This window comes from Micropterus salmoides, unplaced genomic scaffold (assembly GCF_014851395.1).
Source record: "Micropterus salmoides isolate LMB-PRFRI ecotype aquatic unplaced genomic scaffold, ASM1485139v1 Ms_hic_scaffold_21, whole genome shotgun sequence".
NCBI lineage: Eukaryota > Metazoa > Chordata > Actinopteri > Centrarchiformes > Centrarchidae > Micropterus > Micropterus salmoides.
Genome location: NW_024041262.1, coordinates 6,664,013 through 7,240,728, shown reverse-complemented (window position 1 = coordinate 7,240,728; position 576,716 = coordinate 6,664,013). Strand labels below are relative to the sequence as shown.

At 40.5% G+C, this 576,716-nt stretch overlaps 15 protein-coding genes and 3 long non-coding RNA genes across 30 annotated transcripts in view; 10 read left to right on the top strand and 8 right to left on the bottom strand.

Moving 5' to 3' along the window:
- Positions 1–20,112: 20,112 nt before the first annotated feature.
- Positions 20,113–86,474, top strand: pemt (phosphatidylethanolamine N-methyltransferase). Its single transcript, XM_038735947.1, is given in 8 exon segments — positions 20,113–20,368; positions 22,057–22,164; positions 48,811–48,926; positions 64,205–64,227; positions 64,230–64,349; positions 69,177–69,288; positions 81,408–81,482; positions 84,692–86,474. Coding segments are annotated over 8 exon segments (861 nt in total). The 5' UTR covers positions 20,113–20,116; the 3' UTR covers positions 84,747–86,474.
- LOC119916075 lies at positions 78,441–78,807 on the bottom strand. Its single transcript, XR_005447067.1, has 2 exons — positions 78,684–78,807; positions 78,441–78,581 (listed from the first exon to the last, which is right to left on the bottom strand). It is a non-coding gene; the product is annotated as an uncharacterized LOC119916075 (long non-coding RNA).
- Positions 86,475–94,316: 7,842 nt separating the features above from the next.
- Positions 94,317–96,024, top strand: rasd1 (RAS, dexamethasone-induced 1). 2 transcript variants are annotated; one of them, XM_038736416.1, is made up of 2 exons: positions 94,317–94,691; positions 94,935–96,024. In XM_038736416.1, exons 1-2 carry the CDS (start codon positions 94,421–94,423, stop codon positions 95,462–95,464), a joined length of 801 nt encoding a protein of 266 aa, XP_038592344.1. In that variant the 5' UTR covers positions 94,317–94,420; the 3' UTR covers positions 95,465–96,024. The 2 variants fall into 2 exon arrangements, with proteins under 2 accessions (XP_038592344.1, XP_038592345.1); XM_038736417.1 differs by having other exon boundaries at positions 95,009–95,411.
- A 41,562-nt stretch (positions 96,025–137,586) lies between these two features.
- On the bottom strand, positions 137,587–146,611 carry LOC119916146 (5'(3')-deoxyribonucleotidase, mitochondrial-like). Its single transcript, XM_038736048.1, has 5 exons — positions 145,796–146,611; positions 143,583–143,683; positions 141,784–141,844; positions 141,547–141,661; positions 137,587–139,661 (listed from the first exon to the last, which is right to left on the bottom strand). The coding sequence occupies exons 1-5, from the start codon at positions 146,069–146,071 to the stop codon at positions 139,522–139,524; spliced, it is 693 nt and encodes a 230-aa protein (XP_038591976.1). The 5' UTR covers positions 146,072–146,611; the 3' UTR covers positions 137,587–139,521.
- Positions 146,612–148,040: 1,429 nt separating this feature from the next.
- Positions 148,041–156,788, top strand: cops3 (COP9 signalosome subunit 3). Its single transcript, XM_038736087.1, has 12 exons — positions 148,041–148,205; positions 149,195–149,324; positions 150,258–150,370; positions 151,709–151,758; positions 152,814–152,906; positions 153,194–153,373; positions 153,541–153,681; positions 154,223–154,396; positions 155,348–155,434; positions 155,553–155,666; positions 155,806–155,886; positions 156,415–156,788. Exons 1-12 carry the CDS (start codon positions 148,151–148,153, stop codon positions 156,466–156,468), a joined length of 1,272 nt encoding a protein of 423 aa, XP_038592015.1. The 5' UTR covers positions 148,041–148,150; the 3' UTR covers positions 156,469–156,788.
- Positions 156,789–157,585: 797 nt separating this feature from the next.
- On the top strand, positions 157,586–179,006 carry usp22 (ubiquitin specific peptidase 22). Its single transcript, XM_038735988.1, has 13 exons — positions 157,586–158,079; positions 164,572–164,704; positions 169,116–169,229; positions 169,512–169,613; positions 171,299–171,465; positions 171,555–171,702; positions 172,082–172,184; positions 175,222–175,380; positions 175,718–175,844; positions 175,938–176,029; positions 176,387–176,449; positions 176,790–176,939; positions 177,074–179,006. Exons 1-13 carry the CDS (start codon positions 157,960–157,962, stop codon positions 177,114–177,116), a joined length of 1,521 nt encoding a protein of 506 aa, XP_038591916.1. The 5' UTR covers positions 157,586–157,959; the 3' UTR covers positions 177,117–179,006.
- Positions 179,007–179,811: 805 nt separating this feature from the next.
- LOC119916580 (tumor necrosis factor receptor superfamily member 13B-like) lies at positions 179,812–186,726 on the bottom strand. Its single transcript, XM_038736631.1, has 5 exons — positions 185,893–186,726; positions 184,134–184,268; positions 183,860–183,976; positions 181,338–181,580; positions 179,812–181,162 (listed from the first exon to the last, which is right to left on the bottom strand). Exons 2-5 carry the CDS (start codon positions 184,246–184,248, stop codon positions 180,900–180,902), a joined length of 738 nt encoding a protein of 245 aa, XP_038592559.1. The 5' UTR covers positions 184,249–184,268; positions 185,893–186,726; the 3' UTR covers positions 179,812–180,899.
- An 8,081-nt stretch (positions 186,727–194,807) lies between these two features.
- LOC119915478 (somatostatin receptor type 2-like) lies at positions 194,808–206,123 on the bottom strand. 4 transcript variants are annotated; one of them, XM_038735016.1, is made up of 4 exons: positions 205,376–206,123; positions 201,057–201,745; positions 199,614–199,939; positions 194,808–198,283 (listed from the first exon to the last, which is right to left on the bottom strand). In XM_038735016.1, the coding sequence occupies exons 2-4, from the start codon at positions 201,442–201,444 to the stop codon at positions 197,852–197,854; spliced, it is 1,146 nt and encodes a 381-aa protein (XP_038590944.1). In that variant the 5' UTR covers positions 201,445–201,745; positions 205,376–206,123; the 3' UTR covers positions 194,808–197,851. The 4 variants fall into 4 exon arrangements, with proteins under 4 accessions (XP_038590944.1, XP_038590943.1, XP_038590945.1 ...); XM_038735015.1 differs by lacking the exon at positions 205,376–206,123 and adding an exon at positions 204,735–205,142; XM_038735017.1 differs by lacking the exon at positions 205,376–206,123 and adding an exon at positions 204,735–205,142 and having other exon boundaries at positions 201,057–201,478.
- A 19,958-nt stretch (positions 206,124–226,081) lies between these two features.
- LOC119916503 (somatostatin receptor type 5) lies at positions 226,082–229,603 on the bottom strand. The gene has a single exon (XM_038736545.1). It carries the CDS (start codon positions 228,906–228,908, stop codon positions 227,874–227,876), a length of 1,035 nt encoding a protein of 344 aa, XP_038592473.1. The 5' UTR covers positions 228,909–229,603; the 3' UTR covers positions 226,082–227,873.
- Positions 229,604–234,596: 4,993 nt separating this feature from the next.
- On the top strand, positions 234,597–380,812 carry LOC119915606 (zinc transporter ZIP11-like). Of its 4 annotated transcripts, none has more exons than XM_038735217.1 (10): positions 234,597–234,646; positions 236,016–236,133; positions 237,651–237,689; positions 267,976–268,134; positions 319,813–319,933; positions 355,530–355,697; positions 374,029–374,098; positions 378,736–378,834; positions 378,970–379,128; positions 379,270–380,812. In XM_038735217.1, the coding sequence occupies exons 2-10, from the start codon at positions 236,026–236,028 to the stop codon at positions 379,346–379,348; spliced, it is 1,002 nt and encodes a 333-aa protein (XP_038591145.1). In that variant the 5' UTR covers positions 234,597–234,646; positions 236,016–236,025; the 3' UTR covers positions 379,349–380,812. The 4 variants fall into 4 exon arrangements, with proteins under 4 accessions (XP_038591145.1, XP_038591142.1, XP_038591143.1 ...); XM_038735214.1 differs by having other exon boundaries at positions 234,598–234,646; positions 319,813–319,954; XM_038735215.1 differs by having other exon boundaries at positions 234,620–234,692; positions 319,813–319,954.
- Positions 258,954–263,027, bottom strand: LOC119915608. Its single transcript, XR_005446973.1, has 3 exons — positions 262,976–263,027; positions 260,457–260,591; positions 258,954–259,095 (listed from the first exon to the last, which is right to left on the bottom strand). It is a non-coding gene; the product is annotated as an uncharacterized LOC119915608 (long non-coding RNA).
- Positions 380,813–381,901: 1,089 nt separating the features above from the next.
- LOC119915607 (ankyrin repeat and SOCS box protein 12-like) lies at positions 381,902–383,984 on the bottom strand. Of its 2 annotated transcripts, none has more exons than XM_038735218.1 (3): positions 383,901–383,984; positions 382,463–383,233; positions 381,902–382,222 (listed from the first exon to the last, which is right to left on the bottom strand). In XM_038735218.1, exons 2-3 carry the CDS (start codon positions 383,223–383,225, stop codon positions 382,071–382,073), a joined length of 915 nt encoding a protein of 304 aa, XP_038591146.1. In that variant the 5' UTR covers positions 383,226–383,233; positions 383,901–383,984; the 3' UTR covers positions 381,902–382,070. The 2 variants fall into 2 exon arrangements, with proteins under 2 accessions (XP_038591146.1, XP_038591147.1); XM_038735219.1 differs by having other exon boundaries at positions 382,463–383,230; positions 383,901–383,971.
- A 4,032-nt stretch (positions 383,985–388,016) lies between these two features.
- On the top strand, positions 388,017–430,335 carry pkd1b (polycystic kidney disease 1b). Its single transcript, XM_038736388.1, has 41 exons — positions 388,017–388,199; positions 389,955–390,135; positions 390,250–390,458; positions 390,943–391,061; positions 391,412–391,559; positions 391,640–391,905; positions 391,990–392,751; positions 393,830–393,961; positions 394,169–394,314; positions 394,476–394,612; positions 395,132–398,802; positions 399,738–399,875; positions 400,291–400,573; positions 400,750–400,852; positions 400,992–401,120; positions 401,646–401,796; positions 401,980–402,117; positions 402,417–402,561; positions 402,656–403,372; positions 408,014–408,167; positions 408,262–408,517; positions 408,676–408,871; positions 409,009–409,176; positions 409,576–409,716; positions 409,983–410,193; positions 410,597–410,720; positions 411,014–411,157; positions 411,243–411,681; positions 413,139–413,253; positions 413,339–413,553; positions 414,482–414,684; positions 414,774–414,971; positions 415,057–415,211; positions 424,691–424,891; positions 425,305–425,479; positions 425,594–425,776; positions 425,867–425,876; positions 426,147–426,302; positions 426,393–426,579; positions 428,111–428,222; positions 428,315–430,335. Exons 1-41 carry the CDS (start codon positions 388,127–388,129, stop codon positions 429,230–429,232), a joined length of 12,309 nt encoding a protein of 4,102 aa, XP_038592316.1. The 5' UTR covers positions 388,017–388,126; the 3' UTR covers positions 429,233–430,335.
- Positions 389,831–403,065, bottom strand: LOC119916392. 3 transcript variants are annotated; one of them, XR_005447098.1, is made up of 5 exons: positions 395,221–395,285; positions 394,420–394,592; positions 390,908–391,109; positions 390,228–390,438; positions 389,831–390,038 (listed from the first exon to the last, which is right to left on the bottom strand). It is a non-coding gene; the product is annotated as an uncharacterized LOC119916392 (long non-coding RNA). The 3 variants fall into 3 exon arrangements; XR_005447097.1 differs by lacking the exons at positions 394,420–394,592; positions 395,221–395,285 and adding exons at positions 400,955–401,035; positions 402,994–403,065 and having other exon boundaries at positions 389,831–390,438; XR_005447096.1 differs by having other exon boundaries at positions 389,831–390,438.
- Positions 430,336–431,929: 1,594 nt separating the features above from the next.
- LOC119916043 (pepsin A-like) lies at positions 431,930–434,891 on the top strand. Its single transcript, XM_038735894.1, has 9 exons — positions 431,930–432,001; positions 432,290–432,440; positions 432,535–432,652; positions 433,147–433,265; positions 433,549–433,745; positions 433,892–434,008; positions 434,120–434,261; positions 434,378–434,476; positions 434,568–434,891. The coding sequence occupies exons 1-9, from the start codon at positions 431,946–431,948 to the stop codon at positions 434,703–434,705; spliced, it is 1,137 nt and encodes a 378-aa protein (XP_038591822.1). The 5' UTR covers positions 431,930–431,945; the 3' UTR covers positions 434,706–434,891.
- A 1,315-nt stretch (positions 434,892–436,206) lies between these two features.
- Positions 436,207–439,273, top strand: LOC119916112 (PI-PLC X domain-containing protein 1-like). 2 transcript variants are annotated; one of them, XM_038736000.1, is made up of 7 exons: positions 436,207–436,358; positions 436,480–436,602; positions 437,100–437,224; positions 437,313–437,444; positions 438,248–438,394; positions 438,540–438,738; positions 438,814–439,273. In XM_038736000.1, the coding sequence occupies exons 2-7, from the start codon at positions 436,494–436,496 to the stop codon at positions 439,053–439,055; spliced, it is 954 nt and encodes a 317-aa protein (XP_038591928.1). In that variant the 5' UTR covers positions 436,207–436,358; positions 436,480–436,493; the 3' UTR covers positions 439,056–439,273. The 2 variants fall into 2 exon arrangements, with proteins under 2 accessions (XP_038591928.1, XP_038591929.1); XM_038736001.1 differs by lacking the exon at positions 436,207–436,358 and having other exon boundaries at positions 436,479–436,602; positions 437,104–437,224.
- spata20 (spermatogenesis associated 20) lies at positions 439,242–494,366 on the top strand. Of its 2 annotated transcripts, XM_038735998.1 has the most exons (16): positions 439,242–439,581; positions 441,431–441,559; positions 441,640–441,704; positions 441,935–442,089; positions 442,201–442,344; positions 442,666–442,867; positions 442,964–443,094; positions 444,246–444,350; positions 444,951–445,025; positions 448,011–448,223; positions 448,514–448,706; positions 451,430–451,598; positions 460,522–460,730; positions 469,453–469,652; positions 471,364–471,444; positions 493,398–494,366. In XM_038735998.1, exons 1-16 carry the CDS (start codon positions 439,358–439,360, stop codon positions 493,590–493,592), a joined length of 2,490 nt encoding a protein of 829 aa, XP_038591926.1. In that variant the 5' UTR covers positions 439,242–439,357; the 3' UTR covers positions 493,593–494,366. The 2 variants fall into 2 exon arrangements, with proteins under 2 accessions (XP_038591926.1, XP_038591927.1); XM_038735999.1 differs by lacking the exons at positions 471,364–471,444; positions 493,398–494,366 and having other exon boundaries at positions 469,458–469,600.
- Positions 494,367–528,101: 33,735 nt separating this feature from the next.
- cacna1g (calcium channel, voltage-dependent, T type, alpha 1G subunit) overlaps positions 528,102–576,716 on the top strand; it is a 279,605-nt gene continuing 230,990 nt past the window's right edge. Inside the window, exons 1-2 of the mRNA XM_038736528.1 lie at positions 528,102–528,877; positions 529,499–529,816. Of these exons, the coding sequence (XP_038592456.1) occupies positions 529,506–529,816 (311 nt within the window). The 5' untranslated portion in view covers positions 528,102–528,877; positions 529,499–529,505. The remainder of the gene's footprint in view (positions 528,878–529,498; positions 529,817–576,716) is intronic.

Sequence of the window (576,716 nt, the reverse complement as noted above, 5' to 3'; positions counted from 1 at the left end):
GCAGGGATCTAATTTCGAGCCAACTGCAGATTTTCTTCCAGCAGATGTTACAAGCTGTAGCTAGGTAATGCTAACTATGTTTGTTGGTTGAAAACTCAGCTGCCTTTTTTTAAAAGTTTACATCTGACTTGTTTAAAACAACAACAATGTACAAGGGTTTTAAACATGAATGTCTACCGGCATGATGCAATGTTGAAGGTCTGAAGCTATAGCTACATGTGCTGGGCACCAGTTGATAATCCATCAAGGAAATAAGGAGAAACAGTGTTTGTGTGTTCTTCATATGCTGGAAAATCTGCTGCTCATTTGCATTTTTACCCATTTCTCTGGGAATTTAACTGTTTATTTGGAATAACAAACAGGGGAAATTTGATTTATTGGATTATTATTACACAAATCTCGGAAAGATTGGTATCAGAAATACCATTTACAAACTCTCAGTTTATATATGAACTGTTTATTTTACCTACTTAGCAGGGCTCTATCACATAAACAGCTGTTCATTTGCCTTTACTCACTTTTTGCCCTTCATTTGCTATTACTGGAAAGGTTCTGTGAGTTTAACCCTGTTACTGTACACAGCAGTGAACAGTGTCATTTTGTGGCAGGAAACACAACTTGTGTGTGCGTGGGACACAAACTCTGTATAATTTGCAAATCATTGCTCCTTTTAATACATCTTTTTTTGTTTGTTTGTTTTTTTTACCAAAATCAAAGCCAAACATTCATGTGAAAAAGTTGATGTGAAGTGAAGTGTTAATAGTATAGTGTGGACCGTTCACCTGGATAGAGTATGTATGTTGTCGTTGTTGTGGAGTTTCCATTCAAATTCACAATTTTAAAAAACCTGGTGTTGCTCAATGAGTGTAACATTCAAGTGTTTATAGGGCATTTCTCTTGCATAGTAATTTATATTTCTAAACGTTATAACTGCTGAAAAAGAGTGTCAGGAAGACAACGGGCCATCAAGGGCTATCACACAGTGTTTACTGTTTTTTTTCTCTCCTACAGATTGATTCACTTGCTGTTTCTCTTTGTCCTCAGACTTCACAGCAGGACAGATGCTGAGCTGCTGGCTCTGTAGATTGGTAAGAGCCAGTAATTGGTGGCTCTGGTCTAAAGCAGAACTTCAGGATAGACAGACACGCACAAACACTCAAACACCAACATGCTGTATGATCAACACACATCCCACACCTCATACCAGCCCGGTTGTAATTCGTAGAACCTACTAATTGTTGTCACGTTGTCTTTGAGCTGTGAGAATATTTCCGACCATGACGCCGCTGTGGGAAAATGAGATCACAGTTGCAAAGGAAATGAGAGATGAGCTCACAGGGTACAATTATTGCAAATGTTTGCCTCAGCAATGAAAATAATGAAAATTAAGATGCTAAATAAATTCAATAGTTGAGACAGCACACGTAATATTGCATGCATGAGTACCACTGTATATATTATGCCAGAGATTTTATTTAGTTAACAGCTCAAGAAGTGACCTGTTTCTCTCTAAGCTTGACAGTGTAAATAAGATGAATTCATGTCATTAACCAGTAAGATGAACTACAAAGTGGAAATCCCTTATTAAACTATTAAACACTCACAACATACAACAGTCTTGCATCTTTAATATCTCTAATTGGAATTAGTAATTTCGAAATGTAACCAGTAATTTAATAACATCAAGTCAAATTTAAATTTAAATTCTCCTCACTTTGTTTGTAAATAAATGAAAACCACACTTCTGCTGTGTCTGACTAAGTAGGTAATTTCTGGAAACTCTAAGCTTTGTGTGCTGGCTTTGTCCATGGCTGCAGTTCACCGACAATTGAGGGCCAGTCTTTCTGGGTGATGTTCTGTCAATGTTTGTGGCTTATGTAATTATGAATTACCTTGTTGTTGGAATGTGATATACAAATATAGCCCTACTGACCAGTGCACATCATAGGTTTAGCCTTGATCCAAGAGACTTTTCCACTTTTTCAACGAGCACACAGCATCGGTCATATAGGCCACCATTAGTAGTGATGTGCGATACCACTTAATTCCTATCCGATACACCAAGTAATACCCAGTCTGCTATTGCTGATACCAATACTGATACTTTTTGCATATTTTATTTCTAGTTTAATGTGACCTCCTCCCTCCCGTTTCTGTATTTATGAGAGAAATAAGGAGTAGGCTGTAGCCTTACCAATTAAAAATAATAGCTGCATAATGATAAGACAGGCAGAAGGAAAAGTAGTTCCTATCAACCGAGTAACCTATAATTAGATCATCCTGGTGACAGTAAGATAAAACACTCACTCACTCCAAATTACTGAGTTTAGATATCGATCCTTTTATATGAGTTTCGATCCTAGAGCAGGAAACGTTGGTATCAGAAATATCAATACTTAAGGATCGATCTGCACATCACTAACCGTTAGCAATTTAAGCCTTTTGCATTCAGCATTTGGGAGGGGCCCGTTTGTATTATTCTCCCAAAAATATAAGCAAGCAACTTCAGTAATTAGCTTCCACTCAGAAAATAGAAGCTTGTTAGCTTAACATGCATTACTTTTCGTTTGTTTTATTTCAACACCTGTTGAGTCCTGCACACCTAAAGGGTAATTTCAATATTTTTAAACATGGGCCCTATTTTCACACATTTTTTTGTTGAAATGAAGTAGGTATAAATGAGTAGGTATAAAAAGTTTGGAATCCATGCGGTTGATGGCTTCATTCGGCAACTTAAGTAAGCTTTGGAGAAAGGAGTTTGTTGTGTTGGAGTAACGTTAGGAACGTTAGGTTAGGAAGTCTTGCTAGCATAGAGTCTTGCTCCCTCTATGTACACAACAAATTCCTCTCCCTCGTTTCCACTGGTAATATCAAGCAGTGTGTTTTTATTCCCGCCTGAGGGTCACGAAAGGACAGGATAACAAATGTGGCATGATGAGGCTTTATCTGACCTTGGCTATACACTCAGCATCCTGAACTGCAAAAGGCTGTAAAAAGAGAAACACATAGAAAAACATTCTTGAACTAGTTAGGTAAGATTTTACCATGGTGAGTTCAAAATGTCATATAGGTTATAATAAATTGCCAATACACCTCAGCATTATATTGTTTTTTGTATGTTTGAATCACTAAACAGCGTAACTAACGTCTCAGACTAATGTAAGGAGTTCTGAAATCATAGATGTGACTAAACAGTTAACAGCTAATGTCCCCCAGCTGGTTAACTGTCTGTGTAACAGTTGGAGAACACTGATGTAGGGGTTGCTAACTGAAAGAAAAAAAAACCTTAAATTCCTTTTTGTTTTTGGTAATCACAAGTTTGACCAAATAAACATTCAAGCTGAAATCAATGCCAAGAATATAGTATATTTACATTTAAAAAAATATTTTTTATGGTTTCTTTGGCTAAAATTAATCTTAATTAACACATTTGAATTTGACTTTGAGTTTGACTTTAGATTTTCTGTGCATGATTTATATTCCAACAGATTTTTGTTTGGTAAAAAAATAAGCATCTGACTGCACTGGGGGCCCTGTTGAGTGTACTTTTAAAACTTTGCAATTAATGAGTGCTACATAAATATGCATCAGACACGGACCGTTCACCTGGCAGATGTGGGCGTTCTGTGATTCACTTTGAGTTATGCAACAAGAACTCATCAAGGTCTGATGAACAGCAACGTTTTTGTTCATCTTGTGATTTCAGACATCTTTCAAGCAATCAAAACATGATGGTTGATGCGTCATGTCCGGTTATGTAAAAGCATTTTTCCTCCCCTTGTTTTCTTTTCTCGTCTCTCTTAACCCTTGGTACTATTAAGGTTAACAATAAAAGAAATAGCAGCTGTGTGTTTTACACATACGAGAAATTTGCTGTGGTGATAAGGTGCTACACGTAGACAAACATACAGTCAACATAAATAAATATAGAAATATATAAATATGGAATGGAAGAACAACATTGCAGATATATAATGTGCATTATTCTGGGTCTGTGCCGTGCAGAAGTAACGCAACAGAAGAGAATATTGTGTACATATAAATATATAAAATGACAACATATAAATATACAACAACAAAGATCAACAATCAACAAAAAATATGTGCGACGTGCCAGGTCTGTGCCTGACACGAGATGAAACAGTATTTACATGTGCAGAGATTTTTGTATCATTTGCATGGGGGGAGTGTCAGTGGGGGACCCGGGCCTTGTTAATGAGGCGAGCTGCAGATGGGTAGAAACTGTTTTTGTGGCGAGAGGTTTTCGCCCTGATGGACCGCAGCCTCCTGCCAGAGGGGAGAGTCTGAAACAGTTTGTGTCCGGGGTGGGAGGATTCAGCTACAATCTTACCTGCTCGCCTCAGAGTCCTCGAGGCGTACAGGTCCTGAAGAGAAGAAAGAGTGCAGTCAATCACCTTCAGCACCAGGTAACCACATGGTCGATCTCCCACCTTTAGGCGGACTCATCCCCATCTGAGATGAGGGTGGTGTCATCTGCAAACTTCAGGAGCTTGACAGACTGGTGACTGGAGGTGCAGCTGTTGTACAGGGAGAAGAGAAGGGTCACTGACTTCTGATAGTTTTGCACATTTTTGGCTTTGACAGATGTTGAATGAAGTTAAAATCTGATGAAAAACTCACTTACAATATGTTTATGCTTTCCTGTAATGACAACTGCCCTTCTCGCATGGAACTACAATTACCTGGAGACAAGATGTGATTTAAGTATTTACCACCCAACATCTGTGTTTCATTCAGGTCTTGATCTCCTCCCAAGTGGACCCTGGTGCGGTTCGCTTGTGATGTGAAAGCAAACAAACCAACCACAGGATTTTATGATAGCATATTTCATTTTAGAATTTTTTCAAAAGCTAGACTATCAGTAAATCTGCTGATCGTGAAATGTTTTCAAGAAGGTGATCTTATGGTTGACTTGTATAAGCTATGTATGTATTTATGCAAATCATTTGGTAACCATGTATGCACGTCCGCATGTATGCATATCCCATATTAATAGGTCAAAAGCGGTTAAAAAATGCTCTGCTTGTCCTACGAGTACTTAGTTCATTAAGTTCATTAAAAAGTCCGGACAGCTCCACAATAACAAGCCCCGAATAATTGCTGTACAAGAGTCTTTGTCCTGTCTCTACATCATTATTCATTACATGTGGTAATAATGCTTACAATGTTATTTCTTTACGAGCTCTTTGTGACACCAAAGAGCATAAATATAAACATCAGAAGCATTAAAGTGGAATTTGATTTCGCCACGTGGGTCCTGATGATGCATGATGGCAATCGCCAAAACTGTCCAGTCCTATGTTCCTTATTATGTCCCTCTGCCACATTTACTATCCTTTGAGATTTTGCTTGTTCCTTTTACTCCTTATTGAATGGGTCTTCATGATGAGAAGCTGAACCAGCCTCCTGAATTTGTAATTTTAATTGTAACAAAAGCTCCTACGAGTTTCTAAAGGAGCCAATGTCATTTTCCTTCAAGAAAATACAGCAGCAACTGTAAAATACAATGGGTAAATGACATGACACAGACATGGCTAATTTGCTTGTGAGCAAAAAAAAATTCTACAAATACTGTATTGACCTGAACTTTTTTTGTAATTGTTGTCCAACTTGTTTTGTAGTACATATAATATAAACTGTTGTGTTGAGTGAGCCCATTACTTTAAAAGTATATTCTCTTAGATTCTCATGAAATCAAATCCAATTTTCAATCCTATTTATAGTCTGATTTTTTTCTGCAAAAGCCAGTCAATATATTTACATGTAGTTTCATTGGTTGTAGGGATTAACAGGAAACAATGCTGTATGTAAGTATGTATCTATGTTTGTCTCATTGATATCTGCCTCCCTGTTCACTCTCCCACAGCCATGTCAGAGCTGTATTGCATAACTGCTAATGCAAACCAAATATTTCCCTTTGCTGCTGATTCTCATTGAAAGCATTCAGCTAGTGAAACTCTGGCTGGCATTTCTCGTGAAGCAGTCACAGAAATTGCAAATGTAGTTGTCACAGGTTAGCGTGATCGTTCGTCACATATTCATCACCAAAACAAGATGTAGTTATTTTCTGCATTTTTTTGGACTGCAGACACATTTTAACACGTCAGACATGAGAGTAATGGGAGAAGAGGAAGTGCCACAGTGAGCCAACTTCTCAGCAAGGTAACAAACTTCTTTTACTCCGTTCACGCCAGGTGCAGCATGAAATCAGATTGCAGTTGCTATTATTATTAACTGACTCCTTCATTGAAACGTTGTTTGGCTACACTGTAAACAGTTTCAAGTAGCTGCTCAAGGCATGCTTGCTGCAGTGCTCTTGCTGTCACCATGGTAACCATAGGTTTAGCCAAATAACCATAGACTGTATAATAACACAGTACTGAAATCTTCCATCCATCCATGCATCGTCAACCGCTTATCCTGCGTACAGGACATCGGGCGAAAGGCGAGGTACACCTTGGACAGGTCGCCAGTCCATCGCAGGACGTATTGAAATCTTAAGTTGTTATAATTTTAAAGGAATACTCCACTGAAAATTTTGAACATTATTCACCCCTTTTAGACTTCAAAGGCGGCTCAGAAAGGTTTGTAGGAGGCCAGTTTGGATTTACATCAGTTATAATTGATTCCAACAGTGACCCTGTTGGACTGAGAAAAACGAAAGAGTTCCCAAATATCCATATATATCGAATAGACACATGCACACGATACATGCAAAGGCTTATTCCCACACTGTGCAAGAGTCAACAGGGACGTTCTGCCAAGCACTGAACACACAGACACATTTTCACTTAACCACTACTGACGTGGGTAGGTACCACACGATTTGGGCTTTCAGCAGTCACATATTCATAAAGTAATTTCACATAGAGTATCAGCACTGCCAGCATTTTAAACAGTGTACGTAATGTTTTTGCGTAATCTGTGTTTGTTTTTAAGTGGGTTTCCCTGTCTCTCCTGGCTAGTCAGATCCAGGGCAAGAGTAGAAGCGGTGTGTTTGTGTGTGTGACCATGGGTGTAATTTTATGCCCAGTTTATTCTCAGGCCCATGGGAGCCAGTGAGTGTATTTTGTAATGTGTACTAGAAAAAGAGGGGAGGGAGATAGCAGGAGGATAAGAGATGCTTTAGTGAAGTCACTGGCTGGGAAAAAGTCAGTGTTTGAGTGTGTGAGTGAGTGCAAAATTCACCATGCTAGTCAACAACACAGAGGGACTGAATACATGTATGAGTGAAAAGGTTGGCAAGCGAGTCACTGACTGAGTGAGTGAATTATTTCAAAAGACACCAAGTGAATTTATCAGTGTGAGCAACTGAATCAGTGAGTGAGTGAGCCTAAAGTTTTGTCTGTGCTCGAGCAAGACACTGTAGCCTAGCCCTAAAAAACTCGACACAAGAGGTGCAACGAAGTCACTTTTGGCGCGTGCACCCTGAGTTACTAACGGAGAAAAAAAGGCAGCGAGTGAGCGAACGAAATAAAGGCGCGATGTAACAACAGAGAAGGGAAATGCATATTTCATGTGTTTATTGTGGCATGTCAAAAACAGAGAGCGAGAGAGGGATAGAGGAAGTTTAAACACGAGGCTGTGCAGCCACCAAATACCGACCGGCCAACTGATCAAACGCTGCCGCTCTGTGCTCAGTGTGACTCATTCGTTTTCTCAGACTGGCAGCCAAAATTAAAGGCCTCTTTGTGACCAGCCTCCGTCACTGCTACAGAGGCCTCTCGTTGACAGACTCATAAAATTACTATGATCAAATTAGAAAACGGCGTTAATCTCCTTCCCTGGGCGGACTGAAGAGAGTCTCCCACAGAGAGATGACGCATGTTTCCTGGTGACAGCGCAGGAAAATATTAGGAAGTAGAAGCCTCTTCTCATTCAGTCTTAATGAGGAAAATTTATTAGATGGTGTGTAACTGTAACAAGGTGTCACCGTTAATATATTCAATGGGGAACTGTCTATGTTAAATGTCAAGACTTATTAGTAATTTTTTATCAAGGACTGCAATGATAGTAACTGCAGTTTAAAATCTATTTTTAAGTAATTTATGGCTGAATCATGCTTTTCATTTAATATGTAGTTACATTGACTTTTACATCTGTTTATGTTTGATGGAAATGGCTATTTCATCGCCAGCCTTCGAATGACGCACGCAAGACATTTTTGTGGCAGTTAATGATCCCACGTGAGCCTGGATGTGTGCAAAAGTGTTGTCTTTGTCATTTTCCATCAATCTGCTGTGGTAGCCATCGGCTGGATCGATCCACAGCGACAGGGCGACTCTTTGTTTACATACAGAGCTCAATGGCAGATCGCCTCATTTACACTGTATTTGCAGGGAAGGAAGGGAGAGGTGAGAGGGAGTGAGGCTGGAGGAAATGAGAGAGTTTATGGAGGGAAAGATGGAAAGAGATTAGGATGTGATGAATAAGCTCAGGAGGAAATAGATGAGGACGGTGTCAGAGCGTCTCTTCTCTAAGGCGTTCATGGTTCTGGACTCGATTGTATACACGTTTAGTGACAGAAGTAGTTGTGAATGAAAGAGAGGTTGAAAGAAAAATTCAAACCGTGGTCAATTACTGCGTAAAGTGGGCATGATTATTGGGTGATACTGTACTAATCAATACAGCTGTCTACATGGGCTGTGTGACAATCTGTACTTACCCTGAAACCACAAGGCGTCTTTTAATATTTGCAATAACTACATTTATTGACCACTTGGCACATATAGTATTATCATCTTGGTTTATATGTTGAATGTCAGTAGACACAGAGCAACTTCTGAAGGGAATTTCTGGTTCTTTAGCTGTTCAGTGCTCCACTATGTTCACACGCTAGTTGCCAACTTTATCTGTCTGCTATGTGGTGCTGGGCATGGAGTTCACAGTTGGTTTATCTGGGCCTTCTGGGTGAAAACAGTTGCCTGATGCTCCTGAAAATGAGTTTGATTATGTTTTCCCTTGTGAATAAAGGTAAATGAGAATATAAGTGTTCATGGTCGAATCTGCCCCAAACTAGTGTTTGATAAGAGTCCGGCCTCAAGACATCTATATGTCAATATACAGATAGCGCCACCTACTGGCAACAGAAAATTGCATGTTTTATTCTTCGATGTATTCCTCATAGTGGATTGAGCAGATCCACCTCAAGTTTGGGCAGAAAATCCTTGGCAAAGCATTATTCCTTATTCCATAATCCTTTATAATGAAGATTGTGAGATTTCACTGAATTTCGATATTTTGACATGAAAAAAGAAACTGATGTAATATGTTCTCTAGTGCCACAGGAAGTGACTTTTAAGTCTTTCAGTCAGCATCTAAAACACATGAAAATTCAAAGCTTTGTCGACCAGCCTCCAGTAATGACGGCGCAGCTGCGGCACCCCCGCCATGCATCAATTTAATCTATTTTTGCTTAAAATCTATCTTGAAATAACGTTTTGCCACTATAACTATGATGCATATGTATTATGAGGATTTAGGTTTACATAAAACAGGGCAAAAATATTAGATGGATGCACGCTGACCTTAGTGCTAATTAAACTCTCTCCCATTTAGTTGGTGAAAATCATTAATTCAATGACCTTTATTTATCTGTTGTTTTTTTTGTATAAAAAAGTAGCTGCATAGGCTGACGTACACATGTGAAAGGTTGGACCATTCTGTACTGTTTTGATTACTGACCTTTTAATGATGTTGATAAAGATTATATAATTATTTTTTGCAGTGGTTGTTATCTTCATCAATTTAATGGTTCATTAAGTATGCAAATTAGTGTTTTGTTGTCATTATTGTCCTGTTGGTGCAGTTGCCATGCACCTGTCACTGTGATTTCCATGTGTATTTATTCTCCTCCCGTTTTTTGGGAAGCAGTTTGGATAAAAAAAATTGTTAAACACTCTTCAAAATAAATGACTAAACTTAGCCTTTATTACATCAATGCAGCAGCGGGTACTAACTTAAATCTAATAAAGCTTTCTCTGTTTGGAACAGGAAAGAGTACGAGTGGGCAGCACACGCGTCTGACCCCTGTTACAAAAACAACAACATCCGTTTCAACACATCATAAGCTTGATCTGCTTAACCTAATGACGCCTGGATTACGAGAAACTCCTGAATACGTATACACTATCTGTACCTCTTGTTGGCAAATTACGTCAATAAATGTTCCTGTCTAGTTTCAGTCACTCCTATGTGGGGATGTTCTTTGAGTAAGATAATTGGTGTAAATTCGCTCTTTGCGAGTCTGACAACACATGGTTGTAACAAATCAGTGGATGAGTTGTACAGTACCACGTAGCGATGAGTTATAGGGTTGCCTATTATCTTTGGTGCTAATTCAGTTGAGCTGACCAGTAATAGCGGGGCTGCCCAGGACATAAACAGAGGATGATCTCTATCTTTTCCTTTGATAAATTTGCTATGCTTATCGTATTTCTGTGCTGTGTTATCTGGTTGCTCTCTGTTGAAATCTGACACTGTATAATGAACTGCCTTGCCGGGACCAGCTCAACAAGCCAAAGCTCATAATGGCACTGTGAAAAGAGACTAGAAATAAGACTGAGGTCTAATCGGATCAGTTTTCATAACTGATTCAGATGGATGGATGGATTATTGGATGGGTTTGTGAATGGATAGATGAATGGATGGTTGGTAGGTGGGTAAATGGAGGATAAATGGAGAGAGATGGATGGATAAGTAGCTGGAAAATAGATTTATCATGCTAAATATGGCTCAGGACCGTCTTAATTTTACTGCACAGTTGCATTCTGTGAAAAGTGGAAACATAAAGTAGTCATGTATTTTTTTGGAGGCTAAGCTGCTCTGGCGGAGAAATAATCTCATGGTCCATGTCAAACCTCAGCATAGGAACCACAATTTAATTTTGTATATTAGACTGAAGCCTGATGAAAACCAAAATAAGTGCTGTAAGAGAGGTGAACTATAATATTACAACTATTATGACTTTCCAAAAAAAGTTGATTTCAATCCACAGATGCTGTATAATGATGAAGGACAGGTTATGCCAAAAGACTGTCACTCCGAACTTGTCACATATGGACGCTTGGTCATGAACTCTTGGCTTTGCATTTCAACGACCAGTATACCCCTTCTGCGTCATTTTTGTACAGGTAGGGGTCCACCGTAAAGTTAGCAACTTATGCAGCTTGCAGAATCAATCAACATTGAATGTTGACTTTTTGTTTCACACAGGGAAAAGGTTCGGTTTCTGGCCCACCCACCAATCCACCCCAACCACCTCCTTACTGGAACTTTTGTGTTATCTTTGTTCTACCCCACCTTTTCCCTTCCCATTGCGTTACAAACTGATGCCAACAGGTCTTGACCATACATCCATATGTGATGACTTAAGAGTCATCATTGTTATCAAAGAGAATGGGTTCCTTTGGCTGGCATTGATTTGGTTGATTTTTAAGTTAGTGTAGTAGTAGTGTTGATAAATTTTGGAGGGGCTGATGAAGGAAGTGGAACAAGCTGTAAACACATATTGACATATTATGACAGTTGTAACCTGTTCCACATCCAGCAGATTTGTTCTTTCTGCTCCAATATTCACTATCCTTTTAACACTGTTTTGGTCTCCTCCAACTCCTGAAAGAAATTTCTGGCTTTTTATCTGCTAAATGCTCCACTACACCAGCTAGTTGCTAGTAGCATACAGTTGGATTTTAAAAGCTGTTTTACAGCTGCCTGAAACCCAGTTTGATTAGATTGGTGAGAGGAAATGAAAAGAGCAGATTAGCAGGCCATAAAACCCAAACAAGCTCAAAGATCCTAAAGTGATCTATGTAGCTGTGGTTCAGGCAGTTCATCCAATTAAGATGAGGTAAAAATGAAAATAGAAAAAGAGAGATAAAAAGTACAGTATGTATTAAATCAATTTGGTGCTTTGAAGGCAAAATAATTGTATTGTCACTGAATATTGGTTTAGAAACATCTGCTCGATTTAACGTGACTTCCTTTATATAGCATGCCCACATCTGGTCTTCGATCTGAATACAGCTACAGAGACAGATCCTTTTGTTGGTTGAACAGATACAGCAGAGGTGGAAAGAGTACTAAAATATTGTACTTAAGTAAACTACTGTTACACTGATGAATTTATACTTAAGTACAAGTAAAGTTACTGGTATAAAAATATACTTAAGTAAAAGTAAAAAGTAGCTCATTTAAAATTTACTTAGTTACTTTTTTAACCTAATATAACTTATTTATACTGAATTAATATCTTATTATAGGCCTACTTATTATACTTATTTATTTATATCGCAATCTTTTGTGATTTGATGACCCATGTGCTAGTGCAGCTGTGAAATCTCCACAGCAAGAGTCAGTCCAGTCTTTAGGGCACACGCAAACATGCAATTTTAAAGAACAACTACACAAAAAACCTACTCAATTATTGTAATGCAAGCATTTGTAATGCGTTACTTTCCACCTCTGAGATGCAGATAACTATGTAAACCCGTCTAACAGACAGACACTGTTAGTGACTGGTGAACATAGCAGAGCATTTAGCAGCTAAAGAACCAGACATTTCCTTTAAGAATGGGTGGAGTCCAAAAAGAGCTAAGGGACTTACACTTGTTTGGTGACCAGAAACATGACTTCAAACGAATGCTTATATTTCCCTGTAGAGCTGGATGTGTAAGTTCAACATATCAACTTTAAAGGATGATGGTAAATAATAAAAAATAGTTTGTGTTTTCATTTGCTTTCAAGCTGATGTTAAATTAAGTGAAGATTGTTAATTTGTCTATAGAACATAGAAAAGATATAAATTCAGGTATGTGTAAGTATGATGCAAATTAGCGACAACAGGCATAAACGAGAAACCAGGGCTTGCAAAAGGTTCCTAGGTACGTATCGAATATGCACCAACAGGCATTGGGGGAATCCAATCCGCTATCTTGGCTTGCAGTCTAAAAGGAAGAGGTATGATGCGAATTCGCGACAATCGGCATCAAGGGGTTAAAATGCATCCCTCACTCATTTTCCTGTCCTCATCAACCGCATATAAGTCTAATTAACTAAAACGATCAGCTGTTAAAAGCAGTTTAACATCAACTCAACCAATATTTTATCTTATTTGTAGCACATTATCATGTCTGTGAAGATTCCAGTATCTTCAACCAAGTCCAGTTACCCTTGACTTAACCTTCGTTGGATAGCACATCATCATATTTATGACATCAAACATTTTAAGTTAACACACTGCAATAGGAACTTGTGGGTGAGCTGTGAACAGAAGATCAAGCTGAAAGTGACATTGACATGTTATCCCCTTGATATGACGAATGTGTTAGCATTAACAGTTGCCTGTTTACACATGTCAGAACATTATCATTCATTTGGAGTCGTGTTTCTGGAGACAAGGTTAATGAGACAAGTGAGAACGGTAAAGTTGCGGGCTTTAAAGCCAAAACAGTGAGCTGAAAGACTGCTATGTAGAGCTGAGGAAAATTCATGTAAGTGGAAGTTTTTCATTATGCGCTGCACCTATTTGAATTAGACATCGCCATTTGACCCATTATTACTATAAAAATATGGCTTAATGCAGCTTTAGATGCACTGATTTATAAGCATCTAGCTCACACAGTTCAAAGCTAACAGTATGATTTAATGTATCAGTTACTTACCAGTACACATGCAACATTTCATCAAAACAATACTCTGTATGATTAATATTTTGGGTAGATATTAAAAGTGCAACCCAAAACCAGCTTTAAACCAAGTAAAGTAAATATGACATTCAATATGTCAATGTGACAAGATGTTTTTTTAAATGGAAGTTTTAGACACTGCATCACACACCGTGAAAAAAATCTAATCATAACATTGGCTGTGAAGAGCTCAGCGTGTGTGTGACTGTGTGCCTGCTTGTACACTGTTTGAGTGTTGTGACCAATTATTATTCACTTTTCTGTCTCTCACACGTGTGTTCATGAGAGCTCATGTGTGTGTTTGAATAACGCCGGGCTTATTTGTTATGTGTCTCTGATGATTCAGTCCTTTCACTGGGGACAAAGGGACGGTGGGAAAGCAAATGTGGAGCCTTCCGCTGGTTGTTATTTCCCTCTGCCTGGGTCTCGTCTTGTGTGAAAGCGCCTGACTGTAAACAGGAGTCGAAGCTGGAGGAAATGATTTCAGCGAGCGGCTGTTTTGATAGAAAGTGTTTACCTGTGCTGAACACTGTGTGTGTGTGTGTGTGTGTGTGTGTGTGTTCATGTGTGTAATGTGGGTTTGTGCTTTAATGTGTTTTTTTACAAGGACGACGAGTTTAGTCATCTGGGAATCTTACATACAATGTGTGCACTTTTTATTAATACATTTTAACGTTTTGTTGATTCTGCAACAATCCAAGGCCTATTAACAACATAAACTTAAGACGTATGGAAGCTTCTGTTACATCCATTTCTGAAACCTGGAGTTTTCTATTCACTTCTACCTTAAGCCAGAAAATCCAACAGGGTGAGGGCTTGGTGATGACATGACATGACATGAACTCTTGACACACACTGGAAGATTTCAGTACAGAATGATTTGGTGACAGCTATGGTCACCATGGTTACAACAATTGTGATAGGAAGTCGCATTGATATTTAAACTGTCACATTAAAACTGCTTTTGTTTAGATAGTGGTTTAATACAGCAACACTGCTTGAGCAGCTACAATAGATGAACACATGGGATAGAAAAACATGGGACCAGGTTGAAAAATACAGAAGTTTCCCTTTAAAGGTCCAGAGTGTAATATTTAGGAGGATCTATTAAAAGAAATGCAATATAATATACATAACTATGTTTTCAATGGTGTATGAAGAGCTTACATAATGAACTGTTTTGTTTTTATTACCTTAGAATGAGCCATTTCTATCTACATACACCGTTTCATCGACATGTTTCAACAGTAGCCAAACGGACAAACGGCTCCACGCATTCCATCACTACGTTGAATTTGTACGAGGAAAAGAAGGGGAAAAACAAGTAACGTCAGTAGTAGTAGTTGTCAACTGGTTTATTGGAAGTAAGAAAAGAAGAGAAATTTGGCCCACACGTATTATTTAGCACAAGAGCAGAAAGAGCGGGAGCTTCTCCTGCTCCCGCTCTTGCAAACATGTAATTTGTAACACGGTTATAACGGTTAGTTTGCTGTCCATGTAAACCAAACTAGATGTCTGCATGTAGTTTATATGGTCTGATAATGCTAATCCAACACAGCTTTGTAGTAGCGTCCATGTTAATTCCACATTCCGACTTAAAAGCACATAAACACACACTGAAGTCAGAAGAATGACTTCACAACTCTGGAAATGGGACCATCCAAGGAGCACATGAATACACCATGAGCTGCTGATGGCAATTTGCAACCATCACCACTAGATGCCACTAAAACTTACACACTGGACCTTTAAGTATGCATAACTTTAAGCCTTAATATGATTTAAAGTGGTGAGAAAATTCACCCGCGTACAGTTGACATGAATTAGCTATGGAGACTGAAAACATTTTTTTTTGTACCAGGCAGTAAACATGTTCGCCACTTCTGCACAAGGTGCAAGCAGTAAAAAAAATACAGGGAAAAGAGTTGTTTACCTTGAGTTGGAGGTGTGCCGCCTGTCGCCTGCTGCTCTTTATCTAACGACCCACTGTTGCTGCTCCTTCTTGCTCCCTTTACTTCTTGCACTATTTAGAATTGATCCAATGTTAAAACAAATGTCATAACTGTTTGTTGTCTTGTTTAGTAGACACTTTTTTGATAAGTGATTGCCCTCAGCGCTAACCTTTGTGACAAACACAATGCATTTCCTTTGAATGTCTCACAGACTTAGTCAATGAAGTCCACATTAGTGTGTGTTGCAACATGCATATCAGAGGGAAAAGAACAAAAAGGCTACAGTATTGATTTAAGTGTGAGATAGGGAGAGAGCAGGATGATAGAATTCTTATTATTGTGTGTGTTGAATTTAACCACCACTCTACAAGCTGACAGCCCTCTGGTCTTAACAACAGCTTCTTGATTTTTTTTTGTGCAGAGAAAGGTGTATATGAGAGATCAACAGTCTTCTTCTATTGTTGTGTCTTTTATTTATCTCTGTTTCAATAATAAACACAACACACATTGTCTTCCTCCATCGTAAGATCAGTGAAATTGTCCACGGTTCAGTCGTTCAGTTAATTTTACAGAAATAGATCAGACTGGTATGGTAAACACTAATTTTTAACAAATAAACAATTTGATCATCTCTGTCCCATCTTTGCTGAGCAAGACTTTTGTGGGAAAGGAATTGAAGGCCTGTCACACATAGACGCCTGTCCCAAATATAGGCATTGTGAGTTCAGGGACTGAAGCTAATTAAAGTCCAGGCCATTAATTGAAGTTTTATGGTATTCAGTTTCTTGCCGATAGTTGAATTAATAGATTGATACTACCTTCATATCTGTAAGCTAAATATGTAGCTGGAGGCAGTAGCCAGTTGACTCAGCTTAGCATAAAGACTGGGAACAGGGGGAAACAGCAAGCCTGGCCGTGTCCAAAGTTCGCCTACCAGCACCTTTACAGCTCAATTATCTTGTTTGTTTATTCTGTACAAAAATTGAGGTGTAATAACGGCATGATGAGGTTTCATTGGGGTCTATGTGCTGGACTATTTCTTGGCCAGGACCAGTTCCCAGGTGACAACATAGTCGACCAACTCCTGAGGGAAACATCTGGCTCTTTAGCTGCTAAATGCTCCACTATGTTCACCAGCTAGTTGCTAACTACGCCCGTTTGGTGCTGAGCAGGTAGTGTACAGTAGGTTTTTAGAAATCTTTTGTGGGCTGTAAAACTAAAACAATTAGCTGAAAGCCATCCGTAGAGCGGCAGGGATCTGCAGAGCTGAGGTCAATTTATACTTCTGCGTTGAGGCGTAGGCAACATGCCGTTGTGAGCATTTATATTCGTGCGTTGGTGTCTGCACTGCTCTTCAATTAAACTGCCAAAATGCTATTTGGCGGTGAGGTTTCTATGTTCCAGTGTGTTGAGTTTTTTTATTCCTCTTTCTTGGCGTAGGCTTTTGGGGAGGTGTGTGTCAGGCACGGCGTAGGGCACATGGCTACAGCATAGGCTTTAGCCACCTGTTTCACATACAAGAAGTCATGTGATCCATTTTAATACATAAAATCCTGATGATGGCCATTTTAAAGGTATTTATTATTATATGTTCAATGCAGTTTTGTCCCCAGGCTCACTTGTGTGACTGCTATCATACAACTATTTCCTCCCACTTCCATCACATTTTCACAATATCTGTGCTTTCAGTATGTAATCTTCATGACTGATGATATTCATTCCAAAGTTTTATACCAATGTCCTTTCAAGTACATGTACATAAGTATAGATGCGAGAATGAAAAGAGTCAAAAGAGACTTAGAGAACAGCCCATGAAAAGAGCTTGAACACAATAATAGGTAAACATACAGTGTGTTTGGGCTCCAGCGTGAACAACACAGTCCTTTATGTTCTCTCCACAAAACAATATAGACTTTGAGTGACTTGCTTTTGTGGGGAGCAAAAAGGGATTATGCAAAGTATAAAACTTATTGTACAAAAATGTTTGTAATTGACTATATACTCCTCATTTGGTTTGCATCAGGGGTGGCAGGAGCTTAAGGAGCAGGAGAAAGTGAGGATGAATAAAAAGTACAGCTGAAGGAACAAGGAAGAAGGGAAAATGTAGGAGAGACTATCAATTATGGCCGTAATCTTCACCTGCTGGCTGGATGTCATGCCCGTTTTATTTTACATGATAAAGTTCTTGGCTCCAACAGCGTACAGGCTGATGAATGGACTTTAGACTCAGTCAGGGAGCTGCAAGGCTGTATGTGCACCCTCTATTTCTCCCTCCACATGGGGCGTCGTCTACTTAATTGATAGACTCCAAACAAACGGGGGGGGGTTGGACACGAAGAGAGAGAAGAGAGGTGAGGAAAGGACAGAAGTGGAAAAGAGGAGTGAAATAGGACTGAAGAGGACGTAAATAGCGAACACAGGAGGAACAAATGGAGGAAAGAAGAGAGGAAAGGAGAAGAGAGCAAATACAAGAATGAGAAATGGGGCAGGAAAATAAAATGTAGCAATATGACATGAGAAAAACAGGGGAGAGCAAAATAGGTAGAAGAACACAAAGAAAAGAAGGTGAGGGAGGAGGAGAGAAGGGGAAAAAAGAGGAAGGGAAGAGAAGAAAGAAACAGAAGGACAAGCGGAGGAGAGGAAAGAAGAAGGGGAAAGGAAGGCTGGGGAAAGAGGAGAGATGAGAAGAGGGAAGAGAAGAGAAAAAGAGAAAGGGAGGTAGAAGGGGGGGCTCTGAGAATGATACCTAGGAAGGGGAGATATTTTTATTTGATTTAATTCCATTTTTTTATGTCAACCAAGCAGTAGTTACTGACATTACAGATGTAAACAGAGCCATTAAAGCACAAGAAAAGAACAATAACAGTTCATGTCTGTTAGTCACTGTGTTAAAAAGACCTGTCAATCAACTTGGGAATGACAATAGGTCCTGTGATTTTTGGTGGTAATAGTACCTATTCATTTACAAGTATAGACACTAAATCACAGATTGAGCGTTTAGTGTTGAGTTTATGCCAATAAATTTGATGATTGAATTTGATGATGATTAAAAATAAGGCGTTTTTCTCATTTGCTTTAACACATTTGTCCATTAAGTTTTCAAAACAGTTCACACAAAGGCCTAAACTAAAGGTTGCTGGCTCTAACACTCACAAAACATTAAAAAGGAAATATTTCCATCAAACAGCGCAACTGGTGGTCAAATGAATATATTCTTTAAATCAATCATTACACAATGGGCAACAAAATACAAAATACAGCTATCAGTATGAACCAGGTTAACCTTATTTTGTGTTATATGCCTGTGCCATTTGTTGATTCTTTACAAGCGTGTCACAGCTAGAATTGTATTAGTGACTCCAAAGATGATTTTAAAGATAACCCTGCTCCACTCTGCACCTGCACTTTCAGCACTTTCTTTAGATGCCTTGTTGAAATACTGTAAAAAAGAGACATTTGCTAAGAAGGTTGTGCCTGCAGGTCTTTCCGTCGTTGACATGTAAGACCTACAGAAAGACCCTAGATCAGACTAATTCGGACATTCATTATGGTACAGCATTCGTTCTGCATTCTTTCTTCACCAAAGAACCAACAAAGAATTTCACACGAAATCAGAAATACTTTTATTGTACTGCATCAGATTTGTCCATGTTATTCTTTTTCCATACTTTCAAGCTCAGAAATGCTGAATACTGTAAATAAACATTATTTTATGTTTAACCAAAAGAAACGTATGGGTGGAAATATCTAAAAGAACAAAATAAAGAGTTAAAATAGTCCATTAGGGCCCTCAGCCTTGACCTCTTACTATCCTTAAGTACCTTTGGCCTCTTTGATCCATGCTTGCAAATAGCAACACAGACGTGCCATCTTTCATAGACAGATGAGGACTGATGCCGATTGAAGAGTTGTGCAAAGGAGTTTCACACAGCTGCATTACAGATTCATAATTTCTATCAACTGCGAATGTATATTTTCCTTTTTTCAGCACAATCCAATTGTTTTTGGGGTCCTTGTGTGAGATCTGTGTTAATGGTTTTGAAAAAGGGTGTGAGTGTGTGTAACAATTAAAATAGTATTAACACATTTGCACAAGAAGACTTCTGCTGTGCTAAGAAGGTGATGATCACGATCAAGTAGATGCTAGTTTCATTAAGTGTGTCTTAGGGCTTTCTCTCCACCCCACATCCCCACTCCAAAAAGCAGCATTGTCAACCAACAGATGTCACTGTAGAGCAACAGACTTTTCATTCACTACAAAGTAGAAAACTATTGCAGGAAGAAAATACTTCCTACAGGCGATCACATATAGCATCAGGTCCAAAAATGAAAGATTTGAGGTAATTTTTTGAGCGAAAACAGGGACTGCCTGTGTGAGTAACCAATCCGTTGCTTCCATTCACTTCTAGTGAGTTATGAACTACATTTCCCAGAATGCACGGGGCAGGGTTATGGGTTATGTGGGCATGTGTAATTCTCCACAGCAACAGCACTCTCCTTTCACCGAAAAATAAGACCCTTGCACTCAATATTGTGCAATATTTGTTATCTTTCACACACATGAGTGGGTGCTGGTGGTCTGCCAGGGTTTACTCAGTGTGTATGAGCGACAGCAACACTGCCGCTGTGCGGAACAATAAACCTGCTGGAAACAGACATCCTGTGCCGCTGGACTGCTGCGGAGGACTCAACAACGTCGACTTTTCGAAGGTAAAACTGAAACTGTTAGATGCGAAGCTGTTCTGCATGTCTAACTTTCTCTTGAATCGGGATGACAGCTCAGACAAGCGGCGAAGATCCCGGTTTGACCGACTTTACCCGCCTGCTTCATTGCTGAGCTTCTGACAGCCGGAAAATAGCCTTTTTTTCAAAATAAAAGCATGTTTTTCTGCAAACCCACAGTACACAAGTGTTGACTCCAATCAGTACATTGCTTCTTCAACAAAACGCAATAGACCCTAACCCGCAATAGAAAAGTAACACTTATGTTTTCGTAACAAAGTAATTTACGAAAGTTATTTTTACAACATAACTTATATTTCTTTCCTTTTATTTTGATAAAACCAGTAGTTTTGTAACCTGCATACAGATATGTTAAAATCTATTTTTCTTTTTTAAAATTTATTTTTAATTTATTTAAACAACTTACCGTCTGGTGATGACAGGGTTTGTTGGCAATAACAACAACAACAAAAAACAACTACTTTGACCACCACCTTTCTTGGCCTACAGTTAAGTTTTCATTTGAAATGTCCCTGTTTCATTCAAGTACTGGCAAGCTACTTAGGTCAGAGCGCTTGTTAAACTCAACAGGGTAACCATGACCTGTTGCCTGTGTCAGCCTGCATCACTGAGATAAGAATCCCTCTATGGTGGCCTGTAATTGACACATACAGAGGAAAAAGCCAACTTGCTGTCGCAGAGATCCAGCAGAAATGTCTACTAATACTGTCATCTGTGGTTGAGTATTGTCTTGACAGTCCAGTGAAAATGGTGTTTTTCTTTCAAGACAGGAGGAAAATGAATATGAGCGAGTGGTCCATCCTTTTGTGCAATGGAGCAGCATACTGTTAAAACATTCAGTGGATGAAGAAGTACTCAGATCCTTTACTTAAGTAAAAGTACTAATACCACACTGTGAAAATACTCCAAGACAAGTTAACATTTGCAACTGCATTCAAAACTTTACTTAAATAGACGTATGAGGTATTATCAACAAAATGTATTTGATTCATTCTGCAGAAAAATGGTCCCCATAATATGTGATGTTTCTGGATTAATATTACTGTAGATGTTCACTTGGACATTTGTCAGATTTTGTGCAGCTCTGTCTGGAGCCACAAAAGCCTTTATGCAATATTTTCCCCCACATATGCAGTAGTCTTCCCCAACACCTGTAAACCACCAAATAAATGTGAGACACTCAGTTTGAGAAGATCTCTGTTCATAATGGATGCTGATGGAAATCCGCCGTCAGTGTGTAGTGCATGTCTTTTTAAGTTGAAAAAATAACAAACAAAGCCTTTTAAGGATCAAGATGGTGAGGTATCTGCTGAAGCTCTGTACTGTGACAAAACAACTAGCAAACTACGTCATCACGCTGCGTCCTTTTTACTCTCTAATGGCTTAATTGCACCGACAGTTGAATTATAGCCACTGGCTGTCTCTCTCACTGGGCTCAACTCCTTAACAGTAGTAATAGAAAACACACACTTATTCACATTGCGCTTTTGCTAATTTTCTGAAAATCTGGTAAATACATGTGCTAAATTAGGGTGGAAACCAGGCTAGTGTTTCTTGGGCCACACTTTTATAACCACCCGTCTTTAAATGAAATCATTTGTTTTATGTGTTTCTTCTCTTCACACCCCTGTTTTCCACATGGCTGTTTCTTTCAGATGGACTTGACGCTGATGGAAGAAGTCTTAAGGCTCATCAACTTTCATGACTCCAGCTTTTGTATCGCTGTGATCGCCATTATCTTCAACCCTTTTTTCTGGAATGTGGTAAGACCTGCTTTAGATCATACTGTATATATTGTAGCTGCTAAATAATCTTCTATACAACACATATATCGTGTTGTAGTCAAATATTTGGACAATTCCCCCAAAAATATTCCTGATTGGATATAGGCACAATTGTTCCGTATAGGCAACTTAGTGTGTACTCAGCCTTTTATTGCATTTCACCGTGGTGAGAGAGCAGTCTGACCACACAGTATTTTCAAACCAACGTATTTATTTATTTTTTGGGTAAACAAAGCGACTTACAATTGCTATATATGTCAGAGGTCGCACACCTTTGGAGCAACTAGGGGCTGAGTGTCTTGCTCAGGGACACAATGGTGGATGGGTCACAGTGGGGGATTGAACCCAGGTCTCTCACACCAAAGGTATAGTCTTATCCATTGCGCCATCGCCACCCCAAACAATAGCGCAATGGCTGCTGTTATCATAACACAGCAGTTATCATAGTGCTGATCAGTGAATCATTGTTTGTGTTGATCGACTCAAGAAATGTTGTGAATCCCCAGCAGTGGTGCTTTTGGCTTGACCAGGTTCACACAACTGAATCATCGGTGGGAAGCCGGTGAGGGATCTTGCTGCTCTACTGACTCCGGAAGGTCGGCGGTTCAATCCTGGCTCCCCCTGGTTGCATGTCGAAGTGTCCTTGGGCAAGATACTGAACCCCGAATTGCCCCTGGCGGCTATTCCGCCAGTGTATGAGTGAGTGTGACTGGTGAATGCAGATGTAGTGTAAAAGCGCTTTGAGTGGTCGAAAAGACTAGAAAGGCGCTATACAAGTACGGAGCATTTACATTTAGCATTTTGAAAATGATGTATCTGTCCACAGATAGGCTGTCAATGACTGTTGATACGTCTATGTCAAAATAAGGCAAGACAGCGTCCCTGAGCTTGATAAAACTGCCTTTCTGTCTATCACAGAGGGTTGTCCTTCACAGACAAGATGGCTACATTTCATGATTCAATGTCAGATATCTTTAGGATCATCATTAGGGAATCAAGACTAATTATAGTTAATGTCTAATAATAGACATAATAATACTGCATAGTCAAATAGACTGTACAGTACAAAATACTGCATCTCAGAATCAGGCCGTAAATAACGCTGGTGTTTTGGGTGTGTCGATTGCAGTGCACTGTAAAAGTCAATTCTTGAGGATCCTTTTCACAAAGACATAGAAAGGAGATGTTCTCTTTCAGTTTTCCTCGGAGACACTCAAGATCTCAAGTGCAAAAGCGCAATGCAAACTTGAGTCATACATTTAAAATGACATCTTCCTCAGTGATGGGCTTTACTGAGTGAATCATGCCAACACTTTGCTTTCTATAATACTACAATTAAGGCAAAGTAGTCATATTAGAAAAAATCCTGTCTACCTGTATTCCTCAACCACGTTCTTTATGCGGCACTTTGCTTCCATGAAAGTACACCATTAATTAAAATGCAGTTGCTGAAATGTGCGAATTCAAAATGTTTTCCACAACAACAAAATGAAAAAGAAAATTCACAGGAGTTTAAACATATATACTGCAATTTAAACATGCTCTTCTGTGCTATCAGTCTCATTTTGCTTAGTTATAATGCAAACTACATGTAATAATGATCTCTTGTTGTCCAGATTTCCAATGGTCATGTGGGATCATTGGCTATAATTGCCGTAATTTACTCGCTCCTTCTGAAATTCGTTCCACCGCTTCAGCAGGTGCGTGTGTTTCATTTCCAGAATGTCATGTAACTGACCTTTTTAATGGTGACTCATTTGACCACTGGCTCAGTCTATTATCACACCCCACCAGGACACATGTTCATCATAAAGTAGCTCTCCATTTACAAAAGAGAAGCCAATTATTTGCATTAAAGTAAATGCTGCTGAGGTGATCTTGGCCCTGCGCATGATCCCAAGTCACCCCTTTTGTGCATTTTGCTGGGAGATAAGCTGTAATTGGGGTTATTCATGCAAACAGCATGATGACTGATGAAACTTAGGTACCCTTTCATCTTGTCTGTTTGAACTACAATGCCGTAATCCTAAAAGGAGGGAGTGTTGGGAAAGGTCTTGGACTAACATCTCCTAAAGGGTGAAGGCAGAAACAGACACATATGTGATGGATGTCTTTATGCTAAAAACAAACTGCCAGCAGTGTCTGATTCTGTCACATGTGATTGCTCAGACAACAGCTGATGGGATTTTAAGATTAGGGTACTAACTTGTACCTGTGTCTCTGTACACCTGGTCCAAGGAACTTGTTCATTTATGGTGATGGCATTTTGATAAAAGGCAGTTGTAAAGTGTTTTTAACCATCATTTGTTGCCTTGTGTCATGGAACTCTATGTGCTGCATGTGCTGTGCTGGTACCTTGGTCCTGATAATACTGAAGGTTTAGCATGTTTCTGCTGAGAGTGAAAAAAAGCCTGAAATGTTTCAACTTGAGTCAAAGGGTCACATTGCATGAAACTGATTTTCCATAGATTCCTCTGGCTCCCTGGAGTCATTTTAGCTCTGCTTTGGTCTTCAAATGTTCCATTATTTTCACCACCTAACTGCTAACTTTGTCTGCTGTTTAGTGCTGAGCAGGTAGCTTTTAGTTAGTTTATCAGATTTTTACCAAAAGCAGCAACCTACGGAGTCTGGGGATGATGCTGACGAAAGCAGTAAGACTGAACAAAAACAGTGAAGTTGCAGAGGTTGAAAAAAAAAACCCCAAAAGTATTTGCTAAAACCTGCAAACGCTCTACGGAGGGGAACTGCAGAGTCACTCCAAACGTCCCCTGTCACGTAGTCATTTGACGCATAGTTCATATGAAAACATAAACTAGTGCAATTTTAAACTTTCATTTACTGATTTATTTATTTTCACTTGGGGGCAGCAGAAACAAGCTGCAAACACAACACAAACATATCATCAACTTTTAAGTTGATATGTAAACTTTTTAGCAAAAAGTTCCTTATTTCAAATTCCAGCACACACAAAGCAACGTAGCAATTATTTGGAGTCATGTTTCACTCTCCTTTTAGCTTTGTTTTGGTCTCCACCAACTTGTGAGGGGAGTTTCTGGCTCTTTAGCTGCTAAACGCTCCACTATGTTCACCAGCTATTTGCTAACCTTTTCCGTCTTGGCAGGTCGTGTGCAGTGGATTTATCTGAGATGTAAAACAGAACCTAACCTTGAACATTTGTGCTTCTGCATTGTGTCTCATGAAGACAGAGCTTTTGTTTAAGAGTTTATATCAACACATTCAAACCTCTTCAAGGCTGCCGTCTATGCCTCTTTGAATGAGGAGGGGTCTTGTATTCCTACCTCGTCGATTGGTGTTTGCTGTCACGTTTTCCACCGACACCCCTCCCCCCTTCCCCGATCCTGGACTTGTGAGTAAGAAGCTTGTTTTTTTTTTCTTTAACAGTGGCAGTGTGAGGTGCACGTTGCTCTGTTAGTTATGTAATAACAGATAGTTTATATGACCACATAAGCTGCGAAAACGTCTCAACTGAAAGGACCCAGCAGTCTGGCTCAGTAATTAAATTCTAGTCCAACATGTACGCAGCTCTCTTAAGAGGCTGCATTTCTATTAGGTCACATTAGCATTTCATTGTGTTCAAGGATGGTTTTAGTATAATCATCAGCTGGTGTTCATTCACAGGGAGCTCAAGGGTCAGGGGCAGAATGAAGTGGCGAGAATTCAGTAACAGTTGTGCAGTCTTTACGATCAGATTGCAATCTTGTGAATGTAAAGGTTCATGGATTATACTGTAATTCAAACTATTCATTTATTTATTTTTTAAAGTATTTTGGGCCTTTATTTATGACAGGACAGTTGAGGCAGATGGGAAATGTAGGAGAGAGTATGACAATGTATGACATGCAGCAAAGGTCCGCGGGTCGGACTTGAACCCCTGCCGCTGCGACAAGGACTCAAAAACAATTTATTTTTGTCATCATCATGTTTTATTTTTTAACATTTTTAACATATTTTTTACTTTTTGAAAAGTAACTTGATTTAGATTAACTTTATATTTACTTAACATACTAATCTGTTTTTAGCAACTTTCTTGCAGCCTCGTTTGCAGGAAACCCTGCAATATCCCGACCCCAAGGCTGGGAATGGATTAGGCCTGCCCTTTTCTGTATGAGGAAGCGTGACAAAATTCTGTAGAAAATGTTAGAGAGATGCAAGAAAGAAAGTCTTCTAATATAAAAAGCTCCAGGTACCCATTATGAGCCTCAACCTTGAGGTAACATTCTGCAGAAGCTGCTGTTGTAAGCTCTTTTCCCATGTGCAAGGACGGCACAATTACAGTATTATTGTATGTCATTGCGATGCAATTTCTTGTTATCCTGGTTAAATCAGTACAAAGATATTTCGGTGGAAAAGTTCGAGGATATTATTTTGTTTCCTCAGAAAATAGCAATCATTTGGATTAATATTTAAATGAATTTGTGAAATAATGACACTTTTTTTACATTGCTGTTTTGCTTTCCCAGTATTTGCTACTCATGGAGGCTAGTTTCCTGGTTCACGGAAGGTCTCTCTGCTTAAAATCCCACTTAAAGGTTAAGTGTGTAATCAGGGATGTAAATGAGAAGTTTAGCTAGCTGAAGCGAGCTTCAATGCTGTAAGTTACATTACAGTTTTATTGGCAGTTAATCAGTTGATTGTCTCACGGACGTAAGCGGCACATTTCTGTCAACAGCAAAGGCAAAACCCACACTGAAGAATAATGTTAATGAATTACAATCCAACTATATATTTCACAACAATGACAAGGGAAACACTTCAACAACAGTTTGATCGCTAAAGTTGCAGTCAACTTAATTACCTGTCCAGCAGAAAACAGACAGCTTCAGCTCCGATTTAATAATATATGTCCTGCATCAGCTCCTTCCATATGGGAAAATCCACAAAAAAATATCCTTTATTTCTCCCGTCATCTGTCTGTATCTGTCCCGACATGTTATCACTTCTTTGATAACAAAGATCCACACACTGTCGGCTCGTGCTAAATAATAGGTGTAGCCCTCCATTTGTCCAAATGTCACTTCTGTTCTTACTTTTAATAAACCAGATGACCACTCAGAGACTGTATATTATTATTATTATTATTATTTCCTCTTTTTCTTCTTCGTATGCATTTAAACTAGTGACGAGCGTCTACCTACGTCTACACTGCAGGAATTATACAGGACGAAGAAGAACAACCTAGTGATGATACTCACTCTGTAGCGCTGTTTGTCCATTTCGGCTACTGTAGAAACATGAAGACGCAACAGGGCGACGTCCATGGAAGGGGGGACCCGTGGTTATGTAGATAAAATGGCTCATTCTAAGGTCATAGAAACATAGCAGTTCATTATATAAGGTCTTTATACACCATTGAAAACATAGTTATGGAAATTATATTGCATTTCTGTCAATAAATCCTCAGAAATATTACCTAATAATACCTTTAAGTGCTTTAAATGCCCACAGGCTAGATGTGCTGTGAAATAACAGAGAAAGGGACTCCTCACCTGCTCTTTAATAATGGAAGTATACTTGGCTTTTGCACTGAACACAGTGTTCCCGCTGCAACTGAGACACAGCAAGGCCTGTTCCTTGAATGTGGTGTGTGTGTGCGTGTGCAGATCTGGACGTACCATCCCCCCACTACCACTGCACACTGACATCAGTACTGTCCCTGAATGAGACACTGATCACACACACACACGAACACCTTTACTTGTGTCACTTTTGGGGACGTTACATAGACTTACATTAATTTCCTGGAGATTTACTCTAACCCTAAGCACTACTTCCCTAACCACTGGCCCAAAAATCTGCTTTTCCAAGAAACTTCCAGGCTAAAACTCTGGGCTCAGTGTGAGACAATGAGGTCAGTATGTCACGGTGAGGTTGTGACACATTGACCTTATTTTGGAACTGAGGCAGTCCTGCTGCTGGAACAGTCAGCCTGTGGTTGTACCAATTTTGCTTGGTTTGCTCGCTCTGCTGGGAGTTTTAGAGTCTCTGCAGGCTTAACTGAACTCAGCATCACCTGCGTAGTGTGGGCTATGAGTGTGTCCTTGTGTGTACGTGGCTTACATGGTGGCTCCTCTGCAGAGTTAAGTCTCGGAAAGCTGCTGGAAATTGCAGATGCACTTTGTCCCAGGGACAGCGTGTCCGTCAACCCGAGACATCGAGCATTAGCATTAGACTCAGATCCAGCTCGCAGACTGCTGCGCCTGATTACACCTGTGCACTGATTGCAGGGGTGTCATCGGGAGTTAATGATGTAATTTCCTCCCATTAAACGTCGGTGATAACTGTGGTGATGAGACAAGCTCATTTTTTTTTCTCGCTGACATTGGGTATTATCAGCTTCGAAGTCTTGTTGATTATAGTTACTGATAAAAAGTTTGAATGTTTATATTGGAATCTTATGTCCAGGGTGCCAAATTTGTAGAATCAAATAGAGTTTCAACAAGGCAAAGCCAATTAGACATGTCATTAGGAGCTGAACTTCTTTCTTTCTTTGAGGCCAGACACCACAGTCAAATAGGCTTTTTCACAGCTTTACTCATATAATAATAATAATAATCCTTATTTGTAGAGCACTTTTCAAAAACAAATATATATACAAATATATGTATGTAAATAACAAATAGAAGCTTTTTTATAAAATGTTTTATTTTTTAAATTCAAATGAAGCATTCCCTCATTAAATATGTGCTGATTTTGCCTATAGCACAAATCCAAAGTGTTTTGTATTAATTTAACGGTATTCACAATATACCACTCATGTATAAGTGTATAAGATGGATTGTTTTCCCCCCACATTTTTACAGATATTTTTTTAAATACTCGCTTGCTATCAGACCTAAGAAAAAGTGTGTAAAATTATGATGACATGACTGCCATGAAGGGCAAGGAAGGTGACTTGGCATACAGGAAACATGCCATTTTGAGAAACCAGCTGTTAAAGATTAGTTAACACAATAACGATACAGTTAAAAAATAGATATTACATGTATGAATTGAGAGTGAAGACATCAAACATACAGTCTGTTTGAAATTGTAAGCGACAGAACGTGGCTACATGTAAAATGCTAACAAGGATGAAATTAAATAGCTTTACTACAAAGAGCACTGTGCATGATTAATCTTTAATTTATGTTATGTTCTAGCATGTTTTTATGGGAATTGTACATGAAAATATAGATTTTTTTCTCTACTGAAAAACAAGTAGTAGTGAAGTAGTGCTTGCAGTCTTGATCTCAGGCTCACACATGCCCAACCTGAGGCACCTAACCCGTGTCACTTGCTGCACCACATGCTGCTCTTTCTTACTGTGCTTTCAGACAAAAAGCAAAGCGAGCGTTCGGGGCGGTGAGTTTACATACAAAGTCAATGCAAAGAAGACGCGTAGAGCTGCGATTTCCTGTCAGGCGGTGCGAAGCGCCGGTGAGATGAAAATTTCCAACTCAAGCGAATGTTCGCGGGTTCTAATCACCTTCTTACGTTGTGTGTGAACATTTGTAGCGAATGTAGTCAAGCGAGGAAAGCGTTGCGAGGATTAAATTCGCGTTTGGTTTGAAAGCACCATTAAGCTTATTGCTCTGGGCACATGGTAGTAATCGACCTTGACTTAGATGCGCATCAATGTTTTTATCAACTCCTCTCTTATCTCAAATGGATTTTGCCAACTGAACAGTGAGAAAACGTTCGCTAGAGAGACTGTAGTAAACTTTTAAAGCAACCACACACTGTAAAAGTGGGTTAGGATTTTGAAAGTGAGACCCCACGCCCCCCTACATCTCCAGTGGAAATTACGCTCTTGACAATGCCAATTTCCACAGCAAATGTTTTGAACATGATTCACCTTGATTCACCTCACAGCTTGTTATCTAAAGCTGTACAGCTCCAGGAGTAGAGAGGCTGCTTGTTGATAACTAATGTCAGTTGGGAACTCGTTTATTGGCCGCTGTTGTTAACGAGACTCAGACTTGCGGGTTCACTACCACTCAAGCCATAAGAGTGAGACGAAAATTAACTTCAGTTTGTACCTGATATAGGGCAGGGTGATGTGGCCAAAAATGTTATCACAATCAGTTGATATCGAAAATTATCACGATAAATGTCAAATCATTATTTCTTTCAAGTTAAAGGCTGATTTTGCTCTTGAGTGAAAGTAGAAAAAACAGTTAAATGAAAGTGGATCATTTCACCAATCTGAGGTAGAACATTCAAAATAATTATAATATGCACAATTTTTTTCAAATTAAGTAAAATCTTTTTTCAGTGCTACTTTCATTAACAAAACAAATATCTTAATAGAAAAAATGAAGTGCATCGAACATTTATTGAACATTTGTTATATTGTTATCGAGGAACATTATATTGCAACAATTATCATTTTATCGTCCAGCTCTAATCTGAATATAATTTTGTCATTAGTGAAAGAAACAGTCCTGCTTTCTAGATTTCCCACCACTGGTTGTGTACAGCCACATGGGCTAGAGTGGGACATAACAGTCACATGCAGCACTGACTCTCCTTCAGCCCGAACATATTACCCAGGTTGAAAATAGGTTCACTTCTGCAAATGTTTCGTTCTCTCTCTTTAAGATCTTCCATGTGCACCTCCTCTTCTCCAGCTCTTCATTTCCATTATTTTTTTCACTCCACCTCTACACCTCTTCTCTCAATTTGGCCCGTGCTGTTTCCTCCTTTCAGTCTTTCGTGGTGATCTCGCTAACAATGCTTTTGTCACAGGAAGGTTTAGTGAGTCACACAGTAGTGATTTTCTTGTTTTTCCCTTGTACGAAACCCCCTCAGGTGTGTTTAGACTGAATTCAAAGCTATTGTGTGCATTTGGCCGCTGAAGTGTTTCTGCTGTCGGTAATTACTTAGAAATGTACCAACTGTACAGGCATTATCTGTGGCTAGCTAGCAAAGTAAACATTGATTTCCTTTTATTCCTTCCTTTAGTGCTACATAAACTTTGTTCTATTTTATTGCCTATTTTATTGTTTTATTTTATTGTAATTTAAATATTGGAATATTTGTTTAGATATTTTCTGTGTGTGTAGCGTAGAGGGGGCTACAACCGCATATGATGAATGAGCTGTAAATGTTTGTACTATTTTTTTTTCTATTCTAAATCATTTAGCTGACTATTTTGTTTTCTTTTTTTCTCCACATATAGCCTGCAGCAGCCTTCATACAACCTTTTTGAAATTGGAGGTAGATCTTAATTAGGTTTAACTACTGTCTTCATCTTTTTAAACTGTTGTGTAGATGTAAATTGTTGAATCTACTGAGGGAAAAGCACAGGTGTAACATTAATGATCGCTACAGACTATTTAGTTTTGCCAGTTTCAGAGCCCTTGTATTGTGTATGCTCGTTCAATGGCATGGTTTACTGGAACCCCTAAACAGGGCACACCGGTGTTTCTGCTGCTATGCCGAGTCAGATTGTCCATCCATCCATCCATCCATCCATCCATCGTCAACCCTTATCCTGCATACAGGGTCACGGGGAGTCAGATTGTCTTCTGTGAAAAATGTTTAGAAGTTCACACATTTATTTAAGTAATAGTATTGTCCATTTGACCTCTGAAGCCCTCCGTTCCCTCGAAGGTCAGCACTATCAAGACAGTTTTCTGTCAATCAACTGCACAAATTCACGAGATTCATCAGAGTTGAAGCTGATGTGAAGGACCACCTTGTGCAAATCCACTGATTGAGCCAATTACATTGAAACAAATAGATTTTTAAAAATTAAAAATATTATTTTAAATGCCAGTGACTGGGCCCTTAAGTGTGTCTGCTGTCCTTTCTGACAATTGGCAAAAATATATCTGGGCCTTTATATGTATACACGTGTCTTCCATGTCTAGTTACATCACCCTGTAATGTGTAACATTGCTTCTGCGGTTTCTGGATGGGGAGGCATATTCATTAATTGTTCTTGCTGACCTTACAGGTGCTGGTCATATAATTTGAATATCATCAAAAAGTTGATTTATTTCAGTAATTCCGTTCAAAAAGTGAAACTTGTATAATGTATACATTCATTCCACACAGACTGATATATTTCAAGTGTTCATTCCTTTTAATTTTGATGATTATAACTGACAACTAATGAAAACCCCAAAATCAGTATCTAAGAAAATTAGAATATTATGAAAAGGTTCAATATTGAAGATACCTGGTGCCACACTCTAATCAGCTAATTAACTCAAAACACCTGCAAGGCCTTTAAATGGTCTCTCAGTCTAGTTCTGTAGGCTCCACAATCATGGGGAAGACTGCTGACTTGACAGCTGTCCAAAAGACGACCATTGACACTTTGCACAAGGAGGGCAAGACACAAAAGGTCATTGCTAAAGAGGCTGGCTGTTCACAGAGCTCTGTGTCCAAGCACATTAATAGAGAGGCGAAGGGAAGGAAAAGATGCGGTAGAAAAATCCTGGAGAGGATTGTGAAACAAAACCCATTCAAAAATGTGGGGGAGATCAGTGCTGGAGTCAGTGCTTCAAGAACCACCACGCACAGACGTATGCAAGACATGGGTTTCAGCTGTCGCATTCCTTGTGTCAAGCCACTCTTGAACAAGACACAACGTCAAAAGCATCTCGCCTGGGCTAAAGACAAAAAGGACTGGACTGCTGCTGAGTGGTCCAAAGTTATGTTCTCTGATGAAAGTAAATTTTGCATTTCCTTTGGAAATCAAGGTCCCAGAGTCTGGAGGAAGAGAGGAGATGCACAGAATCCACGTTGCTTGAAGTCCAGTGTAAAGTTTCCACAGTCAGTGATGGTTTGGGGTGCCATGTCATCTGCTGGTGTTGGTCCACTGTGTTTTCTGAGGTCCAAGGTCAACGCAGCCGTCTACCAGGAAGTTTTAGAGCACTTCATGCTTCCTGCTGCTGACCAACTTTATGGAGATGCAGATTTCATTTTCCAACAGGACTTGCACCTGCACACAGGGCCAAAGCTACCAGTACCTGGTTTAAGCACCGTGGTATCCCTGTTCTTAATTGCAGCAAACTTGCCTGACCTTAACCCTATAGAAAATCTATGGGGTATTGTGAAGAGGAAGATGCGATACGCCAGACCCAGCAATGCAGAAGAGCTGAAGGCCACTATCAGAGCAACCTGGGCTCTCATAACACCTGAGCAGTGCCACAGACTGATCGACTCCATGCCACGCCGCATTGCTGCAGTAATTCAGGCAAAAGGAGCCCCAACTAAGTATTGAGTGCTGTACATGCTCACACTTTTCATGTTCATACTTTTCAGTTGGCCAAAATTTCTAAAAATCCTTTTTTTGTATTGGTCTTAAGTAATATTCTAATTTTCAGAGATACTGAATTTTGGATTTTCATTAGTTGTCAGTTTTAATCATCACAATTAAATGAAATAAACATTTGAAATATATCAGTCTGTGTGTAATGAATGAATATAATATCCTAGTTTCTTGTTGAATGAAATTACTGTTTATTATTATTAACTTAAACATACCCTTTGGAGATTTTTTTATTTTTGTTTGTTTTTTTATGTCCCCATTTTGTTCATTACCCTTGCACGTGCATGAGGACACACAGGCACGCAGGTTGACTCTGTACACATTTTAGCCAGTGGTAACGGATGTACAGGTAAGATAGTAGCAATGCGCCAGGGAAGCAACAGACTGCCAGCTAGCAAACATGAATGTAAACAACGCAATTTAAAAATTGGCTTTGCAAATGTTTTAAGAGGAAGGAAATGCACTCACCACATATATTTTGGCATCAAGGACATACATATGTGTCTTTTGTGAGAATGTAAACAAGGCTTTGTTTACAAAAAACTTGACAGGGTACCATTAACCTTTGTTAATCAATCAATATTGCAAATCTACTGGTAGTTATCAGCTAGAAGCTGTAAACCTTTCTTTTTTTTCTTCTGAAAAATCATCAACAAAGCAGGAATAAATAACATAATTTTAGGCCATAATTATGTAGTCATGGGAAAGTGACGTAGTCACATTAAGCCCTTACCTTTTGCATGCTTACTGCACTCTACTGAAGCCTTTGACCTGAGAGTAAACTAAAAAGCACTCAGACGGAAAGGAAAAGTTAATGCCAAAGATATTGGAAAAAAAATAAATTCCATTTCATTTGCACCAGTCATCATTTAGACCATTGTGAATCAGTTGCCAGGGTGACAGGCATGTACAGTAGTCCTGTACTCTGTGACTGGAGAGGAAACAGTGGCGGTAAAGAAGATAAAAAGCTGTAGGTCATGCACGCGTTTTGATTAGATGATATTGCCACTGTTGTTTAGGATGATGCCTTCTTCAGATGTAATTTTCTCCTTTCTCTGGATAGCAGCAAGTGGCCCCAGTCATACCCTCTAAAAATATCAAACTATGCCAAAGTCAGATCTGCTACATAAATGAGATTAGGTTGTGTTATGGGCTGCATTAGATAGATGTCACACTGACACGCTGGGAGGAAAGTGGTCAGCCTGTTCTTTCTTGTTTTATCTCAATGCCCGGCTGACATCTCAGATGCTCAGTGGGCATGATGTCAGGCTTTAGATACAAGGATGTGGGAACTAACTGTGTAACTATACCAGGGTGTTTGCTCTGCAAGCCATATTGCTGACCATCATGCTCCCATCCAGCACTAGCTTCTATAAATTGTTGGAAATGTATTGTATGGTCGAAACCAATGAAAAGTTATTTAGACACACCAGGGGTGCTTGTACGACAGGGATAAACTTCTGCAGTTGCCAGAGGGTACTTGGAAAGACTGCTCAACTAATTTACAGGAACAGAAATTACAATTTGATTGAAAAATATGTCCATCAAGTCAGCTGTAAAGTCTGAAAACTGGGTGAAAACTAGCTAGCAAGCGCACAGTATTATTAGTCTAATAAGTTAGCCAAAGGTTATTGATAAATGGTTGAAATAGAAAGCTTAAAGTGATGAACAGTTCAAATAATAAGGTACATGTATTGGATAAATAGTACTTAGTTAGCTTAAATCTACAGTAACTCTTTTTGGCTGCTTGCAGGCAGAGGACACAAGTTGTGAATACAACATTTCCATGTAATCACCTTCATCACCAAGTTGATATGGCAAACTTGATAGCAAACAGTTGCCTGTTTACACATCCAGCAGTTATGGAGCAACATAAGCATTCATTTGGAGTCGTATTTCGGGACACCTGATGAGTGTAAGTTCAATATTCACTCTCCTTAAAGCTCCCTAAAGCCAAGGGCAGCTGCAGATTCAGGTGATAATTCTCAATAAGACCTCTCTACAAGTGACCCCTTTCACACCGTCACATTGTTTTCACACTGTAATTTGATATGTTGATATTATAAAAATATAAAATATAGCCACTTTAAAGTACTGGATATGGTGAAAAGGTTAAAAGTAATGGAAAAATGGCTGAATCATATAGTCTTTCAAAGTGGTAGTAGTACAAGTGCAAACTTGACTAACTGACTTTGAAAGTTTAATTGTATGAAAAAACTAAATCATAAAATATATATTGAATACATATGAATATATTTAAAACATGAAAGGTGGTGTACATGAAGGGGTACCTGAGTTCATCTGATAGGGATGTGACAAAAACGGTTTGGTACAAATGCTTTAGAGAGCGTCAGGAGTTGCACACCCAGAGATCTGTGTTTAATCTTTAATAGATTTTTCTGACTTTGCTTTTAAGGGGTCTTATCTGATTTGTCCTTGTGCAGAACAATAACATCTGAATGAGTCATCAGTGTTGGAAGGACTTGTTAAGATAAGTAACTTATCTTGATAGGGATAAGTGTTTCATTTCATCAGGACTACCTCGAGAAGTTAGAGAGGAAAAAAGTGGCCAAAGGGGAAGCGCAACGTGATGTCAGTGTGACCTCCATGATATGTCAGATTATTTACAACCTCTAAATGGTGGGAAAAGGAGAGTAAATGCAGACTGAAAATGAGGCTAATGATCCTTATGCAGCTTAATAAACTGAGGAGAAGGGGGGGTAAATCAATTTGAAAAATAGAGATACTGAGGGGAAAAAGCAGCAGAAATGAAAATTACATCAAGACTCAAGAAAGAGATGGAAAAAGAACATCCCAATGAATAGCTGAACAGATAAGAAAAACTATTTGGATAAGTACAGAGTAATGGTTCCAAGAAAAACACAAGAAAAAGACCTGTGAGAGTGAAAGGCGGTGTGATGAGTTGCTCATAGGATGTGTCAGGTTAGGAAAGCCATTATATCCTGATAAGTGATGTGGATATCAACGTCACATAACTTATTTTTTGCGCTTATAGAACTTTATTCCAAAACAAAAGTGACACCTACTCTCTAAGATTTTAGGTGTAGTGCAGAAACAGTAAATTACTATTCATGGTATCTTGCATGCACATGAGTGAAGATTTATGTATACTGTATTTTAATTGTAATGAAACACGTCAGTTCACATGTTGTCATGACAGCTTCTGGCAGAATGAAAATTCAACAATAAACATTCAGTACGATTATTTTTATGGTCTGACGCAGAAGTGTTGCGCGCACGGGAGCTTAGATCACAAACTTAATGGCAGTTATATTTAGGATGATTATTAGGGTCAGCTGAGGACTGTACATTAAAGTGTCAGAGTTTGGATGCTGCTGCTGCTGCTGCTGCTGCTGTGTCTGTGTGTGGGGGGGGCATGTACTTATCCTTTTCAAGAGCCAGTTGTAGCTTTACACCTCAAGTGACAACTTTTTTGTGAAGTGAGGCTTTTGGCCAATGCTGAGCCCTTCAAAAAGAGAAAAGTTTAGGATTCAGAAGTAACTGTAAATACTTGAAGATCCTTAGGTGTACCATGAAGTAAGACAATTTTGTATTAATTTTGATGTCATATTCGAATTTGCAGCAGTAATTTTACACCAATCTTGTATAATTGATCGCTCGCTAAGCTCCCTTACTTAATGTTAAGCTTTTCAATTATGTGCAGCACACAGGCAGAGTGCAATGACTGGGATTTTATCGCTCGAAATTAATGGTATTTTTTGTAATTTGACTGTTTATTTTAATTTAATTTTAATCCCAGGATCCCATAATTACCAGGATCACAATTATGTGGTAACCTAAAGATTAATCAGGCAAATATTTATTTTCCAGATTGTCAGCAATCATTTTAATGTAAAAAGAAACTTTAAAAATGAATTCAGAAATGATGATATACACTTGAAAGAAACTAATATAGCATTTTTAGTTCTACTTAAATTTTATTTATAGCTCTATGAATCATTGTGATAAGAAATAATAATGTGCATCATTATACACGTGAATACAACATTAAAAAGAGTAATATATCACATATATTCATATTTGAAACTCTCTACATCCCAGACAATAATATTTTCCTTTGAAGAAAACTCTCCACTGGACTAGATTAGCCACTGTTAGTGTGTCATGATGGGGAGAGCCCTGTGTTTTAAACGGGATAAAAGTTGTGAATGGGGCAAGCCATGATTGTCACAGCCTCTAACATGCCCACTTATAATTATGCTAATATATTCCTTCTGATCCCACCACTATAGGCCTGGCCACAAAAATACAAAAAGTGAGTTTGGCACACCCAGACACACTGAGCAGGGTGCACTTGACTGGGATCCATGCCAATAACTATTGCTCCTGTGTTATTTGTATTTAAATTATTTTTTCCTTTGCCTAATCAGCAATCAGATCATCCTGATTACTGTTTTGTTTCCTAAGTTTTTTTTTCAGTAACTGTGGAAACAATATCTGCCCTCTCACTGTGCCCTCACAAGCAGAGGTCAGCCTCATTTGAACAAGTTGATGCCACCCGGTGCATTATTAACCTGCCCATGTGTGGCGATGAAGCCGATAGAGCAAACCACATATTAAACGTCATCTGATCTTCTCGCTGTATATGGAGTTAGTCTCAGTCATCAGGTCTGTGCTGCCCAGTGACCTACTTCTTTGGGAACAAAGTACTCATCAGCTCATGCTGTCCATGTCGGCTGCTGCTGCAGCTGGTAGTCTCAGGCAGCTGAAGCTGTGTTAGGTCAGGAGAAATCAGAAGTCATGATAACAAGAGCCAAAGAAAACAAAGGATGGGCAGTTGGTTTTAAAGATGCCTGGTTCCAAGACGTTTATGGTTAGATTGAAATGTAAAAATCTGAATTTATAGTATTATATCTGCTTTTCCAGAGACTTGTTTCAACACAGTAAGCTGTTGAAGTTCCTTAACGACAGTTAAAACATTTCCCCATTGAAGGTTTTATTACAACTTGCTGTTTACCAGATATGAAAACTGTAAAATTGTACTGACCAAATTATCTGCGGAAATACTGGCACATGAACAACATTTCTAACAGCAGGTTCATCCATATGTCAACAAGCTGATATTTATCAGATTAGCTACTTTATTTGTAGGATAAACCCAGTGCTAGCCCACCTTTAATATAGCTAATAATCCCTCATTACACAAGAAACTGTAAACAGCAGGTTAAAGCTGAAACAGAGATCAGTATGTATTAACAGTGACAGTAATTAAATTAGAATTTAACTATTTGCCTCTGTTTTCTCCTCCAAATTGGCCTGCAACTAACAATTATTTTTATCGTCGATTAATCTGTGGATTATTTTCTTGATTGTTGTTGTTAGTTGTTCTATAAAATGTCAGAAAATGGAGGGAGGACTAAAGAAACCTCAAAATATTTACATTTAAGAAGCTGGAATGAGAACTCTTAACTTTTCTTAAAATATTACCCAATATTAATCAATAATCAAAATAGTTGAGAGATTAATAGTTGAGAACTAATTGACAAATCCACCTCTAATAAGTTTGGCTATAAGCTATGTGATCGTCTGGCACCGTCGCTTGTCGTGTGTGTTGTCCCATTGCCCGTACTTACAATTTCTGAAAAACTAATGGCCAGTGCTACAGTAGTAAAATAAAACCACAAAACAGTGTGTATTGTATTTTACTCGAACAAACTACTGTGATTCTGAAGTTCTTGCGAAAAAGGTTCACAATGGAAAAGGGTTTGCAGTACTGAGAAACTTTCTTCATGAGTTTGAGGACCAAACCAGAGATTAAATACCACTGAATATAGAATGTTGCCCTGTTGATGTTGCTCGTGTCTGCTGGATGTTTACGTAAGCAGTTGTTTGCTAACTCAGTGGTCATTTGAGGCTTGTTGCAGTTTATTTTTGTGTTTCTGCCTTGTGGCCAAAAATCCCTTAATGCAGCTTGACCTCAAGTGATACTGAAAATAACAGAATCAGTTGCTGATCTGAGTCATTAATCAAATTCGTTATTGTACATATGTATTTGGTTCAGTCAGGTAAGAGATATAGAGATAGATATTCATGACCAGTGACTCAATTACACTGATTATCTGGGTGATCTGACCTCAGGCGTACCCACGCGGTGTAAGTTAAAGTTTGTGTGTGTGTGTGACGCTGGTGGGCATTGAAAGCCATGTTCAGACTGCTGTTGTTTTCTTCAAATTGGGGGTCACTAACAAATCTGCGGCTCGTTAAACACATTCATATTTCTGAACTCGGATGTGCTGTTTGATTTGCTGTGAGGTCAAGCCGAAGACTCAGGTGGTCGCAGCTATTAGTGATTTTCCTTTCCAGTTGCCCTGAAATTCAGCCCCAAGGGTTCATTAGCTCTTAAAGGAAAGGTTCTAAGAGTCAGACAACACTTGTTAGGCAAACTGCTTCACATTCTTTAAATGACAAGAGCACAAACAAAAGAAACACTAAAACAAAGTCAGGTCCCTGGCTGATTGTTGGCTTACAACCTGTACATTTAGAGATTGAACTGTATATTTCAGATACTGACTCAGTTATTTACCTCAACTGTTGAAAAAAATCAGACCTTTATTTGTTTTCATTCATGGACTGAATTACACTAATTGGCAGGGTGACCTGACCTCAGTACCCACATGGTGTATGCTAAACTCCTTTTTGTGTGTGAGTCACACTGTGGGCATTGGAAAACTAATTGAGATTGCTGCTGTTTTCTTTAGTTTAGATATGACTAAGAAATCAGTTGCTCGTTAAACACATTAATTTTTCTGAACTCTTCTATTTCTTCTTCTTCTTATTCTGGTGATTATTTCTAATATTTCCTGTTTTATAAGTCCATTTTCCAAATCCAAAGATGCCTGTCCTTCCATCCACTGTGCCACAGATTGGTAAATGGTCTGCATTGTCCTAAATGTTTCATATAGGCAAATGATCGGTGTCAAGATCAACATGACTGAAATGTTTCTGTACCCTAAGGGCAGCGCTTATAGTCACATAACTGTCCATGACAAAAAAGCCACAGAGTACATTTTACACTGATTTCCTTTTATGTGTTTTTATTTGGTCAGTTCATCCTGATGTGCCCATTAAAAGTGATACTGGGACAGCCTTTGGGTCCATAATCTTGACATCTGGATGTATAACCTGTGATTTTGCTGCCTGTAAGCATTTCAGCTGAATCTTCGTTGTTGACATAATTAGGGCTGCGTGGAGGTGGAATGGTTTCATACCAGGTCATAATGTCATTAGGCTTTATGAAAGGGATGTCTTAGGGGCAGAATGAAACTGTGGGTACTGGAGATAAAATGTATTTTCCCAGGCCATTAAAATTAAATCAACCTTCAGATTCACAGGTCAGTTAACTTAAGCATGTTAACATGCTCGCAATGACAATAATAACATGTATATTGTTACATGAAGCTCAAGGAAATGTCATTTGTTGTGCAGATATTTGGTAATCAACCAAAGCAAATTGATATTTGGATTTAGTGATGGTGCTAATTGAAAAGTCTGGGCATTACCTAAGTTCATACTGAGGGGAACATGAGTGTCTGTATGACACTTAATAGCAGAAAAGTTGTGATGTTTCCCTCAAAACCCCAAATGTCAACCTCACTGCTGCACTACAAGAAAAGTCATTAGGATACTTCGCCTGGGAACATAAATGTTTGTACAAAAATTTCCTAGCAATCTGTCCAATAGTTGTAAAGACATTTCACAAAAAGACAAAATGTCAGCCTCATTGTAAAACTTCACCTGCTGGCGACACTAGAGGAAAAGTCAGAAGACCATCAACTCAGTCAGTAGGCTTCATCCTATGATATTTGTTCCCTCGAGCCACACAGCCAGTGTGGCTAAAAATGTACTTTTCTTGTCCCCAGATTTTGATCCATGTTTCAGGCCCACCATTAGGAATTATGGACAGGGGGACAACATTTTTCAAACTGGGCATTGACAACCACTCAGCACCACCTCGACCAACCCACCCTTAGTTGTAATACAAACACGGGCAATTTCAAAGAAGCTCTTGGCCATTAGCCTTATTGTGACACAGATGGAGTCCCTAACAACCATTTCCAAATGCAGTGTTGTAGACTCATCCAGGCCATGCTCACATTCAATTACTCAAAATGATTATAAAGCACAAAAGGTAAATACAGCTTTCAAATTAGACTCTGACAGTTATGTTCTTGCTTTTATCTTAAAGCAAGACAAGGAGAGAAAAAAATGCCCTTTAATCAATGGCTGATGAGAGAAAAGTAAAATCAAACATTGAAGAAATTACTGCAAAGCAAATGCAATTCATACTACAAATCATAAAATTGAATTGTGAGTGAACAAATAAACATACTTCATCAATCAAATTCAAATCTTGAGGGCTACATTAATCAAAGTATTGGTCAAATTGTGAGCAGAACTGGAATACTGTATAGAATGTATGGCTGTGTCAGCTGAAATGATGATAATAATATAAACAGAGGCCACATGAATAGCTTATTATATTGTAACCATATTTGCAACTCTATCCTATGACTTTTGATGTGCTGCTAACTAGTGATTACTGTAGGTAAATTTTCTTGAGGCTGTTACAGAGGAGCTTGTGGGTGTTACTAATCTTTATTCATATAAAGGGGACGATTCCAAATATAATAGAATATAGCCTAATGCAGTAAAGCTCTCGGGCATTCTGTGTTGCTTTTAGATATATGTGTTCTCCTGTTGTTTAACTTTTGCAAGGTTGTTTATTTGTCATTATACAACACAAGGTTGCTGTATAAACAAAAGTTTGTAGTCCCTTCATGCTGCACACACAGAACTTAACAGATTCATATATTAATATTTGAATTCACATTAAATGTGTATTCAAATATTTTCTCATCTCTGCGGAGTCAGCATACCTGTATGATTTAGTCTTTCCTCCTCTTTTGTTTTTTCCATTTGTTTGGGGAAGTAAGGTTTTTAAATATGACTGTGGCACCTCAATGATAAATTAATTATTTTTTATTCAGTTACAGTCTCTTGGACTTTAATAGCTCCTGTGTTTGACTCACAGCACAAGATCGTATCAGCTAGGTGAAGTTCACTCGGCCGACTCGTTATTATCAGTTAACGTTATAGCCTAACGCTACATTTGTTTTTCACGGCGTGAGAAAATTGATGTGTAGCGTGAGAGCGTGTGAAAACTGTCAATTGCGTGATTCTCACATTCAATGCCTCAATGCCTGAGAGTTATGGCAGCTCTGGTTTTATATTTAAAAGTTAAGCTAGCTAAAGCTTTGTTAGTCTGCCTAATTGTTAGCTCCCCCTCGCCTGTCAGACATACATGGTGCTTCTTAACATTTTTTAGCCAGAAATTTGGTCATTGCCTCCCTAAGTTTGTTTTGGCTTCTCTTTTTAGGGCCCCTGACAGGCTGCAGTGTTCGCTGAAACCGACTCGCTTTACATTTGCGGCTGCTGCGTATCTGAATGGCCAAATGTTTCGACCGTACCATTTTCACAATAACAGCAGGGGGGTGGGTTATCGGATGACAAGTTTGAAATATGTTTTAATGATAATAATACATTATGTATCATGGAAATACATCAAAGTTTTGTTATTCATATAAGACCGGAAGTTTGTACTTGATACCATTTAAGGGTTAACCATAGACTCTTGAATGGGCCCCCCTTGGGCCGGGGTCATCTGTACACTTTGACCCCCTTGACGGCGGGCCTGCATTTTTACCTAATTTTTGTGTGTTTTGTTGAAAGAGGATCTTCTCCCAGTATTTTCAGCTCTGCTGTTTACAAAATGTCCATAAATCCCCAGATTATTTAAATATTCAATTAGTGTTTTCTCAGTTTAGGAAGATTTAATCAAGGTATTGCTGGTGTGCATGTGATCCGTCTATGTTCTTGTTCTTTCTCCTTGTTACTCCAGGACAGCACACATCCCGCATAAATACATCTGGCTGTGCGTGTGTGTGAATTTGTGCCTGTGTGCAGGTTGTTCTCTGTTAAACACAGCTGTGCATTGATACATTGGTTCAACCTCAAGCTGTTGATCAGGCTGGTAGAATCGGACTTTTTATCCCGGAGGGCTGTTTCGGTTCTGTGTGTTCTTGTCATGTGGATGAGTGTGTGATTAAGTGAGGATGAGTTTGAGGGTGCTTTCAGCTATATTTTCCTATTTTTGCTGCTTAGATGTTCTCCCATCAAGGAACATCAGACGTCAGAAGTCCCTCGCTCTCAGATGTCTACCTAATGTCCTGAGGTCAAGCCCATTCAAGTGCCTGGATCTTAGATTTGGGACCCAGGAGGAGCTTGTTACCTAAGCCTTGATTGAATTTGTCTTGGAGAGCTGCTAGTTCTGTCAAGCTGGCGCCACCCACTGTACTCTCCTCATCCCTGCCCTATGTTATTTCCACGGCTTGATTGATAATATGAAAATTGCATAAGTAGTCTGTCTGCAGAACACCTTAGTATTTTTAGTTCACTACCTCACCCAGTGGAGAATTGTAAATCATGTTGGACCATTGTGGGGGAGCTTGCAGACCCATTGAAATGGCCTAAAAATGGTGATGGTGGAGGATGCTTGGCATGTTTCCCACAGGGTCATAAGTTTTGGGGGGTTTCAAATTAACTATATGTGTAAAGTGTGGATTTTTCAGTTTACAGCAGCCTGTGCAGTGTCACACATTTTAGGCAAATTGCAAAATAGCCGCCTTTAATCAGGTACAGCTGCATGCACAGAATAAATAAATCTGTTTAGTATGCTTGTATGCATGCAGTGTATGTTTTTGTCTTTATTTGTATGCCACACATTGCATTTTCATCTCTGCTCCTCACACAAGCAGTGAATGCACCACATTGACTTTTTGAGAACCCTTTCATCAAAATAATCACTACTGTGAATTTTGATTGATCGGTTATCCTGTAATCACTCCTCCTGTTCCCCTGTAATCCTCATTAAAGTTTCCTTTATGCTGTTCACATGGATCTTGAGGAAAAAGACTGATGTGTGATTACGCAGTATTCAGTTTCAAAGTTTCACATGGGCCCACACCTGAGCCACCTCTTGGTTGGAATCTAAGGAAGGTCATTGCCTTCTGTCATAATATGTGTCTTGGCTTACAGTAATACAATTTCCTCTTTGTAAGAGCAAAGAGCACACACTCTATCTCTTTCTAACCAGTTTCTCTATTTTACTATCAGACTTTTTTTTTAATCACTATTTTTGATTTTCAGTAAAGCCTAAGCAGTTTTGTTGAGGGTACTTGAATGGTTACATTATGTGCTGCTCCTTCTTTTTGACATTACTGTCTGGAAGAGTCTCTTTTTTTTAGAACTTTGTGTTCTTTTTAAGTTTAACTTATTTACTGAGGCTACATTGAAATTCTGATTTAATAATATTAACTATGTAGAGGGAAATAAAATGCTAAACAAAGGCGTGCTCATATAAAGAGCAAACCTCCTCATTGTAAAACACCTTGTAGCAGCTCAGAAGTAGTTTAATGACCACCTGTCTGTAACTTCCTGGGCAAAGTCAGCCAGTCAGTCATTTCCATTATGCCTGCTGGCACATAGGGCAGCAACAACCTCTGTGGAAATTTGCACTAAAACTAGTTCTCTGTAGGAAATACCACATACCTGGTAACAGGAGATGAAATGTAGGGGAAGCTTGTACACAACTGTCAGTCTGTAATCCAATCTGGAAGACGTTAGGTTAAGGCAGAGGACATATTTACCATTATAATATTCTACTCATACGCTTATTTCTACTAGTTCCTCCTCTAGGTTGTGGATAGAACCTCTGCAGTGGACAGATTTAGATTTAGCCAGAGCCAGGATGCCATTATGTGCTCCTACTAGTTTCCTCCTCCTGACAGCAACACGCTCCCTTGTTCTGTTTTTCATCTACTGTATTTTACTGAAGTTATTGTCATAAATATTGTTTAGTAATCTTGTTCACATAAAGAGTAGCGTGGGTTGTGTGGGTGATGCTGGTGTATCGGGGATCCATCCATGGTTAAAAATGTTGATGTGCAATGTTTTTACTGAATGCTCCTAAATTTCTTTGTGTGCTCTTAAATTTTTTTAATTGAGGAGCAGAGGTACTCCTTGGGAAAAGGTTTAGCGTAGAGCCCTGCTTGTATAAACTTTGGCTAATCTTTAGAGTGCAAATATATAAGAAATTGTAGTGCCCACCGTTGCACAAGCTCCAGGTGCAGTTTTATATTAGTCTGTTAGTCTGCAACACAGCCACCTCTTCAGTTCTACGGCAGCTGTTAAGGCTTATGTTCAGTCAGTGTTGCCCTGATTGAACACCTGTGCCACCATACTATTTGAATGAAAAAGAGATGTGTGCAGTTATAATATGTCTCATTAATGCATTACGTCGTCTTGTCATCTCTGCATTAACAAACGTGTTAGCTGCCAGCCTAAGTCTTACCATTGTTCTCTCTCTTGTTATTGTTAAGGTTCGGGCTCGCTTTGTCCTACAGAGCAGACTGTAATGTAATCAACTTTTGGATGTAACCATAGTCTGAGTCACTGAAGTGCTTAAATGGTTGGGCTTTAATTACGCAGCAGTGTTCCTTTCATGGCCTGGAGATAGAGAGGAAGGAGGGATGAAAGGGACATTAAGGAAGAGGGTGCTGGCAGCTGCAAAGAAAAGACAGAGGACGTGGGGTGCAGAGGAACATGGAGACTAAAGACTGAAGATGTTCTTTGGTCAATTATTCTAAAGATCCAAAGGAAGCCACTAAGTCCCCTTGGGGTTATCGCTGAAGTACATTTTCATCAACAATCTTTGATTACACTTGGCCATGAACTCCCTATCAGTGCCACAGGTTGCTCAGCGACTAAACACTCTACTGTGAACATACCTTGAAAAAGACTATCCGTGCTCAGCATTTCCTGTAGATCTTAAAAACCAATAAGAATGCCATTTGAAAAGTTCTTCAGTTTCTAAAGCCCCACCTTTCAACACCAACAATACATTTCTCATTTTCTCATCATATAAAGTTGGTTTGCTCTGACCTTCATTCATTTCCTTCTCTTTTTCTATCTTTCCTCTCCGGAACATAGAAAAAGTGTTGCCATGGAAACATTTGCCGTGTTTTATAGTCATCTATGCACTACTTTTGAGATTGTCAGTCAGTCTATTAACAACTCTTTTACACTTTTCATGATGAATAAATGGCAGTTAAATATTTCCAATTTTAAGTGTGAAGCGCATCTCAGAGAATGCAACTGTGACCACTTTGTTAAGGTCTTTTGCTGTCAGCCCCTGTGGAATATGCATAGTACAGCTCGGAGAAAGCTATACAGCAAACATCTTTCACGAGGTCCAGCAAGACGATACAGGTGCCTGGCATTCCTGTCTTAGGAATGTAAACAGATAAGAACAGTATGAACAGACAATTTCCCCTGAGCAGATATGAACCCACTGGATCGTTTCACCCGATTTACCACAGATGTCACAGCAGACAGTGGAAGGATCTCTAACATCCATCAAGGATAAACGTAATATCTAATTGTGATATTTTGACTGATATTGCAATTGCGATATGATTTGGGATAGTAGGAATTATGGTAGGATTTTTACAAACATCTGTACCAGTGGCCTAAGTACCAACGGTGCAACTGGCACAATGCATTGACTTACTGTGTCAGCTACTTTGCGTATGCGTTTGGCACTTCGGCTGCTGTCCGTGATGCTGATCAAAGGCTCTCAGTTTGCAATTGCGTGGAATTGTTGTGTGTTTGTACGCCTGTGTCTACACAAATGAACTGCTGCTGCTGCTGACAAAATTTTATTTAAAATAGTATTTTGCCACATGTATGATCAAAATAAATTCAATTAGAAATCACAAGAAAAAAACGCTCCTTATAAGTTCAGATCTTCAGACTCTAGATGATTGCACCTTGCGTGTTTTGAAACTGAAGAGCTGGAGTTACGAACCGTCTCAATAGTGTATGCAAAATGCCAGTATCAATCTGAATACTAAATGGTTCAGCACATGTCAATGACTACATGATTCCACTTATGACTTCTAAGTCACTTTGCTTTCCAAATATTCAAATCCAATCACTTGCGCTTTCAGATTAGATTTCACAAGAAAGGAAAGAAATACAAGTACATTTCTCAAAATAAACATGTTAAACATCAAGCAAAAAATCATGCAGACGCCTTGCAATCAAGCAATCTCGACAAGGCCATTATACAAGGGTCATGGGTGAAAACATGTTGCATCCACTAGGATAGACTCAGTCAGTTTGTAAACCCCCAAATGGATTCTGAGCGGTCTAGTTTGGGGTCAGAAAGTAAGATATTTCCACTAGGAAGTCTCTCATTATGTTTCTCCATCCTTCTAATTATCTCTTTTGCTAATCAGTGCTCACACTGACAACAGAGCGATGCTTAAAATGACAAAGACGTTAATACACCAACCACTACATTAAACATTCAAAGAACTTTTCTATAAAAGCTGAAGCGAGGGATGGTGGAGGTGATTAAAGTCTTTGGTGGCAAGAAAAAGCTATTACTGTTGAGATTTCATTAGATGTTGGAATACATTGTTTGACATTTTCAAATAGCAGGGAAGAAACAGAAATGAATCCCTGAATCACATACTCCTCTGCCATTATGAAGGGGAAAGAAATGAGCATCTGAAAAATCAAAACCATCTCTGGGCCAAAGTTTCTAATTAATAGGCACTTTTAGTCATGTATCAAAATAACCATTTTTTGGAGGGAAGTGAAAGTAAGCAGTAACATAAGCAATAAGAAACAAAGCCCACTGTCTCTTTACTGATTTTGGATGCCTTTTTAAGGAAGAATAGAGACAACTACAAAATACTTTAAAGCTGCTATGATTAAAAAAATACATATTAACAGTGGATCAAATGACTATGTGTATGTGAAAGGTGTCTTTCATAGTAATTAACTCAAAGATAATTATCACCGCAGTTTGCCGTTTACCTCGGCTTTATGTAGCATTTTAGTGCCCTTCAGCTCATTGTTTTGGTTTTACATCTCTCAACATTACTATTTCGGTTGACTCTCACCATTCTCATTAGCGTAATTTCCAGTAGCAACAGGCAGCTATATTTGAAGTAACAAAATCACCGTTACAAACTGTGCCACAATTAGGGCTCATTTTAGGCTGTTATCCAATGAGCAGTGTTTTTCAATCCATCCATAACCTGACATACTTTTTGTCAATGCAGTTTGTTTCCAGCCATTGTTTTCCGGACAAGGCATGTTAAATATAACTAACCTCCCACAATTTGGGAAACACCATCATCTCATGTCCTCTGCTGTCTGTCATTTGTCAGGTGGCGAGATGGGAGCATCGTACAAGGAGACTGTCCCGGCTTTTTGGTAGCCCCTACCTGGCCTGTTACTGCCTGGGCTTCATCATCATTCTGCTCAACGTGTACCGCAGCCACAGGTGACGCCCTCAATGTTCTCCTCATTCTGCTCAACTCGACTCATTTCTACCCTCTTCATTTCCATTTGCTCAATTATTATGCAATGATAGAGTGAACAACGGCCCAGCAAGTAATGTAACTAATGTTAGGTAGGTTGTGGATAAGCAAATTGCTGCTGCAAAGCTAACATGAGAGGACCAGATGGTCCCAGAGTCAGCACAGCAGCTCCAAACAGCAACATTCACAACATTACAGCTATCATCACAACAGCAGCCTGTCTTGGTGAACTGTAAAGTAAGCTGTAACCGTGGGCAAGTCATTTAACATTACCTGAATGACACACACATCACGGCTGACACTGCTGGATAGTGTTGTGTGGCTTGTCCATTATTTTCAATGCAAATTTCTTCCCTGCAACACCGGCACGTGTGGAAGAACGGACTGCGGTGAAGTTAGCTTCAAGTTGGATGTAAGTAGATGTAGATGTCAAATTCCAACTTCAAACTAACATCACTACAGTGCATAGCGTCGTTCTCTCATACACATAAATATTACGGTGAAGTGTGGAATTTGTGACACAACGATTTAAACGATAGAGAGTAGTTGTAAACAATAGACGTCAATCGTCAAACAATAGATATCCACATATCACACAGCCCTAGACGCATGAGTCGTTTTGGGCTAGCATCAACGCATCATTATGTGACTAACTTTAACACTTTTGTTTGCCTAAAGGTGCGCTTTGTGAAGCAGTATTAAGGTTCACATTTTTTGTGTTAAATTTGTCTGCTGATTTTTGCAGTCATTACCGACTGTACACACATCTGCTGTAGCTAGCCAGCACCGCACATCAACCGTGTGTATTACCAAGAACTCCACTTTTCTTAAAGCTACAAGATAAGTGTTGCAGTTTACTCTGTATAGAGCGAATTTGCGTCTTTCTGTTGAAAAAATAGCTTTATGTTCAGTCTAAACACATCTGTAGTCTTGCAGCCAAGATGTAAGTGTTAGTAACACATTACAGTTATGTGATTACTTTTTTCAGTAACAAGCAGTGTAAAGTATTACAATTAGAGATTCTGCCACTTACTAATCCCAGCAACATTTTAGGGGTTGGCTTGTTTACTGGAAGTCTGGTGGAGGGTTGATATCAATTTCATCACTATCTGTAGTGGACAGAACCTTCCACCCCATTTCTTTTGACGTTCTCCATAAACTTATACCTCTTTTTCTTTCGTCCCCCTCCGTGTCCTCTTTTCTTCCCTTTCACTGCTGCTCTTGCCTTTCTTCCTCCCATTCTAATCTGTGCCCACGGCTCTGTATGCGCCAGTGTGACCCCACGTCTGCCATCCCAGTGGAAGTACACACTCCCACAGCTCCCACTGTGGATCAAAATGGTGACAAACCACCCCTAACAAAACCACACAAATATACAGTATGCCAATGCGAGAAGATTTTTTTCCCTCTCAAAGCATGTCTGTGATGTCTGTTGCCAGGCAACAATACTTTTAGCACAAGCTGCATTAAAATGATAAACTGTCTTGCCAGTTTTCTCTTGTGCTTCTGAAGAGAATGTTTCTCAACACACAGTCTTGAGAAACTAAAAATAGTAGTAGTACGTAACAATGTCTTTACTCAGATATGTAAGCAATGGAAGATTTGAATGAGGTTAATAATAGCCAGAATGCTCAACTCTTCAACCTGGACTTCCTCATATGAAAGTAACTCTTTGAAATAACCTTTAAAGAATTTGGAATGCTTTTAGTCTGTAATGACTATTCTTGCTCCACTCTGAAATCAATCTGCTTTCCTTCAATATACAAATTAAATTTAAGAGAATACTTAAATCACACTTCAGATCTCGATTAATGAAATTGTTCAAAATCTGTACACTGTATAGTTTGTTGAGGTCAAAATGATGTGACAAGGATCAGAGAAAACCAAAATCACCAACTGATTGAGGGTATTGTCCTGCACCATGGTTTCATCCCGGCAACAGCAATCAGGGTACTGCTGTCTAGCACTGGAGGTCTGTGCGACACTTCAAGAATATGTCTCCCCGGACCATCACTGACCCACTGCCAAACCAGTCATGCTGGATGATGTTACAGGCAGCATAAAGTTCACCACGGCCTCTCAGACTCTTTCACATCTGTCACATGTGCTCAGTGTGAACTTGCTCTCATCTGTGAAAAGAACTGGGCACCAATGGCAGACCTGCTAATTCTGGTGTTCTCTGACAAATGCCGGTCATGCTTTACTGTGCTGGCTGGCAGGACTTTGGGCCCTCATGCCACCCTCATGGACAGTTTGGTCAGAAACATGCACACCAGTAGGGTTGATGCCCTAGTACGGCCCTGTCCAGCTCTCCTTGTGTATTGGCCCCTCTAATGGTATCTCCTCAATGCTCTTGAGACTGTGCTGGGAGAGCACACTTTATTGTGACTGCGCGAATGAATCACTGAGGAGTTGGACTACCTGTGCAACCTGAATGGGCTGCAGGTAGGGCCTCTTGCCACCAGTCGGGACAAGGACACTCAAGAAGGTCCAACTGCAGACCTCCACTGTCAGGCCACTTCCGCACACACACTTCTCATTCATAATTTACCTTTGAAGAGTAATATACATATATATATACTTATACAATCAGCTGAATTTAATAGGAAAAACAGACAACTGTGGAAACTGGACTACAATCTGAGCTTCATGGGAGTCTATTATAACGGACGTTGTCGGCGGGATTAATAAATAAATAATAGAAGCCTGGACAGAGACTGCATTGCTCACTACGTGATCAACACTTTCTCTCACACAGAGCAGCCCACTACTTGCCCCAGATGTGTGTGATGCTGCAACAAAGTTTAAGTTTTAAAATCCTGAAATAAACCAACAAAGACTACTGCTCAAGGAGAGACCGCAAATCCGCCCTTTATGGTATCATATTAATTATTATTAATCATGTCTTAATGACATTCATGCGGTGCGCAGCATAGTTTGTTTGGAAAATGTGTTTATTTTAGTGTGTTTATCTTATTAATATAATGTACATTTGTGATTAAAATTAATGGTTGTTGGTAAATGAATTACTGACGCCAAAAGATGCATGATTAAGAGCTTAGACCGTAACTAGAACCCTGCTGGACCATGTGGACTATCAAACTGTACAATCCGTAAAAATGAACACACATGCAATACAACATACCTGCACTGATAATTTTGTAAATATCCACTTTTTAAAATGAATGGAGACAATAGCCTACTGTAATAATACTTTTACTTTATTCACTGTACACACACAGATTACACAGTTAGAAAAGGAGTTGGCAGCAGTGACTGATTTGCATTATCAAAAACATTTTTAAAAAGTCTGAATGCATGGGTCTTGGCATGTTCCATCAAAATATCTACCACTATCAATATTTGTACATCTAAATCACGCAAATTAGGATATGCCAACAGTGGCTGTGGTGAGGAGGAGTTTCTTTATGTGGATAACTGTTTAAATAACCGTGTGTGTTAAATATCTCACTGCTCCAAAACAGCTGATTCAAACTAGCAACTCATTATGAATCCTGAATCAGCTGTGTTTACGCAGGGAGAGATTAAATCATGCAGGACAGGGGGTAACTTTCTCCAGGAAAGGGTTGGGAAACACTGTCGTAGTACATAAACTTCAATTGAATTGAAGATCAATTCGTACAGCCAGCAAAGTCTTTGCACACTGTTTAACGTTAAGTGTGAAAAGCTACACCGAACGATCTAAACGATATACATTTTTATTTTATCTTCTTTTGGACAAATAACTAACCTGAGCGTCATCAACATGTAATGACAAATGCCAACCTATGCCCTTGCAAAATGCTTTACAAAAACAAACACACAGTAGCTTCATACAGTATGAATAGCTTATGTTATCCAAAGGGGAAAAAAAGCTAACGTTGGCGTAGCCTAATGTTACCTATGTTGAACGACAAAAAACCTAACTTACACATGTGTAACGTTCTGTAATTTGTGTGATTTAGATTTACAACATTGACAGCGGTAGCTATTGACGGCGAATATACACCAAGAGCAATGCATTCAGACTTTACTCAATGTTTTGTATAATGCAAACCAGTCACCTACCGCTGTCGCAATGTGTAGAGTAGCAAAACAACTGAGAATGCATCATGTTATGTCCTGTGGGGACGTAAAAATAACTGACTGGCCTGACAGTGGCGGTGGCCTGAAAGCGGGTTATCTTGCTCTTGCCTCTCCAGTGTCACTTTCATTTGCACCAGAAAAAAGTGACATTGATTCACAATCACTTATGCTTCCTAACTGGAGAGGCTGATATCCCTGAAGTATTAACTTGATGTTATACCTTGATTATGAAGTGTTCCCTCAATTATTTTGAGCGCCGTATTTCCATCCAATCTAGGAGCAAATGCTGCAACTGGTTTCCAGTTTAATATTTTCTCCCTGCGGGATTGGATTGAAGTACTCTGTAAGATTACGATTTAGCATAAAACAGATATTTTTTCCCTGTTGTTATGAAGTTGTTTGAGGTGCAATTTGAAACAATAATGATATATCAGAGTGTGTGTGTGTGTGTGTGCGCGTGTGCGTTTATGTGTGTGTGGTTCATATACTGTGTACTGCCTGGACTGCATTGATGACAAAATCCCTTCTGACTCCAAAGTCTACCAACATTTTGATAACGGTTTCCAAATGCTGTTCTTCCAGTGAAGACGGTGTGCTTCTGATCTTCTGCCTTACAGGCTTCATTTTCTCAAATGACACGATTTTCTCAAATGACACAGGCAATACTACATCTGAAGGTTTCGCTTCAACACAAATGCCTGTAGACTCCAGGTCACACAAGTGTGACATCAAAATATAAACTCTCTCAGGTCCAAATAGCTTACAGTCCTTCTCAAAGTAGCACAAGCTATACTGAGTCAACAATCGGATCAGTTGTGTGCATAGACATTACCGAAATTGTAGTACACATCAAGAACTTTGTATTTTTGTCTGGCAGACCCAAGAGGCTGAGACACTTCAAAAGCATATTTTAACATAATCTGAACATAATGCAGATCAGACACATATTGGATTTATAGCATGCTCTCGCCGGCATGAAAAGGATTAAGAATTTGATGCTTTACACTTCCATGTATAGCTTTTAAGATTTCTAAAATGGGAACAAAATGTAAGTGTCTTGTCTCGCCTTCATCATGATGGCCTAAAGTTATTTTTACTGGTTTTACCAAGTAGATTCTTTCCTGTAATACTGAAGTCTTTGTGGTGTGTGTTTTAGTTGCCACTACTTGCATGTAGTATGCAGTCAATATTAAGGATTAAACTTTGCCTATTTTATTTCTGAAAGCTGTGCAACTCTGATAGAATATAATCAGCATGGTGGAGCAACCTTACCGTAACCTCTTGACTGCCCCACAACACAAAATAACTATATTTCCTGGATGTTCATGTGGTTGCTCAAAGACTAACAATTACTTCACCACATGCTGACGTTTACAGCTTTCAAAATTCGCTCTCTGGCCTCTTCATTGTTTGGAAAGAAAAGCTTGTCAGGCATTAAACATTTCAACAACAATTTCATCAAATGATGCAAATTAAACTACAGACGTCATCTGGACTTTAATTTTACAACATAAGTTGTCAAAAAGCCATCCAGGCCATTCAAGTGAAATACACTTTATTTGAAATCTACATTTTGCCAAATATTGCTGGAAAACATTGAAGATATGAATGTTGGCGGTCAGCTCTTTATCAGCACAATTGAGTCAAAAACAATGCCTTCTCTCTGAGGGCTGTGTGGTGGCTTTTTTATTGGTCTGAACATCTGCCACTTGCACAGAAATAATATTCTTTGTATGTAAACATTCCATGTTTTGGCATGTTTGATACAAATTTCATGCCATCATACAAATTGGTTTGCATACCCTATGCTAGTTTAGTATTTTGTTAGATAGCTTTTAAATGCAAATATAGTATGTGGTGTGTTAAGTGGAGGTATTGGACCAGGATTTAGACCCAGAGGATCCAACAAATCAGTTGAGTTCTGAGCATTCTTGTGTGTTATCAGAGCTGGCTTACCTGAAGTAAATGACTCGGGAAAACAGAAATAGTTAAACAAAAGAGAAAAATGCAACGACAACAAAAAAATACAAATAAAAAGTAGTTGTGACTAGAATAAAGATGGTTTTCCACAGGATAGCATGTTCATGATGTGATGGATGTGTGCTAGGTTGCATAAACCAAGCAGTAAGGGCTTTTTTCTGCAGCTCTTTATCCAACAGGTCTCTGGGTGTTACATAGTTTACCCTCGTCCGTGAGCTATTTCGGACACCCTGGTTCCACAAGTAAAAGTTCCATTTGTTTTTCCTATAGACAGTGTTATATAAGCCACAGTTGGCACTCTTCTTCATCTCTGATTGGGCACGACATTTTCCTGGTTAAATCATCAGAACAAAAGATAGCTGTGTTTAAAAATGTCTGCTTCCTTAATGAAAAGTCGAAGGTACAAGCCTTTGTTGATAAAAATGTCAAGGTAGTTGAAAATTGTGGGCAGTGATGACCTGAAGTTTAGAGACGTGGGCTTGAATGTCGCCAGTTCCCTCCCCTGGCCAGCAGGATACAGTAAATGTGGGGGCGGGGAAAGTGAAATTGCACTTTTACCACTCATTACCATTGCTGAGGTACCCTTGAGCAAGGCCCTAAGCCCCAAACTGCTCACACAACGTGGTGGAGGTAAAGTTGAGTGAGGTTTTATGAACACAAACTGGTGTAAACTTACAAATGATGTGAGTCAGGCAGTCCAAAAGCAAAATAAAAGTAATCCATGCACCAACCAGTGAGAAGTCAAAACATCCGGGGGAAACAAAGGAAGTAATCCAGAAACACAAGACACTTGACAACAAGTGAAAAACAGACAACCACTGAAACACACAGTTGGGGTGGAGACAACGGTGCACAGATGAAACACATTAGGGAAGGCGCAACAATTAACCCAGAAACACAAGGACAGTAAGTAAAACAAGATAATGTCACTTGGAGCAGACAAAACTACATAGTAAAACAGGAAACACTGAAAACATAAAACACCACCAACACAGAGACAAATCCTGGATTGTTACATTAACCAGGAGAGTCCAGTGTTTCTGTATTAATAATATAGAGATTGTCGAAGTTTAAGAGGCAAATACACAATGGGGAAAGGTTGTCCCCTGCTGTGAAGTCGCAGTGGAAACTCATGTCATTTTGGCTCTGCTTGACACAGCACAACTAAAACGGTCCTCTGGAAAAACATTTTTACTGTTTCCAAACCCTACTAATAGACTGACCAGCTCACTGATTACCGTACAGCTTCGTTGCCATGCTGCTAATTTGCCTGCTTAATTGACAAGTATACGATGACTGATTCACTGGCGTGCTGATTAGCTGACTGACAGCTAAGTCTTTTTATAGCTCCACCACAGATTTATAGGCTGTTTGACAGACATGCAGAGGATACAGGGTGTGTATTTCCATCCGCCAAGTGATGCTCCCCACTGATTGTGCTCAATAATAAACCTTTAGAGAAAGCTCCAGGGCTTTAACATGTCAGTTTTTTCATTAACTCACTGTGTTTAATTGGCACTCTTGGAAGCCTAATTACATGGGAGGATTAGGATTCACACATTTAGAAGTAATAAAAGTCAAATGTTACACCTTGAACTCCCTCAGGAAATATTAAAAGCTAAAAAAAGAATATATTAAAGCCCATATTTAGAAATATATTGGATGCTTGGAAACGGGATCATAAATATTATTATAGTGATATATATATATATATATATATATATATATAGTGATTTTTAAGGATTGATTGTGTGGAAAGTGGTGTTTCTTCTAAAGTAAAATCATTTATAAACTGTTCAACAGAAACTAAACTACATGCTTGTTTTCGGTAGGCATTAAGTGGTCACACACACCGTTTTCTTGACTTTTTCTTGTTGTTCTAACTAAATAAGATGCCCAGGAAGATTAGCAACTGCTATGGCACAAGCTAATGGTAACATGTGTTGAAGCACCTGTCCGCATTCAAGTCTGCAGCTGTCTGTATGAGTATTAAAGTATGAACAAAGCCTAAAGAGTCTCAGTCATGCAAGCAGCTCAGTGACGCTGTACTTACGCATATTGGTGCCTTGAGCTAATGTAAGCAATACATTTGAATAGGAAATGTATAACTGGATGGAAAGATATGCTGGAAAACTAAACATTGCTGAAATCCTGCATGAATTAAAGATCAGTACTAGAAAGGCCATTTTGTTTTTGTCAGACAAACTTTTAGCTTCTAGCATGTTTTAAAGTTTGACACATTTTCTTTTTATAATTGAAATTGAAATAGGTGTAAGGATAAAGTTTGTTAGTCAAATAGTTCTATTTAGCTTTTTTCAGAGGTTAACTGCAGTAGAGTAGGAAGAGTAGAAAATTAGATGGAGAATGGAACGGCCGTTTCCTTGACACATTCAGTTTTTATAGTTGATTCAGATGAAGAGAATCTGAAACTTGATGCCTGAAATTGTAGAAAGAAGCCCAGAGTTTAATGTGGAAGGCCGGTATGTGAAATCACCAGCCTTGCTCCTCGTGCATCTTACACAATACTGTTAAACAGTATAGAACTAAAATGACATTCATCAATGAACAATTTGCTAGAAAGAAAGTATTACTAGAAGCTACACAGTGCACTACTTCAAGTCAATATTTTGCACATTCCTGCACAAACTGTATAGCTCTTTCTTTCTAAAAACAGATTGTAGATACACTTTTTACTATTTTTATTGTCAGTTTTTCTATTTTCTATTTTCACTTGATTTTGTTTGCGCCGATACACCAAAGCAAATTCCTTGTAAAGCTCACCTAAGAATGCTGTGGTCTAAGTCAAACGGTGGTATGTCCTGAGTTGTTTAACACATCTAGATGTGAATACCAGGAAATAAAAGCTGAAATTCTAAACTCTTGTCTCATACACATCTTTTGATCTTAAACCCAAATGTCTTCGGTGAACAACAAAACAAAGGAATTTGCCTTACTGTTCCAATATTTTTGGAGGGGACTGTATGTGAAAACCTACTTGGCAAAAAACCCGATTCGGATTCTGACATCAGCAGGGACTTGTCACCAGTCATAACAATACATCCAGTGGTCAGTCCCTCACACCTACTGGCCCCCTGCTCACATCTCTGTCCCCTAGACCCACTTTCCCGCCTCTTTTCCAATCCAAATCCCAGCAGTGTGCCTCGCTAGGCCATCTTACTTAACAGACAGCCCAGCGGTCGCTCTTTGTGTCTGACGTGGCAGAACAAAGGGCTGTCTCACATTATACTTCCTGCTTCCTTTGACAAAGAGAGGACGCCATAAGACTCACAGCACAGACCCCGTAACCCAGTTTTTTCTTATTAACCCCAAACCTAGTTTTGATTTGGGAGTCATTTTTCTACGGAAGTAAACAGAATCTATGCGGCAACTCACACACAAAACTTTATCTGCCCCAGCACCTGTTTGTGTGTGTGTGTGTGTGTGTGTGTGTGTGTGTGTGTGAGTGCGTGTTTTCTTTTATAATTTGCAGCATTTAACACAGTTTTCAGAAACAGTTTCTTTCAACAAAGCTCTCCCTAACTCCTCCAGTATACTTGATCAGTCAGAATGGGGTATTATTTTTATAGGAGCTGCAATGTGGATTCATGCTGGTAAAACATCTGTATTTTTACATATATTATGTTGCATTTTTGTATATGGTAGTATTAACTAAATATTTACGATTGGAGTGCTTAGAATATAATTTAACACAGTGACTGTTTCCTATCTATCATTAGTCACTGGTAAAACCCAAACATTTTTCCAAATTAAGTTGTTATGTTGTGTCTTTGTCTATGTCTTTTTACCCTCCGGAGAATTAACTGTGCAATGTTTGTCAATTAGAAGCAAGAACACTGATTTATCATCTGAAGGGACATTCAGAAACCCCTTCACTTTATCCTGGCTCTCATTGTGGACGGATCATGCCACGAGCACCAGTTTCCTTTCTTTCACAATACAACCAGTCTTTTTCTTCTTCCACCCTCCAACATTCCCCATGTGTTTTTCAGATGATAATGGGTGTATACAATTTGGAATACATTGAAACGAAGGGAAATGTCTTTCGGCTGCTGAAGGTTCATGCGATGTGGAAATGCTGAATCTTAGGGAAAGAGCAGCGTGATTGTAACAAGACCTAAATATGCTGGTGATCTATCGTTACACGTTGTAGAGGCATGCAGGAAAAACTATGTTACACGCAGTGTTGGGCCCACTTTTTCGTTCTTTTCACTGCCAGCTGCTTATCTGCACAGGTAAGTGAACTTTGTGCGGCTGTCACGATCCTGTCCTGAGCTTGTCTGTGTTACATTATTTTAGCCATGCCTTCTGTGTTTTGATTTTGTTTCCTCTGTGTCTGGGTTTTGGGTTTCAGTCCTGTCTGTGTGTCTTGTTGGGGAGTCTGGGTTTTTGTTCCATGTCTTTGTTCCTAGTCCTGTGCCTTAGTTCATGTCTTAGTATTTGCTTCTAGTTCTTTCTCTGCATCATTTTGGTTTAGTCTGATCGGTACTCTGTGTTCTAGTTCTGGGTTCTCGTTTAGGTTTTGTCTGTTATGATGCCTGTGTTATAGTTGGTCAGTGTTTGTCTGTTTACATGGGTTTCTGTTATTGTCTGAGTTAGATTCTTGTCTGGTATTTTGTAAGATGTGTTCTGTCTGTGTTGGTTATTAATTTTGCCCCATGTCTGCCTGTCAAGTTTCTGTTCGACGTCTGTTCCCCCAGTTATCACTCTGCCTGCCTGCCTCTCTGTTACCTCCAGTAATCTGCCTGCCATCCAGTCTCTCTGTTTTCCCTGCTGTCTCTCTCTCTCTCTGCCTGCCTCGTTAGCCTCATGTCCCTCACCTGTGTTGTTCCCGTCCTGCTCGTTAGTCCCTGTGTGTATATATACCTAGTGTTTCTGTTTAGTCCTTGTCCGGTCATTGTCCCATGTCGCATCCCACAGTGTCATGCGTTTGGGCTCACTTCTGCCTTGCGTACCCACCGATCCTGACAGCTGCTTGTCAGCTTGCCAGTACAGCTAACCTGTATCTGCTCATCGGTGTGTCCGTTCACCACATCGTCCACTGGGATGAAAGCTTCCTCTTTTGAAGTGAGAAATTGTACAGTAATGTCTAATGTAATTTTCTTATTTTAAATGGATTCTTAAAGAATTGGGGAAAAAAACAGTATTGCTCAGGAACCAGAACCGAACATTTTTTAATGATAATTTAAAGGCTTTTAGACTTCGGCGCTTGTAAATTGGGGTTTTATACGAGTAAAATACTGGGGGAAAAAACAATGGTAAACAATGTGCCGATGTCTACACCTTTTAGCCAACTATCTTGTGTAAAGCTTTGGAAATGGAATAAAAACAATCGTAATACATATTGTTGCTCTTACTTAAACCCCGGATACGTCTTTTGACTAGCTTCAGAAATAGTGCCGAAACACTTTAAAAGTCCCTTAATCGGTGAGTCGATTAACAGAAACTTAATTGCCAAAGTTGAAATTGCAAAAATACAAAACAATATCTAGTTTCAAGTCCTCAAATGTGAGGATTTGCTGCGTTTCTTTGTTTTTCTATCATTGTAAACTGAATGTAACTTTGGGCTCTTGCACATGGTGACGTGCATTTTTCACTGTTTTTCACCCTTTTAATAAATTTGACTGAAATATCGAAAATAATCCATAATGAAAACGGTTGTTAGTTGGGATGCTATTTCAAAGTATTTTATCATTTCAAATATGTATATTATATATGTAAGTACCATAGACTGTATAAAACATGTACGTAGTCTCCATGACGTCACCCATTAGTATCTGAAAGAGCAGTGGCGAAGCTCAGTGTGGGAGGATCCAGCTCTTCTCATCTTGACAGTACCTGACTGGCTGGGTGAATGAAGCCGGGTTGCTGAACCACCTAGCGGCTGGGCACCTGTCAATCAAATATGCACCATAAGCATTAATATAATTTCAATGGGTGATTATATAAAAATTCACAGTTGTCATGAAAGGGGAAAATAGCAATAGACACCCAAACCGTAATTTGTACCAGGCAGTAAAGATGATTATTACTGCTTTTAAGTTGTTGTAAAAAGTTGGAAAGCTTGTTTTGCTTGGTAGGGACTTGGCAGCTGACTGATAATGATAATAATGCATTGTGGGTAAGTTAAAAAAGTTACAAACAGTGCATATTCTGGTGTTCATACCAGTTAAGGATACAATCATCAGTGGGGCAGCGGTTTGCCCACCTTTCAGTGTGTTATAATAACATTTTTAATGGCATGAGCTTTTGCAATATGTTTCCACTTCTTTCATACTATATAGCAGTGTTGGAACACGGCCGAGACAGTTATTTGGAGTTTTAAGTAGTGCTATTTTGAACTGTCAAAACAACTAATGCTCCAGACTTTAAATCAATTGTTACATCTCAGTAAAAATTCCTTCTTTGGTTCAGCACTCTGCAGGGACCAAACTGAACACCTTTTAAAGCAGCCACTCAGCCTTTCAAAAATCTTTCTCCAAAAACTGTAGGATAACACAGTAACAGCAAATGAAAATGCTTTTACCTTATGGCCACACTTAGCATGACCCTCACATCATCTGCAGTTGAGCGTGACGTCAGGGAAAGTTAAAAGCACTCCAGCTAACAGGCAGTCTCTGTGCTTGTATACTCACACCCACATACACACCGTTGATGCATTAGAAGAGATTGTATGAGACTTTGTCAGAGAAGAGACAGCTGGTTTTCAACAGAAAAACGCGTCATCATGTTTGCAGTTACTTGGTAGGTAGGTTTATTGTCACAATCTAACAAGTTATAGATATATCAATATCAATGCTGACCGCAACATACTATATATTATTTAAAATGAGCAAAATCATGCACATATTTCCACTCAGCACCTCCGCTCACTCGCTCCTTCTCTCTCTCTCACAAACACATTGAAATGGAGCCGTGTGTTTATAGAAAATCTAAAGCATTGAAGTTAACTCTGAAAAGTTAGTCTATCTATTTTCTTAACACAGCGCTGTCAATGTCGGAGACGGATATGTTAACGTTAGAATTTATCTTTGGTGTCGAGGTTCACTTCCTGTTGCATATTCACAGTTACAGGTGTCATATTTCTAACATAATGAATGCAGTGTGCACTGGCCCACTGAGTGAAATTCTCTTGGTGACCTTAAAGAACAAAATTAATTTTAAGGGTTTAAGGCATTTAAAAGGTTTCTAGAGGCTTCTGGCTGCAGATTATAAAAAAGGCATCTCCTTCACTTCCAACTCTTTGTTATCAGAAATGTAAGTAGGTCTGAAGTAAAACTATAGATGAACATTAGCAGGGAAAGAATCTCCGATCAGGTGTAACAGTGAAAAGCCATAAAGTTTTAACTGAGCTCTGTCTCTACATGACAGAAACAACTTTATGTCCATTGACTGCCTGGAGGGTAGCTAGTGTTTGGAAGGGGGAGGAGAGCTGTGTGCTGCAGCTCACTGTTTTTCCACTTGTGTTTTTGAGTTTTTTGAGTGAGTGAATCAGAATCGGGTTTGAGTTTTAATCATTTTATCATGTTCATATCCTAACTTCTAAATCTTTCATTTGCTTTTATTATATAGTTATTATTATAAAATTATATTACTTTGTTTTTAAAAGGTGCTATATAAATAAAGTTATTATTATTATTACTACACAGCTCTCAGTTACATTTTCTACTGTAGTTTGGCTAACTCACAAAATAAATGTTGATACAGCATATAAAATCTAAAATTGACTTTATGGGGTACACTTTTATGGGGCACAGGGAGTTTAGTGATGGGACATTAAAGGGGTCATTGTAGGGTTGGACGATACGGCCAAAAATGTTATCACGATAAAAGGTTTCATATCTTTTGATATCAATAATTATCACGATAAGTATCAAATCGTTATTTCTTTCGACTTTAAAGGCAGTTTGAAGAAACCTGATGGTTAATTGTGGTTTAATTTTTTCTTTATGGGCAACACTTGAGGCCAAACAGTGCATCACTTCACAGATCTGAGGCAGAACGTTCAAAACAATTATGATAAAATCTTTGTCAACAAATATGCACGAGTAAAATTAAGTAAAAGCTTTTTTCAGTCCTTTTTCCACAACAAAATAAACATCTCAAAAAGAAAATGAAGTCCCAATTTGTGTATAATTCTAGAGAATATATCAAACATTTATTGAATATTTATTGAACATTTGTTATATTGTTATTGAAGAAAAATATATCGCAATAATTATTGTTATTGTTTTATTGTCCAGGCCTAGGTCATTGCAATGGTGTGCTGTTGCTGAGCTAACATAAGATTTTTCATATCAGTGGAAGAAATATGCCATGACACTTTTCTGTGATGTATGTCAGCGTTACTTAATATCAGCAGCGAAGTAGTCTGATGAAAGTATACGTCAACAGAACTGTCTTCTTTTTGAATTTTCCAGCTTTGTCACCTTTTACCTCTTTTCCTACCACTTGATTCCACAGTAAAAGTCTTCTGTATGCTTAGATAGTGTTGTAGTACTCAAGACTGGTCTTGGTCTTGAAACCGGTCTTAAGACCACTTTTTGATGGTCTTGGTCTTGTCTCGGACTCGACCGCATTTGTATTCGGTCTTGTCTCGGTCTCGGACATTGGGGACTCAGGATTTTATTTCATGACCACAACTTTGGCAATATCAATAAATTGCTTTTGCATTGTCTGATTTATTTGTTAACATCCTAACTTTGATTGGATGTAAAATGTATTGCTTTAAATACAACCAATAACCCAAATTAAAAATGTGTTGTTACCGTTAACGACTGTCACCCCTCCCTGCGATGGTAGGTGTGGAAAGGAGTGTTGAATAAAGATGCTTACGTTGATTTCAGCTCTTACTGTTTGTATGTGGGTGTTTTAATGGGAATGTGGATCTTTCAGATCAATTAGAGAAGTACCGATGATCTCATTCCACATTTTATTGTGTGCCATGTAATGTGGGGAACTGGTCTCGCCATCCCTCGGTCTTGGTCTTGACTTGGTCTCGATAAACTCTGGTCTTGGTCTTGACTTGGTCTCGGTTTGGGAGGTCTTGACTACAACACTATGCTTAGAAGCACTACTAATCACAACTAGTGCATATACAGTAGTACACTGGTTAAGTAAAGGTGGTTGTAATTTGGTTGTTTGTTTTTTTCTGCAGTATGACCGTGGCGATGAAAGCCCAGGCAGGTGGGAGGTGATGGATAGGACAGATGTCTTCTACGCTGGCGTAGCTCTCATGGTGCTGGGCACTGTGCTGGTAGTCAGCAGCTTCCTGTCTCTGGGATTCATTGGAACCTTCCTAGGTGGGTGTCAAACACAGTGTTAAATATAAAAGGGGCAGTCCACTAAATGTAATGTCATGGTAAATTTTCCAGTCATAGGAATTAGTACTCCAACGTTATACTCTGTTAAAACAGATACAGTATAATGACATCACTAGAGTAGAGTTGTTCTTTTAACCAAAAACTTTAATCACAAACTGGGGGGCGGGATGTTTGGAAGACTTGGGAATTTACCAGGCAGGGAGCATCTAACAAAAGAGAATCATTGCGAGTTACATTGTGGGAAGTGTAGGATCCAGTGTTTTAGCTATTGTCTGAATTACATCCCTTAAGTTTTTTTTTTTTTACACACTACGTACAGCATGTACTATATACTGTGTACCATGTACTATTTAATAGGGGTGGGAATCGCAGCGTACGATACGATACACGATAACGATAATATCACGACACAGCAATTCTGTGATAATCAATATATCTCTTAAAGTGATACATCACAATATCACTATTAATACAAAAATGCCCATGAAGAAGTTTACTATTTATATACTGCAAATCCAAACTGTTAGAAAACAATTTTGAATTTTTTACTGCAAAAACAAATTTCTGTGTACCACCTAAGTCTAATCTGTTCATCACATTATAATAATAACTGTTCAGTGACACAGCATTGTGCTGCCCTTTCTCTTCCTACTGATAGCTATATTTTAGGCCACTGGGAATATTGGGTTTGAGTTTTGTCCCTTTGGGGTTGCTGAGCTGGTCTGTGTGGAGTGCAGAAGCAGTAGAGTAGCAGATCAAGACAGTGAAGTTATCAGCTCTTTTTTATTTCACACAGAGCTCAGGAAACATGTACTTTAAGTATTTGCACATTATGTCACTCAGGATGTTCAGCATGTGAAGCAAAATGTGTAGTTTATGTTATGATTGTATTTTCGCAATCGTGATGCTAATGTCCGTTAGCACATTAATGGAGATTCCCCTTATATGTTAGCATTGAGCTAACCGTCAAAGCGCGATTTTTATTAATATTATGCATCGATATGATGGGCTGGAATATCCATACAGTATCATGGAAAAATGTATAATGATGTATTGCTTTATTGATTTATTGTCACACCCTTACTATTTAACATGTATTTATTTGTATTACTATTTAGTAAGGTGACATACATATAGCAAGTAACATACTAAATCAAGTTCCTTGTATGTACAATAGAAAATCATCAGTCTGACAAGGTCTTTGAAAAAAAAATTAAGTTTAGGGATCACATGGGACTTGAGGAAACATGAAAAGACATGCACACACGTGCTCTATCCTACCGAGGACATACAAGTGCACGTGGAGAATGACACGTGTACAACTGTGCTCATTTCTATGCACGCAAACAAATACTTTCATCTCCTCACATATGGCACACGCACATGTCTTCGCATCTGTCTCTGAGACAGACATGTTTGTTTTCCTTGTGCTGTTGAGTACATCCAGGCATCGATTCAAATGAACGCGAGTACGACATCATCATTATGAGCATTTTGGCAAGCTCTGGTTTCTAGGTCAGTCATTTCACTGAGTCATCTCCAAGATCCAGACTTTGCATCTCAGCTTCTACACCGTCTTTGTCCGTTATTGTGCTGAAATGCCCCAAGTCCATCACTCTCTCGCCAATAATCAGCATGAGCTGCAGGTGGTAAGAGGAGTTGGCAGGAGTGTGTGTGTGTTTATGTGAACAGGAGTCTACTTTGTATGCATATCGAGCAAACAATCACAAGAGACTGTTTCATTCTCCGACGATTTCGAGTAGTTGCGTTAAAGTCTAGGAAACATTGAAAGTTTTTCTTCAAGGACAACAGTGTGACTAATGAGAAGCACCAGAGACCAGGCCCAGCCTATATCAGCCCATAGACAAATTTCCGAGGCACATGGGACCATAGATGGGAAGCTGTAACAGATGACAGAGGTGAAAACCGAGGAGAGAGAAGTTGAGGACAAGTTGCTGCCTGAATTATAAGTGATACAACAAACATGTTCAGTAAACCCAGAGGGACATCAATTTTCAACACAGAGTAGATAATTACATGAATCCAGTGATTTATCAGTTCCATTTTTATTCAGTCTCTACACTTTAAAATCAAGCCCCCAGGAATTGCACCTGGCTTTGAAGCCAGTTTGGCCAAACCATGTAATTACAACCGCTAGATCGTTTCATGTGATGCACACTGGCCCAAAAAAGACTTTTTACCATAAATGTACATTGTGAAAGAGAAGTCTGCAAATCGGTAAAAAAAATGATTGATGTACATTAACAATACTTAAAAAGCCCTTACTTAAATCAACATGTCCTAAAAGTTGTCAAATTCACTATTTGCCGAATAGCCGTTATTTTCCTTGTCCCAGTGTACTAGTTTTTCTACCATATTACAAGGTTTTCATCAGCCGATGGAGTTTTCTCTGTTGTCATAGAGATGGATTTTTCAAAACATGAGCTAAGTAGTATTTAATCCTCGCCACCATCTACCTGCATGTGTTTCCTTTCCAGTTCCTCCCACAAACATATACACACACATACCAGAAGACATAACCTGTGTGTGTGTGTGTGTGTGTGTGTGTATGTGTGTGTGTGTGTGTGTGTGTTTTGTGTATTAAGCCCCTTTGGTCACTGTGACCTGGCGATTCAAACTGATGGCACAGGGGCCGAAAAAAGATCCAAACACAATCAAATTACAGACAGAGTGTTAATGTCTTGGCCAGCTGGCCCAAGATCCAAACTCCGATTTCAACCCACTGATCACAGACCTCTAGTCTACCGCAGTGCTATCACTGCTCTTCAGAAAATCCAGGTTGCCCATTTTCACAACCACAATGAAACAACAGTTATGCAAGAACACAGAAAAATGTTATGCTTGTCTTTCAAACTTGAATATATTGCGGGTAGTCAATCTGGGGTCAAAAATGAGGTTAGCACATTGTTTGAAGGCCAATTTTCTTTTCAAAACACATTTGTTTATATAATCTCTTTTTTTTTATTATGCCCTACGTACGTAATAGAAATTGTTGTATAACTTGAGCATTAACAGTCTCTCTTTGACAGGGCAGGCAGCACCACAAGTGTAATTCAACAGGTCAGTTCTGCAGAGGCGTAAGCGTGAATTTTTGGCACCGACTGACAACGTTGGTGCTGTAATTTGATTGTTGCAACTGTGTGGATTGGTAAAACAAATAGTTTGCAATACCAATTAAATTCCAACAACTACACAATGAAAGTTAACCAGCTGTGGAGCCATCGTTGTTAGCCATTGCTTAGTACTATGTGCGGTTTGAGCACTACCTCTTACTCTGTCACTGGGTACAGATGACTGAGTTCACAGGATTACCCGATCCTGTGAGACAGTCTAGTCATTTGCCATCAACACAAGTGGACCCAGGAAGATGAGACGCTAGCTTGAACCCCCTCCTTTAAATCATGTGGGACGAATATAGTGCGCAGACGCTTGACTGTGGCATTAGATAAATGAAAGTAATGTCTAGTAGGAAACAGTGCTAATGTTAACAAGCTATCTGGCTTCAACTATGCAAGTGGATGCCAGTTTAACCTAGATGGAACAGCTTAAATAGCAAAAGGTTGATTGTTCATACGCTTTACAGCAGTGGCTCCCAAAGTGTGGTGCGTGCACCCCTGGGGTGCATGACCTGCCTCTAGGGTGTGCGCGACAGGAAAAATCTAATGGTGGTGTAGTTCTGTAGTAACTACAACAGTTATTTTTTGTGGAACTTTTCATGAAATAAAAACTTGAATTGAAAACTTTCCTTTGTAAATTTAACTTAAAATTAAAAATGTTATTATTAATAGTTAGCTCACTGGGAATGGCTACTCACACACCTCCCTCCCTCTTTCTCTGTCAGGCTAAGCCACCTGCGCTGTACTTACAAATCCTCATATGGATCCTCTTTTAGTGCATCTTTTCTGTTTATGAGGCTATAACAGGGTGTGATTTGTGAGAAAACAGTGGAGGGATGTTTTGAGACGTCATGAAATACCACCCCACCTCCCCCCGCACGGTTTGGCACGCAGGTGAACTGTGGATTGACTGCAAAGTTTAACCATCACAGTTTTACTGCCACTGTTACTTTTTAAAGTAGTAAATATTTAATGTTACATCACCATCAGTGAAATACAGAGAAGACAGACGCCTGCTGTGTTTAAGAGCAGTGAGTGGGTAAGGGGAGAGCAACTGATTTAAAAGCCGTGTGCGTGTGTGCGTGTGTGTGTGTGTGTGTGTGTGTGTGTGTGTGTGTGTATATATGCACAAACCTAGAGAGGGAGGGAGTTTGGGGGTGCAGCAACCCGGTCAAGATGTAGAAGGAGGTGCGTTGCCTAAAAAGTTTGGGGACTGCTGCTTTACGGTATTAGAATGGATGAGCTGGATACCAGACTTCAAGATGGTGCCTTACCATTGGAATGAAAATGCACACTCACAAACATAAATAAAGCAAATGTGGACAATTACTATTAAATTTACTTAAACAAAAAGGGAAAATAATAAAAATTTCAGTTAAATATTTTCCGGCTCAGTACTTACCACTCGTGTTGACACAAAAATAAACTTTCACTCCAGAGTTTTCACATGAGGTCATATTCATGCGGTCATCTTGTTGAGATGAAGTAACAGCCAGGTGTCGGTCGAGCAGGTAGACAGTGTAGCATTAACAAGGCTGTGTGGTGCCAAAGTCATGTTCCCTGGCAGTGCATCCTCAGTCCGACTTCAGTGAAATGCAGTGTTTGTGTCAAATAGAGACCAAATTCTTTCATCTCACACTGTGTGTGTGTGTCCGTATTGGTTTCCCAGGTGATTACTTTGGCATCTTGATGGATGAGAAGGTGACAGGGTTTCCCTTCAACATCACGGAGAACCCGATGTACTGGGGCAGCACTGCCAACTACCTCGGCCTAGCGCTCATGTAAGTATGTGCGTGTGCATGTGACTGGAAAGGAGGAGAGGTCCCTTTCTTGAATTCATTTGTGGTCAACAACAGTGTAATTGGAGTGTAATGTCTCTGCAGAGGTTTGCCATTAACCATGACATGACGAATCTTTAACACGTAAATACAATTGCGTCAAAATGGCATTCTAATAAAGCGAGGGCATGCAGAAGCGTAGATAATAAGATGCAACCTGAAAAGGAAAATGTTGCAAATCACTTCCTCTTGAAAAGGGTAGGAAGGTAAAAACTTTTACGTGTGCCTCGTCTCTATGACAACTGTGACACACATCTCTCAGAGCCTGCCGTGTGTAGTTGTCAGGCCAGCGCTGCAGGGTTGACGAGCCAGCCGCTGATAAAAGCTCCCAATTCTTCCTCACTCAGAGTTACGTGGACACCATCCCTAATTTTACCCCATTATTGTTTCTTCTACCGCTGCCTCAACCTGTACTGCCGTCTTCATCCCTTTGTCCCTGTCTGTTGTTGGCCTCAGGTTCTACAGAAACATAAATAAAAGCTCTGAAAATAGACTTGAGGTTAAACCCGTCACAAGTGAACTGACGCACACGTGCTAATGTGTTTGTGTATGTGTGTCTCAACTGCATAAAGATGTCCAGACCACTTCTCAAAACAAGTTACAAAGTGCTTTAACAAGTGTAAAGACAATAAAACACAAAAACAATACATGATAAAACCAAGAAAACATTGAAGAGACTAAAATACACGTTTAAGATAAATATAAAATATATAAAATACAATAAAATAAGAAGGGTCAATATAATCGGGAAAGGCTCTCCTATAAAAGTATGTTTTAAGAAGGGACTTAAAATGCGTAGATAAGCAACTGTTGCTGTTTACCATAGCAATTTAAAAGGTGATAATATATCAGTGTTGTGTTCACCGCCTGTTTCCACTGCCCCCAAGGGGCAAACAATCTGCTATTGCGGGTTTAAAAGTTCAGTACCTTCTTGACTCTGGAAACAGATATTGTAAAAGTCAATGCTTCAAATAACTTGAATATTTACAGTTACACAACAACTGAGAATATTCCATCTGCTGAAAAGAACCAAGGGGTTTGGTCAGAAGCTCTGAGTTGACTATGAGTTAAGATTATTTATTCAAGGGCATTTAAAACTTTCAGCCCTTGAAAGTTTTAAAATGTGCATTGTATCCATTAGATGCATTCTTTTTCTTCTCCTTTTATTGTTGAATTGTTACCGTAACGGCACATTACTGCCACCTATTACACTAATGCTCGTACAATGTGCTTTTTAAATGCTGGTGAAAAAAAGTTAAACAGGTGCTTGCTCACCAAAACATTGCTGTACAGCGCCACTAGTGGTCATAAACACCATAGGGTGCCTTTAATTTCTACATTTCTCTACCTACTTTAAATATCTTGTTAACTGTTATGTAAAAGCCATAAAACCCCCAAGCATATTCTTCTGTGACTGACAGTTCTGACAGTTCTGATCCTGAAGGACATCTGTCACATCCTCAAAAACACACAAAGAACACACTCCATGCAGATACAACTGAAGAACATCAGAAGGGAAAGAACTTGGGGAAAACACACTGACACACATACTAACTTCCACTCCCACAAGCTCCTCGCTGTGCGAAGCAATCTTTGCCGCACATTAGGCCACTTACTGGCCTCTCTTTGTGACCTAGACAGGAGATTAGCTGACACACATTAGAAGTTGCACTTAAACTACTACATGAACACGAGCTGAACTCATGCTGCTACACAAATAAGATGGGAGCTAAAATTGCTGCATGATGTTGTGCCTTTTTGTGGTTACATATCATGTATTTACGCACATATGTTTTAGGAAAGTAGGTTATGAGAATGGAAAAAGTGGCAAATGTTTATAAAAAAAACATCCATCAGCTGCAGTTCTCCAGTTGAGTTGAAGGATTTAGACATGTTGCACAACTGGCTAAATCCTAATATGTAATATCAGATGAAGCATGAAAAGGGGGAGCACCTGCTCCCTCATCACATCTGTAAGTCTCTGTAAAGTAGTGATGTGCGATACCACTTAATTCCTATACGATCCAATACCAAGTAATACCCAGGCTGGTATCGCGATACCGATACTTTTTACATATTTTATTTCTAGTTTAATGTGACCTCCCCCCTCCCGTTTCTGTATTTATGAGAGAAATAAGGAGTAGGCTGTAGCCTTACCGATTCAAAATAATAGCTGCATAATGACAAGACATCAAACTACTGTTATATTCTTTAATTATAATGAAAATATCCTGCTCAGAACTGCCACTTCATAACATCATCATATTATTTTGACTTCATCTCAGATGTGTTGCCAAAGTATTTCACTGTCTTTGCACACATCATACAGAGCAACATTATTACCGTCACAGCTAAAATACAGCCAGACGTAACTGCTTTTACAGTCAGCCAGAGTCAGTATTCAATCGCGGAAATGTAAAGGCTGCAGCGGCTAACTTCAAAGAAGCTCCGTCACAGAGCCGTAGCGCAAGCATGACTTTGACAGGCGGAAAGAAAAGTAGTTCCTATCAACCGAGTATAATTAGACCATCCTGGTGACAAGATACTTATGATAAAACACACACTCACTCCAAATTATTGAGTTTAGATATCGTTCCTTATATATGAGTATCGATCCTAGAGCAGGAAACGTTGGTATCAGAATTTCGATACTTTAGGATTGATCCGCACATCACTACTGTAAAGCACAGTTTGAGACCCACTGATGTGTCATCATCAGATACATTTTGTTGTCCAATACTTTGGTTTATCTCCAAATGCGTGGGAAAATACATTTCCGTTAGCCCCAGTTGTACTTTGTGCCGCTGCTTAGTAAATTTTAGCATGCTAACAGGCTAAAAATAAGATGCTGACATTTTACCTAAATATTTTCAGGTTAGCATTGTGATTGTGAGTTTGTGATGTTAGCAGGCTGATGTTAGCATTCAGCTCAATGCACAGCTGTGCCTAAGTTCAGCCCTTAAGACTCTTAAGACTTGCATACACAGGAGGTGTATAAACTGAAGATGTGCTTCTGTTTTAACCAACGCAGCTGTCTACACAAACTGCTAACGATAGATGTTACAATCACACTTTATGTGAGTAACCACAACCCGAGGCAGATTTTATACATTTATTTAATTGGGGTCTGCATCCTGCTGTACTTCCTGAATGCATCTTGTGTAGAGACTGATAGAGCACTGACCATGATAATTCTTGATAACTTTATGATACACTTAAATGTGACTTCCAGCAGTCTACCATGTTACATAAAATTTCGCGCTGCATCAGCTTTTGTCTTTGTTGTTACATCCAATACATGCATGCATGATTTCCTTTGGATTACTTCCTCCGGGGCCGGACCGCCTGGTATTGCGCCTGGTATTACATTACGTATTTTCTTGATCATAAGTAATATAATCATAAAAAATGTACGTGTAGCCCACAGTTGTCCTGATTTACGACAGCAGTGAATTACACAAATTTTAAAAAACACCATATCTTAGATAATATTGCTTTAAGGTTTATCACTTCAAGCAGCAGTGTAGCAAATGCAAAGAAGCTATTGCTATTGAATGCTGCTCTTCATCATGGACCATTATCATGTGTTGTGCATGTGGGATGGGGCAGTATCTTTGAGCGAGAGAGATCATCAACTCTATGACTTTCAAAAGGTCACTCTCTGCTCCAGGTAAAATCCCTTGGCTATACCCTACCCTGTTGCTACTCAGCTGCAGCTGATAACCACAGTGTGTATACCGTATGTGGAGATTGCAACAGCAGAGTTAAGTTATGAATAAATACATCTCAAGACACAGCTTAATTGACAAAGCATATATTCATGGCTATATGTGCTATGATCACAGCTCCTGTGGTAGAGGGATGATTTAGCATTGTATAACACCAGGAGAGCTCTGCTTTTGCTTGTGTTACATTTGAAATCATTTTTTAAAATTACTTCCTTTCTAAAAAGCCCTACAGAGCCCCACTTCACGTATCTATTATATTGGATTTTTTGTTATTATAGTATATGAGCATGTGAATATACCTTTGATGTTCTTTGCTTTTTGTGTATATTGCATTTCCCTTATAATTAAATGTGCTAAAAAGTTTTTTATATTTTCAATTGTCATTCATAATTTTGAAGTGTTTTTCTACCCTTGAATATTTTTCAAGGGAATAAATCAAAACACTGAATTCTCAGATTCCCCTCTGCATTTTCTCCACCTCCTCCAAATGTCCTGTTCTATCTCACTGCATGGCTTCAGCCTGCGTTTGTTCTCAAGTGTAAGGTAGGATAATTGCAGCAGCTTTTCAAATGGAGACACGTGTGGATTTCTTTGTCATTAAGACTCACTCAGTGGGTCGTGCTGTCCTCGGAGCTGTCCTCAATTCTTCTTTGACGAATATTTAAACCTATATGTCTGAGTTCTTATAATAAATTGGAAATAGCTGCCTTCGCCCAGCTATATTAGAAACACATCTACTCCCCTATGGGCCTCATTTGTTCAAAGGTTATTCCAATTATTCAAAATTCAAGCCCCTGATGAAATTTTATACTAAACATGACACATGATCTTTTATATCAGAGGTCACTAATAGGCGGACCGCGGTCCGGATCCGGACCCAGCCGCCGTCCTCTCCGGACCGCCGACCTACAGCCCATTTATTATTGAGACTTACTACCTCGTGACGGAGCGTTTCTATTTTAACCCGCGCAGCTTTTCTAGCATTTACTGTACTGGTTTAGAGGACCAGGAAACTCACAGACCAATTGCATGTGCTCCAATCGTCTCATGTGACGCTGCTCAGCCAATCAAATCTGTGCATACCGATGCTTGCGAGTCGAGTCCGCGAGATTCACCAGAGACGTTTTGGAAACACACCCGAATTGAGGAGACGAAAGATAAAAGAGATTTCACATGACTTTTAATCAAGAATGTACAGATTTTTACATGTACATTCTTCCCACAGGCAGTTCAAAACCAGAATATCTCATAGATCTCCAATATGCTAGCTGGAGCTCACGTTTCTCACTGAACAACAGAAAGTAGGAAAGTGGTAGCTCTGTAAGAGGAAATGAAAGAGAAGAGGAGGCATTACAGCTGTTCATTTGTTATGATGTGTTGAGTGTTTTATAAAATTGGTTAAGACTACACTTCATCACTTCAAGCTACACTTTTTATTAATTTTTTCTAAAAATTAGGCACTTTAGTTTACTTAAATTTAGAATTTATTATTTGAATAGTTATTATTTATTATCCTTCCAGTTTGATGTGAAAACTGACTGAAATATTATTTGATTTGACAGTCCGTTGTTGACTAAAAACATGCGTTGAGCTTTGTATTTATTTTCAAGGTAAACAATCACAACACATGAGGACGGACTGGCTTTTATGTGAAGTGATTATTAATTGTGTCAGTGCTTCAAAGACTTATGTAAAGGAACAAAAGTCTCCTGTTTTCAGTAAACACTACAGATTACATGAACAATTAGAGGATTGGCTATAGCCTGCAAGAAAAACATGTGAATAGAGGTATGCAGTAATAGTGCCTGGCCAGAGGTGGGTATATGCAGGGCAGGCCCTGACAGTGTAGGAGCCCAAGGCAAGATTTTATATTGGCATTATTTTTGAGCATCACTTAATTTCCTGCCTTCTCAGCATCAGTTAATGGTGATAATGTCTTTATTTATTTAAAGGGAAAACACAAAATTCAGGTGACAGCTGAAAATTAAAAAAATTAATAGAGTATAATGCAATAAACCTCTTAGGCAATCTGTAGCTATTGCCTTGTAGACAAACTTTACTCATTTAATAAAATCCCTGTTGAGTCAACACAAATGATTTAGTCTTCCCTCCTTTTAAGTGTCTTTTGTTTGGGGAAATAACCTCTTTAAATGTGCATGTGGCACATTTTCACCTCAATGAGAAATTAATTCATTTTAATGCAGTTAGAAACTCCTGGACTTTAATAGCTCATGTGTTTCAGCAGGTTTTCTTCTCATGTTTAAAACTTCTGCACATTCAGAATATCTCACACGTATCTGTGTTCTCTGACATGTCCAGACGAAGTTGGTAATATTACGAGACTAACGTCATAACGTCATAACTTCATTAGAATTCATAATATTTTTACTACCTGCCCTAATACTTTGCTGCTCATTAGCCTGGGTTATTGCTTGGCTATCAGGCCATCTTACAAACACATCTTACAAACTGGATAAGACAAGCAGGTGGAAATTGAAGCTAAGTGAAACACTTGTGATCAGGCAGAAATCAATACACATATTAACTTCACCACCTCGACAAATTGCATCTCAGAGTCCCAAACAGAGCAAGCTTGCACCTCAGTTTTTATGTTTCAATATTGCAAAACTACCATACTACTTTCACAATCTGGCTGCAACTCGCTGCAGTTTGCAATAGCGTTGCAACACAAATTAGGCTAACCCTACCTGCTAGCCAGCTAGTTAGCGACCGGAAGCGCTACTAGCACCCCCTGATATTTTGTGCACTAGGCATCAACCTATGTCGCTTATGCCATGTGCCGGCCCTGGGTACACATATATATATGGCAGATACCATACACTCTCAGCTCTCTTATGCACCTTGTTTCCAGACTCAGTAGGCAGCTGTTTTTAGCAAAAAAGCCCTGAAATTGTGAGCGAGGGATCCAGAGTTCTACGGAAGAGCAGGGCAGACAGGCAGCAGGGAAGCAGGCAAAAAGAATCCAGGGAGGAATGAATTAACGTGAGGCACAGGAAATACAAGGTCAGGCAGGGGCAGAAAGCAACATGAAAAAGGTAGCACAACTAGAAATAGAGCCGCAGGTTGATATACAGCGGAGTCTCATTACTGGATGGAACACAGGTGTGTAGCTACATGCAGCTGGAGGACTACATACAGACAGATGGGGTGCTTATCAAGTCTCTTAATTGCATCCACGTTTCCCTCACTTGCCTCTTTTCCTTAAACCATGTGAGGAAAGAAGAAACGAATGGAAATATGTTGAAATGAGACATCCTTTCCTCCACGTGAAGCAACATCCATTTCTGATGACGGCGGCAGCTGATCACAGCTGGATCAGCCGTCAGTCAGCTCTAACAGCTGTCGAGACTTTTAATGGAGTTTGTGTCTGCACATATGTGCACTGTGCTAATACTAATGAAGTCTCACAGTTAAGACTCCAGAGCAGCATGATTTCTCTCTCAAGCTGTTACCTGACAAACACCTGCACATGAATAACAACCTGCATTCTGCATTTACACTGTGTACTGTGTCCTGCTCAGAGGAATAGGAGTTGTTACTACTGGCAGAATGAGTTTATATTATTTATTCATTATTTTCATCTGTATTTGTTGATATTCAGATTGTGAATTGAATAACCCAGAATATGATCATGGTGTCTTTTGAACATTGGAAATGATTTATTAGGCTAAATGCCTTTGGTGTGAATAGATACGACTGTTCATGTTTGCCTTTTGTGTCTTCATTTTACAGCTTCTGACATTTATCTGTAGACATTAATATAAAAAATAGGCAACATGAGAAACCTCCTCCCTTCTGAGGTGCATTTTATTTGCACATTAAAATCCAAAAAGAAACGTCTCTTCATTTGCTTAAAAGGACTATTTTGCATCACTAGTTAGCTTTACTAACCTCAGCTCCTCCAGTCACCTCCGTCCTTTCTTTTCCAAAACCACTTTTTCAGGCTGAAAACTGAAAAATAATTGAATCAGTATTTACAGGACAGAGCTGCAGGCTACGTCAGTTTAGTCGAAGTTTGTACCCGATGTTCTCAACATTGGACAAGTAGGCAGTAATAAAATACAGCTTCCAGTTTCTATAAATTGAGCTAATGTTAAGTTACATAGCAGCTATGTAGCTGCTAGAAGCTGCTAGAAGCTGCTCAGCTGCGCGGTCTGAAGGGGAGATGTTAGCTAACTTAGCGCTAACCGGCTTCACTTTTCCAGCAGGTGGGAAACAACAGACTTTTCTTGGTCTTGAGAAAAATACATTTACTGCCAGAATATTTTCCTCCGCTCGCTTTCTGCCGCTCTGACAATCAAACACTCGCTGCGCGCCTCCTGATTCAGAGTTACGCTGCTCTTAAAACACCATCTGTCACGTATGTTCTGCATAGAACGAGGAGACGAAGCGAGCCGAGCATTGACTGATGCCGTGCTGCACAGTGAAAACATTTGTAGCGCATAGTTTAATGATCGTGGGCAGCGGTGCGCCGCTGCTGAATGCATATAGAGGAAACCCTGATATTCCTGCCGACCATGGGTGTGCATTGAAGCAGTTTTCCATACAGATTTAGATAACAGCAACCACACTTACAGACGGATGAATATCCACTGACAGTTGTTCTATCTATCTATGGATCACACGATTGTAAGTTTGATCATCACATCATATAACAAATCATGTTAAGGATCCCTTATCCAAAGCATTTAGAGGAAAACCAAAGGGCTAACATACAACACACCATTTACCGTAAAGAAAGGCACTACTTCTTTTTTCTTCAGGGGAGAGCTGTGTTACTCTGATAAATGGGGATTATTATCCAATTTGGCACAAGCAAGTCAGCCAATGGTCTGACCAATTTCGGTACTGTCGTTTGTAATATGGGTCAGTGGTAAATAGAGATTACCGCACTAGGTCGACTGACTCATCATTGTGTCAGATTTGTGTGTCACATACAGTGGGCCTCACTGGAGCCAGTGTTGTGTGTCAGATTTTCAAGTTGGCGAAAGCCATGAATCGAATGTAATCACAGTTGTTACTGAACTGACACAGAAATCTGAGGTCACGAGAGGACTGCTCTAAGACTCGACAGTTTTGTTCCCATTTTCCTGCCATCAACATACAGTACACTATGGACTGAAAGGAGTGAGAAAAGTCCAATGTTACAGAGAACGATGTGGAGGAGGGAGCATCCTTAAACTGATGAATGAGACTCAGCAGTGGCTACTGTCCAGCACAGTAACCTGTGGAAATGGACACAATAGTGCAGGCAATGTTAGGTTAAAACCGAACATTGCCTGCACTATTGTGCACTATTGTGCAAGACTGAGGACCGGGGTGCGGATACAGAACACTCAAAGCCCGTCAAAGTAAAGAGTTTATTCACAAAGGACTAGTACAAAATGATAGTGGGTGAGATGTGAGCAGGGGCAGGCAGTCCTGGGCAGGGGCAATCCGCTCTCCTAGAGATCCTCCAAGCAGGGCAAATGACAGCGGACTCGGCAACTAGAAAAAGGAGATAAACAAAAACATTAATCTGGGTTCAGGCAGAGACACACTGGAAACAGACTAAATGCTCAGGAAACAAGCTGGCCTGAAGTACTCAACCAAGTTACGGCTAGGAATAATCTGGCGACGAGTCTCAGGGAGCCCCACATCTTAAGACCAGGTGTAGATGAGGATTGGCAACAGGTGTGTAGCCTTGCCGGGCGACCAGCTCCCTGCCAAGGGAAAGACACACCACACGCCCACAGAACACCACAGGAAAAGAAAACAAAGGAAGCAACCTCCAACTGTCACAGGACCAACTGTGACAGGCAAAATATGAAATCCCTGTTTCAGGGATTGCAAACAAATAGGAAATGTCAGATTTGGTGTCCAAATCAGAAATTAAAGACTTCTCTCTATCAAAAATTCTATCAAAAAGTACTGACCTGGTATTTTAAATCTCCAAAAAGCTCCCAGTGTGCCTGTGTTCATGCCCCCCATGCAGTCCCATTTTCAGTGGCTCCTGTGGTCTTCAAAAAGGTCAAAGGCAGGTCAAAATAATTGAAAAGTAAAAAAGGAAAGTAATTTTTGAAAACCACAAGTAGTGCCAAACACTTCACCTGACCTGGTTTATGGTTCCCCAGGGAGAAAAGCAAAATAGTGCATTCCAACTTTGGGCATACACTGTGAGTGCAATTTTAAGTTAGGCCAAAGATGATCACAATTATAGACTAACTAACAAAGAAATCAGCCTGGAATTGCCTCCTAATCCATTAAAGGGTCAGTTCACCCAAATTACAAAAATATATTTTTCTTGCTATCCTCAGTGGTACCTTTCCATGCAGATAATTTTGGGTTTTGCACAGTTAACTGTGGGAAATTGGAGTCTTAAATAGCAATGTTTAGGTTAGCATCCCCCATGAATTAATCTGTGAAGAAATTACGTAGAAACTGGATTTTCAAAATTAACATATATGTGTTTCTCAGTTTGCATCAAAGTGGTGGTCTGACAGACCAACTTACCAACATTGCTGCCCACGGTACCACGCTGCTAGCTAGCTAAAGAGCTCTTTTTCCAGGGCATTGGCAAATGTCTCATTTAAAATGTCCTTTAAATGTTATTACTACAATTGAACCATAGGAAGACATTGATTTTTATATTTTAGCCTTAAAAACCTCTGGAATACCAAACTGGACTCTGTATTCTGTTGCTTCCATTATTGATGATGATGGCAGTGGTACACTTGAATATGTGTCATGGTGAGAAATGTATAAGGTGACACAACGTGCAGTCCAGAACACACATAGTTTTTATACTGAACATGCGAAATGTGTCTTCAGTGATTTCAGATAATAACTTTTTATTGCTCCACATGAGAGGGCTTTTAGTCCATCACTTTTTTACTTAATTATGTCCACTTTATTAACTCCATCGTGCAAGGCTATATGCACTTCTGAAATGAAATGAAAGTATGCCCACCTGTTTTTTTTCTCTTCATAAAATAAATCTGTGTCACTATGTCACTCGATCACGTATATGTAGGTCAGTGTGCTGTGTGTGTTCATTTTCCCCCACAAGGACGAACTACAGGGTAAACCATTTGTTAAACTCAGTTTTAAAATTGGTCTTTTTAAAGGGTCTTATATTTGACTTTACTACTTTATTTATCACTGACTATATCCTCAATCAATCACTTCTTTAAAAAATCCAGTTTAACTCCTCTTTGTTCTTCGCTGGCAGTCAGGGAGCTGATTTTTTGCTTCAGTCCAGCAGTTGTATTTCTTTTGTATATAGTATATTTCCCTAATACCCCTCATCTGTTTGAGACAGATGGCCTGAATCGGTTACTTCACTGAGAAGTGATTCAGTTATCCAATACATATCATGTTATACACACAATATATAACCTAACCCATCCATCCTGCTCTTTTCAGATTCAGATTCAGCCTTGGTATCTTCTTGATGTTTAAAGAATTCTGCCATTAAAAACCTGAACATTACAAATAGCCTTGGCATACCCCTTGTTTTCACAAAGTAGATACTTTTAAGTCCTATTTTAATTTACAATTTAAGTCACATGATGACATACTCATAAATATTATCTGAACTGAAAAGCCACTTGCGTCTAATGTTTGCTGAAAAAATGTAATCCATGGTGATATGTTCTAGTAATATACAAATTAACAGTTGTTCGGTTTAGCTTTGTTTCCTTCCCCTTTAACAAACTCCCCCAGTAACCATTAACTCTCAATACATAGTGGGTGTATTCCTAACTCCCTGTATATCATATTATTAAAATGTCAACTTATAAGTTGACATTTTAACTTTTTTAACTAATGCATACCTGAATATTTTCAGCTGTAACCTCTCTTGCTATCTTCTCAGAACCCCCAATGCTTCACATACACACAACATAACAGATATCACAAGCCTATCAAAGTTGGTAAATCAACATAGCTCAAGAGGCATGTTCAGCTCCTTACAGCCAAATGAACTAAATCAACAATTGTAATTATATACAGCACCCCAGGTATTTAAAACCATGAACAATTTCGAATTCACCATGACAGAGGAATTGATAGTTCCACACATCAGTTTTATGGTGGCCAAATATTTTAACTTTTTCAGCACCAGAAGTTTTGCTACTATTTATACTCAACTTCCATTTTTACAAAAACAACACGTTTATTAATCGCTTTTTGAAGTCCTTTTGCTGTAGCCATAATGATAGGGTCATCTGCATACATACATACATACATACTAAACCATGAGTTTAGTATAATAAATAATAATAATAGTAATGTAACTCTAACTCTAATGTAACTCTCTCCCTCTCTCTTCAGTGGTGCCAGTCCTGTTGGTCTCGTCCTGACTGCCATAGTAGCTGTGGCTTATAAGGTGGCAATAAGATTTGAGGGGTAAGTATTATGCACCCCGACACAGTGAAATCTATCACTCATCAGCAGTTTGAAACAGCAGGGGACCAAAATTCCCTGTTGAATTCCTATATAAACTCTTGTAACGCTATGCGTCTATCTCCCCACAAACTAGTGCTCCTCATGGGTACTCTAGATTCCTTGTAAGCAAGACTCAACTCAGGACCCAAGGCCAGGTCCAAATTATATTCAGTCTGATTGGGTCTTGGGTCCCTTGAATTGCTACAGATCTTGGGTGTGTCAATATGTCTTAGGCCTTGTACTTGTCATTTCACATGTCTCAAATCCCGAAAAAATCCAGATGTGATTTGATAAATTTTTGTAATGCCAAGCCACATTTATGTGTGTCCGTTGGCCATATCACAAATCTGATTGCATCCATCTTGGTTTTCCGGGTTACACACAAATCTCTGTAAGCCCAGAACCAGCCCAGAGAGTGGTGGGAACGCACCTGACACTGTTTGGTAACTGCCAAAAATAGATGAACTTGAGCACTTTATCAGTTAGTTACGACTATGAGCTGTTAGCGATAACAGCTACCTAGTTATCAAACACACATCCACAAATACACAATACGGTCTAAGAATGAGACAGGCATCATCTTCACAGGCCTTCATTCATGCCGCTTGCTCACCTATGCAGATCATTTAGTGGTTGCACTGATCCGGGATCAGATAAATGCTACAACAGCTAGCTATCTGATCATCCCAAGATGTATGAAGTGACTAAGTGTAACTTATTTAAATTCTGGAGTAAATATTTGTTCTGAGGATATGCCACTTAAACCCAAGCCATTAGGAAAATGACGTACCATTCTACTCCCAACCCTTTTTCCTCCTCTCGTGTTTTATTTTCATCTCCATTTATTAAGCACAATATTTATTCATTTTGCCAAAAGCTGAGATGGACAAAAAAGGTAGAGGTGAACAGATTTTTTTTTCACCCGTTAAAAGCCTTGTTGGTCAGCCTCATGGTCAGTTATGAGCGACCTACTTTTGGTCATCTGTTTGTCTGTGTGCAGAAATACACACACCCGCATGCACACAGAAATACACAAACATGCTGCGACTGCATAAGCCAGTCACAAATGAGACAGAGCTCAGTATGAAAGCAGCTGCTGTGTGCACTTGTTCATTAAAGCTAGAGTGTGTGTGTGTGTGTGTGGTGGGGGGGGGGGGTACACGCATGTCATCTTCAGAGCAGGTGTATAGGTGTTTGTTTGTATGTACCTGTGTTAACTGTGCAGCTGTCCTTTGCATTATATGTACAGAACCGGTAAGCAGCATAAAAGCATATGATTCAAATGTGCAACAATGGAACACATATGCAAATGGTTATACATAAACACATCATACTTTGTGCTAACTCACTATATTGAGGACGCTGTAATAAGAACACAAACAAAAGATTCACCAGGATAGGAGTAGCAAGACACATGATGGAGAATGGTAGAGATACGTCACAACTTACTGACCTACATTCATCACATACAAAACTCTCAAGCAGACACACGCAGTAGTGTTTACCAATCCAAATTCAAATCAGCAAATTACATCTGACAAGCTCTTTTTGTACATTTCCTACCTCATTGAGAACGTTGTTTTTTGTTTTATTCACATCTTCTCACTCATATTTCTTCTGCTAAGTGACCCAGTGTTGGAAGGAAAAGGTTCAGCTAGCTTTGTCTTTCAGAATGGCTTCATTTGCCCATAGAGTCTCGACTCGGAAGCATACTTTTCTGAAAATGTCACTCATTAACACACGCTGTGAATGACAGCGCAGGTGTACACGTTGCTTTGTCAATTTCCAACAGCGCCAATTCACAATTGTGTCATTTAGCCCGAAACTGTGAATTGAGGGAAAGGCAGGTGCCATATTTGACCTCACACTGTGACTGGGAAAAGATCCATATGCTATATTTAACTTTTGCCTCTGGCAAAGATTCTGAATGATCTCATTTAGTTAAACTGTGTGAAGACAGCAAGGTGTCCAGTTGGATATTACCTCGCACAGTGATTGGAATGAGAAAAGGCACCAATGGGATAGATGCAGGAACCACACTGCAAGTTCAGACAATGCCTCTTATCTTTTTTAGCTCATAATCACCTGGGATAGAAAGTGAGGTACAGGGGTGAAAGCTGACTTTTAATCCCTTGCCATCTATTATGAAATCCCTAGAGGAAACTTAAAAGGCTCATTTTGGTGCCTTAGGCTTGACTTTCTCTTGTGCCCTTATGACGCTTGATCTATTCATAGCCAAATAATTTAATTATACATTATCTGGTCTGGGTGGATGTGTTGTCATCAACAAAGCATAGTCAGTTAATGAGTGTGTTCACGTACTACAGTCCCTGAGTCGTATGCTGGCTTTAATAATATTTAGAATGTAATGTGATAAGAAATGGGCAAGTGGGCAAATTACTGAGTAAGCACCGATCAGAGGCATCATTTTACTGATGACATCATGTAGACTTCTCACAAAGTATTTTACAGTATTTTTAAACTACAAAATACAAAACACTAGGTATTTTGATACAAAATATGAAACCATTTCTGTCAAATACAAATGACAAAATCCTTTTTTATATTTAGTAGAAATATGTAGTTTAAATGCATGTAACATAAATAGTGCCTATCCCTGGCTATAGCCTTATTAAGTAATTTTGGTACATTAAATAATTTACACACAATTTCTTCCTTCTCTTTGGCCCCTCCAACTGGTGGCCCCCACATAACCACGCTTGCGATCATACACTCAGGATACTACAGGTAGCAAAGGCTAACATGCATCCTTCAATTGCCTGCACACTTTTCAAATGTGTCTAGTGATTCAGAGGTCAGGTGTCAGCAAGTGCCAAGGAAATGTGGGCCCCCTGACAACAACTCCCCCTCTCATCTATTAAGGCTGTTATTTTCCAAATTCCCTCAATTGCACACAAGTAACAGAGCTGCTGTTCTCTATTATAGCTGTCAGTGTAATATGGGGGTGCAATACATTGTTTTGCGTACAACAGAGAGGTGGAACGTGTGCAGACACAAGGCATCTTCCTATCATTCACACACACACACACACACACACACTCAAGCTCTCTCACGGTTCAAAACACACACGCGGTCCTGGCACAGAGTGGTACGGCGTTCCAGTTTCTGATTTATTGTCCCATTTTATGTTTGTTCTGCTGTATTTACAGACCATTCACTGAACAGATCTATCAGGAGAGGAGTCAGCGGCGCAAGCATGAATAATCACCTCCCTCGTAGGTGCTCCCTGCTCCCGGTTTGGCTGAAGATTCTCGTCCTGTCACGAGGACAGGCAGACTGTACGAGGGGCAGACTCCCCAACAGACCTTGACCATTACTCCACCTCCGGTGTGGACTGAAGCTGCAGTCACAGTGTAGCTGACAGTGTTGCTTTTTTGATTTTGTTTTCCGCTCTTCAAATGAATGTGGAAGCTAAATTTTCTGATGTAACCACATGGTTATGATGTACTTAATTGGTCAAGGATGCTTATTCACTTTCTTGTTGAGAATCAGGTGAGAATATTGACAACACTCTCATGTTTGTGAGTTAAGAATGGAGATAGATTCAGAAGGTGATTAACTTAGCGTAGCTTTGCCATGACTGTCATCAAGAAACAGTTCCAGTCTTTATGCTGAGCTAGGCTGACCTCCATTCAGCTCCGTGATGAACACACAGACATGGGAGTGGTATCAATCTCGAAAGTAAACAGATACCATTCCCAAGATGTCATGTAATTCCTTTAAAGCTGTGATAGGATAGATTTCTACTGCATGTACAGTAAAAACACACCCACCCACCACCACCACAAACCTAAATCATAAAGAAGAAATAAAAAAAAAAAAACATCCACCTTAATTTAGACACTATATGCAATGCTTAAATGTCAAATTCATCAGGTCAGGTAATGTCACTGGACAGACATTTCGGCTTAGGTTGGAGTAAATGATGCAGAGCAAAATACCAGCTTAAAAGAGCAAACTTTGCAGAGAAAGTTTGACACATCAATGCTGATGGCTGAACCTGTTAACCACCTCCACCTCAGCGGATGACATGAAGAAATAGAAATTCAAGAAAATTTTAGTAAAAAAAAATATTGCTCTTGCTCAGAGGTAGAACTCCAATAGATAGATCCCATAGCTTTGTTCCATTGAGATGCATCGTTGACCCATGTCAAAAACTCTAACTAAACATCATTTTAATGACTTCTGTGATGTTGATGTCATTCCATCTTATCCCTATTTCCTTTCCAGATGCATTGCTTTGACAACACAAACAGCATTTTGGCCAACAGACACAGGTACCCTTGACATAAAATGGTGCAACTGGCTCCATATCACGAGATTCGTAAGATATTAGCAAAGACTGAAAGCACAGGTCGCCCGATGTCAGCTGGGATTGGCTCGAGCCCCCCGCGACTCTGTGCATTGGGTAAGCAGTTGACGTTTTTTCGACGATGTTTTTCACCAGTTCATTACAAGTTCTCAATTAACCTCAAATGCTTATGCAATTCTTAAACAAACCCACATTTGATGAAGGCACTGTGCTACATTTGATGACTGTTTTTAACGCGACAACACTTGGAACAGCTGGTGTGAGTGAAATGTCCCTGGTGTCCTTCAAAGCAGAACAAAAGATTTAAAGGAGTTGAGGAGGGTCACGAAGACCTCAGTGTAGCGATTTTGTTCAGAGGAAAACTGTAGATCCGGTTTTTATTCTACAAAAAAACAACACAAATGTTAGATAGCCTTCAACACTGCCATTGTTGTTGAAACCACAGATTTCATGTAACACACTGTTATTCAATGGTATGCACGGGTTTTTCTATGTGAACTCTTTCAAATGTACCTATGCAAACTATTCCAAACTGAAGAACACACACGACCTGGTGATGTAATCTGTGTGCTGATAGCATTTTATTTATGTAATAAAAGAGTAAGTCATGGTTCGCAGAACTGGCCTCTCTTTGTGTCTCAAGAAATCACGCCTGCTAATGGATGCACTTAAGGCAGCACTTCAGTACATCTGCCTCCTACAGGCAGATGTCACATAATTAAGCTTTCTTTGCATGAGTCAGGAAAATTAGGAAAAGTGCCACTTTTTTTTATGATCGCAGCAAGGAGTACTAATGCAGCTCCTGTGATAAATTATTAATTTGATTGGTTTGAGTAACTAACGCTTTATAATGCAGTACACAAAATTGGGTGTAGTTTCTCAGGTACAAATCAGAAACAACCTGACAATTAATGAATTGCCAAGACACATTTCTTGAAACCTTCATCTGTTTTCTCAAAACTTTACACACAAAACCCAATCTTTAAACTACATTCACAAAACTTCTGGCAAAATCAAACAATCACCTCAAAAACGTGTGGTCTGTGCTCAAAATCAAACAATGCTTTCAAAACATAAACCCAGCCAGTCAATAGGGAAAACACTAGAGAGCATTCTTTAGACACTACATCTAAAAATTTAAAACACAGTGCCCAGGGCATGTAATTACAGATTTTTTTTTTTGCATATAGGAAACAAATTTTCCAATTTAAAAAAGTATAGTAATCAAAACCAAATCAAATAGTAATTAGTACAGTAAATATATAGTATACTGTAAGGACAAGTAAATGCAAGTAATACAGTATTGAATCTGTATATTCAGCACTTAAAATACAGTACTGTAAGCCCAAAGAAAGAAAACTCTAAATTAAAAGCCTATGTTGTGCAAAAATGTTGTGCAGCCACAAAATCAAAGTCAATGAGAGATTCATTCTGCATCAGCATCCTGTCTTTTTGCTGGATCCGGCCAGAAGACTTCATCCACATCACATGCAACCTTGTCCCTTGCCAAGCAAAAGAGGAAAACCCTCCAGTGTGCTGGATGTAGCCTTACTGCAACAACACTCCGCACCTATCTCACCACAGGCCAATTCCATTGCCTGTAAGAGATTTTCCATAGTACAATAAATGAATTTCAGTCATAGATCTTCCACCACTAGGCAGAGAAAATTTCCTTGATTGGATTGAGATAAGGGATTTACGGTTGAAGGTAAACATTCATGAATCACCGGTTGCTGGTTGATGTTGAACCACTTGCTTAATGGGACACCACAGTGAAAGCTACCAGTGTCCCATAGACAGGATGCACTGCCGGCTGGTGATCTTGCTGCTCACACTCAAACACAAAATAACACAGACCACCCAGAAAAGTAAGAAAATGTTCATATGGCACCAAGGTTGAATGACAGTAGAGAACCCGTCACTTACTTATAGCTTGGTCAAAGTGTGCCATTGCCACTACGCTGGCCTGGAAACAAATGTGCAGAATTATGTGTCGTGTGTAAAAGATGACAGCTGTGTTGTAGTTGTGTTGCTGCATGTATTTACCATTTTTCAACACAAGTGCATCACAGTGCAAAATGTGTTGAGTGAGAATGTATTTAGAGTTTTGCAAAAAAAGTGGGTGAGATTTGCTAAAAGTGTCTTAACTACCTGAACTCGTTTAAGGTCAGACTTATACTCTAAAAGAGTCAACAATAATTACATAATGAGTGCTTAATAGTTTTGTGCCGCTCAGCAGCTGTTTCAGGTTTGGTCAGTATGTCGATTCAGATCTTTACAGTAATCATTAGCCTACGTAATGACTCATTAATATAGTATCTCCCAGTCAGTCCTTCAGTAAATCATCATTATCTACTATGTAGTCCTCCTTTTCGAGTTATTCACTAACTACTTATGATTGATTAGTTAATTATCACGTTGTTCCTGATTCATCCCTCACTCAGTCCTTATTAGCAACTAAGTACTTAACCAAAGAAAAAGTCTGCCATTTGATTTTTAATTCAATTCAATTTGCCCCGACATTCATTTTAGGTTCTCAGTATGCGGTCAAGTTGTAAGCTCTGCTAGCTTGTCTTTCTAAACTTAGTTCATGGTCGGTACTGTTTATTTTCACATGAACACATTTTCCAGTTACAAAAAAACTTGTCAGTGCTACAGTAGACCTTACCCAGCAATTTCTGTTTTTTTCAGCACAAATCAGCACAAACAATATAAAGCCAAACAGAATACCAACAAAGGAATGAAATGATGAAAATGCATACTTTGGTGAGAAATATCAACTATACCATACTGTAAATTACAGTTTTCAGAGTTTTCCCTACTCATCCTGCATCTATTTCATTAAGAGTGTCACTCTTGGCATATAGTATAGTATATATGTATGAAAATAATAACATCACAACATCCCACTTGCTTGGCAATATTATAGGCATTTTACAGAGTTCTCTACATTTTAAAGACATTGAATGTTTTCTTATGCCTGAATGTGAATGTGACACGTTGAAAGTCTACTATTTGTCTGTTGTTTCTGCACTGATCATGTCAAAGCGAAGCCTGTGAGGGAGCAAGAGGAACAGCAATTCCAGCAAGTGGTCTCTAACGCTCCTCTCTTCCAGCAGTTACTTGCGTCAGAAACGGGAGCATCACAGACAGCCTGAAACACACTTTGACTACCTGATTGATTTCAGAGACAATGGGATGAATAGTGGTGTGAAACTGCTACGTCTTCAGCATTGGGTGAGAATACTTGACGAGCCTCAAGTCGCTACCCTATCCACTCGAAAACGTACATGGATATTCAAGTGTATACACTTCAATGCAGCATGCAGTGATCTATGAGAGAGAAACACAAAAGAGGAGAGCCTGAAGGCTTAGCAGTTGCGGTTCCCCATGTTTTTATATGGTTGTGTATGGGTTTTTTTGTGTTTAGACAACACTGAAACATAAACAAAGATAAGAACATCACCCGGAAAAGGGTCTTGGGGGAGTTAGACTGGACAGAGTTAAAGCTACGCATATTAATTTTTATGGGCTGACTCTATGGTAGTAGTGGAGCTTGCCTAGCTCCTTGTTGCAAGAGGAATCATTTTACTGTTTATCCATTAATTATACTGGCGTTAAGTATGGATGTAGTTCCACAAGGGGATTAACTTAGCTTGGCGTAAAGACTGAAATCAGGGGGAATCAGCTAGTTGTCCAAAGTTTAACTCCACCTACCGGCACCACTAAAGCTTACTAATTAACATATTGTATCTCATTTGTTAATCCTCAAACAAACAGAAAATTAAAAAACGTAGTGGTTTTTAGGTAAACGGACATGCTGTAACAAGAGATGCCACATCGGGTGCCACGCCACATTCTGTCCCTGAGGCGTCTAACATCTACGCACAAACTGACAGATACTAGCTAACAACAGGATTCAGAGAAAATCAAACACCGGTGTTAAGTTAAGCTGCTTTACTGAGTCCTTTGTTCTCTTCTTTCCATTCTTTTTGTAAATGCAAAGTTACAATGCTTTACTTACAGAATGTTAAAAATACAGCAAAAATGAATTGGATTGCTTACAAATAGCATCCACATCCATGCTACGACAAAAGGCTACATTTAGCTTAGCTTAGCATTTTGGTAACACTTTCTATGAAGGTCATTGCTATAATGACTTACGCATATATTTATAACATGATATATTGCTTCCATAAGACATTATAACAGTTGTTATAATCACTTACAAACATGCATTAGGTGCTATAGCAAAGTTCATAAGTCATTATGACCTTTTGATTTAATGTTTTATAACTAATATACCACTGTGCACCAAGAAATCTCTGACCATGTTCCATAGTAGCCCACATTATAACCATCGATTCGGCCTCGTTATATATACACTTTAGTCACAGCTTAGAATTAGTGATATAAAATGGGATAATAATGTTTAATATTATGTATCCTGTCTTTGTTTGTTTTAAGTAAAGTGTTAAAATGTCTATCCCTGTATAATATTTTACAAGTGGACATAATACCACATGAACTAATTATAAGAACTTATAACACATATTTGTTTGCTTTAAGTGAAGTGACACAGATTTTGATCAGGAAAAAAAACTTTTATTTATGTTTCTTCACTTTATGAACAATCTGTATGAATTTTGAACATTTTGCAGTTTAGCACAGTGGTATAAACTGGTATTACTATTAGTTATAAATCATTAAATCAAAAGGTCATAATGACTTATGAACTTTGCAAATGCATGTTTATAAGTGATTATAACAATATTTATAATGTCTTATGGAAGAATTTTATCATGTTATAAACATATCCATAAGTCATTATAGCGATGGTAGGTCAGAGTCGCCATGAAGCAGCTGCCTTGAGCTATTCCTCTACTCAAACTGAAAAGTCTGCCTCATGAAAATCAATGACGTTCCCTGCAACAGAATTACACTCAGTAATGCTGGGCTCTTTGATTCATCAAGTTCCATCTGTCCTTTAAACTGCCTGAGTAAAAGAATTAAGTTGTCTTCTCCGAATCGCTCATTGGCTTTTCTGTGGAATTCCTGCGGGTTAGGTGCTCTCACATCCCTGACAAACAATATCTGTAGTGTTCCGAAAACACCAGCTGCAAATACAGAAGTAATAAAGTCAGAAATCCTGCATTATACAGAATACTGGCTGAAATTGTGAACAGTTATCTGGCTGGCATGAGTCTTTTGCTTTAAGACAAAAAAAAATACCTGCCACCCCCTACAGATTGGAAATGTAAGTAAAAATTACAGTAACACAATTACAGACAAAATTTATACGTTTGCATTCTGGTTTGATCTGCATACCAACGTGTATTTCCATAAAAGTGGATTCTACATGTGAACTGGAGACACATTAGACCGGTACTTTGTCGTAATGTGTCCCGATGTGACTATGACCACCTGTAGAAGTGGACAACTGTGACCTTGAACCGATTGAATAAAGGTTTGAAGGTGCATTTTGCATGTGGATGTTGCATGTTTGCAGTCCAGTCATGCAGCAGGCAGGACATATTTTTTTCAATACTTCACACCACTTCCATGCCCGATCTGTATCTCTCTGTCTTTTATGAGCTGCCTGGCAGAAGTCGTATTTGCTCCCATTTGCCGGCACCATTTGTTTTTCCACTCCCCTCTGCCTTTCCTGTTCCACCGTCGTACCACAGTGTCATTATTATCTACCAGATATGGGGGGAAAGATACACTTGCAGGCCTTCTTTAATCAATATTTTATTTTTTATTTTTTTGCTGCTCAGGTGGATGGAAGGAAGATGAGCTAAATCTGAATCGTGTTTGGATGATTTTCCAGTTGATACATCGGCGATTTTTCTGATTTGTTGTTGTTATTTGATGTTGATTAATATGCACCTCAGCCATTTTGGTTTATCATATTTTTATGAAGTGTGCATGCCTTTTCTCTGTCTATTTATGGAGGGGTTCTCTAAATCACTGGTGAAACTGCCTATTCTCTCTCACACCCACACAAGAATACATTATTCCTTTTGCTCTGTAGCTGCCCCCAGGACATCCACACAACTCATCGACTGGGTCACGACTCATAAAAACAACATATTCGCAAAAGTAGCCAGGTCATGGGACACAGAGGGGAGTGTAGCTTTTTTTCTTTCAGATGTTTTTTTATCTTAGCAAAGACGCCTCAAGAAGAAAAAAAAATTACATCTTTGAACGGGCCGAGCAGTCGTCCACTGACTCTGTGACGCACACTATTGGGTTTGTTAATCTGATACATAACTGACACGGACAATACGCTTACTGATTATCTTAGAGTTTAAAAGGCTCAGGGGGCAGTCATACATAACTGGGGAGTTTTTTTGGGGGGGTGGGTGGGAACAGGAGTAAAAAACATTTCTCCAGTTAAAGTGTTTAGTTGCTTGAGGCTCAGTTTGGAATCTTTGCAGGAATAATTTTTGTGTTTGTGTTGAAGGTTCTGCAGGGAGAGATCATAAAAGGCATTTATCTGTATTTGTAATTCCAGTTTGATTCTGACAGAAGAAAGGTTAATGCTTATGCATTCTCTGTCGTTCACAACATGAAACTGTTTATTACTGTTAATTTAAGTTATTCTTTTGCAAGTCTGCTATAAAAGCCTGGATTTCTGTCAGTGTTCTCTCAGAGGATCACTTTGGAAATTCAGGTTTTATCAGGGCCCCCAGTTCTTAGCCAAGCACTAATCAAAGGCATGGCAATTTTTAAGAAAAGCTAGAGCAGTGAAAAATAATGGGAATTTGATCTATGTAGCTTAGCAAGAAATTGGCTTGTTTCAGCTTCCTGTTTTAACTGACTTTGCTGTCATCCATACCAGATAAGAAGAAATAATATCAGAATTTTAGTGTCAGGCCACGGTTGCACTGATGCAACTTTTCCTCCTTTGATATTGGTTTTTAATATTTCAACTGGCATCTGCTGATATTGAGTACTGATCCAATAACTGTGCTTTCTTCTCCCAAATATACCGCACTGCCTGGAACATATTGGAATAATTTTCATGAGACTGCACTTAAAACTTAGTCGAGGACCACCATGACCCAGATGAATAAAACTGATAGATGACAATTATTAATATTGACAAATAAACTGTCCTGTCTGTGGATCAGGTTGTGCCATGTTTAAAAGGGATGCGCTTCCAGTTTTTGATTATATCTTACCGCTCCTATCAAGTTGAATGGAATATAATGTCATTGTATCCATAAACCTTGATTTAGGTTACATTGCCACTTTTATTAAGCTGCATCAGAGTTCTCACCTGGTGCCACCAAGTTAGTAAGTCATTCTTCACACCTGCTGAATGAGCCACATTAAAGCAGAAAAATATCACTTTACCCCAGTAACTGATTCCTGCCCTTTTGTCTCTACAAACCATTCAGTTTTATGAAGCGCTACTGGGGGGAGGTAAGCTTTGTTCCCAACCTCCATAAACATCTTTTGTGATAACTGGTATTGTTCATGACAGACAAATGGCTGTAGCAAAGTGTTTTTGCATTGTCAGCTGTGATAAAAACCTCTGGAGGTCCGTCCACTATGCAAACAGATGGAGACTGCTTATATACTGACAAACACACACACAACTACTCTGTTATTAGTTGTTTTGTTGTTGTTGTTGTTGTTTTACCTCAGGTAAGTAATGCCATTCATCTGGAAAAATACAGTTGTGCCATGAGCGCCCCCTTTTGGCCACTTTGATAACTGCAGCATCTCAATCCTCGGCCGTTCTACCAACAGCTGCTCCTTCTGCCCGGTGACATGAACAAGTAGCTGCAGCGGTCACTGAGGATAGGAATGAATAATTTCATTAGCGTACCACTTCGAACTCACCCAAACAACTGTAGCCCCATCTTGAAATGCAAAGATGTGTTCAGTAGTAGGCTGTACTATTTGCTTGCTTTGCTTTTGCTTTTGCAAGCATGAGAACTGAAAACTTGTTGTTCACTATAAAGTAAAAGTAACCGCACTTTTAAGGCCACATAATGATTTGGGATGAGAGAGGATAATGAGTAAAACTGTTTGGCAACATATTTGCTCGGTCTAGAAGAAACTCACATCCGCTGTCAAGGTTTGACATTTTGGTGAAATGTCCAAGGTTCAGCCAGATTTCAGCAGAGTGTACCAAATGCTTACTAAATGCCGGAAGAAGCATTAAATATTAACTTGGTAAGAATGTTCAGTGGAAGTTATTGTTCTGCTGTTATGCACAGCGTCTGTTGCAATTTGCCATCGCCTATAATGTTACAGAATGTACAGTTTCTTTCTGTATAATTTCTCGCTGTTTCCCAGCGCTCCCGTCTGACAGGCTGACGCACCACTGAGAGTCCTGTCCGCTCTCCCTGTGCACACCGAAGAGCCGAGTTCCTACTAACTGAGCTGTGACGTCGATGGGAGGAGGGGTACTCAGTGCGCTTAAATACACGGCTCCAGTCCGGTTTAAAGACAGAAACGCACAGCAGAGCAAACAACAGCATCTCCACTGACTGAAAGGCTGCTCATCCGCCTTTTACGCACACGCAGTCCCACGAACCCGGGTCTAACCATGATTAAAAAAATGTCGCCCTCCGAGAGCGATTTTGACATCCCAGCAAAGAACTGCTACAGGATGGTGATTTTGGGATCCACCAAAGTTGGGAAAACGGCCATCGTGTCCCGGTTCCTGAACGGGAGGTTCGACGAGCAGTACACGCCGACCATCGAGGACTTTCACAGGAAACTGTACAGCATCAAGGGAGACGTTTACCAGCTAGACATACTGGATACATCAGGGAACCACCCTTTCCCCGCCATGAGGAGACTATCCATTCTGACAGGTACCTATCTACATATGTGTCTTTCTGTTGTTACAAGAAGTTATAGAGAATTAGAACGCTGGTGCAAAGGTGCTTTTTGAATGCTGCAAACATGAGATCACTGTGCACCTTAAAAGCGCATGGATGCAGAGTGCATTGCGTGTTATACTGTAGGGTTAGGAAACGCACATGTTTCATCTCTATTTAGTTTGCATACATCGAAAGCAAGCCGAAGTTAACAAAAGCATCCTTCTCTCCCTCCAGGTGACGTGTTTATCCTCGTCTTCAGCCTTGACAACCGAGACTCCTTCCAGGAGGTGCAGCGGCTCAAGCGGCAGATCTTCGAGACCAAGTCGTGCCTGAAAAACAAAATCAAAGAGAACATCGACGTGCCTCTGGTCATCTGCGGGAACAAGGGCGACCGAGGGTTTCACCGGGAGGTGCAGCAGGAGGAGATCGAGCAACTGGTGGCCGGGGACGAGAAGTGCGCGTACTTCGAGATCTCCGCCAAGCGCAACGAGAACGTGGATCAGATGTTTCAGACCCTGTTTACCTTGGCCAAACTACCTCACGAAATGAGCCCCGACCTTCATAGGAAAGTCTCCGTGCAGTACTGCGACATGCTTCACAGGAAGTCACTGAAAAGCAAGAAGATGAAGGACATTGGGGAAGCGTATGGCATGGTCACTCCGTGCGCCCGGAGACCCAGCGTGCACAGCGACCTCATGTACATTAAGGAGAAGGCCATAGGAGGCAGCCAGGGCAAAGACAAAGAGAGGTGTGTGATCAGTTAATCAGACTGCGAGACACAAACACAGCACAGATCTTTGAAAGAAGACGGAACCTGGTGCGTCAGCTTGAGAGGCGACCTGTACTGCCGGCTGCGCTCAAACTGACACGGGAGTGGACACGCCGCGCGCTCTGGCATAGGCTATAGCGCCGTTTCCACGGACACTGAATGGACACGCGAGTCAGCTAAAACTGCCAAAAAATAAACATTGCCCATGCGACATGTGAGAATGTTAGCTTGTTCTGTCAATCCGAGCCCAATGTGTGACGTGGCTTCATACCTTGTGAGACTCGCGCATTGATGCGTAAAATGTGTTTTTTTGACGTCATGCCTTTTACAGATGTCAGAGGGGAGAGAAAAGACTCTTGGCTCAGGAGGTGCAATGTTGGAAGGGGGGAAATGTTGTTTACATCGTATCATAAATTTTATAGTACACTTGAATGTTTTATTGTAATCTGATTTTTTTTTTTTAATTGTGAATGCATATTTATTGTCAATGTCAATTTTTGCAAAGAAGTCAAACAAAATCTTTAAAATACAATAAAAACATAAACTAAAATGTATTTTGCTAGGCTTCTCATTTCTTCTGTCTGAAGTTCTTTCTATACTCGTACTGTCTGTACTACTCAACCCACAAATACCTGCTGTTCACTGGACTCCTATCTCCATGCAGAGATGTCACACATAGAGACTGGTGCCAAGATTGAAATGTTGCATTGTGCAACCTCTGCAGAAATAAGCATCTGTACAGTTTCAGTCACAATGATCAGTATTCTCAGAAACAAAAATCCGGAAAGACATGTCTCATTGCTGTAAAACTGATGCAGATATCCAAATTTTGCAGCTATCTCACAGAATATAACATGATCAAAAATTCACAAACCTCCTTAATACAGTCTAGATATGCACTGTATGTGACACCTGGATCCAAACAGGAAAAAGGTTAATCAAATAAAGATAATATAGCACAGAGAAAACTGGCTTCTATCTTTAGTAAAATATCCCAAATCAAGCATTAATTAATTCACATGAATGAAGTGGAACTTTTCTAATCAAACAAAATGACTGAAGAAGTGCCCTTGAGAGGGACTTTAGTACAATTCTTGAGCATTGTGAATTTTTATACGTGCAAACATTTTGTATTTTCAGTAAAAGAAAAAAAAAAAGGTGATGAGCTGTTACATCACCCAGTGGGATGTTTGTAGCATGAATTGGCTGATTAAGCTCCTTTAACAACAAAATTGGCATTTCAGTCTTCGAGTTGTCCGCTCAGTAATTATAATAACAGGATGTAGGACAATAAAAAACAAACGCTGGAGATTTATAACACCCTGCAGCTACCAACAACGAACACTGTTTTTTTCTCACCGTGGTTTGAATTCTACGTTATTTGCACCTTTTCCCCTGAGATGAAGCAGAAACACACTGTTCAGTACTCTCTCTGTCTCTTTGTGACGTGAAGGCTCCTCGCTATCAGAAATAATCCTGCATACTGTGTCCTGTCAATTCACACACATGCACACAGAGTGATCCTGCCTGCGTGCGAGTGAAAGAGTGTCAAGGACACACAGCAGTGTACTGTAACACTGTACATCAGTAACACTATGTGCTCTACACCTTGTAGCATTCATTATGAAAAAAATATAAATATGCATCAGTGTCTGTTAGCTGAAGGGAAACATTTCTTTTCCTCCTTGTGACACTTGGGACGACAGCAGCACTCTTAGCCTGACGCCTGACACTCAAAGAAAATTCAAACATTTATTTAATACGATCACAATGTACAAGAGTTGCACACAGTAAATCATTGTGAACCAGTCAGCGCATATAGTTTTCATTATCACCATCACCCTCCCATGTCACAAAAAGCGTCAACATTTGTACCAGCGTCAGAGGGGGAGAGTATGGCCTGTGCCGCAGTGCAAATAAGGACAGAGTGTATAGCACAGAACAATGACAGGAGGAGTTGGGGTCACAGTGCAAGAGTTCTTCAGATATGGTTATCTGAATCAAAATATCTCTGCCGCAGATGAGGGATGGTCAAACAAACTCTCTGCATAAATTACAGGAAATGCAAAGGAAAGGCCGTGTTGCCAGAAAACACAGGACTTTACCCAGGAGACTTGGGTTCGTGTCCCATGTGAAACCAGAAGTACTTGACTTAAGTTACTTCACTTATGTAAAGTAATGTACTCATATTAACCCAAACCATGATCTTTTCCAAAACTTAAGCAAGCAGTTTTGTTGCCTAAACCCAACCAAACCACGTTTAACGTCACGCCTGTTGCTGTTTCGTGAAACAGTTATTATGTCGTTTTGGCGAGCAGACATATCAGGCCGGTCTTATTCCCAGGGTGTGAAATACCTGAGCTTTGTCACGTCCTTCAGCGTCTGGTACTAATGAACAGTGCAGCCTTGAGCGTCATAGTTCAAAGCACTAAGGAAACTCTTCAGTGTCACTGTTCAACGCTAAAAGTAGGCCCAATATAAATAACAGAAAAGTCCAAGAGAGAGGTGGTTGTTTCCTGTGTGAATCAAAAAAGTCAGCATTGCATAAACGATACTAAAGGGGTACCCAGGGCACTTAAAAAGCAACGCCAACGGGTCTTGACCAAGCATCCATTACGTGACGCCCTTGGATGAGATCCGGTTGGACATATATGTCGCCACTGACAACCAACCTATTCTGACGTTTAGGTACGAGGGTGTGTTGGCCATAGAGAGCCTAAGCCCCTCCCTTTCCCGTGGAAATGGCAAGAGACAACTTTTTTTGATCCCGTTTGAATTGTGTTCTGAATTACACATATGATGTTTGTCAATTTAAAATATACATTTGAAAGTCAAGAAAGTTGAAGTTTGATGTAAAGCTATTGAGGTATAAGACTGTGAAGATGCATTACAAAAATAATTACACAAATTACAAATGCAAAAGTCGCGTATGTGACATCGTAACTTTTTCTCTCAATGACTGAAGCTAACATCAAAGACCTTACATGAGAGGATGATGTGATACAATGGCCGAGAGTCGTTGGATTAAACACATCAGGTGAGATATATTTCTGTGTGGAACATAGCTAAGTCATGTCATTAGCAGCAACCAAGCAATAAATGTTAGCTAGCATTATATGTTGGTGACGTGTATTGTGCAAGACTAGAGATGTAGTTCATTGAACTGTTTTCACACAAAACGACATGTAACTTTACAGTTTTACAAAATTATCTTTTAAATTGACAAACATCATATGTGTAATTCAGGGCACAGTTCAAACACGATCACGAAGACACGAAGTAGTCTCTAGCCACTGACTACCGTACATATTTTTTCCAAAATAAGGTCCCATGGGCCGGAAACGGAAGTGAGTGACTTAGGCTCTCTATTTCAGCTGCCTCTACTGGCCCCTGTGGTCAAGTGTGCTTGTGCATTTGACTCTCTCCTGATTTCACACTCTATATTATTTCCAAGCAAGCTCTGAAGATGAAGTGCATTCCCACTATAAGTAATAAAATTAAGTTTACTAAAAAAAAATTGTCCCACAATGGAATACTCAAAGGAATGTAGGAGCTAATCACAGCTGACCAAACGTCAACATGAATAACATCTGAAAGTGAAAAAGCTTGAGGTAGATTTTGAATAACCTTTGCTCTCTCTTTGTGATGGCTGTCTTGCATATAGAGGAACTCTGACTACCGATTTTACATCAAAGTACTGTTTGTTTAAAGCTTTCTTGTGACAACAATTTCTTTTGGAGCTAAAATTTCAGACAACGAAAAAAAAAGCCTGGACAGGGCAGAGAGGTTCAGCTTTAGAGATGTAGACATCAAAGGTTGTCAGTTGCCACTGCACATCATAATCATTTGAAGCTAACAAGATCAACAAGTAAAGATCTCCCAAGATTGGGTATTGAATAACACAAAGTGATGCAAGAAATGTTGCAGCAGGAAAAAGGGAAGCATGGCTATAAAAGGTCAATCTTGCAAACAGGAGTCATGGGCTTATTCCTGAAGTGTTTGCTTTCGTTGATCTGTAAACTGTACACAAGATTAAATTAGCATCCTTTCGAACACAAACACACACAGACACACAGACACACATACACACATACTGCTGGGAAAAAATGGCCTGTGCTAAATGTGTGCGTACACCAGGAAATGAAAAGATACTTTGATTTTCACCGCTCAAACTTAGGTGACCTGCGCTTCTTAGAAATGTTACGTCACTGTGTTATGTGTTACAAATGTTATCATGAAATATTCCGTTCTCTTTGCTATTTATTCAACTGACACCGATCAGCCTGACCCACATTAAAGACACATGGGGCGAGAGAATGGAGAAGTATTTGTGAATATGACTAATGACGCAGTGAAGGTCCATAAGATCCTGCTTATCCAGGGCGATGTCGTAACTGACCTTAAGTGTGTCACTGCCAGGCCGGGGACATCAGGAAGTTACCCAGAAAGCTGAGGCGGCCTTACGTACGCACTGGTGCTGTCACAGTTATTCTGGGAGAGACAGAAGCAGAGACGAGATGCCACTCGGGCAGTCTGAGGAGAGTAATATCTGAGTGCTGTCGGCAATCTGCAGTGCCCTGTGCATCCCAGGAGTCATTTAGTGATTACGCTTCTTCAGGTGTACTCACTTTCCAGCAACCGACCTAGTGGACTTCCTGCTTTTTCTAGGTCAACAGATCCTGTTTTTATCCAGACAGGCCCATCTGTTTTCAATGGTGTTTCAGTATTTGTCCCATATTTTGGACTTAGTCTGGTCTTGAAGTGTTACTTCATGCCCTATGCTATAAAATCAGTTTTTAATACTCTGTATTGTAAGTTTTGTTGATCAGGTCTGATGTGTATGAATAACACACCGATGTCGTGCCATTTTATGTGTTATCACAACGCATTTTTGAAAATTGTCATGCATTGTCATTTGATAGCACACTGTGCAGACAGCTGCATCATTTGTAGTTCCCGGATGGAGTCCCTCGTAAAGTCACCTGTCATTCTCTGCTCGTGATCAGCATGTGCTGACTAGCTTTTTTTTCCGACTGTAAACTATTTTTTTTATCTCAGCCAACCATAAAAACCTTCTTACTTTGGCTTTTTCAAAATATTTTTGCATAAAACAGGTGGATGGAATTATTTTTTTCAAATTTTCACCTTATGGCAAAAAAACACACATTTCAGATTGTGTACACTGCATTAATCCTGCGGAAGATTTATGTATGTAGTTTTGTTTTAACATAAGAAAGAAAGCAGACTTTGTGAAAATAGGTACAGTTTACGTCTTAACTGGTCTGATTTCACCTTTGATTTTTTTCCCCTGCACTGCTATTTGATAATATTGTAGGGACATCACTGTCCAGCATTTGCCTCTGAGATGGCTTCCTCCTTGGCAACCTCCTCAAATTAAATCTTCTAATGACAGGCTGGGCAGCTGGAAAACTATACAACCCCAATTTGTCATTGAGCCATAATTAAATAAAAACTAATCCAGATTGTTGGGTAACCTTTGAGCCCTCAGTGTTATGAGCCATCTTACATAATAATTATGGATGTACCACTCAGTTGGCATGGCCATTTTTGTAAGAGCACTTGTGAGCATTTGTCTCTCATCCTTCTGATATTTGCAGATTTTGTAGAGGTGGGAGGAGAGACCTCTATTTTTCAGTCTGACAGGTCTGACCTGTGGATATTTGTTACACAACACACAGTGGATGCATAGTTGTTACACCAAACACAAAATGATTTACTGTTATGGGGATGATGGGTAGCCTGGTCTCTGGTACCATCATCCTTAATCCATAATGTATTTATGTTTCAGCAGAGCACCACAGCAGGCCCCCGCTCGGCTCAGACATGCTGAGACCAACCTCATAAGACAAGCCTCGATTACATAGTGACATAACAACATACCGTACCATTATGTAGGGAGGCAAAAAGTAAGGATGTAGAGGTCAGGATGGTGGATGACATTCAACATATTATGCAGGAAACCAAAGATTGCATACTGTAAGTTAACGGTCTTTCACAACATTTCCCTAACCTTAACCATACTTTGTATTTACAATAGTTATGGCAACATAATCATGGACACACCCAGAGACACATTTATTTTCACCCTGTCCATTTAACTATCAAAAAAAGACATGATGCCAACAAAAAATTAAATAAAACTTGCTATATTCTTGTGGAGTAATCAAGACATTTTAGTAGAGCTGTAGCAGAGTATTTAGGGCAATCAATAGAAAATGAATCTTTCTAAGAAAAAATACCAAAAATGTATCCAACTAAACAAACAATTTCAATATGTCAACTTGAGCTTTGGGAGCGTTAAGGGGCAACATTCACAGTTTTCTGACATTTTATAGACTTAACTGAATAATAAAGAAATTCAAGTAATTGGTGGATTAATTGAAAGTGAAAATAATCGTTAGTTGCAGCAGTACATTGTAGAGGCAAAAGAATACTGTAGTTTCCAACAGGATGAAAAAAAAGCCTATACTGACTTCCTAAAAAATGTATGCATGGTTTGAATATCAGGATATGAATTAAGGCTAGGCAAGTAATGAAATACAGGATATGCTTTAGACTGAACATCATTGTGTACAGCACCACAGTAAAAAGGTAGTATGTTTTCATTCTGTGCAGTTAGTCATATTGTAAAAGTGTCCCCCCCCCCAAAACAGATGTAAGTTTTAAACAGACAAGCTTACCAGCAGCTCATAATCCTGGGATTATACATTTACAGATTTAGCAATACTTGTTGTTTTTTTATTTATTCAGAGTTGAATCCCCAACAGTTTTGTGACTTTGCATCAAACTTCTGAAGCTCAATACGTCAGAGATGCTCTCCAGACCCAGATTAAACCTTGCACCTCCAAAGAAGTGATTTAGTCAGTAGTTAGTATTAACTCACTGGTTAAATTATAAACAGGAAGAGTGTCCCGCAGGACTCATTATGTACATTATAGGTCCAGTTACATCCTAACTAAGGATAACCTACACTTTGATGCCCAAGAGATATCCGTGTGTGTTGTTTCGTGTATACCACACATGGTCACTGATTGATTGGTTGCCTTCCAGCAGCAGCCACCCACATCATCCTCCGGAAGCAGCAGCACATGATCAAGCTGACTCTGGTAAGACACAGTTAAAAGATAACATCTTTTTGCACTTATATTTTTGCCCATATGAATTACACAATTCATGTTCATAATGGGTCAAGTATAAAAGTTTTATTTCTGAGACAGTAAAAATAGAAATAAGTACAACATACACTACACAATGTTTGGTAGACATGTAAAGCTGGAAGCTGGAGCATGAAAACTGGAAAAGCAGAAGTACAAATTGAGCCTAAACTCTGAATGATGCTGTTTTTCCCTGTCTCCCACACTCAGAGACATCATAAGGATGCACAGTGGTACAAAGACACACACACACACACACACACACACACACCAACACATATTAACACACACCCCAACGCACACATGAAAATTGCTCACAAATCTAATTTTGGTGCATCTGCAGCCATGCTGTCTGTCCATCCTCTATGTCTGTGTGCCCAGATGAGCACAGCCTCTGTGTCCAGAGAAAACGTCTGTCGTCTGAATGTAACATTTTGCAGCTACTGATACGTAACAGCAATTTGGCTGCTTTGATTTGAGCAGATTGAGAATCAAATGCTATTCAGCATGAGTTAAAGATACTGATCTGGTGTCTGATCATTCAATAACCTCACATGGTCTCATGAAGAGTCTTCTCGCAGCACTTATCAGGTCTAATGAAATAAACTGATGGAATCGTAGTCCTGTTGGCGCTGGACAAACTTAATAGTAACTGAATCAAGTCTAAGAGGACTGGACTGAAACATTTAAAGCACATTAAACTCACAGATTTCCTGGAGGTGTGCAGATTAAATTCCAAGAAAGCATTTTGTCTGCTGCTTTAAACATACTAATTCATTCTCTAAAATGACTAAATTCATACTCTTGAACAATTCATGTGTGTACACAGCAGACGATAATGTTGAACAAAATTGTTAACATTTACAGTAACTCCTTAGGTCAAGAAAAACCTTTTATGCTAAATTTGTTACATACGACAAGATGTGATTGAAAGCTCTGGGAAAAGCTGGCAAGTGAACCTTAAGGTAATTATTTTGTCAAATTACTAATTCCAAGGTCAAGAACTCTCACATGCAATTTTAACATATGTTTTAAGATCTCCTCCAGACATGTAATAACACATAAAAAAAATGTTATTTTATGGTTTCTCAACAAATGGTTCCATTTTCAATTGAAAAATCCAAAATCTTTAACAGCAATTTTTTTATTTCAAAAGTGCTGCTGGGCACAATACATCTCCTACTTTGCTGAAAAGTCCATTCTCAGTGCACTGCAGGCTTCATGTTTCCACATCACACCCATGAAAATTGCATATTGGACCCAACTGGCTTCCAACTAGCTATGATCAAGCTCAGACGCACGTGTTAAAACTTTAACTTTCCCTCCTTCGTCAGGTGAATCTGTAAACTGCCTTCTAGTGTCACACTCTGCACAGAGAAGCTCCAACGTCCAACTGAAGTAACAATAAGCAAAAGTGAAGTGGATTTATTTTCTGGCGGCCTGTAGCCTATGCCTCTTCGTGTGTGAAGACATCGGGGCAGACTTTCCGCAAAATCCATTGGGTTACGTAGGCTGTGATATTCACACGCGCTCCTGAGCCTCTTGCCTACTGATTCTGAACTCTGAACTTCTCACAGCAACAACCTAACAAAATGCAGTCTGCCAACACTACAAAATGACCGGCTCCCAGCACAACACAGACTCCAACATAAACTCCACATGAGGATAAAATAATAATATAACTTGTAACATTATGGTTTGCCACATTACTGCACCAGCTAACAATCCATATTACTACCAGTATAATGTCAAAGTGTTGATTTTAGCTAGCAAGAAAGGATGTAATGGTACAAAGCAAATGTGGAATGATTTGTTTATAGCCGATAGTGATGCAAGGCAGGGACAGCCAGCTACATTAGCTTGGTTACGTTCAATTAAGGTTTATTGGATTATTTCAGCTTCTAGCTGATTAAATATTACTGTTACTTTGCAGTGGGAGTTCTCAGCATATAATGAGGTCTCGTTATGTCTTTGTTTTGGCTTACGCTGAGTGCTTGCTCATAAGTTCAAGCACATGCAGGAGCACAAGCATGTAGTGGTTGCAATCTGGAACCTCACCACTAGGGGCCACTGCAAACTACACATGGCCCCTTTAAGTATATCTACACATAGCTGTCCCAAATCTCAAGAACTTTGACTGTTAAGCTAGCACTGCCTTAGGCTAACAGATAGTTAGCTAGCAGTTTGAACTGCTCTACAAAATCTACTGTGGTAATCTAACAATGTTAATATAATAAGCACCACAGTATGAAAACACAGCTGCTAGTCTGCTGCTAACACTCCCTAGCTGATCGGAGTAGCTAATCTGTAGCTTTAGTTGCTACTGTAACTTAATGTTAATTCATGCACATAAATTAAATAAAGAGCTATGAGGGCAAAAAATAATTTATTTATGAGCGTGAATTAAAAAACATTACTCCTGACATCCAGGCTCTGTAACATGCTTATGATTTAATCTGCTTCTTTTTTCTTTTATTAGACAAATGCGTTTTTTTCCAGAACTCGATCATCTACTTATCCCTGCAGAAGTCCTCCACGCTACGGTGCTCCTGCAGGATTTTCATGGCAATTTGTTCTCAGATCAACAACAAGCAGCACAGCAGCAGGGATGAGACAAATGGGGCTTGCATGACGATGAGCTATTTATGAGAAGCAGATGATTTGTGTGTCTTGCGTGTGACGATGATCTGCTCCTCCGAAGGCTTTAGATCGGAGCAGACAAAACACAGGAGTGAAGACTCAATTACTGATGACATAAGGCGCTTTTATCAAAGGTCCCTCTGATGTGAGTTTGGGAGTGTGTTTGTGTGGAGGCTAATTCACTGACGCACAACATCACTCAAAAAGAAACAATAGCAGGCATCTTACAGCAATGTAAACCCGGATGGTCTGGTGGTGGATTTGATGTAGCGCAGGGGGGAAGGCGAGCCATGACTCAAGGTTTTGAATGACTTAATTGCCTTGTTGTGGTGCATGTGCCAACTGTCCCTCATGTTGCTGTGCTTAGTCACTGCAGCTCTGTTAATGCTGGCTGTAGATCTTCGCATATTCCACAAAGTCATCTCTAAGAGTGCTGCTTTGACAAAATGCTTATGGTGATGGAATAAAAACAGCCTGTCTGAATGGATCATGAATAAATGTAGTCCTTCCTTAAAGGGAATGAGTATATTTTCATGGACAGGAACATTTTAAGTGATGCTACTCTGGTAATTATTCCCAGTGTATTTTTTGGAAAACAATTAAAAATGAACTCTTCAACTGCATGTTTTTCAATGTGGGCTGCTTTTTATTTTATTCAGGCAAAGAAGTGAAGTACACATGCCATTTCTCACCGCTCTTTCATCTTGTTTTCACATACTGTATTTAGTGTTTAGTCTTTCCTTACTCTAGTCTACTCTGCTGCCTCAGAGTGGACTGGCTAAAAGGTAGCACAAGAGGAATAGATGATAATTTCAGAAAAGGTCCACACAGGTATGGTTTAATTTTTGCAACAATTTCATGGAAGCATTTTTTTTAAATGTCCTTGCTCTTGCATGCAAGTATTAATATTGTTGTGCTGGCTTGTGATTAAGCCACACAGTCTCCCATTACCCATCAGCTTCCCATAGAAACGGAAAAAGATGCCAGCTGATTTTTTTCTTAATTACATGATTAAGTACAATTGTATGCTATAACTAGATGTTATTTCACCCTACTCCTGGACGTAGAGCCATATTGATGGACACAGAACACGTAATCATGGTTTATTTTACACCTGGGTTTGAAAGAGGTCAATGCAATGGACTTCAGGATTAACAGCAGGTTAATCAACAATCTCCCTAAACACGGTGTATTCCTTTAAAGCAGTTGCACGTAATACAGAATACTGCATTTTGCAGCTCCCTGTCAACGTGGTGAAAACATTCACCTTTGGGGTGGATTAGCGTTGACCTAAAAGAGGAACTTGTTATGTTGTGTGTTGTGCTGCACGCCTATGAGGTCCCTCGCATCTCATTGGTGCCTGCTAACTGGGTCAAAATCGCCAATGACAAAACCAAGGATCTGCTGTGCGTTAGCCTGCTATCTCATGGACTGCTAATATGACACAGTTAGCAACTTGGTGCAGTCAGCAGTTGATAAGCTGAACCATGTGCTAGCAGAATATGGTACCCAACTGCTAAGTTTCAAAATTTCAAAACCCTCACACACACAAGCTCAATATTTGTCTGGCTTTTTGATAGCATTTCATGTACTTCTCTTTCTTTCATCTTCTCTCTTTCTCCTTCCCCTTCCTTTCTTCCTTCTTTTACTCTAAATACTTTAAGCACATTTTGTTGATACGGTTATTGTTTTAAATTAAAAATGAGCTTCTCTGTTAGCCGAAGTCCATGTGCTTTCCAGTTATTCTGTAATGTTCCAGTGTACTTTTCAATAACTAAATGATTGTTTGTGATAAATCAGTAACTCTAAGTTTGGCATTACTCCCTCAGTAAATAACTGCAGGTGAATGGTTTTACAGGCAGGGACAGGATATCCTACAACCCACGTGTCAATGTTTTCATCTGCAAAGAACGGCAGATATTGACCATCAATTGTTGTAGCATTACACATTCTTGATTAAATGAAGGTATTTGTACTGTACTACTAGTGTGACTCAAATCAATCAACAGAGACCTTCAGCAACAGAGAAAAGTTGGGGAAAAAGCTGAAAAGTTTACTGTAGGTGAAGTTGATATCTATGCAGCTTCATCTGGGTGTTTTTCTTCCTAATTCCTCCCACATCTGTCATACCTTTGTCTTCCTTCGAACTCTCAGCTTTCATTCTGCAGTGAGCAACACTTCTTGTCTGTCACTGAGTATAAAAGCCACTCTCCTTGAATTAGAGGACATCATATGTGATATAAACTTCACTTTACTTGCTGCTCCTGTGGCTGCTAGAGGCAACCACATAACAAACACCATAGAACTAGAAAGAGACTTTTAAATGCTTGTCAAAGCCAGAACAAAGTTTGCCATTGTACTCTGGTAAGGCTCAACAGATGTCATTTCAAGTAAGATAATAGATGACTGTCAGTTCCCTATTTCACCCAGACATCAGTACAAAGCTTGCTCTTCTTTGGGCTGTCATCAGTCTTTGAATCCGACCTGGAAAAACATGGCGGATGTTTTGGAAATGGCAGATTTCTCCTAAGGCAATTTAAACCATGCAGATCAAGCTACATTTGGCATCTGTTCATTCACTTCATTTGCCATTGCTTCAGTGTATAAGTGGATCATATTTACAGTAACATCTTGTTTATATAATTACACAAAATCTTTCAAAATATAGGAATTATCTACCTCCAAAGTAAGTATGCAAACACTGTATCTGTAAGTTCAGAGGCCTACCTCCGTCATTCATTCCTCTATGGTTCCTACCATAATATTTGTTTGTCCCTTTCACCTCTTCACCCTTTGTAGGTATTCCCCTTTTGGGAGAAGTGTGTGTCATTTTTCTAAAAAGATTTATTATCATATTCCTTCCTATTGTTTCGACAACCCCCTCCGATGTAACAATTTATGTCTTAACCTGTCAATGGAAATATTTCCATTTCAATATTTATAGTACTGGCACTGATGAAGTTGTTTTTAACAGCTAAATGATAGGTTAAAGTTATGGTAAGCTAAGCTAACTCTTGTTTTGCCCTTTTATTTGTGTGGGAGCCGGACATTTTATTCATATGGATGTTCTGCCTTACTATTTACTTTATTGTACATGAGTTTATGTTGATGCATATTACTAGCTAACACAACGCAGAAGCCACTGCAGTTTGTTTTGCACTTGGGGGCCCCTTTGCGTCATAATTCAACACACTGGGGTGGTTGAGCCCTGTAGCGTCATTTTTGAACACTAAAGGTAGGATATTTAACAGTAAAATTAGAGTAAGGAGGGGGTTGAGGTGGTTGGGGTGAACGGGTGGGTCAGAATGTGTTGTTGAAGAACATCAGACATACTTCCAAAATTTTATTTTTGACATTTCCATTCATCCATCCATCCATCCATCCATCGTCAACCGCTTATCCTGCGTATAGGGTCACGGGGGGCTGGAGCCAATCCCAGCTGACATCCCGAAAAGCGGGGTACACCCTGGATAGGTCACCATTCCATCGCAGGGCATTTTTGACATTTCATATTATTTAATGGGGAGGTATGCTGTACAGTGTACAAGACTTACACCTATTAGATGTGTCAAGTCAATTTTATTTATAGGCTATAGCCTAATATCACAAATTTGCCTCGGGGGTATTTACAATCTGAAGATGAGCCTCAAATCTCAAAAAATCTAAAAACTCTGCCCAAAAAACATTTTAAAAAATGGAAGAAACCTCAGGAAGAGCAACAGATGAGGGATGTCTTCTTAAACTGCTATTATTACATTAATATTTTCACTGCTAATTTGGGTTGTGATGAGATCTCGTGCCATGAGATATAAAACATGACATTATTTCTTGTTGAGGTGTGAAGCATAGCAGATAGAAGATGACGTGTGATAATGGCTCACGCTAACTTGTGCAAATCATTCAATCACAGCACCTGTCCCTGTGTCCCTGCATGCATCACAGACACAATAGTCTAGCCAAAATCGTTCCCTCCCTGCCGTCTCGTTTGCAAAACAAACAAATATCAGTAGTAAGGGCCTAATCACTCTGCGTGGAGCAGGAGATTCTGCGTCACCAGAGAGGAGGAGCTCTCCTTTGTGATGACCTTTCTGAATGAGAAGGGCTGCAGAGAAACATAAGCTCACTGAATTCTGTGAAGTAAAATGGGAGGGAATAACATTGCAGTTCTGAGGAAATCAATGTTTCAAGTCAGCATGCTGTTTTATTACTTTCCCACTGGCAAAAACAAGTTTAAAGTAGTTTGAGTTCAAATACAAGCCAGAAACTCTCCCTATAAACAGTATTCTCTATATTTCACTCAGGTGCTAATAAAAATTTCCTCTTTAGAACTACACTGTGGTTGTGGCTGTGGTGTTGATGATGCAGGCGTGTTACGATCAAACAGTGTTCAAGTTTGACTAGTGCAGCACCAGCTGTGATAGACAACTACTGAACAAATTACCACTTTATTTGAACAGGATGCCCTGACTAGGATATGGCGCCAAAATAAAATCCACATCCTTATGACTGTAGAGCTGGATTCCGTACAGTAACTTTATACTGATATCATAAACTTACTGCTGACCTGCAGAAAGTGTGTAACTATTAGGGTAATATTAGAAGACAAACAGACAGAGGTGTGTAAAGATACATATTCAGCACTGTGACACAGAAATGTATTAGTCCCAATAAAAACTATGCAAGGTGAGGTTTATCAAGAGTGTGTGGAATAAAATTGGGGCACCCACACGGTGCAAGTAGTATTTGTGCAAGTGCAAGTGCTCTCTTGTGTGACATATTTCCAGCAGCCATTGTTAAGCAAGCGTCTGGAGGTTAATCAGAACACATGCTTGATTAGTAAGGTCACCCCATGGCAAATACACGACTTAATCGCCTCCAAATGAATTGGGCTCCTCACCCCCAACCTCTCTTGGCCTCAAAAAGAAAGGCCATTTTATGGAAAGGACACATAATAGAACACAACATCAGTCATTCTCTGAACACATTCTTCACTCTGCTCCCATCAGGACGTAGAGACAGATCCCTGGCCTGGAAACAGGCTCGCTTTAGCAGGAGTCTTATCCCCTCTGCCATAGCACTACTCAACTCCTTGCTAAGTAGGAATGTATGTTTGATTGGTGTCAATTTGTGTACATTCTCCCATGTCTTTGTAGTGTTTGGACATGAATGATAATGTTCATGATGAATACAGCCAAACGTCCACTTCTTCATGTCTGCTGGCTACTGGTCACAGGAGCACTACCGCCAAACACCTGGTCTAGTGTGTTGCAGTTAAGCCAAACTCGAGGCTTCAAAACGGTAGTGCACAAACCAACGGGTGACGTCACGCTGACGTCCACTTCTTATACAGTCTATGGGTGCAGTAGACAGTGGTGTAATGTGGAATACACTTAACTATGGATACTGCTTTATACTGTATACAGCTACCATTATGAGCAAGAGACAATAAAGCACAATTGATCGAGACATGTCTGATCAATTTTGCTTTACTATCTCCTGCATCAATTGTTTAAACAGCCTCCAGCATCACAGCATGTGTGTGTGTGTGTGTGTGTGTGTGCGTGTGTGTGTGCGTGTGCGTAAGTCACAGCAGCCTGGCGGTACACACGTTTGGTAAAACCCAATCATTAAACTGTGTTGTGCTGTGATGGCCTTTGTGTAGTCACCCTGGGAAAAATATTATTGGGCTCCTATTGGTCTGTAGATTATCGAGAATAGCCTAAATATTTTTTAGTAGTTCGTCCTCAGAGACTGCTGTAATAAGCTGTTGTAAAACAGCTGTATAACGTGTGTGTTTGAGGAGCTGTTTGGGTTTGTGATGCTGCATGCACGAGGCCAGTCGAGCATTTGGGTGTGTCTGTATTTGGCCTTAGATAGCATAAGCTGTCTAAACATATGGTGGATGATTTTATGAAGCGCATCGTAGTCTATGACGACAGCATCCATTGTTGTGTGCAGACGTGGAAAGAGTACTAAAATATTGTACTTAAGTAAAAGTACTGTTACACTGATGAATTTTTACTTAAGTACAAGTAAAGTTACTAGTATTAAAGTCTACTCAACTAAAATAGAAATTGGCACATTTAAAATGCACTCACGAGTAAAAGTTACTTAGTTACTTTTTAACCCAAAATAACATTAATATTTATTTAATATATTATTTATAGGCCTACTTATTGTACTTATTTAATTAAATCGCAGTCTTTTGCGATTTCATGAGGGCACAAAGCCAGATTTTAGTTCGTTTGACAGATACTTTACCAAAGCAATGGTGCAAAACAATGACCTTTTTATGTTATTATGAGAAATTTTGTGAAGGTTTTTGCTTCATTATGAAACTGTGGCAGAACAGATTAGACTATGGCGAGACACACTGAACTGGGAAAATGGGAAACACTGGACTGTATATGTTCAAACAGGTGTTAATTTTAATGGGACTTCATAGGCATGGCATAATTATTTTTTTATTAACATAGGCCTAAGCATAATTAACTAGTTACCAGCAGGTTGCTAGTGCCAAGCAACATTAACCGTTTCATGAACCGATGTCTTTTTGGCTAATTTTGAGCAAAGCCTCTTACCAAACTATGAAAACTTCTTTAACCAACTACCTGTGGTACAAGCAGTGTGAGAACTACGGGGGAGCTTGGCTCCTCTTAATTAGACAAGTCATGCTATTTTTGCCTTTTGTTTTTAAATCTTCCATATCATCATGTATCGTGCATAAAAATCACAGCGCGACGGGCTGCTCTGCGACTTCCTCTCCCTGGTCCTGTCCAGTCCCTCTCACTGCAGACGGTCGGTGATCGTTCCCTCTGGCTGGATGGTCAGACACTCCTGTTTTACGCATGACCCATGTGCTACTGCAGCTGTGGACTCTCCGCAGCAAGAGTCACAGTCAGTCCTGTCTTTAAGCCACGCGCAAACATGCTTTTTTTTACTCATTAACGGATGTGATTTATAATGTAGGGAAGTATAATACTTCAAACAAAACATACTTAAGTAAAGGTAAAATTATAGATTAGAAAAACGAGTACAAAAAAACCCCTACTCAGTTACAGTCACGTGAGTACTTGTAATTCGTTACTTTGCACCTCTGGTTGTGTGTTCAAGTTAGTTCCCAGTCATCACCTTAAGCTACAAAAGAATTTCCATAGAACTTTTCAGTAATAAATGTATGTAAATCAAGTTGGGCTGGAACCAATCCATTTAAGAGGTTTGTACTAAACAAAGAACTCCTCCCTTAGTAATTGTGTAAGTAAGTGGAAAACATGTTATTTCAGCTTTAAGACTGATTACTTGCAGCCCTGCATCTAAAGAGGGTTTTTATTGCATGTTTCGCTGAACTGCTGTTTGATAAGCCCTGTGCTGAACCTTTCTGGTCTGGTCTTATGATTCCATTTCTCCTTTTTATATAAAGCTTGAAGACACCGTGAGGAGATGGTCACAAATTCTGTGAAAATGTTATATACGTTCATCATTCCAAGGCTCTATGATTTTGTATTTAAGCCAAACATTGAGATTTTCATCAACATGACTTTGGCAGTTCTTTGGCAATAGTACGTAGTGCAAAGCTTTCATGAATCAGCATCAGAGCCACTGAGTTCCTGGCTGGTGTTCTCCTGAATGCAGGCACCAGGTGATGGTGTGATGTCAACACATTTGGAGTGACAACACAGGCAGACTCTGTAGTGAGGGAACACCAGATTTTTTGTTTGCATGACAAAGCTGGCAATTACCAGGTTACATAAGTGTATGTTGATTTACTCATTGATCAAGGACGACCTGCATGTGATCCACCACAGTATGTTGTTCTCAAAACAGACTGATGTCAGCAGACAGACAAGAATCAATCTTACAGACAAACAATTCTTCCTTACTACACTGGGTATACTTTACACAGCATGCATATTTATCATGCACAAAGAAAAGACACCTTTTTGCCATTGTATACTCCTTTACACGCTGTGTGAAGCTGTCACCTGATGTAATTTCTTTGGTACCGGCCTCGCTCTCTTATAACAAGTGCCTGCTTATCTGGATGAGTCATAAACTGCATTATTTGTGTGGATTACAATCTAAACTGATGTCGTCTGCGTACTGAAAAGTAACAAAGGTAGTGTAGTAGTGAATTGTATTTGACTTCATTTTAAAGGCCTACTGGTGCTGAGTTTTAGAAGCTCATACTGACGTCGACAGGAACAGTTACCAATGATTTTGATAGATAAATTGTATTTTGTTCAACATTAGATTATTTAAAGTAAACAGTTATTTCATAAATATTCCAAACACTTGGTTATTAGGTGAGAACAAGATATTTATATTTATAAAAAATAATAAAGCTAATAAAAACAGCAATTACAGCACATTTCAAACAATAAACTTCACTGGAAATTAAACCAGTAGCCACGTTAAACAACCTGGTCTCACATTGTCAGACACTTGGTCAAGGCCCCTTGGCATAATTTTTTAATGCAATGGATACCCTTAAGCGTTGCTCATCAATGCTACAAATGGGTGTCGTACAAATTACTGGAAAAGTCATTGTTAGGAGGTCAGGGTGGCCGGATGGGTCAAACAGTGGACTGTCACCCAGGAGGCCAATGTTTGTTTCCCCTGTAAAACCGATGACAACGTTGATTCTTATTAACTTAAGCTAAGTAAAATACATAACACCCAAAAGTTGCGTAACTTAGGTAAATAATTTAAGTTATATAATTTAACTTACCTAATTTAACTTACGTAAATTAGCATGAGTAATTAAGAAAATTATATGAACCCAAGCCATGCTCTTTTCCTAAACCTAACCAAGTAGTTTTGGTGCCTAAACTTAACCAAACTGCAACTGTCACACAATGTTAACTGCCTGTTTTATTTAAAGACTGACATGACTTGACCGCAGAGCCCTGCATGGGGATAAAACAACACTATATGGTTACCTAGTGTGTTAAAAAGCAAAGAGTCCATATGTGACGAGTTGGGAGTGAGAACGTGTTGCTTTAAACAACGAGACAAGCAGGACAAAAGATATACATTTTATTTGAGATGTCAAGAATAAAAGTCAAATATGTTCAAATGCAACCTATAAGCTCTGTGCTGTACTTTTCTGGCCTGGACTGGTCTTATGGTCACATTTGTTCTTTGTATGTAAAGCTCAAAGAGACCACAAGGAGATGGTCACAAATTCTGTGGAAATGTATATTCATTCATTCATCATTCAAAGTCTCACTATAATTTTGAATCAACATCAAAGCCACTGAGTTCCTGGCTGGTCCTGAATGCAGGCACCAGGTGATGGTGTGATGTCAACACATTTGGAGTGACAACACAGTTAAAGGGCAGACTCTGTAGTGAGGAAACACCAGATTTTCTGTTTCCATGAAAAAACTAACAATTACTAGGTTACAAGGCCGACCTGCATGTGATCCACCACGATATGTTGTTATCAAAACAGACTGATGTCAGCAGACAGACAAGAATCAATTTTACAGACAAACAATTCTTCCTTACTACACTGGGTATACTTTACACAGCATGCATATTTATCATGCACAAAGAAAAGACACCCTTTTGTCATTGTATACCCCTTTACACACTACGTGAAGCAGTAATACCTGATGTAATTTCTTTGGTACCGGCCTTACTCTCTTATAATAAGTGCCTGCTTATCTGGATGAGTCATAAACTGCATTATTTGTGTGGATTACTGAGATGGAACAAAGGTACAGTATTATGGTAGTGTATTGTATTTGACCGGCCCTGTTGACAGTGCTATTGCCAATTCAGAGCCATCACACTTGGAATGACATGTTTCACACCATGTTCACAGTTTTAACCCATGGGAATCAGCAGCATAAGCCAAGAAGTTTCACACTGTGTGGTGGCTCTGTCAAGTTCAGCACTAACTGGTTCAAATAAACAAGCGACTCACTGTTGCTGCTGTTAAAACTGAATTTCAACCGCTTTTCACTGCTACAGAGGGAGGCCAGATGCAGAACACTGTGGATTTCATTTTCAATATTAGCTTTAATGTGAAACATCTGCAGTTGTTACAGAAGTATCATGTGTTTCTAGAACATTACATGATTTTCTTGGAAGTGTAGTGCTAATAAATGATTCCAGACAGAACATCATGTGTCTGTAAAATAATGAAGATTTTCAGCACATTATAAGGTGTGTGAACATTTCACTACTTGTAACTTCTTGTTCCTAGTAAGGGACTGTATATAAATTATTAGAGGGGGAGTTAATCAGAAATGGAGTAGGTTTATATATTTTTTGATATTCTATTCAGTCTTTTTTATGAGTGTTACTATAAAAAAACTCAAAAAAATAAAAAGAAACATTGAATAGTTCAATCAAAATAGTTCCGTCCACAAAATTTTTTGTGTTTGCCATGTGCAGACAATCACGTCTCTGGATTGGGGCTTTGCTTTACACTTCACACTTAACTTGTAGCTAGCAGAACCACAATGTCAGTTATGAGAAACTGTAAACATGGATCTTAAGTGAGTAGGAACTGATCTTTGTAAGGAGCAAGCAAACTGTTACCGGCCAACTGCTGCCCTCACTTTATTCTGCATGGTCAATTGCCCTCCGCTTCAAAATATGATGCTGTAGGTACCCCGCTCGCATCATGTCTGGATTTACAGGGCTCCATGGTCAAGTTAGCAACAATAAATATGCTAAGTTTGGTGAAGTTAGCAATAATAATTATACAATGTCTGGTTAGGCTTGAACCGGACCTGAACTTACATTACTTAAATACGTTACGTAAAGGTCTAGTGTGTAATATTTAGGAGGGCCTATAAACAGAAATGCAATATAATATACATAACTATGTTTTCAGTGTTGTAGAAAGACCTTACACAGTAAACTATTATGTTTTTATTACGTTAGAATGAGCCATTTCTCTCTACACACACCACGGGTCCCCTTACCATGTTTCTACAGTAACCCAAATGGACAAACTGCTACATAGAGTGCGTTTTCAACAAGTTGAAAACCTATGAATAAAAGAAGAAGAAGAACAAGAAGAAGAAGTAGTAGTAGTTGTAGTACTAGTAGTAGTAGTAGTCTGGTTTGTTAGAAGTAAAAAAAGAAGAGAAACTTGGACAAATGGTGGACCACGAATATTATTTAGCAGTAGAGCTGACAGGGCAAGTCGGCCACTGTAGCATCTGCTGTGCGCTTGGAGCAATGACTGATGGTGCATTCAAGTGGTGTCGGAATAATCAGAAAGATACAGAACAGTATACAAATATATAAGAAGGCACAAATAATAAAAAAGATTGCCAGTTGTGATCTGAAGATCATCCAGATGCAAACATTCTCTCTCTTTTTGTCACCTGATTTTAACGGCCGGCGAGTCCAGAAATGATAGCAAGAGGTAGCTACAGTGTCATGTTTTAAAGCAAATGACCAATGACCAGGCAGCAGTATTTGGCAAAATGGGAGTGAGACCACTTTGGTCAACAGCAAATATTGATACACCCGGGGGAAAATTCCAGTTTCAGGTCCCATCCCCACTCTAATCGTTTTCCTACAATCTTAACTGTTTCATGTGTTCATGTACATGATTCTATATGAAAGCATTAGTGAGTAGTCATGATAACTATAATTTGACAAAAATAAATGTTTCGATAAATGTTGAAATGAAGAGCTGTTGATGGTGAACTGTGTGTGTGTGTATGAATGGCTTTACATTGTTAATTAAAGGTCACTGTCTTTATCTGTGTAACCCAGCTCATCCAGGCACAGAATGCTCCCTCCCAACATCCTCTCTCTCCGCTGTGACCTTCCCACAGTGTTCACCTTCCCACAGCTGCACCACTCACACAAACACACACACACACACACACACACACACTTGCAAGCATTTTTTTTTTATTGTGCTTTAAAGCATATGGCAATAATCAATTTTATTGCCACTCACATCTCATTAAACACACACACAGCATTCATTTTCATGGCCACTATGTAAACTCATGAACAATGATGAGACATAACGAGTCTCCTTTTAGCCTCCCAGCTTATAAACTTTTCATAGCTGTAGACATAGTCAACAGTGTCTGCTGTGTCATTTCTTCCTGGTTTTATTGAAAAAGGCAATCTGGGTGCAGACAGCGAACAAACCAATCATTTATAGCTTTGGATGTTCTTTCATATTCTGCAGCATGAATGGCTGGCATTTTTCTCTGGGCACTTTGCAGCAGGTGAGTGGGCGCAGAGGCTTCAACAAAAGCAAACATGACAGGTGTTATTGTACAGCATGTAGTCGCTTGTGAGAGCAAGGTTGGCGTGGAAAGGATTAGTTTGCGGATCATAATCATGCCCACAAGGAAACTGATTGGATAAATCCTAGGCCTTTGTGTGTGTAGGAGCAAAAGGACAGAACAGTTGAACAGAAAAGCAGCCACTGTTCAAATACAACATAGTCTGAACACAGAGCAACTAAGACACTCTACTGGAAACATTGGTCTGGATCAAGGACTTTTGGCAATGTATTTCAACAGAGAGATGCCATCTGAAGTCTATGAGCTGATCTGCAACGGCAAGATAACGTGTCAAAAAAGAGAGAAACTAAATTTCACTTTATTTTCCAAGATTCTCTCATGTCAGTAGCTTGTTTCGTTTGTGATAAAACCATAACAATAATAAAAAATTAGTAAATATAAATTTCTAACTTAATTGAGCAATGCCTGTAACCAGAGTCGGACTGTCCTATACACTCACTACGTGTGTTAATATCTATCACTATTGTTATCCATAATTTACAGGGGATATGCTTAAGTCCGTCTGTAGAGTAAATGCTGGATCATCAGCCAGTACAAGCACAGTCAATCCATATCCAGCCTCAGCCAGTACTAGCACAGACCTAGTACAGACATCTTTAGCAGGTCACAGAGACCCAGGTGAAATACTGGCATCCTCAGCCAGTACAAGCACAGCCAGCATCAGATACAGGCAGCTCAGACCCTACTGGAACAGTTCCTACTCCACCAAATGACACAGCAGATTTGCCCCCCAGTCATAACAGACTTTATGAGGACTGAGTTAGTGTGCAGAGGTCCATTCAAAGCAGCACTGGATTTGTCTTAACCTAAAGACAAGTCTAGAAGAGGCTTCAGGCTTTAGCGACAGACTGTTTTAAAAGAGGGTGTATTGTAGTGTCAGGTGTGTTGACATGGCTCACAAGTCTGGTAGGAGGGCCCCATTGCAGAATTTTGCTTTGGACTACAAGGATGTCTGCCAGTTACAGAGTATTAATTAGCAATATATATATATATATAGATTTATACATATATATTATTTTTTTGATAGCATTAGCCAACATTATGGTCGCGATTGATAGCTTATTTTAACATTACTTAACACATGGTGGCAATTAGTTAACATTAATCATCATAGAGAGCCGGCTAGAAAACATTCAAAGAAATTACAGGAGAATGACATTTCCCTTTATTATACCCTAGCCTTTATTGAAATGTTTATCTGACATGCTAAAATACAGTGTAGCAGTAGCACAAGTGCATAAGGGTTAAGTATCCTAAGTTTGCTAACAGTAGCAAACATTAACCACCATTGATGCTGGTAATACCAAGTAAGGCTGCAGCAAAACCCCTGAGTATATTGAATTGAACAGTGGCGTGCTTTATTTCTCAAAAAATTTACTTTTCTTTTCCAAGGGAAGTACTTGCATTTCTTGTTACATTAGACAGGTTTTTGTCATTTGGCATATGTCAACTCTCTTATTACAGCTTTTATTATGGACATTTATGGATACAATTAACCAGATTTATGCTGAACTGAACCACCTCCGGGATTGCTGGAGTCAGATGACTGTGGACTGTAAATGACCACAATTCATTTGTTTCTGCAGACAAACCATCATCTGAGCCAAGACTGAGTCTGCAGCCTGACAGAGCTCATTTGAGGTTGCATGCTGTGAGACACAAATACATGCAGAGTTTCATGAAATGTCAGCAATTTGGCAGGAAGAGGCTGCAGCAGAGTTATAGAAGGACATGAAAGTAGTGACAGGCAAATTTGTACCAGGCTGATCTTCAGTGCCGATAAAAAGATTCCATCCCCTTTGGACCTTTTGATGTTTTCTTCTTTTCCAACACGGACCCACACAGTTTTTAGATACTGATAAACATAGGAGACTATTTAATGTCAGAGAGACAAAACATTTCTAGAAATGCCTATTTCATCATAATTAAATACCAATAAAAAACCTTAAATAATTCACCCATAAGTAGTCTTTGTGGCTACGCTTCTGTATCTGCAGTGCAGATCAGGACACTGGGAACACAGCCTGCTCTAGGCAGATTTACTCTTGTCAAATAATTTTTTTTCATTTATTAGTTTAGAATGTTTCATTGTGTTCTTAAAGTTTGACCAGAAATCAAGACTTTACACACCATTTGGTTGGGGCCTCACAGACTCCAGTGCAGTGGGCTCACATATTTGATGAAGGTGATAAAGTTGCCCTAGACATCTTGCACTGAACTAAAATTTCAACATCAAGGTGGTGCTAGAGGGTACTAAATTTGTGTCAAGCCATTGTACTATAAAAATAATAATCTCACTGAATGAGGACCAAAATGGGCAAGATTCTAATGCGCTCCACAAGAATTCATTTTGTACACAGACAAAATGATCAGCTCTTTAAAATATATTCTACTTTTTAATGACAAAAAGAGAGAAAAAAAGAATAAAACCAGAAATTAAAACCTTAAAGGTTATGACCCATACAGATATGTTTACAGGAGAAGTTCCACATTTCTAGTGAAAACATTATTCAAACTGTGACATTTTCATAGAAATCACTACCTCCTCTGCAGATTCCCATATCTTTGCTTTATTCTATCCAGTTTCATTCCATCTAGGCTGTCAAATTAATAAACTGCAGATTACTTGCAGCAACACATGCCAATGCTCCCGAGCAGACAGCAGTGATACAGCAGTGAGCATCATGGATTTGGTCTCTAACAGTCAGTATAATTTAGCTTCCAGGCGTAATTCTTCAGAGATGAGTCTCTTTTAGTAAACAACAGACAAGTGGGTTGGTCATCCAGAGCAGTACAGGAGGGAAAATGACAAAATACACTCTTTGGCAATTGTAACTCACACCAAGTCAGTAATGAATGTAACAGCTGTATGCTAAACTGGATTCAATAATCATATTGTTTATTGTCATAACACTAGCCTAAAGTTAAGGTGTTTTCTCCAACGGAGCTGCTGCATTTCTTACTTTTTCCAAGGAACTTCCTCTGCAGTTAACATTTATGTCAGAGACCTGCAGGGGCACTGCTGCTATGTTAAACAGTGTTATCGTAACATTATGTTTGAATTAGTAACGTTTAGAGAATGCTGAGCTTAATAATGCTCATAATCTGAGCGCATAAAGTGGCACAAAAAAAGGCTACATACAATATTTTAGAAATGATCTAAATATCACTCGCTTCTCAATAAACATGGTTTGATTGTAGCTTATTAACCACATTTTTTATTTTATGTAAGACACACAATTTTTTAACGAAGAGATCCTTTCACTTGTCTACTGTTGGCCAGAGGAGCTGGATCGGCCCGCTGAAAATGAAAAGGAAGGGCACAAAAGAACAAATATTTCCTGAAACAGCAGAGTGAGAGGCAGGAGTGACTGCAGGGAAATAGAGGATGACAAACTCACAGAGGGAAGACATCAGAAAAAAATAGACAAAGACAGGAGGAAAATGGAGAAGACTGAATGTGAGGGATGAAATGAGAAACATGAAATATATATAGAGAGAGGGACAGAATCTGATGGAGATATTTGGCTCCATTCCGGCCACAAATCCAGCTGGACCTCATAGTGTGTTTGGTCTCTGTTCATATCAATTCCAGTTGTTGTCCCTTACCTACAGTACTAATACAGTATGTGTCCTTATTTTGGGGGCTCGATGCCACCACATGTAAAACCTGTGAGATCTGTCACTTCCCTACTTTCAGACTTTATGCTAAGCTAACCTGCTAGCCCTAGCCTCATAATTAGTGTACAGACAAGAGAGTGGTATCGACATTCTCATCTAACTCAGGGCCAAAATGTGTAATAATCGTATCCCTAAATATCAAGCTATTCTTTGAAAGCTAAATTATTTTCTAAAATCGCAGCAGCAGTAGAAATAACTAGGCTATATCTGATGAAATGTCACAATGTCTATATTTTACCAGTTTCAGGCAATTACACCAAACAACAAAATGGGCCCAGAAAAGCAAGTCAAACACACTTCTGAAAAGTGAAAGTCTATTTTATTTGAAGCACACATCATCTATCACTGAAACACTTATCAAATTATATAAGATTCATTTTCCTCCCACAGGGTATGGGAAAGTCAGTCAGCTGTTTAAAATAACTTCACAGCACTTGAGAAAATTGCTGTTCTGTTCTGTTAGCACAGCGGTAAGGTGAGCGATTGAGATGTCAGACTGAACGACACAGTTCTCGACTACAGTTTTCTCGACTCAGCCACCCACTTGACTGGAGTGCCTGTTAACTTAAGCTTGAGAAGAGGGGCTTAACATCAGCCCAGACTGCAACATGAGGTGACACGTCACACTGACATCATGGCGATTCTCATACTTCATCCACGAGCTGGAGAGACGAACGTTGGTTTATAATGCGTCTGCTGGTTAAGCATTCAACAGTGAAGGACCTGTTCATGAGGCTGTGGGGCCGTTGCCGTTCAATGACCGCAAAGTGTTCGATAAATACTGATTAGGTCAAATGGAAAATCACATGAATCTTATTTTTTCCCTTTGGATTGAATTAAATTTCAATCAAAAGACATTTGATTTGGATGACGATCTTTCACAAGACGTTGGTCACAGTTTATCAAAGGCAAACACAGACGCCTTTCTTGTAAGTCTAATAACATTAATCATAGTTTTTCATTTATGTCTGCTTGCTGCAATAACAGTCCTTTTGTTATTATGTTGTCATCAGTTTAACCCAGTTAGCACAACATGGTCATTTGTTAAATGCCCCGGTTTGATTATTCATTTTATATAACGTCTGTAATTATTGTTCAATGGTGCTTTTTGGAAAGGAATTTGGAAGTGCTGTATAAAAAGCACTTTTTAAGGTTGGTGGTATTATTACCATTTACTGAACCTCTTTCATTGTTTTCTCCTTTCTGTTTCTTCCTCCTTATAGCAAATCTAGCAGCTAAGATTAAAGCAGTATCAAATGTCACCTTATAAAGTTGTTGGCGCACAAAGGTTAGCAAACTGTTACATACATTCAAGATACAGGTCCAGTATTGACTCGCATGATGTGGTGTCCAGTAACTCCTGAGGAACAACACTATTTAGCTATTTAGCTGCTGAATGCCCCACCAGCTAGTTGCTGTCTTTGTATGGCTACCATTTGGTGCTGGGCAAGTAGCGCACAGTACTAAAAACAGCTGCCTGCTACTGCTTAGAATAAGGTTCATGAGAGCAGAGAGACTGAAACAAATCAAGTTCTGTAGAGTTGAGAGGAATGGCAGAGTCAGGTAATAATCTTTTCACATAATACATATTTATTTGACCTATTGTTAATATAAAAATCTTATTAGTGCAGCTTTAGTGGATCAGTAAACCCAACTTACAAATTAATAAATAGACATTTTAAAAGTATCCAGAGAAACAGGTACAATGTTTCAGGAAAGAGCTATTACTGTTGGTTTTTCATATGTCATTTTTTTAATACTGTGAGCTCACACACACACACACACACACACACACATGCACTGCATTTGGGTGGGGATTCAAATCTCAAACACATGTCAAAATGTCACATGAGCAAGTTTAACTGAAGCTATCTGAGTGGCTATATAATACTAGAGGTAAGTGAAAAAATATGTATATGTGTAATTTGGGTAAATTCTTCAACAGTTGCTGTAACCCTAGAAAAAGAGCTCGAATGGCCAATATGTAAGCCTAGGGCATGCACCTACTGGTACATGAAGCAGATGGTCTCTTCCGTAGTTACAGAAGATATGGCGAAAGAATAAAGAAATGCAGACAAAGAATCAGACCAGATTATTTTTTTGCATGCATCAATAACGAGCTGGGACTGTTACTGAATGTCACACGGGAGAGTGGTGACGGAAAACAGACTGGGAGTCGTCACAAAGGAAACGGCGACATGCACAGTACAAGTGTAGGCAGATAAGTGTTATTTGCACGGTACAGAATATTTTATTTAAGACCAACTCAAAAACTCAGTAGCATCTTGTTTCTGCTTTGCATGAATTATGAGACCCAATCAGAGGAGCGTGAGCGGTGTCCTCCGTTTTTGCCCATCTTCACTAAAACGCCCTCTGGAGTTTTGAAACGCAAAACGGGGTCACCAGCTTTTCCAAATTTCTCTGTTTTAGGTCTTGTTTTCGCCATTTTAGTCTGGACGGGAGGTGCAAACGTAGCAGAAGGTTTTAATTCGAAAACGCAATAGTGTAGATGGGGCCTAAGTCACCTGCTAGCTAAAAGGCTGAAGGAATAACGAGGGAGAGAGGCTGTAAGTACTGCCATTAGTAACTAACTTCGCTGTGTCACACTCAGAGATGCAAAGAACATGGTCTTCTGTAAACGTTGTGAGACCAAAGCAAAAAGCTTTCAACCGCAAATAATTTTGTATTGAATCATCTGCAAAGAAACGTGAAACAGCCTGTAGAAAGAAACTCCGGCAGCTAACGTTACTGCCAGTGAAGCATCCACTCAGCAGGAGAGAGTGGCGTTAATCAACATTTTGTGTTTTGTAAAAGCACTGAATATTTCTCTTAAGTTTGTTGAAATGGCTCAAACGATCTCTTCCTGTCTCCTGAGATGCCTTCAAGCTGCCCCAGTAACGGCCAGTTTTGAAGGCAGCATCGATGGTGACTTGATGTTGAGTTGCTGATTATTACCCATAAAGCAGCACGGATGTGGCCGCCGGAGCTTTCGAAAACTGGTCAAGAAGGCGGAAAAACAAGCCGAATTTGCCTAGAAGGCTGTTCAAAACTAATGTAAACAGAGATGCCTTCACTTGAAAGTCATGCCTTCTTAGGCAGCTGTCTATTACAGTATCGAGGTAGCAAGGCTACTGCCTTCCATTTCGAACACAGCCAACGTCCAAGAGCAGTAAGTGGTAGTACATGCAATGGAGCATACATGCAACATGCGACAATGACCAGACAGGGAATGAACAGAAACACCTAACATTTATACACAGGGACTAACGAGCAGGGCGGGAGCAACACAGGTGACTGGATCGGGGTTAACGAGGCAGAGAGACAGCAGGGAAAACAGAGAGACTGGATGGCAGGCAGATTACTGGAGGTAACAGAGAGGCAGGCAGGCAGAGTGATAACTGGGGGAACAGACGGGGAACAGAAACTTGACAGGCAGACATGGGGCAAAATTAATAACCAACACAGACAGAACACATGTAACAAAATACCAGACAAGAATCTAACTCAGACAATAACAGAAACCCATGTAAACAGACAAACACTGACCAACTATAACACAGGCATCATAACAGACAAAACCTAAACGAGAACCCAGAACTAGAACACAGAGTACCGATCAGACTAAACCAAAATTATGCATAGAAAGAACTAGAAGCAAATACTAAGACATGAACTAAGGCACAGGACTAGGAACAAAGACATGAAACAAAAACCCAGACTCCCCAACAAGACACAGACAGGACTGAAACCCAAAACCCAGACACAGAGGAAACAAAATCAAAACACAGAAGGCATGGCTAAAATAATGTAACACAGACAAGCTCAGGACAGGAACGGGACACTATATGCATACAATCTAAGATCAGTTTATTTGATGATCAAGTATGAAGGCACACAGACTATACTATTCATGTTTTCCTATCATTGTATGTATATTTGGTCTCACACCTATGTACAAGGAAATTGATAGTCTGCCTTGTAAGCCCTTTAGGGATAGGCATTATTGAAGCAAGATATCAGAATCCAGTGGGTCAACATCTGAGAGATGTAAGCATATGTCTTACCCCACAAGCCTCATGGATCACATAATGCCCTCTCTCATCTTTGTTTCTGGACAACTCTGTACACTCAGTAGGACTTAGGATGGCGAGGCAGGCATATGACAGAATTAACATACGCAGTCTCATTCAGAAACAGTCAGTATAGCCAATATATAGCTAGTAGAGAGACATAAAGGAATATGATGAATATGATGAAAGTATCATGATTCACAGTATGATGATAACCTGCGTTAGTGAGCTTCCTTCTCTATGTTTCTTATATCCTCTAAAGACAGCAGTCGGGTGGGAGGGTTGGCAACACTTTCCTTCTGGAAGTGCCATGTCCTCATACCTACATGACTAAACATATATGTATATATATATATACATATACACCAGGCAGAGAGGTCCTAATAAAATATGATTATGTTTGCAGCCTCTGCTACTTTTGACCATTTTCTTAATCTCTATCTTGTGAGTCCACTAACTTAATGTTAATTCAGTGCTAAATCGCTAGATCACCCCTTTATTGTACAATATACAGAAAATACAAACATGAGACATCGCACTGTAGTACAGTAATAAAACATGTAAAGTATAGCCACAAAGTATCTGTTACCACCTTGATCATAACTGTGTGGTCAACATGTAAAACACTAAATGTGTTGACAAAATTATTCTTTCCAGTACTGAAAATGCTGCTACTGAAAGAAGGTGCTTGAAGGTGCTTTTGGTGGGGTAGGTGTAGAGAAGGGTTGAAACAAGTCAAAAATGTACGTCATATTTGAAACAAATCTTTGCTTTAGAGTGGAAATAATACACAGTAATTTTCTTTTTTTAGGCACTGACGTATTTCCGTATGATTGAGGCTAACACACACACAGGGAATAAATAAAATAATTGTCAACACCTCGTGGGAAATGATTTCACTGTGAAGTTACTGTCTGAAACTGGGTTTTAGCTCTAAAACAAACATAACACAGATTAGTGAATGAGGGTGGATCAGAAAAAAATATATTACATTAGGGTATGTCTCAGTATTTGCTCATAACCTACCAAATTTAGTATCTAATCTATACATAGTGTATGTTCGCACCAGGTTTCTAACTGCCTGATGACGACACACGGCGTCAGTCTGTGTCTAAAAACAACAAAACACCAGGGGAATGGAGGGAATGCCATGTAAGGATTAACACACTGACTATGAGGAGTGGCGCACACACACACACGCATGCATTTGTGAGTGACAACTTGGCATCAATGCGCAGCATCACACTGCTAGCCTTCCTCTGTGTAGCAGCCTCAATCTGTTGAGCAAGGACGTCAATGTGTGAAGTTTCCTGGCACAGAAAATGTGGTCAGAATCCAGGATGCTCTCTCCCTTTCTCTCTATAACGCACACGAACTCGCAATAAACAACAACAACTACACACATGAACTACAGACAGATACACAGGAGAGTGGGTGGGTTAAAATGGGTCAGCGATAATGTCAATCTTAACTGGAAAAAAAACTAAAGCTAAAGCTCCAAATAGTAAAACTAAAGTAAAAGTAAAATAAAAAAGTGTAATATAATGATTCCAAAGCAGATATTGGCCCACTACAGCACCGGACAATAATGAGACACAACTATCAGAACCTGAATCAACACAAACTGTCGGAGTCAACAATTAGAACAAGCTGCTATTTTGGTCGGACGCCCCCCCCCCACTCCTGAGGTTTAAAATCCACTGGGCATCCCTGTGAAATCCACCCCTCTAGCACCATCGTTCATATTTTTACACCAAACGTGATTCATCTTCCTTGAAAGAGTAAAACAAGATATGTAATTTTCTCTCTTTTTTTATTTGTTCTTTTCCTCTATTTTTAGCACTTTTTTCTCACTTCAAAGTTGGATGATTCAGGATTTGTGGTGGCAGCTCGTCCTCCCTCCCGTGCTTTCATGCACACACTAGAGAGGGGCTTTGTGAGTCAATCTGTGCCGTGTACTGGTATTGAGCCTTCTTCGCATATCCTTTCTCTTCCCAGGCCATGCGCACATATGCACACAAAGATTAAAATGCTGGGCCGTTTGCGTCATCCTCTGTTTCCACGGCATTATCTATCTTCTTATTCAGTATTCAGTGGAACACTTTACTGCCTTGAACCTAGCTCTTGGAAAATAACCACACAGTGAAAACAAACAAATTCCACTGATATTAAAAATTCCCAACAGCCTGTTGAGACACGGTGTGCAAATTATGAGAGGAATACCACCACTCAACAGCTCAATAATCAAGCCATATATCCTGTGTAATATCACAGATATGAGAATCTAAAAGTGGTTTAAAACAAATAAAAACTATATCTTTTATCCATGGCAAGTTAATAATGTCATATGCTCACTTCCATTTTTTTGTCTGTGAAGATTCTCAGTCATCCAGGAGTAGAAAAACACCGCTCAACAGGGGAGGAGGCCTGTCACATCAATTACCCTCCACTTGCAATGGCGTCCTTTCAACTCTTCCCAGGGGATTGAACAAAAACCAACAACAAACAACGGTCATTTCAGACTTAGCCTCAGGTGACTAACAACTAACAGCCGGGAGCACTATCAAACCAAGCGGTATCCATCACCTTGATAACAACCCCACAGGGGATAGCAATAGCTGGGACTCCCGGCCAGTCAGTCAGAACTGAAGAAGCCTCTTGGATGAGAGGCGAAAAAAAATCTTCAAGTATCTTCAACCAAGTCCAGCTGCCCTTGACCACAAGAACCGTTTTACTGTTTCTTTCTATTTCACAAATGGAAAAACTGCAGATATCGCACATTGCCGTACCTGTTGTGTAGCTTTTAACTCTTGTTAAATGTTATCAACATACTTTAAAGCTGCACTAATAAATAGTTTGTTATTACAAATGGATCTAATGAGTATGTGTAATATGAAAGGGGCCGCCCTATGTGACAGACTCAGTTTCCCTTAGCTAGCCTGTAAGGGTTTAAGTGACTTTCAACCCCTTATTTTGGTTTTCAGACTTGAAAATCTCCTGTTATCATTATCATCTTTTCCATCAGCAGCAGACAGCTGCTTTCAGCAAAAAAAAAAGGCTCAGATGAACCCACCTAAACAATGAAATTAGGCTTTAGTGGCATCTAGTGGTGAGGGTTGCAAATTGCAACCAGTTGCTCACGGTGCATTCACGTGCTCCTCGGATGGTCCCATTTCCTGAATTGTGAAGTCTTTCGTCCAACTTCAGTACTCTGAAATGGGAATGTTGAATCAACATGGAGACTACTACAAAGATGTGTTAGATTAGAATTATCAGAGCATATAAACAGCAGGCAGACATCAATCTACATGGACAGCAAACTAACTGTTATAATGACGTCCGTGTAAGAGGACCTGCGGTGTATGTAGATAGAAATGGCTTATTCTATCACACCAATATTTTGCGACTTGTGTGCTATTTTTAAAAGCTCATATCTTTCCTCTTGCTTTGAAAGATACACATATAAAGGAACACTGCGGGAGTGGGGGTGTGTGATTTGTGACAGGAAGTTGAGGGTGTCATGGGAATTATTGTCTTTATTTTAGGCCATACACAGAGACAGTACTGTGTGTGAATGTGTTTGGTGATTATGTGTCAGTTTTAATAAGGTTAACATGTTAGCACACAGACAACCTTCAGACACCAAAACCTAATTAATTTGTGTGTGTGTGTGTGTGTGTGTGTGTGTGTGTGTGTGTGACGTGAGCAGCTCTATAAAGAGATGTTACCTCTATAGCCGTCAGCGTGTCAACAGCCGTATCTGTTCCTCTGTGAAGATAGATGGCAAAGTGTTGTGGTGGTCTGGTCCACCGCTGTGGAAATGTACCTGCTTTTACTTTCCATTTCTCACACACACACACACACAAACACACACATATAGTACATGAAGGCGGGCATAAATAAACAAGCACAAGCCGTGCTGTTCTTCCCATACTGACCAAAAACATAGGAAGTGAATCATGGCTAACTGGACGCAACCCCAGCTGATGTGCAGGCAGAATGTATTTTTTTTATTTTGTCAGTGTGTATAAAGAATAGTTCAAACTGAACTGTGATTAACTTCCTCTGTTACCATAGTTTTCAACTCAATCTGTCGCTCACATACTCTATTTCCCCTACACTCATTAATTTTTCTCCTTTCTGCAGAAATCATTAAACCTTACATGGAAGCAAATTTCATTTCCAGGGACCTTTTAGCAGAACATGACTAAATCGCAATTAGCGATTATGAAGTAAGGCAGCGGGAGAAGAAAAGAAAAACCCTGCAAAGTGGCAAATTAATTTCTGTACTTAACAGCTTGTTCCACTCAGAGGTCAATGCCAATTTCATTGTCTTCCTCTGAAAAGAAAATTAAGTCCCATGCTTTGTAAGCCTGAGTTTCGTTAATGGTTTCTTAACAGCAGTTCTGTATATACTGCATACTCTGACTCCCTTATGAGAGGGGCACGGAGGAGAAATGTATTGTTGTTTAGCCCCATTTAATGAAAATTCCACCCTCTGATACTCATGATGAACTTCTCATTTGAGCCTGACCCCACTTTCCTTTAACCTGCCTCTACTTCACTTAGTGCTAAAAGGGCTCAAAATTGGCAATATTGGCTGGGTTGGTCAGCCGCTCTGGAAAACAAATATAAGTAAAGACTAGGTTTTTAGACCCGTAAGGCTGAAAAATTCTTCTACAAAAATACATGGAAATCTCTGTGTAGATGCTTGCACAGGTGCCGACATTCATCGTTATCACACTTGTTTCAGTGATCCAACATAGCTCTGAATAATAATAATAACTTAATAAGTGTTTAATTTGAGTACTGTAGTACAACATGTAGCTGCTTGGAATATGATTTTGGTGCCAATTTCCCAAATACTTATAATTACTATTACTAATAATTCTCATGCACAGCTTCTTGAGTTGCCGTGTTTATTTGCTCCGGTTACATGAAAGTAGCATACCTGTCACCCAAATCATGGAGTACCTCGACATTGAGCTGTCTTCCTGTTGTTATTTTAAACATCCATCCCTCAGATCTTACCCTCTCTCCATACGACAATCACCATGCAGGGCTGGCTCAACCTCAATACATGCTTATCACAGATACCTTGGCAATTTTAGGTTGGTTTTTAGTTTTTATTGCATTCAATTAAATAAAAAAAGCACAAGAGCAGCTGAGAAAAAACAAAGACAAAAATGTTGTGATGATTTGCTGACAAAGCTGGGCTCAGTAAATTAACATCAGTGGGGGGAAAGTATATTCAGTCAGTAGAATTGACTGAGAGACAGACTTCAGGGCAACAACACCAGATACCAAAAAAACTTATCAGTGTTACTGTGCTGTAATCGAGTGCATGAAGATGAAGATGAAGTTGTCAATCAATGACAACACATTGTTTTCTTATTATCTTATCTATTATTCCATCCCCTGGCTCCTCCAGTCTGCATGTCAAAGTGTCCTTGGGCAAGATACTTTACCCCAAATTTCTCCCGATGGCTGTTCCACTGGTAAGTGAATGTTAATTTCTGTTTCTGATGAGCAGTTGGCACTATAGCCTCTGCCATCAGTGCGTCCGTTAGGAAGGTGCTACACAAATACAGACCGTTGCTGTGATGTACAGATGATCCTGTCTGGAACAGATTTTGCAACACACACTGCAAGCGTGTCTTTCCTTCTCCGTTGTAAAGCAATTAAACAAACGGAAGGAGAGCAATCCAAACAAACAGAGGGGATAACAGAGTGTGAGAAACAGGGTGAGGTGGTCGAGGCCCTCTGACGGAAGGAATAAAAACTACTCAGCAAACAGGAAAAACTCCACCTGACCCGCTCTCTCTGTTTTACGCGCCTCATCACACTTTCTGCAATTCCATTTTTTTCCAGTCATGCATTTGTACTGTTCTACTGCACAGAATGTACTTTCTATAGAAATACATCATCACATGTTCTATTGAACACAACCATGGAATATGTAAGTCCCTAGATATTAACCTTCAACAGCTTCAGCACATGGTTAACCGTAACTTAATCTAGACATTCCATTGATTCTAACACTGACCATAAGCACTGACTCCAAGCCCCCCTCTCTCCCGGCGAAGACGTATTGTACAAACAATACATAATGTTCTGTGCAGAGAATTTCCTTAGTATGTCCAAAATGAGTGCACGCCCCTTACGCCTGCATATTTATTTTAAAGAGAAATTCTTTCTTAGTCCTTGTTTTGCTGCTCTGTTGGGATTTCCAACTGTGACGCATTTGTCCAAGAAGCACATACCTTTGCACAACGCAGTGCAGTCAACACAAGGCTGGGCTCTTCATTCCAAGGCTATATACAGATCTTTGATTACTTTGGCAGCTTTTGATGAGCCATCATATTTGGGGTTTTTTTGATCGTGTTCTTGAATACATGTAACTCTGTAGGTTTCTGGGATTTAGCTTGACACTGAGAATGTTGGATATCTGGAGACTCCGCCCTAAAAAAATACATTTCACATAAAAGTCAGTCTTGGCAAAAACAACAGCAGGCATGGCTATAGTGCCAGACAGTATTTCTGTAACTGATAGAACTAAGGGGCGTGACAGAGGGGATTTCTTTTTTCCACTTGATGCAGAAAAACCAAACACCAGCCTTTCCAATAGCACGACACACTTTTTTGGCTGCAGGTGAAATGACACATACAGAAGACACATACAGCACAAGAAACCATTGTTTTATACTGAATGCTGCTGTTATGAGTGGAAGTGAGTCACTGTGTTGGTGTCCAGGTGATGACGGACAACTTTTTACTGTACATGCACACCCTGTATAGTATTTCATTTTGGTATTGTGCTCTATGAGTCCACTACTGGTATCACAGAATAACCATTATCATTACATGAGCATACCTGTTATTTTAGTTCCATTCAAATCTACTGCACCTCCTGGAAAATGTCCAATACAATAAAATAAAGGAAAATCTAATCCTGGCCAATATCCCTGGATGTCCTCCCCTTTTTAGTGACATTTTATTGCTTTTGAAGAGCTACTGTATTTTTATAGACCAGGGTAGATATGAGGGACGGGTATATTTACGGTGCGAGTACAGCAGAGGAAGCACACGCTCGTTTTGTAATCATACACATTTGTCATCCATTAACATTTCAGATTACAAATGCTCTTAGCCACACTGTGCTAAAAACCAATCCTGTCCAAACATGGCTTTACATGCTGTTAGTGTCCTATGCCATTATACTGTACCTTGTTGAAATTAAATAGGCCAGCAACACTCCCTAAAGACTTTCAGTTTGATTCCACCCCCTGACCACCTCCACTACCCTGAGTCTGTGCCTACACTTACAGTACACGTCATCTGGACTAGGTTTCCTACCTCAACTTCAATATTTGCAGAGGACGAATGTTGTTAATCGGACTGAATTCACAGCCAAACAAAATGCAGACTGATGCAAAGATCTGGCATTTGAACACAATTCCATTTAATTAATGATGTGTTCACATGACCCATATGTATATTAAAACAGCTCTTGGTTGCGGTAAGCATTCCTCCTGTTTATACTGGCTCTTAAGAGATCCCTTCTCAATATGCTCAGACTGCTGAAGCTTCACTTTAGCATATCAGATAAAGTCGGGAATGTATTTTTATTACAATGTAAACACATTAGGAACGGATCTCTTAAAGAAGAGTTTGAAAAGGAGGGATGATTACAGAGAGAAAAAAGTCTTTCAATGTTGACATGGGCACCTGACTGTTGTTTTAAGACATGCTTGAAAAATTGTGAACCTGTCGTTGAACCAAAACCATAACACAAATCAAACTCTTATGAATTGATGTGGGATTTAAATGGGCTGGAAATATGCACAGGGCTGTGACAACTTGGTGGAATGAAAACAGGTTCAGATTTACTTCATTTAATCAAGCAGTTTCAGTGCCATGGTTGGTTTGAAAGTCAAACCACAATCTAATATATTATTGGAATTCAGATGAGCTTGTAATTGGTCAAATACTATCTTCTCAAGACGTTCAGGAAGATTTGAGATAGGCCTATAATTGGCACAGTCACTAATTTAAGGAGCAGATTTAAGAGCAGAAGGGAAAGTACCTAATTGCAGAGATTATTCTTGTTGTTTCATGAGAGATGCACTGGAAGCTGGATTTAAACTGTTTGGTAAGAATGGGGTCTGGTGCACATGTGCATGACTTCATTTTGTTGATGGTGATACCAATTTGTTGTCATACTATAGAATGTCATAGTAGGTGGAGGCTCACCACCAGTAGATCACAAAGACTTGATGAATCTGTATTTCTAATACTGGTTCTAATGGTGTCAATTTGTTCTTTGAAAATTCTTGACATTTGGGAACTGAGACTTGAGATGGTTCGAGAGTGTTGATTTGTGGAGAAGAGGACTTTGGGGTTGTGTTAGCTTTCAGTAATGATCTTTATGAAGTTAGTTTGTTTATCTTTTCTGACAACATTATTGTAAATTCTCATTTGAAACTTTAAAATGTCAAATTGAACATTTAATTTTTTCTTTTCCTCCCCAGTCTCTCCGCCCTGCGACGGTTTCCTTTTAGGTGACGAATAGCAGCAGTTCCCCAAGGTAATTGGTGGGCTACTTGTTTACTAGAGAAGAAGACCTCAATTTATTATTATAATCATGCACAAGATCATCAACTGAGCAAGCATCAGATGGAAGGGAAAGTATTCATAATATCTGAAAACCTAGTCCTAGCATTGCCATCTAGAATTCACTTTAAAACAACAGTCTCAATATGTTGTTTTGATGCATAGTAGCTTTAAAAAATACAGAGAAATGGCAAAAACTCAAATATGTCAAAACAAAGCTCTCTTGCTGTTTATGATTGAGACTATTGTCAAGCTTAGACTTTCGTCTTTTCAGCAGTATTTACCATTTTACAATATGGGTTCCAACATAGCAAAAGGCATTTCCGATGGTATGGCAATTGGCTAGGCTAAAAACAATGCTTACTGTCTGCTGCAGGCCACATTTTGGCCTTTTGTCAATGCTCAAAAACTGACAGCCATAGAAAAGTTAGGTGTCATCTTAAACCGGAGTATCTGCAGATTAATTCTTTACCTGATATTTTATGATCCACTAAAATGTTAAGCACAATACAAGATTTAAAAAAATGCCTAATTTTGTTATCTCCGCAGCCATCTTGGCTGTAAGGGAACCGGGAGGGACAACCAAGTGAGATTCTTCATTGTTTAGGAGGTGGGAGGGAAAGGGGTTTTTTTTGTGTGTGTTAAAACAAAATATTGTAAATAAATAGCAATGTGCACTCCCTGTTCCCCGCCCACATGCTTTCAGCTGACATGCTGTCACATGTTTTAAACTGTGATAGTATGGTAGCTTCTTTACTCCTTTATAGTTTGCTGACACACATGGTCACACTAATGTGCTTTTCATGTCAATTGTGGTTTTTGATGGTAACAGTCATTTTTGAAACGGGACCTGTAAAGCCTATTGGGTTTTCAATTGAGGGATTTTGAATTTAATGACACACTTTGCTGTATTGTCAGATACCTGATGCTTACATTGCTATGTAAGTAGCACACTGTCAGTTTATTTTGTTTGGTTTGCCATGTAGTGGCATTGTGCAAGCAGCTTATAGGCTTAGCTTAAAAAAAACTTATGGTTGTGAGGTTCCCCTTGTTATTAGAAAATCTGATGTAAAAATTATAGTATGCAAATACACTTTGCAGAGGTTCTCGCACACATTAAATCTCACAGGCCCCCTAAATGTATATTTCTGGCTACGCTTATGGTCGCACAGTGATGATGTTGTTTCAGGCTCTCCACCAGATGTGAGCTAATTGCAGGCCTGTGATGCCTTCATGTAGGATACACCATGTCCTAGATTGGCAATGAATGTTGGTATTGAACATGAATCTTGAGGTGCAGAATCATCCAATATGGACACGTTTCATAGTGATACTGGGCTGAAAATGACAGAATTTCTAATTGTACACTCATGTTATGTTGACCATAATATACACTGGATAAACAGCTACATTTGGTAAATGCCTGAGAAACATTCAGTAAAAATTGGCACAATGGCGCCGTAGTTAACATTGTCATCTTATAGCAAGAGGTTCCTGATTTGAGTGGAGACTGCATGTTTACATTCACCGTCAGACAGACTGGAGACACTTTCAGGCTGTGAGCAGCAAGTCTTATTATTCTGTTCATTTGCTCAATGTCTGAACCAGACAGATACTTTTGGAAACTGAGAAAACTTGGCCATAGACAAAAATTCTGATCAACTGCCAAACAGATTTTTAACTTCACTTCTACTTTGATCTGATTATGTTTCGTAAACATTTGTTTTGGCAAGTGCAAAATGTGGAAAAATTACAGCCATTGAAGGTTCCCAGTTACAGTAATCCATCATCCACCATTTGTTTCTGGATGTATTTAACGCTCCATACAGTACAGCCTTTGCTTCACAGTATGTTAACTTTTTAATACAATACTAATACTAAAATCAACACAAAAGTAAGAATAAAAAATACAAGATGTGCCTTGTATGTATGTATGTATGAATAACTTGCTGGCAAGGTTTTTTTCCATTCAACAACACAGCTCAGGGGAGCAGCACAGCAGACCTCAGGTACACTTTGAGGTGAAGATCTGGGTGTAAAAGACAGCAAGATTCATTGCAGAGTGAGGCAGATAATGTTATCTAACTATTCCGTCAACACATCCTGTCCTGATGACCAACTACTATGGAGGAGGACTGCACACGGTTGGCTATGCAGCAACACCACCTGCCGTGACACGTAGAGTCAGAGGGTTATGCTATTGTTCATATAAAGGGATCACACTTTCACACAGTTAAAAGATTACAGCAGTTTAAACTGTAAGAATTCTTTATTTCAACAACAACGTGGCCGTCAGGTGGGTGATCCCATGCAAGCTCTTCAGAAGGGTTCCCCCCAGGAGCTTCCAGGTCTTGTGAGAAACAGCTGACTTGGTTGACCAGTTAGTTGCGGTGAGAAAGTATGGGAGGGAAGCAAAGGTGTGATTTTGAAAGTTGAGAGTTTATATGCCAAAGAAAGAAAAGAGAGCTACAGGGATGCACATAAAATACTGTACCTAAATATTGACTGTAGGGCTGGGCAATAAAACAATACAGATAATTATTGCAATATCATTTTCCTCAATAACAATAAAACAAATATTCAATAAATGTTTGATGTAATTAATTTGAATCATGAAGCAAATTTTCTATTAAGATTTTACTTAATTTTACTCATCCATATTTGTTGAAAAAAACATTTTATCACAACTGCTTTGAATGGTCTACCCCAGATTTGTTAAGAGATCAGCTCTTTGGCAAGTGTTTGTCATGCTCTGACCATAAAGAATAGTTTAAAACCAAAATTAACCATCTGCTTTCTTCAACTTTCACTGTGTAAAAATCAACCTTCAATCTTGAAAGAAATAATGATTTGACATTTTATCATTATTGATATCGAATTATATGAAATATTTATATATATTTATATATATATATATATTTTTGGCCATATTGCCCAGCCCTAACTGGGTGCTAGACTTTTTTTGGTGTGTGTATCTTGACAGCAACCTTGGCCGGGCTTCTTTCTGCGTGGGGTTCATAATTTCTTCTCTGGGTTTCCCGGGACCGCCGGTTTCCTCCCACATCCCAATGTGAAGTGAAAACAATTATGAATGTGAATATGTTGTCTCTCTGGGTGTAAGTCCCACCACGGAGTGACAACTTGTCTTGGGAATTTCCCTGCCTTTTACCCAAGGTATGCTGGGTAAGCTCCAGTTCCCTCCCTGACACTGAATCGAAATAAGTATTCCTTTGCGTCGTATTTTTCATTTCTTCCCCTACTCTTTTAAAAGCATTCTTTAGTGTAATCTTTGACCTTTGACTGCTACAGGTCCAGCTTTTCATGCTCTGCTACAAGAGCTGTAGTGAGTTTCATAAGGAATGAAAATGTAGTCAGTCATAATTAAATGGACTGAGGGCCGACTGCAGTCTAGACTAATATTCATATTCAGCTGTTTCTTCGTGTGTTCTAAACTGATATGATCAGCGGAGAGAGGAAATTACAACAAAAAACACAAAGCTTTCATCATGTTTAGTTAAGCAGTCCCATACTGCCACAATGTCAAACCAGGACAAAGTTTCCACACTTTTCAAAAGTTATTCATGTGACTTTTGGCAGCGTGGGTCTAAATGAGCAAAGTATAAAAAAACTTGACAAACAAAAGAAAATTAAATGCACCTTTAATTACACCAAAAAGAGCACCATTGATAATGCCTCTATCCTACTTCTGCTTTTCTCTTTGTGTGCGTTTTAAGCGAGGTGGACGTTTGATTTTATAAACAAGACACAGCACAACAGCCCTCAGCACATCTTCGAGAACACATGTTCAGCATCCATCGTATCAACAGCAGAAAATTCATAACTAGCCTGCCAGAAATTGCCTAAATCGATTCAAATGCAGTACTTACAGTGTGTCTTAATTAACTGTGAAGCAGAACAATGCAAATCCTGACAGGAAGAAAGCTCTTCTCTTAAATATGCGCCTGCTAAATACACCTCATACAGAAGACAGTGATGAAGAGTTTTGCAGTTCTTGGCTGAAAAGGACAAATGCAGTTTTGTGGCTCGTGACTCAACGGCATAAAAAGTGGATATACAATCTTTTCAGTCAAAATGTATTTTCAAATCACAAATGACATGCTAAAATAATATACAAATACATTGTGTTGTGTTGTGGAGGTACTATGCCAGTCAGGATTTCTTTAACCCAAAACCCTGCTTATGTAAACAAGCTAAAAACAGAAAAAAAAAGTTAAAAAGTCATGAATAGATACAAGTGAACTGACACGTTTTTCACAGCACATTTTACCAGCAATTACAGAGATCAGCATAGATCATTCATAACCATTACTTAAAACCGGTGCTAAGGCTGTGAATTGATTTTTGACATTTCGAGTAATTCTGTAATATTACTTTCTAATTTCAGGGTATTTACAATAAGCAAATTATGAGAAAATTATAAAATATGGTAAGTTGAAAATTGTTTCACTACCATGTAAAAAACAAGAAGTATCTAACAATATAAATCATATCTCTGTGTTTGTTTTTTAATTCATTCTTACATGTAGAAATCAGTCTTGTGTTCATTTTCTTGTATTCAAATAAACATCTTGCCATCTTTTCCTCCTTTAATATTTTAAACGTATTCAGCACACATTGACTGTGACTGTTAATCTAATGTATTCAACATTACTGATGGGTTTGGCACATGCATATGTGTGTGTAATTATATACGTTTCTCATCTGTGTATTACTTAAGATGCATACATCACTGTGAAACAGGAAATAAGTTTAAAAAATTAAATAAAATGAAGCACCAATATTAAACTATCGGCTCTTTAAAACCTTAAGAGGTATCTCCGTACATGTATACTTGCATTTACATTTACATGCCAGTGGTACTCTGTGACCCAAGATATAACAGTTACAGTGTTTTTAAGTCCAGGTCTTGTTCCTATGTTTCTGTATTCCATATACTGGCCAGTGCCTACAGCTCAAGGAGATTTTTTTTGTACATTTCAATGTGTAGTGGAGTGCCTCACTGTTGTGAGTGAATATCGGCTCACTGACTCATTAATAGAAGACAATGCTGTCACCTACTGATAAGCCTTTGGTGAAGAATACCACAGATAACCCGCTCCAGTGGCTCAAAAATAAAATTAGTTTCTATTTGAAGAGAAATGTCCGAAATAAGAACCCCAAAAAACATACAGTATGCAGACACAGAGCAGCTACCAAGTTCAGTCTGCCCTTTGAGACTTAAAAAATAATTTTGTCCTCACCTTCAACCTTTTTGTTGTCACAGTTGTTTCAGTGAAATTGGTGGATATGTGGTTGTCAACTCCACTTCACACTCAGTCTCATTGTGCCCCCTTGTGGTCAAACAAGTGAATGTCTTCTTCCAACAGAGTGCAACAATCTTTGCAAGTGTCTGCTTTGTGTAAAACATCCAAACTCTAAATTATCTTTATTTGGCTGATCACTTCCCTCTTAGAATTTTACCTTCCCTCTTTTCAGTAGTGATTTCTGGCATTGCCACGGCACCACAGCGATCCCTCTGTGTGGTGGTGATGTCGGACTCGTAGGCGAAGGAGTCCCTCACTGCCGTTTGCTATCCAGAATGGCCTTCCAGTCGTCCGACCAAGAAAGGAGTCGCCTCTGGGAGGGGCTGATGGGGAGATGTTTGTTGTGGCAGGCAGTGAACAGGATGTGCTCCCACGTTGGTTTGGGCTCCACACCTGATCAGAAGACACATTAAGGCACAAACATTACATAAGCGACAACCACACATATTTCACTGCGGAGGAGTACAAACCGTACAAACCACGGCTTTAGGCAACCCAAAAGACTCTTATAAAGCGCAAATGAGGCACTGACTCACATGCCACCACACTAACAGGATTATGCACTCCTTATCATTTCATGTTTTTTTCCATTCCGGCTTCCTTTTAATCTTTAAAACACACTTTCATGCATGGTGAATGCTGATCATTTCTTTACATCTTGATTGTTATGTCACTACTTTTTTGTCAGTCAGTGATCCTTGTCAGTATGCCATTTCAGTTATTAAAACTCAGTCAAGGAAAAGAGCTCAACTGCGATTTTTCAGATCAGAGAACTTGCAATATTGTATTTCTGTTCGCTAAACCTCTCCCGGAACTACGACTGTCCATTCACAGTTTATAATAATAATAATAAGTTTACTGACCGTAATCAGGCGCGCAGGTCTGTCGAGCTGTGGATTTCTGTGCACAGGTGCCTGTAGTGAGACCACTACTCAGACTAGAAAGTGTTTCAAGGGCCGTGTCATTTTTTTTAGCCTTTACAAAACCAAAAATTTGAGAAAAAGTGTAAGGAATGGTATAAAAAGTGTGTCTGTCTAACTTAAGGTGCAATTGTTAACATTTCCTGTTAACTAGTTTACTACCTACAGCAGTAACCGAGCGTTACTTCCAAGACTAATAAACATCATTAACTACCTGTGTGTAACAGGTTACATTTACAAACAGCCCTGTTCATGATTGAGCACTAGGGGTGCAAGATATTGACAAAATGTGATGTTGCGATTTTGATGAGGAATATTGAGATAATGATTTTTATTTCGATATTCTTAAATACATGTAAAATGTATGTTACAATACATGTTTTTGGGCCTTGTTTCTGATAGGTTTCCCCTTTTATCTCTGCTGTTTCGTTGTTTCCCTGAGCCACACTATCTTCTTACTTTTCTGTCGCTCCTCTGACTCGCTTTTCTTTTTTTCTCTCTCCGTTCACTCACACGTTGTCAAAGTATGCAAACACCCGTCACATGACATGCTCCGTAGCGTATGCTTGTGTAGTGGACCTATTTGCTCACACTTTCATATGATAGGGCAACTGGCCAATGAAACATAAGTTTTTATTTCAAGTGGGCTCTAAATTGGACTCAGCTAAGCCACACACCCAACGGATGCATCTGTCTGCAAATTAAATGGAATATTGCATACGTTCTGTTTCAGTATGATATTGCGCAATGTGAGTCAATATATTGTGCATCACTAGATAGCACATCTACGGTGTGGTATTTCCCCACTGTGTGGAAGCTGGTCCTGGATGCTATTAGAGTTTAGGCTAACATTAGCATTAGCTCTTTATTGGATTTGGGCAAATTTATACTGCACCAGAGGCATTGATTAGTTCTCATCTTAAAAGCCCTTTTCTTTTGATTAAAAATAAAACATAATGTTTGAATATATGAGCCTGATAGAGTTATGATAAAACAAAGAACAATTTTTATTTTATTTATTTTATTGGCCGGGACATCTCTGCAGCACAATATTATCTCCTTTAAAATGGTATTTTGACATCCATTTTGCCTTTTAACACATATGGCTTCTGCAATTTGAAAATTGCAATTGGCCATATTGCAAATTCAATAAGAATGCGAGTAACTGTTCAGCACTATAATGGAGCTAACTTTAGCTTAATTAGCTGGTCTGTTATTGCTCTGGGAGCTGCACTGTCATTATTATCAATATAAAATAACAATAAATATCAATGTAGTTCAGAAGGTCTGTTACTTATTGACTAAATTAAAATGTCAATTAGCAGGCATTTAAATGCTCACGTGTTTCCAATCCTCACCTAGAATGTCAGGCTTGTCATCGATGAGTATGTCTCCGGTGATTACTGTCTTGTCTCTGGTCAGGATGACCTGCTCCAGAAAGTCATGACCCAAATGATTCTCTACCCATGCATACTAGACACACACACACACACACACACACACACACAGCAGATGAGATCTAATTAAAAAAAGGAAACACAGTAGTCATTTCAAAAGGGAACTGAATTGATGTTGTTGATTGACACAGGGCTTACCTTCTCATATGGGCAGTGTTTGTAATGCTTTATAGGGCTGGTACAAATAAAGACATCTGTGCTGCAGAAAGAAAGGGAAAACAACAGGACCAGAGTGGAAAAATTAAAAACATACAAACATTTTTATATCCTAGCTGTTTATTATGAGATCAGACCATATGGCAGATTTCCCTGATAAGAAAAGGTTATTCAGGCGCTGGCGGTTAAGGCAAGCCATTCATTTCCACCATGAGAGGAAATGTAAACATACAGTTTCATAACTATATGACAGCTATTTTTAGACGTTATTCCACTGTTGTGGGTTTCTGAGAATGCTACTGGAAATGGCAATGGCACAGCCTCCCATATATTGACTCTAGATTTCACTTGAATGAATGAATGTAGTGACATGAATTGTCTCACTACAGATGCGGGTTAGAGGATGCTGTCACCAAAGCATCTACAGTGCAGGGCACCAAAAGCTGGTTCTACAGGGAATCCCAGCCCAAATTAGTATTTGCCAGGCATTAGCTTTGAAAAACTTACAGAGCTCATCAGATCCAACATTTACCATCTTTAAATCTGACCCGTACCGATGCGGGAGTCAGGGTTTTTTAATACCCGAACTGTCAAGGAATTTAGGGGTACTATGACACAGGTTTCTCCCAGGTCAATTTCTGAGCTAAAGTAAGCCAAAGGAGACAGCTAGTGACTCTCCAAAACAGTAGGTCAGACTCCTTTGTCCTTTCTGCCTGCTTAGTCGACTGACTGACGCAGCTGTCTTGATAAGGATGCACTGTTTTCCATTGGTTAGGTAACCCAAGGTCGAGATTATCTTTATTTTGTTTCCTTACAGACAGACTGACTGGCTCGAAGCAGAAAGTGTTGCATGTGGCTTGAATGACACACAACGAGACATAAGATTAACTTAGGTAAGCGCAGTGTCTTGATTTGAACAAATATAAGATAGAGGCTTCACACATGTATAAAGGAGTGAACAATAACCTTATTTGGACACTTAGCGAATCTCTGGGAAGGATAAAAATCCTTAAACATGAAGTATTATTCAGATTTAGTGTTGGCATTACATGTGATCAGATGTTGGATGCCCTGCATCTCCTCGGCCAGGCTCAATAAACAAATGCTGTGTAAGTCTTCATCAGCCTCCGAAATTTCTTCATCACACCTGAAACTGGCTCACTTTATTTCCATGACACGCACCCACCCAACCTGTTGTGAGACCCAATCCGCACTGCCCTGTTGAATAGCAGCAACACAGTAACCCTTCATTAAAGACATACAGCTCCAGGATTTCAACAATTTCTATGTGCTTCAAGCCCACAACCAACTCAACTGTAAGCGCGCTCACTGCCCCACCCATCCGAACCCACGACATTTTCCAGTAAGCTTACACAAACCCGCCCTGACTCGTGCATCACTATCAGCCGAGGTTTCTCAGTGTTATAATTGTTGGGATGAACAGAACTCTACGCCTCTCCATCAATGTCTCTTATAACTCCTATAGCGACTGTGGTTGCAGGCTTTTATTTTTCTATAATGATGGCAATGTGACACATTTCCCATCCATCACAGTCTGCATGTCTGTTTGCCGTCACCACATCACACACCGGAACTGCACGTCACACTGGACACCCACAGGTACCGATCATAGAGGCTACCACACATTTGCAATATTCATTAAACTACCATAAATGTTGCTCAGAAACCTGTCTATGTTGCATGTGATTATTATATCAGCAGCAACCAAATTAGTTTATGCATCAGATGAGTGGACTGCATGAGTGGACTTCAAAACTTACTTATCTAGCTTGGCCATCTCCTTGACCGCCTCCACTCCTCCTGGCAGCGGATCCAGTTCTACGAAAAAGTCCTTGGACTCCCAGATACTGATGGCTTTTTCCTGGAATAAAATAAACAAAAAACACAAGCAGCTTACTATCAGTGTACATTGATAAGGAGTACATCTAAATCTGTAAAAATCTACACACCCTTGTGAAATAGTTTTTGAAATGTCAACATCACAACAACAACAACCTGAATGCCAGACTTGTTCCGTCTTTAATGTGATCTTCCAACAAATGGAAAACAAAGAGGAAAATAACAAAGAGTTAATCATTAGGACCATTTTAAATAAAATAAATAAAATAAAAACTACAACACCCCATTCATAATAATCATTTTGGACGAGCCTCCAAAATGATGTAAGGACGGGAGAAAACTTCTGAAGGAGGCTAAGAAGACCGACTCTGAAGCGTGGTGGTGGTAGCACCATGTTTTGGGGCTGCTTCTCTTCAGCTGGGTCAGGGCTCTTGTCAAGATAGACAGGACATTGACAACTAGTTCCAAATGTCAAGATATTTTGCCACAAAACCTGCTGGCCTCTGTCAGAAAGCTGACGCTGAAGAGGAATTGCACATTCCAACATGACAGTGACCCAAAGCACACATCCAAGGCATGGCTTCAGAAAAGGAAAATCACAGTATTGGAATGGCCCAGGCAAGATCCCCGAACTCAGTCCCATCGGAAACATGTGGAATGACCTACAAAGAGAGCTGTACACAGGCGAGCACCTCACAAACTGAAGGAACTTTAACTTTTTTGCAAAGAAGAGTGGGATAAAATTCCAAAGTCTAGATGTACAAGTTTAACAGAGTCTTCATTTTTCAATAAGAGGCTGATTTTCCAAATTCAGTCCGTGTTGGCGGGCCCTTGAGCATAAGCCAATCCTTATCCGTAAGACTTTCTGCTGTAATAAATACAGAGCACATGGCCAGCAATACCATTATTTGGATAGGTGTGCAGACTTGTGCAAGCAGTTTTTTCCCCCTCATAATTAACTATTTGTTTTTTTTCCTCTGAATTTCTGCTTGTTGGATGATCACATTAAAGATGGAACAAGTCTGACATTTACGTCTTAATATTTCAGAAACCTACAATTACATAAGAGTGTGTGGGACTTTTCATAGCCACCGTATATGTGTATTCACGGCACGTGAGTGTACACGTGCTCTGAAGGAGGAATGTCCAAAAGTCAACTTTTTCAAGGTCAGCTAGACACTCTGGAGGACAAGAACAGCTGAATTGTGACTGAGAATGTACAGCTTTCTTGAATATTTCAATAACAAAATAAAGCAGGAGGAACTACGAAAAACATCTTTGCGGTCCATTTCTTCTTTTGTGCTCATGTTTCTTTACCTTTGACCTAATTTACAATTCCCTGACATATTTTATTTGCGTTATATAACATCAATTTGACAAGCCAATGTGATTAGGGAATTTTTGCATTGTCAGATGGATTGGCTGTACTATAACAGTGTGCGGGATCATAATTTAGGATACATCTATGCCTCACCAACTTGTGCAGGATTAGCAGACATGTAAACACCAGTAAGATACTAGTGCAAAATCCAATTTATTAAAATAAAAGCTTTAAATAGTCTGTTGTTAATTAATTAGTTTAGTTTCTGCTTTGTCACTAGTGCAAAATCCAGAAAATACGTTTTTTCCACAGAAAAAAACCCTTCAAATTCATGTGACATTCATACACTTGACTATGAACACTATCTCAGTGGGTCTTAAAACACTGTAAATAAAAACACCTCTAATATGCTCTTATCACCTCTGAATTTTGCTGATTAAGATACTGGCTACTCCTCAGGCCTTTCTGTCCAGTCAGATGAAATTCATAAACAAAATATATATTGTGGTTGAACTGGTCATCACTCAAATGCATGCATGGGACACTGGGTGGGAGTATAGGCCCTGCTTATTTCAAAGAACTGCTCATCTATATAGCCCATTAAATAATGTTTCTGTCTGAGGAACCAGCAATATTTCATGTTGGTTAATATCAAACCTCAACTGCAAACGCTACAGTGAGACCTGTAGTTATTTTTAAACAGTCTGTAATATATTGTTCATTAAATTCTGATCAATGAAATTATTTGTGTGGGGACCCGGGAAAATGGTTCTGTGTAAGACTGCAAATTGTGATTTTCAATAGCTCACTTACACACAGGTCACTCCTCAGCTGCCCGTACTGCGTTGACACCCAAAACCCTCTTCGGTCATCCAGGGTGATGTAGGGCTCGTCCGGATACCTGGCCCGGTACTTCTTGAGGAACCCCCCCTCGAAGTCCGCCAGCACCCCGTCCATGTCAACCAGAACCCTTAGTCTCTTACCCGGGGCAGAGGAGGACGACATGTTTACGCAAATCCTCTTAAACGGATCACGTAGCAATGTTTTCCCTCTTCCGAGTAGGCGTGTTGTCCTGGACAGTAAAAACATAGTTGACTATTGACAGATGGCTGCAGCAGTACCGACAGCTGTCACCAACAGTTACCGTTAACCCTCTCCAACCGACGAGTGCAAACAGTGGAAAAGTCCGCATGGGAGTCGAAAAGTTTTCCAAATTATGTGGTAGTTAAACCGTGTTGTTATTAGCACCTAGCATTGGTCGTGTTGTTATTTGTCCTTTCGTGAAATTTTGTTTCACTGCTGGCTTTACTTTATCATTCTGAGCGTCTTTCTGCTAGCCAGCTGCGGTTGAGCTAACGGTCGCTAACGTTAGCCGACAGGCTACTCGAACAGCAGCAGTCAGGTCAAATGTAACATGCCTTTGGCTACAGTGTTACTGGGAGCTGTTTGCATCGTTTGTCAGTGTGTTTTAACTTCCCGGCAGCTACCCCACAGCCTTTCTCAAACCCACAGCATCTGAACAGTGGCTGCTGGAGCAACCTGAACTGAAACGAGTAGTCGCCTAACATAACTGGTACCGCAGCACCAAGGGAAGAAAAGCTCAGCAGCTAGAACAAACTGTACGACAAGCCTGCTTGCAGCAAAGATATGTTAGAAGAACGAGATGGCTCACTCCTCTGTTGACAATGCGTGACAGCCATGCACAGTCACAATATGCAGTGAACCGTTTTCCGGAATCCATTAGTTGAACATACAATTTCATAACATAATTAAAATCAAGTGTATAAGGGTAATGAACCAATGTTTAATAGACTTCCATTCCACACTGTAACAAACAAAAATAGCAACAGCTTCAAGTCACCAGCACATGTGCCTTTAAGGCGTATTATCTACTTAATTTAAATTAGGTATCAGGGCATCTCATTAATATATTTGATTTTCTCAATTGTTAACTGTAAAATCAGGGAACTCCAAAATGATGGATGGATGGACAATCAGAATCAGAATCAGTTTTATTGCCAGGTACTGGTACACATATGAGGAATTTGACCCAGGATTGTACATTGCTCATGATGTGCTTACTTATACAATAATAAAATAATAATATAATAAAATAAAATCAGACAAACTACAGAGTAGACAACACTAATATACACACTATGAACAAAACAATATAGACATATTGACAAATAGTGCAGTAATTAGAGTGCAAAGGATGCAAGAGTAAACTATTGTCATTATGTACATGTTGAAGGTGGATATGATATACAGGTACACATACATGTACACATGTACAGTGTGATGGAGCATAGTGCAAAAGGATGCTGGAAAAAATAAATAAGACCTATGACCTGAGGTAGGTGTGTTGGTATACAGTATATACAATATGACATAGTATGAACATAGTAAGAACAGCACTGAAATAGAGAATGGTGAATAAATAAATAATAAGTGGAAACCAGTAAACAGGTGCTGATTAGAGACAGAGTTACTGGGTTATTGCACAGGAATTGTTCCTGACACTGTGAGTCAGAAATCAGCTGTTCATCAGAGTGATGGCTTGTGGGAAGAACAACCTTACATTTAACCAGTTCTCAGTTCTTAACAAAACATAAGTGTTATGTTATATATTTCATCGGAAAACACAAAAACAGTCACAACCAAAATATTTACAAAAATAGCTGAATTTTTTACAAGAAACTTTGGTGTCTTGTCTATATTCAGTCTATAATAAATGGATGCTATAAACTCAGACAGGAGCTCTTCCATGTTATAGCATCTTTGTCGAAAACCCAGTAGATTGCGCGTCAGTTCCTGTATTTCTGTTTTTTCCTTAAAGGGAGAACTGACACTGCAGTCTAAAATAGACAACTGTAGTCCCCTAACATATAAGACAAGCACAATAAGTTACAATTTCCTAATAAAAATAACATAGTGGAAATAATGACAATCAAAGTTACAAATACTTTAAGCAAATCGTGCGTCTGGCCCTTTAAGAATTCAACGGTCGGTCCGTAAACTCGTTCCAGGCTGCTCTGTTCTTATGATCTCGCGACAGTTTCTCCTCAGTGGCGGCTGTGTGGCCCCCTGTCTCAGTCCGGACGGAGTTGTTTCTGACGTTTGAATGAAATACAGTGCTAATTACCTCCACTTTGGACCCAGGAAATAATGGCTTCAGCCTTGGAGCAGTTTGTGAACAATGTGCGGCAGCTCTCCGCTCAAGGTAGGGATGCTAAACTCATTCGAATGGGAGGTATTAGCTAGGTAGCTAGCATATGCTATCCAATGCCTTGCCGATAGCTAGGAAGCCAAACTGGTCAGAGCCCTCTTTCTGCTTTATCATGTAAACACACCGCAAAAATGACTTTTTCTGACTGCGAGAGTTCTGTAAAGTATCACCATAAGGTGCGTTAGTACACGGGGACGCCAAGGATAATCGCGAACTAGGTAGCCCATCAAACAAAATGTCAGAATTATACTTTTTGTTTTTGATCTAGAAAATAATTTCTGGGGATTGCCTACCGGTAGTCCCGCCCCGGCCCCACATGATTGGCTGACAAACTGAATTAGCGATTGTTATTGGTTCAAAGTCATCTGTCAATCACACTTGCATTACCTCTGTTGCAAGGCCTTGACAGGACACTTGACCGGCCGATTTATATTTAAATACTCAGCCTCAACGTGATAATTATAAACAGTTTTGTAAGTCTGTTTGTTTTTTACATTTGTCTACATTTGTGAAGAATAGCCTTTTGGCAATCATAGACAAGAAAATTTTAAAATAAAAATAATTTTCTTTAATAATAATTTGACCCCTTTAAAGAAGAACATGAAGAACATGCCTCTGCATACTTGTAAAAAAGTACTGCACTCTAATTTGGTTGTGGATTAAACTTTACAATGACCGTAAAGCGGGCATGTTATAATAACATTTTTAGTTTTGGCAACCAGTGCAGTCACATCTTTTGTCCGTGTGTCTTGCAAGGCATTTGGAAGCTGAAATTTAATGACATTAAATCCTGTTTAACAACCTAATTTTATGAAACGGGGGGCATGCCTCAAGGCAGTGATTTCTAAAATTTGAATCTAGTATTGCAATGTAAACTGCCTTAAATATGAGAGATGTGTTTTTTTCCAATTATCAAAAGGGCATGTGAGACTGGCCAAAGTGGTTTACTTTCTTCTCTGTTCTCCTGCCTCCTACCCCTCCAGGCCAGATGACTCAGCTGTGTGAGCTGATCAACAAGAGTGGGGAGCTGCTGGCCAAAAATCTGTCCCACCTGGACACGGTGCTGGGGGCCTTGGACATCCAGGAGCACTCCCTAGGCGTGCTGGCTGTGCTGTAAGTAGCCCCCCTTTCCTTATTCTTTACAGTTTTGCCACCATCAGTGTAGTTAGCACCAGTTAAGAACTCTTCCTCAGTCTCTAGTGATGTCCGCTGCTGTCTTGTTTGCCTTTGTGTTCAGTTCTGTCCAGTCGTGTGTTTCTCTGCTCTCCTGCCTTCATTTTGCTACTTGCTTCTGCTTCATGTTTTTGTTTCTGAACTGGGCCAAGAGATTCTGTTATTGTTTTGTTTGTTGAACGTGATGTTTACATTTTGTGGTGAATACGGTAAAGGTGGTGGGACTTTTGAGAAAAGTAGTTTAAAAGTAGAAAATGGTGCACATGACTTTGGCGCCAGAGTTTTTATGTGAGTTTGATATAAATAAATCACATAAATGATCCAGTATTTGCATGTTATTTAAAGGGTGCCAATTCCTTCTTAGTATTATGATGTTTTTATATTATTATAGTCGGCCTGTTGCATGTAGCATAGCAAATCTGATGTAGTCACAAAGCAGCTAAAGGCTACCTGTTGCATGTACAACTAATAATGTAAGCATTAAATCATTTGTATTGTAGCAAAGCAAGTGATTATGTCTTATCATTAAGTAAATCAAGAAATGCCAGTGCTGAATTTTAAACAGCTGTAAAAATTATGTTTAAGTCATAGAGTTTGATTGTGCATGGTCTAAAATCCAATTTTTATGAGTTGACTTCAGCATCACGAACCTGAAAAAATCAAGTTATGGAAATCATTTTACCTGTGCAGTATTTTTTTCATATGGAAAGACTTTACATCCCTTTGCATATGGAAATGACCTAACAACTAAACCATCCAATTTTGCTTTTTCATCCCACATAACAAAGTGTTAGTGTCATTACTAGTTAATCTTTAAGGCCTCTGTCAAGCTCTCCTTGTTTCACTTTGCTAACCTCTTACTCTTAATTCCAGATTTGTGAAGTTCTCCATGCCAAACATCCCTGACTTTGAGACGCTCTTCTCCCAAGTCCAGCTCTTCATCAGTACCTGCAATGGGGAGCACATTAGATATGCAACAGACACTTGTAAGTCCAGACAACCAGACCTCTCACCAGATGTTGCTGGTCGTTTTTTATGTTGTACAGGTTTTCAGTTGAACAAGAACAGATTTCTACTCTAGCCAGAATTCTTTTGCATATTTTGTTGAGAGCATGTACTCTGCTAACATATGCACGATTGTCAGCTACACTGTGCCACACTACAACTAAATTATGCACACTTCTCGTGCACGCTCATTACCCAGTTTTGGACATATCTCAGATACTGTTTTTTCCAGTGTCCGCTGGCAAGCTCTAAAGATTTTTTTGAAACAACCAAAAATAAGAACATGTAGCACAGTTAGGATGGTATGGCATCTGTAATGTAGATTGTAATGGTCAAGTAAATGATGTATCGTAGTGTTATTGTAAATTGCCTTTAATTTCGGAGAAAGTCCTAATGTTAGATAACTTGAACCTTTTTGAGCTTTAGGAAAAACACTGTATGTACAGGGATGGGGCGATTCATCTACGCAATGGATGTCCTCGATTCCGAAAATACGGCGATTTGCGTAACGTGCGCCGGCACAGACGATGCCATCATCGATGGCTGACAGACACCACGACGTTGAGCCGGCATCGTGATTATACCACCCTGTGAAAGCAGGCTTTAATCCCCACGAATATTATTATTATTATTATTATTATTATTATTTTTAAAGGGCTATACCTGCTTTGCACCTGCCTCGGAATTCTCTTCTCCTCAGACTCAGACACAGTCACACACATACAGCTACACCTGCAGTGTCTCACTGCACACACACCGGTTTGCCCCGCCTCTCCCTGTTTTATAAAGTTGCCTAAAAGACACAGAACTCGTCTTTTTTCCCTAATTTTCCTATGAAACAACCAAAACCAACATCTGCACTCTAGTGTCTACTGTTGCTTTACCTGGTCTGTGATGTATAACGTAATAGGGTACCAAGTTTTTACTGAGTGAAGTCTGTGCGAGTGAACAAACATATGCACATAAGACGACCGCTCCCCTTTTTGAATTTGAGTTCTAATATTTTTCTGATCTAGCATCTGACAAATAGTCTATTATTGATGTTGTTAATAATATCATATCACAGCAGTGATTAGGAAATTGGACACATTTTAAATTATGCCACTCATTATTCTGATGTGCTTTATGTGTCACTGTAACGGCTGATAATTGAATAAAATATTGAAATATTATAAAGTAATCTTTAGGTGCAGTTCTAATGAAGTGTTGATGTGTCCTGTACACACATGTGAGCAGTGCTGTACACTTGACTAACCACCAAAAGAGTCAAACATCACTTTTCATTTAACACCTTTCTTCCATTCTGTTTCCTCGCACAGTTGCTGGTCTCTGCCACCAGTTGACAAACGCCCTAGTGGAGCGGAAACAGGTAAGACTTCGGACTCCAACTTTGGTGGGAGGGAAATCCCCAACTAGTTATCATTATTGAGCTGTAATTCTGTATATGTGTATAAATCCAAATCAGCTGCCATTGTAGATTTTTGTTGGTCGAGTAGAGGGATTAGTGTAGAAAACGTAAAAACATAATGATGTTTTTATTCATGACTCGCACAAAAATGATGTGGTTGCTAATGAAGGCTGCAGACTTCAAATATCAGTGGAGAACACAGAATGCAAATGGGATTTTGCCCTTCAGTCAGCCTGTCTTTGGTTTGTGAGACACACACCTCCAGGTTCTGTTAAAGACTACCTGCACAGTTGAATCAGTGATCATTTAAATAGTGTGTAATCATTGACAGAGCGCTGTTTTAGAGATGTGAACAGTCCACCAACTCCACAAGCTATACGGCTTTGGGCTCTTTCATTCCATCAACAGCTGATCTCTCCCATGTTCATTTATAAGTCCTATTTCACTTTACATCATGTATGTGCTGAAGTTCCCATGTTGACATGCAGAAATATGCTCACACACACACACACACACACACACCTTCATATCCTGACCAGCACTTGACATAGCGCAGCCCCCGTGCCACTCCTCGGCACTTCAGCAGTAGAATCATATGACTGTTGTCTAATAGGGGCAACCAAAAATAAATAAACATTGACTTCTTCTCACCTGAATAAGAGTGTTAGTGTGGGTCTTCTGTGTGTTTTGTGATGTTTTTGAGATTTCTGTGATGTTCTCTTTACTGTGAGTGTTTTAAAGGACACTGTGAGCTTGCTAGTGGGGCAAGCTATTGTATGTACCTTGCTGCAAAAGCAGATTCCCCTTAGCGATAGCGAATCTTATTTTCAACTCTGTCTGACAAGACAAGGCCCAAGTGAGTCATCCTATTGCTGAGTTTCAGCATCCAAGAGTAGCATGTTTTCCTTTCCACTTCTTGATCTAAATATTTCAGTGCATTTTAAAGTGTAGCACAGGTTTTCAGTTTGTTTTTGATGTCCCAGGATAACTCAGAATATTTCTTCCTTCTCTGACAGCCATTGAGGGGCGTTGTTGTCCTAAAACAGGCAATAGACAAAATGCAGATGAACACAAACCAACTTACCTCAGTTCATGGAGACCTGTGTCAGGTGAGTCTCTGGCCCTGCACCATCACCAGCATGGTTGTAACCCTGAATGGAATTACCTTGCACAAATAATTTTGCTAGCATTGTTTTGTAATCAACATCCATGTTATCCCTGTTATCTTTACTGTTATCTCCTCCTTCTCCTAAACGCATACTTGTTGAATATGCCATTCAAAGAGTTGTGTTAAATAATTCAAAGGCAGGCTCAGTCCCAGCACAGTTCCTTTTCAGTATGACAGTCCAGTGTTAACCCTCTTAGTCATCCTCACTACATATCTGTCTCCTTGCAGCTGTGCTTGTTAGCAAAGTGCTTCAAGCCCGCCCTGCCCTTCTTGGAGTTGGACATGATGGACATCTGTAAGGAGAACGGAGCTTATGACGCAAAGCACTTTTTATGTTACTACTACTATGGGGGCATGATCTACACGGGCCTCAAAAACTTCGAAAGAGCACTGTATTTTTATGAACAGGTACCCCTGTGCGCTTTATGCTGCACCAAGTGAACTGACATGCATACATGTAATGGAATAACCTTTCTAATTTAACCATTAAATCTTCAGAAATTGTCACACATGCTCATTTATGCCCTGAATGCACAGTTTTCTCTGGTGTATAATGTGTTTCTCATTTTCTCTAGGCAATAACCACTCCAGCCATGGCAGTGAGCCACATCATGTTGGAAGCCTATAAGAAATACATCCTGGTGTCACTCATTCTCCACGGCAAAGTGCAGCCGTTGCCCAAATACACGTCACAAATAGTAGGGAGGTTCATCAAGGTAAGGGCAAATAGCATGGAAGGAATGAACATTATTAGGGCTTTTGCTCTTTTGGGACAGCAGTTAGATTTTCATATGCAGACATTTAAGTTATAGGAATTGCAGCTGCTGCAAGTAAGCACATTGTAACTCAACAGATGAAGCTAGTCACGAAATGTTTCTCACTTAAATAACACTCTGTCTACTTGTGGTTTACAGAATCTGGAGTATACACTTAGTTTGTAGTTTTAGGGTACACCTAGCTTAAACTAATCAACAGTCCTGCAGTAAATTCTGCCTTCACGAGTGTTATAATCAGTTTTTGTTGAAACTGACTGATTGATTAAACTGTGTGGCCCTTTTGGAGGATGTATTTTGTGGTGCTATTGAATTGAGTTATACCGGCAGGCATTTCTATAATTTTGTCCATTTATATCAATGAGGAGACCCTCTCTGTGTAATGCAGTGTAATCTGCTCATGCAGTTGATGATTTGTTGCGCCATTAAGTGCTTGGTATTCTCTCTGCCCGCACTCTTCTCTTTCTCTTATTGCTGCCGTTAGCCCCTGAGCAACGCGTACCACGAGCTGGCTCAGGTCTACGCCACCAACAACCCGGCCGAGCTGCGCGGTGTGGTCAACAAACACAGCGAGACCTTCACACGAGACAACAACACAGGCCTGGTCAAACAGTGCCTCTCCTCCCTCTACAAGAAGAACATCCAGAGGTTAACAAAGGTGGGTGTGCCTGCGAGCTCGTTTGTTATCACAAGAAAGTATGAGTGAAATTCCTCCAGTCATGGTTTAAACTTTACTGTATGACTGGTGCTATGACTTGGTTTAAAGATTACATTTAAGTTCATTTTAGGCGGGAATGCATACAGCCTGTGGAAAGAACAATCAAGCAAAAGAGTGTCTTAGCGTATTTAAATCACACAGTGGTTAAATTGGTTTTGCACTTATTCTGTTTAGTTTATTTGGCCAGGTGAGAACAATACCCTCTTCTTCTTTTTTTTTAACTCTAACCTGAGACATCAGGAAATGTGTCTCAGTCCTCCACCTGTGCTGCACGTCATTAGTGTCTGTAACCAGAATGACAGGAAACGTCGGGGAGTGACTCGGATGTAGACATCTGATAGCCAGCTGTTACTCGTACCCGGAAAGCTGAGCAAAGTAGAAAGGAATCAAGAATTTGCTGTCTTCAGCTAGAGCTGGATGACATATCACTTTTTATCACTTTTCTGTCATGTCATGACAGAAGACAAGATATACTTTGGCTTCTATCTTAATATCAAGATGTAGCTTTGATTTGGGCTTACAGGCGTTGCTACAGTTAGTTGGTGCAGTATTCTCAGCCATTTTGACTATTCAGAGTGAAATGAATAGCAACGCCTCCACCTGTTTGGTCATCATTCACATTACTAAAGTACATAAATAAAAAAAATCTGTCTGTAAATGTCTGAATGAACCCAATATTCATCCCTGAAATATTTGGCTGAAGGTAGAACTATACAATAAAAAGGTGCGTGTGAGCTCTGGCACCTTGGTGGCAAGTTCTTGGCTGCTTTTAATTGAGCAGCATGAAAGATATAACAATAGTTCAACCAAAGAAAAGTAACATACGTGAGGTTACACTCACAGGTTCAGTAGATATTTTAGTCTAATCTCATTTAATATGTTGTATTGCAGACCTTCCTGACACTGTCTTTGCAAGACATGGCGAGTCGAGTGCAGCTGTCGGGCCCCCAGGAGGCAGAGAAATACGTTTTACACATGGTGAGTTGGTCCAGAAAGACTCAAAACTTGAACAGCCGGTCCCAACGTTTCATCCGCACGCTTAACTTGAAATCGCTGCACATGAAGTATGCAAATTAGATGTGACGCTTCTGTGCAGATTGAAGATGGTGAGATCTACGCTAGCATTAACCAAAAGGATGGCATGGTCTGCTTCCACGACAACCCCGAAAAATACAACAACCCTGCAATGCTCCACAAAATTGACCAAGAGGTGAGGATGCCCAACTCTTATTTTCAGTGCCGTCTTGCATTGCATGAAGTCTTATCATAATGTTGTGTATGAATCCCGATAGTATGTTTGGCGTTAACTACCATTTTAAAGTGAAGCTGTATCATTTTTCTCCTTTCAGATGTTGAAATGTATAGAGCTGGATGAAAAACTAAAGTCTATGGATCAAGAAATCACAGTAAATCCCCAATTTGTGCAGAAGGTGAGGCAAAGTTTAATAGCATCAAATATATATGTATGAATAGCTTTTTTTTTAACCTATGCATGGATGTGTTTTGGTTTGTGGAATCATACATTTCCTTGGGATGGTCTTGGGATGTTATTATTCATTATTCAGTTATTATTATTTTATCCATGGTGCAAATATTCTTTCTATGATAGAATGAAATGATCTAAGGAATGTGAACGCGGTTGAGCACAACAGTAGTATGGCTAGCTATCGGTGGAATGACAAAAAAACAAATAAAATTGTACAAAACATGACCTTTTTGGTATTTAGGCGTTAAAAAATCATCACCACTGCACATACATAACAATCAAAAACTAGAAAAGTAACATCTGGAACATGGACTAGTGGAAAAGGACCAGTTCTGGGTTTCGTAATTCTGTCGTTAACCTGCGTCCTGGAAAAGGCCCTTGGTTAGTTTCAAGAGATAAAACCGTCTGCAATACTCCCAACAGGAACTGTTTTTTCCAACTGCATTCTCAACATGTTACACTTTATTTGCAGAGTATGGGATCGCAGGAGGACGATGTTGGTAGCAAAACATCAAGTTATTCCTGAGAGGCCTTGGACGGGGAAAGAACGCTGCAGCCACCCAACACGTTCTTCCCAGGATGAGTTGGATTTTTTTTAAAGAGGAAAACAAACATTCTATTGCATAAGGACATTGGTCAAGGAAAATCTAATTGTGTGGAATGATGATAAATTTGGTTATTCTTTCTTCACAGTGTCTTAAGGATAACAAGAGATCCTTACAGAAAAAGGAAAAAAAGATTACAATTTTGTCAGTGTTTTATTTATCAATGTTCAGGTTGGTGCGCCACTGCTACATTAACAGAAACCACAAAAATAAAAACTGGACTTATTTGTTCCAAACACATGTGTGAATAATCTCACTGTTTGTTTTGGTTCTGCTGCATGATGGCCATTACAAGAGGGCATTACATATGAGGTAAAACATCTATGGCTGACGAGGATTAAATCTGATATATTCAACATTTGTAAAAACTGCAAAGATCGTGTCCCTCTCACTCCTTTTGGTTAGAATGTAGATATCATCAATAGAAAATCTGTACAAATCTTTATCTGGACACGCCCTTGACCAAACTCAGTACAGTGGAGGAGTCGTTCACAATCCGGTGCACTGTTTTGTTTTTTTTGGTTTGTTTGTTTGTTTGTTTTTTCCCTTTTTCTTTTTTTGTTTTTTTAGGTCGGATTCACTAGAGGTCGCTAGAGCACTGTATAGAAAACCGTTTTGACAGCTTGTTATTACAAGAGGTGAAGTCAACAGATGAAACCAAACTGTCATGTCATTTGGGAGCTTAAGCTTTGCGATTGTGGATCTGTTAATAATAAATTGTTTAAGAATATAGATCTGGGTTTCATGCCTTTGTGAAAATATCCTAATCCACTTGGTTCTGCGTGCACTGTAAGGTGGATATGAATTTCCATCCACTCTCGATTGACACATTGTAACGTTCTTGCTTTGTACAATGAAGCTGATTTAGGCTTTAGCCAATCAATGTCCACATACAGGCGGATGTGGCTTGCAGGAAAATGGCACCAATCACGACGCAGCACACGCTTCGTAGAGGCGGGATTTAACCGGGAAAAAGAAAGTTGGCACACGCCAATCATGCGTAGCACTCGCACCTCATTGGTCCACGGTATGAATGAGGTGGGTCTTGACGACACTCAACGGTGCAAGCTACTGTTGAAATTCCAGTGCTAACCAACTTTAGCCAGCTTGCTAACATGTAATTTAGCGAATTTGAAGAACCACATATACAGCGCTTTTGTGGATTTAAATGCATAGGCTTATATAATGTTTAATGTCTAATAGAGGAATATTGGAGTGTCGTCTTGATGTTTTGTACTGCGCGTGCCTCCGTTACTGTACCCAGAACATGTCCAGTTAGCCAGAGCGCAGTAATCGGTGGATAACGAACCTGGCAAGCTAACCAACCTGCCCGTTTGGACTGGGTACTGCGTTGAGGGATTTGAACAGGTTTCATCGCCTAGAGGACAGCAAAGCCGGATGCTGTGACTACCATGAGTCCCGCAGGCTGTCCCCATGTCAACAGCTTCAAAGTGGACAACTGGAAGCAGAACCTACGGGTTATTTATCAGTGCTTCGTGTGGAGCGGGTCAGCCGAGACCAGAAAACGCAAGGTAACAAGTGCCAGAGGGAAACGGGTGCTTTGAAGGGACCCTAACTGTGCGTGTTTCATGTGTGAGCCTGCGTCGCGTGCGTGGACAGTTCCCCGCCCTTCCAAAACAACACAAACATCCGACGCAGTGAATGCCAAAGTACTGTATGCGCTCAGTCAAATACTACCCACGCTAAGAGTCTTGTTTTCGGGCTCGGAACTAGCCTAAATGCAAACACCTGAAAGACTCGCCACAGCTGCATAACAGCTAAAACTGAGGCAAGCTACCAGCGAGTCACCCAGTTAATCCCGCACATTATCTTAAATTACCACGAACGTTAGCTTACTTGAAAGCTAGAGACCGCATAATAGATCAGAAAGCTGATGTGCATCTGTTTGCATTGGCACTGCGCCTGCAGTGGCTCCACTTCCTTCCTCCAGCAGACCGTAGGCCAGCATTACACCGTGCCATTTCCTCGCATAGGGGACATTCACTGATTTAAAACCAACCAACCAACCTAACTGTAATCTTTTCCCCACAACGCACTCTATAGCAATTATCCTGCAAACCCCAAGCCACAATGACAGAGATGCACCGTTGCCTCCTTTGTACTGCATGACAGGATCAACTGGTAAAGCAATAGGATGTGTGTGTGTCATCAGTCACATTGGCTTTCATATGGGCACAGTGTTTAAAAACGTATTTTTTTTATTGAGTCCTGTTTATTGTAGAGATGCACATACCTTGTGGGTACATATATAAGCAGCATGAACATGTTGTGCTTGCATCTTCAATGTGTTGGTGGGTGTGTGCTAGCCTGTCTACATGCATCCTGCACTTAAATGTGCTCTGGGACAACCCTGGGTCCCCTGTCATCTACTTGAGATCAGTGTAAGCCAGGAGGAGGCGTGCTTATTGGTGTCTCTGCCCCCTGAAGACAGGAGGGCTCACATGGCAATTCATTGTCATTGATTGTGGCTCAGTTACATATATATTTCAGACAGTTCTTCCGTCATTCACTTTCCACTATATGCTGACCGTTACCTCTAGTGTCAGCCTCAGATGGTCACAATCAACATTTAGTCTGCATCAGACAGTCCACTGACCTTCTGACGCAGATTGAATTTCAAGCATTTGTTCACTTTGAGAATTCAAAGGCCCTACTCTTTGGTTGGCTACGGGGGCGATCCTAGAAGTGTCTAATCACATCTGAATGACAACACATAACAGCAAAAAATGTGTTTTCCCCAAGATACTGAGGATGACTGCAGCCTTACAGGATGGTGCGTTCTCATTTCCCTATGTTAAAACATTCAGTTATGCCACAGGTAAATTCATTATTGCATGTTTCATTTACAAATAATCACATGTGTACATGTATGCCCCATGCCACCAAAACGTGAGACCAAAGACCTGCGAAATCTTGTGAGCTCGTGTTGTTCAAACTCTGAGCTTGGTACCAGTATCAGCAGTACTTTTCCTGTCCTGTTAAGACCGTCTATTGTTAGCCTGCACCACCACCACTGCTGCTGCTGCCTGCGCTCAGTTCAGCAACATAAAATAAAAACCTTGTGAAAGAGGTCCAGTGGCTTTTAAACTCAAAGCTGGTGGCAAAAAGACAGATGGTCAATCAAATATACTGAACAAAATTATAAACGCCAAATTGTTGTTTTTGCCCCCATTCATCATGAGCTCACCTCAAAGATCTAAGACTTTCTCTATGTACACAAAAGGCCTGTTTCTCTCACATATTGTTCACAAATCTATGTTAGTGAGCACTTCCCCTTTGTCGAGATAATTCATCCACCTCACAGGTGTGGCATATCAAGATGCTGATCAGACAGCATGAGGATTGCACAGGTGTGCCTTAGGCTGGCCACAATAAAAGGCCATTCCAAAAATGTTAGCTGATTATCAAAGGTTTGAAGTCATTTGGAAACTGCGTCACCTTTACGTCAGGCTGCAACTAACAATTATTTTCATATGCAGTCAATCTGTTGATTATTTTCTCGATCAATCGATTAGTAATTTGGTGCATAAAATGGTGAACATATTCAGTTTACTGTCATGGAGGAGTAAATGCTCCGTATTTGTATAGCGCCTTTTTAGTCTTTTTGACCACAAAGCGCTTTTACACTACATCTGCATTCACACACTGAGCCTAAGTGCTCAAACAGAAACTAACATTCACATACAACAACTGAGTTTAGAATATTAAATATTGAGAGGGTGATGTTGTTGTTGCTCCTCTGTCTTTTAAAGTGACCTCTTTTTCATTTCCCTACACTTTGTGTTATTTTTGTCTGGAAACACACTATTTGATAGCATGCCTTTGTTTTGGAGGGAATAACCCTTATTAAATTCACTTATCTGGATGCAGGACTTTCCCTTCAATGGACGGGACAGATGTTGCATTTTGTGCACAGTGTGATAACATCCTCCCTTACTGTACTCTTCTAACCAGGCTTTTTTCCAGCCTATTACCGTCTCCTGCTCTTCTCACATAACATCCTTGTACCTGACATCACAGCGCTCTGAGAAACATGACATGGACAGAGCTCTGGGTGTTAGGAAGACCACAAGGCCTCACTGAGTGACCAGTCTCTTAGTACATGGCCAGTATGCTAAAGCAGGACTAATGTGTGTGTGTGTCCATAACTACTCCATATGTGTGCCCTACTCTTAGACTCTTGCTGGCATGACAGTAGAGGATGTAAAAATGTGTTGACTGGCAGACGCAGATTCTTACATGAATACAGTGTTCACACGGGACCAGAAAAACACACATGCATACTGTACCACTGGCAGTAGGAAGAATGAGTGAGGAGAGATTGTTGCATTTTGATGCCTTTTCATAATTCATGTGCTGTCTAAGCACTTATGCACGGAGGGGTGTGTGTGTGTGTCTGGACTAAGTATCAGTGATTTGTGTTTCTTCCTCCATTTTGTAAACTTATCAAGCCAAGCATATGCTAAAATAATCAGAAAGTAAGGTTGTTGTTTCTTTTTTTTTTCTATCAGTAAACATGTGAAGACCATAAGCCTGGATCTAATGTTGACCAGAATCATGAATTGAGTCTAGTTAGCAGAATTGCCGCACATATGGAATGGGACTCGGTTCAAGACATGGTAGAGTAACATTACACCCTAGTTTGGAGTCCACTTTCAGACAGACCAGTACCCCAATCCATTTTCATCCTCTTTTTCTGTTAACTATTACACTCTGCGTCCTTACATTCTTTGGAGATGAACGTAACCGAACACATTTTATGACTTTTGACAGAGGAATGAAATTAGCATCTAATTCACACCGACGTTGTTTAATCCAGTTGAACCAAACCCTGGAGCGTTTACCACCTTGGTGTGGTTTGTCGGTGTGAATGCTGGAACTCGAACTTTGTGCAGACCCAGCTGTGGCTCAAGAGGTAGAGCGGGTTGCCTAATCGGAAGATTCAATCCCCGCCTCCTCCAGGCGAGGTGTCCTTTGGCAAGATACAGAACCTCGAATTTCCCCTGATGGCTGTTCCATCGGTGTGTGAATGGGTAAATACGATGGGAGTGTAAAAATGCGCTTTGAGTGGTTGCAAAGACTAGAAAGGCGCTGTGCAAATACAGAGCATTTACATTTACAATCATTCTCTGGTCTGCCTCCAACCGCTGTCAAGTGAATTGGAGTGGTTAATTTCTGGTGTGAACTCCAATCAATCCAATAACGGGAAGTGTACCATTGTCATGTGTCAAAAAAAGGGTTTTCTCATGCTGTTTTGCTACCAAAATGGCGACTAGCCAGGGACAAACCAAACCTCACAAGAAGGTGAGATGCCTCCTGAATATTTGGGCTGAAGAGAATGTTTCTCAGTTACCAGAGAAGGTGTGTAAAGACACCGAGGTATATGTAAATATAAATATATATATATATATATATATATATAAATAATGGTCTGTATAGCGGTTTTCTAGCCTTCCGACCGCTCAAAGCGCTTTTACACTACCTAACTTTTACTCGTTCACACAGTGATGGCAGAAGCTAAGGTGCCAACTGCACATCAGGACAGAAATACTGGGAGAGCTGGAGATCGAACCACGGAATTTCTGATAAGTGGATGACCCCTATACCCCCTGTGCCACCCCAATAAAAATGATCTTCTAGCGATTAAATGAAGGAGAATGGATTCCAATGCCCAGTTGAGCATGGTTGTGTAAAAGTTAAATAACTGCGTCAACAGTACGTCAAAGTACTGTAGTAGTATTTAATAGTTCAAGTATTTGGAGGACAGTTTCTGGACCGTTTGAGTTTTTGCCTTTGTGAATTCAATCTGGACCAGTTGGAAAATTGAAACGTTTTAATCTCGCATTTGGTTCGATTCAGGAAAGTTCATCTCATCTCTGCGATTTTCTGCTTTTGTCTTTGTCTCTCTTTGCTCTCATAACTTCTTCTCCCTCCTGTCTTTCCTTATTTCCCCAAACTCTCTTCTTCCATGTACTGCTCATCTCTTCTCACATCCTCACATCCATTATCTTAAGCAGGCTCATTGGCATGCCCAGCTTCTCATCTGCATGCTTTTGAACCATTGCTATCTACCCTCCATCCACAGTCACACCCCCTCCCCCATCTTTCCAACGTGAAAGAATATATAGGAACGTATTCATCATTAACAATCACATACACCAATTTGGATTTTCACATGTGTTGCGCTGATTTTACAGTATCACCATGAGCCACTTTAGTCATTATAGTCCCCCCTCCCCCCAAAAAATCACAGAATACGAGACAAAACACGTAAGAGGCCTGAGGTTTTTTGGCCTATGTTCATACTCTCAGTCTCACATGATGTACAGCCACACACGCACACTTCTCTCTCTCTCTCACACCTATATTGCTTTCCTGTCACCTATTGTGATTCTGCATCACCGGTAGAAGGAAAAATTATTCTTAGCTGCCACAGAAAAAGGAGGCCAATAATGATGTATGCCATGTCAGGCTTGGCCCTAACACACAATTACATGGTTTAAGCCAAAAACTAAATGGGAGCCCATCACCACTTCCTACGCCTGCAAGGCCCGTTGCCACACCCATGGTCTGGGAATCTTCCTGCTGCTCTGAACCTGTTTTTGGGTGCTGTCTGTGTTTTTGTCTAAGAACTTTAAAGCTTTCACAGTGTTAGCCAAAATTAGCATCCTAATTAGTATCAGAGCAAACTAGAATTACGCATGCATCTTAGTAACCAAGCTAGCTAGCTTCACCCTCTCGTTCAGATATGGTCAGGTCTGGTTCCAAAAAACCAAAATAGCGACGGCCAAGATGCCAAACTCGAGGCTTCAAAATGGTAGGCTATAAACCAATGGGTGATGGCACTGTGACTACGTCCACTTCTTCAGGTTTGTTTACAATTCCAAAAGAATGTGGTTGGGCCTAATTTAAACTTCCTCCTGACCTTTATAGGTCACGCCCACTTTTGAGTGACGCAATCAAATCTGAGGGATCTGATCCAAATCCCCCTTGTCACTAAACTCCACCGACACATTTTTGTTTCAGTTGGAAACAGGGTTGGGCGATCGTCTCTATTTTCACATCATCTGATCATGGGGAGAGAGAGAGAGAGAGCAGAGGTGCTGAGTGAATCTACGCACTGCTCGCAGCTCCACCATGAATTATGATTAAACTCATACTAAATCGTATGTGGTGTTCAGCGTTGATATTGTGGCACGTCGAGTCACCATAAATAAATGAATGAATGGGAAACATTGCAGTGTGGTTCAGATTCTAGAGACTGTTTTTATGTTATCTTAGTTCTGATTGTGATAGTTAAAATCGCCTTAATATTGGCACATGAAAAACCAATCGCTGACCTTCAATTGTCGATAACCGATCCAATCGCCAATACGAACAACCCTTGTTGAAAATATGTCACATTACGGAAGATAAGGACGCTCCAATGTCTGTTTCACTTAAAGTAAGGATAATGATAGGTGCATCTTTAAAGCTGTGTTTTCCATTTTTGTGGTTTCTGAATTAGAATTTTTAAGACGTAAAAAGCCTAGTCCCAATTAGACTCCTGTCCTTTTGGCCTGGTGTGGCAACAAATAAACGCAGATCTCAATTAGAAACCTGGCTCGTTTTTTATTTAAGTTCTCTGGACGTATAAAGTCTCTTAAAGCCCAACTGGTCACCTGCTTGAGCTAGTTCAAAGCTGCTTAGATTGTGCATACAAAAATAATCAATATGGACACATGCTACACAGATTTGTATGGTAAACAAGAGAAAAAAGAAGTGGTCTCCCTACCTCTGAAGTGGTCGTAAAGTCAGAAATACAAGCCCAGGCTATTAATTGAAGTTTTATGGTATTTCCTAACATGAGCTTGATAAAACCAGAGCTACTGATTACACTGATACAGTAGCAAATATGTGTCTGGTGGAGCAAAAAATTTAATGATCTTTTCCTTTGTTTCTCTGTGTTAATGCATCTTCCTCTCTCTGTTTCCTTTCCTCTCCCCCCTCCCCCTCTCTTCCAGGCCAAGTCATGTATCTGCCACATGTGTGGCGCCCACCTCAACAGACTCCACTCCTGCCTCTACTGCGTCTTCTTCGCCTGCTTTGCCAAAAAACACATCCACGAGCATGCCAAGAGCAAAAGGCATAACCTAGGTATTGCACCCACACACACACACACTCACACATACTATAGACTGTATATAAAAACACTCATACATAGGCATTCACTGTGTCCACAGATGCAGGTGGAGCAGGTGTGTTTTGAGGGGTCTGTTATGCACATGGTATCACACCAGGCATGCAGACCTGCAATTACCCCCCTTTGCTTAAATGAGTTGGTCCCAGCCTCCTAAACAGACACTCTCACAGTACATCATGTACACAAACACACACCCATACACAACGCTGTCACTAATGCATCTCTCAAAACAAAGGCTGATAAAATCGCTAATTAAATGGCTGAGTGGCTAATGAAAATATAGCCTGGCGTGATTGGATGCAGCGCTGCCGTTTCGTAAACACCAGAGCGCGTGCGCATGTGTCTGCGAGTCTATATTTAAGGGTCGGCTATAAGTTAGTAATATGTTGGTCTTTTCAGCCGGCCTGACTGTTGACTGATTTGTGGTTTTGTGATGCATTTAATCAAGCAAAATAATCGAGAGCAACAGAGAGAGCTGTTATGCAAGCCAGTGCAACATAACTGCAACACAGTCTAAAAGGCTCAGCCTCGAGGGGGATTTGAATGTCACCTGTGTATTTGGCCCCATGTTGCTCATTAGAGGGAATATATGCATTAGTGAACTTACTAATTAATAGGGACTGAGGTCTGTCTTGGTGGCTGATTTTAAAATGAAGCACGTTTACACATGCAAAGAATCTGTTTTATTGGGTACACATCAGCTTCCTTCAAAATTCTTCAAAATTTTCAGTGTGTGTATGTGTGTGTGTGTGTGTGTGTGTGTGTGTGTGTGTGTGTAATCCTGTCAAAACAAGGCAGAGGCAAATCTAGTGTGTGTGTGCTACCCCATAAACACACACGAGATTTGCCTCTGCCTTGTTTTGACAGGATTATTATTCCAGGTCAGAGAAGGTAACGTAAAACGTTGGCACGTTAGTGATTTCATTGATAATCTGCGTTAGATTGTGTTGATTTCCTTTTAAAATGAGAAGCTGAGCTTGAAGGTTGCTTTGCTGGCGAGCGGTCGCGGTGAGAAACGGGGAAAGTTGTATTCCACTTGACCAAATTAAGCGTTTGCATCAAACAGACACAATCTGGACTGCTCTAAATTAGAACAAAGACGTGGGTGTTCGCTGAACACCATGAACAGTTGGCTGTTTTTCCCCGTCCCATGCTACTCCCACAGGGACACACGGCCTGTAATAATCAAAACATTACATGCAAATCACTAAAGTATTGCTGAGAAAAGTCCATTCAAACGTATTTTTTTACTTCGTTTTTCCGTGATAACAGAATAATTATCTCGACATCTCAAGATAACGAAACACTAGATTAATACAGCGGTGAGCAGGTTAGTTTCTTTAGGATAATTTCAGGTCTGCTTCCATTGTCTCTTCTTGGCTCAGTTGGTAGAGCGCAGGACTTGCAGTCAAAGTGTTTCATGTTCTATCCCCACTTTGGATTAATTTTTTTTCTTCTTTTATATTGTCTTCTGGAGTGTGTGCGTCCCGGTGATTGGTCCACATCCATTAACCTATGGACTTTTCATTTCCCATCCCAAGGCAGAGGAAATTCCTGCGCTTTGCATTCAGGGGAATCCAATCACCCATTTCCTGACGGCTATTTCATAGGTTCACCTCTGAAACAGCTGTCAGGTAATGTTTGATTGGCTTCCCCTGAATCTCCTTGTAAGAACTTTGTTGAAGAATATAATTTTTTTTTTTTAATCATCCAGTATGGGAATAGAACACACAACCTTGGTTGCGGGTCCTGTTCTCTACCAACTGAAGTAACCACAGACACAGTAAGCAGACCTGAAATTTTTCTTAAGAAATGCACCTGCCGACCCATCTTAAACTAGTGTTTTGTTATTTTGAGATCTCGAGGAAGTTATCGCTTTAAAACGAAGGGAAAAAATGGATGACCGCTTAGGGCTTCCATATATAGACAGTATTAAAGTGTACAGTGTATAATGACATAAAGTTTAGTATTTCACAACAACAAGCATGTACATATTGCACAATAGTCACCACATTAGATACAGTGGTGTTGCAGAGGTGAAGCAGAGTCGAAGGCAGGGGCGAGGTTGTAGCCAAAGATTTCATTGATTTGAATAGATGATGCATACGATATTGGCTTTCAGGCTGCAACTAATGATTATTTTCTTTATCGATTCATCTGTCAAACATTTTCTCGATTAATCGAGTAGTTTGACTGATGTCAGAAAATGGTGATAAATGGTTGAGTGTTTCCCAAAGCCCAAGATGACGTCTCCAAATGTCTCATTTTGGCCACAACCCAGAGATATTCAGTTTACTGTCAAATAGGGACCTAAGAAACCAGAAAAGACCCCTCAAAATGCTGATAACTGATAGTATAAAATAGTTGGCAATTAATTTAATAGTTGACAGTAAATCGACTAATCATGGAAGTTCTAATTAGCTTACTGCAGATATCGCTATCAATGTACATGTCAGCCTTTACGTAACAAAATATTGCACTACAAAAATTCTAAATATTAGTTTAATGAATATTTAGAAATAGTGTCTCCAGTGGGCGCCAGATAGCTCACTGCTAGAGCGAACACTCAATGTACAAAGACTGAGTCCTTGCTGCAGCGGCCCAGGTTTGAGTCAGATCCAAGGCCCTTCACCCCATACCATCCTCTCTCTCTCTCTGCTACACATTTCCTGTCTCTCTCAACTGTCCTGTCATAAACAAAGGTGTCTCCATCACACAGTATACATACTGACAGGTTATTTTTTCATCTGGAAAATTTCCAGGTCAGTTCTTCATTAACAACACTTAAAGGTTATGTGTTTTAAATAAATAAAAAAAGAAGAAGAAGAAGAAAATCTGCTAATACATCATGTATTAGCTATCTATCCCGAATGTTTAAACTCTCTAATATTTGTATCAGTATCCAAGTAAAAGTATCCAGTTAAAATAAAGTGGTGGCTGAGTCTGATGGAGTAAGCTTTTTGTACAAACCTTTTTTTATTAGATTAGATATTATTATAGACTTTGGAGGAAACACAAGATCCCGTAAACAGCATATGATCTTTAGCATAAGGCGTCATCCTGCTAGACTAAATGCTGCGATACCCAGTAGCTTTCTGTTTCACTCCACATAATAGAATCAGGCTGTTGTGAAGTATGTTGCACTGCAGTGTTTGGAGGAGCGCAGTGCCGCAGCAAAGACACTCGGGGTGTCCATCACAAAAGCTGGTTTGGCAGATGTTGAGAATTGCCGATTGGTCTTGTTAAGAAGCCTCCTTTTTTGCTCTGCGTTATCGCTCAGCTCAGGAAACCCCCCCTCTGGTGTGTGTGTGTGTGTGTTTGTATTTGTGTAATTGTGAGTTTAATTAGGTTAGCTGATGACATAATGCTGCAAAAAAAATCAAGTGAAGATCTAATACAGAGAAAGAGAAGATTTTTTATTTTTTTTTTAAAAGGGACAGATCTCAGCAGACTGGTAAGGAGGTAATTAAGACGTCTTTAAAAAACCCTGTGGAATTAGCCTCCATTAACAGCCGGCCCCTCCTCCTTCCTGCTTCTCCTCCTTTCTCTTTTGCCGTTCCATCTCTTTCATCTAACTGTTTCATGCATTTTCCCTCAGAGCTATTTGGTCAGTGCATGTTTGCAGCCTTGTATTGGGCTCATCTCCGTCTCTATCCTTTTCTCTTTTTGGCCTCCTCTTGTTCCCATGGTTACCTGATGGCCCTTTCGATATTCAGAATTGTCCAGGGATTACATCTAATCGCACGTGTACCCTAAGCCTCGTCTCTCTCGCTGTCTTTTTCTCCTTTTGCTCTCTCTCCTGTCAAATTCAGTGAAATTTCATATTTCCTCCCTTCCTTACCTCTTCCTCCTCCTGCGTCCTTTTTCTTCCTCCCGTCGTACCTGCAGAGGATGACAGCTGGCAGAAGCCGACGGGCAGGTTGTTATAGCAACAGCAAACAGGTAGCTACAGTGTACAGAGCAGGTGTGGACGGACACTTTGAGTCTTTGTTTGAAGCGGGTGTGTGTGACTGCGAGAGATTGCGTGATCTCTCCCGTCCCTTCTCCTCACCTTTTGACTCCTCACTGCTCTCTCCGTCTCCCCGAGGTGTCTCTGATTGTTCCTGGATGGTGTTAACAGATAACTGATATGTCAGCAGATAAGCCCCGGTTACCTGGCATCGCGACGCCATGGCAACGTGGCCTGAATAGAAGAAGACTCGAGCGATGAAGCAGTCAGCAGTTGAAAAGCCCGTGCCGACGCACAGCCCTTTTTTACCCTCTGGCAAACGGATAAACTCATCCGTCCCTGCATTTGAACAGAACGGCTTTCTCATGCTTTCTTCTTTTCCCTTCTCTTCCCCTTGTCCTCCACCGCCTCTCTAGCGATTGACCTGCTGTATGGAGGAATTTACTGTTTTATGTGCCAAGACTACATTTATGACAAAGACATGGAACAGATTGCCAAAGAAGAACAGAGGAAAGCCTGGAAAATGCAAGGTATGATGGCGCTAAACACACACAGCTGTGACACACACACACACACACACACACACACCATGCCAAAAGTTGTATGATGTCTCCCCATGAGTGTTACACCAAGTGTTACTCAAAACATGGAATTTCAACATTCTGTCACAATAATCTGAGGCATTATTACCTAGATATTGGCAAGAACATGTCTTCCCCAAAGTTAGAAAAGGGGAGAAGAGGGAAGCATGCAATCCTCTTTTGTGTGTGTGTGTGTGTGTGTGTGGTGTGTGTGTGTGTTGTGTGTTCCAGGTATAGGGGAGAAGTACTCAACGTGGGAGCCCACCAAGAGGGAGCTAGAGCTCCTCCGCCACAACCCCAAGAGGAGGAGAATCACTTCCAACTGTACTATTGGTCAGTATCTCTTTTCGTCTCTCAGCTCACACACAGCAGTGTTAGAGACGATGCCCGTGTAGCTGCAAAGAGCTCGATGTCAATCTGGGCCAAACGCTTCGTTCCAGAGAGAGGGACAGAATGCAGATCTGAGGGAGGATCACGTGAAAATGTAGAAAGATGAAGCAGCTCCGTCATCTCTCTCTCCGCTGCCTGTTTGGTGACATAAGAGTGATCTAGTTGAGCTGTTATATTGTTGAAATGTATTGTTTGCTTATCCACAGATGATTTTGGTGTACATGCATTATTATACTCTACATTTGTGTGGGTGTCGTCGGGGTGAAGTAGGGTCAGATCTCAAAATACTGTTATATTATTGTACAACTAGATTACAACAGTTACAACAGTTGTTAAAAGGAACATACCTTTTTGAGCTCACACTGCAGCACAGGCAGTACATTTAACACGACAAACTAATAAAACCAACATATAAATAAAACAAACAAGGTACACTAAATATTAATGATAAGCTCAGGATTTTAATAACCTAAACATAATAAAATAATAAAATAAATACAAAGAAAACCATAAGGGAAAAACTTAATGTGCCCTGAAGTGTTTGACATTCAAGAGTCAAATTGTAACCTGTTCAGATTTAAAACAAGTTTAAATCTCCTCCCAGAGGGCATTTACTTCAAGCTTCCAGAAAAATGTATCCTCTCTAATCAGCCAGCTTTTTAATTTTGTGAAAGGACAGCCTTGTAGGTAGGGGATAAGTGGTGTTGCAGACCTCCCCCGTTTTAGAGATGCTCTCTCCACTTTGGTATTAATGACTTCCTTTACTCCTTTTTCAAACCATCTGTCCCTCCCTATCCAAAATATGATAATGGACCCACAGAGGTTAAGCAGCTGGGACTCCCTGCCAGTTAGAATTGGAGAAGCCCCTTGGACGAGAGGCGAAATATCTTTAAGTATCTTCAACCAAGCCAGTTGCCCTTGATTCAATCTTTGTTTCAAGCTCCAAACATTTAAGGATTTGCTGGTTTTCTGATTGGTGTTGGACTGTTGCTCAGGCCAAGCAAATAATTTGATGAAGTCACGTTGGGCTCTGGGAAGACAAAAAAAAAAGATTAATTGGTCAAGAAAGAAAACATGAGTTGCAGCCCTACTTGAGACTGCAGTAAATCCTGTATGAAGACCTGCATCTGTCTGTGAATATAAAGTCATTTACTGTCTTCAGAGAAAAAGCAGCAGAATATATTTGAAGCAGCATAGGAATACCAGAATGAGGGAGTGGGAGTGAGGAGAGCTGGCATACGTTTAACACCTTGTAGCAGCCTGCAGGGATGAGCTCTAGCATCATTAACATCCCTGGCACTGTCTTAGGTGAAGGAAATTACAGGCCTGGCTGCTCATCTGTGAGAACACTACCTCCATCCTGCCTTCCTCTCCCTCCTCCTCTGTCGTCTTTCCTTTTCCTTCTGTCCTTCCACCTTCTCACCCGCTTTTCTTCTCCTCCCTCTCCCGTTGTCTGTGTCTGTGTGATTTGGGTCGCAAGGGTTTCCCTGCATTGCCTCAAGGGCTTCACGGGCATGAGTGTGTGTGTGTCTACCCCTAACAGCATTGCAGCTTAGATGCCCCAGATGCCCCACCGCAGCAGCCAAGAAAATGATCTGGCTTTCTCAATGTCCTCCCTTTTCCCTCAGGCCTGCGAGGTCTGATAAACCTGGGCAACACATGCTTCATGAACTGCATTGTCCAGGCGCTGACACACACCCCGCTGTTACGCGACTTCTTCCTGTCCGACCGGCACAAATGTGAGATGCAGAGCAACTCCTGTTTGGTGTGTGAGATGTCGCAACTCTTCCAGGAGGTAACTCTCTCCCTTTTTTTTGTGTGTTCAAATGAGCAGAAGAAGCGTTTTTTTTCTCTCTCACACATACACACTCCTCCTTTCTCCAGTTCTACTCAGGCCATCGGTCGCCACACATCCCCTTCCGTCTTCTTCACCTGGTGTGGACTCACGCCCGTCACCTTGCCGGCTACGAGCAGCAGGACGCCCACGAGTTCCTCATCGCAGCGCTGGACGTCCTGCACCGACACTGCAAAGGTCGGGGCGCACATTCACACAGAGATGCAGGAAACAAGATAAATATGTAGAGACAAATGACGAGAGACAGGTGTGAGGGAGGCGGAAAACACAGGAATACTGACAGAGAGGAAGCTCTTAGCTGAGTGGGGGGTGAGCTGGTTGGAACGATTGGATGAGTGGAGTTTAGAGGATGAAAAGAGAAGAGAGAGATGCACTGGCTGACAGAGAGATGGAGAGACACAGCACTGATCTCTCCTGGATCCTTGTGTGTGTCCCTGCAGAGAGTGTGGCTGTGAAGTTACACAGCATTGCTTTTAGTGACTGTGTGTGTGTGTGTGTGTGTGTGTGTGTGTGTGTGTGTGTGTGTGTGTGTGTGTGTGCATTTCTATCCACACAGACGACAACGGGAAGAAAGCCAACAACCCCAACCACTGCAACTGCATCATCGACCAAATCTTCACAGGGGGCCTGCAGTCTGACGTCACCTGTCAAGTCTGCCAGTAAGTGGGGCTTGTGCTTGAGGTCTCTTCCAAAAGAAAAAACGCAACACGAAAAACCTTTTCGGCATCACCAGAGACTGTAAAAAGAGATGAAAGCAAACAGAGCAAAGCCACGACCTTGTACGCCACGGCATTGTCATACAGCACTGTTCCACTATGTTACAGTGCGCCTGGCTTTTACTGTCTTGAACGAACAGCCGCTGAACAATGACACACTTCACTTGTTTCTCACCAGCCCGGATCAGAACCCTCTAATTCCGTGCCCCGAGGCGACCCCTCCCGCCTCCCCTCTCCTCCATCATTCACAGAGTGCACCGTCAATCACACGCACACACACACACACACACACACTGAACTGGCACACTGCAGCAACAAGAAGACCCTTTCATGGCGTACATGTGCAGTGTGTAAAGTTGATCTCTAGTTCCACCTGGTGGTCAAAGAAAGCATCAGACGCCGGTGCTCGTGAGATGCATTTAAGACATTTAGGAATTTACCAGCAACATATGATTCACTTTTTAAATTATAACTTTTATTTTCAGTCAGTTGAAGTGGCAGAAGAAGTACAGAGATACTTTTTCAAGCAAAGGTATCACTAACACACTGTAAGTCCCTCATCAAAAATAGAACCCACCAAAAGTAAAATTAGTTATTATGCAGAATGACCAGTTTTGATAGTGTTATCCATGTGTTATTAGATACAAATGATCTATGCGTTCACCTGTAAGCAGCATTTAGATGTTGGAGCTGGACTCATTTGAACTTCTTTGTTTGATGATCATAGTTCTACAAAAAGTTCCCCATCTTACAAAGTAAGATGATTAGTTACTGATTCGTGATTACATTTTTTTTGTCAAAATAATCAAATCTACACAGTTTCGGTAGATTAACCAGTTTCCTATGAAATCAACTTGAATCAATAACTTTTGAAAAAAAGTTTGGCAGAATAACTGTCTACTCTCTAACTCTAAAATTGAAAATACACAGTAAAAAGTGCGTAACTTTCCTCTGGCATGTGGTTTAGTAGACATTTAAATAAACATAAACCTTCTGGTGAACCAGGTATGTACAGATTTTGGAGCAGTGATGTCCATCCCTTGTTTTCTTCGTCCTGGAGCACTCCTGTGTTTGAGAGGGCCACCATGACCTGCGACAGCTGACGATCTCAAAGACAACTGATTCCCTTGCAACGATATTCACATACCATATTATTTGGATAGGATTTGTCGTAAATGTAAGTTATGTTAACAGTGTGGTGGTGCAAGTTAATATGGAAAAAAGGACACTTAAGAATGAATGACAGCTAACCATTACTGTAACTGAACACGCTGTTTCCGAATGCTAAAGCACTGGATATAACAACCATCATAATTTATTATCATTCATGTTACATTCCTTGTAAGCAGTTGTAGCTGCTAAAAGAAGACTCTCACTTATCAGATGTTTTTAACAAACTGATAAGCGGGTTCTAATTTAAATCCAGTTCCCACAGTCAATGAAGACATGGGGAAGTTCTGTAGACTGTGAATCTAAACACCTGTTTGTCCTCTACATGAAAAAGTAATAACCTGTACTTTGTATGTATTACTTTTTTTTAAAAACTTTATTTTAGAGTTTTTCAAAACCAGGATTACATGGTGCTTCAAAGTTACAGAAACAACAATGAAAAGCATTTGAATACATATTCAGAGCAAAGACGAGCAGAAATGGTAAACGCATAAGAACAAGTCAAGGCCAGGAAGCAACAAAAAAACGCTTCTGAGAATAAATCATTCTTTAGATGAGATTTAAAACACTCGACAAAGTAAGCTGGTCTAACCCCCAGAGGGAGACAAAAGCTTTGTTAGCGCGAGTCTTGAGCTTTGAGGAGGGCAGAACCAGAACCCCTTGTACTTAAAGGCCTAGCAGACCTGTATGGGATCAGCAACTCACTGCGTGTTGTAGCCAAATTGTGCTTTCCCTTAGAATTAATTCGAAGGATTTTGAATTCTATCCTATACTTTACAGGAAGCCTGTGTAGTGAAAGCAGCAGCGAGGTAATATGGCAACGCTGCAGAGTTTTAGTTAGCAATCCTGCAGCAGAACTTTGGACTAATTGTAATTGTGCTACAGCTTCTTGAGTTTAACATGAAGTCAGTGGATTGCAGTAGTGGAAACAGGAGCAATCAAAACGGCGGATGGTTTGTTGAAGTGGTTTGAAAGACACGAATGGGAATATCTTCTCAATGGTTCTTAATTGAACAGTTTTACTCTGTTCAGGTATCTTTTGGGATCTGGGTGGTGGCTCAGTGGATAACAGTGTCACAAGCCAGAGGTTCGTGGGTTTGAATCCATCTGCAGGGGGAGGCCTTTCCGTGTGGACTTTGCGTGCTCTCCATGCAGCTGTGTGGGTTTCATCTGGATGCTCTGGTTTCCTCCTACTGTTGGAGACATGTAGGATCAGTGATTTGCAGACTTCAAACCGCCTGGAGATACGAATGTGGGCGGGGGGGTGTTGTCTAATGTGCGCTGGAACAGGCTCCAACCCTCTGCAGCCCCGCACTAGAGAGGCGGTTTAAAGAAATGCTTGATGGTAGGGAAGGGCGTCCTTTAGAAAAGATGGTCTCCACCCAAATGTTCTCAGTTCAAGAACGCCGTCAGCCGATATCATTTCTTTTATATCCTTAAGTGCCAGCACTAAGCTGCAACGTGCGCCTCCCAATGATGTTCAGCAGCAGAATTATCTTCATCGCACAGATGAACGAGTTTAGCTGCCAACATTAGGAGTGCAAGAGTCTAAGCCACGGTGCCAAGATGTAGCTGATGCCAGAACTCTTACTATCTCCCTCTTTTGTCTCCCTCTCACTTATATGTCTATCTGAATAAAGGAAAACTACAAAGTGCAGTGTCTTGCTGTACCGCCTATGACGTGGGTAACCGACTGGAAGATGTACAAATCAACACACAGCAACTCCTTGAATCTACATTAGATATCTGCAGCGTTTTCATCTCCCCATGCAGACTCACCATCTCATGCGTCTCTCTGTGTTCCTCCTAGTGGTGTTTCGACAACCATAGACCCGTTCTGGGACATCAGCCTGGACCTGCCAGGCTCCTCCACCCCATTCTGGCCCCTCAGCCCCGGGGGAGACGGATCAGCACTTAATGGAGAGAGTCACACCACTGGAGCCACGACGCTCACGGACTGTCTACGCAGGTGACTGACTATATGACAATATTTATTATATCATTTTTGATAAACTCCCTCCTTCTCTGCAGTACCAAAATGGAAGTAAGCAGTGCAGCATTTTGTATCCGAAACTGAAATAAACGCATGCATGCACTGACGAATTCAGAGACATAAATGGTGTAAAACCACTTCCCAGACGCATCACACCAAAACCCTTCAGAGAAAAGCAACACACACACACACAAACACACATGAAAACTAATTCCTGTTCTTCCCAAATTCACAGGAGACTTCAAGGATAAAGGCACCCACACACACATAGACACAAACTCATTGGACCCAAATTTCATCCTCTCCCGTCTAGGTTCACCAGGCCAGAGCACCTCGGCAGCAGCGCTAAGATCAAGTGCAGCGGTTGCCATAGTTACCAGGAGTCCACCAAGCAGCTGACCATGAAGAAGCTGCCCATCGTGGCCTGCTTTCACCTCAAAGTAAGAGCGCGGGTTTGATGGTTGGACTGCTAATTTAGCGGCTTTTGCTCTTGAGAGCGCTGTTCTAACACTCATTCCTTTGTTGGCCTTCAGAGGTTTGAGCATTCAGCCAAACTGCGGCGGAAGATCACAACCTACGTCTCCTTCCCGTTGGAGCTGGACATGACCCCCTTCATGGCCTCAAGGTGACAATCCAAATGAAGACAGCTAATACCAGATATTATGCACGTTTGTCCTTGATGAATATCCGAGATCTTGATTGATAATTTAATCAATGTGTATCCAAATATTTGGATGCTTCGTATCTGTTCAGAGTGCATAATCTGATCACATCCACATAATGCATTTGTATTTGTTTAACTCAATACTGGAGACATATATGTGCACACTGGTATACTAATACAAATACAGAAATGCAGAGAATGCTAAGAAGCACAAAACACGTCGCAGTAAATTGTTTCCTTGTTTTGTTTTGCATTGTAAGACAAACACACCAGTTTATGTTGTTGCAGCTAACATTCTGCTGTGTGTGTGTGTTTCAGCAAAGAAAGCCGGATGAACGGGCAGTACCAGCAGACCGTGGACCCCTTCAACAATGACAACAAGTACGGCAAACATCTGTAATAAGCCAGTATCTGAACCAGCACAGGTTCCAAATATTCCTAAAGTAACCACTTTATTGTCACTCTGTCACCTGAATTTTTTTTTTTTTTTTCATTCACTTCACTGGGGAGAGTGCACCACAGAAACACCATGTTGTTCATCTCTACTTTGTGTCTTGTAAAGATCTTTAAGCTTTATTTACCAAGGTGTATCAGTTGTTGGTCGTTGGTTTAAGCCTCATTAAGCATTAAGCCTCTTTGTCTCTCTCTCTCTCTCTCTCTCTCTCTCTCTCTCTCTCTCTCTCTCTGTCTGTCTGTCTGTCTGTCTGTCTGTCTGAATCAGGTATAGCTTATTTGCAGTGGTGAACCACCAGGGGACACTAGAGAGCGGCCATTACACCACCTTCATCCGCCAGCAGAAGGACCAGTGGTTCAAATGCGACGATGCCATTATCACCAAGGCCAGCATCAAGGACGTCCTGGATAGCGAGGGGTGAGCAAGTCATAGCGTTGAGCATAGTGCCTCATGCTGAAGCTGTATGTGGATGTTTTGTGCTTATAATAGCTGTTTGAAAGAGACTGCGCCCTTATCAGTGATGACCTCATGGTACTTTTTTATCTCCCCAGGTACCTTTTGTTTTACCACAAACAGTTCCTGGAGTACGAATAGTTCCCTCCGTTAGCATCCGCAGCCTGCAGGAGGAGACGAGGGATGGTGTAAGGATTAGTTGCATGGGGAAAAAGGTAACAGAGTGAGGAGAGAGGCATGGAAACACAAACACGAGCCTACCTGAATCACTCTTAAGTTGCAACTCTCACTCGAACATGGAACCATCCTTACTACATACCAGTCTAGTTCCACCATACGGCATTCAACAAAGAACTGTCTGCTCTGCAGGATAGTGCAAAAGTGCAAGAAACTAACAAAATGCAAGAAATTTGAATGGGCCCTGAAGGAAAATAACGCACTTGCATACGTTTTTCACTTGAATTCAGGGGATGAAGAAGAAAGCACCTGTGATAATCTGTCAAAAGAACTACAGAATCAGTCTGTACTTGCTCTCATAAAATAGAGGAATAGTGTCGTATCCCTACTTTTTTTCTCTGTGTCTGACAGATTTATTTTTGGGGGGGGGTGTCTTGATCACAAATGCTGTTCTTCACCAACGTCCTGTTTCGTGCTCTCACATATGCGTTTAGCGACACCTGAAGAGTCGCGGCCTTCCAAGGGGGTCCGCGGCTCTTGCTATAGCGCAGAAAATGTTTTGTTTTTCATTCCCTTTACCTAAACTGGCAACTTTTTTGGACACAAGCACACTTGTTTAACTCACCCACACTGCTCCAAACGACCAAAAATATCAAGGCGGGAAGTTGTCTTATTATGCATTCTAGTTCCGAATGCGAAGAATGGGGGGAGAAAAAAAAATCACCTGACAAATGAAGTATTATGAACATTGTATAGAGCGACAGTTAATTCCATTCATTACTCGTGAGTCTGTAGCTGTCAGTCACGTACGTTTAAGAAACATCTTCTTTCAAGGATGAGGACACAAAGGATCTGTGATTTTCTGCCTCTCATGCTGCTTCCAACAGAGGGGGAAATAAAGGGCACGGTGAATATTATATTTTTATACATACTGCAATTAAAACGTTTGTTTACGGTTTTGCATTCTCCTTAAACTCGCACATTTCTGCCTGTGTTACATTGTGCCGTCAATCATAGTTTGTTGTACACAAAAAAAGAAATGGCTAAATAGTGCTGATCATGTTCACGAAACTGCTGCTACGGTGGCTTCATTTTTTATTTTTATTTTTTAAATTTTTTATGTTGAATGTTTTTGTTTTTCAAGCTTAGTTCGGCTACATTTTGTCACAGTTTTTGCCAGTACAGAGGCATATTCTCCATGTTCAAGATACGTTGTCATGATGACGTTTCAGGTAAATGGCAAAAGAAGAAATGGAGCAGAGTGTTATTCTCAAAACAGTGTGTATAATGGGTCAGAAGCTCGATCCTGCAGTGTTAACCGTCGGCTGCATGTTGCTCTAATTCTGTGTGTTTGTATGTGTGTGTGTGATTGTGGGTGTGCATGTGTATGCGCCCGAGGAAGGGGGAGGGGTGTAAAAAGCTCAGCGTTGGTGTGTTTGTATAAAATGTGTTAGTGCGTGAAAAGAGACAAAAAAAAAGTGCGTGTGTGTCCCTGTTTGTATGCACGTGTGTCGTGCGCGTGCATATATAGCGTATGTTCGTGTACTGAATCAGTACTTGCATTCAGCATGCCGTCTGAGCTGGGTATCACAGTTTGATAGGATTCTTTCCACATGTTGATGATGTATGTAAAAGTATATATGTACAGTTTGTATGTAAGAGACAAATGGTGAAACCTCAAAGTCAAACATTTTGTTCTTCTATATTGCTGGATCCGGGACGGGGGGAGGGGGGGGATCAGAAGAGACTTGTCTGGACCTAGTCAGTCATTCCTCGCACACACAAACGTAACTGCTGCAAGAACTGGACACAGTGATTGAAAGACACTCAAATAAAGAAATATCTATATCTGTACACACTTTGCTTCTGCCTGTCTTTTTTACGTAAAATGAGATTTATTTTTGTTGAACACAGTTTTGAACAGCTGTCTGTATGTTTATAGTTTTCAATATGAAGTTTTTATTTTTCCTTATTCGTGGCAAAGAATACGAGGAGATTCTGGATCATCATATGAACCATCAGCCTAAGAATATATACATGTACAACACTGTCCACAGAAGTCATTTTTTCATGATTGACATTTTATTTAATTTTATAAAGACAAAGGAATAAAATAAAACATTAAACAGGGGGGGGGGGCAAAAAAGGGACTAAGACATTAACTAGTAAAAAAGACAAAATACACAAAAGATAATAGTTGAAAAGAAACCGTGTGTGTGTGGAAGGGTTGTCTGTTAATGTAGTGAAGAAATCTTTCCCATGTCAAATAATACCATTCTATCATGCCCAGCAGAGACGAGGACACCCGTACGCCCTCACTAGCAGATATGTCTGTGACCGATGGTGCGTGAGCTGACGACCTGCAGTACACACAATTTACATAGATATATTGTACATATCTGTGGCAGTACATATACTGGTGGTATTATATATATGGCATTAGTTGGTCACATGCAGACAGGGAACACAGTTACTCAGTCTTCGTATTTGCACAGTTTTTTGGTTAGCTCACCAAGTAGGGAGAAGACAGCGCCCTTGATGAAAGCGAGACTAAGGAGCTGGTTATTGTGAGTCATTATTTTCCTCCTGTTTTGATTAATGATCAGTCCGTTGACGCGTTAGAAGAGTTTAAATACTTAGCAACCTGTTTTGATTGCACTTTTTTTTTTTTTTTTACAGCCAACACTATAAATGTTTTAAAAAGAAGTGCAGAGCTCGTATCTAATCAGGAAGTTGGATTAAAACGATGTAAGCCAGAACATTTTAGAGAAAGTCTTGTACAAAAGGCAAAAACCTTGCTAAATTCCAGCACCATTCACAATGGAACACAAAGAATTTTCTATGATGGTGTTTTAACCCACCAGAAAAGCCAAAGGCAAATTTCCACATTTGTGGACAAATAAAGATGATTAATTATATATTTTCTGCAGATAGTAACTGCCCAGAATGAGCTCATGCCTCTGCCCCTGCATTTACATTTTGATTGCAGACTTCTAGCCTCAATGAGGAATCAGTAGGACCTGAACATTTGACTTTGTCGACTCTCAGTTGTGGTATCAAACCAAAAAGCACGACTGATTATTTACAGGAGAACTGACACAGCAAGATGACAGTTAGCAATCATATGCTGTTGTCGTTGAGCTTGTGTGGGTGACCATGACCTGTTGTGCTCCTGAAGCTAGTCGGTCTTTTTCATGACCCTTTTAGCTTGCATGCAGTCAGTGAGAGAGAGCTGTGGGAGCTTGTTCTCCTCCACCTTGACTTCGTTCTTCCACAATTAAAGGATTGTGGATTTAAACAAAAAGCAAAACTTTACTAGTGATAGTAGTAACTTTTTATCATGCAAATACTCCGAATTTGTATTCTCGATTTCTTCAATTCATATGACAAGTTTATTTGATGAAATTCATTGGCATCTAAACAGATGGAAGATTGGTTGTAATTTGGTTGTTTTTGATTTGCATTTTTTTTTTTTTTTTTTTTTGTTTTTTGGATTATGAACACTACTAGACCAGACATGCATGTTAGTAGTCGATGTTTGACAGTTTAACAGAAGTCATGAAGCAATGTCAGGGCACCAACATTGAGCAAGCACCCCTTTTAACACGTTTTTTTTTTTTTTTTCAGTTTCACAGTCCAAAACCTTTGTCATGACATCTACAGTCTGACGGAAAATCCACTACTCTGACCATCTTCTCCTATGAGCTGGGGACAATTTCAGTTGTCCTGTAAGGAAGCAAATAAGCCTCATCCCACTGCAGCCTCCTCATGCACCTCCATTCCATCGGTGTATAGGTCCACCTGAGTCCAAAGGGGGTCTTCCTTTTGCATCTGGGCTCTTTGGAGGAAAGGAGGCGAGTATAATGAAAAGGGCGCTCTGTGTAGCCTGTCATTGCCCTGCCCTAGTGCTTTCAGATCAGGGAAACAGTGGACACACACACAGGTCTCAGTAGGGCTGCATTCATCTGATGGCTCGCGGTCAGTGAGACGGCTTGAATTTGTAACAAAATCTGTAGAAAGACACATTGGAGCAGAAATATATGAAAAAGATGCTAGGGTGTTTTTCAACTGCAATTTTTGAGAGACAGGAGTTTTCAAATTCACTGCTGAACATAATTTTGCTACTTGACTAAACTATTTATTGCACTAATGTGGGCCTTTGATTTGTATCCGTACCACACTTACCTGAGGCATAGTACCCCGACTGGCCAACCTCCTGGCCTGGCTGGACAACAGACTCTTGTTTGTGGTCAGCCTCCTTGGTTCTTAAGTTGGAGGTTTTGGCCCTGGACCTCTTCAGCAAGACAGCCATGGCTAGAGCCAAGCTAGAAAACAGCAGCACCATTGATAGGGCCAGCAGGGAGTAGAGCAGAATACTGGACTCCTCCAGGGCTGTCGGTACTACCGTCCCTGGCACGTGTGAGGGAACTGGGGGGATAGAAGGGAAGAATATATCTGTTATGGCTTCTTAAGATGAAATAGCAAATACTGTTGTTTTTGATTGACTGCTTCTAGATACCAAGGGATATTCCACTGGACTTATGCCACGGTGAAAACCTCGTCAAGGTCTGGTTACTACAAACATATACTCTAGTGTACAACCTCAACATATTTAGACATTCAGACATTCAAACAAAGATTTTGAGATGCTAAACGGCTAAGATTTAAAGAGTGCCACACAACAAAGGTCCGCATCCAAATGAAAACTGGTAATATTGTGGCTCATGGTTGATGGTGCTTTTACCCCGACATGTAGGCCTCCTGGGGGCATCAACTACTCGCTTTCTCCAAAAAATCTTGTTTAACACCATTGAAAAGCTTACTGCACCCCCAGCTCCTCTTGTGCCTGTGTACACACACGAGGACTGTAACAACTTTTTGATGTTTTTCTTGAACAAAGTTAGGGCCAGTGTTAATCCTCCACTCATTCGTGGTTGTTTTATTGAGCCCTCACCGGTGTCGTCTTGGTCGTCCTTCACTCCTGTCAGCTTACAGGATGTGAAGACCATAACAAGTAATATGAAACCGTCTTCAAGCCCTGCTGACATTGTCCCAACGAATCTATTTTTGAAAATATTTGATATCGTCGGGCCCCTGTGTGGAAAAAATAATAAATCTGTCAGTTAAATCTGGCTCAGTTCCCAACTACTTCAAACACGCTGTGGTGAATCCGATCCTTAAAAAGCCCAATCTTGACCCTTCAGAACCTAAAAACTACAGGCCCATATCTAAACTTCCATTTGTCTCCAAAATTTTGGAAAAAGTAGTGTCATGCCAGCTGACCTCCTTTATGGAGCAGCACAACTTGTTTGATACTTTTCAATCTGGCTTTCGAAAATCACACTCTACTGAAACAGCTCTTATCAAAGTCTCTAGCGATGTGATGATGACAGCAGACTCTAGCCGCTACACTGTACTTGTGCTTCTGGATTTGACTTCGGCTTTTGACACTGTGGATCACGATATATTGATCAGTCGGCTTCATAATGAGATGGGACTATCAGGATCTGTCCTTCAGTGGTTCTCTTCCTATATTCATGACAGAACCTTTAATGTTGCTGTAAGTAATGTACAGTCTGAGGTGACCAATTTGTCCTGCGGAGTGTCACAAGGTTCAGTTTTGGGCCCTATTTTGTTTTTAATGTACATTTTGCCACTTGGTCAAATTATCGGCTGTTTCAAGGATGTATCATACCATTTCTACGCTGACGATGTTCATTTGTATTGTTCTTTTAATGATGCTGAGTTTCATCGTTTGCCTCTGTTTCTAGAGTGTGTGTCCTCCATCAAACCATAAGATCCCGCTGATCAAACAGCACCTTGGCTCTCTGGGCCCTTCTGTCATATCCAGCCTCAGAAACCTGGGGGTTGTGTTTGACCAGGCCATGGCCCTGGAGACACACTCAAAACAGCTCGTTCGAAATTGCTTTTTTCACCTTAGGAACATCTCTAAAATCCGCAAAATGTTGTCAAAGAAGGATCTGGAAATGATAATTCACGCTTTCATATCGACAAGACTCGACTACTGCAACGCTGTTTTACTTGTCTGAATAAGTCTGCTTTGAAGAAATTGCAAATTGTTCAAAATTCTGCTGCTAGACTTTCAACAGGTGCGCCTCGAAGTTCTCATATTACACCAGTCTTTCCCATTCCCTGTAAAATTCAGGATTGATTTTAAGATTTTAGTGCTGACTTTCAGAGCCTTAAATGGTCAGGCCCCACATTACATCCTGGACCTTTTGAAGCCGTGTTCCCCTGACTGCTCTCTTCGGTCCTCTGGCCAGAACCTACTTGCAGTCCCTAAGACCCGTTATAAGACCCGACGGGACATGTCATTTCAGTCTGTTGCTCCCAGACTGTGGACTCTTCCCCTGTCCATGCGTCTGGCAGACACTGTTGTCTCTTTTAAAAAGGATCTGAAAACATATCTATTTAAGAAGGCTTTTGGTTGATGGGTTTTCACTAGTGTCATTTTAATTTTATATATTTATATACATTTTATACTGTTTGTTTTTATTTACTCTTTTGTACAGCACTTTGTGATTTTATCTGAGAAAAGCGCTTTATAAATAAACTTTACTTACTTACTTACTTACCATAGTACATCCACCAATCCTCTTTGGTATCCACCTACACAAACCAAACATCCTTCATCCCGCTGTAAAGTAGCATCTGTTTTTAGGTAGTTTTTAGGGGTCAATACTCACTCGAGCAGTGCTGGGAGCATTCTGCTGGATGTCTGCCACAAAGCTCGGCGCACCTCATACATTTCTTCAGCAGCCCATCATAGAAGTGGCCAGGCAGTGCCTTACAATTTGCATACTCTGAAGCAGGATGACGCACAGTGAGACAGCAATCAGAAGAAGTGATGGACATATGATGAAATGAATTCACTAATCCTGTCCTTTTAGTTTTGTAATTGGTGATCCTGTTGTTACCAATACCAAGTGTGTGTGTGTGTGTGTGTGTGTGTGTACTTACCACAGTAACTGGTGCATCTGGAGCTGATATGTGCTTGCTGGCATATCTTACTACAGTTCATACATTCTTTCACCAAGGAGTCCCAGTACTGACCCGGTAAACACTCTCTACCCATCGGCCCTGATAACCCTCACACTGACAAACACACACACACACACAGACAAACAAATGTCAGAGATACATAAGAAGATACATGTGGAGGGAATAATGGTAGCATGTGATAAATATAATAAAATTACATTTTATACAGCACATGTATATATGTGTAGGCTGGTAAAGACCACAATCATATTGAATTATAAATGTAATAATCATTTAATAAATTATTTAAAATGAGTGAATCACAACGGTGCAATGGGGCTATAAGTATTTTGGGAGCCTGTTTTCCTTTGGGCCCTCTGCTGTGTACTCTGTGGTTTAACTCGTGATTTGTCAGTCTGTTGTATGTTCAGCTGATATTGCTTGATCCAATTCCAACATCGCTAACCCTAGACCACCCTTCTATTTCTATTTGAAGTTTTAAGAATAGCTTTGCTGAAGCAACACACCAACGATTCCAGCTCGTGACAGGCATTATTGTGCACTCGACACAGAAACAGGAACGTGTTCCCATTTCCACCTGCACAGATTTTGATCCTAAACTAAACTAAACTGATTTCTTTTACCAAAGTGATTTCTTATGTAACTGTTGCTCAGAGGTAGCTTTGTTATGTTCTCCATGTTCAAAACATTACTTTTTTTTTTTGCAAACCCTTTATACAAAAGATTATCTATTGGTGAGAGTCGTCTGACTGTATTGAATCAAGCTTTTGTGTTTTATGATTCCAAACTTGTGAACAGTAGTATACTATATATTGATGTTGATCTCAAGATATATTGGTTTAACTATGTAAGATGAAGGGAGGAAGTTTAAGCTTTACTAGTGCATGATAAAAAAGACTGCACTTGCGCCAGTTAAACACTGTATAATCATGTGTATACTGGATGAGTTGGGGAGAGGCTTTTATGCTATGAAAGCTCTTTTAAAACTTTTATAGAGCAATCTTTGCAAAGCAGGCCCAAAGTCCAGTAAATCTAGCCTTGCTGTTGCCGTGACATGTAAACTTCCATCCTTTCAGAAGCCATGTCTTGGTTCTCAAACAGTCCTCCTCGCTCCGCTGAGCACCGAGTCAGCCGACTGTGAAAGACACAGATCTCTTCCACCCTCCTCAGTTTTTGTGTCACACACTGTTAATCAGCACTCAGTGTCTTACTCATGCCCCCTTACTGATTTCATGTAAAGGCAGTACAATTAATAAATATCGTAAACACATACTATATATATTGCTACTCTCCTAAACAAAAGTGCATATTTCCAAACATACAGAAAAAACTTAATTAACCAGACTTCTTTTTCATGTATTCAGTTTTTTTGCCCCCTTATTGAGTTTTGTTGGTGCTCTTTTTACTATTACTATGACATTTTTTTCCGTTTCCGTTTTATAAGCTTCTCATATTTGTTCACACTTGCCTTGTCCTTTATGGTGTGTATGTGTGTGTGTGTGTGTGTGTGGGTGGGTGTAAATGTAACTGAAGAACTGCGTAGAGACGTTTCTGGTATTTAAAGAGCCGCAGAGCCGGCAACAACTTCTCACAAAGTCTTAAGTTCTACTTGTTAGAAACTGTGACAATGCCGGCTGAAGTTGTCAGCACAAATACTGAAAACACAGCATTCAGTTTTCAGTCTCCTTGAAAAACACTGTTTAGAGGGATGACTCACCTGGCGAGATGAAGAAGCGCTGGGAGAATCCTTGGTTTGAAGATGAGCATGAGACAGGCCTGTATTTCAGCATGGAAGCTGATTTGGGTATGAACTCACTGTCTGATTTGGGACTTCCCCCTTTGCATAGAAGGGGGACTCCCCCCACCCTAAAGAGCACAGCAATGTTAGACCAATGCACAGTACCTATAAAAAAGTGATCACTCCCCCTAGGATATATTTGTGATCACTGCAGATGTGCAGCAAAAATACTTTACTGTCAATGTAAAGACACATTTCTACAAAAAGCAAATCACAGTGGTGGAAGACGTTTTCAGATATTTTTCTTACTTAACTAATTTCAGCTAGTAATTAGCTGATTTGTATTTTGTCTGAATCTGTAAATGAACAAGTAACTTCAGTTATCTAATAAATGTAGTGGAGTAAAGAGTAGCATAAAATGGAAATACCCAAGTGAAGTACAAGTACCTCAAAACTGTACTTAAGCCAGTGTTTGCCCTCTTCAAGTCATAAGAGTAGAAGCACCTTTTTGGCAGCAGTTGCAGCCTTCATTCAGTCTTTGTTGATACGTTTGGTTAATCTTTTCTCATTCTTCTTTAAACGTTTTAAAGCTCTGTTGAGTTCCAGGGGCCACAAATGGACACGTCTTGACTGTGGCTCCTCCAGAGCATTAACATTGTTGAGCTGTGTGATTCTTGACCTTGGAAACACCGATTTGACTAAAAAATTCTCATCTCAAGGTCCACTTATGTGTTTTTTCTGAAGCTTTCAGACACAAAGTGTCAAATTAACATTTTTCCGAAGAAGCCAATTATGTGTCCATAGCTTTGTGTTTGGGGTTGTTGCCTACCTGGAATGTAAATTTTTTCCCTATATAAATATAATAATGCATAACATTTATAAAAGAAGTTTTCAAAGTGGAGGCTCAGTGAATGGAAGTGAAACAATATTACATTAGTTATTATATTAGTTATCAAAAGGTGATCACATGAGATAGCCTACGTGTGTGACCTGGTTAATGATGGAGTTTATTAATAGTGTTGGTGAACTGTTTTTCCCACGTTACCAGAGTCAAAAACTAATAAATGCCTTAGGACTGACTTTTTTTAATGTATTTTGCGTAGTCTAAAGTTATGTCAAACAGCAATATTAGGCTATTTTACCTCACTTGTTGAGTGTTTATGAGATCAAATAACATAATCATCATCCCACAGGCATCGAGGAATTGAGCGAAACTAAACAAGTAAACTGGGGGGAGGGGGGGGGTCTTACAGACTACAGCAGGTTCTCCTCATTGTGTTCTTTATATTTAGATTATTTTAATTCAGTTTATTCAAATTAATTTTTCAAAAATAAGCCTAATCTTTATAATAAAACTATCTCAGCATATTTGTGAAACTCTTGGGCACTTTCACAGCATGTATTTTCCTCTCCACTAAGCATAAGACCTGATATCATCTCAGTACTTATATGAACCAGAATCTTTCTGGCCAAGTTTAGTTTAGTTTTAGACTAGAGAGTAAATACACTAAACAATTTTTACACCTGAAGACATAAAAAAATGTGAGACAACCAGAAATCTATGTGGTCCAACAACTAAAGAATCCTCACACACCTGTTTGCTCAACTAATTTCTACTGTTATGAATAATGTATTTATACAAGTTAATCAAAGTGAGTACAGTGACGAGAGGATATCAGAAAAGAGTAGAACCCAACGTTCAATATGCGAGATGATAGATCACAGCCGATCAGGAGATCAAGTTTAAAAAGCTCTTGAATAAGGTTTCAAACAATGCCCTGACTTTGTCACTGAGATTTTCAGGGAGCTTTACTGTGCAGGTGTCAGAAGATACCGGAAGTTCTGGGGTCTCAAGTTATTAAAAGGTGTTAGTTTTGTTTTACAACATATGAGTTTGGTTCTGCTTTGTCTCATTTAAAATAAATAGTTGGAGACTAACAGGATGGGAATCTGCTGCCAACTGAGAACAGCAGGTGCAGTTGTGCTGGTGTGTATTTAGGAGGCAACATATGGTCGAAGAGTTATGGCCGTGAAAGATGGACTCAATAGTTATGGCTATTTAATAGTTGTAGACACATCTTTTATGGTTTATGTAGTCACAGTTATGCTGCAAGTTTGGTGCATATAAGTTACACACACACACAAAGGATCAAAGTGGGGAGACTACTTAATATACTGTGTGTGTACAGTATATTAAGTAGTCTCCCCACTTTGATCCTTTGATAATGATGTGATCCCTCACTGGCTTCCCACCAACAAACAAGTTAGAGATACTGGTGTTGAGAATTGACTCTCCCAGTCCAACATCAGGATTTCTGATCGGCCAAGGAACTTACAAAGGCCTTCTCCCATAGATTGAAAGCTATGTATTTAAACCTAAAACAATGCTAGTTAAAAATACCTAGCCTCTGAAATGAAATGATACAAAGGATTTATTTTCTGGATTCAAATTGCAAGACTATGCCAGAGCAAGTATGCAGTAAGTAAATGAGACTTCCACTTCGGGAACATCTGTATGAAAATCATCTGAAAAGCAACCTTGTGTGAAACACAAAAATCCAGAAAAAACCCAAGAAGTTCAGTTTGAGGAAGCGCAGATAAAATTATGACTTGGCTTATGTTGAGTCCCAGTTTAACAAGAAGTTTCGTAACCTGTGCTGAAATATTGTAGATTTCTTTAGATAAAGACTGTAATGATAAAATTTAACTACAGAAAGCTCATAGCAAAAACAAATATATATATATAAGCATAAATATGCTAATGGTTGTTGCATTTTTTTGCACTTTTTGTTAGAGAATAGATATTCAAGACAAGGAAATGAAGGTTAGATATACACGCACATACAGCCAATTTGTGTGGTATTATCATTTTATGTTTACTTGGGGGGTTTTGTATGCTGTTCATTATGCAGTATCTTTTCATCCTTTAAATGCATCCAAGAATATATTTGATATGATTATAACAGCATGTCAGGTAAAATTAATGGGTGGGCAACCTGGCAGCAGTAAAAGTTTCGAAAGAATGTAAAGCATACTATAGAAATCTAAATATGTGACACCTCTTTCTTCATCCGAAAATGACGAAATGAAAGAAATATGAGAAAATGCAGGAAAAACTAATTTTTCATGGAAATCTACTGCAGAAATGGGACGAGTGCCGTGCATAGCAACTGACAGGCATGTGGAAAAGTTGGTGCCAAAAAACAAAACTGCAGACACTCATATGTAAATGTCATGTCACAACATGCTTACCTCGTCAAAAACTCCACATAAAGGGTCTAAATGATTAGAAAAAATTACAAAGAGGAAGATGTCTATTCTGATAACTAACATCAGAATGTGTTTAAGTATGCAGAATAAGCTTCATACAATCTATAGAAACTGTTTTGTGAATGATTAAAAATTGAAATAAAAAAGCATCAGAAAAGCAAAGATTCAGGGGAAGGAAGGACAAAAACAACACGAAAAAATCAAAGGCAGTCACTGCCTGCTTGCTTAGAGGGCAACGAAGCTGTTTGTGTTGCCTGGATCACATCTCTAACAAAACAACCACCTTCAGAAACCTGATTACCCAGAATAGAACCACTGCAGATGGGTAGTCAAATTAACAAAAGGAAGCCAGTTCACATGAGTACAAAAAAATAGCAACAACATACAATTGCCAAACCTGCTGGGTGAGAAAGACACATTTAGCAAAGGTCCTGCTGTACTGAAGTATCTGCATGTACAACATCACCAAGGAGCAATTTTCTTTTTTAATGGTACATGGTTTTGTTATTATTCCTCATAAATGGTACGTGTATGAGGAATAATAATATATTTTTGTAGGTTTTGGAAAGATTTTGTTAATTGAAGAAGGCACAGAGTTCTGAACCCACATAGGAGCATCTAACGCTAAATACAAACTTAGGCTGAGGTTAGATTTTTTTGTAAGCTGAACATAATAAGACTGGAGTACAGCTGTCATCAGTAAATACTCACCATAAGTGCCTTCACTCAAACAACACCAGAATTGGACCAGTAGATGGAGACAGCCTGCAATAATTGAAACCTGCTGAGTGCAGGATTAACTATCATTTCCAACCTAATCACTGTGTCCGGCCGAGATTGACAAAAGCTAACATGCACCATTTTCACGTCTGTCACTCCCAATCCAACACTTAATCGTGCAGGGAGGCAGAAAGAAGTTACTTTTTTCATACTTTGGTGAAAAGATGGAGTTTGAAAGAAGGTGTTGGGTTTGTGAGGTAAAGGATTTGAAAGGATGAAATGGGGCTCACTACAGAAGAGAGTATTAGCAGGAATATGTATGATCAAAGGATGAGAACCCACCAGCTGTGTAGTGTTCCCTGGAAAATTCTACTAGCCCACTGAACAACATTTCTGCCCACATGGGGTAACTTTGTTAGATCAAACAGACCTTGTTACACTTCCACATTTGCTTTCTTGAAACTCAGCATTACAATACTGACAGAATATCTGTTTTCACTTCACCAGTGTTGGCTCATTATAGAAGAGTGGAAAACCCAAACAGACAGCATGCTTTGTTTCATCTGTACAGGTACAGGTTGTGAAATGGAAACACATCTTATGTACTGGGTCTGGTTTACCCTGATTTACCTTGTCAGTTAAAAAAAAAAGTACTTAAAGCACCTACAATACTTTTTTTTCATTAACAGATCATATAATGACTCATATGTGAAAGTGGTCGCTCATAGTCATCAACCGACGGAGAACTATAACTCGATCCTGAGTGTTTTAGAATCTTTTATGTCCTTGTCCAACTCTCATGGTGTTGTTTTCATCATGGGACAGTGAAAAGGCTTTAAAAACTGTGCCTAAAAACACACCAACAAAGTTACCATTTTGCAGCTAAAGTGCAGTTAAATACTTCACTCCAGTGTTGGTGGAGACCAAAAACAGATCTAAAAGGAAAGTGAATACTGGACTTCATTCATCGGGTAGGCACAAATCAAAAATCTTGCTTCTTTCTTTATATCTAAATGAAAGCTAAATGCCGTATCAAACTGAAAGGAGATTATACATCAGTGTTGTTTCTGCTATTACAGGTTTAATGAGGAGGATGACCATCCTTATATAAAAAATAGACGCCAACAGGAGAAAAATGTGAGAGCTTTAACAGACGGAATTCTCAGTGAGGTTCAGGTGTTGCATGATGAATATCCATTGTAGTCGTGATAACTGAGCCTTCCCTGGTGGAGTTTGGCTAAAGAAGCACATACAATTGTGTGTATTAAGCCCTTACAGAACAAATTGAAAAAATGTGATCAAGTCAAGCTGAAAACAAGAATTCTTGGCTTGGAGAGGTTTCACTGGAAACTATAATTTATCCTCACAAACTTTAGAACGTCCATGCTCTTCACGATCAGAAAAGAATCTTTAGTGCTTTCACCCTGTCTCATCCAAATACCATCATGCTATGCTATACACTTTTCATACACGGAAGTTTTTCATACACTGATACTAGTTTTGTCCTACTTGCCTTAACTTTGTTCTACTTTGAGTCCATATTATGCAACAGAACTTTTCAAAAGATTTTCCGGGGTACTTTGAGTAATTTTTCCATCTGGCTGTTGAAAAGGTCATACAGAGGCTTAATCATACTATACCAAAGCTTTGGCACAGCAGTGACCCACTATAATAAATATATTGTTGACCTCACTGAGGGTGCAGGGGCTGCATTTGCTGACATTTTTTACATTGACATTAAAGCTTTACTCTCCCAGAACTGATATTTAGCTGGCTAGAGGTGGATGTGAAAATTCGTTTCCATCCTCTCACATGTCGCCACCATAATAAAACACCCCCAGGCACGAAATTCATTACAGGATACTTGTTTTCATAGTGAAACTGAATCCTCAGCAGTGCTGGTTGGCATAGCGTTCATAGTCGTGAGTCATATGGAGGCAACTCAGGCGGGAGAGACAATGAGAAGTGATATGAGGGAACGTTGTTGCAAGGAGGCTCATTTGTGTGTGGAAGGTATTCAAGTCAGCCATACCTACTTCTACGTGTCAGGATGTCTAAATAAATCCACATTAAACCAAAGAAAACATGCTTCTGATATGATTTTGTCGACAAAATGTCAGCTACAACTGGATAGAAAATGACATGCCTTGTTGCATTTGTTTGAAGATGATTTCCATCAAGGAATCTAAGTTAAAGGAAAATATTCTGGTAATTTTCGGGTATCACTCTCATAAGCAAGGCTATTCTTATTATTACTGTAATAATAATTTTGTGCTTGCCACCTGCACATAAAACGGGTTTGTGGTAACACAATTTTGGCAAAACAACATTTACAGGGAGAAGCTGCCCAAAGTCTTCCAAATAAAAACAAATTTTATATAAATCTTGTCAAATGTCTGTGAGTGCGACATTAAAATAAACAGAATGTAGGCTCACTGATTAGCTTTTAAAGCTGTGCATGGGGTAACAAGCCAGCAAACCATGTTCGTTTTTTACATGTTGGCTGTGGGTTGATTTAGCATGTGTTTAAAGTGTTAAGTTATTATGACCATAGCCAGCATTCCCACAGTCATGACAGTATTGACTGAGTGAAAAAATACCAAAATGTGTCTTTATGCAGTTTGTGTTAGAATCTACAGCCACACTAGCGGCTCTGTGAGGGTTAGGTATTGATTTGAGCAACATGCTAACATGCTGCATTAATATATATAGCATTAATATTAATGCTAATATACTTGGGTTTAGCAGGTTATGTTTACCATGGTCACCATCTTAGTTTCACCTATTAGCATGCAAACATTTGCTTATCAGCACAAATCACAAAGTACAGCTGAGGCTTATGATGGCATATAAACAAAGGGGATAACCAAAGTTATTCATCAATTCGTCTCAAGCCATCAAGCCATCTCTCTGCATTGCCATTTCTAGAACCATGCTGCTTGCATAGCTGGAAGAAAGGGTTAAATTTGGTTAAATCTTTTTTTATACTATGTAATATAAATATTTGTACCATCACTAATGTTGCTATAATTCTAAAGGAGTTCTCTACTACAGTAAATTAAATTAAATACAGTTAGTGAAATGCTGCTAAAACATTGCAGTTTTGTCCAACCTTGAACCATGTTAGTCATGTACCATGACTAAATAACTCTTCTGTGTTTGGGAGTTCCTTCACAGTCCCTTGTGAAATGCTGGCATTCACTGAATCCCACATTGGGTTCCATCTGTATACAACATGGTGTAATTTGTATGATGTGTTCAGAGATCGAGTTCCTCCAAGTATTGTATCCTTGGAGGAAATACGTAGTAAAGGGCCCTTCAAGATGCAATTCCAGGAACTTTCTAAGTACTGGAAATACTAAGAGACACTCACACTCAGGCTACATCTGACAAACAAATACACAGGTTTGACAACGGGAGCAGAAACTGGCCTGCATTTTAATTGCAGAGACGAGGACATTGGCGTGTCCATTACAATCAATGATCACATTATATTCTATGCAACAATAAAGAGTCACAAATAAACATCTGTTTCTGACATATCACACACATATAAGCAGGGGGAAACAGTAAGTAATAAGTAAGTGATATACAGCAGGTCTCTGTTATGTTTTGGTTACCAACATGTCTGTACAGTGCAAAAGCTTTAGCTGTTTGGCTCTTGTGAGAAACAGGTTACAATGTTGTTTTTGCTGTACATTGACGTCATCACATGGTTTTATATTAAGCTCCAAGGCACATAGATACATGTAACTGCACAAAAAAGTACATATCCATGGTTGCACACTGTCAGAGACAAGCACGTTAAGTTACAACCAGCTCGGCTAAAGTTTGGTTTGGTCAGGATTATAATGTGCAATCTGTAGTGTTAAAAATCCACATCTAATTTTCATTCTTTGACCAAAAGAATGACTTGTATTGGCTGCCGATCATAACTTAAAAAGTTACAAAGCTACAGAGTTGAACCCAAACATCTCTGTACCTAGAGTGTATCTAGCAAAAAAAGGTGGCAGCTGTATAACACTGGTTTTGGCTAGTGAGGGGACAAAGAAGGTCGGATTTGCAACCCTCCCCATGCAAGAACAAGCAGAGGATACCATAAATACATAGAGTTAATATTGAACAGTGCATCCTCAGGAGTGCACGTTCTAGCCCTTCGCAAATCAAAGTATGTTTCAGGAAAAAGAAAGCGCGAGAAGGCAGAGGTTTCCCCATTGCTCCGCTTCCGCCTCTCATCTGTACACTATACAGTGGCAGGAACCAGCCAGATATCTGGACAAATGCCCTTTACAAATTTGTCACTGGACCGTACCCAGCGAACAAAGAGCCAAGTCTTATGTCAACCCAAATAAGCACAACTTTTTCAGAATATGACCTAATTTCAGAGCGATATTAAGGTCTTGATTTCACAAAATTACCAAGAAAGCAGCTGCTACAGGCAACGTCTCATTGCCTCAGCTGTCCTCTTAGCGCTACATTTACACTGGTTTTGGCACGACCCATCTTATCGAACGTTTCTTAAACATCAGAATGATGTCCATCATTAAGTCCATTAAGTATGTCTAAATAGCCAGCAGCAATGACAGGCATAGTGTGTTTCCTTCAGTATGGTTCAGTTCATTTCAGCGCAGTTCAGTTTGAGTGGGTGCAAAATGTGTGCCAGCTCATATTATTCTTCACCAGCTGTGCACGCGAAAAGAAAGAGCGAGAGAGGAACAGATAGAAGGACTGAGAGAGCAACAATAATTAACTGTGGATGAAGAGAGAATAGTTCTTGCACTTCAGACTTGAAAGGCGCTAAATACCTTAACTGTAATGGGTGAGATTGTGAAATGAGTTTCTCGCTGTCACACAAACACACACATTTGGCGTGAGTATTCACAAAGACAGAAAATATACAGATATTCAGGAAGATAGTGCATGTTTAGGGATGATTCACAGGTTTTTCTACAGGTTCTACATTTGATAATCAAATTACAATCCAAACATACTTCTGGTTGTGGGTGTCACTCACGTAAAGCCTTTGGTTTGGGCTGTGTTAGATTATTATACACAGAAAAACATGCGTACATACACAGTCTCCGCTGGGTCAGTATGACTCCCTAATGCAGAATTGGTCACCCTTATCACCTTCCAATTACTCAGACTTGGGTGCAAGGAGCCTACGTCTGTGTGACACATTGTGAGCAACAAGGGTACGAGAGTGTGTGTTTTGTCTTTATATGCATCATCTGGGACTGTACCTGCACACATGCCTGTGAACTTGAGTGTGTGATACTTTTTTGACCTGTGAGAAAAGATAAGAATGACCCTGCTACAATTACTACTACTAGCAGTGACAGCACAGAGAGAAGGCCATGCCAAATTATTGGCTGTGTGGTCCACTACCAACTGTGATACAGGTATCTCTGTGTGCGCGTGGCCACACATAATTATTTTCCGTAGTAACCTCCCAGGACAAGCCCTGCCTTGCTCCTCAACTCTTTTGATTGCACTGATTGATGGTTTCTGACTTGACTGATATGCTGGGATGAAGTGAATGTGACACTGCAGCATATGGCGGGTGACCTTATTACTCCAGAGGCTTTGCAGTTGTTTGGCAAATATCCCGCCAACTAGATGTGACTCCATCATGGAGGTCCGTTAGAGGAATTATGTGCACAAACAGTCCGAAAGCTAAAACGGAAATAGATGTCACATTGTGGATGTGGGCTCATTCACTCAGCATTAATGGAGTGATAAGGTTTCCAAACTCAGGTTATTGTGACAAGGTCTTTTGTTGTAGCTCCTTTGGCTCTCGCTCTACTAGGAAGTTGTAGCTTAGTGGAATTAGCCCCGTTAAGTAAGCAGAGTGGTATTGTTTTAGCTAGCAACAGAACCAGCAACGTAATTTATAAAAGCTGATAATGATGTCAAACGGTCAGCGTTTACATTAGAGGCTGATGACCTTATATCTTAATTGGAGCTGGATCAGTATGAACATTATGTAAAAATGAACAGACCAATTCACAGCACTAATAGTCTAAAGCCATGCTGTGGCTGTACTTGAGCTCATTGCTAACATCAGTATGCTAACGCTCACAAGGACAATGCTAACATGCAGACATTTAGCAGTTACAATATTTACTCTGTACACCATCTTAGTTTAGCGTGTTAGCATGCTGATTTCTTAATTAGCACTAAGCTGCAAAGTACAGCTGAGCTTGATGGGAATTAGACATTTGGTCATAAAAAAAATATATATATATGACCTAATGATGGTGCTAGGTGGACAGTTACTATGTTACAGTCAGTCCTATGGGGACCATAAATGGGCATGGTAAAAAAGAAAATGATGTTCTACTGATTGATTGATTGATTGTTCCATTACTCAGCCTGGCATCCTGACCTTCATGTCTCTTATAAGAAGCCTCTAAATATATAGAGTACTGGTATAAACTGGAGTTAACTATAGCTGCCCGCTTATTCCTTTTACTATTCATTGGGTGTATGAAATGCTACTGAGAACTCAAGGTCACATTAATCAAATGCTTTTTGTGTTATTTGCCATACAGTGAAATGAGCGTATGCCTCAGTGAGAACCTCTCAAGCGTGGCCTTCATGTTTTGTGTTCTCAGTAGATACACTAATACAGACACAAGCTTTAGTTCATTCTATCTCCATATTCCTCTCTTCCTCCCTCTCTGAATGTGACACATTTTCCTGCCTTCTGTGAAATTTTTGCAAGCACACGCTGGCTGAACCAAATGTGAAACTGAGGGTGGCGACCACATTTCAAAATGAACTCAGGAGGAAATCTTATACTATCAAAACACAGCACTTTACAAGAACAAATGGGCTCTTTACAATGGCACCGCTGGCACGGAGAGCAACTATCGTAAAGACCAATGTACAGTGAAATATTGAGTACGAATGATGGGTTTCCCAAAAGTAATTTCAGAGCTGTCCTTGATGCATCTTAACCATGCAGAATTTTACAGCAGGGATTGCCTTTGAAATTCATTTTAGGACACTTGCATCATCAATATGCAGAATTTTTCCCCAGAGGTTGACAGAAAACTATTTTGTATGTACAAACTGAAGCTTTTTTAATGGTAGCAAGGTCAGAGCAGCTGCTGAGATGTTTTCCTACCCTTCCACTTGATCAATAAACCCATCCAGGATGTTAAATTCAGGAGTTTACGAATCAATGCAGCTTCTCCAGTTGAGATGACAGCTAGAGAGGGAAAAGAGCATCCTTCATTTGTTGGAGGGCTATGCCATTTTGTTTCCCGGACTGGTCTTAGATGAATAAGACATGACCATGAAACTGTTCAGGGTTGTGGTTTCTGATTTTTGTCTTTCAAAGTCTAGAATACCTTTTTGAATAACACTTCTGTTTTCCACTGACATGTTTTGCCGACCTTTTCACCAGTATTTCCACATTCAGAGAATTCAGTGCCGAGCCTTCATAGCTCTCAAAAAACTCAAGCAGGGCATGGATGGTACTCAAACCCTCAAATATTTCTGCCATGGGTGAACAGTCCACTCTCTGATCTTGGTTCAATTTTGCTTCACTTCTGACAAATCAACAGAAATCTCAAGATGGCAAACATGAACAGCACTCTTATTTGTGTTTGATTTCAACATCACTAGTCTCTACAGTTTTGAAAATCAATAGTCAAGATACATTTTTGCTCCACCTCAGGGCGAACTCAAGTTGCTTCATTAACCCACATATTTTGAGTTTTGAGCCGGAGTCAGTGTACTTTTCCTGACCTGAATTTATTTTTTACTTAGACTTTACTCATATGTCATTCTCCATGAGCAATAGCAGTACATCATCCTCCTGCCCCGCATCTTTGAACAGGGGTCACTAGCAGTGCAGTGGTGGCCCATTAGTCTGGAAGCCCCAAGCACCACTGATCTCTCTCTAGCCTCCCTGGATGCGACTGCCGCTCCTTTACCCTCAGATGCTGGTCTGAAGCTCGCCATTGAGCAGTGCAGCATTGTGAGTCTCCAAGTTGGCACTGATGATTGCGGCATCGTTAGCCATCCTGCTCCTGTCTGCCCTGCTGTCACTGCGATCAATCTCGTCCAGGCCCGCTACCTTTTTCAGGCACAGAACGTTCTGAAAGCTCTTCTTGAAGTTGTCTGACAGGAAAGCGTACAGGATGGGGTTGGCGCAGCTGTTGGCGTAGCCGAGCACCACTACAAAGTCGAAGGTGCTCTTCACAGCAGAGGTGGGCTTGATGGAGCCGGTGACGGAGGTGACGTTGAAAATGTAGAAAGGCAGCCAACAGAGGACGAACACCGCCACCACGATGGACACCATCCGTGTCACCTTACGCTCGGAGCGCTTGCGCTTGGTGGAACACACTCGTATGCCAGACGACTTAACCTGGGAAAGGAACGGATTGTCAGTGGCTTCAAATCTCCCAAATGTAAAAGCACAACGTTCAAACTGTGAGACATACAGTAGAAACAACTTTAAGTAACAGTTCGACATTCTGGGATACACGCTTTTGTGGATGACCTAGAAGCTCCTATGCTGGCTCTTTCCAAATTGAAAAAAAATCCCTTGCCAAACTAAAGTGCAAGATTATGTGCTGGACTACTTCGTGGCAAGGCTCAGTGACAGACAAACAAGATATAATGTGTTAATTAGTGAGGTTTACTGCAGAGATGCTGATCTTGATGCTAATCTGAGCTAACTAGCCAATGGCTCTAGCTTCAAATTTAAGGACAGGTAGAGGAGTGGTACCCTCATTGAACTCTTGGCAAGAAAGCAAATAAGTGAGTTTCCCAAAATGCAGAAGTATCCAGGAAACAGATTCTAAAAATGATCTTTCTTCTTAACATTTCAGAGCTTGAATGTGAGAGCCTGAGCCATCCACCGACAAATAGCTATCAGAGACCCCAAACATTTCAGTCACTCAGGCATACATAACATTCACAAAGGGAATAATGTTGGAAATGCAAAGTCACTAGATGGTAGTTTAATGGCTAATAAGGAGGCTAAAGCATTGGCAGCGGTTGTAATGTAGGAAAAACATGACATAGTTCCATTAAAGTCAATATAATCCATGTCACATGAGGGTACGGATGACCTGCCATTTGTGGCCATAAGCTTAACTGCTTCAATACTACTGATTAAAACAGTAGTATTATTCATATTGCTTCTGGAAACCACACTCAGTCACATTAAATCATGTTTTTTGTTCCATTAAACCCACCTGATACAGACTTTATCCAACTTATAAGCCTCCAAATATAGATGATTTTTCTGATCATCCTTTATATTTTCAACATTATTCCCATAACAAATGTAAGGAATACCTGTGAAATAATTTTTTCCCTAGATAGCCCTGATTGCTTTCCATTGCTGCCTAGCTTGTGTTCAAACATGTAATGCTTAAATAATAACCCTTAAAAACCCTGGTTCATCTATGGCATGATGTTGTTTTTCATATGTAACATGTATAAGCTCATGCAAAAATAACGTAAAACATAAAAACATGCACTGTCTTTGGCTGTTTTCCACTTATTCACTATTGTAAAAAAATGAATGAATGAATCTACAAATAAACGTGACTCAAGTCACAATCTCAAATTGGTTGTTATTCTAGTCCTGCAGCCAGTAATAAACATATCTCAATATTGAACAAGAGGACAATGTAGATGCAAAAGAAGAAAATTATATTAAAATTGAATGTCAGCCAGGCTTTTACCTTGACTATAATGAGCAGGTAGCACAGACATATGACCGTTAGCGGCAGGAAGAACCCAATGAAGAAGGTGTAGAATATGAAGGCTGTGTAATAGACATCCTGGGGCTCCGGCCACACAATCCCACATACTGGCACCTTGTCCAGGCCACTGAAGATCATAGTAGGTAGGATGACTAACAGCGACACAACCCACACTGTCAGGTTAATTAGCTTGGCTACACGGGGCTTCCGCCATTTTGTTGACTTAATTGGGTGGACCACAGCCAAGTATCGATCGATGCTCATCACCATCAGACAGAATATGCTGGTGAACTGATTGAGAGAGTCTGGGACGGAGTAGGGGAGAGAGAGAGTGGAGAAGAGAGTGGAGAAAGAAAGGTGAGGTAAGAATATGTATCAAATTTATCAGTAATTGATAAGACAGTTAAGAAGGCTAGATGTTCCCCTTGCTTGCAGTGTTTTGCTGAGCTAAGCTAATAGCATCCAAGCTGTAGATTAAAATCTAACAGACAGATATACGAGTGTTATTGAACTTCTGATCTAGCCTTTGGCAACAAAGCTAATAAGACCATTTCACAAAATGTCAAACTATTTCTTTAAGACACACGTGTCCAAGATTTTTAATAAACACACTTTTAATTTGCAATTGAAGTCTTAAGATTTATAATGTAAGATTTTATCTACTCTTAGCAGACAATGATTTTAGGATAATTTCCCTCTAGAGCAGGAGTCGGAAAATAAGTCTGGCATTGTGCCAAAATTTTTTAACCAGATACAAGCCGGGCCCAAATGAAGTCAAATTATTTCAAATCCTTGTATGCATGTGAGCACACTTAGCTCAGTCAGTACTGTGCGGGATTCCCATTAGGAAGTTTGTAAGATCAATTACAACTAACTGAGGTGTTTTTTTCTCCCTTGTTAAACAAATTGATTATAAGGACACTTTTGGCATAAAGCATGTGCTACAGTGTGTGCGCATCCAGGCGTTTGATCCGGATTCAAAAACCTATGGACGCTTATTTTCATTTCCCTGAGGAGATTCAGGGGAATCCTATCACACGTTTACTGACGGCTTTTTCAGAGGTGTGTCAAGCAAGCCAGAGTCTCTTGTGAATGTCCTTCAGTACTCTTCAAAGTAAAAGCTCTCAATAAACTCGACATAAAGCATTGCCGCAAAAAACGTTCTCAATCACTTAAGAGGAAGAGATTGTGTGAGTATCATGAGCTATCATGACTGAGATCTATTTCAGCACCAGCCGCTATAAATTTATTTTTTTTTCTGCTATGAAAGCAATCTAGCCGCGGCCCAGATATTATTGCTGGCGTGCCGGGTCTGGCCCACGGGCCACCTATTGCCGACCGATGCTCTAGAGGAACCCAAAAGTGTTTTTTTTTTTGTTTGTTTTCTGTAGTGCACCATTAGCACTTCTGCTCTACACCTACCTACAGTCATGATCACCCTGCAAAGCACTTCTCCAAAGGGCCAGTGCACCAGTGTCAGCTGCAGGGCGATGAACGGCAGGCTCATCATACACAGAACGTCTGCCACCGCCAGGTTCAGGATGTAGATGTTGGTCACCGTCTTCATTTTGGCGTAGCGCAGGATGACGTATATGACCAAGGTGTTGCCGCACAGTCCCACGGCACATACCACGAAGTAGATGAAGGTGATGACCACAGAGCTGGTCTTGTCCTGATGACGCTCCTTGGTCTCTGATGTGTTCAGATCCAGGTCAGACTCATTCCCCTGGAAGTAGCTATCGTAGAGGAGGGGCTCAGGCATGGAGATGTTGGGGGGAGTTGGGAGAAAGGGCCACTGATCCAAGGCCATGATGGTGAGAGGGGTATCAAAGGGCTCCAAATGTCTAAAGATAGCGAGGGGTAAGGGTTAAAGTGAAGGTAGATGTAAATGAGTTTAAGGTTAGGATTTTACATGCTTAAAAGCATTGATTTTACAGCACAAGGCTAGAAATAAGGGGAAAGGGAGGTGGTAACTTCTAAGACAAGCAAGTGGTATTGGGAATTTGACTTTAAGGTGTCAGGGTTTGGGGCTCTGGGAATTGTGATGACTCTGGATTTTCATTAAGGAGGAACCACAAAAATCACATCTCAGCTATAAAAAACACATAGATCTATGGAGAGAGAGAGAGACAAAAGATTGAAAGAACAGTAAGTATGGCTGAGAAACAGAGAATATTTCCTTTGACAAATAATAATAGTCCCATGGCAACAGTTGCAAGGTTACTTTACATAACTGCTTTCACACATCATCAGATCATGTAAAGGAAATATCATTAATGCTTTAGATGATAGCCCGCCAACGTACAACGTAATTACTCCGGAGTTACTGTGTAATCTTTTGTACTCATGCTGTACCAGTACTGTACGTACCAATACATATATGTAGGTACTGGGGAACAAGATGTAAAGTTATGGAATAACGTGTTAAAAATTAAGAATCTTACAAAAATACCATATTTCCATATACCATACTTATTCTATTATTACAGGGTGTGTATGACCCACTGAGCAATAATCTAGATGTTTGGGAGGAACTTTATTCTGGATTATTTACCTACTGGGTACCTGTTCTATTACTATTACAGGGTACAGTATGACCAATAAAATTAGCACAAATCTGTATGTTTCAGGGAAGACGAAGTGATGACTTCTGCATCACTTCATTAATCTGATGCGATTTTATTTCTAAATGACCTTATTACATACAAGTTGGCTGGTGATGTGAACGACAGCTGAGACAGTCTTTGGAGGCCGACGGTATCCATGACAATACACCGTCCGACAGATGTCCCTCGTAGTTATTATAATAACTACAAAACATAAAGGAGCAATGCTGTTTACAGTGTACAAAAGATTACACCGTAACTCTGGAGTAATTACGCTGCACGTTGCGGGCAGGAATCTAAAGCATTAACGATATTTCCTTTACATGATCAGTTCTTCCTATCTTTGATTATCCTCCACACTGCTGATTCCCCTCACAGCAAGCATTTGGCAGACATGGAGGAGATGGCCAAATCCAGACACAGGTTTCCAAGAATAACTTTTGGTCATTGTGTCCTTTATTTGAGAAATACAGCGGGCAAAGAGTCACCGGGACACCTTGCATTACTCAAACCAAAGGGACACAATTTGTATGTCATGATATTGAATTGCACTATTTTACACTCTTCTTTTTTCCCCACAAAAATGTGCAGGCATGGGTAACTGCAAAACTCATCACGACTTCTGCTTCAGAGCCATATTTGTATCTGTATTTGTATTCAGATACAACATTTCAACTCTCATTTGGTCTTGTGCTCTTTTCTCACTTTCTAACCCAGTCCAGAACATAAATCCCTCCCCAAATGCAACACTGAGCCCAGTGGTTCAGGTCACTTGTGTGCATATGTGTGAGTGCGTGCGGTACCTCCCACATTTATGCATACATGCAAAAAGGTACGCCTGAGTGAGAACCACGAGGGCGCTGTGCTGCCGAAGACAAATGTTTATTCAATTGATCTTGGGGACAAACAGTTATGACACTGTGGCAGCATCACTTACTCTCTGCAGTGACAGCAGCATGCTCAATGGGGAGGGGGGACATAGGTCCAGTTCTTGCTTTCATAATTTACCTGAATTACATTTGATTGGAAAAGTGGGCCCACTGTGGACAGTCCACTTTGTGCTAATGAAGGGTATTGTATTGTGATAAAAGGTAGGGTTCAACTACTTGTCATCACTGAAGATGGGGGAACAACATGTTCTATCTATGTGTGCGCAAAGGTTAGATCACTCAGGATCATTGTCATTTTTATTCATCTATAATCTGTTAAATTCATTTCGTACAATCTGTTAAATTCGTAAAATCATCTGTTGAATTCATTCTTTATTTTAGAAAATGATAAAAACTAACCCCATCAGTTTTAAAGACTGAATCATTATTGGAACTGGTTTGTTAACCAATCTCTGCACTGTACTTTTTGCTCATTTTCCACACTGGAAAAACGTATTGGTCTAAGATTCAGTACAGAATTTTAGGGGACAAAATGATCTACACGCTGTTTAAGACGTTTTCTCACCCTTGTGAGAGCAATTACATGTTAGACATACTGCTTTCTCATAATTTTAAGGGTTTTTAAGTCACATTTTAAAGTTACAATCCTTTAGATTATATGGCGACACATGTGGTTGTTAACAGTGATAACAGTGTTAATGCTGGGAAAAACATTTACCATAAATATTATAAAAATGTCTGATGTGAATGAAAATCTTAATTCTCACTTTAAGTGCAAAATTCTAAATCCACCAAAACAATTTCTTATCAGTCTTTACAAACAGATAGTAGGGGGGCTTGATTATAGACATAAGTGCTTGTGTGTGTGTGTGTGTGTGTGTGTGTGTGTGTGTGTGTGTGTGTGTTGACCTATTAGAAAGTGAAATAGGCTACAACTTGAGACCCACAGGAAAAAAAAAAACATACATTGCTGGCTGGGTGTCAGGAGATGGATTTCAGCTCAGCACTGACCGTGTGAATAGATGTGAGGGAAGCAGCTTGGCTTGATGCAGCCTCACGCTAACCTGCAGGCTGGGTGTGATAAATGTCCACCTCAACAGGAGACTTTTTACACTGACAGTAAAATGGCAAACCGGCCAGTAGTGAGCAGGTTGGTTTGTCTTTCTTATCAAGGGACAGCGAAGTCGCATAATTAGGGCACGCGTTTTATTTATTTATTTATTTATTTGCTGTGCCGAAAGGGAGGAGCAATCAGCTATCCTCTTCTTATCCCAAAAGTCAGTCACAGATATCAGATTGCGAGTAAAGTAGGTGCTGTGGGTCCGACTTTGAAACTATTTCATTTGGGTGCCAAAAACTAAATAACCGCTGCGCCACGACTTGGCTCGCGTGTGTAGCCTACTTCATAATAGGTTTGACAAAAATGTTTCTTTTAACCTACAAAACAGAGCTGTCTATGTAAGGACTGAACGACAGCGCGCGCAAAAGCAAGTCCACACAGAAATGCCTTTGGATGAAGACAAATTGATTGAGCGTCATTAAAAATCAGCACTAAATTCCCTTTCTCCCACACTGCATTTTTGTTTCTTCAAAACATCACTTACTTTTAAAGAGAGAAAACTTCGTCCTCATATCAAGTCCATAAAGGTAAATCCTTCAGGAGAGAATATGGAGTCCAGCCGCTCCGGCCCGGCGTTGACCTGCTGGAAAGCTGCATCTCGCCAGCTTCTCCATCCACCTGCTCCCCTACTGTTACGCACGGCGCTGGCGTTCAACCGCACACTCCCCACCTTCACCAGAGCTGGTGGCTATTCTACGTCTGTCAGGTCATTTCACCTCTGAGAAATATTCCACGTTTGTTAACCGAAACTTTGGCAGACCGCGTCTAAAAAAACAACGTAGTGCGCTCACAGTGCGCTGCGTCCAACCAGACAAGCTTGGCACCGAATCCCCTGGGACAAGAGCGGCAGGACGCACGACTGCACCGCAGAGAGAGACCAAAGGAAGGGAGGGAGGGTGGGAGTGGGGGAAGAACTAAGCGCGTCACCCTGCATGCGTCGGTGTCCGACGAACTGCTGATTTTGAGTCATGCATATGAGTTGTCTCCTTTTCTGGTGCTTTGTGTCATTTAAAGAGTATACCGTTATACAGCATTTATTTTGATGCAGATCCTGTTGTCACATTATCCACGAGATTACCACCAATGTATCAAGATCAACCCAATCACAAATGAAATAGCACATACCTGAAATTTAACAGCTGGTCTGTATCAAGTCATTGGATGCATCAAAAACATTTCTTTTTGTTGATTCTTGCAGAGCACATGCAGAAAAAGGAATCATCAGCCCCAAGCTGTAGCACAGAATGATTCTTTGATTAGAATGATTAGATTGTCTCTTTCCAAGTCCATCAGCTACCAGTGCAATTACTTCAAGTGCCATCCAGGCCTGCCACATGCAGATCTGCACATTCTTGTCAGCCGACAGTGATGACACTCGGATCTGAAGGAATGAAGCAAATTCAACAGTCCCTCTTCTGTCTTTAGAAAGGAGGAGTTTTCAAGCAAGTGCAGATGGCAGATCTTCCACGACCTCTCTCAGTGGACAGCTCCATGAGAAAATGTCCTGCCACTTCTCTCAACATAGCAACACAAAAGTGCTGCTATTATTACAACCAGCTGCTGTCCTATCAAAGATTAATGGTTTTTTATTTATGTCCAAAACGATAGGATTGATTGAAGCTGCTCAGAGGGGGAAGGGTTTGTGAAGGTGTTCATGTCTTCAGTTATTCTGTGCAGAAATCCCCATCCATGTAAATCAGTGTGTAATCAGGAGGGTAACTGTTTCAAGTGTGTGTTTGCTGTGCAGTGGTTTGAGGTCATCAAGCTCTGGTGAGTTCACTATCATGTGTGTGTCACTGAGGGTCACATCCAACCTGCAAGCTTTTAAAGCAAGGCCAGAGTGGTTAAATATGTAATGTTAGCATTGTAGCTTTGTAACAATATTAAAGAAAACCTATTATACTGCATTTCCAGTCCTATAATGTAGTTCTGTGACTCCTGTATGGCAGCTTTGCATGATTCAAAGTTAAAAATAAAAAAAATTCTGTCTTATACCGGCTCTTCATGTAGGCCTTCATTTCAGCCTCTGTGTGAAACAAGCTGTAGATGCTCCTGTCTCTTTAAGCCCCCCCCCCCCTTTAAAGCCCACTGTCTTCTGATTGACCTGAAGCATGTTACCAGGCTGTTGCTGTCACTGAGAGGTAAACAGACTAAGCGTTGCTGTGCCGTTGCTGTGCGGAGCAAATGACCATATGGAATACCGGCTCGTCTAGCTCTGTGTGTAGAACAGAGCCAATGGCAGAAAAAGCAGTTCAAAACAGAGCGTTCAGAACAGGAGGAAATCTGAGGTTTCTTTTAAATACTTAACTAATCTCATTATTTAAAGCTTTGGCCATGTTTAACATGAACATCCAACGTTGTAATATTGTAGATAAGTTATAAAATACGTAAAAGTATAATAGGTCTCCTTTAAAGGACTACTTTGACATTTTGGGATACAGTATACTCTCTTGTCGAGAGTTAGATGACAAGATTGATAGCCTAGCATAGCAACTGGAAACATAGCTGGGCTCTTTGCAAAGGAAACAAAATCCACCAAATGTTTGCCTTGCGTCTTTCATGTGAATTGGACAGCCGGGCTGTTTATTTGCCCCAAACAACCAATGTACAGACTGTGCAGACTTGTTGTTTGCATGTGTTGTGTTCAGCTGAGCCTCTGAACATTTACAAAGCAGATTTATAAAGCCTTGGCGCACGACTGCAATTTTTTCACTCAAGCTGAAACATTTTCAACCCAGCATCTCAAAGAGTCTTCACATCAATTTGAACCACCCTGACAAATTTGCATCTTAATTACTTCTTTCCATTGACATTCGCCTTGTGTTCTGTAGGTGGAATTTTCCTACCTTTAAGCAAGCTAGCTGTTTGTTTATGCTAAACTAATCACCTTCCGGGGTAAACATTTTCTTTATGAGTTTATGGTTGCAAACGCTAGTTTCAAGTTCAATACAGCAGGATGTTCATTTAGTAAATGATGGTCCCACTTAGAGGAAAATCAACTATAAAGCAGGTTATGCTTTAGGGCGTGGCTACCTTGTGATTGACAAGTCGCTTCCCTGTCAGTCAGCATAGAGGCGTAGCAATGCATATCCCTCTCCAGCTTTCCAGCTCCAGCTTGTCGTCCTAATATGGTCACTTCTGGCTTCAAAAAAACAAGATGGCAACGGCCAAAATGCCAAGCTCGAGGCTTGAAAACTTGAAAACTACATCCACTTCTTTTATACAGATATGGTTTTGAGAAACAGCAGCACTGAGCAATGCAGGCATTTGCATAATTGATCTCACTTTAAAATTGAACTGCTCAATATCACTGCCCAGAGAGAATCCTGCTGAAAAAGCAAAAGAACAAAGCGGATGAAAATATTCAAAGCTGGAAATGGGAACCCCGCTATTTATTGGCTCGTGATTTCATCTGGATACATTGATTTAACATACAGTACATTAGGCTATAGGTGATACACAGTGTAATGAATCTCAGACTTTCTCTTTACTTTCCACTCAACACAAACACACACATAGCCTTGAATGTCACCAGTCAACAACTCTCCACTTGTCCTTAAACTCTGACACATGTCTAAGTCAATATGAACCCTAGTTTGAAGGGTTAAGGTCCATTTAAGATAAGATTTAAGGATCTAAAATTGAGATCAGTCAGTTTACCACGTTCTTTCTTTTCCCACTCCTTATACCATCGTAGACTTTAGAATCTAGCTGCCTACTCACAACATACATTGACTAGAAGCTTTATTTCTCATTTAGGTGCTTAGGTGCATGAGTGTGTACTTTGGTCTGTAAAGTCTGTCAAATCATTTTAAACAGATCCAGGACCAACACTGACGGAGGACTGTAGCTGCTGATGTGCTGATGACGTATTGTTTTCACTGTGCACACAATGTGTTACTGGAAAGAGTGAAGCAAGTAGAGAAAAGTGTCAAGCCAAATACGCCTCTTATTCGTTCTGCAGCCCAACGCCTCCTGCCTTTTATCCTGTCATGAGCTATTCTTTTGCCTTCTTCTCAGCTGGCTTCACATACATTTCATGGCCCCTGGCATACTAAGTACACAAACACCTCTCCAAACTGTGACTGATTCGATGCTGCTTCAAAACGCAGAACCTTGACGCTGTGCTGGTCATGAAACTCTTCCATGGAGAAAGTAAGTATTTACTGTTACATGATTTATCTGCTGCTCACCTTGACTCCTGGTGACAACGCAGTGCTGCAGCACATAGTATCACACACATCATGTGATGTCCCTGGTGCCAAGAGCAAGTGCAAAGGTGCTGCGTATCACCTAGATCAAACTGCCAGGACAAAAAACCCCACATAATGACCAGTTCTGAAGGTCATAGAGCTTTGAACATTTTTCTACTTGAGTTCCTTGGGGCGACTGTGGCTCAGGTTGCCCGGGTTCAATCCCCGCATGTCGAAGTGTCCTTGGGCAAGATACTGAACCCCGAATTGCCCCTGGTGGCTGTTCCGCCAGTGTATAAATGTGTGCACATACATTTACGGCTCGCTCTGACAGCCACAAAACCACAAAAGAAGACAATAGCACTTGACAAGAGAAGTTTTCTGCTGCTTGGCTTGGAGAAAACAATAGGCTTTTTTTCACTCACATGATTTACTTTTAGTGCACTAGGTCAAAACAGACACATGTATGTTCCAGTTATACCTGACAACCCCACTAGCCTCTCCACATTAAGAGAGTTACGGCATATAAGAAGTTGGATGTCTGACAATTCTTGTTCAACTAAAAAGACAAAACCAAAATGTTATTATTGACCTCAATCATCTGCACCTACAATTCCAGTCCTTACTTCTCACCTTTCAAACATGTTGAGTGTTCAGTCAGAAACCTAGGTGTGTTGTTTGATTACATACTCTATTTTGATATTCATATCAGCGCTGTCATCCAATCTTGCCTCTACCATCTCAGGGATATTGCTAAGATCTGTTCAATTTTGTGTTTGAAAGATATAGAATCGAATTATACTTGCTCTCATTTCCTCACAATTGGGCTACCGTAATGGTCTTTTAACTGGCATGGATCAGAAACAATTCATATACTCTAAAAGGGAATTGTATGCTGTACAAATACAATTCCCTTCCAGGGTCACTCGAATTGCCAAAAATTTGCCTAAAATGACAGGAAATTAATGAAAACTAGACTAAATTTTCTAGTTGTCCTTATTGCTTTATGGTGTTTGGCTTCTTAATTGTTTTACATAAGTGATATATGAAGTGTATTATTATATTATTAATTCTGAAAAATGCCGCTCATGCAGCTCACATAGTTTGCAAGTGATTGTATGCACAAAGAAGAGCCTGTAGACACAATTTGTATGTAAACCTGTACTATGTGCTTCTTGATGTTTATTAGCGTCACCCCTGTATTTATTTTGTGTGTTTGTGTGCCCTTATGACCCTCCTGCTCTGTGTCTCTCACCTGATGCAGAAGTGCAAGTGTTGGAGTAGAGAGGGCAATTTAAAGGTGAACGTCATGACCGTGTCACGCTGTCTGCACTATTAAACATTCGCAGTCTGGAGCACAGATTCAAGTCCTACTTTAATGGAAAATGTGAAGGTTGAAAACAGTGTTGCAGCAAAGCTGAGAGACACTAGACATTCAGACACAACAAATACTGACAGAAAGATACTTGAATGTCAGTTTGTGTGTGTGTGTGTGTAGTTGGACATATTAGAGACTTTGTGTTGTTGTTCAGACAATATGTCTCCTCTCCTCTGAGTCTGAAAATGTGGGTTTTCAGCCTGTGGTGGGTGATGGACAGTGATTTTGTTTTTAGTGGGTGGGGGGTTCATTCCACCCAGAAGCGAGAGATGCCTTGATCTGGATCAGCAACCGCATGTACCTGAGAGTGACAGGGCAGCCAAACACCTAGAGGCAGAGGAGCAACGGTCACACCAGAGTGTAGGGTTTGACCATGGCTTGGAGGCAGGAGCAGTTACGTGTTATAATAATAATAAAAAAGGACACATCTGCAGTAAAAACCAAAAAAGTAAAGCAAATGTACAAAAAAGGGTCACAGCAAAATTCATCTGCAAGTCATCGTGGAATAGGTGGACTATTGTCAGTGTGTTGGGTGAGTTGGTAGTTTTCCCCCATTAAAGAGTGTTTTGCCGGGTTGTTTATCCTCATCCAAATTGAGGGTCTAAGGATAGAGGGTATCATATGCTGTACAGTTTGTAAATCACCTGCAGGCAAATTTATGATTTATGATACTGGGCTATATAAATAAATATATGAATAAAATTGACAAGCCGGGAACATGCTAGTGCTAATAAGTTAGAATAACTCTCTCAGCCCCCCTGGCGTTTTGTTCATAGGATCCTTTCATCCAAAAAGAGTTGGTAAAGAGCTAGCAAACTGTCAGTAAGCAAGCTTGCGTGCCAATTGGACAAGAAGTACATACGTTGTATGCACTGTTTGCAAACCCTTCCTCTTTTATGGAGCACTTTGTACTCACAGAGAGAAGGATGAAACAAAAATTGATGGAGTTCTACACAGCTCATATGTTACGATATATTCCTCCATTTTGGTCTCATAGGTTAAGATGGCCTGCTAATGGCCAACGGCGCATCAAGAGGATCGCCCTCTTGGTAGTAAAGTAATATTATAATATTAATAACAATAATAATAAATAAATGAACATTGTTGCGTCAGCACTCCATAAACAAGTTTTGAACTTATATAAGAAATCTCATCTCACCCAGACAACATGTGATGATATCATGACCACTGAAAGATGTTTCAAGCGCAAACACCTCCGAGGCTCTGCAGAAACATTTCTCAGAATGTGAATCATCCCAAGATGACAAGTGTATAACATGCTTCTGTGTTATTGCTGCAGTCGGACTGTGAGCTGAATGTGTCAGCAGGCACATGTTTTGAGGGCCTGCATGGTCACACGCTTGGTGCATATTTACCAAGATGAATAAGAAGCATAATGCCAATGCTCTGATGGAGCACCTTTATGATCCAAAGCTGGAATCCATTGAAGGCTGTCAGGAAGCACGACCATGATCTGGTTTACTGACGATGATTAGAAGACTGACAAAAGGGTTGCTGAAGCTTTTAAAGCCTTTTCAGCTTGTAAAACATCAAATTCTGCCTTAGGGTGTTATTGTAATCGCCGTATACTTTAATTTTTAATTTCAGTTCATTCTCAGCAGAGCAGTACAGTGGCCAGACAAACAATTTTCTCATTCTGACGGTAGGAATTTTTCATTAATATGAACTGAAGTGTTATTATGCAGCGGTATTCTACTTCTTTTAGCTTGTGACCTCTTTAACGTTCAAACTCAAATAAACAGTCTTCACAAAAACATATATTTCTGCCTTAATGGACTCATTTTGTAGTTTTGATATGACTGAGAAACAGCACACAGCTCCCAAGCATGTACCATTTGATTTAAAATGGCATTACATTGATTGGCTAATTAAAATTGGATTATTTTGTGTTTGATTAAATAATTAAAGAAGATTAGGCAGTACAAATATTAATCAATTCACATGGAAAACTTTTTGAAAAATCTTTTATGCAGAAGACGATAAGAATATTGATTTGAAAGTGATAAATTGGTTGCAATGCTATATAGTGGCCTACAGAAATGTATTTTTCATTAGTATGTCGTATGCAGCCCTTACCAAAGATAAATAAAATATGTCCTAACATTCCACACAGAGATGCCATCTCTCTCACATGGAGGTTCTTTGCTCCGACCATTGTGATTTCAACTCTCAAATGGGTCTCAAACCTCTCCACTGACTGCTGTAATTTTCCTGTTCTTCACGTTCGATTATGCACAGCCACAATGCAATCAAAAGACTGAGCAACATTAAGAATTCTGGCTGCCCCTATTATAGTTAATTTGGTACTTACGTAATGTAATTATGTGTAATTCAGACTTTCAGTAATGTGCATTTGCCTACAATACAAGGTCTGCTCTCCTTCAAAACCAAATACTGAGACAAAGAGAAAAGAAGGACAAAGATGCACATCGTATCCATTCTTGCATTGATAAGATATTCAAATGTCACTCTGATGTTGGCAAAATATGGGCTATGTGGGCCCAAACACAATACTTCATCAAATTACATTATTTAGAAGCATTCTGCTCCACAAAAATATTTCTCATAAAATTAGAAATAAAATTTGCCCGACAGTCGAGAGCTTTCAGTCTCATCTTCCAGTCTTTGTCAGCTGACGGAATTTGTTTTGTCATGGAGAGCTCAGTCATCATTGTCATAGGCAAATAATAGATTGACAATTGTCACTGTCACTAGTTCACAGCTCTAAATACATGTTGTGATCTATCACCTTTTCAAAATCACTCCACTCACTCACTTTCTCAGCCAGTTCACGTCATGAATCCGATTATTTAAAATTTCCAATGATTTGTAACTTCACTTGAAATGTTGCCTTTTAATTTGTTAATATTTTGAAGGACATGTGACATGTTGAGGACCTCGCCTTGACTTAGTGGTCATGACTCAGATCTTAGGCCTGTGCTATGAAGCAAGGTAACTGGCTATACTGGCAAGTAACTTTATGACTTCCTGATTTACCCATACAATGAAATGTGGATAAGGTTTACCCAAGGTGTGGTGTCACGACAATTTACTCTGTATCTCTAAACTGCTCCACTTCCACTGCTTTATCTATCTAACTCAAAGTTACCCTATTTACATGAATAGGCGTAGGCTACAAACCACATCTGTACTGTGTGTGTTAATGATGAGAACTATAAATACACACCACTTGATAGAATATTTTTAGATTTCATCCTGACTTGTTGCCATGTGCTCTTTCCACTGGGGTTACAGCATTACATTCATGCAGCCTCTATGATTAAGGAAGTAGATCATAATTCATTAACAGGTCAATTTCTGAGATGTAGCCCATGTGTATAATTTTTTTATCCTAAATTTTGTCGCAAAATTAGACTGACTATTTTACGTGTCCAAAAAGTTCAAAGGGAAGGGGGTGGTTAATTTACAGGAACAAAACGAGAAATAAGCCCAATTCACTCTCATTCATTCGTCTAAAATCACGAGTAAGTATAATATGATTTTCCACTGCAGGCATTATGCGTCTGTAGTGTGATATTGACGATGTGGTTTCCTTGACAAAATTTCACTTCAAATCTATACATGCGCCAACAAGAGGCCGTAGCTGACAGTCTAGATCTGCGCCCTGCTGAAAGCTCGAGACACCGCCTTTATATCAGGGGACAAAGTGTCACTCAGATCAGCTAAGGCTGTGCTTTCCATCACCATCAGGAAGCAAAGAGGGTGTACGCCAGAAAGATTCATGATTACCTTAACGACACCTGGGACACCAAATGCATGTGGCAGGGCATCCCGACCAAAACCGACTAAGACCTCACCACATTCCACCTTCTTGACAAACATCCGATTTGAAGCCCTGAACAACATACCGGCGATAAAGTCACCACTTCCCCCCAAGGAACTGGCACTCTGTCTGGACTTAGCTGGCTCTATCCAGAATCAGCCCAAGGAAAGCTTCAGGCCTAGACAAGATTCCTGGCCGCGTGCTTGACTTCAGCTCAGCATTCAACAAAATCAATCCCCAGAAACTGGCAGGTAAACTTTCCCTACGGAGCTTCCCTCCCTCTGCAACTGGAATGTGGATTTTCTAACAGAGAGAACACAGGAAGTCTGCGTCAGCAGTGGAACATCGAGCACCATCACACTCAGCACGGGAGCCCCTCAGGGCTGCATACTCAGCCCCCTGCTGTTCACACTGCTCACCCACGACTGCTGTGTCAGATGAGAATCCAAAAACATCATCAAGTTTACTGATGACAACCAGTAGGGGGCCTCATCAGTGATAATGATTTTTTTATTTTATTTAACCTTTATTTAACCAGATGATCTCATTGAGATTTAAAACCTCTTTTTCAAGAGAGACCTGTCCAAAATAGCAGCATATTGACAAATACGAACCCCAAGCACACGCACAACGACAAAGGACATTTAACAAGACTCTTAAGATCCATAAACAAACAAGATTAGACTACTTAAAAGTACAATTTTTACACACCATAAGTTTAAAGTATTTAGTTATTTTAAAATGAACTGGTAGAACAACTGGTGTGCTGGTGCGGAGACAATAACCTCTCAACGTTGAGAAGATGAAAGACTTGGTATTGGACTTCAGGAGGCAACTGGCAGACCACTCCCTGCTGCTCACCAGTGGCTGATGACCTCACCTGGTCTCTCAACACTTACTTACTCCTGCCCGTCCTCACCAACAGAAGCACTGTGGAGAGCGTTCTGATCGGCTGTATTACCGTATGGCTAGGAAACTGCAGAATTAAAGACCTTGCAGTGTGAAGTGAGGACCACAGAGCTTCTTCCATTGTGAAGTACCCCTTTTATCTGTCACACAGCCTGTTTACCCTTCTGCCAACAGGCAGGAAGTTCCACAGAACTCACGCCCCTTTTAATGCAAACACGCACAAACTCCAATTAAGTTGACACCAAATCAACTAGCCAACATCTTATTCATATATTGGTTTTGACTTGGGAGATGTTTTGATTTGGAACTGAGTTATTGAGACTTGTTGGTCTTGGAACTTGTTCAACCTGACGTGTCTCTTGACTTTAAACCTTGCTCACAAGTTGTTTGTTTGACTTTACTTGATTGTACTTTTGTTTTGCTTGAGACTTGTTGGTTTGGAACTTTGGTTTGACATTTCTGCTGACCAGGCAACCATCTCTTTGTGGCTGCAGCCAACCTTTTTCAGAAGGATCCACATGCTAATACATGTAATGTCTCAGGATGGGTCCAGAAACATGACATGTCTTTTGTTCAGCCCCTAGGTTCCAGAGAGCTTTTAGGTGAGGGAGAACAGAAAATATCAGCAGGAACTGAGTGACATCATTGGCACTATCGTGGACCCTGTGAAACATTAATGACACCTTGTTGTATTCAAGTCTCAAAGAAGTTTGACAGCTCTGTGGAATTAGGGTCAAACCCAGTACCTATATAAAGAGGACAAAATGAAAGTCAGTGAGAGAATGACAGCAACAGAGTGACAAAAAGAGATGAAAGAGACACAAGAAGAGGGTGGAAACAATTGTAAAAGTCTGACAATACAAAGCAGATGGATTGTAAGACAGGGCTTCGGCATTCACCTGCAGTCTCATTAGAAAAACATAAAACATTTTATCAAGTCTATGAGGGAAGTGAGAAAAAGCTAGACTGATGTGATAACATCAGCAGAAAATGGTCCAGTTGATACCCAGATGATGACCAGAATAAAAATATCATCCAACTGTAAGTCAGTCATGCATCTCCTTGTATTAAATAATAGTGAATAACATTGTCAGTTCACCAGAGATCATATTTTATAGCTTAAAAATCATCAGCTACAAGTACAGCGCTGCAAAACTATGCTTAGAGGCCACAATACACAGCTAGTGATTCACTTCCCTTTATCAAAGCTCAGAGCTGAGTCAGGGACTCACGTCCTATCAATACAAGTAACTAAAAAGACATACAAGACGTACTGGCTGGTTCTGAAAGCCCAGCTAAAAGCTTGGGCAGAAAGTGAATTTCAAAATGAAAATACATTTTGGCCACATATTGGTAAGAAATTTTGGTAACAACAAAAGGCAAATGGGACCCAGTATTGGAAATAAAGTACAAACAGAACAAATTGAAAACCCATACTGGAAAGAAACAACAATGGTTCAATGCGCACTAGACTTCTGTTTGAGTCCACCAGGCATTACTGACTTCAAAACCTGACAAATCATTGACAAAGTATTGATTCAGTAGAGAGGACCTGGCTGACGCAGACAGAACAGGGAGGTCAGACAGTGTTCATTTTGTAAAATCCTACCTTCCGACTGCAGGCTCAAAGAAATACAAGCAAATTACGTTGACAAAAGAACTTCCCCCATCTACAAGAGCAACTTAAGCTACTGTGGTGTTATAGGTTCTGTCAGGACAAGTAACGCTTCAAATAACCAGGGTGTCCTTTGTCACATTGCTATGACTACGCGGGTGTAACGCTAAGATTGGCCCAGGTGGACCGAGATGAGAGGGACAGGTGGGAGATTTTGGTCAACGTTAAATCCAAACATGGCAGTGTCTTGTAATAGCTATAATTTTTTAACAGATTAATCAATATTTGAGATCTTGCCCATGCCCTCACAAAGCACCCAGCAAATATTTTGATCTTGAATAGATGTTGATACAGTGGCCTAATCCAACCATGCCAATTTCAAAGCTACGATTTTTGGCAACATGTAGCTTATGGCGCCCTCTCTCGCTGTATGTTTCTCTCTCAAATTGTCAAAATTCAGTCCGTTTTTGGGTGTTGAAAATTGACACCTCCCTTTCTGGAAAGAGACAATCAAAGAAGTAAGAAGCAAAAGTATTATTTTAGTATTCTGGTGCATTTTAGTAATCTCTAAAAGTAGGCAGATACTGTGAGTTTATATTGATCTTGTGCCATGTGTTAACAAACACTACACATTTTCATTGGCTTTTCTGCACGGCCACAACCTTCGACTTTTACACTCTACAGACAAATTGACATGTCACAACAAAAGGGAATAATATGGAGCCACAAAAGGCTGGAAGATACTTCTGTTCTACAGCGAAGTTCAGTTTTATATCACAGTTTCAAGACTACAAGATTACTACAGTTCATAAAAAATCTTCTGACTGTTGCCATGTGGGAAATTGGAGCACATAAGTGCCTAAACTGCAGCACAGCTATTCATCGTTGATCGTTGATCGTATAGGTGATTAATCAGGCGTCGTGGGTGGCCTTCCCTTAAACTTCATCAAAAGCTAGGTAATTGTATCGTCTTTACTTGTATTACTCAGTATGTAGGAAAATTAGGCAATCGCAGTTGGTGTAGGCTATGCAAGAGTGTAGCTTCCGTTTAAACATTTGAGGGGACACAGGGATAAATACAGGCAAAGAAATAAACACGTTGGGCCTTAAGAAACTGAACAGAAATTAGATAAGATAACTGTGACATTTAGACAATGCTAAGAGGTCCTATTTTATCTTTTCCAGACATGCTTAGAACATGGTACAATCCCCTCAGCATGGCACAGGTCCATTATTAAACCTGTCACAAAGTCATTTAAGAATGTCCCCAGAATACCCCTCAATTATAGGGGCATTAACCTTCTTTGTACACCACATAAATTGTATAATATACTGAACAATAGGCTCACACAGTATTTAGAAATAGGTCAGTATCTTGTTGATGAGCAGAATGGATTCAGAGAAAAACAAGCTTGCATTGATCAAATATATATCAACTATCATTAGAGCAAATCCAGCTTTGCATGTTTTATTGACTTTCAAAAAGCATTCGATTGGACTAATAGAGAACTGCTCGCTTTCAAACCTACTGAAGCAGGTGGATGGAAAATTCTATAAAACAATCCAAACGTTGTACAGCGGTAGCCTACAGTTTCCTGTGTCTCGATTAATGATTTATTTACTGACTGGTTAGTTAAGGTGTTCACTTTTTCCAAACCTTTTTGCATTATTTGTGAATGACCTAGCTCTACAAATTAATTTAGGGAAATCCCAAAATGATATTAAGTTGGTAATTTTATTATATGTGGATGATATAATCTTACTGACTGAGTCTGAGTCTGAATAATAGAGTTAGTTAGATGTGGTCAATTTGTGGTGTTTTTAGTAGATAGTAGTAATAGATCAGAGCAATAAAATGCATTTGGCTTAGTTTGGTCTAATCAAAATGGCAGAGAGCAGAATAAATGAGATAGTGTTTCTGTGGAGTAAAGCTCACAGGTCTCCATGAGCAAATGAGATTTATTTTATTTTTGAGGATATGTTGTATATCTACAGGAATAATTTAAGCTGTGATGTTTCATCTCTTAAATATAAACTCTAACTGAAATTTGAAGAAAAATGGTTTGAAATTATTTTGTTCAGCCAAAGTTAAGGACATGTATGCATATTAAACAGAACTTTAGTCCATCACAGGTGGAAAACCGAAAACTAATTGAAAACATCAGCAACTGGTCAGAGGAAAGATGCCACACTGCAGTCCAGACTCTCTGCAAGTCTAAAGACTACCAGGAAATAGTAATGCATGCACATATGACTCAATGCAACATGTTCTGTATTTATTGTCAGAATCTTACAACTTTTTTTCTGGTAATATTACAAAATAGGTTGAAACAGTGACAGACTACAATTCCACCTTTTGGCTATGGACTACTTCTGCTCATTCATCTCAGTGTTCCCAGATTAGATCCATTAGGGAGAGGGCTGTAGTGCTGTCTAAGTACATTACTTGGCGGGGTTACATGTTGCATTAGAAAAATACCTGTCCAGGACTGGAACATCAACTATGTGGCAGCCAAGATACTAGCATATCAGAGTTTAGAGTAAAGTAAAATTGAAAACATAAAAATGACAATATTAAGGCATGAACCTAACCACTGTGTTGCCTGTATGTTTTCTATAGCGAGCATCCAAACCATATTCTGTTAGATAGATTTACGAATAAACTAACAAGGCTGCTCGTTATTAGTCCTCTACTGGGATGCTGGTGAGAATGTTGACTTTTTGCCTGGAAGCGTTAGCCTCTTTCTTGTTAGCATCATTATGTATGTAGACAGCATATTTTACAGAATTCTCGTTGTCGTCACTGGAAACACTAAAAAGTCAGCAGGGGACAGCATTTTTCAACCAACTGGGGAAGTTATGCTAGCTGTAGGCGGTGAAGCTAATGACAGTTTTCTTTTCAGTCGACAAAATCTACGGTCGTTAGCTTCGCTGTAAAATCAAAGACCAGTTGTCTCAAATGTTATTGCAAATTTTGAGTTGTAAAGTCACCGTGATTGTAAACTGCATACGTGCTGTGCTAGAATAGAAATCTGGATAGGTGCAGTAGGCTAAGGCTAACTAAGGCAGATGGCGCTTAGCAAGCAGTTAATTTCGACACCCAGCGTTTGGTAGCTTAATTTTATGGGGAAATAATGAGCGGTATCTAGTAAATAATATAATGATCTACAGAAAGACATCACAGTGAGGCCTCAACTTATTGAGAAGTGATCTCTGGGTAGTGTTACGCAAAAAAAGGAAGGAATAACAACAGAGGGAAAAAATGTAGGATCTCACAGATTACCACTATATTTACCATCCTGTATTATCCATATTTGTTGTACCTTCTGACAGCTGGGAAAAGAAAACTTTTTCAGGGTTCAGCAGCAGGTCATGTAGCGAAATAGATATGTTTTCTGCAGCTATTTCAAACTGAAGAGCCCATGGAGTCTTATGGGACAAAACTCTGTACCTTATCACTGTGAGAGTCGGCCCATCATTGGATCCCCATAGCACCTAAAAACAGCTCATTGATAAACCTTATTTGGTCGTATGTACTGCCCTTTGTATGACCCTTGGATAATTTCCAGTGGCAATCTAGATTATGTTGTTTCCTTCCTGAGAAGCACATTAATTGAGATGGATGGTTTAAGATACAGAATGAAGTGGAAAGATATGTTTTTAGATTATGTAAATAGAAAACAAAAACATCCACAGAGAGGAGGAGGAGGGAAAGTTTTGTTGTTCTGAAGTGCAATTGAGCAAGACGCTGTATAGTACATGCTCTGACAAAGAGACACAACAAAAGGCATAATATTAAAAAGAAAATCTACTCAATCTGAATTACCTTGTTGAAACATTGATCTAGTCTTTGTGATAAATATTTATGTGCAGCAGCAGTAGCAGTGTCTGGGTGTACTTTTGGATTGACTAACTACAGTTATTTCTGCTGCTGAAAGGAGTGTAACCTAGTCAGAAAATAACCTTTAAAAGAGAACGCTCAGCTGCAGATTCATTAAGCCTTTGTAACACGAACCCAATTATATTTGTTTTATCAGATGTGGCTAAAAGAAGGTATTATGAACATGTAAAAAGCACACAAGAGTCCAAACCAATCTACTTGTTTTCACATTCGGGGGTGAAAACACCTCTGAAAAGAATCGGATGCAGCTTTCATGTGGATACACAAATCCATTTTCTGGTCAATGAAATTTGTCCGCTGAAAGGCAGAAAGTGCTAGATGCAAATCACTGTGGGATGCAGGTCCCTGCTGCTGCCTTTTCCAAACATGACCATACCCAAAAACTGTCAATACAGTACCTCCATGCTCAATCATTATGGCTTACTTGACTGTGGCTATGCTTATATAATCTCAGAAGAGTGGAAGCAATCCAATTTAAATTCAAGATTCAAGTAATTATTTTCTCAGGATGAGGGGACATTCAGCTTATACATTGAATATATTGTTATTATTCATTTACTTTCAAGTTTAGGCACAATCATGGCTTTGAAAAGGACATGTTTAATCAAATATCCCCTTCATTGTTAACTTTAAATACAAATTTTGTATTTATCTTTCTATATGATCTACAACACTCTATATTCTCCTTGATGCTCATATCATGTCCATATTAAACACAAGGTTCACTAGCAAGGACCACACAATCAACAGGTATGATTAAATAATTTATTGATGATCGAAACAGAAGATTTGAAAGCGTTGTGGGGAAGTTACGATAGGGAAATCAGCCATAGCACCCGGGCCTGACGGACCCCCTTATAACCCTATGCAGAGGAAGAAGAGGCAGGACAGAGAAAGGGGTGTAGTAGCAATGAAGCCATAAATGACTACTGTGGAAAAATTATTAAATGTGCATACATGAACCACAAAATCGCACAGAATATGTTTGCCCTGAAGCTTTCGGCACACTCTGCACATGTCGGCGTAAGATAGGCTAAGAGACAGGCGACAGGCTGCACACCTCCAGCTACTGTGTGCTGCTGGGGATTAGGGTGGGGTCTGCCCGGGGGTGCCAGGGGCCAAACCCTGCATGGACACCACCCCTGGTGTTGTTGGACTGAGGGCAGACTGAGGGGGAGAGTGACTCCCTATCGCATCTTGAGGTGCAAAGTGTTATTACAAGACAGGACAGGGCCGAGGATAGCTGGTTAGCATGCTAACTTCAGCACATACAATAGACTTCTTTGGCATAACGTCATTACTTTGATTTCTTCACATTCTGTTGATAACATTTTTGATAACAATTTTTTTATTTTTCCTAAATTTGTACATCTCCTTTAAACATTAAACACTGTCAAAACAATACGTATTAAAGGAAACCTTACATCGTCAAAAACACAACACATGTATCAAAAAACAAGCAACTGTCACATGTAATAAAATTAAAGGCAAGAGTTTTTTCTTCCTGAATGTGGTGCATGCTCTTCACACTGTCTGAACCTCAGAGGCAGATAACATCATCACGCACTCAGTTGCCTTCTGTTAGTACTGCAGATAATACGATTAATAGTAAATAATCTACATTAGTGAATCATAAACAAATTAGCGTATCATAAGACAGGGCTTTGGTATCTCTCCAGCTAATTACCAGGTTCACAAAACTTGTTTGACACATGGAGCAGGTGTGGCCCTGCAAGCATTGGGCAGATGTCAACGTAATTAAAATATTTACAATACAGTTTCACGGCAGAAAAAACATGAATGTGTGAATAAAACGTGTGCATTTTGGGGCCTTCCGAGAGCACAGCAAAGTGCTATTAATCCCTGGTTGGTGCTGTTTGCTGTCTGTCCACTGGAATACTGCGACCCAGGCTCAGCAGAGTCTTGTTTTTGTCATTACACAAGTGCATTACATTTTGGCAAACTTGTCAGTACAGGAATGGAGGAGCAGGAGGAGATCGAAAAACAGACATGAGAGAGAAATGAAGGAATGCCCGACAATAAGTGGACTATGTAAATTGCCTAATTGACCTTTATTGATCTTTTCCTCTAATCATGTCATGGACAGATACACACATTCAAACACACAAACGCGCAAACACACTGACTCTCAGGGGTCCCATCAATATTCTTTACTGAGAAACCTCTCAGGCAGTTTGCATCTGGTCTTAATTACACACAGAGGGTGAAGGTTGGATCAGTCAGAGTAAAGAGGACCAATGAAAATAACTGCTGTCTGCCAGTTCTTTAATTAGGACCAACACACACATACAGTGCACACACAAACACACACACACCTAAGACCCTTTGATCAGATTGACCTTTCAGACTGTGGCACGACCATACATTGTAAATCTGGTGTCATTCAGCACATACGATTGTATTGTGGTTAATTGATGTTTCGTTGAATCGTTTTAACAATGCAGCGCTGTGGTTTTTGGCTGGTATTCCCTGCTCTTGTCACCACAGCTGGTTGTTTTTAGAACATGTTAAAGCTCATTTGGTTTCGTGTTATACCGTATGTGTTGAAAAACAAACAAACAAACAACTCAGTGTTTCATTTTTAGGCCTAACAGCATCTCTGAAGCTCACATTCTCTACATATTCTCTCTACATTTTAAACTGTGATAATTTGTTGAAACATTAGTTATAGTTAACACAACCTGACTGAACCATCTCTAGCACTCAGTTGATGTAGGCCCCAAGTACACTGCACTTCTCAGAACCAGACCCTTTTAGGTGGCTTCCTTCCAGGAAGTTAGGAGCAGAAGCTTTTGGCATGTGGCCTGTTTTACTTTCATAGTAATCAGTTTATAGTTGAAGACAGCTTATTGGACAGGATGATGTAAATGAATAGCCTCCAGTCTGATGCCTTTGGAATCATTTTTCCAAAACATGCTCAATCAATCAACCAAATCAATTGATGTGTCTGTTAATGACCGTCAGTACAATAAATTTAAGGCTATTCCATTGGTTTAAATGAATATATCAGTGTGATTTTTTTGGGGGGGACATTTGTTAGGTGTTTTCAACAAAAACACTAATCAGGTAAATCCAGGATGAAACTGTTGACACTGGTAATAATGATTAAGCAAAACGACATTTAAGCACAATAACAGTTGTGGACTTTGATCACTCAGTCTGCGTCCAGATTGAAGTGACAATGCTCAGTTTTCTGAGTGTTATTTTATGATTTTTTTTTAAGCTTTTAATATTCATGTCATTTGTAAAATGTTGAAGTCCATTCATCGTCAACCGCTTATCCTGCGTACAGGGTTGCGGGGGGGGGGGGGGGGGGGGGGGGCTGGAGCCAATCCCAGCTGACATAGGGCAAAAGGTGGTGTACACCCTGGACAGGTCGCCAGCCCATCGCAGCGCCACACATAGACAAACAACCGCTCACACCGAAGGACAATTTAGGGTCACCAATTAACCTAGTCCACATGTCTTTGGATGGTGGGAGGAAGCCAGAGCACCTGGAGAGAACCCACGCGGACGACATTCAAACTCCACACAGAAAGGCCGGGGTAACTGGGGTTTTAACCCACGATCTTCTTGCTTGACAGTGCAAACCACTGCACCACCGCACTGCCTGAATGTTGAAATATGAAGTATAAAAATGTTTATTTCACTTTAATGGAGTCAAAGCTGTGCAAATTGTTGAAACTGCACTTTGCTGTAAATGAACATTTTCATTTGGTGGAGTCTCATAAATAATCATTTTTAACAAAGAATTAACACACAAAATCAGCATCTAGTGGCCATCAAAATAACTGCACCTCAAGGCTTTTTGGGGATGTGGGTTGTACCCCTCCCCCACCTGAACATTCACAGATGGATAACATGACCAAGGACTCAGTGACACCTTTTTACTCAGGCTTTACCTTTATATAGTCCCTGTTTTGAGGTGGTACCTGCAGGTTGTCAAAAATACAAAACCCACACAAACCAGGTAAGTGTGATTTATTTCAGGGCCATTTTGCACTTTAATCTGTTTAACAAAAACAGATAGCTCACGGGACAGATTCAAACCCAGATTGACAGGCATGGTAAATTTTATATAAATATTTTTTTAAAAGGAGACCATGACCATGAGTATAATAACACTAATAATAACTCTAACTAAATGTAAATGCATATGTAGTTCATTTATTAATCAATACTAGCACACATTCAGATGCTAGATAGATGTTGGAAGCCCATGAAAGTGTATTAAAACTTGAGATGACACCATAAGTCGTCCACCGCTTCAAACTAATAAGACCCTGTGGTATCACGTCAAAACTGTCTTAGTATGATATATATTTTAGCAGTGCAGTAAATTCAATTTGTGAGTGTTTTGTGCTTTTGGGCCGTCACTGAACTTGGCCTCCTCTTGCTGTCTGTCAGATTGTTCTTTGCCATTGGCACTTGAGTGTCTTTAAAACGTTCGGAGATGTGGCAGGGGTTTATTAGCTCTTTTAAAAACATGCCGGCAGACACAAGTGGGTCTCAGCTAGCAGGCCTGACATTTACAGAGTCTTTCCGGTTCACAGGATACCCTCCTGGGAAAGTATTGAAGCAAACAGTCAAGAAGACACTCATGCATGACATCTTACAGAAGAAGACCATGGTGTTTTGGAAATCTCTGAATTCACCAGAGAATTTCACTATTGTCCCAACCTACTATTTTTAAATAGAGCTCTCATATACTTTTTTCATATGGTGACTGGCTATGGCAGTGATAGAAGAGATACCGAGATTCTTTGCTAAAGTAAAAATACCAATACAGCAATGTAAAATACTCCGCTACCAGTACGTCAAGTTAATTTTATTTATGTAGTTCAGTATCACAGTTTCCAATTGGGGCTTCACAATCTGTCCAGCAGACGATCCCCGCTGTCCTTGGACCCTCAATTTGGATGAGGAAAAACTCCCCACAAAAAAAATCTATAATGGAAAAAATTTGAAGAAACCTCAAGAAGAGCAACAGAGGATCCCTTTCCCAGGACGGACAGATATACAATAGGTTTTGCGTGTACACAATAGACCAACATAGTAAAATTACAGTATGGAAAATCAGCACATCAATAATAACAATAGCAAAAGTAAAGTGCTGCTTTCAGATTTTTGCTGAATAATTATCTTCAAAAAAAGTAGTTTTGTTGAAAAATACGCCCCCTTCCCAGAATCACAAGATAAATCTGGGGGTGTTTGATGCACAAATCTGTATTCATTGTTTGGACTTTTCTCTACTATTCCCTTCTATGTGAGATATTGGATAATTTGACCTCTTTGGACCTCACAGCGTTATTGTAATGAAAGCGTCTTACAAGTTTAGAGGGCAAATCACTCATCGGTGGTTATACTAATAACTGTTGGACATCTGAAAAGTGACAAGGGAACATAAGTAGACAAAGTTTTTTGTAAGGCATTGCAAGGTGAAAAGGCTGGAAACTTCTGGTCAAGTAACACTACTCCGCTTTAAAAATACTTAGTTTGAAGTAAAAGTCTTTTGCTGAGGCTAATGTACAGAAGTATTAAGAACAAATAATACATATAATTATGATGCAGAATTGTTTTGTTATAGTTATTGTATTATTAGATTATTAATTCCTTCATTAACATGTGAGGAGTGTGTTAAGGTTGTTGCCAGTCGAAGTGTAGCTGAAATATCTTACACACTGTCGGTCAGTTTAATCTATAGCAATGCATCATTATTATTGTGTATGTAAAATCTTAAAGTAACAAGCTGTCTAAATATTGTACTTTTTCTCTGACTGCTTGTTAAAAGTAGTAGAAGTACAAAGTAGCATAAAATAGAAATACTCTAAAGTACTAGTAGCTCAAAATTGTGCTCACTTGTTACTTTCCACTGCTGCCGTGACTTTGAGAGTGACAGAGTTGTCAGATATTGGTCTCATAGTGGTCATTTCCACCTCTGTTTATGAAGCTTATACACAATATGATTAATGAAAAACATTGCCTAGCACCAATGCAAGAAAACAAGACTATGTGACATGGGCTTGGTTTATTCCTTTGCACTCAAATATGCTAACAGAAATAAGAATACAAGCAACTATATTTATGTACATTCAATATAACAATGGATCTGAGACATGCTCACGTATAGAGTTTATACATATGTGTGTGTGTGTGTGTGTGTGTGTGTGTGTGGTGTGCGTGTGAAGTCCCAGGCCCGTGTCTTGATTTACAGCCTCAATAAAACTCACGACAAAACTGGCTTGTGTTTTTTTGTGTTGAGATATGGTGTAATTGGATTAAACTGACACATTTAAACATCAGATTTATGTTACTCACATGAACCATTTACATATTTATACATATTTACATCACTGATAACTGACAGCACATGTCTGTTCTGTTCTCCGCTTTAGACAAGGGTGTTTGCATATATGATGCTTGATCTTTCTTGGGTATGTTTATCCCTTATTTATATGGGTTTTTGCCCACTGTTATTTAAATCCAATCTCGCAGAATGCATGTCATTTACAGAGAGGAATGGGGTCTCAAAGTCAAAGCAACATCACAAAGAAGAATCTAACTGCTATTCCATGAAAATCATATCTTAGATTCCAGTGATTTTCAGGTTTTTATGCGGAAATTGATGAAAGCCTTTCCATCAGACTGGATAACGTCAAAATGCATTTTGATCAAGTTAAACTCAAGACTGCTTTTTAAATGACTAAACTGGTGACATTTTAGAGTAACAAGGTTTTCACAGCCAAAATAAAAAAATCCATTTTAGAGCAATTTTGGAAGAGATTAAGGTACTCAGACAAGACAAGTGCTGGTATGTTTTTCACTCACTTCATAGGAATAGTAAATAGAGTAAATCCATGCGTTCACCTTGTACCTTTACTTCACTGTTCCTTTCCTAAAAAGTATCTCAGGTAAGTCAGGATAAAGCAGAATGCCACAGTAAGCCTGTGGCCCACATGGTTGACAACATGCATATGTACAGGTGCCTGCACATGGCCACCTAGGCACTGACACACACATCAGATGTCCTCTTACACTTATGAAAGCCACTAGGACATAATCCAGCTGTGGGAGTGGAGGAGCTGTCTGTGTGTGTCTTTGTGCTGCTGCTTGGCCACAGGCATGTGACCCATGTTATTCTGTTTACACTCCACCTGTCCACACTTCATCCCTCTTGTACCTCATTTCATTAGTTCTGGTGAAATGCCGTATAAAAAGAGATGCGGTAGAGCAGGTCTCCTCAGTGGTCTGAATTATTAGAAGACAAATTATACTATAATATTATAAGTCTGAGTCAGACAGCGCAGGAGGTGGGCCTGCACTCTATCAAGATTGGGGATTTGTCACATAAAGAGAATGTTTAGGAAAGTCAAATTGAATGATGCTGTTTGGTGAGCATTTTTCTTCCATTTTGCCTATTCTTATTCTGTGAAACTCTTCCTGAAAGATTGGAAAGTACAAAGGCAACTTTCCCGCGGAGGAAATGGGGTAAACATTTCAGCTAGGCAGAAAGCTTCCCAGTCAGTACTCAGACAGTGGGTGATCAACGCAAGCGTGCATTTCAGACACTGATGACCAACATACGATCAGCTAGGACAAGAATATCTTAGAAAATTATGTACAACATCATGATTGGAGGCAAATAATAAGACATTCCGGGTTAAGTGGAGACAATACAAAACTAAATCTCAATTTGTCACATAGCTACGAACTATCAATGAGTAAATACATTTAAAGAAGTTGAAAAGTAGCATGAAGGCATCATGTCAGTAACGTCTTGAGTCTGTTTTTCATCTTCTCTTTATGCCAGAATGGTTACATCCCGCCCACCTGTGTCATTTAAGTCATACCGTTCAGTGTTGCACTGCATGCTGGGAGATGATTTGGCGGCAGAGCATAGGAGGGTACGGAAGTGCCTCCTGAAGGTGTCGGAGAGGCAGCCATAGAGGATGGGGTTAGCGCAGCTCCACGAGTATGACAGCAGGACCACAAACTCGAAGCCTCTGGCGAAGGTCAGGACCATGCCAGTTTGATACAGGGAGCAGAAGTTGAAGGTGTAAAATGGCAGCCAGCACATCCCAAACACTACCACTACTGCGACCACCATTTTGGTCACCTGCCGCTCCAGCCGGTGGCTCTCGTGGGCCGGGATCGTCGCTCGGAGCCGCTGGGACCTCAGGGTGAGCAGCAGCGCCATGTAGGAAGCCGTCATGACCATGAAGGGCAAAGCAAACCCCATGACGAAGGTGTAAGACAAGACGCCGAGCCACCAGGCATCCGAAACAAGATCTGGTATACACAGTCCGCGATCAGCTGAGAAGTGAAGCGCCATGGGAAGGATGGTGAGGAGCGAGAACAGCCAGAGGAATGCTGAAACAATCTTGGCACAGCGGGGAGTTCTCCATCGGGCGAACCGAAGCGGGTTGGCCAGTGCCATGTAGCGGTCGATACTCATCACCGTCAGACAGAAGACGCTGGTGAACTGGTTGATGCCGTCCAGCACCATGACCACTTTGCACGCCATGTCGCCAAACATCCAGTGATTCTGGAAGTTCTGGCTTGCTATGAAGGGAAGACCAACCATGAAAAGTCCGTCAGCCAGTGCCAGGTTGAAAATGTACACAGTTGTGGATGATGACATTTTGTCCAATTTCAAAATGGCAACAATGACGAGGGAGTTTCCAGCTAGTCCCAGGATGCAAACCACCAAGTAGAGAATGGCCATGGTGATGCCAAAGCCATCAATACTGTCCTCAAAGTAAAAGTGCTCATCCACAAAGGTCTTATTGATGTCTACATCTGACGAAAATGAGGAGTCCATTCTGCCGCAGCACATCAAATAATTGATCAAAAAAACGAGAATAAAAATACAAAGTTACTACCCCTAGGACTGCTGCAGCTCAGAGGGAGAAAATCTTTGCTTCTGTTTAAATTCTTCTGCAAGCAGTTAAAAAGTCACCTCTTGGCTCCCCGTGGTGGAAGTAAAACGTACTCAGAGGGAGAGGAGTAAACAACTCAGCCAAAAAACGTGAAAATCAAACACCGTTTTCAGGTTCAAGAACAGCCAGGCTTCAGCAACTCTTCAGCTCCCCCCATCCAATCGTTATCTTTTGGGAGAAAAAAAAACCCCCAACAACCTGTCAGAGTTTATTCCTTTGTGGTGGAGAGAGCACGTTTCTCTCTGATACCAACGTGCACTTCTTCTCACACACACACACACACTCTCACACACACACACACACACACACACACACACACACACACACTGACGTAAAACACACTCGGTGACGCACAGCAGTGTGGAAATGAACAGGAACGGCCGCTCGGACACTTGCCTGACCACTCTTTGTCCCTGGGATCCCTTTTATATCTCTTCCCCCCACAGTGTGCGAGGAGTATGTCTGCTACTGTGTGTGGGTGGGACACCCCCCCAACCCCCCACCCCCTTGGTCATCAGTCTCCGGAGATTGTGATAAACTCCAGCTTGGCTCACACCCCTCCTCAGCGCTCCACCAGTTCTCTGCTGTAATGCTGTTTCCAAGGTAAACCCTGGCCCCATCTGTTACAATACTGTTGTTTTCATAACTTTTCTCTCCATTCTTTCTCCTCTCCCCTCTGCCTCTGTTTACTCCCCCCCCACACTTCACCATCCGTTTTGTCTCACCACACTCCACCCCTGTGCTCCTTCACAGTTCAGTGGGGGGTCATACAACTAAACCTAAACACACACACACACACACACACACACACACACACACACACACACACACAGATAATAACACAATCTTGTCGCTCGGGCCACCCACATCTACAGCTCAGACAGAGTAAATCTGCCGCCAGGAAAGAGAAGTCGCTGTCTGTTTTCTCAGAGGCTTTTGTTTTGTGACATTTGACATGGGATGCTGTTTTTGCTTCTTCGACTCCTTCCATCCTCCTCCGACCCTTATCTTGTTTTTCTATCTATCACAAAAGGAGGGGGGTGAAAGAGGAAAAGCGAAAGGTGAAAAGGAGATGAGAGAGCTCAGAAAAGTTGTAAAAAAGGGGAAAGAGAGAGAGATGTGTTGATTGGAAGAGTAGAGGGGTGTTGGGGGGCGTTTAGCAAAGATTAAAGACCCTGGATGAGCAATGGCCTCCGTTCTGTTGCCACTCTGACACGCATAGCTGGAATACCCCGGGAGGATCCCCCCACAAAACCTCCAGCATGTTCCGCCACCCACCATCAACACTTCATTCAAGGCTCAATCAACACTAATCAATTCCTCCCATCTTTATCCTGTGATTTAGTCTAATTTCAGAGACACTTAGCACCTTATCTGAGAGCTCATTCATCAGATGCCACAGATTTCTTCAGAGATTTCTCAACATACCTTCACTCTGGATTTTCACTGGTTCCAATTACCTAGAAAAACATTTCTTTGTGGTCTAAACACCTGATTAGGTTGTGGCTTAACTTCCCCCTGGAGACCAACACTTCTCCTACCTCTCTCCAACTTCCCCCTCCCAAGAAAACATCACTGGAAACACTTTGTTTCATGGTGCTAAATTTGGAGACGTTTGACAGCTTCTTATTTCACGGGCAGTATTTCACTGCAGTGTTCAGACAGAAATGCTGGCATCCGTATCCACGTGCTGCACAACTGTCTCCAGCAAAAGGACCAGCCATGTGGAATCAGACAGCTGACATTTTTCACATTGCCATACTCAAGGCTAAGAGCTACCTTACGATATATCAGAAAATAAGCTTTTAAAAAAGTACTCAGGTCTTATTTCTCTCCAAAAACGTTCCTTTCTCTCTTCTCCATCTCACATGATCATTGTGGGGTCACAAGAAAATATTTTTAGTTCCACTGTCAGGCAGCTGTGGCTTTGAACTTTACCGTGCTGCTTTCTAGAGTTCCCTTGTTATAATGCTTAAGAAATGGAAGCTCATTCTTGTCTTGTAGAGATCAGATGCTATGAGAGATGACCGTAGCCTACAAGAATCTACAGCCATGCTAGATGGCTCTCTAAGGCTGTGTTTAGGTAAAATAGTGCTGTGAGCTAAATGTTAACATCACCATGCTCACACTGACAATGCTAAATGCTCTGTTTAGCAGGTATGATGTTTACTACGTTCACCATCTTAGTTTTGCATGTTAGCATGCTAACAATTGCTAATTAGTACTTAGCACAAAGTAGAGGTGAGGGGAACGTCATTTGTTTTGCAAGTGATTGGTCAGTATAGGACACACTAAAATTTTAATCTGATGACGGCGCTACACAATTAGTCATTTCACGGCAAATCACCCACTAATTAGCAAGATACATCATTCAAAACCAAATATAAGGGATCAACAAAGTCATTAAGATAAATAATGTATAGCTAATTTTACAGCATTACATCCAATAGTTGCCAAGACATTTCACTAAAAGACTAAAATATCAACCTCAAGATGGCAAAGTAAGAAAGGTCTGTGGAATTCATGCTTGAGGGACCATAAATGTTTATACAAAATGATGTGCTAGTTCATCTTGTAGCTGTCAGGGTTTTTTTTTTTACTGAATAGGTGAACAATTTGATTTGCTGGTGGCTGTAGAGGAAAAGTCAGAGGATCACCAAAGTCATTAGGAATTATCCTCAAGGGACCTTGAATATTTGTAGAAAATGTCCTTTTCTGAGTTGTCAAGATGTTTCACTCTGAATTCCTAATGTCAAACTCATAATGGCTCGAGAGGAAACATCAGGGGGTCTGCAACATCTTTGTGGTTCATCCCATGGGGATCATGAATGTCTGTACCAAATTTCATGGCAAAATATTTCCATCCTGCCAGTGTGAATATAAAAGTCCCCAATGAAACCAGAGGCCATCTGTATGGAATGATATAATTTTTCCAGCAAACTGTGAATCAGAGAGTATTGTAGTTTTGATTGAATTGTTTCATAAGAGGGCATTTCAGTAAAAGATGTTACATATGGAATGGCATGCTGTAGTGAGGGAAAACCACAGAAGAAATCTGGAAGCGCCACATGTTTAATTATGTTGTTTATTTCAGTCTTTTTGTTTCCCAGCAACACTGGTTATAAATCCAGTCACTCACCAGTAACACAAATCTAGCTTCCTGCAATTGCAACACTGAAATGTAAAATATTTAAGGGAATGCTGGTGGAAAAATAATCCCAACTGCACTGCAACATCTGTGTTTCGTTAAGAAAACGGATAAAGCTGTCGTAACATAATCTAAATGCATCAGTGAGTGGATTTATTGTATCCAGGGTGGCATGTTAAGTGTTGTGTCCCCCAATGGTTTGTGAAACACTCTTAACAACCTTTAAACACTGTAAAAAAAAAAAAAAATAGTTTGGAGGTACTGTACCACTGTTAGCGTATTTTTCTTTTGTGGTGTATTCCTGTTATTATTATGCAAAACTGCACACATGCAGCGTGACGTCACGTTGGGATACTTCCAATGCAGGTGTTTTGAAGTCATATTTGCATAAAACAGCAGGGATCCAAAACATCAGAGGTAAACATCAGTATTTATTGCCAGTCCCTCAGAATCAAAGGGTGAGAGCTTCTTTATTGAGTCGCCATTTGGACAGATATTCAATAACCCTGCAACGACAGAAATCCATTGAAAAAAATGCTGAAAGACCAGTTCATCCTCTGAGAGATTAATTAATTTACAATAAATTCTTATTATAAATTCTTTATTTTGTTTATTGTTGCTGTGGTTTTAAGGAAAAAGTTTGCATTGTGCCCTCCATACTTTATGAGAAACTGCAAATACTGTGCTTGAAGTTTCTGCTGTCCAATATCTCCATTCACTTCAACAATAAAGTAGATTTACTGGAGCAAAAACAGTATTGGTCAACTTTCCTTGGAACAAAATAAATAATAAGAAACTTTATTGCTATAGGGATCTACAATGGCAAAAACTCAGAGTAGAAACTGTTGGAAACAGGAGTTGAATCAGTTGCCGATGATTGGTCTGTAGGTCAAAGCTAGACATGCCTAGGAAGTACAGTTCGGAGGCAGAGAAGGGGAGCAATTGGTGAAAGCCCCACTGGAAGACCAACTAGCAACATCTTCAGAACCAGTTCCCTGTCATAACACAGCAAAAAGTTCACACGTGCACCCAAAAAGCAGTATTTTACTAAAGTAAAACTAGCGCTGGCACAGTTCAATTTACATGCGGAACAGGTTTTACTACACAATAGAATGAATTATTTTAATTTAAATACATGGATATATACTTTATGTTGCCTTTTAGTCTACGTTAGATGTGTGCCTCCATGGGAGCTGCCATTGTTGTGTGATGTCATTCAGCTGCTACACGTAAAGTCGGGGTACAAATTTTTTCTCCGAGTTCACAAGTAGGAAAACCGACTTCAAGTGGCGTTCCAGGATAGTTTTTCTAGTTGGAGGTCGGAAATTTCCGAGTTCTGAGTTGAGCATAAGAGCACAGGCATGCAGGAAGACAGATAGGCAGGCAGGTAGGCCTGCAACAATCACAGATGCTGGATTTATTTTTTCATTTTTGTGTCAGAGCATTTGATTTATTGATTGCTGTCGGGTGTAAAGAGACTTTCAACAGATATAACAAAACATGCTTCTGAAATAAATTGCCTTCCCTAGTTTGAGTGAAAGCACTTACAGGTAATTATTATTGACGAGGTGCACTTAAGAGCAGAAGTATTTAAAGCAGAATTATTGCCTCTGTGATGGTTATACAATTCTATATTATATAAGTAATTATTACTGACTCATTAAGTGAGCAAGCAGAATTTTAACATTGTCTTTTGTAACTCTACAAAAATGCACCATGTAAAGTTATAAGATATAGCTGTCAGATAAATTTAGCCAAAAAGTTCAATATTTCCTTCTGAGATAGTGGAATCAAATGGAAATACGCAAGTACAGTAAGTATCTTGAATTTTTACTTAAGCTATACAGTACTTGTAAATAAACCTAGTTACATTCCACCACTGCCAAAACCACAAAAAAATGTGCACTCAGTCTCCTCACAGACCCAGGGGAAAGCATGAAATCATGAAGCAGCTTCTAGCATTTTGCTTTTTTTGTCTGCCATCTTTTCTATTGTTAGATTCTCACAGATCTCAAAAAACTCCAATATCTTCTGTTTTTTTTTTACCCAACAACTTATATGCCTGAATGATACATGTATAAACTAAAATTCATCCTCATCACTGCTCCATTGAAAATAGTTTATTTCTGTTTACCATTTTTATTGCTTTTATATTACTGTATGTTGTCTGCTAAGTCGCAGAAGGTAGTTACAAACTCAATTTCACTTTACAACCTACTGACAAATAAATCAACCATGTACCTTGTATCCCTGATGAGGCAGTAAAATGTTCCTGCACTTTAATATTGTCCCTGTAACCTCAAAAGTCCTGAATTTTCTCAACTTTCCAAACTCCTCTGTGGCATTTTTTATAATACTGCCACTTCTGCGGCTGTCAAAGGGATTGACCAATAGGATGCTACGAGGGGCGGGGCTTTCACTGTCACAGACACGTGTACCGGGAAGTAGGAAGTAAATACACAGAAGTGGAGGTGCCACTGGAAAGAAGTGAGTAAACCTGACACTGACGCCAAAAACGACCGATAACATAAACGTAGGGTAAAATTACACTTTGCCGAATTAATGCCTGTTGTGTCGTAATGCCACAATTAGAGTTTGAGTTTAACATAAAGCTGTTATTTCATAAAATCAGGGGAGCAAACATTTAAAGTTAGCCGGCTGGCTCTCATTTACAGTTAGGTTACTGTCTTTATTCTGTACAGTATGCCTGTGTTTGGGTTTAAAGTTACACGAAGACCAGTTATACTACACACTGCAGTGTTAATGAAGCCGCATTAAAGCAGTTTATGCCGCGTACTTTGACAGCAATAAAAAGAAACATAAAAACATATGCTACATCTGAGCTGTTGAGGTAAAACATATCAGTCAAAGTTAAAGGCAGCAGGTGAGTTATAAATCCACACCCTAGTCATACATGCATACAGAAAATGCACATAACGTCACATTTAAAAAATTATTCTGCATCTATGAAACGAATATCAATATTTGTAAGTAATAATTTACCATATGCAGTTGTCAGTCATCAGTTCATTATAAAAGCAGCTATGGTGTGGTAAATATTCCCATTGCATGTTTTCATTATTGATGTGCTCATGAAAATGTCATTTGATGGTTACATGAAAGCAGTTCCTGCAGCTTGGTAAATATTTCTACACATGTATGTGTTAGTGCATACGGATGGGGAAAGTTGCCAGTTAAAGCTACTTTAAAGTGAGACCTTGTAACGTTCCACAGATATAACGCATAGTGCTTTGTACAAATGAAAAGCTGAATTTGCAGCCTTTTGTGTGATCACCAAATAAACACAATGTAGGTTGTTTATTTACACAAATGTAAACCTGCAAATTATTAGAAGTTAAAAGTGTTTTGCAGTATGAATAATAAAAGTACTAATCATAGTATTCACCTACTACACATTGCTTGCGTTAGAGACATAAAAAATCTACATACTGTAGGCTGTATTATCTGCAAATTGAGAAGATGCAACAGTTCAGGATATTGAGATCCTGAGCAAACAGGATTTGACTCTCATTTGTGTGCTGAAAAGAACACAGCATGGGCGCGTGTCTGACCAGTTATGTGAGAGCTTAAAGGCACACACGTTGACTGAGGATTAGGCAGCTTAAGTACATTTACCCTGTTTTTGGATCATGTCAAATCATTACAAATACTGGCTCCTAGATGGGGACAATATTTACTTTAGTCTCGTAGGAGTATTTAAAAGCAGGGCAGTTACTGGAAGATTTTAATCCACGTAGTTTGTTTTCCTTGAGTTCTCAAACTCTTTCCGGGAACATAATAACTAGATATCATCTTCCAGTATAATGTGAATTTGCCATGTGGGTTGTTTGTCCAGGTCTGGCACCATGCTAGAAGGCTACAGCGCGATGACGCAGGCCCTGCTGGGGACTCTGTTCACCTGGGGCCTGACTGCTGCCGGAGCAGCCCTGGTGTTTGTCTTCTCCAGCCGACAGGTATTGTACCAACTCAGAACCCACAGACAAACGGAGCTTGAGTTTTACATTGTTGTTGTAAAGGAATAGTTGGGATTTTGGCAAATATGCTTAGCCACTGTCTGGGCAAGAGTTAGATGAGAAGATACCACTCCTGCATCTGCACGGGAAAAATGTTGCTGGAACCAGCAGCTATTTTGCTTAGCTAAGCAATAAGACTGAAAACGGGGGGAAACAGCGAGCCCGGCTCTGTCCAAAGTTGTGACTTTCTACAAACAAATATTTGCAGTTACTTACAGATTTAGATGAATCATGTCTAACGTGTTAATTAGTGATGCTGATTGGTGGATTTTGTTACTTTGGACCATTAACTGTATAAAGAAGTGGACGTAGTTATCGTGACGTCACCCATTGGTTTCTGGACTGCCGTTATAAAACCTCGAGTTTGGCCATCGCCATATGGATTTGTTTGCAACCAGGAACTGGACGTGACGATATTCGGTCAAGATGGTGGCGCGAGATAGCTCGGTTAGCTAGGTGCAGCCGTAATTCACTTTAACTGTGATTATAACCAGGATGCTAATTTTGGCTAGATAAAAACGGGCTTAAAACAAAACATACTAACTGGACAAAATTAACAGCGCTGGTTAAATTTACATGACTTGTCAGTCGCAAGGTAGACCCACCCTAAAGCATAAGCTACTTTAATGTCTATTTTCCTCTAAATTGAACCATAATTTACTAAATGAACATCATGCTGTATAATGATTGAGACCATAAACTAAAAGTGTTTACTGAGGTAATAATTCAGCTGAGAAGTAGGGTCATTTAACCATAAAACCAGACTTCTTTTTGCAACCAGAGAAGCCGCCCCCAGCTGGTCGTTCAATAGAAAGCAGGTCTAAGTTACTTCCGGGCGGCCTCAGTTTTCTGACCCAGAGGTTCCCGCTTACTTTGGACAGAGCTGTTGTTAAACAGTTTTTTAAAATGCGGCTGTACTTCATGTAACACAGTATCGACACAGCCCATGTCGCAAAAGCAGCACCTAAGCAGAGCTGCAGCACCTTCAGTGCTCTGTCTGCTTCTACACAGGATGCGTTCAAGCACAGAGCCCAACACACAGCTGTAGTTACAAGCATGAAACAAAATTGATCAGATGTATTAGTGGTGAAATTATAAGTTTGTAAATGAAAACAGCACATAAATTAGCCATGTTATTTATGTTAAGACAACACGTTTTTTAAAAATGATCTGAGCTGTTCAGCTGCTGTTGCCAAGAGCTGAAGGTTACCATTATAACAGCTATAGAGTGTGTTACAGAACATCACATGAAACCCCTCTATTGACAGAATGGTTTTACTTGTCGATTGTGCTTTTTTGTTATCTTTGTACCTCTGACTCTTGGGGCATGATGCATTTTTGTCAGTTAAGTCAACAGTAAGAGGTTAACTGATAACTTAGATGTTACACTTTCAGGGTTTGAGGATATTGATTTGACAGACTTGCATACAATCTTTCTTCTTCTCTGCCCTTTTCAGAAGCGCATCTTGGATGGAAGTTTAGGCTTCGCAGCTGGGGTGAGTTAGATTTCTTTTGAAGTGAACCACACACACACACACACAGTACAGGTAGGAGAGGTCATTTCACTGTGGCAGGCTGAGTTTCTCCCAGAGTCAGACACTTCCTGACACTTCCAGATGCCACATTAATTCATAGAAGTTTGAGATAAGTGTTCCCCTGAAGGAATTCTTGGCCTTATCATGTCTAAAGAGGTATTATGCTGTAACAGAAAATCATCCCCTATCTGACTCTTACAATTACATTTTTTTGATTTCCTGAGGGGCACATAGTTCATAGCTGATATCTATCATGTGTGAGGAAATCAGTAGCAAATCTAAACTGGCACAGAAGTTTGAAGTGTCAGAGTTATGCCTATTAAAACAGTTAACTTTTTAAAGCTTGTTAAACCTGTGAAAGTTATCTTGTACTATATATTTTCTGGGACTTAAGAGAGCTGCATAGTAGTTTTAAGAGGGACATTATATAGGATGAACATCTGCACACATTGTGTTAGGAATACAGAGATTTGAACATTCGTTTGACTTCTTTTAACTTGCATTAATATGTTTCTTTTGCGCTTGGTAGCAGCACAACTAGCTGTAAACAAAACATTAACAGTTTACCATGGCCTACTGACCGGTATAGCAGACACAAAGCAACATTAGCATTAGCAAAAACTCTGTCTTTCTCCCATACCTGCAGAATGTGTTCACCAGCTGGTTGCTAACTTTGTCTGTCTGCTGTTTGGTGGTACAGTGGCTTCTTTAAAGCTTTTTTGGTGAAAATATCTACCTGCTGCGTCAATGTAGACTGTATAAACATGGATGTAGTCTCCAAGACATCAGTCATAGGTTTCTAATTGTGAAGCTCAGTGTGAGTGGCTCCGTCTGTTGCCATCTTGGCAGTTCCTGACTTGCCTGACCCCAGCTAATCCAGAAATGGCCAAAGACGTGGAGCGTGAGTGGAGCTAGCGACACCTGTGACAGCACCTAACTGTCACTTAAAGTGGCCAGCTTTTAATCATGCATAACTTTGAGCCTTCATATTATTTAAACGGGAGAGCTATATAAAAATTCAACCTCGCACAGTTGTCATGAAGGGGGGAAATTAGCTTTAGCCGTTTTTTGTACCAGGCTGTAAACATGTTTATTTATGTTGTAAAGTTGGGCATTTTAACATGGGTGTCGATGGTGATTGACTTGCTTTTGGAGCCAGCCTCAAGTGGCCTTTTGAGGAACCGCAGTTTGTGGGTACTTGGCCATGGCATGGAGTAAACCAAAACAGCAAAGTTTTGGGCTGTAAAACCATAACAGTTAGCTAAAAGATGCTATAAGGCTCTGCAGAGCTGAGGTAAACTGGTAAAAATAATTTTGTGTGGGTCTGTGACTACGAACGACATCTTTCACATTAAAGGTAGTCATTTGATCCATTGTTTCTTTAGAAATATTGATTAGCGCAGCTTTAAATATTTTTAAACCCTGTGTCTGATTCTGCCCACAAACCCCCCCCCCATGCACAACAGAGAGAGAGTCATGTATATGTACGGTCACAAAGTGTTCACATACAATTATTGCTCTAAGCGTAGATAAGCAGAGAGCACAATACCAACATTTAAAACACTGACAAAGTTGTTATTGTAGCCGAGGCTTGTTCATATTAAAGCTATGGTCCAATGAACTTCTTAATTAAGCTTTCCAGCTAAAAGGTGTAAGGTACTGTGCCGGTGTAAGCCCTGTAAAAACCAAAAGAATGTGTGGGACAAGTAAGACAGCGCTCTGAGAGTAAACAGCAGGTGCTGTATTGATGGTAATCTTGGCAACGGCTTCTGTGCGCTACACAGCTGTAGGTTATTTACAGTGGGTACGGAAAGTATTCAGACCCCTTTAAATTTTTCACTCTTTGTTTCATTGCAGCCATTTTCCAAAAATCTAAAAAGTTCATTTTATTTCTCAGTAATGTACACTTAGCACCCCATCTTGACAGAAAAAAACAGAAATGTAGAAATTTTAGCAAATTTATTAAAAAAGAAAAACTGAAATATCACATGGTCATAAGTATTCAGACCCTTTGCTCAGTATTTAGTAGAAGCACCCTTTTGATCTAATACAGCCATGAGTCATTTTGGGAAAGATGCAACAAGTTTTTCACATCTGGATTTGGGTATCCTCTGCCATTCCTCCTTGCAGATCCTCTCCAGTTCTGTCAGGTTGGATGGTAAACGTTGGTGGACAGCCATTTTCAGGTCTCTCCAGAGATGCTCAATTGGGTTTAAGTCAGGGCTCTGGCTGGGCCATTCAAGAACAGCCACGGAGTTGTTGTGAAGCCACTCCTTCGTTATTTTAGCGGTGTGCTTAGGGTCATTGTCTTGTTGGAAGGTAAACCTTCGGCCCAGTCTGAGGTCCAGAGCATTCTGGAAAAGGTTTTCGTCCAGGATATCCCTGTACTTGGCCGCATTCATCTTTCCCTCGATTGCAACCAGTCGTCCTGTCCCTGCAGCTGAAAAACACCCCCACAGCATGATGCTGCCACCACCATGCTTCACTGTTGAGACTGTATTGGACAGGTGATGAGCAGTGCCTGGTTTTCTCCACACATACCGCTTAGAATTAAGGCCAAAAAGTTCTATCTTGGTCTCATCAGACCAGAGGATCTTATTTATCACCATCTTGGAGTCCTTCAGGTGTTTTTTAGCAAACTCCATGCGGGCTTTCATGTGTCTTGCACTGAGGAGAGGCTTCCGTCGGGCCACTCTGCCATAAAGCCCCGACTGGTGGATTGCTGCAGTGATGGTTGACTTACTACAACTTTCTCCCATCTCCCGACTGCATCTCTGGAGCTCAGCCACAGTGACCTTTGGGTTCTTCTTTACCTCTCTCACCAAGGCTCTTCTCCCCCGATAGCTCAGTTTGGCCGGACGGCCAGCTCTAGGAAGGGTTCTGGTCGTCCCAAACGTCTTCCATTTGAGGATTATGGAGGCCACTGTGCTCTTAGGAACCTTAAGTGCAGCAGAAATTTTTTTGTAACCTTGGCCAGATCTGTGCCTTGCCACAATTCTGTCTCTGAGCTCTTCAGGCAGTTCCTTTGACCTCATGATTCTCATTTGCTCTGACATGCACTGTGAGCTGTAAGGTCTTATATAGACAGGTGTGTGGCTTTCCTAAACAAGTCCAATCAGTATAATCAAACACAGCTGGACTCAAATGAAGGTGTAGAACCATCTCAAGGATGATCAGAAGAAATAGACAGCAGCTGAGTTAAATATGAGTGTCACGGCAAAGGGTCTGAATACTTATGACCATGTGATATTTCAGTTTTTCTTTTTTAATAAATTTGCAAAAATTTCTACATTTCTGTTTTTTTCTGTCAAGATGGGGTGCTGAGTGTACATTACTGAGAAATAAAATGAACTTTTTTGATTTTTGGAAAATGGCTGCAATGAAACAAAGAGTGAAAAATTTAAAGGGGTCTGAATACTTTCCGTACCCACTGTAACTTAAGTTAAAATTATTGGCTGCATAACTTTAGCTGATAGGCCTTCATCTAGTTTTGCAGGAATGCTCTGCCATATGAATTCCCTCCTGATGATGTCCTATTTAGTTAAACAGTAATAGATTCTGGAAACTCACAAACAGCGAGGATCAGTCTCTCTTCCAATGCTTTGTGCTGCGCAAACAAAAAGTTCCAAGACAATTCAACTTTGGCGGCGGGCGTGTGCATGAGGTGAGCACGACCGCAACAGCTTCACAGGAACGCACCCGCTTGTCGCTACACCTTGCGCCCCACCACTTCACCTTGCTACTGAACATAGACTGTTTGTGCTGCTCCCTGATACAAAAAAAATGTTTCTGCTGATAGCTCAGAACCCCCCACCCCCAAGAAAACTGGACTCTGATGGTAACTTGTTTTAACAACCTAGATAAAAGGTAATGCCCTGGCAGTGGCAAATATGTTTTTGGTTTTATATTTGATTTGATTACATTAATGTTTAAGTTGAGATTTAGAAGAAATATTTTATTGCTACTGTGGAAAGGGACTAAAGGGACGGCTGGTAAAAAGCACCTTATTTGTTTAAAGTGTTTGAAAACCACATGTTATTACACTTTTGTGTATATAGCAGTACATTTAAATATATATATATGTCCATCCATCCATCCATCCATCTTCATCCGTTTATCCGGGGTCGGGTCGCAGGGGCAGCAGCTCCAGCAGGGGACCCCAAACTTCTCTTTCCTGAGCCACATTAACCAGCTCTGACTGGGGGATCCCGAGGCGTTCCCAGGCCAGTGTGGAGATATAATCTCTCCACCTAGTTCTGGGTCTTCCCTGAGGCCTCCTCCCAGCTGGACGTGCCTGGAACACCTCCCTAGGGAGGCGTCCAGGAGGCATCCTTACCAGATGCCCAAACCACCTCAACTGGCTCCTTTCAACGCAAATCAGCAGCGGCTCTACTCTGAGCTCCTCGCGGATGGCCGAGCTTCTCGAAGGGAGACACCAGCCACCCGCCTGAGGAAACCCATTTCGGCCGCTTGTACCCGCGATCTCGTTCTTTCGGTCATGACCTGTGTGTTTATAATTTTATTTTCTTTTATTCCACATGATTTTAGTCTTTTGAATGTGTTCCACTAAGAAAAATAGATATCTTCATTAATTAGATATTATACTTCTTGGAATTGTTGAAATTTATTTCCAGGGGACTTCAAGCTCTTCCAATAAATGTAATTTCCAGTGTGAAAATTATGTTAATGTTTAATCCCGTTGAAACTAATTACAGGGCCAGATAAGTGAGTAGATAAGACTAATGCCACATGATGAGAGATTGTCAACACTTCCTTGAGAAAGAGAATAGATCTAATCTCAATCAGCCCGTATCTCAATTATCTGTATTTGTGGTCTTAAGAGCTTTTCAATTACATCCCAGGCTATGCTGGTGCTGTTATGCATTCAAATGAACTAAGATATAGACAGAGAAGAGCTGTAGGGTGAATCCCTCAAACATTTGCTTAACTACTTTACCAGTTTCATGAGTAGCATATCTTTCTGAAATATACTTTTGATTGAAGCAGATTGAACTTAACCACTCCGCGTAGATACTTTGAATTATTGATAGAAATTGTAGTTAATCCAATTTTACTGCCTGTTGTTGGCAGAGTATGCTTTTACAGTTATTTATTTTAATAAGAAACTACATTTTTTTATACTGTTTCTTGCATATTATAAGCTTTTGGCCTTTTGTTAGTAGCTGGCGTAACAGGATTTACATTTCGTTGAATCATTGCTCTACTTTGGCTCCAGTTTGCTATGTATAAGTGTGCGTGTGTGTGTCTACCTGTTTATGCATATACAATAGTAAGAAACTGTAGTACAAATGCTTGGTTGCTTGGATGGGGGTAGAACATTTATTTCAGAAGCATTTTCTGTGACATTTGTTGAAATTCTCTTTATATCCTGACAGCAATCAATAAATCAAATGCGCTGACACAAAAATAAAAAAAACAAAAACAAATCCAGTATCAGTGACTGTCGCAGAACTGTAATAAGCACGGCCAATCATTTAATTCCAAATTAAGGAAGGCCTACCTACCTGCCTACTGGCTTACCTACGCGCACTCTGCCCGTGCACTCATGTGTTTTCAGGGAGTGGATTTGGAGAGAGGGCTGAAAGGAGTAGTTGGGAATTTTTCAGTTGGATATTTTCAAAATCTAGCTGTCTCTTGTTAGTTTTACCAACGTTGTCTACCCCAACTTTTAGTGCTGCCACTGAAAGTAGCCAACTTATCCACTTTCGTGCTTGTGGAATGCAGAGTGTAAACAGCAGTCCTCTGCACTCACTGATGCTGTGCATCTGGCTGTTGCAATTGGCAAGATTGCTGCTCCATTTGGCTTCTGTATTGGACAAATTCTGCTATTAAGCCACATCACTTTGTTGAAAAAAATAACCTGACGAGGTCGAGTGGAGATGGAAATGCCATTTTCAAAGAATGTCCTGAGCAGCCTTGGGATGGTCTTTTGCAGACAGTGAAAGAAGGTCAAACAGATAGTAGGAGCAGCTTTAAAGAATGGAGACACTGGGGGAGAGGATGTAACATAGCATTCCTGGATATTGATCAGAAGAAGCAGAACTAAATTTTAACATTTTTAAAAATACTTTCCCTGCTCCTTTCCTCTCTTATTTGCTTTTTTTCCACATGCAATACTACAATTTGCAATCTGACAAGCTCTTACCTTGCTCTCAAATCTCCTGGCTAGGAGTCTCACTTGAGGAGGGATTTAGACAACTTCAGAGTGACTGTGAGCAAGAAATGGGCAACATAATTCATTTAATGAGGCGGTATGGTAGATGCTGCTGTCCTTCGTAAGCTGTTCTAGAGTTTTGAAGTTGGAGGAGCAACTAGTTCCATGAGTATTTTTTTCCAACTGTAAATTCACATTTCAAAGGTTTCTTTTATGGACATTATATATGTATAAATTCTTTCTGAGAGTCAGTATGAGCCTCAGCTGCCTTTTGCATCGGAGTAGAAGACAGTTTAGCACAAGTCAGAGCTATAGGCAAAATAAATTCAGCTTTGGTGAACAGCATGCCATATTTGACAAATTCATCTGTTTGCATATGTACCATATTTGTAAGCCCTTTGATTGGATGTTTCTTACCTTCTTATTTATTTATTTTTTTTTGAAGTTAATTATAATGCATAGAGGAAATAAATGTTTACCATTGCTGTCAGACATGAAACCCCCCCATAGTAAATATTAGCAGTAATCTAATGAGTTTGCCAAAATGTGTGACAACATGGTATAAACAATTTATGGAAGTGCTCAGAAGACAGATCTTACTACATTTCTAACCATTTGAAATTCAGAAGTGGTGAAAATGGATCAAGATGCCCGAACTTGTCAGTTCAGTTTGAACATGGCAAATGGGAGCAAGAGAGAGAGGCATCAGTCAAATGTTGCTGCAGGTAAAAATCTTGAGGTGATTCACAACGACACTGCCTGCTCAGAGAGACTGTAATGTACAGAATAATTGTTAGTAAGATGAACAATAGGTTAAAAAGTGAGAGGAAAACCGAACAGCTAATGGTCTCTACTGTGGCGCATATGCAGATTTGATAAAGCCTACACAGTGGAATAGTTAGAACAGCTCATCTCAGAGACAGGGCTGGTGTGATACACGTGCTACACTCTATATTAAATTATTATTTGCACGTTTTTTATATTTTTTGTTTTTATATCCAGGAGGGGACTTTAACCTTAATACACACTTACCCGTGGGGACTCGTGTTACCGTGGGGACAAAAATTTAAGTCCCCACGGGTAGAGACTGCGGTTTGAAGGTTAAAATGTGGTTTTGGGGTTCAGGTTACAATTAGGTTAAGGTTAGGGGTAGGGTATGGGTTGAGGTTAGACATGTCGTTATGATGGTTAAGGTTACAGTAAGGGGCTTGGAAAAGCATTATGTCAATGAAATTTCCCCACGGGGATAAAGGAACGTGCGTGTGTGTGTGTGTGTGTGTGCGTGTGTGTGTGTGTGTGTGTGTGTGTGTGTGTGTGTGTGAGGTTCGGTGGGTGTTTCATGACCCGCATGTGTCATGCTTTTTGCATCTCATGTGATTCAGATGCCATCCTGTTCCCAGGCTTTACATCTGCTCTCCCTCTAACTCACATGTCCTGAATCCAACATGCACATCCACACAAACACGCATGCACAGACATGTCATAGAGTCACAGTAGAAAATCATGTCATGCTATCCTAGAACACACTGTGATAGCACAGAATAACAACAATTTATGATCATTTCTTTGTTTCGATATCTCTCTCCATGCATCTCCTCTTCTAGTCCCACCTCTCTTGGCATGTTTTAGGTAACGAAGCGGTTTATTCTTGGACAGAAGCGTTAGAGAAAGCAGTTACAGCGAATGACGTTAATGGGCAACAGTCCTCTGCTTCTGTGAGTTATTATTCAGGAACATTTTTAAATAAATTCCTCACAGACAGCTCCAGCTGCCTTTTACGAATTACAAACTATTTTCACTGGCTAATAAGTTTTCACTGCTGTGTAATAACGTCACGCTACCTGCTGCATTGGAACAAGCTGTCGCCAGTGAACGTAATCCGGGTGATATTATGTTTCCGTCAAAAAGCATTAGCCAATGTAAATGAGTTGTGCTACAGTCAGTGTTTCTTGTCCTGGTGATTGAAAGACTGTATTTTGTATAGTTTGAGATCAGTGAGGACTTTTCTTCCTGAACAGACCAGAATCACCCCTCGAGAGATTTAATTTCTATCAACCAATTTAAAAACAGGTGCCAAAGTTCTTGGTTCCTGTTTATCAACTCTCTCAGAGGAGGATGTAGTTCTTAACTGGCCCAAAGTTAAGAAAAATGCATTTGCTCCAATTGGACGTATTACTACCCTAAGATAGGATGTCTGTGTCCTCCAGGATTTAGCACACAGTGTCACTCCACCCATAAAACCTCTGTACAAAAAATAGTTTCTGTAAATGGTTAAAACAGCAGGATGTCACAAATGTCTGTTTTTTTTGCCCATTAACATCTCTCATACCACACATATTCAGTCCTTTCCCTCCCATGTGATAAAAAATAATGGTTTCCCTGTCAGTGTCATGGAGGGATAAATAAAATCATTGGTCCGAGCATAAATGATGACTCTATATGAATTTATACCATTGTCTCAACTCTTGATGTTGTAGCTGTATGGCCTGGAACCACATGATGCACAGATGTGCCTAGACCAGCAGCAGTCACAAAAACCCACAATAATTCAGACCTCAGAAAATGATGCTGCAGTAGGTTAAACTAGTGGAAGCCAGAAAAGTAGATGGCATTTGATTTGTCTGAAAATAAAAAATTCCTATCACAAGGTGCAATTTTTTTTTTTATTTAGATTTCAGCCATATTTTTTGCCCTTCATTGGTGGATGAATTTTGATCAGTTGTCATGAAGATGGTTTAGTTGTCACCGTATCTAAGTATGAGAAAATGTGGCGGAAAGCTCCAGAAAACCACATCAAACATTTATTGAACCTTTTTTTAAACATGTGTTATATTGTTATCCCCTAGCTGTTTGCGATTGCAAAACAACATCTTAAGTCTTTAATCAAGCAATAAAATAGCACGTGATGGAGAGCTGTCCCAGCCTGAAACAAAACTTTCTCAGTTGAGACTGACTCAGTAAGCTGTTGGTACCAGTAGAAATACGGTTAATATATGTATATAAGAATGGATGAGGAAGCGGCCCAACTACTCCAACGAAAGTAACTCAGTCCAAAAAAACGTCCCCCCGCTTCCTCCCGTGAGCACGTCATTCTCTGCCTCCATCTGGTTGATTGCTCACCCATATAGATGACGCTAAGATTTTTAAGAAATGTAATTCTTGTGCTGAAACAAAACAAATGGCACAAAGGCTCGCGAGCCAGTGCGAAGGGGACGGGTTTGCCAATAAACAGCATGTTATGTAAGTATACCATGTGGGTTTTTTTTAAGGGTGTTACATTTCACAGAATTCAGCCCACACCGTCTCCAAAAGGCTGTTCAGTAATTTTCGGCATTCCAGGCACAGAGGTTGAAAACAAGCCTGAAGAAGCTGCAGCAGAGGTCTAGGCGTAGGTCCATATGGACAGGAGTTCTGTTGCCCGTGCTGCTGCCAGATGCACATTGTGTGTGAGGGGTATAAGCATCCTGAGGGGTAGTCAGTACCTATCATGAATACTTCCTATGAGTATCTATGTGGACTAAGAGTGCTGTGTGGTCCGTCTGTTATAAAGACATGGATGCACAGAGAAAATACATTCAGTCAGGTTCCTAAAGAAGAACTGAAATGAATTCAGTCTTACAAAGACTTAGTTATCAAGGTTCTGCTCATCCTCTCTGGGTGCGTATATAGAATTTCAAATGACAGCCCCGCCCCCCCCCCCCCAAGCCGTACTTCCACTCTCCATCACAAGTGTGTCTCTCACTGCATCGAATACATTTTCCAGTCAATGTCTGATCGTGGTGTTGAGTGGCTGTGGGCAACACACAAGTGGAGAGGCTGTGATTGAATGAAGCATGAGGGTGAAGACAGAATGCAGGAGTCAGAAATGGGGCACATGTTTAAATTTGATCTGGTTGCAGAGGGAGAATCGGTCATTTTCATATTCTGTAGGTGTGTGAAAGGTTGGGTGGTGTGGAGCACAAATTGTGGGGCTAGAGATGCTTATTATCCTCTTAGCCAGTCACAAGACTTGTAAATTACTTTTTACTCTTTATTTGTCTTTCTTGTATTTCTTGGGCAAACTAGATTCCAGGGGCGGCTGATGGGGGGCAGCCAATAGAGGGCGTTAGGGCGCCATACTCATCTTCACTATCATCATCTCTTGTATTCCTTTTTAAAATATAATTTATTAAATTATTTTCAAGACCATTTGTCCTGCCTCTGAGTATCATAGTCCAACCAGTTGCAGCATCAGGCCGCGGTCCGCGGAGTACCGACCATTTCAGGTGATTTCAGTCTGTTGGAATATCACCCAGATGCTCTAATAGACTTTCATTTTAAGGGATTTTTTTTTGACCTGCAGGCAGTGCAATGCAATGTCTATGGGTTCTGGGAGGCTTGCATTTACATATTTGTGTCATATGTAACCTGGTGCACTGGCTTCCTTTCATTTTGAGTTGGGAAGTCGTTCTTCTGACTTCCATTCTTCATTAACTTTAAAGTCGTAATGTGGAATCAACATGGTTATAAAGAAGCTGTGTCCTAAACCTTTAGTTAGGTTTAGGCACCAAAACTGCTGGGTTAGGCTTTTCTTAAATACACTGGTGAGACACCGTGGTATATGTTTGCTGGAATTGTGGTGTAGTAGCCCCCCCTCGGAGGAAAGTGCACCAGCTGCCACTGGTAGATTCTCTACAAGATTAAGAACTAGCTCAGAATGGAATTGTTTATCTGCCCAGTATTAGTGAACAATTCATGATTGATATTTGGTTTAATCTGGTAAAGTAAAATGATTTGATTTCAGCAAATAAAATATTCTTAGCATTCCTAAGTGAAAAAGAAAGATATTTGTAGTTCTTTGCATGGATGAGTGCAAAGCAAACTAACTTAATCATTCCTTGTAGGATTCCACTGTTCCACAAAGAAAATCAACAAAATGAATGTAAACATTCTCCCTGTTATCACGCTCAGATATTGCTTTCCTCGCCACTTCAAGTCAATTGGGAGACATCTCTTCATCCTTGGATGATAGAGAGTTGCAGACTGCTTGCCTCTTACTGCACATGTAAAAAATTGGCTGAATGTCACTAATCAAATTAGCATTGAGAGATATGTCATGCTTAACTTTACCCTAACTTTGGCTAGAGCACAGCGGTGTGAGAGTGGCAACATATATTCTAGAGATTGCTACCTTGCCTGTTTGTACTCCTTTTCCCATGACGTTGGCTCAATAATCTGTATTCATCTTTGCCATCTGTGGAATCTCTGTGGCTTCGAGCCAACAACCGGCAGCCTAAAGGTTGGAAAAGCGGGTGAAGGTCTTTGAACTAATGATTGTCTGAGAAAATTTTGACAGGAAAAATAATGAGAGACCATCTCACTCAGCTAAAACTCCTCTGGACATGCCCTTTTAGAGAGGCATTCATTCCCTAGGTGCACCAGTGGAGATGTTTGGTTGCCAGCAGGATGGTACTTGACAACTTTTAGGTGTGAATGTGTAGAACTGTAGGAAGGATACACAGGGCAACTAAACAACTATTAGATGGATTGCATAAAATTTGGTGCAGACATTCATGTTCCCCTCAGGATGAACTGTAACGAAGGTTATGATATGGTAACCCTAGTTCTATAAGCACAGGTGGAGCCCTCTACTGGACTCTATGGGTACTACCTACTCCAATCACACGCACGCACTTGCCCACTGACATTTTATCATGCACGTAGCCGACCAATAGGACGTCGCTACCAATACGTGTGTGACGTATAAATAGCAGTGTCCCTACTGCCTCAGCACCCGACCGCCTCTTCAGCAGACAGCGTCAGAGCGGCAAGGCTCAACGGTAGAGGGCTCCACCTGTGCTTATAGAACTAGGGTTACCATATTGTAACCTTTGTTCTATCTCACACAGGCTCCGCCCTCTACTGGACTCTATGGGTACAGTGGGTGGAGCCCGAAGACTGTCTGCCCTAGCAGACAAGTCAAAGTCCACCACACCAACCCGGTCGGCCACAGGCCGGCCAAAGCCCCGACCACCACTTCACCTAGTGACAGAGTGGTGGGACACCCCTGAGAAGGTCGCTGGACCAGTAGGGGCTTGGCCTGACCATTAACACTTGGACTGCCATGACTTCTCACTGGAACATCAGGCACTGCCAGTGTATGTTCCCCCTCTACACCCAGTGGTCACTAGATCCTCACTTTTCAGATCCTAGGTCGCACTTACAAGCTGGATCCCGAGAAGGAGCCCGACATATCCAAGAGATAGAAACGCACAAACGGGCACAGTAAGGGCCAAGATGCCATTGTGCAGATCTCTTTGACACACACCCCTCTGAGAAAGGGTCGTAGACACTTCCACACTTCTGAGTGGAATGTGTACGCACCGCTAAGGGTGGGTCTGTTCCCGCCCGTGTACAGGCTTGGGAGATTCACTCACAAAGCCAGCTGGCCAGGCTCTTCTTGGACAGGGTTTTATTGACTGCACTATCACTGAAACAGACGAACAGCTGACCAGTGCATCGAATGGGGGCTGTGTGCTCTACATAGGACGTTAGCCTAGCACACATGGACACAACAGATGCACTCTCACCTCCCTGCACCCTAAGTGGGGTAGGGGGGTAGAAAGCATCCAGATTTATTGTCCTGGACCTGAACATGCTCCTTATGTTTTTAAGAACAAAGGAGGTGTGTTGTCTCAATCAGGCTGCACTGTGGACACCAAGAACCAGCATGCAGCTGGGATGAACCGACAGGCACACAGCTCACTCACCTTCTTAGCAGAGGTGAGAGCAAGGCGCAGGGCTGTTCAAGAGATAGCATTTTCAATGAGGACAGCACCAGGGGCTCATAAGGTGCGGATATTAGAGCCACCAACACAAGCAGCAAGTCCTACGGAGGCGCTGAGAGACACGACACCGGTCGCTGTCTTCTCACACCCTGCAGAAAGCGCATCACGAGGGAGGGGGTAAAGACTGTTCTGTCACCAAACCCCCTGTGACAGGAGATGGCTGTAGCGCAACAGCCCCTTCTCCATCAGACCTTGCGGGAAAGAGAAAACAGATCCCACCGAACAGGTAGGCAGATCCGTCTCCCTCTCAATGTATCAACGCTGAAAGCTCAACATGGTGGAGACTGCCCCCCGCTTGGGTGGTCTGTGCGACCTCAGCGGCTAGACCAGCCTGAGTCTGCCTCTCCACAATTTTAGGAGAAAAAAAAAATGTAGAGAGGCTGGTCCAACACCAGCATTGCGCATATGAAGCCTCACCCATGAGACAGAGCCCCCCAGCACCTTGCCTCTTCAGGTCCAGATGCAGGCTGGCAAACCAACATTGTAGCCGTCGCATGTGCAGCAAGCTCAGAGGGACCACCTGATGGACTACTGCCCTGAGTCCCAACAGCAGCATCACTGACACCGCTTTCGCAGCTGTCCCCTGCTGCAGCCTGTGGACCACCAAGCGACGCACACAGATACGCTCTTGGAGTGTTGTAGTTGAGCACAATCCCCAGATACTCCGTTCACTGCGATGGCTGGGGGGAGCTCTCTTCCCAATTGATCGCAACCCCAGGCTGTTGAGGGACAAAATCAACTCGGCTGTGTGGTGATCACTCAAGGCTTCAATCTCTCCATGACCATGAGGTCGTGAGTAGAAAGGAACCCTCGTGCCCTTCTCGCGCAACGATTGCAGTGCGATGCATCTGCTGAGCGTGTGGGGGGCTAGTGAGTAGTTGAGGGGGAGCCTAATGTATTTGTAGGCTACCCCCTGAGAGGAGAAGCACAGAAATTCCCTGTTACTGTGTCACCTCGACATGAAATAGGCGTCTATATAGGTCGATGGCGGTGAACCAGTTGCCGGGCTGCACTGGCTCCAGCATTTTCCTGATCATCAGCATGTGGAAACGCCCTCTTGTTCATTATGCTGGTTCAGGAGGCCGAGATCCAGAATGGCTCAGAAGCATCTCGTCTTTCTGGGGACCAAAAAGTACATGGTGCAAGACCTCTGTGCATATCATGCATATCAAGAGATCTCGGCGGCCAAGAAGTCCACTTCCTCTTGAGGATAGACTGGCTTCCATTATGTCTAGGAAAACTGGTGGTATGCAGCAGAACTGAAGAGAGTAGCCTCGTTTTAGAATGCTGTCCACCCAGCTTGTCAGCATGCAGCAGCGTCGCCATTCTGCGTGAAAATGTGTACACGTGAACAATGCATCTGGAAGGGGGGAGGTGGGCGAAGTCTAACAGGCTATAGTGTCCCTAAACGCACCAGGGACGGTTGCTCCCTGGTGTCTTTGAACGCCCCACAGCTGCCATGGCAGCAGCCCTTCTTCGGCTGCAAGGCAATGTAGGCGACCCGTTGCGCAGGCCGGACAGCCGGCTAGCGAGGAGGAAGCCCAGGTCCTACTACTGTCTTGCTCGGATGCCACCAGGAGAGCATTTTCAGTGTGTACACAGCAGCACATGAAACACAAATAAATGCATGCTGGACACATAACGGAGGGAGGAGGTCTGGTGGTGTGCATCAGCCTCTGTCCCTGTCACCCTTCTTTTTATTTAAAAAAATCAAAAAGGCCGTGGTGTCCTTAAACGTACCATAGACCGTTTTTGAAAGGTTGAACTGGCTGGAGTTGGAAAAGGCCGACCGAGCCTTGACTGTTGACACGTCACCCTCACTCCGTGGCTTCGTGAACACAAGGCCGCACGGTGAACCCTTAGCCTCACCCCAGGAATTAACGTTAGCTCTTTGATGAGAGAAGTTAACTTAGCTCTTTGAGGAATGTAATTAACATGTTTTACTCAAAACTGTTTCCACATTCTCAAAAGCCTTACAATAGTTTTACACAAGCAGCACATGTAAAACAATGGCGTCTTGAACATCAGACGGGGGATTGTGGCAGCGTCAGCAGGCCTCTCTCCCTCCATAACGGTCACTTGGCCAGTCGCTCCCTTACCCAGGCGCAGGTCGGCTGGCGGGGGGGCCTGGACTTGTCCGGGCAGGACATGGGTCACCTCGCCCGGGTGCAAAGATAATTTTCTAGAACAATATAGCGCCATCATCAAGTCAATTTCATTTAGCCCAACACTTTGGTTTTTGCCCAAATAACTGCAAATAAGACATTCCCATCAGCCTCACCTGTGTATATTTTGTGCATAGGGCTTATTAGCAAATGTTAGCATGCTAACATGATAAAATAAGATGGTGAACATTATACCTGTTCATCATCATCAGCATCTTAGCATCGTCATTGTGAGCATGCTATCATGCAGTTGTTAGCATTTAGGTCAAAGCATCACTATCCCTTAGTACAGCCTCACAGTGACACTAGCATCTTTTGAACAGCTTAGATTTATTTTAATGTCTTTCCCCCTGCTGTAAACAAGCTAGATTGGTAATGGATTCAGCTTCCACATAATTTAAATAAAAGCATGAGTTATGTAAAACAAACAAAAAAAACACTTCCATATGTGTTGCATCTGTAAAGGTTATATTTCCTTTTTTATATTTTGTGTCACAAGATAACATCATGAAACAATTCCCATGTCTCTCTCCCACCTGAATAACATTAGCACTCTCATTTCCTTCAGTTTTATCTGGTGAGCTAACTGTGTTTACGCAACTAGCACTTCTTTAATTAGACATTATTCCTCAAGGTTCTCAGGAATCGTTTGTGATGTATTGCTAGTACACTGTGACTTTCTAATTCACAATTAAATGAAAAGCTACACATTCAGCTGTGCTGTGTGATGGTTACCAGCTGTATACTTGGAATGCAAATGTATTTGACCTTCAAGTAATTTTGTTTGACCTTTCCAGGAAAAACATGTTGTGTGCTCTTTGGGCAGTCTAAGTATGGAAACACTAAACATGCATTAGCATATGTTTTCTCACTGGTAACAAGTAACTGCATATGATTAACTACTATCCTATCCTGTACTTAAGTATTAGTTTTGGAACTGCAGGTCTGAGCTGTGTGCGGCTGCAGCATTTCGAAGATATTGGCAGAGCCTGGTTGTGGGCGCTATTTGTTAAGCACAATTAATGTTACCTTTACCTAAGCATAATGTAATGTGACTTTCACTTTAGCCATTTTCCGACAGTCAAATTCTGCTGGATAGAACTAGCATTTGTGGTTGACGTAGCTGCTGTCGTACTATAAATTTATCCTGCATCAATATGCCATTCATACCCGACGCAGCCTTTTCTCCAGTTTCTTCCGAAATATTACAGGTTCCTGTAGTGATATTGGGATGTGAAAGATATTATTGTGGGCTTTGATGAATCAGTTTCACAGTGCTGTAGAATCACAATGCTTCCTGTTTTCCCTTGACTCTCAGTAGAAACATAAACAAAAATAAAACAAAACCCACTGATTATTGCCTCTCCCTCGGGTTTCTAGTGTCAGAGAACAATTTGTTAATGCTTCTCAGCTTGTGTAATGCCTATCTTCAACATTTTGGCTCTGTTTCGGTTTTGAGCAGAATTTGATTTCAAGTATTGCAAGTCTCCAGATCTCAGCTGACACTGGCGGCCACAATTCTGCTATGTTGCTGTGCTTGGTAGAAGCCACAACTTCTGTGTTATAATAATGAATAATGGCTACTCATTGCAAAGGATATTATGTTTCGGCTTTTCTGTGTTGCTTGACTGAAATGTAACCACAGATCAGCATAGGGTGGACTGTTGCAGCACAAAAGGGAATATATAGTATTGTATTGTAACTGATTTTAAGTCAGATAAATCAGATTAACAGCTTACAGTATGTTAAATGGCCAAAGCAATGCATATTCAACAGTGGAAATTTATTAAACAATGCAACTACAGATAATGCGAAGTCATCATCACTTCTGGAATTTTTTGTTTTGCTGCTAAACTTGAAGAAACTTGGGAAACGCAAACTTGTACTCCTCACATACAGACTAGTGGTCGACCAATACGGGTTTTTCAATGGCCAGTGCCGATATTTAGAGAGACAATGGCTAATATATTATGCCGATATCAAAACATAGAAAAGTCATGAATAATTCCATTATTCCATGCAGAGTGCAATCTAATATACATGGTTATCTCAGGCAGTAATGTGCTGTTTTAGATGGAATTTTCATTAATTCATGAAATAGAAGAATACTTTGGGTTATGCTGTAGATTTCAGCACGTGACTGGTGTTTAAGGGAGAGTAGGGTACAGTTTGCCACAAGTGACGTCATTCAACTGCATTAGTGTCTACAGTATAAGATTATAGACTTGATGCTAGGCAGTAATGGTTTTACATTAGATTAGCTGTCATTTCGGGTGGGAGAAATATGTTAACATTTAGAAAAGACGATGGCGACTGGGGAAATGTGTGGCTTAAAACTAACTTCTTCACCACCTTCCCAAAATTCACAAGGGGGTGTGCTAACATAGTTCCACAGCCGCCACACTGACATCGCCATTTTTTGTATATTGGCCTTATGAGTGCAGGTACTGGCTGATGCAGAGCATCTCAAAATGCCAGATATCGGCTCGATTAATCGGCCTATCACTAATATATACCATATGTATCTTGGTGTGGTCCTTTAGTAAATGAGGCCAAATGCAATTTTACTGTTAGGCACATAAAAAGGGCTGCAAATCCTAAAAATATACACAGTGGAAACCGCTTATAGAGATCACACCACAGACTATATATAAAGAAATCACACTGACTGGATCAAAAAGCTTGGGACAGAATGATTCCTATACAAATTTAGAAATGCACTGAAACCAGGGCCAGGCTGTGGCTTGTACTACTTATGTTACTGTATTTGTAAAGAGCACAATACTGTTTTAGGTTATAGCCTAATTATATTTTGAACTACTGTCTACTACTATTTTATATACATGTCCTGTACTGTTTTGCTGTATAGTGTATTTGACTTATACACAATACAACAATTATTATTTTAGTTGTGGAAAATTCTTTTCCATTTTTAACTGAGACTAGATTCTTTGCCGTCGTCAAGCCATGGTAGGGCTACAATTTATCTATTAATTATATTGTAATTAGTAATGCATCAGTTCTGAAAAATATTTCCTGTCTAATTACTCAGTTTTTCTAGCAGCAAAACCCTAAATATGAATACAACATTTGTACTTGATGACTTACAATACCATTTAGATCAACAAAATGCTGTTGGAAAATAATTTGTGGAAGCAGAAATAGAAGCCTCAGTTTCAGGAAAAAGGCAGATCTGCAGGATCCCATTCTCTATCAACAGTTCATGCCTGTCAGTGCCCTCTTGTCTTTCCATCTTCAATCAAAAAGCTTTAGACTAATCTATTTCTGTATCCCTGTACATTGTCCCTCTTGCAATCATAACAGTGTAGAAGCATAGCCGGAAGAGTTACAAGGCTGAATATCCTCCAAGGTAAAGGTGAAGAGAGGATGTAAGCCTTCATCTTAAGAAATGGTCCTTTGATCAATGAAGAAAGTGGATGTTTATCTCCAGGGACATGTACAGAGCTGTCAAAGCTTTGCATATCAATAAAGAAAGCGTTGCATATGCTCATATGTGTCAAACTGTTACCATTCAAATATTTGATCTCCATGTGTCAGTGATGTCAAGGTAGTCCACTTTCAATTAGATACCGACCGATATGGGAGTTTAGAGGGGAAAAGTTCACAAATACGGCGCCGATATAGTGATTTTTTTGAGTCGGAATGAAAATAGACCTTTCTATGTGGACTGTGCACTGACATGCCAAAGCAAAGGTACTCAGAAGGCTGCTTTCTTAAACATCTGTATTTAAAAATATTTAAGTTCAATCATCTTTACCTTTACTTTTTTCCTGCTTATTTTTCCAGCATCTTTAGCAATATAATTCTGCTATTAATGTATAACATTAACAAGTATGATAAGCTTGTTGTCACGGAAAGTAAAAGATGGGCATTTACATACCGGCATTTTGTCTCACCAACTAGGTTACAATGTAATGTGAAATCAACACTCAACAGATTCAACCCACCACCACATCATTGTCTGTGAGTTGCAGAATGAATGGGAACATTATATTAGTTCATTATTAACAGTAACAAACTAGTTAGCAGCTTGACTTGACCCGCACCACTGTCTGCTCAGCTGCTCAGCTGTAGACGGTGCCTACTCAGTAAACAATGGAGTCGTCTCGTGCTATGCTAGACAAACTACGTGAGGACACCATTTTCAAATAACCCCAAGCATCGTTTTTGCCATTAAACGTTCTATAAAAAATGTTTTCATATCGGTGCATATCAGAAAAGAGATATGCCAATACCGAAATATCTGTGATAGGCTGTCCGCTCAGGAGGTAGAGCGGGTCGTTCACCAGTCAGAAGGGTGCAGGTTAAATTCCTGGCTCCTCAATTTTGTATTTCAAAGTGTCCTTGGGTGAGATACTGAACCCCAAATGTGTGTGTGTGTGTGAGTGTGTGAGAATGTTAGTTTCCTGGTGGTCACTGCCAGTATGAATGTGTGTGTGAATGGATCAATGTGACATGTAGTGCAAAGCGCTTTGAGTGGTCTGAAGATTAGAAAGGCACTATACTGTGCAGTCCATTTACCATTGGGCCCATACCAGGGCCAAATCGGTCAGGCTCTGCTTTTAATCTGATTTAGTTGTTTGCTTACAGATGGCCTTTCAGGACTTATCAATCCAGTACCGATTGTCTGTGGAAAAGCACTCAACATTAATTGCTTCTAATGTGACACTGGGATTGACTTGATATGCATGGTTGTGTTTTTAGCCATGCTGGTGACTTGGCCCTTGTGAGGGCAATGTCAGTCTTTCGGTTCTTCCACCACTTAGGTCCAGACTAAAATATCTCAACAGCTATTGGGTTGATTGGCATTACGTTTTATTATGACATTCATGGACCTCAGAGGACGACTCGTAATAACGGAAAACGGAGGGATCACCAATCCCTGTGTTTTCCTGTAGTGCCACCATGAGGTTAACGTGTTGTTCTGGCTTCAGTGTATCGACAACTGTTGGATGGATTGCATTATGAGACTATCGCTTTGCAAATTTGGAATAATATCTTATTACCTTTATATTGACTGATACTGCAATTGCGATATGATTTGCGACATTAAAGGGAACAATGATTTTTACATCAATATTTTAATTTTGGTTGTAAAACAGATTAATATATTCTTAATTCTGAAAAATTGCACCTCCTGTGATTTGAAAACAGTAGACCAAATTGTGATTTTGATACAATTTCAATTAATTATGAGCATGCTTACATGCTGACCTTAGGCACGGCTTTTAGCGAAATGCTAAGTACATCTGACAGAGCTGCTAGCATGGCTGGACTCACATTCCTGTTACCTTCTCCGACGTCTTTTATTTTCACTAACTTGGATTTCAAGTAGGAAGATAGGTTTATTGTCACAATATAATAAGTTATAGAGTGAAATTGAGTTTTGTAACTCCCTTCTGCTACATAGCAAACAATATACATTAATACAGAATCAATTATGAAAAATGATAAACAGAAATTAACTATCATTACTGGAGCAGTTTCAGTGTGGAGTTGTTGTGTTTGTAGTGTTTCGTGTTCAGAATGCTTTATTAGAGGCTATTTGAGGGAATCAAAATGAGGGAATCAAAATTAATTGATGCATCTTCTTTTTAGTGGGATAAGCAGTGGGGTTTTGCACTAACAAGGGAGTACAGGCCATTAAAGAAGAGGGATGAAATTGGCAGCATACACATGTGGAGAGGATAATCCCCTCAGAACCCCCTAAAGGCTCAATTTAGTCTAATCTGTATCTGGAAAGCTTGTGGTGTATGGAAAGAGAAATGGTATAGATAGTGAGATGGAGACATGCGGGATATAGTCTGCCTTGGTCCCGTAATGAACATACATATTTGCCTCACCTGCCAAGTACTTCACAGAGCCAATTATTTTCTAATCAGTTTGTAAAGTATAACTTTTGTGTAGGGCAGTAATCAAGTTGTGTTATGCCTGTCTTTATCTTGGCAATCAATCAAACTATCTCTATCCAGCTTATTTCTCTATTTGCCACAGGCTGTGATTAGATGATAGAGCCACTAACCACCACTGGTAAAAATAAAACTGCAGTTATTTTAGAAGGAATGGCTCTTAAGGAAGACTATTTTTATTTTTTTTTTATCACTTATTTTGGCTTTACATAGCAAGGCGACAGAACTCATCAGCAACATCCTCAAGCTGATTTTCAATTTCTGCGCTTCCTGTAAAAGAATCATTTAATTTACTTAATGTCAGACTTCGATAACAATTCAAAACATAAAGACAAAAACATGCTAAACACAGAGGCCAGTGTTGCTGTATATCCAAAGTAAATAACTTGCAGCTTTTGTTGGGATCAGTTATGCTGTTCTTCATATAATCTACAGTGCAACCACCAAGTATTTGGTCAATTTTATTTTGGCTTTATGGTAAGGAACAATTTCAAGTGAAATAAATAAATGACTACACAGTTTTATGTCACTAACTTAAATGGAGATCATAGATTCTGGCAGTACACCATAAACCTAAATGTAGGACTGGAATTATTGGCTGATTAATCTATTAGTCAAGTATAGATAATAGAAGAAATATTTGTCAGCTATTTATCTAATTGATTAATCTTGAAGTCATATTTCAAGGAAAACATGCACATGAATAGATGACGATTTCATCTATTTCAGTGCAACTTTTTAAGCGAGTGTATCAAATATTTAAATGTAGCATTGTATGCTTTTTTTGCTCAATGTCTAAACCTTTTCAGCCAACCCCACAGAAAGAAGGCCTCTCTCACAGTATTATGAAGCCATTTTTTAAATTCCAACTAGATTCAGCATTATAAAGTATGCTTTGTGCATACTTATATAGCTTTCCATTTGGGCTGGGTATTGTTTGATTGGATTAGATACCTGAGTTTTGATATTGGAAACAAAATGCTATTTATTATTTTAATTTTAGAAATGTAATGTCTAAACACAAGTAGCTGTATAATAATTTTGCCTGGACATAATACACAAATATGTCATCCAAGAATAAGTAAACAATGTCAGCTTTTGGTACTTCAGTTTGAGTGTCAAGTGGTACAGATGCATTTCAGTTGCCGCCAAAAAAGCGTTAAGCTGATGATACACGGAGCAACTTTTATAGCAATGGTGCTGGGCAATGTTGTCAATGGTAATGAGCAAAGATTACTACCATAATCCCCCCCCCCACCCCCTGCTGCTATCCGTTCAAAACATAGTCAGACTTGCCACCAGCAAGATTGCTCAGCAACATTGCTCAAAAAGTTGCCCCCATGTATCATCAGCTTTAAGGTTCAACACCAGCCCTTCTTGCCACTGTAAAAATTTAATATTAGTGTCAGTGGCGCATAATAGTTTACAACAACATTTACAATTCACATGTCTACAACTGGTAGGACATACCTATTTACCCATTTTAACAGTAATATATGTTGACCAACAGGAATGTAGTCTGTAGTAGCACTGCTGTTATAAACTGTATTTCAACCTGGGATCCATATGCATCACATGTATAGACCACTGGATGTAAAACTATATAGTTATGAAAGCATTAAATGACTCACTGTTGATTTCTGATATTGACGTTGATTGCTCACGTGAACCTCCAAACTCCGCAGGGTAAACACTGATTGCGGGATTGATTATGCTGTGACATCCATCTACATGATTGCCCTCAAGCTTTGTAAGACCAGAGCACCCTATGGTGTACAGAAGAGAGTGCTTAATGATGACCGCATTTTTAGTTTGATTAAGCGACAACTTTAAATCTGTTTTCCTGTTTATCTTAGACAAGGATAATTACAATGGAAAAATAGACAATATGACAATATAGACAGTATGTTGGGAAAATGTCCTGCTGATACTTCTGTCATAATTCGGAATACTTTATAACTCTAAATGTGACTTACTGTATACAAACTTTTCTGAATCTAAAAACAATAGAAATCACAACGTTTTCAAATCCATTTTGGTTGAAATATTAGTTATTGTTAAAATAATTAGAAAACAGTTTTCAGGTGAAAACAGATGTACTTCGTAAGATTTCTTTTGAAAATTACTAAAAATTAAAGTGCAGGTGATGCAGCGAGACACAGAGTAGATTCACCATATTTACACAGATAAAATTATGTCACTGCTCACAAATTGTTTTGTGAGCAGTGACATCCCACATTGCCCAAGTGAGCAATTTTTGTCTAAGACAACTCTGTCAGCATATCCAAATAAAGTAAAAATAGTAATAATGATAACTATACTCATTTCCGATTGCACAGGTTTTGCACAGTCCTCCCTTAAAAACTTGTAATGATTAAATACTTGCATATGACTTCCAGCTCTTTTCACATGTTCACATTATAATATTTCTTGGGCAGAATATATCTCTATCTCTACTTATGGCAAAAGACTTATTATTGGGACCTGAGTGAGCAAATGAAGCAGTAATTGGGCGCTGGCATCAGTGTTTCAATAGCCTTTGGTCTGTGTTCAGTTCAAACTTAATGAGTGAGACTAGTGATTGTGGAATAGACCTGGCTGCTGGAAATGTAAATCAGAAAGGGGAACCATAAAGAAAGAAGAAACAATGAAACGATAAAAAAGAAAAGAAAAACGAATATGGGGAATAAAATCACAGAATAAAGTAGAGATTGCATCTTGCACTAGTCTCAAGTGAATTAAGTAAGATGTACTTATTCACCTTGAAAGTCCCAGATAGTCTGAGATCAGCATATACTGTATACCCATCCCTACAAAATTGTCTTTTGAATAGCAGCCAGTAAGAGCTATTTTAGAAATTGTGGAGAAAATTGGGCTCAGCAAAATTTGATTCCATGTCTGTCTTTACCCTCTGGGACCACAGATCAGCCACGTTGATATGAGTGTTCTGTGTGGGGTTAAGTAATGTCATATTATTATAGCATTTCTGGGTATTGAAGATCAAATATTTCGAACTGTTCTCCCTCACTGCCACGTGGAGCTGCCAGCATGAGAAATTGGCTATTGCTGCTTTGACCATACATATATACATACATATATATACATATACATATATAATATATATATATATATATATATATATATTATAGCCACCCACATTTGTGTGATCAAACACTTTTGTATTTCAACCATATTGTTATTCATTTTGTGCTAGGGGCACAATGTTTTGTCTGTAGTTTCTCTCAAGGACTGAACAGAAGTTTGAACCGTTCAATCTTTTATTATGAGGCTGCCGAAACCAATCCAGAATTTATATCCCAAATATACTGAACTTGGTGACAACACCAGTGTCAATATTGTAGTATACAATATTTAAAAACCCTAATGCCTGTAAAAAGGCAAAAACATTATTTTGTGAACATGAATCAGTTACATGAAAGTAATCACTTTAATTCTTGTAATTCATGTGGTCTTGTGAAATTACATTTCAGTGGCTGCTTCCAGTCAACATGAAGTTACAGCCAGCTGCTACTTAGCATAAAGATATAAAGGTGACTAAATCAGCCTACCAGCACCTCTAAGGCTCACTATTTAACACATTTGTTTAATCCGTACAAAAACAAAGTGTAAAAAGTACAATTTGTGGTTTTACAAGTATTAGTGTGCGGTTAACTGCTCTCGGTCAAAAAGTAGTCCTTATTTAACTGGCTTCTGGCCATATATTGACCATACAGACATCAGAGTGGTATTGATCGAATGAACATTCTGCAAGAAAGCAAATAAGTGTATTTCCTAAAATGTTTAACGGTTACCTAAAATTTCAAAGTCATTGCTCCATTTTGTAGCTATTTATATTTTTGTCATGTGCATTGTAACATATGTTGTCCATGACACTATTTACAAAGAGAGGTTAGGTGTAAAGTCTGGTAAATTAGATTTATATTTGACCTCTTAAAATTTTGCTTCCATATACAAATTCATGATATCAATCACCCAGTCACAGAATCATCAACTCCTGGAATTTAATTGGTTTACCAGTCCTGTAAGAGACCTAAAGCATTAATGCCCTCACTCATTACACATGCCACCTCTGTCTCCCCAGAGATGGACTTGTTAACTGTCACGATAAATGATCAAACTTTGTCTTTACCTCCTGCCATTTTCTCACAAGTAGAGGGGAGTATCATTAGTTTTTTTAATGATACAGAAAATTGCCATATACATAAATATGTTTATAAAAAGAAAGCTAGACTTCATTAAGAACCCAAATGCAGGTTGAGGTGGGAACCACGTATAAGAAGCAGAGCAGATTGCTGATGATTGGCAGCTGGTGTCCCAACTCCAACACACCTGACTCCATTCCTGTAATCAGAACACACACGAAAGGGAAGAGGGAGAGACAAAGTCAGAAACAGAGGCCATAACACAGGATTAGAATAGAATATTTTAAATATAGCTAAATGTTGTTTCTAGAGTAGAACAGTAATCTTTACAACAGAAAAGTTACTATATAAACTCTAACATCTCGCTAGAATCAAATCTAAAATATGAATAAAATAATTCTTATTCCTGCCATCAAAATACCGAGTGAAGTTTAGAAACAATGAAGAACAAAGACATCGGTCACGATCAGTCACTCCTGTCTTCCACCGTCTGATGCGGATTTGATTTTATGCCTACAGGTACCACTAGTAGCAAGAGGAAGGGCTGGTTAGCCTCCATCAGTAGCCAAGTTTACAAGAATATCACAGATTTTAAGATACGTGGCAAAGTAAGCTAAGCAGTTATGCTACAGACAGCTGTTTTAGCTAGTTTGTAGTTTGACAGAGCAGATTAAAATATCGCTTTCTAAAAGTTTACATGTCTACTTGTTGAACAGGTGTATTGATAAAGTATTGGCTTTTTACTCTCAAAGGTTTTATTGCACTTACTTTACAGCAATGAGCATAGTTGTCTCGAGTAACGCGCTACGACCTCTCTGATCTGCTGACTTTGCTGTGTGTGTGTGTGGAAGAGCTCAGACCAGACACAAACAGGGGAGAGGCTGCAGTTTGATAATAAATTACACCAAAATAATGTATTTAAATCGTTTTCACCACTTGCCCTATATGGCATTTTTCTTGCCCCGGGCAATCAGACAATCCTTGCCCTGTTTACATCTGCCTGTTGTGTGCACCTTTGAGGCTTGGCAGCTGTAACAATCGTGTGTCAATCTGCTAATCTCATGTGCTCTGAATTGCTGCTAATTGAACATGTTGACGGCTGCCCACCTTGACTCAATTGGCACAGAAGTACGTTGTGTTCTCCAGAATCGCATCTTTGATTGGTAGAAGAGGGAAAGTGAACGTGAAGAGAGCTGGTTTGGAAGATAAAAATAATGCCTCTGTGTTCTTTTCTGTGATTATAGGTTATGCTGCTGGTGCTTCTAGGTATGGGGCAAAGTTGAGGAAATGAGTTAACACAGAAGCATGCATAGCAACTACAATGGATTACTTTATGGGACTCATCAGCATGGTCACTAGTTGCTGTGTTGACCAACCATATTGCTTAGATGAAATGCCCTGCTATAATTGGAAAGTAAGTGTAGTGGTTTTTACAATTATTAATCAGGCTGCTTTTTGTATTATAAATAGCATTATTAGGCCTCTAAAACCAGTACTCCCATTAAGTCAGTGCCTCAGTGTCCAGCACTTTGCTTTTAAGAGAATTAATTTAATTCATTACAGTAATCAGTATCACTGATAAATTCCTTATTCTCTGGGAGTTTTGCCAATTTGAAAAATCAGTTGATTTACTGATTAGTTGGTTTTAAAACCTGGATATTCATTTAGTACATGGTACAAGACATTTACCATTTACATTTTATTCTTGTGCAAACATGAACATGTTTTAAGGACTACAGCCCATGTTGGAGTCACGCATCAGCTTATTTAATGCTCAGGGCCACACAATGTGTTGCTAAGATTCGGGAGGTGTGCCCTTGGGCTCCTGCGAACCATTGCAACATATTGTTACCCATAACACACTACATAGAAATAGGAATATGGTCTAAAAGTACAAGAATATATGAAATTCCAGTACGACCACGCAAAACCATCTGCACAACAGAGACTGATAGTGTGATTGGAAATATTTTTTTCAAAATGTGAATCTTTTTTGATTGGACTGGATTTTACTTTTTTTTGAAAGGTTTGATTCCCTTGTCTCAGATTAGTTATTTAGGTAGAACTCATGGTTGAGCTGTTTTACTGGATTGCATTATATTTTTCAGGTGTACCTAATAAAGCGGTCACCGAGTGTCACAATATTACATTGCGACGTGTTGGCGTATTCACTTGCAGCAGCATCACACATAGCTAAAAATGAATGTAAAGTTGCTGCTGGCTCCACTGAGAGGGATGCGGTTTAAAAAGAATAGGCAACTTCTGCAGTTTGGAAGAGGTTTGAAACATAAACCTGTAGAGAAAAAGTGCAGAGGCGCTACATCACACAACAAATCTATTACCTACATTGACCGTGAGATGAGATACGTCAAAATCTGACTGAGCTCATGTGAACATGATGGATCTAACGTCCCATGGTACATTTACTTTGCAGTATAGTTCATTAAAACAGGACATTGCAATGTGAAGGGGGGGCTGAGTTTTTACAAGTTGGGAAAAGTAGAGAGAAAAGGTGCACTCACTCACAGTAAAGTTGCCTCTGAGCAGAGCAGTCAGGGTGAGGTTAGTATGATAATCTCCAGCTGGACACGTTTTATCCAATGTGGCCGAGTTCAACCGAGTTGAAGTTAGTTTAAAGTTATTGGTATTGATCAGTTCAGCTCAGCAGGTCTGTTTGCCTGAACAACTGTGATCAGAGAGTTATTTCAAAGAAAAGCACACATAAGCTCTGCTTCTGTATGCCCCTCCAAAACATCCTTTGAGAGCACCATGTGCGTATTACACCAGCAGCATACAAGGGCTGGCTGTTTAAATCTGAACACGCCGCTTGAAACACAGACCCCCATTTTGCACAGCTTTGACACAAATGATATGATATTTATGTTGTGAAGTACTTCGTTACACTACATAAATATTCTCATATATATACTTAGCACAAAAATATGTCACAATATTGTAATAAGATTTTAAGGAACTATTGCCCACCCTTGGATTCTTGCTATGTTCAGTTTCAGATGTAGTTTTATTCTGGCTTCTCTTTGATCTCTTTGCCCTACTTCTGTTGCCAGTGAAGAGATGAATCTGCCAAAACAATACACAGAAATAAAGTTTGTATTCCAAACACTGTGTCTTTTGAATTTAGCTTCCTGCTCCTCAGGATGAAGCTGTAAAGCAGATACGTTGAGAATATGTGACATTCACATCATGTAAACTATAAAAGTAAGCATAGATTGACTTTGACTGCTAACATGAAAGTGGCGAGTCCTCACAGGGGCAAATGAGATATTGTGTTTGGGAGCAGCAGGTTATACTTTAGATTGAAAACAAGATGGGATCATTTTGGAAGATAATGGGCGGATATTTTTTTTCTCTGCAATCATGCTAAGGATTTGATTGCGGCAAGGTTTTGACAATTCAACATACGTAAGACTTGAGTATAACACTGACATTTACTATAATTCACATGTTTTCAGCTGCCAGAGTTCCATCTTGAGCAAAACCAAATGAGTTGCAATCAGCTTTGGCATTGTTATACTCTGACAAAGCTGACTGGGCTTGCTACTTTTGAGTGCCGGAGCTACAGCCTAACAATATGCCTCCATTACTTTTGATTGGCAGTGCAGAGCACTGACTCGTGTTTCACATTTCCACTGCTGATACTGAGCCTGAAGGTAGCAAGAGGAGCTGCCAGGAACCCAAACAGAATAAAAATTGGCATGTGGCAACTTTGAGTGATAAACAATAGAAGCTGCAGATACGTGGGGCTTGAAAAGACACACAAGTGTGCTCAGATGTACAGAACCCTGCCTGACAGCTGATACAAACAGACTAGTCTTTGGAGTAAAAGATACTTTCAAAGCGAATTACCTGTGAGGATACTGAATACATTGAACACTTGCACACAAAGACAAAGCATGGATACACACACACACTTGGGAAACTTAGAGATATTTAAATGTCAAGTTGTTAGAGCAGTACACAGTGATGTTCATTGGCAGTATTTTAAGACTAAACATATTATTTTTATATCAAAAAAGCGTTCACTATAGTCTTCACTGAGATTGAGTAGATTCAGCCCAACGCTATTTCATATTCTATATATTTCATATACTATACCTACAATTTTCTTTGCGATTTGCTCGGAAACGTCTTCCAAGTCAGATTCATCAAACTTTCTGGACTGCACAAACTTGCCTTATTTGCCTTAGTTGGCGTTCAGGTGATTGGATCAGAAGCATAGGTGTCTGAGAAGGTACATCTGAAGGACAAAGGACACTCGTTTGAGGACCACCAGGTGCACATTTTAGACAGAGAAGATGGATGGTTCGAAAAAGGTGTCAGGGAAGCCATCTACACCCGGGTTGAGAAGCCGTCATTGAACAGAGGAGGGGGTCTACGCCACTACTTATCCCCCACTTACAATGCTGTCCTTGCATCACTTCCCAGGAAACTAAACAAGCATTTCCTCTTGGCTTCAGGTGAAGATGCCAACGATGGTCGTTCAGACTTGGCCTCGGGTGGCTGTAACGACCATGATGATAAAATGTTTTGCTAAACCCAAGCAGTCCATGACTTCAGATGGGGGTGATCATGGTGTTACACTGTGACGGCTCTTGGGGTGTGAGAATTTTTGTAATAGCTACTGAACTGTATAAGGAGCCGTAACAAAATATGCCACTAAAAAATGAACAAAATTACAATTAACCTTTTTCCTGCACATAATGATTATAAGTGATGAAATATTAGATTGTTATATTTCTGATATTTCTGCCTTTAAAGGCGCATGAGACGATGCTGGTATGAAAGTGTTTTGTGAATTGTTATTTTGCTATGATACAGCAGGTCTGTATGTGAAATTTCATTTTGCTCACCAGTTGTAGCCTTTAACCTTGTCATCCTATTCTTTGTTATGTGGGCTGTGCAGCAATTCAAGTGTAACTATCTTAATCTTTTTTTCCCTCCTTCTCCCTTTTCTTGCCTCTCTCAGGTAATGTTGGCTGCTTCCTATTGGTCATTGCTGGCCCCGGCGATCGAAATGGCAGAGGATTCTGGGAAATACGGCTCATTTGCTTTCTTGCCCGTGGCTGTGGGATTCACACTTGGAGCGGCCTTTGTTTACTTCGCTGACCTGGCCATGCCCCTACTGGTAAGAACAGTCTGATTCAGTCTTCAGTGAAGATTGTAAGAATAGTATTTGTAGTGGTATGTGAACACTGAATGTAGCAGGTGCTCATCGGTGTATTTGATAAGGAGTTCCCTGCTGCAGTTGCTTGTAACTTTTGTACATGATTACTATTAAATGTCTTGATTCTAAATATCCTTAGGTGTTTGTATATTCTTAAGCTTTGTGAGGCAATCAAAGCCAAGTAACTGGGTTTAAACAAAACAAAGTAACATTTTAGGGTCCTATTCCATTAGTAAACTAAAAATGTATTTGAAAAATGTTCATATCTTTCTAAATAATGTTGTTGATTATAAGCAAAGTCATTTTTAGGACCATGCTAAGTTTTTAGTTTGAAGAAAAGACATAAAAGAACTGCAGCAGTCTGAACTCATAATTGGATAGATTCATCACATTTTTTTCATTCTTTCTCTCAAATTAGAATGTTCCTTTCAAAGTCAGTACTTTTTCTCCTGTTTTTGCTGTAATTACATGGTCCATTTTTTGGAAACGTTTGAAGGGAAATATTAAGGAATCAGGGCTCCAGAAACTAAAGTATTACTCAAAATGTATACTTAAGCTGTCTATGTGATTTATGGTTTCTTGTGTGTGACTGTCACATTGACTTCGACACAGCAAAAAAGGCTTAATCAGTCTCTGACAGAGATAACGGCTTCAAGCAAGAGCTTGACTTGAGTTCTGAAGTGATAGCTTTATATAGCCTCTTGATGTTTAGATGCCACCAGGGCTGTGGTACTCAAGCCTGGTCTTGGACTTCTATCTGCAAAGGTTTTGTATTTATTTATTTAATCTTGGAGCTTGTCTCAGACTGTGGGGTGTTTTGACTATGACTTGTCTCGCACTCGCCTGATAAGTCTCTGGAGTCCAGCTGGCTCTGTCTCTGTGCTCCATTACCTCTTGTGTGTGTGGCGAGTAATGTTAGCATTAGCAGCTAACATTACCAAAGCACGCTGGCCCCAAACTCCTGCCGGTTTAAGGTGATACCTTAAGCCCTTTTTATTTACAAGGACATGCGCTCAAAGCTTTGTTCACACTGACCTGGAAACAGAGATAAAAAATGTCAACAGTCAGCAGAATTTGTGGGGCTGCCCCCGATGGTAATTCTGAATGTGTCATAACAACCAGCAAGGAGACTGAATGTTTTGTTCTTTTATTTCAACAGAGTATTACATCAGACATGTCTTGTAGTTGAAACCGTGAGAATAAATAACTCCACCTTCACAAGAACAATTTCTCGCAGACCTATCAACACGATGGATGATGTATAACGTTACTTACAAATGAACTCGCTTCAGAACCTGAAGCTGCTGTGTCTTTGTCGCCCCCGGAGTCAGAGTCCTGGTCGGAGCCGCTGTAAATCCCCCCGGTACTGTATTCCTGGTCGTTAAACTTGCCTCCAATGTCCTCTAGAAATGTGTTCGGTTCTGGTCCGTGTTCACTAGGACTAGGACTCAGGACTTCGTTCCGATGCCATCGACTCAGCTGTGGTTGTGGTGCTCATTTTGGCGCCGTTGCCAGGCAGCATTCCCCCGCTGGGTCCCCCTCTCCAGGCCTGACAACCTCTTCCTCCTGGCGGTCCAAAGATCGTGTTCTAGTGGTATAAACGAACACCTACACTCCCCCGGTACTGCAAGCTCCCAGTCCGGGGTCAGCAAATTGGACCGCTAACTGAGCTAACAAGCTAATGGCAGAGCCAGTTCTAACACTGTGAGGAAAGTAACTGGTGGAGAAACACTAATATATACAATTGTTAAATAAATTTATTTATTTATTAGGCTAGTTGATTGTTTGGACTAAGTCTCGGAGCTGCTTGGACTTCTGATCAGTTCACTTTGAAAAGTGAAGCGAGATCATTATTATTTTAACACGACTATCTGCACAGCACTGCTTGGCATGCAATGCGCTTTGATCAATGACCCATTGGCAGGTAAATGAGAAAGTTAACTCAGGGTTCTGATATAGGTCAATATTTAAAGAGATGTACAACCCTTGAATTGCAAAAAGCTGAACCACACAGCTGAAGATTTCATAATTCTCCTTTTGACCCTTTGTGAAATAGTTGTACACGTCAACGATGTCTGATGATTAAATCATGTCTGATGATTAAATCAGACCATCTCTGAGCCTTCTTCTGAGCCCAGTTTAACAGTGAAGGGTAGAGACGGGACTGAGAGAGACAGAAATGTGATGCAGCCACTACAGCCAGAGCAGCAGAGAACAGCTGTTGCCTTAAGCTCCTGCAGTCACACCAGGACAGCAGCAATGACACGAATTACATATGAAGGAGCGGCTGACCCATCATCATCATGCACGCTCATACAAAATGACACACACTCTTATAAACACTAGCACACACAGACGTGCAGTCTACTGTGGACAGTGGTGATTGAAGGAAGAGGAAGGTACATCTATACATAAGCCACTTCCCTAATTTCCTAACTGGCAAGCACTCCAACAACACTGACACCGTAAAGACATGATTGTCACTAAAGAGATTCTGATGAATATATCTCTTCTGTCAGACTAAAAAAAAAGACATCCTCTGCCATTCTTAAGCAATGATTGGACACTCACTTGCAGCCGCATTGCAAGTCTGCTCAGCCTTACACGTAGCCGTTAAGATCTAACCCAGCCATTTGCCGTTCTGCTCAACACAGCAGGGGCTAATTTGGCGGCTGACCTTACTGGCCTAAAACCACATGTGCAGCAGTTCAGTAAGTGCACTCAAGTGGCAGTCTGCAGGAGAGGGGGATGCACCGTATCAGCAGTGATGGGCAAACCAGGCCTGTTGTGTCAAATGGGTTTCATTTTTCATTGAAGCCTCCACTAGGGACACATGCTGGTCGTCATAATTTACAGCAGGCAAGCAGTTTGTGCTGTGCTGGGGTTCATTAAGTCTTTGAAATTAAACTGGTGATAAAATCAATAAATACATATAAATGAATACTTATCATTGTTGATGCTTCATTCTTCATCTTATTTTAGTGTTCTCCATCAGCAGTATTTTTTATAAAGTCAACAAATAGACACAGAACACGTCTTTTGGATTCCACCTGCAAGTCCATTTTCAGCTGCAAGTGCGCCGCATGTGGAGAATACTTTATTAATGACATAGCCTATTGAAACGAACAAAAGTGTGCTACCAAATGACATCTGCACTGTGTTCACTGTTGCTTTACCTGGTCTGTGCTTGTAAAATGTACTGTGTCTAATGTAATAGATAGCATCTCCATGTGTGTTTCTCTGTAAAATGCTAAAATGGGTCGCCAAATATACTGTTCACACACCTCGGCTGTTCATACACCTGGGCGGCGCTGCCCCTGTAAAGTCTATGTGTGGGGAAACTCCAGTGTACCGAGTTAGGTTCACATGAACTTTCTGTAATGGCACAAACATTGTGGTGACATAGTGGCGGAATAATACATTTGACACCCCCAAATCACTAAGCGAGTCTGACTTTTCCACTCCATTTGTGGGCAAGTTTCATTCACAAAAATGTTACCCGAGAGTGAAAAGCAGAAAGCTCTGACCTCGTAAATTAGCAGAAAAGGAACACAACATATTTAGCAGTGTCAGTTAAACAATTAGCAAATAATGAGTACAGCTGCCAAATGGCGTGGCATGAGAGCTTAGTGAAATAAAGAGGGAATGGTTTGACATGACATGTTACAGATACTAAAGCAAAGCAGTCCAGATGGGAGAAAGTTAAAATGAGACAGTCATGGGGATGGATGGGAGAAAATCACACAAATATCACAAAGACATGTTAACCTGTAAAGTGCACTAGAGGATAATCCTGCACCTGCATAAAGACCTAACAACCGGAATACATAGGGCACGGATGCGAGGGGTCATGTAGGCATGGCACAGCAGGGTTTTTTTTTTTACCTGCTACAAAGACTTTGTAGAGAGTGCCAGCTTCACTGTGTGATTTATTGAGTTTTGCCAAGTGATAATGCGGTTGGTTATGCAGGGCTATGTTAACTGGTACTGAATGAATTTACTGGATCGATCGATTTGATAAATTCATTTTATTGTGAAACTTAAAAACAAACACAAGGAGTTATGTTGGCTCTGTAAAATGAGGTATTTATTTTAGTAGGTGTGTGAAAAAAAAAAAAAAAAAAAAAGAAGAGGTGTTTAAGAATAGAGATGCCTGCGTGCGTGTGCGTGGCTTCCATGGTCCATGTAGCAGCCTCAGTTGATTCTAATGGACTCGCTCTGCTAATGTATTTCGGCCGTGAGAGGACTTTCCAATAACTACTGAACTGCACGTTCTGGAGCCAAAATATGCCAGTAAAAACAAAAAAAACCATACTGAATCTCTCAGAAAATTGGCAAGAAATGGTTAACAGAATATACATTTTGGTTTTAGTTTATTTCAGGTTTTTATTTTAGTTGAGTTCTGCAACATATTTAAACATTTTATGATATAAATATATTTATTATATTTATATAAAAGCACTGAGATTCTGATGTCCCTATGAAGAGAGTTATACTAAGTGTACATGCCTCCAAGGACAGGCTTGGACCACTTGTGAATTCCTTTGTACCCAAGAGAAACGTGGTTGTCTTAAATAACTCGTTTTTAATTTGTTGTTATTGCATTAAGCCCAAGATCTATATCAAACCTAACAAGTAAGAACATTTTCCATAGCATAGAGTCCTCAAATACAATGTAGTTTTTAGGAGGTGTAGTGTAAACTGCCCTGCCTATTGATGCATGTCTGGTATCAAGCTGTAACAGTTTCAAATAAAGTTGTACTTGCTGAAGCTATAGTGGGCCTGCTTTGCCAGCATATAGCCCTTGCTTCACTCCAAAGTATCTTGGTGTACTTCACCTTACTTTGCTGCGAAAGGATGCTTTTTAGCACTTAAGCAAGAATAGAATCTCGACTGCCAGCTGTGTTACTTAAGATGTAGAGGGTCTCTGCAGGTGTGTGTGAAGTGTGAAAAAGGTGCGGGAACATACTTTCTTTTATTTTTTTTACCCTTTCAGTGGCTGTTCTATTTGGTCTCCAGCTTGCTGATTAACATTAGGTATCCCCCTTGACGCCTGTTGCTACATCACACCGTTCATGTTCTTTTATCTTTATTGCCCCTCATCTTTCCCACATTCATCTCTGCTTCATTCTTTTATCTTCTATCTTCTTCCCAGCTGCCCGCAGCTCTCCTTTCTTTTCATTTCTCTTCATATTCCACCTCTCCTCTGTCTTTCTTCTTCTGCCCTTTCTTTCCTTGGTGCCATGGTGACAGTGGTGGAAACGTCAGGCTGTGATAATAGCTTGTGTGAAATCAACAGGGAACATAAGGGGGTCTCTATACCCCCACCCACCCACACACACAGCGGGGGGCCATCAGTGTTTGGACAGCTGCTGGTGCCATTTTTACTGGCTCCTCAACAAACACTGGAACTGAATGAGAAGAACGATTGAGGAAGGGCAAGATGGACACAGAGGGAGAGCTGGGGTTGACAGGAAGAGAAGGATGGGAGTGATAAGGTAACCGACACATTGGAGGACGAGGGAGGGAGAGAGAACATGAAGGAAACCAGGTAACCAAGACACTGTAATGGTTCCACTTAGACATTTTATCCCCACTGCTATTCCCTCTTTTTCCCACACATTTCTCTTTCTACCCCTCACACTAAGGGAATCTAAAGGACATTAAATTAGCATTTTGCAATGTCTAAAATACGGTAAATGGAGTGTTAGTTTTGTAACCATGTAATACAGATTAAGTTCATATCTTTAAACTCTAGATGCTTTTTTTTATTGAAAGCCACACATCTTTACACCTGGCAAAGTAACTGTTGAGTGAAGTTGGTACAATGTACCAAACAATTTGTTGTCAGCATATCTTTCTAATGGATTCTGGACGTTTTGCCCCTGAACATCGAACATCCTAGTGATTTTCCTCTGCAATTAGTTTGACATGACAATCATAGAGGCCAGCCCAGTGCTCTAGGTAAAGTGGACGGTTTGCAGAGAAATATTGGCCCGTGGAATGCAATTTGGCGGGGCATGTTTTGATTAGTCATTATAATCTCACAGTGGCGTTCAAAAAACGGCTTACCAAATGGAGAGTAAAAGTTCAGCCTGGCTTCTCCAAGTAGAATAACATATATAAATAATATTCTTGTCTGAATACTGTAATGAAAAGCAAGTGGACAACACCACAAGTGTGTTCGTGTTTTTTCATTGAAATTGCAGCACCCTGCCTGTTTCGTGTGCAGTTCCTACCTTGATATTTCTACCCTGTCACATTTGTGCCACATCTGTTGCAAATGGCAAGAACGTACCTCAAGAAAAAACGAATACAACTCTTTACACGCCATGAACCGTTTACTCTTGTGCGTTTGGTCTGAAAACAGCAAAAAGGATAAAAGGTGTATGTTTTGCAGGGGGCAAAGCCCCGTTACACAACTTTGTGATCTTGTTGACAAAAGTTGTCCTCACACGTTTGCACCAATCTTTGCACCACTGTAACAGTAAGACCCTAGTTATCAGCACATGGAAATTGTCTGTTTTTTGCTGTAGTGTTTGAATCAGTCCAGATATAAAAGGGAGAAGATATTAAAAGCTACTATGTAATCAACTTTCATTAAACCCTGGTGATCCCATTATCTGGCTTTCATTTGTCCCTTGGTTGAAGGAACAAGGTGGGGTCTGGTGATGAGGGGCAAAGCTGTTGCAGGTTTAAGTGGTTTTAGGAAAGACAGTACTGTACCTCGGAAAGAATAGAGTGTAATAGTGATATAGTGGTGGTAGAAAGCCAGAACAGTAATGAAAGAGGGGCAGAGAATTAAAGAAACAGGATGACTCTGTTCCATTTTCACGTATTCTTTTCACTCTTTCTCTTATTAAATACATTGCTACTTTCTCACTTAATTATCTTCTGTCTCACACTTTACTAGCCATCACCATAACAACAAATAGTCATGGAGGCAAAGGAAGTACTGGCAGTCTGCGATGGGAGCAACAACAACACATGGCATCTTTACTGTTTACCGTGTCTGGGGAATGGCTGTCTTTCTGGAGTGACTGACTGGGATGTTTAGTCATGGTTACCGAGGGTGAAAGTCTCGACCATTGGTACTCTGCATCTGGGTCACTCCAACAGTAAAATAACACCAAGCTAGTTTTAAGCAGATCCTTTAAACTCTGTAACCTTTACTCCATCGGTTTGCTTTGACTCCACAGGTGAAGACAATGAAATGTATACCAACAAGGCACTGAATAAACACAAAAGAACAGGTGGATTTGAGTTCAGTCTTTAAAGTGAACTGTGATGCAGGGTCAGGACTAGGGCTGTGTATTGAGTCTCAGAGACCACAGAGTATTGAAATATATGAAGCACCGGAAAAGATTTCAAATTTTTGGTCAAATTTCTAATCTTGTTTACATGCAGTTTGATTACATAGTTCCTGATTTAAATCCACATTCCATCAGCTTTAGGCTACAAAATTAGGCAAAGTTCTAGTGTGTCTTCTTGTGTTTAAACAGCATTTAACAATTGATAAGTTGAGCTCCTTTTGTTAAATTGGAGCAAATGGGTTTATATCTGTCAAAGTAAGGTATCAAAAATGGACACTTTTCATATTAGTACAAAACTGGTATGAGGTATCATCAAAATAAAATAAAAATTGCCCTAGATGGGACAAAGTCAGAACCAGTTGCAGGGTATGAACGCATATTTGTATTTTTTATATGTAAAATAACTGATTAAAAACTGTTATTCAACATTTGCTCATACGTGGAAAGCAAAGTCTAAAACAGTGCTTCGAATGCAGACTCACTGTGCTAACTACCGCACCACTTAACAATCTGCTATGTAAATCGCTGACGGTGAGGCGCACTGACGATCCATACTGGCAGGAGTTCGATCGTTTTAGACTGCTGGCTCTATCCCGCTTCACTGAACAGATACAGTACAGTGCAAATGTATCAGCTTGGAGAAATGTAATGTCTGTCAGTACCAGTGCTGTGCAATTAGTTGAAATTTAATCACAATTTAGAATTTTGGCTTCCAACGATTATAAACACATGTTAACTCCCTCTCAGGCTGTTGCATGTTTACTTTTGGTTGAGCCGAGATGACGGGGTTTCAACTGCTACAACTTACCAGTCTCTTTTATTAGCTTAAGCCTATGGCATTTATCACTGCAGAAATTAGCCTAGCGGCTAGCAGACTTTTCCTCTACTTGTAGCTTAACAATTTACATATTATTTATGCTTATACTAAACCCGGTGTGTTAACTTAAGTGTTATTTGCCAGTACCACAATCTTTCCCTAATCCATAAATGTCATGCCATGTCATTATAAAAACAAATATTTAAAAAATGCTGGCATTGAATGTTAAAAAAAATGTGTTTTCCAAAGTGGTATTATCCCATATCAACATTCTTATTTGCCGATAGGTTTGATACCCCTCATTCATTTAAGAATTAACCATGAAAGAAATTTAAAAAATGGGAGTCATTTCCCCATCTACACTGGGGCAATCAAGTCTAGCTCCATCCTTGCCTCCTGCCTGGCCTCTCCAACATCAGGATACTTGCCTCGCTTCTGATGAAGCTGTCAGCAGGACTCCCGAGTTGTGACCAGGGTCCTTGCTGAGTTGGGTGGATTTGTAGTCCAACGCTGTGTGGCCACTAACAGGCTCAGAGGGCTGCTCTGGTGAATATGTCATAGTGCAATTCAGAGCCTTGTTTGTCCACCAGGTTCATAACAAGTGAGAGTGTGTGTAGTTGCACCTGTCGTCATGACGCTGTGTTGTGTAGTGTGCGACGGACCATTATTTTCTTATCTTGCAGCATGTTTCTGATTCCACCGCAGATGATCTGTAAAATTTGTCTTTCGTATGATGCGGTCTGATTTTGTAATTGGTTAGCATTTTCGCAGTTGGTTAGTAAAGGCCCGCTGGAGCCATACACACAAGGTGTAGCTCTCTTGTTATTGCACAAATATTACAGCCATCTGGGAAGCCGTCTTTAATGAACATACACAAACTCTTTGTCTGTTTGTGTCGTTCTCTCTCGCACACAAATTGGAAAAGACTGCTGAACAGACATGGCCTCGTTACCTTTTCTTGTGTCTTCCCTCCCACGTCCACTGTCAGACAGGTTCCCTCTGTCTCCGAGAGTAGCGGTCTTATTCTTGGTCTGACAGTACACCGCGCCTTATTACACCTCCAACTAAAAGAGCTTAGCTGACTTTATTATATTATTTTGCATAATGAGATAATGATGGAAATCAGCCTTCTGTTTGTTCACTTTGCACTATTGTGTCACTGCATAATGAAGGCAATGTGGTTGTTGGGAGATTTAGAAGTCCAGTCCAGTTTTTTTAACCCCTCTAGCTGTGATTGACACACACCTTCAACTGGTAACGATCTACTGAGTTTTGATTGATAGTCTGATTGTCTGGGACAAACAATGGAGGCAATTTAATTCAGCAGTCTTTTTTCCCAGTTCTGTTCAGCTGTGGTTTTCTTTTAATATTGGTGGAGCATGCCTGTCTTCTTTCTTTTGAGGGAATGTTTTATTGCCTTGTGTATTAGAATACCTCACAGAATAAGATGGTACTGCACCAACCAATATTTTTATATAAGAACAAAACTGCCGTGAATTTGTTTTGTAAATATATGAAATATAGTACAATAAATCACTGCAAATTTTGTTTTAGGGAACTTCAGGGATATTAAAAGGCTTTTTTACAGAAAAGTCATGACATATCAAAAGATGTACAATATTTAAACTCTAGGTACGCAGAATAATGAGGAAGGATGCTTTGTCAAATGGGATTTTTAAAGACGTACTCCAGCTATTTAGTATCGCAATTCCATAAAGTTTCAGGGCTCTGGGAACCTACACTTTCCATTATGCATATTGATAGCATTTTTCACTTTGGCCTGGTAAATGTATTTTAGGGTGCTTTCATGCCTAACTTACCTGTTTGGTTTGGTTTGCTTTGGTTTAAAGAAACCCTGGGATTTTTGCCCATTTAGTGCAGTTTGTTTGGGCTGGCATGAAAGCTGTCAGTCACACTGTGGAGGGGGACCAAACAACCAGACTGAGTCCACCAGCCCGCCCCCAAGCAGACACTGGTGTGAATTGTTTGTGGTGTGAAAGCAAGCATCGCACCCTTGAACAGTAGGATCTCCGAACCACTTACATATTTGGGTTAAAGTAGCTGCAGCCAAGGCAGTTGGCTCATGTTTTTGTGGTTAAGTTTGCACAAGTAATCACTCACTCTTACTGTCTATTTCACTTCCTTTGTATATTGTACTCTACTGTATCTTTTGAGAAGACAGACATTCTGTGACATTGTAACTGTGCCATTGCCTAAATTGGAATATGCACTTTATTTGCGTGGATGGGAGTACTGCTTTGCAATTTAGACTGAGAATATTGTTGGAAAAAAACCTTGGGGTAGCATCTATAAAAACCTCTGAAGAGATTGTCAAATTGCTGACACTGGGGGTCTTGCACCGTTCTAGACACGAAGAGACCCTGCTCATAGCTGACCAACTATTAAACCAAACTGTGCTTTGATAATGCGGTAAATGCAATTTGATGAGCTTTGTTCTTCACAGAGCCTTGTAGAGCGTATGCATATGCCCCAGTGTGGATGAAACTTGTATTCCCTGCAGCATTAGCACCATCCTTTACACACTGAACCGTTCTCAGCACCTGTCTCCATGTCTGTGTAGAAATTACACGGCAGCAGAGACAGAAAAATCAGGACACAGCAGCATTGCCCCTATATTTTCCTGATTTTGATGTCTCAGCCCATGTTTGGCTTCTGTCTTTTTAACAAGTTGATTTAGCTTTATACAGAATCAAAGGGGCTTGATTCAATAATTAATTATATTGGTTTGTTGTTTGTTGGCCTTTTTTATTTTAGTTTTAGTTTTACATATGATATATATATATATGATAAATATGGGACAATATAGCACTGTGGGACTTTGAGACTATCCTACCAAAACAAACAACACCATAAGTCAATTCAGCAAATGCCCCAAAAACAACATTTGTTGACATACACGTGACAAAGTCCTCTAGCAGCCGTAGGAATAATGAATCTTGTCCATCTGGAGCACAAAAAGGTCATAACTCTGTTGAAGAACCACAAAGTCTGTAGAGGGTGGAGGTTGGGGTGGCTTGAAAGGTCAACAAAACATTGGAGTTTGGGACTGTGGTCCAACATGTGTCCTATCGACAGTCAACGATTTGATTTCTGTAACTCATGACAGCGATCCTTCCTTTTAAGCAATGCACTCCTATAACATTGGCTGACTCATGTTGGAAACAGTTTCAAAATCGATGCAGCCGAACTAGAGACACAGTCTAGACTGAACACACGGTCAAAACCCTCGCTCCTCCCCAATTCCTTTCCTCATCCAAATATGGTCACTTCCAGCTCCAAAAAACCGAAGATGGTGATTCAAGTTACATCACAAAAGTGTTTTTTCACATCAACTTGCTTGACGTGCAGGTCCACACAACGTGTTGTTGAGATATGGGAGGTGTGTATCGGCTTGCCTGCAATGTACTACGAAGCTTCCTCAGACATTTACCTGTATAAAGTGTAAACCGGGTCGAGTTATTTTAAAGAAGAGAAAAAAATTTTTTTAAAGTTTTTGCAACAGTGATTTGTCACAGTTTTCAAAGGCACTGACAAATGATGTCCTGCTAACTCAAATGTCTAGTGCACAGCTGCACACAGACGTACACCTTCTGGTGCCAACCAGGAAGAATGGCACCAGAAGAGAACCTCTGAATGCTCTTGTCACAAGCCTGTTTCACCGGTACAACAATACACCAGTATCGAAACACCTTGAAAACCCTTATTTTATTTATTCATTTTAATTCTTTTGAAGGCCCTATATTTATTTTTTTATTTTTTGAATGGCCATGGCGGCTTTTATCTTTTTTTCCTGTGTGAATACTGATCTATTCCTTCATCCATCCTCTTGCTCTTTGACTCTTCCACCTGCCTTTTTGAAGTGAGGCCCGGATAATTGCATCTCTGAACCCTCATTACTCTCTCCTGCCCCTCGATACATCATCCGTCTCGTAGCTTCCTGCATTGCGCATAGTGGAGCACAGTGACCGTTTAATGAGTATACGTCGTCTCTGTCGGCTCCGTCTAGTTTGTTAGTTATCTCCTCTGTGTTATGGGGATTTATGTTGGCCTGTGAATAAGTGATGCCTTCCTTATCTGAGGTGTCTGGCCAGGCTGCAGAGCTTCTGTGTGTGTGTGTGTGTATGTTTAATGAATGATGCTGGTGAAACACTGATTACAGTAAAAGGGAGATGTACGGGAGATGTTCCTCAGAGGCATTTTATAACATCAGAAAACACTGAAGGAGGTTTGGGGGCGTATAGTTTTAAACACTTGTCCATCGGGAAAGGACAAATCAGAAGAAATCAATACGTTTTTTAGTGATTGCAAAGTAACCCAAGGAGCCTTGCCTCGACGTGGCTTTTCTGATATGCTGTTTAGGACTGGTGGCCTCAAAAAAAGTGTATGACTAAGACAGGCAAGGACGTTAACTTGTTCCAATTTAATATATGCTTTGGACCTTTTTAACAAATGTAAAATATTGCCTTAAATTTCAGAATGAAGAATAAATCTTTAGAAACTACAAAGTTGCACTGAGCTCCCCTCCAGGTGGCAGTTTTTGTTGCTGGCGGCTATGCGGCTAGGCAGAGCAGGTAGTCCACTAATTGCAGGAACTGCAGTTTGAAACTCTGTTCCTGCTGTCTACATCTCAAAGTGTCCTTGGGCTAGACACTGAACCCCGGCTGGTCTTGATCATTAGACCAGTGCCTTGCATGGTAACTTGCTACCATTGGCAGGTGTCTGTGTGTTAATGGGTGAATTAGAGGCACGTTGGAAAGCCCTAAAAATTACATTTGGAGGTTATCTGCAAGCATTATAGTCTAAGTATGCCAGCTACAGACCATTCTGAAGATTCAGATGTACTTTGAATACACAAAACAAAGATAATACCCAGATATGACCCAAGTGCAGACAAAAGACACCTGTCTTAGATGCGGAAGTAGACATTAAAAAAATAAGAACAGTGGGGAATAAATGAAGAAAATTCTAGGCAGAAAAATAGACAAACTACACAGCTCACACGCAGAAACAAAAGTAACACAGAATAAATAAAGGGAATCAGAAAGGTTTTTGTTTGTCAAATGTCAGGTAGTTTCTAGTCAGTGCTATAGGCAGGGCTATTGTTATTCTTGGTGGGGCAATAGACCAATCTTTCTCCACCCTCGTTGCACCTATGTTTTTCATACATACCCTCTCAATATAAAATTTGAAGTGCTGGGCAACGATTAATCGCATGATTGTCTTGCGATTAATCTCATTATTATGCCCAAAATTGAATAATGAGTTTTAAAGTATGTATGTACACAGTAGCAGCAGCTGTGGCTCAGGAGGTAGAGCGGGTTGCCTGTTAATCGGAAGGTTGGTCCTTTGGCAAGATACTGAACCCCGAATTGCCTCTGGTGGCTGTTCCACCAGTGTGTGAATGTTAGTTTCTGTTTGAGCACTTAGTGAATGAATGTGTGTGAATGGTGAATGCAGGCGCTATACAAATACGGAGCATTTACTTTTACACAAAAGTGTAATAACGTGGTTTGCAAACTCTTTAAACAAATAAGGGGCTTTTTCTACCAGCAGTATTCCTTTTACACAGTAGCAATAAAATATTTCATGAAAATCTCATCTTAAACATTAATGTAATCAAATAAAATAGTAAACCAAAGCTATTTGCCACTGACAAGGCTTTACCTTTTATCTAGCTTGTTAAAACAAGTTACAAGCACAAGGCGTAGCGACAAGCGGATGCGTTCCCGTGAAGCTGTTGCGGTCGTGCTCGCCTGCTGCCGAAGTTGAATTGTCTTGAACTGACTCATCCCCGCAAAACTAGATGAAGGCCTATCAGGTAAAGTTATGTAGCCTTTAATTTTAATTTAAGTTAAATAGGCTACAGCTGTGTAGCGTACAGAAGCCGTCGGCATGGTTACTCTCAATAGAGCGCATGCCGTTTACTCACAGAGTGCTGTCTTACTTCTCCCACACGCTGCATCCAGCGTTGTCTGGCGAAGCCTCCCTCAACTGCTTGTTTGGGTGGGTGATTTGCAGGCTGATCAACATCCCGCCCCTCCTGTGACCCATGTTCAAAAATAATAATAATAATAAAAACTGCTTAAAGATGTGATAAAACAATGATCGGCGTTAACTAATGCATTAACACTATAATAAAGCGTTAACTTGTCCAGCCCTAAAAATTTGAAAATAAGATAGCTACATCTTTGATATAGGAGAAACAGCCAATATACAGTAGTTCTGCATGCTCGTTCTTAAATATAAATAGAAGTACAATAAACTGAATTTTAATAGTTGAATATAACCTAAACCATACTGCTCTAGGACAAAATTTAATTATTTAATTATTTAATATACAAAACATATAATCTGTTTAAAGATACTTAAACTAAGATTTCAATTTTATAACAATTCTAAGTCGCTTTAGATAAAAGTGTCAGCTAAATCAATAAAACGTAAAAAAAAAAAAAAAAAAAAAAAGTAAATTATTAACCTAATTGAAGGCTATAAAATTGGTTATTGGGTTTGGATTTGGCTGCTCACTGCAACACTAGGGACTGACAAGAGACTGGGATTAAAATAGCACTTAGGGTATTGTACAGTCACGCATTGACTACCTGCCTGGTCATGTTGAGCTAATCTATTTATTATGTGTGTGTGCGTGTCTCTCAACTGGGTGCGTGCATGTCCCGCCGTTATTCCCTGGTGCTGTGTCTCCATCGATCAGGTAGGTCACCACCTCTTCCCCTTCCTCTGCAAAGTTTCTATTCTAGTCTCATTCTCTCCCCACATCCACCTCTCCTTATCTCTTTTCACTGTCTGCAAATCAAGGCGCCGTGTGTAGCATTTTAACACGAGTATTCACTGCAATTATTATAGTAACTTAAAATAGTAGTCATTTCACAAACAGCAGTAATAATTACCAAACAAGAAGTATACACAATCAAGCTAAAATCAATAAAAAAACAATATAAAACATAAAAACAGAGAAAACAACAGTGCACAATAAAACATGTATAGAAACTAGTCAGACAATGGATTTGCTTTAAAAATAGCTCTCCTATAAATGTATGTTTTGTGGAGTGATTTAAAACAAGGTACTGAGTCAGCTAACCTAAATTTCTCAGGTAGGGAGGAGTACATCTATAATGTAGGTAGGAGCAAGGCCATGTAGGGCTTTAAAAGTAATTATTAAAAGTTTAAAATCAATTCTACTAAAAGGTAGTGAGTGCCATGTTGCCAGGATGGGTATGACATGGTCAAAAGTCTGGCAGCCGAGTTCTGAACAAGCTGGAGATGGAAGACGAACTTCTGGCTGAGCTCTGAATACAGGGAATTACGGTAATCCAGACGTGATGACATAAGATACATTTTTCTGTCTTCGTGTTTTATCTGCAAGACTGTTGGTGAGAAAACTCAAGCCTGACACTTAAGATGTGAGGTTACAGGGAGATTGTTTTATGACACAACAGACAGATTGCATTTTTTTATAACGTTCCATTTCCTCTTTCTAATTCTGTATTTTCAACATACCGTGACCATGTGTCACCTACAAAGAGCCTTTTTATCAGGCAATTTTTGTTCACTGAAACACAAAACAATATCAGAGAGGTAGAGAAGTTCCCTAGCAGCCCTTCTGTTTAGTTATGCAGCTTTTTTTATGGCTGTACAATTAATTGTATTCAAATCAGGATTTTTGGTGTTTATGCTGTATGTGCATTAGCATGGGAGACTGGTTGTATCAGACGAAGCATTTCTAATTGTTCCCTTATTTATTCTTACAAATTTATACAGTGCAACTACTCGAAAATGTGCCCTAGTGTCCAATTTGATGAGCCCTTCAAGGCCACAAAAAGTACCAGTCTTACACCCAACAGGCTCTCATGGGCGCAGAGGAGATTATAGAGGCAATATTTAATGGTAGAACTGTTTCTACAAAAATTGCGTGAGAGAAATTGTAACCTCAATCATGAATAATAAAATGTATTCTTACTTTGTCCAGTATCGTGCTGCCCTAGTTAAAGGTGGGAATTTGAAATTGGGAAAGGTGTAAGTCTGAGCTGTTACTCGGCTGTCACTATTGAACAAATTATTTTCAAAAGAGTACTCTACCGATAACTTGCACAACATAACCTAATCAAACTCACAATGGACAGCTCTTGTCAGTTTCTTTACATATTCGAAAAGGAGTGAGAAGAAGAAAAAAAATACATATTTAATCCCCCCCTGTGTCCACAAATCAAATACTTATAAATAATCTACCCGCTTTCCTAATTAACATTTACACATCTACCCAAAAGCAATTTAAATCAATTATTTAGAGAAAAAGAGAAAAAGAGTAAAATATGAGGAAAGAAATGAAAAAAAATGAAATAACAACAGCAACCACAACAACGACTAAAATTTAAATGCTAGCCCCAGAAAACAGCATAGAAAAGCTTCATCAGTGGTGACAAACGTCCCGCGAGGTGCCGAGAACTCGGCACAACACTGGCAAAGCTGGGGTTCGGTCTCTTAAGCAAATGTTTTATCTTCTGCCACTACACACATAGTGACACACGCTACGCCCACACACCGCCCATCGAAGCATCGAATCATCGACTATTCGGGGTCAGCCCTAGTGAAAACCATATCCTTATACCTAATTTTAAACTGATTTATGTTTGGACATTGCTTTAGGTCCACATTGAGACTCTTCCATAGCTTTAGATTGAAATGCAAAACCCTTTCGTGGTTGTCCGTTTCCTGTTTGTTTTGACATTGAGTTTCCCCCTTAAATTATAACCTCCATCTTTCTCCATTAATAATGAGGTTAAAATGTGATTCTTCATCTTAACCTGCATCTACAATACCCACAAGGCAACTCAACTTGATTCCCTGGACTGTACAGATTCGTGGCAGTTATGCAAGTAGCGGTTAATGTAACCTCGAGTTGCTAGCCGAAGGCAGAGTTGAGGAGCGGACTGCAGAGGCCTGGTAAGCTTTCTAACTCCACACCCCTAAACTTTTCTTTTCATTTTCAAACTTGTAGTCTTCAGCCCCAACGAATGCTGACTCATGTGACATCACTTGATGCAACTTATCAGATTTTGCATCTGGAACCATAGAAGGCCATATACAACTTTTTTCATGTATGCAGTAGCACTGCCCAAAAACATACAATCCAATTCATAAAGACGGTTTTTATTTTATTGTACTTTGTTGGAAATTGAACACTGGGATAGCAGCAACTTTTTCTTTTGCGTTGACAAGCAACAATGCTGATGCAAGAGATCTTGTTGTTTTGGAAACAAAACACCACATTTCCTGGAGGCCTCCAGAATCGTGTGTGTGTGTGTGTGTGTGTGTGTGTGTGCGCGTGTGTGTGTTCCCATCTCTGTCTGCATTTCTGTGTACGCAGGTGTCTGTACATGACCATTTGTGATTGTGGTACAGATGTAGACACAAGAAAACGAAGCTCCTTTCATTCAGTTTGCATGTAATTAGCGTCTGATTATGCAATCAGCGGCTGCGACTGGCTGATTACTGAGCCTTAAAGACACAGTTCAGTCACAGCTGTCAGCCTGCTCAGAAGCGCTTCGATTATTTATTGATTTTTGCAAGGCAGCATTTAGACTGTCACATCATGGATGCAAAGATCACCTCGCCAGCCAGACTGTGTCAATTTCATGTTAGCAAACTATTAGGCTACTGTATCTTAGTTAGATTTAATTTGTGCTCCAAGAAGTCTTTATGATATGAAATCCATCCATCCATCCATCGTCAACCGCTTATCCTGCGTACAGGGTCGCGGGGGGCTGGAGCCAATCCCAGCTGACATCGGGTGAAAGGCGGGCTACACCCTGGACAGGTCGCCAGTCCTGATATGAAATCAATGGTTGGAATTTGAAAAGCTGGCGGGTAAAATCTTTCATCATTCATGATATTCGTCATATTTTAACTGTAGTAACATGAAGCTAGATTCACAACTTTTCCTGGTTGCTTAGGAGGTACAAATAGAAACAGAATTTTTAAAAACAGTTGATTTGATGCTTTTCTGTGTCATATATGATCGTTTAACTGAATATCTATGGGGTTTGGACTGCTGCTAAGATTAAACAAGCAATTGGAAAATCTCATTGATTTATTTTGTATTTTGATGCCTTTAACCCTAGTCTAATGTCATCAGAGTTATGAATAGAGTCTGACTCAAGTCCATGTCATGTCTGACTTAAGTCCACTCTTCAAATTATTGTTTGTCATGACATCTAGTTCAGCTAATTTTATTGCTTTATGGCTCACTCTTTGTCTGCTGCCGGTAAAAAGTCTGAAAAATACTTTCAATATACCTGCTGCGCTAGTTGCACCTTCATTTTGGAGACAGAGAAATGTTCTTGCAAAACTAAGCCTCACAAACTGTGTGAACCTTAATTATCTTCCTCTATTATTTACATGGTCCTTCCTTGAATGCATAATAACATAATGACAGAAGACCGGTGAATTTGCACTTCCAGGTGCATGGGCATGTTTGACAAACAAAGAAAGAAAGAAAGAGAGAATGCGTCTGAAACGAGGTGCTGAATGCTTAGTGAAATGTGGCCCGTCGCTATTGGGAGGTGGGGGTGTCAGCAGTGGATCATGCTTGTCAATGCATTAGTAATGGCCCTTCGCCTTGCATCAAGACCACCTATCAGCGCGCTCACGTCATTAGAACACCGGCTGTTTTTCGCTTGCTGGGCCTGTGTGCCTCAGAGAAAGACAGAGAGGGACAAAAGAGACACAGAGAAAAAGAGATGGTGATCTATGAGAGTGGAATGTGTTTATATATATTGGGTTGCGTCACTCCTCAGTTTCATTGGATATCTTGAAGAACGCCAGCACAAGTTGTCATAAATTGCTTTCTAAGATCAGTATTCATTTCCTGTAGCATCTCTGTCATCTTATGATTGACATATATTGTATTAATTGGTTATAACGTAGCTGTCAAAATAATAGATTGCTGGACCACATACTCAGAATTATGTGGAAATAATTAAGACACAACGCTCCCTTTTAAATGCAAACTATTGAAGCCGCATTGAGTGATGATGCGCCGTGTCATTGCTTGTGAAAAGAAACGCGACAGGAGGCTGCCACCTGTGGTGTTGTTTTATCATGTGAAACTTTATCTCCTTCTAATGTTCGATAAACGAGGAAAGGATTTCTCAGCTTGACCATTAAAGCATGATTTTCTCTGGTGTCAAACAGTGGCTGTTCAGTGCGTGTTTCTGTTTTGGAAAAAGGATAACTTGGATGTACGCGTGTGGGTGTGCAGGAGCAAGACGGTGTAATTATACCGGACTAATTGGCTTACAAGCAACAGATGAAAAATCTTACCAGTAATGAGGTGCTTCACCCCAACTTGAATGAACTGTTAATAACCATCTACATCTATTTGAAAGAAAAATGGGGCTCAAGCTATAAGCCCGTGGCTCCATATTTGTCATTTTAACAGCTTCAGGGATTCAGGCTCTCATGTCAAAATAGACACCAACTCAAATTTTAGGTTATGTCCGTGCGCTTGTGGTCACAATACAATAGTACGATTGTATTCCTGCTTGCGTCTTCTGTAAATGTGTCCAGGCTGAGTTTTTTTCTTATTTTAGAAATAAGCAGACTTTTTATACCATATTATATGTAATACTGAATTAGATACAGCACAGGTTACCAACTCACCAAACTGTATTAAAAATCCTCTGTAAGTGTTTATAAATTGACTTAAATTTATTTCTTAATGCCACTATTACAGCTGTGGCAGTGTGGTTAAAGAAACGACTACAGCATTCATCACTATTACCGGTGCATTAGTAGCCTGCTGTTGCGCAGGCCAAGAGGGAACAGGTAATAAAAGGGGATTGTCTCCGCCAACAATGGACTTATAAAGTGTCCATACTAATGTGGAATAGTTTGATGAAAGTTTTCCCTCCGCAGCGGTGCATTGTAATGTTTTTGGAACAATTGCCATTTACACTGAAATGCATATAGAAAGGTTACATTTCTTTATTATTCTCCATAGTTTAATGGTTGTATATTACAGCTGCCTGAAATGTGTTGAGAGACAGACACAGTTTTTGCTAAACAGGGCCCGATCCTGTGATCTCTCTCCAGGTTAAAGCTTTGGCAATTAGCTTTATTTAGTTTTTCCGAACACCTGATCAGATATTACAGGTTTGGTCATTCACATTTGCATTAGCAACTATTATTTGACAGAGGCATTAAGGGCACCCTACAAGCCCTATCAACCTTTGAGACTCTTAGGCCACGTTCCAACACGTTCTCACTCCCGACTCGTCACATATTGATGCTTGGTCAAGGCCCTTTGTCGACACTTTTTAACGACTTGGGTAGCCCTTTTGCGTCAATTATTGACGTTTAGGGATCCGCGGTCAAGTTAGCAACAATAAATATGCAACGTCCGGTTAGACTTTTAAAATAAAACGTTAGCGTTTCGAAACATCGCCATTATCAAACGTGCGTTATTAAAGTCGTGAAATGTTGCAGTTTGGTTAGGTTTAAGGACAGAAAATGCTTGGTTGGGTTTAAGCAACAAAACTACACAAACCCCGGTCTCCTGGCTCAAAGTCAGGGTTCTGGCCCTCAATCCACCCCAACCACCTCCTTACTTGGTCTTTTCTGTTAAATATCATATACCTGCCTTTACCGTCAAAAACTGACGCTGCAGGGCCTCCACCAATACGTCGAACTATGACGGAAAAGGGATTCCCAGTGCGTCACAAACTGACGACTATGGCTCTTGACCATGCATCCAAATGTGACGAGGCCAAAGTGACCCAAAGCCGACAGTGTCTTTTTAAATGTGACCTGAGTCTGAACACTCAGGTCAGAATTGATGCAACTTTGACGTCACTCTAGAGCAGCTGTTCTGCTGTAGATGGAGCCGCAGTGAACAATAAAGCTCCACAAAAAGCAGTAATTAAACATGTGGCTTTCTTCCTTCTCTACCTCGCTATCATCTGCTCACAGATTCCCTTCTTGCACCTGAAATTCACCGGACCACACGCTCTCTTCTGAGTTATGTGCATGCTGTTTATCCAAGCGGACACAGTGGGGGGGAGAGAGAGAGAGGAAGGGAAGTGAGTTGTGGGGCAGTTGTGTTGTACAGCGCCAGAAACGGTAGAGTTCACACTGGAGTCTGATATGGGCCACATTTAAACAATAATGTGAACAAAAGAAATTTGATGGAGGGAAAAGAACATTAAGGCCTGCAGTCTAAACGTAGCCTTAGTCAAATCCCTTATACTCGGTATGTTTCTGTCAGACCTGTGGTGTGTTTTTGGGGAATACTGAAACACGACATAAGTGGTCATAAAGCTAATTTCATGGAACTGAAGGGAAACACTAGCAGCATATTCTGCGCATCAAAGCTATGTGTCTATGTAAGCCCAACATGTGTTATGGATTTTCTTCCTTCGTTGACATGTAGGCCTACAGATGCTCTAGAAATGTCAGATGTGTGCTTCAGGTGTGAAAAGACTCAAATTGGTCCCAAACCGTGCTTACCCACTGCTGGTACAAGCTCAACTTGACTCGCCTCGCTTTTGATGCCACTTCCATGGTGACGCCGCACGAAACTGCTGTGACGTGAACTTCAACATGACACAAACCCGTGACCCACACACACACACCACGCCACGCGCCACACACTTTAATAATAATAAAGTGATAAAGAACAGAGAGTATTGTTACTTTCTCGCAGTCTCTGGCTAAACCTTTTAAAATGGCGGGTTTGTTCAGGACACTCCATCTGCCGCGCGCAATGATGATGCAGTGAATAGCGACGATTCTTTCTGACAAGTCAATAGTATGCAGTGTTTACACGTCACCTTTTGGTATCACCTCAGCTCGCGTGGGACCTCGACGGAGGTGATACAAAAACAACCTACCAGGTAGCAGATTTGCCCAATGGAAAACCCCAAAAAATTGAGCTGGTAACATCTGGTGGAAAAGGGACTTGCTGGCAAACCCCAGTACAGTGGCCATATGCATCTAGCTTTTCCAAAACCCACATTTCCAGACTGGGATTTTTAAATGCATCCACTGAGGAAAATGTTGACCGAATAACTTTTTTTGATCTTCAAAAACAGCTCAGTGTGCAGTAGATCTTAGTGGTTTAACTTGTTAGGCGACATGTGGTTGTGACTCCACAGGGCGTTGTTTGAAGCCAGAGAAAAGAGTTGGGAGCACCAATAGATACATTGAAAAGCTGAGACTCATTTCATCAGTGTACTACATGCAAATGTGTCAGCAATCGAGAACGTTTTTCAACCTTGCAACGATGAGAAACCTTCACTGATTATACTGGATGTGGATGATTTGCTCCCAATGGGTGATGTGAATGTGTGTGTGTTGCTGTACATGTGTGTGTGTATTGAAGCAGCAGTGTTTTCCCAGCGGTTAGATCCTGACAGGCTTTGCAGGTAGCAAAGGTCCAGCGGAGTCCCATGATTCATGCAGCCAACAGCGGTTCTCCACCTCATTTATTCACCACATGGACACAGAGCTCATTGTCCATGCTGAATATCACACGACAAGAGCCACGCTAGCCACTATGTGTGTGTGTGTGTGTGTGTGTGTGTGTTTGTGCGGGTGGGTGGGTGGCTGTGTTTTTCCTACTGCGCTGGCTGCTGTCTGGCTTACCTATGAATAATCATTCCCCTTTGAAATGTCACCTTCCAAACTCAGTGGCCCCAAGCGGATCACAGCGGAGGGGATGTGCTGACTCTGTGCGTGCATGTGTGTACGCAAGTGAGTGTGTGAGAGAGAGCAAGAGCTCTGCTGGTAGAAGTTGTAATAAAGGGAGCGAAACCTCTGAGCTGAAAACACTTGAGACTCGGAGAGATACAAAAATCAGACAGGCTTCTAAAGCTTGTGTGTGGGGAGGGGGTGCTAGCGTCTCCATAACTCTGGTTACAATCTCTGTATTCTCAGTCACGTCTCTGAGGGGGCCATGTCACCATGGAAACATCATTTAAAATCCATAGTCCTTCTTTGGTGCTGGACTGTTGGCACAAAGAGGTATTTTTTTTCCTTCTTCCAACCAATAAAAAAAGTATACTGTACAGTTTCTACTGGAGTGTCATGAAATAACTACCTATATTCAGAACATAAATAAACACTAATATAATTAGTAGGGGTGGGGATCTCTAGGCACCTTTCGAATTATGATTGAGAGGGCCGCCATTCGATTATAAAACGATTATGGATACATCTTTATGCATCTTTTTTTTTTTTAAATAAAGAATTTCTGGATAATTACCAAGCATTTAATTTGCACGTTAAAATAATGCCTTAAAAGGATTAGGCTAGTTCCACAAGCTTTCACCATCACTTTCTGCACCGGATATAGGGGGAACACTGGTCTCCGTTACGTGCACGCCACAGACTGTCCGAGCGCTGCACTTCCGAGTTCCGCCTTTTGCGTTCTGTCAACACTACGTTATCAGTTAACATTTTGAAAATTGTTTTATTGAATTTTGTGAATCGATTCAGAAACGTCCATGTCTGCATCTCAATGCATCTAAGTATCTATTTTCCCAACCACCTCTAATAATTAGACATGTAGTGTACCTGGGCGTGATATTGCAAGATTCAGGCTCCATTAGCTTAAAATGACAATTTCGGCAGTTCACAGTTTGTTCTGAAATAAAAGTAATAGTAGCGACAGTTTCAGTGGACGTTTTTCTAAAAAGTTTCTTGCTTGGACAAGTTTGATCAAACTTCTGTAGCTCCTGAAGCTGACTGAGCACTCTGCTAACCAGATAGAGTAGGACACAGTGTTCTTCTCTCTCAGTATTTTCTTTCCAATCAGTTTAATCCCTTTCTCACTCTGCCCTTATGAGACAGTTCTTTGTCTCTCAGCTTTAACTGCAGACAGCAAGCCCTTATGAATGAGTATGACTTTATATTTTTAGATGTTTAGTTTAGCTTAAGAACATGGACAAAAATTACACTCCTGTATGAAAAGCTCCCAGTTTCGACATCTCATTATGGGCTGCAGCTATTTTGATTGTTCGTTGATCTGCTAATTATTTTCAATTATTATTATCAATCATTAAGTCCATAAAATCTCCCAAAAGTGTGCAGTGATATAAAACAGAGAAAAGCAGCAAATCTACACAATTGAGAATCCAATAACAAGTACATTTTGGGCATTGTTGCTAATTAATTACTTTAATTGATTAGTTGAACAGCAACTGAATAAATAATTTATCAGACAGAACAAGACAGTTCCCTGCCTACACCGCACTTTCTAACTAAGGAATTAATCATATTAACACCTGTTAATTCCCTGCATGACAAGAAAACTTTTAGGAGCACTATAAAACATCCGAGAGATGGTAGAGAACAAATTAATTACACTAACAATATCTCAATTTCTCTTTTCACTTTTCTCCTACATATAATTTAGAATGTGAAGTCCATATATTATAATTTGGTATATAATTGTTAATTCCCCTGCAGTGCATAATTTTCAAAGAACTATGTTTGAGTATATTTCTTTCAACCCACTGATGACACCCTTCTAAGGACCCTTAATATTCTATTATTATTATACCACCTGTTACTGGGCCACCAATTTAATAATATACATTTCCTTGCAGGCAGCTTTGTTCAAGATTCTAGTTTTAATTTAGGTCTGATGTTTCTTTATGAATCTGGGGGAGGAAAATGGACATTTTTAGTAAGGTGTAATGTAATCCCTCTTGACACAAGACTAAAACGTGACATTGTATAACTTCCTGTGTTGTGCAAGTTCACACTTCACAAGAGCTCGCTCAAAGTTCACTTCACACAGATTAAAGTGAAGTAGTTCACGTCCATTTCTACAGTGTTCTTTTTGAAATGTCTGGGAGTTTGACTTAGGTGGGTGAACTTTGCGGCTGTTGGCTCGCGGTCTTACCCTTTTCTTACTGATTTCTTCTAATTGTCATTCTAGAATTTTTGTCTGGCATCGACGTCCAGACTTGTTTTTCCAGACCCAGTAGTTGTGTCTGAATCACCAGTTGCTCTCGCCATGTTGATGTGAATAAATAAATAAAAAAACACTGAAAACTTTAGTGCTCATTGGAGAGAACTGGAACTCAGTTTAGGTTAGTTGTAATATGTAGTCTATAAATGTGTTTCAGCTAGTAAATTATATATAATAATTATATAATTATAATAGATTCAAATATATAACTTTTATTCTAACCATCTGTCTATCCTCTGTCCGTCGTCCAAGCGATATGGTCAGCATCTTATTTAACTATTTAAATATCGTAGCTATTTATAATTTGTACAAAAAAATCTAAAATAACAGTTATATGTATTTATGTTAATGACAAGCACATATTTTTTTTGCTGTTCTGGGTACCCTTGAAGTTGTACAGTGACAGCTCTCTTGCCTCTGGTTAACACTGAGCACAGTTAAGTGCTTCATTAGCTTCCACGTATCTGCAGTCTTGACAGTTATTTTTCTGTCACGAATATTGCACCCAACACCGTCGCTGTCAGTTCAGCACACAATTTATGCAAAACTGTTTACTTCCAGACAGCCACGGGAGATTAAGGCACAGTGACGCTTGGACGGGATTGTTTTCCTCGCCCGTAGCAAGCAGCTACGTCGCTGAAGATGTACTATTCAAGTTTCAAAATTTAGCACCCAGTGCATGTTATTGCATGGTAAAGTAGTTGGCGGTATCGATAACACCTCGGTAAGCCAGTTTGCATGCTTTTGAGACTACTCCATATGCCACTGCAGGCACAGAGGTTCCCTGTGGTAGACAGTGTTTCTCTCAGGCCTCACACACACACACACACGCCCACAAAGATGCTCTGAGAGGAAGCTCTTGGCACTGCTTTGATGGTAAGGTTTTAACAGATCAAAGCTGTCCTCAAGGCCTCCTCGCTCAAGGAATATTTGCCCCATGTCCTTCTCTGGAACTTGTTATCTTTGATCAGACAAAATGGCCAGCAGGTCGCTGAGTGGCTCAGTCAAGACACCAGGGAGACTTACTGAGGGCTTAATGCACGGGCGATAGACGCCACTTGTGAGCGGGGATTTACAAGGTAGCATGATCGTCCTGATAAGCTCTCAGACACTCGCACATGTCGTGTGCTTTGAAGGTAGGAATGCACACATGGCCTCACACACAGGAGCTTGATTATATTCATTCTCCCGGGTTGTGTGTGAATTGTGATTAGGGACGCACGTAACTTTATTACTCCATATAATATAATAACAATTTATTAGGGCTGTCCCAGACTAAGGATTTACATAGTCGAATCAGAATCATCAAGTCCTGCCAATAGTCGACAGATAGTCGAATCACGTGTGTTTTTGCGTGCCCACAACAGCATGCACGCAAAACTCTGCACAAGACCGTCGCGGTTCCTTGCAGGTCTATTTCAAGTAGCGGCTGTTTAAAAACGATAAAATATTCTTTGTGTGGTTCATCAACGGTGATAAATTATCCGAAAGTCCCGCGAGGTGTGGACAACTCGGCACAACACTGGTGAAGCTTGGGCTCCGTCTCTTCAGCAAGTGTTCCTCCTGCCACTACACGCATAGCTACGCCTACACGTGCGCAATGACGACCCAGAGTTAGGGTTACAATTTTGGATTTATTCACGCACTTTAAAAACATTTATTGAGCATTTACAGCATTAAACGTTGGAATGTATATTGTAATAGGCTGTATATTAACTTATTGTCATAAAGCTGGTAGTTCTACTGGTAGCTGGTAGACGTTGAGCACCCCCATATCGCCAAAATGGCGTGACCCTTGTTTCGCTGCGAAGCTTCGACTGTGAGATTGACAGTCGAATCAGGCTCCGCCCAACGAAGCATCAAATCTCCGACTATTTGGTGTCAGCCCTACAATTTATCCAAAATAAATATGAGAAACTTGTCTCATTAATATTTCAATATTTTATTCAGCCTCCATCCTGAGAAAGAGTCTAATTCCCTAGTCACTGCTGTGTTATGGTATTATTAATACTAACAATAGACCCTATTTCAGATGCTGGATCAGAAAAATACTGGACCTAAAAATTCTAAAGGATTGACACAGATACAGTACATTTAAACACAGTATGTTAACCCTTTCCCTGAAGTGGAATATTTGTATTTTTACTTAAGCATTTGGCTAGATTTATTTCATCACTAGTAAGTAAAATGCAGTAAGACAATCACAAATGTATTTGTGGATCAGTGTGGGGCAAGGAAAACACCTGGAATGAGTAACAACAACGTTAAGCCATTTTCTTATAGGTGGCTGCAGTAAACAGAAAATATAAAGTGGCTGAACGTTAGATGGTGTAATGTTACATTACCATAACAGGAGTGGTGCAAAAATTTATTTTAACAAGGGGAAAAACAAATTAGAAACTCAATTTTAAGTGACTACTACTAACAGAAACTCTCTCCTCATGTTGATAATACTAATATACCGTGCTGGTGTGGGGACAAAATGTGAACAGGATATGCGGTGCGGTCTTGCTGCAGTCTTCACAAAGCACTCAGGGGTAATTTCGTTTCAAGTGCTCCTGCACAAGAGTTGTACCGCTGTGATAAGCAGTGAGATAAGCATCACAGAAAATCCACCTTTCGATGTTTTGAAATCCAAATTGAATGGCTATAGCTTTATAATGCCTCACACGACCACCTGTGTAATCGTACAACATCTTGAGTTGTCTGATGACGTGAGCTGTCACGCCGCAAACTATAGAATCTTTCCCATCTTATTGAATTAGTGATACCTTTTTGGGGGCTGTTTACAGTGCTATGACAAAAAGGCAGGCCTATAAAGCATTTGATCTGCTGCTCGACTCATAACTCCCTGGACTAAAGCCGATATGAATCTTTAAAAATCATGAGAAAAAACAATTTAAGCAATAGGCCACTAAGGAAAGCAGTATGGTAAAACTGTGGGGAAAATAAAATGAAAAGGATGAACAGACAAACAGAATTTGACTGGCTTGCGAAATATCCTCCTTCTTATCCTTCTACTTTGTCTTTCTTCCTTTAACAAAGTGGACCACTTCATCCTTGACAGTAATTTCCCTAAAGACATGAAAAGAGTTTTGTATCTATTTATTGGTTTATGTATTGATCTACTATACCTTCAGGTTTTTGGAAATTGCTCCCAAGGATGAACCAGACCTGTGGAGTTCCAGTGTCTTTTTTCTTTTGATTTTCCCATAATGTCAGGCAGTGAGGCACGGAGTTTGAAGACATCCTCAGGTACACAGGTCCAATTGACTCGAATGATGTCAATTAGCCTATCACAAGCTTCTAAAGCTATGACATAATTATCTGGAATTTCCCAAGCTGTTTAAAGGCAATGTCAGCTAAGTGTAAGTAAAGTTCTGCCCCACTGGAAGTGTGATACAGTGAATAATCTGCCTCTTAACAATTGTTGGAAAAACGACAAAGCAGATGTAACTAACAGACTTGCCAAAGGTATAATTCGTTTACATGAAGTCTGTGGAGTGGTTAAAAATTAATTTTAATGACTTAAATGACCTAAGTTTGTGTAAACTTCTGACTTCAGCTGTATGCTGTGGCCTGTTTATCATGCAGATAGATAAAATGAGGTTCAAAGGCAGAGAGAAAAGAAAACAGAGATTTGGGACAGACTATGAGCAACGATAGCTGTCAGCATTTGTAGAAGTCACTCAATAAAGAACGTAAAAAGGGCAAACATCATCACGTGCTGATGATTATGTCTGAAAAGCCTCTTGTGACCTGGAAACATCAGCTGTCGGTTCAGAAGTTACTGCTTCAGTTGTGCCTACTTATTTTCTAGTGCAATAAAAGCTTGTTGTCTTTATTGTTGCTGCCTTGTATAATTTATTTCACATTATCAGACACTTAAGGCAGAACAGGCCTTTCAAGATCTAACAAATCAGCAACGAGAATAATTAATGCAACGACGTAAAAAGCGAGAAAACAAGAGTAATAACTGGATAAACCTGTTATTCATTCTATTTTGTAGAGATATTTGCATATATATCACACACACACACACACATTGGTCTTCTCTAAAGGCTATAATATGTGACTGTAGATGTATGTTACTATTTGTTACGTTTATAATCAGGATATTTAGTTAACTCGGTGCTCAATTCAGTTAGCTCTCACATTAATGAAGTCTAATACTTTTGTTAAACGTGTTCAGTTGTAATTGACGGGGAAAATATGATCTGTTGATGAAGACAGGGGAGAAAATGAAGAGAGGGGACTCTGACAGAATGGGATCAACTTAGAAAAGAATTATCTGGCAGAGTTGAGCTCTGTCAGCTCTTCCCCAGGCAAAATAAACATCCATTTTACTTCATTTTACAGGGAGTGACAATTACACTAAAACAGTCATGATAATTAATGGAATGCCAAGTATATTAATATGATATATAATAATAATATCAACGATCTCCTACCTAGCTGTGTTTTCCAGGCACTATTTAGGCAGTCTTTCTTTCAATATGAACCACCATGACCCCAAAATACCGTTTTGCACATATGACTGCATTTTTGTACGCGTTTATTTATACCAGCACTGGTGAAGTTTTCCTCCTGAATGCAGCAAAAACAAAATGACCTGTGTTTATTCCTAATGGAGATTCTTCTCAGGCTCTTACTTTGTATGCAAATGCTTCTCTCTATTATCATTGTGCTGGCTGGATCCCTGTGAAAGCAATGACTGCCATTAGTGGACAGGATTTGTATGCGTAACAACTTAAATGTATCTACGTGTGATGTGTTAGTATGAATAAGAAAGAGCAGAAATTGGGATTTTGGATGAGTAAAACTGCATTATTGTAGAATATGGAGCTGTTATACTGTGTTACTCAAACCTCATGACAATGAGACGTCTCTTTCCCAAGTGAGTATGAAGTATTGTAAGTGTGGTCAAGGATGTTTTTCTAGGTGCACCTTTAAATCAAATGGCATAAAACCTGCAGACATGCGTCAGGGCTGTCTAATAGGCAGGTGTAACAATAGAAGTAAATAAAAAGAAGAGAAAGAATTTTTTTTTCTGCCTAAATCCATTGCTGCATGTCATAGTTAGAGAAGTGTCAGGCTGAAACGCATAAGAAGGCTTTCACATGTGGAGTCTGACAAACCTCTCTCTGATTGGCGATAGTTCCACTCCTCCAATCCTTTGAGTCTCTATAGTCTTTACATGATATAAGAATCTGTAAAAAAAGAAAGACAATTATTTTCCCATTGCTGAAAGATGTTATTTCAGCAGCAGTGAATGGCAGCTTGTATTTTGCCAGCACGCAGCTATTTTCTGTTATCACTTGTATTGAATCCCCCTACCTTTCACATTTTTAATATCTGTGAGCTGATGCTCGTCTTAGCGTAAAATCTGCCCAGACATGGAGATTCTGAACAGTCTATTTATTTCTTAGAATAGTGTTACTGTTGCCGAGAGGATGTGTAATAGAGACGTGGCCTGTGTTTTGGAGTCATGCATAAACATGCCATTCTCTTTTATTGTCATCTAGTCATTTGGGTGTCAGAGAGTATTTGTTTTGTCATTATCCACCACTGATATGTTTCTGTTTGTTCAAATATCAGTGGCAAGTTGCTTTCCATTACAAGAAGAGGGCAACATCTGTTGTGTGACAGTTTGGGTTGGTGGTTCTTTTCAACATGTACATATCAACACTTGTGTCCAGAAGACCCCGCTAATTCTCGCAAGAAGAACACTATTGATGTGGTACAGCATGTGGAAAGCAAACAGAACAGCCCTTTCATCTAACAACATGACACTGCTGTCACATGGAGATGTTGTCTAATTTATAATAAATACATTTGGGTTTATCAAATTATATTTGTTTACAAATTTGGTGGACTCTCGGGGTGACAGTACCAGTAAGGCATTTTTTAACCCATAACCTGGAGATTCCCATAACTTTTAAAAACTTTCCTCCCAATAACAAATGACAGAATCAGTTGTTTCAGCAAATGCCCCATAATATCATGTCTACTAAGGGACAAAGACCTCTGGCGGCTGTAGTAATTATGACAGGATAAAGGGGGCGTAAAGATGAAGTCAGGTGATGATATTATAGAAAACAAAACATTAGACTTCAACATGACTTCCCATTTCCAACAAAAAACAATAACCAATAATAAAATCATGGCCACAAAGTACCCTATCCTCTACAGTGGAATCATTTTAACCAAGACCACGATGTTTCCCTGGATCTAACCAAGTTGTTTTTGGGCCCAAACTTAACCAAAGCTTGTTACATCAAAACAGTCTTTTTTTTTTTTTTTTGACAGAGGTCATACTGCCTATAGGCGAAACTCTTCTATGTGTCATTCTAAAGGGTAATTTAGAGCAGCAAATGAAGTGTTAAGACAAGACAGGGATTTAATTATTAACTGAAAACGGTGTACAGACAAGAAAATCTCTAAACCTACATTTTATTATTTTGTTTTGAGATTCAAGGATTCGAGGCTTATCTGTCAGTGGCATTTTTCTGTGCTTTACACAAATACATTACAATAATACAGTATAAATACAATATAGAAAATAACTAGCTATTCAATCAGCACAGCCATTGATAAGCATTTTATAAAACTATAATCTCCCTGTGTCCTCCTCCTAGCTCCTCTGTAGCTCAGTTGTTATTTTTCTCTGGGGCCTTTTTCATCCCTCACAGACTTGCACCACTGTGTGTTTTTATCTATGTGTTTCCACATGGAATTTTTTAATTGGAAAGACATCTCATCTAGCTTGTGCATGTCTGCATACAAAAAAACAAACAAGACTTCATTAAACAGATTAGTGTTCCATGCATTTCTATATGGTGACAATCCCAGTATTTAACCTCCAGTGCATGTACACTGAGAATAGACTTTTTATTGAACCAGGACTCATCTTGTTTCCAGTATGTAAACTTTGGAAATACACAATATTTGCATAGAATTTAACTAGGTAATTTAAACATTTTGTGGGCAAGAAATATTAGACACAAATTAATAATCATAAACATCCTAAAATCCTGTCTTAATAGTTAGGGGTTAGGACCAGATGGTGAAGAGGGATTTAAAAAGAAGATTTTAGGTAGCTTCTTGAAGATTAGGAAATTATCAGAGATGGGGATAGTAGCCAAAAACTGTACTCAAGTAAAAGTACTTTGCAAAAAAAGTTGGTGGTAAACGTGGTCATAAAAATAACTTCTTAAGTTAGAGTACAAAAGATTTACTGAAAAAATGACTTGAGTAGCGAGTAACTTAAGAAATAAAAACAATTTAAAAAACACTTCTTATGGTTCTTACTCACTTTTATTTATTTGTGATGAAATGTCATCATCTCCTGATTAGATAACCTGCCACATATACACCAGGACCCGTATTTATCAAGCTCCTCAGAATTACTCATAAGAACACTGCTAAGAACTGACTTAAGAGTAAGAAAATTCTTGGCTCAAAGCTGTGCTTAAAAGTTAGTTATCAAGCATCATAGTCCTAATTTGAGTGAAGTGTAGGACTAAATCTTAAGTGTCAGTCTGAGTGCTTCACACTTTGCTGTGCCGCAAATGTTGCCAAGGACCAATAACTGAATAGATGTCCTTTTTAAAGAATATTCTCAGATAAATTCACATTGAATGGTGAAATTCCTAAGAGGAGTTTATATTCAACACACATTTAACAATAAAGAATTTTTAAGATAATACATTATCATATTCTTAAGTTTAAAAGTAGGAGTAAATTTCATGAATTCTCAGCACTTAAGACTAAAATGGCACTTTGAAAAGCTAGATAAATACCGGCCCGGGACAATATTCTAGCTTCACACAACAGACACTGCTCTCTGCCAGCTAAGTGTCATCATGGTGCTCTGATGTACTGACTTCACAACCAGGGCCAGCTGCCCTGTGCACTAAATCTTCATCGGTAAATATTATCTGGTATTATTGAAAGCCATACTACCATGATGTAGCCTGAGCCAACAGAGTCATGTGGCTACGTGACTACAGTTGGATAACAAAGCAGTAACACACTTGGGACCAGCTGACCACCTGCCTCTTAACAGATCAGATCTTGTGATGAGACAAATGTTCGAGGTGGGGTCCACCAATACTGTGTAGGTTCCAAACTGCCTTTACGCGCACAAGGTATTCACAGGAAATGATGCACAATGTAATTTATTAGATTATGGTTGCTCATGGCAACATGGGAAAAGGCTAATTGTAGTAACTGACTTCTTCATTAAATCAAGGTGGGTTTGTGGTTTGTTTGGCTGCGCTGTAAACAGATACACCAGTTGCTCCCCTGGTTTATTTCTGATTATTTATATTCAAGCGCGCTTGCTTTAAATGATTGTCAGGTATATTTTACATAAAAATGCAACTTTAAAAGCAGCTGATATAAGTGATACAAGAAAATAATTTCATCTGTATACTACACAGTACTAATCATTTAAGGAGGATTTATTATGCTTTTTGGCTTTTCCCCTCTCCTTTTATTGAGTTATAAACCTTTTTTGTGTTTTTTGTAATAGGTTTGCAAATTGAAAAAGCCCAAAGTCCAGCCCAAAGGAAGTTCCCATCTCCCACAAAAAACTCTGCTCTGAACTGCCTGAAAACAGCTTGTTTGTATTCCAGCCTTTACTTCTGCTTTCTTGTGATGTCATAATCCTCGCTATAGCGGCTAGTCCGACACGCCCTCAAAAACACAGGTGGAAAAATGCACTGAGCTGCAGCACACAGTGACAAGACATCCGCCTGCTGCCTCCCCTCTCCCTTCCAAACACTAGCTACCCTCCAGGCAGTCAATGGACATAAAGTTGTAACTGTGATGTAGAGACAGAGCTCAGTTAAAACTTGATGGATGAAAGATATGTGTTACAGATTAATAACTCACCACTCTGAAACTCTTGCTCCAGTCCATGTTGCCAAGCTGGTAAGGGGAACAAATACAGCTGAACCGAAGCCATGTTTACAGGCTTTTCAGGACCAGCCCTACTCTGCTTCTGATTGGCTATTAGTCCTTAACTAGGTACTGAGCATGTGCAACTCCCAACAAAATCTTGTAGAAGTAAGATGCATCACTCCATAGCTAAAACAAAGCGTTCAACACACAGGCTGAAAAGAGGAGCTGCAGCGATGTGCAGTATGACAAAAAATATGGTGTTATTTTAAAATGAAACCAGTTAAACCTGTTCTGGTACAACCCCTAAATAAAATGATGAACCTGAAAATGAACATAATATGACCACTTTAAGTGAGAGAGAAAGCCATAGGACAGACATCACTCTGCGAAAACATAAACGCAGTGTTTCCCATTAATTAACGAGACCATGGCGGCCCGCCATAGTTTCAAAATGAACCGGAAAATATTTTTACATCTCATAATATACTATTACAGACCTCTAACGCTGTGTTTTGTGGGCGCTGCTCCGCACTACTGTAAGCTCACAAGTTCAGACATTTTGGCCTCCGACTCGAGACAACCACTTTAACTAAAAGGTAACTATGGTAGCGTTAATGGCCTGTTTCTGTCACTCGTTTGTGAGAAGGCGATTAAGCTAGCCACACCTACATTTGGAATGCACATGTATTAAAGCCTTCATAGTAAATCCAGTGCGAGCTGACAGGCAGGTTAGCAGGTTAGCGACTTTATCCTGTCAGTTTCCCTCTTTACAAAGACAAGTATTGCAGTATGAGAGTCCTACCTGAAGAGAGGCTGTGAAGTCTTCATGTTACGCCGTATGAGAACCACTTACAACATTGATTATCAAGTTCGGGCTCTAGTTGGACTATTAAATATTAGCGCGAGGATACACACAACGCACGATTTTCAAAATAAGGTGTCTGTATAGAGGGCAGGGCCGTTCTTAAATCTTATTTAACGGCCCTGATAGAGGGTATGCGCATGATGTCACAGAAAGCAGTTACAGTCACTGAGTGGCAGAAAGACAAGCGGCAGTGTTAGCTTGCATCAGCTAAAACACAAACAACACATCTAAAATGGGAAAGAGCTGGACCGCTGGATCTTTGGTAAGCAGTTAGGATCACTGTCGAGTCCGACTGCCTTTAATTTGAGCAAATAAACACTTGATTTACTCCCAGTTTGCTAAACACAGCCATGGTAACAGATGTTTTGCCACTCAGTCCGGAAGGGGAAGTGACATCAATGCATACCCTAATTGGATTATATTCACAGAAATTATTAAAAAAGTATTATAAAAAGACAGTATAAAACATATTACATGTGTCCAATAAAAGTTAAAAAAACAACAATAGAATGTTAGGGAAATTACTTATTCTATCTTCTGTTCTTCGATTTAGGGTTTTTGGGAAAACTTCAGATACATTTGTTGACTTTTGTTGCTGTTTCATCGCCATTTATGGCTATACAATGGGTTAATGTTAATAGTTTATTAGAGCACAGCATTGTTTACAAGCGTACCAAGTTCTTCATAGATTGCCTCTTAATTTTGCACCAAATTAATGCATTTAACTTTAAAATGTACAAAATTTTCTTAAGGGGGGGCATGCCCCCGGACCCCATGGTGAGAGGGTTCAAGGCCCACCCACCATAGTCTCCTAAAATCTTGTGGGAAACACTGTGAACGGCAACAATGGTGAACAAACTAAACTTTCTACAATGAGTGGGAAATATGTAGGACCTCCAGAAACACACAGGGCTTAATACTGACCAGGGCGTGTTTTTAAGTAAAAAAACCTGAGTGGGTTGGGTATTTGTTTGCATATGTCAACACACTCTCATTAAACTCATTAGTTATTCCAGCCGGCATTACAGTTAATTGCCCATGTCAATCTGATTCCTTGTGTGTGTTTGGTTAATTTAATTTGTGTGTGTTTGCTAAAAGGCTGTGCTTCCTTTGATTTCATCATTACGTGTTTTCTCAAGCTTTTCCTTCAAATCACTCTTCATCTTTCTCATTGCAACAAGTAGAAATGCTGTAAGTGGCAGATCAAAGAAATGTAATTGCTTCACAACAGAGCATTTTAACAGTGTCTCAAACTTCAATCTGTGCTTTTCATGTCTATGTTTTTCATCTGAGCCCTTTTGTCTTGACTTTTACCTGTCAAATGTTCATCATCATGTCCGGTGAGTATAGAAGAAGCACAATGTGTCACCCTTTGCCATCAAGCAGCTGAGTCTCACCTTGAAAACCCCTTTCCCCATTGTTTTTGATGAGAACTCTCTACAAGACAATTTGGCAACAGTATTCATGACAATCACCGTGTCTCATTTCACCAGTCCAGTTGGCAGTGCTTAAGTAATCAACCTTCAGTATTAGCACATCTGCCAGCTCTGTCTGGGTGTTAACAGCTTAATAGATCCTACAGCTTCTTGGTTTGGAAGGTTAATGAAGCCTATTGCTTTTCTTCCACTCGATATCTGTACTCTTTCGGCAACATCCAGTACTTACAGTTTGGAATACTAAAAATGCTTTATATCTTTAGAAGGTCCAGTCCCTGGTATACCAACGCAATGTAATACTCAAATCTCTACTACTGGAGTCGCAGTGGGGTGGGGATGCATTCGACACAGTTTGTAACTTTTCAAAATTCAACATCATGAATGCCTTCAAGACAAGACTGTTCAGAGTGACTTTTCGCCCAGCTTTTGAGTGTGGATATTTGTAACAGCTGCAAACATTTTGACCATTAGACGTAGTTGGACATTTAATGCAAACTACTTTGTTTCAAGAAGACCCCAGAATTTATTCTACTGTTTACTGTTTAACATGCCCCCAAAAACACATCCCCTCGCTGCTATGCTGTTTTTGGCCTGAAGCCCTGGTTAAGAACCTGTAGTCTGACACATATAATGTGTGGGGGAATAAATAAATCAATAAAGGAACCGTAGTGAAAGGCAGTTTTAGTTAAGAGAATGAAGGTTTTCTACTGTAGATCACTAAATATTTTGGGTTCAGTTGGGATGGACATCATAGGAGATTCCAAAAGAAAAGGGATATGAACGATTAACATCATCCACAAAAAAAGCTTTTAATGATCCCCTAATGTTTTAATTATTAAATTACCTTATACCTTACTGAAAAGGCCAGAACTTATTTATGTGTAAAAAATAAAAAAAATTGTTGCTGAAAACAAGATGTCTCAGTGTAGGTGCACTGGAGGTTTCAGGTTGCATATTGGACTGTGATTGGCTTTCAAACTAGTTTCATGTTCACGTGTCAAAGCTGCCCTGTGGACTTCTCTTGTAACGTAAAGCAAAGTTTCTCTCTGCATTCACTGTTACTAACCCAGACGCAGTGTTTATCCTTCAGGTCTAACAAAAGTGTTGCATTTGCATTTCCTTCCTCATAAAACATTTGTTGACGTGCATGTTTACTAGCTTGCAGTCCTCTTTTTTACCGCCTTTGTTGGTGCACTAATATTTTTCTTTACATGGTAAGAATTAATGACGCCACCCGTTCAGTAGATCAGTGGAATAATGTGAAAACATCAGCTGGAATGTGTACGTGTGTGTCCTTATGCACGTGCAAGAGACCTAACACGTGAGAGCTGATCAACTCCACAGGAAACCTTTAAACTCAGATTTAAGGGGAGCACAGAGAAACTTTACCCCTTCTACAGATGAATATCGAAACAGTCTCCTAATGTCATACTTGGCACATGTTTCACTGCACAGTGAAGCTCAAGCATCCAAGTGATGTAACAATAAGCAAAACATATTTTTGAAAGGAGAGGGACTTTAAGTATCTTTAAAGGAAAAGTTTTCCTTTTGGGATATACAGAGAGTTAAGTGAGAGGATTGATACTAGTGTTGTGCCTGTATGCTAAATATGAAAGTAGAGCCAGCAGCCTGTTAGCTTAGCTTAGCACAAAGACTGGAAGCAGGGGGAAACAGCTAGCCTGGTAATGCGTAAAACGTAATAAAATGCAACAGTAATTTTACAGTTTGTCTTCATGCTAAGCTAAGCGTGAAAGTGGTGGGGATTTTCTCATCTAACTACACACAAACAGGCATATTTCCCTAAATCTAAAACTATTCAATATAGTATAATATCTAAGAAGGATACGCCACTGAAAATCTGTATCATATATACGCTGAGTGAAGGCTTGGAAAGTGACTGAAAATTTAGCTTTTCACCTTTAGTCAGCTTGACAGCAGATACAATTGATTTCAATGTTTGGTGGAGAATCTCTTTAATTGTGTGACATCTCTTTCATCTTGTCTGCGGGCCAGTTGCTTTACAGGATGTCAGCTTGACATAATAATCATCATCATCATCATTACCATACCTACTCAGATGTCAACAGGATCCACACCTTATTACACACAAGAAGACGTGTGCTTCTTCTTTTTTTTTTTTTAAGCGTGTGCATGTTGTGTTGTTAATGTCAAAACGATGCATAAGTCTCCACCAGGCTAATAACTCATTAATTAAGAGCTGGGTGCCAGACCGTGAGACATCATTTTTATCTGGCAGGATGTCAGCCCACATGCACACACACGGTGTATATACACACAGTTCGGTTAAGGGGGCATTTTTGGTGATCAAAAATGACATCTTTACTATGTCAGAAAAGTTGCTTCAGTGTTTGTGTGTGTGTTGCGCATTGCTATGCGGCGTCAAAGTAAGACGTGTCAAACGATTCAGCCAGCTAACGTCAAATGCCTCACTAGCACTGACCAAATCAGTGTACATATACTCACTATTGAGACACAGTTGTCGTGCTGGCGGTGGTAGTTTAATATATATATAGATACGCTACAACTGACATAGTGCAACATACACCACACCTACCTGTACATGTAATCTCATATGCCACATCAATGCACTGCACTAGTTTGATAGATAAATATGTGTGCGGATAGGTATGCATTGTAAGTGCATGATTACTTGTGTTTTCCCCCTTGCAGTCTTCATTGAGTAACGTACAGGCTACACAGTGCAAGGACAATTCTGAGAACATTTCTAAATAGTTAGACGTGATTTTCCGTTAGATTAGTTACTTCATTTTTATGTTAGAGTGAACAACAATACAGTTTGCTAATTCCATGTAGGTGTTCTTCACACAGATCAGTCACTGTAATTCAAGTTCAAGTTAAAGTACTAAAAATAGCCCCGAAAGTAGAAGTACAAAAAAATGCAGAAATTATAATTTGCTTCTACAGTTGCAAATAGAGCAACATGAGGACTATGAGTGTGTGCGCATTTGCAGGTGCACCGTGGCATTTAGATGCCAGCGCTGATTTAAATAGCCTTTGGGGATAACACCTCCAGCATGCTTCAGACAAATCTGTTTTTATCAGCTGTTGGGGAGTGTTTAACAGGAAAATCATTGCATTATTAATATGTTAGCACTGCAATGTGCTAATTTACCAAGGTATTTGCAGGGATACATTACGCATCCATTTTCAAGATCCCACGCTGACCTTTTCTGTTTTCACTAAGGAAAGATAGACAGAAGAAATCAGTGATATGCTCTCATAAGGTTATGTTCAACTACCATTATGTATACTTCTTCGAAAGTGGTTTTTTAACAGTTTCTTGTTGGTGTGCCGTTGTTTTAAATCAACCAATTGAAAGATTCCTGAAAATTTCAAAGTGATGAGCATGAAAACAGGCTTCACCGTTTAGGAAAAAATTTGAATATTCCACACTAAAGCATTGTGTTTGAACAAGTAATATGGAAAAGAAAGAAGAAACTTTAAAACATTTCTACACCGATACGAAACAGCAAGATGCCTGATTTACTGTTTGTGAATAAATAAACCTGGTGCCTGTGTGCATGTAAACATCTTTCACTCTTTGATGCTTTCGCTTTTTAATTTGTGCCGTCTGTGTAACCTCAGACCCACAGTGAAACAATTTAATGTTAAAAAGTTAGCAAGCGGTACATAAACTCAATTACACTTTTTAGCTTCCAGTTGCCATCTTAGAAAGTTGCACGGTGCAGTCAAACATTAACACGGTGGACATATTTAATATATCGACTACCTGTGCTGCCCTAAAAAGGCAGAGAGCAGTAACTAAAGAGTGAAGCTGAGAAAAAAGCATTTAAAGGTTTTAGGCTGATCCAGCACAGAAAAAGCAAATAGAACGGCTGTAGTGCTTCAATTTATGCCTTTTTAAGCTGATTATTTGGTGTAAAAAATCACTGGCATTGACCACACACAATACCTAAATGTAATGTTTCATCATGCCAGTTTGCCAAGCCAAGTTGTAGCCCACAAATTAACTCATTGGCCCACTCTCCAGCTTTTGTCTTGCTTTAGCTGTGTAGTTTTCAATGACAGGTTCAAGAGAGCATGATTACCAAGCTAGAGTTCCTGTGTTGTGGTTTGCTTTTCAGCTTGGTTTGAATTCTATGGCGTGGTATATTCTAATATTGTCAAACGGGGTTTTGGTTTTATAGGGATATCTCTAAATTCTGACTTGTTTATCTGCCAAGTGTGCCTTTTTAAGTTCAATAAACAATGACCAAATCTTAGAAACATCAATGACTTAGAACTTTGGAAGACTGATGTCATATGCGTGTGAACACCAGCACATGGTCTGACTTGGTGTTTGCTGGGTCTGGCCACTTTCTAAGCAATCCTCTGATCTATCAAGGGAGACAAACAGAGTCATTCAGGCATTAGGCTGCAGTGCAGAGTCATTTATCCTCCTTGCCTGGTCACTTACTGCTCTGTCTTTGTCTTAATGATAGTTTAAGCTGTCCTGAGAGGGCTCACTTTTCAATTTTAAGCTTTATTGAGCTACTTATGCTGTCAGGAGGTTAGCATTTTGAGAGTGAAGCTACATCGGGTTATACATACTGAACACAGATATGTTTTAGAGTTGAATTTGTTTCCTGAAACACTCTGCATTTAACATTATGTGTACTCCTGCCAGTATCGTTTAGTATTTGCATATTAATGTGGTAACTGCTACCCAAGGTATAATGGGATATTATGGAAAAAGGCCTGCTGTCTCATTGCAGTCCTTCCTTGATTATTTCTAAATGTCAGATGTTCAGTCAGAGCAGAAAGGGGCATTGAACTGGCCAACACCATTGACTAAAATGCCCATCAGTGAAGAGGAGATTGCAGAGTGACCGGTAATTTGCTAGGAGAAACAAAACAGTGTCATACATTCATGTGGATGCAAATGACTTCATTAAAAAGGCGAATGAAAGAGGGGAATGCATTATCGCTCTCAACTTTTAACACATGGTTAATACAGGGTGCATTTATTTTTGTAGCTTTGTGAATGAAAAGCTGGATTTTTGTGGTGATTACAGTGTCTAGGGCTCCACTAATAACAGTCCTGGTGACCTCTCGGTCAGCTGAAAGGTGTGAATTTGGATTGGAGGCGCTTTCTTTAGACACTTCCATTCAGATACAGTACAAAAGTTGGTTTGAAAAGGGTAAACACACAATGAGCTGTCGCCAGTTAAAAGGAATGAAAGTACTGTAGAACTTGTACTAACTAACCAGAGCTGCAGTTTATGATAGTCAGATTGCTAAATCCAGGTTTCAAAGTGTTTCGTGATGCCAATTCTTTTTGGAATTCATGTAGAACTTTATAAGCTTGGACAATGAGAGACTTGGCAACGTGAGGTTACAGATCCTCTGTGGCTGTGTCGGAGATCCTCTGCTGAAAACAGGTGATTACATTGAACATACCACTTGGCAAATTATCCATCATTAGATGTAGTTAGTTCCTCTGCAGCTGTTTTACAGTGTTCGTTTGTTAGTCCGCACCTGCAAAGCACCTCCACCGCTTTTCAAACATAGCATCATTATAGGGAAGCCAGATTACACATCTACTTTGACTTTATGATCGTAACTGATAGAATGGATGAGTGTGGGAACTAATCTTGCTTGCTTCCATTCATCCTATGTTGTTAAACTAAATGGGTCTGGTATGATGCCAGTACAAATTATCTTTTGAGCCTTTAGCAGACCATTTGAAACTAAATTCCTCTTGAAGCCACTGAATATTACTGCCTGCCTTGTCATTGTCCTGTATGTGAATGCTGATGAATTGAAATTTAGTTTCATGGGTACATGGACATCAGAAGAAGATAGAATTTGTTATTCAATTTTGCGCATAATCATGCAATTAATCGCGATTAAAAATTTTAATCGTTGGCCAGCACTAATATACACACAGGCAAATGTTTCATTCTGTAACTTTTGCTTGTGACCGGCACTGCGTCAAATATCCATTTTCTGCTGGTCACACTAAACGTTACACACATGCTGCACTGGATGGTGTTTCACACACAGCGGCACAGACGGCAACTGTTATTGTCACAGCCACACACACATATACGTGAATATTTTAAAAGCACAGACCAGGTAACGACACAGTGAACACAGCTGTTATTCAGTGCCACGGTCAAACAAAACCAAAAAAAACAACGGAAACTCATAAGTAAAATCACAGGTAAAAAACAATCTAAAGGCCAGTTGTCCTTATAAACTGCTGACAAATGAAGTCAACAGTGCAGACAGTTACAGTGAGACAGGTGTATGTGTGTGTGTCTGAAGGGAAAAGCATGGTGAGCAGATTACTGTAGTTTCTGAGTAAACACTAAAATAAGGTGGAGAATTAAAATGGTGAGATAAGAAATAAAGGTTACTAGAAATAGGGTTATGCATTCCTTGAAAAACAAAATACAGATATAATCCCCATCACTACATTTACAGTCATTCCGTGGGAAACATTGGGAGTCAGTCTGCAGTTTATTTTCAGTTAGATTTTTATTCGACCTGGAGCTCTTTTTACTTTAAGATGTGTCCAAGTGAGAGAAGGTCCTGTAACCTGCTGCAGTTTGGAGAACATTAAAGTTATTTAATAGTCACTGTAATTTGTTTTATAATAATGGGGAATGCTGTCAATAATAGTTTTTCAAAAGAAAATCGGAATCAGCAGGGCAGACCTTTAAAAAAAAAAAAAAAAAAAAAAAAAAAAAAGGAATTGGCTAGGAACAATGCAATCGGTGCATCTCTGCAGAATATTGTTGAAGTTGTTCTCTGTGCACCCACTGCAGGATTGCTGATTTCCTCCTGTATGTCAGGAATATGCTAGAACCTAGATGCAGACCAGGTGACAAAGCAGTTGTTTAAACAGTTTATTGACAAAGGTAGAGTGGGTAAACTCAGGCTGGGTGAGGTCACAGGGAGTTTCCTTCTAAGCAGTAGGGGAGTGAGGACTGGGGCTGGCGTGGCTGGCTGGCTGGAAGGGTTGGATCCATGAGCGGCTCCGGGGGTTAGGAACTGGTAGGCAGGCTGAGCAGGTAGAACGGACAATCTGGAGACAGGAATTGGTTAATGCAAACAGACTTAACCTACGGCACACGACTTAACAATCCGGCAAGGGACGGATGTCTGGCCACTCCTTAAGAAGAGGTGGGGATGGCTGATCAGGAACAGGTGTGTGATTGCCAGCAGGTGCAGCTTGTGCCAACCCAGGAAGCCAGACATGCCTAGGACTAAATAACTGAGAGGAGGGGAGAGAGAAAAACGGACCAAACAAAAAACACACTAAGCACGCCTCACTCACCCAAAGGGAAAAAACAAATCAAAACACACTCAGTCTCAAACTCAGGTGTCAGATGCAGGAGTCATGACAATAACATCTCATCGTAGTTTGAAATCTGGACAATGATGGTCAGCAAAACATGGAGATAACAGAGTTTTCTCCATGTCAAGGGATGCAGACGTGGGTGTACAGCATGAACAAGAGGGAGCTGAGCACACAGCCCAGGAAGGGGGGGGCTCCGGTGTTGAGCACTAGATTGGAGGAGGTGTGACTGCCAATCCAAATTGTCTGGGGTCTGTTTTTGAGGAAGTCCAATATCCAGTTGGAGAGTGTGGTACTCAAGCCCAGAGTGCTGAGTTTGTTGATCAGTTTCATAAGGGAGATTGTGTTGAATTCTGAGCTGAAATCCAAAAACAGCATTCTGATAGCTGTTGTTTTTCTCAAGGTGAGTGAGGGCTGAGTTGAGGGCAGTGGAATGGCATCCTCTGTGGATCTGTTGGTTCTGAAAACAAACTGTTGAGGGTCCAGGCTGGCTTGGATGTTGTTCTTTATGTGCTGAAGAACCAAAGCACTTGTGGACATGCCGGCGGAATTTAAAGCAGTTCAGAGGTCTGTTTGATTCACCAGCTACAATAAAAACACTGTCTGGTTGTTTAGTCATGTGACTGCTGATGACCTCAGCCAGCTCCTGTTGTGCATTTTTTAATTTGCATCTGGAGGAATGTAAACAAGAACACTGAAGAATTTTCTTGGCAGATAATATGGTCAACGTCTTAACAATAAAAATGCCACATCCACAACATCATGCATCCACTTGACTACATTTAAACACAGAGTTCGTCTCATCTGGTTTTACCCAAGCGGGAAGCTTCGAGTCAGCGACTGATGCGAATGCAAAGTCCCTTAAGCCTGCACTCTATCGAACGGCCGGCAGGGGGCGACTCTTCTGGTTGCAAAAAGCAAAAAGTCCAGTTCCATTAGAAATAATGGTAAAAAAAATTATCCTTCTTCTCACCTGATTTATTACCTCAGTAAACACTTTCCTGATGAGTTTATGGTCTCAATCGCTTGTTGTTTCAGGTTTTCTTCCAAATAACATGATGTTCATTTAGTAAATTATGGTCCAATTTAGAGGAAAATAAAGCAGAGTATACTTCAGGGTGGGATTATCTGTGATTAACAAGTCATTGCCATGGCAACTTGTCAGTCAGGCTAGAGTGACTAGTACCCATGGCACTGTGTAAATTTAACCAGTGCCATTGAAACAGCTTATTAGGAGTTGGCTGTTGACTGTCTTTGGTGAGTACATTTAGTTTTAAGCCTGTTGTTCGCTAGACAAAATTGTCAGCCCTGTTAAAATGACAGTTAACGTCAATTACCGATGCACCTAGCTAAGCAAGCTTGCTAGCTCCACACAGGGCCATTAGCTCCACCGTCTCGTCCAAATATGGTCATGTCCGGTGCCACTGGTTGCAAAAAATCAACATGGCGATTCATCGATAAAATCGATTAATTCGATTACTAAAATGCATAAACACAAATTCTTTGCATCGAGGCTTTGTTTAATCCATATAACTATTTAGCACACTGTTTTGCACGAACATTTATTACTGTCGCACATTGCACTTGCGCTGTGTGAACACGACGTGAAATGATGCCTCTGTGTGCAAAGTGGAGGAAGAGAGAGAAAATAGCAAGGGACGAAAAGAAAGTGTCCAAAGTATGGGATTATTTCAAGCTAAAAGAAAACAACAGCTTATGTCGCCTACCGTAACAGCATGATGGCACCTGATCAGGAAGAACCCGGTGTTATGTCTGCGGACCACAGACAAGGTAACAGTAACAGCAGCTTTAGCATTTAACTGAAATCATGATTGATTGTTGAGTTGAAGGCTGGCCAAAGTAAGCCGCAATCCTCAGCTATAAATGTACACACATGCGTTTGTTGTTCTCCTGGTTGGGCCGTGAGTTTGGGTTGTGACTGGGTGTCGGGGAGCTGCACCTTAGTATAACTTGTATAGCACTCGGGTGATGTTTGTGTAGGTAAAGCAGTTGTCTGGTTGTTGGTCTGTTGATGTTGTTGGTCTGGTGTTTGCTGTATGACTCTGAAAGGACTAATAAATATCTATCATCTATCAATTATCAATCTATCATACACAGCTGATCCTGTTACAGGGGTGGGGGGTGACGCCGCTGAGTTGTATATAGCTGCATTACCAGAGGCTGCAGTTTCAGGTTTGTGTTTGTTCGCCTCTGTTCCAAGATTAAAAAGAATATTTTCTCCTCGAAGACCCTTATGGTTATATGGTTGATGTGCAAGCATCAGCTAGGTGTAGCTCTACTTGAGAAAGTTGTTCTCCATGATCAAATAGACTGAGTCCTGTGTGTGTTTGTGTGCATATGTATGCTGTGTGCTAGAGTGTGTGGAAATCGGCAACAGTGTTACTGTGTTTTTGATGGAAGCAGGGCAGTTGCCACTTTGACTTTTTTCTCCTTTTTCTCATCTCCTTCCTTCCTCACCAAACTGTGACAAGTCCGCTGAGACATCTCTCTCCTGCTGCAGCTTTCACACAGAATGAATCACATAAACATCAGATAGCTGGAGTCATTTCATATAGACTCCTGCTACAGTACACAGAGATCTGTACTATAGACATCAGCAGGTTTCGCCTCGAGATTGAGTTGGTGGATACATCGAGCAGTTGGCGAGTGATGTAGTAGACCACAATTAAAGTCTATAAATGTGTAGATATACGTCTTTTTATGTAAATTCATTTCATCCAGTTTCCACCCTTTCACCTTAAAAACACATATTAGCAGTTTTTGACAGCCAGCCTAAATATTACATTGCTTGGGTCTAGATAAAATCGACAGAGTTTATGCTTAGAAACAGTTTGTATTTGGACACCTGCGAAGGAAAATGTATTGATTTTGAGCCAACGAGCCTCCACCACCACCACCACCACCACCACCACCTCCAGCTGGGAGAGTGTCCATAACTGTGATCTCGTAAAAGAAAGAGCTTGTGGTTCCTTTCAGCAAAGGTCAGGAGAAAGGTTTGTGTACCGTTTGTAGAGCGTTGTTTATTGTGTCTCATTAATATTACTGCTAAAAACAAATAATGCAGTGTTTGAGATGAATAATAATCTAAATCCAAAAAACAACAATATTAATATTATAATATAATATTATATTACACTTTACACATTATATAATATTATGCACAACATGTTATCTATGGAGACAGAAATTTTCAGTCTTTTCCACCTTTGCACGCCTTTTTCATTAATTCAATAAATTCAACTCAAACATCATTGTCACGCCAAAGTAAATAGAAAATTGTTGTTGTTTCCTGGTGTGTGCAAACACAATTGTCATTTTTGAATCTGTCATTTGTCTAATGTGCCGAATCCTCGCATTCTTCAGACGCAGTGGAAACGCTAGCAAGCATGTGCAACCGAGCCTTTTTAGCTGCTGAGTTTAGCTCTTGTGGTTTCATAGTTTCTGAAACAGTTTGATTGAAAGGGAGGAATAATATAAGACTGGCGCAAGCTTGTCTCTGCAGGTTTATTTTAATTGGAAGTTTAAATCAGTGGGAAGCATTTATATTGTCTGCAATTAAAAATAAAAAAACAATCTAAACATTTGAGAACTAGCATCATTGTAAAATATGTCTCATTTGTAGTAAATTGCCTCGTCTTGCTGTTGGCACACTTTCCCCCTCTTCTTTACTGGGAAGGATTTGGAGTAAGTGATGAGTAGCTTTTTCTCTTGTTAACATTCCTAAATAGCCACATCGCTTTCTGTAATGTCATCATACATATTAGCATGGTAGCCTGGCATTTGCACTTACAGGTTTTGAAGTAATATAATGTTCCCATCTGAAAGTGAAGCGACAGAGGCTTGACTTGGAGAGAGTGGGAGAGAGGAATTGTGATAGAGAGAGAGAGAGAACAAGCGAGAGAGATGACTTTCAGTGATCAACAGAGCCAGACTTTTTGCTGGAAGTGTTGTAATGATGAGCTTGGACCTGCTGATGAGACTGTATCTTGGGTTCGTCACCAAAGGCCACTGTGGGTTAATAATGTCCCCTCGAGATGGTACATGAACTGTCCTGTTACGACACACACACACACACACACACACACACACACACAGACTTTGAGCTGAATACACACTTACTCAGACATACCCACACACAGTACACGGTGACAGTTCCCACATAAATAAGAAACCAGCTGGAGATGTTATAATCAGCAATCTTTCAATAACAGACGCAAACAAATGGTCATGAAAACAGCAAAGATAGAAAATGATTTCATTATTTAAGTATTTAGCAACAGTGTGTAGAATACATGAAAAAGTAAAAAACAATGCAAACATTCTGCATAATGCACATTAATTCATAAGAAATGTGTAAAATCTCTGTTTTGACAGATGAAATCATGGATACAAAGTCAAAGCAGCAGTACGTGCCTGTTCGGTCGGGCTGCATTTAGTGTTTCTGCCTAACAATGACACCACAGCATCCCTAAATGTCATGCACCACCTCACTCATTAGTTTATGCCTGAGCAAACTTCCTCCTTTTTTTATTTTTATTTTTTCATCCTGTGCGGCGTTCTGGGAGGCCTCCTTCTCATTTGCCTCATTGCCGCCAGGGTAAGTAATAACCAAAGAGCAAGAATGACAAATACAGATTAAAATGAATTCTTGGCTGAGAGAAAATGTTTCTGCAATAATATTGTTTCCATCGTTATTCCCCTTTGTTTCATAGTTGCTTGTTGTATGTACAGTGCCTATAAAAAGCATTCACCTCCCTTGTAAGATTTAATGTTTTTATAATCTTACATTTAATCAGCAGATTTAACATGGCTTTGTAATTCTCAGTAGCAGGAAAAAAAGAAGCTTCAATGAAAACAGGTCTCTCTTTTGCAGCAATTAACTGCCGCGAATCTGTCTGTGCACTGCCATTTTGCCCATTACCAGGACACACCTAAATTATCACTGGTGCAGGTAATTGGTTTAAGAACCAGTTAAATTCGGATCAAAGCTGTTTCATTTAAAAAAGTACTTTTTTGGCCATCAGACTAAACACCATGTTGCACATTATCATAAACATACCACCATGAAGTATGGCGGTGGCAGCATTATGCAGTAGGGATGTTTCTCTGCAGCAGATCGCCTTTGTGTCGTCAGGGGGTTTCAAGCGTGTGAGGGTAGAGGGTAGCGTGAAAATATAGGGAAATCCTGCCGTTCAGATGTCACACGGATCAAGAGATTGTGGCTGGACTTGAAAAAGGCTGTTCACTCACCACCCCCATGCAGCCTGACAGAGCTCAAGAGCAACGAGAATGGGGGGAAAAAATATTGTCCGCTCGTTGAGACCTATCCACACAGCGCAGACTGACACTCTTTTCAGATAGATCTTTATTGCCATTGCATGCGTTCATACAGCAAATCTCGCAATCTCATCTAATTAGCAGCCTAGAGTAACAAATAAAATAGATTGCACAGGGGTCATTGGTGCACAGTGTCATTTATTGCACTTAAGCCACATTCTTATACATTATCTATAAAAGATATTTAAATATAAAATGTAAAATATTCTTAAAATATGAAAAGAAAATGATATTAAAAATACATATACAATATATATATATATAGGGAGCAGTGAAACAATGAAAACACAGAAGTTGTTGTTATGTTGTGTGTAGATGTGTGCGTGTGTGCAAGGGAGGGATAAGTGGCGGTGGTAGCTCTGGGGAAAAAACTGTTCCGTAGCCTGTTAGTGCGTGTTCCTGGGGTTCTCAGACTGCCTGGGTTGGAGGGTGGTGGAGGGTGATGAAGGGGTTTCCGGGCGTTTAAGGAGACGGCTGCACTGGATGTCCCACAGTTTTGGGAAGGGGAAGCCGATAATCCTCTCAGCCGTCTTCACAACCCGCTGCAAGTCTTTTTTTGTCTGCAGCAGTTCACCTGGAATACCACACAGTACAGCTATATGTCAAGACACTTTCTACAGTGCAGCGGTAGAAGCTGGTCAGCAGATTCTGGGGAAGCTTGTTACGTCTCAGGGTCCTCAGGAAGAACGGTCTCTGCTGGGCTCTCTTGATGATGTAGGTTGTGTTCAGGCTCCAGGTTAGGTTCTCATGAATATGTACTCTCAGGAACTTCAGACTAGGAACTCTCTCCACCTCCTCTCCATTGATGCACTGACCATTGTGGGGTGTTTTTTTTACTTTTCCTGAAATGTATTATTAACAGATAGATGATGGATTAATTCAATTATCTCGTTGTGTCCTCTTCTTCTGCAATGGTTTAACGCCACGTCCTAAATGTTGATGGAAACAGGACTGATAAAACAAGCAAACTGTGTGCATTTCCAGTGAGGCCTCATTTGCCTTTATATTTTAGAGACTCTGTAATCTAAGGGTAGACTACAATAACCTATCATTCACTTGTCTCATTGTTTTCTGGTATTGCAATTGATCAGCTGGCTTGAGATTTATTTTATTTCAAGGAGGTTGTGCAATTTCTGAATGACATTCTTTCCTCTTGCGCAGACAGTGATTGTTTCCTATCGGACTTGTGTGACGCCCTGTGGGGTCATGAGTGGGTGTGGCCTGTCTCTCTCTCTCTCTCGCTCTCTCTCCTTGTAGAGGAAGAGCTGATTGCAGTAACTCTGGGCACCTGGGCTAATTGCCCTGTAGAGTATTTGGGACTGTCTCCTCATTCTGCAAGGAGGCTGCTGTTGAAGCCAGTTCATACCTCCCTGTGAGCCGGCTCCCTGGTTTCCCCTTTAGTTTGGTTTTTGTTGGTTGGACTATTGCTTTGTGGTATTTATCTTGTTTTTGCATATTACAACACCTTCACACATACGTTCATGCAACCATCATCCTACACAGACACTACTGAAACCACAGACTACATACATCATACTTTATGTTACATTATATTAGTTTGAAATACCTCTTAAATTGGTTAACTTTGGTTCAAATAAACATATTTCGTTAAACTTTTACCGTGGTGTGTCTTTTGTTGTGGCCCTTTGAGCCAAGTCAAAATACTTGAGATCGTCACTGGACTGGTGAAACAATGGTGGCTGTTGTCAAAAGTGTGGGCCTAAGCAGTAGTCGTGTTGTGCAGTGCAAGATTTAAGAGTCCAGGGACCCGCTTATCTCTCTGTCCACATCTGCAGGGCTGGATTACCAACCACGCAAAACAGGCAACTGCCATGGGACCCTAGAGCCCCAGGAGCTAATTTTGCTCAGACAACAACCTACTGCTCAATGTCAGGAAACCAAGGAGCTGATTGTTGATTTTAGGAAGAAGGAGATAAAGACACACACTCCTGTCTACATCAGTGGTGCTGAGGTGGAGCAGGTGAACAGTTTCAGGTTCCTGGGAATCAGCATCACAGAGAACCTGACACGGTCGTCTCACATCTCCACGCTGGTGAAGAAAACTCAGAAACAACTGAATTCCTTGAGGAAGCTGAAGAAGGCCAAATTCCCCTGCCAAGTTCTTGTCAGCTTTTACAGAAGAGAAATAGAAAGCATCCTGACTGGAAACATCACACACTGGCATGGGATGTGCAGCGGGTGATTAAAACTGCCCAGAAGATCATTGGTACCCATCTACTGAGCATCAGTGATATCGGTGAGGTGAGGTGCCCACGCAGAGCCCAAAGGATACTAAAGGACAGTACCCACCCAGCCACAGCCTGTTCACCCTGCTGCCTTCTGGGAAGAGATATAGACGTTTCTGCTGCCGCACCACCAGACTGCAGAGCAGCCTTTTCCCCCCAAGCTTTATTTGAATCTTTATTAAGGTTTACTGTCTGCTATGTAGCAAAAGGGAGTTACAAAACTCAATTTCACTGTAAAATGTGTTGTATTGTGACAATAAAATCTACCTACCCATGAAATAAAGCATTAACTGTGATCGTCTGTATATAAAATGGGTTCTATTTCCTGTCATCCACAGGGTGTAGGTGCTGACCCCCACATTGCCTTGGCTCTGCCCCCCGATTCCAAGCACGCCAAAGAGAAAGCAGAGGAGCCCTCGTTCCAACTCTTGGACACTGATGAGATGACCATCAGGATAGGTAGAGCTGGACCTCTCTCAGGCAAGCCTCCCTTCATATACCCACATCAGCTGTTACAGTTTGTGCTAGATTTCAGAAAAAACGGGAATATTACATCATCAGCTATATATATATATATATATATATATATATATATATATATGCAAGCATCTACGGGGGTAGCCTTTGTTGTCCCACTTTTCTTTGAACCAATGGGAAAATCAAGTTTCAGGCACCAGAAAGCTATATGAATGGTGTCACACAGATGCAGAATTCTAAAAATGCTTTAACATCGATTACATTGGCTACCACTGTAAAATCTCATCTGGAGCTTCTCTGATGGTTTCTTTTTACTGTCCTGAGTTTTCCCTTTTTTCCTGCTACCTCATCTGTCCATCTCTAATACTTATTGGGTGATCTCCTATCTTTCAGTGCTCTTCCATTCTGGATAGCTCTTAAGACGTGAACCTGTGTGTTTTCTTTGCTTCGGGACACAAACCTTCCTGCATGCTATTATCTCTCACAGTACAATTTCATGTTGTCACACTCGTCCAGACTGTTTCAAAAACACTTTTATTGACATAGATTTGGAGAGTCTGTAAGGGAAGATCATTTTGTGCTTGTGACAGAGAAACTAATAAACACATCTCATCTTCCAACAAATCAAAGAAAGATTATATGGCGTGATGGGCAATCACACGCAAACTGCATACGTGACAAAAGAGTGCAACATGGTGGAGCATTATAAAACACATAAATGCAGCAAAACAAATCACATAAAGTGGAAAAATAGATTTATTTAAAAAGAGACCACGTAAAGGTAACTGGCGTTTGGCTGTGTGTAATCACGCTGGTCATGTTAGTTTATGAGAGATATATCAACATTGTTTTCTCTCCTCATTTTACCTGCTGACTGTCTCTCGGTATGCAGATTAAATCCAGGCACAACAGTGACTCTGTTATTTTTGTTCTATACAATTAGATAAAAGGACTAGAAAATATTTTTTTGCCTGGTAACAAGACGTGACAAGGGGGAAAATGATGCGTTGTTGTCTTTTAGTTCCTCCATCGTCAGAGCTACATGGACCCTCGTGGGGAAATCAAATTCCGGTGACTGACAGCAAGTGAGGCGGTACTTACGGGTTTATTTATCTTCTCTGGTGACACAAAGAGCTCCCAAAGAAATAACTGATTATTAGTCAAGACTAAAACTTGTTTTATGAAGAGTTGCAACCAGGTAGAAAGTCCAAAAGTACACAGAGTAGGACACAAGCACAATATGCAGGTGGTTTTATCGTTAGCTTAGCTTTTCATGCTAAAATCACTGCTTTGCTTATACACAGTAAATCTACCACACGCTTGGAAGCAGACCAAGACTTTCCATTTCATGTGGTCTTGTTCTGGTCATTTAGTCCACACCACAGTTTGACTGCTTTCACAACAGCCCAAACAATCCAAATCAAATGGGTAAACACACCAGTGGTCAACTGAACTTTAACAGGTTAGGTGTATAAACTAATAGGGAATTCACTAGTGCCTTCCTTCCACCCACTGTGCATGTACAGTAACCCTGGAGTCTGGCACTGTGTGCACCAGAATTATTTCATCACATACATTTATTTCTTTATTTTACAGAGGTAGTGAAGATATACAAGAAAGCCAGGGGAGAGAGAGGGGTTGACCGGCAGCAAAGGACTCTACCTTGATACGTTGTACATGCTCCACCAAGGCGAGCCACTGGGCCTCCTGTTAGATAAATACATAAATAATTTAAGGACGCTGGAGTTCCTTCATGTTACTAAGCTCAAAACAAAATAATTCACCCTTATTGGATATTCTCGATGTAGCACAAACTTAACACCTCTTCTGACTTGCATTTTATGTGGAGGGCATGGATGGAAAAACTGTAGCAGAAGGAACCTGCGTGCAAAAGAAACAGAGCTTTTGTCGTAGCAGATATGTTGACCTGTCACAGTAAGAAAAACACAAGTGGTGCTAAGTAGGGATGCAACGATTACAGATTTTTGTCAGAGAAATAATCACGGTTTCACGATTATTATGCATCAATTCATTTAACAACACCAGCAATGACTTAAGTTGATTTTTAATATTTAATTACATTAACAATTATATTTTTATAATATGTAAGTATTATTAATATAAGAGGAATGTTAACTTCTATCCCTCAGGGGAAATTCTTATAAAGGAGGGGAATGAACTGTTCTGTTACTGTCATCAACTCTCATCCATACATATGTTTTAGTGAAAATGATAGCAAGACATTGAGTGTAGTGTTAACTGAAATGCAGTTAATTGGTAGCCTATAGTCCTGAAAGTCTATAAGATCCTGATGTTATGTTACACAGACAGGGAAAGACAATATGATTTAACGTTAAATGTTCAGTGACTGAAGGTCTTGTGAGGACTACGTTCTGTTATCCATAAAACCCCTTTCAGAAAAGAAGCGATTTGCAGTGCGTGGAAGCTTTTTGGCACTAAAGTTCAACTACTTTGACTGTGGCGTGCACGCAATCTCACGGTGCGGTGCACGTTGCTCGACGCAGCAACAAAAATAACGGGCCTCAATGCTGTTGTTGGCGGGTCTGAAAAGTTACATTCTGCTTTGTTTGTTTACATTGCACTTAAAGCTCGAGTCTCACTGCCACAGCATCGTTTGTAAGTGACACATTTATATTTTATTCCCTACCAACTTGCTACGTTATTTAAAATAATGTACAACGTTTTAAAGCGCGGTTAATAGTGAAATCCGGTAATCGCTTTATCCCTAGTGCTAATAACATTGACCTGGCTCTGTTCCAATCAGTTCCAAATCAGTTGTCAAAATGCTGGATGATAGTTGTGCTTTAGGATCCACTAATCGAGGAGGAGAAAAGCCTGGGTTGTGTTAGGTGAGGGATTCCCCAGAAGGTAAATGTAAACATTACCGCAGTCGAGCGGCAGCAGGGACCTGGTGGCTTTTAACGGTAGAAATGCAGCAGCAGATGCTGTAACGTTATATGGCTCGGATATGCCCAACACTTGCAGTTTGTCTTAATATCTTTCTGTTTGTTAAATTGAAAGTTGATCCAAATAAAAATTTGACTGTTGTTTTGCTCTCCAGGTCACCGTGCATGTCACATGACTCATTACTATGAATAGCAGGGCTAAACAATGTGCACGCCTAAATTTAATTCCGCCATCATTAATGTAATTAGTTGCACCTGTGATTTTCCTGCTGACATGCAGTACTGTCTGTTGGGAAAAAGGCCTTTTTGCTTAGTGCAGACACAAGTGACAACATTAGCATTGCTAATTACAATCAGCACAGGTGGAAGATTGAGTTATTTTTTGGTCAGTAATTCCTAGGTGAATGCGTATGCCATCTGAGTCATTTTATCTGAGTCATCCCTCCTCTTCATTTCCATTGCTGCCACAGTGGCCTCACATCTGTCGTGACAATTTTATAATGATGATAATGACATTTTTCCATTGTTGTAAATCTCAGAGGAGTTTGGTTGATGTAAGGACTGTTATCAGGTGGAGCTTCTGAATGTTAGATCTGAAGAAAAGTCTTCACTTGAGTCTCGAGTTGCTTCGATGTTATTTTCAGGGACACATCACAGTTCGCAGCTGGAGGTGCTCACCTGAAAAACAAGACAAAGGCAGAAAGAAAACTATGAAAGTGCTTCAAGTTTGCACTCAGACCAAAAAGGAATAAGTGGCATATTCATGAGCTGATAGAATGCATTGTTCTGAAGAGCTAAATTTCTAAACCCTTGAAAAATAATTTCTTTTTTGAGAATGCTATCATTTCAGTAGTGTGAACCACAGCCGTGAACCCCAGCTTTCCTTATTGTTTACAGTGATGGTACATTCCCTGCAGCTCTGACTTTAAATGAAATGTATATTTCAGACGACATTCTGCGGATTAGTTACATATTCACTGTATCCCTGTGGCTTGCATAAGGGTACCCGAAGCAAGTCGACCAACACAGTACACGGAAAAGAGCACATCTATATAAATAAGCCTCTTGGGGGTCACATTGCATTATACAGTAAGTTACCGCATGTTTGACTCTGCTGTTCACCATATCCAATCTTCTTTACACAGAGAAATCTGAAAGTAGAGAGTTGTATTTTTTAGTGCCTGTGTAGCTCACTCTATTATGCAGTTTTATCCATCAAAAAGAGTTAATAATTAATCGAGTCTCGCAATAAACAGCTCCAATAGAACAATTGTTCTGTTTTCTACTTTACTAAGCCCTTGATTTAAGACAGATGTACAAAAAAACAGGCCTCTCATTTTCAGCCGATGACCACCAACTTTCTCGGCTGTAATGACATCTTTCACAAGCAGATTTTTTTCAGCTGTAGCTAGCTGAAGCTAATTTTAGCATCATGAGGTGGTTGAAAACACTCTCTCATGTTCATGTTTCTTTTAATACGAGACCTCCAAAGGGTTCTTAAATATGCACATTACCAGTTAAGCTGCTTAGCTTACTTGGACAAGCAAGACCGTAGATTTATGCTATATTGAATTTTCAAAGGTTATTGTTTTAACTTTTCAAATGTAGGGCTATCATGCATGACAGGTTTGGCTGAGATTACTTTGGTCTTAACTTCCTCAAATCAGAGCAGATGGAGCCGCTAACAGCTGCAGTCTGATATAGTAGCATCTAGGTCCAACTTCCACACAGTGGGGAAAAACTAGCTACACAGGCTATCTGCTATCAGGCTTTTTATTAATGCAACCCGTAAACTTTTAAAATAATGTGCTGGCCTTGGAAGTAAGGATGGGTTATGACACTATTGTAGGTAGTAAGCAAGTTAGCTGGAAATGCTAATGTTTGCAGCTTAAAGAAGACAAACACACTGTTTATTCTTTTCCTTACACTGTTGCGGCTGTATTTTCAGTTTTGGAAAGGAAACCGCCTTCCCAACTCTATATATACACAAGGCCCTATTTAAATGATCTATAGGGCATGGTCTGAAGTGCATGGTGCACGTGCATTCAGGGGGTGTCAAGGTCCACTTATCATTTAAGTGTATACTACACTACAGACTAGAGTCTCAGTTAACAGTGACAGACAGAGTTTAATTATTAGAGAGCCTGCTGCCATTAATTTTAAGTGCTTCCCTGCATGCAATAATATCACAGCAAATATCGTGGGACAGCAAAATTAAAAACTGTAGGTGTAGGCTTCACAGGACAGGAAACTCTCCATAGGAAACAGAATCAAACTTTTAGATTCTGAAATACATTTTCGACAGCTCTGATAGAGCTTCGGATTTATCAGGAGGACGGCTGCTTCACTCCAAACAGTTTCACTGTATGAACCTAGACCGTGTGTGAGACCTTTTGGATGTGTAGTAGCGGGGTTTAGCGAACAAACGGTCAACTGAATCTCACTGAGAGGTTCCCCCCTCGATGACATCACTAGCCACATGTTGACACGTTTCCCGGAAAACATGAAAACAGATCAAGAACAGTAAACGCATGTCAGTCGCAGCTCATCAACATCACTGACCTGTCCGTCTTCCTGATTCAATGTGTATTGAGGAGTGGCTGAGTATAGCCTCAGGGTTTACGCTATCATTATTGATTTAAACCTGAAGGCTGAATTCTCACTACTTCACCCTGTAGGGAGAGAGCAAGGAATGTGAGAAGATAAAATTGCATCATGTTGACTGCTGCATTGTGCAGAGTGCTGAAACTGTTTGGAATTGGGCAAAGGGCTGCAACTAAGAATTGTTTTTCATTGTCTATTAATCTGACAATTATTTTTTACTTCCATTATTAGTATTATTACTTGTTTGGTCAGAAAATGGTGAAAAATGTCGAACAGTGTTTCCTAAAGCCCAGGATGACGTCCTCAAATGTTTTGTCCACAACCCAAAGATTTTAAATATAGGGCAGTAAAGAAACCATAAAATGTTTAAAATTTCTTGAAGATTTACTCAAACGGATAAATCAATTTTTAAAATGGTTGACAACTAATTGATTAATTGATTGATCATTGCAACACTCTAATTGGGCTTAAAGTATGTATGAGGTTCGTTGTACATGCTCAAGGCCTGTATCATTGAGTGTTTTCTTTGAATATTAGTAGATGGAGGAGGAGATGAGGGAATTAAATATTCTCACACATGTACAGAGCCTGCTGTGGTCAGCACCCCACTTTTGCGTTCTGCATTTTTATCTGAAATCAAATCCTATGACATTAGTATTACACACATAAATGCACACAAAATTTTCCCTCTTTATCTTTCAATGTCCTTCAGTGATCTTTATTTTCTTGGAAACTGTGTCTGCCTTTAAAGTTTCAATTCAAGATGTTGGGTGGTTGGTGTTTCCTTTTTTCAATCTGAAGATACTTTATTAATTTTGTGGGCTGTTTCCTCTTGGCATGATTTCTGTGAAGCAGCAAGTCACTGCTTTTTCAGCCATCACAGAAGATAAGAAAAATAAATCCCATCCTTTGGGTCCCCCAGATGTGTGGTATATGAATGTGGATGGTATGTATTGCCAACAAACCTTATTTTGATCTACTAAGTTAGCTGCCTAAAACCGAATTTAAATTGCATTTTCTCTGCGCTTCTGTCCAAAGTATGAACTGATTTTCTTAGAATAGAGTGCCAAGAAGCCCTCCTCAGCACTCAATGAAACATGGAGACTCAAAAACATAATTTGAATGTCCATTTAAAAATCAATTATGTTGTTCGTTCCTGAAGCGATGAAGAAATATTAAAAATAAAAAAATATGCTTACTGGTTTTGAGTCATGAGAAAATTACATTTTAAAGCTTATTTAAACAGAAGAGATCAAATATACATATTGAAGTTAACATTAAAGACACACTGCTCCATCACAATCACTAAATAAAGTGAAAAAACAAAACTGGAAAATTACACCTGGGCATACTATGTATAAAAAAAACACATGAAATCAGAACCTTGCCGATGTGACACCACAGTGCTGTCAAACTGCACTTCTTTCATTGACAGGTCTAATGGATGGACCATAGAAAAGCTTGCTTATGCACGTGCTAAGAAGCCCACTCGTAACTTACCTGTGATCTATAAATCTCAAATTAACAAATTTATGGCCTTAAAATAAGCCATTTCCCTTATATAATGCCAACACAAATCAGGGTTAGGTCAGGAATAGCCATGGATTTTATAAATGAGGCCAGTGAAGACCTGATTTGGAGAAAGTTAATATTCCAGTAATTATCTTAATATCTCTATGTGATGGTGTTAAGTAAAGTCTTCATAATAACATAGTCAATTTTAAACACACTGTCATCGCATTCAATTAATCAGTATTAAGTGTCTTATTGGAACACAATATAGTTTTCACAAAAAAAAGAAGCTATAGAAAATCTAAAGCTAGCTAGTATTGTTCATTCAGACATGAACTGTGAGCCACAAAAAGATATATCACACAATAAAGGAAAAGGCCAAAAAGCACAATATAACCTCTTAAAGTTACATAAGTTAAGTAACATTACTTATAGAAGCTACATAGCGTAAGTTAAAAAGAGTCAACTGTGACTATTTGCTTTATATGGGAAACAAACACCGGTCTCCTGGGTGAAAGTCTAGTGTCTGACCCGTCCAGCCACCCGGACCGCCTTCCTACTCAGACCTTTTTTATTATTATACTAAGCCATTATATTATACTGACCATTTGATAAACAAAATATATCCACAACATGGAGGAGTAAAGGTGTAAACTGCTACTGTAGCTTACCATTAATAGCCTATAATATTAATTCCAGTTGGACAAAACAGCAGTTTCATTTTTGTGGGTTGTTTTTAGTCATGCTCTTCAAGGTGGCCTCTGATTTGTTTATGCAAATTACTAACTTCTCAGTAATAAAAACTGTGCATATAGAACAACGAGGTCAACATTTCTAAAGTTTGCAATAGCAGAAAGGACTTTGGCTGTAGTGCCTCAAGCTTTTTTTTAATGTCCCTGTAATTGGTCGGTTCACGAAAAGTGACTTTGACGACCAACTAGTGCACACCGCTGCATGAAAGTTACCCAATCCCGATCTCCCTGCAGAGATTAGCAGGAGCAGGCAGGAGAGAACAGGAACAGGTGAGCGTCGCATAGTCCCCAGTGAACGTGATCTGTAGAGGGCTGTAGAGAGTCCCGGTGCCGGTACGCCAAAGACTAAAATGTAAAAGTGACAGTACCGGTGAATATCGGCACACTTCAAGCACAAACAGCTTGTATATTGTGAGAAATAACAAGAAGTAGTCTCTCCCATCAGCTACAGCTTCGTAGTGGAGCGTTCAGACGTCGTATTTAAGTTTATGTTCTGCTTGCTCAACGGTTGTTTGATAAATGGCTATTAAAACACATTTGAAAGGTTGTTTGTTTTTGTTTTTCAGTTCTGATCATTTTCTTTTGGTGCTCGCTAACACCTCTTTGGGGGGCACCAAAAATTTCTCTATGCAGGAAAAACCTTGTCTACAAGTCATGAATCATGTTTAATAGATCAGTGCTTTGCCTCCTGCTGCTCTCCAGGTATTTGAAGTGGCAAGAAGCTCCTTGTAAGCATGTACCCACTCAAAGATGCATGCATTCACACGTACACGCATGCACACACAGAACTATTCCAGTTCCCTCTAATACTTAATGCATGGCCGTCCTAAATAATTCAGTTGGCATTAGAAGGAATCAAAGTGTGCCTTATGGCTGTCTGTTTATTTAGGTCTGGAATTGTGTCTGAATATTTCTGTGCATTTTCAATCTGTCACTTTTTACATAATTTTCTTTCAGGCCTAATGGCAAAAGCTACAGCCAACTACATGACCTGTCTTTTATAATGAGGAAGAGGTGATGCCATAGTGATCAGAAGGAAGTCTTAATGCATTTTACCAACTGCATCATACATCAGTTAGTATTAGGCGTTATGGATATATCCTGACAAGATGAAGCGAGAAATGCTCTTGTTAGATCTTAACTATGCCCTGACAGGATTTAAAGGAGTGGTGCCCCGCTAAATTTGCATATCTACTTAGTGTACAAAGAGTATAGAGCAGCTCCATGTCAGCTCCCTTATCAGAATGTCAAAAATGACCATGAATTAGTTCTTTAAAGTTCTGAAAACAGACAAATATGACCATAGTACTATTGCGTAATGCTCATGCAGCATTATCCAGTGTTTTGAAGCCAAATAATTGCACTTGCTATCCTGCTTGCATGCACACTTTCGCTTTGTTTAGACTGACCTTAGGGAGTGTAGATAATGAGAATTTTAATTTAGGCATTAACAATTCCACTAATGAAAAGTGCTGTATCGGAAGTGGGGTACTTGTGATAGATAATGCTGAAACCGTCCAGTGACAATGTTCAGTTATGGCTGGGTTCAGTTTTCTCACCAAAGCACATTGTTTGCATCTTTTCCGGCCAATGTGTTGACTACATTCCCTTACTCAGAAAACATTTGCACAGCCGATTTTGGTCAAAAAAACTCTAAAAGTTATAGCCACCAACTGTCAAACAGTGGATTAGCTATCATATGACTTACGTGCTCTCACGTGATGCTAACAAAAAAGGCACTTGCTCTTAAAAACATTGCTCTACAACGCTACTAGCGGTAAAAATGATTCCACTGTGAACCTTATTAATTACAGTTTTGTGTTCCGGCCCTTTCATTTACTGTCCTGAGCTAATGTGAACATGTTAAGCTAGTGCTCATACTAAACCATCATGGCTGCATGCGCTTCACAATAAATGCTTTAGCTAACTTATATAAGTACATAATTTTGAAACATTTGTAACAGGAATGAATAGCTGTGGTATGGGCACACAGAGGACAGCAAATGCATCATGAGTTCTGATCATCTGCTCAGAGCAGCTCAGCACTGCTTTGAAAGACTGTAAAAGTCAGGATTATATGTTAAGGCTTGCCCAATACTAAACTCCCCACAGGCTTTTTAGTGTCTTTCACATATGATTTCATTAGATGCTGGTTTTTGGCTTGTTTTCTCCACAGTGAGCCTAAATGTTGACCAGATTGGTTAAAGCTTTTCCTATCTGAGAAACAATGTAAACTGTTCTTTTTGTCCATGTTGTTTCAACACCTTCTATGTCATAGTCGGTTCCTACGCACTCAGTGCTGTTCTTTTCCTGCATTATAAAGAAGGGGGTCTAGCTAGCATTAGATGTCTCTGTTGAGGTGATGACAAATGACCAGAGTGTCAAAACCCATAGTAACAGCAAGTCATGCCAATCGGCAGGCATCTTGGTAACGCCTCCACGCAGTTATTTCAGACTAACAAGACCAGGCCCCTATTTGAATGAATAAGGAGAGAGCCAGAACAGATAAGAAGATAGAAAAACCTTTATTTGTCCCACAGTGGGGAAACTGCGGTAAATTTTCGACGAGGATGACACTTTCACTGTTCACCGAGACATAAAAACTGCATGTATAGAATCCGCGGTAAAATCTGATAAAAATCACTGAAAAAGTTTGACGACTTTGCCCCAAAATAAGGTTTAAAAAGTGTTTTTCCCCACCCGTTTTACTTCTATTATGCATGCGTGGTAGCAGTGACGCATGCGTTGTAGAAACTTTCATCAGTGTAACCGCACAGTTGGTTGAAATATGTTTCCCGCCTCTGCTGTTTACAGCAGACAATTGGCTTACTAGCAGGAGGGGCTGAATAACCGCCATTTTTGGCGTTACGGGTTGTATCGAGGATTCTTAACCCCTTAACGCCGATTGTCGCAAATCGCATCACACCTCTTCCTTTCCGACTGCAGCTGAGATAGCGTATGTATTCCCCCAGTGCCTGTTTACGCATATTCAATACGTACCTGGGAACCTTTTGCAAGCACTGGTTTCTCTTTTTTGCCTGTTGTCGCTAATTTGCATCATACCTAATTTTTTTATTGTAAATAAATTCAGGCATCAAGGGTTTAAAGTGGCATGTCTCCTCTATAAAACATCTCTGGCTCAGCCCCCCAACCGTGACACAAAGTAACATCAACAACAACTAAGTCACTCAGTAACGTAAGGAGTGGTCTAATCACAGATGGGGCTTAGCATCAGCTACAAACTTTGTCATTTTGGTCACTTAACTATTGTACATAATTGTGCTTTTGAAGATGAAAAGGACACCATACGGTATCTGTGGAGAGTGCAGCTCCTGCAACAAAATTTCTTCATTTGAGTGGTGTTATCAAAGAACTTTGAATTTTTTAACAGGCTTGAGATTCAAACAAATAACCCTCTGGCCAAAAGTCTGCTCCTCTAATTTCCTGTCGGTGTGTTTCACCCCAGTCCATTGCTTTTTGATGAGACACTAACATTGCCTCGTCTTCTGTTAGGGCTCAGAGGACAGAGGGAGGAAGGTTTGATGTTGACAGAGAAATGGATGTTCCCTGTAGAGTGAGACCAAAGGGGTAAACGCTCAAAACTTTCAGTGACTGGGCTTAGTGTTTCACCAAATCTGCTTCTCTCTTCCTGCATTATTTATGTTACTCATCTCCCTCCTTCTGTCTCTCTCCCTTTCTTTACTTCACTCTCTCCCAGGTTGTCACACACATATTTAAAGAGAAACAGAGGAGCTACCCTGTACTTGTTCTGTTCTGTTCGGAGTGTGTCAATCTTGAGAAGTTTGGAGGGAAAGAAAACCACAGCAGTTAATTAGTTGAGGAAATCTTTGTGAAATCTTTCCGTGTCTATACAGTTCCCCAGCTCAGCAGGTTTTTTTGGCAGCAACTGAATCAGCAGGTTGCCCAACATGAAAAAGCCTGCGGGTCCACACCCTTCCTCTCACTGAGAAAACTAATCTGTCCTTTCTCGTTTCCGCGTGAAGCTGCACAAATCAAGTCATCTTCCAGCACTGTGAAACTTGCTTCAACTTCACATTATAATTAGTCTCTTGGAGAAAACCTGAGGTATTTTCACTCACGATGATTGATTGGACACACGCGCTGATGGAAAGTAATCGGGGAAAACAGAAAGATGATATCACAAATAAATTTTCTATGAGCCAGGCTGTTTCAATAGATATATTTGTAACTAAAAATTAAATGGTAAAAAGGTATACAGAGTAATAGGTATCCATAACATGTTCACAGTATATATACAATATATAGTTTCAATGTAATTTTATTAATCTTTTTATTCTTGTCAACTAAAATTTGATATTTGATATACTTGATATTGTTTGCTGTATTATATGACCCTTGTTTTTTTGCTAACTCCTGCTCACTTGAGCAATTACCAGAACAGGAAAACAAATACTGTGTGGTTGACATTTAACAAACCTTATATTGGTTATTTTTTACAGTGCAGTATGAAGCTAATTAATGTTATTAAAATGCTAATTATAAGTTGCAGGCAGTGTTGATAAAGAAAAATGTTTGGTGAATTAATTACAAAGGCACATCACAGATTTCACAACAGTTGTATAATGTTTCTTTGGCTCTGGAGGAGCTTTGTCAAGTCTGAAGAAATAACTTACGAAAAGTCTGGATGTCTCAGCCTCTACTGCTGGTTTTGCATTCTTTTTCTTTAATCTGTATCTCGCAAATCTCCCAACTCCCAGTATAATGCCACGCTGGAGTACACAAAAAGGAAAAATCCACACTTTTATGGTGCACCTTGCATATTTTGGCGTATCTTATTGGACAAATGTAGCCATTACTTCAGCGCCTTTCTTGAAGGTTTTTCAATTAAATATCAAAATCATCTTTTTGAACCTGCCACCATACACAGAAAAATTCAACCCAAAATGTTGTATTTTCAGTACTGGCAGACAACATCTCCCTGACTGGTGCAATACACTTCAACCTTTTATGTTGAAAGGCATTTTGTGAAATGTAAGAAGTCACTCGTAAACTCAAGTATGCAGGCAGAGAGAAAGTGGGTAGTATAGTAAATAGTAAAAGTGGGTCTTGGGATAGAAAGGTCGAAAAAGGAACAAACTAAAGTGGCTTTTTTATAAATAACTGCATGTTTGCCAACTCAGTATTTAGAATGGAGAAAAGTGGGAGTATAAAAGGAACTTAGAGGGAGTTAGTGGCCCACTTTCAAAAGCTGCATGCAGATAAAGAGAGGATTTAGGTTTAACTCTAGAAATGCCCCACATTAGGGCAATAGACCACCCAATGGTAGTTAGACCAGGCTGTAGAGATGAAACGTTATGAAAATTTAAACAGTTGTCAGTATTTTCACGGTTTTGTTCAAATATGCTGAAAATGTTAAAATTAGCAGCACTGTGCACATTTTGTTTGCATAAACATTAAGATAATAAAATAATACAGCCAATATCTTATATCATATATCAATATCATATGTAAACATATGAGAACCACATCACATGTGCATTGAAAAAGTTATAAAGTATATGCAATAATCCCATGCACCATTTACATGCTTAGAGATGAGTCTTGTACAGGAGTCTACAGTGTTTCTCCTGTTGATCCACTTTTATTTGATGACTGACGGATTTTTCCCAAAACAAACTTATGGTGCATGCGCGCCTGTGTCTGGGAGACTGTTGCTAACTTTGGTTGATGCTGGACAGTATTTACCGTGAGTAAGCATGCTAATGAAGCACAGTTTTAATGATAATTACAATTTGTGACAGTAGTACTCCGAAATTCTACAGTGGTTTATCAATAAACTGCTAACTGTTTCATCCCTAATAGGCTATATGAAGATGCTCCAAATGTGATGTGATCTCTGTGAGGGTTTATTAGGGTAGCATGGAGCAGCTTATTCCTTGGTCTTGGCGAAGGGAAGCAAGAATTTTTATTCCTAAGCAGAATGATTCTTTTAATATAGGACAGATTAGGCAAATCTTCTTAACGTAGAAGGTAAGATTTTCTTCAGTGTAGTGGCAAAGTGGTTTTCCAGTTACCTAGAAAGAAATAAGCTTAATTAACACCTCAGTGCACAAAGCCGGGATACCAGGTGTTTATTGATGCTTGGAGCACACAAGCAAAGAGGAAAGGAAGAGAAGTGCATGTTGTATTCTTGGATTTAGCAAATGCATTTGGTTCAGTTCCACATAGTCTACTGGGAGAAGCATCACAGTATTTCAAATTACCAGAAAGGCTAGTGTGGGAATATTTTCAGGACATTCAGACTGCAGAGCTTAATATAGCATGGCAGCAGTTGGACATGGGCATCAGGGAGATATGGCCCCCAAATAATTTCACTATATTTCAGGTTATTTCTTGCGACAAAGTTATTCTTGATAATATGACAAAATACTGAAACCTTTTTGGGTTAGTAGTGACAGTGAATACAATTTACAGTGAGGAAAATAAGTATTTGAACACCCTGCTATTTTGCAAGTTCTCCCACTTAGAAATCATGGAGGGGTCTGAAATTGTCATCCTAGGTGCATGTCCACTGTGAGAGACAGAATCTAAAAAAAAAGAGAAATCACAATGTATGATTTTTTTAACTATTTATTTGTATGATACAGCTGCAAATAAGTATTTGAACACCTGTCTATCAGCTAGAATTCTGACTCTCAAAGACCTGTTAGTCAAAATGTCCACCTCCACTCCATTTATTCTCCTAAATTAGATGCACCTGTTTGAGGTCGTTAGCTGCATAAACCCACCTGTCCACCCCATACAATCAGTAAGAATCCAACTACTTACATGGCCAACACCAAAGGGCTGTCCAAAGACACTAGAGACAAAATTGTACACCTCCACAAGGCTGGAAAGGGCTACGGGGAAATTGCCAAGCCGCTTGGTGAAAAAAGGTCCACTGTTGGAGCGATCATTAGAAAATGGAAGAAGCTAAACATGACTGTCAATCTCCCTCGGACTGGGGCTCCATGCAAGATCTCACCTCGTGGGGTCTCAATGATCCTAAGAAAGGTGAGAAATCAGCCCAGAACTACACGGGAGGAGCTGGTCAATGACCTGAAAAGAGCTGGGACCACCGTTTCCAAGGTTACTGTTGGTAATACACTAAGACGTCATGGTTTGAAATCACGCATGGCACGGAAGGTTCCCCTGCTTAAACCAGCACATGTCAAGGCCCGTCTTCAGTTTGCCAATGGCCATTTGGATGATCCAGAGGAGTCATGGGAAAAAGTCATGTGGTCAGATGAGACCAAAATAGAACTTTTTGGTCAGAATTCCACTAACCGTGTTTGGAGGAAGAAGAATGATGAGTACCATCCCAAGAACACCATCCCTACTGTGAAGCATGGGGGTGGTAGCATCATGCTTTGGGGGTGTTTTTCTGCACATGGGACAGGGCGACTGCACTGTATTAAGGAGAGGATGACCGGGGCCATGTATTGCGAGATTTTGGGGAACAACCTCCTTCCCTCAGTTAGAGCATTGAAGATGGGTCGAGGCCGGGTCTTCCAACATGACAATGACCCGAAGCACACAGCCAGGATAACCAAGGAGTGGCTCTGTAAGAAGCATATCAAGGTTCTGGCGTGGCCTAGCCAGTCTCCAGACCTAAACCCAATAGAGAATCTTTGGAGGGAGCTCAAACTCCGTGTTTCTCAGCGACAGCCCAGAAACCTGACTGATCTAGAGAAGATCTGTGTGGAGGAGTGGGCCAAAATCCCTCCTGCAGTGTGTGCAAACTACAGGAAACGTTTGACCTCTGTAATTGCAAACAAAGGCTATTGTACCAAATATTAACATTGATTTTCTCAGGTGTTCAAATACTTATTTGCAGCTGTATCATACAAATAAATAGTTAAAAAATCATACATTGTGATATCTGGATTTTTTTTTTTAGATTATGTCTCTCACAGTGGACATGCACCTAGGATGACAACTTCAGACCCCTCCATGATTTCTAAGTGGGAGAACTTGCAAAATAGCAGGGTGTTCAAATACTTATTTTCCTCACTGTAAGTGTTTCAGATTCTCAATGTTACTTATGTCATGGCTAACTTGGACACTTGAAATTAACAGAGATTAATCGTTATTGTTTGTAATACCGGTTTCTCCTGTGACAATCAAAGTGTGTAGCATAAAAAAGATCCATGTGTTCGCCCCTGCTGAGAGTGCCAATAAAATATAGCACAAAGCGCATGCTTTTGTTTTGGTCTTCAAACGGCATGAAATTTAGCCAACATTAATGAAACAGAAAAAAAACAACATGTTGTCCAATAGTTATTCATCTGAGAGTCTTTTCCCTGTGCTCACTAATTTGCATTTTATATTTTGTGTCTTTTTTTAAACACAGAGTCAGAGATAAGTAAGAAAACAGAAATAGAGACAGATGGAAAGCCAGGCAGGCAGCAATATATTGCAGATGAACATTTCTGAAGTACTGTAGGAAAATAATTATCCTCTTCAAAAAAAAAAGCTTCGGCCAAATCTAGTGTTCTTGTTTACTACCGGCTACAGGATCCGTGGGCCACTAAACCCAGATGATATTTTGCATACTATTAAGCTTGTTCTGCTACTAGTACAGTAAGATTAAAGGTAAAGGTAATTATAGGTGAAGAATGTTAGAAAAAACAAAGACATGGCAAACAGGTAGTTCTTACAAATAGCTTAAAATTTTCAAAATATAAGCAGCACGTGGTCATGAATACATGATCACCCTCTGCTCTCCTGTAGTCAGTGACACAAGTCAAAATTACCATTGCATAACTGTAGCATCTACGTCTAGGCAGATAGAACTATGCTGCTGATTATACCGGTGCTAACTGCATAATGTTCGATTGTAGATAGACGAGACTAAGAGTAGCAGCTCTGTGAGTCTGCATTCATCTTATACACAGCAGTGCTTTGAGCTAAACGTCAGCAAGCTAACATGCACAGAAAGACAATGCTCTTGCACTGCTCTTTTCCAAATTCAACCAAAAAAAAGGCATTGCTGTCCACCGCGCATTTTCAAACCTGCAATGCGCTTTCTGTCTGATCTGGGCCAAAGGATATGCTTCACTTTTAAACCTTGTTGAATCACTTCTCTCTAGTGCAAGTTCTTAAAGTAGTAGACCGATGTCTGGCATTTTAAGATCATCGGTATTGGTCAATACCCGCACTCAAAGGCCAATATATCATCCTGAGAGCACATCTAATCTAAAACCCTTACCTGCTTGCCTTAAATACATATTGTAAGAATGATCACTTCAGCATAACCCAATGTATTTTTCTATTTCATTAATTGATAAAATTTCCATCTAAAATAACACATTACTGGCTGAGATATCCATGTATATTAGATCCTACACTGCATAGAATAATGGAATTATACATCACTTATCTTGGTTTTGATATCGGCAATATCGATCAGCGTCGACCATTGAAAAACCCATATTGGTCGACCACTAGTTGTAACACTTTGTTTCTGTCTTTTTTCTGTGTCCCTGCTTAAATGACTAGTTATAACAAAAAAAGATTTTTTCTTTCTCTCTGTGGAGGTCGGTCTGGCCGTATCAGTGTGGCACAGTTAATTTTGTGTGTGTGCACACCAACATGATATCCCCATCAGGGTCAGACAGTTGCCAGGCAACAATGGCGAATGAACGCATGGAAGTTTTCCTGTCTTTTTCTGTTTCTCTCTCTCTCTGGCTCACCATCATACTCTCTTGCTCGCTGTCACTCCATCGCGCTTTGTCCCTGTTCTCGTTCAGTAACTGTAATGTTCAAGATAAGATATTAGCATTATTGTCTCAAATAGTTGCAGCATTTAACCAAAAAGATAGAGATTTGAAAAATATTAAATAATTATCTGAAACAGTTGCATGTTGTGACAAACCCACAGAGAATCTGCATGTGTATAGATTATTTTTAACGCTATTACATTACTGCATCAATAGCAGGAAGCTGTTTTCAGTAAAAACACACTTTATGCTACCTGCCCAGCACTGAACAGGGACAAAATTTAACATTTTGAAACCAAAATAGAGCTAAAAAGAGGAAACACAGCTCCACTGGGATGACATTGTTGCTTTGTGTCTGCTAGATATGTAATAGTCAATGTGTGCTACCATGTTCACCATCACAACTTTATGAAGTGATAATATGTCAGGGCTGTGTATCTATAAGCTTTTTAGTATTTCTTTTGCCTCTTAAAGTGTTTATCTGTGTTGGAACCTTTGCCTGCTGCGTACCTTTCAAGATAAGATGGAACAGTAAGCAGTAAAATGACTTGATATGTCATATTTGCTTGTCTTCTGTCTTATTTATTTGTCCGTCTCCTGCTGTTACAACGGCAAAAGCTGGAGTGAAAAAATTGCTGTTATCTGTTGACAATCTTATCAGGACAAAGAGCCAAGGGTTCCTCTGTCTCCTGTACAAATGTTGTCGTGCTGTTTTGGCTCCATAGGGGAATAGCCACATCCTTTTCAAGGTGATGCATTGTTATTTTGGAGGTGCGCTACCTTACAAAACATTCCTTTACCTTCTTGAAGTTTGCCTTTTGTGTGACTTTGTTAATGACATAAATGCTATTGGAAGTGTCAGCAGTTAATGAATACAAAATGAGACAGAGCATGAAGGTTGTTTTTAATCACATTTCTTAATTTTCATTTTACCTGGGTGTGTTAGTTGACAATGTTAGTTATGAAAAGAATTATCCATTACAAGCATACAATATCCATTGAAATTTATTTTTGCTCGTATCCTGTGTCCTTCACTAAAAACATTACATAAGCAGGGTTCACCGTTTCCAAACCGCCAACACCACCAAGTTACCCGCAAGTGGCGGGTGCTACTTTCATTCCCTGTGTGACACTAAAGTTTATGTAGTGTCAGCTTCTGTCAAGCTTAAGGCCATATTGTACAACAACAAGTCAAGGTACAGCGTAACGTGCACACGAAGCATCAACTTCATCTGCAGACTGCTTTCCTCTTGGGTGTCATGTGACCAGAGAAACTCTAACCCTTAACACACAATCAAAGCAAAACTATAACCTTAAACACATCACAAAAAGTCAAACCCTAAACACACCAACCAACCAAAACTCTGACCCAAACACACCAACCAAACAAACCTATAACCTTAAACACACCAAAAAAAACTCTAACCCTAAACACACCAACCAAACAAACCTATAACCTTAAACAAACCAAAAAAAACTCTAACCCTAAACACACCAACCAAACAAACCTATAACCTTAAACACACCAAAAAAAACTCTAACCCTAAACACACCAACCAAACAAACCTATAACCTTAAACACACCAAAAAAAACTCTAACCCTAAACACACCAACCAAACAAACCTATAACCTTAAACACACCAACCAAACAAAACTCTGACCCAAACACACCAACCAAACAAACCTATAACCTTAAACACACCAACCAACCAAAACTCTGACCCAAACACACCAACCAAACAAACCTATAACCTTAAACACACCAAAAAAAACTCTAACCCTAAACACACCAACCAAACAAACCTATAACCTTAAACACACCAAACAAACAAAACTCTAACCCTAAACACACCAACCAAACAAACCTATAACCTTAAACACACCAAACAAACAAAACTCTAACCCTAAACACACCAACCAAACAAACCTATAACCTTAAACACACCAAAAAAAACTCTAACCCTAAACACACCAACCAAACAAACCTATAACCTTAAACACACCAAACAAAACTCTAACCCTAAACACACCAACCAAACAAACCTATAACCTTAAACACACCAAACAAAACTCTAACCCTAAACACACCAACCAAACAAACCTATAACCTTAAACACACCAAAAAAAACTCTAACCCTAAACACACCAACCAAACAAACCTATAACCTTAAACACACCAAACAAAACTCTAACCCTAAACACACCAACCAAACAAACCTATAACCTTAAACACACCAAACAAAACTCTAACCCTAAACACACCAACCAAACAAACCTATAACCTTAAACACACCAAAAAAACTCTAACCCTAAACACACCAACCAAACAAACCTATAACCTTAAACACACCAAAAAAAACTCTAACCCTAAACACACCAACCAAACAAACCTATAACCTTAAACACACCAAAAAAAACTCTAACCCTAAACACACCAACCAAACAAACCTATAACCTTAAACACACCAAACAAACAAAACTCTGACCCAAACACACCAACCAAACAAACCTATAACCTTAAACACACCAACCAACCAAAACTCTGACCCAAACACACCAACCAAACAAACCTATAACCTTAAACACACCAAAAAAAACTCTAACCCTAAACACACCAACCAAACAAACCTATAACCTTAAACACACCAAACAAACAAAACTCTAACCCTAAACACACCAACCAAACAAACCTATAACCTTAAACACACCAAACAAACAAAACTCTAACCCTAAACACACCAACCAAACAAACCTATAACCTTAAACACACCAACCAAACAAAACTCTGACCCAAACACACCAACCAAACAAACCTATAACCTTAAACACACCAACCAAACAAAACTCTGACCCAAACACACCAACCAAACAAACCTATAACCTTAAACACACCAAAAAAAACTCTAACCCTAAACACACCAACCAAACAAACCTATAACCTTAAACACACCAAACAAACAAAACTCTAACCCTAAACACACCAACCAAACAAACCTATAACCTTAAACACACCAACCAAACAAAACTCTGACCCAAACACACCAACCAAACAAACCTATAACCTTAAACACACCAACCAAACAAAACTCTGACCCAAACACACCAACCAAACAAACCTATAACCTTAAACACACCAAAAAAAACTCTAACCCTAAACACACCAACCAAACAAACCTATAACCTTAAACACACCAAACAAACAAAACTCTAACCCTAAACACACCAACCAAACAAACCTATAACCTTAAACACACCAAACAAACAAAACTCTAACCCTGATCCCACGAACTAACCAAACAAAACTCAAAACATTAAGCCCACAACCAAGCAAACAAACTCTCACACCACCACGAGACCAGTAGCTCCCACACAATGAAACAAGACACGTGGTAAAGGCTAAGCAGGGTTGAACCTGATCACAGCGCGGAGGGGTGGCCACATGAAATATATATGGAGGCTGGGATCACTGTTTTATTCTCCCATGAATTTATTCATGATTGTTTTATATGACGTTTTATTGAAGACACATTGACTTGCCAAAGCTGAAAAAGCACAGGTTTAGCTAATACCATCAATGATGTTGTGTTTCGGCATGCCAGTAAGCCATATCAGTGAGTGAGCAAACACAATACCAGCCAATGGAACTGGCACACCTGAATGGAATATAGCCATTATGAACATCATTAGCTACGCCAGTGTTTGCCAAGTAAACATGTACATTGTTGTAATTAGCAGACTAGCAGAATGTCGTCCCCTCTCCCGTATTTGATTTTTGAAAACTTTTTCCTTCATGTGGTACTGAAGGAGATTAGCTCCGGCAGGTATTGTGTTTTAATTAAATAAATCTGACTTGGTCATGCCCATAGTAAGCCGTGACTTCACAAAATGAGTTCATTAAATTAATTGCTGGTTTAGATTGAGGACATGCACTCTCAAATGAAATGTATTGGCTTGAAATTCAATGTTGTTATTCTTGATTTGAAAGTTTTCAGAGATACAAATGGACAGCTGGGCATAAACAGTACCATATACTAATGACAGATTAGGGATATAAGACGGTCGTTGAGAGGAGAAGGAATTCACAAGTCTCCCTTATGTCAGCGTGTTTACCTTGGACACCGAGATGGAGAAAATGGAACAAAAAAGACAAGACAAAGGTTTGAGCTGGGGACAATACCTGACCCCAGCAGCATGTACCAAGCTTTGTCCAGCTGCTCTTCCCTTTAGTGGATGGATGGTGGAGTGTTCTGTGTTCACAATAATTAGTAGATAATCATGCCAGGCTGAAATAATTTGTTGGCACTAGTGTATTGGCTCTGCCGTTCGACAGTTAATCAGTAAAGTGACTGATTTTGTCTGAGGCGCAGTCTCTTCCCCACCTCTCTTTTCAGTTCTTTCCTCCTCTGGTATTTCTCACAATCGCAAAGATCAGTCTGGGTTCACTCGAATAGTCCTTTCTCTGTCTCCCCCATCGCGTCCCTCTAATACTGCTCCCCAATTTCCCGTCCTTTATTTGCCTTCTCCTGCTTTCACCCTGTCACGTAAATCCATCTTTCTACCTCATATTTCCTCCTTCACAGGATATTTGCTATCCCTTTTCTCTGAATTTCCTCAAATCCATCTGACCCTGTCTGTCGATTGTAATTTCTGTATGACAGAATCTGCAGCAGCACTATCCGGGCAATGTAGAGGACCATTAGCCTCTGATAATGTCACCAATCAGCGCCTTCTACCACCCGACTAATCAAAATAAATGGGGGTTGTTAAAAGTGATTCAATTTTCCCCACATCATTCCATTTACCTTTCATATATTTTATGCAAATCTATCCCGTGTTTAGTGTTCAGGATGTGATTCTGTTTACCGTAGTAAAACTATTGACAGTAGCATCTTTGCAATTACAGACGAACTGTGGACGAAAGATGTGAACCGTTTTGAACGTTGGAGGTGAGAAACTCGGTGAGAAATGACCTTAAACATGGTACTTGAGCCCTACAGCTGCTCAGTGGCCAGCAGGACAGTGGTCTGATTAAACTGGGCAGCTCCCAGGTAGCTGGTAGTGGGTGGCTGGGGTTACTGGCAAGTGCAGTCACGACCGCAGCTGAAAGAGAGCAAGTGTGCTTTTGTCAGTTTTGCCAAGCTGGATAGAAAACAGAAATATTGCTGATGAACCAGTAGATTGTTTGGCACAGGAAATCCCGAAACCGAAAAGTGATACAGTCATTGGCTGAAACGGTGACTGAATCTGAAAGATCATTGTGTTCCATTCATGATTTGCACACTGAAGTCTTTGAATTTAAAAACCGTGACCTGGTGGCTAATGTTGTTATACTCTATACTTTTTTTATGTATTGATGCCAAGGAGAAAATTTTTATTGTTCTCTGCATTAAACCCATCCTAATTAGGAGCAGTGCACGGCCATTGCGCAGCGCCTGGGGAGCAGTTAGGGCCTTGCTTGAAAACTGAGTTAATGCAGCAACATCTGTCTGAGGTTTGCTACCATTAGCCTGGGCTGTAGCAGAACAACCTGTAAACACATTCGCCATGACAGCTGTATAAGGTGATAATGTGTTTACAGGTTGTTCTCTACAAACTGTTGCTGATATACGCTATCAGCAGGCACAGAGCAGCATTAACATTCATTTGGAATTCTGTTTATGGCTGCCTGTTGAATGTGTAATATTCACTTTTAGGCCTGGTCGGATCTCCCCCAACTCTTGATGAAATTATCCAGCTCCTCAGCTGTTGAATGCACCGCTTCCGTGAGGAGCACCGTTCATTCATTAGACCTCACGCGAGGCGAGGGTGTTCCTGCAGATCCAAGCTGGTGCAGCGTTGCAAGTGGTGCAAAATGAACAGCCGACACGTTCAGGGACGGGGCTTAGATGCTCCGATGTGGTAGTAAATTGTTGAAGCAGAGTTTTTTTCATCGTGCAGGTTTGATATACATTAGAATGTGTTGAAACTGAGTTGTAAGAGTTTTATGTTCAAGGGAAGCGCCTGACTATTTAGCTCTCTCTCTCCGCCATTGTCATGTTGTTTCAGTGTTTAATGGGAGATGCACAAGCTCTGCACTGCATGTAAAAGGCGCAGGGAGGAGTCACTTCGGCCCCTGTGAACATGCACTGCACTAGTGGCTTCAAGGAGAGCAGTGAGATTGCAAAACCAAAACGATGAGCTGAAAGACACTAAAAAGCTACAATTTCTGGGTTTGGTGGTAATTCTCTGTTGGTTTGTCAAGAACTCGCTCTTCACATTAGTAGTCATTTGACCCATTGTTAATACTAAAATATCTATATGTGCAGCTTTAAATAGATCTAACGAACAAATAAAGAAAGACAGGGAGACATGCCAGAGAATGAAAGTTCTGAAAGTAATAATCTCAGAATTTTATCATCAGCGTCATTAGGGCTGACAATAAGCAAATTAGAAATTGTAATCCATATCAAAGGAGTGAGAAGGTAAAAGGAGTCAGATAGCTATAATATCGATATGAGTTGATCCACCACTTTCATCACACCGCCACAAACTGTCAGCGAAGGTCACCTGAACCGTTTTTCATTTTCTTTTTGTTTTTTTGTCTTCAATGTTCCTGTGTTTTGGCAAATGCTCTGTCCTCGTTGTCAAGGTAACAGCAACCAATGTGAGTGGCTGGCATAAGTGCAGAACTTATTTGTAACTGTATATTAGTTATAATAAATCACTAACTGTTGGTTATTAGTGGAATGACGCCACAACGGCTGTTAAGGTGGCTGTTGCTAATGAGTACCCATAGTGATGAAAGACAACAGGTGGAGATTGAGGCTGTGTGAGAGATTTATAGGCAGTGCTAGTGTGAAAGAGCACTTACACACATGTGATGCACTGCAGGATAGCAGATAACACCCAGCATTTGGAGCTTATTTCTTGTCCTAAATAGCAAAATGGGCAAAAATACATAAAATGGTGAGAATGGCTGCTTAATTCTGGAATCCATCAGCTGCGTTTTTGTGTAGCTGCAAAAGAAAAAATTAGGTACATGTGTTTTACCTCAGTAGAAGTAAGTAAACTCTTGCACGCTGGAAAAAAATGGCACTTACACTACATAATATGTTACAATTCAAATTAATTTAAAACACTGTGTTTAGGATTTATTACATTATTTTTAAAAAACAAATTACATTGTGACACACTTTGAGACAATCTAGTTGTAAGCAGACATTTTAAGTGTTTTGTATTTAACTCATCATTAGGCATCTGTAATTGCCATAAATGCGGCATAGTACAGCATACACAATTTGGCACCATAAAAATGTTTTGTGTACTATGGCACTGCCATATTGAAAAATACAATGTCCTCATACATTTGGCCTAAGTGTGGTTGTAACATTCAGTAGTTTTGAACATAATGATGATTTATGTGTAAACTGTTACTAAGGTGGGGGTGGTGATGGCGCATTGGATACACATGCCTTTGGTGTGAGAGACCCAGGTTCGAATCCACTGTGAGACACCTAATCCCTGAGCAAAACCCTAAACCCCTAAATGCTCCAGAGGCGTGCGACCTCTGACATGTATAGCAATTGTAAGTCGCTTTGGATAAAAAAGCGTCAGCTAAAATGTATGTAATATGTATGTAATTTAATGTAATAAACACATATTGTAAAGTTGTAATAAGGCAATTTAATTTAAATTTAAATCCATTGGTTTTTCAATCTTTACACTAATATGCGCTTATTAAACTAAATTAACATATTAAATAGTGAGCTTTAGAAGTGCTAGTATGTTATTTTCTAACCTTCAGACAAAGCTGGGCTAGCTTTCCCCCCCTGCTGCTGAGCTAACCGTCTCCTGGCTAGGCTTAATATTTAACGGACACATATGAAAGTGGTATCGATCTTCTCATCTACCTGTTGACTAAGTATGTTTAATGGATAGACATGAGTATCAATCTTCTCATCCAGCTCTCATCAATAAAGCATTTTTTTCATATAATCATGACTTTATAACAATAATAAAACTGCCTACAAATCACCTGGCAAGGTAAATTATCACTTATTAAATGCTTTATAATAAAGTAAAATATGCAAAAATTGTATTACGCAATTATAGGTATACGTTTTTTTTTACCCTAGAACATACGTGAGGTGTACAGTTTGTTTCACAGTAACATTTTAGTTTCACTTGTCATGTCCTGTCTGGTTTTCTGTGCAGCCTGGTTGTGCGTATGCATTAAGAGGAACAATAAAAACCAATGCAGTGATGATAGAGATGGAAGGATCATACATAACGGATAAGTTATTCTTAGCAAGTAATTATTTGGATCTGTACCTCCAGTGGGGTTTATGACATTGAAACGGTCACCCCCTACATTAGGAGATAAAGCAGTTTAAAAATAGGAATGTGATACTTGGTATCATTCTTACCTCTGGTGTTGACAAAGGCAGAGCCGTCGAGAGCAAAGGTACGAGCTGTGAGGGTGAACCGTGACACAGATGAAGACGAGGGGGAGAAGGAGGAGTGTGATTTCTGAGGAGCAGCGGAGTGAGAAGAGGAATGATTTGGGGTCAGCAGGCCAGTGCCAAGTAGAGGGATGAAGGAGTTTCACTTGGGGGTTCTGGAGGGAGAAATCATAATCAGCATGGACAGATGGAGGGAACGGAGGTGAGGGGAGGAGACGAGAGAGAGGTCGAGAGACTGCCTCAGCGAGTGTGTGAGACACGGAGTGCGTGGGTGGAAAAGAGGGAGAGGATGGAGGTAGAGAATGCTAATGAAAACAATAACTACCTCCTTTCCAAATATCACTAACTTGCACAAGAATTTAAAATAACTAGTAAGTTATATAATATTCTATAGTGAGTTTACTGTCAAGGAGAATTTGTGGGTTTTTCGTGGTCAGTGAGACTAGTGGGAGACTTCCACTGCAGATAGCTAATCATCTCAGTAAAGTGTTCCCACCCACCTGTCAATCAAAGTAACAGGCTACTCTGCTTGGTGTTTGGAGGAGACTGAAAAATGTGCTCTAATGAGGTCTCTGTGTGCATATATATGTATACAGAGCGGTGTACCTCCCATCGTCATTCTAAGTGTGTAAGGCAACTCAAGCCAGACTGCTTCTTAAAGCTGCTTTCACAAGAAAATCAAATACACCGGAAAATCTAGGTTACCAACTGAGAAGCAATCTTCATCTAAACATCCTTGTTTGTAATACATTCAGGATGTGGGTGATTTTCTTTTTCTCATTGCTCTAATATCTCCTTCCTGAAATTACAGATCACATTGTTTTCAAGCAGTACACACTGTCTGGGTAAATGACAAAGCATCTGCATAACAACAACGGCATAACAATTTACAAAAAGTTTTTCATGTTGGAATGCTTTAGCCAGTAACGCTGGCAGTAATAGCCCCCAATAGGTCATCCTTGACAAATTTTGCAATCACTTAGTTTTGTGAGTATGAACCCTGTAATTTCTCTATGAAGACAAGCAGCGGGGCTAAGCTACAGTAGCTGTTAGCTTGTGCTATGTTGCATATTTTTTGTGTTTCCACACGTGTTAAATACAGAAGGTATTACGGGTGGGAAAAAATCAATTCGTATTAAGGATTTTTTTTTTATTCCTAAATGATTTTTAATTAGTATCAATGTTTTATTCATGTTTATGTATATTATATTTGTAATTAGGGGGGGCGCGGTGGTGTGGTGGTTAGCACTGTCGTCTCACAGCAAGAAGGTCGTGGGTTCAAACACCGGTTGCCCTGGCCTTTCTGGATGGAGTTTGCACGTTCTTGCCCTGTCTGCTAGGTTCTTTCCGGGTGCTCCGGCTTCCTCCCACCATCCAAAGACATGCAGCCTAGGTTAATTGGTGTCTCTAAAAGTGTCCTTGTGAGGTGTGAGTGTGAGTGGTTGACCTGTTGACCTGTCCAGGGTGTACCCCGCCTTTCACCTGATGTCAGCTGGGATTGGTGACTTACAATTGCTATTAATAGCAGTGGTTGCCTGTGGAGCAATTAGGGGTTAGGTGTTTGCTCAGGGGGACACATTGGTGGATGTCATCTGTAGGAAGAAAATCCGGGTTTCCCACACCAAAGGCATGTGTCTTATCCACTGTTTCATCACCACCATTAATTATTTAAAATGTATTTGATTTATTTATTTTGATGTTTCTATTCCTGTATTTTTATGTTTGTAGCTTCATGAGCAGGAACAGTACTATTTTATTTACCACATTTATATTGTATTTTTCCCATAGTCGAGTGTTAAAACATCTTTATGCACTTTTCATATATTGCAGTTCTCTTTTTTTATATATTTACTTTTTATATAATTTCAGAGACCCAACAATTTTCAACATGAGCAAGTACTTGGCAACAGTGCCAAGAGAAAACTCATTTTTAACAGGCAGGAACCTTGAGCCGAACCTCTAGACGCAGGGTGGGCGGCTAACTGCCTCGACTGGTTGGGGTGGGAGGGGGATGGTGAGTAGAGCAGAAGGAAAGAGAACACACAGTAGCTCAACGGAAGATGTAAAATAATACATTTACATTTATCTGGTGCTTTTATCCAAAGCGACTTACAATTGCTATACATGTCAGAGGTCACACGCCTCTGGAGCAACTAGGGGTTAAGTGTCTTGCTCAGGGACACAATGGTAGATGGGTCACAGTGGGGATTTGAACCCGGGTCTCTCACATCAAAGGCATGTGTCTTATCCATTGCGTGATCACCACCCCTAGTAGTGGTAATAATAAAATAAAAATAATAATAGCAATAATAACAATAGGACTAATACTAATAATTGTAGCAGCCAACCTATAGAGCCATACTCTCCATGAATCTGTTTCCTGACAGAAAACACATTTCAAAGCACACCAGTCTTGTCGAGGACGAGCCAAACAAGCAAGAAATTGCACAAAACGCCTCTGAATCATCAGAAAGATAAATACTGTACAAATCAAAACAAATGCTTGCAGTGTACGGCACTTACTTACTTTCTCAAGTAGACTGACCTTGAGGAGTTGGTGATGATGGGCCAACATATTACATCAAACACATCTCCACCTGTGTTTGAACTTCTAAAAGGTATGTCAAAAAAAAAAACTCCTCTGCAGTGTGTGGGCACTGACCATCTTCCACGTACCAGTCTTTACCTCTTTCAACTTTACACTCAATATTTATTGTTACAAACAATATGTGATTATAATACTGTGAAGGGGGCAAGAGTACAGGTCCTCCGCCACCAATCAACCTCTCTTCTGCTATGTGATTCAAAACCACCTGCCCACTCATGTTCCTGCAACAACAACACTCCCACTCGACCACTCTGAAAGAAATCAGGGACTTAGCGAAGCTGAGTCCTTACTGCAGTGGCCCAGGTTCGATTCCAGTCTGGGCCCTTAGCTGCATGTAAAGTGGAAGTCCCAATAAACAAGGACAGGACTTAAAGGAAATGTCTTATTCCTCTGTGCTCTGCTCCATTGTCAAAAAAACTATTAAATCAGTGAGCCACACAGTTTCACCGGGTGACATGTTTCATTACCATTCTAGTCTTGTAAATACACACTAGTACTCTAAATGTGTAATCCCCAACAAATGTTTGAGAAACCGAAAACAGTGAGTGAGAAAGCAAAAACAGGCTTTAGTAGCTGTGAATGAATATACTCTTGACTTTTTCGGATGCAAACCACCTACATACTGATAGTGAAATCCTGCGAGAGTCATTTCCCCACCACCCAAATGACAGCCCTCTTGACCAAGGTCTCAACCTGACAGGTTTACTGTATGTCACTCACTATCATGATTGGCCTTCAGTGCAGCTTCAGTCTGCCTTTTCTGTTTATTTCTGTTTGTCACGTTTTTGTTATTTCAGAACGTTTGTTCCGCCAAAATTTTTCACGGTTTGGTGCACGATCTGATTGCCTACACTATGTGTTAACCCACACCCACACACCTGCATTGATGGGCTATTCAAATGCAACATGTACAAGAATAAGCTCATTAGTGTTCACACACCTTACTCTCGCTCCTACTCTGTATTTCTCTTATTTCTTTTCATTTCTGGATGCAGATTAAGCTGTGGGATAACATTAGTAAACAAACAAATACACAAACACACTGTAAAACAAAGGATAAAAATCATCCTGACATGGGAACAAATCTAAAACTGATGGTCCTCCCTTTGTAGCATGTGGCAGGTTTTTTTAGATAGAGTAGCTACATCAGAAAAGTCATCTGGTGCATAATTTATTTTCACAGTGTCACTTTAACTTGCTTTAATGCTTGTCAGAAGATGGGTTACAGGCAGCAATGTTGCTAAGAGACTGCAGCTGTGGTAAGGGCTCGTACATGGCGCGCAGGTGAGCTACCGGGGAGACTGCTTGGTTTTATGTTGGATCCTTGAAGCGCGACATATCTGAAATGCCTGGGGCTGTACATTTCATTCACTAGTTATAGCATTCAGTGAAAATGGAATTCTAGCGTTGCTCTTATTTTTTACATTTCTATTTGTATAATAAAGCTTTTTTTGCCATGCTTACAGAATGTCTCTTGGAATGGTAATCAGTCTACCAGTTTGGGAGGGGAGCAGCCCTGCAGAAATTAATATCTGTGAAAAAGATACTGTAATGCGTTCACTTTTTAATGAGACCGTGTCAGAGAGGTGATGGATGTGGTCCATAGTCATATCTGAGGCTTTGCCTTTTATTTAAATCAGCACCATTAGTCCTCGCATATGCGCAAGAGGACTTTGCTAATATTATGTCCATCATTTGATATAATGTAATTCCTATATTGACACCACAAAAATAAAATGTAAATTACTTTAAAGTTGATACATTACAGGCATAGGTAGTGTTTATTGCACCTCTTTTGTGATGGATGGCATTATATGAAAGTATTTTATTTGTGTCTATACCTTGTATAATACAGTTTATTTCCTCATAAAAATGTACATGTTTTTATCAGTATCTTACAGCGCTGTGTCTATTCTGTACGATAGAAGTGTCTGTAAATTGTATTTGGGGATTTTGGGTATAGATGGGAAACAGGGATTGCACTTTCAGCACAAGCTGTTGTAGTATATGGACACGTAGCCCTTTACTAAATGGTTTGGGAAGTTCAATTGGATAGAAATGGATTCTGTGGTTTTTTTTGGCCTTTTGATAACATCAAACAGGCCGAGGTTGTTACCAGAGCACTCTGAGCAATAGTCCAGATCAATTGACCTTACAGTTTACAGTCGCCTACATGGCAAAATGAGACATTTGGAATGTATTAAAAGAGGTCAATTGCTTGTGTTGTTTGTGAGTATGTGTGTGAGAGAGAGAGAAAAATAGAAGAACCAGTGGGGAAGGAGGATAGAGAGAGATGGAAGCAGATGGTGATTAGGATGGACAAGTTGCAGGGAGGTAAGGGGTAAAGATTACGGAGTCCTCAGTGTACCGCTGGGATGATTAATGAATGTTTAATTATAGTAAATTAAGGAATGGATCCATTTTTAAAACATGATGCAGTTAAATTATGCTTCAAAGGTCTCAACGAAAAAAACACAAGACAACTAAAAAAGATTAAATTTGCCAACCCACAGAGAAGCAGCACAATTTGGGGGTGGGTTATAAGCCAGCTGCTGCACAGTGCTCTACTGGCAGTGCACAAGAACAGTCGTGGGAATCGTGTGGTATCAGAGCTCAGCCGCCCGCCAATCAGAGCTCGTCTTGCTCTGTGGGTTGGACCTCATTAAACTTTTAGGTACCTAAAGAATGACATCTCTATTAAAGCACTGGATGGAAACTAAATGTTGAAGCAGGATAAAAAGAGAGGTAGGGAAATTATAGGCAAACATTTGCCATTTAATAACTTATAAATGTGTGTAGCTTTTTTAGGCATCATTTAAAGCAGCTTGTTTTTATATTAACAATGGATGTGAAAGGTGTCAACCATCATGACAAACCCCATAGAGAACCATCACCCAACTCCACATAGTGGAGCATTTAGCAGTTAAAGAGACCGATATTTGTATCAGTGTCTCATTAGTGGAGACCAAAAAAACAGAGGGGGGCATGGAACAGGGATGGAAGATGATAAAATCTTTTTTCAATGTAAAAATATGCACGAGGAAAATAAAGTAAAATTGTTTTTGCTTTCCTTTTTCCCCCTACAAAATAAATATCTTAATAGAAAAATAGATTCATTTCATTTTTTGAACGTCGGTTATATCAATATCATGGAAAATTACATCGCAATAATTATTGTTAGTAAGATTGAAAGCATGGGATTCACTTTGACTATTAAAATGTTGGTTAGCAGGGCAGACTGGGCAATATGGATGTACAATTTTCAGTAGATAATAAACATCACATAGTCATGTCATAGTATAAATATGACATTTTTCACATGCTGTCAAGCCACACATTAATTTTCTCATTCAGAGAAATACAAATGTATAACTGAGCTAATCAACTCCACCCAGCTGATTGACACCGGCGTGCGCTGTGATAGTAATCAGCTGAACCCGCTCGCGCTGCGAGTCCAGACCCTTTTACATACAGTCAATGGTCCAGACAGCTGTGAAGAGTGGGAACTAACTGGTAGAGTTTTGCAACATAAACATCTAAAAACTGAAGCGCAGCAGTGTTTGGGACTGTGAGCACTTTATGATCTACTGAAGTTAACATGTGTGGATTTGTGGTGAGCTTTCTGCCTGATCAAAAGTGTTTCAGTTACTTTCGGTTTCACATGCAGTCCCAAACTGTGTTGGTCAAACGGTCTGAAGGGGATAACGTTACTACCAGCGGATCAAAAACTTAATACACCGCAGAGTATAGGGCAGGTACACTTCTCATTAAATTATGGCGTAGGTCTTGTAATAGTATGACTTTTATCTGGACATGTCAGAAAACACTGATATGTGAGCAGAAAAGCTGCTGAAACAAAGGATCTATTAAAGTCCAGGAGTTTATAACTAAATTAAATAAGTTATCATTGAGGTGAAAAGGTGCCACATGCACATTTAAAGAGGTTACTTCCCCAAACAAAGACACAAAGAGGAGGGAAGACTAATTCATGAATCAGCAGGGATGATGTTACAGGAGAAAAGTTGATCTACAGGAGAAACAGATCTGATAGCAACACAGAATGACTGAGTGCTGCACTTATATCCTGTTATTTTATAGATTTGAATTGCCACCTGAATTTTGTGTTTCTTTTTATATAAATAAAAATAAATAAATAATAATAATAATAATTAATATAATTCAGCATTGAAGATTTCTTTAAAATAGTGTTAAAACCTCATCTCGATCTCGTGAACTCAATCTCGAATCTCTTCTCGTGGGTTAAGTGTCTCGTCACACCCCTAATAAATACTATTTTCCTTTTTATGTATTAAAGGAAACCTGGGGAGCCAGTTTTAATGGGCCTGAAGCAGCTGATAACATCAATATCTTGCAAGTACTGATTTTTATCATTTACATGGGCTATGCTGAAGTTTGTCAGTAGAGTAGATGCTGGATCATAAGCCAGTACAAGCACAGCTGATCCAAATCCAGTACTAGCACAGACCCAGTCCAGACGTTTTTTAGAAGGTCACACAGACCCAGGTGAAGCCAGTAAAAGCACAGCCAGAGGTCTACAGGCAGCATCAGATACAAGCAGCTCAGACGCTAATGGAGGATTGAGTTAGTGCGCAGAGGTCCATTCAAATCAGCAGCAGTATTTTCTAGAAGATGTCAGGTATTAGGGCCCCATAGGAGAATTTTCTTAGGTGGTAGCATAAGTGTGTGTGCTTATACTCCAGTCAAAGCCCTTTCTGACATGACAGTGCCAATATTAATGGGCTAAGCAAGGGAAGCTAGTGAGGCACATACTAACACATTTCATACACTTTAATCAAAAATATATCAAAATCATGAATTAAAAATTTACATGGGGAATGAGGGGGACTGTGCCCCAGTAGAGCTTAATGTCTAACAACGCCCCTGCTTTTGTTCCTGTTTTCTTTTGTATTTGGTCCCACTGATGTTTATGTCAGACATTGTAGGCTTTGTGTAATTTTGCCCATGGTATAACGAGTAGGGGAGATCAATAGTTACATATACTGGTCTCACTAGGAGATCTCCAGTCTCATATTTTTTAGATATATTTATATTTATACAGGTTTATCTTTATGTTTATTGTTGTCGCGCACCTACTTGCCAAAACAAATTTCTTCTATGTGTAAATCTGATTCTCATCCGAACAGTTTCCAGGGCATCAAATAATGTCCTCAGATTTCCAAAGACGGTCTCCTTTGGGAGGGCAAATTTATTTTATTAAATCATTAGACCATTTAGTTATTTAATTGCCATGACGCTCATTACGCCTATTATTTTAAATTTACTCATTTATATTGATTAGTTTGATGACGTGTCTGTTTTTGTTGTATTATTTAAATTTTTCTATGCCAAGTAAATGTAATATTGCCTGTGCAACCTCCAACGCAGGGTTTGTGCTAATTAGATTTTCTTGGGCCATTAACTTTGTTTTCATGACGTTAACAGAGAATCTAATGCTGATAATTGGATTGATATGGGGACATTTTTTATTTTAGATGAGAACTGTAGCTCTGTGTCCCTCAGGCTACAAATACTAAATGACGGACATCTTAATCAGAGTTGAGGCTGCCAACAGAAGCATCCGATGTTCCTCTTTGATTCAAATATCTTGTTGGTAATTGTTTGAGTATAATGCTTCACAGGAAGCTTTCACTGTGCAACAAAAACTGAGGTGATTGAAAGGTAAATGCTTCTCTGCGCGATCCTTGACCAGTTTGAGGGTTTTGTTGTTTGTTTCCTGCTGAATTTCAGGCTACCGTAACCCATAATTAGCATTTCAAAGAAGAAGACTTAATTATCCTGATTGTTGGGGTTCTTATGTGTCTTTGTTAGGGTTTATTGGATGCACTTCTTGACACATTTATTCTCACATGTCAGATCGACTTTAAAGCACCTTTTTATAAATGCATCCAACAGGGGAACCATTCTCAGAGAACACTAAGGGGGAATTAAGCAAAGAAGTCTCTGACTATTATCAACATCTGTTTGAGTGGAGAGAACTGTGAATGTTGGCTCTCAATCCTCCCCTTGAGCTACAGGGGCCAGTAGGGGCAAAAGTGGTAGTAGATGTTCTGACTGGCCGCACTACTCGTATTGTAGGACATAAAACTTGCTGTCATGGCCTCTTCCTGGCTGCATCACACTGTTTCCCTGATCCTCCTGACCTCTTTCTTTTGTGTTCTTCATAGTCTCGACACAATGAGTTGCACAGATGGGGATAACGGCTCACACATTCAGACAGTCTGTCCTTGAAGATATTTGTCGAGAGGCACCCAGATGTGCACACAAAAACTACCCATGTCTATTTTCATTTTGGATTGTCTGTATTATAAATTTACATAAAAATACGGTACATACAGTAGCTCCGCTTCAATCTTGAGTAGCTGCAGAGCTGCAGTCTCTGTTCATTAGTCAATGTAACTTACACTGTATTGCAGCTAAACTAAGGCTTTGTTGACCATTTTGTCTCTGCTAGCCTGCCATTCACCGGTCAGTTTTGCGTGACTGCCGAGTGACCGACAACTGCATTCACATCGTTGGTCTATTTCAAGTACTATTTAACAACTATATAATAGTCTTTATGTGATGCATCAACGGTGACAAATCATCCGTGAGGTGCAGACAACTCGGCACAACACCGGTGAAGTGTTCCTCTTCTGCCGCTACAAACATACACGCTACTCCTACACATGTGCACTGACCCCCTACCTTAAGGGTTAGGGCTACAATTTTGAATTTATTTAAGAAATTGCCTTATTTCTCAACGAAAATGTCCCAAAACCTGCCTCATTACTCCACAAAGAGTAAGACTAAATGCACTTTGCAGCATTAAATGCTATTATTACTACTATTACGACTGCTTTTGTTAATGTGTCATGTACATGTCCACATGGTGTGGGATACATACTGTGTGTGAATGCTGAAAATGTTTGCACAATTTAGTTTTCAACATTATTCTGCTCTTTCTTGCAGATAAAATAGAGAATGGAGATGTGTACCAGAGGAGGAGAGGACCTCATTCAGGCAGCGCAGATGGGCAGGAAACAGGAAGAACACAACAGGAAGGCGTTGGGCATACAGGAAGCAGCTGGCGACGAATAATTCTCCTCATCCTTGCCATCACCATCCACAACATCCCAGGTGAGAACGACCCATAGGCGCTGTCTAAAATAGCTGATAAGGGAATTAGTCACTGTCCCAGATAAAGTTTTGCTGGTGAAGTTAAGTTGAACTCTTAGAATATATTCCAGTTCTTATCACTGCTGTTCAGAGTGAAAGTCACCGTGCAAAATCATGAGAGTTACAAATGTAACATTTGACTGACGGGTAGCATTTTACACATGTACAGTATATCTTATCACAAATATCTATATAAACAACATCCGCTGTGATCTAGGTAACAAAAGCCGTTCATCAAAGGCTACATGCAGGTTTATCTTTCTTTTTGGTTGTTCCTGTTGATTCTGAGTGGTGGCAAAATTCTAGCAGTCATCTGGCAGAGGGACGTGGTGAATACCAAGCTTGTAGCTGCCATGAAACAGGCAGAGGAGCAGCTAGAAAAGGTTCGCCTACAGTGGCAGGAAGAGAAGACCTCACTCCTGACTCAGTGAGGAGCTCCAGCAAAAGCAAAATGCGGCAAATGCTCGACAAAAAGACCACGAAGAATCTTTGGCTGAGCATTCTCTTCCCATGTCTGGCCGCGGCAATGGAAAATTACAAGAACCAATCTGTCGTTCCTTATGTGTAAGCTACAGGAAATTTTATTCCCCTTTGATCTCAATGATAACTTATTTAATTTTAATTGAGTTATAAACTCCTGGACTTTAATTGCTCCTGTGTTTCAGCAGCATTTCTGCTCATCTGCACATCTATTTCTCTTACATAAAATATTACCCGACTAATGTCTCATTTAATGAGAAGTCTACCTGCCCGATACTCTGCTGTGCATTACATTATTGATCTGCTGGTAGTAACGTTATCCCCTTCTGACCGTTTGACCGACGCAGTTTGGGACTGCATGTTGCATGTGAAACCGAAAGTAACTGAAATCTCATGTGCAGAGCACACGTGTTAACAGTCTCAAACAGAGCAAGGCTGCACTTCAATTCTTAGATGATTATGTTGCAAAACTCTACCAGTTACGTTACTACTTGTCACAGCTGTCTGGACTCACAGTGCGACCGGTGTGGGTCAGTTGATTACTATCAGGGCGTACACTGGTGTGGCATCAGCTGGGCGGAATTTATTAGCTCCACAAGTCTATGAGTTATACATTTGTATTTCACTGTGTGAGAAAATTAATGTGTGGCTTGACAGCATGTGAAAAAGGTAAATAGCGTGAGTCTCGCGAGACAGCTTTTTAGCAGATGAGAAATCTTGACACATTTTAATCTCGTGGCCCGAGATCCATTCACCACACAACAGCAAATGCATGTGGCTAAAGTTGCTTGGTATTGGGGGTCTCCCATAGCCAGATCATGCTTGTCATATTTCATCCCAAAAGGCATAGTTTGTGTGAACTGAGCTTAGGTGTACTGAATAAGAAGATATGAAAAACCTGAGTATTGAGACCAGCTCATGAATTGTACGCACCAAATCAATTCAACACAACAACCCTATGAATGACAAAACAAGGTTGGTTTGTGTGTGTGTGTGTGTGTGTGTGTGTGTGTGTGTGTGTGTGTGTGTGTGTGTGTGTGTGTGTGTGTGTGTGTGTGTGTGTGTGTGTGTGTGTGTGTGTGTGTGTATATATATAGTATTACAATTAATTTTAAAATCTGTCTGGTGCTAACAATGGAGGTGCTGTGCCACATCCTGCACTAAATCTTGTTTACCAGCCCCAGGATGTTTTGTATGGAAATGCTCACCGAATGTAAATACCTGCTTTCTTCCTAGCTTGGAATCAATTGAATATCTATGAATTGAATATATGAATTGAATATCTTGCCTAATAGACAGGTTTCTCCTGAAATATACCTTGCATCATTGAACGCTACACCAAGGCCAGCAGGTTGCCATTCAGTCAAACCTAATTAGACTAATGGCGTGTCAATCGTACATCAAAGACGATTCTCAGGGACTCTCAGAATTATATTTAGAGCAAACTAAATATTTAAGTCAGGAAATAAAGATTATTCAAATCATGTAAAAGACAAGAGGGAAGCAATTAATAGGAGATGACAGTAAGACCACCACAATTAACACCTATTTAGTTAGAAATTCACAGTTTTCAGTTTCATTTAGATTACAGGTTTATGGGGACTTTTTTCTCGTCTTACTATTAAATATCTAGGGCCTGTTTGGGAACGGGTGCCAATGTGGGCCTTTAAAGCCCACCTAGACAGTGTATGTATAATCTTGACTTGAGAGATATATATAGAGAGAGAGAGAGATAGATATATATATAGAGAGATATAGATATATATATATATAGAGAGAGATATATAGATATAGAGATATAGATATACTATCTCACAAAAGTGAGTATTCCCCTCACATTTTGTAAATATTTGATTATATCTTTTCATGTGACAACACTGAAGAAATGACACTTTGCTACAATGTAAAGTAGTGAGTGGACAGCTTCTATAACAGTGTAAATTTGCTGTCCCCTCAAAATAACACATCACACAGCCATTGTCATGTCTAAACAAAAGGGCAACAAAGCAAACACAACGCTAAAATTAATTATTTTTGTTCATGAAGTCACCTGTCTCTTATTAGGAAAAACACAACTGTGGAAATGTAGGTAAGTGATCTTTTACTTAATTTTTATATTTATTTTTTTCATGTCATTAGTGCAGTGTCATATCTGTCTGCGCAACGCGCGTGTCAGATCTCTCCGCCATGGCTGCCTGAAGTTACATTTTCCCTGTCCTCTCGACTGTAAATTCCACTAACGACAAGAAAAGAAAAAGGGGAAAAGAGCACGACCAGTGTTACTTTGTGGCTATAACAATGCTGTTGACACAATGTACAGATAACCTGCAACCCCTGCTGGAGCAAGAGAACTATACAACGATCAGTGTTTAATGTTTAATTTGGCTATAATCAAAACGCATGTTAGGTCTAATTTTCGGGACAAACCGCAAAGGGGTCAGGACAACTGCTCGTAATTCGGGACTGTCCAGGATGTTTCGGGACGTCTGGTCACCCTAGAGGACACCCATAAGTGAAAGGGAAGTGATTTGGGCCCCATTAGCCATTTCCCCTCCCAGTGTCATGTAACTCATTAGTGTTACAAGGTCTCAGGTGTAAATGGGGAGCAGGTGTGTTAAATTTGGTTCTCTTTGGCTCTCACACTCCCTCATACTGGTCACTAGAAGTTCAACATGGCACCTTATGGGAAAGACCTCTCTGAGGATCTGAAAAAAAGAATTGTTGCTCTACATAAAGATGGCCTAGGCTATAGGAAGATTGCCAAGACCCTGAAACTGAGCAGCAGCACGGTGGCCAAGGCCATACAGCGGTTCAACAGGACAGGTTCCACTCAGAACAGGCCTCGCCATGGTCGACCAAAGTTGAGTGTACGTGCTCAGCGTCATATCCAGAGGTTGTCTTTGGAAAATAGATGTATGAGTGCTGCCAGCATTGCTGCAGAGGTTGAAGGGGTCGGGGGGTCAGCCTGTCAGTGCTCAGACCATACGCCGCACACTGCATCAAAATGGTCCCAGAAGGAAGCCTCTTCTAAAGATGATGCACAAGAAAGCCCGCAAACAGTTTGCTGAAGACAAGCAGACTAAGGACATGGATTACTGGAACCAGTCTGGTGGGAGTGTCCTGGTCTGGGGCTGCATTAGTGCTGCCGGCACTGGGGAGCTACAGTTCATTGTGGGAACCATGAATGCCAACATAAGCATGATCCCCTCCCTTCGGAGACTGGTACCGCAGGGCAGTATTCCAACATGATAACGACCCCAAACACACCTCCAAGACGACCACTGCCTGGCTAAAGAAGCTGAGGATAAAGGTGATAGACTGGCCAAGCATGTCTCAAGACCTAAACATCCACCAGCTCGGTGATGTCATCATGGAGGAGTGGAAGAAGACTCCAGTGGCAACCTGTGACACTCTGGTGAACTCCATGCCCAAGAGGGTTAAGGCAGTGCTGGAAAATAATGGTGGCCACACAAAATATTGACACTTTAGGCCCTATTTGGACATTTTCACTTAGGGGTGTACTCACTTTTGTTTACAACGGTTTATTAATGGCTGTGTGATGTGTTATTTTGAGGGGACAGTAAATTTACACTTTTATACAAGCTGTACACTCACTACTTTACATTGTAACAAAGTGTCATTTCTTTAGGGTTGTGACATGAAAGAAATAATCAAATATTTACCATTCATATATATATATATATACACTGCTCAAAAAAATAAAGTGAACACTTAAACAACACCGTGTAACTCCAAGTCAATCCCACTCTTGTAAATCAAACTGTCCACTTAGGAAGCAACACTGGTTGACAATCGATTTCACATGCTGTTGTGCAAATGGAATAGACAACAGGTGGAAATTATAGGCAATTAGCAAGACACCCCCAATAAAGGAGTGGTTCTGCAGGTGGTGACCACAGACCACTTCTCAGTTCCTGTGCTTCCTGACTGATGTTTTGGTCACTTTTGAATGCTGGCGGTGCTTTCACTCTAGTGGTAGCATGAGACGGAGTCTAGAAGCCACACAAGTGGCTCAGGTAGTGCAGCTCATCCAGGATGGCACATCAATGCGAGCTGTGGCAAGAAGGTTTGCTGCGTCTGTCAGCGTAGTGTCCAGAGCATGGAGGCGCTACCAGGAGACAGGCCAGTACATCAGGAGACGTGGAGGAGGCCGTAGGAGGGCAACAACCCTCCGCCTTTGTGCAAGGAGGAGCAGGAGGAGCACTGCCAGAGCCCTGCAAAATGACCTCCAGCAGGCCACAAATGTGCATGTGTCTGCTCAAACGGTCAGAAACAGACTCTATGAGGGTGGTATGAGGGCCCGACGTCCACAGGTGGGGGTTGTGCATACAGCCCAACACCGTGCAGGACGTTTGGCATTTGCCAGAGGCATGAAAGCAGGTTCACACTCAGCACATGTGACAGACGTGAGAGAACGTTCTGCTGCCTGCAACATCCTCCAGCATGACTGGTTTGGCGGTGGGTCAGTAATGGTGTGGGGTGGCATTTCTTTGGGGGGCCGCACAGCCCTCCATGTGCTCGCCAGAGGTAGCCTGACTGCCATTAGGTACCGAGATGAGATCCTCAGACCCCTTGTGAGACCATATGCTGGTGCGGTTGGCCCTGGGTTCCTCCTAATGCAAAACAATGCTAGACCTCATGTGGCTGGAGTGTGTCAGCAGTTCCTGCAAGAGGAAGGCATTGATGCTATGGACTGGCCCGCCTGTTCCCCAGACCTGAATCCAATTGAGCACATCTGGGACATCATGTCTCGCTCCATCCACCAACGCCACGTTGCACCACAGACTGTCCAGGGGTTGGCGGATGCTTTAGTCCAGGTCTGGGAGGAGATCCCTCAGGAGACCATCCGCCACCTCATCAGGAGCATGCCCAGGTGTTGTAGGTCATACAGGCACGTGGAGGCCACACTCACTACTGAGCCTCATTCTGACTTGTTTTAAGGACATTACATCAAAGTTGGATCGGCCTGTAGTGTGGTTTTCCACTTTGATTTTGAGTGTGACTCCAAATCCAGACCTCCATGGGTTGATAAATTTGATTTCCATTGATAATGTTTGTGTGATTTTTCTGTCAGCACATTCAACTATGTAAAGAAAGGAGTATTTAATGAGATTATTTCATTCATTCAGATCTAGGATGTGTTATTTTAGTGTTCCCTTTATTTTTTTGAGCTGTGTGTGTGTGTGTGTGTGTGTGTGTGTGTGTGTGTATATATATATATATATATATATATATATATATATGTATGTGTGTGTATATATATATATATATACACAATACACATTTGCAATATATAACTGTGTAGTCAGAATTGAAAGCGTCTGGTCTGTTGTTCATTGTATGGTGTGTTGTGAACAAATGTTGGCATCATCTGCTGGCACAACATGTTACATCATGTGATGTACATGTAACGAGTTGCATATGTACAGCACTGTCCTGTCATTCTATTCACTCCATGGGCGAGTGGGCTATAACCTTCATCCACGCTTCAACACTTGCTACACAGTCAGGCAATGCTGTGTTTGAAAACAGGCTGCACTTTCAACACTCACATGAATGGCCTTACCAATATGGTATTATGGAGGATACAAATCCTCTTAAGATGATTTAAGAACAATACAGAATGGCAATAATAAGAAAGGGAAACTCCGGTTATATAGTCTACCTCTAGAAGCAAGATTGATCAGTGCCATGAAGGACAGGCCTGTCTATAACCTTTCGTAGACTGTAGTCCACCTGACCCACACGCTCAAATCATGCAACTACGAGTTACACCACAGGAACTGAAGCAGCAACTGCGTTCAAGATCTGAGTTCAGTCTGATTTTCTACTCCGATATTTTAAGTGACAAAAATATTCACATTGGGAAATATGCTGAAAATTACACTGCACAGCAGCAGCTTTGAATAAACATTATTCTACACTGCTGCAGTCACGCTGTCTGTTATCGCCTACTCTAAAAGTGGCCTGGTGGTGATGAAGGATCACATTAGAGCATACAGGGTATATATCCTTGCAGAAATAACACTATAATCATTTAAATGTTTTTCAGTGAAAATTAGAATAATAATGTAAAAATGATCATTCCCTCCAATATTGCCAATCATATCGCACTTGCAATATAAAATACAAAATAATAGCAATTAGATATTTTTTCAAAGTCGTGCAAGCCCTATAATGCAGCAATGACTAAAACCAGTGATGAACATGCTGCGATAAACCTACTGCAATAAGTTTTTCCTAATCTTTGTTTCGTGTGCTATGAAAGATATTGAGGTCGAAATTAGAAGCAATGCATTTTCAGTAGTTTGTTACATAGCACTTCTGTTGATTTCAGTTTGTATTGCTGCAGTTTCATTTTGCTTTTCTGATCAGGCAAATAAAGTCAGGTATGATTTCACGATGCTTTGTGAGGTTTGATTTAATGTGGAAATATAGAAAGCATCATGTGCAGAGCATTGAGCTATGGCCAGTTAATGATATGCTCACGTCAAATTAATAAGAAAATGCAGTTTCATCTTTTTACACGTTGATTCCCATTCATTCTATCAGTAACAACAGCAACATTTTCATACTGTGGAGTGACTGCTGCACGAAGTGCGATTAAAAAGCAAATTAGGGAGGAGAGTAAATGGTAATGGCTGTGTTACCGGCAATTACTCAACTAAATATGAAATTTAATATGAAATGTCAGTTCATAAATGAGTAAATCCGTTTACTGGTCACTGCGTAGACCTCATAATTGTAACTTGTGCATGCAAAATGTGCTCCTATACAAAAACGCTTACGTACAGATATCCATGCACATGCAGATATAATCAGGCACACGTTCACATCAACCACACGTATGCACAGAACCACGTATTTGTAGGTGGAGATATTCACCCACAGAGATCTCCTGTGAGACTGTTAATCAAAAAGACCTCCCACAGTCTCTACTCCCAAACAGAGAAACAAAACACATTAACCACACATTAAGTCGTGATTGAAGTTGTGTGATTGACCAAGTATCTAAGGTGCATACAGATCTGATAAGTTGAGCCCAATGACTGCATTTGTCTGTGATTCATTTGTGACTGTGTGCACGGCCAGCTTGGAAGAAGAGAACAAACTCATAAGGGTAAAGGTGGCAATAAGATCTTTAGTAGTGAAAAAAGTAGGACTCAGATACTTTACGTTAAGTAAATGTAGCAATACAACTATTTAAAAATACTCAGTTACAAGTAAAATATTGGATAATTCACTTTGAGCTAGACAGCAACACACACAACTCTGCTGCTGCTACAGCTAACATTACAACAACAGCAGGGCTTGGCGAACTATAAACTAAGCTGTATGTCCGTGGGCAAGTCATTTAATGTTACCTGACTGACACACACATCCCGCTGGCACTGCTGGATAGTGTTGTGTGGCTCGTCCATTATTTTTCATGCAAATTTCTTCCCTGCAACACCGGCACGTGTGGAGGAACAGACCGCGGTGAAGTTAGTGTCAAGTTGGATTGTAGTTTTACGTTGGACATTCAATAGATGTCTAAATCCAATGTAACACTAACTTCACCATGGTGCAAAGCGCCGTTCCCCTTCCCACCAAAATATTACGGTAAAGTGTGGAATTTGTGAGGACAACAACGAAATAAACGATAGAGCATAATTGTAAATAAGCGTTTTTCTATCGTCAAACGAAGATATTGTCATATCGCACAGCCCTAGTCCCCACCATATGTCCTACACTGTGAGCATGAATGTTATCAAGTCAGGTGTCTTTCTCCAGATTAACCTATTACTCGCGCACAAGGTATTGCTATATTGCAAAATAAGATGTTGAGCACAAAGAGTGAAATGATTTACACTGAAATGAAATTCAAGGAAGCACTTACCAGCACAAAAGCTGTAAGCCATGCAGTCTAGGATTCGTAATGAAACATGATCGAAATGATCAATGGGAGTGTTTTATAAAGGCTGCTGTTCAACATTACAACTGATTTGCACAAAAGTCATAGTTAAGATATCAAGGGATTTCATCTCCATTCAAGCTGAGGGAAGGAAAGCTGAGTGATAATAATGTTTTTGGGATTATTGTAATGCTAAACAGGGCCTCATCTTTTCTTTGCGCAGTTAAGCCAGGAATCCACTGACTCCGGCTATGGCGCGTTGTGCGTCTGCATACAACATGGAACAGAATCCAGGCTTGAGTACAGGTTATATTTGCACTCCTTGTTTAAGTTACACAGTCAAATTGTCTACCGCCCCCCGACTGAGCGTTTTCTGCAACATCTTTAGCTGTTTGGGGAACCTTATGGATCTTTTTTGTGTCAGATCTGGGCCCATTTTTATCAGTGCCTCATAATAACTCCAAGGGATCATGCTGAAAGTTAACCTAAGATTAAAAATATCCCCACAGACATGAGTCATTTACAAAGCCTTACATTTACCAATAAGCCATTTTCATTAGGCTGGAAAGAGAGAGAGATAGATAGTCTTTATTGTCCACAGGGGAAATCTGTCTTCACAGTCTGTACATAAGTAAACACTGGTAAGCCGCTTGCATGGTTTAAACAATCAATTTATATAATTGCAAATCTAATCAACCTAGTCTGATTCAGCTGCATGACTTTAATCACTTTACAGTGCCTATATTAGTACACAGTACTCCTACATAAGTGACTCCTGGTAACTTATGTGCCCTTACAGATGGGGAGAATTATAGCTGTAATATCACTCAGAGTTGGGAAATACACTGTGACAGTATAAGCATATCTCTTAAATATAGCTCTGTCTGTACATTTTAACAAATTAATTAATTATTTTTTCAATAAATAAACCCACTGTTTGCATCAATGCAGCTTGCAATTCCACATCTTGATGCTGTGCGGTGGTATTTTCCCCTGTCACTGTGAGGTTGTAGAGACCTCTGTTTTGTGAGAACATGTGCTCTCTCTTGCATCCTGCCCAAGGCCCGTCAATAAATGATTTCACTTTTGCCAGAATGATGTCTTTTAATAGGCACATAGTGATCAATCAGCATCTCTCCTGTGTGCATGTCTCTACTTGAACGCTATCCCCTGATTAGGACACCTCTGGAGCTCTCCTAAATATTGACCGAGACAGGTGAAATTTAAGAAAGTTCTCCTCATAAAAGCAGGGCCAAACCGGTTAGGACCTATTTCCTCCTCTGAGACACACGATGAATATGTTCCTAGACCTTCCTCACTGTCCGACCATCTAAACTGCTCGTGCATGTGTACAGGTATGTGTTTAGTAATGCACTCTAGAGGCTGTAAAAGCTTCATGAGTTTGTGTGTGTGTGTTCACATAATCGCCAGACTTGTCTTTACTTAGAATCTAGTAAAAGGATTAACTTCTCTAGCTAAGGGAATATGCTGTTCAAATAGCATATTCATAATAAACCTATACTTTTTCTGAAGTAGACATTTGGTGGGAGCTATACTCTTGTATTCTTGTGTAATGTGTAATTTTACAGCCCCAAAAAGCATTAAGAGAGAGCTATTTGGCTCCATCAAAGTGCTTCATCACACAGTGATCATTTTACAATCAATTTAATCAGCCTCAAACACTGGGGACCTTGCGTCCTCCCTTTTAGTGGCTCAGCTCTATGAAAACCCCATTTTGTGATTCAGGCTGATGAAAGACATCTATTTTACACAAAATCTTTATTTGGCTTTAATACTGATATTTAACAGTAATCTGTTATTCAACATTATTCAGTGCTGAAATGCAGCACATTCAGTAAAGGCTTTTTTCCCGGGTGTGGGGGGGGGGGGTGATTAAGTGCACTTATTTTGTGTTGCCTAACATTCCCAGTGGGGATGGAAGCCCTCACCCTGGTGTTGTTAGTACATTGCTCTTCCCCTTGAACAGCACACACAGCAGCTGCATAATGACATGTACCGATCTTTAAAGACGCTCTGAGTGTTTTGTGACATTGCAGGAACAAAGCCGTGACAGAAGTCTGGCGACGGTCCATCAAACCGAGCAGGAGACTGATGGCCGTCTGTTCCCCCCACAATTAGGGTTGATCCCTGTTAGTGTGATGGATGGAGCAAGGTCGTTGACAGCGACTGCTCGCAGCTGGTCTAAGCGGAATAAGAGAGGAACAGGAAACTAAGAAAATTTAAGGAAATAGATTGTTATAATTTTTTATATTCTTGTCCTGGTTAGCTTGACTGGGCAATTTATTGTTATCTTTTGCAAAGTAACTTTCCTGGACTTTTACTCAACTAGTTTTTGCTAACCAGCTGCTAACTTGTTGTGAATAATGCTAATCGTTGTCTGTAAATACTGAGTTGTAAGAACTTACCAAGGAATAATCAGTCTGTTAATTGGTCAGGTGGTTGTTTTCTCAGCAATTTAAATCAGACTAGTGCTAAAAAATAGTCGATTAATTGATCAGCTGCCAAAAAAAGTATTGGCAACTATTTGCTGAAATTGTTATGCAAAAATGTCAAACATTCCCTGGTTCCAGCTTTTGAGGCTTGAGGATTTACTGCTTCTTTCAGTCATATGTGATTAAAAAAAAATAATTTATTACCTTAACTTCAGGTTAAATTCATTTTCCCTTTTTAACAGAAACACTTTTCTCACTCATTAATTGCAAACGCTTCTACTTTGCTGTTCTTTCAACTGCAGTAAAGCTACTATCAATGAAAGTCAACCTTTTCTGCAGACGTTTTGAATTAAAAGGTAAGGGTTATGATCTTTAAGCTACTAGAAGTCTCTTTTTTCAAACGTTAACAAGTGTTTCAATAATACTAACGTAACACTGAACAAAAATTTGTAACCGAGAAAAGAATTTCTGTTACAAAGAGACACTCAGGGCAGCAGAGTGGTGAGTGTAACATGACTCTGTTGTTGTAGTGAAGGAATGACATTATCCTGAATTTCTCATAACAGCAGGTAAACATGGACGCAGTTTTGAATTTGCAGTAACAACAAACTGCATCAGGATAAAATTTGGAAGGACATCAGAAAAAAGCAGACGTCTTGCTAAAATGTTACAAATATATACTTGTTAATACTTAAAATGGGAGTAAATAGGAACAAAGCCTGATTCAAATACAGGCCCTAGAGTTGATGCAAATTTACAAAATGCCAAGTCACTGGGAGTTAAGTGAATTTTGTAGAAGATTTTTCAATCAGGGCCATCACGGCCAAAGCAGAAACACACAATGTAGAATATTTTTTCGCTACAAATGTCTTTTGGAGTCACTGTAAATAGTGATGAGTAACCACTAATTACATTTCTTTAGATGTTGCAGTATTGCACGCCATTAACTCATGGTTTTCATCAAGTAAATTGTTAGGGTTTTTTGATCTAGCAGATTACTGTACATTGTGAAATGTCACCCTCGCTGTCCCTGATGATGGGAGGGTGAAAAAACAGATGCATAAAGAGCGATGAGAGGAGACTTTGATGTGGTCAAAAGAAACATATCACCCCAAAACAAAGTAAATGAACGTAAAACCTCGCAGTTCTGTGGTAGAAAAAAAGAGGGAGCCCAGTAATGGCAGGCTCAGAGGAGAGGAGATTAAAGGAAAGTGCAATGGAAATGGCTGCTGTGACAATGGGCTGTCAGCAGCAGTATTGTCAGACTCGCTTAAAAGAGCATAAAACATTAAGTAGGAAGTGGATAGGACCAGCTTCTCTGCACACGCAGGGACACACACACACTATTGTGTTGAGAAAGAAACACATAGAAAGGCAAGTGCACACATTTTTGACCAAAATCAGTCGGACTTGTCTCCAGGGAGTGGGAAAAAAACACTCAAAAAGATATACACAGGTGACGGTATAAAACATCTCTCATTTCTGCTCTGACTCACACTTTCAGGAATCATCTCAGCCAGTCTTCACTGTTTGCCAGTGACACTAGTTCATGCTCTCCTCTACAAGAGTTTCTTCAGATTTTTGTGTGCCTTTGAAAATCCCTCTGACACAGTAGCAACATTTCAGGACTTAACACATCTTAACTCATACCACCGTTAACGCATTCGGTTGAGAAATTAATGGGAAAACCAACATAAAGTGCCTCAGTAAGGTGCAGGCTTGTAGAGGTGTCAAAGTGCACTGGAGCATAATGAAAGCTGATTCGTTGATTTAACTCCCGTCAAACATAAGGCAGTCTGTTTTCAGACTGAAAACAATTCTGCGGTGGGGGGTGATGAGACCTCATTCAAATCAATGAGAGGGCTGCATTTTTTTCACACTATGCTAAAATGCGTCCTAAGACTCTACCACCGTGCTAGCAGCTCTATAAATGATACTCTCTAATGCGAAATGAAAATGTAGACCTGACAACAGACCTCAACGAAAAGCCAGGGGATGCCCAAAGTAAATACAATTCATCCTGACAGGAACTTGAGTTTCTGTAGAGAAGTAAAAACTTTAGTAAGTGGATTGAATACAATGTAATGTGATGGAAAGACTTCCTCCAACCATTCACTCATAAGGGACGGGAACAAATACAGAGAAATGATTCTGGTATTTTTGGACACTGACAACACTCTGAAGTTCCATCACTGTTGCATCAAATGTGAATTTTGAGTTCTTCGCTGTGGAACCAAGGCATGCTCTCTGCTCTGGTGCAGATCTCTTCCTCTTGCTCTTCTGCTGTCAGCCTTTTCAGGAGTGCTACAACCAAAGCCAGGAAGGTTCACTCTTAGTTTTGTTCATTGTTGTCCAATCCATGAGATATTCATCCAATGGCCATGAGATGCCGGCAAAGACACTAAAAAAACACGACTGTCATGAGTAAGGTGGGGAGTTTAGTGCTCTCCTACTTCCCCTGGTCTCTGCTTTGGAACAAAACTGTCCAGCTCAATGAACTTGCTAAACACTCCCAAACCCCGAGCTCACCTTCCCAGCTGTGTAGCAAAAACGCAGGTGAGCAGCTGTTGTCTGACAACCCGTATCCAAAAGAGCAGATTGTTGTTATGGACTTAACTTTCCCACAGGTCCAAGAGAGTACCATCAGTGATGTTGCTTACGTTCAGAGGATAATGTCATTAATATTAATTGTGTGATACCATTTTCTCACCAATCATTTAATGTGACCATATTTGGAATTTAGAGACAAGGTACAAAGGAGGAAAATTCATCTTTGTAGTCTTGTGTCTTTCGATCAATTCAAATTTTAAAAACCTCTGCTCCTATCTAGCTTGTGTCAAACGCAAAAAAAACATTAAATCTCTCTGAACTAATGTTTTATTCAAAACCTGTCGATGGGTTTTCAGTGCAGATAGAGTTTCTACTGGCCCCGTGGCATTTCAGACAGTCCCAGAGGATTGATATGAATAGTAAAGAGGACCCACAGTGTGCTTTTGTTCATAATGGCACTACAGTAAGTCTGCCTTTACTGGGCAGGTGGGAATTTGATTAGAACAAATGTGCATTGTTATCAGAGGTAATGACAGGTGTTAGATTATGATAAAGTGGCCTATCCAGTTGTAAGGACATCAGTATACCTAAAAAATCTCTTGCCTTTATGTGGTCTTTCCACAGTTTCATCTCTCTTTTCCTTCCTCTTATTTATCTCATTCTCTGATGACGTTATTTTTCTTTGTCACTTGTTCTTTGTTTAAGGCAGTATAGCTTGATGTAAGATATTGCTACTGCCAAGTGAGAGCAAGAGAAACAGAAAGATAATACATTGGAAGGGTACGCTGGAGTGGAAAGGGGTTGAAAGAGATCAGTTGTTCTTGCATACAAGAGAACAGATAATTAGTACTACTATTAAAGCCTGACTTTTAATTTTGTGCTTATGACACTGACTCCATTCGCAACGTTTAATCAAAACTAAAAGTCTACAGTTACCCCGTGTTCTGTGAGGCTGTAAAAAGGCTTTCATACTGTCAAAACAGTTGTTACCAGTGTAAATGTGGCGGCAGCATGGTGAGGGATCACCTATGTTAATGATTCTTTCCAGCTGCCCGCTATAGCTTGCCGTGCCACCACAGGAACCAAGGGAATAGATTGACATTTTGGGAAAGCATGCTTGTGCACTTTCTTGCCAAGAGTTAGATCAGATGATTGACACCACTTTAAGCTGCAGCAGGTTAGCTTAGCTTAGTTTAGCACAGTGACCGGAAACTGAGGGAAACAGCTAGCTTGGCTCTGTTAACAAAGTCTATCACCACCTCTAAAGCTCAGTAATTAACATGTTATATCTCACTGGTTTCATTGGTACAAACATCCATCTGTAGAAACCACACATTGTGGTTTTACAAGGGTTTATGTGCTGGATTATTTCTTGGCTGCGTCCAGTGCCATTCTGCAGTTTCCGCTGGTTGCCTGGCAACTTCACGGTGACTATCTAACCTATCAATTATCTCATCTAACTTTTGCCAAGACAGTAAATTTTTGCTAAAACCCTGAATGTAGTCTAGAAAATTGTGATACCTAGTGATGCATCACAGAGGATGGCTGTGGCTCAGGAGGAGAGTGGGTTGGCCGTTAATCAGAAGGTCAGCGGTTCAATACCCGGCTGCATGTCGAAGTGTCCTTGGGCAAGATACTGAACGCCGAATTGCCCCTGGCTGCTGTTCCACCAGTGTAGGCTCAGCTCACTTAAGCTCAGTGTATGAATGTGTGAATGGTGAATGTAGATGTAGTGTAAAAGTGCTTTGAGTGGTCGGAAAGGCGCTATACAAATATGGAACATTTACATTTGCATTAACTGCTTGCTGTCTGGAAGAATCGTAATGCTCACTTAGCACCAAACACAATTGCTGAACAGAAGAAAGTGGAGAAGCATCTTTACATAAGTGATTAGCATTAGTCAGGCAAAAATGGCCTGACTATGGAGATGGCCATGTTCTTGCATAAATAGAAAGCTTTTAGCATTTAGCCCTCTCACAGTAGGACATGTTAGGTGTAAGCTTTAGGCTACCTGTGGGCACAACTCCTTGAACTCCTTTTATCTTGTTTTTCAATGCTAGCAATGCAATCAAGTCAGGAAATTGGCATGTTTTCGCATTGCAATAACCTGCTGTTGCTGGCATAAAAGGAGACGACTGCTTGTCAGTATATGTAAGTAGTCGTAATAATGTTTCTCTGCCTTTTTATTGTGAAAGACAAAATAGCCTATATAACTGACTGACACATGCACATGACCCCCCCCCCCCAACACACACACACACACACACACTCACACACACTCACACACTTATCAAACACATGAATACACTCATAGATATATCCCACACTGTGACCTTTTCACTTTCAATTTGAATGGTGTGTACTGTAAGTGTGCATGACAGGCATTTCAATGAGACAAATGGGACATCAGAGGAGAGCGAAGCTGCTCAGAGCGTGCAAAGAGGGAATGGACAAGGGGTAAAAAAACACACCTGTAGAAATCCCTCTTTATAGCTTTCCTGTTGTAGTACTCTTCATAGTCACAGTTGGAGAACTTTACAGTAAAAGGGTAGACTTCATCTCTCACATTTACTCTGAGTTATGGATCAGTAGTTTATCAAATGTGTTTCATTCTGTGGAGTCCACGTTCCACAAGGGTTGCCTCTGCAGATATGGTTAGAGAGAGAAGAAACCTCAGTATCAGGTTTCATCAGTAGAAACCTGACTATATTAATAATAATAACTTTATTTGTATAGCACAAGTTACAAAGTGCTGTACAGTAAATATAAATGATAATGATGATAAAATAAATAAAAAATCAACAATAAAATCAGCATTAGATAATACAATAACAGCAAGTATATAATGTTCATAAAAACGGCAAGCGATAAAAGTGAGACTTGTGAAGAGATTTAAAAGAGGCCACTGAGTTTGCCTGTCTGAGATCTCCGGGCAGGGAGTTCCACAACTGAGGGGCCCGAAAGGCTCGGTCACCTTTAGGGACAAAGCAAGACTTAGGAACTATTAGTAGAGCCTTGCCAGAGGATCTCAAGCAACGGTCTGGCTTGTAGGGAGTTAACAAATCACAGATGTAGGCAGGAGCCTGGCCATTCAGGGCCTTAAAAACAAGTAGTAAAATCTTAAAATCAATTTTAAAACTCACAGGTAACCAGTGAAGTGCAGCTAGGATTTGTGTGATGTGGTCACTCCTCTCAGTGCGAGCTAAAAGCCTGGCTGCAGCATTTTGACTATATCATTTTGAGGAGGAAGAAGGAGGAAGAGGAGGAAGGCAAATGAGAAATGGAGAAGGGCAGCAGAACATCCGGACCAAAATTGTCATTAAACCTTGATATAGTCCACACAGCACAATGAGTAGGCATTCGCATGTTTCTTTTGCATTCCAAACGCACAACCATAAAAACACCAAGGACAAGTTGTGATCCTGTGGTGCTACCTGCCAAGTGAGAAACTATTGGTGGCTTCATACTATGACGTAGGCAATCACCATGATAGCATCCAAAGGCAGATTTCAAACAGTGTCAAAAATGATATTTTATCAAGACAAAATATTGAGAATTTGTGTACTTCACTTCATCTAGACAACAGATATGTCTGTGAGATGTAATTTCCTTTTACAATGATTGATTGCTGAAAGTTGAAAGACTCATGTTTAAAGATGCTCTATTTTTATTGACTGCAATAGTTTACATGATGAAGAATTCAAAATTACTGTCAAAAATTCTTTTTTGAGATCCAATTCTGAGATTTACCACACTACCTCTACAATGATCAGCCATAACATTATGACCACTGACAGGTGAATAACACTGATTATCTCGTTACCATGGCACCTGTCAGTGGGTTTGGATATATTTGGCAGCAACGTGGGGGGCAAAGGCTGGCCCGTGTGGTCTGGCCCAGCAGACGAGCTACTGTTGGTCAAATTGCTGAAAAAGTTAATGCTGGTTCTGATAGAAAGGTGTCAGAACACAAAGTGCATCGCATGGGGCTGCGTAGCCGCAGACCAGTCAGGGTGCCTACGCTGACCCCTGTCCACTACCGAAAGAGCCCACAATGGGCACGTGAGCATCAGAACTCTTAGATCACATGGATGGCCAGGTGCGTGTGCGCCTCTTACCTAGATAACACATGTCAACAGGATGCACTATGGGAAGAAGGCAAGGCTATATCGCTCTCAAAGGTAGACAAAAGAGACAAGCAATAGAGGTCTCAGAAGGTCCCAAAGGACAGAGCAACAGGCTGACTTTGTCTGTGGAAGTGAGTCCCCCGGGCAGGTATGCGCCTCTTCTTCTGCCTTCCAGAATGGAAAATAAATTAAAATAGCAGCAAATGCATACGGACTGCTACAAGACCATGTACACCTTTTCAGGAAAACGGTATTCCCTGAAGGCAATGGCCTCTTTCAGAAGGATATTCTCCCTGCCGCAAAGCAAAAATGGTTCAGGAATGGTCTGAGGAACACAGCAATAAGTTCAAGTTGTTGACTAGGCCTCCACATTTCCCAGATCTCAATCGAGCATCTGTGGGATGTGCTGGACAAACTAGTCCGATCCATGGAGGCAACTTACAGGACTTAAAGGATCTGCTGGTAAGTTTTACAGTTTAAAAAAAAAAACAGAGTGATGGACTTTATTACTTTAATTCCTGCCAGCTCAAAGCATCTGAACATTTCAGGCAGAGCTGCCTGGCCCCTAAATATACAGTGCATTTATTGGAGTAGAGATTCCCACAGACTGTTGCTGAAAAGTGTTCTGTTTGAGAGAACAAGCCATCTACACTGCCAATACTGTCCCTTCCTCTTAAAATGTTGCTTTTTCCATGTAGTGCTTCAAACAAGTCAAAGGACAAATCACTACACTACAAGGATCGATTGTCTGTGTTTTTTATCTGCAGAGGGTTTGGCTGTGGGGGTTGGATTCGGAGCCATTGGAAAGACTTCATCTGCTACTTTTGAAAGAGCCAGGTAAGATTGAAATGAAACACACATACAGTAAATAAGTGCTAATGCATACCTAATTTATTGATGGCCCTGGCAATTCCAGTAATTCCTGTTGTTATCAGTGCCAGTTTAAGAGCCCAGTGAATGTGAACAGTAGGCAAACTGTACAGCGTCGCAGATGGAGACAAAATTATGGATCCCACCAGGATGATCTGTTTAAGCACTGTGATTGGTTTACCACACTTGGAACAGTTGGTAGCCATGCGATTCAGTATTATTTTATTTTTTATATGAGCCTTGACATTGGTTACCTTTAGGTAAGGTTTATGTGTTTCAGGTCCTGGTAAGAATGTGGTCAGGTTCTACACCTGTGCCCATAACTATGCTGCTGTTGCGTGCTTCTGACATCTAGTGGTTACATTATAGTACTGCAGAGAGCAGTGGCGTTTAGGCAGCAGATGCAGTGTCCGTCAGTACATCTTGAGCTCTGTGAAACCATTTAAGAGGATCAAAGTGAACATACAGTAATTATCTCTTGAGCAAGAAGAAACATAGCAAAAAAGGGGTAACACTTACTAATATAGCCTGTGATTTACAGTATGATTTGATTTGTTTTCCTAATAAACTCCCAGTGATCCATGTGCAGATATTTATAATGTAATCAATAAATTTAATTATTATATAAAAGGGCTGTGAAAATGAATAATTGATTGGATGTTGGGTGATGAAGAGTGAAGAGTATTTTTCCATGTGAGTCAATTTTTTGTGTGTGTGTGTAGGGCTGGGCAATAAAACAATAATGATAATTATCTCGATGTAATTTTCCTCAATGACAATATAACAAATGTTCAATATATCATAAATCAATTTTTGATTTTATTCTTTGAATCACAAACTAATTAGCACTTAATTTTTCTATTAAGAAATTTATTTTGTTTTTGCCTGTCAATGATGCTTTTATTGTAAACTGAAAAGCAATTCAGAGTACTTGTCCAGTTCCACTAGCCTCTCTGCAATGACTGGTCCATTTCTGTTTTGCTGTTGCTGCTGTTCTGCTATTCTGTGTCATGAAGTGTCCACTATCACTATCTTTGGCTTCACTAAATCTGAAGAAGTCTACTGAAACTGGCTCTGTAATCTCAGCATTTCCAATCTAGCTATAAATTCATATGAAAGACAGAGTGTATGACATAGTCCATCACATTCAACGTCAAAATATCAAGATGAAGGAAGATCCTTGCTGGTTATAGGTTTGTGGCAGCAGCACAAGCAAATATTATTCAGGAGAGTGAAAGATACTTTTGAACCAAGTGGGCCAAATACCAATTTCAGAAATTGGTCATAAGAATAACAAGCCTACATCCATGCTAGAGGTTCTGTGTGGCTGTACTTAAGCACAGAGGTGCTCTGAGCTAAATGCTAATGTCACCACGCTAACATGCTCACAGTGAAAATGCTGAAAACATTTAGTTGTTTGACAGGTATAATGTTCACTACCTTCACCATCTTATACAGTAAACCTTAAAGTACAGCTGAGGCTAATGGGAATTTCATTAGATTCATCCTCTGGGCACCATGGATATCTGTACCAAATGTCATGGCAATCCATCGAATAGTTGAGATGTTTCAGTCAATTCAAGCTTTTGTATACAGTTGATGATGGTAGTAGTATTAAGGTTGCCAACTGTCCCGTATTAGCCGGGATGTCCCTTATATTAGGCCTAAATGATTTGTCCCTCTCTTGTCCCGTTTTTTGACTACTACGCTGACATAACCACTGACTGATACAACAGCAACAGCAGCAGTGCTGATCACGACACTTGACAAGGGTCACCGACACCTGTCATCATCCAATCACAGCCGTCCCTCACGCGCCTCAGTATACGTTATATGACAAAATGAAGCCTCGTACGTGTATCACACTGTCAAACACGGACCGACTGTCTTGTTAAGCTAAACAGTGCGTTGTTTCATGACTCAAATGTTGTGCAGAACAAAAGCTGAGATGATCACAATGAATGTTTTTGGACCAAAGTCTGTGCGGGATATCTAATGATCTATCCCTGACTGAAGGTGAGCCTGTGTTGTACTCTGTTGCCACCGACGCCTCAAACAAGGCAAAATGTTTCCAGTATGAGATATTTTTATGTTTGATGGAGTGCGGTGTAAGTTACTGGACTTTTATGAAGATAGTGATGAAACTGCAAATGGTATTCATCAAGTTTTGAACTGCCTGAAAAAGCATGAACTGGAAATAAAACACATCACAAGTAGCTATGTTCTTTTTAGTTTGTCATACGTACTTGAAGGGGATAACCTTTTGTAACCTACAGTGTCACAAGTGTTTTGTATTAAACAAATAGTAAAGTTAACAGGTAGCGGTTTAATTAAAGAATTGTGTTAAAGGTACCTGCTGTAAATAAACTATTATTAAACCTACCAAGTATTTAATCAAGAGATTAGCTATTGTTATGAAAAATTGCTTAAAACAATACTGTGTTTTTGTGTCACATTTTTATTGATTGCTTTCAAGATGTAAAAAGAATTTCAACAAATCGAACAAAATGTGCTTCTAACTTCTCATTCCAGCTTTAAGGATTAGTGTGTTTTTAAGTTAAGGTGAGAATATGAGCACAGATGGAAATTTTGCCCATTGCAGTTGTGCTGTGTGCTGCTGACATCTAGTGGTTACAGACAGAGTTGGCAGTTGTTTGGCTGGAGAGCCCTGTCTAAACAAAACAGGTGTCACTGTGGTATTTTACCATTTTACTACTCAGATCAATCAATTTTTTATCTGTGTGCCTCTGCGGAGTATGCTGCTTAAGCACAACGCCACCAGACTGAGCCTGTCTAAGGTGACTTCATTTGTCTCATTTTTAAATACTAATCTTTTATATTTTATTGGAAATTTGGTGTAAGCTTTTTCCTGTGAAATACCACAAGGGCAATTTTCTGACGGCCTTATGGCTTCATAAGCATAGATCCATCAGATTTGGATACGAAAGGTGCGATTTTGTCTTGAAATCTGTGCTGTCAAGTCTGAGAAATAACTCTTAAACATAATTAAAAGTAACTTAATAACTGTTAAAACATAGTCTCAGCTACTTTACATCTATGGAAACAATGCTCTTTCTGCTCAGCCAAACACTGAAGTAACAGGTTAAACATCTGGTTGTCTTTGTGGTGCAGACGACAACGCACAACGATCACATCATTATCATTGAAGAAATACCGCAGTTTTTAGGTAGCTCTTGTATTTCTCCAGAAGAGGGTTGAGCTGCTTGCATGGCTCTGGACACATCTGCCCCCTGTACACAAGCCTGATGTATCAAGTACTCCTCAGGTCCCAGACCGCGACAGTGGAGTGGATTGTTGAAATTTATGAAAGCACATTTTGTTCTCACATCACATGTTGGTCAAGTATTAAAGGGAACATCATAGTTTTTCCTAAATTCTTCCATAATGAAATTGAAGATATTTATTTCAAATACTAAAACATTAATTAAATGTTCCTTCCTGCTGTAATTAAATGAGTCAGTTCAAAACGATGACTACAATAGATAACCTCAATACCCCTCAGAAAGATCACCTTGTTAGCTTTCTCCTTTGCAAACGCCCTCTGCAACATTTCAGCTGTGCCTGTGGTTTGGTGGAATACAAGAAAATGAAGTTGAACATTTCACTTTGAACAAAACTACTGTACAACACTTCTGTTTTATACTGTAGAATTCATAAATATTCCCATTATATTAATTTCTCTGATATGATCAGATTGTGTTTTGATTTTCTGAAGGGTTGAATCTGACTTAACAAGACTTAGGAGTCTACAACTGCTCTGTGAAGCTGTACTTTGGCACAGCAGTGCTCGGGGCTACTGTAAATGCTAACATGCTCACAATGACAAAGCTAACATGATGATGATGTCTAGTTTAGATGTCAGTTTAGTGTGTTATATGCTAACATTTTCTAATTAGCGCTAAACCCAAAGTACAGCTATGACTGATGGGATTGTTGAAGGCATTTGGTCCTGGACCTGAATTTTTCATTTTTCCACTGAAGTCTGTACACAATATATTAGCATATATATATAGCATTTTGTGCTTTGATTACATTTACATATCTGTTTATTAATAAATTTTCTTCCTACAAAACTTTGGTTCCTGACCAAATACCTGAACAACTAATGACATTCCCATCAGCCTCAGCTGTACTTTGTGTATATGGCTAATTAGCAATGCTAAGTTAGCATGCTTACAAGCTAAACTTGGATGGTAAACATGGTCGAATATACAGCTGCTTAATGTCAGCGTGTTAGTGTTGTCAGTCTGAGCACTTTCACTCAAAGCTTGCCGAGCTTAGCCTCACAGAGCCGCTAGCATGGCTCAAGATTCTTAGATTGTCTTGTTTATGGTTTCAGGGACAGTCTGTATTTGTTTTTACTTTTTCATTTCATTAATATGCAGAGGCAAACTAAGCTAGATGCAAACAGAGTAATGTGTGCGGCACTGCACCCTGTCGGTTAGTAATTAAACTATATCACAAAATACCCTAGCACTAAACCATACAGTAGGACCTTAAGAGTTAGGTTCTTAATATTTATCAGAAAGAGGTATGGTCTGACTGTTTTATTTATTTTGTTTGTTTTGTTTTTGTCCTCTCAGAAATTTGGCCATCGGTATTGGCATCCAGAATTTCCCAGAAGGCTTGGCAGTGAGCCTGCCACTCCGGGGTTCAGGGGTCTCGACATGGAAAGCCTTCTGGTAAGTGTGTCTGTGTCTAAAGACTTTCAGACAGTACAATAGTTACACTGTACACAAGCTTGGGCTGAGTACAGATACAATACTTTCAATATAAATGTGGACACTGTAACTTGACTTTTGCTGTTTCCCCGTCAGGTATGGCCAGCTAAGCGGCATGGTAGAGCCCATCGCTGGGTTGCTGGGCGCCTTTGCGGTTGTCTTGGCAGAACCTCTGTTGCCATATGCATTGGCGTTCGCTGCCGGGGCTATGGTTTACGTGGTGGTTGATGACATCATACCAGAGGCTCAAGTCAGGTGAGAAGGAAAAGGAGGAATTAAGGTAGAACTGTGGGGGGGTGGATGGCAATTTTCAGAGCAGCTAGATTAAAGAGTGAAACACAAGTCTTTGAGCATCTGTCTCTAACTAATTTCTTTACTCTAACTTGGCGCCACCAGTGGAAACGGGAAGCTGGCATCCTGGACCTCCATCTTGGGCTTCGTAGTGATGATGTCACTAGACGTAGGGCTGGGCTAAGGTCACCGTGACAACTGGCAGCATTTCAACAGAAGCCTCAATGACCATGATGTCATCACAGTGCTGCTGACCTCAGTTTTTTTTTAAAGGGACCAAATTAAGTGTTTTATTCTGAAACACTGTCTATTTAGTTTGAATTGTCTCTACTTGAAATTCAGCATTGATAACAGAATCACAGAACTATTTTGTGAAACATGTTGTGAGGATGGCTCTACTTGAATAGTTATCTTGCATTTATTTTCATGCTAGCAGTCAATTCCTAAGAGCAGCTGTCATTTTTTTCATGTCATTTAGGAATGAATTTATAAATATTTAATGAATATTCTCCTGATTCCAGAGCTTGTGTGAATGTTTTGCTGAGGGGATATGGCTTTTTGATATTTCAAAACTATTATTTCAAAACAAAAGTTTAACAATGAATGAATGAATGTTATTTTCTATTAGTTTACTTCTTCCAGTTTTTTGTATTTCCTCATAATGGCAATACTTGAAGTCTGGTGTTTGGTGATTTATTGAACAATGAGATCAGATTTAGCTTGACTCCTGCTGTATCGTCGTCACTGCGAAGAAAAAACAGCAAGGTACAATGTGATTATGGTGTACTGAAACATGAAATTCCAAAAGACTTTTTGTTTGTGTCTACGCAATTGTGACTTTTACGAAGTTCACTTTTTGGACGCAATTTGTGGACTATCCAGACATTATTACCACATAATTTACTTTATCCTCTTCCATAACAAACTCATATAAATGACACACTCTCCTTTTAAACCAAGTGTAGTGCCTTTTTCATGGCACAAACAGTCTCCTGTCATCTGAAGAATCATGTGTTGTGGTCCATGTCTAATTATTTAAAGGCTGATGAAGTTACCACTGAATAGTGTGAAGTATTTATATAATTAAACAACAGAGTAATTCTCAGTATGTTTTTTTTATCCATCTGCCTTTTCTAGAGAGACACAATTCTGACATTCATTTCATGCCAGAGTTAACAGATCCTACGAAACCTAAAAATAAGCTCCTGTGGTTTTCTTTGTCTCTGGTTGCTGCGTGTAGCTTTGAGCTGGTATGCATGAAACTTCTAAGGAATGGTCTTAAACTTAATAATGAGTCAAAAGAACTCTTGGTAAGAGTAAAAGTAGGCCTTAGAAGTTTGTATAAATAAGCAAAGTCTTAATGTGATCGTACGTGCTGAATGCAGTGACTTCTAAAAAAAAATTTTTTTAAATATTAGTCTACCCATAATACCCTCCATCAAGCACTGAATCAACCAATATCCAAACCTCAACGCTTCATGCACACCAAGTCATGCTGACACTTGCATGCATCAGTTTATTGAAACATGCAAGAGTAAAGCTTATGTAGCTAATGCTGACAATATCAATATGTATTTTGGATAATACTCATAAAATCTTAACAAACTTCTGTGTAGATTCTATAAAATGTTTGTACGTGAATCAAATACATGTTTGTTTGTTCGTTGCTGTTTTAGTTGGTTGTGCTAGCAGCATGGCGCTGCTGATGGCGATCGGCCGGTTGATTCTCCACTTTGGTCCTGGCTGAAATATCTCAACAAATGACCATGAAATTTTGTGCAGATTTTCGTGGCCCCTAGAGCAGGGCTTTTCAAACTCAGACTGGGGGCCTCCCATCAGACAAACCTTTGAACAAGGTGCCTTAGTTTACTTGTTTAGTTGTGCTCAATACCTGGAGGCCTATGGGATCACGATAATGTTATTTGATCCCATAGACACTCAACAATGGGGCCAAGACAGCCTAATACTGCTGTTTGACATAACTTGAGACTACACCAAATACATAACAAACAGGTCCTTAGAGTCTGATTCCCCATAACTCCTGTATCTCTGAACTTCCTTTAATTAAATCACACACATTTAGGCTCTGTGATCTCCTTTTGAAAGCTATTAATAAAGTAATAAGTAATGTGTTTTTTTGTGTACTTCCATTCAATGAGCCTCCCCTGAAACAGTTTGGCCTCCTATTTTGAAAACGATTAATCGCATTATGCGTAAATTTGAATAACGAATTCTAAAGTAGTGTGTTGCGCAATTTTAATTTAAATGTACTGCTATATACACAAAACTGTAATAACATTTACTTACTTACTGTCTTTTCAACTAACTTGAATTCTTTCATAATATATACATTATAAATGTGGTTAATGACATTCAGTACAATCACTTTTTTTGTGTGGTAGGTGAGGTTAAGTGTGTATCACTCCCAACTGAACACTTGGGAAGGTTTAGGGAGGAATAAGAGCAAAATATTTTTGTTCTAATTATAATTTCTGCACATGTAAGACCAACTTAAATCTATGAGCGGCTTAATATGTACTGACCTCGATTCGTTTTAAGGCTTTGTGCATGCATTTTAATGGACAGAGGCAAGCTTGTTGGTTTCATAGGACAAACAGCTCTTTCAAAAAAAGGAACTAACTTGCGATGAACATGTGACAAAGAACTGTACAAGAAGCCGTTTCCATAGAGAAGTCTTCCAACAGCTACAGGGTAGGTACTAATAATAAAACCTAAGTGCACACCACTGATCCACATATTTAATGTTTTGAGTTAACAATCAGGCTTAACAGAGCAGCACATGAACAGACAGAAGTGATAAAAGGTAGCTCATAATCTACAAATAAAACAAAAAGCTTTAGCCTAAATAAAAATACATGTACATAATGTGCCTTCAGCTCACATAGCTACAGGACAGTGACTGGGACAGGCTTGTGTTGCAGGAAGTTAATGAGACTTGTTGGCATTTCCAGCTGGTCGATAGAGTGGATCTTGTTGATCTTTTTGAGGTATCTTCGGACGGTGAGTCGGCACTGTGAAGTCAAGGCCTTTGGATTTCCTAAAGACAGGAAAAGAGTTACCACTGGGATACCACAAATTAATATAATTAACTGTCTCTTATTTTATTTCAGTGCATCCCTTTAACAAGATACACACATGTCTTGTTAGCTAAAGGAAGTATGCAATGGCTTTTAGTCTTACTTTGTTGAAATCCATCATATTGCAGGAGCAGGGTACCACACAGGAAGGTTAAGGATCATGAATATAAAATGTGTAATTATGCACAGCCACTCAATACCTCTTTCCTGCAAAAGCAGCTCCACAGCCTCATTCTGCTTCGTGGACTTCTCGATGATCAGCGTAGGGAGGTAGACGTTTGCACCAAAGTCGATCAGAAGCTGGATGTACTCCACGCCGCAGCCATGCCTGAGGCACATCTCCAGCACTGTTTTGGGCTGCTTGATGGAACTCAGCAGCTTTGCATCTGTGCAGTTATAATCTGGGTCTGCCCCATAGAGGAGCAGTAGTTTGAAACATTCCATGTGTCCGTAAACGGCAGCAAGGTACAGCGGCCCGCTGGATACCCTTGCGCTGGAAGTCCACAGCAGGACTTTGGAGCGAGAGTTCACCTCGGCGCCGTGTTTAAGCAGTACCTTTAATATCTCCGCATCTCCCTCCCGAGCAGCAGTGAGGACAGGTGAGCAGTTGTTGGATGAGCTCCCGTTGGGGTTGGCACCAGCTTTGAGGAGCGCTAAGACACAGTCCAGGTATTTCCCACGAACGGCTGCGAAGAGAGGCGTCTGAGCCTTGACATCTACACAGTCCAACAGGGCACCGTGGGCTAGCAGGACCTGCAGACAGCTGAGGTGGCCTTTAGACACCGCAGCGTGTAGAGGCGTGCCTGCGATGCCCCAGCCACCTCTGCAGTTGATGACTTTCTTATAGATTTCTTGGCAGAGCATCTCATCAAGGAGTCTGTCATCGTTTTGTAACACTGCTTGTCTGAGCTGGGAAATTTCACAACTACTTTCTTCTTCTGCAGATGTCCTTAGTTGAAGCATAGAACCTGCTGAGAAACGTGAACAAAGACAAAGTGATCTGTGGAACTGTCACTCGACAACTTGTAGGCGGTGCAAAGATGCTCTCTATAGGCACAGATGAGAAAGCGTCAGGACGTTGCATGCGCTGCATCACCTCTATAGACCCACACCAAACTCCCTTCAAAATGTTTCACAATTTAATGGCTTGTCGACTAAAATACACAACCAGAAGGTCACAACTTTATCTCGATTATAAATAATTAAGGTCTTCTGGCCAATTAGGCCTACAAAAAAAACCCTATGATCCATGATGATGCAAAATTAAAGTACAATAACCCCCTAACGCGGTGTTGTTTTCTGACATAAGGATGGTGAAATAAAACGTTTTTTAACTGCGACTTGGTGTAACGCGACTGAATGAATGGCAAACTTATAACTGGCTAAAAATGTTATTTAATTTACTGACTCTCCGTTCAACACACAGTAACGTAGCGTCAAGTATCAGGCTAATATAACGTTAACGTTACGCGCTCCTCAACAGGAACAATTTCGCCAATATTCAGCTAAAACAACCACCAGTTACATATTAAACTGCACATTTTGCGTTGCAAAGCCCGCGCTGCCTTGTTTTAAAATGAGTTGTGGCAACGTAAATAAGCTACACCGTTATGTTTTCTTCGGTTTATATTAGCCTACCTAAGAAATGTCACCATCAGCTGCCTTCTTCATCTTCCTGTTTGGTCGTCTTCTTCTTCGTGTTTGGGTGATGAACAGTTTCATGTCGCATTGCTGCCCTCTAGTGTTCCTAACTGCTACAACAACATGTAGCCCCGGACTTTATTGTTGCAGTTTGCCACTGGTAAATTTTTTCTGTGTGGCTTAGGCTTAATTTAATTTTACTTAATTAATTCAGGCGTCACACAGCTAATATGACTTTAATTTTGAGTGAGTTCAAAATGGAAGTTGTAAAGCAGGAATGATATTTAAGGTGGAATGTGATAGGTAAACACATTAGAAAATAATAAGGAATAAGAACAATTAATGTTATTAATTCATTGTTTAACAAGAATATAAGGAAACAGAATTACTGATATGCACATTTAATTATACTTTTATTGCATTCTTTAAATGTAAATTTAATTTGTGGCTCCCAATTTCAGCTGTTCAGTTGAAGGTGAAATGAGTGAGGAACATTTTATGCATAAGTCAGAGGTCAAATTAAATGCTAGCTCTGTATGCTGTCAAAGTTTTTAATAGATTTCTAGTAGCAGCATGGCTCTAAGAGTGGCAGCGTAGGTCTGTCAGTTGGTCAGTCCGCCACTTGAGTACAGACTGAAATATGTCAACTATTGACTAAACTGAAACAGAATTTGAACACTGAAGATGAATCCTACTCATGTTGGTGATCCCCTGATGTCACCCAGAGCTCTTGGTCTGATCTGCCTTCCATACTCAAATGCCGATCCACCAGTGGTAGATAGCAAACATTACCGAAACTATGTTGAATCAGCATTCTGCTCTCAACGCTAATTTCATTGAATCAACATCAGACTCTGATGAATGTGACTTCAGTGGTATTTCAACAAATATTACTATTGAAACAACTGATAGCCTAACTAACAATCGACGTGACTTCAATGTGATTTCAACCGATATTAAAACACAGAAAAGAAACTATAATATATTAAAAATGTATAAATGACAACGGACAATTTAATCTAACTTTACAGATGCGCCAGTTTATTATAGATGTAGACTGCCTGGCTGTGGTGGAATCCATTGACGTTTACAGTTAAATGTTATTTAAATTGTCTAACATTAAATGCAGTCATGGATTGAATCCGGAGGCTAAAAGTAGAAGACTGACAGATGTATCAAGTTTGCTGGCTTATTTAAAGTTAAATGTCAGGGGCGTTAGCTACGTTCAGTTACAAGCATGAGAAAGGCGTGCATATATTTTGCAAACAACTCCAGATCTGAGCAAAGATAAAATACAGTTATTATCATGATTTACTGTCCTGCACAGGTTATGATCTTCTGGTGATAAAGTTAGCATTTATGCTAGAAAAGTAACTTATCCTATTACGATGGAGCTTGGATATTGTGCTATTAGTCAGTATAAAATGGTATTGAAACACTTGTATATATTCTATGACTGCATGTATTGTTAGATAATGTCAATAAACAACAAATGTCTACAAATTTGGTACAATTTAACATTAGATAAATTAGTAGCATGCAGTTTCCTCTGCAGGATCACAGCTGCCTTGACTTCAAACTTCTGGATCAAAGCCTACACACTTACATGGTGGGCTGAAAGAATCAGGATGAATCAGGACCCATGACAGACCTGTGACCAGTCATAAATTAGCTGGCCACAGCCCTCTCCCACCTGAGGTCCTTGGGAATTTTACATGCAGACCTCTAACCACAAATTGTTATGACTGTGGACCGCCAGCAGCCACCACTGAAAGTCGAGTTGATTGGCTTTAGCCTTGCGCGTCTGCTGTCCAGCCTGGTGTCTGTGTGCAGATCACGTGTTGCAACGCACCAGAGGTCATACTAAAAAGCTATTCAAATCCACAACTCGCTACAGGGTACCCCCTCTATCTGGGTCACATGGACTACGAAGTGTTGAGCTTTATTGTAGAGATCATAGAGAGCCAGCAGAGTATGTGCTGGACCAGGGGGTTGGGTACAAACAATTATCTCCAGAAACAACTGCCAGCAGAGATGGAGATTTAAACCAACAGAGGAGTACGTGTAGGACACAGGGTTTCACGCTATACACGCTTCACAACATACAGTATTTACTTGTACTAGTATTTATTGCTACTCTTACTGATATCTACTTGTAGATCTCTCTCTCCACAGCCTCTCTCTCTGTATTAAGGCTTTACTGATGCTTGGATGTTGTTCTTAAAAATGTGAGTCACTTTGGATAAGAATGTCTGCCAAATGAGGGTTGATTGTACAACAGCCTCCCTGGCTGAGCAGGGAGCAAGAACATTGAGGTGGACGTCCTGAGAATGATCCCTGGTTAAGGCTCTTCATAAGAATTACAGACGCCTTCCACTACTACTTCCCCAAGATGGATGAGCAGTCACCAGTTGGTTTGATCAATTGAGCAATATTTCACATTTAATTTCTCATTCATTATTAAATTGTTGCATTAAAAAAACATATAATAGCCAGTATAATGCCATACGTTTGTTGATTGAATCAGCAAGCAGTAAATAATTATGCTGCCTGCCACATGCACTGTATGGTTTTGACCTGGCTGATTTTAAAGAGAAAATAAGCTGCTATTTTCAGGCTTGTTTCTTTTGTGACTGCCCTCGGTATGTTTGCCTTGCTACTGCTCTGTTTTGTTTCTCCTGTCTGCCAGGGCTGGACCTGAAGGCAGCACAGTCAAGTGTTGTGGCTTTTACTGTTTTATTCAATACCCAGCCAGTACACCCCTCACATCACTGTGCAATTTTCTACAAATGTTTCATATGTTTCGTAAAAGACAATGTAGAACTTCTTCATTTGTTATCAATAAATTTACTTCATTTCAATTTACTTCTATTTATATGCAGGTTCTCTACCACTTTTGTCTAATTATAGGGTGTAGTCGTATCAGTGTATTTAATGTTCATGCCTGTAGGTAGGAAAATAATCTATTACACTCATGGTTCACAACCCCTAAAGGGGACATGAGATAAGATGTATTACATTCATTTTAGAAGTCTTTTTGTTGTTGTTGAAAAATGCAAAAGATTTCACTCTTGATGTTTTAAACTTATGTGTTAAATAAACAGTAAATAAACAGTTGTCTATTTTTAGTCATATCTTGTTAACATTTTTTTTACTAGTTCTTTTTATGTTTTAAAAATGTATTATGTGACTCAGACACTTCTGTGATAAAAACACACAGGGAACTATTAAGTATTTAACAACATGGATTGTCATGAGGGGTAAATAGTAAAAGTCAGAAATGTAGTGCAGTGAACATACAACATAGCATAAAATGGAAATGGTGAAAATCCCAAGTCGGCTAGTACTAGAGTATATGTACTGAATATTTTCACTGTTGGATTTGGCAGTCTGTTCAGTGTAACCTTGCTCCTGTGATGGGAAAAGTTCTGTCTCTCAAAGAGAAATACAATCGTATCCATAGCAATGGACTCACAATCGCCTGCTATGGTTGTCTTATCACTGCCCTCAGCTTTATCTGCTCCCTCTCCAGGCAACCCAGATGGCATCCTTTCTTTTAAATCTAGGTCTGTGTCTTTTGCTTGTGCGTCAAGGAGCCTTTGTTTGGTTAGTAATGAGGTCTTGGTGGACATGGGCACAGTGCAGGAAAAAGAATACAAAACAAAAAAAGGGTTTGGCAACACAGCAAAAAAAATACATACTGCTCCGGCTAAATACTTAAAGCATATTTAAATCAACAATTTGTAGCCAACAGTGATACTACAATGACTCTGCTCTCTGAGAGTTGTTTCTGTCAGGACCCTTTAGCTGCATCCTGCGTGAGTGGATCTGACTGAGGTTTTACAACATGGTAATGAGCAGCGCCGGCCTCCCCTGTCCACTCTCCTTCTATAGCTGTTGCCGAGAGACAAAGTAGAAGTCACCCAGGCGCCCAGAGAGAGTGGAGAAGAGGCCTTTAAAGCGACGACACCACCATAACTCATAGTGTGTTTGCAGGATGAGGGGAGGGGGGGGGGGGTGTTGTTGGAGGGAAATGAGAGCATGTGTAGAAGAGACAGAGTCGCGTTCAGAGGGACTGAAAAGAAGACAACATTTTCAACTTTTGCAAGAATCTGCACATTTACTGCAACGATGGCAGTGCATTGATTTCAACAGTGCTCCTGTGGTGATTGGGCAGAGAGTGTTTTTTTTTTTCTTAAGGAGGATATGATGTGCTCTACAAGATGACAGGTTCACTTCCATCACAAAAGCAGGCGCTGTGGATTCTTAGTGTGGTTCTGATCACTGCAGCCGGAGGTGAGAAGCTTCATTTTGTACCGAATAAAAACATGATGGTCTGTTTTGGGTGATTCAGGTTTTGCTTCTCCTTCAGAGAGGTGAGGGTTCAGAGTTAACTACAGCGACCCTGGAGCTGGAGACTTCAGTTGGGTTGATGCTTTAAGACATGACAATTTATTTTATGTGACTTATACTGTTTCCCACATCAGTAATGATCATTTTGCTTTGTAAAGGACACTGATGCACTGTTTAGTTGCTAGTTGTGCTAACTTGCTCCTCACCCTCTGGGACTGGAAGGCGGTGACGATTGGAGTGGGTCATAATGTGGTTGCTGCAGTTTTGACTAACATTTTATGTATTCATCCATTATTTTTTGTTTTTATAACTGCTGTTATGGCTATTGTTTTAGTGAAGAGGTGGCAATTTTAAATTGTGTTGAAATACATACAGTGACTCGGTGGTTCCATTTAAACAATACAAAACAGAAAGGTTGCAAAAATGAACCTACTTTGAGGTAAGAGAAATGTTTTCCCCTTGTTTGTTTTTTTCCTTCTTTCTTTTTTTATCATGTGCGATTTCTCTTGAGACTCTTGGGGGATCCTAACCCCCAGGCTGGGCATCACTACAGTCACTCATACCCATACTCAAACTTTAACGTGCTTTTTAATATTAGTTTTTACTAATGAGTTATAGTTTATCTATCAATTTATTACAGCATTATCAACAACTAGCCTTTATCTTAGTTTAAGCTCACTAATAAACAGTGGTGGAAAAGTGCATTTACTCAAGTCCGGTACAATTTCGAGGCACTTTACTCGAGTAGGCTATTTCAGTTTTATGCTACTTCATACATCTACAGCAGTTCAAAGGGAAATATTGTACTTTTTACTCCACTGAGTTAACTTTTTAACTCAGCTGTTGTTACTATATTTTTCAGATTTTACAAAGTTCAACTAGATGTGAATTTAGAATTGTAGAACAATAAAGCACCTAACAGCTGCTTACACATTGATGCATCCATAATAATTGATAGGAGGCCATTTTTCTGCTTAATGAGTACTTTTCCTTTGGGTACAGTACATGTCAGTATATTTTGCTGATAATTGTTCTGTACTTATACTCAAGCACAGTTTGAATGCAAGATTCTTACATTGTGGTATTTCTCCTTTTACGTAAGTAAAAAATCTGAATACTTCTTCCACCACTGATAATAATGACCTGTGTGCTACACTGGACATGTTACATGAAAAGGGATCATTTTCACTTAAAGCATTTGTGGTTTTTGGTTCCCCAGTGTTTCAACAGTCAAGCTGGGTGTGTATCGTATTGTTTGTGTTCAGCTCAAATGATCCTGATTAGATCAACAGGGGATTACAAGCCACACTAGTTAACAGGCAATAAAGGAAACAGCAAATGTGCAAAATGTGAAACACCTGTCCTGTGAGATCTGTTGTGGCTGCCTTATGATGAGCTAAACCTGCTCTTCTCATCATTTAACTTATGACCTCAACCTGTTTAATGAATGAATAGTACAAGTGGAAACAACCTGAGCATAGCTTAACCATTGAAAGAAATAGTAAATAAAAACACACAAATCAGAGGTTCAATTGAGTTAGTCAGCTTGCTCATCTTTCAAGACTTTGGTTCGTTTTATTTACCCACATTCTTTTTATTTCTTTGATTCTTTGTCAAAGCTACAGCATTGTTACATACCATTGTTGACAGATGGCTCCTTTTGCATGCTATCGGTTCAGTGTGTTTGTTGCCTTCCAGAGGACATCCCTTGTCCAAAAGGAGGTCAGATCCACCTTCCCAGCCAGCGATGCTATTGGCTCTCTGAGATGACATTTTCATGGCCTGAAGCACAGGATTCATGCAGAGAGACTCAGGGAGGAGATCTGGCCTATGCTGACAGCCTGGAGCTGCAAAACTTCATCCACTACTCCTTTCCAGTGTGAGTGTTAAAACAAACAATAGTCTTTCTAAAATGTCTCCTTTCACGTATCTATACAATATGTGCTTATATCTATTAACATAACATTTCACCTTTGTTTTCGTGCTGGTTAAGGAAAACCACTGTGTGGGTATGGCTGAAGGGATCAGATGGAGAAGGGTCTGACCAGGTTGGGGTTTTGAAGCCAGCAGGGCCATCATGGTGGGCCGGAGCCAGTGAAAGTCAGGCGGTATGTACTCAAATGGCCTTGGGGACACAGAAACGGTGGAGGAAGGCTCAATGTGCTGGAAGACACCTCTTTCTCTGTGAAAAAGATGTAACTGGTAAGACTTTTATTTCATTGGTGAAACAAGCCACACATTAATATAAAACACTTCATGTGTGGCTAATAATATTAAGATAAGATAGACTTTATTGTCCCTGAAGGGAAATTTGTTTTGGACTCTGTCCGTTCTGCAGCTTTAAAAAGACAGCACAAAATGCAGAAAATGAACATCTCTCAACACATACTCTCATGCAACACGACACATATCCTCATATACATTACAGATACCTATTTAGTAAGCACTTTAACTCCTTCTTCCAATGGCAGTTTTTGACTGAACAACCCTGTCGGCTGCATTCCCTGCAGTAAGTGTACGATGAGATATTGCACACCTCTAATATGTTTTGCCTAAATGACATATTAAATAATCCAATAGCTTAAGCATCGCATAGTTAACATATTGCACAAGCCCAATAGCCTACATATTGCAATGTGTCTTGAAATTACCGTGAGGTGATTTTGGTTAATTCCTCTTCATGCAGAATCTTTACCATCTGTGGCCAGTTTCGTGACTGGAGTTGTCCTCATGACCGGCATCTATGCTCAGACCCAGATACACCCCTTCTCCAAGGTTCCAGACATCGGTCAACTCACAGTGGAGGTCAGTAAAGTGTCACACTGGAAGTGCCCAGGAAGTCGCATGAGAAGTCTGAAGATGATTAAAAAGAAAGGAAGAAAAATTTGCAACACGGGTTTATTTTTGTTTAGTTTTTACTTTTCTTAAATGGTAGCATTTTTTCTTTGAACTGCTGGAAAATGCCAAACACACCGCAATGCAAATACACCAATACAGGATTGGAACACATGCCTAAATAATATAGCATTACATATCACACAGGCTACATCAAACGGTAAACAGTTCCATAGCAGCACTATACAATCTTTCACACAAAAATTATTTCAAACCCTGGTGATTGGTTTATATTCTGGTGCTCTTTTTGACACCCACAGATGCAGCTGTTCCCAGGGATGTGGTTCAGTCATGCAGGTCAGTTGGTATCAGTGGAGCTGGTGGTCCAGCCCAGCCCAGTGTCCTCTCTGGCCCGTGTCCAAATCCTCCGACCCTACTGCAACCCCAACCACCACCTGGTACCTCCAGGTACAGTACAGCAGTTACTATGGAGGTTTTCTGAAAGTAAGTTTATTATTGTAGGTAATTATTTGCTCTTTGCTCCTCAGGTTGCAGCTCTCTCCTTAATCCATTTAGCTGTTGCTCAGCAGTCCCACTATGTAACACCACAGGAGGCTGCAGCATGGGCCAGTACTGGTGCCACCTCCTGGAGGCCTGTGTCCGCCACACCAGTCCCTGCAGCCCCTATGACTCCGCAGTAACGGGCCGTGGCTTTACTTTACCGCCCAGATATCCTGCAATACCGCCGTTCTACCACCTGGTGACAGACCTGCCTCTGAGAATAAACCCTAGCTCTGAATCAAAAACTATAAGAGTGAGTTGTTGCTTGTTCTTGGCCTTTCCTGCAGCTTTTTTAAAAATAGATTCCTTACACAGTTTACTGTTTTTTCTGCAACAGCTGCTTCTTCCAGATCGAGCAATCATGGTGTACCCTGATGATATCGTGGCTATACAACACACTCGCGACTCTGGAACATTCCTACATTGTCTGAACAGAGAAGTTTCTCTAAACTCCCCTTGGCGCCAGAGTTACATGTCCCTTAGAGGGTCCAACTGGGGAGGCTGGTGGGAGGGAGGCCTCACTTCCCTGCCCCAAGAAGGCCTGTGGGTAGACGGGGTGGTGTGTGATCTGAGGATGCTGTACATGGACAATCTTCACAGAGGTACCGAGCATGATAACTTTGGCTTCACCCACAGAGACACAACCACATCTCCAGATATTTGGGCCCAGACAACTGGTCTTACTCCGAATCCGAGATCTAAATTTGGGCTTATGGTCATCCACCCAGTGCCCGATGAAAATAATCAAATTCATGTCCAAATCGATGCCCCAACACTCGTTGTTGTCAAGGTCCTGTTTGGAGAGAAAGCCAGGAGCTCATGGTCAGCCCCAGTTCTCCAGACCGGGGTCCCCTTCCATCCATCTTGCCCTGAAGAGGTGGCTCAGTCTTGGCCAGGCTGTAAGAGATACTCCCACAATGACTGGTTCTCTTCTGTGACTCTGGTGTTGCCATCAGTCGGGGTTCAAACGCTGAACATCAGTGTGTTGGATGCAGTAAGCTCTCAGAGTGTGAGTGTGAAGGTTTGTGGCTACAAGGCAGTGACAGGGCTTAGCGTTAAGCCACATGGATGCCTGAGGATGCTTGTAGAGACCGCACAGGTGAGAAGACAAAATTATATTGACAACACACGCATTCGTCTTATTTGACCAATTACTTTTAGTTATCGCGTTAGCAGTGTGGCTGATGAGACTGCAAGACTGGCCGGTCAGTTCACCACTTTGATCCAGACTGAAATATATCAACAGCTATTAGACAGATTCCTATTTAACATTCATACAGGCATTCATGGTTCATACTAGGGCTGTCCCCGACTAACAGTTTACATAGTCAAATCAGAATTGTCAAGTCTTGCCCATAGTCGAATCAGTGTGTGTTTGTGCATGTTTATTTACACATTAAACGTTGAAATGTATATTGTAATTGGCTGTATATTAACTTATTGGGAGAAAACTGGTAGTTCTATGTAAAAGAAGAAAGACATTGAGCACCCCCATATCGCCAAAATGGCATGATCCTCATTTTGCTGCGAAGCTACGACTGTGAGATTGACAGTCGAATCAGGCTCCGCCCATCAAAGCATCAAGCCTTAGCTCATACTTTGTGTAAGTAACTATGGTGATGTTCCTCTATTGGAAGAGGTTTAAACGTGGTTTTCAGGAAAATGTCTTGAAAATCTGTGGAAGGATTTCTGTGAAATTGGGTACAGACATTGATGTTTTCCATGGGATCATTTTGTAATAATTTGGTGATCCTTTTACTTTTTATGTAGCGCCATCATCAGGTCAAAATTTCAGGTCCAAAACTTTGGTCTAAAACCAAATACCTACAAAAATTTCCCTCTGCATCACCTTAGTTTTAATTAGCAAATGTTAGCACGCTAACATGCTAGACAAAAGTGATGAACATGGTAAACATTGAAGAAGTCAAAAACTCCAGCAACACATGCATCAAGTACAACTTATTGTGAGACCAACAAGTTTGGCTTGTGGCCTTCATCAGGGTTTTTTACCTTATAAACATTGGCACGTTAATATTGTCATTGTGAGCATGTTAACAATGCTAGCCTGACTATGGACTCTTAGTCTATCCTTTCACATTCTATCAGAAGAATGTGGACTTGTAGTTTGATTATATATTCCCTCACATTGGTATCATTTTGATTTTTTTACATTGTAGTCATTTATAGCCAAAGTGCAGAGTGGTTCCTCAGTCAAATTCACATGGGTGATTGACAATCTGGAGATGTTGTCCCATGAAGGAGAATCTTACAGTGTAGTTTTCAAGAAACCTGCAGAGTATAAGCTCAGGGTAAGATACTTTATTTGTCTTTATGATAATGATATATGCTCAGTTACTTATTTTTTTATTTTATTTAAAAAAAAATACATCTTCACAATATATTGCTACATTACATTTTGAGATCTTTTTTCAAGGAACCCCATAAATTGTAAAAAGAGGGGAAGTAAACTTCTATCTTTTTGCTAGGTGACAGCCTCCAACCCTGTGAGCTTCCAGAGCCAGCAAATCCTCCTCACTGCTGATGAAATGACCCCACTGGCTGAGCCAGAGTTTCTGTTAGTCAAGGAGGTTGTAGCTGTGGATGCTACACACCTCTACACCATTAGGGTCAAAGTGGACATCTCCCTGCCAATCACGTTCAGGTAAGACATTGCATTTTCATAAATAACCCTCAAAAATCCTCATAGAAAATCATTGGGAAGGCATACCATGTAACCTTGACTTTAGAACAAATAATTGAAAGTTACCTGTAAAGTTGTATTTTCAGCTTATCCCAAATTCCCATGTGGTGCATGCCATGTAGGTGGGATTTTGGGGATGGCAGTAGCAAAGTGATCCACACCCAGTCTGCCCCATGTCAGACCATGGAAGGGCTTATGGAGAGAGGAGAGAAGCAGGTGTATGTCCACAACTCGGTGAACTATACATATTCCATCCCAGGTAAACACACACACACACAAACAAACAATCGAAGCTGCACTTATCGATTTTTACAATATATCAAATGACGTTGTGTAACATGAGACGGATTGCTTGTGAAAAACCCACAGATAATTATCACCTGACTGCCAAGTTCATGCTAATGTTGCTGGATGTGTGATATGCTAACAAGTTCATCATATCAAATTTATATAGTGATTATATGTCAGTGTTGTGTGTTGTATTTACAGCTTAAGTCTCCTGCTTCAAAGTAGCCAAAAAGTCATTTAATGCAGGTTTATTACTGCTTTAAAGATACAGTCAATTAAGCAGAGATCCAATTAACTGTAAGAACATTTTTAAGGTTGGCTGGTAAAATGTTCTGCCATCTGTTTTAAATAGCTGCTTCATTTAGAATTTGAAAATTCCTTATTTTGGTGACATTGGTGATAAGAGTGACACTGATAAAAACTGTGCTTTGTCCTTATTATCCAGCCCATCAGAGTAAAATCTATTTTCTTGTGTGTTTGTTTTATGCAGATGACTATACACTTCATGTTCAAGTCGCCAACCAATATGACAACACTGACGTGTCCACGAAGATAAGTGCCCGTCCTCAATTAAATCACCTCCTCATTTCCTCTTCCCTTCCCGTGCCCCTCGTCAAACAGACTCTTCTTCTGGAAGCTTCCGCTGAGCCCTCCTCCTATGCAGTCATCTACACTTGGGACTTTGGCGATGGCTGCAAAGCTGTCGAAGGCATCAACCATAAAATTAACCACACGTTTGCTTCTGCAGGGGTTTATAATGTCACAGTGTGTGCTAACAACGCTGTTACAGTCCTGACCACCTGGCTCATGGTGGAAATTATGGATAAAATCTCTGGATTAATGGTCAGCTACAATGGACCCAGTGAACTAAGCTGTGCTACAGACTTCAGAGCTTCAGTGGCCACTGGTACAAGTCTCAAGTGGAATTTTGTCTTTGGTGATGGGTCATTGCAGGGAAACCTTACAGATGGTTCAACCTCCCACATCTATAAGTCACCAGGGAACTATACAGTGGATGTAACTGTCTTGAATTCTGTCAGCCAAGCTCATCAGTCTATCAGTGTAGAGGTCTATAGGTTGGCTATTAGTGGAGTTCTCCCTAAAGAATGTGTCATGAGTGGAAGAGACATACAGCTTAGAGCTCTGGTGAATGGGAACATATCTATTATTACTTTCCATTGGCTGTTTGGAGATGGATCGCCTCTGACTGTAGTGAGGGGACAGTCAACTGTCATGCACACATTTCAAAGCCAAGGGATTTTTCACATCAGTTTGACTGTGTTTAGTTCTATTACATCTGTATCATTTGATACGAGTATCTGTGTCGAAGCACCAATAACTAACATGACAGTGCAGTCACCACAGGAAGTAGTGGCAGTAGGAGAAGAGGTATGCTTTAGAGTGTTAGTTTTCCCGGAACAGATGACAGGTTACCAATTTAAATGGTTTAAACGGCCCTCTACTCTCATTCCCATGACAGAAAATGCTCAAAAGTGTTTCATCTTTAAAGATGAAGGTATTGAAGAAGTATCAGTAACGGCAAGTAACAAAGTCAACAACAAAACAGCCACAGCTAGTATCACCATTCAGAACCCTGTGAGGGACCTGTCTGTGGCGCATGATAGTCAAAGTGACACACTGATGGTCAATACATTAGCATCATTTTGGGTTGCTAGTTGCACTGGCAGCAATGTGTCAGTGCTGTGGGACTTTGGAGATGGCTCTCCATTGGAGCAGAAGCAAAATGTGTCACATGTCTTTACCTCGACGGGTCAGTTCACCATCACAACCACAGCATTTAACGCTGTTAGTCGTGATTCTGTGACCATTAAAGTAAATGTTTTACTTCCTGTTTCAGACCTTTCACTTCACACCAACCAGCCTTATGCTGTAGCAGGAGAAGAAATTCTTATCTCAGCAATTAGCAGTGCTATCAGTAGCACCAACTACTACTGGACTGTGGATGGTATGACCTCAACCAAACAGGGGACTTATCAGTTTAGATATACTTTCCTGAAACCAGGAGTGTATCAAGTGATGGTTGTAGCACAGAACTTGGTGAGCAGAAAAGAGGCAGCTATTTTAATTGAGGTCTTTGAAAGAATAGAGGGTCTTCAGATTAAATGTCAGCACCTGACAAACCTGAAATATGTACCAACCCAAGAGGAACTGCCATTTATTGCTTCATTCACCAAGGGCTCCAATGTCACTTATCACTGGCTTGGTACACAGAATGGAATAAATCGACAAATTACTGGTGATGGAAAGTTTTTTTATATGTTAGCTGAAACTCCTGGTGGGATTTCAGTTCAGCTAACTGCTTCTAATAAGTTGGGTCAGGCCACCAGCATTGTTTCTTTAGTGGCAGTACAGCGTGTAACAAGTGCACTAATTACAACACAATCAAACATTGTGGCATTAGGTAAAGTAGTGAATATCTCTGTATCTGTGGTTACCGGGTCAGACCTACAGTACCTTTGGTTTGTGAAATCTGATCTTCCACCCCTGCAGACACAGGAGCCCTTTCTCCTCCACACCTTTACAAGTTTGGGTCATTGTCTTTTCAAAGTTTCTGTTCAGAATGTCCTCAGCCACAGCAATGTCACCAAAGACTTTAATGTTCAGGAGGAGGTCCAACAGGTGGACTTTGAAATTGAAGAAAGAAATCATCCATTTTATATCACCACAAGTGCTGTCGTTCCTCTCCATGGCCTCAGTTGGAAGGGTAGTGATCTGCACTGGAACTGGAACATTAGAGGGGCAGAAAACACGCTTTTTACTGCCAGTAATCAGACCTTTGTCTACACTTTCCCACATGCAGGCATTTATCAAGTGTCTTTGAATGTCTCCAATTGGATCAATTGGCAGCTGGTTTCCCACACTGTTACAGTCCAGGATGCAATCAAAAGTCTAATGCTGAACATTTCCAAGTCTTCGTTCTGCACCAAGGAAAATGTTACTTTTATTCCAACAATCTCTGACGGCAGCAATGTAAGCTTTGTTATAACATTTAGAAACGAAAACTGGACTCATAGTCAGGGTATTCTCAAAGGGTGGCTCACCACATCAAGCCTTCCAGCAGGGACACTTACAGTTACAGTGAGAGCTTGGAATCAGGTCAGTAGTGCAGAGGTGTCCTCCAGCATTCTGGTCACTGAGCATATTCAAGGTTTGCGACTTCTAAACTGCTGTTCTGCTGCTCTAGAGGCTCTGAAAGGAATCCAGTTCAAGGCAGAAATTCAAAGTGGACTTCCAGCCAATTACACCTGGATATTTCACTTGGCAGGGTTTAAGCCCACATGGCTGATGGGACAAGAAGTCATCTTTACTTCACCAGGGAATGGTTCATTGTCTGTTAGCGTGTTAGCCACCAATGGATTCTGTTCCAAGATACTAAATGATACTGCTACAGTTCAGTGGCCTGTTAAGAACGTCAAGCTGGTCTGTCACTCAGAAAGAATATTTGTTGGGCATGCTGTCACATTTTCTGCAACAGTGAATGGAGGGAGCAACCTCAGGTACCTCTGGGACTTTGGAGACTCCACTGAAGCACTAGTGACAGACTTAAGCAGAGTCTGTCATACTTATTATATTCCTGGGAAATACAGTGTTATGGTCAAGGTTCACAACAGTGTCAGCCATGTGTCCACACTGTTACACATGGAGGTGGAGAAGCTCCAGTGTTCCAGCCTTCAAGCTTCAATTGTACAGAGCCATTCTACCATCTTCAGGTCTAGACCGAGTTTCTTTGAAGCAAATGTGGACATTAAGTGTTCTGCTTACAAAACCACATACCTATGGGAGATACTCAAAAAGTCAGATTGCACCAATGCCAACTTGGAATTCTCTGGGAACAAAGTCATTCTTACAAGACAGGTAGACGCAACTTCACCTTTTCTCTTGCTCCCAAAGCACACTCTCGATATGGGAAAGTATTGCCTGGTATTCACTGTTTCGCTCCAGGGGACTCCTCTACGTGTCCAACGAAAAACCAGCATTACAGTAGTCCACTCCCCACTTGTAGCTGTCATCAAGGGAGGCTCACAAAGACTGTGGCCCAGCCTCAGTGACCTTGTTCTGGACGGATCTGAGTCCCAAGACCCTGACGTAGAGCCAGGAGTGGAGGATGCACTGCAGTATCACTGGACCTTTGTGACAGTGGTAAATGTCTCATGATGTTAAAGCCAAATTAAATTAATACACATTAAATGTGGGATAAGCGGTTCTAATCCAATAGACGTCTTTATGTCAAATTCAGCAAATATCTCCCCATGGTCCACTAGCTTTCCATTTTGTGTGTGTGCTGAAAAAAAATCTGGTGTTTGTACAAAAGCCTGGCTCTGTAAATGGGAAACAAATAAATAACATTCCGCCTACTTTCTTGTATGCCAAGACATGCTGTTGTTGGGATGTTAGCTAAAGCAGCCAGAGAGTGGTGAGTTTTGCTGTTTGGAGCTGCTGTGTTGGCTCTGGGACTGTCTTGTCTTCTCTGCATGTTAGCTTCACAGCAGCAACTGCAACAACAGTTTGCAAACTAGCTAACGTTAGTTACAGTAATTGCTGTGTCGTTGTTCGCTTTATCTCATGGTATTTTTCATGGTGTTCTCCAAAATCGCTTATCCCACCTTTCCCACTGCTATTATTATGAGTGGGAAAAGGAATCATAATATAACAAATGGATCCCGACTTGAGACATATGTAGATGTTACTAACACCTGGGTGTTTGTATTTTCAGCACTCCACTGAGTCGTATTTTGGAAAGCAGCCCATTGGGATTAACAGCAGTAAAATGACTGTACTCAGCACCCAGCTTCACTCAGGCACAGTCTACGTTTTCACCCTCACAGTACACAAAGCAGGGAAGAGACCTGCCTCTGTCAACCAGACAGTGAGTATTACCCATAACCTTACTCCATTCTCACGCAAAAGCATGTTTTTTCTTGTATCTGCTTTTCAGTTGAGAAAAGCTATATGAAGTCATGTTGAATATCACTTGCAAATAAATTGTTTTGCAGACTTGAGAAATTATGGAAGAACTTACCATAGGAACCCCAACAAATTTATTCAAAGAAGACTCTTATCTCTCTTATCTTTAGGTGACTGTGTGCGAAGCTCCTGTGCTTCCTGTGATTGTGGAATGTGTGTCCAGTTCTGTGTTGTCCTCCCCTCACTACATTAGTTACACCCCCATCATCCTCTCTGGACAGTGTGGACAGTGTGATGACCAGGCTCAGGTAATGATTCTGATCCTAAAGTTCAGCTTACTTGTAAATGTACATATAATTTAATTTCATCAGGGTTTGTGAAAAAAATCTGAAGTGAAGGTAATATAAGGCAAAACATTTCTTTAAAAACATGAAAATGCAATGGAAGTACAAGTGAAAAAGACAACCTATTAACGCACGATGCTCCCTCTGCTGCAGCCTCTGCTGTTATTAATTATCTTTTTAATTTTGGCGTTTATCTGCTTAGATAATTAATTTGTGATTGGATAGTTTAATCTATATTGAATCTTAGCCATGCTCGATAAGGCAGATAAATTACAACGGTTTCTTATTTGCAGCCAAGAAATATACGCTGTATATATATGTATACACAGAAAAAAAGACATTCAGTGTTATTCTGATTCATTTATGTGTCTTTTCACAGTACAAATGGAGTGCTGAGGACCAGACTGGCATGAGCCTCGAGCTTAACAAGGTCACCACCTCTACAGGGAGACATTCTCCTAACTTGGTGGTGCATTCAGGTGTCCTGCAACCAGGGCAGAGTTATACCTTCACTCTCAATGTATCCCAGCCTGGAAGAGGGCAGTGGGGTAGTGCCAGTCTGACAATACTACCTAACAATCCTCCACACGGCGGGCTGTGTGATCTCAGTCCAGAATCAGATATACATCTGCTGGAGACAGTGGTCACTTACAACTGTACAGGTAATAATGTGGCTTTAGTAATAGTATTATAAAATCCAGTTTGCATCTATATTTTTCTGTATAGTTCTTTGTAACCTTCAGAGGAAAAATGCAGCACTTTTGATTTGACAAGTCAAAAGGATAAATGCTTCTTCAGCAATTTGACTGTGTTCCGCTTACATCTGTTGTCCCGGCAGGGTGGCAAGATGATGAAAGCAGGGCCTCTCAGCTGATCTATACCTTTCAGGTAGCATCATGCCAGCCCATTGGCACAGAGTGCCCCCTGCTCACTCTGTACAGGTGAATACAGGCCTCAACATACAGCTATTAATAGACAGGGAAGTGTGATCCTGACCTAGATGTTAAAAACGTCTAAAATAAGTAAGGTTTGGGATTGCTTACTGTCAAATGTGAGCATTTTATCCAATTCTCTTCCTAGGGGTACTCGTTCAACATTTGGCAGCCTGGTTCCAATGGGAAGTCCTGGGAAAGAAAGAAAAATGTCAGTTATCTCAGTTAGATTGCTGATAGAAAACCTTCTAGGGGCAAAGGTCATTGCTCTGAACAGGTAAACTACCAGGATTTGATGCAGCCTGATCAAAATAAACAATTATGTTTGTGGTTATGTGCAACACCTGCCACCATACTTTATTTTTCTGTCAAAGGTCATAACTAAAATTACCACCCTGCAGTTTAATGCCTCTGCCAACCAGTCAAGTTGCAGTTTACATCCATGTCTGTCCAGACTAATATACGTAGTGAATAACTGGAAGGAAATTAATCAAATGTATTTTGGGTAAATGGAAGTTATCACAAAATTGTTGGTATGATTCCAGTGAATATACGTTGTTGTTGATTAATAAAGGATAATCATAGATGTACTAGCTAAACAGGTACGCATGTTTACTATGTAAAGATGGATTCTGCACAAAATGTGGTGCTTTTGTTTTTAGGTGTAAAGCCTCTCTATGAGCTGTAGGTAAAACTCACTCACTCACAGAGTGAGCTAGGTGGGGGTTATTACACGTAATGTCAAATGTCTTGTGTCATGTTTTAGTGAACTCTCAGTATGCCTGATTGCTCCTTTCTCCAGACCGCTGACAGTTGAAAATCCTGCAAGGGACGAAGTTGCTAGTCAGTGGCTCAGAAACAAGAGCCAGACAGAGCTGTGGGCTTTAGTCCAACATGGCAACCCACAAGAGATAATCCCTTATTCCATTGCCCTCACCAGCCAACTCAATCAGGTAGTGTGTTAGCATCATATCTCATTTGCCAGTGCAGGGAATGACACTTTAAACTGATCATGATTTACGAGCTGTTCTCCAGAACAGAAAAACCGAACACTATGATTATAATGGATGTGATAATCTTAAAAAGTTTGCATTTCTCAGAATTTAGACTAATGAGTTTCCCCAATCTGTCCACAGATGGAGTCTGGACAGACTGCCAGGGAGCTCATGGACAGAAGGGAGATCCAGGAAAATGTGATCCAAGCCCTGGCCTCTCTCCCCATGTCCACATTGCTGGATGTTGATCAGATCAGCTCCGCATTGTCACAGTCTATTGTAAATAATCACCTAGCTTGTTTAATCATCATTTTCCGCTCAGAATCGTTTAACAAGTGATCAATAATGTTGAAAATGCTTCAGAGAAGACAGGTGCAAAATCTCAAACATGAAGAGAATTTTAATCCATTGAGAACATTCTCATATTTGTGCCCACAGTAATTCATGCAAACACAGACACACAAAGAGACCATAAAGACAGGAAAGACATTCAACACCAAATTTCTCAAAGTTCACCTCACTTTCAAATGTTACACCTTTCAAGTGTTCTGTAATTTATTTTTTATTTTTTTCCTGAGGCTGTTTCTAGTGAACTGGTATGTGATAACTGCCAAGAGAAAGTTATGGAAGCTGTGGGGAAGATGATCCGTGTAATGGAGGAACAGATGAGTCCTGGTGTTTTGTCAGCTGCTGAAACAGGAAGGAACATCCTTAACATCATAGGTGCCAGTCAACCACCCTCTCATGCATGAAACAGTCATGTACTGACTGCGAACTTTACCAACGGGTGAATATTTTGTGTTCTCTGTGTTTGCAGGTAGCACGCTGGCTGCTGTGTCTGAGTCTGTCAGTGCTTCCAGTTCGCACCCAGCCTACTCAAGCACTCTGCAGTCTGCATCCGCAATCGCCTTGTCAGCACTGGGTCACGCAGGGGCCTTAATGCGCTCACTGATGCATGCACGTGTTCTTGGCGAAGCACCCCTTTCACTTTCCATTCCTTATATCAACACAGTGGGTTTCCGAGGAGACCCCGCCGACCTCCTCTGCACTCACCAGTCCTACCAAAACCAAATCACCCCGTCTCAGTCATCATCAACTGACCAATCAAAGAGTTCTCTCTGTCAGTTTCATATCCCCGCCTCCCTTACTGCTCACCTGAAGAGTCAGAAGTCTGAGGTGGTGCAGGTACTGTTTGATGTGGATGCAGAATTAGGATCAAACCCTTTGCTGACTGCAGCCGACCCTCCAATTTCCACCACTCTAGTTGCCATGGAGCTCACCACGCCTCAGGGCCAGTTCATACCCATCCAGGACCTGGACCATGAACAGGCCATACAGGTCACCCTGCCCAACAAGTACCCTGTGGGACATGACGACAGGGGTGGTGATGGGACAGTAGGTGAAGCTGGGAATGGGACATGTCTTAGTGTAACACTTCCCACTGAAGGAACGCTGAACCTCACAGTCAAAGCTGTGGATGGTCTGGATGAAAATGCAGGTTTATATATCTCCTTCAACTTCAGCCTGGACCCAGGTACAGTAGATTATTTTTCTTTCTCTGGACCTATCCACCCCCCCACACACACTCTTTGGTATAACGCTAATGACCATTATGCCTATTTAAAGACCTTATGTGTAGAATGTCTATGTGGTTATATTACCTTTAAGTAACTCTGATGACCTATGTTTCTTTCCCCCATTTTCCTGTGTCTACTATTACTAGGAGTCACCAAAGTCATAAATTGTACCCAGAATAGCTTCAAAGCCGCAGTAACCAATATTTTTGTTTTAACAGATTGCCTATAGGGCATTTTAGTTAACCACTGTTTTTGTTTATGGCTCACAACTTTACTTACCAACCTTGTTTCCAGTAGTAACAGACAGTTATCAGCAAACAAAAAAGCTTTTAAAAACCCCCACTGTACACTACCAGCTCAACATCAAACAGCAGATAGAAATAGTTACCGAACAACTGGTGGGTAAACATAATGGAGCATCTAGCAAAGATCCAAGTATTACTCCCAGGAGTTAGTGGAGAAAAGGTGGCCAGAAACACACCTCAGAATGAATGCTAATGTTGTTCTTGATCTGCTGGACATGTAAATAGGCATCTGTTTGTTAACACATTAGCCATAACACCTTTATAAGGTGATACTATTTCAGTGTGTTTACAACTGGTTTCACTGCCCCCAAGTGGTCAAAAAATCAATTAATGCTGCTTTAAATGTCAATGTTTGAAGCCATTATCTGTAGAATAGTGTTGTAGTACTCAAGACCGGTCTTGGTCTCCGTATTTTATTTGATTTTAGTCGGATTTATTTGTTAACACCCTTACTTCGATCGGATGTAAAACTTATTGCTTCAAATGCAACCAATATACCGTAAACTCTACCGTCACCCCTCCCTGCCCCTCTTCACACACACTACAAGAAAGTGAATGGGTGAGACAAGTGAAGATGTGGCTGTCTGGGAGCAGGAGGATAGGTCAGCAAAATCTTTGTAATAACATTTAGCTATCTAAACTATAAAGAATTAATGTGTCAAACAGCGTCCAGAAGAAAACACAAAGCAGTATATAAATTTTCCAGTGCAACCTTACAAAGACACCACATTATTAACTTTTACTGCCACAAGACTGTGTAACGTTACATGATATTTGCAGATCTAGCAAGCTCAAGGACGAATACTGTATATTTCAGGGCACAAATTTCAGTTGCTTGCTATGGTTGCTTCCCAGTTATTTGCCACCTAGCCAGGTGCACAAGCTAACATTACCTAATTTAGTTAACTATTGAGGGAAGAAGGTAATGCAGTTAGTTTGAGGACAGGGCATGTGGTGACAACTTGTTGCAAAGTTACATTTTTTTCTTGTGATAAACAATGACGAGACAGGCCAGATGCCGCTATGTAGTTTATGTGTAAGTTACATGCCCAGTAGCTACTTGTCAGTTGCATACGGCTCCCAACGTTAAAGCAGCATTATGTAGTTTCCAGCGGCCACTAGCGGTGCGGTTCTAAGATTGCAACCAGGCGTGTGCTCGTACGCGTGCTCTCGCTTGAACTCATGAGCGAGCAGAATCCAAAACACAACCAGTTTCATACAGAAATACCACAATAAACGCAGGAACCCCATCATGCAGGCTGTGGCTTTTCTCCAGACATGTTCAGGCTCTGTTACTTCAACGTTCCCGTCTCAGAGGCAGATCAACACCGGCTCCGTACCTTTCATTCAGCGCAGCGAGCCGCATATCGGCTCAATACTCCCGAAAAAAGGCAGAGTGACAGTTATAGGCAGGCAGGGAGAACAGACAGAGAGAACAAACTACCACTGCAACGTTACAATAATAGTTTTATCAGCTGCAGGTTGAACTAATCCATGCTCGTTACATGATCACGGTACATTTACTGCATTTAGCCAGCGTGCTACAGCGTTAGCTTACCTGCTGCTTTCAGTAACTATCTTTACTATCTGTGAATCTCTCACCGGAGGCTCAGCAGTGTCAGCACAGCTACATGTATTGGATGATAACGAAACGGTTAGTGAGCTGGACTGGATATTAAAACGAGATTGTGTCACACTTTCTAACAGTTAGACCGCAGTAAGTAACTTTACTGTAACTAGTGATAGTGGATGGCTCTTCCTCTGGGTTGTTGTGGCCGTTTTGTTGCAGTGTTTTATTTGGTTCACGTTAGTTACAGCGACTGAGATGGAGAAGCTGTGTAACGTTACCTGAGTAACGTTATTGGTAAAAATCCATAGACTATATAAAAACCACAATAAACCTAAACTGGACGAAGCAAACAGCGGCAGGTCCGAGCTACTGTAGCGTTAGCTGGCTGCTCCTGGCTGCATCACTATAGGCTAACGTTAGTAAACAAATCGCTCCACATTTTCTTTTTACCGTTACATCCTTTCTAGCAGGCTAAATCAACAGTGGTACACAGGATAGTAACATGTGTGGCGTTAGTTGGTGAAGTAATGTGGAAAGCTAACGTTATATAACTTTGCACAACATTAGCAACTGCTTGGCGTCAGCCGGCGAGCTAACGTAACTTTCTCTGTGTTTCTGCAGCTTTACTAATATTCACTTTGTTCTTACTCGACATCATCTGAACCTGTTTGGGCTTCAGCACATAAACCTTTATTGTTCTTTTGTATCCTTACGTGGAGCCTGTGTTTTGCTGGGAGCCGGTTGTTTTGTGGTGTTTGTGGACTGCATGTCGTTACCTGCCGTGTTGTCACTGTAGTCTGAGAGGCTTGGGAGCGCGCACAGGGCTGAATCCGACCTGGAGACCTCACATTAAAAGCAGAATAGTGGCTGATTCAAGCAACGGAGAAAACAGGCGTGTGCTTCATTTCTAAGTGAGTTTTGAGCCCATTGACAATAAGGCAATGAAAATTTGATTAATTTCATTGAAAAACTTTCATATAGCCCCTTTAAAGCTACGCTCCATTGTACCGCTCACTCATTTTGTTGAGAGAGCTAGCTTAGAGATGTGACAGCAGAGAGTGTGGGGGGAGTGGAGACCGAGGCCATAAGCACATTTTAAACCAGAGCTAATTTTGAGTTTGAATACACAGTCGGAGATCAAAAGTGAATAATCAAATATGGAATAATGTTACAAGACTCACCCAGAAAGCCTAATGCTTTCACAAAAATTGTGTTGTGTAATAAATTAATAATGATAATTAAAGTGATATAATTTTCCTCATTAATAATATAACAAATGTTTAATAAACGTTTGATTTAATTCATTAGAATCACAAATGAATAAGCACTTAAGTTTTCTATTAAGATATTTTGTTGAGGAAAAGGGCCTGAAAAAGGACTGTACTTAATTTAACTCGTACCTTTTTGTTGAAAAAAGATTTTATCATAATTGTTTTGAAATATTTGTGAAATATTTGTTCTGACCATAAAGAAATGTTTAAAACCACAATTACCATTCTGCCTTTCAATTTGAAAGAAATAATGATTTGACATTTATTGTGTTAATTATTGATATCAAATTATATGACTTTTTAATGTGATAACATTTTTGGCCATATCGCCCAGCTTTAGCATTAAGTGGATGGTAAACATGGAAAAGGAGTGTCGAATAAAGATGCTTAAGTTGCAATCAGCTCTTATTGTTTGTATGTGGGTGATTTAATGGGAATGTGGATCTTTTAGATCAATTTCAGAAGCACCTATGATCTCATTCCACATTTTATTGCGTTTTATTGCGTGTTATGTAATCTTCTTGGTCTTTTCTCGGTCTCATCCTCCCTCCGTCTTGGTCTCAGCACCTAAAAGTCTTGGTCTTGTCTCAGTCTCAATAAACTCTGGTCTTGGTCTTGACTTGGTCTCGGTTTGGGCAGTCTTGACTACAACACTACTGTAGAATGAGATTTTAGCCACCTGGTCCAATGGAAACCAGTTCTAAAAACAACATTAACATATTATCACCTTTTATGCTATTACGGTGTGCTTGTTAGCAAACAGTTGCGTATATATCCAGCAGTTACAGAGCAACATTCGGACTTCTGGCCACCTGGCCAGTGTAAGTCAGTATTCATTCTTCTTTTAGCTCTGTTTTTGGCCAAACAGGCCAAAAACAACCCTGTGAGAGTGAACCCAAACATCAAAATTGCTACAAATCTCTGTAAAGTCGAGGGAAGCTGGGTGATACTTATCAGTAGTTTATCACTGTGAGTGGCCCCTTTCACATTGTCCCATTGCTTTCTTATTTTTTTATACAGGTTTTATGCAGGTGATAAATAATCTACTATAAATCTACATTCAGTTTTAGTTTGTGGGAAAAAAATTGCCAATGACAGTGAAAATGTACTTCCATTGGGTTTAATGTTTTTTCATTGAATAATGAATGAATAGTCAATATTTCAGGAGGGTTGAATCAAGAGCAAATTGACGATCTTCAAGCAAGTCTAGTTGCCACTGATTCAACTCTCCTAGGATAACTATAACCTTCACAGACATTTTCAGTGGCTGTGACAGTCACGGGATGTTTTGGTGTACACATGACATTTCAGGATGTCTAAGGTCACTTGTTTAATAATGAAAGTGAATGCAGCGCCTACATAATTATTCATTAACTTTACTGTATATCTGTGAGTTTTTGTATGAATTATAAATTAAAAGGGCTGTTTTCAAACTGCATTATGCATATCTAGGAGCTACTCCTGTGAGTCTGGGACATGTGAAGATAGAAGTGAACTCTACAGTGCCAGGGACTAATGCATCCCAGAATTCCCTATTGAGAGAGTGGGCTCTCAATCTCTCTGCTCCAACCACCTCCACAGAGGAAACCATCTTTCTGTCTCCGCTGTGAGTCACGGCTCTTTTCTGTAAATCAGTGCTCTCTTTGATTGCTCATTTCGCTGAATAAAGAATTACTTCACATCACTGAATTTTCTTCCAGTTTGAACGGGACGCACAAGCCTCTCTCAGTCAACCTGACCTCATCTCTGGTCGACGGCGGTCCTGTCCATGTGTCAGTGTGTGTGTTCAGCTCTCTGTGCCAGTACTACAGCGTGAAGGAGAAGCGTTGGAGCAGTGATGGTCTGCAACCACTGGAGGGGAGCACACTCCACGCAGCACGCTGTCTCACCCAGCACCTCACCGTGTTTGGGGCCAGTTTGTTTGTTCATCCTGGGGCCGTTGTTCTGCTGGCACCGGTATGTGAGAACACAAAGCATTACACCAGCTGTTACTTAGTGCATATTTTTGATTGTTTTGTCAAATGAATACCTGTAATCCATTTCCCAAATGCAAAGTCAGGATTCAAAAGAGGATAGTGAACCGTGTTCCCTCCATCCGTGTGTTATCTGTGCAGTCAGGCGGTCCCATGCGTAACATGGTGGTGGGGATTGTGTGTGCTGTCCTGGTTCTGATTCACCTGCTGGTGGGGCTCATCGCACATAAACTGGACCACTTGGACAGTTTGAGACTGAGCCAGGTCCCCCTGTGTGGCCATCCTGGGCTGTACCACTACAGAGTGCTGGTCAAGACTGGCCGGCGGCAAGGAGCAGGTCAGCCAGGGACAAGTCAGCACAATGTAGCAATAAAAAAGCATAGAATTTAAGGAATATATGCATTTTCATGTATTCATGAAACCTCCAGCTATATATAATGGAAAGGATTAATGCTGCGGTATCACACCCATCAGGCACCACAGCACATGTTGGCATCAGTCTGTATGGTGTGAACAAGAGCGGCTCTCGCCATCTCCAGAGGGATGGAGCTTTTCAGCGTGGCAGCCTGGACCAGTTTCACCTGGAGACAGATGACAACTTGGGAGAGGTTTGGAAAATACGCATCTGGCATGATAACACAGGTACACAGGAAACTGGAAAAGTTTATATAATCTGCCTTTGGGATTAAGATAATATTAATTCAAGTAAACTAAGACATTTTTGACTTTACATTGTTAAAAAGTATGGTCATTTCACCCTTTAGATAGATATGTTGGTTCATGAAAAAGAAACAGTTTTAAAACCTGGTATAAGACCAAATGATTTGTTGAAAATTAAATATTTTTAATACATCTCTGCACCAGATTCCAGTAACAAACCTGGTTTATTTAAGTAAGTGTGTGTCTGTGCCTACAGTTTGTGTGGCTTCGTGCAGGTGTGAGGATTAATCCCAGTAATTCCTCTTGAAGCAACACTTGATAGTGTAAGTCATCTGAATGACTACATGTGATTGTAGCTGTGTATCATATATGTAAATGCAGGTCTGGACCCGTCCTGGTACGTTCAGCATGTGGTGGTTTGGGACCCTCTGACAGACCACATGTTCTTCTTCCTGCTGGAGGACTGGCTCTCTGTAGAGAATCAGAAGAACGGCTCTGTGGAGAAAGAAGTTCTCGCCTCATGTAAGCTTGTTCATGTTATTTTTAACGGACTCATATATTCGTCTCATCATGTAATGCTTACAAGATGAGATGCAATTTGTTGTGAGTGATAATCAACTTTTTTTGTGATTCTGCTTGGGAAACAAGCAAGTATATTTTCATTTAGCCATTGATTACAGTTCTGGATTAAATGATCTATCAACATCTCACTGTTGCAGAGTGGTTGAGCCGTCGTCCAGTGGCTGTGTGGTGTTTTTTCCCCCAGCTTTTTAATTTATCCTCCGCAGGTCCCGAGGAGCTTTCTCAGTTTCGACGGGTCTTTACCTCCCAGCTGATGTTTGGGATGGTTGAGCACCACCTGTGGCTGTCGCTGTGGGAACGCCCTGCCCATAGCCGCTTCACCAGGGGTCAGAGGGTTACCTGCAGTGCTCTCACGCTGCACCTCTACCTCGCACTGGGGGCTCTGTGGTACGGGGCTGTTGGCACAGAGGGGCACAGGTAGGATGGCTTAAAGGCCTCATTATTATAACCATTAAACAATCATTTCATGGCAGGGACTGAATGAATGAATAGTATAAGAAACGTCAGATACTGTAGTAATTGTCAAACTTTTATATATCTTTTACATTTGTGTACCTGCTAATGGAAGATTTGTCCACATGATTCAACAACATTTTAATAAAGATACAGTCCATTTAATTACAATGACAATGTAATATATAATACTGTATCAATACATTATCTGTAAAAAATATAATATTGTGCATAATAGTATGTTTAGCTCCTTCAAAGTGAGTCAGTATGGAATTAAATTTGAGATTTTTCTGATATAAACCAAGTCTTTCGCTAGATGCTGTAGAGTTGATCAAATGAAACCGATTTTTATTTCTTTTTCCACAAGCGTACCTGTTTCAGCCCAGCTGCTAGTTTACGTGGAGGCGGTTGCTGCTGGAATGACTGTTGCAGTGCTGGTGTTTCCTCTCCAGTGGTTCCTCTGTTTCCTGTTTAGAAAAGTTCACAGTCAGGTAACTTAACACAGCTTAAAGCCACTTGAAAGGAACCTCATATGACCTGAAGCAGCTGATTTACCTGTGTGTTCATTTTAAAAATTGTGCTGCGATGGAGTTTTGGTAGGGTTTGTTCTTGTCTGCTCTTAACAGGTACATGCAGTTAGAGGTCATTTCAGGGATGTGTTGGACATGCGTCCGAGCTTTGTATGTCAAACAGTCTTATCTCAGAGTGTGTGTGAAGTGCGTGTTTTCCCTTTATCTGAATGTACACTCATGCTCAGGCAGCAGTTTATGTGTGTGGAATGCAGGTTACCATGGACATGTCAGTTCCTCCTTCTCCTGTTTGTCACTCTGTGGAGATGGATGTCCACCTTGGCCAATCGGAGCTCTCCGGCCCTTCATTCCTGTCTCTCCCAGACTCCTCCGGCCCAGTCCGGGATAGTCCTTCATCTGTGAGAGCGCACACACGTTGACACTCACAAGCAAATATTTGCTATTCTCCTTCTGTATAATTAAGTGTTACTCTGGTTTCTGTAGTTACTGGAGAGCAAGGCGTTTGACTCCAGTATCCTGGACTTTTGGGCTGGTTTGGCACCCCAGAAAGATGGAGCATGTCAAGAGGAGGACATAAGGACATGGCCGTCATGCGACAGCCTCCTCAATCTATCAGTAGGCCCGTGCCTCACCAACAAAACTCTAGCTCCCGAAATCTGCAAGGCTTCACCTGCTCTTCTCCCAAAACGCCAGCTGAAGAGAAAAAAGGCCCTGATGCAGCTGCACCCGGCCTCACCCTCCTCCACTGATTCATCTAGTGCCCTTCTCTCTCCCCTTTCACATATCCCCCCTCAAAAGACATCAAAAGACATCTCCAGTTCTCACCAATCCCCTGCTGCGTCTGGCCAAAAGGTCTCCACCAGGAACACCAACTCAGTACAAACCCATAACCACAATCTGACAACACTTCTGACTCTGTCTGGTGAGAAACTGTTTGAACTCAGAAATTCAGATATTCACTGAAAGGAAACTTTTTGTTATTTTTATGGTTCTTCAAAGCAAAGATCAAATTGTTTCAAGCCTGTTCTCCGAAGGTTAATAGTTGTTATGGAAAAAGTTGGGAATCTCACTCAAGAAGTGCAGGCAGGGAAAGTGTTAGAGATGAACAATAAATCGTTTTCATATCGAAATTGAGATTTGAAAGAACGTTATTAGCTAATTGTAAAGGCAGCAATTCAAATTTTGACTAGGTTAATTATACAGCACAGCTGTATAGGCACGTGCATTTTACAAAAACAAACTAAACTGGAGGAGAACGTGGGATGATGGCGTCAGGCAAACCGACATGGGCAGCGGCTGTTTCGCGGTTTGTTCGGTGTCAACTCACATTGAAGTGTTTCAGCAGAGAGTTTAGCCTACACGTTGTTAACATGTTAATTTGTCATTTTGTGTGCTTCAATTACGGATATCAGCTCTCTGAGAGCTCGCACTCTGTGCAGGCTACATCCACATGGAGCATTTCAAAATAAGAGCGTTTTGCCTGCCTGATTTTGCTGACTTGTTAAGATTTTGTTGATCTGTTCTTGATTTTTGTGCTTCTATCATGATTAGGTAGGCTATGTAGTTAAATTGTTTCTTTTTTTGTGTGTTTCAACTATGTTTATTGTTGATACACGATCGGGATTCTTTATTATATTTTTATTTATTTTTATTTTTACGTTCGGGAGTGGTTTATTTTGAAAAATCGGCTTCTCTATGCCGTCCTATGTCTTACTTCCTGCCCGGTTCATCTGTTCTGTGCTGCTTGATATGGCTTCTGTCAAAAATAGACTGGCAGTGAATATTGAACTTTAGCTGAAATCAAAAAAAGAATTGCAAATCACAAGATCGCAATTAAAAGATTTTTTTTACCCAAATCGTTTTCTCCTAGAAAGTGTACTGCATAAAAAGGAAATTAAGCACATAATTTAAAAAGAGAATATTAAGAGAGAACATGGGGCGGCACAGTGGTGCGGTGGTTAGCACTGTCGCCTCGAGAAAGTCGTGGGTTCAAACCCCGGTTGCCCCGGCCTTTCTGTGTGGAGTTTGCACGTTCTCCATGTGTCTGCGTGACATGCAGGTTGTTTTGTGACCCTAAATTGTCCTTCGGTGTGAGTGTGAGTGGTTGTTCGTCTATATGTGGCCCTGTGATGGACTGGCGACCTGTCCAGGGTGTACCCCGCCTTGCGCCCGATGTCAGCTGGGATTGGCTCCAGCCCCCCGCGACCCTGTACGCAGGATAAGCGGTTGACGATGGATGGATGGATGGATGGATGGATGGATGGACAACAAACATTGCTCATAACACTCATCTCATCACAACAGTTCATAGGTTGGATCCTTAGGCATAGATAAAGTGTGTATACTAAACTGATTGTGTATTTTTGTACTTGATGCCAGATGAGGATCTGCTGATGTCTATAGCAGCAGCAGCAGAGGACACAGCAGATATAACTAACAGCAACTCAGACAGCGGCCGGGATTCACCTAGGACCACCTCCTCACTCTCAACCACGTAAGGAACGCTTCTGTGAATCACGCAAATGCAATTCGGCGTGGCTAAGAATAATCTGTAACACTATGATGTTGTTGCTTTTTAGCCGAAGCACCTCCTGCAGCAGCTGGTCAGAACAGAGTGAGGATAACTCCCTGTATGGTGCAGAGATCCACAAGCCAGACCCACAGTGCTGTCCCTCCCTGTATGGGGCAGGACTCTACAAGTGTCCCTCTGTGCTCTCTGTAGACTCCGTAGCCAGCACCTTCCTGCCGAGCCCTTCTCCTGACTCTACACTTTCCTTCTCCACCACACGCATAGGTACTAGACCAGCTGATTCACAACTGGAACTGTTCAGTCAGATAAACCCCAAAAGCCCTGTTGGATGAACTCAAGTACCCCATCATCCACCAAACTTGTCCAATTATGTTCATAGGAATTGATTTTAAACTTTTTAAACAATATTAATGATATAGACATTTCATGCCTTTAGGTACATTTTGTCAAGTTTGCATTTATGCAACCGCCACAGTAGCAGAGGTTGGAAGTTAAACCATTTATCTGCTTTAGCAATCTATTTCAACTGTCTGTTCAAAAATGTTGGCTCTCGATTTCAAACAGTTGTCCATTTATTTTAGCTATGTATTTCAATTGTTTATCCATTACTTTTAGTTGGCTGTATTTCAGTTGTAGTTGAAATAATTATGTAGTAGTAGGACTTATAGCTAACTACTTAATCTGTTAATCTGTTTTAACCATTTATCCACATCAATTAGCTATTTTAACTTTTTTTCTATTACTAAGTGTTTATACTGCTCATCCATTACTTTTAGCTAACTTATTTGAATTCAACTGTTTATCCATATCTTTTGGCTAACTATTTCAACAGTTTTTTCATAACTTTTAGCTAGTGTTATCTGTTTCAGCCGTTTAGCCACTCAACTTCTCTGCTCAGTTGATAACTAACTAGTTTTCATGCATTCTCTAATCTCTATAACCTTATTCTTACAACACGTAGTGTTGAGGTACAGCCGAGTCAAGATGTGGATATATATATATATATATTAAAATTCAAATCAGATTTTTTTATTTTTTTACAATTACAGTGGTTGAGCTAACCCACAGTCTTTCTATGTGTCCTCTGAACAGCTGCTTAGTAAGTGAGTCTTGGGGTACAATTACCGATTGAGAATCACTGTACTAGACTAGGCCCAGTAAATACCTAATTGATATCTTTCCCCTTCCCTAGGTGTTGCTCGAGGTCAGCCCAGCTGGCTGCTCCCTCCTTGGACACTGTGTGTGATTTACCCTCTGGTGGCTCTGCTGTTAGGGTCCTGCCTGGCTGTGGTCGGTCTGTACGGCAGCTTCTTGTCTAGAACAGTAGTCCTCATGTGGCTGATATCGGCTCTCTCTGCCTTTCTCACCTCTGCCCTGCTACTGGAACCTCTCAAGGTGAGTTCAAACATGTCATCTAATTAACTCCTTTCTTAGTTCTTTGGTGGATAATTCCTTTGTTTTGCAACACCATCTTCCCTGCTCAGGTGTGTGTGCAGGCTTTGATCTACACAACACTTTGGAGGCCTGTGGATCCAGAGGTCGAGGACCAGCTGGCTCAGGAGACCACTGTGGTGAGGGCATTTGGAGAGCATGGTGGGAAGGTTCGGCCACTATGCGGCTATGGGCTGCTACAGGCAAAAGAAGAGGCCCGCAAAGTCCGAGCTCTGCAATCACTTATGAGGGTAAGAATTAAAACAAACCTTGATGGCAAATTGTCTCCAGAAGCATCACATGTTTTGTTAATTATCTACTACATCTTTTCTGTAGCATTGTGTGTGCCAGCTGTTATTTCTATTGCTGGTGCTGATGGTGAACTACCAGGACAGCGCAGAGCAGAGGCAGGGCAGGCTGCTGCACTCCGCTGTCAGACGTCGTCTACACACAGCACCCTCAGGCGTCCCTAATCTCACCTCACTCAGAGAGTAAGGACAACACTCAGCTTCCTGCTGTTAAAACACTGCATCACACCAAATGCTGCCACACACTGTATGATCTGGGAGATCCCCTGCAGTATCAGTCTCTGCTTGTTCCAAAACAACATTATAATGACTTGTTTTTTTGTCAGATCTGTAGAAGGCTGGGGGAAAGGTGGCTGATGGCATGCATTGCTGTCAACCACAGTGTCTTCTTTAATATTACAAGTACAGGTTGTCAAAGTTAGAAACTACTCTTGTGTCATATAGTAGCCATGATTCTTATTGTCGTTCTCATGTTGGAATACTGGCCTGCGGCCCAGTCTCCAAGGGGAGGGGATCATACTCTGCTTCAGTATGTCACAGTACATGACACTTCCGACACCATGCTTGACTGTAGGCAAGACACACTTGTCTTTGTACTCATCTGGTTGCCGCCACACACGCTTGACACCATCTTAACCAAATAAGTTTATCTTGGTCTCATCAGACCGCAGGACATGGTATCAGTAGTCCTTGTTCTGAAGCCACGAATATACTCGGGAGCGGACACGGACGTGGACAGTTGCGAACCCCACGGAAGCGGACTGCTTTAATCTGTTAATACTACTTTCTGCAGTCAGCTTGGCGGACACGATCCACACATGCGCAGTAGATCAGTTGGTGCCCTGGTAGCACGGAGCCTTGCGAACTCACGGACGTGGAAAGTATAATCCTTGCCTTAGTCTGCTTGTCTTCAGCAAACTGTTTGCGAGCTTTCTTGTGCATCATCTTTAGAAGAGGCTTCCTTCTGGGACCATTTTGACGCAGTGTGCGGCGTATGGTCTGAGCACTGACAGGCTGACCCCCCGACCCCTTCAACCTCTGCAGCAATGCTGGCGGCACTCATACCTCTATTTTCCAAAGACAACCTCTGGATATGACGCTGAGTACGTACACTCAACTTTGGTCGACCATGGCGAGGCCTGTTCTGAGTGGAACCTGTCCTGTTGAACCGCTGTATGGCCTTGGCCACCGTGCTGCTGCTCAGTTTCAGGGTCTTGGCAATCTTCCTATAGCCTAGGCCATCTTTATGTAGAGCAACAATTCTTTTTTTCAGATCCTCAGAGAGGTCTTTCCCATAAGGTGCCATGTTGAACTTCTAGTGACCAGTATGAGGGAGTGTGAGAGCCAAAGAGAACCAAATTTAACACACCTGCTCCCCATTCGGGAGGGAAAATGGCTAATTGGACATTTTCACTTCACTCACTTTTGTTGCCAGCGGTTTAGACATTAATGGCCGTGTGATGTGTTATTTTGAGGGGACAGCAAATTTACACTGTTATAGAAGCTGTACACTCACTGCTTTACATTGTAGCAAAGTGTGATTTCTTCAGTGTTGTCACATGATGTGAAATGTGAGTGTTGTACTTACTTTTGTGAGATACTGTACATACTGTATAAAGCCAAAAAGCCTTTGGTTGACAATGACATTGCCTTTGTGCTATTCCAAATTCCCTGTACAGCAAAGGGTCTAATGTCTTCATATACTCACTTTGGTTTGGTTGGTATAAGGTTTAAAACGACAAGGAACTAATAAAACTTAGCTGGTATACCATTAGAGCTTTTATCATTTTGCTTTTTTATAAACAAAAGAATCCATTTGTTTTAGTGTACTATCCAGCCTACTATAGATAACAATATGAAATTCGGAAGAGTTCAGCTTACAGGAGTTAAAAATAATCTTATTTATTTTATTTTTATCAGGTAGGTCAATTGAGAACAGATTCTTATCTGCAACGGCAAAGTTGTGCAGTACAATATCATGATGTCTGTGAAGATCCTCAGTCATCCAGATCATAGTTATCCCAGGAAGGTTAAAATCAAGGGCAACTGAAATACGTTGAAGATACTTGAGGCCTCTCATCCGAGAAGCTCCTTCAGTTCCTGTTCAGTAAAGGTTTTCAGTGATCCAGATCACAGTTATCCAGAACTGAAGAAGTGAAATGTGAATGAATATGAAACAGGCTTACCTTATTCTTGATAATCTGTTGATAGTGATCATGACTGGCCTGGAAAATACAAGGAAGCCCTGGATCTATGACTGGTAGGTGTAAAAAGGCATTGGCACCATATAAGTATCAAGAACAAAACATTGTTCATCCAATTTCCTGTTCCTACCTCTTAAGTCTAGACAGAAAAATCGGGCCGGCGGTTATATTGGCCCATAACAGCTTACTGCAGAAATATTTTAATATAATAGATTTTTTTAACCTATATATTAATCCACCTGCTGATTCTCAGTATGTGTTGTATCGTGCTGTGTGAATTTCAGCCAGGAAACATTTACAGAAAGTACCCAGCTTGAAGAATTTTACTTAATGGCTCAGGATCGGACCTGTGTAGGCAAACCTCTGGTCTTTGGCAGTCCTCAAAAGTCAAAGGCTTGGGAATTATTAAGGCATCTGATAACAGCAGTGGCGTATTGGTCAATTTAAATCTATTTATTTGGTTTACAACCTTTATTTCAATGACATTTCAATCCTTTTTTCAACATGTAGCACGTACTACAGGATCCCCTGTAAGATGTCACAGCAGTAATGGCGACATGTAAATCTGCCTACAACGTGGAACACTGGATAGAGAGTCATTCTGAGCCTTTGTGGTGTCAAAAAAAATACTGATGCAACATGGAAAAAGTTGATATTAAAGGATTTTTGTAACTCCTATTATTATATTTTGTCTCACTGCTGTATTTCTGGAAGTACAGTTACCGTAATTTGGGGATATATCATTCTTACATTCCTTAGTCATTGCTTGTTGTGCCTGCTTCAGCACTGTAACCAGTTTTTTTGTAGTTGCTGGCTGCTTTTGCCTGCGCCAAGCGAAGCCATGCCAACTCGCCAGCTAGATTGTCATGTATAGCAAGTATTTCCACCATTTGTTTCATATCTTCACTTAGCAAGGATATGTGTGTCTTAATTTCCTTAAACGATGTCGCAATCTCAGCCTTATCTAACCCAGAACTGCTTCTCTGGATGTCTAAAGTTTCACTCTTAACATATGTAGTGCGGTCTTCAGCGTGGTCTCCATTGCGTAGTCCGTCATCTCTGGACTGCCAACTGTGAAGGAAGTTATAATTTTCAGAATGTCTTTCACTTTCCCTTGTGTGACTTTTTCCTCATTTCGGAAGTTAGATTTTATTGGTGACTTATATTCAGGTTGAGACCTGTTTTATCAGTTAAGGAAGGTTCAAATGTCTATGTTAGCAAATTATTTTGTCAGAGCTTCCTTTCTTCTACTGTCAAGGAGGTGTAAACGTCATCTTCCTTCTAACCCATAGTCCAGTAAACTACTAGAACTGTTAATACAAGTAGTATTAATTTAGAAAAGCAGACAGATAAACTATGTAAAATCACAGCACAATATTTTAAATATTTATTAATGTTAAATTTAAAGCCCTTTAGAGGTTTAGGTAAAGAGAAAGAAGGGGAGGAGAGAGACATAGAGGGGCAGTGGGGGATTGAGAAAATGGGGGGGGGGGGGGGGGGGGGGGGGGCATAGAGGGGGCAGGAACTGTGGACTGCAGCATCTTTACAGCCTCTGTGACCTGCAGCATCTTTACAGCCACTGGGACCTGCAGCATCTTTACAGCCACTGGGACCTGCAGCATCTTTACAGCCACTGGGACCTGCAGCATCTTTACAGCCACTGGGACCTGCAGCATCTTTACAGCCTCAGTGACCTGCAGCGTCTTTACAGCCACTGTGACCTGCAGCATCTTTACAGCCTCTGTGACCTGCAGCATCTTTACAGCCTCTGTGACCTGCAGCATCTTTACAGCTACTGGGACCTGCAGCATCTTTACAGCCTCTGTGAAATGCAGCATCTTTATAGCCTCTGTGACCTGCAGCATCTTTACAGCGTCTGTGACCTGCAGCATCTTTACAGCCTCTGTGACCTGCAGCATCTTTACAGCCTCAGTGACCTGCAGCATCTTTACAGCCTCTGTGACCTGCAGCATCTTTACAGCCTCTGTGACCTGCAGCACCTTTACAGCCTCTGTGACCTGCAGCATCTTTACAGCTACTGGGACCTGCAGCGTCTTTACAGCCTCTGTGACCTGCAGCACCTTTACAGCCTCTGTGACCTGCAGCATCTTTACAGCTACTGGGACCTGCAGCGTCTTTACAGCCACTGTGAAATGCAGCGTCTTTACAGCCTCAGTGACCTGCAGCATCTTTACAGCCTCAGTGACCTGCAGCGTCTTTACAGCCTCTGTGAAATGCAGCATCTTTACAGCCTCAGTGACCTGCAGCATCTTTACAGCCTCAGTGACCTGCAGCGTCTTTACAGGCTGTGATGTGATGGCAGTGTTGGTGGAGGAAGAAGCGTAGGAAGGTTGGAGGTTGATCCTGTCTCAGTGGTCCAGACTTCTCTAAAAATCTTCTGCCTCTGTCTCCATGTTCCATATTTATAAATGTTTATTAATGTTAAATTTAAAGCTATTTAGAGGTGTACATGAAATGGTGGAGAGAAAGAAGGGGGTGGAGGAGAGTGGAGAGACATGGAGGAGGCGGGTGTGGTTGAGAGTAGGGTTGGGGGTTGAGAAAATGGGGATGGGGTTGAAGAAATGGGGGACAAAGGTGGGGTTGAGAGTGGAGTTGAGGGTTAAGAAAATGGGGTGGGTATAGGGGGCAAGAAGGTGGAGGTGGTGGGTTTGGAGAAAGGAAAAATGGGGTGACGTTATTATTATGCCAGCTTCTGAAACTGGTCCTGATCTTTACATGTCAAGACATCTGCACTTCAGCACAAGTGCTCCTTTTAAAACGAGGTTGCTTCATCTTTTCTCCTCCTCCTCCTCCTTCATCTTCTTCTCATTCTTTTTGGGAAAATCATAAAATACTATCAGCATAGAAACACAAATAAACATCTAGATTTCAACAAAAAGCTAATCAGGATATGTATTCAAGTCAGAAACTGAATAAAGAAGCACAAAATTGGAAATTTTGAGATTCACGTGCTTTTAGGTTAATTACAAAATAAGTAAAGCATCCTTACCTTTGAGAAGAAATAGGGGAAGAAGCAGAAGAAAAATTTGCTCTTCTTTGCCTTGGTCTCTGCAACAGGCAGAGACCAGTCCACAGACGTCTGGCTGAAGGTTTCTTCATCATGGATCATGGATTGCAGAGTCTTTGCAGCCTCAGTGGACTGCAGTGTCTTTGCAGTATCGGTGGACTGCAGTGTCTTTGCAGTATCGGTGGACTGCACTGTTTTGACAGCCTCGTCAAACAGATCTGAGGCAGATCTCACATTCTCTTCTGTCCTGATGGAAAGTCTCAAGGTGGATCCTGTCTCGGGGGTTGGGTCTTCTCCAAAATCCTCTGCCTCTGTCTCCATGTTCTCTGGATTGCAGAAGCTTTGGCATACCTTTGTAATGTCCTCATCGAGATTCTGATCAAATGATGTGATCATGTCTGAGATATCCGACTCAGGGGAAGAACACCAAGAAAAGTCTGTCATCCTCCCGTTCTCGCTCATGGAACAACAAGAAGAGGAACCTGTTGAGATGTTGTCCAAGCTCACGGAAGACCAAGAAGAGGAACACGTTGATATGCTGTCCTCGCTGATGATGGGATGGGTGCAAGGACAAGTGTACTCCATTTTCTTTGCTTCTTTATCTTGCATTTTCTTCTCATTCTTTTTGGGAAAGTAATAAAAAACACCAGCTTTAGAAACACAAACATCTACAGTCCAACAAAATGCTAATAAGGACATGTGTTCAAGTCAGAAACAACTGGATAAAGAAGCACAAAATAAAATATTTTGGGATTCAAATGCTTTCAGGTTAATTACAGAAGGAAGGAAAGAACGCAGCAGAGATGTTGAGCTGCCTGAGACAGTTCATCATGAATCTTTCACAGTGTCTCTGCTGGTTTGTGCCACCTGTTATATCTGGTCAGATCTGGTCCAATCGATTCCTGTGTACTTTTAAAGTGGCCGCACTTATTAGAATATTCATGTAAGTACATCCTTACCTTTGAGAAGTAAATGTGGTAGAAGCATGAGACACGGTTCCTCTTCTTTTTCTTGGTCTCTGCAGCAGGCGGAGACAAGTCCACAGACGTCTGGCTGAAGGTTTCTTCAGCCTCAGTGGACTGCAGTGTCTTTGCAGCATCGGTGGACCGCAGTGCTTTGACAGCCTCGTCGATCACGTAGGAGACGAGCATTTTGCCTGCCTCGGTGATGGCAGTGATGGTGGAGGAAGAAGAGACACAGGAGGCAGATCTCATGCTCTCTTCTGACGTGAGGGAAAGTCTCAAGGTTGATCCTGTCTCAGTGGTCGAGTCTTCTCCAGAATCCTCTGCCTCTGTCTCCATGGTCTCTGGATTGCAGAAGCTTTGGCAAACCTTTGTAATCTCCTCATCGAGATTCTGATCAAATGATGTGATCATGTCTGACATATCCCAGTCAAGGGAAGAACACCAAGAAAAGTCTGTCATCCTCCCGTTCTCGATCATGGAACAACAAGAAGAGGAACGTGTTGAGATGTTGTCCAAGCTCACGGAAGACCAAGAAGAGGAACACGTTGATATGCTGTCCTCGCTGATGATGGGATGGATGCTAGGGCAAGTGATCTCTTTGTCATCAAACATGTCATCGCAGTGCATCAGATCATCAAGATCCTCAGCGGTCTGATCACTGGTTCCTGATACAGGGATGTTGGTATTCTCAGCGGTCTCTGAGTTTCTGGAGAACGCAGGAGAGCTGGAGATTTTGTCCATTTTCTTTGCTTCTTTATCTTGCATTTTCTTCTCATTCTTTTTGGGAAAGTAATAAAAAAAATCAGCTTAGAAACACAAACATCTACAGTCCAACAAACAGCTAAACAGGATATGAGTTCAAGTCAGAAACAAACAACTGGATAAAGAAGCACAAAATAAAAAATGTTTATGATTACAAAATAAAGGGAAGTAAAGAATGGAGCAGAGATGTTGAGCTGCCTGAGACAGTTCATCATGAATCCTTTATAGTGTCTATCTGATCTGGTCCAATCTACTTCTGTGTACTTTTAAAGTGGTCGCACTTAGTAGCATTTCCATGTAATTACATCCTTACCTTTGAGAAGAAATAGGGGAAGAAGCATAAGAAAAGTTTGCTCTTCTTTGCCTTGGTCTTTGCAACAGGCAGAGACCAGTCCACAGACGTCTGTCTGAAGGATTTTTCATCCTCATCACCAGTGTTGATGGACTGATGAGAATTGCTCATGTCTTTAAGTGGAGCTGCCTGAATCTTTTTCCTCTGCCATCCACTGAAACACCTCTTCCACCTCTTCTTCTCAGAGGACCGCAGCGTCTTGACAGTAATTTCAGCCTTCTCTGAGTTTATGGAGAACGCAGGAGAGCTGGAGATTTTGTCCATGTTCTCTGCTTCTTTATCCAAGTTATTTGAATCAGATATCTAGAGGAGAAACACAAACATTACTTATAAGCATATGTGGTTAAATAAGCATACATCAACCAACACAAGTTGTCTGGTGATTGTTCAGATGTCATGCCTGTAAAAATCTAGTCTGTGACAGATGAGCTGATGCTGCCTGTCCCCGAGCTCACACTGAAACTCACTCACTGCTGCTGTTTCACAGAATTTCCTTCACTATAAACGTCTTCATCATCTTTTTATATGTTTTAAATTGTGCAAATTAATCTCTAAACTCTAAACCAACTTAGTGCTTAAGCTTCTGTAAAGTGCATTTACTTACCGGTCTCTGTTCAGTGTTTTCCTCTTGTGGTTAAACGTTTGTAGTTTGTAGTTTAGTGCTGGTAATGTCTCTGTAGTGTTCACTGTGGAGAAGCAGGTCTAAACTGAACTTCTGGATCAGTCTGCAGGAGGGAACACTGACACAGCGTGAGGTCACAGAACTCTGGGTGTTCTGATAGAACCCTGGGTGTTCCAATTAGAGCTCTGGGTGTTCTGATAGAACACGTGTTGGCACTTGCGACTGTATTATTTACATTAAAATTTATAATTAAATATATACAGTTTATGTATAAATATATATATATATATCTACACACACAGTGAGGTTTTCTAACTTCATGGTCAGATTAACCTGCTTGAAATATGATCACAAATATTATATTGGGCCTCCTCTACATGTAAATACGGCAGGGCCTGGCTTAGTTGATATTATGGTTCAAAATTCATGTAAAAAAGTGTGCAAATAATTAAATTACCATAAAACACTTGACACACTATGACAGGACCCATAGATAGGATCTGGGGGCCCTGGGCAGTAGTCTGCTTTTCCTTGCTAGCAGTCCTGCCTTGGCTGTCTGTAGACAACAGAGACAAAATCAGGTCATCACAAGTGATGTGAGTACTTATTATCTACAGATAGCAATCAACCACATATCACAGATGTGCTGTCACCTCACACCATTTTATGGGAAGTAACAGCTCCACACGTGGTTTGATTTTTAGATGCTATTCCCCCTCTTTCATCCCCATGTTTCCTGTCTTTCTCTTCTGTGTAGGTAAAAAAATGTGTTGTCATGGAACACTTTTCAAAACGATGGTACCAAACAAATACGATCTAGATTAACGAAGACTACAGGTCAGGAGGTAAAACAAGGAATTTGTGATTCAATAAGAGGGAAGAAATTGAGATAACAGGTTAAAACTAGAAGAGTGCACTCAGTAGAGTGCAGATGCCTGCCAGGTGCGTTTGGGGGCGTGTGTGCTGTAAACAGGGCAGGGCTGGTAGAATGAAGGGGAGACAATATATAGGTTACATGATCAAGGTGTAAGATTCAGATTACACAGGCTATGTTGAGACAAACCCCCTAAAAGTTCAATACACCAGCGAAATAAGATTTCAAAGAGAAAATACCAACAAACGAATCCAACGAACCAATGTGACCGCCAAGTTAGTCATTCCTAAAAGAAACAAGACTCCACACTGAAGCAGCTGTTGATGACTTGCGACCTCTACCAGCTGGTTTAAGAGGGGTGTGGAGCCAGAAGTCAATGAAATAGAGTTTTTGTGAACATTGTGAATCACCACAACCATGAGAGGTCCTTGAACATACAGTCAGAAGTGTTCACAAAAAAATATTAGGCTGATCGGTCCAGTAGGATGCGAAATTAGCTGAGGACTGATACACACACACACACCTACACACACAAGGTACAAGGTAGATTTATTTGTCACATTACAATAGGTTGTAATGTGAAATTGAGTTTGTAGCTCTCTTCCCTGCTATGTAGCAGACAATATACAGTAATACAATGTTAAATTTGGTAAACAGAAATGAGGATGAATTTGAGTTTAAGAGTCTGAAAGCTTGGGGGAAAATGCTGCCTGCAGTCTGGTGGTGCGGCAGCATTAAATGCTATATCTTTTCCCGGAAGGCTGCATATATAACATATAACAGGGTGTGGCTGGGGTGGGTAATGTCCTTTAGTATCCTGAAACTGAAACTTATGTCCATTCTCTCTTCATCCAGCTGGTCAGATGCAGAGCAGTGGATCAACCACACCTTAGGACCACACATACACCAAAACCTTCCACTACGCCTCGTTGGATTGCCACGACTGGAGTACACACATGCTCTCAGTCCTCTGGCAAGTGTCTTTTGGGGAAATAGCAGTGTAACAACACGCCAGCTCCTGGCTGACCTGCACATGGCAGACTGGAGTAAGAAACAGTAAGTGGATTTTTAAGGGCAAGGAGACAGCCTCTCCAAGACATTTATTAACACCATCAGTATGAAATTGTTAATTCCTCTGAGAGCAAGAACAGAGTGAATTCCTCTTGAAAATAATGAGGCGTTGCACACCATTAAAACAATGCAACAGTCTTTCTTCTGGGAACAATTGGAGCAATAAGAGATGATGATTTTCTCATCTAGATAACCAAAGTATTTTGCATTTTTGCAAATGATGCTGAATCTTCTGATGTGATTTGTTTGCATCATTTTAACCCTCCATTGCAGTGATGAAATCTATACTTTTCAAGATACATTGATTATATATTGGGTTTCATACCTTACCATATCTGTTGATATTTATTAAGAAGAAACATTTTTAAATATCTAAACTATCTTTTTTCTCATCCCAGGTGTAAAATGCTTTCTATCAGCTTCACGCACTACCACAGGGAGTCTGGTTTATTTGTGTGTGTGTCTGTACAACTACAGTGGGCTCAGACACAGAGAGTCACCCCCTATCTCTCCATCTATCCCCTCCTCATTCCTTCATCCCTCTCTGGACTGGACCTGCAGGTGGCACTTACGGTAACAAGCACTGTAATCCTTTCAAATATATAAAGTATAGAAATTAGGAGCAATACGTATTCTTCAAATAAGAAAATTATTTAATTGATAAAATCCACTGGCTTTATGCTGCAGGTTCTTCTTCTCATCTCTGCTCTCCTAATCTTGTTTGGAGAACTGTGGTCCATGACTACTAAGCGTGGCCAGGACCTGCGTCAATGCAGACACTGGTTCCAGCTTCTCCTGGCCTTGTTGTCCCTGACAACAGCTATCCTGCAGCTCTGCTTCCTATCCCAGGCTACTTTCTGTCTTACCAAGGTAAGGGATGAAAACAGAAAACTTCCATTGAGATTACCTCCAACATGAGCGACGTCTGAGCAGGCTCCTGTTATATGTTAGCCTAATGAGTCCATTCTTGACCAATGAGTATTACTTCTGTCACAGTAAAAAATTACTATTCTGTGTGTTATGATGACCTTACAATAACCTGAAGACTATGTGCCATTTAGCTTCGGTCCCATCGAGACAAGTTCCTCTACTTCCACAGTGCTGCCCTTCTGGCACAGAGGTGTTCTCAGTGTGCGGCTGTCCTGCTAACTCTACTTGTTCTTAAGGTAAAGCAAGGTTTCATCTTTAAACAACTCTATATTGGTCCACAGTTTTCACACTCTATTGAATATATACTCATTTCCATTACTGTGCGTTCCAGCTGCTGGGAACCTTGAGGTTTGTGCGGTGGTGGGTGGGGATGGGCAGAGTTCTGCAGAGAGCCTGGAGGGAGCTGTGGGCTCTGACTGTCCTACTGCTGCTGCTGCTGCTGCTCTGTACTCACCTAGGAAACACGGTACTAATAGATTCAGCTGAATCTAAATTTTGTACAAAAGAAATGTATTTGATATTCCTCTGTCTTTGTTTCAGCTCTTCTCCCATTCAGTTGAAGGTTTCCTGTCGGTACATCAGACCGGTGTCTCAGTGCTCTCCATCCTGCGCGGCCGGTTGGCTCTCCAAAGATTATGCAGGGTTCACCCAATCCTTGGGCCTCTCTATGGGCTACTACTGATGGGGGGAGGTGTTTGGCTATTTGCCAAACTTTGTGGAGCTGTTCTCATCCGTACATACAGGTACACAATATTACCAGTGGTAAACTTAATTGGTGTTGTGTGAACTTTAAGGCAGGTCCAAGTCATTTTCAGCATTTGAGTGGTCTTCAAAAGCTGGGAAGTGGTGCACGCAAAAAGTACAAGTTAGGTTTATTTGTCACATTGCAACAGGTTGTAAAATGAAATTAAGTTACTTAACTGCCTTCTACTACATAGCAAACAGTAATACAAAAGCAATCATAAAAATGCTGGACAGAAATAAACTATATAATATATTCAATGGAGCAGTGCTTAGGAGGAAAAGATCTGATAGCTTGGGGGAAGAAGCTGCTCTGCAGTCTGGTGACATGGCAGCAGAAACTTCTATATCTCTTCCCAGAAGGCAGCAGGGTGAACAGGCTGTGCTGGGGTGGGTGCAGTACCCGACATCACTGATGCACGGGAAATACTGTAGTTACCAATGATCTTCTGAGCAGTTTTACCCGCTGCAGAGCCCTGCGGTCCTGGGCCTTGCACATCCCATGCCAATTTGTGATGTTTCCAGTCAGGATGCTGTCTATGACATCCTGACTGAAATAGAAAGCATTCTCATTTAGAGGAACAAGAACAGGAAAAGTACAGCCATGCTAGCAGCTCTGTGAGGCTGTACTTGGGGAATGTGGCGCTTTCAGCTAAATACTTAAATCAGCATGCTAACATGATCCCGACAATGCTAACATACTGGTGCCAAGCAGGTGAAATGTGTACCTTGTTCACTTTCTTGTTTGCCTGTAAACACTGAGTGCAGCAGATAGAAATCACATTCGATTTGCTGGTATTTGGTCAGAAACCAGTTGGACAAATTAAAGTTTGCTGAACAGATGGTGCTTTGTGAATGGGTCACCAAACTGATTACAATTCATCCTGTGGGGGACGTGAATGTCTACATCAGTCCATCCAGTAGATCTTGATATACAGTGTCTCACTGGATACATGAAGTGGATAATTGGTGTGGGAGACCCGGGTTCAACTCCCAACTGTAATACATCCACTAATGTGTCCCTGAGCAAGACACCTAACCCCTAGTTGCTTCAGAGGCGTGCGACCTCTGACATATATAGCAATTGAAAGTTGCTTTGGATAAAAGTGTCAGCTGAATGAATAAATGTAAATAAGTGACCTATTGACTTAATTAGAAATGTCTGGGGATCACCAAAATCTTTAGGGTTCATCATCTTGACACCATAGATATCTGAACAAACTGTCAAGGGACTCTATCACATAGTTGAGATATTTCAGTCTGGATCAAAGTGGACCGACAGACATCACCATTCCTAGCGGCCACTAGGAATGCTAAAAAAATGTCGACATAGCCTAGTCTGAGTGTAGAACAGGCCTACAAGCTGCCGACTGTACTCAAAAGAATGCTGAACATCAGATGTAAAATCGTAATGTTGCCAATGAAAATGCTGAAATGAAAGCGCTATTGCTATCATATTGCTAACTTCAAAAAGGAGTTTTTTAAGGGTAAATAATGGTGGGTTTCATTGCTAACTATTGTCTTGTCCTTAAGGGCGGAGCAGGCTGAGCTGCACCATCCGAACATTGAACCCCAGGACTATGAGATGGTGGAGTTTTTTATCAAAAGACTCAAGCTTTGGATGGGACTCACCAAAGCTAAAGAAGTAGGTAGTGCATTAGTTGTGGTGTTTTACAAATGAGAAACTTTCGCAGTCAATTCATGTTACTGATTCTACAAATTTCTTTACCTTTTTAGTTCAGGCATAGGGTGAAGTTCGAAGGTATGGACATCCCCCCTTCCAGGTCCTCACAGGAATCCCATCTTTCAACCCTGTCTTCCACCCCAACCTCTGTCCGCTCTCCTTCCCTGTCCTCATCATTGTCATCCCCCCGTCCACCGTCTTCGGCTCTCTCCACGAGGTCTGAGGACTTGTCAGTGTCAGAGCCTGGGTTTGACGTCCAGCCCTACCTGGACCGCCTGCTGCCCTGTGTCAGTGCACTACTATCTCGTTTTGATCAGGTCAATCAGATAACTGAGGACGTTCACAACCTGGAAATGAAACTAGAAGAGGCTCAGATACGAAGAAGGAAGGGGTGGATCAGTAACAAGATCAAAGGTGCTGAAAGATTCAAAGAGTCGGCAAAGCCAAAGGAACTGGAAAGAGAAGGAAGGGAAACAGCAGAAGTTAGAGACACAAAGACAGGTCTTCTTCACCCCAAGCCACAAGTCTCCCTTCCATCCTCGTATTCTTTCTCTCACTCCACGCTTCACTACTCACCTGTATCAGTCGGCATCTTTCCCCGTACACGTAGCACCTCCTCCGAGTCCGAATTAGTACCATTCTACCCTCAAGCATCTAGCAACAACCATACTTCTGAAGCAGCCAAGCTTGCATCTGGAATTTGTGGTTTGTATCCTGCAGGTTCTCCTGGATTTGACAGGTTCCCCAGGAGAAGAGCTTGGCATTCTGGGAGCTCTCACTCAGCTGATGCAGCACAGAGGATCTTCCTGACCCGAGGTGGAAGTGGTCCATGTGGCAATGGAAGAGAAAATGTTGCATTCAGTAAAACTAGACCCAGAAGTGATGAAGGGGTAGGAAAGCCTTTTAGTGATGGAGTCCCTGTGAAGAGGAAGGCTTGGATCTCTGAAGGGTCAGAGACTGAGCAAGACTAACCATGTTTGCCTATACTGGTGAACTTAGTTGACAGATCCTGTTCTCACTGGATCTCTGTAGCTTCACTAAATATTTGACATAGAAAAGGAGATTTTAGCACACTACACTTGGGCTCAGTACCATTTCACCTCTTGCCCCTACCTTCTATTTTCAAGTGTACCCCTTGGCCCTAAAAACAGAGTTACAACATGGGGTTGAAGTATTCCCCTACACAACGGAACAACCCTTCAGGAAACCCGAGACGTCATCAATAGTCGACAATGGCTCTGACATGAATTTTCACAAGATTTCTCCATGACAACGATTGACAACAACTCCAATATGTCGTCCTCCGCTGTGGTAATCTCTCTCATGGTAACGTTATATTGCACATCAAGTGATCTAATAAGTCACCAATTAAAAATGAAAAGCTTTATTACCAGGTAACTAACGTTACAAGTGAAGCTAGCTAACGAGACAGCATGCTAGCGGCTGAGCTAGCGATTTTTAAAAAATTGTTTTGGAGAAAATCACCATATTACGTTAAAAATGGCATTAAAATAAGAATAACCATGGTTATCATAAATTATATTAAGAAAATACTTGTATTCTGAGACCTTTCTTGTAGCCCTTCTGTTTTGAGGGCTATCTAGCCCTACCCGTTCGCTTTACCACTCTATCGCAACAAGAATCGGGACACCCTACCCCTAGCCGTGAAAATGAAAAACGGAGGGGTAAGTGGTAGGGGCAAAGGGTGAAATGGGATTGAGCCTTGGACATGACAGTAGGAGGTCTTTTAAAATAAATGTCTTGTATGCTAAGGAGTGTGCATGGATTTCCTTTACTACAAAGTATTTAACTCCTATTAAATGCATGTACCTGCACAAGAAGAAATGCACTTGCAAGTCTTTTTTTTAATCCCCAGTAATGATTACAACAGAAACCCTGAGTTGATAAGCCTAAAATGACAAACTTTAGTAAAGTTCACTGTTGCCTACTTCTCTGATGATAATATTGTTCATTATGATATTGCATACATGTAAATGCAGTTATATGCTTTTATACATTTGTAAGAGACTCAGGATATTTTACTCTACTGATGAATAAAGACAAGTGGACATTTGGTTTGCGTTTAATTTCTTCAAACATTTTATTTATTTTTTTATGTTCTACTATAACAGTAGTGTGTGCACTTGTGTTTCTATTAATGTGTTTGGTTAATATGATAACACAGCTCTATGAATATTTTATCAGCAGTAATTCATATTATTACCTTTCTAAAGGAAAAGACCTTGATATAAGAGATAGTGTAGTGAAAAACACTGTTATTGCCAAGACCCACATACAAAGGTGACTGTGGTGTTAGTCCAGTGGCAGCCTTAAGCATATGGGGGCCCTATTCAAGATCAAATGTGGGGCCCTGCCCCACCCCGTGATGGGGCAAGTGGACACAAATGCACAAAATTACTTTAATCATCAATTTTAGAAGACATTTGCATACATTACAACATATTTATTTATAGCTATGACCTTAACCTTTAATTTACTGCTAGTTAGAATATTCTAACATGCCAAAGAAATATGGCTCCTGGCGAAAAGCATGGTCTCCCCAACACAGGGACACAGAGAAAAGGTCAGTCTATATAATGATGTCATACTTATTGGTCTATGTTAAAACAGCCACAGCAACCACAGTACACAACAGGAACTAATGCATGGGCTCTAAGGGGGTTGAGGAGGGAGAGACCGAGAGAGAGCCACGACCTATTAATGCAGCGCATTGAGGTTGTTTCATAGAGGAGATGAACATGTATAACACAGATCTGTCTGTGTGTCAGAGACTCCAGCCTGCAGTGTAGTTCATACACTGCACTCATAAACCACAGAATGGTAGCTGAACATTAGGCTTCATGACCAAAATAGTTTTTATATCATGTCAACATTTCTGTCCATATTCACACTCTTCTTCTCTCTTGCTCATCCACCTCTTACACGTTTGACTTTAACATACATGGAAAATGCTTTAAAATTTTGATGATATGTAGTTACATATAGTAGTATGTTGGTTTGGTTTTAGTGCTGTACAATATATACATGACATACTTGCAAAATTATGGCAAATATCAAAATAAAAATTATTATATTAAAACACAGATTTAATCGTCAAGTAATTGAGTATGGGGTATGTACATGCACGACAAAAGTTAATATTAAACCCTAAAAGTGTTTTTTATGTACCACAGCTGTGAATTTATCTTGATCATCATTTTGCATCACCTTTTGACCTTGCGAAGAGAACCGTTGCAATCTAGTTTGTCAGTTAGCACACTCAACATGAACACAAATATTATACTACGCTGCAGTTGTGCAAGCTTTCTCCAAAGGTTTATGTTCTTTCCTTTAATCACATAATTGACATTGTCTTGAGGTCAACAATTACTTTGTCCATTACTTATCTATACTTATCACTTTTGTGTGTTCATTGCCTTATCATTGTGTAAAGGTAAAGTATCAGTCCACCTGTATAAAAGAGAATGCCTGTCTGTCTTTAGGCACTCAGGTTTTAGAGTCTAAAGGTGAGTATACCACAGCATCATAGACCTGCTACATTGCTATTGCAGATTTCCAGTTTTGGTCGTTTTGTACAGCGACCTTGATTCTTGATTGATTGCTTGCTTGATTCTGCCCGACTGAAATTCATTTTCCAACACAGCTGACAGCAGATCCGAGACAATGAAGTGGGCCTTTGTCGTGTGTGCCATGGTGGCACTGTCTGAGTGCCTCGTCCAGTAAGTAAGCCGCAGCACTCTATCACTTCACTTTCCTTTAGATTTATATTTTTATCTACTACCTAAACTTCATTACCTCATCTGAAATAACTGCAGACATATGACACTTAAAGAACAAGTATTGGGCCTGTTTGTATGAGTAAATCTGATTTTGAGTTAATGCAGCTGGGTCAGGAGAATGTCATGGGTCATGTTTCCTAATGGATAAATAGTGAAAGGGAATAAAAGGCATACAAATGCAGCTGAATGGAGGGGAAACAATAAGTTGCTCCCTTTGTTGAATCCTAGGGTCCCTCTGGAGAAGGGTAAGACAGCCAGGGAGTACCTGGAGGAGCAGGGTCTATGGGAAGAGTTCAGGCTCAAGTACCCATTTAACCCCATGGCCAAGTTTGACCATCGCTTTGCAGTGGGCAACGAGGGCATGACCAACGATGCTGATGTGAGTAACAGCTGCTAAAGCTTGACCAGATAGATGAACAGCACTTTGAGAAATGGCTCGTTTTGCTCATCAATCATCTCCTCTTGCTCTCCAGCTGTCTTACTATGGAGTCATCTCCATTGGAACCCCTCCTCAGTCCTTCAGGGTCATCTTTGACAGCGGCTCATCTAACCTGTGGGTGCCCTCCATCTACTGCAGCAGTGCAGCCTGCAGTATGTAAAACCATACATGCATATATACACCTCCACACATTTAATAGACAAATGTTAAAAAAAGGTTTGGTAGCCATTTTCAGAAATTTTTGTCATCATATTTATTTTATTTGGAGGTATTTTCAACATTAATATTTGACAGTGCTTGTTTGTTAGCTTCAGAAATGATTGTAAGGTTTAACAGTTAAGGTGAGGAGAGATTTTGGTTAAGGGCAGGGTTTAGGCATGACACCTACCTACCCAATCTACTCAAGCCAGATAAAAAACAAAAGGTAGCTGTAAACTTGTAGTTTTAAATCTCACTTTAAAGCAATTTTGCTTTGTAATTTACTTTGTTAAATTGCATGAAGGAACATTTGATTTACAGCGTGTTTCAGCTACTTAACTTCATTCATTTCTTAGTTTTCTTACTGTTTTCACTGTCATTTGCATCAAAAACATTGTTATTATAAATACGATATCAGCAAACAACTCTTGTCGTGTGTACCTTCCAGGCAACCATAAAAGGTTTAACCCTACCACCAGCAGTACCTACAGAAACAATGGCAATCCTCTCAGAATCCAGTATGGCACCGGCAGCATGACTGGCTTCCTTGGATACGACACTGTGACAGTGAGAAATAAATAGTATTACTTCAAACTGGAAAATGAATAACTATTCACAGTTTTTTCTGTGGTGGGATTATTACTTTGTCTCACTGTGTTCAAGGCAAAGATATACCTGTATTCTTTAACACTTTTGCCCTGCACGGTCATGGTCATATTTGTTGCAGCCAAAAATGTCATTAAAATAGAAAAGGCAAATGAAGGGGATGAAGGAGATTACAATTTAAAAGAGCCCGCTGTAATTTGGGACAGTCATCAATCCCAGCACTGTCTTTGTGTCTGTCTGTCAGGTCGGTGGACTTGCTGTGACCAACCAGATCTTTGGCTTGAGCCAGACTGAGGCTCCCTTCATGCAGTACATGCGTGCTGATGGTATCTTGGGCCTGGCATACCCAAGCCTGTCCGCTTCTGGCGCTACACCCGTCTTCGACAACATGATGACTGAGGGCCTGGTCAATGAGGACATCTTCTCTGTGTACCTGAGCTCGTAAGGACAGCCATACCTCTGCACTATCCTATCTAGAGAAAGGGGAATGTTTCTGGACCAAACTGTTACTATACACATTTTTACCAAGGCTTGGACATCAGCAGTTTCTAGTCAGTTTATCAATAAGATTTTGCTTTCTTTTGTAGAAACTCTCAGCAAGGCAGTGTGGTGACCTTCGGTGGTGTTGACCCCAACCACTATTATGGCCCCATCACCTGGATTCCCCTCTCCAGAGACCTGTACTGGCAGATCACAGTAGACAGGTAAAGCCACGGATACAGCATCACAGGTCCTCAGAAATGTATCCAAGCGATATTGCAGGCACAATTGTTTAATATCGACCTGATGCATGCTGTACTGCACATCTCTTTCAGTGTTACTGTCAATGGTCAAGTTGTGGCTTGCAATGGTGGTTGTCAGGCTATCGTGGACACAGGCACTTCTCTGATTGTTGGACCTCAGAGCAGCATAAGCAACATCAACAGTGCTTTGGGAGCTACCAGCCAGAACGGAGATGTAAGTGCCAAGAAAGATGAGTTGGTGGATTGAATTCTATTGCTTCAGCTGAATGTTGATTAATTTAACCAAATTCCTTTATCTTTAACTTTCTTCTCTCTCTCTCTTTGCCTCAGTATGTTGTCAACTGTAACAGCGTTGGCCAAATGCCTGATTTGACCTTCCACATCCACGGACAGGCATTCACCCTCCCAGCCTCTGCCTACGTCCGTCAGGTAAGTGTTTGTTTCCTTGCCAGACTTTCTATTGTCTCATCTCACTATAGTTCCCCTCCATCTAAATTCTTCTTCTAAATCCCTCCCACAGTCTCAATACTACGGCTGCCGTACTGGCCTTGGCAACGGAGGTGACAACCTGTGGATCCTGGGTGATGTCTTCATCAGACAGTACTATTCCATCTTCAACAGAGCCCAGAATATGGTGGGTCTGGCCAAGGCTAGATAATCAACCTGAAGTCACCTCTCCCAAGAGCCATGCCACAATCATATGTACATCTTAGTGTGATAGTAAGATTTACAACATGCATGGTTTTTTCAGTGCTACTGTAATGATGTGTAATCCCTGAGACTCAAATCTTGATCCTATAAATGATAAAAATGTCCTCAAATTCAATAAAAAGAGTTAAGTCAATTTTACTGGAGTTTTGTCAAATTGCACAACAAACAGACACGGTTCTTTATCATTGGCAATGATTAGCTACTACTGTGTAACATCTCATATAAGATGGAAACTCAACGCAACACAGCCTTTGATGTGAATGTGCTTCATACAAAACACATAAGAGAATAACTTTACATTTTTGTAAATAGCTCTACTGTATGTTCATAAGGTTGCAGAATGTTCCAGTTTATTTCTCCTCCAACCTGTGCCCTGCACAATAAATCTATAGTATGTTGAATAATGATTAGTTTGCATTCAGGTGAGTCTACTCTGTGGCCACAAGCAATTATGGCTTATTTTGGTAAATACTAAAATATAGTGTAAAAGTGGCAGAAGTAGCCATAAAGTAAGCAAACTAAGTTTGCTTGCATTAGCTAACATTTGCCACAGTGAGCTACTTGTCATTCATTCATGTACAACAAAATAACCTATGGTCAAAAGCACGCTCTGGCTTTTGGAAGCTTTGGATTTGTCTGCATGTATATTTAAGACTCTTTTTTACAAGATTCTCATTTGGAAATGAGTCATCTGGAAATTTAAGCAAAAATTTTCAAGCATTCAAGGAACTTATGCTTATGTTTGCTTAATTAGCTGGGTAGCTGCAACTGATAAAATATGCTAATGACAACTTTCAAAAAAATTGAAAATTAATTCATTAATAGCATATTTTTTGAGAACAGAAAGCTTTAAAGGTGCACCAACTAAGGGAAGAAGGGCTTAGTGAGTTTGGAATCAGCACTTAAAAAGTAAAAGTTAAGTATGTATACATGATGGTAAGAAGGATTATTTTCCAACCCATTACATTCAAGACAATGACATGGTGGCTATGCTACATATATTTAAGATACATAAGATGGCATGTATTTTGAGTTATCGTGAAGATATAATCACAATTTTCCTTATAACACAGAGCACTAGATACTGGACTACGTGACACTGTCAACCTCATCTCATTGCTCAGGGGTCTTTGCGAGATTTAAACATAGAACTTCAGACGTGATAATAAGTGGAGTGCCCCTGGTAGTACCTGTTGAGCAAACAGCTTCCATCCATTTTGTGATTCTAATCATGTTTTAAATGTTAGCCTATGTATACATGGATACAATTGTACATGTCTTTAAAAGTACTTATATTATTTTAGTCCACTGATTTAAAGATCACATTTAAGGACCGAAGTTTCTCATGATTACTTGCTATATCTATCTATTGGCCTTAAGAGCACACTGATGGTATGAGGAAGTTCAAACAGAATGCCATTTCATCTTCCTCTGACATTCCAGTCTATTTTTAGTTCCTCATACAATGGGCTTCCTGGTGAAAAAACCTGTTGTACTTCAGTAGATAAACCTGCTTTTCTATGATGAAATCAGTTCTTTGTACAATAACGACTTGTCAAATCTGAAGTAAAAAGAACTCAAGAGAGGCTGGGAATAACTGGTAAGTACTGTTCCTCTAAACATTTGATCTTCTTGTATATACTTTTTTTTTGGCAATCTAATAGCCACAAACTACTACATTGGCAAGAGTTTGAGGGGTGACTTTGAGTTGTTTTATGTAGAATTTCAGATTACAATGTTTGCTGAAAAAGGCAAAAGGAGAGAAGTCACAAGATACTGTGACTGGATGTCACAATTACCACCTGAACTTCACAACATTCCTCTCTTTAATCTGGCCATACCAGGTATGAAGCTTAAATAATGTTACTGACTGCATTGCTACTGCATTAAACTAATACACAGCACCCAGTTTTGACAGTGCGTGGGTTAAGGTCATCAAAACTAACCTATTGTCACTGTCATGTGAAAAACATGTATCACCTTAATAAGCTACTTTTAAAAAGCCCTTTTTGTGCTTTGTGACAGTATTTTTTATCAGATTTGACAATGGGTTTTTAAAATACTTATATATTAATATATATATATATATATTAATATTTAGTTTAAGACATATAAGATTATAAGATTGTCGACAGCCATGGTCTGTGAAGCACAGCTGTGCATTCAGCAAGATGCTAATGTCAGCATGACATACAATCACAATGCTAACATGCTAAGCTAATTTTAAGCAGGTATAATGTTTACCACGTTCACCATCTCAGTTTTAGTGTGTTCACATTTGCTAATTAGCACTAAGCACACTAAACACTGTGTGTGTGTGTGTGCACTTCATATTTCCTAGGTAGCCATGACTCAATGAGTTATGACTTGGACATCAACTCCTCTATAATAGAACCTGACAGTCTGAAACGTTTCAGCAAGATTTATTGTGCACGTAAAATAGTGCGCAAATGGGCAATCACACAGGTAAGTAGTGTTAAAAACCTGTCAAAACCAAATGTACTTTTGAATGTAATAAATAGAGAGCGGCGTGATGTAAGGACTTCTGATGCAGGAGGAGACCATCACAAAGCAACTGGATGTAGGAGTCCGCTACTTTGACCTGAGGATTGCTCGCAAGGCAAATGACACTGACCCCACTAGATTTTTCTTTTATCATGGGCTGTACACGCAGACTGATGTGGAGGTAAGGATGGAAATGTCATATAGAACCATAAGAACATTGCCCCTTTTCATTATATAAACATAAATACTTATTTAGAAGTAAATAAACCTTTGTGGGTAATTATTCACCACTATTCTCAGGAATTATTTTAGGCTTTCTGCATTTTTAGTCTACATATGTGACTACTTCTATGTAATAAATACATAAATTAATTACAGAAAATATAAGTGAACACACGCTGAATAAATAGACTGCAGGTCGTCCCAGTGTACTAGTGGATTATGAAGCTGGGGATGTAATTGCAATGTCCCAAATTCGAGTCTTGCCAGAAACCTTTATTACATGTCATCCTTCTCACTCCTCACATTTCTTGTCCCATCTATACAGTCAGCTAAAAATAAAAGCACTAATGAATTACTTTCGACTAACATTTTAGAGACTTGAGGTGTGTGAAGGGGGACATGAACTCATCATGGCCTCTGCCTTCTTTAAATCCTGGCTACAGCCCTGAACATTGTAAAGTCAGATCTCTGAGAAAAAAACATTTCAGCATCCCTCTTAAGGTTTGTCAAAAGTGGACAAATTACCACCTGAAACAAGGACAGTAAAAATGCACAGGCTCTATATGGTATCATACATACCCACAAAAGGTCAAATAAGATCAGAATAACTTTTACTGTTTGTTTGCAGTTTAGTTTTTATCATATAGTATATATATTTGACAATGCATTTACTATGAAAAAAAATCTTTTTCTTTTAAATGTAGGCCTAGATTTATTTGATGCCAACTGTATTAAAAACTACTCTTCTGCACTTGTGATCAGACTATTCTCAAAGTCATAAATGACTGGGCGGAGAAGCACCCCAAAGAAGTCCTCATCCTGGCTTTATCCAACTTCAAAGGGTTTACTGAAGAGGCCCTCCACATCCATCTTATCAACTTCATCAAAACCTTGTTTGGAGCCAAACTGGTAAAGTATACTGAATTTTCCTAACGAGATCTATAAGTCAAACTTATCTCATCATTAAAGTACCTACTGTAAGCTATATGGCTTTTAGATGAAAATAACTTGAGCTTATACCACTTATCAGCCTATATATTTATGTTCTTTCAAGGTATCAAAACAGGCCAATCCTACCCTGAGGAAATGCTGGGACCAAGGCACAAATGTCATAGTTTCATATGATTATCCTGCGATTCTGCAACCTGAGATTTGGAGTAAAATAACTTATTACTATGGCAACAGTATGGACCACAAAGAAGTTGAATCAGAACTTCGTCAGGTTTTGGAAAAAGGAAGGCCTCCTGATCCCTGTAAGTTTCTCATAAAGATGATTCAAGATCAGAGACATTTTAAAAAATGACCCCCCCACTTCTTCTTGGCTGCAGGTTTCTTTGTGTGTGGCTTGAACCTGACTCTGCCAGATGATGCCAGGATACTCAAGTACATCCTTCGCCTTTGTGACAACTTTGTCAACGTCATACGAAGGAGTCTGCCAAAGCTGCTGCGGTGGGTGAAACAGCAAGCTGAAAAAACACCTATGAACATTGTCGCCTCGGACGTGGTGACTCGTGACGGCTTCGTCTCAACGGTTGTCAACCTCAATGTCTCTAAACATGTGAAAAGATAGTGGAATCACGTCTCGTTTAATTGTGTCTTTCTTTATTACAATAATAATTCTGTTTAAATTTTTTTTCCTGTACAACAAATTCACCCTCTTGCTCTCTCACCAACCAATGATGTATTATTGGAAGAACCCACACACACTGTGATTGTTTTCAATGTGCCTGGCCCGTTGGCGCCACCATGTGTCAATTTCTGGTCCTGCAATAAAATGTTCGCCTCATGCCTGGAAATTTGGGCTGGTGTGTGTCAACAAAGTAGCTAACGTTAGCTTGCTAAAGTAACTAAGCTTTAATTTAGTGGATTAGGATGTTAAGATTAGCATGGCGTCGGTCAGCGTCCAAAAATAGTCGCGTGGATCCTGCACGCCTTTTGACTTCAGCTTTTATAGGAGGTTGTCGTCCAGTGAGTCCACAGCAGAACTCGGGGGGTTACAGCATTGACGCTAGGTGCTACAGACGAATTCCCCACCCACCACCGAGCGATAGGTTAACGTTACCGCTGCTCCATCCCCAGTCGGCCTGCTACATAAGGTAAAGCCGCCACGGCTAATGGGTTGCTAATGCTAGATGTGCAGTACTTTGACAAGTAGCAGCAGACACGCCTAGCATTGATTTAGCAACAATATTAATGGCACGTCAAATTGTTCGTTAAGTGTTTACTTGCTTTGCTGTTACTGTGGAGGTAGGACGAATAGAAGAGCCACGCCAAACTCCATTACACAATCATACAAATAACAAATAACCCTAACATTAACTATTGCCATGAGACATACTCTTGTGAGTACAGACATTTAACCAAGGTCCAAATGCCTCGTCTTTTAATTCGGCGTAACTAGTTCCATAATCCAAGCAGCATCTAGCTAGATAATGTCTAATAATTTGTCAGCATTTCTAACTCGGTTGCCTGGTAACGTTAACACAAGACCACCTTCTGCTAGCGGTAAACTAGCTAACCCCAAGTGCCCTTGGGTAAATAAATGTAATAGATACGTGTCAATTTGTCGTTTCTATTTCGGCCGAATTTCAAGAAATAGTCTAATGTATCCGAAACTATTTTCGGTCATGTCTTCCGGGGCAGGAACCTTTGCCTATAAGCAAAGTCACTTTAAATTTGTAAATATTCAAATGGAAGTCGACATGATTGTCCCATTGGATAACAGTTAAGTTACAGTTCTTGACTACTGCAGCTGGATCTGCTGAACAAGCTTCTTCACGATCAGCTAGTCGGAAGCGTGTTATTGCTTTGTTAGTTTAGTTTTAGTGGTATACATTCTGGTTTAAACTAATTATAGCAGACTAATGTAGTAAAGTTAACAGTAGCTTAGCTCTACGCTGTCAAACCCAGGATTTTAAGTGGTGAACATTAACGTTACACTGGCAATAAATGCAGCCCTTTCTACATTTCATAGGCAGATATCGTACTTTTTACTCTGCTTCATTTATTTTGATAACTTTAGTCACTCTTACTTTGCAGATTGTGGTTGATAAAATATAATCAACAAATTAATTATGATGTATTGTTATGGATAAAGACCAGACTTAACTGATCCCTTCGTGAAATTCACAAGCTACCTGGCAGATAAGTGAAAAATAAGCCCCACCTTTACCAGCTGCAACATTAAAATGAACATATAAATCATCAATTATTTTAGTTATGTAATGTAATATACATTATTCTGAAATGAGCCATTCTGCAAAATGAGTACTTTTACTTTTTGTACTTATATTTTGATTCTAATATTTTTGAAATTGAGATTTTGAATACAGGAATTGTACTGTCTGCAACAGAGTATTTCTGCACTGTGGTATTGCTACTTTTACTCTTAAGTTAAAGATCTGAGTACTTCTTCCACCACTTCATTTCTGTATTTGTTATTTTTCTGCAGTGTGACAGCACTACTATACACCTGTCTGATAGCAGACAGCTTGACTTGTCATTGCAGGAAAAGCACAGGTGTTATGGATAACATTACATAGTGATGGCTGCAGCTAACTGTCCCAGAATGCAAACCTGCATAATCGCCCTGCAACTGGAACACCAAATTGGAATGCAACCGTTTGTTGCATTAGTAATAATTACATCTGTGCTTTTATTTCAGTCAATGACAGGTATGTTGAACATCAATGAAGCTTAATAATAGAGCCATCAGGGGGTGCCATATTTCCAAATTAGCTGTTGATGAAAACAAAAAAAACAATAATTTTATAGCTGTCAGTGTCATTTGAAAAAAAAGAAGGAAAAAGTCATGCTCTTTGGGATATCTTTTTTAATTCAAGACACACAGAATTAACCTTTTGTAAGATTTCTGGCTTTTGGAGATTTCTCTACATTACCGCCAACAAACAGTGACTTAAATTGTAAATATGTCCATGTGTCCAGTTCATCTGTCTTTCTGAACATGGCGTCAGGGGGTGAAGGGCCGTCATCCACCCCTCACAGACACACCAACAGGCTAGCCAAGGAGAGGTCGCCCTACCTGCTCCAACATGCACACAACCCTGTTGACTGGTGAGTGCCTTAAAGCTAAAGAGAGGTAGACATTTCTGAAAGCTGATGTCGTATATAAACTGATGTCATGCTTACTTCAGGTACCCATGGGGACAAGATGCTTTTGACAAAGCAAAGAAGGAAGACAAACCGATATTTTTATCAGGTAAGAAGCGCCTCTTACGCCTGGTTTTCATTTTGTGGACACGTCACTCTGAATTTCATTGTGAGAATTTTTTTTTACTGCATGTAAATTATACCTCTGATATGAGAGACAGTAAATTGGGAAATGGAAACACTCACTTTTCACATGATGTCATACTGTCTTACTGTAGTTGTGCTTGCACTGGACAATGACACGTCTGTTTCCTTTAAATCTCCCTCTCTGACCACTAGTGGGCTACTCAACGTGCCACTGGTGCCATGTTATGGAGAGGGAGTCTTTCGAAGATGAGGAAATTGGCAAAATCCTTAGTGACAACTTTGTCTGCATCAAATTAGACAGAGAAGAGAGACCTGATGTGGACAAGGTTTACATGACCTTTGTACAGGTGTGTGTGTGTGTGTGTGTGTGTGCTCACAAACGGTTTTCTCGCACAAGCCTTTTATTTTTGCTCTACTAATATTCTCTCATTGTTCTTGGTTGTTGCTGATGTCTACAGGCAACAAGTGGAGGGGGTGGTTGGCCCATGAGTGTGTGGTTGACCCCTGACCTACGTCCTTTCATTGGAGGCACCTACTTCCCTCCTAGAGACCATGGAAGTCGACCTGGGCTCAAAACAGTTCTCACCAGAATCATGGACCAGGTAAAACTTGATTTAGTGTTTGAGTTTTACAAATTCTGATTTATGTATTTCTTTATCCCCGTGTTTGACCCATTGAAACAGTTCATTTCATGAGATATAAGTGGTATGTATGCGGAAGACTGGGCTTCACAACAGCATCTAAGTCATCAACAAGTGCGAGTATGTTTACAATGCAAGAATGACAAAATCTTGAGATTTTGAGTTGACACGTTGCATTTTCAGCGTTTTCTTTTTTTTTTTAAAGTTATGTAGTTAGGTCTCAGCCTTGTGCACTGTCTTTGTCATCCCTACATATTCACAAGTATGACTTGTGATCCTCAGTGGCATAACAACCGTCCTGCTTTGGAGTCCAGTGGGGACAGGATCCTTGAAGCTCTAAAGAAAGGTACTGCCGTCGCTGCAACCCCAGGAGAGAGTCCCCCACCGGCCCCAGATGTTGCTAATCGCTGCTTCCAGCAGCTGGCGCATTCCTACGAGGAGGAGTATGGTGGCTTTAGAGATGCTCCCAAGTTCCCCACACCAGGTAGACAGAACCGCAGTGGACATGTTTGGACTGGGCCTATTGAATGCACTTCATTTGACTCTGTTTCTCTTTCCCTCCATCTCCCTTCCTCCATAGTGAATCTGATGTTCCTCATGTCTTACTGGTCTGTGAATCGCTCCACCTCAGAAGGAGTCGAGGCTCTTCAGATGGCCTTGCACACACTCCGCATGATGGCGCTGGGAGGCATCCATGACCATGTGGCACAGGTTCATACACATTTGAATTGAAAAGCAATTTGAAGACTTCATTTAGGCCTCTGCGAGGTCAGAAGGGCATTTCTCACTGTTTTCTGATATTGTATTGACTAAGTTATGAATTAATTGATAAAGACAATTGTCATCAGATTAAGTGATAAGCAGTGTTTATCTATTACAATTCAGATCAGATATGCAGGTCATTTAAACTGCATATTATTTTCAGACAGTATACAGTATCTCACAAAAGTGGATACACCCTTCACATTTGTGTAAATATTTGATTATATCTTTTCATGTGACAACACTGAAGAAAATACACTTTGTTACAATGTAAAGTAGTGAGTGTACAGCTTGTAGAACAGTGTAAATTTGCTGTCCCCTCAAAATAACACATCACACAGCCATTAATGTCTAAACTGCAGGCAACAAAAGTGAGTCCACCCCTAAGTGAAAATGTCCAATTAGCCATTTTCTCGTCTCATGTGGCTCGTTAGTGACAACATGATAACAACCCCAAACACACCTCCAAGACGACCACTGCCTCGCTAAAGAAGCTGTGGGTAAAGGTGATGGACTGGCCAGGCATCTCTCCAGACCTAAACATCCACCAGCTCCAGGGAATGGAAGAGGAATCCAGTGGCAACCTGTGATACTCTGGTGAACTCCATGCCCAAGAGGGTTAAGGCAGTGCTGGAAAATAATGGTGGCCACACAAAATATTGACAATTTGGCGAGGCAATGCAAGTTTATTTGTATAGCACCATTCAACAAGGTAATTCAAAGTGCTTTACATAAAACATAAAAGCAACAGGGAAATAGAAAAAAGTTTAAAAGCAACATAGGGAAATAGAAAAAATACGCATTACAAAATAATAAAAGCTAGAGTGCAGTGTATAATTTTGGGCCCAATTTGGACATTTTCACATTTGGACATAGGGGTGTACTCACTTTTAGACATTAATGGCTGTGTGATGTGTTATTTTGAGGGGACAGCAAATTTACACTGTTATACAAGCTGTACACTCACATTGTAGCAAAGTGTCATTTTTTCCACTGTTGTCAAATGAAAATATATAATTAAATATTTAGACAAATGTGAGCGGTGTACTCACTTTTGTGAGATACTGTATATGATGCCTCGTGATGTATCTCTTCCGCAGGGTTTTCATCGATACTCCACAGATTCCTCCTGGCATGTTCCCCACTTTGAAAAGATGTTGTATGACCAGGCTCAGCTGGCTGTAGCCTACATAACTGCCTCCCAGGTGTGTATCTGTGGCTGTGTATGTGTATGATCTTCTTTGTTTATCTGACAGGGTATCCGTCCATCATTCTGTCTCTCTTATCCAAGTAATTAATCCCCATATTACCCATTCAATGAAAATCATTGACGTGAGACTTTGCCTCAGAGTTAATACAAACACTCATAATGATATTGAATGTGCTAATACACACATATCACAATTGGGTAATATTGTAAATTGTATGGCTTGTTGTTTTCAGTTTATGACCAATTTTCACTTAAAACATTATTTAAAAGTTCAAATAGATTTGAAGCAGTTTGCACTGCACTGGACAAGATGTAGCAATAAGAACTGGAATCTGAATACCATAGTTATTTAGTTTTCTCATGAGTGTATGCTGGGGGTGGCCTGTGAACAGAGACAGAAACTAATTAGGACGCAAACATGCAGGCAAATGCATACAGACACACATACTGTGCACACATACTGTGTTTAATAAGGGTATAGAAACTTCTGCAGTTACTGTACTGGATATAAATCACATGACGGTATCCTTAAGGTTATGTTATGGTGGAATCATGATTGTCAGCAGGTGTGTGCCATGTGTTTCTCCTTTTCCAGGTATCAGGTGAGCAGCTCTTTGCAGATGTGGCTAAGGACATACTGCTCTACGTCTCCAGAGACTTGAGACACAAGGTGAATCATCTATAGCCTGTGTGTGTGTGTGTGTGTGTGTGTGTGTGTGTGTGTGGTGTATGTGTGCATGTTTTTTTGTTACTGGTTTTACAGGGACCAGATGTCCTCATTGGGGCACCAAGGTGTCGGCAAATATTCTAAAGGTTTTTTTTTAGCATTAAGAAGATATAAAAGGGAAGTGAGAGTAAGGTTTAGTTTTGGATTAGGATGTAAGTGAAGGTTACTGTGTTTGGGAATGCATGTTGACATAGTAAATTAATTATACGCAGAGCAATATAAACAGCAGTTTGAAGTTTGTTGTCACAACGTCTGTATCCACTGCTGACAAAGCACCGACATTAACTGTAAATTCAAACAGGAGAAAATAAAAATACACATGATAAGCGTGTGCTTGCCTGTGAGAGTGCGCCTGTGTGTTCGTACATCCTCGAGGGCAAGGGATGGTTTTCCGTTGACAAATAGCCTCTTAAACCCCTTGCTCTCCTGTGAGGGTCAACCCTTTTTTCTTTTTGATTAATGAGTCGACAGCAGTGAACGGAGTACACAATTAAAACCTCACTCGTTGTAATCATTATCATCCCCAAGATTTATTATGTAATTATAAGCTAATGAATTAAAGTTGTAAAGGTAATTTACCATGGACTGTATGTTTCTTTTGTGCTACTATGTCTGGGATTTTCCCTCAGTGAGGTAGACTCCACAAGTTCCCGTCATGACTGTAATAGTACTATGTTTGTACTGTTGGGAGTTGCCCATGCGCAGTACCTAGTTATGGACTACTAGCCAATCAGAAAAAGAGTAGGATGGTATTGTAATCCAAAACAAAACCACTTCAGCCTCAGCCGTACATGTTAGAGCCTGGGTTTGATCCCGAAACACTGGCAGAACAACCGGAACCAGCTTTGCAACCTAGACTTTAGCAAGACATATCAGAGTGGTAAGTTTTTAATTTGTGGTAAATTTAACTTTCTACACCACAGTAACAATTTATTCAACAACATTTATGTCCATTGACTGCCTGGATGGTATCAAACGCTAACGATTTTAATTTCATATTTAGTTTTAGGGCGTGCCACATTAGCCACTAGGCTAACGTTCTGAATACACACCGCTCTCAGCCCCATCGTTTAACACAATACCAAGCAGTCATTCAATCGAGCTAGAGCTGGAGGTTGTATAGTGTGTTTCATAGAAAGTGCTTTTACAGTTTTGAAGGAAAGTTAAATATTTTCTTATGTCCAATGGCTACTCTTCCTCGATCAGTTTCCTGATCGACAGATAGCTTTACTTGTTGATAATGCTGCAGTAACCGCTAGCTACTGCGAACTGTAGCTGCCGTTATCAGCTGACTCTGCAGTAGTTAGCAGCTAAAGTAACTGCTAACGTCAAGTAAAGCTATCTGTCCATCAGGAAACTACGTAAATCACTGAAAGTTGAGGCAGAGTAGCCAGTGGACATAAGAGGGAAAACCAGAAAATATTTTCCCCATAAAATATGATTTAGTTTCACCAAAATCAGTGAATAAAGTTGTTGTTAAAGTTGTGTTTTTGTACTGAGACCTAGCGTTGCATAGCCAGACCTCCACACATGGTGTAAGCGCTGTGCCAGCTAGTTGCTACCCCTTGGGAGGCTTCTGGGAATATGGCCAGTCAGAAGAAAGTAGGGTTTTAGGGAGGTGAGGCCTTACAGAGACCGGAGCTAAAACTGAGTGTTCAGACAGAGGGTGAATAGAGGTGCTGAAGCAATGGACAGCATGAGAAAGATAATGTGTTTTGTGAACATTGAGGCATGTAAACATTTTTAGTAGACACCCAAAATAAAAGGATGAACCTGAAACTGAGCATAACATGGCTACTTTAACTGAAGGTATCTAGTGGTGATAGAGGGGGGTCTTGCCTTGTTTCAAATGTCTCCAGCAAGATTGGAATGGGGTACGTTGCAGTTTATGTGGTGTGTATCAAACACCATAGGCCACTGTGACATCTACTTATGTATTTGAACTGAACTATTGTTTAACATCTTAACTGTGATTCCACCCTCAAATGTTCCCAGTGCTAAAGTGTTTAACTTTATTGCCAACTTGTAGCCAACCTGTATACTGTAAGTGGGTCTGTAGATTGTTTTTACCTCTGTTTCCCAACTTCAGGTACCATTAATTATGAGATTATTGATCAGTGTAGTAATGTTGAAACCTTTTTCAATGATGAAACAAAAATATCCACCCTGCTTGTTCTTTGAAGAAGTGTTTAATTTAGTGGTCTTAGTCAGGCTAGTTTGACTAAAGAAAAGATTGACTAATGACTAGGGCTGGAGGATTAATTGAAAAGTAATCAAAACCGAAATTCAGAGCCTCTAACCGACGGAATTTCACCATGTCGGTTATTTTGGTTATTTAATCCTGTTAATATCGTGTGTGTGTGTTCATGCCATACAGTCTACTTTCCCCTTGAAACATGATACCATGGTATCAGCTCCCTTTCTGCCGCTTGCTCTCTCTCATTCGCTCGTCCATTCACTCGCTATGCCAACACATTGCACTGTAGTTAAAAGACCCAACTCTGCTGCTCTTATAACAGCACCTGTCATGTAGATGTATTTTGATGAAAGAGGAGAGGAAGCTAGCAAAGCGTGATTTACCATACTCACACAGTGTGCGGGTGAAAATCATTTGTTCCGCATTGATATTAAATAATAGAGTGAAACTCTGTAATGTGCACGTCAACATTACCTTATTAACATTTAGATAATGGATTTGTGAAATCTGTGAATCAAAAAAAATAATAAACTCAGCTTTTCGCATGTTATCAGTAGTTGTTCATCATCGTCTATGCACTATATGACTGCATTGGAGGAGAAATGTGAAGGCGTCTGTATATACCTTACTTACCTCATATGTAAAATATTTATCTCAAATCAGTTTGCCGGTAAAATAGCAGTTCTCTCTCTCCTTCTACCTCCTCCATTCTGGTCTATTGTCCGGAACAGTCAGGGGGTTTCTACAGTGCAGAGGATGCAGACTCTGTCCCAGTATCGGGAGGGCCTGAAAAGCGTGAAGGGGCTTTCTGCGTTTGGACAGCCTCAGAAGTTCGGGAGCTGTTGCCAGATGTAGTGGAGGACGCCACTGGCTCTACCACGCAAGCAGACATCTTCATGCACCACTATGGGGTGAAGCTTCAAGGCAATGTAGCTCCAGAAAAGGTACTTGGGTGGTTGGATAGAGGGAAAGACAAAAGTAGAAAAACTACGATTAATAAAATTCAGAACAACTAGGCACAGATGTAGTGCTTATGTGGACAAATTAATCAGAAAGCCATGAAAATAATCATGTAGATTGAAGAGAAAATGCAGACTGTTTAATCAGTTGTTTTATTTTATTCACTTTGAGGTTTTAAAGCTGGTCCATTAAGGCATTAACATGACATCTGTTGCAGTCGGTATGAATTCATTTCTGTGAACGCCCTATTATCCCCTGTTCTGTATGTTGCCAGGACCCCCACGGGGAGCTGCAGGGCCAGAATGTGCTGATCGTGCGTTATTCCGTGGAGTTAACGGCTGCTCACTTTGGCATCAGTGTTGAGAAAGCCAATGAGCTCCTGGCCTCCGCCAGAGCCAAAATGGCAGAAGTGAGGAGGAGGCGGCCACGCCCACATCTGGACACCAAGATGTTGGCCTCCTGGAATGGTAAAGTAGACATGTTTACACATGTGTACAAAAATAGAACTAGTGTCATCATCATCTCATGCAAGTGAAAGTGAGAGTACTGCATCTTAATGTTCCAGTTGACTTAGTGGTAGACAAAATTGACAAATGATTGCTGAATGATTGATTTTTAATGAGGCAGTTGAATTATGTTATTAATCACCATGTCACTATAATGAAAGGGAAAGTGCAGACTGGTTTACTGCACTCATTCTTAAGCGCAGTGTCCATTGCAGCGTGAACCTACAGCGCTCTCGCTCTCAGATTTAAAAAAAAATCCCCTTTCTTGTTAGTCCAAACGTCAAGTCATTTTTATTTATATAGCCCAAAATCACACATTTACTATTTATTCACAACACGCTTCATGCGGAGTGACAACAACACTTCCTGTTTGTTTTGTTTTTCCTCAACAAACTACCTCCCAATACACAATACCTTTAAAACTCAGCAGTTATTTGGCCAACGATGTATATATATCCGCTGTCATTCATTTGGTGCCTTTTGCTGTTTGACAGGCGACCCAGAAAGCCTCTAACTATTTTACACTTCCATCTCATGCTCCATGACGAAAAAAATGCAGCTACGTCGTAGGTCCTTCCATCAACGTACATTGAGTTGAAAAGCCTTCCTCTGATGTGTAATTCAAGGTTCAGTGTGTAAGATTTAGTGGCATCTAGCGGTGAGGTTGCGAATTGCAACCAACTTTCCAGTCTACCACTGCGCCCTACCCTTTCAAAGAGCGTAGGACAGCTACGGTGGCTGACACAGCACAAAATGTGTCTCTTCTGAGACAACAGAGAGTGGCCAGTCAAGAAATGAGGTTTCTTTAGGTATGTTTATTAAGAAATTACATTTACTTAATTATAACAGTAAATCCACAGGTTATTGTGACTTGGCCACTGACAGATAACATGGAAAATCCAAGCAAAGAGTCTGAACCACTGTCACTGTTTCAGCACCACAGTCCATTATAAAACACTTAATAGATGAAGTTTAGATGAACATTGACAAGGGAAACGAATTCATTCTCTCTGTGATTATGTGTCCTCGCCAGAACTGTCCGCCAGCAATAATATCTGGCCCGCTGCCAGATTGCGGTGCTTTTGATAGCAGTAAAAATTATAAATAAATAAATACTTTGATAGTGGTGCTGAAATAGATCTGTCACATCAGCAACAGTTACTCACATAATCACTTCCTCTTTAGTGGTTTTGCCTACAAAATAAAACAGTCGCCGCAGAATCCATTTGTTGAAGAGAGGAAAAAAAAATGTCTTGAGGTGGGATTGAACAAGCAACCTTTGAGGTAACAGAACACTATAACAATTGTTTCTAATATTTTGCCTTATAATTTCACCCACCATTTAATGGTTAAAAAAATTGTTCCAATGCAAAACTTACTTGCCGACCCCTGCTCTATATTATTACTACTTCTTCTTCGAACGTATGTATTCAACATAGTGATGAGTGTCTACACTACCTGAATTCTACCAGAAGTAGAACAAGAAGAACATACACTCTGTAGGCTGTTTGTCCGTTTTCAGCTACTGTAGAAACATGACATGGAAGGGGGGACCCGCAGTTATGTAGGTAGAAATGGCTCATTCTAAGGTAATAAAAAATATTACGGTTCACAATGAAAACATATATAAAACATTTCTATAAGCATTTTATAAACAAAAGGTTTTGGCAAAAGTGTGAAATTTCTTAGGGTGTTAATACAGAAACTTTACATAAAAATTCTCATGAAACAGAAACAATGAGTGATCAGATTTTATTGACATGAAATCAAAAATTTGTATTATCCCTAAAAAGCCCAATGAGAGCATTCCTAATGTGAATGTGTTAGAGTCTCATTGGTAATCCTACAAGAGTTAAATTATCTTGTTGATTATATACCATCAAAGAATAAAACAACTAAAGAAAAACCCAACACATTGATAGTGGTCACTTCAGATGTTGGTGTCGCTACCTGCTGAAGTGCTTTACATGTGCTTCTTCTTCTCTAAATCAGAACAAACTACTGCTGACTGCCAAGCAGGGGCATTAGAAGAATTAAAGAAAGGAGGAACTGTTATAGCCCACACAATTTACACACATACACACACACAAATATTCATACAGACATTTATCATTAGCTGTATGAAAATGTGTGTAGATTATTATAGAGGCGCTAGTTGTCCCTTTCTATTAGTGTGATGCCAATTTGGACACCCCTCAACATTGTTTATCCACTCTCAGATGTGATTAATTACAAGAACAAAAAGCACACCACACAAACACACTCTATACAATGACAAAGTTTGCTCCTAGGGCTGGTGTCTCAAGACAGATTGTGTTAGTCAGGTAATGAGGCTCTGCGATCCCGAGAACTTTCCAATTAGATGCAAGACTTCCCTTCTCCTCTCTAATGAAGGAAGCCTTCCATTAATCACCTGTCCTCCGCTGCAGCACTTTGAAGACCGGGCTGTGCACTCGCCAGGCTTTGATACACTACATGAAAGAGGAGTGGAGGGAAAAAGGGGAGGAAGGAATGGATACAGTGAGGGAAGAGAGAAGGAATGAGGGAGAACAAGGAAACTTCAAAAAGCGTGGGAAATAACTAAGCTGGGACTGTGGTGTGGCTAAACAACGGTACCTCCACGAAGGGAGGACATTTTATACCTAATCATCCCACCACTATCACTTGTTCTTTGGTCCCCTCAGGTCTCATGCTCTCGGCCTACGCTCGTGTTGGAGCAGTTCTGGGGGACAGGGCCTTGCTGGAGATGGCGGTGCAGGCTGGCACCTTCCTAAAGGAGCACCTGTGGGATGCTGAGCGGCAGACAATCCTCCGATCCTGTTACAGCGAAGACCAGATGGAGGTGCAACAGATGTAAGAAGAGAGTTTTGATAATGTGGCAGTTGAGATTTAAAGGCCCCAAACCCCTTTTTTCTCAATCATCTTGTCATCATATAAACGATTGGATCGAATACGAAAGCACTGCTTTCTGCTAAAGTTAGAACAGTTTTGGGTATTGCACTGTTAGATTTGAGTGTGTGTGTGTGTGTGTGAGAGAGAGACCAAAGAGGTGGTCCCATAGTGGCTGTATGTTTCAAAAGATGATCTGTCACGGGTCAATTGTGTCCTTAATTCAGTGCATTTCTCCATGCATTTGTTTGTTTCCAGTTTACACGGGAATCGCTGAACTTCCTGTAAATAGTCCGGACCATCCAAAATATGCTTTCATACTAGAAAAGAACCGAACCATGGTTCAGATTGATCCAGACCGAGACTACTCTTTTCGTTGGACCAAATTTTGTCTGTTTAGTCCGGACTGCGGTCCGGCGGATGTTTAACACCTGTAACATACAGGAGTTTCCCAGGAGAAACAACAAAACAGGAGGGAGATGGCCTTGAAAGAGTGGAGAAAGCTGGGAAAAACAGTGTTGGCAGCAGGGTCTGAAATTTTCACTGCCTGCCATTGTGGTAGGTAAATCATTTTTTTGTCTGCTGCTCAGAAATGATATCTGCCACTTTTTAAAACGGATGCACTAAATGAATGAATGAGTTACATTTAGGCATAATTTAATGTAATTTTGTCATTCAGTGTCCAATAAACTGTAGTTATACAAAAACATTACATGCATGTTTGCATGCACAAAGGACCTGTGTCTTTTGGTACAAAACAATCACTCCACCTTACTTAACAAGGTGTGTGGGTTGCATGTGATGCAGGCAAGTAGGCAGATTGCCACAATACGATAACCTTACTACACGTGGCTTTCTGCTCATTTTCTCTCGTCTGCCAAAGTGGCGGATGGCCTGACAATTTTACCTGCCATTACCAACAATTTACCGGTACCAGGTGCTACTTTCAGACCTTATTTGGCAGGTATGCAAGCACTGTTATGTTACACCTACCTGTTAAGCTCTAACAAGTCAGTCACTTGTCTCTTTTTCCTTGATGCCTGAAATAACAATTTAACCCTTTTCTAGCACCGGGACAGTAATGCATTAATATGTACTTAAAGGGACAGTAAGGGATTGTAATCCGATATGCTCTTTGTTAAATTTGTTGAATATTTCCCCACGGTTTGCTAGCTCTCCATTTTGTGTGGGCTCTGACATTGATAGCCGAGAAACAGCCAAAGAGGAAAAGGTCTGGAGAGTAAAATCAGAGAAGAAAGTTGTATGACCAGGGAAGGGCGAAGGCGTATCAAGGTTTATGGGAACAACACACTTAACCCCTAGTTGCTCTGACATATACAGCAATTGTAAACTTTAGATAAAAGAGTAAATGTATAGGCACCGGTGAAACCTCGGCAATTTGAAATTTGGGGGGGCGGAGGTTCTGAGGGAGCACTGAAGGGATGGGTGTATTTTTTGGGGAGTTATATATAATTAATTAAGATTAAAGAAACAAAGTAGCACATTTATGTAAGAGAGAGTTTCAATTTGTACAGGAGCAATAAGCAGTTGTTGTGCTGGACGAGGATGACTAACTGTTTAAACAGGAAACGAGGCTCTTGGGATAAAACTGGTTAGGGCAGGAAACATGTTCACATGTACTGCAGTAACCTGGTTACTGTAAAACTGCATTTACATGCACAGGTCAGTAATGAGATTTCTCTTCTAGCCTCGATCATACTGTATATTTGAAACAAGATTGGCCATATTTTAAGTGGATTATAGATGCCTGTTGAATGATATATGATGTCAGAGCTTTTGAACTGACAGCACATTGAGAGGAGAGGCTCTGTAGCAGGAGAATATGCACTTTATCTTGCTGATTGTATGTGTATGAATTTAGCATAGTACATGCGTACTGATCGACTATGGTGAATTATTTAGAATTACTTATCCTAGTTTTGGTAAAACTAAACACTGCCAAGTAATAAGGCTCCTCCAGCAGAAATGTAGCTGTGTTTAAAAAAAAACAAACAAGATATCTTGTATCCTTTAACCGCATGACAAAAAGGAATCTGAATTTCTCATTTACATGACATTTAAGAAGTCAGGTTACTCCACACAGCCAGCAATTACGTATACTTACAGATCGGCTGGTGGCGGCATTCAATCCGGTAATTAGACTGAGAGTGTTCTTGAAGCCTCAGAACATAAACACACATTCTCACACAAACAAACACACAGTGCCTTGTTGATTGTACACCTCCACTCCAGGTGTCCTCGTTCCTTTGGCCGGCCCTGTGCCCTAGTTACTGTGAATGAGTGAGTGTGAAATACCACCGAATCAGCAGAAAAATGCAGGAGACCCGCAACACGCATGGACAGACACACATGTGCCTATACACTGTGGCCTTGTTCTACGCCCCCCATCTCATTTATAATTGTCCAGTTCAGCATTTATGTCAGCAATGAAAAGGCTTACTTAGGCCCTTTTCTTAAGCCTGGTTTAGTTTTAATATGTGGGTAAATCACATATGGGCCGGGCAGTCATTTGCCAGGAGGAATGGTAGGTGCTGAGACTAACTGGGTTAATAGGCTGTGGAGGTATTGAGGAGCTGATGCCTTAGATTTTCTGTGGCCTGGCCTGGATGATTGAGAGTCTTACTACTTTCTTCAGGGACCAGAGGGAGGCCTGAGAATGGGAATGCTGAGACCAAGATGGTGCTGCAGACGGCTACCTCTGGATTACACTCTTGTAGTGCTTTTTGTGTTTTTGTTTATATACCGGTATTCTGTTTTCTGCCGTCCCTCTCTGGTAACATTTACCAGAGAAAGAGCTCTTAAATATTGGACTTTCAACTTCTCACACTATTCCACCGCTCTTTATTGAATCTGGAACTTTCTCAGAGTTATTAGTTTGAGGAGCAGCAGCTCTGGATTGGTATCTACCGAAGATAAGGCGCACTGGTTGATCCAAGACAGGGTTTTCGCACTGCTCTCACTTCTATCCACCTGGCGAATGTCCACTCTCAGACCAACAAAATTGACCAACTGCTGCTCCTAAACAATCTAACTTGGACTTTGGCAGATCTGCCACCCTCAGTTTTACCGAATCCTGGTTCATCCAGCACATCCCAGACAGCGCACTGTACCTGCCGGGATTTAATCCTTCTCCTTATGTTCAACTATGGTATGAAACTATTGGAGGACTATGGAAGTGAAGACCCTGGTATTTATACACTCGGCATCGGCCTTAATATTTTGTTAAAGCTTTTTAAAATATTGAAAAAGATGTTTTAAAAATTTAAGACATTGAATACAGCTTTTAAAACACTGATCAGTCATCAAGAAAATCTTTTACTGTGATTTGTGCTTGTGTAGTTTTTGAACCAGGGACCGATTCACGATACACCAGCAGCACCCACACAACCCACACCTAATGTAAACAAGACTACTGAACAGTATTACAATAACTTTAGTAAAACAGAGCAAGAGGAAGGTGTTGCTCTCAGGAGGCTAGAAAGAGCACATACTGGCACAGTGGTATACCTGTGCAGTGGAAATCTTTTTATACTGTTAGTATGTTAATATAATAATTATTTGATTTACTATATGCATTATTATGTTATTTTATACTGTTAGTATGTTAATATAATAATTATTTGATTTACTAGATGCATTATTATGTTATTTTATGTAATAGTACACTATAGCTCACCACTAGTTTCAGAAACAGCAGTTTCATGTTTGTGAGTTGTTTTCATGAATTAAATCCTTGTGCAAGGAAAATGGCCTATATTGGTCACTCAATTTGTTAATGCTACTATCTCATCAATAATCAGAACCATGCAGAAGTTCAACATTTGAAACTTTACAGTAGCACGTCAAACTATTTTTATGTCCCGCCCCATCCAGGCTGTGATTGGTCAGTTGATGAAAAGTGAAATTCATCAATTCTATGAAAGGTTGAACATTTTTCAACAAAAGGCCACACCTGATATAACTGAATATCCAGCTAGCAAAACCCACAACCTCCTTATTTTCTCCCTACTTTCTTCTGTCTCACCGCTCCAGCTGCTGACTTCGCATCTCTGTCTTTGTTTATGTAACAAGCTGCCCAAGTCAGCGTTGCGTTGGTTGTAGTTTCGGTAGTTACTCGCACATTGTGCTCGTAGATCATTTCTCCGGTTCGCACTTATCCATTTTTAGGGGCATATGCGAGCAAAATGGTCACACTGTAGAGCCCTGATAAACAAAGGTTGGTGCATAGATGTCACAGTATTGAAGAAATCATGCAGCCCTCACTTAGAGACCTTATTCTTGAACAGTAAACCTTTTTATTCACCGCAGGAGTTTTCCTCGTTTGCTCTGGTCTACATTCCACCTCAGGCCTGTGTTAGTGAGGCGTTACTACATCTGGCCGCCCAGATAACTATCGTGGAGAAAAGACATCCAGACTCCCTGCTCATTGTTCTCGGGGACTTACAGAGCAAACCTGAGCCATGAACTTCCAAAGTACAGACAGCATATGAAGTGTCCCACCAAGGACACTAACACACTGGACCACTGCTACACTACATTAAAGGACGCCTATCTCTTTGTTCCCCGTGCAGCCTTAGGACTCTCTGATCACTGTCTGGTTCATCTTATCCCAACATACAGGCAGAAATTTAAATCTGATAAACCTGTTGTAAAGAGTGTGAAAAGATGGACCAATGAGTCAAAGCTGGAGTTACAGGCCTGCTTTGACTGCACTGACTGGAGTGTTTTTGAGGCTGCAGCCACTGACCTGGACGAACTAATTGACAGTGACATCCTACATCAGCTTTTGTGAGGACATGTGTGTGTGCCGACTAAAACCTTCCGCACATACAACAACCAAACACCCTGGTTCACAGCGAAACTCAGGCAGCTTCGTCAGACCGAAGAGGAGGTCTTCAGATGTGGGGACAGAGACCTGTATGACCAGGCCAGGAACACGCTGACTAAAGAGATCAAAGCAGCTAAGAGGAGCTACGCTGAAAAGCTAGAAAACAGCTTCACAGCCAGCGACCCTGCGTCAGTGTGGAAAGGCCTGCGGATACTCACTAACAACAGGAGACCATCCCCCAACACTGCTGGTACTCAACAACTGGCTGACAAGCTGAATGGTTTCTGCTGTTGGTTTGAGAAGCCCACAGTCATACCTCTCCCCCATTCCAACTCCAACTTCAAACATTCACCTTCCCCCACTGCCACGCTCTCACCCCCCCTCTCCGACCCCTCACCTGCACTCATGATCTGTGAAGAGGATATGTGCCAGCTCTTCTAGAGGCACAAGATCAGGAAGGCTCCTGGCCCAGACAGTGTGTCTCCATCCTGCCTGAAAATCTGTGCAGACCAGCTGGCCCCCATCTTCACACAGATCTTCAACAGATCGCTGGAGCTGTGTTAAGTTCCCTCATGCATCAAACGCATTAAATGCCTGTCGCCCTGACATCTGTTGTCATGAAGTCCTTTGAAAGACTGATGTTGGCCCACCTGAAGGACATTACAGGCGCCTTGCTAGACCCCCCTTAAGTTTGCCTACAGGGCTAACAGGTCAGTGGATGATGCAGTGAACTTGGGACTACATTACATCCTGCAACACCTCGACTCTCTAGGGACATATGCTCTCCCCCTTGCTCTTCTCCCTCTACACCAACGACTGCACCTCAGAAGACCCATCTGTCAAACTCCAAACAAAAACAGTCAAACAAAAAATCTTCGCTGACAACACAACGGTCATCGTCCCTGATCCGGGATGATGATGAGTCTGCCTACAGATGGGGAGGTCAGCTGGCTCTCTGGTGCAGTCAGAACAACCTGAAGCTTATCATGCTCAAAAGTATGGAGATGATCGTGGACTTCAGGAGGAGCGCCCCCTTGCTCTACATGAAGAGAAGGCTGAAACATGAGAGCACAGACTGTCCGTAGGAGGGTTCATGAGATTTTGTTGGCGAGGAAACACCTCGGTGAGGACATTGCCATGTTACAGGAAAGGCATTTCCCTCAATTAGAACTAAGGGATCTCGCCCAAATCATGATGAGGTGCTCCAGACCAAAAATACATCAAACACGTGTTCTAGTGCTCGGCGAATGATACTCAAGGAAGACTAAAAGTGCATTTGTTAGGCAACTTTTTTATCCACGGATTAATACAGACCTGGTGCACTATTTAATATTCACAGCACCACGAGGTTGCATGTTGGACTGAGTCATAAGAAACTACAGTTTGTGTGTTATTTTATATATAATGGCACAGCATAATAGTTTACCAGTTCATTCTGTAGCACGAGCAACCATATTCTCTAACATAAAGGTCGCTGCTGTTGTAAAAATGATGGGAGTCATGTGTTTACGTGACCCATATCGCCCCAGAGGTTTTTCCCTCTACGGCTTATTCAGGGGGAATTGAAGTAACTAGTGTGTGAGTGATGAGAATCATTATGAAGCTATTATTATAAAACTGTCTCTGAGTGCTATGATACGGGAGAATGACAAGGTGTTTTATCTTTGCTCTCAGGGAAATGACTCATTTAACACACACTGTTGAAGGTGTGAGTGAACAGGCTGTTGAGTATTACTGAAAGGCTTTTACATTTTTGTGTTTATGTGTCAGCGAGGCCCTCTTGAGGATTTGTCTTAAATTGGCATCCCTGTGGATGGAGTCACATCAGCCAGGTGACGCTGTGTGAGATGAAGGGAAGTACAGGTACAAATTACCAAAGTTGTTTTACAATAAGTAGAGTACCAAGAGTAGCAACGTTTCGATCTTGTAAAAAAAAAAGCTCACAACCTCTGAAACTGACCTTAATAAAGTTTACAGCTTATTTGTAACCTGTTCCTTGCCCCATCTGATAGACTGACTGTAGCGATGTGTTGTAATGTCAGATCAGCAGTTACTTTGGTAACAATTAGAATTTAGTTATTGTACAAATTGTATAATGAAAATAAGAGCCATGTTGTAATAAATCCAATTTTTTTCTTTAAGATGACATCTTTTGTCACCATAAATAACAATCATCTTAAACATTGTTACTGGAACCATCTGACATTTCCTCTGCTACCACCACCAGGTTGACATTTATAGTTTTGAGTGAACAGTTTCAACAACTATGGGATGGATTGCAATTAAATGTTGGTGCATGCATTAACGTTCCCCACAGGTGATCCCTTAGCTCAGTTTTGGACCGTCTCATTTACTGCTTGGGAGACTGATACCTCCCATAGAGAAGCTTAGAGAAACAGCTGCTCTTTATCAGAAGTGGAGAAGTTAACCAGTCTTGCATTTGCCAAACCAACCAGTAAGTCCCCATCCTTTTTAGTTGTTCCCTTTTATTAACACTTCTAAAAATGTATAAGTCGCACCTTGGCTAGTCGTGGTTTGTTTTTGAGTGTGAAACAGGCTGATTGTTGCACATTGTGGCAACCACTTGGGGCCACAAGGTATTTTCTGCTTTCCAACCAGAAGATGGACAGTAAGGAGCCCCTTAAGGCCAATTTACACTTCTGTGTCGAGTCTACGCCGTAGTCGACGGTATGGGCTATGGCCATTGTATGCATTTATACTTGTTCTTTGGTGTCAGCATTGCTCTGCAATTACACCGCCAAAACACTAGTTGTCGGTCGGGTTTCTATGTTCCACTGAGTTGACTTTCTCCTCCTTTTTGGTGAAGTTGAACAGCAGAGAGAAGGCATTGGATGTATGTATGCTGGATGGTAACCCTTGAACCGGTTGAGGCAGAAGGAGGACAAGCCTTAAATGCGATGCTACCATTTATGTTTATGTGACGTTATTTCAAGCAGGTTGTTTCAGTTTTACAAATGAAAAGACTTTGAGGATGAAGTCTAACTTGATTGGTTTGTCAAATGCAGTTCTGGTTCACTTTCCACCTCTGGTAAAGAGTTCCTCACAGTTGCAACCTTCCTTCTCTATTGATCTATCAGTGGAGCTTATGATCCCCTGTCTGTTTATCCTGCGCTATGGTCAGGTCAAAATAGCTACAGACACTTTCTCTTTTCCTAAGTCTTAGCTTGTTTAAAACGTGTCATATTTTCAAATACAAAAGACATTCCCCCACTTTGGATTGCCATTAAATTAACCTTGTCCTGTCCACTGCAAGAGTCCCCTTTCACTTTATGAGTCAACCCTTGTCTGTTTGTCTGGGAAGGCCCAGATATGGCTCCTTACCTCCCCATGACCTCTCAAAGTCCTCGTGCACTTCATCTTCTCCAAACTCGCCGCCTCCTGTTTTCAGCCTCTTGACCTCACCAGCCACCCGCCACCAGCCTTGTCTGACGCAGCACTATCTGGCTTCGTGTCATCGTCCGTCCCCCTGCACTCACCCAGATGGGGTGCCATTGTGGGAATTAGGAGAAAGAGGACAGAGGGAGAGACAGGTGAAGGGAGAGGTGGCACAATGATGCGAGAGGCAGGTCTAACTGCAGTCAGATTTGTCTAATTACTGCACCGCTTCACTTGAAACTTCAAAGACTGTGTGTACACAGATGTTGGTGCACATATACATGTCTGTGATGCTGTGTCTGATTGTACTCAGCCCACTATGTGTATGTTGATGTAGCCCCGTGTTGTCAGAAATTCCTGCAGGCTTTTGATAGTCTTATCTTTCAGCCAGTTCTTCTGAGTTTCTATACTGTCGAAACTGTAGAAACCATAGCTTGATCTTCTTCAGGTATTATAAACAAGCATTTGGAATGTAAAAGGTGAGGGGGAAAACAAGAAGAAGCTGAACTAGTTCACCATCAGTAAGCCATCTCAACACTTCTCGCACAGATCTGTCAAAAATTCTTAATGAAAACTGTCCTCATTCTCGCTCTTCTCCCACTTCTGTGATTTTCATTTCCTTTCTCCCGCTGTATTCTCCAGATCTCCGCCTATCTCTGGCTTCCTGGATGACTATGCCTTCATCATCTGTGGCTTGCTGGACCTGTACGAGGCCACGCTGCAGACCGAGTGGTTGCAGTGGGCCGAGGAGCTGCAGCTCAGGCAGGACGAGCTGTTCTTGGATGACCAGGGTGGAGGCTACTTCTGCAGCGATCCCAGTGACAGCACTGTACTGCTGCAACTCAAAGAGGGTGAGGGATAGATGCATTGATATGAGTAGATGTCACACTAATGATGTCAACGACTAAAGCTGGCCTTGTGTGAGACTGCAATTTTTTCTTGCTTGCCTGCACCATAACAGCATTAAATTTTGGCACTCAGCCCTTTGTGTGACGGACACTGACGTCATGATGAGGCCTGATGCATACCTGACAGAGTTAGCCATCATTTTTACATAGTTTTATATCATCATTCTTCAATCCCCTTTATAAGTTACAGGTCAAACTTAGAATGTATGCAGCACCACCAGTGTTCCCCATTAATTAATGAGACCATGGCAGCCCGCCACAGTCTATTTTGTTCAGCCATAGTTTCAAAATGAACCGAAAATTTACATTAAAGACTTTGTGTTTTGCGCCGCTGCTTTAAACTCATGCGCTCACACACTTTTGGCATCCGACTTGAGACAACCACTTTTCTTTTGAGGTAATTACGGGAACGTTAAGTAAGTGTTTGAACTGCATGTTTCCACTGTCTCTCGTTTGTGAGAACGAGATCATGCTAGGCACTAAATTTGGAGTCCACACGTATTAGAGACTTTATGGGAAATGCAGGTAAAAGGAGCAGAGCGAGCTGACAGGCGGGTTAGCAACTTTATTCTGTCATTTTCTCACTTTGTAACAAGTGTTACAGTATGAGAGTCTTACCTAAAGAGAGGCTATTAAGTTTTGATTGTACGATATACATCACACAATATAATTTATCAAATTGCGTGAATGTAGTGTGAAGATGCACATGTGACAAAGTCACCACAACATATACAGTATGGAAATAAGATTAATTGGATTATATTCACAGAAAGTATAAAACATGTTGTTGTGTCCATTAAAAGTAAAATAAAATGGAAATAACTTACAAATAATTGTTTGATTTGTGGTTGCTGGAAAAACATTAAATAAGTCAGTTGACTTTTTTGCTGTTTTATCACCATTTCTATCTAGTATAGGATCAAATTCTTTACTAGGGTACAAACTTGTTCGTGGAAGTGCAAAGTTCTTCATAGATCTAGCCTCTTAATTTGCTTTTAAAATGTGCACCAAATTAATGCACTTAACTTTAATATGTACAAATTTGTCTTCCGGGGGAGGCACACCCCTGGACCCTCCGAGAGGATTGATGTCCACCTACCATAGTCAACAAAATCCTGTGGGAAACACTGGCACCACCTTGAAAGATGTGAGTGCCTGGAGTTTAAGGGAAGTGTGGTTGGATTCTATCAGTCTTTACTTCAACAAATGTTACATATTCATACAAAATAATTTTTTCTGTTACTGTAATCCTGCACAAATTTCACATGATATTGGTATTCTTGTGTTATTAAATTTGGCAGGAAGTCTTACATTATTGGCGTTTTGTCGTGGTGTTAATTAAGGTTTTAATAGGAGTTGCCAGTTGGTGATGATTAAATCACACATCACGATCATATGAAAAGTCATAATCAATATGTCAACAAGACAAAGACTCTACATCCACGCAAGTGACTCTCTGAGGCTGTACTGTACACAACGGTGCTTTGAGTCACCATGTTAACATGCGCACAATAGCAAAGCTAAAATGCATATATTTAGCAAGTATAATGTTTGCCATGTTCACGTCTCACTTTAGCATGTGAGCATGCTGATATTTGCTAATTAGCTCTAAACAGAAAGGACAGCAGAGGATGATGGGGATGTCATTAGCTATCTAAGGATTCGGATACATTAAGATATGGACCTAATGATGATGGTAGATTTAGGGACCTCTACGAGGAAAAGTCAGAGGACCATCCTGTGTGGATCAAGAATGTCAGTACAAAATACATCCAACACTTAAGATATTTCTGTCTGGACCAAAGTGTGACAGACCGACATTACCATCCAGCTGTAGAAAATAAATAAGGTTTTGATGTTGCTGCTGCTGCTGGCTCTAATGGTTAAGAGATGCAGGGAACGATTGATGGACAGGTGAAGGATTAATAGTGCTACTGCAGTATACCTCTGTGGCTTGGACAAGTTCAAGGATGGATAGCTCAGGCTGATGAATAAACACAGGGCTTGAGCCCTGAGACAGATTGTTAATACCAACACAATGCCACAGTTTGATCCAGGTGATTGGTAGGAACAAAAGAAGCATGAATGGATGGCTGTGATTTATTTGCACAAAAAAAAATGTTAATTGATGGGTGTAACCACTCATCCATTCACCCATCTCTTTTCTCTTCTGTCTATATACTTCTTTCACCTTATCGATTGATGAGAGCTTAACAAGACGGAAGCTCTTGCTGTAATATCGCTGCCAGTTTCACTCCATTGGTACACTTTAACCACAGGAGAGGAGGTAGGCAAGAATGGATGGATGGATAGATAGGTAGGTAGATGATAAAAGACAAGAGCAGAGGAATATTCACCTCCCCTGTCTACCTTCAGTGAAGTGCAACCGTCACTCACTCAAGCTGAACTTCTCTGCCATGAAAGCACTCAAAGACTGATGCCCTGATTCTTCAGCTACTTTGATCACCAGACCTGTGAAATCTGTCTCCATTCTGTCTCTTAGTCCATCTGCCTTTGACATATTCAAACAGCCAATGTATAGTGGGAATATGAAATCCACTTTCTGCCTCTGCCTCTTCTTATCTCACGTACATCTTAACTTCCTCCTGAATCTTTTTTTATTTCTTGTATTACTCAGCGCGTTTTCCTTCTTTGTGGCTCTGACACCTCGACTTTCAGCTCAGATGGGGTGGTGATGGGACAGTGGTTAAGTGGATAGGACACACGCCTTTGGTGTGGAAGACCCACGTTCAATTCACACTACGACACATTCACCCCTAGCAGGGTTAGGGTAACATTGGCATAAAATATAATAACTAAACAGACAACTGGATGTAGAACATGTTTTCAGTTCCAGATTTCATGTAAAATGCCATACGCATTGTTTTCCAGCAAAATCATGGATGTTCAATTTTGTAGAGGCTTTCTAAATTATTTATACAAAAGTTTAAAAAAGCCACATGGGTCCTTTGTAATCATTAACAAAAACACTGGATTGTTACCCAAGTATAATTTCTAGCCACATCAACAGTACGGCTCAGTCGATGGCAATATCTATTGGACTGTTTTCCACTTCTTTGGTCCAGACTGAAATCCGTTTAAATCTAGTTAAATGTCTCAACAGCTGTTGGATTGACTGGATTGACATTCAATTTGGTACCTGACATTCATGTTCTCCTCAGGATGAATTGTAAAAACGTCAGTGATTCCTTAACCTTTCCTCCAGCTAAAACTAAAATCTTTCCCATCAGCCTCAGCTATAGTTTGTGTTTAGCGCTAATTAGCAAATGTAAGCATGCTAACACACTAAACTAAGGTAAACATTATACCTGTTAAACGTCAACACGTTAGCATGTTGACATTAGCATGTCAGTGTTTCCCACAGGTTGAGAATATAATTGTGATGGTAAGTGGCGCGGCATGTGATATGAAAATAATTTTTTCAATATATTAACAAACAAAACACAGACTTTAACTTAGCATTTTGATGGACATGTCAAAATAAATAACTATTTACATAATAAAATACATTTCAAAATCTTTCAACAGATGAAAACACAAACTTAGCTAGGTCAGTTTTGACCTGAAATAGGAACAAATTTGCATAACCATTTTGAAAGACAGCAGAAAATTCACGCATTGTGCTCTCTTGCATGGTTGAAAACCCACTTACCCTGCTCATTGCTGAGAGGTGCCGCTCACGGTTCACGCTGGAGATGGGGATGAGTAGGGCTGCAGACAGATCAGCCTCAAACAGGGAAGATGTCTGCCCACTCCTTGAATTCACTGGCCAAATGTGGCAAGATCTCTGCTTTGTTTGTTTTTTTTGCCCTACCAGGACAGAAAAGAGTAGAAAACAAAATACAGAATCATAAAATATGAGGTAATGATGCCAATATTAGCATGGCATCCTGCTTTACAAACTGAATCATTTTTTATTTTGCTACAGTACAGTTAGCTAAGTATTATCAAACTTATTTTTATAGGATTATAACATTATATCCTATAGGTTATACCACAGTATAACCTTGAATGCTCCCGGAATAACATGTTGCTTGAATGACATCCATCCTTGGACAACTGTGGTATCCTGTCTATGGAGGAATTTCCTGTTGAGGGTCTACAGGTGAGCAATGTTGGCTGCGTCATCCAAAGTAGGTGTCTGTTGCGCAAGGACTTGTAGGCCCCAAGAATGTGGAGATTCTGCTCTCAAGATTGCGTTCCAGGCTGATGATGTAGGAGGACATACAGCGATGGACACAAATACATTTGTCAGCAAACAAAGGAATTCCTTAAAAGTTCTGGTTAATTTTGCATCCATTTACATCTCTAAGGAATCTGGTCCACATCTCCTCCTGAGGCTGCAAAAAACAGCCATCCGGGGATCACATGGTATTTATGACAGAATTATCCTAAAAAATGCACCTGGGAAATACCTGCTTTTATCTGCTCTCAGATAATTGACGTCTGTTGGTGGATCACCTTGGATAGCTGTGCAAGGTGGGGCAAAACACAAGTTTGAAGATAAAGGACAGCAACAAGTCTGTAGGAGGCACAAAATGTGTACAGCCAGACAATTCTGCGTCTTGTTTGGGGAAAAGAAATTAGAATTTGGATTTTATCTACCTGGGTGGGTCTTTATCTACTCGTGCTGTGTATGGTACATGATGCATTTAGCTCAGTACTGCCGCACAGAGCAGCTAACATCGCTGTAGAGCCTGATTAATGCTGTTGAGGCTTTTTTAATGCTTTTTTTTAGGCGGACATTTTACAGTCAAAACAGGCAGCCAGTCCCCTCCTTCAACTGAGAAGCTGACACCTTGTAGACATTCAGACATTTACCTTTGATCTGTCAGACCAGAAGTGTGGATCTACTCGTCGCCTGTTTCTTTTTGTTTTTGCTCTTGAGCTACTCGTTCTGACAGCAACCATTTAGTTTAATGGCTTGCTTTTCCCACTTGTATTTATATTCTTATTCTCTTGTCATCTCTACTAGAGTAATATTTTCTCATAATACATTATGTGCTTTCAGTAGGCTAGTCTCATACAGTGTCTCTTTTCTTACCATTACAGGATCTTTTTTATTTTTTATTCTGGTTTGTGTAATGTGATTCATTTATTCAGTGTGCAGTTGATCTCCAGAGGTTGATGGGCGGGGTAACAGGGAAAAAGCCAATAGTGATTCTTGTTGAGAACGGTTGACAGATCAGAGACGATGGTCGCATGTGAGCTTGTGCACGCGGGAGTGCCTGTCCCTGCGCGCCGTCACACCTGCATCTGTGTGTGTTTATCGGAGCTGACGTGCGAGAGGTTTTTCATCTGAGAGGATTGACTGTGCCATTAGTGACGCTACAGCCGCTGCAGTGTGGACGCCTGTCCCAGAAGCGTGGCCTGTCACCGCAAGACGGATTACCCCACCACACTGCCACTCTCCATTTTACAGACCTGCCAGTCTCCTGTGTGTGTGTTTTGTTTTTTAAGGAGTAAGTTTAAAATGATATTATCAGATCAATCATCTGTGTTTAAAATCATGTTTGCCTCTTTTGGCTGGGATCTTCATATGTATTCCCACTTGACAAAAGTCAAAGTGTAAGTGGTAAACAAATAAAATAATAAAAATTTTAAAAAAGGTTATACAGTATCTCACAAAAATGAGTACACCCCTCACATTTTTGTAAAAAATTGGTTATATCTTTTCATGTGACAACACTGAAGAAATGACACTTTGCTGCAATGTAAAGTAGTGAGTGTACAGCTTGTATAACAGTGTAAATTTGCTGTCCCCTCAAAATAACACATCACACAGCCATTAATGTCTAAACTGCTGGCAACAAAAGTGAGTACACCCCTAAGTGAAAATGTCCAAATGGGGCCCAAAGTGTCAATATTTTGTGTGGCCACCATTATTTTCCAGCACTGCCTTAACCCTCTTGGGCATGGAGTTCACCAGAGCTTCACAGGTTGCCACTGGAGTCCTCTTCCACTCCTCCATGATGACATCATAGAGCTGGTGGATGTTAGAGGCCGTGCGCTCCTCCACCTTCTGTTTGAGGATGCTCCACAGATGCTCAATAGAGTTTAGGTCTTGAGACATGCTTGGCCAGTCCATCACCTTTACCCTCAGCTTCTTTAGCCAGGCAGTGGTCGTCTTGGAGGTGTGTTTGGGGTCGTTATCATGTTGGAATACTGGCCTGCGGCCCAGTCTCTGAAGGGAGGGGATCATGCTCTGCTTCAGTATGTCACAGTACATTTTGGCATTCATGGTTCCCTCAATGAGCTGTAGCTCCCCAGTGCCGGCAGCACTCATGCAGCCCCAGACCAGGACACTCCCACCACCATGCTTGACTGTAGGCAAGACGCACTTGTCTTTTTTACTCCTCACCTGGTTGCCGCCACACACGTTTGACACGATCTGAATCAAGTTTATCTTGGTCTCATCAGACCACCGGACATGGTTCCAGTAATCCATGTCCTTAGTCTGCTTGTCTTCAGCAAACTGTTTGCGGGCTTTCTTGTGCATCATCTTTAGAAGAGGCTTCCTTCTAGGACCATTTTGACGCAGTGTGGGGCGTATGGTCTGAGCACTGACAGGCTGACCCCCCACCCCTTCAACCTCTGCAGTAATGCTGGCGGCACTCATACCTCTATTTCCCAAAGAAAACCTCTGGATATGACACTGAGCATGTACACTCAAATTTGGTCGACCATGGCGAGGCCTGTTCTGAGTGGAACCTGTCCTGTTGAACCGCTGTATGGCTCAGTTTCTTGGCAATCTTCTTATTATAATAATAATAATAATAATAATAATAATCTTTATTTGTAGAGCACTTTTCAAAAACAAGTTACAAAGTGCTTTAACAAGTGTAAAGACAATAATACCCAAAAAAGTTATAGCCTAGGCCATCTTTATGTAGAGCAACAATTCTTTTTTTCAGATCCTCAGGTCTTTGCCATGAGGTGCCATGTTGAACTTCCAGTAACCAGTATGAGGGAGTGTGAGAGCGATAACACCAAATTTAACACACCTGCTCCCCATTACACCTGAGACCTTGTAACACTAACGAGTCAGACACCGGGGAGGGAAAATGGCTAATGGGGCCCAATTTTGACATTTTCACTTAGAGGTGTCCTCACTTTTGTTGCTGGCTGTGTGCTGTGTTATTTTGAGGGGACAGCAAATTTACACTATTATACAAGCTGTAGACACAATGGGAAACAATTAAATTAATTATAATTTCTTTAAACTATTTATATTAAAACAATTTTTATGAAATGTTATTCATCATTCATTTTCATAAAAACTAAATTTTATTGGGTATTTTATTTCATTATAACAATTTTATTTCAAAATCCTATAATTTCCTTATCATGAAACTAAAAAGGGTGTGTGTGTGTGTGTGTGTGTGTGTGTGTGTGTGTGTGTGTGTGTGTGTGTGTGTGTGTGTGTGTGTGTGTGTGTGTGTGTGTGTTTCTGGGCTATTCTGTCATTGCTTTGTGTGATTTTCCTGAGTCTGTTTTGTCACGGTTGTGTATGTATGTGACCTCTTTCCTTGGGGCTCTTTAAGAAGAGAGAAGTGTATAAAGCGGAGAGACTCGCTTCCTCCACCTATGTGTGTATTTACTGTATGTGTGTGTGTGCTGAAGTTTCCTCAGGGAGAGCTGAAACATATTGCAGGGTAAAATCTAATTATTTCTGCAGTTCAGTCACGCGTAGGCGTTCACGTGCATCTATCTGTGATTGTACATTCAAGCTTGTCATACAAAATATAAAATGATTATACAGTGTGTAGTAGTGGTTTGTATGTGTGTCTTTGCTATTTTTAGTTTTTGACTTAAAAGTGGTTTGTGTCAGCTACCAACTCAAAACTCTTTCTTGTTACACACACACACATTCACAGACACCAGAGCATTGCTGAGAAACAGACATAGCGAGGTCATGGGTTATGAGAAGCTCACCTCAAGGCTCTCACTGGATGTTGATAAGAGATAAGGACCAATCACTTAACAGGGCTCAGTCATGAGGTCATCTGTTAGTCCCATCACATCACACCACGCTTTGAGACTCTGGGATGGTTGCACTGGAGGGAAGTTTTGGGAAAGTATAGAGTCTTAATGGCTTAATCTTTTCTGTTAGCTTGACAACAGAAAGTCTATGTTGTGATGTTTACCATATGTTTTATTTACCATATTTATGTATCATGACGCAGACGAGGCATAATATATGTTGTACATCCATCCTATTTAACACATACATTCTTTTTGACTCTGTAGACAAAGTTGCTTTTTTAAATGTTTTGCCTCTTTGTGAAGGTGTAAGAATCTGTCCATTTCATTGATATAAAGTGGAACAATAGTGTGCAGTTGCTTTCTGTGTGGGTGTTCTGTATCGGTACAGAGCTGAAAAGGGCTGGAGAAGAAAGGCCACAAACATTCTGTATATTGAGTTGAGTTCATATGTGTTTTCTCTGGCATAAAGCAGATATAGCCCAAAGGCAAATGGGTTAAACAGTGTAATGATTAAGATAATATCTGCATGCATCAACATTGTGAAACCTGCTACATTCACTATTGTTTGAAGCACACAATATTGCCATCCTAAAGGCTGTAAACTGTCAAAGCCTTCTAAAAAGTGTTTTGTGTCTTTGTGTGTGTGTGTGTCTGTCAGATCAGGACGGAGCTGAGCCCAGCGCTAATTCAGTGTCTGCGTCCAATCTCCTGCGTCTTTCCCACTACACTGGGAGACAGGAGTGGCTCCAGAGGTCCCAACAGCTGCTGGCAGCCTTCTCTGACCGTCTCACCAGGGTCCCCATAGCACTGCCTGAAATGACCCGGGCTCTGATGGCACAGCACTACACACTTAAACAGGTTATTCTTACATCCACATGCACACACATACGCTCACACAGCGGTTGCATGCTAGTTTGTATTTGTCTACTTATTCACTTTTTATCTTTCTTAACAAATTTGAAGATTCTGCTCTGAGGTACACGGGGATCAAACAAAAGGTTTTAACCAGTGGTACAAATGACTGGGACAACCGAGCAACCTTTATTCCTATTCCCTGGCTTGGTGAACCTTCAAGGCCAGCTCAGCTTTGGGAGTGGGTGTTTACCCGGCTTTGCCGGCATGCCTGACAAATTGTGCGAACACAATAGACATTTCAATTAGCAACAAGAACGGAACCAAACAATACGCAGCAACTTAACAAAAGCTGAGCAAGCGGCTGGTAAAACAATGAACATCCCTATATTGGCTCTGCTGACTCACCGCTATTATCACCATTACCATGCACTGAAGATAGAATTCATCAGTGTAAGTAAGCTAGACTGCTACAGCTGCCCACAGTGCTACAGAGGACTATGTTTCTTTAACAGTAAGACCATTAGACATTTTCAGTAAGTAAATGTGTAGATAAAAATTTCTGATTCTTATGTCATTGCTGCAACTACAACATTTTCAGTGTTGATAAGGAAATATTTATAATCAACCAAATAATTCCTCTGATCTATAAGGATTAAATATTACAAGCAGGAAGAGAACACAAATCCTCATGAAGCGTATCCTCCAAGTGTATGGTATTTTTACTGCTATTTTCAGTCTTCCTATACAATTCAGAGCAGATCTAACAAATGAAGAATTATTTAAAAATCATACATTTTCTGGATTTTTGTTTTAGATTCCGTCTCTCACAGTTTAAGTGTACCTATGATAAAAATTACATGCTTTGTAAGTAGGAAAACCTGCAAAATCAGCAGTGTATCAAATACTTGTTCTCCCCATTGTATATGGCTCCATCTGGCTCTGTATGTCGTAAAACGGAGCTGTTGGTAGAAAAAGCAGTGCAAAACAGAGCGTTCAGAACAGGAGGGAATCTGAGGTTTTTGCTCACAGGAATTTCTTTTAAATACTTTAACCTCGTTATTTGAAGCTTTGGCCATGTTTAACGTGAACATCCAATGTTGTAACATTGTAGATAAGTCATAAAATATGGAAAAGCATAAGAGGTCTCCTTTAATATCCACTTAATCCCTGGACACACTGACTGTGAAGCTCTTTTCCCCCTCTTTTCTAACAGCCTTTGTGCATTTCATGGGCTATTTAAGTTGTTCAGCCTCAGTAATATAATCGGTTTTGAAGTATGAACACCCTCATTTAGCCTCAAAGTAGCATACTAGCAAATCAAAGCAGGAGTTACCTCGAAGTTTCCCGGTCACCCTAAGAAAACCTTTGACATGAAGGCTGTTCAATCAAAGGCACAGAGAAAGAAATAATGGGAGTAGAAACAGGGAGGGGAGGGGGATAGTTGTGTCGGTCATTTGCAGAGGTGGATTCGAGGCTATAGGGCGAGGATAACGAGCTCAGGGACGAGGCGAGGTGAGGCAGTCCCAGAGAAAACACCTGCCTCCCTTGTTACTGTGTACACAGTACTGATCTCTATTACTTCCTCCCCCACTCCCCTCCTCTGTCTGTCCTCTTTTGTCTCTTATTTTACTTATTCATAATCTTTCATCTTGTCGTTGTTCTGTCCCCCCCCCCCCACACACACACACACCATTCTCCACGTGTATTTTTGTAGATCGTGATCTGTGGCCAGAGGGATGCCCCAGACACCACAGGTCTTCTAGCAACAGTCAACTCCCTCTTCCTACCACATAAGGTAAGTGTTTGTGAGTCATCATCTTCACAAACGTGCGTACATGTCATCAGTCCCTAAAGCAACACTGAAAAGCAATGATCAAGTTGCAGCGCGCAGACATGCATTGATTTACAGCAATATCAGTACCTCTACGGGGGCAGCAGATTCACAGTAACCTTTGAAAGACGTGCACACAAAAACACAGACTCACATGGCTTCAGAGTGGGACCAACCTCATCAGTGCCTGGGGTGTTGGCTGATTTAAGTGTGGTTCTTTAAAGGTCAGCCTGAGCTCCTCTCCTCCACCCAGCTATCTCTTTCCTGGCTTTAGCTGACCTTAAAGCCCTTTCCTAACATCTAGATGCCTAGTGGGTCTAAATCTTAACTCTGAAATTGAAGTGTGTTTGAGTGTGTGAGGCTTCCTGCCAGCCCTGACACAGGCTGTTTGTTATGAGTTGGACAGCTGTCAGTCTGAGTCAGACTGAAATCCAGTGTGGTTAACCGAGGCTGTCATATTTATGTTTCCTATGGCCACATTTCTCAGATGTTTCATCCTTAAACCTTTAAGAGAAGTCTTTGATTCTCAATAAGCGCTTGTAGTTAAAAGTAATAACAATCAACATTATGGGAAATTGGCCTATTTAGAGAGTTAAAATATAAGATCCATAGCCGCTGTCATGTCTGTCCACTAAGTATGAGGATAGTGCCAGCAGGTGATCAGCTTATCTTAGCACAGAGACTGGAAGCACGATTCCCAGGCCAAGACATATAGTCCTTTAAGTTAAGCTCCTGTAAAACCACAGCATGTCTTTTTTTGAACAGAATTAACAAACAAGTGAGCTTTAGAGTTTTTAACCTTTGGGCAGAGCCGTTAATGGCTAGCCAGACAGGCCGTTTCCCCCTGTTTCCAATCTCTATGCTAAGTTAAGCTAACCACCTGCTGGTTACAACTTCACATTTACCATACTGACATTAGAGTGATATCGTTCTTCTCATCTGTCTCATAGCAAAAAGGGCAACTAGTGGATTTCTCTGAATGTTGAAATGTTATTTGAGATACATTGAAAGATAGATGACAGATATTTATAGATACAGATAAAAACATACATACCACACAAGTACTAAACATAAGAGTTAAAAGTAAAAAGTATGAAAGAATGCGTGCATATTGCTATAAGGTGTGGAAAAGTTAACAGCGTGTATTGCATTTTGCCAGAAGTTACAGAGAATGTAATTGTAAGTCCAGTTACACTCCAGTTGGACGTCAGCATCTTCCCAGGTCACTGATGTCCACACTGCATCTTCCTCTCCATCATCACCTTTGTTCTGTAAAGGGAACTAAAGTTTCAGGGTGACACACGGACTGACACATATGTTCCCAGTAAAGGTTCCTGCAAAGCAGGCGTGCCAGCTCTCTGTGTCTCAGTACATACGCTCGGCATACTTAACAAAACAACCTTCAGAGAGTCCAGCTCAACTCCTCCTCTCCTAACTGAGCTGGCATTCCTAATTTGCTTGTTGAGCTTCACTCTCACGCTCCGTCCCCAGCACAGCAGCATTGAAGATAGCACTGTCCACCACAGAATATTATATCACACATAACATTTGCAGCTTCCTGTTGCAGATGTAGAAGCATCTGAGCATCCACAGGAATGTAGGCCCTCTTGCAGAAGTAGGGTTCCCATGCGCCCCACTGGCTAAAGCCACATCATAATATTAAAAAAGGGAAAAGTACAGAGAAGCTTATAAAGGAAAATGTATGATCTCTCTTTCACAGTTCTTGTCAGTACATGTGCCGCAGCATCCTGGATCACCTGGGGAGTCTTAAGGGGCTTATTAAGGCACCCTGACAATGAGGAATTGCAATTATCGAGACTACCTTACCGAGACTCCTTATGGTGGTGCTGTATGCCAGGGTAATGCCATCTAGAGTAACCATATCTTTAGATAACTTTTTTCTGAGGTGTTTGGGGCCATGTACAACAACCAGTTTGTCTGAGTTCAACATCAGAAAATTGCAGGTCATCCAGGTATTTATGTCCTTAAGGCATGCTTGAAGTTTAGCTAACTTCTTGGTTTCTTTCCAGCTTGATCACAATGCTTTCCAGTGTAGAGCGGTTTCTTTAATGGCAATTAAATGTCCCAGTCTCTGGAATAGGTAATGATGGTCAGTGGTGTTGAATGCAGCACCAAGATCTAACAAGACAAGTACTGAGATAAGTCCTTTGTCTGATGCAGCTAGAAGGGCATTTGTAATTTCCACCAGTGCTGTCTGTGTGCTATGATGAGCTCTAAATAATCCGAAAATTATCAAATAAAATATTTTTTATGTTTAAAGTCACACAACTGATGAGAACTGCTTCTCAAGGAAGAAAGCAAGCCTGATGTAAGACATAAAAGTTCTAGCATACAATATAAACTGTCCTGTCAGATACAGTACATCTTGCTAATTTTATAACTTTGACCTACTGTTCTTAACCAATAATGTTAGCCAAGCAACCTGGGTGTAATGTAGGCTAAAAACGTGTCGGCACAAGTGTCATTTACACTGGGAATGTTGGGGACATGTCCCCACCACTTTTTGAAATGGCAGATTTTGTCCCCACCACTTTTTGAAAGCATTTGTTAAAAATGTTCTGAAAAATAGCTTTCAACAAGAAATGTTACAAATAATAATAACAAATGAAAATGCATTGAGAAAGGTATATTTGCACGATAAGAAAACATGCAATGTAATTTAAATATAGAAGAAACAAATGCCCATTGTCCAAAAAAACTAACTTAAGCTAAAAAAACAAGCTACAGATTATAAAATGACCCAAAAACGTGCATACACCAGTCAGTAACTATAACAGTTTCTTGACACAATTTCTATTTGGCAGCAAAAAAGCAAACTGTGCCCAGTGTAATTGATTCTAGGCGAAGTGAGGGATGAGGATGAGAGCTCAATCCAGTGTAAACTAGATTCATCAGTGTTTTATGTTTTGCTTATCTTGTCACCTTTTGTGCAGAATTGCTAAATGAAGCACTGAGTTGTGTTTATTTGACCAGCCCATGGCCGAAATTAGATCAGTAAATTAAAACTGTGATTGACACCCTCCATTTCTCTCTCTCTCTCTCCCACACACACACACACACATTCATTAGGGCCCTATTGAAATATAGATGAGTTGCAGTAGCATCAGGCCATTCCAGATCCCTGCAGAGAGACAGACACCAAGAACGAGCCAGATAGAGCCTTTATCAGGGTGGATCTATTATTAAGGTGGATGTACGTTATCACCCCCAGCCAGGACCAGTGACATGATTATGGGGGGGTTTCAGAATATCAAAGCAGGTTTAGATTTTAGATGTGGAATGCAAATATGTTTTATTTGGTTTTGAACATGTTGTAATCACACACAAAAAAAATATGTGACTATTATTTCTCTTAACTAATATCCATTTATTGTTATTTATTGTTTTTTTTAGCAATAGTAAGAATTTTTGGGTATTTGTAGCCTTCTGAGCCCTGCGATTACCTTGTAGAGGCAAGTATTTGCGGGTCAAAGGCCTTACGTTTGTGTAAGTCTTCTTCTGTCTTAGGTGTTTTATTCATCAAATTCAAATTAATAAGGCTTCAGCGAGAGTGAGGGTTAGGGCCTTTGTCTGCTAATGAGTGCAGTAACGTCAGGGCTGAGCACAAGGGAGGAATGTAGTTTTAAAGGCCTCATGCAGTGGAGGATGAGATAAGACATGATGGTGACCAGAGAACGACACCAGTCTTTACTTCTGGGACCCATAAGATGCTAAATGAGAACGAGATGACACACTTAATGAGAGTACTATAACAAGAAGAGTCAAGAGGGGAACAGCGTTTCTTTTTATTACTTGGACAGAGGCACAGATTAAAAAAGAAAATCAGAATGGGTTGTGTGAAAATGCCCAGAAAAAGCAGACTTCACTTGTGTTTTCTTAGACACTGAATGTAAAGAGGAAACAACACTCACACTGTGTGTGGGTGTGTGTGTGTGTGTGTTTGTGTAAGCCAGAAAAAGACACATCTGGACAGGTCTGTCAGGGTGACACGACAGATCCAGATTTTGTTCTAATGAGCTTCATTGAACCTCAGAGTGAGATGGAGCCTGGAGTCAGATGGGAAAGAATAAATGAGACCTAGGAGTGTGCGTGTGTGTGTGTGTGTCCAGATGTTGTGAGAACAGCTGGCCATTAGCGGCAGTAGCAACTATCTTGGCTGGACTAAGATGTGATGATCCAGCACAACACTTAACACACAAACACACACACACTCTCACTCTTGGGGACGAGACACAACACTCCCAGAGGAGTAGCACCACTGCCTGCAACAGCTGTGAGACACACACACACACACACACACACACTAGCAGGCACACACTTTTTTGATACAATATGTCCACACACATGTACCCAAATAGCAACAGAACACATGAACACATTCTCTGGTGCATATACACACATGCATACCCGTAGAGCAGCAGAAAACAAACAAACAATTAGATAATAGATGATTAACTGGATGAAAAGCAATGCGACTGAATCGGTATGAGAACAATAAAGGATAAAGTGTATGATGGAGTCAAGAGGGTGAATTACGTAAGTACTGTGGGTGGGAAGAGATGGAGGGATGTTAGATGAGACAAACGGAGGAGGCAGAGGGAAGAGCGTGATGGGCTTGTGCTCCACGTTACATTAGGTAGCTACGGGCAGAGAACATGTCTAATTTAAGTCCAATTATTCCTCGCCTGTTTTCCTGGTCCGAGGCCGGCGTGCTCTAATTGTGCTGAATGAGGTGCTCAGAGCACAACTCTTGCTAATCTAAACACACATACACACACACACTCGTAGATCTTCACTTCATTAAATTTATTTACCATTTATATTCACCACAAGACTGTGCTTCTCAGTTCACCCCAGCACTCTGAGCTTCTGCCGCACGTTTTCCTTGTTGGAATCAATTACGACCCTAACAGCCATACTGAAACATCGCTCCCGATTGTAATTGCTGCAGTAAATTGTGGTTAATTTTTCTATTACACGGAAATATGGCTTGATTAGAGTTAGGCTCGAGGTTCGTTGAGAGTGAAGAGGCTCTGAAATTGTGAGAGGAGGAAACGTAACTAGAGGTGCAGCCTTTCTAGCAATTATTCTTTGAGGGACTTTCTCAGTCATCCTTTTCCCTTTCCCACACTCAGTTGGTAACAGCAAGAACACCAAACTGGACTATAGTCAGAAAATAGTAGATTAGATTAGTTTGAAATGAATGCATGTCTGCAAGGTAAATGTGCTGACTTTTAGCTTTACAGAAGACATTTAGACATGTAAAGAACCGGTGTTCAAGATTGCTCTCTGGTTTTCTCTTTTTCTCTACTGGCACTGTATGGAACACAATAACACTCAGTGGAAACCATCCAGCATTAAGCATAATGATTTGCATTAATAGAACATGTTTTTCTGCGTTGTCAAGTATGTTGAAGTTATAAAGCAACAAAGCCTCTTGGCAGAAGCGTTGACAGCGGTTCGAAGTATAAATTCCTGTTGGTGCAAGATTTACGTGTGTGGTCTTTTATGAGCTGAATAATGTTTTGCGAGGGCTACAATTCCAATTGTGAATTTCTGCTGTTGATAGCCTGGAGGCCTCTCGTCAGTGCTGCTTAATAATCAGTCTCGACTGTGCAAGAGGCAAGTCTCCGTCGTTGTGTTACACGATTAGTCGCAGAGAGCAGGCAGGTTCTGCTGGCGCTCTCTGGAGTGCACTTAACTAAGGAAATCGAGTGGATGTGGAAACGGGGGAAGGTGTCTGTGGCAAGTGTTAAGAAGGGGCCGCAAGATGCTGATCTTAGTTAAAGATGCTTAGGGGCAGAAAGAGCAGTCGGTGTTACAGGGATTTTGTAGGATTTAATCAACGAGATGGAGGAATTCTCGGGCGGTGGTAACTGTAAGTGGCCACATTTCCTATTTATTCCTCCTTCCTCCGCTGCCTTTTACATCTTTCCTGATCAGATTCCCCAGAGAGGAGAAAAAGAGCAGTACAGAGCGGAATAGAGGATAGGCAGGAGAGGAGAAGGAAGGGAGGAGCATGGCCCGCAAGGGGAGAGAGGGGGACTTCTGAAAGCATCTCTGGAGGGAGACAACTGCGAATCACTAACAAGACCTCAGAGACATGGGGAAGACTTAGAAGGGTGATGGGGAAGGCAAGCAGATGGAGGGATGGAAGGAAACGGGTGGAGATGGAGGAACCTAGTCAGAGGTTGACTGGTAACAACACAGTGCAGAGGAGGATTACAGCTAGGCAGTTTCACAGTCCTCCTCAGTGACCTTTGACCTCCCTTACTTCAGTCTGCTGCCTCGTTACTCCTCTACTGTTTTTTTCCCCTCAGTCACAATCCCTCTGTTCTCTCATCAAAGGCCTGTGTGTGTATTTGTCCGTACATACGTAGTATTGTGTCCTCAGAATTGATTATCCTGTTCGCTGTGACCTGCTAAGCCCGTTAGCCAGTCAGAGAGCAGAACCCAGGTTGACAGCTGTGGGAAAGGTCCCAGATGGTTCCCGTCACAGGAAAGTGGTTCCCAGGCAGATTGTAATGCATTCAGGTAGCCACTCATCTTCTTTCTCCTGCCTTTTCTCTCTTAGTTTGCACACCATCATACTTTGAAATTCAATTTAACTCATTGACTCATATTAATCTCACTCCATTCTTCCTTGACTTGTTAATCTGCAGTTTTACATTTCTCTCCACTGAGTGATTTTCTTTCCTCATCCTTCCATCTAGTAATTCCACCATGTGCCAGTACATCCATAAAAATACGGGGTGGGGGGTGCGCATACTCTCAGGATCCAGCACAGAGTGGACAGCTTTAGTGTTAGTGGTAGTGTTGGAGATATAATCCTCTCCTTGGGATTGTATCTTGTCGGTGCGTCTGCCGGGCTTGACGCTCCATGCTTATCCATATCTCAGCTTGGTAAATAAAACCCGTGCTGAAGAGATAAGACGCCTGTGCACATGCATTTATACACAAACACGCACAGAGTTCCAGATGCCCACGTTTTCCTCACTCTGTCGCTCTCTCTTTATCTTTGTAAGCTGTGAATGTTTTCCTCTGATATAATCAGGGATGTAGTGGGAGTTAACACGCTTGTCCAAGTTTAGTTTAACCATTGTTTTATTTGTGAATGAGGGTTTTCTTAAGGCTGCAGACAAAAGGGGGCTCTGGTAGATGTCGAGTTAATGATGGATGTGGATTTACAAAAATACTGCCATTTGAATGCACTTTTGTCTTACAATCAGAGTTGTAGGTCATTTTGAAGGTCATCAAAATCAGGGTCATAGTCGTTTATTACACATTTACGTCATTTAAATTGTTTTGTCATTATGAGACATAGCCTTTTTATTATTATTATTATTATTATTATTATTATTCATTATTATGCATTTATAAGGGCAGTTAGAGAAAAGATGAACAGAGACACTTTTCCTGTCACCACACGAAGCAGATGAATGGTTTTTGCCTCCTTGCTGTATGGCTGGACAATAAAACAATAACAATAATTATCGTGATATAATTTTTTTCAATAACAATATAGGAAATGTTCAATAAATATTCAATGAATGTTTTATTTTATTCACTTAAATCATACACAAATTAACACTTTATTTTTTATTCCGATGTTTATTTTGTTGAGGAAAAGGACTGAAAAAAGCTTTTACTTAATTGTATTCATGCGTACTTGTTGACAAAGATTTTATCATAATTGTTTTGAATGTTCTACCTCAGATTTGTGAAGTGATCCACTGTTTGGCATCAAGTTTCACCAGCCTTTAAACTCTACTACTTATCGTGATAATTATCGATATTGAAAGATATGAAACTTTTTATTGTGATAACAATTTTGGCCATATCGTCCAGCCCAACCTTGCTGCCACTGGCTGAATAACATTATCGGTATTACGTGCTTGTCCTTCACCTTCCACTGCATCAGTCCCTCTTTTTCTCCTAGTTTATCAACCACAATTCTATTATTGGGCTTTTTAATGAACCCATCTGCATAAATGTGTATACTCGCCACTAACTGGACAGGAGGGGTCTACTACCGGTGGTCTAAATGGGGTTATTGACAGTGTTGCATGTGAATTACTTAATGTCACAGTAGATCTCCCTTAATCTGTCAAAATGGCAGACGGCCTTCAGGTTTTTTTGTGTCATCAATAAAAATATGTGCCAATGATGGAGAATTTTCAGTTAACATTAACACTTTTAATAGGCAAGAACATAGAACAGTTAGTGCGTACATTACCCAATTTCGTGATTTATTTCAAAATATGACTTTTATGTTGCGTTTCATAATCTGTTGCTCCATGCATAAGTTGCCTAATTAAGGTATAGATAGGAAAACGTAAGGGAAATTAAGGACTGTTTTAACACCTTTAAAACATTATAAAACCACGTTTTAAACATCAGACTGGTCTCAAACCTTCATGAACAGTTTCAAAACTATTAGAACTAAACCGTTTGTGTGGCCATAAGTAGTGGAAACACTCTACGCTAAGCCAAAATCTTATTGGCAGTCAAAGTTAAGGAAAGCAGTTCTGAGCTGTTTGTTCATTGACAATGCCAAGACTCAATTTGCATTTACACATACTGGAGAACTGTCTGTCGAAGGACGTCCTGCATCAATCTTTCTCTGAACTATATACAGATACTGTGCAGTTCAGTGAGCACAGCCTAACTACTTCAAAATAACAGTTTCTACATCTTGTTTTAATGTGCTCCATCACCTGCCTCTTCATTGAAGCCAGTAACGGCTCTGCTGATGCTGCTGCTGTGGAGGCAGAGCTATTATCTGGATCTGTCTCTTCATTCTACCGTGCTGTAGAAGATGTTGGTGGAACTTTCCTGATCATCAGTTAATCAGTTAAATTAGTAATTTAAGATCAAAGTGATAAGTTTAACAATACTTCAACTTCAGGTTACACTGATTGTCCGATTACAAAGAACCTAAAACAACTCTTGTTTCTTATATCCCCATTAAAATGTATTTTTACGTAAACATAAGCACCAAACAAAACCTCCTAAGAAAAAATAGATAACATGTAGTTGATCCCAGAGTGTTGGCAGCCAGTCCTTGACTGATAAAGTACTACAGTGTGCACAGGTTGAAAAAAAATCAATTTGAAAGGATTTTTAAATCACAAGAGTGGCAGTTTTATATATTTATTACATTTTTAAAAGAGGCTATAGAGACGATACTGCTGGCAATGATGACGCCTGTTGCCAACAAATTTAGTCAGCTTTAGCCACTTAACATTAATTCAGTGAACTGGATGAACTACAAAAACATAAATCTTGGTTGTCTGGATAAAATTTTCCTGCATACAGTAGCGGACAGTTAACTACTACAAGTACAAATACAAATTTGAGGTGTTTTCTTTTCATGCCACTCTAATTTTACTCCACTACATCTCAAGGGAGGGAAATATTATAGATTGTATTCCTTTACATTTATCTTTATTTACTAGTATCTTTTCATATTAAGATTTTTACACTCACAAACAAATATGATGCTTTGTTATAAATTAAACTACCAAACTGTTTATGCAAGCACAGCTGAAACGATTAGTCGAAGTCAATTGACAAAAATTAATTGGAAATTGACTATTTTGATCATAAAGTAATTTAAGTCACTTTTTATGTAAAATATGCATGTGGGTGACTGGATTAAATGCGCTGGGAGTAGATTGTGTATTGAAAACGGTGTAGAAGCTGAGCTGCAGTTGACAGAAGTCATTATTGCATGTATGCCTGTGTCAACAAATATAAGTCAATATATATAGTAAGATAGATTTATAATATTTTCATGCAAACTACAACTACTCTAAACATAAACAATCCCTGAAAACACATTATATGGTCTGTGATACTGGAGTACATTTCTTTCCTGGCACATCTCTGTTTCTCTACATGTACCAAATGGTCTTTTTCTTCTGAAACTCTTTCTCTCTCTTCTTCTTATCCTTCTCAGTTGTTTTTTCCTCCCACTGTAAATGAAGCATCGTTTACTCAGTGGATCGTTGTGCTGTCTTTAAGAGGCCACATATGTCTGTGTAGATACGTATTACTGTAGCATGAAATGAGATGTGGGCTAGTGCACAGATGACTCCACAGTATGATGTAACAGCCCAAATGTTCCAGCCAGTGATCCTTTCTCACCTGATGTAAGACTCAATGTTGTCCTGAGCTGCTTTAGTTCACAATTTCCCACGATGGGTTGGAAAGAAAGCTGAATTTTTTATCCTATTTCCCATTCGGACCTGCTGTGTGACTGCGAGCTAATGAAACACCTCTTATGGAGTCAAGCAGTCTTTAATCTCACACATACAGACAGCCGCTAGTGGTTCTCAGGGGTCATTACTGTTCATCTGCCTTTCAGCAGCGTGACCCTGCCTGTAAAAACTTTGACCGCCTGAAACAGGAGTCATGGTCTGTGGCAAGAAATTAAATATGTCACAGCTTTTTTTGTAACTTTTAAAATATGACATTTTCTTGATGAAAACATGTACAGTCAATAACGTCTAATCACTTCCATAGCTCAAGCCTGTGAATGTCCAGCCCAATTAAGAGTTGCACCGCTACAGGATTTGTGAGGCTGATACAAATATCGATATGCACTAATATCAGCCAACCTCATTTAAAGGTTCACTGTGTAATATTTAGGATGATCTTTTGACAGAAATGCAATATAATATACATAACTATGTTTACAGTGGTGTATAAAGACCTTGCATAATGAACCGTTACGTTTTTTTTATCTTAGAATGAGCCATTTCTATCTACATGCAAAGCGGGTCCCCTTACCTGGACGTCCCCTTGTTGCGCTGCTATGTTTCTACTGTAGCCTAAACGGTCAAACAGCTCTACAGAGCGCGTTTCATCACTAAGTTGAATATGTACGATGAAGATGAAGAACGAGTAACGTTAGTAGTAGTAGTGTAGTAGTAGAAGTAGTACACTGGTTTATTATAAGTAAGAAAAGAAGAGAAATTGGACAAATGGAGGACCACACGTATTATTAAGCACGACACGCTCACCGTAGCTTTTACTGCGCTCTTGGAAAAGGAGGGGTGAGCGGTGACTGATGGTGCATTCATGTGGTGTTGGAATAATCAGAATCTTATTTTCCCCCTTAAATCGTTATTGCAAAAAGAGAAATAAAGTATACATGGGACATAAAGAAGTATACCGAACTTTGATTTGTACAAAATCTCGTCTTGCATATTTTGCAAACATGTAATTTGCAACATGGTTATAACGGCTAGTTTGCTGGCCATGTAGATCGAAGTAGATGTCTTGGGAAATGGGATCACCCTAGGAGCATGTGAATGCAACGTGAGTTACTGTTCGCATCCCTCTCCTCTAGATGCCACTAAAACTTACAAATTGAGCCTTTAAGTAGTGGCCCTGCACTATGCTGAAGTCGGCTCACAGGGATAAATACTGGTACTGTTCCCCAGAACAGTTAGAGCTGAAAAGCGTTTTGAAGCTCACCTGGTAGAGCACGCGCACCAGGTACAAGGCCTTACCGCAGCAGCCCAGGTTCGATTCTATCTGCATGTCATCCCCTCTCTCCCACATTTCCTGTCTCTTTCTTTAGCTGTTCTTTCAAAGTAAAGGCAAAAAAAGTAAAGCGTTTTGAATGAACAATGAAACGAAAGCCTGAGTTGAATGATATAAAGGTATAAAACAGGTAGTATTTATGAGCCGTGACCAAATCTGTTTCCATCTATTTCTTACTTGCTTCGTTGTTGGACAACAGAAAAGGAAAAACCTGTAAATAAGATCAACTAGATTTGTGAATTCTGCTGTACTGAAACACGGTGTAGGTTATCACAGAGAGCAGGAGGAGACTTTATGGTGGTTTAATGGGCTTAGTAACCCGTGGTCTGCCTCAGCAGTCACTCATTTAAAGTGCCAATATAGCCAATCACACAGCTGTTGCCATAAACTACGTTCACGTGGAGTGTGTCAGATGGTCGTGGCGCACCAGCTTGGATGACATTTGAGTCAGGATATTCAGTCCACGAGTGATCTGAGCTCACACACTTTTATCATCTGTTGTTCCACCCTTATCGAACTATTACCAGGATATTTTTAAAGCTTTTGGTTATAACTCTTTAACCATTCACAACAGTAACTTAAGAGTGTTTTGATATTTAACGGTGCCACACCTGCCTCGAGAAAGTCCCCTTATAGACTCCTACATGACTATAAATGTGACTTCATATACATATCAGGCAATAACATCTGATCTGATTCATCTTTGTATTTATGATTTGGAGCGGCATGGTGGCAAAAACTATAAATATGGGATAATTAATACATTAAAACTATGTAGTTCTACTCTTCCTGTGCATATTTAAAGTGCAATTAATGAAACGCATCCATATGCCTAATATCAGTCCTTACTGAGTCTTCAGCCAGTCTTTTACATATACAAATGGGGTTTGGAGAATCGTAGAAGTTCAGTAAGCCATGTGTCAGTCAAAAGGTTAACCTGTATTTATGCTGATTTTGTTAGACAGGGTTGGGAATACAAAATAAGGATTTGCAGCAGCAAGCTGGAAGCTGAAAGAAGTGGGGGCGATGGTGAGACGGCTGATAAATTCTGTCTGGGCAGGAATTTTCATTTTTATGGAGATTGTTTTTTAACTTTTTGTCAAGGCTATATTGCAGTGAGTTGGAAGGTTTACACACTTTATCAGTCATCTGTTTTATATCAGTCATTTATTTTATTATAAATAAAATGCTTATCAGTCCACATTGGTTAATTTAAGTGTGTGTGCCTATTTTGCAGGACCTGGGTGTCCCTGTTCCTGTGAAGGTTGCGCTAATGGGCCATTAGTAAAACAATGGGATGCATTCTTACAGTTTGATTCGCCACTATTGCTTCTTTGTTGCATGACTCGTTAAATCTACAATTACAAAAATGGCTGCTTATGTTCCAAAATACATTTTCAGCTCATTCTTGTGAAGATCTAAACTCCCGCTCTGCCGACTGAGACATCCATCAAATATCCGTTTTATGGTCATGCAGTCGCCTGGTGAAATAAACAATAAAGAGCGATTAATGAGCGCAGCCTTTCTGTGAGATCGCAGAGAAGTGCATCAGTGTGCGTCATGGTGCATCATAATTTATCAGAGGAATGCTGGATTTCCACTGTGAACATAAAGAAGGTTTAAGCCCTGAGTAAAGTGAAGTCGTTCATCAGACCATCCCACAAGCCATCTGCCAGACCTTCCTACAGGCAGCCGTTAATATTTCCAAGACACAACAGGCTATAGGTGTGAATACACGACTCTTTTTCTCTTGAATGTGCCAACGCACACTCATGGTTTCCCCATGAATAAACAGTGTCGGATTGTTTACCAGACTTTTAAATCAGATATCAGGATGCAGAATATAGTCTATATTTAGGACATTTAAACCGGCCATTCAGATTTTCACGGTTAGTGTTGAACTAAGCAGTCAATCGCAGTCTGAAGCAGCCACACACCAAGAAATGCATCAGCTCAGAGCCTGTCAGAGGACAGCCAGCCCAGTTCAACACAGTAACCCAACACAGCGACATTGTGTGTTTTGTTTTTTGCATATGGCCCAGATATTTTAACAGCTTTTGTCTTTGTTTCCTGGTAAACTGGTGATTGAGCCCGTCTCTCCCTATATTTTACACATTGGTGATGCAAAAGCATATAAGCATGATAAACCTCGATCACAGGGCTTTTCTTTGCAGTTTTATTTTAAACCTGTAGGTTACTTGATGGTGCCAACATTATACTGCACAATTTAAATGCAGGCATGCAACTGAAATTTCATCTTTTTGGTAACATGTAGAGGGGAATGGCTTTAGGAATTCTTCATTTCAGAGAACCTTGTCAAGCCTAACTTTAAGCCATCCATTATACCAGTTAAAGAAACAATGGGAGTAGGGATGGGGGTCGTTAATCTTTATTGATATTGATACCATTATTGAGACTGCTTAACGATCCGAGTCTTTATGGATACCACTATTGATACTTTACTATTATTTAGTGACGGTTATTTGGACCAGACCCAACGGCATGAGGAAGGCATGTGCAATAACATTGTTATATATTGAGATGACATATGACTTGCAATAAATAAACAAATATTGAAGTCTGCATATTAACTGCCTGGTTGTTTTTAAATTAATTATAGGATTAAAATTTAATATTTTAAATAAAACTGTTGTTTCTCAAGCAGCAACATTAATGTTTACAACAGCAAATAAACTCAATGTCTGACATCATAATACTGAGTGACGTTTAGGAAGAATAAAAAACTCATCAGTCGTTCCTCGTACTCCTCCTCTCTGCCGTTATTCACTGCCTGCAGGTAACGTTACCTGGCAGAAGGAGGAGCGGCTGGTTTGTCTCAGCCAGCAGCTGAGTTTACAACAATGTGCCAGATTTTAAGACTACAGACCAGTCTGTGCTCCAGACAGACAGCTTTCTATTTAGCTTGTTTTTAACATTTGGCTAATTGCCAAGCTAACGTCGCTGTGCTTGTATAAAACATACAGGATACAATAAACAGGGATTGGTCAACCTTTGGCAAGGTTGCAGGGTTGATGGTGTAGATGTATTTGTAAAAATACCTACAGTAATACTTTTCCATCCACTGTACTACCTGTTGGCATAACCTTTACTTAAAGTCTTTCCCATGTGGGATAGTTTAAGACATCTGGCCATGTCTTTATAACGCCCATATGTCAGATTTGATCTCCTTAACATTTTTAACTTGCTGTGACTTTTATGACTTTAGCAAATGAGAATTCCCTTTCATCTTAAATGCAACACAAGCTGATGAAGTGTGTCGTAGGTGTCAGGGGCCTGATCGAGGACAGGGGCCGTTAATTCTGCTGAGACACCAAGGCATCCTCACGCGTCACTGCAGACACTGGTGATTTAGTGGAGAGGGTCCTGTGGGGACCGTCTGCAGCTGAAAACTGATGCTCAGCATGACAAAGGACAGAGCACACCACCGGAACAAGCTCGCCCACTCACTCTTCGCTCAGGTCGGAAGACACGCGAGTGAATCTGTGGCTTTGTGTGTGTGTGTGTGTGTGTAGGTTTCAATCAAAGTGTTTTTGTGAAACTGCATATAAGAAGGATTTTTGACATTTAAAATAACCCATGTGACCTTTTTTATGCTCAATAACAGCAACTTGGTTTAGTGTAGTGCAAGACAAAATATCACAGGGAAGGAACAGAGAAAGGGCAAAACAGTAACATACAAAACAAAAACGCTGTGTTCCTCAAATGCTTACAAAGGTAGAAATGAAAGATGTGGATAATAACAGAGAAATAATTGCGTTTAGAATTCCATTTGCAACACAACACAAATTAATGAAGACATGGCTTGTATGAAAGCTGGGTTGGAGATAACGCATATTATTTCTGATATGTTATTGCGTGAGAGTTTTACTCTTTACTTGTGAGTAGAGCGCTGGACGTTTACGGGAGATAAATGAGTTTGGTTGGGCTGGTTAGAAACACCTTGTTCTAATTACTGTTTTATTTTCATCACCATGGTCATCACATTTGCAGTTAGTAGGGTCGAAGCAGAGTTGAGCACTAGCATCATATATAACTTGAGACAATATAAATGGATCTGCATCAGAGGTTTTTGCCATGCCATTTATTCAATTGAATCTATCCCTCTTGGATTTTGGCTTGATTTTTATGTTTTATTCGGGTCGTTCACTTGTGGTTACAGCACCAATAAACAGTTTCCCAATTTATTTTCCATAACTTTCTAATAGTTTTACAGATTTTTATTGAGATTCACTGAGCCCTCGTGCCCTGTCTTTATTCTGCCTCTATGTATTTAATTCCTTTAGTTTCTCTGCCTTCTTCCCTCCTTTCAAACAGCCTAATTTATTTTCCCTCCAGTGCTCTCGCCTCACCCTCCTCCCCATCCACTCTCTCCTGGTGAATATTCAGTTGAGCGAATGAAGCGGTTGGTGTGAACGGATCACTGACAGTGTGTGCGGCTCATGTGGTCCCGCTGCACCGCCTCCCTCCATCGCCCAAATTTTATGTCCACGTGAATGTGTCTGTCTGTTTTCTGTCCCGGGGCGGAGGTCCAGATGTCAGGTTATTATGATGACTGAGCAGGTCCCTTCGTGTGTGTGTGTGTGTGTCTGTGTGTGTGTGTGAGAGAGAAAGTAAACAAAATGAGAAGGCTGGAGGAAGTAAATCTCCTCACGCTTGCTTGCACACATCGCTGTTCACCCGTCCTCAGGTGCGACAGCGGCTCTCAGAAGTGTGTGTTTGGTGGGTTCATTGTGTTTGATTGGCTCTAGCGTGCTGATAGTGGTCGGCCCATGAGTCGTGTGCATACTAGCTAGTGTTAGAAACTGAGGGGAGAGGAATCATTAAAATGGTTGCCGAAGATGTGTGTTACTGTCAACACAGGTATGCTCTGTTCTTTTAAAGTGTCTGAGCTCGACTGGTTTGGCAGTGAGAGAGTGAGAGAGGAAGAGTGGGAGGGAGCTGTCAGTGTAGGGACATTTAACGTGTGTGTGTGTGTGTGTGTGTGTGTGTGTGTGTTTCAGGGTTGCCCAGTGTATGAAGGGATTAACCCTGTGGGAGTTTTACTGTGCTCACATGTGTAGCCAACTGTGCTGTCTGCTACAGCTACACACACACACACACACACACATATTTTGCAGAACCAGGACCACACATCACATTCACAAGCCTTGTATATATAGGTTCACACATAGTCTGTCTCTGTCTGTTGCTCTCTTTCTCCATCACTCTTCACGCACACAAACACACACACACACACTCATCCTGTCCGGTCCCCAGGGGTGCGTGCAGATAGTGTTGTTGTGACACAGACAGACTACAGCGTGACCTTAGCGTGGAGGGCGTGTGGAGGGCCCAGGGAGTGACTGCATGAAGCTGACAAGCACAAAGAAGAGTCGGTACAGAGAGGAAAAGGTTCAGCTTGGATGGGAAATCCTCCTCCTGTCTCCATAGCAACGGTCACACCATTATGACCACATTCCATTACACTCCATGCAAGTCTTCCCCTGTGTGTGTGTGTGTATGTTAATGCCAAAATGTTTACAGCCAAACCCTCTACAGCGCTCTGTGTGAATCCATAGTTTGTATACCCTGAGCTGCGTCTAACAGGTGTTTCAGCCTCACTGTAGAGAATAAGATGAGACAGGACGGCATTCCCTAAGGAGGAGATGATGAAGTGATCTAATAGAGACCGCTCCGGAGACGGTCTTTAATGGCAGGAGAGAAGCAGCAGGACCCATTGATAGTTTTTTTTGTCATTAGAAGTGCAGATGTCTAACCGGCACAAATGAGCATCTAAATGGTGGAGTGGAGCACTTGGGGCGCATTGAGACGCCCATTGAATGAGGACACGAGGCTCATTGAGGAAGGATGAAGAGGATGCAAACAGTTCTACATGTTGGCGTGGGTGAATGCTGGTTGGCAGTCCTGCAGGGCACAGAGGAGTGTCTGCTCTAATGGACATTGTTGTCTAATGGCCAAGGCTAGAAACAGGGTGAAGGCGGGAGCATACAGAATTAAGCAAGTGTTATACTTTCCTCATCTGTGAGTATGCAAGGGACTGCGAGGGTCCGTGTGTTGAATAAAATGTAATGCTTAGGCTCTGTGCGGACAGCTGCGTGCCTCCCGTTTTTTATGACCCACTACTCTACCAGGGCACCAACCGATCTACTGTGCATGTGTGGAACGAGTCCGCCAAATTGACTCCAGAGAGTAGTATAAACAAAAGTAGTCCATGTCCTTGGTGTCCGCAGCTGTCCTTGTACACTTCCGCTTTGAAGTATATTCAAGGCTTTAGGGGTACCTGACACTGCCGTCTCTTCCAGCTACCTGTACATGGCTTGGTATGAATGGGTTTGGTGCAGTTGTACTGGGTAGGCTGAGGACCAAACTTGTAACCAAAAAGTCACAATTTGAACTTACACTAACGTGTCTTAGAGCCCCACGTTTACCCACATAATATCATTTGAAATTTTTTGATGAGATAATTTCAGTCTGTACTGACCACACAGCAGGTGAAAAAACAAGCGTAAGTTCAAGATACCCAGGATATCTTTTTGTTATCTGGCTTCACTAGCCGTAAAAACCGCGATCAGGCTAAGCGGTCGCACAGCTAGGGCTGTCGCGGTGAAGTAATTTCCACCGCGGCAATATGTTGGGGCTCAACAGCGTGGTATGTGGTATTATCGCATTTTTCATCAATGAAGTAATTTGTTGCCATATAGCAGAGTAAGAGTGTCTGTATCTGTCACCTCACTGCACAGTGAGCCGCTAACAGAAGCTTTATGGTCTGAGCAAGCTAGCTGCTGCGTGCTAGTTAACAACATTGCCAAGCAAACTCCTTTTTGTAGTTTGACCGTGTCTTTTTCAGACGTAGCTATATCATTACCCTCAGGGCATGTCTATAAAGTCAATTTACATACAGCAGCATACACATACACACGCGCCGGTGTGGAGCATAATGACTGTCTGCTACTTACCACTGCGTTGTTGTAACATTAACACCACAGAAAGCAACATGAAAAACAGCTCCAGGCTTCCGACACACTACGCTCCTTAGTTAGTGAGATTCAAATGAGGCTTACTGTCCACAGTTTCTCTGGACTGTCCCTCAGGATCACAACATTAGTCCAACATCGCCGAGTGTGCTAGCCACATTAGCCACGCAATATGCTAACGGCAAGTTAGCTAACCTTTAAAATAAACAGTAAAACAACACAAAACACGGCAACAATTACAGCTTCAGAGTTTGGGTTGTGGAACTTTTGAAGCACTCATTTATTAATTTAACACGCCCTGAAGTGTATAATATGAGAATTGCGGTTGTTGTGGTGCTTGCCATCCTCTGCAGTTGGCTTGACCAGTATTTCAATTTTGTGGTTATCGCGACAGCCCTATGCACAGCGCTGGTTACCAATTCGGTAAGTCAACCCAGGGTTTCCCAATCCAGCCATGAGCACGTTAACATAAACCGGGCAATGTTTGCAGCAGATCACCAGTCTCAACAGGCTTATAATATCACTGCCCCATCATTAGAGCAGGTGAGTAGATCGGACTATAATTATGTTTCCATTAAATTCATGTCTTGCTTAGATGTGTTCATTTTGCATGTTCGACAATGATTGCTTGATTTGGCTTTTCGACATTAAAGGCTGGGGGCACAGAATTTGAACTCAATAACTCATTTAACCCACTCAAAAATGTTCCAGACATTGTTCAAAATTAACCTAATAAAGCAATGATCTGGAAATATCATTTATGACATAAAAATTGGTTAAATTGTGATCATGGCCTCTGTTCCCAACATTTCCTGGAAACTTACCTGCGCCCAAATAGCTAAATGAGGGCTATTACCTGACCAGTCTCTTTAATATAAAAAAAACAAATGCCTGCTAAAGTATAATATACAAATTCATATTAAACTTAACTACCAAAATATAACCCTAACCAAAATATATGCTCACTTAACCTCACATACAAAGAAAAATTAAACCATTTCTTTTAACGGCTGTGACAGGCAGTGTCAAACGGATGACGGAAGAAATAAAAAATAAATATAAAAACATAAAAATTTGAGTGAGTTAATTCTCGTTTGTCTTCACACGTGGACAAAATGTTGAGGTTTAGAATATAGTATTAGGGCATATCGCTTTTTAAAAGTGTGTATACAGCAAGGTGTATTAACATGATGGACATGTCCTGCATTGTGTCTGGATCTGATAATCAGTCGAGCCTCCAGTCATCAGTATTTTCGTACCCTTTAAAGCGTTCTGATTGAGCTTCAGTCCACCATACGCCAACATACATGTCAGTCGTCTCCGGCAGAACTTCATCTGAGACGAGATGTATCACCGGACCCCTCCCCTCATTCTGTCTTTCTGTCTACCCCCTCCTCTCCCTCCTTTTATCACTTCTGTCTGTGCTCGATGTTTATGTTGTCATCCCTCTCGCTCCACTGTGAAGCACGGGTGGTGCGGGGCCAGGAGGAAATGACACGTGTTTGACAGGAAGCTGCCTTAGGGACAGACAGGGCAGCCCTCTTTAACTTCACTCTGCTGCCTGTCCAAGAGCACCGACACACACACACACACACACACACACACACACACACACACACACACAACAACATAAGCAGATTCAAAGACAGGCAATCTCATCCTCTGTTTTGTCACCTTTAGCCACATTCACACACCTGTCAATAGTTTTTCCCATATTTAAATGAGTTATTTGGATGTGAACATATGCATCCACACACCATTCTCTTTTAGTTTTGAGGTGTTGGTTTGTGTGAAGTGTATGTGTGTTTGTATAAGTTATAGTATTAAAAAACAGAAATGATCACTATCCCAGTTGGGAGTTGCTCCTTTTCTGAGAAGCTCCACTGATCCAAAAAACGTTTCAAGATGTGAATTTTACTTTGGAGACGATAACATAGACACTCACATTTGGCTTCCTGATGTGGCCATCAGTCATGGCCACATGATCCCTTTCCGGAAGATAGCATACAGCATCAGTCTGGACTAACAGTAGTGAGTGCAACCTGGATACGGAATTACAAGCATTACTGAGCTTGATGTCTTTGCTAGCAACTCTTCTATCCTCAAATCTTCTACAACTGCGGAGTAGACAGTCTGCTTCCTGTTTACACCGGCATGCACACACCCAGTGTATGTTAATGGGACGTTTTCAGCGGTTTTACTATGGATGGAGATCACTTGCAGCTAAAATGCTGGTGTGGACGGAGATCATTTCAAAAACGTATACTGTGGATATAGCTTTAGTAACTGAGCTACTGCTGAATAGAGGAAAAAAACAACAAACTATCCAATCCAGTCCCTCAAACCATCTCTAGAGCTAGCCACAAACCCATTTAGCTTATTAACTGCAAATTATAAATGCAATGCATCTCCATTCTACTTACAGCGACTGTGGAAACAAAATGCATGCATATTGGCTAGTCCATACAGAAACAACTGTAGAAAACTAAACTAACAAAAGCAGATTTATAGTATGGAGCCCTAAAACTGGCAAGAAAACACCATCAGTCAGTTGAATAAAATACATGAACCTTATTTGACTCTATCTGTTTATCTTATAATTTAAATAACTACTTCATTTTAAAGAAAATTACCCACACAACATTTCAAATTGTCCTATGCTAATATCAGTATTCCATAATATATCAGTATTTTAAGTTAGCTGCAGCTAACTTTCTTAATTAAACCACACTAGCCAATGCATGTACTGTTAATCCAATCAATCACTGCTGTAGCATCGATGCATAACCTTTTGCAACTGCAGCTAAAGCATTCAGTACTTAACAATGCTAGATATACCATACTCTCTCTGATATTATCTTCATCTTAAGTTTATGTTTCTTGTTTTTATCAAGGGCCACACTGTTGTGAAATCATTAACATGTTGTAGATGTGTCTGACTTAATGTATCTTTTCTCATAGGTAAAATAAACCAGTCTTAACACTTAGACTAAACACTACACCAGTAATGTGCGTTAGCAACTAACTTTTTTGAAAAATAAAACAAGCTAGTTAATGATAAATTAAAAGTAAAATAAATGAAGTTTAGATTTATTTTATCAACTGGTGGTCAAAAAAAGTATAAAGCTGTGTATTTTTTAAACTCTATTTACTAGCAATTTATTTATTTGTTTAATCCGTTTTATTTTTGTCTCATTTGACAACTCTTTTCTGCCTTTCAGCTGTTTTAGGGCTCTATATGTAAAGGCAAATAAGCAAAATAAGAAAGTTTATTTTTGACATGTTAAACTGACCCCCCCCCCCCCCAACCCTTATCTGCTATTTTTTCTCTCCTTCCCTCTCTGGCAGGTCTTGATGCTCATTGAAGATGATGCAGACAGTTTCCTGTGCCAGCGTCTGCCTGTCCTCTCCTCCATGTCCCAACAGGGCGGTGTCGCCACGGCCTACGTCTGCCAGGACTATACCTGTTCTCTTCCTGTCACTGACCCCCAGGAACTACGCAGGCTACTGCTGGACGGGACCACGGAAATGCAGGCAGAATGAAGGCTGTCCTCTTCATAGACTGTGCTCCTCCAATCTGCAGCCCTAGCCGAGCTTATATTTGCCATAAAGGAATGCAAATGCCTAAAAAGTTGACTCACTACATTGGTAGGAATAGTTACAGTAATGTGAGGTTCAATCCTTTATTCCAGACCTGAAACTCCAGTCTATTCTTTATCAGCAATACCAGCTAAGTATTACCTCAAATATCAACTCATGTCTTTTTTAGCTGGCTTTCAGAGACAGATGATCAGTGGAGCTTTACTGAAATTCTGGTGTACAAATATCCTTTGAAATATGCAGCAGTGGCAACCTACTGAAAATATGCAGCACTTGTACAAAATGTCCTGGCTTGACTGTTAGCCCAGAAGTAAACTACAGACTATGACCACTTGGATGAATTGGACCGACAATATATTACAGATGAAGAAGCCTTGTGTTCCAGCTCCCACATTCATGTCACATGGATCTGACAGTGGAAGCCTGTGTCTGTTTCAGTGTATTAAAAAAAAAGTTTGTTTGCAGGTTAGTATGTATGTATGTACAGAAATTTTAAGAGTCTATAGCGTGTGCATTTGATTTCATTTGTAGTAACCTCCCAGTGAGCGAGCTGCTCCCTTAAGATCCTCCGTTTCCCGTCTGCTCTCACCCTCATCTCGGATTCTCCTCCACTGCTACAGAGACCCATGTCTCGTGGCTTTTATCTTGAGGTTTAGACAACAACAAATACACAGCATGTACACGCACAACCCTGAATAATAAAGATATTTTCCTTTATAAGCAGTGCCCATTTCATCTTTTTGAATGTCTGCTTCTTTTTTGTTTGAAGTTGTTATTCTCTGGGTGCACAACTGTTGTCTTGGAACAAGGCTTTGTAAGTGGGATCACTTAAACACTCCTGAAAAAGTTGCTTGATTTAAGATTGTGTTTTCTTTTTTTTCTGCTTTAAAACTTAGACGAATAAATTACACAACATGTTGACATATTTATGATGTGTTCTTTCTCTCAGTCCAAGATGGGATAACGGCAGCAGGAAAGGAGTGAATGTGTCCCAGCAGTCTGTCTTTCTCTTCTTTTGTACTATAAATACTCATCATACAGAGAGAAACCCACTGTTGTGTTTTCGTTTCCTCGCCTCTTCCCCCAGCAGGCTGGATGAAGGTAATGTAAACACTGTGTGTTGTAGCGAGAAGGGGCACATGGGAGAGTGTGTGTGGGAAAGAGAGAGAGAGACAGATGGGCTGCTGCTGATGTTGAGGCGAGGGAGTTTGGTCTCCGAGGGTCCAGCTCTGGGCTCTGGAAGCGAAGGAGGAGAATAGGCGGGAGGAGAAACGCAGCACATGTGATATATCTGTCACGGCAGCTTTGGATACCTCACCAAGAACACTTAAAACATCTGCCCTTGTTTACTTTAGCTTTCCCTCTTCTTTCTCTCTCTCGCTCTACTTTTGTGTGCCAACAATCCCCACCACCACCTCTCCTCTCCCTTTCTGATCTGGCGAGGGCCTTGTCGCCTCAAGAACGAGGGAAGTCATTTTGGCAGACGGCTGCTTCTGTGAAAGAAGAAGAAATTGCCAAGAGAGAAAAAGAGGAAAACAGGGCGAAGAGGGGGAATATAGGCACCGAGACAGACAGGCATAGGAGAGAGGGAGAGGGATCACTCTGTTCCGTTTTAGCACCGTCGCATCCCGGCCTCACGTTTTTTTTTGATTTCAGATGAACAGTCACGATTCTTCTCATGTAATTCCACCAAATTCCTCCACATTCTTATCTCCCCCCTCCCTCCCTCAGTGTCTCATCCTATCATCTTCTACCAGGTTGGACCCCTCTATCTTTGGTCACACGCACTTGTCTCTCTGCCTCTCAGTGCCTCTGCTGCACTGAAGCTCTGTAAGCATGTTAGAGCTGCCGTCTTCTCATTTATTCAAGCCTTCTCCTGTACACGCACCATTTGTTGTCCCCCTCCCTTCTTGAATTCCATCACTCCTCTCATTATTGTTCCGCACTAATTGTTTTGATGTGTGCACAAGCTAAATATTAATTAGCGCTGAGATTAGTGGCTGAACCCGGTGAACCTGTTGGCCCGCTAATTATGAAGCTGTAATCTGTGTCACAGATCAGTGAAGATATTAATAATTACTTTATTTGAGGAGCACTTTTCATAGCAACATACAAACAGAAAAAAATGTGATTACATAGTGCCTGAACAAAAGGCATTAAACAAAATGGGATAATATATATAAAATAACACTTTTAAAAAGTTTTAAAGGGTTTGTTATTAGCTGACTTAATGGAAATACAGAAGTAGAGTAGAATGTTTTGTCATACCATAATTTAGGTGCCATGGCAGCAAATGCTCTGACACCCTTTGATGCAGTTCAAGGAAGAGCTATTTCTGCTGACCTGTGTGTGTGTCCCTGTTTGCAGGGGCTGAATAGGTCAGAAATATACATTATATGGACAAAAGTACAGGGACACCTACACATTACTTTTATAACATCACATTCTAAATCCATAGGAATTAATATGGAGTTTGTCCCCCCTTTGCAGCAAGATATCTACATGCCAGTATCCACTCATAGCGCCACCTACTGGTGCCAAGAATTGACAAGTTTCAAACTTTAATGTGTTCCTCCTAGCAGACTGATTACATCCGTATTGATGTTGTGAAGCTTGTGAGTTTTTTTAAAACGCAATTGCAGTAGCAAGGAATTATTCACTATGAAACAGGAAGCTGCTTTTTTGAGGGGCTATGGATATAGATATAGATACTGTATTGCCTCACAGTTTCAGTTGTAATTGTTTTGGTACAGCATGGTAGCTCAGTTCCAGCACAGAACGAAGACAGAAGAACCAGACTCAGACACCATAAACCATTACAACAAAACATACACAAAGAAAACACTTGAATGTGAGCATATCATTTACAGTGAATATTTCATCCATCCATCCGTCGTCAACCGCTTATCCTGCGTAGGGTCGCGGGGGGCTGGAGCCAATCCCAGCTGACATCGGGCGAAAGGCGGGGTACACCCTGGACAGGTCGCCATTTGTGGTATCAAACTCTTCAGTTCGATGATTGATTTAACAGAGCAAGCAAGTCCAATCTGAGTTCAGTTCAGTGCTTTCAGTGCATTCAGCTCAGTATGGGATGTTTTGGGGGGTTTAGCGCTGATGTTAATACTTCTGACTGCTGAAGGAAAGAGCTGCGATATTTTGCTCACATATGCCGATAAAAGTTAATAAATGCAAATATGAAGAAATATTTATGAGCACAGTGTGCGAGTTACTGCAACCTACCTTAAATAAAATGCTATACTGTATATATTTGAGTTAAAAGGTGAATAGCAGCAGATGAGCGTTGTCATTTTAATCTCTGTCTCTTTAAGAGGGTAACCTCTGACCCTGAGGTGTGACTATGTTTTTTGTTTTGAGAAAGGCCTCTGATTCATCCATTTAGATGGCAATCACGTTTCTAAAATTGATTAGTTAAAAATGTCGACTGACACCTTTCTAGTCTTTTCGACCACTCAAAGCGCTTTTACACTACATCCACATACTGAGCCTAAGTGCTCAAACCGAAACTAACATTCACACACTACAGTATCTTGCCCAAGGACACTTCGACACGCAATCAGGGGGAGCCGGGGATTGAACCGCCGACCTTCTGATTAACAGCCAACCCGCTCTATCCCCTGAGCCTTCATCACAGCTGTGGTGAGTGGAAGCATCTTTAATCATCCTGACTCTGTCAGCTTGTCTCTCTTGTGCTGGATCGATGGATTCTAGGCTATGGATGGTGATGAGTTTCAATGTGTCCGTGCTGTTGTTGTCATGATGTTGTTATATAGCCGCTTTCATACTGCTTTATCATCCAGGATTATTAGCAAAAATGCCGGCTTGCTACCCTGTATTAAAGGTACAGAGTTGGGAATGGGATATATTTTGGCGGACATTCTTTCTGTTTTGATTGCAGGATCTCTGTGGAAAGCGACTATAGAAAGGGTCTGGATCCCTGCGGTCGTTGTTGACTTCAGTGGTGTTGAGCTCACTGCTGTTTGCTTATGGCCCTGTTGGCTCATTTGCCACCAAGCTAATGAAATAGTATGGTTAATAAATAATTGCACAACTCTATACAGACACATTTTGTATATTTCAATTAAATATTATTATGTAATATGAATACAGGATTTTTATGGAACTCAAATGTTAACTGGTTTTAGTCTATGGACATTAGAGACTTTACTTTAACAGTAAAATAAGAAACCAAAGTATATCAGTCTGTGATTAGTTTTCAACTAGTCTATATACTGCATAATAGAATTCCTGCAATTCAGTTATGGCTTTTTGGCCCCATCTGGTCACTACTTGGAAAATTTTGTGGGGCGCCACTCGAGGTGATGGACTGTGTGGGATAAGTCCTTGGTTATTTTAGCTGCCCAGTTAAAGGTGCACTATATATACAGTGAGTTCACTGGAGGGAGGTCACAACTGATTATGTTGCTTTAGTGACAATCTGCTCCAGTCTGTTTGTGGTGAGACTGTCTGAGCTTCCTCAGTTGCTGGGGGAAGTACAGTCTTTGCTGGGCCTTTTTGATGATGGTGTAAAATTTAAGACTTTCTAGGACCTTTTTAATACCACCTAGGATGAAAGTTATTGCCATATAATGGAAATCTGTATGAATTTTAAGCCAGAGAAAATCATTATTTACGAAGTTACCTGAATGTAATAAAACATTTTTTTATAATACTCACATTCATATTTAATGCACAATAGCTTTTTGGGGTGTGTTTGTACACTGATAACATAAAATTAATACAATATTTGTCACACTAAGAACTCTAATGGTGTGAAACCAAAAATACAAAATAAATTGTGCAATATGAGTTGTTACACTTAGTTACACCTTGGCTAAATAAGATATGTAATATAATATAACATGCCAATGTAAATGCCAATTGCTTCAGTGATTATTCATCCTGTTCTGTTTTTGCATCAAAAGGCTGCTTGAAATATAGATTTATATAGTATTGGCTTGAAAGCAGCGGGGATAAGGAGTTCGCTCCACTTTGTTTTTTTCCTCGTCCCAGTGATTGGCCCATCTGGGTGATTCAAGTTTAATATGTGTTAGCATGCTGGGTGTTTCCATTCACATAACATTACCCTACAACAGTGGCACAACGCTGACACACAGACATGGTCCTCATCGCAAACACAACTGTCTCCGTTGCTGTCCAGCAGAGGGTCTTCCAGCTCTGCCGTTTCATTAGCGCTCGCCATAGTGTGCACCCATCTGCTTGTTGTGCTAACCTCAGTGCCACTGTCCTCAGCCTTGTCCGCCAAGTTGTCCTTATCTCTGGCCTTCTGAACTTTATATACATTTGCCTATTCTGAGTTGACGAGCCAACGTTAGCTTGTTAGTAGCACGTCAGAGACGTTTTGCTTTCTTTCCCAACAACTGACTGATACGCACAGAGCTGGGATGCCAGAGCTTGTGCACTGCGAACACTCCAAAGTCCAGAGCGTAAAGCTGAACACTGACGTAAACAGTAACGTTACATGTACTGCCGTATAACATCCAAGTCTATGGTCAAACCAAACGGAGTAAATTGTAAAGTCACACACACAATTCTTTTTTAATTTATGATGTTACGGCATTTATTTAATCCTATGAAAGGACAAGAACATTTTTTAACACCTTTGTAAGTTAAATTTAATACTTTTAAGGCCTTAGTTTTAGAATATAAAATTAATTGCGGGTGCCCTTTACTGATGTATGTGTTGAGGAATTGATCACATATTGTCAATTATTGTCCACACTAACATGTGTGATATGTGCAGTGTTAACTTCAAAGCCGTGTCAGCAGGCCTGCTGTGTAGCAACCCCAGTTGTCGCTCCACCTGAGTCGTGCAAGGGGGCAAGGGCGCTGCTTGCAGCTTTAATTTTAAACTATTCTGACTTATTTCTCCAGGTTAGACAGAAATAGTTTGATTTTAAAGATACTTCAGTCTATAGCCATGCTAGTGGCTCTGTCAGGCTGTACTGAGCAGCACAACTGATCTCGAGCTACATGCGAACATCAGCTTGGTAACATGCTTACATGTTGATGTTTAGCAGGTATAATGACCACCACAATCACTGTCTTAGTTAAGCGTGTTAGCATGCTAACATTTGCTAATGAGCACAAAGCACAAAGTACAGCTAAGGCTGATGGGAATGTCATGTCATGGTCATAAACTGAAGTCTTGGACAAATAATTTTTTTTGATCAGATGATGGTGCTGATGAACAGTTAGGGGATCACCAGGGTGATTACATTTCATCCTGCGGACATTTGTGTACCAAATTTCTTGGCAATCCTCCTGATTTCATTTCACTCACATGTCAACTTGTTTAGCACCATAGGAAAAGCCATGAATTCACCAAAGTCATTATGAAGCATAACCTGGGAACCATGAATGTCTGTAAAAAAACAAAAAAACAAATTGATTGCATGTGAAAGAGAAAAGAATAGGGCCCAGAATCGAAAGTAAGTTTTGTAGACGAGAAAGTGTCAGAGAAATTTGATCCACTGTAGAGACAAACCACTTATTCCAACAACATTGCTAAGCTGATTGAGTAAAATGTTATGATCAACAGTGACAAGCTGTAATTAACAATGGCGAGCATCGGATGCTAAGTGGAGGCCATTTGACACACAAAACAGATTGTTGGAAATCATGTAGCAAAGTTAATTTACACACAACTTGTTTGTGACATTATTTTCTGTTTTAAATGGCACCAAATTTCTGAATGCATGTGATTATTTCATAAAATCTAATTTGTGTATACTGCATTTTTAAATACGTGCATGTGTTGGGTGTATATAAAACTAATAAAAATATGCGTATGATGTAATCTCATACTTGGTTAGTGAAATACTTACGTATGTTTAAGTCTATATGTGTGTGTGTGTGTGTGTGTGTGTGTGTGTGTGTGTGTGTGTGTGTGTGTGTGTGTGTGTGTGTGTTCATCATTTTTGTTCTGTTTTTGGATGGGAACATTGTTTCTGTCATGCCACAGTCTGTGTGTGTGAGCAACAATTTCTGTTTTGGATAAAAGCAAGTTTCTGTAAAGCAAGGCTATTTAAGGTTGTGTGTGTGCTGTTGTGCTTGCTATCAGATGGGGCTGCTATGTTTCAATCTGTCTGTGTGATAATGAGGCCACAGGGGGCTGGGAGCAGCGACACACTAAACTTGAAGAGAATACTCCTCTGTCCCTGAGCTGAAAAACCTGAGGCATCTTGAAAACTCCTCTCTGCCCTGGCTCCAGACTTTCAACTTTCAACTCAACTTCATTTAGAAAACCTTTATTTATATAATATACATATTATACTGTATATGTATACAGTATATATACAGTATATTATATATATACTGTATATATATCTCTTGTGAAAAGCCTTTGTGTTTTTTTCTTGCAGTGCATTTATGTGAAATATATCTGAGGTGTTTGTGGTAGTGTGTCAGAATCCAGAACAGGTATTCCACCATCAGTGCCTTTCTGATAACCCCAAGAGGAAAGAAGAAAATCAATACTTCAAGAGGAAAATCAATACTTCTGCTCATCAACGCGGGCTGGAACCTTGGTGATTATACTTAGACCACACACCAATACACACACAAAAGAGGAAGACAGACCTTGGAATCCAAATGTCTTGAAGTACCATACTGTCCAATTGTATATGATGCTGTTGATCTGGTATGAGTGGTGACTCGCAAAGAGGACATAGTCTCCTCGTCTTTCTTAAAGCTGCAGTGGCTTAATGCTTTATGAGACCACATAGTATCAGCCTGAGCCAACAGACGTGTGGCTTCTGGAACAAAAATTAACATTGGACTCGAAAATCCGTTATTTTCTCCATGCGTTATATGATAGAGCAAGATGAGTTCATTGTCAATGTGTTTGTGGGAGAGATAGAGGGAGCGAGTTAGAGGAGGTGCTGAGCAAATATGCGCTGCGTGCAGCTCTGCAATCAAATACAAGTTTTCCCATCTTAATAAAAAAAACAAACAAAAAAAACCCGAAATCAATATGTGGCGGTCAGTGTGGTGGGCCGCCACAAATAAATTATTTTATGGGAAACACTGTACTGGATATCACTCACCATGTTAGCCAGTAAACACAAAGCCAGTAATAAACAAACGGAAGTTGACTTCGGGCCGGGCGCATCACCTTGGCAACGCCGATGAAAATAAGCAATAATCAAAACATAGGCCTACTCAATTTATCCGATCCTTATTGTCAATTCAGTGTTGGGCAAGTTACTCAGAAATAATATAGTTATTAACAACTAGTTACTTACATATACTCCTTAAAAAAGTAGCCTAATATTAGCTACTCTACTACTGGGTGATATAACGCCACTCTCTCCCCATGAGTCCAAGCATAACTGGCAGTAGTGGCCGGAGTTTCTTGGAGTTTCACGTTGCTGTGTTGCTTTAGCTGATGCTTCAGTTAGCCTAAGTATAAATGTAGAATTGTTTGCGGTCAAAAACTTTTTGCTGGACGCACAAAGTTTACAACGGATGACAATGTCTATGAAGATTCTCAGTCATCCAGGTCATAGTTATCCAACGAAGGTTAAAATCAAGGGCAACTGGACTTGGTTGAAGATACTGGAAGACGTTTCGTCCCTCATCCAAAGGACTTCTTCAGTTCTGACTGACTGGCAGGGAAACTCAGCTATTTAACCTCAGTGGGGTCGTTGGCCGGGTCATCGATACCGCTGGTTCGTTAGTGTTCCTTGTTGCTGTGACGACAGTCGTTACAGTCGGACCTTTGTGAAGACAGCCACAAGATCCAAGAAGAACAAAACTACAGGGGAGGAGGAAAAGAAGATCAAACGCAACAACATTGTGATTCCATACGTGTCTGGAGTATCAGAGAAACTCAGGAGGATTTTCAACAAACATAACATCCCTGTGTTTTTTAAACCCAAGAACACACTAAGACAGATGCTGGTACACCCCAAAGACCGCACACCCAAACACAAGAAAAGCAATCTAGTGTATGCGGTCCAATGCAGTGAGGAATGCACAGACCTGTATATTGGGGAGACTAAACAACCACTACACAAACGCATGGCTCAACACAGAAGGGCCAACTCCTCAGGTCAAGACTCTGCAGTCTACTTACATCTGAAGGACAGAGGACACTCGTTTGAGGACCACCAGGTGCACATTTTAGACAGAGAAGATGGATGGTTTGAAAGAGGTGTCAAGGAAGCCATCTACACCCCGGGTTGAGAAGCCGTCATTGAACAGGGGAGGGGGTCTACGCCACCACTTATCCCCCACTTACAATGCTGTCCTTTCATCACTTCCCAGGAAACTCAACAAACGTAACCTATTGGCCTCAGGTGAAGATACCAACGATGGTCGTTCAGTCTTGGCCACAGGTAGTCTCAACGACTGTAACGACTGTCGTCACAGCAACAAGGAACACTAACGAACCAGCGGTATCGATGACACGGGATAACGACCCCACTGAGGTTAAATAGCTGAGTTTCCCTGCCAGTCAGTCAGAACTGAAGAAGTCCTTTGGATGAGGGACGAAACGTCTTCCAGTATCTTCAACCAAGTCCAGTTGCCCTTGATTTTAACGTTCGTTGGATAACGGATGACAATGTTCTTTTGCATCTTCCTTTAGCTTTTTGAAGCTTCTTAAAGTTCAGTGCAGCTGACCTGGAATTCTGGATTAATCTGGAAAAATCACATCCCTGAAAAAATGCTTTTACACCAGAAACGAATCGAACCGTGGTTCAGTTTGATCTGGACCGAGACTACCTCTTTTCATTGGACCAGATTTTGCTGTTGGGCCCTTGTGGGAAGCAGAACAAGCTAAAAAGACAGCTGGTCAACTACACATCCAGCAGACACAGGGCAACATTAGCATTTACAGGTGCTGGTCATATAATTAGAATATCATCAAAAAGTTGATTTATTTCAGTAATTCCATTCAAAAAGTGAAACTTGTATAATGTATACATTCAAGACATGGGTTTCAGCTGTCGCATTCCTTGTGTCAAGTCACTCTTGAACAAGACACAGCGTCAGAAGCGTCTCGCCCGGGCTAAAGACAAAAAGGACTGGACTGCTGCTGAGTGGTCCAAAGATATGTTCTCTGATGAAAGTAAATTTTGCATTTCCTTTGGAAATCAAGGTCCCAGAGTCTGGAGGAAGAGAGGAGAGGCACAGAATCCACGTTGCTTGAAGTCCAGTGTAAAGTTTCCACAGTCAGTGATGGTTTGGGTGCCATGTCATCTGCTGGTGTTGGTCCACTGTGTTTTCTGAGCTCCAAGGTCAACGCAGTCAAGTTTTAGAGCACTTCATGCTTCCTGCTGCTGACCAACTTTATGGAGATGCAGATTTCATTTTCCAACAGGACTTGGCACCTGCACACAGGGCCAAAGCTACCAGTACCTGGTTTAAGGACCATGGTATCCCTGTTCTTAATTGGCCAGCAAACTCGCCTGACCTTAACCCTATAGAAAATCTATGGGGTATTGTGAAGAGGAAGATGCGATACGCCAGACCCAACAATGCAGAAGAACTGAAGGTCACTATCAGAGCAACCTGGGCTCTCATAACACCTGAGCAGTGCCACAGACTGATCGACTCCGTGCCACGCCGCATTGCTGCAGTAATTCAGGCAAAAGGGGCCCCAACTAAGTATTGAGTGCTGTACATGCTCATACTTTTCATGTTCATACTTTTCAGTTGGCCAACATTTCTAAAAATCCTTTTTTTGTTTTGGTCTTAAGTAATATTCTAATTTTCGGAGATACTGAATTTGGGATTTTCATTAGTTGTCAGTTTTAATCATCACAATTAAATGAAATAAACATTTGAAATATATCAGTCTGTGTGTAATGAATGAATATAATATCCAAGTTTCACTTTTTGAATGGAATTACTGAAATGAATCAACTTTTTGATGATATAGTTTGTCTGTCTACCTAATGAATAGTCCAATATTCACTTTTTCCTTTAGCTCTGTATGGCCTCCCCCAACTCTTGAGAGAGATATCTGGCTCTTTAGGTACTGAATGCTTTGCTAGTTTACCTGCTAGGTGCTATTATTATCTGCCGGCCTTTGGGAGCTGGACAGGTGGTGTACAGTGGGTTTATCAGAGCTTTTTTGCAGTAAATAAATTCCTGCTGCTACTGGAAACGAGACTGATAAAAACGGTGACACTGAACCAAAACAATGAGCTGAAAAATGCTAAAACGTTCTTCAGAGCTGAGGGAAACTGCAGAGTTATGTGATAATTCTATGTGGCATGGACACAACAAGCAAGCATTTTCAATTTACACATAGTAATTTGATCCATTATTAGTATAAAAATATTGATTAGTGCAGCTTTGATCACCTAATCTGGTAACGACCATCTTACATTAGTCACTCCCCAACACATTTAAGTAACTGATAAGCCCTCAACACTTTGAGCTGGTCATCAAAATGCTTTCTGGACAGGGGCTGATTTTGCTCCTTATTGCAGTAGAATCTCCTTTCATTAATTTGTAACATCCCCTTAATCCTTATGTGTTGTTGCCCGGTTGTCTGTCATCCTCGTGTGTTCATCGCCTTTCAGCTATTCCTAGTGTTAGTCTCTATGTTTTGGAGCTTTTCCTTGTACTCTGGTTTTATGATTTTACCTACTCCTTAGCTGATTTGTTTGCTTGTGTTAAACTGGTCACCTGTGTATGACTGCCTGGCTTTCAAGTGAAGACTTAAAAAAAAAAACTTCTTTAAAGTTTAAAGTCTCTGATCTGCCCTTTAAATCCCAGTTCCCTTTAAAACAGCCGTCTTCAAAAAAAAAAAAAAAGTAATGCACACCACTTTTTTTCTTTCTCTCATGCTAAATTTCACCACTTGAACTTTTTTCCTCTCTCTATTCCTTGAACCTGTATGAAGCCCAGGCTACTGTAGTGGGAGGTGGTGATGAAGTGGAAGAAAGACGTCTATCCGCTTTCATCATCACTTTCTCTGGAGTCAGCAGGAGGGCTAGGTAGATGGAAGCAGACACAGCCTCATGGCAAACCGCTAGAAATCCACACATTTCCACTTTACAGCATCATACATGGCACTTAGACAAGGTGTTGGCGTATTTATATGTCTTGTCACCATATTTCTCACTCTCCTAACCTTTCGGTCTCTCCCCCTTCTTGTCTTCCTCACTGTGAGACAATTTTTGCCAACACTGTGTACATGACACAAGTGGGAGTGCAGCAGTGTTGGATCATGGCTCAGACTTTCAGCCACTGCAGCATGTCAAAATCAGTCATGATCAGTGGAGTGCATCCAGCCGCACACTGGCCAGCTGACTTCCAGGGTGGAGGTGGAGAGGTAATAGGTATCGTCATAGTCCAGATGAAAAACACTGGATTGGTCCTGTCAACATTGACAGAGTGCAAGTATTCAGCCCCTTACTTCTGGCTAGTAGTAGTTATGGTGGTATGGGAATTTTTACTTTTTCTGTTGTTGCACTTACTAAGCGTCCTGGGTCTTCGCAGAAAATACAGTATTTTGATGTTGAACTGATGCTACTGTGGTTTTGTGAAAACCTCTTTATGTACAGAAAGTTTTTCCCCAAAAGGAAAATGATTAAACATACAGTATGTATTTGCCCACAACACTTTTTAGTCACAGAGGCAGTGTAGCTCTAGGAATGACAATGTTGGTCATAGTAGTATTTTTTATTCACCAAATTATGTTTATGTTTTACAATTTCATAGTGTCATCATCAAAATGATCATGCCCGATCCCATTTGTACAACAGTTGGGCAGCTGTTTTGTCTGTCTTTCAAAAACGATATAGGCCTAGGCTACAGTCAGGCTAAATAGAAATAGATCAAGAAAATCGCACTTTGTTTTAAAACTGCTGAAGACTGTGAAAATACATAATTGCAAGGACCACAACCCCAAAAGTCACGAACAGTATGTGACGTCATAACTTTTTTTCTCAATGACTGAAGGGAACGTTATTGTAGCTAACGTCAAAGAACTTCCATGAGAAGATGATGTGATAAAAGGACCAAGAGTCTTTGGATTAAACATATCAGGTGAGATACATTTCTGCCAGGAACATAACTAAGTTACTTAGCTAGTAGCAACCAAGCAAAGAACGTTAGCTAGCATTACCGCGTTACCATGTTGCTGACGTATAGTGTGCGAGATGTCCTTCATGGTTTTCACGCAAAACTAAATGTTACTTTACTGTTTTACAACAAACTGCAACTTTCTTGACGGACAACATTATCTTTTAAATCTTTTGACATATATATATATATATATGGTGAATAAATTCCACTTTATGTCTGTGGAATAAGTGTGTCTCAGAGTGGGTTACTGGCTTTCCTAATGAACTAATATTGAATCGGACAGCTCATCATAGCTGTTATTAGCAACTTGGTTCACTTCCCCACTTTCATTGCTGCGTGCAGGTGCCACCAGAGAGAGAGGTGATAATATGTAAGTGAGAAGACAGAGAGACTGACAAGAAGGAGTGAGTAGATTGGGGCAAATGAAGGAAGAAAGAGTCAACAGGTCAGTTATTTAGAGTGAAACAGGTAGCCTATACAGAAAATATAAGGTAAGCTGCCAAAGAAAGGCTGTATGGATTTTTATTGCTGTATCTTATATTATTAGGGGTTTAGTGATGTGTAGAATACTGGCTGTCTTCCTTTTGAGGTGGGAGCTCCTGTAACTTTTTTATTGCTCCCGTTCAGTCACTTTGTGTGAATGTTATCACCGCCCCTCTGTTGGGTTGCCTTTTTCCAGCTGCTACACCGTACCATAAAGCTGCCCACTGGATATAAACTACTGCTCCAGTAGAGATATCATTAAACAATGTGAGCAGAGATTTCTTTTCCCTCATGAGCACAAGAAAACCCATTTCAGAGCCACCACACCAGTCTATAAATTATACCAAGAAGCCTAATGTTTCTCAGACAGGTGTATTTTTTAAATGCATACAGCTCGGGCCTGTGTGGATGCCGATTAGAGCCAGAAAAAGAAATGGATGAAATGTTAGCAATGACAAAAAAAAAAAAAATTAAATTCATAGCTCAAAATGTTGGGAAACAGGCTTACTTGCTTTCTTGGCAAGAGTTAGATTAGAATCAGTCTCACTGTAACACTGGGGTTAGTTGTAACGCTTCCAATTTCTCCAATCAGAAAAATCACCTGATTCACACTGCACATGCTTAATTTAGACCTTATTCCACATGGGGGAAAAGGTGGCATCCTCTGGCACACAAAGCCAATTATAGAAAGAAAAAAATTTTTTGTTATAAACAATTTTTTTTTTTGCTTAATTTATTGTTGTTAAAGCATTACGTGCATTGTGGTTAAACTCATCAAACTTAATTTGTTTGTCTATAGATATCTTTCATGCAAATTGTTAGTGCTAATGTTTTAGCTGAACGCTCTAAGGTAAGCTAGTTCATGGAGACACCAGATCTCCCTTAAGTGTAATTGTAAGTGGCAAGTATTGCCCACTTAACAACTTTAAGCAACCTAGCAACTTTTTAGGCTGACCTTGTCTCCTCCTGATATTTCTAAGTGAATGTGTTTTTGTGGTTGTGGCTCTCTGGACCTACTGTGTGCAGTGAGTGGCCAATGAAGAGCAAGACAGAAGCGTTTGAACATGCCTAAGGACCAATTACTAACCCCCATTTTTTGTCAGGAGGACCCCTCTTTGTTTTTCGTAAAAATGTTTTAGTTTACAAGAGTGAGTTTATTTCATCAGCTAACTACTTTTTTTTTTCTTGCAAGATTTTTCCCGGGAGTTACGTGCTGTAACTTGGTGAACAGTGGCTGGGTGCCTCAACTTCCTGGAGTCTTTTACCCTTCAGTTATTGTATGGACTAAATAAACAGCATATGAAATAAACAGCATAATAAATCTTCCTAACAGCACATACGCTTTAGCGGTGCTGGTAGGAAGATTTATTTTATCTTTAGACTGAGCCAGGCTAGCTGTTTCCCCCTGTGGCTTTATATTAAGTTTACCACCTGCCTGCTGTATAGCTTCATATTTAGAGGACAGATGTGAGAGTGCTATAGATTCAGCGATCAAGCTTATTTCCCAAACTTTTCCTTTAAGTCAGAATTTTGATATTAACTAAGTAGAAAAATTATACGAACTGGCTATTGTTTTATTTCTAGATTTCATCATTTTCATCCATAGACTTGTATGTGAGTGACTTGTATTTCAGGTCATTTGTCCCACATGCATGTAGTATTGGGTTTCTTCAAGGTCATTCAGTTGGAATAACATAATCATCAAACGTGTATTTGCATTCGCAGCCAGCCAAGTTTAATTGAAGCTGCTATTGATTATAGTTTTCTCCCACTGAAAACGCATTATTGTAACTTGCTATTGTAACTTTCCGTATGAGTAAGCGAAATGTGTGCTATGAAATTTTAAAACAGACATCATCAAAAGAGAAAATTGATCCCATATTTTCTCATTCGACTGTGAAAGAGAGGTGCATCAATCTTTTTGTTTTATTGTTATTGGATGAAAAACAAATTCCTAGAAGGGCTTAACTGGAATGGAAATTAGGGTGCTTCAGCTGTAGCCGTGAGTCACTTTTAAATATATACATTTTTTATGGGACAGTAAAATCAAATGTCACTTGTATCCATTCATAGCTGCTAATGGGCGGAGTCATCAAGGAAAAGAAAAACCAGTGGGGGAAGAAGGAACACAGAGTGAACACTCTCTTCACCTCCCTCTTTTCTGCACTTCCCGTTGATTTTTCATGTTTTGCCAGGCCCGGTTTGTGTCGTGGGTAGGGAGGTAACTAGAGCAATGGTGGCTGAGGGGGAACAGGGCGACTAGTTCATCATGTTAGCCTAGTTAGATGAAAGCAGAAAGAAAGACATGCTCATTAAATCTTTCTTTCCCCTCTGCCCAACATTTCCCTGGTTTCCTCCCCAGTTCCTTCCTCTTACCTCTTGCTCAGTGTCACAGTTTTGCGTCATGCTTGGCGAGAGAAACATAAGCAGTTGCGCAAGACAACCGGGTAATTATACGCCTCCTGCTGCTAATTTTCTCCTCTTAATTGGAATCATTGCCAATACTGGTGAAAGTTGAAGACTCTGTGATCGTTGACATTAATCATTGTCTTATGTAATCATTATTGGTTTGCAAGTTGTTAAACCAAACTGCCACGGACCAGTGTCTCATTTCTACCAAGTTACACACAAAGGCTAGGGTTAAGTGTAGGATCAATGCAAGTAATTATAATTTTTATGCTGCTCTTTCGGGTGGTGTGTTTCAGTGTTATTAGTCTCTTTATGTTGTCTGTGCTATTTACTGTTGTATTATAATTTAATGCTATCTTCCTGAACAGGTCACCCCTTAAAAAGGAAGTTTCTCATGAGTCTATCACTTAGTAAAATAAAGGATAATTCTGTTAAAAAGGTCAATTTATTTCTTGCAGCCAGCAGAGGTGAACTGAACTTGTGCGTGTGCAAATTTCGACGCACGCACAGTGCCCACACACACAAACTCCAAGTATCCATGCCCGTCTTCATGTCCGAGTCCTTGACATTTCCTCGACATTTGATGACATTTGTGGACATGTGTAAATCTAAACTGATGGATTTGAGAGTTTATCGGAAATGGAAGGAGAATAGTGATGGCCAAATGTCAACAGGCTCCGGCCATCTGTTATGGCTCCAGCACTGAGGTGAAGTGCACCGTGGGACAGTGTTGCGGTGGTCACTTCTGCTGTGTCATGGCTCAGAGCCTGTTTGCTGCTTTGGGGGTTCTGGTCCATGGCCTGGTGGTTGATGAAGGTTAGTCATTAGAGCCCCTGAAAATGTTTTAAAGTATTAAGATTTTGAAGTCCATCATAGTGAAAGTTTTCCTTATTTTTAGCTATTATCTATTAAGAGTTTATATCTTTAAAATTCAGATTAATTTCTTCAGATTATTCATCAGATTTGATTGACAGTAGAAAAAAACAAGAACAAAACTGTCTTCTCATTTTTGTTTCAATAGTGCTAAATCCTGAAGGTCAGATGCACAAGACATTACTTTCCAACTGAGCCCTCCGACTTCAAACCAGTAAGTAAAATATAGAGAGCTCTCATTAAAATAACTAAAAACTGTTAAGTAACATTGGCAGCCATTTGTCATTTTCTCTTCCAAATAAATTTGGCTAGCACAGACGTTTCTTGAAAACTTTTCCTCTTGCCTAAATGTTTTTTTCTCTTATCTTAGCTCTTATTATCTGACTTCATTGTTCTTTTTCTTTTTTTTTTGCTATGTTGCTGCTTTTCCAGAGCTCAACAATGAGCTTGGTTAGTACAGTGTTATTACTGCAAAGAGAACTGACAGCCAAAACCTTGAAATAAGACCAAAGTTGTAATAAAAACAGAATCTAAAACATTTATGTGCTTGATCACCGCACATAGTGGCACTGTGTTGCACATTTGTGTCCATGGGTAGGTGGTGGAAACGTATTACTTATTTGCGGGTCGTGCAGTGTAGTAGTAACCGGCTTCTCACGACCTGCCCTACTCTGCTTCTGATTGGCTAGTAGTCCCTAACTACACATGTGCAACTCCCAACAAAGATCATGTAGAGACAAGATGTATCACAACACAGGGTGAAAAGAGGAGCTGCAGCAATGTGCAGTATGACAAAAAATATGTTGTTTTTTGAGAATGAAACCACGTAAACCTGTTCTGGTACAACCCCTAAATAAGATTTTGAATCTGAAAATAAGCAAATGTTCGCACTATTAAGAGTTTTTGGTGAGTTCATTTAATTTACTAGTTTCAAAGTTGAACTGTATACGAAAGCATAGTGCAAATATACTTTGCTTTAATTGAATAACTTTTTACTAGGTCCATTGAAATGAAGTTATTAGAAAATGTGCTGTTGCAAATGCTGGTGTGACCAAGCCTTCTGAAGGTAAATACCCCAAGCAAGCAAAGCAAGCACATAATGTTTGCGTTAGGAGGAAAAACAGACAGAACGGGGCATGAAATGAATAAATAGTCAAAGGAACTATCAAAGGGATATTCAGCAGCAACAAAAGGAATCCAACTGTTACAAGTGTACGCACACATGTGGCCTGGTTTCATTTTAAACTTTTGATTGCTAAAGTTATTTTAATTGTAGAGGAGTTAATGTACCATAGCCTTGCATGCAAGCCCCATACAAGATTCCTTATCAGCAGCAAATCACCTCAAAGCGACATTCCTTTCAAAAAAAGAGTTCCTTCTACACTGTCGGTGAAATTACAACCAGCTAGGCCTCTCTGATGGAAACAATATTAAGAGATTTTGTATGACAGATGCCGAGACAGACGATTATTGTTAACATATGGTGCCACATGATTCATTCCCGCTGTAACTGAGTGGAAGACCAATGTAGACACTGAGCATTGCCAAATTCCTTAAACAGCCTCACACCCACTCATCAGAGGAAGGATTCAAGCTTAGATATGGTGTGAACAAAGGGATGGGGTGCCAAGAAAAGGTGAACAGTGTGAACAACTCACACATAGGGGACATACTGTTGGATGTTTTTGGCCATACTAGCGGCATGGTGCTAGGGATGGCAGTGTCAGTCTGTGTACCACTGTGTGCCAACAACAACTGGATGCTACAAAATCTTGCACAGTCATTTATGGTTTCCAGCCAGTGTATCTTAATAACTTTAGTGATTGTATTGTAGTAAATGGATGAATATATAAGTGAAGGAATAGCTAAATATTGTGGATAAACTAAAATTGATAAACAATAGAAATTAAGGTGAATGAGTGGCTTTTAACAGTGAAAAATTGACTTACTGTATGATCCTTGCAAGTTTTCGACAGCAACCCCATGAGTAGGATCCCTCACTAGTGCAAATAATTTCAGTAGCTTTGATCTGTCTTTGCAGGAACAGTGGCCTTGCATAGCACAGAATGCAAACAAACAGTTTCTCATTAAATCGCTACCCCTCTGTGATTTACTGCGTTAATTTCTGCTCATACGTGCACAGATAACAACTTTGATATTCTGCACACGGTGCGTGGTGTATTGATGATTTGATTACTGTAGCATTTCCATTGACTAGCTGACGTGCATTACTGCTGGGATGGCTTGTGTAATGAGAAGACACATATTTACACAGATAAAATCACTTCATTGCTGAGGGTTTGCTGGAGGTATGTTTTCCAAACATCAACAAGACGCAATAATTTAGACTTATAGTTTTTCTCAAAACCATAACTCCATTTTTCAAAAAGCACACCCATTTCTCTAAACTCTACACACAAATCCCTTCATTTCTATTGCCTACACCGTGTGGTCACTGAGAAAACATTCATATCATATTGTTCACTCAAGTCAGCATAGGTTGAGCTCAATTAGCACACAGCTAGCCATGTGGAAACACAAACAGTCAAAATTGATAACACACCAATCAGAACTTTCAATAGATAGATAAAAGGGCCGGAGTCAGTTCATTCAGTTTTGAGCAATGGATCCAGAGAAATCTGAAGGAAGACATAGAGGACACCCGAGAGGAGAAGGAGGGAGATGAGCGGGAGGAGGAAGAGCAGTATGGAGTGGATGAAGAGGTGAAGTAAGAGGAACAGTAGGAGTTGGAGGAGGAGGAGTAGTGAGAGGAGGAGAAGGAGAACAAGAATTTCTGGCCTGTCCCACACCAAAGACAGGATGCTGGGGCAGAATAATTTGTTGTTTGGTGTGTACTGTACACTAAGGAATAAAAATGTGCGCAAATGTATACATTTATGTTGTCATCATCTTGTGAAAAGGTTTTTGAGGGGGAGAACCACAAGCAACATTACTAATAACCAGTTTTTGTAGTATTGTTTTGAATTTATCTCACCACTGTGTAAGACTGTGTTGTAGTCTGTGTGTTTTTGAGGGCTTGTGTGTTATGTCTGAGGGCAAAGTTTGGTTTTTCAGCAAGATTGAATGGTTTTGAGTGGAGAGCTTCATTTTGACCCGAAAATAAGATGTTTGGGGAATTGGGAGTGAAGTTGTGGATTTGTGTTTAGAGTTTCGAGAAAAAGAGGCCTAATTTCAAGAAATGTGTTTAAGCAATCGCTACTGTGTGGTTGTCAGGTTGCCACAGCCTCTTGGGGGAAGTGTAACAAGCTGTAACATAACACACATAATACAACAGTGACATAGATTCCGGTGTAAAGGAGACATTGCACATACATTGCCTATTTGCCCACCTGACAAATGTAAACTAAGCCATTTTATGCTCTGTTTTGGTTTCCACCATCTCCTGAGGGAAATATCTGGCTCTATAACTGCTAAATGTTCCAGCATATGTTACACATGAAGTCACAAACTTTGCCTGTTTGGTTGAGGTACTGGGAACTTAATTGAATATGCAAATTATGTATTATCTAATTAAATTTGAACATTGGATAAAGCCAGGCATAAAATGTTTTAATTTTGTTGACGTATTCGAGTCAAATTACACAGGGAATTTTGGATTTAATTACTCCATAAATCAGAAATACTGTCAACAGCCATTTTATTACATTTCCACCAGGTTCTTAGGAAAGATTTTTTTTTCATGCTATGAATGATATTGGAAACAAACGACTATGTGAAAACCCCTTAAACGCGTAATGTTCTGGCTCAGAGTATGAGAAAAAAACTAATTTTGAGAAAATAGCCTATAGATTTGAACCAAGTGATGTGTTTTCTTTCCACGTGTCTGAAAGAAGACATGTTATGGAAGCAAATATGCCCAAAATCTAAATATTGACCAGAAATGCATGAAAAACAATGTTTCTGCCTGTAGTATAATGTAAATATGTGTGGAGTGTGTGTCTCAATCACATACGCTCACACCTGTCAGGTTTTTGTCTGTTGAAACATAAACTCATTATGACATTCACTGATGCTGTTTATCTTAACAGCTTGACAGATTATTTGATCCCCAGTCCATTCCTGCAGTAAAGACATCACGAGATGCTTTCAACTCAGTCCCTCATTAGGATTTTTAAAAGTAATTTCCAGAAAAAAGTACGGGGAGATAAAAAACTTTGCACTGTTCTACCAAGTTACACAAACCCTTAATTTCACCAACAACCCATTACATACTATGTGCATATTTAATGACAAAACCAAGGCAGAAACCTCGGCAGGCATGTCAAATCTGCAAGCTACTTCACAGACTCCTGGCCCCTTGAAATAAGATTGATAAAGTGGAAGTGGAATTCCTTTTTGATGAGACATCTAAACTCTAAACAGTGCTGCGACCACAAAGAACATGGATAAAAGGTGCAGATAATTTTTCTTCTGGACATTTTGCAGCCGGGATCGAACACTTGCGTGGCTTCTTGCTGTTGTGGCGGTAACTCTCTCCAGACCGCTGAGAGAGAGCCGAAGGCCAAGCCAAATTGTCGACACACATACGCACACGCACTTCCATCTCTGGCTCCCTCTCTATCGTTACCTCTCTCTCAGGTTAATGAAGTGTGACCGTTCTGACAGGTGAGGAGCAGGTTACACCTCTAAAGAAAACTGACACCCGCGCTCTCATACCTCGATTCAGTCTTTCTATCTGATGGCATCAGTCCTGGGTGTGTGCGTGTCTGTGTGTGCGTGCGTGAGTTTTCAGTGGCTTATGGAAATGTTCTCCCACCTACGATACTACATCTGTTCCCCTGGTACCCTCCTTCCCTCTGATCTGTGTCCAGATGACATTCCTATTTGGCCAGCTTCATCACAGTCCCATGATCATTTACATAATAAATGCAGGAATGAAAGAAAACCCACTTGAACTGTGGATGTCCATCTGAACTATGAGACACCTTTTGTTTTTTGTTTTTTTAAGTGAACAAAGCCACATTTGCTGTACATGTATGTTAAGACATTCATTTTCATTCCCGCTAAATGGAGTTTAGCTTTCTGGCCAGCACTGTCACCTCACAACAAGAAGGTCTTGGGTTCGAACCATGGTCATCCCAGGCCTTTCTGTGTGGAGTTTGTATGTTCTCCCCGTGTCTGCATGGGTTCTATCCGAATCCTCCGGCTTCCTCCCACCATTCAAGGACATGCAGTTTATGTTAATTGGTGACTTAGGTGTGAGTGTAAGTGGTTGTTTGTGTATCTTTGGCCCTGCGACGGACGAAGGTCTTTCTTTCGTCCAATGTCAGCTGGGATTGACTCAAGCCTCCCTGTGACCCTGTACACAGGATAAGCGGTTGACGATGAGTGAGTGAGTATGTGTTTCGCATCCTTAGATAGTAATGTATGTATAGGTGAAAGTTGACTTTTTTATCTGTGAGATAGTTTAAACCCGTTGATCTACTAGAGGAATTAGATTTAGCTCCACTTTCTTCTTATTCTATTTGTATTTGAACTATGTGCGGGCAACAGCAAGCTAGGTCTCAAGTAAGTTTCAGCTTAGTAGCGTGTGGGTTTGATGTGGTGATAACATGATATCATGGGATGGCGCATAAATAGCACGCCACTTTTAAGGATATGTCGCATGCCAACACATTTTAAGCTTTTTGTGTGTGATTTCACACTGTTCAGTCCCTAGAGACCTAAGCAAAACAATGGAAGATAACCTTATCAGCTAGCACATTAGCTGTAGGGTTTACTGGTCGAAGTCAAGTCATAAGTCATTGTGTTATTACTCATTACAAGATACATATATTTATAATCCCCAGAGGAAGATTAAGAGTAACCAGCCAGGAGAGTCTGTTCTTATTGACAGTTTTGGTTTAAGTTTAATGCTAATGTCAGTTTGCTAACAATGACAATGCTACCATGCTGTCGATAGGCAGGTATAACCATCAGAAAGTAAGATGTGCTAATACAGAGTTTAGTGTGTTAGCATACTAACATTAGCAAATTAGCACTAGACACAAAGAACAGCTAATGCTGATGGGGACTGTAATGAAGGGACAGAGTAACAAAACGTGCAACTTGACCGCAACGCCAAAAAGCCAGGCTCATTTGTATGGCAGTCAGAGCGCATACGTCAGGGGATGACCAGATTTTTAATGTTACATTTTCTGGACACCCTGGATGTCTGAACGCATTCTTTCTGCTAATCAATCCAGTAGATTTCAAGTTATTTCACCAATCGGGTGCAGGTTTTTACCATCTAATTGGCACTAGTTGGTGGACAAACCAACAATTACAATCCTAGACCCACGTCATTAGTGTGGTTTGAGCATTATATATTCATGATCCCCAGAGATCCCCATTTGATTTCACAAGGGTTATCCACAAGACATTCCTCTCTGTGTGTTATTTTTTTAGGTCAGCACTTTCAGATTAAGGGCGCAATGGACATTACAGGTCCCAGGGGCTGCTGCCAGTTTGTCTTACTGTAATACTAGATGAAATTATTGCTAAATTGGTTGAATGCTGTGGCAAATGCTATCATAAACATAAATATATGAATAAGGAAATGAGCAATCAGGATTATTTAGGGTTATCTAAATTGACACAACCAAAAAGATCTATATTACAAAACACTACGCAGCTGCATACGCTCGTGCATGGGTCAGATCTCGTAGTCATGGCAGAGTTCTGGCATTGGGAGCATTCATATGGGCCAGATATGGCCCATATACTGTACATCAGCGAGGTTTTGGGGTGAGTTTCAGCTTGTTGCATACAGGGCTAGGTGTGGCCAATACACAGCATGAATATTTGTAGGGTTTTATTTGTTATTTTTTGCATAGGGGCCAGATATGGTAGCACTGGTTTACTGGTTTGTGGGTGAGTTCAGCCTATTTGTATCTCAGGCGTGTGCACAGCAAGCTAGGTCTCAAGTAAGTGTCAGTTTAGGAGCGTGTGGGTTAGATGTGGTATTACGCAACAAACTGGTTTGAGGGTTGAGTTGTGACTCGTGACCATATTCAGCATGCTTTCTATGTACCAATATGAGTCTGTCATTTTACAGAAATGTGGGCCACAACACGTTAAATATCCTCATATTAAACAAAAAATATCACTACAAACAGTAGGTGTATGCCTATATGCTCTGTACACTGATCCAATTTCTTCAAATTTAAATTTCTATCATAATATATCACTATAGTATAGGTGATAAATGGTTCTAGATAAAATGGAAAGAAAATATCAAGCTGAATTGCACAGCTAAACAAGAGGGTGATCTTGGTGGTCCCTGCTGGTTGAATCTGTGCATATGAGGGCTGATTCCCTGCGCAGTGCTCTTGCGGAAGGTTCGTCTGAACTAAGAGGTGACTGACTGGTAAATAAATACCACTTTTCAATCTAATCTTCAGTAATGTGCTTTATTAAACAGATAAAGAAAACACCAGAAACCAACAGCTAGTAGCTTTGCAATTAGCCAAGCCAAGTAACTTGACTAACTGGAAAGCATATCAAAGCCAGCTCCATAATGCTCAGCGCTCCTAAACATTTATTTTCCAAGTTTCTGGAACTCTACTGGAGGGATAAACGCCATTCTTTCAAATCATATATTATAAGTCATTTTGGGTTTCAATGATGGCGGTGGAGAGTGCAGTCTATCGTGTCACTCCAATAGGTGTCCAGTTGGGTTGAGCATAGGATTTTGATTGACATATTTTTGTTTGTCATCAAACCATCCAATGACCCTCAGAGCCCTGTATTGTTAATGTTCCTCAACTGATATATTCAGGTTTTCTCTTCTTGCTTTGTCACCCCTTCCACAGTATTCAAAGTGTGTTGCTTAGCATAAAATAGTTGTATGTTGCATAAGGATATAGTCTGAAGTTCCCTTCTTTTATTAACCACTAAATTAAAGTGTTAAGAGAGGGGGGATGTAAGGATAACAGCATTACAACAAGAGGAAGCTGATGAAGTAGAGATGTATGAAATTTTAATCAGTTGTCATCAGAATGTATGTCCACATACTGCAAGGATGCTGTGTGAAGCAAGGAGCATCTCCCTTTTTCTCTCTCATCTCTCTCTCTCTGTCTCTCTCTCTCACACACACACACACACACACACACTCACACACTCCTTCCTAACTCCTACACTTTTCCATCAATCAAATAATTCAAACACCCACACGAGTCATAACGCGACTGGAAATATTGATCTTCCTCGAGACAACTGTCATGGCCCCAGTCTTTCATTTAATCTTCACCGGGTAACATACTTTCGAAAGACCGGCTACTTTTTCTGATGTGCAGGATGGAAACATGAGCGTTTGGTCAAACGTAGCACTGCCTGGAAGGCTGCCGAAAGGCTTTTCAGTCATATGCGGGATGTAAACACCTTTGTCTGATTTCCTTTCTCCCACGATGAAGAAAGGGCCTGCTTCTGAGGCTGAGGTGAAGAGGAGAAAGTATACTCATGAATGCATTCCTCTGTGTGTGTGTGTGTGTGTGTGTGTGTGTGTGTGTGTGTGTGTGTGTGTGTGTGTGTGTGGGGGGGGGTATCTGCTTACTGTGCAGACATGTAATAGACAGGTGAACTGACTGCCTGTGAGATGCAATTGGCAGGTAGCAGCTGTAGCTCATTTTTAAGGTCAGAGAGACAGAACACACACACACACACACACACACACACACACATAATGTGAGGCCACCTTATTAGTACTGTCCTGGTAATAAAGGAATCCGTAAAGGACTTCGTTTGGACAGATGTCTTCACAAAACTAACAAACTAGATGGTGGGAAGTAGCTTGTTATATACAAGCTTGAACACACAGAAAGGAGTTCAAACTTGCAAGTGTGTGTGTGTTGTCTTTGTATATGAAAAGTGTGTGTTCAGGGTTACTGTCTGTCAATATGTTCGCCCTGTGGGAGTGATCAATTGCTGTGATCGCTTTTCCTTTTCCTGTGTGAACAGGCACAGCCAGCTTTTAACCCAAATAGCCAGGCCTCGACCATCAGTCTGAATCACCGACACTTGCATTCAGGACAAGAATGGTCTTTGCTGTATTACTCTAATCCCTGAATTTACATGTGCAATAATATTTAGATATGAGTCGCTAATATTGCGTTTGTGACTTGATGTACAACAGCCTTAGAGTGCTGTTTACAATGCTAGGCTATTAGTGTAAATAAGATATTAATCAGTCCCTCCAGGATTTCGCGGGCCTTTTTGTGATGTTTGCAGCCCAAAATGCCTGATTTTGTGGCAGCTTTTCTTAAAAATTGCAAAGAAGGTTGCGATGTTTTGGGGCATTTGTTGGAATAATGGAAAACGGATATTGAACTGTGATATTTTCAACATCCGAATTATAGTTGAATCATTTAACAGTCCCATCAGGATTTTGCGGGCCTAACCCTAAAACAATTTAAAACAACTTACCTTGATTCTTTCAGCGCTTGCAATTGACCGTGTTGCAACAGCCTGTGTCACAGTGATTTGACTCGTCTGATATCCTCCATAAGCTTCTGCCGTTCTCTGCGTATGTTTTGCGGTGTCAAAGTGTTTGTTCATAGAGGATTTCCTTATGTTCGACCACAATACTGGACGTTTTGTAAAACACTTTACCCCCTCTTTAGTAAAGAAGACGTGGATACTGTTTTTCTTGGCCCTTTGCTCTTAATTTTGTAAGCAGACGTGAGACGCTGGCATCACCCGTCTGCTGCAACTTGTAAACAAGAAAGTGAGGTCACTAATTTATGACTATTTTTCCAGGCAACGGCGATGATGGGTCAAAACCATCGCCATATAGAAGCTCTAAGGATGGCAATGTTGGTCAGCCTGCCTGTCGGTCCACCACTTTGGTCGACGCTGAAACATCCCGGTCCCCAGAGGACCAAGCCAACTGACTTTGCCGATCCCCTGATTTTTTCCCCCTAGCCACCATGAGGTTTACATGTGTGCTTTTGAGTTAAATACCCATACAAATATTGGATTGATTGCCATGAAATTTGCTACAGACTTTTCATTTAGACAGATTAAAATTCCATTACTTTGGGGTATAACCAAATATCTGCTAAACTATTGCCAGCCTTAGTTCTACTTTGTGTTTAGTAGCATGCTAACATGCTAAAATAAGATGGTGAGCGTGGTAAGAGTGTTAACACTATGAACCTGTTACCATGCAGACATTTAAGCACAAGTACAAATACACCCTCAGAGAGCCACTAGCATGGCTGTAGACTCTTAATCTTGCTATCCTGAGCACAATAGCTGTTTGGATTAGTACATTAATGAATGTGTATACACACCTACAACAGTTTTTCAATACAAGCATTTCCTCTGTGACTCAGTTCATGTACTTTTAAATGGTGCATACTGTTCATAGATAATGGATAATAATAGAGCAATTATATGAATCCAGAATATTGTAGCAGGGTAACTTGGGCACATACTCCATATCTAGGATATTATATACATCATCTCCAGAGTATTATTCAGTTTATTCATGTATGCAGTGATATTAATAAGAAGGATTATACAGAACATGACCCAGTATCTCACTGTATGCATGTAAATACTCATGATATATCCACATCATGCCTGCACTTACACTTTTAATTTGCAAAGGCATGATACACACAAAACAGCACACGTGCGCACACACACATACACACTCACTCACAAAAACTGGCATAAACAGATAAACACACTCCCCAGTCCTATTCTCCAAATGTTTTATTTACTCTTTCAGGTTTTGGTGAGATTTTTCACACTTTAGCAAAGTGGGACTGTCTCAATATAAAACCTTCTATGCCCTTAGCTATTAGTAGCACAAGTTCCATAGCGGGGCCCCGCACAGCCCTGCCTCACCCCAGGGACAGCAACTCGTCCTGGGTTGACTCGCTAAGACCCCCAGTGGGATCATGGAGCTCTGTGGGAGCCGACACTGACAGCGCTGGAGGACGCTCAAAGAGGAAAAAGATGAAAGGAGGAGGCAAAGAGGGAAGTGCTGAGGGCCCCTTCTGTTTCTCCCTTGTCTCAACTTTTTCTTCAGTTCTGTCTCTGTTTAGTCATGTTGCAATAGCAACTTCTTGTTATCAATTTACGTTTGTAAAGAAACAAAAACAAATGCAGTGTTTTAATTGGGCTCAGAGAGGGGAGGGGGGGAGGGGGGGGGAATCAAAGAGAAAACAAAAGTAGAGAGTGGATTTTCAGTCTCAGCTTCTATCTATTAGTCATCATGGCACAGCATTGCCGAACTACTTGTTTGACTGCTTCTTCTTCCCCTTAAACTTGTTCACCTTCTGTTTCGCACTCCTAGTCTTCCTCCATCTATTTCTCCCTGCTTCTCCAGCCTACATCTACATTCTCTTCTACATCCTCTTTTCTCTTTCTTCATTTTCTTCTATTTCCTGCCTCCCACCCCGATGAACACGGGAAGCAGGGGTGCTGAGGGGGCTGCGGCACCCCCTTAAATCAGGTATAATAAGAACCATCAATTAAACTAATAATGACTTTCTACTTTTTCCCTGGGATTTATATGCATAGTGCACTAGTATTTGTTGTAGGAAAGGGGTTAGACTTTGTTAATCATTTTCCACTGAATACGTGGCAAGGCGGGCTGGATGTATCACATGTAAACGTGTCCTCTATTTTATCTCCTCTTACTCTTAATCTTCATCTTGCCCCTCCAGTCTCCTCTCCTTCCTCTTTTTTTTGTGGCTCCATGTCATTGCAGACATATAATTTATGAAGTGTTGAAAATGTTCCTCTCCGAGCTGCTCTGCTCTGTAACCAAGGTTACCAGCATGTGAATCAGTATCACTGAAATCACGTGTGATTTTTAGGTGGGCAAGCAGGAGTGGAAAAGCTTCAGAGTCGCAGCTTTGTATAGTCTGGAGTCTTGTGTTTAACATTTTTCAATTAGAAGTGATTTTTGTTTATAAATGACTGATATTGTTGTTGACCCTCTTCGGGCTCCCATAACATGCACACGCACATACACGCGAACACACCGCATGAGTCACATGGACTGCATTGTATTACTGTATTGTTTTGGATTGCATGTGGGCTAAAATAAACTGGCCTGCTCGTTTTCTTCTATTTATTATTCACCAGATAAATAGAAAAGTGAGACAAGAGGCAATCACCTCTTGTGCCTGGTTGCCAGCCCGGTCCAGTCCTGTCCAGCAGCCATGTGAGTGTCTGTTTGGTGTGTGTATTGGTTATGTTTCAGCTGTTATTGAGGGGCAGTCCAGTCCAAAACTATTTAGGATATTCTTAACGCTAGCATTATCATAACTGTTCTCATATTTCTTATATTTATGATACTGTACTTTAATGTGGCACAGTATACCTTTGTACAACAAAACCATGTTTATTTAAGTCCCCAGTTACACATCATTTTAAGTGTCTCGTATCCAGATGAAATCCAGATGAGAGAACCTTTCATTTACACACACAGTATATGTGTCTCTTTTGGCCAGATCACAAATCTTTGTTATCTTTGTTTTCCTGACCACATGAAATGCAGCTCTGCCAGTCCAGAAGGAGATGGTAATGCACCTGTAGCTGTTTGGTAACTGGCAAATACTGTACGTCAGAAGAAGCACTTTCAGCAGTAGAACAGTTTTAAGGGTAGATCACCTGCATTTTGACAGCACCTTGAGCCCAATACACAGTCACTATGTGTGCAAAAACGCAAGAAAATAGACTTGAAGTTTAAATATTATGGTTTGGGCTGTGGTTACGCATTTACAGTGCGAGTAACAGTAACAGCAACAGCTCTCTGTTCCCTCAGATCAGGATTTTTCATGATTATTTCCAATCAGAGTTTAGCAACATTATGCCAGTTCAGACCACACCCAGCGGTCCTGTATTAGAAAACTTAGCTGAGTTTCCTTCTTAAAACATTTATAGGAGAGCCTTTCCCAATCTTATCTGACTTTATTTTATCCCTTTTATTTTATTATATTATTATTTTACTAATTTTATATTTATCTTAAACGTGTATTTTAGTCTTTTCAGTGTTTTCTTGCTTTTATCTTGTATTGTTTTGTATTATTGTCTTTTGGGTATTATTGTCTTTACACTTGTTAAAGCACTTTGTAACTTGTTTTTGAAAAGTGCTCTACAAATAAAGATTATTATTATTATTATTATTATTTCTGAGAATCTAAACTTTGACTATTGCTTATTTAGTAGTATGAAAAAAAAGGTACAATTTCTGGTCCTTTAATGTCAAAATATTATCAATTGCTAGCTTTAAAATGAGCGCAGGTTTGCACTTACAATAGGAATGGGCTGCTGGTCCAGACTGCGACCACAGAGCTCATATTCAGCTTCATCTGAAGCTTCATCTTTATTGTTAAAAAGGAACCAGTTTGACATATGTCAACATGCCGTCAGTTAAATTGAACAGTTTGAATTGTTTTTGTCCTTATTCCCATTTTCCCCTGCTTAGGAAAGTGTAGTTACTGGATATCTCATGACAGAAAATTTCATGTAAAATTGTCTGTTTTCCCCCATAATACTCATTTACAATGAACCACAGCACTAGATTTGTTATTATCAGTGGTGAGGGAGCTCTGATGAAAAAAAGAGAAACACAAGGATTATTTGACTACTTGTATTGGCTTTATTTGTGTAGATCCTAGTTACCAAGAGGCTACAAAAGCCAAACATCCTTACATAAAGCCATTAAATGTCCTGTGATGTGGCACCTTTGGGAGTTAATTATCTTGTCATTGATTATCTCAGAACTGATATCGATCTCACAAATCCCAAATTCATATTAAGCAAGCATGTTGGAATAGTTAAGCATGACAGAGGGTTGTTTTTTGTGTGACATTCAACCAAGCAAAACCTTTGCATCAACTTCACAATTTTTCGAAAGAAGTATGTATCAGGGGCTTATTGTTGCAACATCAGTACTCATTGTTAATAATGTCTATGTGAAAAAGAATTGACCAGTCATTTGAGTGCTGGGCTGCAAAAGGAACTCTTGTTGCAGAGGTGCAATAAAGTCTTAAGTGATTGGACAGCCTCCCGTCCTGTATATTAATATTGGTGCAAGGAGAGATAGGATGGCTGAATGATCAATATAGTAATTACTTCTTCTGGACAATCCTCATTCCTAGAGCCTGGGGGGGGGGGGGGGGGGGGGGGGACTAATTAGGGCTCAACATACACATTGTGATCCTTAACACCACACTGCTAGCATGACCAAAAATCATGGTTCAAGGTAATTTATTTATCATTATACAACACAAGGTTGTACAAGAAAATGAAAATAATGAAAATAACATACTTTTGATACTTTTGCTAGAACTGTTGAGTTTGTCCTGAGTGTGGCACCAGAGGGTCTTTACAATCCAGAAGGGATATTGATGCCAATTATTAGATTGAGAGAAATCTTGGGTAAAGTGGACATTTAGGCCTAAAGAAAAGCAATGAGTGTCCAAAATGGAAATGGTTCATCCTCTGGGGGCCTTAAATTTACCCTTTGCTTACACTTACTATGAGTTGATATGAGTCTGCTGAATAGATTTTATTTTATTAGTATATTTGTATACAAGTAGTCATTTTAGGTGATGGTGGTGCCAAATGCAAGGTCAGAGATTCCCCATAAAGATTAGGATGCATCATGTGGAGACCATGAACATTTGACATTTCAGGGATGCCCAGCCATTAGTTTTCAAAATAACTTTTCAAGGACCAAATAAATCTTAATCAAGAAGAAATTTTGACCTGGTCTCAGGTCGTGGGTAAAATAATTAGGGGTCATCCTTAGGGAACCGTGAATGATCGCAAATTATATTTTATGGCAATACAGCCTGGTGTCGGTGAAATAGCTTGCTCTGGACCAATGTGCACAAGGTATAATCAAAGTTATTAGAATTCATCCTGTGGGGACCATGATCGTCTCTAGAAAAAACATTTGCAGCACTCCATCCAGTAGTTTTTGTGGCATCTCATTAAAGACCAATTATGTCAACCACATGGCAATGCAAGACATACAATTAAGAAGATCACCAAAGTCAGTAGGATTCATCCACTGGGGGCCATGAATTTCTGTACAAAACCCTGCTGTTTTGATTGTACTCCTTTTGTACATTGCTTTTGGATGAAAGCATCTGCCTAGTGAAGAAATATGTTTGAGATATTTTTGGCCAAAGCGGGGGATGAACTGATTGACAAAATGACAGATGGACATTGCATCCCTAGAGCCACTAGCATGGCTAATAAAAACCTTGCGAAGGCAATAGTAGTGCAATCTAAGAATCAGTTTATCAATGAACTTACCTACATGACATTACCTAGTAGGCTATCGTCAATAAAGTACAATCATTTGTTTCCATCATTAGATGTTTTCCTTCTTCCCCTATGCACACTTATTTCTCTGTGGAGCAGAAGTCTTCATAATGCTGTTGGAATGGATTGGAGCCTCTTGTCTACTGAAGAGATACGGGTCACTGATTTATGAACCTCCTCAGTGTCAGGCTTTCTCCGTCAGTAAGGTCTCTCGTGACAGTCAGCTGAGCAGTAATGTATGAGGTGTGTGTCCGTGCAAACAGTGCTGCTGGTCAGGAGGCCTGCAGAGTAGCCATGAGAGAAAGTTTCCCCCGGAGAGCTGAGATCACTCACTCTGATAAATTGGGGTCTTAGCTCACACCGGCCAGCACTAACAAACATCATTCATCAACCGCTCATAAAAGCTCGCCTTGGGAAGTGTTCCTGGGCACTCAGTGTTGAATTGCCAATGCCTTATTCCAGTGTGTGAATAATAGATAGCATTATTGCATTGCTTATTCATGTTGTATTTGTTCTTTTAGGTGTGCTTCACCCAGAACCTGGTCTTCATTGTGTTTTCTCTTATATATTCAGAATGGTTCCTCATTCCTGTCTTATAGGTGCAAACAGTACTGGGTCAATATGTTTTAATGGGTTCTCTGTTAACATAGGACACAATTAGCTAATCAGCCCAAACAGGGTGGATTAGCAGAGGCTGTAAAGAGTTGCGCTCTCACTTTTTCTCTCTTCCTCTGTGCACATGCAGGTGTTTTTTTTTTTTCAGGTCATGTGTGCACGTGTGATGCTCACTCTTCATGCTTTCACAATGAGCTATGTGTGAACAGCCTGGTGATTAATATCTGCTACTGCTGCGACAGATGCTGTGAAAAATAAATTTGTACTCCTCATTGATTTGCTCCTGCTCTCAGATCAATGATACAATGTAATGGAAATAAAGTATGCCACTGCAGTGTAGTGAGTTATGTGCTGATACTGTGTATGTGTCTGCATGTGCACCAGGCTTCCTTAAAATACAGAAGATAGAGGTGCAACAGGGGCATTGAACTTTAGAGACAGAATGTCACTTAAAAACTACAGAGTACAATTCTCTGCTCTGCCTCAGGCTGTATTACTCCCCAAACCAGCTGTACATACTCAGAGTTGCTTAAGAACACTTCAGACAGGGAGTTCCAGAGCCGTCTTTATTTTCTGAGGAGGCTGAGGTCCTTCATCATCTGCTGGACAATGCTGTGGATGTTTTTTGAGTCTCTGGTGGTCAATGCTATCCTGTTTGCTGTATGCTGGGGCAGCAGGTTGAGGGTAGTGGACGCTAACAGACGCAAACTGATCCGCAACGCCAGTGATGTTGGGGGATGGAGCTGGACTCTGTGGTGTCAGAGAAGAGGATGCTGTCCCAGCTATATGTCATCCTGGACAATGGCTCTCACCCACTCCACGACGTGCTGGTCAAACACAGGAGCCCTTTAGTGCAAGACTCATCCCCCCGAATGCACCAGAGCGCCTGAGGAAGTCATTCCTGCCTGTGGCCATCAAACTTTTTAATTCCTCCCTCAAAGTGTCAGAAAAAGTGTAATGAAACCCAGTTTCATTACTTGGGTGAGTTAAGTATTTTTAATCCATTCCACCTCATCACTAACATAATTATTATTACACTATTTATTTATTCCTGTTATTTATCATTACACTGTAAATCTTTGTATCCAAATGTATTATCATTTCTTATTATATTCTTAGATTTTTATACTTGATTATATTCTTACCAACTTCTACTATTATTTGTATTTCTTTTAGAAAAGCCTGGGGAAACATCTTCCCCTGGTGGCCACCTGCATGCATGCCAGAGCACTCATCCAGGGCCCAGGGTCCCCAAATCTGGCAACTTTAATAAAGAAGCTCCTTATTTATATTTCACTACTTTAGCTATGATTCGGCTACATGAGAATGACGAATTTCCGTTTTCTTTTATTTTGTTGAATTTGTAAATAAAAGCCAATACTAATTGGTCATGCTAATTGGAAAGTCTGCCAACTTTTCCCATCAAAACTATCCATAATAAAGCTCAGCACCAATCACACAGCGATTCTGCTAGATGCCGTCGTTTCCTCGCTTCTCATTGCCTGACGGTTGACAATAAAGTTCCAGCTGTTTCACCCCCTCCTTCCCGCTGTACAACTTACATTGACATCCATCTTGGCCAATCCGGAGGTAGCTCCAAGTCAGGCCGCGCCGTTATTGGTGCAGAGTGGGCGTTGGGCGGCGAGTGAGAAGTTAGGATCCCCCATCCAGCTGTGTGGGCTTTGCTGATGGACGGAACCGACCAAATACAGTCTGGAGGAGACACGAGTGAGAGCAGGAGCGCCCGGTCGTTCATGTGTGCAACAATGGAGAGGGGTGGTGTTTGTGATATTTAGAAAATATCAAAGGTATTCTCTTTGACGGCTGTTTTGTGCTCAGCGACAGGACGTGCAGCAGCATCTCCATGGATCTTTAAAACACTGGTGCAGGATATGCGCTGAAAACCGCCTGTGGATGCATCGAAAAGTACTGGATTCATCATTTGAAGGGGAAAAACAGCGGAGGAACACGCGGGGAAACGAATAGATCGCACAGTTTCATTATTTCTTCTTTTTCGGGGGAGGTTTTATCCATCAGCTCCGTGGAGGAGGAGGGAATCATAAAGAAGTTTGTGCGCGGCGTTAATATTTTACCTGAGGCTGAACGCTGCAAAAGTAGGCACACATCTCACTGTTCCTTTTTTTATTTCTAACACTGGGTGCTTATGAAGTATTGGTGAGGCCCCTGGAGAGGCTTGGAGACCGGGGCGCACGGTGTGTGTTGAGACGGACCCGCGCAGCGGCACACCACCTGGAAACTATACGGCCCGCCCGACGCACCAAACACAAGACCCTCTCCTGTCGCTTCTCCTCCCTGTTCTCCTCCTCTTTATCTCTTTTCTCCTCGTCTCTCCTTCTTACCAACCGGGTTTTTTCTTCAGGCTGGTGTGGGCTTTACAGCCAAGACAGAAAGTGACCATGCGATGACTGGGCGCGCTTTGGGCACATCTACCGAGTCCATTACAGGTAATAAATCGAACGGAAAGATGCTCCTGCTCTCATTTAGAAAAACAACTGCTGCAAATCACTTCAAAACGAATGTCCTGTAGATAGCTAATTGATGAAGCTGAAGTTTGGAAACGAATTAGAACAATCGCAGGCTATTGTTGCTGATGAGAGAGAGATTTTGGCATTGTTTTTGATGAAAAGGAATGCGCGCTTATGATTTTCTGGAGGCTTATTAGGAGCTCCGTTCTCTTTACCAGCTTATGGCAGCAAATACATGTTTAGGAGGTCTGTATCCATAAAATAACAGTTTTGTATTACTATATTAATTATTTTAAAACAATTGAATGCAATAATTTTTCGAAGTGTGCGCATATTTTAAATAAAAACCCCTCCACCACCACCAGTGCTCCCTACTGTTCCCTGTATTCCTACAATATTTAGATGTAATTGTGAGTATATGTGCAGCAGGATGTTTTTCACTGTATGCAAAGTTGGTAGATTTCAAAATAAATATCTGCAGATTTAACACATTTTCTTGAATCTTAATAATGCGCTCCCCCCCTGGCTGCTGCAGATTCTTGGTTGTCAGCTCTATTTACTGTATCTAATCATATATTTATGTTCGCCTATTGCTCGCAGGAGGTGAATGATGGCTGAGGATGGGGGAAATCTCTCCGGGGTCCCAGACGCCAGGGGCTCGGAGGGTCGCTCCTCTCTGCCGAGGACTTTCATCCGGCTCAACGACCTGTCCGGGGTCGGGATAGGAGGCGGGGAGCGCGGCGAGGTGGTGGTGGAGCCCGCGTCCCCGGCGCCCGACGGGATCTCTACAGCCGGAGACGAAGCGTCGGCGAGCGGCGAGGAGAACCTGCCCTACCCCACCCTGGCCCCCGTGGTCTTCTTCTACCTGAAACAAACCACCCGGCCTCGGAGTTGGTGTCTCAAGATGGTCTGCAACCCATATCCTTTTACTTATGAGATAGGAGTCTGCTCATGCGCACATGCTGCGCGCTCCCACCTGTGGCAGGTAAGAAAACACTTGCCTGCCTGAGCTGCTTTTCCAGTCGACCTCAAGGGTTATTGAATGGCCACAAGACTTAGAAGAAGTAAGCACATGGCCTGCCCAGACACACAGAGTTTGACATGTCTCTGTGTGTGTGTGCGTGTGTGTGTGTGTTGATGTGATTTCTTCCTGTATCAACAAGCTTCATAATGTGACAAAAAAATATGTGACTCAAATGTGTGTATAATTGGTCCCATCCATTGGAGCTGCATCCACAGTCACCTGCCAGGACGTGTGTGTGTGTGTGTGTTTTGCCCCTCAAGCCTATGCGCTCTAGCTTTAAGTACTGTTCCCACGTTCACGTTCAGGTTGCCACTATACTGCTCTGATTCCTCTGAGCCATATTAGCTTCCGATTGATTGTCCTTTAGGAATGCGAGCTCTATGGAGGTTAATCTATTCACCTCATGTGACTGGGCCTTTAGTGAGGGGCTGCCTGTTATAATTAGGTTATTGATACACACCTGGAGTGGCTGTATATCGAGCGGCCGCCTTTACTTAGTGCTGAATAGCTGCGGAGGGGTGGAGTCTATTCAAGTCACTGAGCCTTATTGAATCATTCCTGCCACTGAAGTGTGTTATTGATTCATAAGTGTACAGACCTCCACTGATTCACTTCTCTGGACAGGAGGAAAGCAAGAGGGGGAGAGGAAGGAGGCACTGGAGACACTTTTCTGATCCTCTGGGACTGTGTTTCTGTCTTTTGTAGGCAACATGTGTGCGTAGGTGTGTGTGTGTGTGTGTGTGTGTGTGTGTAGAGTGAGGTTTTGGTAGCTGAGTGTGAGAGAGCTTTGGGAAGGAATGTTTCCCTGGCTGATACTGCTGTGCTCCGGAGGTTTCAGCCTTTGTTTTTTCTTGTAGGTGCTGCTGTGTGTGTGTGTGTGTGTGTGTGTGTATGTGTGTTAATGTCATTCGGATTACCTCTGCTCCTTCCTCCCCTGTCTGCCTCCCTCCCACGCCTCCTCCTCCTTCCATCCATCCGTCCCATCTACCTTGGCTGTTGCTTCCCATCGTAGTCCTCTCGCCCCTCTTTCTTGATTTTTCACAGTTTTAATTGAGATGCTAAGCAAGACTGTCACCCCACCCCAGCCCTCCCCACCCGGCAGAACATTGTCTGCCATGCTGCTTGCACTTGCTGCTCTTTCATCTTTTTTCCCCTTCTTTATTCTGTCTCTGCCTCCCAGTGATCGCAGCTGATTTCCATGTCTGTAAATGTCAAGTCTTTAAAGGTCTTACAAATAGACTTTTTTAGCAGCAGGGACACAGCAGAGTCCCCTGTGGCTCCTCGGAGAGCAAAGGCGATCCTTGATACTATTATCCAAGTCAGCGGTTCTCAAACATATTCATTTGACAGACACCCCCCACTGGGACCCCCACATTAGGGTAGAACATTCTGAATTTGAGAAGAATTTGACCCTGTGCCTTTTTAGATTGTGTCTATTTAGTTGGGGGGATTATTTAATTGGTATAATTTCTCATTTAGTTTCACTGTTCTTTATATTGCTCAACTTCCTGTAGCTTCTTAGATTTATGTGAAGGATTCCAGTTGGGATGATTTAGAACTGGGGGTCACAATGTGACACAAGAGTAAATATTATCTTATCCTTGGGCTGGCTGTTTTGCCGCTCACACAGTTATGTGACTAGGAAATGTTTGGCATTTAACTTGAAAAAATGACACGATTGATAATTTAAAAGGTTGCTTATTCATTTTCTTTCAATCTATTGATTGTTCCAGGTGCGGTAAGAACCAGTGAAATTGTCTCCATCATGCCAATAATGCATAGCAAAAAACCTGACCCAGGATCTGCCGTGAATGAGCCAACCAGGCAGGCAACACTCACAACGTCTTACAAACGCTCTCCGATGCTTTTCACTGTGTCCATTCAGTGTGCCAACCTTTTCGATTATGTTTGGTTTTTGGTGCTAAATGTAAACTTTCTGCCTATAAGCTAGGCTGCATAGAGTGTCCCAGCCTGCACTATCAATGCTGAGCTACACCTGTAACGTCACTAATGTACGTACTGTGAACCATACTGTCAGGTGTTGGTGCGCTGCAGTCTGGATTGAATGATAGTTACACTGAAACGGGATAATTCTAGTCTTTGTACATTTATTTGTTTCCGGCACCTGGCCATGTTGAAGTCCTACCTGACATCAAGTGTTCTTTTGTCTGATGGCGGCTAATTCTTCATGTCGGTGGTTTGACATGGATCAGTGCGGCAACATTTTTACAGACCCTTCTTGGAAATGTAATGAGGATTTGAACGTATTGACTGCAGGCTGATTTGTGAAGATGTTTGATCTTCCTCTGCCCCCCCAGGGGCGGACGGTTTGTGTTTGACCCTCTCTGTCTTCTTCCTTTGCCCTTTAATGTCAATCGGTACAGATTTAGGAAAAAGGTCACCGCTTCTGTAATGCACTGTAACGTTACTGAGATTGATCTGTTTCTATGCCTCTGTGTGAGTGTGTGTGTGTATGTGTGTGTGTGAGCGCACAGGCGGCACAAATCTGTGTGTACACTGATGCTTTGAGAACAGATGTATCTTTTGCTATATTTTTAACTCTTCCTCTCTTGATCCATGGCCCTCCTCTGCCGCTGTCTCTCTCTCTTTCTCTCTGCTTTCTGGTTGGAGAATTAATCCTGCAGTAGTCTCTCTTTTTCCTGCTATAAATACATCCACAGCACACCACCAGCAGCCAGCTCTGCCTCGGCTCTGATGCACAGAGACTGCTTCCTCTGTCTGATGTTGTAGACGAACAACACAGGAAAACCCGACTGATCTCTGGGCCAAAATCTATTCTAAACAGGCAAATCCTCGGTAAGCCCCCGGCCTTCAGCAGTCTGAAGTAATTAGGACCCCTGGATACTCGCTGAGGTATTTAGGGTCTAATTGAAGACCCCTGGGGTGCACGCTCCGAGTGAAGTTTTGCCCGGCACATTGCCTGTGTGAAATTCCCTCTGCTGGTTTTGCTAATGATTTCTGCAGAATCTGCGTATGATAGAGAGTGAGAGCTTTTGTGTGAGTGAGTGAGGTTGTGTAAGCAGCACACACACACACACACACACACACACACACACACACACACACACACACACACACACACACTTCCACAGGACTCCCGTAGGTGTCTCCTCTCTGGCGGGGAGCTGGATGCTGTGCCAAGACGGAGGAGGAGGAGGGGAGTTTGGGAACGCATCCAGCGCTCTCTCTGTCCTTTTGCTCACGCTGATTTAAGCAGAGGATTACATGGCCGCGAGCGGTGAGGGAGGACACCTGGCCAGGATAGGTGATTGTCATCGCGCTGAAATAGCCTCATTGGAAGACCGGCAAACCGCTCTCACTCGAGGGAGTGAAGGGAATTTGGCGAAATATGCTACTGATTTGTTTTATCCTTCTGTTTCGCTCTCTCACTCTACATTTCAGCAAAGCAGGCTTTCACATTTGTTGCTCGTTGCTCTGATGCGTCTGTCAAATAATGGAAGCCGAAGCAAACACTTACTTAATCAGCAGAAAATGTCTCCTGCCCTTCCCGTCGCCTATTCTCCGCTCACCCCTCCTCCTCTTGTGCCTCTTTTCTCCCGGACTCCTTGTTTTTTTTCCTCCTCTGGAGCTAAAAGCCTCACGTTTGCTAGAGAGCGAGGAGGGCTGCGTGTGCTTGTGTGTGTGTGTGTGCGCACGCCATCTCAGACGGCCTCCAAAACCAGTAGGAGAAGAAGAAAAAAAAGAAAGAATGGGTGGGGGGTGGTGGGGGAGAAAATAAAATCAAAACTCAGTTGGAGAGCTGAGTGGGATTTCAGAGAGCATTTTTTAAGAGGTGAAAAAGTAGGACTGTACCCGCCATCAACTTTACTTTCAGATTTTCTCCCACTGCTCCCCCACAATACCCCTCCCTTCCCAGTTCCTTGGAGATTTTGAGACATTCCCAGCTTCTTGCAGTTTGAGAGTTTGATTCTCATAGCGAATTCTATCTGAACTCGCTATCATAGGTGTGTGTGATCATGTGTCTACATTTTAGAAGATGCGTACTATGTGTGTGTGCGCGCGCTTTCCATATTCTCTATATGAACTGAATCTTTATGTTCTCTGGCATGAACTCATATGCCTATGCTTATGCACTGAAAGATTACGTTTAATGAAGTATTAATTCACTTAACCATGCAAGGCCTTTTTAGTGTGTGTGTGTAATAAGAGTTGTGTGTTTTGGGGCGACTTCAGTCTGTGATTCATTTGTCTCACTGAGCATGTGACGTGACTTGCATGTATTTTGCATGGAAAGTGTTTGCACCAAAGGATGTTTGGTGTGTGTCTGTGTGTGTGTATTTGTGTAGTGTTGGCTATTTATGAGCTGCACTCACAATCATATTAACATTTAACTGGTGAATTTTTTAACATATGCCTAGCGGAGATTTTTAAAAGCTAGTTTTCATACGTTAAACACGTCTCATCAAATGGATGAGTCAGCTGGCATGCTTGCTGAAGGTGATGTAGATATTGTTGACAAATCAGAAGCCTCCCAGACTAGTTGCTCACCATTCACATAACTCCACCAATTGCCCAATTAATGCTGGGTTTGTGAGTTATTGGTCAGTCAGAAAGGATTTTTGGCTTATTGTTGACCAATCAGAAGCCTCCCTGACTTGTTGTAGCAGAATCAAAGGCCTCGTGGACTAGTTGTTACTAATAGTAGCCTGTTTACACATCCAGCAGACACAGAGAAACATTAGAATTCAATTGGAGTCATATGTCTGGACACCTGACTAATGGAAGTCAAATAATCAGTCTCCTTTTAGCTCTGTTTTGGTCTCCACACATCTCCAAAACTGAAACAATGAGCCGAAAGGTGCTAACTGTAGCCTGATCGTAATTCTCTCTGGGCTTGTCAATACGTGCTACCCCATTTCACATTACACATGGTCATTTGATCAATTGTTAGTGTAAAAATATTGACTGGTGCATCTAAAACAATATTGGTAAGCATCAGCATCCTCTCAGTAGAGTCGAGAAACAAGGCTATATCTTAGAACTGACAGTTTGCACCAATCGTGCTACATATAGGTAGAAATCCATCTTAGATTAAGCAGAGACAGAGGTACTCTGTATACCCTCAATAGACCAGAATGCAGTTGCACATGTTGTGATTTGTTTTTCTTAACTGGAAAACATCCTGCTTTACTATTGCTGTCTGCACCAATGTGTTAAACCCATAGTTGAAGTGCTCATGGGAATTCTTTTGGCATGAAAAAAATGGGAAATGTAGGAAATCATTACGAAGCTGAGAGATAAACAGGGGAAACAGGGACAACAAATATGTATCCAGTGAAACTTTCTGAGAGCTTACTAAACTCTCTGATGAGAACACAGCTACTGTCAAAAAACACTAAGCTCGGACTGTAGCTGGTATTCATGTAGGCGTGTGTGTGTGGGTATAGGGCTTTGTTTTTTGGGCTAGAAAATCTTTGTTACATTCAGAATTTAATGTTAGTTGGTAGGGATTTATTGCTGTTAGTCACTCAGCCTTTCCTATTGGCTTATCACACACCAATCCAAATATCAGTTGCAATATTTACCTGGATAATTGCAATGATGTTTTGTTGTCCATATCGTGCAGCCCCACTGTGTGTGCTGTTGTCTTAAAATCCAACTAACATCTGTTGTATACACACTCAGCACACACTCGCAGGCACCAGGGTTGTCTGAAGAAGGTGAAGGTTCGTTTCACATAATGTGTTGAGCCCGAGCCAAACGCTGATTCACTGACAACAGTGATAGATCAGTTTACTGGCAATGACAAACTCCCGACACACTATACAGTGTGTGTGTGTGTGTGTGTGTGTGAAATTCAGTGATTCAGCCACCGCCACGTTCAAAGTGCCAATAATTGATGAATAACAGGAGTGACAATCAGAAAGAGGTGGCAGGATAGTGAGAGAGAGACGGTGAAAGGGATTGAGGCCGAGGCAGAGCTCAGACTGCAGTAAAGGTGTGAGTAGACGACTCAGTATGAGGTCTGTTGTTAATGAGGAGCTTTGTTTAAACTGTTAAACTGCAAAAAGACTGAGCACAAAGAAAACCCTTCTTTGTGCTCAGTCTGCTACTCATTTTTCTGCTTTCTCTCATTGATTGCTGCAGTGCTATAGTTTCAACCTGAAGTCAGCTTATTATAGCTTTTACATTTTCACCTGGTAGGTGTTTTCCTGGGAAAAAAACCCTTCCTTTGGTGCACAGAAAGTGATGCATTATTACATGTTGCAAAAGCAACAGCAGGGTGTCATTCAGCCCAGCTATAACACATCTGTTTGGAACAAAAGCGCTGGTGCGTTTAGCATCTTGTTGCAAATTGCTGTAGTTGCTACAAATTAATTCTTCATCGTTGAATTCTCATGTACATAATAAAAATCAACGGTTTAGATAAACTGGTGATTTTTAGTCCACATGTACACGGGTATGAGTTTTTCCTCCCTCGTTTAAAAAAAGATCTCTATCTACATGAAAACGCAAAAACACGCTATCAAGTGCACTCTGACGTCGCAAGGCAAAAACTCCCTTTTTAATGTCTACACGACAACACTGCAACCGGTGTTTCTTAAAATCTTCACCCTGGCAGGGGTTTTCAACAAAGTTCGGATTAAATTACCTAATATTGGGTTTCCGTGTGGACGAACGGCCAAACCGCATAGAAAATAGCCACCAAAGTTCCAAAAAGGAACTGAAAGTCTAGTGTCCACAAGAGAGGGAATGAATTCCCTTAAAAATCAAGGCATGCTGTTTCATTAAAGTACAAAAGTTAAAAATCCTTTGTTATCGTGGCTACATAAAAAAAACACTTATCCACAACAATCACACACACTGATAAGTGAATACTAATTTTCACAGTCAACTCTGGCTCCCTCGTTGCACCTGTAAACACTACATCACATAATAATAGTAATGAAAACATAAACTGTATATACTGCATGTTAGACCTAAAGGTCTGTTTCTATACATTGCAAAACTTTGGAAGTAAGAAAATGGTGATTTCATTTTATTTGAAACAAACACTGGAAATTGTCAGCAGTGAACCAATTACTCCGGTTCCCCAGTTAATGCTAACTCAAATCTTCCTCTGTCTTTACCTGCTGTGTTGTGTCTTTGGTGGCAGGTGTTGTAATGTGAAAATAAACTGCAGGAAGTGTTGAGCTTCACTGACACTACATAGCTTAGTTTTGATACCACAGACCAATCCCATCCAAGGAAAAAACATCATGGCACTCCAGACACTACTTAACTAAAAATCAAATAATGGATAAAAAGGCCTCAAGTTTGTCTCTGAGGTGTGTGCCTGTCAGGCCGGTGAAAAGCCTTAGCAGCCTAATCTAAACACTGAGAAGAGACTGAAACTGAGTACTTCATCTTTGCACAGTGGAACTCTGTAGACTGAAGTTAGATTTATGGCTGTTCTCTGGTAAAGCCATCATGCGTTCTCTGATTACTTGCGTAACCTGGTTTCTCTGAGTAACCCGGTTACTTAAGTGCATGTAGATACGGTAACTGTGTTTGTGGACCGAGCCTGGCAGCTGCCTATGTGTGTGTTGGCAGGGGCGGACTGACTAACCTGATACACACCCGGTGAGACTCTGACCACAGTGATTCAGGGGCAAACCGCAAACTCCACTATAGACTGCCAGACAGCAGCAGGAAGCACTCTCACTGTCTCTCTCTATGTGTGTGTGTGTGTTTGGCTTTGTCCATGTGTGAGCATGTTTTTTGATGTTTCTAAATCTTTTCAGACACAGAACTGAGTAGAAATACTTTATACCCTGCATTTTTCTGAGGTCTCAGTTTCTCTTGTTTGCTTTTTCTACGTGGGAATCTCTGATTGAGGGTGTGGCCACAGCAGCTAACTTTTACGCACTCGTAGTTTTGTTGCGTTACTTCGTTACTCTTGTCAGACTGTTTTGTGCTCTACTCTGGTGGCCTAGTTAACAAATTAATGTGAATCCTGTAAAAACCACACGCTTACTCCCCAACAGAGGAAAAGGAAGGAGATGGAGAGGAAAAGAGAAAAGAGAAGCATCAGGAGAGTCTGATAACGGAAGGGACTGAAATCCAGAGGGAGGGAAGATTTTTACAGATGAGCTGTCTTCAAGAACTTATCTTCAACCCTGTAAAAATCACTTCACAATGTGTGTGTGTGTGTGTGTGTGTGTGTGTGTGTGTGTGTGTGTATCAGTCGCTCGTGATCTTTTGCCTCTAGCTACAGAATATCCCGTCTCATTTTGTCTGTTTAAAGTGCACAGGCATGTGTTTGTTTTTGTCTTCAGACAGAAAATCTGTCGCTGATATTTGTACTGGGAGAACAATTAGTGCAGATAAAACCCGGCAGTTAATTACTGTTGCTTCAGAGAACGCCTTGACATGATTAAGATGTATGAAAAAACAGAACAATACTGTCGTTGTCGTCTGCAGTACATTATCAGGAACGGTGGTCTGGTTAGAAGATTGGTCTGGTTGATTAGTTGGATGGTTTGATGTTTGGTTGCTTGACTGGTTGGGTAGATGCTTAGTTGATTGTTTGACTGGTGGAGGGGGTGGTTGGGTGGTTTATTTGGTTGTTTGACTAATTGCATGGTTAGGGGTTTTACTGATTCGATTGTTAATTGGGTGGTTTGTGGACTGCTCGGTAGATTTGTTGGCCGACTGGTTGGGTATTTGATTTGATTAGTTGGTGCTGTGGTTGGCTGATTGGAAGGTAGATCGGTGTGTTGGCTGGTTGGGTATTTTATTGGTTGATTGTTTGACTGGTCGACGAGATTGGATTATTAGCTGCTTGACTTGTTGGGTGGTTATCTGTTTGCGTGGTTAGTTGGTTGCTTGCTTGCTGGGTAGTTGACCGGCTGGAGTGATTATTTGACTGGGTGTTGGTTGGTTGGCTTTAGAATAAGAGGGTCTGAGCTTGTTTCCTTTACTCTTCCATATGAGGTGACATTGGCAACAATTTAAAGCTGAGATCATTTAAAAAGTACTATACAATCATGAAATAAACAGACCATAAAATAAAACATTTGAAGATATTTTAATTTCAGTAATCTTTTGATAATGCTAATCGCGTTGTAGACTGTATGCTTACATGTTAGAATAGACATGGGATCCCCAATGGTTTATACACATACATAGTGTACCAAAAGGAATGAGGCGATGACCTCTCTAAAATAAAATTTGCTCTCTTTCAATGCATTTTTTTCTTCCTCTTCAGCCCCCCCTCTACTTGGGCTGTTCCGTGAGATGGCTGTAAGTTTATGTAGGACTCAGTCCAGGATTTTCCTACCAGCTTTTTCTCATTAGGGTGTTGTAGAAGACTTGTGCTTGGCTGCACAGAGTGGCAACAGAAGGGAGGGGGGGTACAGAAGAAGGCGGAGAATGGGGGTGGGCAAGCTGTACACTTACACAGCAAAATCTCGTTGGGCACCTGAATCGAGTTATCTTTAACTGTCTTACTGCGGCTGCATGTGTCCCACGTCATAGTCAATACCTCAGTCTCCTTTTTCCTTCATCTCTCTTCTTACTCCTTCACTTCTCCTTCTCCACTCTCTTCTTCTGTTTCTTTTTATGCCGCCACCTACTTCTTCCATCTTCCCATACTTTCCTTATTTCCAGGCATATTCACTCCTTGGCTTCCTCAAACACTGCCCCTCTTTCTCTTTTTCCCAACAAGCTACTACAACAAGGGAACTCAGTTTTACAGACTCTTTCCTCTCCTGTCTTTCTTTTCCCTTTTTAACATTCCTGCTCCACCCTCTTCTAATAGTTCCTGTGATAACTATATGTCCTCCGTTACAGCTGTTTTCTTCCTCAGACAGATTGATATTGCTGCGTTACTAACTAGGGACTCAGGTGGCTTTGACATACACCAGATCTGACCACTGGCCTTATCTCAGTACTGACACACACACACACACACACACACACACACACACACACACACACACAGAGACACTCACACACACTTATTAAGGGACAAACATGTGGGGCGTCAAATCAGTTGACTGCCCTATTAGCCCACTGTGGAATTGCTAGTATTGTCAATAATTCAGACACATGTAGACAAGTACAGAAATACACGTTTTTGTCTCTCCCTCTACCTCTTTCCTCCTCCCTCTCTGTCTCTGTATCTCTATCTCGATCGCTCTCTGTCAAGTCATCAGGACACTAATCAGGATTTTCCTGCAGCAGGACCGGGGAGTCTGGTGAAGGAGCGAGAAAAAAAAAAAAAGAGAGATGTCTTATTATAGATAACAAACGAGGGATATAAATACCTCTGGGGGCGGAAAGCTTATATAAGAGTCATGATATGTCCGTTGGCCTCCAAGCCCGCCTGTGCACGACTGTGTGCACATCTGTGCGGACGTGTGGCCTGTCTGAAGCCTTGTTCACCTATAGCTGCCGTCTGTCCGTTGACTGCCTCCAGCCAGAGCTAAGAGTAATAAATCCCTCCCACTGAGGTAAATACAATATAGTATACGGCATAATCATACAACTGCATATTGCATTATAGTCATTCACTCAATTAAGTCCCACAATGTGGCTGATGCTCGTTGTACCATTCAGCGTAACATGTGCAGTAAGACTGCTTGTTCCAATTAATACTGATACAGTAGAGCCTGTGTGGAAACTAATGAACTTTACTAGCCATGTCTTCACAGTGGGATGACCACCAGAAGGGATGTATGTGTGTGTGTGTGTAATAGCACGTGTGTTGTCTGTCTAATACCCCTGCGGTGTTTGTAATTAAGAAACAGCCTGCAGAATGAAGCAGGCGCTGGTTTATAAAGCATGGTCACGTATCGATGAGCACATGTGCATGAGTGAGTGCTCGATCATGGAGCTGTAAAAAGAATACTAAGATTCTGCTCTAAGGTAAGCTGTAAATGTTAGCATGACCGGCTAACTAGCTTACTACCTACAGAAGGAACCTAAACCATCTTTTAAGACCAATGAGCATTCCATACTATATTATTTTGTGGGATTACAAGTTACGCTAAAAAACCCTTCATGATAGCACATCCACTGCAGGCCATAGTATTTCACAGAGTGACCATATTTTGAAGCCCAAAAACCGGGCCCCTCAAGTCTAGCATACCGCATGTTCATGCACACACACATGTATGCACTTTAGACACAGCATAGGCTTTTTCACCAGGAAATGGGGAAGTAGGGACGCAGCAATTACCGGATTTCACAGTTAACCGCGCTTTAAATCATCACAGGTAATTAATCGTAAAGGCTCCACTGCACCGAGTGTTTCTGTTGCGCGAAATGAAACTGTTGCAACGTGCATAAAATGAAAACAAAAAGTTACACAAGCGGTGCACCAGCTTAAAGTGTCATTCTTATCAGAGACATGGAGGCTACTACTGTACACTGGCTAAACTCTTGCAGAGGGACCAAACTGTGAAGGTTTGTTTCCACCAAAGAAACGGCTGAAGTTGGCAGTGTGGGAGCATTTCGGATACATCAAGACTGACCAGGGCGATATGTAAGAGGTGACGGATCACCTGTTCAAAAACTTGCTGTTAAAATGTTGCTGCTAAAGGAGCGAATATCTACAGTAAACTCGATGCAGGTGCTGCATCACCCAGTAAAGGTAATACGTAATAACTGAGTTAAATAACGTGGAAAGTTGGTAGGGAATTAAATTTAAATGTGTCACTTATAATCAATGCCACACAGCACAAATTGCTTCTTTTCTGATAAGGGCCTTTATAGAAGGATGTAGTCCTCTTAAGACCTTCAGTCACTGAACATTTAATGTTACATCCTGTTGCCTCCTCCTGTCTGTGTTGAGATGTTGCCAGGTGTAAAACACTAACATAACAGCTTATAAACCTCCAGGACTACCAATTACCTGCATTTCAGTTATTAATAACACTGCATGAGAGATGTCCTCAATTTTCATCATTTTCACTAAAACTTATATGTATGGATGAGAGCTGATGACAATAACAGTTCAGTTTATTCCCCTTCTTAATAACAATTTCCCCTGGGGGATAAATGCAGTTAATATTCCTCTTATATTAATAATACTTATAATTGTTCATGTAATTAAATATAAAAAATCAGCTTAAGTCATTACTAATGTTGTGAAATTAATGAATGCATAATAATCGTGATAATCGTGAAACCGTGATGATTCCTCAAACTATAACTATAAATAATATTGTACCAACAAAATCTGTAATCGTTGCATCCCTATGGGGAACAACTATTATTTAGCACCTTTCATTACTGTACTTTACGAAGGAAGGAGTAGGCCTCCTGGAGCTCTTTAGAAAAGACAGACTTTCCAATAAGAGCAACTCCTTTTACTGACTTGGGAGTCACAAATCCTCATCTCCACCAACCTGTTCACTGATTCACACTATTGTGTAACTCTTACATTAACCGTATTTGTGTAAATATATCAAGGTAACTACGGGATTAGACTGTTGCTATGGATGCCGTTCTGATCATCTATGGGACTGACTTCCGACACACAATCACGGGAAAAGGAGCGGCTGTGTGGATAATTTATTTTTATTGTCACAACCCGTGCTGAAAGCTTGTTCCACTATCTTGATAGAGCTTGAAGAGCAACATAATTAAATTATTTCATCCCATTCAAGTTAGCAGAGGGCTAAGCCGGAAGTTAGCCGGCTCAACAGGCGAAAGTCTCTGGTGTGCATGCTGTATGGGTGCTGGGGCTTGGTAACTCGAGTGACTTGAAATTTGATCGACTAGAAATGAGAAGCCTGCTTTTGTCTACCTCTTTGTGACATCAGGAACCTATTACTTCATTACTACTACTACTTAAGAGTTTTCAAGTGGTAAATCTGCCTCTGTTATTGCTGTAAACTGCATATTCTGTGTGAGAATGGAAAGGGAGCAAAAACTAAAGGAAGGCAGGGCTTAATGTTCAGTAATCCTTCTATGACTACAGGAGTGAACCGCAGGCTTGCAGGCGAAGCTTTAGTGTACATACTAATGCGGGTTAAGTGTGTGTATGTAACCTACTCTATATTTGTAATATTTGTTTGTGCTGTTGGCTTGTGTGCAGCTAGTGTATAGTTTTAGTGCATGTGCATGTGTGTGTATGTTGTTTGTGTACTTACTTTTGTCATACTGTAATTACTCCGCTTCACTTCACAGTGCCCTTTTACTGCGATCCGTTTTGCTTAGGCAGTGGCAATGACATGACAATACACACATACACACACGCACTTTTGGGCTCTCTCCCCTCGGCGCTTGGCCCAAATCACTGTGACATTTACAGTTTCGCAGCCATTAGAGCTTAATGTCCCAGGGGTGACTGTGTGATAGTGGCTGCTCCAGAATCAGATCGCAGCGCAGAGCATCCTTTTAACTGCTACACCTGTGCTGGGAGGGAAGCAGCTGAGGAGAGAATGGGATCAAGTCCCATGAGCCGTTGGCTTACCAGATTTTAAGGCGGTTACAAGGTCAGGTGAAACAGGTGTAAACTGTTAGAGTAATGTCACAGATCAGTGCATGAGCACCTGATGACAGAGTCATCCTTGTAAAGGGGCTTAACGGCAGGTGTGTTTCATCCCATTATTAAGTGAATGTTATGTGAGCATAGCTGCATTTTTGAATGCCAAAAGAAGGTATTTTAAGTAAGGGTGACAAAATATCTTCTATTAGGTACATGTACAAGTATTGAGGCAGGAGTTTGACGACAAAGCAGGAAAAGCACAGGTGTGATTGACAACACAAATAGTGGCTCGACTCATTTAGGTGTTCCAGTTTCAGGGACCTGTGGCCTGTAGTACTACGAAGGGAGTTCAACCTACTCAGAGTTTTTTTTTTTTTTAAACCTGTCCTGCCCAGCAGCCTGGTATAGAGTATAATGACCTGGATACCATATTGTGCCTGACAGATTTTACTTTAACAAGAGATTATTAAAATACTCCTTTTTCTGTTTTATTATTTATTTAATTATGTATTGATTTGTCACCGGGCCGGACAGGGGGGCAGACACAGGGATGGTGTCGCACAAACAGACAGCACAGAGAAAGGACAACACCTGTAAGAGAAGGGGGAAAGGGGGATGGAAGGTGGGGACAACAGGGAAAAGCTGTGGGAAACACCAATTGCAGAAAGCAACGAAACCTGCAATAGAACAGAGAGGGGGGCTTGGGGGGGAGAAAAACACAACAAACAAACACAAACAAAAACAAACAATATAAATTAAAATAATAATAATAGTAAAAGACAACCAGCCGAACAGCAGCAATGAACAGCTGACATAGTAAGACAACTAAGAGAAAAATGAAAACAAGAAACAGTCCAGCACACTAAATAAGCAACACAGCACAGCCACGAGAGCTGGAATAATAATTAATTTAAATAAGTAACTGAAAGAAAAGCATCAGGAATAATTCTACCAGGGACAACCTAAGTTTGTTTGTGTCTGTGTGTGAGACTGTGTGTGTCTGTGTGCGTGTGGGTGAATGTGTCTGTATGTGTGTGTGTACATGTGTGTGCGCATAAGCCTGTTAAAGAATGTAGTTGTTAGAGAGAGTGGGACGCCACGACTGTAACAGGCAGGCAAGAACCCCAGTAGCCAATAGGGGTGGGAGAAAGAAAAAGAATAAATCACTCAAAAAAAAAAACAAGACCCCGACCCAAATGCCAGTTGACAACGTAATGCCGACGGAACGCAAGAAGAGTAACCCGCGGAAGAGCAGCGCCCGGACCGACCGCGGCGTGCACACAACATAGACAAGTGCTCCCCCCCAACCCAGCACCCCACCGCCGCGCAGCGAACAACCAAAATGCCCAAATGCCACGCAACCATCAACACCAATGCACAAGTGACGAGCCCAACGCGCACAATACGCGAGCACGGCGACACCCAATGCCCAGCAGCCCCCCGCGAATCCCGCGTGCGAGGTCGGGCAAACGAGAGAGAGCAAACAGAACAACACGACAGCGATAGCCAGCGGAGAGAAACACCAGCAGCAAGTCCCAGCCCGGCAGCAAACGCGCCGCAGAGGTCACCATGCACCCGCCAATAAAAGTCCGCCGTCCCCCCAACCGCCGGAAAAAACTAAGGCCGCCGGCGCCAGCCGACATCCCCCATGCCCAGCATGCCCCCCGGCCGCCGTGCAACACCAGCCAAACCAGCAACGAGGCAAAATCAACTAGCTCAGCTGCATGCCACCAACAACCCACCCACCCGTCAAGGGCCGAGAACTCCAGGCACAAAACCAGAACAAACCGGAGCACAACCCTGCCCCGCACCCACACTGCACATCCCGAAAACCAACTATATACCTCAGTATCCAGAGGGGTCCAACAACTGGCCGACAGAGAAATGGGGAAGCATGGATCCGAGGCCAACGAAGCAAAACAGGGACGCAAACAGGTCCCTCCAAGCCAACGAGGAGATGCCTCCCCCGGACTCCAATGCACAAACTAAACGCCCAGCAGCCATTCAGAGACCCTGCCCAGGGAAAAAGTATAATACATCAAGATGCATCAACAATCGCCCCACAATCCCACCGCAGCCCACCAAACCGCAATCGGATCAATCGGAACCTACTCAGAGTTAACTCAGGGTTATCAGGCAAACAAACTCTGACCGCCTACACTGGAGTTAACCGGTACTATATGAATATATATATATATATATATATATATATGAATAAGATGTTGGTTAGTTGAGTCGGTGTTAACCCGGTGTTTCCTTAGTTGAGGTTGGTGCTTGTTCACATAAAAGGGGCGTGTTCGGCCGTGCAGGCAGAGTTTTGTCGCAATGGTGCATGCTCCATATTTTCCCCAGAAGAATGCACGTTATGAGGAGTTTAAAGACAAGTTAACGGCCAAATCTAATAGCGTTGCGGCCGACAAAGCCAGGGAAGCTTGTTCGCATCGCATTGAGTAAATTTGTTGCCTAATTAGCTTCACAGTGTTCTTATTGTAATTCACATCTCTATTATGTATTTTATGGGCTCTTCTGTTATGTGTAATATGATTAAGATGTAAAGGTACAACTGCACAGAAGGTCTATTGTAATTTTAAAAAAGGAGCCAGCGGAGAGGGGGAATAATCCGAGACAAAAATGAATTTCCAGGATTAATCTCCAAGTAAAACACTTTAATATTCTCTGACATTATAATCATACATTTATGAGAGAAACTTCACTTTCACTTCACACACACACACACACACACACACACGTCTTCCATTTATTATGCATGCAGTGGAAAGTTAAATTAGACTTTGCAATCTGATTTAGCAGTGAGGAAATACTTGTGAGTTTAACCCACAAACACTATATTATCATGCAACTTAAAAACTTTGCTGATTGGGTGTATTTAGAAGAAAACACCAGAGGGATTTTGATTTTTTGTGACTTTAATTTCAGGGAATTTCCGATTTTTGTTCTGGTTTGACAGAAATCTAAAATCTGAAAATATGTGATCAAGTTGTGTGTATTAATATCCCACTTCTCATCATTAACACTGAGTACAGTTGTAGTGTGTGTAGTTCACTTGTAAATGGTAACCTCGAGTTAAATACAAACAAAACCTGCTCTGAGCAGTTTAGAGATGCGGCTTAAATTGCCATGGCAACAAACCTTGGTTAACACCTATACATCTTATGTTGTACGGGTTAATCTAAAAGTTACACCAAGTTACTTCTGAAGTTACCTGGATAAGCCAGTTACCTCGCTTCGTAGTACAGGCCACTGGTATTGAGCATGCTGGCTCACTGGCACGGCTTATTGGGACACTTAATGGAACCATCCCAGTGCTGCTCAGCATTATTGCTTCAGATGAAGTCATGCTAGATTAGTAAGTGGATTGTGAAGTGAGAAGTAATGAAAAAAGTTGGACAAAGTAATAAAAAAATATCTGTATATCTAGAAAGCCCACCGGCTCCCACAAACGCTCACACAGCAACAACAGCTCAATAGAATATGCCAAAAATCTACAATACCTGCATCCCACACAGATACAAATGATACCTACATGCAAACAGCTCGACCCTCTCCGTCCATCACGCATATTGCATTCAGAGGCTCCCACACACATTCATAAATGTGACAATATCATTGCTGGGAGAAAAATGCATGTGCTCCACCCTAGGGTGCAGACCATCCCACATGCAGGATGAGAGAGAGAGTGAGATCTGCTTTTTGTCTTGATTAATATTTTCTCTTAGTCACCACCCTACCATCCTCCCTGTTCCCTCATTTCCACTCTTCCCCCTGTGTATGCGTGTGTGTTTATAACAAGTGTGCGTACTGTTGCGTTCCATTATGTAAGATCTATTCTTTATTAGTCTTCATATAGGCCAACACAGCATAGCTTGGCCTGATATACAAGCACACAGGGAGGTTGCTCTGCTCGGTTGCGTTTTTGTGTGTGTGTGAGTTTTGCAATCAACCCTGGGTAACTACATACAGTTTGCAGATGTAGACTGAGAGGGAAACCCTGTCTGGTCCCTGGAGAGGTGTGTGCATGGTTTGTGTGTGTTAGTGAAGTGAAACAAGTGAAGCTGGTACTGTATGTGTGTATGTGCAATATGTAATCCAGTGTGTGTGTGTTTACCTGTATTTATGCATCACATAGTTGCCAGTCCTTGCCATATGTGTGGTTGTGTGCACAGTATGGCATTCTGTGTTTGTCAGTAGTGGCTCAGTGTACTTTTCTGATCCACACACATACATATGTGCACACAAAGCGCAGGGAGGGGAGCCTCGGCACTCATGGTTTTTTAGTGTCCCTCAGTTCAGGATTTCCTACAAGATGTGGCTACCAAACCAGTTCCAGACTCCTCTGTCGCTCTACTCTTTCCTCTCCTTTTGTTTCCTCCTTGTCTCTTTGTCTTTTGAGAAAGGGAGAGAGATACAGAGAGAGAGGGAGAGAGAGAAAGAGAAAGGAGTCTGCTTCTAATTTTAAGTCTTCCCTGGCTGTCCTCCTCTGGGTCCTAACTCCCCTCTGTGTCGAGGCAGGCCGCCAAGTGCCTCTTTAAGAAAAACACAAATTAAATTCATAAATAAAACCGTGTGCCTGTGGCTTGCAGGGGAGCTCTGGTTGTTTGCCTTTATCCTTCTTAGGTGCTTGTGTGTGTTGAACAAAAGCCGCTCTCGTGCTCCTTCTCTCTTGATGGAACGCCATGTATCCAAATGTAGCTATTGTTTGCATGCCATCTTATATGAGTGTGCTTGATCTTTATAATATGTAGTTAGGCGTGCCTTGTGGTATGGGGTCATCTGATAACATGCTGTGGAGGAAGTCATTGATTATTTTAAGATTGTATCATGAATCAGGTGTAGACAATACAGATAAAATCCTTTATTATGGCGCATATGATTTTGTATTGATTTATCAATATATACTGAGATAGTAAATTTGCTAGTAATTCTGCTGAGGATTTATTTTATTGATAAAAACAACCGATGGGAAAATCTGTTAATTGACAGAATTAAATGCTTAACAAATTAAGGTAGTTCGTCATGTTGATGCAAAAACTCTTTAAAGCAAATATTGCCATAAAGCTGTCCTGCCCAATGACTTACAATATTGCCTGAAATGACCTACTACAACCAGAGCTATTACAAATATGCGTGTTTACATGTGCAAAAGTAACCAGGTTTTATCTTAAGCTGATTTTCTCAATGTCACATAAAATAAAAACCTAATCGGGTAGTGGATTAGGGAAATCTGATTTCCCCAGCTAGATTTCTCCAGGAGAACTTCTTGGCCATGTAGATGGGTAACTGTTCTAATCTGCTTTTCACATGTCTGCATGCAGAGAAGGGGGATGAAAGGAGAGATGATTACACGGAGCAATGCGTTCTCGCTACTCTGTCCAAAGTCGGACTAAAACTGACACTAATACAAAGTTGCCTGTACTGTAGAAGTCTTTGACTGTTTGTTCAATTCAGACACATTCACGCTGTGAAGATAAGCTCGGCTCTGTATGCCTGCCTGCTGTCCTCACTCTGCAGTCAGTCTGCTCCGACACACACACACACACACACACACACACACACACACACACACACCAAAAATACACCAACAAAGGGGTAAGTGGAGAAATCTGATTACTGATATGTTGCATGTTTAAGCGGATTCACAGTAACCGGGTTACTGCAGTTCATGTAAACAAATTCTCCGGTTACCCGCGTAACCTGGTTTCTCTGAGTAATCTCGTTATTAGATATATAAATAGTATACTAGTAGTATAGTATAATTTCCAACTGTGAATATGCTAACGTACTCTGATTAAATTTTTTATGAACATAATGAAAAAACCCTGAACATGTCTGTGAAGATTCTCAGTCATCCAGGACACAGTTTACCAAGTCACAAAAGTCACAAAAAGAGTTTTCCTGCAGTATCCACTCATGCAATACTAACTCTGCTTGCAGCAACAAAAGCACGATTCAAGATTTTTATGGTTGTGTTTAGGCACTCAAAATGCTCAGTTATGTTAGGGAAAGATCATGGACTTGGTTAAATATTGAAAAAATAACTACAAAATGTGTGCAGTGAAAGTACGTTTTTTTCCCAGTTAACAAAACACTAGCAGTTATTGCAAGTTAGTTTTACATAAATGTAATTTCTGGGAGACAGGGTTGAAATGGCATTGCAAAATCTCATCGTTGTATTGTCCAATCCTACCATATTTCAAAATAATGCAACACCTTACATTACTCACTGTCTCACACCTGTGATAGTCTCTGTGCTCAGTTCTTCTAAAAGTTTAGACCACATTTCCTGTAAGCCCCGTTTACTTCCTTGTTAAATGAACATGTATGGATAAACATGTTGTTTCCATCTGCCTTTTGCTACTTAATCCAAGATGCTTGGCAACAATTTTTTGTAGCAATGACAGTGGCTTTGCTCCCTGTGATGCTCCGGAATAAATTTGCACAAACATGTCACTCTCAAATTTCCCTACAGCTGAATCTGTGAAACCTACCTATTACATGAACATGAGGTCAGATAAATGAACATGCATGCAGTGGATGGATATGCTGAGTCTGCATTGCTGATGCTAATAGAGGAGAAGGCTGGGGAGGTTTTGCAAAGATGCTGGCAATAAAGGCAGAAGGCAAGATGTGGTGTTGAGCAATGGTGCATGACCGCCAAATGTTTATATACAAGTTGACTGGCGTGGTTCTATATTCTTGGAAGGTTTATGAAAAATGTGATGAATCTCTTTCATGCTGAACTACCACAAAACCTCATTTTCTCCATCTATCTTAGCGAAAACCTTTTAAAGCAAACTGCTGCTGTTTCCTTCTATAGTGCACACCTGTCCCTCAGATATATGGCTTTTGTTTCTACCCATCTCTCAGGGTATTTTCATCGATCACACTCTCATTACTTCATCCTTCTCCTCCCTCTTCGCTCATCATTTGTTTCAACTACCACAGCTGGAGTCAAATTGCTTTGACTGAAATTTCTGAAGGAGATTGACAAAGATTGACAAAGTCAAGCATGCAGGAAATTTTGTCTGCTCAGCCTGTTGTTTTTTTTAACAAATTATCTAAAGACAAGCTGTGCTGAGGGAAAAAAAGAGCGGAGATGAACAGGAAGTGGAAGACTTTTTATAGTAATAGTAGTGTTGTGCCTCCATAGGTCGAGAGGTCGTTTCTGACTGGCTGTTTTGGTTCAGTGGAGCAACTCATTGGTCATTTTTCTATTCGGGAAGTTGTAAAGTTTATCTCCCAGCTTTCAGCGTAGCCTCTACTGTCCCCTCACCTGTTCACAGCTTGTCTGTATTAGCAAAGCTAATGATAACACCGACCATCTACAGTGTCTGCTTGCATTATTGAGGACTTCACCCATCATAAAACAGGTCAAATTAGACATAACATGCCTTGAGAGTAAAGGAGTATCATGTTTGACACCTGATCCAGGCTGTCCATCCTCTCTGGACTGAACATGATACTTTGACCTCAGTACGATGACCAGCTGACCTGACCCACTACACACACACACGCGCACACACACACACACACACACACACACACACACACACACACACACACACACTACACCATTGCCACCACACAGAACAACTATAGGGCTTATGAATGATAGAAGAGATCAAAGGTCAGGTGGCTCAGTTGAACATCTCATACATCATAGATCTCTTATCAAATCTTTTATTGTTCCTTGCTCCGGTGGCTTCTCGCTCTTAGCTAGCCCAGAGTGTCATATGTTTATATGGCAGATTATATCAAGTGATGCTACTGTAGTTACTGTGTTCTCTTTCAGATGGCATCTGAATTTTGGCCAAAGATTGTTTGGTAAAGATAGAAACGCCTCTATATAACACCACTCTACCATCGCTAAGTGGACTGCAGGCAATTTGGTTGGGTTAGCATAGTCTGGAAGCAAGGTTTTGGACTTTTTTTTGGACTTGAGGTTTTTAAATTTTGGTTTTAGTACAAATTAAACAATACTTGATATGTGTATGAGTCAAATCTAGAGGTGCTGGTTGGTGGTTTCTTTGGATGGAGCCGCTTTCTCCCTCTTCCTGTCCTTATGCTAGGTTAATCTCATTACCTTCTGGCTCTATCTTAATAAGTTGTTTCTTCACTCTGTACAGTAATAGAAATTATAAGAAAGATAACTTATGTTTTTTCAGGGACTTATGTGCTGGACTATTTCATGGGCCGACACAGTGACTTGTCGGCGTCAAGACTCCAGGACTTCACTGTGCTAGTCCCAAAAACTGTAGGTGGGTGGTAGGTGAATTTTGTTACCATTGAACAGAGCCAGGCTAGCTGTTTCCCCTGTTTTCATGTCTAAGCTATGCTAACTGTCTCCTGGCTGTAGTTTCATATTAGCATACAGAAATTAAATTGGTATCAATCTTTTCTAATCTTTTCAAAATTATTCAGTTTGGAAAGTGGATTCAAGAATAGATTCAGATTTGATAAAATACTCTCAAACCACAAACCAACTTATTAGGTTTTGTCAGATTATCTGCCCATGTGTAATGGCTGAAAATAATTATTCAGCATGCAGCTATACATTGCACACTTAGATTAGATGCATATAGATTATTTTCAATTTACTATTTGTAATCAGGATTGGCAGTGTTTTTGTTAGTGGCTATGAGATTCCCAGGATTCTCTGGGGTCCTTGAGGGGAAGCCCCAGTATAATGAGTAATCTTTCAGTTTCCCTATACTTCAATTAACTCCAAATGATTCCATTTAATGAGTGTATAAGAATGGCTATTGTAATCACAAGTTTCCCTCCCACTATTATCTCCCCATGTACAGCGCCGACAGATACAATTCAGCAACACAAATTTTCCCATATGAGGGTTCCCTGGGGCCAAAGTCTATCAAATGTCTGTAATACATGTCTATCTTGGTGTATAGAAGATTGGAACAGTGCTTATTCTGATCCACAGTGCAGCTGGGAAAACGTGGGTGGGGGAGACAAAATGGGCGATACTCCCTCCTCCCTTGTTGATTCATAGCCTGGATGGTAGAAACCTACACAAGACCATGAAATATCTCAAGCAACACTTAAATCACCAAACCTGGAGTCAGGAAATTTATTTCACATGACAATAGTGATTTCTTTCTTTCTGAGATGGATCATACCTGGCTGTTTGACTGCAATACCATACGATGAGAAAGATCATGGCCTGTCATCTGCTGCCAAGCCTGCTTACACAAGTGCGTTTGGAACACACTGTGGGGATAATGTTGGACACCAGTTTGAGAATGGCAGCGCATTATTGGAGATTAGACCACTCTGCTGCTCTTTAGCCATAATAAGCCGCCAGACAGATGAGCTAGAGTGAGACGTCTGGGGCTCTATGAGCACTCTTATAAATCAGGGCCCGTTTTGAATTATTCAATACATCTCTACCCCAAGGAAATGGAGAGAGGGAAAAAATAAAGACAAGGGGGGGAGAAATGGCCACTAGGGAAGAAACAAAATGAAACAAGGATAAAAGAGTGGAAAGAGGGCAGAGGTGAGAGATTGCAAGGCGAAGCGGTGCTGGAAGGTAGTAAAGGGGGAAGGGAAGATGAGGAGAGAGGAAGAGAGGTGTTTGCTTTTTGAAGCATGATAGCGCTTAACTTGATTAGGTCTTTTATAGCCGGTCTATTGGTTGGTCAGTCGGTCAACAGATATCAGTGGTCCAAAGAGGATGAATCCTATACTGACTTTAGCAATCCCGAGACTGTTCATATAGTGAAACCATGATGATGAAATTTTTGTTTTTTAGTGAAATGTCTGGAAAACTTGTAAAAACAAGTGCTGAAATAAAAAAACACACATTTTTGACATATCTTATCTTATCTAATGGTTTGATTATCTTTACAGTGACCACCTTAGAGAGCAAGTAGCATGGCTTAATCTTAATAAAGGGTGAATATTGGTGGAGGTGGTGGCATTTTGTGTTGATTCTGCTTCAACCCGACCCTTTTCAGCCTATATGACTTTTGTTGACAAGCCTTCGTTTTTTCTCCACACAATTTTTGATCCTCTATCAATTCCTACTTACCAGGCACTTTAATTACTACTCTTTTCCTTCCCTTTCCTCTTTCTCAATAGTTTTCCCCCCATCTTTCTGGTATGCTACCTTCCCCCTTCAGCCAAGGTTGCTATGGTGATGTGAGTTATATACTGGGAGCTTCTTCCAATGTTTTTTTCTTTCCCTTCTCACTGGTTTCTCTTTTGTCTTTTGTTTGTGATGACTGGCTGCTTTTCTATGCAGAGGATGCAGCCATTGTTTTGCCTCGAAGGGTTGAGGTGTTGTAGCTGCCATGCGTGTTTATTGGCTGTCTCTTTCTCCGATAGAGCCTAAGGGTGGGTGAGGTTAGAGATAGAAAGGGTTGGGATCTCTTTCATCTCATTTTTTCCCATTTCTCTGTCCTACTACCTTCCCCTCGTTTAGCTTCATTTTCTCCATCTCCTCACCTGTCCTCCTCTCTTCCTTCCTCTTTCTCCTTCTCTCCCTGTCTGTCTACCTCAGCTCTTCTCATCCATCCACCCACCCAACGCTGGCCTTCTCTCCACAGTCAGCTCATTGAGATATACTGTACTGTATGTGTGTGCGTGTGTGTGTGTGAATGAAACCGGATTGTATGCACAGTGCTCTTGCACTCGGCGCTGTGTGTGAAGCTATCTGCGTATCTGTCAGGGTTTTGTGGGCCCAGCATGCTGCCGCACAGGGAGGCAGGGATAGAGCAAGGAGGAGCGGTGAGGGGAGAATGCAATTTGAGAGAGTGAAAAGCGTTTAGGAAAAGAGGGAAACCCCGTCTAGGGAGAAATGTGGGAAACGAGGTTTGGCACCGAGAAGCTAAAATGAACTGAAGTGAGCTGAGTCACAGGAGATAAGATTAAGATGAATCTTAGTTGTTCCCTTTGGGTAGATTTGGTGCTGGCAGCAGCACAATTAATTTTACAGCAAAGAAACAACGGAAAAAAATCAAATTACATCACAAAAGTAAGAAATAAAGTAAGCAAAAAAATTGCATATAAACAGGTACACTCAAAGAGATGAAAATACTGTAAAGACTGTTAGCTATTCACTTTTCTGGAGCTAGTAATAACCCTCTGACACAAAAATACTATGTAAAATCAATCATAAATTCAGTTAGATGGATTTAACTGACCGTCCGCAGCCCCCTTAGTTACTGTTGCTATGCCTGTCAAGCTTTCTGTTCCGGCATGGCACATAACACAGTTTCCCATGATAACTAATGGTTGAATATGATATGACTCTTGATGGCTACATACATGCTATGGTGCTACAAGACTGAGGCTAAAGGTACATGTCCCAGACGAAACTAAAGAAATAAATAAACTGCATTCTTCTTGTACTGCAGCATAGAACAAATTAGTATAACAGCAGTGTAAATGTGATAAAGAGAAATGTAATAGCAGACATGTTATTTCTTCCTAAGCTGTGGCTGAACATCCGCTGTTTGGGAAAGGGGTTTAGCGAATGGTCAGACTTGTCAGGAAAAAAGGAAGGTAACAATGATACATTTATATATTTACACAAATAAAGGCAAGAGATGGACACTGATGCTGCAGACTAGCACTAAAGAAGAAACCATGACTGGAAGAATTTTTGATTTCTTTTTATTGGAGCAGTAAATAAAACAATGACCCCAAACCACTGGTCTATAATCTTCACTTAAGGTAAAGTATTTTTTGGACTATTGTGCCGTTGAGTATTTATAACTTCTACTTATTCAGGCGCAGGGTTTGCTACAGTTTAATGGATGGATGGTTGGACACAAATGAATAATTTGCGGGTTGCTGGTTTCAAGTGTTCAAATTAAAGACAGAAAAAGGAATGACTGAATTAAGAAAAGCTGTGACCTGTAACGATGAGAAGTGACTGAATTAAGAAAAGCTGTGACCTGTAACGATGAGAAGTGCCTGGTGCACAAAGACAAAAGTGGGGAGGAAGTGAATGGTTGAGGTGGGCGCGCAAAACTGAAGGATTGATTAATTGAGTACCTGAGTGTGTGTGTGTGTGTGTGTTTGTTATTGTGTATGTGTGGGAGCAGTGATGCCTGACCTTACCAGAGGTGGTTATACAGAACTCAAGAGTACTAGAGTAGTACTGGTGTGAATTCAATAAAAACATACACACAATTACACTGTATATAGTCTGGATTTTACTGATGTTTGTAATGATGTTCAAATTTTTTGCAAATGTGCTCTGAAGGTAAAGAAGAAGATCAGTCTTCATTTGTGAGGCGTTTTTTCCCGCGTATGTGATATGTCTCCTCTCACTGTATTTTATCTAGGCTGCTGCTCCGCTATGCAGACAGCTGAACAACATGAAAGGCCCTTTGCCCATCAGACGAACACATGCATGCACCCACGCTTGTACATACACACACAAACACACACACACACACACACACCAGGGAGAAGCATTGGCTTGCTCTCATAGAGCTTTGATCAAACGCTCGTCTTCCCTTATGCATGTGCAAACACAGACTGGAGCTTAAAAAGTGCACGATTATGGCAGGTATGGAAAGCTTGCATCTGTTCCCTCAGGTAATGTTAGATGCATGGATATATATGTGTGTGTGTGTGTGTGTGTGTGTGTGTGTGTGCGTGTGTGTGCGTGTGTCCTGCAGGAGTTCATTGTGCACTAAAGGCCCTTTAACCCCCTGAGAGGCCTAAGTCAGCAACATCACTGTCAATCAGGTTGAAGAATATTAGAGCATGTGTGTGTGGTGTGTGTGTGGATGTGTGATGACGGGGGGAGGGGTATATATATATATATATATATAAGCAACGAAAAAGGCATCATTGTCATGCGAGTGCAGGAATGATTGAGCACATGCTTAGTAGGATTGCTGTGTGTGTAGGAGAGAGTGTGCAGTAGGTGTGTGCGTCAGGGATTTTCTCCTTTTTGTTCTTGTATTACTGATTATGCTTATTATTTGCTCCGCTTACTTCCACCTCCCACACACACACACACACACACACACACACACACACACACACACACAGCATCACAGCAGCAACAGACGTGGCAACATCTGTTTTGGCAAAAATTATGGTTCATGAGAGACAGATAAAGAGATGTAGAGATGGATGGGAAGAGCTTTGTGTTAAATGAATAGCAGGATTTGTGTTAAATGGCTGGCTACACAGTGATTTTAACGAATTAGCCTTGCAGGGGAACACAGCCAGACTGCTGTTTTACCCAGTCAGCCTCGTTTCTGGCTTGAAATTAAGAAAAGCCAAAGATTAGCAGCACGCCAACTCAGTCACATTTTTTGATGATGAAGTAAAATGTGAGAACCTGCTTTTCCTGATATATTATTATGCTCTTATATAAGAGGAAGTACAGCAGCTTGCCTCCGTTGGTGAAAGCGTTGCTTCAGCTAAATATTAATAACATAATTTCTTACAGGCGACCAGTGGTGTTTAGCCATGCTGATAGTTTTAGTTTGATATGCCCAGCCACCCCAAAACAAAGGAGGGGGATAAAATTTAGTTTGGTGGGGCTATTTCTTCAGTAGAAAGTCGTTCTAATGAAAATGATTAACACTGTGTTCTGAACATTATTCCTAGTAACAGGGTTATTGTTTCTGGAAAGTAGGCTGGGTTGATCAAAATGTGTCCATAGCAACGGGTGTCAAAAACGTCATGCACTGAATGCTGTCATTGATTCTGTGGCTCTTATTTTGTTTCCCTATTCTTTAGTCATATAGTTTCTCATTTCAGTCAAATTGTTGTGAAATTTAGACTATTTTATTTAGGCAAAAATGCCTACGTGGAAAACATGTTTCTTGTCAAAGTAAGGTAACTTCTTGCTGTCCATGCTGAACCTCAGGTAGCACTCGTATTAAAACACTTCAGGTGATTCTGTTGGAAAGACACATATCCGTTGTATGTTTTCTAAATGTATGTTTTCAATGCTGTGAGCACCACAAACAAAATTATGTGGAGGAAGTGCTGTATGAGAAATATTTCTTAGGTACGAAGAGCAATACTACAATGAAAAACACTCTGCTTGTCCAGCATTTCAAATTCTTCTTAAGTAAATGTCTGAAGTATTATCAGCAATGTGTGCTTCAAGTATCAAAAGTAAAAGTAGTAATTATGCCTAATGGTATTACATGTATATTATTACATGTTATTTTTATGCATTTATTATTATTAAATGCAGTAACATGTAAGCAACAGTTTTGTTGTTAGTTGAGGTGGAGCTAATTCTGCTTCATATACTGTTGGGTAGTTTATTTTATAAAAATGCATGGCACCTTTGAAGCTGGTCATATGAGGCGAGAACAGTAAAGTACAAGATCTTCAAAATCTCAGTTGTACTGAAGTGCAGTACATGAGGGGGGAAATACTGGTATTATCACAAAACACGTTTTCACTCAACTTATGAGAACGATTATGGAAAAGAAAATAGATCTTTAGTTGTTGAATTGTATTTCAATTCGTATGCATGTTCATTTCTATGTCTAAGAGTATAAGTGTTAAATTGAGACATTGTAGCAGCTTAAAGCTCTGTAATATCAAGCTTTACAATGTGTGTGTGTGTGTGTGTGTGTGATGGATTGCATGTGTGAGTGTTTGCCATCATTTACAGCCACTGAAAATCTGACAAACTGGCCAGGACCATTCTATATGGATGAGTAACTACGTAGTCAATTCAGTTCTTTCGCCTGCCTCTGTGTGTGTGTGTGAGTGTGTGTGTCTACAACCCTGCTGCCTGGCGGTGTTATACAGGGGATTGTGTGTCGTATGTGCGCCTCGCCTTTACACCCTTCCTTGCTAAGTATACCTGAGGGAACTCAGCACTGTGTAGCCGAGCTTTATCATAGCTGACATGCTACTATATGTGTTGGGAGAGAGAGCGTTTCACTAGCAGGCGGCCTTGGTCGACCCCTAATACACTCTCCCAGCGTTCAGCGCCACTGCTGAGACACAGTCATCCATCACACTTACCCGCACACAAACACACACTCGTACACACAGGGGACATATATCATACTATAGACTATGCAAACATATGAGGATACTGACAACCACTTTAGAATGTGACATAAAAGTAAAGAAATGCACACAAAAAACACACGCACACACAGTCATACTCATATTAGAGATTTTGTTTAACTTAAAAAATGATTTGCATTAGCAAACATGTCCTGTAGGAAACGTAATGCGCACCTAATCGTCACAATGGACATTTTTATTGTTTATATACCATATATAACTGTCAATGTATTTAATTTAATTTCCTTATAATAGATCATTTGCGCCTAAATAAATGTTTTTACAATTACCTTTAAGAAACTCAAAACACTCTGTGAAATATATTGGGTATAACGAAATATTGAAAAAGTCTTAACCGATTTGAAGCACCAGATGGGATCTTTGATTATTTCCATATTTAACCAAATCCCTAGATTTTCCCCTAACCATAACCACGTGTTTTAGTATACTAAATCTGACAACAAATGGGACGCCACCCTGGTCTCTGGTGTCAAAGTCCTGGGCTTTGTACGCCCAATCATCCACACGGAACTCCTGGGAATGTCACCATCCTGTACAGTTTCCTTCAAAATGGATCTGGCAACGCAAATTAGAACAAAATCCATGTATTTTACAGGAAACAGGGATGTGGAAGAACATGAGCATTGACGTAGAAAGGATGGATGGGAGGACAATAGAGACAGAGATAGCTTTGGATGGAAGTGGAAATAAAGGTAAAAGATAGCAGAAAGCTTTACATGTGGTGAGATAGAGATGGTTGCTGCTGGTAGCCCACCGCTGCTCTGTGTAAAACAATAAAAGCCGATTCATGTCTACATTCCTCAGCCGGTTGTAAAACCTGGTTGCTTGCTTGCTTTAAATGAGGGCTCTTTCCCTATATAGGCCTCTTCTTCCTCTTCTTCTTCTTCATCTTCCTCCTCTTCTTTGAGTTCACTTTCTTCTCTTGTGTTCTCTTAGAGCCACTTTACGGATGTACACTTATACAAACCCACACACAATCTGATCGAATCATACCCTGATATCAGGAAATACCTCCAAGCCCAGAACATTCCTCTGATAAAGTGTGTGTGTGTGTGTGTATGTCTGTGTTAAGATTTACCTATGTGTGTATTTACGTGCGTGCGTCCCTGCGTGTGTCCATAGTGATTTGACGCACTCATTTCAAGCTAATCTAAGACCCTGCTGTGATATGTGAAAGTAAGGAAAGTAAGATCATTGTCCAAAATAAGAGACATCGAGCGGTTTCTGGCTGTGGCGCAAGAATAACAAGTCATTTTGGTGTTTCCTTGGCTGGAGGGCAGAACAAAGCAGAGGGGATCTAATCAGCCTCATTTCAGCTTCATTCATGGCCTGGGCTGACTCGTTTAACATTCCTCGCCTCTCCACTAGCATGAGACTCCCATCATGGTGTTGGCTTCAGCTTCATAATCTGATAGAAACTGCTATTAAAGTCATATCCCTGCAGGATTATGACTTGCTGAGGCTGGGAATCGAAGGCTTTTATAGGTTTTCTGCAGGTTGTTGCGTAATACTGCTTTACACTGTACTGAATCCATGTACTTTTTACCGGTTTTGTTTGTGCATATTATTGTTTTGACACATAGAGTCAATTTACTACTCGCCCTGTGGTGAAATTGGTTTTCTGGATTTTAGATATTGCATTAAAGGCACACTCTTACATGTCAAAGTCATGGCGAGTAGCCTACTGAATAGCCTGTGAAAAGAACTTTTTAAGTTTGAGAATATTTAGAAAAGTGACATCACTTGAGTAATCTTAGCTGCAGTTTGGTTTTAACAGAAAGTGATTGACAGAAAGCCTGCGTTACTAACTGGGGATGTGGAGTTTGACAGGAATGGATGTTTGCCAGGCAGTTTTAGGGTATAGTAACAAGACTAACGGCATGTCTACACAGATACGCTTCAAAAACAGTCCAGTTTTTCATGCATAAATACAGTGACTATGTAATGTGCTTTGAGTGCTGGCAAACCACGGGTGACCTACACTCTTATGCTCATACTGTGCCTGAACGCATCTTGTGCTACAGACGGAGCACTGAATCTGCTGCTGCTGCTCTCTAACGTGCTGCTCACGCCACGCCTCTTGTGAAGACACGATGCTAGCGGCCATGTGAGACTGTACTTGGGCACAGCACAGCACAACTTATTGCTAAATTACTACACTAACATACCGACAATAACACTGCTAACATGCTCATTTTTAGCAGGTAAAATGTTTACCATGTTCACCATCTCATGTTAGCATGCTAACATCTGCTGATTAGCGCTAAACACAGCGTACAGCTGAAGCTAATGGGAATGCCATTAGCTTTATATGGTCATAAACCAAAGTTTTGGATGAAATTAAATTTTGACCTGATTAGAGAAATCAGAGGAATCATCCTCCGGAGACCATGACTATCTGTACAAAATGTCAGTGCAATTCATCCATTAGTTGTTGAGATATTTAAGTCCGGACCAAAGTGGTGGACTGACCGACATTGCCACCCCTACAGCCACACCACTAGCATGGCTAAAAATGCTATCGAGTTGCACGTGTATGATCTAGTGTTTCGGAACTAGAGCTATACTAGGGACTATGACCCCATTTACAACTGGTGTTAACATGTGATCTATATCTGGATATGTTATCTGTATAAGAAAATAAATCATCACACTGGTCAGACTACATCAGCCAGGTGTAAATGCAACCAGTGCAGGTCACAAAAATCTCAGCAATACATTTAAAGGTCTACGGACGAGCCCTCCCTTGGCAAAGGAAAATAAGTATAGGCCTACCCCATACAGCAACAAGGCTTCCCTTGACTTGGGAAGTGCCACGTTGGTTAAAAAGCCCGCCATCTCCCCCTACCTAATTTGGAGATTGAAATTGCAATATGCGCAACACTGATCACCATGTTTTAAAGCAAAGGCCTGTGATCATTCTTCATTATCCAGACTGCAAACCTCTTATAGGTGTAAATGGATTGTAAAAGTCAGGATATCGCCGCCTTTGCTGTGTCAGATTTGCCATTCTTGTTTTACTCCGTCTCCCGCAAGTCCCCTCACAAGTGCCATACTAAATCACCGGAGTACTTGTTTAACACTGCTTTGCACTCAGTGTAGGCAGCAGTCCAACGTAACAGAGAAGGCAGAAAGTGTGGAGTACTGCTCGTCCAAGATCTTCTTCCAAATGTCTTTATCTGCATCACTGCTCACGCAAACCATCCAGCCCTGCAGAAGATGATTTTTTCCTTTTGAAACTGAAATGTGCATCTTTTAATAAATGGTCAATAGATTAAATCACTGTTGAATGGCGTCTGTTGGCTATAGGGAGTAGCAGAATGATTCCATATTGACTGTGAGCTTCAACTTTGTTATCAAATGCATGCGGTGTGATATAGAGAGCCTGTGTTGCAGCGTCTTGGCTGTTGTTGTATCCTGTGCCTGGATACACTTCCTGGTTGACTGGTGGGGAGAGGCTTTGTCTCCCCCGCCCCTCTCCCTTTCTCTTACTCCCCTATGACCAGCCTTTAAATTACTGTCTGCCAATTTTCTCATCCTCCCTTCCCTCCAACCCATCCTCAGTTTACTCTTTCATCTCACTTTCTGCATTTCCCCTGGCTGCGCTCGAGCCTTTACTTTCATTAACCCTCTCTTTCTGTCTCTCTCTCTCTCCCCTCTTTTCCCGTTCCTTTCTTTCCTCTCTATGGTTCCTTGGCTTTGCAGGAATTCTTTCTCCCCAGCTCCAGTCCACTAATCAATTCCTCCCTGAGTCAGTCACTTCTCTCTCTCTCTCTCTCCTTTTTGACGCCCACCTCCACTTCTCCCCCTTTCACTAGCTCAACATCTATTTCATTTGCTTCATTTCCCCATTTTTACACAACTCTGCAGCACATCCTATGCCTCTCACCTCACCTGATTTTTTTTTTCCACCCGTCATTGTGTCTTCTGCCTGTACACCTCCTTCCTATATTTGCTCTCCTGCTATCTCTCTCATTTTCTCTCATTATGTCAGTGTTATCTGGCAATTTGTTCCCTCCCAAACCTCCCACTCCTCCCCTGTGCTCATCCCTCTCCTCTTCTCTCTTCTTTGCTGGCTGTCTTTTGGGAACTGGTGGGAGGCTGGGGTGGTCCGTCTTGAGTTATAGTTTGTTTTGATGTGCCGGTATAGATAGAGAAAGAGACTGAAGGACTGGGGCACTGGGAGAGGAGAAGAGAGGAGAGGAGAGGAGATGAGAGGAGAGGAGGGTGAAAAAGCACAGAAGAGGACAGGAATAGATACATTTGGCCAGGGGAGAAAAACAAGAGAATGACAGAGCAGGCGAAATGAGAAGAGGAAGTGGAGAGGAGCATGAGTGATGGCTCACTTCGTAGCTGGTTTTACCTCCCAGTCGACCCTCAGGACCACAGGGTCTGAATGAATTAAAGCTAAGCAGAACTCCAGAGATACTCTCACTGCATGAAGGGACACAGTGATGGAGGGAAGAGGAGAGGGAGGCAGTGCCCTGTGCTGGGGAGACAGAGGGGGAAACCCCTAAAAGGTCCCTGTGTGGCGTGAGAACCATGTTAACGCTATGGCAGCCCGCGAGGGTTATGCAAAGAAGGCAAAAAGCAGATGACTGAGCACAGTGAACATGCTTTGTTCCCGAGGCTATCGAGGGAATATCTGGCTGTTCTTTTTTGTGCCCTTGATTCGTTTACACTGTTTAAAGTGTTGTGTGGATTCCAAGATCAGAAGATCAACTAATCTAAAAGAACAGACTATTAGCATTTGATCACGCAATCCGCTACTGCTGAAAGATCAAGTTCAGCCAACAAGTCTTCCAAAACAATGGGGAAAAAAGGTTGTTTACCACAATTACCCATGCTCAGAGTTTTTCCTGGCTCGTACACACACATGCATGTGTGCCATGCCTTCAACTGGCTCAAGCAAACACTTTTAACAAGCAACATATTTTAAGAGTTCTAGTAATTATATGATGACATGTAAAGCTGCCCTGTTCAACATTAAATCAAATACAGCAAAAGAACTTGTTAATTTGCACAGTTAACAAACACCAAATTGTTCAATTCAAATCAAATCAAATATAACATTTAGAGTTCAGAGTTCCCTCCTGCAGTGTAGCTGATATTAAATGTTCATCTGAAATTTTCTGTACTTGTCCCATTTGTTTTTAGAAGCATGTCACATAACATGGTTAAGCTCTGTTTGAGAATGAGAACATGACCACAAATACTGACGTATTAAATATTTTGTAAAACACTTTGGTTCTGCTGGCAAAATATTATTTACACAAATGTAGATCTCCTGTTTTAAACATTGACCTTTTTGTGGACGTTCCCAGCAGAAGCACTGTTGCGGCCCCCATCCTGCGGTCCAGACAAACAGACGGCTCTTTGCTTCCTCTCTGCAAGTTTTGGCAGCGTTGCCCCTTGGGCACTTTGCAGATTACGATACAGTGTCCCCAGCGTAATTCTGCAAAGTGCAACGCCTGCTAGGAAATACTTCACCAATGAAGACACCCGTCAGAGTTTTGTCGAGAGCTGGCGGCGGGAACACATATAACAGAGGTGGTTGTCTTGTAATTCTCTATGAAGCAAAAATCCTGATACTGTTTGATTGTTTTTTGATCTGGCGCTGTCATCAGCAGGATGATATTGTCAGTAGCTTCCAAAAAATTTAGAAATGACAGTCACAAAAATTATTCATATTACTGTTTTCTGATCTCTAACTCTATTTGTATTTTTGCTGCTTGGGTGCACTGATTTGCTTATTTACAAAGTTAGCAAAGAGCACCATGAGCGTTTTCTGTATTTGGGGTCGTGTTTGTGTCAGCCAGATAAATGTAAGTAAAATAGTCACTCTCCTTTTGGCTTTGCTTTGGTTTCCACCAACCCCTGAGAGAAAGAGCTGTCTCTTTAGCTGCTGAATGCTCCACTATGTTCACCAGCTAGTCGCTAACTTTGTGCATGAGAATAGTGCCAGAAAGTCGCATGCTGGAAAACCAAAACAATAAGCTAAAAGATGCAAAAATGAGCTGAGGGGAACTTTCACTACGAGTGATCTATTCCTTATTACACATGCAGCTTTCAGGCCAGGGAAAATTGCTCTTAAGCCTAGTTTACACTACATGATTTTTTGCTGGTCGGTGAGCTTTGCGATGTCAGACTGTGAACAGGGGTAAATCAGCGATTATCGGCGGTAGCCAGACGTTATGTGTGAACTACTCAACAAAATGGCTCCCTGACACATCGCTGGCACATCGCAGACGCCGGCTCTCTCTGTAGCACAGACATTCCCTGCTACCTGCATGTGCTAATCCATATTCTTTGTCTTTATAATTGCTATCTTTATAATAACAAACAATAGCTGTTTCTTTGTGTAGGTTCGCGTCACTTCCCGTTGTACATTTCACGTGTGTTATCTTAAAATAAGGGGTTTGGAGACCTGCGTCGGGTGACACAGCCGCTGTCAGCTCACATAGTGTGTGACCCCCAGTCGTAGTGTGAACGCCACAACGACTTAAAGACTCCCGTCACAAGACGGCAAGTTGTGTAGTCTGAACAGCACGGCCGACACTGAAAGTCGTGTAGTCTGCACGAACCTTTAGCGTTAGCTCACCTGGTATAGGCTGAGTACCTACCACAACGGCGATTTGAGTCCAGCCCTTCACTGCATGTCATCTCCTCAGTCTCTCCCACATTTACTGTGTCTCTTCAGCTGTTTCTATCAAATGAAGGCAAAGCCCCAAAAAATGATTTTAAAAATAGAAGAGACCAACACTGACTGTTGGTTAGCAGGATGCAGCAGCAGTCTCCTGTGTGACGCTTTTCTGACCCAATCATCCTTCCCAAAGATGGTCATTACAGTGGCCAGGAGCATTAACGAAAAAAGTGGTATCCATCACTTTGATAATGACCCCACAGAGGTCAAAGACCTCGGACTCATGGCCAGTCAGTTAGAATTGAAGAAGCCTCTTGCATGAGAGGCCAAACGTCTATCTTCAACCAAGTCCAGTTGCCCTTGATTTAACCTTCCTTGCTACCTAAGAGTTTTGCTGTGCTGAAATAACTTTATGCTACTTACACCTTTGCTGTTGAGAGACAAAGATCTTAACTCGCATGTCCACACAGGTCCTTGTCAGGTAAATGTAATTGTAGGTGGTTTTCGATATTTTAATAAACAACCAATGCTGTTGTTTTTCTTGTGTCAGCAGTCTCAAATTAGCTCATGGCACATGATATGTGCTTTTAAAGCAGTGTTATTCCCCTCAATGACAAATACACTGAATTTTCTGCGACCGCTTCAAAATCCACCCTGCAGCTCGCCATGTAAGTGCATTTAATGTGAAACAGCAGCAGTAGGAAATGTTCAGTTTACCTTAGAGCAGCAACTTAGTACAGCTCTGATATGGCTGCACTGAGCAATCAGAGAACAGTTAGGCTTCTATTGATGATGAGATAGCAATCATCAAAGAAATAACAAACAATAGCAAACAGTATGTTATGCATGCATACATTGTTTCCTGTGAATCCCTTGTGTGTGTTGAATGACACGTGGGAATGGCAGACTCCATTGGTCATTTTTTTTTCTCAGTTTAAATTATTGCTCAAACCTGGAGCTGTTAAAAGAATGCTATTTCCCCACAACTACAACATAATTAGACTATAATAACTTATTTTCCCTTGCTCAAAGGTCTGAGCCTCTTCCACTAATTTCACTCACCTTCCTGTAGTTTGAGTAGCATTTGTGTGCGCTGAGTCACTAACTTCATTAGGCTTTTATTGACATAATAGACTTCACTCAGATCACATTGGGTAATTAATACAAGTGTTGATGGCTTTCCACAAGCATCAAAATGTTGGCATCAAAGTTTTGGAGCTAATACCAGTCAACGGTTAGTCAGCCAAGAACAAAAATCTGGCTTTGCTTTGTGCATTTTGTCCAATTTTTCCATTTAAAACAATATGGTTTGAACTCTGTCCTTTCAGCTTTTTGAAGTCATAAAATTCATTCCCAACCATGTTCTTTCTCTATTAATTAACTCAGCATGTTTTTCTTAAAGATCATTGTAGAAGCTCTTTTTTGCTCATACTCAACAACAAGTCATTTTTCTTCTGATTTCATTGAAATATAGGTAAAACAACATCATTTCTGCTAGGTTAGGACATTATAGTACTATTTACACCCCTGCCTCTTTTTCCTCTGCTTGCCCTTTTTAGTCTCTCTCCTTTCTTGATTTGCATATTACTTTTTCCTTCTCTGCCTTAACCCCTTCTCCTCTCCCATACTCCCTCCCTCCTGGGTCATGGTCTGGTATGCGACCTCTCTTTACCTTCTCTCTCTCTTTCCTCTCCCACTCTTTCTCTCCATCACCGCTCCAACTTTTTCTTACATTTTCATAGCCCATATTGCAGCGATTTGCGCCATCCCTCATGATCAAAGTGGAAGCACTAAGTTCAGTCGTATTCACGTCCCTAAGAGGGTCAATTGAATCATAGCCACTTTCTCTTTCATCTTCTGATCCTCCCACCTCTTTTCCATTCTCTGTCTGGCTATTTGGCTCTGCCGCTCTGCTGTTTGTCAGTGAATTTACATTTCTGCACCCCTGTCCGAGTCTATCTGTTTCTGTTCTCATTTTTTTCCCTTCTCGCTTCGCTCCCGTCTGCCGCCTCTGTCTTCAGTCGGTCAGCTGAGTAAACAGGGCCGGTTAATCTAGATTTTTTTGACGTCAGTGAGCTGTCCCACAACCTCGATCATTTGCGTTTGAGGTCGTGGGTCATTATTTCTGGTTCCCCCCCGGAGACCTCTGAGAAGAGACCAGTGAGTTTTGGCCCGACTGGGAACAGCCCCTGCCCACGCAAAAAGCAAATCAGACAGCTTTTAAATAAAGTTATTGTGTTGAGGTGCCAAAACGGCATCCAGTTGTGCTCCAGCATATCAAATAGCACAGTGCAATTTGAAACAGAAGCCAGCTGAATGTGTACGGTCGCAGCAGCTGTGACAGTGTTTTGTTGCTGACACAGAAATCTGTGATCTGCTACGACTTGATGTATGAAAGGTGAGAGTTTTCTCTGATCAGCCCTGTCAGCATCACCGGGAGGGGAGACATTTGAGAGGACAGCTTGATTTATAACCAGGGAGTCTCTGCATATAGAAAAGAGATATTTTGGTCCAGTGGAAATGTCACTTAATAGAAAGTTTTATTTCTTTCACTTTACTGACTGTAGAGCTTAAAATGCACAGTCTGTCCTACGATCCCATATTGCATAAGAGGTGCAGCAGAAGAAAAATATGCTTGTGTTTATCTCCCGTCCAAGCAAATTATTGTCGCTATAGAACTGCCGACTGTATATAATTTAAAAGCATTTATGGTCTTTTTTTAGTTAATTGATGTGTGGCTGTTATTAACTGGTTTAGCTGCAGCTCCCAGATGTGGCTGAATATCACGTATATGTGAATGTGACGTCAGGTGTTTCAGTGAAAAAAAAAAGGAGGTGTTCTGTTAATCTTCACTGGCTGAATGAAGGTTAAAGCAGTCAGACATGATGAAGTTATGTGTTTTGTCCTGTCTCATCACAGTACTGTTGTGTGTCTCCTGGCTGCTGCTATTTATCTCCTCCTAATCACCACAGCCTCAACTTCAGTCCTTCAGACACACCACGCTGTCCAGGCCTGAGAGGACCTGCAGCAGCCCTGATAACACAAACACTCACGTATATGCACATATGCACTTAAGTACAAGTATCTGTGTACATAGATACACACATAAGCACATACACACACTTATGTGCACAGACTGGCATGTGATAATGTAAAAATACACACCAAACAACAACTTTACATTTGTGTATGTGCCTGGGAGTGCGTGAGCGGCCAAGAGGCTGAGAGAGGCCAGTAAACGAACCACCTGCTAGGAGTGTGTCTTTCTGCCTCTGTGTGAGTGTATGTGTGTGAGATAAGTGAAGTGGAGTAGAAGTTCAGTCCTAATCAGCGGCCGTCTTTCTCTAATGGCTCTCTTCACTGTCCACTCGCAGCACCGCCGCGTCTCCACAACAAACAGGCACCCTCTCCAAAACAGCAGACAGACAAGGATGCTTGTGCCAGACATGTACACACACACACACACACCTACACACACAAACATACACTCATACATGTACACACAAACACCATGAAGTGGCAGCACTTGCATTTTTCTGCCGGGCATCAGACAAAATAGGACAGTTTAAACACGCTCAAAATCATTTTACCCTGCAATTTGGATTTTTTAGCATTTTTATGCAGTATACAGACAACAAACAGATTAACACACTTTTTATAAAGTTCATATGATCTAAACTAGTCTATGTATTGATTAGTGTCAGCGCTCCACAGGATAATGAACTTTATGAGCCTTAGTTATGTCAAAAAATTTGAGCTGACACAATTTTAATAATCAATTAATTGTTTCAGTCAATTTTTATTTCTATTGTCATATTACATAATAAACTAAAGGTTGGATAAAGCAAGCAATTTGAAGATACCAGAGAGATGTAAATACTAAATTTTAGTCTGAATGACGATGAATGACTCAGTGAATCAAATCGAAGATGAGTCAAAAAATCTTAGTTGCCCTACAAGAAATTGATAGAGCCAAAATATAAAGGAGTATTTCCTTGTATTTTTTGTGTGTTTTCTCTTTTGCCTCTCAAGGATCATTGGATGACGGGAACAGCATCCGTGTTTAACATTGTGGTGAATCGGTGCCATAGAAAACCTTGCTACTAGCATGTCCTGTCTTTGCTTTGCAACCATGGATGAAGACAAAGATCAACTACGTTTGATACTGAAAAAAACTGTCTGAGTTATGACCCGAGAAGACGGGTTGAAGAGTTATGAGAAGTGGAAAAAATCGAATTTTAGCTGAAACTAAAATTTTGATTCAACGGGTGGTTTTTGCCCAGTGTTGACCACCTTTAATTACATTGTTATTTAACATTACTTCCCTGAATCCATCAAATACGTTGAAACTTCCCAGAAAACACACACACATACAGAAAACACAGCAGTTATTTTGGTTCCTTCCCAGAGTCTAGAGAAATGGAGAGGAGACTCTGCTGGGTGAAAAACTGCACCAGTTAATCCCTGAAGCAAATCCAAACTGCAACAATAACAGAGCTATCATCACCAAAACTATTTGCGACACACACTCACACGCCTGTAGACGTACATGCGCTCACGTCCCCATCCACAGCCAGATCGTTGTGGGAATGTTTGTGCCAGCACCGAGCGTCTTGTGCTTTGTTGATGTTGTGATTATAGGGGGTGTTTAAGGTTGAGGATGACTCATCTCACATACACACACATGCTCACGTACACACACCGCGCACCCACAGTAATCTAGATAAAGATCATCACTCACTCGCCCTCTCCTCCTCCCTCTCGTCCTCTGACAATGCTTACAGCTCACCAGGATTTATCCTCACCATGTCACTGGTTTAAACATCTTTATGTAAACGCTTTAATTCCAACATGCTGCTCGGGGAAGAAAAAGAACTGTAATAAGAAAGAGTCAAATTAATTGAAATCATTATCAGAGCCAGTTTTAAAGTGGTATTTTTATCTCCACGCTATATGTGCATTTCATTAGAACCATGCAGATTCATGACTCGCTGACGGCGATTGCGGGTTGTTTCAGAGAGCAAAAAGTTTTTGTCGCCGCACGTCTGCCTTGTTTAGTTTTCGATCCTGCGAGGCATATTATTCACAAGACCTGCCTAAACTCTGTCAGACGACCGTGCTTAAGAAGATTTATCGGTCTTTGTGCTCGGTGTTTTCAAGGCTCTTGTTTTGCTCTGCTCCTCACTTTTTCACTCACTGACGATCACGTATTCATGTAGGCATGTACACAGTCCACATCACGCCTCACCCCACATACTCGACTAAAGCCTCTGGCACGAAAAATCAAGTTGCTGTATAAAATATGTTTCCGTCTGAGTCATTTCAACTGTTTTTCACCTGTTTTTAAACTCATTCACAGACTGGTCTATCTTTCCAAAGTCATGTTGTGTGGACAAACAGAACAGGAAAGAAGGGAAAAAAAGGTCCGTGGAGATAAGGGGAACTGTAGTAGGTTTTATTTTTTGGTGGGGTCGTCAATACGAGCGACATCTTTCACTTTACACATAGTCATGTGATCCATTTTTGTTATAGCAAAACTGATTAGTGCAGTCTTAAACTCTTGCCCAAATCCCAAAGTTTCCATGACACCAAATATTCCAGGCTAAATTTTGGAAATATGTTTATAAAAATGACAAAAACGACAAAAACTTCAGACCTATTTCAATGTTAAAGATATGCTTTTTATTTGCTGAGATCAGCGAATGCTAGGTGTGTTTAACAGGTGCAACAAAACTTAAAGAAAGAATGTCAATCAAGTGTAACGGGTGTGGATAGGGCATATGAAGGATGAGATGGCTTCTTTTTCACAATTTATTGGCTCCTGTAGAACACAATGCACATATTAATTGCCTTCTGGCTTCCTCTTACTGTGCCTCTGCTTCCCTCAGCAGTGCAAAACAAAACTGCAGGAAACTACATGTATTTAAAATGCATTACAAATACATTATTTTAACATTACATGAGGTATTTTGCTCAGAGTGCACATTACTCATAGAGAGCCATTAACACTTTCCAGAAAATATTAAACATTAAATGCAACAAATCCATTAAAACAGAACATATGTGTTTTATTAAAACAAAAAAGGCATAACAGCGACACCTGGTGGGCTGAATAAAAGGCGTGTGGGTGAGGTGACAGAGACAACGACAATTACATTAATAAACAAAAGTAAAACACATACCTGTAGAACACAATGCACTTATTAATTGCCTTCTGGCTTCATAAACATACAAAAATACAGAGTTTACTCTAGGAAAGAGACGCTGAAATCTCAGACGAGCTACATTGGTCACATGACACGTTCCGTCTGCCGTGGTAAAAATGGCGGCTAGAAAGTTCAAATGAAAACACTGCCAAAACTTAAATTAACGGTCGAACTAACACAAAACTGCTACGTAGCATAACTGTATTAACATCAGACAATATGCATTGAAAATGGTTCAATTTCCAAAGAAAACAATACATTAGCCCAGCAGCACTTTTCCACACAACTTACCCTCAGCAGTGTAAAATTAAAGTGAGGGAAAGGGAACACTATTAAAATCAATGAGATGAAATAAACAAATATTCAATAAAATCATTAAATAAAAAATAAAATTCACAAATGCAAATTTAAAAATAAGAATTATTAATTAATTTAATTAATTAATAGAATTATTATTGCATTTTTAACTCTGTTACACAAGCACCCCAGGTACACACTCATACTGTCCCGTGGAGAGAGCCATCACCTGTGGCCGTGACCCTTGGCTATGCAGGGTCAGAAACTCAACAGAAAGAGAAGAAGGAAATTAAAAAGTTAAATATCTTTTAAAAAGTCAAGAGTGTGTGTTCAACCACATATTAGTGTCTTCATTATAGACTTTCTAAATTTCTAAGTTACCATCACTTTGCTTGATTTTCTGACATTGTTGTAGTTTTGAAATTGTTATTTGACAAGTTGCTACAATATTGATTCTCTCTTTAGACCAAATCAAAGCAATACATTTAATCCACTGTTTGTTGTTCTTAAACAACAGACAGTTTTGTGTACAACAACTACCATTCTATTCTTGAGACCGAGGACTTAGGACAGATTTCAGACAGAACCTACTAGTGCATGTTCAGTATGTGGTGTGCACCTTTGCCAGCTGAGAGGCCAGGTAAACCTAGTGCATGAGCACTCAATCTACCTCATTATGACAACCTCAGTCGGAACCCTATATTTGGTCTTTGTTCCAAGCCCCATAAGTCCAGCTCGCTTCACTGTCAAGTGCTAAATCAGTTCTGTTGCTCTTTAGATCTAAACAGGCAAGGAGAGGCCGTATGGAGGAATGAAGGAAAGGATCGTAGGAATCACGGTAGACAGATGTAGGGACGGCGCTACAGAGTCCCAAACAGTGGGAAAGTCCTAAGGGAGAGATTTGTTCTGCTCTCCTCTGCTACGCTTCAATGTCGATCTTTCTCACTCCTTCCCCATCTAATCTAATCCCTCCTTCTCTCTCTGTTTGACTTCCCCTGGCTGGGCTGTGATTTGTTTTGTTCCCTGCTAATGCTATCTGTTGCTATTCTCAGAGGCTCACTGGTTACAAGGATGGACAGTGTGTATACACTACAGCCTTGAAACTGGCATCACATCAACACTGCCATGGCTGAATGCGTGTGTGTGTGTGTGTGTGTGTGTGTGTGTGTATGGGTATGTGCATGGTGGGTAGAGGGGGGGGAGGGGGAGAGAGAGAGAGAGAGAGAGAGAGAGAGAGCTGGCATAGACAAGCATGGCTTCACTCCACATTCACAAGACAATTTTACTATCTACTTGTTAACAGAAACTTTCAGTGCACCCTGGGAGTAAAAGTCCGACTTGCAAATTCTCAGTAAAAAAATCCCTCCACTAGAAAATGTGTGCTCACAAAGTGAATGTCAATATTCACCAAAAAGAGAGAACGTCTCCCTTTTTCTGGTGGCAGCCATTTTAGAGCCTCCTCTCTTCATGGTGGCATTGTGGTGCAGTCCCAGTTGATTAACGTGTTGTCAGTAGCTGTGGCTGTCTCTCTCCACTCTCTGTAAGCCACTGTGCAAAGACAAGACACAAAATTGGGTAATATATGACTTTGGAGACCTGCGACTGGTTAGAACCAGGGACTTTATAGCATGTTGTGAATACAGTGCATATGGTTCTGATTTGGGTTACAGTTTTTTTTCCCCAAAGCTGGAGCGCAGACACAGACATTCAACCACACACATGGAGATGCACAGCAGACAAACATGCAGCGACGCACATACTGTACACACAGCAAATCAGCCCCTCCAGAGCAGCATGTTTTCTTTTTAGATCACTATATTCCCTGATTCCTACCCTTTCTGACTTTCCCCACTATGGCGTATTCCTGATGGCTGCTCTTGCAGTTAATTGCCAGTCATGGCCAGCGTGCCCTTATTGAGTTGCCATGATTATATAACCTGTGCCGGTCATGGACTCATTACTTTAATAGGCCCGCACTGACAACTATACATTACAATTGAGGAATCAGGAGCTAAATGCCTTCTTTAATGGCTTTTGACACATCTTTTGTTGCTGTAATACAAACTCAGGGAAGATTCCACTGGGCTGAAGTGATGTAACCTGGCAAAATAGCCTTTTGCGAAATTGTTTTCAAATGTTTATGTTCTTGAATACGTTTCATGTTGTTCAGGGTAACAAACTCTGTACATATTAAAAAGATGTCATTGCCGAGTGAATTTCTGAAGTTGGTGTTTTGCAAATGGAAGTCAAGCACAGATGAAACGAGAGGGGAAAGAGGATGTTGTGTGGAGAGAACAAGATGATTTGGTGAAGTGAGGAGGAAAGATGTGCAGTGTAGCTGCCAGGAAGGCACTGAGCATGATGTTCATGTGCATACAGTAGTTATACTTATGGACCTTGTTTAAATTTTTTAAAAGGCACACCAGTAGTGCAACTTCATCGCCAGGAAACAACGTCAGTATTCTGCAATTCTGCAAAACCGTCCATTATGTTAAATGACTGTTCAACAAATGTGAAAACATTTTAACCTCTTGCTGTCTGTAGTATCTGTGCATGGCATACAGCATGATTAAAGTTAGGGAAAGATCATGGTTATGGCAAATAAACTATAGTTAAGATATGTCTAGGTGAGCCTGTCCTCCAAAAAAACCCCAACCAAATGGGTCGTTTTAGCCACACAAAATTAATTACAGCTCATGTTTACGTTTATTGTGGCTGTGACCTCTAGTGGGCATACAACACAAACACATGACAAACACGGTCACTATTATATATAGCCACAGAGTTTTACTCTGGTGGTAGTGGGTTGGGTGGACGGATAGTAAGTTAGCAGCCTTTCACACAGTTGGCCGGCATTCAGTTCAGAGTCTACTTAAGCATTAGCTACATTAGCTGTTTGTTTTGTTGCTACGTTAGCTTCATAGCGTTAGCTAGCTAGCTATAAAACGACAGCCCCCCTTAGCCCCTAACCTTCACAGGGGTATGTGCCTTAACCTAAGTCAGTGATTGTACATGCAGATTGGGCTCACTGCCAATCTGCTTGCAGCTGGGCTTCACCTCCTTTGTGTCGCTGCGGGCTTCATGTATCTGTATCATGTGATGTAGGTCATGTGATTTACGTAACGTAGGTCCGGTTGAGACTACAATCTTACGTTTCACCTCGCATAAAGTGCAAGCTACTTTTTGCGCTGGCACTCAACATTGGTATTGGACATAGGTTGTGAGGTACTAATTTTCCAACATGGACAGAATTCCAAGAGATACTGGATTCAGCTTTACCCTTGTTTGTGTATGTAATGGATTTTTATTGCCACATTGTGAACAAGTCACTATATGATAGACAGTGACCATGCATTTCACTTCTAAGTTAAAACAAATGTACATTTCCATGCATTGAAATGTATGGAAAACGAGAGAAATAGTTCTAGGCAATAACAAACCACGAGAAAACATTTCCACCAGTATGAAGGGTTGTTTGAGAATGTCCCATGGCTCTGGCATAAAAATCTCGAGTGAGGGTGTTGAAAGACAAAAAGACAAAGCAGGCATCATTTCTGAGTCATGGAGTAATCAATGTCCCACAGCCAGTGGTGCAAGGACACAACACACCAGATCTGTGCATGTATGTAAAGACATGATGCCCACCCAAACTGTTGAGAGAGGTGGCTTTAAGGCAATGGTAAAAACACTGCATTCACGGTATGTATTGCCAAGCCGCAAACACTTCACACAAAACAAAATCCTGAACTTGTACAGCAGCTGTCGTGAGAAGAGGAGCAAATGGCACACACACACACACACTCACACATAGTGTCAACTGTGCAGCGTAATAACTTCTAACAACTTGTATAAAACTGCCTCCACAACCACTGTAAAGTATATTAATAATTAATTGATAACAAGTTTCAGTCCAGGCATTTCAATCACATTTTATTGGAATTAGCAAGGAAAGAATGAGATACCCATACACACTATTACTGTAAAATACTCAAATAATACCATGCCTATGAAAGTTGGGGTCACTGCTGGCTGCAAGGATCTTGGGATTCTGACATTTGTTAATGCTATGTAACTTAAAGAATCTTCAATCAGTACACAAAATACTTGATGCAAATTGGCAGGAAAGTTTGCATTATATTCTGATAACCTGCATCCTTCTGACATAACAACCTTAATGTTAAATTAATACTTCTTGTTTTACCAAGCGAGTAGAGAAGTCTAAACTGTTTAAGTAATGGATAAATGTTTGAAATAGTAAGCTAAAAGTAATGATTTTAACAGTTGAAATAGCCTAATGGAAGTAGAAGAAAAAGTAATGGATAAGCATTAACAGTTAGCAATAAGTAATGTATAAGTGGTTAGCTAAAAGTAATGATTTAACAGTTTAAATAGCCTAATGGAAATAGTTAAAAGTAATGAATAAACCGAAATAGTTACCTAACAGTAAAATGGTTGAAATAGATAGCTAAACATTAGGGAGGAATGGTTGTTAGCTAAAAGACTTTTAGCATCTTTTTCAACCGTTCATTCATTACTTTAAATAAGTAATTAGTTAATTATTATTATTTATTTTTTATAATATTCATTTGAACTGTTAAATCAATTCCTAACAGTTCAAATAAAGTAAAAAGTAAAAAAGTAAAAGGAAAGTATTTTGGCTAACTATTTCAACTAATTAGGCTACTCATTACTTTTAGCTAACAACGATTCATACAAAAAGTATTTGGATATAAAGTTGATATGTTTGCCCCTTCCCCTTCAGGTATGAGCAAACCAATCTAAACTGAGACAGGTTGGCCACAAATGTATGTAAAAACATTGTAACAATATCTACTTTTACAGTTAATAGTGCCAATATCTAGTTTGAAAGCTTTTTGAAACCAGATTTAGAACATGATGGGAGGTGTTGATGAAGGGGTAGTATGAGTGACTGACAGGTGTGGGGGCGGTACATCGAAAAAATAAAGTTTGGGAAACACTGATGTAGTAAATCTCACTACCTAACCAGGACACGCACTCACAAGAAAGTTCAGATGTTGCTTCCACCTCTTTGAAAACAACAGTGGGAGTTAACTAGGTCAACAATACACACACACATGCTAACACCTTATTCTATG

Coding starts and splice junctions, on each gene's coding strand:
- spata20 (XM_038735998.1), top strand. CDS start 439,358: ATGTTAAGATTAGCATGGCGTCGGTCAGCGTCCAAAAATAGTCGCGTG. Junction 442,345..442,665: donor TCACCAGAATCATGGACCAG/GTAAAACTTGAT, acceptor TGTGATCCTCAG/TGGCATAACAACCGTCCTGC. Junction 448,707..451,429: donor GATGTTGGCCTCCTGGAATG/GTAAAGTAGACA, acceptor TGGTCCCCTCAG/GTCTCATGCTCTCGGCCTAC.
- LOC119916580 (XM_038736631.1), bottom strand. CDS start 184,248: ATGGGTAGAGAGTGTTTACCGGGTCAGTACTGGGACTCCTTGGTGAAA. Junction 183,977..184,133: donor CAGATGCACCAGTTACTGTG/GTAAGTACACAC, acceptor ATCCTGCTTCAG/AGTATGCAAATTGTAAGGCA. Junction 181,163..181,337: donor GTCGGGGTACTATGCCTCAG/GTAAGTGTGGTA, acceptor GTCTTTCTACAG/ATTTTGTTACAAATTCAAGC.
- rasd1 (XM_038736416.1), top strand. CDS start 94,421: ATGATTAAAAAAATGTCGCCCTCCGAGAGCGATTTTGACATCCCAGCA. Junction 94,692..94,934: donor GAGACTATCCATTCTGACAG/GTACCTATCTAC, acceptor CTCTCCCTCCAG/GTGACGTGTTTATCCTCGTC.
- LOC119915478 (XM_038735016.1), bottom strand. CDS start 201,444: ATGGCCTTGGATCAGTGGCCCTTTCTCCCAACTCCCCCCAACATCTCC. Junction 199,940..201,056: donor CAGGGTGATCATGACTGTAG/GTAGGTGTAGAG, acceptor ACTCCGTCCCAG/ACTCTCTCAATCAGTTCACC. Junction 198,284..199,613: donor ACCTGCTCATTATAGTCAAG/GTAAAAGCCTGG, acceptor TTCCTTTCCCAG/GTTAAGTCGTCTGGCATACG.
- pkd1b (XM_038736388.1), top strand. CDS start 388,127: ATGACAGGTTCACTTCCATCACAAAAGCAGGCGCTGTGGATTCTTAGT. Junction 408,518..408,675: donor CCGTTGTTCTGCTGGCACCG/GTATGTGAGAAC, acceptor TTATCTGTGCAG/TCAGGCGGTCCCATGCGTAA. Junction 413,254..413,338: donor ACCTCCTCACTCTCAACCAC/GTAAGGAACGCT, acceptor GTTGCTTTTTAG/CCGAAGCACCTCCTGCAGCA.
- LOC119916112 (XM_038736000.1), top strand. CDS start 436,494: ATGTTTGCTGAAAAAGGCAAAAGGAGAGAAGTCACAAGATACTGTGAC. Junction 436,603..437,099: donor CTTTAATCTGGCCATACCAG/GTATGAAGCTTA, acceptor CATATTTCCTAG/GTAGCCATGACTCAATGAGT. Junction 438,395..438,539: donor CCTTGTTTGGAGCCAAACTG/GTAAAGTATACT, acceptor TGTTCTTTCAAG/GTATCAAAACAGGCCAATCC.
- usp22 (XM_038735988.1), top strand. CDS start 157,960: ATGAGTCCCGCAGGCTGTCCCCATGTCAACAGCTTCAAAGTGGACAAC. Junction 164,705..169,115: donor GAGCAAAAGGCATAACCTAG/GTATTGCACCCA, acceptor CCGCCTCTCTAG/CGATTGACCTGCTGTATGGA. Junction 175,845..175,937: donor TGGCCTGCTTTCACCTCAAA/GTAAGAGCGCGG, acceptor GTTGGCCTTCAG/AGGTTTGAGCATTCAGCCAA.
- LOC119916146 (XM_038736048.1), bottom strand. CDS start 146,071: ATGTTTTTACTGTCCAGGACAACACGCCTACTCGGAAGAGGGAAAACA. Junction 143,684..145,795: donor AGCTGAGGAGTGACCTGTGT/GTAAGTGAGCTA, acceptor ATTTTATTCCAG/GAAAAAGCCATCAGTATCTG. Junction 141,662..141,783: donor AACACTGCCCATATGAGAAG/GTAAGCCCTGTG, acceptor GTGTGTGTCTAG/TATGCATGGGTAGAGAATCA.
- cops3 (XM_038736087.1), top strand. CDS start 148,151: ATGGCTTCAGCCTTGGAGCAGTTTGTGAACAATGTGCGGCAGCTCTCC. Junction 153,374..153,540: donor CACTGTATTTTTATGAACAG/GTACCCCTGTGC, acceptor CATTTTCTCTAG/GCAATAACCACTCCAGCCAT. Junction 155,667..155,805: donor TCCACAAAATTGACCAAGAG/GTGAGGATGCCC, acceptor TTCTCCTTTCAG/ATGTTGAAATGTATAGAGCT.
- LOC119916043 (XM_038735894.1), top strand. CDS start 431,946: ATGAAGTGGGCCTTTGTCGTGTGTGCCATGGTGGCACTGTCTGAGTGC. Junction 433,266..433,548: donor TTGGATACGACACTGTGACA/GTGAGAAATAAA, acceptor TCTGTCTGTCAG/GTCGGTGGACTTGCTGTGAC. Junction 434,009..434,119: donor TGGCAGATCACAGTAGACAG/GTAAAGCCACGG, acceptor CATCTCTTTCAG/TGTTACTGTCAATGGTCAAG.
- LOC119916503 (XM_038736545.1), bottom strand. CDS start 228,908: ATGTGCTGCGGCAGAATGGACTCCTCATTTTCGTCAGATGTAGACATC.
- LOC119915607 (XM_038735218.1), bottom strand. CDS start 383,225: ATGCTTCAACTAAGGACATCTGCAGAAGAAGAAAGTAGTTGTGAAATT. Junction 382,223..382,462: donor GCTGCTTTTGCAGGAAAGAG/GTATTGAGTGGC, acceptor TCCTGTCTTTAG/GAAATCCAAAGGCCTTGACT.
- LOC119915606 (XM_038735214.1), top strand. CDS start 236,026: ATGCTAGAAGGCTACAGCGCGATGACGCAGGCCCTGCTGGGGACTCTG. Junction 319,955..355,529: donor TAGAGCTGGACCTCTCTCAG/GCAAGCCTCCCT, acceptor TCTTTCTTGCAG/ATAAAATAGAGAATGGAGAT. Junction 378,835..378,969: donor TCGACATGGAAAGCCTTCTG/GTAAGTGTGTCT, acceptor TTTCCCCGTCAG/GTATGGCCAGCTAAGCGGCA.